The sequence below is a fragment of the Pan paniscus genome, chromosome 8 (genome assembly GCF_029289425.2).
Source record: "Pan paniscus chromosome 8, NHGRI_mPanPan1-v2.0_pri, whole genome shotgun sequence".
Lineage (NCBI taxonomy): Eukaryota > Metazoa > Chordata > Mammalia > Primates > Hominidae > Pan > Pan paniscus.
Window position 1 is genome coordinate 41932537 of NC_073257.2, and position 576716 is coordinate 42509252.

Below are 576716 nucleotides of genomic sequence, written 5' to 3' on the forward strand. Positions count from 1 at the left end.
AAAGAAGTTTGTTATAGCTTCTGGGACAGTCTTTGCTTTTGTCTCTGGGGGCACTTCTTTGTTTCTTCCCAACGTGACTGAGGAGGTAAAGCCTGGAGCAGGGGCAGCCATTTTGTGACTGTGAGGCAAAGTCAAGAATATCATAGAGACTTTAGCCCCAACACTGCAAACCTTCTTCAGTCCCCAGTTTTCTTGTTGTATATAAAAAAAATGAACCCATATTTGTTTAAGATAACATAAACCTAGCTCTCTACTACTTGGTAGCAAATAGCATTTTTAACTGACTGAGAAGTTCACAACTGTTAGAAAACATAACATAAATATACAATATATGTTAAATCCCTTAATACATAAAAATGGGGAAAGAGTATGCATTTAGAAGACATTTGGCAGAGGCACATTTTTATTTTTTTAATAAGTATACTATTTGGAATAAGATGCTTACATTCTAGCAATATCGTTAGCTCATGAACAGCCATGCCTGAACATTCTGGATGAATAATCTTTCACTAAATATCTAAAAAGCTTTTAAAATAAGTCTGGTATTAAAGTAACAAAAAATAATAGAAACAAAATATACATTCAAGAATGTTCATTTTAACAGTATATTGTTAAAATAAAAAGGGAGGAATTCAAAAACCTAGGTGTCTAACAATAGGAGATTGGTTAAATGAATAATGGTAAATCTATAAAATGAAGTCATATGTACCCATTAAAAATAATGTTGTAGAGGAATATTCATTGGTATAAGAAAATTGTCACCATATAATTAAGTGAAAAAAGAACCTACAAGATGGAATAAACAGTACATAATTATTTCTGTTGCTGAAGACTGAGACCACCTTAATCTTGCTTCTCATTGCATTCCCAGTGCCTAATACAAAGCCTGACACATACCAGCGGTGCTTTTATTTTTTTTTATTTTTTTGAAACAGAGTCTCTCTCTGTTACCCAGGCTGGAGTGCAGTGGTGTGATCTCAGCTCACTGCAACCTCCGCCTCCTCAGTTCAAGCAATTCTCCTGTCTCAGCCTCCCGAGTAGCTGGGATTACAGGCGTGTGCCACCACGCCCAGCTAATTTTTGTATTTTTAGTAGGGATTGCGTTTCACCATGTTGGCCAGGCTGGTCTCGAACTCCTGACCTCATGATCTGCCCACCTGGGCCTCCCAAAGTGCTGGGATTACAGTTGTGAGCCACCAGTCCTGGCCTTAATTTTTTTTAATGAGGCTGGGTGTGGAGGCTTATGCTTACAATAACACTTTGAGAGGCTGAAGCCAGGAGTTCGAGACCAGCCTGGGCAACATAGTGAGACCATGTCTCTACAAAAAATTTAAAAATTATCTGGGCATGGTGGTGCACACCTGTAATCCTAGTTACTCAGGAGGCTGAGGCAAGAGGATCACTTGAGCCCAGGAGTTCGAGGCTGCAGTCAGCTATAATCGCACCACTGTACTCCAGCTTGAGTGACAGAGCAAGACCCTGTCTCTAAAAATATGTATATATAAAATGTAAGTGAAAATTGCGTTAAATGAATTAAAATGTGAAATATACTACATTGTTGCTAGTGTTTTTCTTTCTTTTTGCTTTTAGCTTTGAACATATACATATATCCTTTTTCATATTTTCCACTGATTTTTGCATTCAACATCTATGACTTTTTTAATTAGGAAAAACTTAAAAGACAACTCATGAAAGGAAATTTTCTTTTCTCCGATGCCGCTTTTCACCATTGTATCCAGAAAGGGTATGCAGACTTTCCTACCTGAGGCCCCTTCCTGACACGTGTGGTCTTCGCGGGTGTGGAAGTGAGCGTGCGCCAGTTTGGAGCAGGCAGGCTGATTCCTCAGGGCCATGCTGCTGCAGGGACGGCCACAGTCCATGGCTTTCCCCATTGTCCACTCAGCCCTGGCCCTCCCAGGGATCTGCCAGCTGATCCCCGGCTGCTACTGCCTCCCCACTGAGGGGCCACCAGAATCTCAGCCTTTCTGTTCACCACCCTCCTCTCTCTACACCTCATGATCTATGTCCTCTCATAATCTATTCTCTGCTTGACAAAGTGACAACAAGCTATCATGAACAGATGTTATTGTTGTTGTTTTTGAGACAGGGTCTTACCCCGTCACCCAGGCTGGAGTGCAGCGGCATAATCATAGCTCACTGCAAGCCTCAGCTTCCTGGGCTCAAACAATCCTTCCACTTCAGCCTCCTGAGTAGCTGAGACTACACGCACATGCCATCACACCCAGCTAATTTGATGAGGTCTCACTGTGTTGCCCAGGCTGGTCTCGGACTCCTGAGCTCAATCGGTCCTCCCACCTCTGCCTCCCAAAGTGCTGGGATTATAGGTGTGAGCCACCATGCCCAGCCTGTTTATTTATTTTTGCTTTTTAAGAATTCCTTCCCAGGGTAGTATTTGCAGCAGAAAATATACCTGGTATATCTGAAATTTAGCTAAAATGGCAGAATGTGATAGTGAAGTTGCCCTGTGGAGGCTCTAGATGGATTTCAGGTTCTAAGATATTGGGTTGGTCCCAAGTGTGAAGTCCAGACCAGGTCAGTTCCTGAAGGGCAAAGGCAATTTTAATGGAATTGGAGTAGGACCATGGAAAGTCAAAACACATTCTGCCCCCTTGACCCTATTTCTACCATTGCTCCTTTGAAGGTAGCTCTTTTGAATGTGCCAGTGGAGAGAAATCTCATTTCCCTCACTGACAGAGGTCTAAGACCTAGAGGACAGTATTGGTTTTTCTTCTTCTAGAGAGCAAGTTCAGACATTGCTGGGAACACCAGCTGCTCAAGCCCATCCTTTGCCTCTTACTGACCTTTCTCCATCTGCCTTTTCACCCCAGACTCCCTGCACTCGACATTTCCCAGTTATCACTCAAGTACTAATTGTCAAGGGGGGCCGCCTCATGAAAACCCCACTCTTGCCATCAATATTACTTTTAAAAACACTCCCTACACACCTGACCCTTCTCCTCCTTCCAACTCTGTGGTTACAGGCAGTAAGAGTTTCCACCGTTGCCATGGTGCCGTTTTGGAAATCTTGCACTTTGGAGCAGAAGAAAATAAAGAAATATTTCAAAAATGAAGGAAACAATCAAGGTGGAAAGAAGAGGAGCAATACAGGCATGCTGCGGAGAGGGGATGAGTGGCATCTGGAATTCTGCCAGGTGTTGGTAAGGAGCTCTCTCAAGGGTTTCATAAAAATGGCCCCAAGTCACTGAAAGTCAGCCAAACACTTGGCCATCCCAGGGCCTCTCAGCTTCAGCAGCAGCCAACTCCACTGCAGCAGCCATCTAAGGTTGAAAAGGGACAGAGACTTGAAACTGGTAGCAACTGATTGCCCAGAGGAGAAGGAGGAAGAGAGAGAGAGAGAGAAAAGGAAAGAAAGAAAGAGAGAAAGAGGGAAAGAGAGAAAGAGAAAAAGAAAAGAAAAGAAAGAAGGAAGGAAGGAAGGAAAGGGAAGGGAAGGGGGGAGGGAGGAAGGAAGGAAGGAAAAGCAAGCAAGCAAGCAAGCTGTTTGTTTCTTCTTCCACTCTCTCAAATGCTGGCCACAGATTACATACAGCCTTATGAAAAGCCTATGGCTTCCCATCTCACAGAGAAAGAGAGAAGGGGAGGGAGGGAGGGAGGGAGGGAAGAAGGGAGGAAGGAAAGGGAAAGGAAGGGAAGGAAAGGGAAAGGATGGGAAGGAAAAGGAAGGGAAGGGAAGGAAGGGTAGGAAGGAAGGAGGGAGAGAGGGAAGGAAGGAGGGAGAGAGGGAAGGAAGAAAGGAAGGAGACAGGGAAAGAAGGAGGGAGAGAGGGAAGGAAGGAAGGAAGGAAGGAGGGAAGCAGCTATTTGTTTGTTTCCTTCTTCCACTCTCTCAAATGCTGGCCACAGACCTACAGCCTTGTGAAAACTCCATGGCTTCCCATCTCATGCAGGCAAACCTGGTGAAAATTCCCCACACTCCTGTGCTCCACCTCTGTTCCCAACCCATGGCCCAGCTGTCTGCCCATGTGACACTTGTCCAAGGTGCTCTCATGTGAACAGCGACTTCCGCCTACAGTTCCTGGTCTTCTCTCTGCACCGTGCTATCCTCAGGGAAGAGTTCCCATGAGCTGCACCCTGAAAACAGACTTGAGAAGGGTGGGGGCCTCGTCATGGAGTAGAGGCACAGACTTTTCCTCCAGCGGCCATCTAATAAGCAGCTACTATTGAGGGCGTTATGCTGTATGCCGGGGCAGAAAGATGAACAAGGCATGACTCTTGCCCTCAAGAGGCCGACAGACCAATGTGCCCAGTTGCCATGTCACAGCTGTCTGTGGACACAGGCCCTTCTCAAGGAGGAAGATGCCAAGGTATAGAGCAACCCAGCAGACTGCTCATGGGGGTGCAAGGTTAACAATTCTGGTTCATTTCTCATGCCAACGTTGAATTAGGCAACATGAATGGAGGAAGTGGGAAATGACACCAAGAAATACTAAACCTGGTTTTCATCTCCTCTTGCCTATTTTTAAAAAATATGTGTTATATGTTTATACACTGTTGGTGGGAGTATAAATTAGTTCAACCATTGTAGAAGACAGTGTGGTGAATCCTCAAAGACCTAAAGATAGAACTGCCAACCCAGCAATCCCTTTATTAGGTATATACCCAAAGGAATGTAAATCATTCCATCATAAAGACACATGCATGCATATGTTAATGGCAGCACTATTCACAATAGCAAAGAAATGGAATCAACCTAAATGTCCATAGATGATAGACTGGATAAAGAAAATATGTTACATATACACCATGGAATACTATGCAGCCATAAAAAATAACAAGATTGGGCCAGATATGGTGGCTCACGCCTGTAATCTCAGCACTTTGGGAGGCCAAGGTGGGTAGATCACCTGAGGTCAGGAGTTTGAGACAAGCCTGGCCAACGTGGTGAAACCCCATCTCTACTAAAAATAGAAAAATTAGCCAGGCATGGTGGCGGGCACCTGTAATCCCAGCTACTAGCGTGGCTGAGGCAGGAGAATCACTTGAACCTGGGAGGCAGAGGTTGCAGTGAGCCAAGATCGCGCCACAGCACTCCAGCCTGGGTGACAGTGGGAGGCTCTGTCTCAAAAAATAAAACAAAAAAACAAAAACAAAAAAAAACAAAAATTAGCCAATCATGGTGGCAGGCGCCTGTAATCCCAGCTACTCAGGAGGCTGAGGCAGGAGAATCACTTGAACCCAGGAGGCGGAGGTTGCAGTGAGCCAAGATTGTGCCACTGCACTCCAGCCTGGGCAACAGAGTGAGACCCTGTCTCAAAAACAAACGAACAAAAAACATGAGATCATGTCCTTTGCCAGAACATGGATGGAGCTGGAGGCCATCATCCTTAGCAAACTAACGCAGGAATGGAAAACCAAATACCACATGTTCTCACTTATAAGTGAGAGCTAAATGATGAGAACACATGGACCTGTAGAGGGGAACAACACACACTGGGGCCTATTGGAAGGTGGAGGGTAGAAGGAGGGAGAGGATCAGGAAAAATAACTAATGGGTACTAGGCTTAATACCTGGGTGACGAAATAATCTGTACAACAAACCCCCGTGACACAAGTTTACCTAGGTAACAAACCTGCACATGTACCCCTGAACTTAACATTTTAAACAAGCCTATTATTAACTCATATTTTTAAAAGCCACCTTTTTCCTACACCTGTACCTGCACATTTTGTTCCTGTCACATTACCCTCTTCCTTAGGCCGTTCCTTTCAGCAGCTATGAAAAACAGAGTGCTCTGAAAGTTTGCAGGGCTTTCCCAGGCCAGCTCTTGTAAGTGAAGTGCAGAGCTGTACAATCGCAGACTATTCTGAATGTGCATTTGTGTGTAAACATGAGCACCGTCATAACAACTGGTCAACGTATTTACACAGCTTGCCTGAGAGTGTGAAGAATTAAATTCATACACACATACATTTTACATTAAAATATATGCATGGAAACATAAAAGGTTTAATGTGTGTATGTTCATATCTATAACAACACAGATAAAGACAAAGAAAATTTGCACCAAGTAATTCTGGGACACCCAGGGCTGTACAGTAGGCAAAGTAAGCTAACTGTAGGGTAGGAGTCATCTTGATCATTTTGCATGGCCTCAGAGAGAAAGGAAGCTGCTAGAATTATATAAAATGCTGAAATCTCAGCCGGGCATGGTGGCTCACCCCTGTAATCCCAGCACTTCGGGAGGCCGAGGCAGGTGGATCACGAGCTCAGGAGTTCAAAATCAGCCTGGCCAATATGGTGAAACCCCGTCTCTACTAAAAATACAAAAATTAGCCAGGCATGGTGGCGCATGCCTGCAATCCCAGCTACTCGTGAGGCTCAGGTAGATAATTGCTTGAACCCGGGAGGTGGAGGTTGCAATGAGCTGAGATCGTGCCACTGCACTCCAGCCTTGGTGACAGCGCAAGATTCCATCTCAGAAAAAAAAAAAAAAAAAAAAAAAAAGGCCGGACGCGGTGGCTCACACCTATAATCCTAGCACTTTGAGAGGCTGAGGCGGGCAGATCACCTGAGGTCGGGATTTTGAGACCAGCCTGACCAACATGGAGAAACCCTGTCTCTACTAAAAATACAAAAAATTAGCCAAGTGTAGTGGCGCATGCCTGTAATCCCAGCTACTCAGGAGGCTGGGGCAGGAGAATTGCTTGAACCCAGGAGGCGGAGGTTGCGGTGAACCAAGATGGCGCCATTGCACTCCAGCCTGGGAACAAGAGCGAAACTCCATCCCCCCGCACCGCCCACATACACACACACACAAAAGATGCTGAAATCGCAGGAAATTTAATGGTATAGTTCGCACTCTGCTATAGGAAGCATTCCTAGCATTACTACCCTGAGACAGGCATGGTTATAACCTCAGAGGTAGATGCCGGATCCTCTCTGACACTATAAACATGAAATTTATATTCATTTGAAAACTATTCTGGTGGTGAATAGGAGAATACAGAGAAACACTAGAGGACAAGGGGGCAAATTTCAACAAATTAAAGAAAACAAGGGAAGTGTTTAGAGAGCACAAGTAGTCTCATTAGAAGAGACTCCTTACTTTGCTTTGCCTCTAAGGCAATCTGGAGTCTTCGCCACTGGGTTTGCCAAGTGAAATGTTTTTTTCTGCTCTACTATTGACCCAGCAAGTTGCATGGTGCCGTTTTATTGAAAAAACATGTGCAAAGTGTCTCCTAAGCAGCAATGAGGATGAGGCTGCTTGCTGCGCTCTCTTGAAAGCAGCCACCAGCAGGGAGCCCGCTCTGGTTAACTGATGAAATGGCAGGCCGCCCAGGCTCCCGAATCATCGATTTCCACAGCCGCAAACAATTGATGCAATCAGCCAAGCTCAGAATTAGCCTGACTTATCCTCATTTGTGTGTGTGTTTATGTGTGTGTGTGTGTTTGTCTTGTATTGGTTCCCTAGTCCCAGGACCCATCTTCATTTTTGTACTTGTTTTGTTTATATTTCCAAAATGCAAATTTTGACTTTCTGCCTGGGAACACTACAAAGTCCTTCCTCACAAACGTTGAGGAAACAGGAAACTCACAGATTTCTCACAAAAGGGGCTTTCAATTCCTATTAGATAAAATGATATTCATAACAGGTTCCCAGAAAACAAAATACTCTTATTTATTTATTTATTTGCAAAGTAAAGGAGACAGTAAGATTCACCTAAAAAACAGGAGAAGCAGGGATTAGGGGGTCTCTTTACTGACTTTTAAAAAAATGCCTTACCAAAAATCTCTTGAATGTTAATAGAACGTTCTAGAATTTTCTAAAACTTTCTACACAGAAAGTGTAGAAAGTTTTTCTAATGGTGTCTCTTTGATTAGATAACATGTGATGATTCCAGGGCTATGCCCCCCTTTTTCCCCCTCAAAAAAGGTTAAAGGCCATTTTTTGGCGGGCTTTCTTACACATCAGCCTTCATAGAAAGCTGATACAAAAGTTACATCAAGAGACGGTATGTATTAGGAAGAAATGAAAACTTTCCATGCTGGCCATCTTTCTTTCTTTGCAATCCTCACAAATTTCTGGCTAGCATGTTTGTCAGCTTCGACTTGGTTAGACATAAAAATTCTTTTTTTTGTGGAAACAGCAGATGTTACTCTGTGACATTGAGGATTGACACCATTCATCTATCAATCTAGAATAGGTCCTCTGTGCCTAATAGTGCCTTCATCCTGAAATGCAGGACTCACTGCATCTGCTATAATCACTGCTACCAAGTGCTATGGGTGCCCGTCTCGCTTTTCAGGTGAGCTGAAAAGAATAGCTTGGCTGACTTCCAATCACAGCTAGGAAAACTTTGATCTAGAAGGTGGGCCTCTAAGACATGTCACCAATAGCCCTACCAGTAGCATTCTTTCCTTTCTATTTGTGAAACAATTTAAGATATTTTGTAATAAAAATCTCTTCCACACTGCTCCAGCATGGGACCTGTAACTTAAAACACTAGTCTTCCCTATAAGGTTAAACCACAGAAGACTCATTTTTAAATACAGAGGGTTTACTTGACAGGGGCCGAATCCAGTGAACCATTTATTTTTTCTAGAGACGGGGTCTCTCTCTGTCGCCCAGGCTGGAGTACAGTGGCACAAGCATGACTCGCTGCCACCTCGAACTCCTGGGCTCAAGCAATCCTCCTGCCTCAGCCTCCTGAGTAGCTGGGACTTCAGGCGTAAGCCACCATTCCAGGCTAATTATTTACTTTTTGTGGAGACAGAGTCTTGGTACGTTGCCCAGGCTGGTCTCAAATTCTTGAGTCCAAGATATCCTCCCATCTTGGCCTCCCAAAGTGTTGGGATTACAGAAATGAGCCACTGTGTCTGGCTTGGTGAACCATTATTAGACTTGAACATGAATAACAGAGAACAGGCCTTAGAGGAAAGGACAGAGGGCTGTCAAAAAATAATACTGTTGGCCGGGCGTGATGGCTCACGCCTGTAATCCCAGCACTTTGGGAGGCTGAGGCGGGCAAATCACGAGGTCAGGAGTTCAAGACCAGTCTGACCAACATGGCGAAACCCCGTCTCTACTAAAAAATACAAAAATTAGCCGGGCGTGGTGGCGCGTGCCTGTAATCCCAGCTACTCAAGAGGCTGAGGCAGGAGAATCCCTTGAACCCAGGAGGCGAAGGTTGCGGTGAGCCGAGATGGTGCCACTGCACTCCAGCCTTGGCGACAGAGCGACACTCTGTCTCAAAAAAATAAAATAAAATAAACATAAATAATACATTTGAGGCAAAGGCAAAATTTCAAAAAACATGGCTTTGCTAGGGCTTATGGCAGGATAGGTGCTGTAGCAAAGGCAGCCTGGGGCCACAAGGGAATTAATTAAGATACTGGATACCTCCAGGTGGGTGGGCTGGAACAAGAATACCACTAGAGGAAGAGGTGGATGGTGAGACACCCAGAAAGCCGTCTGCTAGGTAATTCTCCCTGGTCTACATTGTCCAGATAAAGACATTGCCTTTGAGATTCTTATATGACATGATTATTTATCTCCAGACTTAGGGACACCTGGCCCAGGAGGGTGACTGCAATACCACCACCCTTTTTATTCCACAAATATGGCAATTGGTTTTCTAGGCCTCCTCTCTAGGCTTCATAAAAGAGCAATGGAAATTAAACTAACAATGCACATCCATCAATACCTTGCTCAAATTGTATTTTCAAACAGTAAGTTCCTCCAGAAATGTTTTACTACTGTAAAACATTCAGAAAAAATATATATCTCAGATGAAATGGCCTTATGCTTCTAGCAAAACAATATTCCTGGAAATATGTCAAAGTCTACCCGTTTCAAAGAAAATATTGATATGAGAACATCAAATATTAACAAAACAAATCATGCCATCTGAAGGAAAGTAAAGAAATGACACAGAACTAACCCTTTCATGTGTTTTTGATGGGGATGTAATAGGATTTGGAGGGGGCCCGAGTTTCTCTTTAAAATGATAGCATCCATGTGAACACGTGTTAAATTCAGCACATTTATCGTCCAGTTGGTGAAGTAGTTCCTTGGGAAATGAGATGACAAATGCGTTTTGGTTTCATAAAATGTACTTCTGGCTTTCTTCGGTTGGTATTTAATTGGCAATGAAAACACTTTCCACAGATTGAAACAGACACCTCAGGATCTCATTTATAGTCCATTGGGACAGGGAAGTATATGGCAGGAAAACAGTTTCAGCTTCCTTGGAAACGCAAAATGAAAGAGAGTTTGCCAAGTCAGGAGTGTTTTAACAACCAACGAGTGTGGGGATCCATAAGGCTAGTCCACATCAAATTTTAGGGTGAACTCCCCGGGTGTGTTTGCATGTTTATGTGTGAATACACATTGTTCTAGGGTTATGGTTTTCATCATATTTGGAGACAACTCCAAAAAGGTTAAGAACCGCTGATGTAAAGTAAAACAAAAATGAAATAGTCAGTAAGAAACAGAAGTGTATTTTGGAAAGAACAAATATTGTAAAACTGAATAGTTACTGTAGAAGGATTTGTTGACTCCAACATTTTCCTAAAGACTCGGCACCCAGGCCCGGGAAGGGGCAAAGGCAGAATCCCATTCCCTTGGCAGCAGAGGCCGTCCCTGAGCAGTCTTCGTGCTTTATGTCTTAATGTCCTCAAAGCCAAGATTTACTTTTAGGGTTTTACAAATATATGGCAGGATGAAAGGTCAAGACCCGTTGGGTCCAGAAACTGAGATGAGTAGGTCTAGCATGAGAACCAACAGGCTTCCCAAGGACTCAGTTTGGCACTGCCTCATTCTTCAGTTCTGAAATTAGGATGACATTAGAGAATATACTACAAGCAAAATGAACCCTTCGTAATTGTGTTGAAGTCCACACTTGTAGGAGGATTTCATCTGGCCTACAGATATTGACATTCATATCTTTTAACATTAGTGTGTGTAAAAGCCAAGACAGAAAATAATGCAGGTCATAGTCTTGCAACTGACTTGCAATACACACAAAGCCCAGCTCAAAGAGAAAGAGTGCAGCAGTCAGGTTCTCCAGAGAAGCAGAACCAATAGGATGTATATTTCTATGGAGATATGTTTAGACAGAGAGAGAGGACGGAGACAGAAGAAAGAGAGAGAGTAACATAAGGAATTGGCTCATGTGATTATGGGAACTGGCAAGTCCCAAGGTCTGCAGTTGGCAACCTGGGGACCTAGGAGAGCTGATAATATAGTTCCAGTTGGACGCTGCAGGCCTGAGAACCAGGAGTACTGATGGCACACATTCCATCAGCCCAGAAAAGCCAATGTTTCAGTTTGAGTTTAAAGGCAGGAAAAGACTGATGATCCAGATCAAGGCGGTAAGGCAGGAGGAGGAGTTTCCTCTCACAGCCTTTTTGTTCTATGTAAATCTTCAGTTGACTGGATGAGGCCCACCCAGATGAGGGAGAGCAATCCACTTCACTCAAGCCACCAATTCAAATGTTAATCTCAAAAGCATCCTTACAAACACACCCAGAAAAATGTTTGACCTATCTGGGCACCACATGGCCCAGTCAAGTTGATACAAAACTAAGCATTAAAAAGAGGCTGTTTCTTTTTAATCAATACCTCAGCTCCTACACATCAAATATCTATTGTCTTTTTCAAAGCTGCCAATTCAGTAGTCTTTGCAGATCTAATAATAATGGCTGGTCTTTGCTTAGCAATTACTGCATGCCAGAAAAAAAAATCTGAGCATGTCACACAGATTGACACACTTGACCTTCACAATAACTCTATAATAGAGGTTTTATTATTTTCCCCATATTATAGATGACAAAACTGGGATGCATGTTCTACAAGAGTCCAAGAGATTTTAAAAGAAGGGAAGGAACTGAGATTCAAATCCAGGCAAACTTGGCCCCAGAATTAGGCTTCCAGCTGTCTCTCACTCTGTCTCATGCATTTACTACTATCCTACAATGCTTCCACATCTCAAAATGCTTTTATCACTTTTTTTTCAGAAACACATTCAGTGCCAGTATGCACTATTTTGAAGTTTATTTCCTCTGAGGCTGAATTTTTTTTAAAGCCAAGTATAATTCCATGTCATATCTGCCTATTAAGATAGTTGATAAACTCAGATAATACTAACTTGGCAAGGGGTGCCTCTAACCTAACAAGGTGAATCCTCAAGTGTTCTTCATATAATACCTCTAGCAACAAAAGCAAAAGAGAATTTGGTCAGTGCTGTAGTGTAAATGTTGTGTCCTCTCCTAAATTAATATGTTAAAATCCTAATGCCTAAGGTGATGGTATTAGGAGGTGGGGCCTTTGGGAGATGATCAGGTCGTGAAAACAGAGCCTTCGTGAATGGGATTGGTGCCCTTGTAAAAGAGACCTAAGAGAGTTGCCTTGCCCCTTTCATTATGTGAGGACAGAATAAGTTGCCATCTATGAACCAGGAAGCAGGTCCTTTGCAGATACTGAATCTGCTGATGCCTTGATCTTGGACTACCCAGACTCCAGAACTATAAGAAGTAAATCTTGGTTGTTTATTTCATCATACCAGTCCAAATGGACTAAGACAGTGATTCAATGACACATATAATTGATATGGAAATATTCTATCCTAACCAAATATGATAGCAGAAAATATAACAATAGTTATTCCTGGAATCTAAAACAAAGCGAGTGCTGTGGTTTTACACACCAATCCCCTGCCTGCATTCCAAACATGTAGCATTAACAGGTTAAAGTAAATTAATTTTTAAAATCATAACCATGCAAAAAGAAAAACAACCCAAGATTAGTGACCTCATGGGTTATGAACAGAACAAAATACACAGCAGTAAGTGGGAACTGAAGCCTTTCTACTGGGCTTCAAGATTGAAACATGTGTGAAACCAGGGTCTAAGGTGGCCCGCCCCGTTCAAATGGAGCTTTCATGCTGTGTCGTTAAACTGCACAGAGCTGCTGCCCGATGTGGTGGGAGGAAGTAGAGACAGCTGTACAGTTTGGAGGTGAGCAAGCCCTTGCTGGTTTAGGAACAGGAGCTCTGACATCCCATAGGACACACTAATAGAACTTGTTCTGAACTGGGAACCCTGGTGGGATAGAGGCAACTGTAAGATATCCACATAGAGGTATTAACATGGGGAAAGGAAAAGAAAACATGCCACACACACATCAACACACACACATCCTTCTCAAGGTGAGCACACATACACACACACACGCATATCCTTCTCAAGGTGAGCACACACACACATGCTTCTCAAGGTGAGCTTGAAAACCAAAGCAAGAACAAGACACTATGAAACAAACAAACAAATACATGAATCCAGAACAGGGATGATTATAAAAGATAAGTACTACCACTCAAACAATAATATATTAACTGACATTTAAAACTAAATAGAAGTGATAATAAATACTAGACTTGTCATAGCCATGGAATTAAAGAGCTATAATATACTGATTGATGCAGAATGAAGCACAGACAGATAAAGACACCTAAAATATGGAAGAGAGGCCAGGAAACATAGAGAACAGATTGAGACCCTCTCTGATGGACCTAATTGCAGTTCCAAAAGTAGAGAATATACACAATGGTTGGTGGAGTGGCATTTTTGAGAAGGTCATGGCTTAACATTTTCTTGAATTAAAGGAGAAAAAAAGAGTGTTCATACATGTAGTGCATGCCAACTGTGGACAGGACAAAAAAGACGTAAAACAACACCTAGATATTTTGTAGTGAAATTGTAGAACACCGAGGAAAAAGAAACAACCTTTAGAAGTTATAAGGGAGAAATGAGAGATGAGCTACACACCGGTAACAGTAAGAGTACTGTCTTAGTTTTCTGTGTTATGTAAAAAATTACCACAAGCTTAGCAACTTAAAACAACACACATTTCTTATCTCATTGTTTCTGTGGGTTGGGAGATTGAACATGGTTTAGCAGCAATTGAGGTGTCAGCCTGGGCTGGGTTGTCATCTGGAGGATCAATTGGGAAAGGATCTGCTGCTTCCAAGCCCACTCAGGTTGTTGGCAGAATTCACTTCCTTGCAACTGTAGGACTCATGGCTGTTGCATCTTCAAAGCAGCAAGCAGAGCGAGACTCCAGAGCCTGTCTGCAATCAGTCAGTGTTATGTGACACAATGTGATCACAGGAATGGCATCCCATTACTTTTGCCATATTCTACTGGTTAGCAGAAAGTCACAGGTACAACCCACACTTGAAGGGAGGTGATTACATAAGAGCTTGCACACCAGGAGGTGAGATTCTGGAGGCTGTCTTGAGGTCTGTTTGCCATAGGCAGTAGACATCTCACCAGCAAGAGATACCAGAAGACAGTAGAGGAATTGCCTCAAAGTGATGGAGAAAATAATCGTCAGTCTGCACTGGGAGGAAATTTCATTTAAACTGAGAGCCAGATAAAAGTCGTTTTCAAACACATAAAAACTTAGAAAGGTGACTACTCTTTCTGACTTTTGGAACAGTATTTTAAAATTATTTTAAATAACAGTAACAAAGACATTGGTAAAATATGTTGACATGGCTAACTACTGATATTTAAATGTTAAATAATTGATTATATTTTGTCTTTATAGAGACAGACCTAAAATTCCAGCTAGAAATATCATGAAGATGGGGAGATAAGATGGAAAGGAGGAGGGAATGCATGCTAACTGACTAACAGAGCCTTTGTTGTTCAGAAGAAAGACAGAGGCACTGGATAATTTTAGATATCATTAGGAAAATGTAAAATAAAATATATATATATAAACTGAATTTCACCAAAAAGTGAAGGAATACAAGTTGTAATATTCAAACCAGCCTAAGGGAGGGAAAAAAGCAAATTCAAAACAAGAACAATTAAAAAAAAAAGTTTTGTTTTTTTTTTGAGATGGAGTCTTGCTCTGTCACCCAAGCTGGAGTGCAATGGTGTGATCTTGGCTCACCGCAACAGCTTCCTCCCAGGTTCAAGCGATTCTCCTGCCTCAGCCTCCCTGGTAGCTGGGATTACAGGTGGGTGCCACCGCACCCAGCTAATTTTTGTATTTTTAGTAGAGATGGGTTTGGCCATGTTGGGCAGGCCAGTCTTGAACTCCTGACCTTAGGTGATCCACTGGCCTCAACCTCCCAAAGTCCTGGGATTACAGGCATAAGCCACCGTGCCTGGCCAAAAACATTTTTTTAACCAGTTCAACGGATGTCAAGAAAGTAGGAAAATATATGCAAAAAAAAGCATGGTTCAAAAAAGATAGCAGGAAGAAGCCGAATGTGTCAATAAACACAACAAATAAATGTAATGTGATTATACTCAACTATTAAAATATGGTGATTGTAGGCTGGGCGAGGTGGCTCACTTCTGTAATCCCAGCACTTTGGGAGGCCGAGGCGGGTGGATCACGAGGTCAGGAGATGGAGACCGTCCTGGCTAACATGATGAAACCCTGTCTCTACTAAAAATACAAAAAAAAAAAAAACTATCCTGGCATTGTGGTGGGCGTCTGTAGTCCTAGCTACTTGGGAGGCTGAGGCAGGAGAATGGCGTGAACCCATTCTCCCTAGCTACTTGGGAGGCGGAGGTTGCAGTGAGCCGAGATCGCGCCACTGCACTCCAGCCTGGGCGACTGAGCAAGACTCCGTCTCAAAATAAATAAATAAATAAAATAAAATAAAATAAAATATGGTGATTGTAAAAAGCACAGTTAAAACATCTGGGGAAAGTTTTAAAATGGAAGAATTTTTTGAATTCATGAATTTCCAAAGCACCCTATTGCTTAGCTAGTGATTCTCTAATGTCTAGTGAAGGATTTGATGAAAATGCAGATTCCTGGGCACTGCCCCAGAAATATTGGTTCAACAGGTCTGGTTTCTAAGCCAGTCATCTGGATAATTAGCAAATTAGCCAGTTTTCTTTGATGAGGATGACCTGAATGCCAAGCTCTAGAAGGTCAGATTCTTCAGCAGCCTTCGGCCTAGCCATCTAAACCTTCCATCATCAGCTCATCCTACTTCTCCCGATTTAGCTTTCCTGATCCCCCAACAAACCATATTTTTCCTTTTACCAAGAAGAGAAGGGAGGAATGACTTTGTTACAGGAAAGGGGTCCAGATCTAGACCCCAAGAGAGGATTCTTGGATCTCACGCAAGAAAGAATTCAGGGTGAGTCCATAGAGTAAGTGAAAGCAAGTTTATTAACAAAGTAAAGGAATAAAAGAATGGCTACTCCATAGACAAAGCAGCCCCAAGGGCTATGGTTGCCCACTTTTATGGTTATTTCTTGATGATATGCTAAACAAGGGGTGGCTTATTCACGTCTCCCCTTTTTAGACCATATAGAGTAATTTCCTGATATGGCTGTGGCATCTGTAAACTGTCATGGCACTGGTGGGAGTGTAGCAGTGAGGACAACCAGAGGTCACTCTCGTCGCCATCTTGGTTTTGGTTTTGGTTGGCTTCTTTTTTTTTTTTTTTTCTTTTTTCTTTTTTTTTTTTTGAGACGGAGTCTCGTTCTGTCGCCCAGGCAGGAGTGCTGTGGTGCAATCTCTGCTCACTGCAACCTCCGCCTTCCCGGCTCAAGCGATTCTCCTGCCTCAGCCTCCTGAGTAGCTGAGATTACAGGCACCCGCCACCACACCCAGCTAATTTTTGTATTTTTAGTAGAGACAGGGTTTCACTATGTTGGCCAGGCTAGTCTCGAACTCTTGACCTCAAGCGATCCACCCGCCTTGGCCTCCCAAAGTGCTGCGATTACAGGCGTAAGCCACCACACCCTGGCTGGCTTCTTTACTGCAACCTGTTTTATCAGCAAGGTTTTTATGACCTGTATCTTGTGCTGACCTCCTGTCTCATCCTATGACTAAGAATGCCTAATGATCTGTGAATACAGTCCAGTCGGTCTCAGCCTCATTTTACCCAGCTCCTGTTCAAGATAGCATTTGCTCTGGTTCAAATGCCTCTGACAACTTGTCTAGTTTACTGCTTCCCAGGCTCAAAGCTACAAGAGTAGGTCCAGGGTGCTCTTCAGCCCTCATTTCTGCAGCAGCAAAGTTGAAAGTCAGACAAAATAAGCCAAAAAGTGCTGAACTATGACGGCTAAGTCCTTAGGGGTTTATTAGACTTTACTTCCCTCGGACATTGAGAAAAGTCTTCAGCTGAAGTCCATTAAGCAAATTGAAACGCTGGAGAAAAATAAACATAGATTGAGGTAGATAGCAGTTTTATGAGAGCAAGGAAGCAGTTAGTTCTAACAAAGCTCCCGTCTGTTACTTGGACTCTTGGATGCTCTTAAAACTCTTAAGATACTGTTCTCTCCAAGATATTTTTTTATGACTGCTGGCAGTCATAAAAGAAAGTTAATAGAATTTTTTCCCCCACAAATACAAAAGCTGGTACAACCAAAAATAAAAATATAATCACATTGTTTCTCAGCACAATTCCTGACACCAAGCCATTTGTCCTTGTGTCTCCAAACAGGGAATTAAATAATAAACCCAAGACTGTGGTATATTGGGTACATGCCACATAGCGCTTGGACTTCAGATGAAACCAAACCACACTAATATACACTTCCCCCAAAGTGGAAACCTGTATGTTAGAGAATCACTTCAAATTCATACTTTGGGGGAATTATTAGCAATATCTGAAAAACAAGACATTTTATTTCCAAATCTTTAATAATGCAAAATTTAAAAAAAAATTTTGTTGCACACCTGTGATGTGCAATGTTGGGCCTATGACACATGCGAAGAAGATGAACAAAAGAATTATATGCAAATCATCTTTCTTGCAGATGATTCCGTGCATTTATTTTAGGCATTTAAAAATAAAGTCACCACTTGGACTTTGTCTCCAAGGCAAGGAATATTCCCTCAGGGCGATGACTCTCAAAGCTCTATGCATGCATATTTTCCTAAGGGACAGGGGTGAAGCCAGCATTAGATTTTTCCATTTCACATTCTGTGGCATATTCAGAGGCCCTGCTCTCTTCCTCACCTTGCCCTGAGGTTATGGAAACAGAGCCTGGTTCCAGCCTCATTCTCCAGCAGATCCACATGCATGGCCTTGTTCCTCTCCAGGGGGCAGGGCTGCAGAAGATGAAGGAGGTGAAATACAGATTTAGTCGTTGGATTTTCTAAGCCAAGTAAATTCAATATTTCAAAACATTCTTACATTTTAAAAGGCTCGAGCTTTCTAAATACTGCAAAATTATTTACTTCCAAATATTTCCAGCCTTGCTTCATACTGAACATATACGTGCATAATTACAGACATTACATATTTCCAAAGAAATAAGGGGGGAGCAAAACCCCTGAGTCATCTAACCTCATTACAAGTGAGAACTATTGTTTTGCAGAAATGTCACAGTATTTTCTTAAAGGGAAAAAAAGCAAGTTGTACTAATTTTGTAATAGATAAAAGCAAAATTTCCTCTTTTATGTGCAATTAGTTACAAAGGAGAGTCTCTCTGAAATATAAATGGCCAAAGTCTCCCTCAGCCCAAGTAAATATCTCCCAAAAGAGCCCATAATAATCTCAGAGCTAGCTGCTGCTCTCTTGACACTGAAAATCAAATTAAATCTGATTATCCTTTCTAGCAGGGCACGGGAAAGATATAACCAGTTTAAATCCACAGAAACCCCGAACTTCATTTTTGCCAATCATTCTAACATTGTCTCCCTTGAAATCTTTCACAAGACCTGCCTTGAAAAAACAAAATGGGCTAATTTGGCTCCTCCTGTGCTGTCTTTTCTCACTGGTTAGTGAAGACGCTATGGCATGCATTGTGCAGAAACCAGAGACAAGAGGTTCAAATACTCCACAAACCAGATTACCAGCCAAAGGAAAAATCTAAAGGAGCAAGAGTTTCCCCAGACCCCCAAATGAAATTAGAAATAATAACCCCCTGGAAGTGCCCAAGGTCTTTAACATTTGTGGAATGCTTGGTTAATATCAAACATTATGACCACATGTGTGTTAGCAGGCAGAATTCCCACTCAACCCTGGAGTCTTGACTTTTCTCATGCAACCTCACTAGTGGCAGAAACTCTGCTGTGAAAACCTAGAATTGTAATTAGCATTATCTCCTGTTAAAGAGACTATGTGTACAACAAAGTGTAGAATTCTATGCTGTGTAAAATATGGAGTTTAATTAGAAAATGGGGAGCCTGAGGGGTAGGGGTGCCTTCTCAAATGGGGCTGGTGACCCACTGCCCTTGGAGTGGAAGATAAATGGGGACCAGCCTTCTGAGCACTCAGAGGTTTGGGAGGGGCAAGGGGACCTGATTAAAGTAGATGGAGAAACTTTTTTTTGCAGAGATTGTGAAAAAAATGACAACTTCTAAGGGGGACAGAATGCCTTTATTCAACATCAGCCACCATGAGCAGAAGCACACTTCTCAATTACAGCTGACCCTTGAACGCCAGGGGTTTGAACTGTGTGGGTCCACTTATCTTCAATTTTTTTTCAATACGAGTTGCACATAGTATGCCTGCCTCTTCTGCTTCCCCTTCTACCTCCTCCACCTCTGCCACCCCTGAGACAGCAAGTCCAACCCCTCCTTTTCCCCCTCCTCCTCAGCTTACTCAACATGAAGACAACGAGGATGAAGACATTTACAATGGTCCACTTCTGCTTAATGAATAGTAACTATATTACTTTTCCTTGTGATTTTCTTTTTCTTTCTTTCTTTTTTTTCCAGAGTCTCACTGCGTCACCCAAGCTGGAGTGCAGTGGCGTGATCACAGTTCACTGCAGTCTTGACCTCCTGGGCTCAAGTGATCCTCCCACCTCAAGCCTCTCAAGTAGATGGGACTTCAGGTGCAAGCCATCGTGCCTGGCTGATTTTTGTATTTTTTGTAGAGACGGGGTCTCACTTTGTTGCCCAGGCTGGTCTTGAGCTCCTGGCCTCAAGTAGTCTCCCCACCTCAGACTCCCAAAGTGCTGGGATTACAGGTGTGAGCCACCACACCCAGCTGTGATTTTCTTAATAACATTTTCTTTTCTCGAACTTCTTTTATTACAAGGATACAGAATAGAATACATATACCCTACAAAATATGTGTTAATCAACTATTTATGATGTCGGTGAGGCTTCCAGGCAACAGTAGGCTATTAGTTGTTACGTTTAGGGGGAGTCAAAAGTTATAGATGGATTTTTGGCTGTGTGAGAGTTGAGGCCCCTTTTATTCAAGGATCAACTGTAATTTGAATGATGGATATTGGGCAATGGCAATAATTTGCTCTTCTTGTTTAGAATTGTGCTATACTAACACTGCTATATTAACAAAGGAACATGATGACATGGGCTTTCATTTTACACTGATATGAGCCAGTTATGTGGACAGTTGCATCTCTGGATTAAATGATAGTTTATTATTATTCATTTGTTGACTGAGCTCCCATAGCCATGTCCTATTAACTCCATATTCATTAAGCTCTGACTGAGTGTCTGGCACTAGGACTCTCTTTCTCAGAGCAAGTCACTCGATCACAAATATTGACTCAACAAGCACTTACCAAATGCTTAACTTGGAGCCAAACTTTGTGCTACACATTAAAAAGGCAAAAAAGTAACTCCCTGGACCTCAGCTTTTTTTAATCTGTAAAGGAAGGTACTGGACCACAACAATTTTGGGGGGTTGCCTCCGGTTTTTAAAAAAAAAAGAAATCTCATTTTGGTTTTGTTTGTTTATAAATAATTACCTTTAATTTATAAACTCCAAGAATCTAGATTCATTATTGCGGCTTCTCCTGATTCTAAATTAGACATTCGAAAGGTCACCAGATGATTCCATGCTCACCGTTGGAGCCCGCCAGCACTGGGAGATCAATGTGAACTGGAATTTTCAACACATGCTTACAAATTACTGCAAACCCCAGATACAATAAACACATGACAGAGAGGGAATCGAGATCCTTAGAATCATTTCATAAAACGCCTTTCCCACTTGATAATGGCAACATAATCAGGATTCCAGCAGAGACGGGGCCCTCCTGTGTGAGGAGGAGCTCAAGGCTGGAGGTGGTGGGTTTGGTGCCTCCTGTCCCTCTTATCCGTCTCAAAGTAACAATCATTTTGCCATTGACAGGAGCCCGCAGTTGTAAGCCTGCTGGGTTTCTGATTTTTCTTATTCTGGGAGTGCACGGTTGGATTAAATGATGGAAAAAATCATGCCACACAGACATTTTCCTTTGAAGATGTTAAGGAGAGTTCAGCCACAGTGCAAGTTCTTTCTGCATTTATCTTGGACTTTAAAAAAAATTGGAAATGGCTATAACATGACATGCTGACATATGAGAATAAAAATGGGAAAGATCTGTAAAGATGTTGGCAAAGAAAAGAGGTCTACCAATGAGTGGGCATTTGTAGGAAAAAAGTAGCAAAATGCATTGGGCACAGGACTGAATGTTCACACACACACATGCACACAAATACGTACACACTCACATACAGACACACACATAGCAAGAGAGATTCTCCAAGGGTTAGAGCACCAATAACTGAAGAAATTCCTGGAGTACCACAAAGGTAGGGAATTTGCGTGTTATCCTACTGTCCTGAACTGTGTGTGCCTAAAGGATTTTGGAGTGTTTGGGATCCTGGAAAATTTTCTGCAAGCATTTGGCAAATGTTGAAAATGTCATGGAATTGAAATAATTTTTAACAGACCCAGTGCAAGATGAGTGTGGCATGGAAGACGCTGAAGGATTCATGTCATATCCATCCACCTGCCTCCAGGCTGCAGGCAGAACACAGCCTGCAGAAAAGCTATTTAACTTAGCAGGCTCAAAAGTAGCAGTTCTTAACATTGTGAAAGTCCCACGTTCCTTTGAGAATTTGGTCAAATTTAGAGTGTGTCACCAGAAAAATGAACATGAATACCCCTACTTAAATTTACAGGTTTTTTAGATCACTTGAAGCCTTGGACAAAGAACTCCTACCCTTATTAGAAAATATCCCTAGATCTTATTGATGAATGAATCTTTATGCTGAAGGACCTCACATTTCCTCACCAAAGTAACTTAAACCTACCTGATACTTTTGCCTAAGGCTTCATTTTTTTTTTCACCACGGGGGTGGGTTAATAACATTCATAGTAGTGATATCTCTACTAATGATCATAGTAACCATATATGTTAAGCTCTTGTCATGTGCCAGGAACTATTCCAACAGTTTTAATAGTAACAATTGGTCATTGGCAGGGCACAAGTTTGTATCCTGGAAATCTGATGTCAGAGCTTGCATTCTGATTCTAGATTCTTCTACCCATGAAAATGTTTCTTTTCTATGCATGACAATGGAAACTGTTGAACAACATACACAGTACAAAACTATGAACCATATTAAAAAGAAAATTTGTTTAAAAAAGTAAATCACCCACCACATCTGTCTGTCACCTAGGCTGGAGTGCAGTGGCACAATTGTAGCTCACTGTAACCTTGAAGTCCTGGGCTCAAGAGACACTCCCGCCTCGGCTTCCTGAGTAGCCGGGACTATGCTCAGCTAATTTCTCCATCTTTTTTTTTTTTTTTTTTTGTAGAGACAAGGTCTCACTACACTGCCCAGGCTAATCTTGAACTCCTGGCCTACAGTTATCTTCCTACCTTGACCTTTTAAAGTTCTGGGGCTATAGGCATGAGCCACAGTGCCCAACCTTAAAAAAAAATTATCCTTTTTCCTTATCATTTCAAAGAACTCTAGATGGTTACCTAGGGTTTTGGTCAAAGTGCACATCCTTTTGTGAGGATGGACTATTTTGCAGTTCCAGTGGCCAGCTGCTACCCACCAAATTCATAATTGGAACCCTACAAAAATCTAAGAAAGAGTGTAGTCTTGACAAAGTATGATGTCAAGATATATGGGTGGGTCTCAAATGACCACTGGAGTAATCCAACCTGTTTGATCACTTTTAGAAACATCTAGAGAGCAAAGACCAACTCTTTCCTATGATATAGTTGGTGCCTCTTTTGTGTTTGAATTTTTGAAATAAGCTTAACCAGCAATGGTAGTGTCTATCGTACAAGTCTAAAATAGTGGAGGTGGTAGCAGAATACATACAGTGGGATGGGCCAAGGCTTATGACATGGCAATGAGGTTTGATTTCCTATAAATCCATCTCTGTGTTTATAACACATTCTATTGCTGTGTTATTCCTGGTGGTACTGTCTTAGTCATACCCACGGAACTTATCCAGTGCACTTGACTTGGAGACGCATTACCTGTGGGCACCCTTGAAACTTAGAGCCATGTGCTACAGTCCCCAAAGTTCCCTAGAGTAGTCTTAGACTCAGCCCTATCTGTCACCCTAATGGCATAATGACTCCCCTACTGGTCTGTAACAGTGTCATAAATCTGACTAGTAGGAGTTCATTGATTATAGTTAAGGAGGTGTTTTTTTGTTTTTAAACAGATTTGAAACCAAGTCTTATTCAGAGGCCAAATATTCAAGCTCCTCCCACTCCCCCCACACCCACAAAAAGTAGAGCTGGAGAGCAAGTCAGATTGCCCTGGGGACAGGAGTGGGTCTGTCCATTCCCAGGGTGGCTCAGACCTCCTGGTGTGGGGCTTGGGGAACAGGGGCATCCATCCTAAGGCAACTTCATGGGGCCTTTAGTCTCTGAAGAACTGAAGTTTTCACAGTCTGAAAACAGGTTTTGGGGAAAGAAAACCACAGTATTTTGAAGATGTCTCAATTCATATTGCCATTCTCTTGGGAAAAGTTACACATTGAATCAACCTCAGTGATTAATTCCCAATCGTAAATTCATTTGTCAGGTTGGCCAGCTGAGCCCACAGGAAAGCAGCCATCCACAGTGTCAAGTTAATAGAAGATGGAGAGGACTAGCTATTTCAGATTTTCTCACACTTCAGTGGGCATTAGGATCACCTGGGGAGCATGTCAAATCTCAGATTCCCAGAGACCACCTCACCCCTAATTCTGCAGACCTCGACTAAGATCAAGAAAATTTTATTTTAACATGTTTTTCAGGTAAGGTTCCCAGGCTGGTGGTGAGAACTACACTTTGAAAAACACTGGTAAAAACATTGTAGACCCAGTTATAGGAAATATCCAGAACAGGTAAATCTGTAGAGACAGAACACAGATCAATGGGTACCAGGGCTGGGAAAAAGGGAAATGGGAAGTGAATTAATGGGAACAGTTTCCTTTTGGGGAGATGAAAAAGTTATGGAACTAGAGAGAACCGATGGATGTGTGCTGTGAATGTACTTAATGACTCTCATTGTATACTTTAAAATGGTTAAAACAGTACATTTTATGTAATGTCTATTTTACTGCAAGTTTTAAAATAAACAAATAAATAAAAACACTGCACACATTTAAAACCTCTGCTGCCATCATCACCAGTGAGCTGACCAAGTCTGTGTTTGATTTGCTTTGTGTTTCTGCGTGGTCTTAGCTTTGTGGCTGGTTACCCCTTGTGGGTAAATGTGTAAGTCAGCTTAGGAGTTTGAATCTTTACCCCTGTGTTGTTTGGCTCTTGTGTCTTCATCTTACTTTCTATGGCCCCCAGGTAAGAAGATGGAGAATAATGTATCCATTTGCTCCTTTTAGTTTACTGCAATATGTGGTCATTTAGATGGCACATAATATCACCAGTGCGGTCCCATTTTATACAAAAAATAAGTAGGATCAGACTGTATTGGTAGAGTGAAATTAATATGGTTAATTTGATTAAAATGAGACCTTTAAATAATAGAACGCTCACATAATTTATCATGAGAAGAGGAGTGAGTTTGAAAACTTTTTGTGGCACATGTGTGCTGGGTTTCTTATTGGCAATGTAGTTACAGTCATTGGCCACTGTAGAGATTAGTCACTTTTATTTTACAATAATCAAGCAGTTCAAATCTGCTCACCTTTTCTGTGATAAGTGGCTATCAACAGTATGCTAACAGATTTTTAAACTTATTTTGGAATCATTTTAGATTTATAGAAAAGTAGTGCAGAGAGTCCAGAGTCCCACATACCTTTTTCCCAGCTTCCCTAACATGAGCATCTTACACATCCACAGCATGTCTGTCAAAACCAAGAAAGTAACACTGGTGCAATATATTAACTGCAGGTTTTATTCAGCTTTCACTCGTTTTTCTAATATTGTCCTTTTTCTATCCCAGGATCCAATCCAGGACACCGCATTGCTTTTAGTTCTCACACTTCCTTAGTCTCTTCCAGTCTAGCGTTTTCTCAGCCTTGCTTTTCTTGACTTTGACATACTTGAGGAGCAGCGGTCAGGTATTTTGTGGATGTCCATCCTTTGGGGTTTTATTTATGTTTTCTCATGATTTGAGTGGGGTTATGGATTTTGGGGAAAGAAAACCACAGAGGTGAGGTGCCCTTCTTGTCATGTCCTATCAGGGGGACCTAACATGACTCATCCCTGATGAGGTTAACCTGGATCACTTGGCTAAGATAGAGTCTGCTGGGTTTTTTCACCAGAAAGTCACCATTTTCCCCTTTCTGCATTCTATCTGTGGGAAGCAAGTCAGTCGAGCCCCTACTCAAAGGGAGGAGAATTAAGCTCCATTTCCTGGAGGGGGATTATCTACATAGATTACTTAGAATTCTTCTGAGAGACAGACTTGTTTCTTGTCCTCAGATATTTATTTATTCAATCATTTATTTATATCAGTATGTCCTCATATATATTTATTTTATTCTGTGTGTTAGAATCCAGTACTATCGTTGTTTATTTTGTTGTGCGATTGTCTCAGTTTAGGCCATCGGGGGTTTTCTCAGTTTGGTTCCTGTGTCTCTTCGACATGTGCCTCCCCCACCCTCAGCATTTCCTTATTCTTTGGCACCAACAAGATACCCCAAGCTCATTTTGCATTTTCCCTGACTCAGTTCTGCAATCAGCTTATTTTCTAAGGAGTCCTGGTTTCTTTTACTGGAGAATGAAATGGTATTAGAAGCAAGTCTGTGTATTGAGAATGCCCATAGCTACTGGAGTGCCACTGTTTCTAGGTAGATGGACAGATTTATATTAATGTCTCCAACTCTAATCCAGTGTCACAGAGTTCAATTCTAGTCTTTCTCTTTTGCTTGTTTTTAACTTCTCTCTCTGACAGTGTGAAATCTGGCTCCCATTATCTGCAATTTTTTTCTTCATTTGTTTAATGCTAGTTTACATGTAGTTTCAGAATTGCTAACTCTTACCCCAGGGAGAAGGGAATTCACCAACTGAAGTACAGTTTTTATATACAGATTGTTTTGTCTTTAGACTTTAGATATTCAGTCAAAACACTGTTTTCTAAAGTTACCTGGATCCGCATCTCTTTTCCCACGCCTTCAGTGAGGTTATGTTATACGTTTGTAATACAGTTAGGTCTTTTTCTCACAGACTAAATTCTATCCTGGTATTCCCCAACATCCTGGATGATTTTTTTAAAGTTTGCATACAATGAAGTTCCCCCGTTGTGGTGTACGGGTCTACAGATTTTGACAAATTCATGAAGCCATGTTTCTACTACCCCAGTATCATAGCGAACAGTTCCAATGACCTAAAATAAAATAGAATGTATGTGGTTCCTTTGTAGTCAATTTCTCCTCTAACCCTTGACAATCACTGAACTGTTTTCCATCCCTATAAATTTTGCCTTTTCCATAATGTCGTATATATGGAATTATATATAATACGTATATATAATAGTAATCTTTTGGGTCTGCCTTCTTTTATTTAGCAAAATGCATTTAAGATTCATCCTCATTGTTGCGGGAATCAAATAGCTCATTCCTTTCATTGCTGAGTAGTATTCCATTGTATGGATAGATCATAGTTTTTTAATATATTTGCCTGCTGAAGGTCATCTTTGTTGCTTCCAGTTTTCATTGATTATGAATAAGGCTGCTATAAACATGGGTTAGCTTGTTTTTGTGTGAATGTAAGTTTTTTATTCACTTGAATAAATACATAGGAGTGTAATTGTCGGTTTATGTGATAAGTCCATGTTTAATTTTATGAGAAACTGACTAACTGTTTTCCAAAGTGACTGTACCATTTGTATTTCCACCAGTGATAAATTGGAGTTCTTACAGTTCTGTGTCTTCATCTTTTGGTTTCATCTAATTGATTTTAGCAATTCTAATTAGTGAGAAGTGATATCTAATTGTGGTTTTATTTACTCTTTCCTGGTGACAATGATATTGATCATCTTTTCATATGCTTGTCATTTGTATATCTTCTTTGAAATGTCTGCTTAAATCATTTGCCCTTTTTTTAATTGGGTTATATGCTTGCTTATAGTTGAATTCTAAGAGTCCTTTATATATTCTGAATACAAGGCTTTCATCTCATCAGACATTGATTTGTAAATATTTCTTCCAATCTGTAGCTAATCGTTTCATTCCCTTAACAGTGTCTTTCAAAGAGCAAAAGTTTTCAATTTTGATCAAATCCAACTAATCAGTTTTTTTTTCTTCCTTTCATGGATTGTGCTTTGGATGTTATATCTAAAATTTCATTGCCAAACCCAAGGTCCTGCAGATTTTTTATATTTAACTTAAAGAATTTCATCGTTTCACACTTTTTACATTTAGGCTTTTGATCCATCTTGAATTAATTTTTGTATGAGATATAAGGTATGTATTCTTCAATATGCCTTATGACTTGTTTTATTTTTGTTGTTTTCGTTGTTTTGCACATAGACAGTCTTATTTTAGTACCATTTGTTAAATGGAACATCATCTTTCCATTGAATTTAATTTGCATCTTTATAAAAAGCTACTTGACTACATATTTGTAACACTATTTCTAGGCTCTCTATTTTGTTACACTGTCCTATGTGTCTGTTTCCACCAATATCATCCTGTCTTGATTACTACAGCTTTATATTAAGTTCTAAAATCAAGCAATATGAGTCCTTCAATTTTGTTATTCTTCTGAATAGTTTTGCCTACTCTAGTCCCTTTGCCTTTTCATATAAGTTTTAGGACCCTCTTATTGATATTTTCTAAACAATTTTTCTGGGAGTTTAAATGGGATTCCACTAAATCTATGTATTAAATCTTAATAATATTGACTCTTCAAATTCATGAATATGGTGTATCTTTTTCATTTACTCAGGTCTTCTTTAATTTTCCATCTGTCTTATAGTTGTCAGTATATATATCCTGCACATATTTTGTTAGGTTTAAATTTAAGTACTTCATTTGCATTTGTGTACTACTGTAAATGGATTTTTTTTATTTCAAACTCTTATTTTCTATTCCTAGTATATAAGATTGTAAATGGCTTTTGTATATTTACGTCATATCTGAAAACTTGCTAAGCAAGCATTTTTGAAAAAGAAAAAGACAATCCGTCTCTATTTTCTCACTGGTAAGATCCCTATTTCAAAGCATTTTGAAAAAGATGTTTGAGGGAAAAACCTATACATTTTCTCATATTATAGACTGTTCACAAGAAGTCCACTAATGGCTTCTAAAGATAAAAAAGACCCTCAAGCAGCTTGAAATAACGAAAGTTGCAATTGAAACTCTGCTGAAAAATTATGTTTCATCTCTAATATTGAGAAATATTGAAACATTTGATAACACAGTGTGCTATCTTCCTGATACAAGCCCATGTGAAAGGCAATTTGGCAAATATCTAGCAAAATTACAAAATTATACCCTTTGATCCAGCAAGATATTCTTGTAAAGTTACAAATGACATATGTACAAAATTACTGGTTGTAATATGTTTACAATAGAAGAATAAAATAAGTGTGCATCAATATGAAATTGGCTAAGTATGCTATGCTGTATCTGTATAATGCAATACTATATGAACTTCAAAATAGATTTTGACAAAACCTTTGCATTATTGGCAGATGGAATTTAAGAAAATATAACGATTAGTTAGGTGCAGCCAACAATAAACTTCTACTTAGATCTACATATTCCAATGAGAATTCATTTCAAATGTGTCACTAAATCCAAACATTGAAATAAATAGACCTTGAAAACAGCTCTTTATTGATTCACAAAGTGTTAAGCCAAATTTTTCAAAAATAATAAAATCATGTTATTACAAAAATATTTTATTAATAATAATTTGACTATAGAAAAGAAATGTGCTGTTAATAAATTTTTAATGTTAATTTCACCTCTGTCATTAATTTTCAAATTTTAGTTTTATGTATGTTGATAATTTATGTAGCATATTAGTACTGAGGTACAGAAGTATGATTTATAACTTAATGTACATCTAAAGAGGATACATGCTTAACTTTCTTTATTAATGGAATTTGTGATAAAATTTGCAGACTGTTGCCTCAGAGAACAGCTCTCACTTGGACAGGAGGCCCTGGCCAAGTTGTGTAATGAGGAGGGTTGTTGAGGGGAAAAGACAAAAAACAAGAGGTATTAAGCCCCAGAAGACAGTTATCACCTGCCTCAGAACACAAGCATGCAGGATGATATAGCTTTTAGTGCCAAGAAGTAGAATTCTAGCATCTCTAGGTGGTGAGAAACAAAGGATTAAGAATTTTTCTTTCTCTAACACTCTAAAGAAAGGTTCTTGAGCTAGGAAAGGATTACTCGCGCCTTGTTAGAATCAGACATGGCTTCAGGGGATGCAGGACCCTCACCTGAGCTGCCTGTCACCCACTAAGTGGAGCAGTGTTTCTTCCACAGACTCAACTGAGAAGTCAGCCTCTGGGGCGGGCACCAGGAATCGGCCTTTTCAGTAAGACCTAAATTACTCTTATGAAGCCAACTGTCTCTGAGAACCAGCAATGGCAGCTTCTTGAAGGATGTAGAACATGATGCTTGGGGTAATCATTGCTGCGGGTTTTCTTTTGACTTGTTTGAGATCAGTAAAATTCTAAGGCAGGGGATGGAAACGAACTCTATTTGTAAGCTCTGTATCTTTTTTTCTTTTTTCTTTTCTTCGTTTTTTTTTTTAGACAGGGTCTCTCACTCTGCTGCCCAGGCTGGAGTGCAGTGTCACAATCATGGCTCACTATGGCCTCAACCTCCCAGCCTCAAGTGATCCTCCCACCTCAGCCTCCCCAGTAGCTGGGACCACAGACACACACCACTATGCCTGGCTAATTTTTGTATATTTTGTAGAGGCAGGGTCTACCTTTGCTGCCCAGGCTGGTCTCAAACTCCTGGCTTCAAGCAATCTGCTCACCTCAGCCTCCCAAAGTGCTTGGATTACAGGTATCACCCACCGTGCCTGGCCTTAGCTCTGCATCTTAAACTTTGTTTGTCTGTCCCTCACAGCTTAACACAATGCTGTACACCACGGACTGGCATGCTTTCTCTGAAAAGGGCCAGATAATAATAGGTTAGGCTTTGTGGTCTATACAGCCTCAAACACAATTACTCAACTCTGCCACTGTAGTTGGAAATCAGCCACCAAAGATATATTACCAAATGGGTGTAGCTATGTTTCAATAAAACTTTACATACAAAAGCGGGCCTGGTTTGCCCACGCTTGCTATTCACGTTTGTAATGTACATGCCCCTCATGCAATGCAGTTCCTTACTTTATTGCTTAGTCACCTTAAAGCCCTGCTTGTTACTCGGTGCGGTGGCCTTGCTGATGACTACTTATCCCTGTTTTGGGCCTAGCCTTTCAATGCAGGAATCCAGCCCCAGGGAGAGAAACTAATGACTGGAGAAGTTTCCAGGCAAGTGCAGAAAATGACACGGGATGAACATATGTAAGAACATCAAGTTCAGGATCCCGAGTAGTTGTCAGAAATTTCACTTCACCCCATCCCAGCAAGGCTGTTGTATTTGGGGAAGACATTATTTTAAGAGGGGAGGAGATTGTGGAAAATCAGTAGGCAGCAGGAGACAGCTCTCTTGATCCTACTCCCATTTCAGATGATTCCGCAGGGGTCTCTTTATTGCCCCTCTGCTCCCCCAGGTGATTTCCTCCTTTCGTGAGGCATCGTCATCTATCCCTCTTGCTCCCCAGTCAGGCGCCAGACTTTTAGGAGGCCCCCCGGAGCACTGGTGGTGAAGCTTAGCAAAGCAATGCATTTGCAATCTAAGATAAAACACTCATATTTTGGGCTGGGCATGGTGGCTCACACCTATTATCCCAGCACTTTGGAAGGCCGAGGTGGGCAGATCACAAGGTCAGGAGTTTGAAACGAGCCTGACCAACAATGTGAAACCTCATCTATACTAGAAACACAAAAATTAGCCAGGTGTGGTGGTGGGCGCCTGTAATCCCAGCTACTCAGGAGGCTGAGGCAGGAGAATCGCTTGAACCTGGGAGGCAGAGTTTGGAGTGAGCCCAGATGGCGCCACTGCACTCCAGCCTGGACAACAGAGTGAGACTCCATCTCAAAAAATAAATAAATAAATAAATAAATAAATAAATAAATAAATAAAAGCACTGATACTTTGGAAGCAAAGCTCCCACATTTGGAACTGAATCAAGAAAAGAAAATGAAAGAGTAGGTGCTTAATCTTCACTCTTTGATAAACCCCGAAACAATAACCCTTAAAGTTTTCCATACAGGCCCACGTGTCTTTCATCTGTGGCTGAAATGGGCTGTCTGTTTCTACACATCCAGCTGACCCTTGAACAAATGTAGGGGTCATGGGCACCGATGCCTGCTCAGTTGAAAATCTGCATGTAACTTTTGACTCCCCAGAAACTTAACGACTCCATAGCCTACTGCTGACTGGAAGCCTTACTGATAACATAAATAGCCAATAAACGCATATTTTTTATGTTCTATGTCTTCTGTACTGGATTCTTACAATAAAGTAAGCTAGAGAAATGAAATGTTATTCAGAAAAGAATAAGGAAGAGAAGATACATTTACTATTTGTTAAGTGGAAGTGGATCATCATAAAGGGCTTCATCCTGATTGTCTTCACACTGAGCAGGCTGAGGTGGAGGAGGAAGAGGAGGGGTTGGTCTTGCTGTCTCGGGGTGGCAGAGGCAGAAGAAAATTCACGTATAAATGGACCCACGCAGTTCAAACCCATGTTGTTCAAGGGTCAGCAGTATAGGGAATGTTTCACCCTTGTATTCTATTTTTTATTCATAGAATTAAAATAGACATCCTAAAAATGCCCCCTGTGGTTTTCACCTGGATGTGTATTAAGGAGGGTTAATTTTTTCACTTACTTAACCCTGAGAACACAGTATTGACTTGAAAGTTACTGCATGGAAAAGCATTAAGGAGACAGCCTGCAGTCGCATTCCTTCCCTGGACTGTAGAGTGGCCGATTTTCCCTGATGGTGGCACTGAATGACCAAAGTGACAGGCAGCATCTAGGCAGGGCTGTGCACAGTCACCGCTGCGGGATTTCGAAGTTCCTGAATCAAGATCATTTGACCCATTCTCCGGCTCTTTGGCAGGTTCTGTCTCCGGCAGGCTTTGAGGATGAAGGCTGCGGGCATTCTGACCCTCATTGGCTGCCTGGTCACAGGCGCCGAGTCCAAAATCTACACTCGCTGCAAACTGGCAAAAATATTCTCAAGGGCTGGCCTGGACAATTACTGGGGCTTTAGCCTTGGAAACTGTGAGACTCTTTCTTTCCTGCTCTCTTTCTGTCCTTGACCTTTCCCCTGAGATGTTGAAGGTCCTGGCCACACTCCCTGCTGTGTCTTCCCAACTACTCCTGCTCTGCCCTCACCGCACCCAGGGGTGGCTGCTAGCCTAACTGTGGCTCTCTGGGTCTCCTCTCCTTCCTCCCCTGCCCCTCATTTCCTTATTCCTGGAGTCCTGTCCTTATGACACTAACCAGGGAAGGGGAAAATAATGCCACCTCTGCTGGCATTTTGGGGAGTGGGGGGACCTGACTTTTGGTCTAGATTAGGCTCAGCCCCTGACTGGGTGTGCAGCTTCAAGGTGTGCCATCCCAGCCCCCGATGTGCCCCTCATGTGCTCCCTGGGTGCATGCCCGCCCTGCCCTGCCCAAGGTGTATTGGGAGGAAGCAGTTAGGTAACAGGGATGAGGAAACTCGCCCTCAGACCAAGCTTAGAGCAAAAGATGGCACCTCCTCTGCTGGCGTTTCTGGCTTTCCCCCCTCCAGGGATCTGCATGGCGTATTATGAGAGCGGCTACAACACCACGGCCCAGACGGTCCTGGATGACGGCAGCATCGACTACGGCATCTTCCAGATCAACAGCTTTGCTTGGTGCAGACGCGGAAAGCTGAAGGAGAACAACCACTGCCATGTCGCCTGCTCAGGTGAGGCTCTGACTTTCCAGTGATGCCATCCTCAGGACCAGGTGAGAAAGCCGACAATGGGATCACCAACCATGTCTTGCTTTAACTAAAATTTGGAGTTCAGGCTTGCAAATAGGTCTGTTCCAGATTGGTAAATTATGCAACAGTTTCCAAGGTGACACTCAGGATCCTGTGGCTGACTTGTCCAAAGATGACTTATTCCTTGTAGGACAGTTTTATGAAGCCCCCACTAAAGCCGGGGGATGGACAAACAACCCTACTGCCCTTTCATGTTAGACATATTTGATGTCTTCAGTAAGAAAAAGGAAGCTGCCTGCCAGCTGCTTTCCATAAGCAATTCGCTCAAAGGATGCAGTTTGTACTTCTTAGTGCAGAATGAGATGAATACACTTTAAGTTTCTTTCTTGTCTTTTCCCTTTTTCTTTTCTTTCTTTCTTTCTTTTTTTTTCTTTTCTTTTCTTTTTTTTTTTTTTAAGACAGGGTCTCACTCTGTTGCCTAGGTTGGAATGCAGTGATGTGATTATAGCTCATTGCAGTCTTGACCTCCAGGCCCCAAGAGATCCTCCCTCCTCTGGGTAGCTAGAACTATAGGCACACGCCCGGCTATTTTGTAATTTTTTTGTAGAGACAGAGTCTGGCTACGGAGTCCCGTTATGGGGTCCCACCTGGGCTGGTCTTGAACTCCTGGCCTAAGGAGATTCTCCTGCCTCGGCCTCTCAGAGTGCTAGAATTATTGGTGTGGGCCAGTATATTTAGCTAGCCACATGTCTTAAACATTAGAAATTAAGCTAGAATTTACTTTCACGTCTTCTACTTTAGTTATTCCAGAAATACATATGAGCACAGCATTGAGGATAACAAAATACATCAGGCATGAATTCTGCTTTACCGAACTTTCATGTGACATGACAAGAAAAGAGAATATGTGCTTACATGAAGTTAAATCATGTAAGGAGGAGTGCGCTGAGTGCCATGGGCTTCAGAGGAAAGTGACAGTATTAAGAAAACCATGGAGCCAGGCACAGTGGCTCATGCCTGTAACCCCAGCACTTTGGGAGGCCAAGGCAGGTGGATAACCTGAGGTCAGGAGTTCAAGACCAGCCTGACCAACACGGTGAAACCCCATCTCTACTAAATAATACAAAAATTAGCTGGGCATGGTGGTGGGTGCCTGTAATCCCAGCTACTCGGGAGGCTGAAGCGGGAGAATTGCTTGAACCCGGGAGGTGGAAGTTGCAGTGAGCCGAGATTGCACCATTGTACTCCAGCTCGGGTGACAGAGAAAGACTCTGTCTCAAAAAAAAAAAAAAAAAAAAAAAGAAAAGAAAAAAGAAAGAAAAAAAGAAAATCATGGAAAATTCTGTAAACACAGTGATATTTGACCCGAGACTTAGAAGATAGGGAAGATTTGGGTAGAGATAGAGAAAAGTTATCCCAGGCCAGGGGAAGAGCAAAAGCAAAGAGGTGCCTGTGGGAAGGTGTGAAGCATGAACAGAGAGTAGGGAGAGGCTTGTTTTTTCTGTAACAAAGTGACATGAAGAGAATCCCAGGAAAGGCAGGTGGAGAGGCTAACGACCATCTGAGTGTGAAAAACCCAGGCTAAGAGGCTTTCACTGATTTCTGCCTGCAAGAGGAAACCAAGAGAGGTCAGTTAATTAAGCATTGCTTCAGCAAGATCAATCTGCAAGCAGGGTGTGGGATAGATTAAAGCAGAGACCATTTAAGTGTCACCGCAGTTATTGAGCTAAGTGCCATAAAAAGACTGAATGATGGTCATGGTTGGTGACATGGAGAAGACTGATGCAAGAGATGCTGAACAGGCAGAGGGCAGAGCTCAGTCAAAGGCATCTTCTCTGTGCTCTCTCTAGAGTGTAAGTCCTTTCAGGGCAGAGAGTTCTGTTTCATTCACTGATGTATCCTCAATGTCTAGAATGGTGCCTGGCCACTGCAGGAGCTCAATAAATGTTTATTGAATAAATGGAGAGAATGAGGAACAAGAGTGAAGTCAGAGAGTCATAAAATATTCTATTGCAAATTCTTTCAGAGCAGAAAATAAACCGTTTTAACTTCTCTTTGCCACATCCAGGAGTCCTCTCCTTATTGAAGGGGGATACATCCCAAGACCCCCAGTTGATGCCTGAAACTGCAGATAATACCTAACCCTGTACATACTATGATTTTTCCTGTACATAGATACCAATGACAAAGTGTAAGTTATAAATTAGGTACAGTAAGATGTTATCAACAATCAATCAATAATGGGATAATTATAACAATATATTGTAATAAAAATATGTAAGCACCTTCTCTGACTCTCAAAATATGTTATATTGATAAAATTAACCAACCACTGCTGAGTGTAAATGAAAACTTGGAAAATGAAACTGCAGATAAGGGGGAACTATTGTACAAGATAATCAGTATATGGGTTTGAATGTTTGAATGACTGAATAATATGTTAATTCAGCCATTCAGTAATTCAGTATATTGTCCCTACCCTAACATTGATAAAGAATGATCACTACCTCCTGAGATAGATCTCCCGATTGTTGGTCAGCCCTTAATTTAGAACACTCCTTTGTTAGGCCAAAATCTGTCTTCTTCTAGCCTTCTGTATCAATCCTGGTTTTTCCTTCTGGGTTTATTCAAAACAAGTTTGCTTTATGTTACACATAAAAACTTATTAACTGTATGCAAATGATTTATAAGTACCTCTCATCTCCGGTTTCTTATCTTCTGAGCTAAAACATTCAGTATATTCACTTTCCATAGGCATGACTTTTGAACCCTTCTCTGTCCCAGTCAATCTTATTAGCATTCCCTAAGAGCTCACCAATGGAGTCTTTCAGTTAAATACGAGGATTAAATGTGTGCATTTACCTCCCATGGTGGGCTGAGTCCCCAACTTCCAAATATCCACTCTCTAATCTCTGAAATCTCTCACTCTGTTACCTTACAAGGCAAAAGGAACTTTGCAGATGTGTGGAAGGATTGAGATCAGGCAGGGGAGATTATCCGGGACAATGTGGGTGGAACCAGTCTAATCTCATGAGTCTTTAAAAGCAGAGAATCTTGCCCAGCTGTGGTCAGAGAGAGCTCCAATGATAGAAGAAGAAAGAGAGATTCAAAGTGTGAGAGGGACTTCACCCATCATTGCTGGCATGAGTCAAGGGGTGTGAGTGGTCCCTAGAAGCTGGGAATGGCCGTCAGGTGACAACCTGCAAGCAACAGGGATCTCAGTCCAACACCCACAAGGAACTGAACTCTGCCAAAACTCAAGTGAGCAAGGAAATGGATCTTCCTGCAGAGCGTCCAGAAAGGAAAACAGACCTGTCAGCACTTTGACTTCAGCCCTGTGAATCCCCTGGCACTCTTCCAGCCATCGGAACTGTAAGGAAATTTTGCAGTGTTCAAGCCACAATGTTTGTGGTAATTTGTTAGGGCAGCAATAGAAACCCAGTACCCCTCTCCTCCCTCTTGGTGTCCTACCAAATTAATACCAAAGGGATTCGAGAATCAATAAGATACAAAGATAAATCCACATATGCAAGATAAATGGAAGAGGAAACAATACCAAAACATTTAGAAGCTGGAAAGCAGGAGGCAAGTGGTGACTAACTTAGTGATTAAAGACATCTGAATCCTAAATCAGCAGAGAGAAAGCTGAGAAGCAAACATAGAACCAACAACAACAACAACAACAAAAAGCTCTGAAATCAGTAGCATTAGCTACTTCTGGAAGTTAGAATGAAGACAGATTACAAACAGGAAGACACATTTAAAGTTCACTTAAGGAGTAGTTAGAACATCCAGTCCCTTCCTGAAACATTCACCTACTGACTGCCCCTCACTCACCCTGGCAGAATACTGGGACTTTTTCCTCTAGACGAGTAAAGTAGAAAACCTCTCAACTGAGACCTCAACAATCTTTGAGGTTGAGAGCTCCAGACCACAGACATGGGAGATTAAGTTATAGTTTCTATAGTTCCAACCACCATCTCCACTCAGACCCCACAATGATGGCAGCCAGGCCAGACTCTCCAGATGAGAAGATTTTCTTCTAGGGATCTGGCCAAATTGAAAGGAAATTACTAATGACTCTGAGTGGGACTCCCCAGTGAACAAGACTGGTCAAACCTCCCTGCAGTGAGATCCACAGTTGAAAATCCCTACCTCTGAGCACAGGGCTCTGCCAGCCTTTAGTGCCCCTCTCTTAAATAGTTGCAGAGAGCCAAGGCTCACCAGACTTCAGAGGAGTAGCAGTGACATGAAAAAAAATGAAACAAAAACCAAACAGAGAAAACATTTTGAAAGCAGAGTTTATGCAAGGAAATGAAACTTCAAATTCAGAAAACTATCATTAATATCTTCAGATAGATAAGAGAGGATGCTTGGATGAAACAAAGCAAGATGCTTTTTTTGACAAAAAAAAGAGAGAAAAAGGAAACATTCAGAGAACCAAATAAAGAACCTTTGGAAATTAACAATATGATACAGAAATGGAAAACTCAGTAAAGTAGTTAGAAGATAACATTGAAGAAATCTCTCTAAAAGCAGAGTGAAAAAAAGAGATGAGTGAAAAATAGGAGAAATAAGAATGATAAAATAAATGGATATAAAAATACTTTTTAGCAGGAGAGAAGAGAAACAATAGATAGCACACAACCTTTATAAAACATTTCCAGAACTAAAGAGCATGTGATTTCAATTTGTAAGGTTCATCACATGACCAGTACAGCAGTCACTCCTTGTCTATGGTTTTGCTTTCCATAGTTTCAGTTACTCATGGTCAACTGTGACTCAAAAGTATTAAATAGAAAATTCCAGAAATAAACAATTCATAACTTTAAAATTGCATGCCATTCTGAGTAGTGTGATGAAATCTTGCACCATTCTGCTTTGTCTCATACTGGATATAAATTATTCCTTTGTCCAGCATATCCACATTGTATACACTACGGTCCCATTAGTTACTTGGTAGCTGTCTCAGTTATCTGCCTTAAAAACATAGTATATGTAGAATTTGGTACTATTCACCATTTCAGAAATCTACTGGGAGTCTTGGAATGTATCCCCCTTGGATAAAGTGATTATTGTACGCTCACACTCAGGAACATCCTCATACAATTTCGGAACACGATAGAAAAACAGAATATACAACAGGCTTCCATTTGAAAATAAAAGTTCCATACAAAAAATCAAGCATCAGAGTGACATCAGACTTCTCAACCACAACACTGGAAGCTAGAAGAAAATGGAAAAAGTCTTCAAAATTCTTAGGGAAAACCATTTCCAATATAAAATTCTGTGCTACCAAATTATCAGTACATTTTGAGCATAGAATGAGTACACTTTCTGAGAACCAAGTTGTTAAATTCTTTACCTCCTGTATCATAAAGAATCCTGGCTGGAAGACAGAACAAACACAAACTGGGTAATTGGAGGAGAATATTAATAAAGACTCTACTTACAAAAATCTGATCAAATCATAGAAAAAACAGGGCAATAGTGAAGTAAGGGATTAGGAATCACAGGCAATTACCACCCCCTTGCCCAATGAGGAATGGAAAGAGAACTATGACCAGCACCGAGGTACAAGGGGTCTGCAGGGAGAGGACAACCTTCTAGGATCTGAGACCTTCCTTCAAGGGACGTGACTTGTGCTGAGTGACCTGACAGAAAGAAAGCTGGAAGATATTATATGTATATCCCAACCTCAGTGTCCCTCCTCTGTCCCTTCCCTGCTGATGCCTACTCTTATTTAAACCCCTTCAGAAGTCAGAGGACATGGGAGACCATTGACGGCAACTGTGTGCATTGGCCTCTGAGTGCACAGAGCATGGTGGAGAAGGGTAGAGAGTGGATCCGTCAGGGCAAAGATGACATATTCAGCTCACCTCCCATGTACCCTCTCTCACAAAACCATAGGAAAACATGCTTCACAAAAAGGATAAACTAAAACAATAAAGAGGAAGACATGGTTCAGGAAACAAGGGACTCAATAAGGGAGAAAGGCAAGAGGAATGCCCAGCCTGATTGTGAAGGATGATCCCAGGATGAGCTTTTATTATAGATTTCTAGTTACACCTCATTATGGTCAGAGAATATGGTCTATATCAGCCATCCCCAACCTTTTTGGCACCAGGGACCAGTTTGCAGAAGACCAATTTTCCATGAACCAGAGGGAGGAGGATGGTTTCAGGATGATTCAAGCACATTACACTTATTGTCCACTTTATTTCTATTATCATTACATTGTAATATATAAGAAATAATTATACAACTCACCATAATGTAGAATCAGTGGGAGCCCTGAGCTGATTTTCCTGCAACTGGACAGTCCCATCTGGGGATGATGGAAGACAGTGGTAGATCATCAGGCATTAGGTTCTCATAAGGACTGTGCAACCTAGATCCCTTGCATGCTCAGTTCACAATAGGGTTCGCACTCCTATGAGAATCTAATGCTGCCACTGATCCAACAGGAGGTGAAGCTCAGGTGGTAATGCAACCAATGGCAAGTGGCTGTAAATATAGATGAAGCTTAGCTCACTTGCCTGCCGCTCACCTCCTGCTGTGTGACTTGGTTCCTAACAGACAATGGACTGGTATCCGTCTGTGGTTAGGGGATTGGGGATCCCTGGTCTATATGGTTTCAGACCTCTAATATGTCTTTAATCTTGTTTTACAGCACAGCAAATGTGTCTTATGATGAATATGCATTTGAAAAAAAATGTGTATTTTATATTTGGTGGGTAGATGTTCTATAAGTGACTGTTATTTCCTTTCTGATTTTCTTACTGAGAACTTATTAGACAGATCTTACTAGAACTATCATATAGTGAGAGATAGATATTGAAATTTGCAACTATCGTTTTAGTTTTGTCTATTTCTCCTTTCAGTCTTGTCCATTTTTGAAGCTTTGTTATTAGGCACATATTCATCGAGGACTGTTATGTCTTTGTGGTGAATTGACCCTTTTGTCACTGGAGTCCATGTTTCTCCTTAACTCTGGTACTATTTCTCATCCAGAAATCTACCTTATCTGATAGCAATACAGCCCACTCTCACTTTCTTTGGGGAAGTCTTTGCATAATATGTTTCTTTCCATCCTTTTACTTTTAACCCATCTGTGTCTTTATATTTAAAGTGAATTTCTTATAGATAGCATATAGTTATGTGTTGCTTTTATATCCATTCTGGTAATTACTGCTTTTCAGTAGGAGTGATTAAACCATAAGTCAGCAAATGTTTGCCTAAAAGGCCAAATGGTAAATATTTTAGGCTTTTCAGGTCATATGGTTTTGATTGCAACTACTCAACCATGACAGAGTGTGAATGCAGCCATAGAAAGTATGTAAATGAATGGGACTGGCTGTGTTCCAATAAGGCTTTATTTACAGAAACAGGAGGTTTTCCTGTGGGACATACATTGTGGAACCTTGATTAGATCATTTACATTTAATGTGATTATTGATATGGTTAGTTTTAAATCCCATCTTGCTATTCTGTTTTCTGTTTATGCCATCTATTCTTTGTTCCATTTCTTCTGCTTTCTTTGGAATTAAAAAAAAAAATTATTATTCTCTTTCATTTCCTCCATTGGTTTGTTAGCTATATCTCTATTTTTGTTTTTAGTAGTTACTCTAGGGTTTCCAATAGGCATCATTATCGTATTACATTCTACCCTCAAATAACACACCACTTCATATATAACATATGAGTTTCTTAACAGTATTCTTTAATTTTTCCCATTTCATCCTTTCTGCCATGTTGTCATGCATTTTTCTTTTATATTTATATACCTCACAATCCATTTTTATTATCTTTGCTTTAAACAATTGTCTTTTAAATAAATTTTTAAATGAGAAAAAAGTTCTATAATATTTATTATGTATTTACCATTTCCAATACTCTTCATTCCTTTGGTGGATTTATTTGGGGAAGTAGTCAATTGATATCACTTTCCTTCAGCTGAAAGAACTTTCTTTACCTTCTTTTTGGTTTTGGTTTTGGTTTTTTTAGACTAGAGGTCTACTAGCAAGCATTCTCTCTGCTTTTGTTTGTCTGAAAATATCTCTATTTTATTTTGATTTTGAGGAATATTTTCTTTACATATAAAATTCTGGGCTGACAGTTGTTCTCCTCTCAAGTTGTTGCTGTTTTGAGACAGGGTCTTGCTCTGTCACCCAGGCTGGAGTGCAGTGGCATGATCACAGTTCACTGCAGCCTCAACTTCCTGGGCTCATGTAATCCTCCCACCTTAGCCTCCCGAGTAGCTGGGACCACAGGCACATGCCACTATGCCTGGCTGGTTTTTATTTTATTTTTTGTAGGGATGGGTGATATGGTTTTGCTGTGTCCCCACCGAAATCTCATCTTGAATTGTAACTCCCATAATTCCCATGTGTTGTAGGAGGAACTCGGTGGGAGGTGATTGAATTATGGGGGCAGTTCTTTCCGGCACTCTTCTCTTGATAGTGAATGAGTCTCACAAGATCTGATGGTTTTAAAAACAGGTGTTTCCCTGCACAAGCTCTCTTTTTGCCTGCTGCCATCCATCTAAGACGTGACTTGCTCCTCCTTGCCTACTGCCATGATTGTGAGGCCTCCCCAGCCATGTGGAACTATAAGTCCATTAAACCTCTTTCTTTTGTAAATTGGCCAGTCTCAGGTATGTCTTTATCAGCAGAATGAAAGTGGACTAATATATGGGGTCTCGCCATGTTGCCCAGGCTGATCTCAGACTCCTGGGCTCAAGTGATCCTCAGCCTCCCAAAGTGCTGGGGTTACAGCTGTGAGTCATCATGCTCAGCTTCAAATTGTTAAAGATATTCCATTGCCTTCTGTCTTGCCTTGTGTATGATGGGAAACCAATGATTTTCTTATCTTTGTCCCCTGTATGTAATATGTCTTTTTTATCTAGTCATTTTTAAGATTTTCTCTCTATCACTCATTTTCAGCAATTTGATTATGTGTGATATTTGTGTTTATCTTACTTGGCATTCATTAACATTTTGTATCCCTGAGTTTATAATTTTCATTAAATTTGAAAACATTTCAGTCATTCTTTCTTCTAATATTCTTCTTTTCTCCTTCAAGGATTCTAATGGCACATATGTTAGATCACTGCTGCTGTCACATTTATCACCATGGCTCTTCATGTTTTTAGCCTTTTTCCCTCCCTGTGTTTTATTTTCAGTAGTTTCCATTGTTATGTCTTCAAGTCCACTGTTACTTTTTTTTTTAATGCTAATCTATTAAGCTTATTGATTGGATGTTTCTTTTCAGATACCGTATTTTTTATTTAGTGTTAGGCAAACTTTCGTATCTCTCATTTCATTTTATTCATGTTTTTCTTGAAGTCCTTGATATAAGTAAGCATGTTTATAAGAAGTGATTTAAATTTCTTATCTGCTGTAGAATCAACTGTCATTTCTGGGTCTTGCCCTTGACTGATCTTTCTCCTGGTATGTGCCACATTTCCCTGCCTCTGCACAAGGAATCATTTTTTATTGAATACATACATAGTGTGTGTGTTGATGGCTGTTGTGAGTCCTCGAGTCTTGTCTTCTTAGTTTAAAAGAATTTCAACAAGAGATACACAGCAAAGGAGATGTAGCATAGACTAATTTATTGAAAAAGAAAAAGAATATTTTGTAAGTTAGGTGCAGAATGGACAGTACACCCTGAGAGAAACTTCAGGGCAGGCTGCTCGTAAGGATGAGACATCAAAGGCCGGCACGAGGGATGCTCCCTTTAATGGAGTCTTCCATGATTATTCATAAACGGGTGGGAAGAGGTGTTGCTAGTAAGCATGTTCCGGGTGGTCCTCTTCGTGCATTTGCGCAGTAGCTGTACATGGATGTTCATATGTCGCATGTCTCATTAGCATCTTAAATCTCCACCCAGGTGTGTGTTTTTTATTATTATAATGAGCAAAGCGTGAGTTTGAGGACAGGTAAAGTCAAAATGCGCATGTTCCCTACAGGGGAAATTCCCTTCTGGAGACAGCTTTGTTTGAATGAGCTGGCCTACAGTGTGAATGCTGAGGCTCATCGTGTTGACTGGCCAGTCACCATAGTTGCCGTACCCCGCGGACACAGTTGCTTCCTTGCCTACCTATCCTGCCTCATATGCAACATTGTTGAGTGTCTAGACTATGTGTCTTCCTTTAAAGAGTGTTGAATTCCTTTTCCAACCAGCTAAGTTTATTCTGATCAGCGTAACTCTTAAACTTTGTTAGTGAAGTTCTGGAGTAGTTTTTAGGGTAGGGCTAGTTTAGTCCCACTACCAAGGCATAACTAAGCATCCAGTGTCTCTTTTGAATGTGCTGAGGATTCAGCAAGGTCTGTTCCCTTGGGCTAGTCAGAAATCAAATGTCTTCCAGCCCCGCGAGGTCTGTAATTGCCCTGCTCCCTGGGGTAGTTCTCTGCCTAGCCCTGTGGAAATTTACCTGTGCATACCCAGTTTAGCCTTCAGTCAAAGACTGGGTGGAATCCCTTTGCAGATTTCTGCTGCTCTTCTTCTGGGTAGCTCCTGCCTCCCAGGTATTCTCCACAAAATCTGAGCTGCCTTGGCGTCTGATGTCTGTCTCCTCCTCTTAGATGGCCATCCCCTGCCTGGTTCTACCTCCCTGGTCTGCAGAGCTCCTCTGGGCAGAAAGTCATGGCAGTCACAGGGTTCACTGTGTTTTTCTCTCTCTCAAAGATCATGATCCTGCATTGCCAGTTGTCCATATCCGAAAACAATTTTTCATCTATTTTGTCTAGTCTTCTGGTTGTTTATAGTGGGAAGAGAAATCTGTGACTCCATCGTGGTCATGTTGGACTTTAAATGCAGATTACTAATTTAACATTGTTCAGTTTCATTCCAATTAAGGAAGCCTGGGGCAAAGGTCTATCTGCAAGACAATCTTAGATTCTAAGAAATTAAAGTGTTGGACGGTTCATGGTCAGAGGTAAAAGGACACTCATATCTGTTTTCTTATCGTGAAGAGCATGGGATTTTGGGGGATAGCCTTAAAATAGAAAACAAGATGTTGGTTTTATAACTAACCACCCTCCATGAAAGGCCTCCCTTAGCCTCAGGCCAGAGAGTTTTTTATTAGAACAATGTCATTTTTTCCCACATATTACAGAAGTAGGGACATTTGTCATGGGAAACTGAAAAAAAGTTAGCATTAGGGTGTGTTTACAAGGTACGTGACGTTATATGCATGTACAGCATGGATACACTTCATGATCATTTTCTTCTTCTTTTTTTTTTTTGGTAGAGAAGGGGGTCTCGCCATGTTGCCCAAGCTAGTCTCAAACTCCTGGGCTCAAGCGATCCTCCCATCTTGACCTCCCAAAGTGCTGGGATTACAGGCGTGAGCCACTGCACCTAGCCTGTGACCATTTTCTGAAGCTGGACAGTCTCCTCACTCTCATTCCAAATTGTATTCCTAAAATGCCTTCCTACTTTCCCTAAACTATTTGGACAGAAAATTGATGCTATATTCATATATACAAAGCATACATAAGCACACACGTTCATATACCTACACATATACATACACACAGTGTACAAAATGCCTGATGTGATGACAGTATTTACCCCCAACAGCACAGATTTCATTAAAATAAGAGCATTTGAGGAAAAAATGATTACTAACTCTCTATCTAGTGTAGTCTAGTGCACTTATATTAATTTTATTTTTCATCACCCTGGTATCTGAATTGGCCTTTGTCATCTCACGGGGGAAAGAGATGAACATCGAGGGTGTGTGGCTGCTAGATTTCACTTGGGAGGCAGGAGGATGCCGAGGAGAGACACAGATACTTTGAAGTAGAACTAACATAACTGAAAATAGGACTGAAGCTCTTTTTGTGTAAATTGTTGCTGTTTTCTGTTGGATGTGGAAGAATAAACGATTCTTTGCTGTTCAACATAACCCTTTCTTTATTCATGTTTGACTGGACAGAACTGTCTATTTAAAGTAAATTGAGCAGAAACAATTACTGGCAAGAGTCCTCATTTAAAAAGTGCCATCTGAACTCATTTCTGCCCCTCTGCTGCCCTTCTGTGGCTATTTCTTGTAACAACACCTCAGTGCTCAGGGCTGGGAGGCAGGCGGGAGCTCTTGATTTCCCAGCCCCTACTTTCCCTAACATATTTTCCCAAGCAAATTCAGTCAAGTCCAACTTTCAAAACATCCCAACTGCACAACAAAATGCTATAACAAAGTAGGAGGAGACAAACAACTGTACTCGGTGTCCACTTCCTGGTCCAATATGGCCCCACCGTCCCAGAAATCCTTACAGGGCATCCACAATCAAACTGCCCTGCCCCTAGTACAAAATGTGCTCTTTCTGTACATGCCTGGGATGACCTCCAGTCCCAGAATAATAGAATGTGATCTGCTTCCTCCTCACTATGTATTATATAATCTGTGTCCCTCCAACCTCTAGAGACCGCCCCAAACCCACATCTCCCAGAAAATATGCTAGACCATTTCCAAACACAAACCACAGTGTCTCAGCATTTATCAAGCACCCGAAATAAAGTGTCTCTAAGTAACTTGAACATGTATCAGGTACCAAATGCTTAAATTTGGATAACCTCATAGATAATTACTTGAAAAATTAATAAAGTATATTTTAATTATTAACTTTATTAACATATAGTGTTTTATGAGCAGGAATCTTTGCTTAAGTGACTTCTGTTGGAAGAAGAGATCAGAGGAAAACAGAATTTAAGCCCTCTATCAGAATACAAGCTCATTAACTGGGTGTGTGACCTCGGTTTATGGGGATAAAATGGTACCCACAGAAATGGTTGTTCAGAGAACTGATGGAGATTTTGCGTGAAGAGATTTAACATGTGCCTGACATAGACTAAGATTTCTATAAAGCGTAAGCTAGTAGTAATAGCTATTATTATCTGAAATATTTATATGTCGAGAAGATAGGCAAGAGACTTTTATAAGCTGATATAGCTTTAGTTTTCACTGTAGAATTGTAAACCAAATGCCAGCGAATTTGCATATGTTGTTTCAATTGCTATCTCTTACTGATGATATATTTTGTTAGTTTTTCTCCTGGTTAATAGAATTTTGTTTTAAATAAAAATTAAGTCACGTTCAGAATAAATTTGCTTAAAAGAAATCTGTCACTACCTTTATCTTCTAGTGAAGCCGAACTGAGAAAGCCACAAAATTAGCAACTCAGGGAAATAGCATGCTCGAGGGAAAATTCCACTTCCAACAGAGTTAACAAAATAATCTGGTATTACAATGTTCTACTGAAATGCAACATTTTATGCTAGCATTTTTTACAATTATTTTTTTCTGGTATCAAAAATAGTGCATTTCTACTGTAAACAAATTTTAGAAAATACGCAGCAAAGACTTAAGAGCATTGGTGATCCCACAGTTAAGAGCCAATCCTTCTTAAAGTATTAGTGAATTAATGACTGTCTTTTTTTTCTAAACCAGTGCTGTCTAATAGAAGTTTCCGTGATGATGAAAATGTCTTCCATCTGTGCTGTCAAACATGAGAACCACTAGCCATGAGTGGCTATAAAGTATCTGAAATGTAGCTAGAAAAAATAAGGAACTAAAGTTTTAATTATGTTTAATGTTAATTAATTAAAATTCATAGTTTTTTGAATTTTTCCCAGCTTTAGTGAGGTATAATTGACAAATCAAAATAATATATATTTAAAGTAAATAACATGATAATTTTATTTTTGTATACATTGTGAAATGATTATTACAATCAAGTTTAACAAATCCATCACCTCACATAGTTACCGCTTATGTATGTGTGTGTGTGTGTGTGTGTGTGTGTGTGTGTGTGTGTGTGTGTGAAAGAGATTGAGAGAGAGAGAGAGAGAGAAGAACACTTAAGATTCTGGCTCTGTCACCCAGCCTGGAGTGCGGTGGTGCAATCTCAGCTTACTGCAACTTCTGCCTGCCAGATTCAAGTAATTCTCCTGCCTCTGTCTTCTGAGTAGCTGAGACTACAGGTGCATGCCACCACGCCTGGCTAATTTTTGTATTTTTAGAAGAGATGGGCTTCACCATGCTGGCCAGGTTGGTCTCAAATTCCTGACCTCAAGTGATCCACCTGCCTCGGCCTCCCAAAGTGCTGGGATTACAGACATGAGCCACCGTGCCCGGCTACTCTCAGCAAATTTCAAGTGAACAGTATGGTATAATTAACTATGGTCACCATATTGTACATTAGATCCCCAGACCTTCCTCACCTTATAACTGAAAGTTTAGACCCTTCCATCAGCATCTCCCCATTTTCCTCACCAGATACTGCTCTACTCTCTGCTTTTATGAGTTCAACTTTGATAGATTTTGCATATGAGTGAAATCATGTGGTATTTGTCTTTCTGGGTCTTCTTTCCTTCACTTAGCACAATCTCCTTCAGTTCATTCATGCTGCTGCCAATGTCAGCATTTCCTTCTTTTCCATGACTGAATAATATTCCACTCTCTATATAAACATATTTTTATCCATTCATCGGTCAACAAATATAATTTAAATGTAAATTGTCACATGTTGCTAATGCCTGCCATATTGGCATTAGCCAATACAGCTCTCAATGGATATTTTTATGATATTGGGAACTTAACATTGCATTGGGAGCATTTCCCCCATGTTATAAAACATCCTGGGAAAACATAATTTAAATGGCTCTTTATTTTATTAAATGAAGGTATTATGATTAATTTGAACATCACTGATTATGAGGCAATTGGATTTTTTTCATTTTAACTCTTGTAAATAAAGCTATAGTAAACCACTTTGTAAAGAAATATTTGTCTAGCATCATGACTGTTTCCTTAGGATAGATCTGGAGAGATAAATTATTAGGTGAAAGGATAAACACCTCTTTTAGTCTCTAAACACATGCTGCTATGTTGGTTTCCTAAGACGTTGAATCCATTATACGCCCACGAGCAAGTATCCAGAGAACCTGCCTCTCTGTGCCCTTGTCAACGTCAAGCATTACCCAATTCTCTAAAAAACAAAAACAAAAACAAAACAAAACAAAACAAAACCTTTGAGTAATTGACAAGCAGAAATGAGATCAAGTGGTTTGAGTATTTTTGTCCTTGATTGGTGGTTGTGGTGGTCATGGAGATGGGCCTCCAAGATCCCCTGCTAAGGAAAGACATGCTGCCCCTGCTGCAGTTGTGTGATGAGCAGACAGTACCTGCCACCTGCTTCAGGATTGGCTTCAGGTGCAGGTTGTTCCCTTCCGGGGTGACCCACACCCAGTGACATGTGAGGCAGAGGCATGTGGACCTGGCATGTGGGCCCGACTTGGGCCACTCTGATGGGCAGTGCTCACTCGGGAGCCCATGGCTGGGCTGCCCAAGGAACTGCTGGGTCTGCATCACAAATGGACATCTCTGTCTGCCCATCCTGCTTCCTCCACACCATTCCTTTCATAGGTGTGGATCCCTGAGGAATATCTAGCACCTCAAACCCATCACAGCGTCTGTTCCTGGAGACCCAAATTGCAACAGAAGTGATATTGGACTTTTACATTTTATTTGCCTTTTTCTGTCATGTTTGTGTTGAGAAGGATTCTGAGGCTACTTTTCAGGCAAGCAGGAAAGAATGCGGATATCAAATAATACATTTCAATCAAAAGATTTGTTATGTCTGAAGCAATAGAAAATGTAATAAATGGCCGGGCACAGTGCTGGCTGTAATATCAGCACTTTGGGAGCCAAGGCAGGAGGATCACTTGATCCCCAGAGTTCAAGACCAGCCTGGCCAACATGGTGAAACCTTCTCTCTACAAAAAATACAGATAATAAAAATGGCCGGGCATAGTGGCCCATGCCTGTAGTCCCAGCTACTTGAGAGGCTCAGGTGGGAGGATCACTTAAGCCCAGGAGGTTGAGACTGCAGTGAGCTATAATCATGCCACTGCATTCCAGCCTGGGTGACAGAGTGAGATCCTGTTTCAGAAAAAAGGAAAAGTAATAAAGATAGAGATAGACGTATTTGACTTAAAAAAACTTTTTGCATATGAAAAACACCCTAGACCGAGTGTGATGGCTCACACCTGTAATCCCAGCACTTTGGGAGGCCGAGGTGGGTGGATCACTTGATGTCAGGAGTTTGAGACCAGCCTGGCCAACATGGTGAAACCCCATCTCTAGTAAAAATACAAAAATTAGCCCAGCATGGTGGCACACACCTGTAATTCCAGCTACTGGGGAGGCTGCGGCAGGAGAATTGCTTGAAGCCAGGAGGCAGAGGCTGCAGTGAGCCGAGACTATGCCACTTCACTCCAGCCTGGGTGACAGAATGAGATTCTGTCTCAAAACAAAAACAAAAACAAAACAAAACAAAACAAAAAACCCTGGATAAAAATTTTTTAAGGCACAATATGAAATGACAATAGACAAAGGTTTAATATTTACCTCCAAAGAGATCTTATATGTCAAACTAACCCAAATAGAGAAAACATTGTGCTATCCTGTCTTATGTGCCATTTTTTTTTTCTTAAGACAGAGTCTCACTCTGTTGCCCAGGCTGGAGTGCAGTGGTGTGAACACAGCTCACTGCAGCTTCAACCTCCTGGGCTCAAGTGATCCTCGCACTTCAGGCTCCTGAGTAGTTGGGACTAGAGGTGTACACCATCCCACCTGGCTAATTTTTTACTTTTTGTAGAGATGGGATCTTGCTATGTTGCCCAGGCTGGACTCAAACTCCTGGCCTCAAGTGATCCTCCCACCTCAGCCTCCCAAACTGCTGGTATTACAGGTCTGAGCCACCATGCCTGGCCTGCGCCTATTTCTTTAAGACATAAAAAACATTCTTGCATGGCATCTTCTCTAAACACATTTCCAAAAACCCTTCAGGATTGGGCTCTTCCTCTGAAATGTCAGGTAGTGCAAGATGAAAACGGTCTTAAAACAACAACAAAAAGTTCTTTTTGAAGAAGCTTAATGAAAATGAGATTGTGGCTTTGCAGGCAAAATCATAGTTCTTCCAACCCTCTTGATCCAAAAAGACTGAGAAAAGTGAAGTAAAGTTGAGTTGAGGTCCCTCTCCAACAACAAAGTCTCGCCTAACCCTGATGTCTTCTCTCTTTTACAGCCTTGATCACTGATGACCTCACAGATGCAATTATCTGTGCCAGGAAAATTGTTAAAGAGACACAAGGAATGAACTATTGGTAAGAGTGTTTTCTTGGGAGACTTGTGCTGTCATGGGCAAAACCTAGTGTGTGTATTTATCACAGTTATGGTGGAATTGACAAACTCACCTCCGCAGAGTGGTCCAACCAATGGAAGGAGACCTTGTCTATATTCTCCTCCATCAGTGTGTGGGTGTTCAGTGAACATAGTAGTACATAGAAAGGGAGAGGAGACTTGGGATTGGGTTAAGATAATTTGCAATTGCTTTTCATATGAACGTAATCCAAACAATGGAGAAAGGTATTTTCTAAAGTGACTTGGAAAGGGTCAACTGAATCAATTCGAGAGAGGAAAAAAAAAAAAAAGCTTGAGTTTGTTCTAGATTTGGATAAGATTTTGAAGGTTACAGCAACATTTTGCAGGGAAAGAGAATGAGCAGCAGCAAGAGGAAAGTGAGCAGGTCTGTGTCATGGCGACTCAGCAGAAAGCATCCCCAGCATTGAGCCTGGGGCCTTGCATTCGCTGCTGCTGTGTTCTGGTGAACGTTGCCAGCTGGCCCCACTCAGAGAACCCGAATTTTCACAGATGTGGGTATGACATGAAATGGCCCGTCCTTACAAAAGTTGATTGCTTGTTGCTGAAGCTAACAATGGCTAGGAGAAAACCAGGAGACAAAAGTCTGAACTAGGCAAAAGGACAGCATCCTTGAAGCTCAGAAGCAAATGAAACCCAACCCAGGGTTCCGCTGGTGATTTTGGTTAATTTCTGTAGGCTTTGAAACTAAGACGGTTTGGATTGTCATGCTTCTTTCTGCTGCTCCTGCTTCCCTCTCATCCTCAGGCAAGGCTGGAAGAAACATTGTGAGGGCAGAGACCTGTCCGAGTGGAAAAAAGGCTGTGAGGTTTCCTAAACTGGAACTGGACCCAGGATGCTTTGCAGCAACGCCCTAGGATTTGCAGTGAATGTCCAAATGCCTGTGTCATCTTGTCCCGTTTCCTCCCAATATTCCTTCTCAAACTTGGAGAGGGAAAATTAAGCTATACTTTTAAGAAAATAAATATTTCCATTTAAATGTCTTCACTCCGTCTCAGTTCCAATGATGTCATAATAGCATGGTGTTAAGACTTGAAAAATCACCTCCACAATGCTCTAGCCTTGGAAGAAACAAAGCTCCCTTCTTCATTGTAGGGAGTTCTGGTTTCTGTGGCCCTGAAACTGCTGCTCATTCAAAAATAAGACTCCCTCATCTTCAGGGCCATCCTCAGAAACAGGACACATGCAGAAGGGTGAGGTTAGGAACTAGGAGCACCTGAGGGGCCGAATCCCCTTAAGAGTACCCCAGAAGGACCGTCTATGCATGCCCACCCACAAGCCTAGACACCATTTATCTATCTACACGCACGCAAGAGACGCAGAGAGATAGGGCAACTGAGATTCACTGTTTGATATTGAAATTCTCATAAAAGTTCTCAGTTGCATTTTCTGTATTTTGTATTCTGCATTTTCCAAGTTTTTCCTGACATATTTTGCTATTAAAGAAAAACATCACCAGGCACGGTGGCTCACGTGTGTAATCCCAGCACTTTGGGAGGCCAAAGTGGGTGGATCACTTGAAGTCAGAAGTTTGTGACCAGCCTGACCAACATGGAGAAACCCCGTCTCTACTAAAAATACAAAAATTAGCCAGGCGTGGTGGTGCGTGCCTGTAATGCCAGCTACTCGGGAGGCTGAGGTGGGAGGTGGAGGTTACAGTGAGCCGAGATCATGCCGCTGTACTCCAGCCTGGGTGACAGACCAAGACTCTGTCAAGAAAGGGAAGGGGAAGGGGGAGGGAACGTTTTTTTTCCGGAGTAAAAAATAAGACCCCTGGCCAGGCACAGTGGCTCACGCTTGTAATCTCAACAATCTGGGAAGCCAAGGTAGGAGGACTGTTTAAGGCCAGGAGTTCAAGGCAAGTCTGGGCAACATAGCAAGACCCTGTCTCTACAGCATTTTTTTTGTTTTGTTTTAGTTGCAGCTTTTATGCCTAAATCCTGCTGGAAATTCTAATGGGTCCAAATAGATAAAATTGTAGCTCTTACCCCTGACATCAAGAGAGTTCCCCATGTTATTCCACTTCTGCTTAAATCAAGCTTGTCAAACCCATGGCCTATGAGCTGCATGTGGCCCAGGATGGCTTTGAATGTGGCCCAACACAAATTTGTAAACTTTATTAGAGCATTATGAGATTTTTTTTTTGTGATTTCTCTTTTAAGCTCATCAGCTATGGTTAGTGTATTTTATGTGTGGCCCAAGACAATTCTTCTTCCAATGTGGCCCAGGGAAGCCAAAAGATGGGACACCCCTGATTTAAATTAAATCTATCCAATTCAAAAAGCCATGCTTACAACCCCATGACAAAGTTGTTTTCAACCTTAGACGTGCAGATTTTATTCGTATGGCTAGGAACTTGGTGACCCTCTGATGGAAGTCTGGTGACATGGCAGTGAGCTGAGCATCTCAGACCCCAAAGCGATATTCCCAGGATGCCTTCTGCTCCGCACAGGGATGGCACCCCCTCCTGGCTCCCAGGGCGGGGTGGTTCTGTGGCACCTGCTGGGTTTTCTCTTGCCCATTATCAATCCACATGCCTCTGTTCTGCGGGGGCAGAGCTGGTTGGAGCTGTCTTGTTCTAAATTTAGGTGAAGGTAGTAGGCTCATGTTGAATGCAATTTGACCTGGAAAATGCCTTCAATTGATGTTTGTTGGAGAATTGGTTATGCCAACAAGTAAGTTTCCCACTTAGAAGAAAGTCTCCACTGACGAGACTGATGGATACTGTGACAGCGCCTAAATAACCCTTCAATATGCTCTTACTGCCAACTCCCCAGGCCTCAACTGATGGCTCCTTTCCTGCCCACCGGCTTGCCTTGCATGCAGAGGCTTTAAGAACGCCTAACTGCTACTTGCCTAAATAAATAAATAAACATGTTATATATTTCTAAACATACATGTCATCCTGGGACAATTTAACAGGCATTATAAACCCTGAGGAAAAAAACCTTTTGAACCCCATCTAAGAATTGAAAAGTAATTTTATAAGATAGCTGAAGAAAATTTGAAAAATGTAGAATCCATTAAGCTGCACTAAATCAATAATCTGTGCTTACAGAAGGCCATAAATATGCATTTTTCATTATTATTGTCCTGTTAGTCATCTGCCTTGCAGCCCCATTCTTAGCCAAATTTCTGCTTCATTAAAACCAATGGCACCTATTTATGAGCTAAGTTAGCACGAACCTGGCACCAGCCATTCAAAGACTGGGGAAAATATTTTTTTTAAACCAACTCCAAAAATAAGTGTTTTAAAATTTAAGGTAAAAAGACATTGGCTGTCCTAACATTAGACTCATCTATCTTTTTGCAAAACTCACAAGATTTCTAAGCATGCAATCCTACTCTTCCCCTTCCCCCATGTTTGATTTATTTCTATAAAGAATAATTTAGGATGAAAAGAATACATTTTCCCAGATAATTTTCCATAATTAAAGCCTTCAGAAATTCAAGAGGAAATGAATACTTCTATGCCTGAGTTATCTTTATTTAACAAAAGCATATTTTAGAAAAACCCACACTCATATTCCCCTTTATAGTTTCTAAGACACTTGGAAGTAGATTTTCATTTACTCCTCATGGCCACATTATCTGCTGGTTACCAGATACACTGAGCAGACCATTGGGTATTAGGGGATAGTGACTGGCTTATGTGGGTATGTTCTTTCTGTGGGGACTCAGCTCTGCCTAATTCTTGGGACACCTCCCACTCCCCCAGCATCTGGCTCTTTGAATCCCAACTTGTTCCCTGTTGTTCCTCGATGCTTTCCGGTCTGGTCTGGTCTGTGATTTTCCCTTGATGCCTTTTATACCCAGTATATCATTTCCTCTCAGGTGTCCTTGCTCTTGGTTTTTCCCATACATGGAGGTTGTGCCACTCCCCTGCAGCCTATTCAAGCCTGGCCCAGCCAACACAAGCTCCCAGCTCCTCTAACCCCTAAAGCTCTTGCCTCTGAACACATGGCTGGTGTGTGCTGTAGGATTAGGTGACTGGGGATTAGTGTCCTCATCCAGCCTGTAAGCTCTTTGAGGCCTGGACCATGCCCTTCACTGCTATATTTCCACAATCCCTGCTGCAGTGCTAAACACATAATAGTTAACATTCAAAAATATTCGATGTTGGCCAGCACTGCAGGAGGCCAAGACGGGAGGATCACTTGAGACCAGCCTGGGCAACACAGTGAGACCCCATCTCTACAAAAAGTACAAAGATAAGCTGCGTGTGGTGGTGCACACCTGTAGTTCCAGCTACTCAGGAGGTTGAGGTGGGAGGATCGCTTGAGCCCAGGAGTTTGAGGCTTCAGTGAACTATGAACTAGCCACTGCACTCCAGCCTGGATGACCGAGTGAGGCCCTGTCTCTTAAAAAAATTAATTAAAAAATTTGATGTTGGTTTTTTGTACCACTGGACACATGTGGAATCACAGAAAGTTTACAAATAAGACCTTGCATCTAGAACATTTTTGTTTTCAAATCAAGTTCATGTTTATTATTTCATACGCTCCTCACAACAATCTTGGGATATAGGGGAATGAAACCTTCACTCCATATACACGTCCCTGAGATACGGAAGGGGTAACTATCGCCCAGGGGCCACAGCGCAACAGCAGAGAATCCAAGAGGCCCCTGCTGCCCTGCGGGGATCTTCAGAGCTCAGTGACAGAACGTGTCCTAGTTCCTTTACGAACAGGGAGTGCCTGAGCCCTTCACCTGTGTTCCACACAGCCACTTCCTTGAGTGTCTCAAATATGGCACAAACCCTAAGCCAGCCCCTGAAAGATCTGCAGGAACAATTTAGTCTCTTCAAGGTGAATTTAAAAAAAATAAAGCCTTCATCAAGAGACCCAGGAAGATTTCCTCTGTGTCTCCAAAATAGAAGGAAAATGCTCTGGATGTCTAAAACTGGAACTGTCAATAAACAGGAACTACTCTTTCCAACTAGAAATACACTATATTTTTTTGATTTAAAAAATTTAGGCCGGGCGCGGTGGCTCACGCCTGTAATCCCAGCACTTTGGTAGGCCAAGGTGGGCAGATCACCTGAAGTCAGGAGTTCGAGACCATCCTGCCCAACATGGTGAAACCCCATCTCTACTAAAAATACAAAAAAATTAGACAGGCATGGTGGTGAGTGCCTGTAATCCTAGCTACTCTGGAGGCTGAGGCATGCAAATTGCTTGAACCCTGAGGCGGAGGTTGCAGGGAGCCGAGATTGCATCACTGCACTCCAGCCTGGGCAACAGATTGAGACTCCATCTCAAAAATAAATAAAAAAATAAAAATAAATAAATAAATACCATAAAAATAAAAAGTTTAAGGGCTCGGGTGCAGTGGCTCATGCCTGTAATCCTAACACTTTGCCGAGGTGGGAGGATCCCTTGAGCCCAGGAGTTTGAGACCAGCATGGGCAACAGAGTGAGATCCCATCTCTACAAAAAATAAAACAGATTAGCCGGGTGTGGTGGCCTGTGCCTGTGGTCCCAGCTACTTGGGAGGCTGAGGTGGGAGGATCACTTGAGCCTTGAAGGTCAAGGCTGCAGTGAGCTCTGACCGTACCACTGCACTCCAGTCTGGGCAACAGAGTGAAACACTGTCTCAAAAAAAAAAAAAAAAAAGTTTAAAGCATGAAAATGTCTTCCAACATAGGCCAAATAGCCCCACTCCAGCCCTGCTCAGCCCCCTGGTGATGCTTCTCCAGGTTGCCAGGTTTCCTCTGCAGTGCTTCTGCCTTCAAGGGTCCGACTGCTTGAGGACAGACATGGCCATCCCCCAGCGCTCGGGCTGCAAGCAGTTCTTTACACACGATGTCAGGGGAAGGAAATTCACACATCCAGCTTGCAGAGGAGTCATGGCCAGGGAGAGCTTAGGATCTGGATCTGGGAGGAACTCTGGGCACAGTAGAAGCTTCTGGAACAAAATGGGGCTCCTTGAGGGCAGGCAGGCAGCTTCACAGCACTCTGCCTTGAGCAGGTAATTCTTTCCCTCATTTTTCTCCCTTCTCTCATCTGATTCCACAAGTGCAGGGAAATAGAACAGGGGACACTCAGAAACTGTTCCGATTCACAGATTCAGCAATCACGTTGGTTTAAACTGATCCTCCAGCAACAGCAGAAAGAGAAGAGGAAGCCCAAGGTCAGAAGCTAATGAACAGAGTCTTGCTGGAGAGCAGGAGAGAGAAGAGAAGCAACGAATCTTTCTTTATACCAGGCTGCAGTTTGCACAGTTTTTACCACTGGGGCCTCCTCACTGATGTAACCCAAAAGAAATGCTGTGTTTTGAATGGAGACATTGTTTTACTCACCTTATTGGTTAGGCTCTGTTCATAACAATAATCTACATTCTTTGTAGAATAGATAGAAAATAATTTCCAAAACTGAAAAAAATCCATAACTGCTATTAATATATTTTGATGTTTTTTCTTCCAGGTTTTTTTTTTCTTTTTCTTTTTCCTTTTCCTTTTTTTTTTTTCTTTTTTTTTTAGAGGCAATGTCTTACTCTGTCACCAGGCTAGGCTAGAGTGCAGTGGCACGATCTTGGTTCACTGCAGCCTCAAACTTTCAGGCTCAAGTGAGCCTCCCTCCTCAGCCTCCCACGTAGCTGGGACTACAGGCGTGAGCCACCACTCGCAGCTAATTTTTTAATTTTTTTGTAAATACAGGGTCTTGCTATGTTGCCCAGGCTGTTCTTGAAGTGCTGGCCTCAAGCGATCCTCCCACCTCAGCCTTCCAAATTGCTGGGGTTAAAGGTATGAGCCTCTTCCAGGTTTTTTACAGATTTTTAATAAAGTTGGAATTACAGGATACCTAATTTTATAGCTATTTTTAAATTAATACGACACAAGATTTTCCCCACATTAATATTTTCTAACACATGACACATAGGAACAGCATAACAGTTACTTACGCTGACCTGTGATTCACTTCCTCTCTCCCCTATGGTTGGATATTGAGGTTGTCCAGTACCATTTTCAGGCCTGGAGCTCTAGGCCAAGTTTTGCAAAGAGCCCTTCCTCTTCTCACTGTTTATTCTCCTCTGAACCTCACCAGAAGTCCTCAGCACATGTTCTTCATGGAGGTCATCTTTCCCTGGACTGCTTGGCTACTTTAGAAGTCAAATCAAGACTAGAAGTATGAAAGCCAATCACAATTTCCCAACAATTAGGATCCATCATTCACCATTTGGTTGGTACGTAGAGAAAACATTTTAAGTCAGTACTGTGCTGAAAAATCCTAAACATGCCATTACCTTAGCTCCAGGTCTTCTGTCCCTGGTGATGGAGCAAAGCCAATAGCTGTGCAAACAGAGTGGGGAGTAGACAGGGCGCCCTTGAGAGACTGCCAGAGCTAAGCCCAACTCCTCTGTGACTGGCGGTGTGAGCACAGACAAGACACTGAACCTCTCTGTTTCACTTCCTGTAAAATGGGAATAACAATATTTGCCATGCACAGCCATGGTAAGGACTAGCAACCGTATTAGAAGCATGTTAATCACCTGGCACAAACCAGGCTTGTAATAAACATTAGTGATTAATTTACCTGGGGATGGTGGCACACACCTGTAGTCCCAGCTACTTGGGAGTCTGAGGTGGGAGGAGCGATTGAGCCTGGAAGTTCAAGGTTACAGTGAGCTATAATGACACCACCGCACTCCAGACTGGGAAACAGAGTGAGACCCTGTCTCTTTAAAAAAAAAAAAAAAAAAGTGATTACTGTCCTATTTCTGCATTTTTCTTTGTCTATAATTTTGTAATAGGTGATTTCTAACAGGACCTGCAGACACTTTGACAGGATAAACTACATTTTAATGTGAAATAAAGGCATGTTCAAAAAGCAAAGGTGCAGATAGTGGCTGAATGAGACCACCTGAAACTGAGGCTGTTTATTTTCACAGGTCCCTGCTGCTAAGAATTCCAAACTACAAGGGAAAAAGTTAAACTCAGCTAGATTTCCCTGCCTGCTCAAGACCACACCCCCAGTGGCAACATAATTCTTGGTGAGGATGAAAAAACTAAATCTATACTTGCCTTGAGAAAGCATTCATGCAAAATAAAGCCCAGATTCATAAGTAATCTGACTTCAGCATCACTTTTCAAAACAGTATCCTGTTACCAGCTAAAGCAAACAGAGTGGTTTCAACCCCAGGAACTGACAGGCAGTGCAAAAGGGCAGATTGGAAGAGATTAAATATTTGTGCAAAAGCCCGTACCCCCCTTCACAAAGGGCTGCCTCTGTCTGGCATAAAAGGGAAGGGATGCGGGAACTGAGAAGAGGGCCTTATCTTTCCAGAGGAAGGACTGTTTGGGGCCGGAGGAGGTGGAGAAGGGGAGAGAAAATAGCGGAGAAGGGGAGAGATAATAGCAGAGGAGGGGAGACATCAGATGGGTGTGTGTCCCCTGGTCACTGTCGGGCCGGGCCAGGCTGCTGTCATCGGCTGAGGCTGCACTTCTGACCCCTGCGGTGAAGCCAAGCCACGCGGGCTCAGGGGCAGACGGAAACAGGATGACTCGAGCTTTGAAGCTGCCAGCCTGTGATGGCAGAGAGGCCAGAAAGAAGCCCGCTCCAGAACCCACTCTCTCAGCAGCAGCACCACATTAATTTGCAGGGGGGTGGGAAGGACCGAGGAGGGGAGGGGCGGAGAGGGGAGGGCAGGAGAGGTCGGGCTGGGACCGAGGCCAGGGAAGCGGGTCATGTGCACAAGGCAGCCCAAAGGCCTGCCAGGGGGTGCCCAAGAAGGACCTTAGAGAAGGGAGATTTTGAAAAATTATTTTTTTAAAAAATTGTAGTTTTCGACTCTGCTGACAGTCGATCAAAGCTAGTTTCTGCTTCTGAGACATTTTAGTGGCTGCCAGGAACTTAGAATTTAGAAGAGAAAAAAGAAGAGGAAAGGAAAAAAATCTACAATGGAGCAGTCTGCGCGGGCGGTGGGGAGATTGCTGGCAAGATGAGAGTCTTTGAGGAATTGGGATTTTTCTGTGGACTTTGGAGCTCCTCGGGGCCCACCGTGAAGACCAACATGGGGCCGGCAGCGCAGGGAAAAACACCCTTGGGAGGCCCTTTGAACACAGCTCACGTTACCACATTTGAGGAGAGAAAACGGGAGGGACGGTCCCTTGTGCCAGTCGAGGGACAGGGCTGGAACTGTGGTTCCAAACCCTGGCTGCACAATGCGATCATCAGGACACTTCAAAAAATGCAGATGCCAGGCCTGGCTCACTTCAGTTAAATCAGGCTCCCTGAAGGCAGGGTCCTGATGCAGATATTTTTTAACTCCCCCGTTAATTCTAATGCTCAACCAAGGTTATGAACCCTGAGTAAGAGACTTAACGGGACCCTGCTGAGCACAGGCTTCCCCTGGGCTACAGTGCCCCCTCTCCGTCACGGCACTGGGAGAAGAACATCAAGGTCACCCACCTTCTGGCTACCGTGAAGACTCAGGAAGTCGTTCCTCTCCGATAGCTGAGAGTCAATACAGGGACCTCAAGAGTGGAGCCTCATCATCAGAGTAACCTGGGGACAACAGAGGCCAGAACACACACAACACTCAGCAAGTATTCAAAGGCCAGGCACGGAGGCTCATGCTTGTAATCCTAACACTTTGGGAAGCCGAGGTGGGAGGATTTCTTGAGGACAGGAGTTTGAGACCAGCCTGGGCAACATGACGAGACCCCCCTCTCTACAAAAAGAATTAAAAGAATTAGCCAGGTATGGTGACTCACACCTGTAGTCCCAGCTATTGAGGAGGCTCAGACAAGAGGATCTTCTGAGCCCAGAGTTCAAGGCTGCAGTGAGCCATGATAGAGCAAGAACCTGTCTCAAAAAAAAAAGAAAGAAAAAAGCCCACCAAAACCAATTTTAAAAACCCCCAAATATGTGAGTAACTGTGCCAGGCACTATGCTATGCAAATGGTGAGCATAGCCAATTGGTTGATTCTGCAGCTCTGGGTTTTCTCTGTAGGCAGGGGCAGGAGAACCAGCTATACCCTGAGGTCTACAAGTCCAGAGAGGGCAAAAGCACAATTTCCAAAAAGCTAAATCCAAGACTCTTCACGCAAATATAAAATGAACACATGTCAAACACTTTATCCCACTCACTAATTAATGAGGAATCAGTAAGATCTTAATACCAGTTCAGAGAGATCTGAGGAGCTAGGCATTTATGGGCAATTAACAAAAGGAATGTTAGGGTACGATTACTGGCTAGGTAACATCTTACAGGGAAATAAACTATAAACTATGGAGTTGTTTTTGTTTTTCCTGCCAGATAGAAATTATTTTCATCTCTACCAAAGAAAAATCTAAAACTTAACACATAACTTCCCTAAGTCTAGGAATTTTAAACAATAGTTAAGAGTGTGTTGAACAAAGTGCTTTTGCCCCTGTATGACACTGTAAGGACGTGATGCCTACAGATTTGCCTTGAGGTCTCACTCTGCTGCCCAGGCTGGAGTGCAGTGGCACAATCATAGCTCACTGCACCCTCGAATTCCTGGGCTCCAACAATCTTCCCACCTCAGCCTCCTGAGTAGCTGGGACTACAGGCACAAACCACCATGGCCAGCTAATTTTTCTATTTTTTGTAGTAATAGAACCTCACTATGTTGCCCAGGCTGGTCTCGAACTCCTGGGTTCCAGAGATCCTCCCTCCTCGGCCTCCCAAAGAGCTGGGATTACAAGTGTGAGCCACTGCACCCAGCCAGTCATTTTTCTTGATAGCAAGAGACAGATGACGAGACCACAGAAATATGAAGAAATATGAAGGTGATATTGCACAAGAAAACTCAAAATCTATGCAATTACAAACCAATAAAGTATAGGTGCTGTCTGATTATACTGAGCCACGCTAAGGGGTCACCCACACATCAGCTGTGGCCCTGTCCCCTCAACATCCTGGGCAGAATGACTCAACCTTTTATAAGGGAAGCCCAAGGTCTTCTGCAAGATTCCTGAGACCTAAAAAGCTTACATTTTCATGCTTTTCTCCAGCTCTGAGCCTCTGCTTCTGCTGAATTCGTTCATTTAAAAATCCTCTCCTCTCCTTGCTATTGTGTCACTGACAGGAAAGGGGTCCCTTTTCTTCATTTGGACAATACAGAAATAAAATTAAACCTTCCACAGAAGATATTTATATGGACTTTCCTTAGAAGGTTTAGGAAGACAGAAAGATCTAGATTTCCAATGCAAAAAACTCAGACATGAGAAATTCCTGTTCCCCAAGTGTTGCTTCTCCTCCTGCTCCCCTTCCGGGGTTTTTCCTCTTCTTTTTTCTCTCTGACCAAACACCTGTTTTCTTTTATTCTGTTTTTTGTTTGTTTGTTTGTTTTTATCATCTTGGCTCCTAATTATTCAGGTGCTCAAAGTTTTATCTTCTCTTTAAGCAGTTGATGAAAAAGTGCTCTTAAAAAGAAGTTCGATCCCGCCTGTAAGAAAAATTTTGGTGCCAGCAGATAAGAAAGCAAAATTTCCCCCCACATTTATAGTAAAACATATATGTAATAGAGCCCTCCTCACACCCCCACTTCCCCCACACCCCTGCTCACTCTGTCCCAGCCCCGCACACCTGGGATCTAACCTGTTCCCCACACGCCCAGAATCTAACCTGTTTCTGGCACAGCCAGCAGCTTCTTGTTCCTCTCACAGGTCCCCGCTCAGTGGCCACAGTCTCAAGGTGAGAACCGTGGGAAACTCTCCTAGGTGTGAAATGAAAGAAGCACCAAAACACTCAATCATCAGGATCAACAAGGTTTTAATGCATGATCTATTTGCAATATGCGATGCATTAAACTAATGCAAAAACTCCATGACGAACAAAAAGTCAACATTTCAAAGACAGGACCAATATTACTGATTTTTTTTTTCTTTTTCTTTTGCCCCAGGTTTGAATGTGGCTCTTCACAGCACTATGAGTGATTTTCATTTCATTTTGAAATTTTTTTCTTTTTTTTTTTTTTGAGATGGAGTTTCACTCTTGTTGCCCAGGCTGGGGTGCAATGGCATGATCTTGGCTCATCGCAACCTCTGCCTCCTGAGTTCAAGCCATTCTCCTGCCTCAGCCTCCCCAGTAGCTAGGATTACAGATGGCTGCCACCACACTGGGCTAATTTTTGTATTTTTTTTTAATTTTTATTTTTAGTAGAGACAAGGTTTCACCATGTTGGTGGGCTGGTCTCAAACTCCTGACCTTAGACGATTCGTCAGCTTTGGCTTTCCAAAGTGCTGGGATTACAGGCATGAGCTGCCGTGCCTGGCCTATTTTGAAATTTTGATATTTTCTTCATCATGGGGTTTTTGCATTAATTTTGATTTTTAAAAAATAATGCCTTCAAATGTTATTTATCTTGACTCCTGAGTTTTTGGACACCCCCTTAAACTGTGTGCTAAGGCTTCACCCTCATCCCAGCCCTGGAAGTATTCTAATCAGGGTGGAAAATAATGCTACTTGTCCTTTCTGAGCAATAAGTAAGGGAGGGAAGGAAAGGAAGGAAGGAAGGGAGGGAGGGAGGGAGGGGAAGAGAAAGAAAGAGGAGAGGGAGGGAGGGAGGGAGGGGAAGAGAAAGAAGGAAAGAGAGGGAGGGAGGGAAAGAAAGAGAGAGAGAGAGAAAAAGGAGGGAGGGAAAAGGAAAAAAGGAAGGAAAGAGAGAAAGGAAAAGAGAAAAGAAAGATCTTTCTGAGAGATAAAAGGTAGAGAAGTGGAGTGGGGCTTGTCACACTGACTTAGCCAGAAACAGCAGACAGTAAGCAGTATTCCTAGCAGAACAAGCTGGCAGGAGACTCTGTCAGGCCCCAGTCTCATCTAAAAATAGTGAGTTGTGATGGTTCTCACCCCTGGCGGCACAGGAGAATCGTCCAGGGAAGTCTTTAAAAATACTAATGCCCCGGGCCTCCCCACAGACTAAAAAGTCAAAACCTCTGAGCATGTGGCCATCAGGCCACTGTCATTTGCCACCAAGGTCATGAACCCCAGCCTCCTTCCAGTTCCAATATTCTGCACTGTCTCTGTTTGCTCTGCGGCTGCTCTTGGAGGGATCAGTAAGGTCGCTTTTGTAAACTCCTTAAAGAAACCTTTGAGAACCTGAAAACAACAATAACAATACACTCCCCTCTTTGGCAAAATGCTCATTTGGCACACACACAATTCAGTTTCAGGAATCCCACAGCCCCCTCCTCACTCTCAGGAAGCCACCAATTGGTTCTAAATTAAAAATTCCTCATCTATTTTAAACAGCATCCAAAAAATCTTGATTCTTCATGTGTGACCCCATGCTAAGTGCTGCATGAAGGAGTTTATCTGGACCCGTTTCTCTCTCTGGAAGTTAAGACACAGCTGGCGGGGTGGACTGCGGTTCCTGCTGCCACCTCTTGAACTTCCTTCCACAGTTTTCAGAGCACACGCCTCAGTCTAAGGTTCCTGCTCCAGACTGCGGTCAGACTCACCTGAGAGCTTTAAAAAAATATTCCTGCCTGGGACCCACCTTCAGAGACCCTTATTTACTTAATCTGCAATGGAAATGGGCATTTTTTATCATTTATTTATTTATTGAGACAGGGTCTTGCTCTGTCACCCAGGCTGGAGGGCAGTGATGCGATCATAGCTCACTGCAGCCTTGAACTCCAGGACTCAAGCCATCCTCCTGAGTAGACAGGACTACAGGCATGCCACCGTATCTGGCTAATTTTTAAAAATTTTTTAAAGGTATGGGGACTCACATTGTTGCCCAGGCTGGTCTTTAACTCCTAGGCTCAATCGATCCTCCCACCTCAGCCACCCTAAGTGCTGGGATTACAGATATGAGCCACTGCACGTGGCTGACATTAGCATAATTTAAAGCCACACTGTGCCTCTCATGGGCAGGCAGGGTGAGAGCCCCTGTCAGTCATGCGGTGGGAGACACAGAGGGCTGCTCCGGGACAAGGGCCTGCTGCACAGGTAAGCTGGCTTGAGGGGGCTTGCTGATCTAATCACTCCCAGCTGTAGGCCCAGCTAAATGGGTGGTTTTATAACCTACTTAAAGTTTAATAATCCAAAATATAGAGTGCTTTTAGCACAGTGTAACAAGAAGAGAACCGGCCAGGGAATGAGAAACTGAGGGTTCAGGTCCTGGCCATGCTAACGATTTTGTGACCTTGGCCGAGACTCCCACACCCCGGAGCCTGCCTCCTGCACCAGCAGTTAAGTGCACAGCCTACTGCGCTTGGCAGACATCAGGTCAAATCCCATCTCTGCAGCACAGCGACTAACTTACCCTGACTTTGCCCTTGTTTGATCGTCAAATAGTATTACCTCATGGGGTTGTCATGAATATCTAAGTGCCTAGCATAAAATGGATAGCAAGTGCTCAATAAGTTTTTGTTATTATTATGATTCAGCTCAGCAAACTTCGAGGAGCCGTTGTTAGGATAAATGAAGTAATATATATGCAGCCCCTAGTTAACTGTGAAGTACTGTACAGTGGTGTCACTGTTGTTGACCTTGTGGCTTTCAGTAGACTGAAGCCAGGACAAGAGTTTGTGGATTCCAGACTTCCTGGAACAGAACTCATAGTATCTTACTACCCCCACCTCAATGCTTTCAGAAAGCTTGTTTGAGATCAGAATTTGAAGCTGGGCACAGTGGCTCATGCCTGTAACCCCAGAACTTTGGGAGGCTGAGGCGGACAGATTGCTTGAGCCCAGGAGTTGGAGATCAGCCTGAGCAACATACGGTCCCTATCTCTACAAAAAGATAGGGTCTACAGGTAGACCTAAAAAAAATCCAAAAAAAATTAGCTAGGCATGGTATCGTGTGCCTGCAGTCCCAGCTACTAGGGAGGCTGAGGTGGGAGGACTGCTTCAGCCTGGGAGGCAGAGGCTGCAGTGAGACGAGATCGTGTCACTGCACTCCAGCCTGGGCATCAGAGTGAGACCTTGTCTCAAAAAAAATTTTTTTGAGAGAGTTCTGGAGCAGTCGCATCCTAGTCAGATTGGGTACCACAGTCCGTTTGGCCAAGGAGTCTTGTAATGGTTGGTAGTTGCTTTCTCACATGAGGCTGAATGAAAACCCAGCTCTTAGGTTCTGCGCAAAGCACAGGGCAACAGCAGTAATTGGACTGAATTGGTTAATTAGAAAAAGAAATCAGGTGAGTGTTACCTTATTCTGGATATTTAAAATGCTCCCACAGTGAGGCCTAGCAGAGCTTGTAGGCATCTGAAATACTTAAGAGGCATAGCTCAGAAACTATAGACATCGCCATTTGCTCTTTTGTGTCTTTCCAGCGAGTGCTGACAAATGCAACCTGAAAAAACTCAGTTCCTAAGACTCCTGGCCTTCCAGTGAATACACAGTGTTGGGGCTTGTGGTTCCCTGTCCATTAAAGAAGAATCTGTCCATTTCAGAAAGCAGATTGGAAGCTGCTTTCATCCAATCAATGAAATGGTGCTGACTTTATTGGCATAGTAGTATGCATTGCACTCACAAGTTCAGACATCCAAGTCGTAGCTTGCTACCTGCTTGAATAAAGAAAAGGAAAGAGGAAGAGAGAAAAAATCCACTAAATTCTCAAAAGTACCTTGCAACACTGAACATAAAGTGTTGGGGCCATGGTATAATGGTTTGTCAGCTGAAAAATCAAAATTTTCTACACACAGCAGATTCATGGGCATTGCAGAGGGTAACAACTAATGACATAATAATAATAATACCTAATAAATGTTCTTCTATGTTGGAAACACAGCTAAGGACTTTTCATTCATTAACTGAATATTCTTAACAATCCTATGAAACTAATCTTATCCTATTTTACAAATGAGAAAACTAAAGCCCAGAGAGTTTAATAAATTTGCACAAGTTTAGTTGATTAACCTAGTTAATTAACTAATACGGTTAGTCCATTAGTTCAAGTAATTCAATTCCAGGTCTTTCAGATACTAAATCCGTCTTCTTGACCATTGTACTATGCTACCTCAATACATAGCCCAAAACAGAGTTCACCCAGAAGTTTAGCCTCCCATTCCCGAGGAAATGTGAACAGTTGGAAAACATGTTGGAAAGAATATGGAGGGGTATTTTTCTTTCTCTCTGGGACCCTTCCCTCCTTGTACCAGAGAGTAAGTAACAAATAACCAAAGGGCGAGCAACAGAAAGAAGGGACCAAGGAAGAAATCTGAATTGATCAAGAGACAATTGTGCAAAGTATCCTGAACCAAATTCGGAGATGTTCCAGAAAGTTTACACACTTAGAGTCTCTACCCAGTTACAAAACATTTGTTAGCAAATGTTCACGCTGAATGAAGGACACACATTTCTCAACTGTATTCCTGACTTTCCTACCTGCTGACTTGGTAATTTCAAAAGACCTAGTATAGCTATGGGATATATTTCTCATGACCAAGTAGGTTCCTTAATTTTATCTTAATACATCAACCATGTAATATTTTAAACTACTAGAAAAGCCTAAAATGGGAATGCGAAATGGCAAAAGAGAGGGGAGGAGAGAAGACACAGCAGTTCTAACTCAGCCTTCCAAAAAGACTTTCAAAAAAGAAATATTCTAGATGAGGCCAGGAGAAGCCATCTAAAGTGGCACTGAAGCTCCAAAGAGTTCCACAAAGAGCGAATCAATTGCATTTATGTGCTTTGGAAAAAACAAAAAGCCCAAACTTGGGATTTCCTGTTAGCCCAGAGCAGCGCGGCTCTATCCCTAGGACTCAGTGGCTCCCAGTGCAAAAGCCAGTTCCCTATGTGAGTTATGTCCTGCGTTTGACCATCCGATCCGCATTTTCCCGTGGATTAATAATTTGACCACTCTGGAAGTCTTGCTGTGTGTACTGAAACTGTCTGTTAACTCTCCTGTGGACTGCTGGGTTTGGTATTTAATCTTCAACAGGAATTTCAGAAGGTCAAAGTCCCCATCTGAGAGGAGTGCCATGCAAGTAATGAAACCAGGCAGACAAGTTCACCTTCAAGGAGATGGAAGTCTTTGAGTGTGGTTGACAAAAGACCTTTAGACCATGGGCATTTGGGGCCTGGGGTAGAGCGAACGGAGAAGAAAATTAGCTTAGGGAGAGATTCTTAAATCAGTGGGAAAAAAGCAAAACATGTGACATGTGGAGTTGCAAGCTTCTGGGACATTTGGTTTCTATTAACTGCACAAGCAATAGTTTTGGTCATTGTTGTTGATGTTGTGTGTGTATGCATTACGTTTAATGGGCACCCAGTGCAATGGCAGTAATAAAAATGGAACAGAGCAAGTATGTGAAGGAATTAAAGCTAGAACTTACCAGTGTAAGTTTATTTCTAGTTGGTTTTTGAAAAAAATAAACCCAAATATTTGCAGGTCCCAGGCGCTCTGAAGCCTGTAGTTTCCCACACTTACAGACAGCACCCCATGGTGTGTCAACTTTCTCATTTCAAAGTCCAAAGCATCCTAAAGCAAACATGAACCTCACAGTGAAATGGCCTCACTCTGATTTACACATCATTATTTCTCCAACTGTTGATTTAGTCCAGTCATCTCTGATGGCATCTTCTAAAGGAAAGCTTCTTCATATTCTTCCCCAGGAGACAGTCAAGGCTGTCCACGGACAAGCGGGTTGAGACAGCATATTCCGTGCTGAATCTGAGGGCATAAGAAATTTGCTTGTGCTTTCTCCTATTTCAGTTCTGTAACCTCCATTCCAATGCAGTCGTGTGAATCGTTTGCTTCTTTGGGTTAGTAATAGATGTTGCCGTTTATTGGCCACGTATATAATCAGCCCTCCCCTTATGGAGAGGCAACTGGAGAAACTGAGGTCTTTATCCAATGACCTGCTCCATGCCAGCATTTCTGTAATTGGGGGTTGGGACATCTGAGCTGCAGGAACTTCTGAGAGTCCTAAGGCAGTGAGATATTGCTATAGTGACCACCAACATCAATGTTTGAAACATTTATAAAATAATATTAGTAGCTTCATATAACTAAGAACTCACTATACCAGGAATCTTTCATACATTATCTTTATTTCTCAGACAACTCACCCTACATAGGAGGAGTCTAAGGCTGTAGACATTCAGGAAGCTTGGAAAGACCTTGCAGGTGGTAAAGGGCAGAACCAGAACTTGCATCCATGTATCCTTTTGACTTTGAAGCCTGTTTTTCCCTGGACCTCAGGGATGAGATAAGATGCCCAGCATCTATCCACTTCTTCACGCCTCCTCACACTCTTCCTTTTCTTATTCTTCAGCTCAAGGATCTGAGGTAGTATCAAGAGAGGACCATCCCTGGTGGGGGTCAGTGGCTCATATCTATAATCACAACACTTTGGGAGGTTGAGGCAGGAGGATTGCTTGAAGCCAAGAGTTCAAGACCAGACTGGGTAACATAGCAAGATCTCCTTCTCTATTTAAAAAAAATATATTTTAAAAAAGACAGCTGGGAACAGTGGCTCACGCCTGTGATCACAGCACTTTGGGAGGCCGAAGCAGGCAGATCACCTGAGGTCAGGAGTTCAAGACCAGCCTGATCAACATGGTGAAACCCCGTCTCTACAAAAATACAAAAAATAGCCAGACGTGATGGCAGATGCCTTTAATCCTACTTACTCAGGAACCTGAGGCAGGAGAATCACTTAAACCTAGGAGGCAGAGGTTGCAGTGAGCCAAGATCGCACCATTGTCCTCCAGTCTGGGTGACAGAGTGAGACTTCTTTTCAAAAAAAAAAAAGAGGGAACCATCCCTGAAAGTCTTCAAACAGTTGGTTAGCAGCTGTGAAACTTATGTGACTCCACCTTAAAATGAGGTGGTTTGTTTGATGTCTACCATTCGTACTGAAGGATAATTTGGAATATGGATAATCATATTTCTTATGGAAGCAGTCATGACCTAAAACTCTGGCAACTGCCATTGCCCTGGCGTGCTTTCCAAATGAGAACAGAGAAGATGCCTGGGATGACTTCCCACATTCCTGAGTGAGCTGCATACTCATGGTCTACTGCTTACCCCAGGTCATCTCTGCAGCAGCTCAGCAGCACCTTCCATCTACTGCCCCAAACATCACCCACATTTTGGTCTCCCCCACCTCCTCCCATTTTTGCAAAGCCAATTGGCTCTCATTATTCTGAACCAATCTTGCCTAGCTGTGTAACCACCACTTGAGAGAAAGTTAATTTTATACTCAGTGCACTTACTTCTATTTGAAATAGATATTAAGGGCACTCTGCTTTCTAAATTCTCCCCAAGTGAAACAGAGCTCTCTATGAGGCCCCTGAGAACAACAGAGCATTAACACAATTCCTGCCCTGAAGACGTTGTGTCTCCTCTTAGGTCAAGAGCCAATAAGCACATAATTGGCCCTTAATTGTATGAACTGTATTCCCGGTGCTTTTCACAGCACATGGCATTGCGTAAGGGTCAACATGGCTTGCTGATTTATGTGTTGATCTCTCTCTCTCTCTCTGTGTGTGTGTGTGTGCGTGTGTGTGTGTGTGTGTGTGAAGAGAGAGAAGGGGATTTGGCAGTGATGGGAGGCCACAGCAAGGGGGGCACCAAGAATTAGATAACTCCTATAATCAGTGTTGTTTACTATTCATTAGCAAGAGAAAATACAATTGCAAGAAAATCCATTTATGATTATAGAGGAGAATGGAACTATGCATTCCAGATTTTTTTCCAACAAAACATTCAGACACAACTTACATTCACACTTTTCCCCCAGAAGTAATAATTAGCAAACAGCTGTCAGAAGGTTTGTTGACAACCTTTCTAATGTCAATGTCTTTCAAAAGACCCACTTCTTTGCAATCCCTCCACCCACCGGCTGGCTGAGGTCAAAGGAACATGGAGTGCACGTGTGTATCTATGCCTCTCTGTATTTTCCACCATATTCTTCTTTCTCTTTCTCCCTCTTCCTTCCCCTCTTATTATTGTAGCATCCAGGTTTTGTCAATTATCAAACACTCAAACACTACGTACGCACATCCTTACATAAAATAATTCAATGAAGCAAAAAGAAAGTCCCATATCTTCCTCTCTGTTAGCACCATGGGTTAATGGAATGAACACTGAACTTCGGAATCAGAGACTTGGATTCAAGTTCTAGATTCATTCACTTGCTAACTGTGTGATGGAAATTAGTTTAATCTCTGCAGTTGACTCCTCTGTAAAGTAAGATACTTAACTCATGGCATTATTCTTAGGATTAAAGAAACAAATGTGAATATGAACAAATGAACATAGTTTCTGATGTTCAATAAATACTCAACATACATTTCATTCCTGTCTGGTTTTTCCAGTGGCAGAAAAGATAACACACCAAAACCTTAGCCTGTTCATCAGGAAAGCCTAGACTTCAGATAAAGAACAAATGGAAGACTTGTTTAGAACACTGGCTCCAGTTTTTTTTTTTTTTCCAGTTATAGTTCCTAGCTCTATCCTAATGGATGATACTAATTTTGGAGAGAGTGAAGATTTTTCTGAGAGAAGAAGACATTCAAAGCTGATCTCTCAACAAGGGATGGCAGTATTTCCTCCATTAACATTATTTGTGCCTATTTTTAAATGTTATTTTAAAATAGCAATGGATTTTGCTATTGATTAATGAGTGTCACGGAGAATTGGTCTGGTGTTTCTTCTCATTATCAAAGAGAATAAAAAGGAAATTTCCCCTTCCTTCTCGCATCAAGTATGGCTAAGCCTTTGGGTTTGGAGTTTTGGGCTCAGTTGCCCCCCTCCAGCCCCTTTGAGGTGGGACAAGATGGAAGGCCCCAGAGGAAGAGGGACAAGGCCTACTCTGGGGTCAGACTGAGAAAACCAAAGAAGTTGGTTTTAACACATGGCAGAGACACATTGTTACTCTGATGGGGGCAGTAGACTACAAGGAGGCCTGAAGACCAAGCAGGGGTCTGACATCACCAGCAGAGCTGCTGCCTTGGAAAAAACGTTGAGTATCCCAAGCACAACTCTACTCATAAACCACAGACTCAATTTGGGTTTCACCAGTTTTTCCACTAATCCTTTTTCTGTTCCAGGACCACACTGGATACCCCACTGGATTTAGTCATTGTGTCTCTTTAGTATCCTCTAATCTGTGACAGATTCTCTGTGTTTCCTTGTTTTTCAGGACCTTGACATTTTTGAAGAGTATTGGCCAGATATTTTGGGGACTGCCATTCCCTCTGGGTTTGCCTGGTGTGTCCTCATGATTAGGCTGTAGGAAAGGCTTTCCCCTTCTGACACACACAACGACGTGGATGAAACTTGAGGATATTATGTTAAGTGAAATAAGACAGTCACAAAATGGTAAATACTGAATGATTTCACTTGTATGAGGTACCTAGAGTATAATTTCAAGTATCTACTCATAGTGTCACAAACGGCTTTTGATTGTCGTCTATAAATGGAAATGCTACCTCCTATAACCTACATTCCCACATGATCCAAAATTTTGGTGATTGATTACAGCACACAGATCTATAGTAGATGGTCAGCTCCAAAAGGCAGGAACTGGGACTTTTCCCTCTTATATCCTTGGCCCCTACCACAGTGTTTAAAAACTAATCATTAAGTATGTAAGTGAGGCCACCATGCCTAAACCTAGCTTGCTGGGTATGTGGCAGACTGGATATGGAGGTCTTCTGTGGAAGGGCAACCAGCAGAGGCCCTGAAACCAACACAGGTCACCTGGCCCGACCTTAGTTGCCATATGCCACAAGCCAGCATTTCTCAGCCTTTATTGCACAGAGAAATGCCTGGCCAAAGAACTCATGAGTTGCCTCACTGTTGAGACCCCACACATGCCAGGGTAGAGGTGGTGTGGTATTCTCAGCCTGCTAACCTGTAAGTCTTCTCTTCTCTACCCTAGGCCTGAAATCACACTGCTGCATGGAAGGAGCATGGCATTATTTGGGGATAACATTGAATCCGTTCTGTTTCAGCTGAGTGATTTTTAAGTGTATGTGCTCTTTTGCTTGCAGTCAAAACTCACAACTGACAGGACTCGCCCAAGAATCTTGACCCTGTGTTTGTAAAGCTCTGATCTGGGCAATGGCTGCTGTGCTCTCAGCTTCTGAGATGAGGGTGCACAGTCACCTGGTCTTTGGAAGGGAAGCATGTTAGCTGCCAATTTTGCTCTATGAAGGATAAGACACTTGTATTGAGGAAACTATGGCTTAATAGTTTCATGGGACAGACTCCAGGGGAAAAGCCAGGAGAGGCAGCTACAGCAGACACAGTACATCCAGGTTAGGAAAACCAACCAGGTTGTACCATTATAGAGGGGCCAAGTAAACACTCAGCCGACTCCAGGGAAACTTGGATTAAACCCAAGTGCTCTGCAGCCATCTGCAGGAACCAGGGAATTGGGAGGCTCAGGTGGTGGAGAGGATGGCACTAAAACCTCCAGAACTTGGATTTAGATTCTGTTCATACAAATGGGACACCACCATCATTGTAAACCACAAATGGTGTGAGCCAGAAGTTAACTGTGTCCTGAAAAAGGAGAAAAGACAAATATCTCTGGATCAAACATTTTAGTACATTGTGGAGGCCAAGTGTGGCAGTGAAGGTCTTCGAGGATGTAACGTTCATAACTCATTGCCTAGTCTATAGCTTCACAGCATGGTGGGCCCTGCCTGCCCCAGGCAGAAGTGACCGACAGTGACCCCAGTACAGAGCCCCAATCAATCAACACATGTTTATTGACTGTCTACAGCATGAAAAGAGTTTGAGACAGACCTAAACTCTGGAAGTCTGTAATGACAGGCAGTATTGTCTAGGTCATGCCCTGCCCACCTAGCAAACCCCCTCCCTCATCTCCAACTACTGAAATCCGACCCATCCTTCAAGGTCATATCAAAGACAGTCTTCTTTGTAAAGCCACTTTTGATTCCATCCCCAGCCTCATCCTTATAACTGTGATCCTTCCTGTCTTTGAACTTCTCAGAGAATTTAGTTTCTACCTCTATGATTACACTTATCACAATCTGCTTTGGAGGGGCAAAGCAGATTGTGATATTAGCAGAATATTTTCTTTCTTTCTTTCTTTTTCATTCTGTTTTTTTGTTTTGTTTTTTTTTTTTGAGACAGTTTCTTGCTCTGTTTCCCAGGCTGGAGTGCAGTGATGTGATTATAGCTCACTGCAACCCCTGCCTCCTGGGCTCAAACCATCCTGCCACCTCAGCCTCCCAAGTAGCTGGGACCACAGGCACATACAACCACATCTGGCTAATTTTTGTATTTTTTTTTCGTAGAGATGGGGTTTCACCATGTTGCCCAGACTGGTCTTGAACTTCTGGGCTCAAACAATACACCTGCCTCAGCCTCCCAAAGTGCTGGGATTACAGGCATGAGTCACTGTGCACAGCTTGGAAAAGCTATTTTAAAAAGAGTCAAACTTTCAACCAGGTTATAAACTCCTTGAAAGCAAGATGATGCTTATCAGAGTTGCCCCTGCAATGCTTGGCAAAGGGGCCAGCACAGAGCAGATATTTGTTGGTAACTGGACAAGTATTAATAGGTGAAGGTTAAGTATGATGAAGAAAAACATTCAAGTATAGTTCTTACTTCCTTTCGTGTACGGACACCAGAAACACAGTAATTTAAGGGCCTCCAATGCTGAAATTAAAGTTTTACTGTTGTCAGAACATTTTCCTTATTTATATGGCAGGATAAAATTACCAGGGTATCATATTTTCCAAGAAGAATAACAAGCACTGGACTAAGAGTTGAGAGGCCCGAGACCTAATCTGGGTTTTGCCACTAACTAGTCACATGGCTCTGGACAAGGCACAATCTCAGAGGACCCAAACCTCTACAATATTAAGGACTCTGACTAACTCATCTCTATGGTTTTACAGCTTTGTAATTTTGTGAAACTATTTCATATATATCACATCCTCTAAATTAAGATGACCCTTGGGTCTTTACAGAAATACTAGAAAAGCAAAGCCAGCTCTCTGCTTAAGAAAAAAATATAGATAGATAGATAGATAGATAGATAGATAGATAGATAGATAGATTTAGCCTTCAAAACCATGGATCAAATATTATATCATCTGAGAATCATCTCTCTCCCTTAGATGTGACTGCTCTTTCTTCTGTTCTCCTGGGGCATTTATTTAGTGTTATAGCAGAAATGGAAGTTGGATGGTGTATACACACACACACACACACACACATATACATATATATATACACACACACACATATATACACACACACACACACACACATATATATATACACACATATATATATAGGCTGGGCATGGTGGCTCACACATGTAATCCCAGTACTTTGGGAGGCTGAAGTGGGTGAATCGCTTGAGGGCAGGAGTTTGACACCAACATATCAAAACCCCATCTCTATTAAAAATACAAAAATTAAGATGGCCGAATAGGAACAGCTCTGGTCTGCAGCTCCCAGTGTTATTGATGCAGAAGATGGGTGATTTCTGCATTTCCAACTGAGGTACCTGGTTCATCTCATTGGACTGGTTGGACAGTGGGTGCAGCCTACAGAGGGCGAACTGAAACAGGGCAGGGCATCACCTCACCTGGGAAGCACAAGGGGTTGGGGGATTTCCCTTTCCTAGCCAAGGGAAGCCATGACAGACTGTACCTGGAAAATCGGGACACTCATGCCCAAATACTGCGCTTTTCCAAAGGTCTTAGCAAATGGCACACTAGGAGATTATATCCCGTGTCAGGCTTGGCAGGTCCCACACCCATGGAGACTTGCTCACTGCTAGCGCAGCAGTCTGAGATCGACCTGAGAGGCAGCAGCCTGGCAGGGGGAGGGGCATCTGCCATTGCTGAGGCTTGAGCAGGTAAACAAAGTGGCTGGGGAAGCTCAAACTGGGCAGAGCCCACCACAGCTCAGCAAGGCCTGTTGCCTCTGTAGATTCTACCTCTTAGGGCAGGGCATAGCTGAATAAAAGGCAGCAGAAACTTCTGCAGACTTAAACGTCCGTGTTTGACAGCTCTGAAGAGAGCAGGGGTTCTCCCAGCATGGTGTTTGAGCTCTGAGAAAAGACAGACTGCTTCCTCAGGTGGGTCTCTGACCCCCGTGTAGCCTAAGTGGGAGACGCCTTCCAGTAGGGGCCAACTGACATCTCATACAAGCAGATGCCCCTCTGGGATGAAGCTTCCAGAGGAAGAATCAGCCAGCAATATTTGCTGTTCTGCAGCCTCCCCGCTGGTAATACCCAGGCAAACAGGGTCTGGGGTGGACCTCAGCAAACTCAAACAGACCTGCAGCTGAGGGACCTGACTGTCAGAAGGAAAACTAACAAAAAGAAAGGAATAGCATCAATATCAACAAAAAGGACATTCACACCAAAACCCCATCTGTAGGTCACAAGCATTGATGCAAAAATCCTCAATAAAATACTGGCAAACCAAATCCAGCAGCACATCAAAAAGCTTATCCACCATGATGAAGTCAGCTTCATCCCTGGGTTGCAAGGCTGGTTCAACATACACAAGTCAATAAACGTAATCCATCACATAAACAGAACCATTGACAAAAACCACATGATTATCTCAATAGATGCAGAAAAGGCTTTCAACAAAATTCAACAGCCCTTCATGCTAAAAACTCTTAATAAACTAGGTATTGATGGAACGTATCTCAAAATAATAAGAGCTATTTATGACAAACCCATAGCCAATATCATATTGAATGGGCAAAAACAGGAAGCATTCCCTTTGAAAACTGGAACAAGACAGGGATACCCTCTCTCACCACTCCTATTCAACATAGTGTTGGAAGTTCTGGCCAGGGCAATGAGGCAAGAGAAAGAAATAAAGGGTATTCAATTAGGAAAAGAGGAAGTCAAATTGTCCCTGTTTGCAGATGACATGATTGTATACTTAGAAAACCCCATTGTCTCAGCCCCAAATCTCCTTAAGCTGATAAGCAACTTCGGCAACGTCTCAGGATACAAAATCAATGTGCAAAAATCACAAGCATTCCTATACACCAATAACAGACAAACAGAGAGCCAAATCATGAGTGAACTCCCATTCACAATTGCTTCAAAGAGAATAAAATACCTAGGAATCCAACTTACAAGGGATGTGAAGGAGCTCTTCAAGGAGAACTACAAACTGTTGCTCAACGAAATAAAAGAGAACACAAACAAATGGAAGAACATTCCATGCTCATGGATAGGAAGAATCAGTATCATGAAAATGGCCATACTGGCCAAGGTAATTTATAGATGCAATGCCATCCCCATCAAGCTCCCAATGACTTTCTTCACAGAATTGGAAAAAACTACTTTAAAGTTCATATGGAACCAAAAAAGAGCCCGCATTGCCAAGGCAATCCTAAGCAAAGCTGGAGGCATCATGCTACCTGACTTCAAACTATACTACAAGGCTACAGTAACCAAAACAGCATGGTACTGGTACCAAAACAGAGATATAGATCAATGGAACAGAACAGAGACCTCAGAAATAACACCACACATCTACAACCATTTTATCTTTGACAAACCTGACAAAAACAAGAAATGGGGAAAAGATTCCCTCTTTAATAAATGGTGCTGGGAAAACTGGCTAGTCATATGTAGAAAGCTGAAATGGGATCCCTTCCTTACACCTTCTACAAAAATTAATTCAAGATGGATTAAAGACTTAAATGTCAGACCTAAACCATAAAAACCCTAGAAGAAAACCTAGGAAATTCCATTCAGGACACAGGCATGGGCAAGGACTTCATGACTAAAACACCAAAAGCAATGGCAACAAAAGCCAAAATTGACAAATGAGATCTAATTAAACTAAAGAGCTTCTGTATGGCAAAAGAAACTACCGTCAGAGTGAACAGGCAACCTACAGAATGGGAAAAAATTTTTGCAATCTACCCATCTGACAAAGGGCTAATATCCAGAATCTACAAAGAACTTAAACAAATTTACAGGAAAAAGACAAACAACCCCATCAAAAAGTGAACAAAGGATATAAACAGACATTTCTCAAAAGAAGACATTTATGCAGCCAACAGACACATGAAAAAATGCTCATCATCACTGGCCATCAGAGAAATGCAAATCAAAACCACAATGAGATACCATCTCACACCAGCTAGAATAGCGATCATTAAAAAGTCAGGAAACAACAGGTGCTGGGGAGGATGTGGAGAAATAGGAACGCTATTACACTGTTGGTGGGAGCGTCAACTAGTTCAAACATTGTGGAAGACAGTGTGGTGATTCCTCAAGGATCTAGAACTAGAAATATCATTTGAACCAGCGATCCCATTACTGGGTATATACCCAAAGGATTATAAATCATGATACTATAAAGACACACGCACACGTATGTTTATTGCGGCACTATTCACAATAGCAAAGACTTGGAACCAACCCAAATGTCCATCAATGATAGACTGGATCAAGAAAATGTGGCACATATACACCATGGAATACTATGCAGCCATAAAAAAAGGAAGAGTTCATGTCCTTTGCAGGGACATGAATGAAGCTGGAAACCATCATTCTGAGCAAACTATCACAAGGACAGAAAACCAAACACCGCATGTTCTCACTCATAGGTGGGAATTGAACAATGAAAACACTCGGACACAAGGTGGGGAACATCACACACCAAGGCCTGTCATGGGGTGAAGGGCGGAGGGAGGGATGGCACTGGGAGAAATACCTAATGTAAATGACAGGTTGATGGGTGCAGCGGGCCAGCATGGCACATGTATAACTATGTAATGAGCCTGCATGTTGTGCACAGGTACCCCAGAACTTAAAGTATAATTTTAAAAAATACAAAAATTAGCTAGGCATGGTGGTGTGTGCCTGTAGTCCCAGCTACTTGGGAGGCTGAGGCACAAGAATCACTGGAACTCAGGAGGCAGAGGTTGCAGTGAGCTGAGATCATGCCACAGCACTCCAGCCTGGGCAACAGAGCAAGACTCTGTCTCAAAAAAAAAGAAAAGAAAATTATTGTCCTCTGAGATTTTTCTTATCAATTTTTTATATTTCTAATTAGGATATCAAATCTTTACTGTGTATATCAAAAAGAAATAACTTCCCATAAGTTAAAAAAATAATAAATTTAAGATAGATTTAGGAGAATACCAGAAAAGAATTAAAATAAATTACATTTCTTTAATAGTTCAATACCTTAACCTTTAGAAGAAAATAAAAATTAATGTCTACCTACATTGGGTCAACATTTTGCCCTATTCTTACCACTGTAAGAACAAATATAATAATAACATAATAATTAAGATAAGTGGAATATATTCACTAATACAGTAGTTTTATGTTCATTGCAATTGTTCAGGCCATGAAATCATGCTTTTACTTTATCACTCATAATTTAACTTTGGTTCATGTTCACTGCTAATTAAACTTTAAGACTAATGGCATCATTTTTACTTTCAAACAAGTCTATGGAAAGTAATGACTTGAATATCACCTGAGTTTTGAAAATAAATAATTTCTGGCTTTAAAGTTAGTCATCTGTATTTGGTAGGTATTGGAGAGGAGGGAAAGAAAAAAGGCATTATTTCAATTCTAGAAAACTATTAAATATAATCCGTACAGTTTTTAAGGAACGGCATGGCCAGGGTATGATGGCTTATGCCTGTAACCCCAGAGTTTTGGGAGGCAGAGGCTGGAGGATCACTGGAGTCCAGGAGTTTGAGACCAGCCTGGGCAACATAGCGAACCCGTCTCTAAAAATAAAAAATAAACTTATTTATTTATTTATTAAAATCAAACAAACAATAAGGAAAAGCATGGTTTGAGAACATGAAATTATGTTCGAGTAGGAAAAATAAGAAAGGAAAGGTTTCATTCAAAACTAGTCTCTCTATACAGAATACTCGGAAAGATGCTTCCTGTTCTTGAAGAGGATTATTCCCTTTGGTTTGCCAGTTTTGTGTGTGTTGGTGGTTGGAAGGCAGATTACGAACACAGTACATTGCATTTAAAATATTGTTATTGAAAAACATGATTCAATATAAATACTGTCATTTAAGATTTACGCTCATGAAAATCTACTTATGACCCTGTGCATCTGTTAGCCCACCATGAAGAAAAGCCTCCTCTTGTAAAGCCCAACCTCATTCACTGAGAACTTCCATGGCGAAGGATTCAGCGCTCTTTTCTTCTTGAACAGAAACAGTCCTCTAGGTCTGGCTCTCAAAATGGAGTCCTGAGAGTCCCCCTCTTCCCTCAGAGTTCCTCATCCTATGCCCTCATCGCCCCCTGGAGTTTCCTTCAAGGGACTTACCATAGTTGGTAACTATATACTTATTTGTTTGTCAGATTATTTAGTCAGTGTGACCCAGATCCCATCTCTGGAACCTCATTAAACCGTAAGCTCCTTGAAGGTAGGACCTGTGTTTGTTTCACTCCCCAGTGCCTGGTGTAGTGCCCAGCATGTGGTAGACACACAATAAAATTTCATGAATAAGTCAAGAGCTGCATATGATGATAGCACTTTTAGCAGATGACCTTGATAGTTGGCACTCTAAGGATAAAAAATGCCACTCAGATGCTCAACAGTGTTTTTTTGCAGACAGATATCTAGGTAGCCCCGGTTTTGCATCAGTGCTTTGGGACACCAAGGTCCAGGCAGGACAACACTCATTTTGGGGATCAGGGGAGTTTATCTCATATCATCCTGTATCTTTTTATGACTAATGCCAGGCTCCCCAAGTAGCCCGTAAGCTTTGGAGTGTGAGAACTTGAGTGAAATTCAACTACTAGACTTGGTGCTAAGAGGATCTGGGCCCTTTACCCTCAAGTGCTTCCAGCCTAGGAGGAACTGATATAGATACCGTTAACTTTAATACCATCCAACTTCCAGCTCTACTATAACACTAAATAAATGTTCCAGGAGCACAGAGGAGGGAGCAATCACATCTAAGGGAGAGAGATGCTTCTCAGATGATATAATATTCAATCCATGGTTTTGAAGGCTAAATGATGATATGATAGCAGGCCCAGAAGGGAGCTGACGTACAGACTCCTAGGGAGATACAACAGCAAGAAAAATGTTCCAGGAGGCTGGAAAGAGCATCTGTTTTGGAAGGTAGTATATCACATGTTACTAGCAAAGAGGAGATGAATGAAGTTTGAGAGATGAAGAAGTCAGGTTATATTAGAATTAGAATGCGAATGACCAAAATTCAGTGAAAAGTGGTTTAAGCTTCCATTTGTCCAAAAGAGGAAGTCATCTAGGTTTTGTACAAGATCTGTTTTTTGGAAAAATTGCTTGAATCGCTTTGGAACTAATTGAATAAGATAAGTGATGGAAAGGAGTCCAATGTAACTAACTAACAGCTAATTAGTTATCAGCTAACTAATTAGCTAGCAGTTGGATGAGGATGCATTAATCAAGATTGGGAAGTGGGGGAGGTTTGAGAATGGAAGGATGGAAAGGGTAACAATGACTTGGTGTTGGTCATATTAAATCTTTTTTTCTTATATCCTAATACAGAAACCAGTGTAGTGTGCGTATTCTGGAAATGTTCTAATACTGAGACCACTGTGGTGTGCATATCCTGGAAATGTTCTAATACAGAGACCAGTAGAATGTGCTTATCCTGTAAATGTTGATGAAGATGGTGACATATACACTATTAGTTCCAGGCATTAAGGGTCTTCAATGTTGAACTTATGAGTATTGATATCAGCTTACATCTATGCAGCACTTCACAAAACATTCCATATAAGTGATCTCGTTTCAAGCTTGGTAAATTCAGTGAGGTATATATTGCCCTGTTACACATTAGAAAACTGAAACTCAGAGAGTTTATAAATGTCAAATGACTTGTTCCAAGCAGTACAGCTAGTAAGTATCAAGGCTGGGATCCAAACCTGACCTTTGTGACTCCAATGCAGTCAATTGCCAGTGTATCTTGCTGCCCACCATGGCGGAGGGTAGCTACAGAGGCAGCAGATGACCTTACAGGCTTCTCAGTGTACCAGCTTGGCTGTTTTGAGAGATGGGCTCTTTGGTCTCATGTTGCTGACAGACCTACAACAACTTTTCTTTGGGTTTACAGTGTCCCAAAGAAAAATAAGAAACAATTGGATGGCTTGCTGCTTTTCCACTCTGGGAGAGGTATATAAGACTCACTGTGATCTTGGAAGATCACTGAGACTGATGAATTACTGATGAAATATGAGTCATTATGCTTGTGAAAGTGCTAGAACTGTTGACCCCCTGGAAAGAGGGTTAATCTCTGCTATAGTTTGAATGTATTCCTGAAACTTTTTGTGTTGAAAACTTAATCCCCAATGCAATAGTGTTGAGAAGTGGGAGCTTTAAGAGGTGATTAGGTCCTGAGAGTTCTGCCCTCACCAATGGATTAATACCATTATCACAGGAATGGGTTAGTTATCTCAGAAACGGGCTCTTGATAAAAGGATGAGTTCAGCCCTCTTTCTTCCTCTCTCTCTCTGTCTCTGCCTCCTATACCTTCTTGCCTTCTGCCTTCCGATATGAGATGACACAGCAAGAAGGTCCTCACCAGATGCAGGCCCCTCATCCTTGGACTTCCCAGTCTCCAGAACTGTAGGAAATACATTTATTTTCTTTATGAATTACTCAGTCTTGTATTCTGTTACAGCAACCCAAACCAGACTAAGACAATCTCCAAGGGAGGTGAGGGAGGAAAAAAATTACAAATTTTTGTTTGATTTGGGGGAATAGGAAAGAGGAGACAGGCTGGATCTGATTTCTCTGTAATTTCAGACTCTGAATTTTTATAACCAAAACCTGGAAAAGAAAGGGAGAAGGGAGAACATAAGTTGTCCAGATAAAGGGTATTCCTCCATTAGCTCCCATTTTAGTCCACATGTGCCACAATAGCTAAGTTTTTTCCTTGCAAATCCACTGATAGTGGCAGCACATTGGTGAGACCTGGAACACCATAGCACTAGGGGCCATCTTCAGCACCCCTTGACACAGCTCCCCTATTTCCCGGAGACCACTCATTGAAAGATGAAATCACCTTTGCAAAAATGGTAACAGTGAGAAAACTATGACAATGAAAGAGATCTGACCTAACTAACTCCATCTTGCCTTTAACTTCCAAACTGCCCCCTGTCATTAGTGGGCATGAGCCAAGCTAACTTTGGGAGATATGTAGTTTATAGTTTAAATGAGAATAGCCCTTCCCACAACAAAACCACCTTTGTAAAACTTATAAAAGGCCACAAGATTGGGAGGATGAGAGGGGCCTGAATTCTGCTAAGACTGTAGGTGTAGCTAAATGGTCATCAGCCTTTATTCCAGAGGTTGCAAGATTTGGAACTTCTCCAATTACTCCTATAAATAACACCACTACTGTAGAACCTAAGATTGGCCTTTTGAGATATCTTTTCAGGCTTTTGTGTTTCTGACAACCAGATGGCTCCACCCAAAACAGTGACTCCTCTGTGGCCCCCACTCAGAGGAAGACTCAGTGCACAAAAACCGTTTTCCACACCCCTATGATTACATCCCCAACCAATCAGCAGCACCCATTCCCAAGACCCCTGCCCACCAAACTATCCTTGAAAAATCCTTGCCTCTGGATTTTCAGGGAGGCTGAACTGAGTAATAATAAAACTCTGCTCTCCCATTTAGCCAACTCTACCTGTATTAAACCCTTTCTCTATTGCAATTCCCCTGTCTTCATAAATCAACTCTATCTGAGCAGTGGGCAAGACGAACCCATTGCGTGGTTACAAAGATGCTTGGCATCTTTTATGACAACTTCCTATAAGTTCTCTTATGATAACTCGCATCTTCAGAAACATGGAGCACGTGTCTGAGAATTACAGCTTGATACAAAGTCAGGGTAGTGATCTAACTCTTCTGTGCTTATTTATGTAGCTCTGCTTCCAGCACCAACTGCAGATGTCACTGAATATTCTCTGCAGTCTCCTTTCAAACCAATTTTAATCCCACTAAGATTAAGAGCAAACATGGGAATAATTGAGATAGGATGACTTTGTGACTATCTTGATAGAGATGTTGTGACTATAAACCTGTTGATGGTCTTGGGCCACACTACCATCTTTGCATTTCCAAGGCTTTTATTTTCCCCAATTCCATTCTACTTTGTAATCTTTGACTTATTTGCCAAGACTTTTTCTACAACCTGGGTAGAAAAAGTCAAGGTATGGTGCCAAGGCTAATTTTTTTCTTTTTCCCAAATGTTCAATTTCCCACTTAGCAATAACAGACTCTGAGCTGTCTTGCAGAAGTCGACGTCTCTGAGAAATTTGTTCTTAAGCTCAAAGTTAGCTAACTAGATTTCCTGGGAAGTCCCTTTCTTACCTTACACAGCAAGGGATGTTCCCACCTTCCCTGGTCCACACTTACTCATAAAATCTTTCTGATCATTTACTTGAAATTATGCTTAAACTCGACTTGAAAGAGATGTGTGTGTGCATGTGTGTGTGTGTTTCAGTCCCACTTCCTGTGGTTTGAAAAAAACTGACAGTTCCTGACTGAATTTTATCTTTCCACTCTGGGAGCCACACAGCAGAATTATATTGCTTAGTAAAACAAATGGACTACAGAGGGTCCCTTATGTGGCCGCTTGAAAACAGGAAGCTGGAGTGTGATGGGAATGGCTGGTTTTACATAATGAGGCACGCTCGGGGCTGCAAACACCGCCCTGTGGGTTAGAGGCTAGACCTGGGGAAGTAAAGCCCATCAGGGCCTGATCCGTCCAACCCTGGAGTCTTTGTTTGGCTTGGACAGCCACACCCTGGGACCCATCGCCAGGCTCCTTTTGCAGGGTCCAGGCCCCACATCTGACACAGGTCTTAGCAGTAGAATTACTCTCTTCTTCCTGCACCCTGAGAATTGGCAGGACCATGGAGAAGGTTTCCAAACACATCCCCCACTTGTTCACTGTCCCGTGCATCTCTAGAGCAAGGTTGCCTCCGGGCCCCACGTAGGTGGGCCTGACCGCAAGGAAAGCTAGTGTCCTTTTATGAATACCACTAAAGGAAGAAGAGAGCGTGTCCAAAGGATGCAGATGTGAGTAATCAGATGACGAGAAAAAGCAGAAGGGCACTTGGCATTTCCCCTTCACCTCCACGATCCCTCCCTGTGCTGGATGCGGACACGTCTTCCCTTTGTAACTTTGGCTCCGTTAACTGGGAAGAGCCTTCCAAAAGGCCACAGGGAGGTCTACATTTGAAAAACCAATCATTTCCTCTACTGCTGAGAAGTGAGCCAGAGCGACCTAACCTCCACTTCACCCTAGGTAATGAGGACTTGGCTTGCAGTGGTCTGAAAGGGTAATCTCCTGATTGGCCTCCCGAGAGCCCTGTGCCGGCTCATTTATGAAGCTTTAAAACAATTGCAAGTCTTCGGCAAAAGGCCTTCAGGGGCCACCCACGCCGGACATGAATCATTTGCATGTGTATCATTCACTTCCCACCAACAATGCCACCCACAGGCTGCATGGAGGACCCAGGGGCTTTCAAAGAAGGGAAGAAAATTTCAGCCGTGCAAAGAAGCCCTACCGAAGTCTAAGCTCCTGCCCTCCTCGGAGGGGTGCATTCCTCAGGCCAAGAAGTCGGACTCTGACTTCCTTTGAAATCCCTCCTGGTGACCAACACGGAATTAGTTAAACTAGTAGGCACTTGGTTGCCTGATCTCCCACGCCAGATTTTCGAACCAAAAAACCAAAAACCCTGGTGAGCAACAGAATTATTACAAAAGGTCCAAGAGTCCATGTTTGTACACAATTTTCCCATCGAAAGCTATTAAGAGTCCAGCTTGATCATATGGAATGTGTGCACATTTATATTTTTACTTTTAAAAGGGGTTCCATGTGCTCAAAAATGTTGGAAACTCTGGGCAGAAGTCACCAAGAGAAATCAGAAGTTCATTCTGCCCTAAGCAACTTGGATAGCTTAGCAGTACTGGGGTGTCAACCATTCCACCAAGTCTAGGGTGCCCAAACCTGTGCCCAAGTAGAAATACATTACTTAATTTGTTCTGATTTTGTTTGTTTGTTTGTTTGTTTTAGCAGGCAGGAAGACATTTTCAAATTCCAGAAATGCTGACGGACCTCCAGCGTTTCCATGTTCCTCCCTACCTGAAGAATGTGAAGATAAGCTTAATGTGATTATAACGAGACTTATATGCCCAACAAGCATAGTTTGGGAAAGAGATTTGCTTTCAATACTGTGAAATAAGCTTTAATCTGTCAGGTTAAAAAAAAAAAAGTTCCTGTGAATTAATAATGCAAACAGCACTGTGCTTTCTGGGTGCGACTATAAAAGAATTTAATGACCTCCTATTGTGTCAAGCTGTGGATTAACTTCAATTTTCAGAAGATCCCAGGATGCAGGAGTCAGGGTTTGAACTCCTGAGAAAAGTAAAAGCTAAACCCTAAATGGCCACTGAGTAAAGAATCCTATTGTCCCCGCTGCATAGCAACCAGTCCCAGTAGGAGGATATCCTACTTTGCATAAGATGAAGTGTCCAGAAAGTGAAAACAGCCTTGACACCAGTTTGTGTTAAAACTATATGAATATTTAAAATGCTTAACATCTGATCAAATAACTGACTCCCGAAGATTAGCTCTAAACCTTAGACAAGCAGTACAGCGGTCGTTACATTTTGTAATCACTTTCAGGCCGAACTCAGTTGGGGTGGACATTTCAATTCACAGAATCAACTGCTAGGTCCCCATTTAGGAACTCCACTCCTCCTGGGTGGGCTGACTATGAAGCCCTTGTTACTCCCTGGTGTCACATAGCACCAGCTTATGTCTTAGGGGCAATGCTGGCGTGAGGACATGAGAGTAGAGCCCCACAAATCAGGAATGTGGTGACAAGAACTGCACAGTGGGGCAGGGAGCTAAGAGAAGGGTCCAGTGGGGATCCATAATGGGCAACACAGAAGGTAGCTGTGCACACAGGCACCAGAGTCTTCATCCTGGGCCACTGCAGAGAGCCCCCTAAACCCAGAAAAGAACTTGCTCCCAAACAAAATCAGATTTACAAGGAAATGAATCTTGGAGAGCATCTCCCCAGGGCCTTTGGCCTCCATCAGCTGGGACACCCACGTTCCCAGAAGGAGGATGGCCACCTCCTCGGTGGGATTTCCCAAGGGCTCCTGCTAGAATGCGATGGATTTCCCTGGATGGCGTTTCACAGCGGAAACCGTGGGATTGATTTTGAACGTAATGGGTCTGTATGTGCTTCTGAAAGCGCCCTCCTACAAATCATCTGCTCCTCAGATGGCCCCATGAGGTAGGGAAGCTCTAAAGCTTGCTTTCTCTATTACAGAAGGAAATGAGCACATCATCGCAGCCTCTTGGTAAATTGCACCCCCTCCCTTCCTATGGGTGAACTAAAACAGGAAAAAATGAAACTGGCAGATGTGAGAAAACTGGGAAAGATGCAACAAAGGAAACCAAACTTTGTTTGTAAAATATAAAGAGAGGATGAGGACCCCTCTTCCAGGATCTCTGTGTGTCTGCCTCTGTCCTAGCACTGACTGCAGTGACACTGCATGTTTACATGACCATCCCTCCACAGAGCACATTTTCCAAAGGGCAGGGCCGTGTCTTCCATAACCTGTATTCCCAGTGCCCGACTCATGCCTGAGACAAACACACAACATGGGAGGTGCTCCTGAATGTGCAGGTACTAACAGGGAGAAGATGCAGTGGATTTAACTTAGAAGATTGTTAAAGGAAGGTGCTGCATGTCTGCAGACAATGATTCAAGTTAGGATAAATGAGGAGGCAGAATTTCTGGGGAAAAGGCCTAGCAGACAAAGGAGGTAGGAGTCTAGAATGTTCCTTCAGTCTGGTCTACTCAACAATCTTTTCAAATGCAAACTACCATCTTAGCTTAGGATGGGGAAAGATCCACTTTCTTAGAGATGGGAGCTTGCAGCCACCTGTCACACACTTAAAAAGGAATTTGAGTCCTGGTGCAGTGGCTCACGCCTGTAATCCCAGCACTTTGAGAGGCCAAGGTGGGCAGATCACTTGAGGTCAGGAGTTCAAGACCAGCCCTGGCCAACATGGTGAAACCCCATGCCTACTAAAAATGCAAAACTTAGCCACATGTGGTGGCACATGCCTTTAATCCCAGCTACTCGGGAGGTTGAGGCAGGAGAATCACTTGAACCCCGGAGGTGGAGATTGCAGTGAGCCGAGATGGCACCACTGCATTCTAGCCTAGGCAACAAAGTGAGACCCTGTCTCGAAAAAAAGAGAGAAGAATTCGATAGGACAGTTGAGACTACAACAAAGCACCCTCCCTGGAATTGCTACTGTGGGCCAGGAGAATTCTCCCAAACACACACACACACACACACACACACACACACACACAAACACACACACACACACAACAATATTTGTTTATATATGTCCTTACACATATTATAAATATATAGGTTACATATTATATATGCACATATTACATATATATGTGTGTGTGGATCTATTTAACTTCAAAATTTGGCCTGAGAAAAGCCATTTTGCTTTCCTTTACAAAAAGTTTCCAAGGAAATTTAATCTCATAGATGTTTTGTTTCTAAATGGGAAGCTGGACCACAATGCAAAAGAGATTCTTTCTGATAATTAACTTTTGTTCTAGTAGCTAAAATGCTAAGGGGAATTTTTGGTGTATTTTTGTCAGAATAGCTCAAAATATGAGCCTCTCCTGAATTCCAACAATCTTATTGGTATCACGCTTGGTTCCCAATTTAACTCTCTGGTTCTTAGATTGACCAAATGAGTTCTCTGTGTTCAGTCAGAAATGCTATAAAAGAGTTTTAAGAGGTTTCTGAGACAACTGTCGGGGTAATCATCACAGACAGGCTAAAACAAAGAAAAATAAATCATATCCCACTTTTCCAATCACTCTACCCAGATTGCTATCCTGCCAACATCCCCTAAAGTATGTGATGCTATCACTGTGACAGTTTAAAGAGTAAACCATCTGGGTCCCATGTCCATACAACTTTTGCTGACATTGATCATCTTATCCTAGGCTCTTCTCAGGTGAGATGAGCTCCTAGGGGTTCTCTGGCAGAAAATTTTCCGTGAGAGCGTCAATATCATCCTTCAATTCCTTCTTTGTTCCGTGGCTCTTCCTCATAGCAATGCTTCTTTCTTATCTACTCATCAGGCTAGCCTAGTTTTCATTCATTCATTCATTCATTCTTCACTAGCTGTGATAGTTACTGAGTGACTGTGACAGACAAGGTCCCTGCTCTTATAGAATTTACATTCTAGCAGAGCAGAGCAATCTAGCAATAAAACAAAAATTAATTATCAGGAGGCTCTTTGGGGTTTACCACAGCGGGAAGAGAAAGTGATTTAATTGACCCCAGAAAAAAAATATAACCCCTTAAGCATAAATGGTATAAGATGTAGAGGAACATGCAGGGCCCTGCTCTTACTAGGAAGCCAAGTGCCGGTCGTGCGGTGCCCTGCGAGGTCATTCCTGGTCTGTAGAGTGCCCCTGTGCTGATGGGTCTACTTGTGCTCCATTCTCAGGCCCACTAAGTGACTTCTTTCCAGACAAGGACTTGTTTATATCTGAGGAATCTACTTCCATAATACGAAAGCTGGGGAGCTCACCACAGGAAGTTTCAGGATGCAAACCCAGGAAGAGAAGGGTGGACGCTCAGACCCCATCTGTTTGCACCAAGACATCCTTGCCAGCAGCCTTCACTTTCCTTGCCTTGGACCTTGGCCACATTATTGATTTCACAAGGTCTCAGGCTCCACCGACAGCCATTCGGAAGAAGGCCAGAGTGCATGTGGAATCACCACTTTGCCATATGATGATCTGCTTAAGACAAAGTCTACACGGCAGTAGAGCCAGGCGGTAGTGCCAGTAGAGCCAGGCAGGAGTTTAAGACCAGCCTGGCCAACATGGTGAAACCCCATCTCTACTAAAAGTATAAAAATTAATTGGGTGTGGTGGTGGGCGCCTGTAATCCCAGCTATTCAGGAGGCTGAGGCAGGAGAATCGCTTGAACCCAGGAGGTGGAGCTTGCAGTGAGCCAAGATCATGCCACTGCATTCCAGCCTGGGCAACAGAGTGAGACTCTGTCTCAGAAAAAAAATACACAAAATATATGAACAAGTTAATTTTTAATTGCTTTTATAAAAATGAGGTCTCACTATGTTGCCCAGGCTGTTCTCAAACTCCTGGCCTCAAGCAATCCTCCCTGCCCTGGCCTCCCAAAGTGCTGGAATAACAGGCATGAGCCACGATGCCTAGCCAAGTCAATTTACTAAAAGTCAGCTCAGTATATACCCAAAGGAATATAAATCAATCCTTCTAGTATAAAGATACATGCACACATATAGCACTATTTACAATAGCAAAGTCATGGAATCAACCTAAATGCCTATCAGTGATAGACTGGAAAAAGAAAATGTGGTACATATACATCATGGAATACTATGCAGCCAAAGAAAGGAATGAGATCATGTTGCAGGGACATGGATGGAGTCGGAAGCCATTATTCTCAGCAAACTAATGCAGGAACAGAAAACCAAACACCACATGATCTCACTTATAAGTGGGAGCTGATTGATGAGAACACATGGACCTGTGGTGGGGAAAAACACACACTGGGCATCTGTAGGGGCAGGAAGGGAGAGCATCAGGAAGAATAACCAATTGATGCAGGGCTTAATACCTGGATGATGGGATGATCTGTGTAGTAAACCACCATGGCACACATTTACCTATGTAACAAACCTGCACATCCTGCACACGTACCCCTGAATTTAAAATAAAAGTTGGAAGACAAAAAAAGGAACTGATGAATAAGATCAAATAAAATCATTGTTGATTGAAGTTAAAAAAAAAAGTCAGCCCAGTAGAAAATGGACAAAATGCTTGAAATACCACTTCATAAATGAGAGTAATATTCAAATGGCTAGTAAACATATTAAAAATGCTCAATTTTGTTTGTAATCAAGGAAATGCACATTGAAATCATAGAGATGTAATTCCACACTACCAAAATGGCTAAAATTTAAATTAAAATTGCCAAATATTGGCAAGAATATGTAACAACTTGAACACTCCCACACGATTCATTAGAGTGCTAATTGGTACAAACCCTTAGGAAAATGGTTTGGAAATTATTACTAAAGCTAACATATACATACCCTTCGACTCAGCAACTCCACTCTGGGTTTTCATGCCCAACAGAAATGTGTTCACTAATAAACACTTACCTGAATTTTTTTAGGAGTGCTGTTCATTGGAGCTAAAAACTGAAAACTACCCAGGTGCACGGCAATGGTAGCATGAATGAATACATTACGCGATATTCACACAATGGAATACAGGCTGAGTATCCCTTATCCAAGTGCTTGGGACCAGAAATGTTTCAGATTTTTAATTTTTCAGGTTTTGGAATAGTTGCATTAAACTCACTGGTGGAACATGCCAAATCCAAAAATCTGAAATCTCAATCTCAATCTAAATGCTCCAATGAGCATTTCCTTTCAGCATCACGTGGGTGCTCAACAAGTTTCAGATTTTGCAGCATTTTGGACTTCAGATTTTCAGATTTGGGATGTTCAACCTATACTGTACAACAGTGAGAAAGAACCACGTACTCACAAAAATATGGATGAATCTGACAGCCATACTATGGAGCAAAAGAAACCAGACATAAAAAGTCTGGTATACACTGCATGATTCCATTTTTATAAAGTACACAAACGGACAGGATAATGATTACCCCACTTAGGATTAGTGCCTGGGAGATAACACAAAAGAGAACTGGTAACATTATATTTCTTGCTCTGGGTTCTGGTTTTATGGATGTGTTCAGTTTGTGAAAATTCATTGAGACTACGATGTGTGCACATTTCCGTATGTATATTACATTTCAATAAAAAGTACCACAAAACCTATATACCACTGTTGCTCCTGCTTCTTTTCTTGTGGACACCACACACAGTAAAAGCACATATATCAACTTAGCCAAGTCGACATGTAATTCAAGACATACAGTGCACTTTAAGCCTGCCATGAATATATTTTGTAGAATAATGTAAGAATCGGAGAAATGGGCCACTCGGCAGTTCTACAGAGTTTGGGTGTGTGTGCACGCGTGGAAGAGTGGCATGTGGTTTTCACTACTAATGGATTAGAAAAGTATAATAGGAAAAATATGATGCCCAAAAGAAAGCCAACTGCCACTGCTGCTCTGGAACTGGCCCAGATGCTCTGGAACTGGCTCAGAACTGAGAAAAGCTAAGAAATGATACCTGGAAACAGAAAGTTCATGGAAGAGAGCACATGATAAGGTTTTATTCTTTTTTTTTTTTCTTTTCTGGGACAAGATCTCACTCTGTTGCTCAGGCTGGAGTGCAGTGGCTCAGTGGCTCCTCTCAGCTCACTGCAACCTCTGCCTCCCCAGCTCAAGCAATCCTCCAGCCGCAGCCTCCCAAGTAGCTGGGACTACAGGCACACACCACCATGCTTGGCTAATTTTTGTATTTTTTTTTTTAGAGATGGGGTTTCACCATGTGGCCCAGGCTGGTCTCCAACCCCTAGCCTCAAGCAATCTGCCTGCCTCAGCCTTCCAAAGTGCTGGGATTACAGACATGAGCCACCACACTTGACCTTCTTCTTAAATGAGAGAATCTGCTAAGGTTTTATGTTAAGGGCCTATTGGCCTGCTTTACATTGTTAAATTTTTTCTTAACAGGTGAAGCTCTAGGCTCTCCAACTAGATTATAAGCTCATTAAGAACAGGGGGTTGTTTTGTGTCCTCCTTGAGTGCTAGGCACATCAATGTCATTTTTTTTATTTCGTTATGGTTAAACGTATTTACAGAGACATCCTCAGTTTTAAAATCGGAGACGATGCATTCAAGGCTGAGGCAGAAGCTGCTGGTTGGATGGTGGTTGGATGGGGAGGGAGCTGAGAAATTGATCGCCTGAGTGTCTTTTGTCCTCTCAGGAGGAATGACTGACTGCAGAAATGGGAAAGGGAGACTTTAGCCCCTGACTCCTGTTTGCAAGTATGAATCAAGGGATGATTGAGGGTTGAACAACACATGCCTGAGCCAATCTTGGAAGCCCATTGCAAAATTGTGCACCAAATTTGGTTCAAAACCTTAAACTTTCATCCTATCTGGAACCTCAGCTTTCCAGAGTTTATTTCATTTCCTAGTGTTATGGGTTGAATTACGTTCCTCACAAATTTACATGTAAAGTCCTCACCCCTAGTATCTCAGAATGTGATGTTATTTGGAAATAGGTTTGTTGCAGATGTATTCGTTAAAATGAGGTCATACTTGTGTATGATGGGCCCCTAATCTAATATAATTAGTGTTCATATAAAAAGGGGAAATTTGAAAACACACACACACACACACAGTACCACTGGGACCATGATTCTTCAAGCAATGAGCCTTCATTCCCTGCAAAACACTAGAAGACAGTCAGGAGGCATGGAACAGATCCTCTCTCATAGCCTTCAGAGGAAAGCAGCAGTACCAACACTGTGGTCTCAGACTTCTAGCCTCCAGAACTGGGAGAAAATAATTATCTGTGGCTTGAGCCGCCTAGTTCGCAGTACTTGTTGCAGCAGTCCTAGCAAAGTAATCAATACCAAGTGTTGAAATGTCATGATCGATTACAAAGCAGATGACTCTTCTTGTTTTTGGTTTTGATTTTTTGTTTGTTTGTTTTGAGACAAAGTCTCACTCTGTCACCCAGGCTGGAGTGCAGTGGCATGATCTCGGCTCACTGCAACCTCCACCTGTGGGATCAAGCGATTCTCTTGCCCCACCACGCCTGCTAATTTTTGTATTTTTAGTAGAGACAGGGTTTCACCATGTTGGCCAGACTGCTCTTGAACTCCTGACCTCAGCCTCCCAAAGTGCTGGGATTACAGGCAGAGCCAACGCGCCTGGTCAGACGTACTCTTCTTTAGTGATGCACCCTGGCCTGCTAACAGCGTTTATAATGACATCGAGGGTCTGTGTGTCTGAATGTGGACATTTCAGAAAACATTTTTTCACCTTTGAAAATAAACAAAATATTTTGCTAGGTCTTTCACCAAAAAGTCTTCAAAGTGAATGGGACTTTAGAGATCGAAGGTTCAATCCCCTCATTTTAGAGATGAAGGCATTCAGGTTCAGAGGTGGGAAGTCACTTGTCCTAGGTCAGTAGGTTTGTTGGAGACAGAGCTAAGAGTCCCAGCTTCCAACTCTCAAGTTAGAGATTTTTCTGCTGGATTGCAGCCCATTCTGCTGAAAGTTTATGCAGACAAAGGAAATAAACACTCTTCCTTTGAGATATGGCTATACTCGAAGTGGCAGGAATCCTACCAAGGCCCTGGAGAAACTATTACATTGTAAATCTTAAAAGTAGTAAAATATTTTCATATTCCAAGTCCAATATAGTCCAAAGAAGAATCGAAGAGGCCAAAATCTAATTATGTCTCTGAATCTTTGCTTAATCCAACAGGCTATTTGGTATTCCTATTTCAACATTTTGGGGTGTTCCAATAGGAAACTAAACACATTGGGTACATTGACTTTCAGACTTGTAACAAATAAATTGTGCCAAACCACACAATTCCACCTCAAGATAATTTCCCCCAGTGGGACAAAATATAAAACAACAGCAGCCAGCCAGTGTACATTAGTTGAAAACACCCACATCACAATCCAAATTGTGTGCCACTATTGTTCCTCTCTCTGTCTCTGTCTCTCTCTCCGCTCACCCTTCCTCGCTCTCTCAACCTTCCCAGCTCTTTGATTCTGCCAGGAAAAGAAAAGAGCCTTTCACACCAAAACCTAGATGATGGATCAGTTGACCTTGAAACCAAGTTCAGCTATTTCATGACTGTGTGAGAGTGACCTTGAATAATAGAAATAGCTGCTGGAAAAAAAATGCTTTTCATACTGAAGGGTAGAAAAACAAGAATGACAGTAGACTCTCCATTTCAGTCTCTATGGTCTGAATGTGTTCCCCCAAATTCATATAATGAAACATAGTCTGCAGTGTGGTATTAAGAGATGAGGCTTCGGGGAGGTGATTAAGTCATGAGGGCAGAGACTTCATAAATGAGATTAGCACCCTTATAAAAGAAGCCTGAGGGAGCTTGTTAGCTCCTTTGCCTGTCCTTTGTGTGAGGACACATTGAAGGTGAATCTAGGAGGAATGAGGCCTCGCCAGACGCCAAATCTGCTGATGCTTTGATCTTGAAATCCCAGCCTCCAGAACTGTAAGCAATAAATTCTGTTGCTTATAAAACTCATTGTAAGGTATTTTGTTATAACCTCTCAAATGGACTAAGATGCAGTCTATAAACCTTGATGCGACTCTTAGTCTAGAAAATTGCATTTTAGATAATACATTCCACATTTTTAGCACTCTAATAGCTAATGTGCATGGCTCATTATTTGCTGATAAATAATATAAACCATTCTAGAGGTCAATGAGATGCTCAGAAAAAAAAATGCTGTCTTGATACAGAAAGAAGGAAGACTAGTTTTTTTTTTCAGGTTTTTAAGCAAAGTTTTTAACTGAAGCATAACACGCAAAATGAAAAGTACACAAATCATAAATGTATGGATTAATGAAATTTTACAAAATATGCACATTTGTGTAATCACTACCCAGACAATGAATAGAATATCACCAGTTTTCCAGAAGCTGCCTATGGGCACCCTCTCACTCCCTCCCCTGTTCCTCCTCAAAGCTAACCACTATTCTGATATCTATCACCATAGATTGTTTTTTTTCTTCTTCTGAACTTTATATATATGTATATATTATATAATCTTTTGTGTCTGGTTTCATTCAACATTATGTTGGTGAATTTAATGCACACTTGTTGCACATAAACAGTAGTCCATTTATTTCATTGCTGCATTGATTCCAATGTATACACACACCAATATTTATCCATTCTACTGTTGAGAGACTTTTGAGTTGTTTCCATTTTCTATTATGAATAGTGCTGCTATAAACATTCTCGTGCATGTTTATATTGGCTCTTTCTATTTCTCTTGGTATGCCTGGTAATTTCTTTTTAAAATTTATTTACTTTAAGTTCCGGGCAGGCTTGTTACATAGGTGTGCCATGGTGGTTTGCTGCACCTATCAACCCATCACCTAGGTATTAAACTCCGCATGCATTAGCTATTTGTCCTGATGCTCTCCCTCCCCTTGCCCCCCACCTCCCTATAGGAGCTAATGATAACATGTTAACATATGTCCCTGTGTTGTTTTTCAGAAACTCAGATCCTCCACCAAGTGGTTCTGCTGGCATGCAGACCTCAGATGTTGGGAAACTGAGAACTGAGCTCTGATTGAAGTTCTTTGCTCTAAGTTTCTTCCAGAGGGGCCGGGAGGAAGTCACAACTACGGGCCAGAGCTAACATTCCTTTCTGCTGACCCCAAGTCTTTAAACAAAGCTCCTCTTTCTAACCAATTGCAAATCAGAAAATTTTTTAGTCTACCTGTGATCTGTAAGCTGCTGCTTCAAGATATCCCGCCTTTTTAGGCCCAACCAGTGTGTAGCCTCCATGTGTTGATTTATGCTTTTGCCTATAACTTCTGCTTTCCTATTTTTTTTTTTTTTTTGAGATGGAGTTTCACTTTGTCACCCAGGCTGGAGTGCAGTGTCATGATCTCGGCTCACTGCAACCTCCACCCCCCAAGTTCAAGTGATTCTCCTGCCTCAGCCTCCAGAGTAGCTGGGATTACAGGCATGTGCCACCACACCCAGCTAATTCAGTAGAGATGGGGTTTCACCATTTTGGTCGGGTTGGTCTCAAACTCCTGACCTCAGGTGATTCCCCCCACCTCGGCTTCACAAAGTGCTAGAGTTACAGTCATGAGCCACCACACACAGCATAAAATTTATGCTGTCTTTAAAAACCCCTACCTGTAAGGCATTGGGGAGGTCGAGTCTTAAGCCTGAGCTGCCCAATTCTCCTTGATTGGCGCTCTGCACATTAATGCCCTCCTTTCTCCTGCTGCAAGCCTCAGTGTGGATGTTTGACTTTATCACTCCAGGCCAGAGGACCCCAGTTGGGTTTTGTAACATTGGGAGTGAAGGAGAAGTTACATTGGTTTTATGTGAAATCAGTGTTGCTTGTTCTTGTGGGGTTCAGTGAATTGTTCCCAGGAGCAAAGGAGCTGAATGCAGGCATGGCCTGAAGCTACAAGCATCACCCCCATCCCTTCTCTTGGAAAAATGCCTGTGAAAGTACATTGGTTTGGCTTGCTGATGTCCTCATGTCTCTGTGATTTAAGACTTAGCAACCTAGGATGGAATCAAGGTAGAATTCTATGTTCTTGAGAAATTGCCTTGTGAAGGCCTGAGAGAAGACAATCCTACCAGCGGCCACCCCACGGAGCCACCAATCCTGGCACAGGAAGTTGTGGTTTGGGAAGTGGACTTTGAACATTGTTCTTCTCCCTGGGTCTGGCTCCCAAGGGGCCGGTGGGCTGTCAGCCCCCTTCCCCACCCCCAAGTGACTCTGAAATGAAGATGTATAGACTGGCGTTTTATTGAGATGGACTCTCAGATCAACAGCCATAAGTGTGTACAGGAAGCAGGACCCAGCAGAGGGAGAAGTAGACAAACTTGCAGTCATCACAAGGTAGACTCCGCGGATCTCATGCCATGCCCTGGAGCTGGAATGCCCTTCAGTGTCGCTCCCAATTGTGGAGCAGGGACCAGGCCTTATACCCCTGCCTGAAGCAGTCTTTGGATGTGGGCTGCCCCAGGGAAGGGCAGAACCTTGGGAGAGTAGCTCTCTTGAGCTGAGGCCAGTCTGTGGTCACTGCACTGGTCTGAGTCTCTCAGGAACTTGTTAGAAATGTGCATTCTTGTGTGCCATTCCAGACCTTCTGAATCAGGAACTCTGAGGGTGGGTCAAAGAGTAACCTGTGATTTAACAAAGCCTCCAGGAAATGATACAAAATGAAGTTTGAGAGCCACTGCCCTAGGGCAAGGCCTAGAGAACTTGCAGAGAGTGTTAATAGCCACTCTCCCAGCAGGAATGGAAAAGTCCTACGAAAAGGGTTCTATAGGTCAGCGGTGGTGGCTCACACCTGTAATCCTAGCACCTTGAGAGACCGAGGTGGGTAGATCACCTGAGGTCAGCAGTTCAAGACCACCCTGGCCAACACGGTGGAATCCTGTCTCTACTAAAAATACAAAAAATTAGCTGGGTGTGGTGGCAGGTGCCTGTAATCCCAGCAACTTGGGAGGCTGAGGCAGGAGAATCGCTTGAACCTGGGAGGCGGAGGTTGCAGTGAGCCGAGGTTGCACCATTGCACTCCAGCCTGGGTGACAGAGCGAGAATCCATCAAAAGGAAAGAAAGAAAGGAGAGAAAGAGAGAAAGAAAGAGAGAGAGAGAAAGAGAAAGAGAGAGAGAGAGAGAAAGAGAGAGGGAAGGGAAGGGAAGAGAGGGAAGGGAAGGGAGAAAAAGATTCCATGAACTAAAAATAAAATCCAAAGCCCCCCAACCAATTGAATAGACTCTCTCTTGGCCAAGGGAACCCCAGAGAAACCTTAAAAACTGAGTTCCTAGCCAGGATGGGAATCAAGTCAGACACACCTGGTTATACTCCTCCCTTGCAGTTTAGACACAACTGGCCAGCATCCATGTTAAAGCAGAGATGATAAAAGACTGACGGAAGGAGCTCTTTGTGGCAATAAGATACCAAATTACAATCAGGAGCTAAGGCCAGGGCAGGCAGGGGTTAAGCTACCCCCTACTCTTAAAGAAGAAGCTCTGTTCTAACTGCCACAAGAGTTTTTCTTTTCCTCTAGCAGATAAACAAGCACTGGCCTGGACATAAGCAATATTGAAACGACTTGCAGCTCGTCCACAGCCAGCTGCTGACTAGCTGACCCCCTGTTCTACCAGCCGTTATCACAGCTTTGATTGAACAAGAGACTGATTTCAGTAACTTTCTCCTGATAAGAGCCCACAGACCATGTGCTGGTTCTGGCCAGTCTACAAAGGCTGTGCACAGAATGCCTTCACGTCCCTGCTTCCTGCTTTGACGTATAGGGCCTAATTCTAGTGCATTTAAATGTTAAGTGTCCACCCCAAAGTGAACATGGGGCATATGTGACATGCATGTTCGGTACACATGGGTCAAGACCACCTTCTTGAATATTCATAGCTCCTGGTGTAACCTGTTAAATATGTATACTTGTCCAACCTGTTCAGCTTAAATTCCTGTCTTACCAGTTCCTCCCTCAAAGCTCTCGATAACAGTCTTTGGAGGCCAGCTCCCCAACCTATCTGGAAGACCCCCTTGCAGGCTGTAACCCTTTATAAGAAACAGAGTCTCCTTTTCAAATTTATAAATGGTGTGATTTTTAAGTTAACTGTCACGGCATCAGTGACACAGGCTCAGAGCTCTCTGGGAGGTGGGCACAGGGTGGCCACTGCCTTACGGAAGAAGATTGGGAGCCAGGAAGTTTGGGGGGCAGGGGGTGAAGATGAAGACAGCCTAGATCTTGAGAGCAGAAAATGTAAAAGCAATTCTAACTTTCACTCTCCATTGTATTTCTCTTATGTCATCACCAAATTGTCAATAAAATGTCAAAAAATGCACAGTCATCTATAAGTTTTATGTGGAATTAGAAAATACCTGTCTTTTTTTATGCAAAGGAAAGATTAACCTCTCCACCACCACCAGGACCAGCATGGGTGGTGGCGGTGGACGCGAGCAGGTGTTGGCTGTGTGGGGTGGTCCTCTGATCTCCAGAGGGCCAGCGGCTTCAGGGGCAGCATAGTGCCTGCCAGCAGGAGGCCAAAGAAGGGTGATTGGCTCATTCCAGAGCACATCCCACATAGCATCCCAAGCCACCTGCAAAAACCAGCCAAGGCTATTTAAGGAAGCTGCATTCCAGGGATTCAAAGTCTATTGTGATTTGGATAGTTACAGGGTAGCTATGACATTTTTATAAATTAACAAGCTACTGTGCTATGCCCTAGGCATACCAATTACAACAGCGTCTTTGGAGCCATTAGTTCCATGGGGAAGCCTCACAAAGGCTGTTTTAATTGCACTGACAACTCTTTGGAATTACTGACATTTATTTATTTATTTATCTATTATTTTTTCAGAGACAGGGAGGGTCTCACTCTGTGGCCCATGTTAGAATTCAGTGGCACAATCATAGCTCACTGTGGCCTGCAACTCCTGGGCTTAAGCCATCCTCCTGCGTCAGCCTCCCCAGTAGCCAGGACTACAGGCCTGGGCCACCACAACTGGCCAATTTTTTTTTTTTTTTTAGACAAGGTCTCACTCTGTCACCTAGGCTGGAGTGCAGTGGCATGAAGTCAGCTCACTGCAACCTCCGCCTCCTGAGTTCAAGAGATTCTCCTGCCTCAGCCTCCCCAGTAGCTGGGATTACAGGTGCCTGCCACCATGCCTGGCTAATTTTTGTATTTTCAGTAGAGACAGGGTTTCAATACTAGGCTGGTCTTGAACTCCTGACCTCAGGTGATCTGCCAGCCTTGGCCTCCCAAAGTGCTGGTATTACAGGCATGAGCCACCGCACCTGGCCTAATTTTATTTTTATTTTTTATTTTTGTAGAGTCCGGGTCTCACTATGTTGCCTAGGCTAGTCTCAAACTTCTGGCCTCAAGCAATCCTCCTACCTCTTCTTCCCAAAGCTCTGGGATTACAAGCATGAGCCACCATGCCCAGCCATTACTGGCATTTAATTCTATGTCCCAGGTCAAGCAGACGGCAAATATGGGAGTTGGGACTTCATGGGAAAGAAATGATCAAGCGGATGTGGTCACCTTAGGATGATGAAAATTCACCATTTTTAATAAGGTAAATAAATGGTGTATAAAGACTCCACCACGAGTCTTGTCAGGTCAATTTCATGACTGTCAATCAATCATTCTATCATTTAATTTCCATTTAAAAGTTTTTAATCTTTTTTCATTGCCCTGCAAATCAACTCAAGTAAATCATTATACTTACAGTCATGTACCACATAAGGATGTTTAAGTCAATGAAGAACAATTTATGTGACCAAGTAGTCCCGTAAGATTATCATGATGCTGAAAAATCACCTAGTGATGTTGTAGCCATTATAACATCATAGCGCAATTACTTTCTTTTTTTTCTTTCTTTTTTTTTTTTTTTTTTTGAGATGGAGTCTCGCTCTGTCGCCATGCTGGAGTGCAGTGGTACTGTAGCAGGACGAGCCGCAGACAAAACCTCTCAGTCACCAAGTAGTAGAAGGAACGGCTTTATTCAGCTGGGAGCATCGGCAAGCTACTGCCTTAAAATCCGAGCTCCCCGAGTGCACAATTTCTGTCCCTTTTAAGGGCTCACAACACTAAAGATTTCACATGAAAGGGTCATGATTGATTTGAGCAAGCAGGCGGTACGTGACAGGGGCTGCATGCACCGGTGGTCAGGGAGGAACAGAACAGGGCAGGGAGTTTCACAGTGTTCTTCTATACAATGTTAGGAATCTATGAATAACATCGGCTTCTAAATCATAAGTTGATTTTTAACTACTGGGTTTAGACCAGGCGGGCCCAGGCCTGGTTTCGGGCCTGGCGCCGGGCTGCCTGTCTTTGGTTTTACTTCCTTGTTGTTTTTTCTTAAAACAGGTACTGAATATAAAATAATATGAGAGGGTCTTTCTCTTCCTTCATTCCCCCCTTTTGAGATTCTCACTTTTTATTAGTGGGAGTTCTCACTCTTATTTTTGTTACTTATGTCTTTTTGTGCAATAGATTAATAGTGATTCATATAGTACACTTGTGCTGAAGCATTTTGGTGAACTAAGGTAGCGATGAAGCTTTTTATCATTTGAAGAAGTACAGGTAGCAAACAAGGGACAAGTTAGCAAGTTTTTATTATTATAATTCCTATTATAAGAGTTTTAAATTTTTCTAGTGCTGGGAACCACCTTCTAAACATGGCTTCAGGGTTGAATCCGTGCTGCACTTGCACGGAAACATGTGCCAGTTGTGTCATATTTTTAACTATGTCTTTAACTACTTGCCTTAGATTATCTATGTGTAGACAGTAATTAGTAAGGTTAAATTTTTCGCAAACTCCTCCTTCAGCTGCTAGCAAGTAGTCAAGAGCTAGTCTATTTTGATAGATAGCATTTCTCATCTGAGTCTCTTGCCGGGTAAGAACAGTCAAGGCTTGACTGGTTTTATTAGTAATAATTTCTAAAACAGCTTGTAATCGTATGATTCAGTTGAGCATGTAGATGGGGGTCCGATATCTCCTTGAGCCATCTTGTGTCCAAGTGGCGGGTCCATAGTATTGTATGACTTTTTTCAAGGGGCCATTTATTATCTTTTTAAGTACCTATGGCTGTGCTTTGTTTTGGTTTTTTTGTTTTTTTTTTTCTGGGAAGCATAGATTGGGAAGCCCAGAAGTTCACCTGTTTTCATGGGCAGTAAGAAGAAAGATGGCTTAATGGTGCCAATTACACAGCTACCTGTCCACTGATGAGGAAGCTTAGCATAAGCTTTCTGTCCACATATCCAGTATAACCCGGTGGGGGCCATCCAGTCCCGGTGGAATTCTGGATGGGCCCAAACAGTCTGCAACTTTGAAAATTTACTGAATGGATTTATTTCTGTGTAATTGGAATTCCATCAGGTAACTGTTTTTGTGGTACCATTATACAGCTTTTGCCCAAGACAACTAAGCCACCCTACAGGATGAGTGAATATTTTTCCTTCTTTAGCTATGCAATACTGTCTAATAATTGAGACTTTTAGAACCTAGAGATGATCAGGGTGATTCTTTTGGGCTGGGAATTTATCAGGAACTGGGTCTGTAGGAACTAATTCTTGGGCTTCCCATGGCCATTGATTTCCTGTTAATGGTTTCTCCACAAACATAAAATGAGGTGACTTGCAGAGATTGGGCTACATGTTCGGCTAATTGCAAAAACAAATTTTTAGTTTTTCCTGGAATTTCAGGTACTGGCACATTTAGTTCATCATAGAAAGTCTGAAATGCTTGTTTTGGAGAACGTTTTTGAACGTCTCCTTTTATTAGGATGCTTACACTAGGATCTAGTCCCTTTCCATCAATGTCTAATGATACATATTTTTCTTTTATTTTACTTTGGGTCTGAGGGGTTTGTGATGATCAGTTCTAAAAGGTTGCAGCTCCCATTCATGCAGGAGGGGCTGACTTTTCCTTTTTGGAGTCAAACAGGATCTTTTTTATTTTCCTTTTAAGTAGTCCCAATGACAGAAGACCAGTATTGACACATCTCACATAAATATGATTTTTGACAGATATACTTATTTTTTTACGGTGTAACTTTTTGTTTTCTAATCTAGAGAACTGCATCCTCTCCCATGCTGCTTACTATCAGTAGCAGCACAAGCATCAAATTTTAAGGTTACATTTTTGGGGACCCCTCTTTTTTTATGTTCTAGCTATTACCTTACTTGTGTCACCTAGAAAAGGACCACTCCTTAATTTCATTTTAAAAACTGTGATTATGGGATGCTTAAAATGGGTCATAACATGCATCAGGTTGGTTATTTCCTGGGCTACATACCTTGGTAGGATAGCATTATACAAACAAGTTTATTTTAGAGTCCTGGTACACTTATAATAACCATAAAATAATAGGACTGTAGCAATCTTTTGTCCTACCTCAGTGACTTGATGTATATACTGGAAACAGTTCTCAGTGTGAGGAAGGTCAGTTGAAGTCCTTACTATACAAGTCCAAATTTTAAGGAAAATGAGTCCTGTGATGAGTTTCCTCATGTTTCGGCCGTGTGTGGACCAGTCAGCTTCCAGGTGTGACTGGAGCAGGGCTTGTCGTCTTCTTCAGAGTCACTTTGCAGGGGTTGGCGAAGCTGCTCCTATCCACACACAGCTCCCAGTCTACTGATGGTCTCGGTGGTTGGGCCCACTAGAATAAACTGAGTCCAATACTTTTACACAGTTATGTTTAACTGAGCTCTCTGATACCAGGAGTAAGGTGGCGGGGTTAGGGTGTTGCAAACTTTAATGGTTATGCGGGGATTTTCACAGAGCAAGCTTTGGTATCTAGTTAGTCTAGCATTTATTAGCTAATGATGTCCTTTGGTATTTATTAAAATCACCACAGCATGGGGAGACTTTATGTTTAGGTTTTGCCTAAGAGTTAGCTTATTTGCTTCTTGTGCTAACAGGGCCATTGCTGCCAGGGCCCTTGGACATGGGGGCCAGCCTTTGGAAACCCTGTCTAGTTGTTTTGAGAGATAGGCCACTGGCCTTGGCCAGGGCCCTGCAGTCTAGGTTAACTCTAACTGCCATTTGTTTTCTTTCTGACACATAGAGTGTAAAGAGTTTTGTCAGGTCAGGTAGCCTCAGGGCTGGGGCCGACATGAGTTTGTTTTTTTTTTTTAAACTCATGAAAAGCTTGTTGCTGTTGGTTGTAGTAGATGTAGTTTATCTAATCTACATTTTTATTGACTGTCATCTACCAAAATATTGACTTAAATCTTCTAACTATTTGATTTTACGCTTTAAATTGATCTGGTATTCCTTGCGGGGCTTCAATTGCATCTAAATAGATGTGAGAGTTGAAAGACCCATAAGGGGCTCCTCTCGCTTTACTATGTCTTATTATTTTTATTATTTTTTTCCTTCCTCTGATTGATGAAATGCCAGGGTGAAAGGGATAGCCAAATGGACTAAAGCACAAGTGCCACTCCAGTTATTCAGCAGAGTGCCCAGTAAAGGTCCACCACAATACCACCACACAACCACTCGGGGATGAACAAGGGCTGACTGATAAGCTCTTGAAAATTCTTAAGCTCACTGCATCCCTTCAGGTCTCCAAGGAATCTAAGTCTCCTCCCTACCGTGAGAGACACGAAGTGAACTTAGTGTTGGGAGACGGAAGCTGGACGGCCCTCGGGGACTGACCCGCAGGGTGCCAGACTTTGGGATATAGCAGAGAGAGCTTGGCATGACTTGTTACTCCAGGCTGTAGAATCCTGGAAAAGAGCTACCACGCAGCCCACGCCTGGTGGACTGGAGGACCACCTTAGTGGAAGGGGGACAATAAGGGCCTCTGGCCTGCCATGTGCACAAGCATAACAATTGCTTTTGTTTAATGTGCAGATGGAATATTTGATCCATTTCAACTAGGCATTTGCATCTTGGTATGCTGTCTTAATTGCCAAAGTTTGTTTTAAGTCTTTAACTTTTATGATCCTCTAGTAAAATGAATGTTTTCTTTTGTACCAATTTTTATTAGTTTTTAGACCAAAGAAAGCTAAACACCATTTTATATTTAATAATGTTTCTTGCATGATTTTTATACCAGATAAGCTAAATTTTACCATTATATTAGTGTGTTATTAATATTAAACTTAATTTTAATAAAACCTTGTAGACATATTTATCCAATTTTTTATATTTGACCATAAGGTAAGATTTTATAGACTCTTTTTAACCTTTTATAATTTTTGTTAAAGAGCAGGTTGACGCTTTAAGAAAAAAAACCTGTTGCATTTTTACTTTCATGTCCAGTTCACAGAGAAACTGGATGATACCTTTTTAACTTTAGCTAATATGTTTACACACAGAATTTTCTTTACAATTAACCTTTTAAAACTTGCTTAAACTTTTAAAACAATAATTTTCTTAACCTTTTAATGTAGGTAAAAATCCACATTCTTATGCCTCCTTATAATCTTTTTATTAAAGGTATATTTTACTTTTTTATACACCTTGCACATAAACTGTTTCTTCAATAGTACTCAGGAGGCCTTATTCTTTTAAATTATGCAACATTTTTTGCATAAAATTTTTTATAACTTTTTTTTTCACGAAGTGAAAAAGTGATATGGTTAGATAGACAGATACTTACCATTGTGTTCCAGTTGCCCGCAGTATTCAGTACAGTACATGCTGTGCAGGTTTATAGACTAAAAGCAATAGGCTACACCATAGAGCCTGAATGTGTAGGCGGCTGTGCCTCTAGGGTTTAGTTTAGCTTTGTTTTGTTTTGTTTTGTTTTGTGTTTTGAGACGGAGTCTCTTTCTGTCTCCCAGGCTGGAGTGCAGCGGTGCGATCCCGGCTCACTGCAAGCTCCGCCTCCCAGGTTCACACCATTCTCCTGCCTCAGCCTCCCGAGTAGCTGGGACTTCAGGCGCCCGCCACCACGCCCTGCTAATTTTTTGTATTTTTAGTAAAGACCGAGTTTCACCATGTTAGCCAGCATGGTCTAGATCTTCTGACCTTGTGATCCACCCACCTCGGCCTCCCAAAGTGCTGGGATTACAGGCATAAGCCACCGCGCCCGGCCACCTCTAGGTTTTTGTAGGTACATTGTAGGGTGTTTGCAAATGACAAAATCACCTAACAATGAATTTCCCCCTCCTTTAAGTGACACATGACCATTTCCTCGAAAAAAGGGGTCTTTCTTGGGTCTGCCCCTAGAAAGGGTTCTTGGATCTCGTGTAGGAAGGAATTCGAGGAGAGTCACAGAGAGCAGTGAAAAGAGATCGTTTATTGAAAGCTACTGTGATGCAGAGTAGGGCATCCTCAGAAGGCAAGCGGAGGTGCACCTCATCTTTTTTTTCTTATCTAGGGGTTTTGACTATGTAGAAGCTAAGCTAAGCTGTATCTATGTGTAGGTAGGTAGACAGCATGACAAAGTGTATTATTCTGTTGATTTAAAGAAAACTTTGACATTTTAGTGTGTGTGTACTCTAAAGCATCAAGTAATTAATCTTGAAAACATATTGTTATTAGTATTGGGACATCTGGACTTTCTACTGAGAGGTGACAGCGTGCTGGCAGTCCTCACAGCCCTCTCTCACTCTCGGCGCCTCCTCTGCCTGGGCTCCCACTTTGGCGGCACTTGAGGAGCCCTTCGGCCCGCTGCTGCACTGTGGGAGCCCCTTTCTGGGCTGGCCAAGGCTGGAGCCGGCTCCCTCAGCTTGCAGGGAGGTGTGGAGGGAGAGGCGCGAGCGGGAACCGGGGCTGCGTGCCGCGCTTGCAGGCCAGCTGGAGTTCCGGGTGGGCGTGCACTCGGAGCAGCCGGCCAGCCCTGCTGGCCCCGGGAAATGAGGGACTTGGCACCTGGGCCAGTGGCTGCAGAGGGTGTACTGGGTCCCCCAGCAGTGCCAGCCCACCGGTGCTGCGCTCGATTTCTCCCCGGGCCTTAGCTGCCTTCCCGCGGGGCAGGGCTGGGGACCTGCAGCCCGCCATGCCTGAGCCTCCCACCCACTCCATGGGCTCCTGTGCCGCCGGAGCCTCCCCAACAAGCACCACCCCCTGCTCCACAGCGCCCAGTCCCATCGACCACCCAAGGGCTGAGGAATGCGAGCGCACGGCGCAGGCCTGGCAGGCAGCTCCACCTGCAGCCCTGGTGCGGGATCCACTGGTGGGGACGTGGAGAGCCTTTATGTTTAGCTCAGGGATTGTAAATACACCAATCAGCACCCTGTGTTTAGCTCAAGGTTTGTGAGTGCACCAATCAACACTCTGTATCTAGCTGCTCTGGTGGGGCCTTGGGGAGCCTTTGTGTCTAGCTCAGGGATTGTAAATACACCAGTGGGCACTCTGTATCTAGCTCAAGGTTTGTAAACACAGCAATCAGCACCCTGTGTTTAGCTCAAGGTTTGTGAATGCACCAATCGACACTCTGCAGCTAGCTGCTCTAGTGGGGCCTTGGAGAACCTTTATGTCTAGCTCAGGGATTGTAAATACACCAATCAGCACTCTGTATCTAGCTCAAGGTTTGTAAACACACCAATCAGCACCCTGTGTTTAGCTCAAGGTTTGTGAATGCACCAATCGACACTCTGTATCTAGCTGCTCTGGTGGGGCCTTGGAGAACGTGTGTGTCAAAACTCCGTATCTAACTAATCTGATGGGGACGTGGAGAACATTTGTATCTAGCTCAGGGATTGTAAATGCACCAATCAGCGCCCTGTCAAAACAGACCACTGGGCTCTACCAATCAGCAGGATGTGGGTGGGGCCAGATAAGAGAATAAAAGCAGGCTGCCTGAGGCACCATTGGCAACCCGCTGGGGTCCCCTTCCACACTGTGGAAGCTTTGTTCTTTCGCTCTTTGCAATGAATCTTGCTACTGCTCACTCTTTGGCTCCACGCTGCTTTTATGAGCTGTAACACTCACCACGAAGATCTGCGACTTCACTCCTGAGCCCAGCAAGACCCCGAGCCCACCGGGAGGAACGAACAACTCCAGACGCGCTACCTTAAGAGCTGTAACACTCACCGCCAAGGTCTGCAGCTTCACTCCTGAGCCAGAGAGACCACGAACCCACCAGAAGGAAGAAACTCCCAACACATCTGAACATCAGAAGGGACAGACTCCAGACGCGCCACCTTAAGAGCTGTAACACTCACTGTGAGGGTCTGCGGCTTCATTCTTCAAGTCAGTGAGACCAAGAACCCACCAATTCCGGACACACTAGTGTTGCAGAAGTGTGTCCTTGTACGTATGTTTAAGCTGTTTCCTTTTAACCGTAAGCATCTTAAGACTATGGGTAGTGGGTAACAATGAATGTGGTTACCTGTTGGTCTCAAGACAGAGCTGAACCTAAAATGGCGTTACCGTGGCTCTCCTAGACTTCGGCTTCCCTAACATGAGTGGAATAGAAATTACGTTCCATGAATGGTTTCACTATGTTCTGCTTCTCTCCTCCAGCTCCTGTTACAATCACTTTGAAATTAGAAATTCAGTGAAATATTCCAAGGATATCATCACCGAAGGGGATTGTGAAAATCAGTGAAATAATGCATTCTTAATTTTAAAAGTTCTTGATACAGTATAACCCTGGACTTCAAAAAAGTTCACGAAGTTTTAGAGATGTACATATAAGACAAAAAGTAAAGCACAGGAACAAATTGGTGCATGTAATTGAAAATCAGCTTGATTCAGATGCTTCGTTGACTGTGGTTGAAAACTGTTTATGAGGGCAGGTTTGCATATACACAGAAAATAAAGCTTGCATCTTTTTTTTCTTCCAACAGGTCAAGCATTTACAGACAAGAGTGGAGAAAAATGGAAACTCATCAAACAAATGATATAAGTAGAGAAGTCTGGCACATTGATGTTATCACCAGATATGGCTTCATAGGAGGGAACAGTGCACATTGAAGTTGACAGCCACCGCAGCCACTGCAGGGCCCAGCCGTACCCTCAGGAAAGGTGTGAATCTCAGAACACCCCATACACGAGGATCCTGTCCCCATGATCCTCGTGGCTTAATTCTTTGTACCTTCTTGATTCAATTCGGTGCCTTTTCATTTAATATCTCTTTTAAACCTTTCTCCATACACATTTCCCTCTCCCCAAAAGAAAGAAATTTCTAAAAATATATATAACTGTAAGCAGCAGAACGTTTTCTGCAAATGTCACATCCTTGTTCTTTTTGTTTTTTGTTTTGTTTTGCTTTGCTTTTGAGACAGAGTCTTGCTCTGTTGCCCAGGCTGGAGGGCAGTGGCGCAATCTCGGCTCACTGCAACCTCCACCTCCTGGGTTCAGGCGATTCACCTGCCTCAGCCTCCCAAGTAGCTGGGATTACAGGCATGTGCCACCACGCCCAGCTAATTTTTGTATTTTTAGTGGAGATGGGATTTCACCAGGTTGGCCAGGCTGATGTCGAACTCCTGACCTCAGGTTATCCACCCGCCTCCACCTTCCAAAGTGCTAGGATTACAGGCATGAACCACTGCCCCCTGTTCCTTGTTCTTATTTCATATTCTGTTCCTCTCCTGGTCTATCTTCTTTTGCCATTTCACTTTTTATGTGTATCCTTTCCCCAGATGGCAAGCAAGGAAAAAAAAAAAAACTCAATCCTGTCAATTGAGAATATTTATTAGCAGCTTTCATTAAAAGAAAGAAATACTAGAGATAAGCTTAAAACTCTTAGCCATTTTTATTTCCCTTGATGTTCGTATCTACCTACCACTTTCCATTTCTAATTCACAGTTAATATTATCTGTATTCTGCTTCAGATAGCGTGCCAGGTTAGTGACACACCCTGGCCTCAGTGATCTCACAACATGTTTCCCTCAACACAAACAATATGAAAAGACATATGATTAATTAGAGGGAGTAAAAAAAAAAAATAACCAGATCAATATTAACAAAGCCAAGGATAACAAGTCAGAATATTCGAAAAAGTCAGAGGACATTGTAAGAAATTATCTAGCAAAACTCTTCCACCAAGAGATGAGCGAAAAGAGGGAGAAGTTATGCCTGGCTGCTGTGTGCTACCCTTGACCTTGGGAAAGTGCTTTAACAAATCTACACTTCAGTTTTGTGATCTGTAAAATGAGTCTAGTACTAATATCTACTTCATGCAGCTGCTGTGTAAATGAATATGGTAATCCCTGCAATGTACTTAATAGTGCCTGGGACGTAGTAAGCCCTCAATTACTATTAGCTATAATAAAAATATCATGATTGTTATGGAGCCCACATCACTGAGTATGTTGGTGGTTAGCAAGTACTAGACACTAAGGGTCTTCATTATTAATCATGTGTTTTAGGAATGGGATAGCTTTTCCTCTCATGAGTGGCTGGAGCAACGAGGGGTGCCCGCATCGGATCTGTAGGACATTTGAGCTCATGGCTGGAGCCAGAATGATGCAGCCTCTTTTCAGCCCTGTGGCTTTGGTATTTTGCTTCTACAAGCCTCAGTTTCCCCACCTTTGATGAAGGAAATGAGGGCATGCCTTACAGATGGTGATGAGGCTTGAGATAGTGCATGGAAGTGGGAATGATCTGGGCATTGGGGGCATGGTGAGGAGACAGAGAGTGTGGGCATCTCTCTCTTTCATAGCCTGCCAAGTCTGGACTCTCTCACTCTCCCAGGAACCCCTGACATGCATCCATTTATTTTTTGGAAATTGTTTTCGATTGCGGCAAGTAGATATGCAACTACTGTGTATGAAATGCACTGGCTCAGTTACGAAGAGGGAGCTACCAGAAAGAAAACGTATGCAAGAGAACATTTCCCAGTGAAACCAGATCAGACCAAGGATTTACACCTCTTCTGCAGAAGCAAAAACATTTGCTTTCCACGTCATCCGAACGTTTGCAGCTTTGATGCCAAACCTAACGCGTTAAGCCCGGGCAGGCATGGCAGGCTCCGGAGCGGTTCTGTGGGCTGGGCAAGCCAAGGTTTAGGAGCCCCTTTTCCACATAAGTCACAGCAGTTCCCCACTTTGTGGAGGAAATTAGCTCAGAGAAATGCCAAGTGTGATAAAAAATGAAATAGATTGACATTCCAATAAAATAAGCTCGTCTACCCTCTGTACACCCCCTGGGTCCCTGGAGATGTATATATTCCAGAAATAGCATTACATTCACATTACAGCATATTCTTGGTTCAAAACTAACACATCAGGGCTCTGCCGCTCCCAAAGCTGCCAGGAGACAGCTCTGACTGATGTCCAGCTCACTTCCACACGATGTTACAAGTTATGATTACTGATGATGACAGATCGTTACCAGGGGAGTATTTTCACGGAATAGGCAGATTGGAAACCCAAAGGAAAACCAACATATTAAAGGGACATAAAAGCCTTAGCTTCATGCAGTGGAATGTGACATCACCCCCTATTCAGCACAGGGGTGGAAGGCAGGGAGGAGGAACAGGAGAGATTTTCACCCACCATTAGGAGGTCTGGGTTCCATCCCTTTTTCATGCCAACTCACTCCCCAGCCCCGGGGGTAATTGCTATGTGGCTCTACCCAGGTCTCCTGCGAGCTTTAAGGGTGAATGAGCTAATGTTGTTGAGATTCATAGATAAAAGCTGGTAAAGTACACAGGGCACTCTCTGAGTTTCTGAAAGAAGACTTGTTAGTGTTTGGGAAATTGCAGAAAGTCTCTTGACAGGACCAAGGATGTCATGCTTTCTGTGTCCTGCCTGTGTCGCCCAGGGAAGAAGACACTGTTCCTTCCTTCCTTCCCCAGTGATTCATTGGCCAGGGTGAGGAGGTAGAAGAAGAAATACCAGGAACCACATATCCAAACAATTTTGCCCTCTTCTGTTTTGTAGATAAAGTATTTGAGGTGACGCTCACAATTCAAGGAGATATCTCAGGGTATAAGATTTATACCAATTTAAACTACAAGTCCAGAGAAAAGGAAGTTTGGGAAATTCCCTTTAACTGATTTTGGGAGAAAAAAGACAGGATTGAGAATCAGGGAAACATTTCTGATTTTATGTGTACTGGGACATTCTTGCTGATGTAAGATAACATATTTTGCAGTAGATCTTTAATTTATGCCTCTCGCTGGAGCCCCCTCTTCATTCCCATGTAGCTGAACCCCACTCCTTCCTCTTGTAAGTTGTTCTTTTGCATTATTTTACAAAAGTAAGACATGCTTATTTGAAAAGATTTATGCAATATAATATAGGAAATAAAACTGAAGATAAAACTGAAAAACCTTAATTTCTTTTCTTAACCCCTTGCCATTAGCCACAGTTAAATTACCACTGATGGTTTGCCAGTGCAATCAGAAATGTAGGTATGTTTATGTGCATGCCCATAGTGGTAGGGTTTTTAAAAAAACTATTGCTGGGATCATACTATGGACATATTATTCTGTGACTTATCTCTCTAATGGTGTATAATGGTGTATAATAGACATCTTATCATCTCGCTATTTCTCTTTATTTCTTTAAAGTCCTGCTCAAACCCTGCCCCTTCCATGAAAGTTTTTCTGCCAATTTCAGCTCTCCTTCTTTTGAAACAAGACATGTAATAGTATTGAGGGTATTACATGCATCTGGGCTCTTGCAGCACATTTTATGTCTACTGTCTTGGATCTTCCCAACAACCTTACAATGTTGGCATTATGATCTTCCTTCTGTGGAGGAAATTGAGGCTAAACAAAATTCCTTGCATTGCCCAGGGTCAGGTAACTGTAATTCCATGGAAGAGCCAGACTTTGACCCAAATGTTTCTGGTTCCCAAGCCCGTGTTCTTTCCATCATCCGCACTGGGCTTTCATTCTTTAATTATATCCACTCATTCATCAAATAGTTCCTGAGTTTCCACCGTGTTACTCTGCTTTATCTGGGTGCTAGAGATTCAGTGGGGAGCAAAGGCAGTTTTTCTCACCTTCTGTTGCTTACTTATTTCCTGTCTTATAACATGCCCTGCCTTATTGATAGACTGCAGTTTGCCATTATCACGGGTATGATGGAAGGTTTCTATCGAATCAAACTAAGACTTAGTAGAAATGCAAGACATTTTGCCTCATCATTAGAAGACAGTGGGGGAAAAAAATCTCATTATTTTTCAAAAAGCCAAAATGTTATTTTTATCTCACATGTTTAAAATCACAGAAAAAAGTAATTAATAACCCTCTTTTTAATCATATTTAATCTTAATCATATTTGTCTTCATCATTAGTCTGCTCAGGCTGCCATAACAAAACACCATAGACTGAGCGGGTTAAGCAACAGGCATTTATTTCCATAGTTCTGAAGGCTGCAAAGTCCCAGATCACAGTGGTGGCCGATTTGGTTCCTGATAAGGGCCCTCTTCCTGGCTTGTAGACAGTCGCTTTCCTGCTGTGTGCTTACATGGCGGAAAGGGACAGCGATCTCTCCCTCTTCCTCTTCTTATCAAGCCATTATCCCATCATGAGGGTTCCACCTTCATGACCTCATCCAACCCTAATTATCTCCCAAAGGCCTCATCTCCAAATAGCCACACTGGGGTGGGGCTTCAACCTATGGATTTTTGAAGGGATACAATTTAGTCCATAACAATGTTCTTCTCTTGACTAATTCTTACTGTAATGAATATTTAGGGACTGGGTGAGGTGGCTCACACCTGTAATCCCAGCACTTTGGGAGGCAAAGGTAGGAGGATCCCTTGAGCCCAGGAGTTGAAGACCAGCCTGTGCAATATAACAAGACCCCACTCTATAAAAAATCAAAAAATTAGCTGGGTGTGGTGGGGCACACCTGTAGTCCCGGGTTCTAGGGAGGCTGAGGTGGGAGGATGGCTTGAGCCCAGGAGGTCAAGACTGCAGTGAGCCGTGATTACACCACTGCACTCCAGCCTGGGTGACAGAGGAAGACCCTGTCTCTAAAATATATATATATATACATGTATGTGTGTGTGTGTATATGTATATTTACTATATATAATAAATTTTATGTATTTCATATATATGTATTTACTATATATAGTAAATATACAGCAAATATATAAAAATTTACTGTATATAATAAATGCAATAGTATATTATAGTATAGTATTATAGCACATATAACAAATATATAGTAAATATATATATATTTACTATCAAAAACCAGAACGACATTGAGCTTTAAACTCCCATCCCTCTAAGTATTTGTGTTTTTATCATTCATACTTTTTTTGTGTGTGACAAAGTCTCACTCTGTCACCCAGGCTGGAGTGCAATGGCACCATCTTGGCTCACTACAACCTCCACCTCCCGGGTTCAAGCAATTCTCCTGTCTCAGACTCCCAAGTAGCTGGGATTGCAGGTGCACCCCACCACACCAGGCTAATTTTGGTATTTTTAGTAGAGATGGGGTTTTGCCATGTTGGCCAGGCTGGTCTCAAACTCCTGACCTCAAGTGGTCTGCCCACCTTGGCCTCCCAAAGTGCTGGGGTTACAGGCATAAGCCACCGTGACCAGCCATTCATACATTTTTTAAAGATAATTACAAAAAAGAGATCTTTACCTGTCAGGGAAGTAAGAGATAAAAACATTTTTGGATCTTCTCAGGAGCTCTTTCCGACATAAACGCTATGCAAGGACACACGTTCCAGAGACACACCCCATCCATTCGGCTGCGCCGCTGCCATGGGAGGCCAAAGAAGCCTGCAGCTGTAAGCATGGGAGAGTGACAGAAGAAGGTACGTGGGCTTCATTTAGAAAATGTAAATGAATCAAATGAGACACATTCAAATTATATCTAAATATTGGCTCTGGAAATTGCATCTGTGGTGAGGGAAACTGGGGATAACTCCTAGGGAAAAAAAATACAGAATATATATATATATAAAGTATAAACCTCTTTGAGTTGCGGGTGGTAAGGTGGGAGGGAAATTCATAGGTTAGCAATGTATGAGTGAAAGCATTCAAGTATATGCTTTAAAAATAATTTTTTAGCCTAAAAATTTAAAATTTGCACCCAAAGTTTTGTTTCACAGGTTGATCAACCAATTATCGGAGTCCCCTTCATATAAGTTATTTCACAATTGACCCTGTCATAAAGGAAAACTTTCACCAAAAATACCCTTTTTTTTCTTTTTGAGGTTTTCCCTTTATATGGAGTTGTGGAAAAGTAGAGTTTCTGGCGGAAACTGTCTTGCTTTATAGCTAAATATAAGAGCAAATCCAAGTACAGCAGAAAACAATTATCCAGAAGTGGCCAGGGAAGCATTCCTAGCTTGTAGGCATGTGGTCTCAGGAGGCGGGCAAGCCCTTTGCACAAAACCCAAACCTTACAGTATGAATGGCAGGGGTGTCAAATCAGGGTTAATAATTCCACACAAGAACCAAGCCCAAAGGCCACCCAAAACTAAGTTCAGTGGCTGAAACAGAAGCCCAATAGGGGTGTGGCACTGTGCCCGTGTTCAACATAAAAATAAATAAATGGGCCACTGTGGGCAGATGTGAGGACATCCCAAGTTGTCCCCTGGGGACAGACCTCCCCACCCTCAGGTCCATCCAAGGTACAGAAGAGTGCTTTTCTCTAACACATCACCACCTTTAAATGAAGAAATTTTGTTTCCAGAAACTTCTTTTCTTTTCTTTTTCTTTTTCTTTTTTTTTTTTTTGTGTGTGTGTGTGTGACAAAGTCTCACTTTAGCCCAGGCTAAAGTGCAGTGGTGTGATCACAGTTCACTGCAGCCTCAGCCTCCATGGGCTCAGGTGATCCTCCCACCTCAGCCCTCCTAGTAGCTGGGTCTACAGGTCACACTCCCACGCCTGGCTAATTTTTTATTTTTTGTACCTGCAGGGTTTCACTAGTGTTGAACACCTGAGCCCAAGCAACCCACTTACTTTGGTCTTCCTGGGATTACAGGCGTGAGCCACAGTGCCTGGCCTCCAGTAAGTTCTTAATAAAAAGGAAATAAGCTATATGCAGTGATGGACACATTAAGCCATCATCACCCAATGTTCTCTTAATACAGATCATTCATTCAATAAGTGGCCTCTGAAATTCTGCTTTTGGAAAGCCACCATACCTGGCACTGAAAAGGGTGCATTAGATGTAGACAAAATATTTAAAGCTCTGTTATCATGGAAATCAAATGAGTGAACAAGTGTCAAGGTACGTTTGACCCTTCCAGCGTCTTCCCGATGCTGTCTGCTCTGATGGGAGTTAAGATCTTGACTCTGGAGTCAGACTGCCTGGTTGTATTTAGGATCCACTACTAGCTGGTGTCCTTGGGAAAGCAAAATAGGGATAATAAGAATATCTTATTCATGGAGTGGTCACGGGAATTAAGTGAGATGATATATAGGAAGCAAGGATTAAATGAGATGATACCTAGGAAGCTGTAACAATGCCTGGAGGCAGCGTGTGCTTTGTTTTTGTTGTTATTGTTGATATTGTTTCTATGTTTATATACATTTTTCTCTTAGAAAAAGAAAATTTTAGAATTTTCCTTTAGAAAAGAAAAATTTTTTCTAAAATATTATTAGAAAACATATTTTGTCTAAAAAATAGTTTTCATATATAGTATATATATTGTATATATACTATATATACATTGCATATATATACACTATATATACACATTGTGTATACATATATGTGTATATATATATAGTAGAGATGGGGTCTCACTATGTTGCCCAGGCTGGTCTTGAACTCCTGAGCTCAAGCAATCCTCCTTCCTCGGCCTCCCAAAGTGCTAGGATTACAGGCATGAGACACTGCGCCTGGCCTAATGCTATATCTATAATGAATTTTTGCAACTCTAATATCTCATACACAGTCTAGGAGCCCTATAAACTAACTACTCGTGTTCTTTAAAAGATAACGTAAAATAGCAACAACGAAATAAAACAGTAGAATAAAAGTGCAAAGTTCTATGGCAGAATGGCGAAGGCTTAGTGTTGGAAACAATTATGAGAAAGGCAAGTTCCTCAACCTTCTAAAGTTTTGTTTTCTAACCTGTAAAATGGGGAGAATAATGAGTGCCTTGTTTTGGAGATGAGATGAGGTAATGTATGTAAAATTAGTAGGTTTGGTAGGTGCTATTACAGTGCAAATCTTTAATTGAGATATCATTTTTAATTAAAAGATGAAGATGGCCATGCACAGTGGCTCACACCTGTAATCCCAACACTTTGGGAGACTGAGGCAGGTGGACGGCTTGAGTCCAGGAGTTTGAGACCAGCCTGGGCAACATGGCGAAACCAAGTCTCTACAAAAAATACAAAAAAAAAAAATTAGCTCGGCATGGTGGCTCGCGACTGTGGTCCCAGTTACTAGGAAGGCTGAGGTGGGAGGATCGCTTGAGCCCAGAAGGCAGAGGTTGTGTTGAGCCAAGATGGCACCACTGTACTCCAGTCTGGGCAACACAGGGAGATCCTGTCTCAAAAAAAAAAAAAAAAAAGCCGGGCTCGGTGGTTCACCCCTGTAATCCCAGCACTTTGGGAGGCTGTGGCCGGCGAATCACCTGAGGTCAGGAGTTTGAGACTAGCCTGGTTAACATGGTGAAACCCCGTCTCTACTAAAAATACAAAACTATAGCTGGGCGTGGTGGCGCGCGCCTGTAGTCTCAGCTGCTCAAGAGGCTGAGGCAGGAGAATTGCTTGAGCCTGGGAGGCAGAGTTTGCAGTGAGCCAAGATCACACAGCTGTACTCCAGCCTGGGAAACAGAGTGACAGTCTTTCTCAAAAAATAAAAAAATAATAATAAAAAAAGAAGGCACGCTGGCTGACTCAGGATATCCACTAGGTGGTGCTAGAAAACAATGGCCAATCATGAAGCGTTCATTTTCAAAGACCTGGCATTTTATTCTTTTATTTGAGTGTATCAGGAAACAGTTTCTTTCTTTAAAAATTGTTTTTTATTTCAATAGTTTTTGGGGTGCAAGTGGTGTTTTTTGTAACATGAATTATATAGTGGTGAACTCCAAGATTCTAGTGCACCCGAATAGTATACATTGTACCTGATGTGTAGTTTTTTATCCCTAGCCCCCTTCCCCCTTCTGCATCTCTAAAGTTGATGATATCACACTGTATGCCTTTGCATACTTGTAGCTTAGCTCCCACTTGTAAGTGAGAACATGTGGTTTTGGTTTTCCACTCCTGAAGAATAATGGCCTCCAGCTCCATCCAAGTTGCTGCAAAAGACATTATTTCCTCCATTTTAATGGCTGAGTAGTATTCTATGGTGTATATATACCACGTTTTCCTTACCCACTCATTGGTTGATGGGCACTTAGGTTGGTTCCACATCTCTGCAATTGTGAAGTGTGCTGCGATAAACATACGCATGTGGTGTCCTTTTCATATAATGACTTCTAGGAAACGCAGTTTCAATGAACACTCCAACCTACATTCCTTGCATCACTTTGGGACTTTTACCTACTTCTATAATTCTCAAACATTTCCGCCCCTCTGCCTTCCAAGTAAGATGCTTACTCAGCCAACAATTCCTGAGTGCCTGCTGTCTGCTAGGTGCTGGATACACAAAAATGAAGAAAATGCAGTGCCTGGGCCGGTCATGAATTCCACTGTGGATGCGTTGAGTTTGAAGTTCCTGTAGTACTTCCGGGTGGAGATGTCCAACCAGCTATTGACTATTTAGATTTGAAGCTCAGAAGTGACATTCAGAATCAGGGAGACATCACACTTCGTCTGTAGTTGATCGTGAGCTTGAAAAGCATGGCCCAGGACAGAGCATAAAGTGGGAGGGGCTATGAGCGGGTACAGAATCCTGCAGAACGTGGGCATGCCAGCGAGGAGACAGGCTCGCGGAGGACAGAAGGAGGGTTCCGAGAGCCGTAGGCAGAAGCAGGGCAGGGTGGTGTCAAAGAAACCGGGGAGTATGAAGGGACAAAGGACGAGTGTCCCCTAGAAGAGAGAAGAAAGCCCATTGGATTTGGAGCAGGAAGAGGGCCATTGAGAGTGGCCTGGGGACAGAGTGCATGTGAAGACAGCCCAATATCGGCTGCTTTTTTAAAAATGTGGATGAGAAGAGGAGAGTCAGGATAGTTACTAGAGGAGCACTGAAGGTAGGGGGGAGTCGGTTTGGGGGCTTGGTTGGTGTTTGGTTGTTTACTTATTTACTTATTTGCATTGGGAGAAAGGGATTTGATGGCATTTACAGATGGAGGGAAGGAGCCAATAGTGAAGGACAGGCTGATGATTAGAACACATGAGAAGGGCTGACACCCCATCCCACCACTTTTCTCCTTGTCCCAAACAAGCTGTGTGCCCTTGGGTGGTTTCCTGCCCCCTCTCATCCTCAGACACCTCACCTAGAAAAACATACAGAGTAAAATGGTGAATCGTGTGTAAGATCTCTCCTAGCTCTAAGAAAATTCCATTTCCAAATTTCAATCTTTCAGTTATCTAAACAGCAAAGGGAAGAATTATACAGGTTAAGTATGTTTAAATAACTGTCTTTGAAATGAAAGCCAACATTACAATAGCTCACGTCACTAAATGCATGCATGTGGTAAAATGCAAAGCAACCCACTCAAAATAGTTGGTGTGTGGTTAACTGTGTAAATGGCATGTCTCCCTCTGCATGTGAATCTAGAGGCTGGCCCTTGAGATCCACCATCCATATATGCCACAGTTGAGTCTTCAGATCCAGCCTGTCGGTATTTCCATTCTTGAGCACTGGGTAATGTGGTCCTGGCATAGCTCTGTGCCAAACACGTGGTTAACACTTGGACTTATAAATTGTTTATAATCAGCCTCCCTGGCCAATTACAATAGAGAATTTGTATGCAAGTGAAGATATTCAGGCATGCAGAAAATTAAATAAACAGTCTATACACATGTTGAAATACATCTTGCAAATTGCAGGAAACATATTCGCATTACTTTTTATGAAGGCCTCGGCTGTGTTTAAGAGGCCCTTTCTAATAAGGAATGTTTTGACTATGATCCTCCCAAGACACTATAGCACTCAACACAGAAAGACACAATTTTCTTATTCATGAATGTCATAAATGAGCTCAAGAAGGCCTTGGCATGCTTCTTCTGTGCCCTAGCAATGGAAGGTGAGTGCTAACCTCATTCATTTCCTTGATGAAAAGGTATCTTGATTGCTCTGCATCTAGAAGAATGGCTACTTTAAGTCCCAGGGGCACTTAATAAAACGTCTTCGGACTGAGTGACACTGATGAGCAGAGAGCAATTTCCATTTCCCTCCTATGATCTAACAAGTAGCCGGGGGCCGGTTCTTCCAGATGCATCCTCGGCTTGATAGCACACAGAGGTCAGTCCATTAGGGAGGCCAGACCTCCAAAAGAAGAGGCTCTCAAAAAGACAAAACTTGGTGACCACATTCCCCCAACTCAAACATCATTAACACCTTCATTCTTGGGACAATGATAAAGTTTCTTGATGAGTATTGATAATTGCCTACTTTAAAGATTATTCAGGCCCCCTGCTCTCTTTTCTGTTCCCTCTCTCTCCCTCTCTCAATCTCTGTCTACCTTTTGGTGCAGAAAGAGAACGAACAAAAATCAAACCAGTCACCTGGGCTCCACGATGAGCCTTTCAGGTTGAGAGATGAGTCGCCAGGAGAGTCAGGGAGGTTTGGCCGGAAGGAAAAGGTGGCTTGTTGCTGTGTTTCTGTCTCTTCTGTTGCGTTTGCTCTCATTACTGATGAACTGGGGGACTGGCTGAAGAGAGGGGCTTCCTGTGTCTGTGCTCTCTGGGGGCCGACTTCTGCCTGCCTTTCTGGTACCCGTGCTCTGCCAACAATGTGCGGCTTGCATTCAATTTGCTCAAACACTCACCGACTTTAATTAACTGATTTCTGTTCCAAGAACCAACATCAAATACTCTTGTGATCTTCCATGGTGAAGCAGAAACCACTGGGTGAGGGGACAGGAAATCGACCCGCCTCCAACTCCTGCTGGTTACGCTGAGCTGGGGCCAGAAACACCCCATAAACCCTCGGGCAGTCATTTATTAGAAATAATGTCATTGAAATGGAAGTTGCCATGGTACAGTGGCCTCCAGCTGAGAGCCCAGACTCCTGGGGAGGAGGGAGGGAAAAGGCGTTCCAGCTCCTGCTGCTGCACGTTACCCTCACTCCCACTGCGCAGATAAAGCACCACAAAGGGTTAGCGACTCTTTCATTTAAAAGGTGATTCAGGTGAGGTTTATTTTTCATTCCATTGAATAAACGTTGCAAAAATGTTGGAGTCAAGAGAGTAAAATCAGAAGCTGAAACAAAATGACTTAATTGCTTTGCCATATACAGGCATATTTAGAAATGAGAGGTGCAACAGGAAAGATTGCATCACTGAGATTTTAAATCCTTGGTTACTGCAAGCAAACACAGCCACAAACCTGGATCCAAACTCTGTCCAAGTTGAAATAAAAGCAAGATTGGCTTTATTACAAATGAGTAGAGGTATGGGTTTATTGGGATGGGCAGCTTTTGAATTCTTTTTGCCTGATGTCATTTTACAGAGATGGATAGCTGGGCATTCCAAGCCCAAGGATAGGGACTCAGATTAAACCAAGTGTGTGGTTTGGTTTTTAAGCTGTGCTGGAGGTCCTTTTACCTAATGACCCGGCCTCTGCTCTCTGCAAATAAGCCTCATCTTTCTGATGAAATTAACAAACATAGGCTTTTCCTCCTCTCCCATGGCCTGTCACCATGGGTATACATGGAATGTAGAACTGCTCTTCAAGTGGCTTGGGGGACCTAGCGTGCTCCGGCCCCTCTGAGGTGTCCAACCCCGCCCTGCCTCCTCTTACCTGCGTGACCTCAGGCAGGTTAGTTTCTGTGAACTTCAGATTTGTCATTTCTAAAATTAAGTGAATAGTAATAAGAATAATAGTACTAATAATAATGAATGTAATTTCTATGGCTGCCTGACAAATGACCCAAAACTTAGCAGTTTAAAACAATAAACACGTGCAGCCTCACACAGTTTTCTGCAGGGTAGGAATCTGGGAACAGCTTAGCTCCAGCCCAGGACCTCCATGAGGCAGCGGTCAAGGGGCAGGCTGAGTCCAGAGTTATTAGAAGGCATGACTGGGGCCGGAGGATCTGCTTACACGATGGTGCATTCACAGGACTGCAAACAGGGAACCCCCGATCCTCACCTCCTGGGCTTCTCCACAGCTCACTTGAACATCCTCATGGTGTGGAAACTGGCTTCCTTCCCCCAGAGTGAGTGATTCCAGAGAGAGCAAGGGATTAAGCCACAATAGCTTTTGCAGCATAACCTGGGCGGTGACAAACCTTCACTTCTGTGTTCTGACGGCCACACAGACCAATCCCAAGGACCGTGGGAGAGGCCCATGCAACGCTGCCGACCACATCTCCCTTGAGGGGTGTTAGGAAGATGAGTGTGTGTCCATGCGAAGTAAGCAAATGACACTCAGTAGAGGCTCGATAAAATAAACCAAAGTTATCACTATTTATCCCATCAGTACGAAGCATCCCAATTCAAAATGTGAGGCTGAGAAAGAACTGCTAGGTTAACATACAGAAGAGCCAAATGAGAACAGCATCCATTCATCCAACAAATATTTACTCATAGAGTGCATACTATGCTCCAGACACTGTTCTGGTTACTTGGGCTATATTAATAAACAAAATCAAGATCCTTACCTTTATGCAGCTAATGTGCCAGAGGTGAGACACAGACAATTAAAACAGACATAGTAAATGAGTAGATTCTATAGCACATTAGAAGGCAGGATGTGCTATAACAAGAAGAAGAAAGGAAGAGCCAGTCAAGGGGCATTAGGAATGCAGGGGCAGGAGGTGCAGATTGAAATATTCAGCATGGCGCTAGCACGGGTCTTATGGGAAAGGTTCGGCAGAGCGCAGAGGGGCCATGAGGCAGGCCCTTTCCTGGGAGACACAGACTGCTCTGCAGAGATTACGTCCTAAGGCTTCACTGCAGCCTGGGACCGTCCCACCTGACTCTCCCTCTCTCTCCTGCATTGGAGATCTGACCTGCATCCCAACCTGATGCCTCCCTTAGCCTCCTCCCTCCTTCCTGATATCTTCTCATGGGCAGATGCTGTCAGAAAAGCCTCGCTCACTGAATCCCCCCAGGGCATCTGTATCTCAGGGGACCGGGTTGGCACACCAGGGAAGGATGCTAGCTTCTGCACTGAAGGAAAAGGGCAGCACTGCAGGGCTCAGAGAGAGAAGGAGTGCCATGGGAGCTGCTCTGAAAGGATTGTCCTGACGCAGTTTTGAAGAGAACCCTTAGGAGAAGCAAGAGTCACAGCAGGAGACCAGGTGGAATGTTCTAGGTTCTGCCACAGCCAGGAAATGATGACGCCACTGTGACCCGGGGCAGCAGGCAGGTGGGAGAAGTGGTCTGACTCTGGGTGTATTTTAAAGATACAACCAACAGGACTTCCTGGTGGATTAAGTGTGTGGTGTGAGAGAAAGAGGAGTCACGGATGTTCAGCCTAGGAAGCTAGACCAATGGAGCCACCAACACCTGGAATGGGGGAATCTGTGGGCAGAGCAGATCTGGGAGAAATTTGGACATGTCAGTGTGACGTCTCCTAGACATTCAAGCCACCATCTCAAGGAGGGACTTGGACAAACGTGTGCAGTTTAGGAGAAAGTTCAGGGCTGGCGATGGACGTATAGGGGTTATTATGTGTAGATAAACAGATGTTTAAAGACAAGGGACAGGATGAGGCCTCCGGGGAGTGTGGGAGATAAGGAAGGGATGAGGCTAGAAACCAAAAAGTGACTGTTGCAAATCTCAATCCATTTAGAGGTTTATTTTGCACACTTGAGGATGCGCCCAGGAAAACACACACACACACACACACACACACACACACACACACACAAGTTACAGGAGGATCTGTGGCCTGCGCTTTTTCCAAAGAGGGTTTTGACAACTTCAGTGTTTAAAGGGGAAAGAGCGGGCAGGAGGGGAAGGAGGAAAGAAAAAAAAGGAGGGTAGGCAATGAGGCAAGTGGTTACATTTTTATAAGGTTTTGATTAGAACATGCTGAATCCACATTTTATATGTGAAAAGGGGAGGTCAATTATGCATTCATCTGTGCTCAGTAAATCTACATTCTACATAAGATAAAGTAAGCATGTGAAATTACAGCTATTTTATATTTGTTTGTTGTTGTTGTTAAAAGTTGATTTTTTTTTCATAACTCAGTTCCTAAGCTTCACTTTTCCCTTTGGCATAGTGAGTTTGGAGTCCCAGGATTTTATTTTCCTTTCACGAGGCTGAAGACATTTTGGCATTATGAGGTTAAGGTGCAACAGATGACCCAGCAGAGAAGGCAGGGTGATCAGAGAGCAGGAGGAAAACCAAGAGAAGGTGGCATCCAGAAGTTGAGGGGAGAAGGAGCATGAAAGAGGAGGGGCCATCAGCGTGCCTTAGCTGCCGAAGTCTGGCACGATGAGGATGGAGGAATGGCCATTGGATCTAGCAGTGCAGAGGTCATTAGTGACCATTAAGGAAAATGCTGGGCCTTGCTTTTCCTCTGGGAGGCCACCCCTTCCACGTGTGGGTGTCCTGCCCTCATCCCCAGGGATGCAGACTCCAGACCACCTCATCCCTGATGACCGAGACCCTCACCTTCTGAAGCAGCTCTGCCCACTCTACATTCCCCTTTGAGCCTGGTCTCTGCTCCTTGAGGGAGGGGACAGCCCGCCAGAGTGCTGAGCCACACTCCCTGCTGACGTGAGCGTGGGAGCAAAGTGCTGCACTTGCTCATTTTACCAGGTGGTTTCCAGAGACAGTGTTCCTCAACCAAAGGAAAGTGTCTTAGTGATTGGAACTGCACCCCAAAGAGTAGGTCTTGAGTCTCAGAAGGAGAATCACTGGGCCAAGTGTGATGGGAGTAGGAAGCTGGTCCCAGCTCTTCTAGTGACCAGTGTTGTGGGCGAGCCAGAACTATCTGGGCCGGTGGCATGGGGGTAAAAGAATTTACCAAGACAGTTGTAGATAAAGAAAGGCAGATTTATTTGTTTAAAAAAGCATGAAAATATGTCATAAGAAGGCAACGGGCAGCCAGCAGAAGAGCAGCTGATAGCCAGCAGACAGAGGCTTGCTGGGGATTTTATAGGATGGTGCTTGTGCTGTGTGCTGGAGAGGGCTGTGTGCGGTACTGACAACGCCAAGGTTGCAGTGAGCCAACTTTCAGGTGTCTGGTGATACCTGGGCACAGGAAGATTGTGAGTTATTTGCACAGGAGGGCTGTGTGTCTGGACCATGAAGAAAGGCAGACTTACAGCTTACCTGTTTCCTCTTTTTGCTTTCCCCTCCTCCCACCAGCCTGACTCCTTTTCACTAATTAGGACTCCAGACCCAGCTCTCTGCCCATATTCACCTCACCCTTCTCGGCCTTATCTGCTTCCTTTGTGGAATAAGGGGATCAGTTGCCAGATTCTCATGCTGTCTGGATGATAGAACCCCTACATCACTCTATGCATAACACTGTGGCCTATTCAGCACATTGTGGATTTCTAAATAAATATACAATAATTTCTAAATTCTAAACAAATTTAATTTTATAATAAGAAATAAAAAGAATTTTTCCAGCAAAAAAAAGGGAGAAATAGAGGCCTTATCTTTATAGTCTACTACTAAACAAGGGACCTGAGCCATGGGAAGGGAAGAGGGGCAGCTGTTGACCACAGTTCATCTGTCCCAGGGTCTCACGTAAGAGTCTTTTTGGTTAGAGAGGCATAGTAGGTACAATGATTTAAGAAAAATATATGGAAGAAAATATATGGCACAGGGGGTCACACCTGTAATCCTAGCACTTGGAGAGGCAGAGGCAGGAGGATCACTTGAGCCCAGGAGTTTGAGGTCAGCCTGGGCAACATAGTGAGACCTCCTGTCTAAAAAAAAAAAAAAAAAAAATTAGCTGGGCATGGTGGCACATGCCTGTGGCCCCACCTACTCAGGAGGCTGAAGTCGGAGGATCGCTTGAGCCCAGGAGTCCAAGACCAGCCTGGCAACATAGTGAGACCTCCTTTCTACAAAAAAAAATTAATAAAACAAAATTAGCCGGGCTTGGTGGCATGTGCCTGTGGTCCCAGCTACTCAGGAGGCTGATGTGGGAAGACTGCTTGAGCCTGGGAGGTCGAGGCTACAGTGAGCCATGACAGCACCACTGCACTCCAGCCTGGGTGACAGAGCAAGACCTTGTCTCAATAAAATAATATTAAAAGAAAAGAAAAAGAAAAAAATACATGAGAGAAAACTCAGAATTGAGAAAATCGTTCTTATTAACTTTCTTCCTGTGACTTGGGGAAGATAGGCCATTAATTGATTGCAATTCTGGAGCCAGAGAAAACCCATTTTCTAGGCTGAGGATCCCTTGCTAGACCGTCTCCAAAGCTCCTTCCACCTGTTAAGTGTCTAAGATTCCACAAAGTGACACCTACCTCCTCCAGGGGCTAAAGTCACCTGAAATACTACAGCGTGGGCTCCCAAGGTGAGGCTGCTTCCCTAGGAGCATGAAGTGAAATGAACGGATTTATTTTATTTTATGAATTAAATAAGATCTTTGGGCAGAGGCTTCAGACAGATGGGATATCTAAAGCGGCAAGCTATGCTCTTCTAAAGAAGCCAAAGGAGAGTGTAGAAGGGCCAGTTAGACTTTGCAACCTCAGAATGAAAGTATTTGTGAAGAGTCAGGCATGCAAAGCATTTCTTAGGCATCAGAGCGGGAAAGATGAATTGATGACTTGGTCTCCAACCCCCTTTCCTACCCGCCCGCCTAGGAAGCCTAGTGTCTGTAATTACTCCTGTCGGCCTCTAGATGGCAGTCAGAAAAAAACAAAGATAAAACTCAAATTGAACAGAGAAACAGAAACCAGTAAAGGTTAGAACAAAGGTACAGAAACAAATATGATTTTTAAAAAAATCATAAGGGTAAACCAAGAAAACTAACCAAGGACTTCTGCATATAATACATAACCAATGCTTTAGGAGAAATGTCATTCAAAGCTACTTAATTTAGAATTCTAAAACCAAATTTACAGCTTACTTGGGTATGTTTTTGATAGTTCAGTCACAATGTCAATATTTATGCAATAAATGTTATTGTACTAGGTAGTTTTTAAAAGTCCCTCTAAGTTCTAAGGAGTCCCTGAATAAAGTCTTTTTTTTTTTTTTGAGAGGGAGTCTCACTATGTTGCCCAGGCTGGAGTGCAATAGCGTTATTTCGGCTCACTGCAACCTCCGCTTACCAGGTTCAAGTGATTCTCCTACCTCAGCCTCCTGAGTAGCTGGAATTACAGGTGCCTGCCACCCGGCCTGGCTAATTTTTGTGTCTTAATAGAGGCGGGGTTTCGCCATGTTGGCCAGGCTGGTCTCAAACTCCTGACCTCAGGTGATCCACCCGCATCGGCCTCCCGAAGTGCTGGGATTACAGACGTGAGCCACTGTGCCCAGCCTTGAATATAGTCTTGAAAAGTGACATATGCAAATTCAGTTTTTGCATCTTGAATCATATTTTCCAGTAGATTTTAACACAATCTTTATTTTGATTGTTCTCTGCCCTGCAGTTCTAGCCCTTTGGAACTAATATTTGAAATAAAACCAGGGATATTCTCTGGATCTGTGCTTTCATAGGAGAACTTGTTGGTGGTTCCATCTTCTCCCCTGGGAGGCTCCTCTGGGCAGTGTTGGTGCTTCAGGAGTGACAGGTGTGCGGCAGGTGTGGGTGAGCTGTGCTGACTGCAGTGGAGGGACCTGTGTGTCCTGAGTCCTTAAACGAGGCAGCAGATCTGCTAGATGTGTCGTGGGATGCTAAACTGCAGAGGACTTCTTCCCAAGTGCCAGCCCGCAGCCCAGTAACACAGAGCTTGGGCCGCCTGAGGTCACTTTACCAGAGAGAGAGACCTCAAGTGCAGAACTTGGTGACAGAGCACTGAGGCCAAATGGCTCTTGGGACTGATACCCAAACAAAAAGAAGGCAGACCTCACATCTCAGTTCAGTCACCACTGATGCAACCCAGCACCCGATGGCACCGGGGGCATCTGACAAACACAGAAGCCAAAACCCAAATGACAGACATTCAGAGGGATGAATTCCTGCTGGCAACTTGTGCACCGAAAACATCAGAAATATGCAGCTCGGAAAAAAAAAAAAAAAGGTGATTGACAGTACAAAGTGTCTACATTTGCAAATTATTTTTTTAAGTTAGCATCTTTTGTAAAAACATAAACTCATCGGGTTAGAATGGACCTCAAGAAATCACCTGGTCTAATGTCTAATTCTTACCTCCAGAAGGAGCAGCTCTTAAGCCATGCCAAGCAAAATAAAACAAGACCAACAAAACCAACTGCCCCTTCCTTTTCATTGAGTTTCTAGACGAGATTTAACCAGGAACCACTGCTTTTTTCCCTTCGCCATTAGGACATTTTTGTTGATGTCTGACTGTAGATTAAAACAGTTAAAACAGACCTGGATTAGAATTCATACTTCTCCATGTACAGGCTATGCACACTTAAGCACTACCTAACTCTCAGAGCCGCACTTTCTCTATTTGTAAAATGAATATCAGAATATGCACCAATTAGAGGTGCTGCAAGGCTTGAATAAAGAATGTGTAAACAGGCTGGGCACAGTGGCTCATGCCTATAATCCCAGCACTTTGGGAGGCCAAGGTGGGCAGATCACTTGAGCTCAGGAGTTCAAGACCAGCCTGGTCAACATGACGAAACTCTGTCTCTACTAAAAATACAAAAATTAGGCAGGGCACAGTGGCTCACGCCTGTAATCCTAGCACTTTGGGAGGCTGAGGCAGGTGGATCACCTGAGGTTAGGAGTTCAAGACAAGCCTGGCCAACATGGGTGAGACCCCATCTCTACTAAAAATACCAAAATTAGCTGGGCGTGGTGGTGGGCACCTGTAATGCCAGCTACTCAGGAGGCTGAGGAAGGAGAATCGCTTGAACCCGGGAGGCGGAGGTTTCAGTGAGCTGAGATTGTGCCACTGCACTCCAGCCTGGGTGACAGAGCAAGACTCCATCGCAAAAATAAATAAATAAATGAATCAATAAAAATACAAAAATTTGCCAAGCGTGGTGGCGCATGCCTGTAATTCCAGCTTCTCGGGAGGCTGAGGCATGAGAATCACCTGAACCCAGGAAGCTGAGGTTGCAGTGAGCCGAGATCACACCACTGCACTCCAGCCTGGGTGACAGAGTGAGACTCTGTCTCAAAAAAGAAAAAAATAATGTGTGTGTGTGTGTGTCTGTGTGTGTGTGTGTTTAAACAGCTATACATGATGGTTGGCCACCAACAATAGGCATACTAATGCAGATGTTTTGAAGACATTTTTGAATGTCACTGAGTGGGGATCCTGCCAGCATCTAATGGGCAGAGGTCAGGGATGCTGCTACACATTCTACAAGACACAGACTTACCAGCACCCTGTGAGAAAGAACTATCCAGCACCAGGTTGAGACACCTGCCTAGAAATGCCATGTCATAAGTTAGCCGGCGGAAGGGTGCTAAACCCCTCTAGGGTCTAGTACAAGGTTGAAGGGACCCTAGCTGTTGAAAGCAGAGGGCATGTACTCCATGTCACACATTTTTGGCAAGTCTCACAAAGTTTTTGGCTTCAAGAAAGTCTGAAATTAAAATATTCTCATTTATTCCCACAGCCCCTGGGTTTCACCTTCAAGGCATCAAGATTTGCTGATAGCTGATTATTCCTCTACAGAGTTTCTTTGTGATGCATCTACTTATAACTTCCTTGGGAGACTTAAGAGTTGCATAGGAATTCTAGGGGCTGACTGCCTCTTCCACTGTGACTGTAAGCTAGAACCACCAGTCTGGTTTATATAACAGCCTAGAAAGAATGCTGTTCTGGGACTCAAGAGAAAGTCACTTGGTGTTTCTGGCCTTGGTTTGCTCACCTGTAAGATGGGCTGGTACAGCGGATGATCCCCAAGCTCCCGCCGTCGTGCCCTGATTCTGAGATAGCATTATCAGGGAATCTGTATGGACTCATGCAACTGTTCTCCTGGGATCACAAGGGTTGTGTGTCTCCCCTTTTCACCTTAAAATGAAATCTTGGAAATCTTCAGTATAAAATTCATATTGGTGTTTTCCTGACCATAAATATAATGCTCCTTACTCAGGAGAAGGGAGGACTGGGGAAAACTTGAGGGCACCGTTTGGTTCTGGGAATGAGGAGAGCACCCAGCCCCACAAGGCAGCTCTTGCTTCCTTTAGCTGAAGTTTGAGGCAGGTGACTTGAATGCTTGTATTGTTTTGTGTTTCACAGAGACCGGTTGGGGTGAGCAGTAACCCACACTAACAGAGCTTAGTCAAGCAACCAGTACCGGCCAACGGACAGTGAAACTGAAAGAAAACTTGCAGAGCTTTCATGGAAAGTCCATCAGTGAAAACGGCCTGGATGAATATGGTGTAAACTGTCTCCCAGGCCCTGTTTCGTTTTCCCTTAGGTGTCAGTGGGAAACCACACATTTGCCGAATCAATTTTCTCTGCTACTCAGAGAAAAGCATCCTTTGAGATTAGCAACATAAGAAGATACACATAATTAAATAAATAAATAAATAAGGAAAAACAATGCACAAGTTTCGAGGATTAGAAGGACAAAAATTAAACAAGAAAAATAAATTTAAAAAAATAAAAGAAAGAGATTAGCAGCGTGGAAGCAGATGGCACAGGGAGGAGGGGGCAGCGGCCCCCAAATGGGCTGTGGGAGCAATGTCAAGGTTGGAGGTGGTGGGAGAAAGGTGGAATCTCTGTAGCCTGATAGAGGTTGAAGATGTCTTTACAAAGCTAGTGTACTTAATTATTTGTGGGGAACAAAGGGTCTTCCTGATCCATACAAAGTATACTCTCTTTTTAACAATCAGGGTAACCTAAGACAGATGATGAGGACCTTCCAAAAGTCAGTCACTCACCAGAATTCCAAAGTGCCAGGTTGCCTGATGAGAATACACGCTGTGTTGCCCAGGTGGCATGAAATGCCATGAGGCCCTGGAACAAGGGCTACAATCATTTTCTTCTTTAAAAAAGTTTTATTTGTATAAATGTATGGGGTACGAATGTAACTTATTACAGGGATGTATTGCATAGTAGCAAAATCAGGGCTTTTAGTGTATCCATCACCCTGTACCTATTAAGTAATTTCTCATCACCCGCCCCCTCCCCTCCCTCCTGAGTCTCCAATGTCTATCATTTCACTCTCTATGTCCATGCGTATACATTTTTTTTGAGAGGGGGTCTTGCTCTGTTGTCCAGGCTGGAGCACAGTGGTGCGATCACAGTTCACTGAAACCTTGACCTTCCAGGCTCATTCAATCCTCCCACCTCAGCCTCCTAAATAACTGGGATCACAGGTGCGCACCACCATGCCTGGCTACTTTTTGTAGAGACAGGGTTTCGCCATGTTGCCCAGGCTGGTCTTGAACTCCTGGGCTCAAGTGATCCACCCGCCTTGTCTTCCCAAAATGCTAGGATTACAGGCGTGAGCCACTGCGCCCAGGCTTGTGCACATTACTTAGCTCCCACTTATAAGTGAGAACATGTGGTATTTGTTTCTCTGTTTCTGAGTTCTTTGACTTAAAATAGTGGTCTCCAGTTCCATCCACGTTGCTGCAAAAGACATGATTTCATATTCCTTTATGGCTGAGTAGTGTTCCAGGGTGTATATATACCACATTTACTTTATCCAATCATCCATTGGTGGACATTGAGGTTGGTTCTATGTCTTTGCTATTGTGGATAGTGAAAAGCCACAATTATTTGATTTCACAGATACCCTCCTTTCTTTACGTGGGTTGAGCACAGGAAGAAACTGTCTACCTCAGTTACTACCACCATTGGCCTTCCAAATGTGGCTGTGTTTTGCCTGGGGTATGCAATCCCACCTTTATGCCTGTACATGCTTTGGAGTTGGAATTGGTCCTACTTGGGTTATATCTGGATACAAAGAAAAGTCAGTTAAATGTGGTGCAGCCACTATACACATCCTGAAGGCCCAAGTGCTAATCTCACACCTTAATTGCAGTATGAATTATAAGTGGCAGGCTGCCCTTCTTTCTGACTCCATGGATCCTACCTGCTCACCCATGGCCATCCCTCTGCCTTCACCCTCTAATACTTTTGCCCTCTGCTCTGACCACATGGGATGCCCGCTCCTTGCTCCTGCTGGAACACTCATCCCCAGGCAGCTCCAGGCTCCCCCTCAACTCCTCCCGCTTCAGTGAGGACTACGCTGGACGCCCTTTCATTTGTCTCTCTTTCCTACAAGAATGCAAGTTCTATAGGGAATAGATGTTTGTCTCTTTTCTTCACTATACAGGACTTGCCTAACACATAGTAAGCGCTCAAGGAATATTTGTCAAATGAATACACATCCTGCTTGAATCTCAACCCTTGTTGCTGCAGGTTAAAGAGTTCTAATAAAATTTCTTCTGCCTACCTCCCAAGGACACTGTTGTTTCTTAAGAAGGGAAATTGAATTTCTAATGTGAAGGGGGAGCTCTTCTCTAATTTCCTGCACTGTTATGGAGTCTTTTCTGTTTTTCATATTTCTTCATCAATTCATCAGAGGTCTAGAAAGGAGATGACTTGGGCTATCATTTTACTCAGAAACTGTGTCTTTTTTTATCTTTGAGCAAAATTCCTCTCCTGTCTGTTGACTTCTATGTAGAATTCCAAGCTCATAGGACAGATGACGTGGATCATTAGATTAAGCCCAGAAGGGCAAACGACTTGTGCTGGAAAGTCAGGAAAACAGAGTGAAGGGCTATAGCAGGAGGATGTAGAAGCTAGCTGGGGCCCCCTACTGGCAAACGTGCGGATAATGTAGCAGTGAAACAGAAAGATAGTGATGGATTGTAACCCATTGAATAGAAAAAGAATCCATGAGTTCATATTGATATCAACAAACAAATGATAAATTGATTAGGGAGAGGGAAACTCTTCCTTATAGCAGAGTTCTGGCCAAGAAATATGGAAAGAATGAAGGAATTAGAAATGTATTGAGGTTAAATGCTGAACCTAGTGGGTGAAGGTTTGATAGGAACAGGATATTTACATAGTCTCAAAGTATCTCTCCAGAAGTTACTTTCTAATTTTTTTTTGAGACGGGTCTCTCTCTGTCACCCAGGCTGAAATGTAGTGGCAAACATAGCTCACTGCAGCCTTGATTTCCTGGTCTCAAGTAAATCGTCCTTCCTTGGCCTCCCAAAGTAATGAGATTACAGGCATGAGCCACCACATCCATCCTGCTTTTAATTATAAAGAAAAAATAGTAACTTTATTCATAAAAAAATAACAGACACCATCTTTACACAAAAGGAAAATTGTTCAGCATGGTACAGTGATAAGCTGAGCAAAAGGCCAGGTGGAGCTTAGAAAAATGTATAAGAAGGGTTGCATCAGTAAGGACTTTTAATTAAACCAGTGAAAACAGCAGAAAAACAAATTAAACAGAGGCCTCTTCCCCCTGGCGCTCCAGGTGATTGAATCAGCTGCCCAAGCAAGCTGAAACAGGGCAGCATGGAATAAAACCACTTGGCATGTGGGTAACTCTGTTATTTCCAAAGGACTTTCCCAAATATCATCTTGCTTTATGCTATTTCTCACAGCAATTTTGTGACGCAAAGCAGCTATCTCCTGTGTATGCCATCTCCTGATTAACATATGAGCACACTCAACCCACAGGGTACGTGACTTTTCCAAGGCCACAGAACAGAGCCAGGACGTGACCCCATGCTGCTGGCACCATGGCCAGTGTCCCACCGCACTGACCCGTCACTTGAGCTCAGTTGCACCATCCCTGTAAAATGCCAGGTAACTCCTGCATCACAAAGAAAAATATTCTCAAGGAAGTAGGAAATTTTGTTTTGTTTTGTTTTGGTTTTTTTTGAGACAAGATCTGGCCCTATCGCCCAGGCTGGGGTGCAGTGGCGTGATCTCAGCTCACTACAACCTCTGCCTCCCAGGCTCAAGCCACCCTCCCATCTCAGCCTCCTGAGTAGCTGGGACTACAGGCATGCTCCACCACACCCAGCTAATTTTTGTATTTTTTTGTAGAGGTGGGGTTTTACCATGTTGCCCAGGCTGGTCTGGAACTCATGAGCACAAATGATCTGCCCACCTCGGTCTCCCAAAGTGCTGAGATTACAGGCATGAGCCACCATACCAAGCCTGAAAAACATGTTAATATTGCTTTTTGATGCCATTTCATTGGTACACTTAATCTGCATCATTCTACTTCTTTTGATAAATTTCCTGAAAATAAAGAACGAGTATCAGAAAGGTAAAACTTGTGAGCAGAATCTTTTCTGAAATGCTAATGAAGCCAATTGCGAAGGAGTAAAAAGCTTCAGAGATGTATTTCTATCGGGAATTGCCAGGGAGACAAATACCATCTGCAGTAGAGAAACGGCCCTCCATATCTCCTCTCAGGAGCCCAGGGATGTTCCTCTCTGCTGTTTCTTTGCTTTGGGTACAATGTGCCTGAAGGAGTTGGTAGAAAAATCATCCTCATAGGGTACTGATGGCAGCGGTGGCCCATCTGGAGCAGCTGCTGCAAAGATGCCTGCTGCAGTGAGGAGGCCCGGCTGGGGCTGCAGCTCTGCGGAACCAGCAAGGGCTGGGAACAGGCAAGAGCCCCACGCGACTACCAAGTCAGTGGGGCAGGAGCCCTGCGCTCCCAGGCACAGCTGCAGCTGCCCAGCCACAGCTCCGGACAGGGCATCCCTGCGTTCTCAGGAGCCTGGGAAGTCCCTGCTCCCCCCACAGGCTCTGAAGTGCTTGCTCCTGCTCCCTGGCCTCTCCTTGCTCCCAGAGGAGCAAGTTTGTAGTGCGGAGAAAATTTGCAGCCAAGCCTGGACACTATTGCCAGGTGTGTGAGCACTCAGGGTGGTGCTGACATGCTGGTCCCCTGACGCCTTGGCCCCCTCTGGACTTTGGGCAGGGGAGGGACTGAGGGTGACTCTGCACAGGCCTGCAGATGCCTCTCTGCATGAACAGCCTGGGCACCCTAGATGGCATGTTGATGATGGCAGGAGGCAAATAGGTTCCTAAGTGGAAAGGGGCAGGTCCCTGGTGAAGCCCCTCCTTTATGTCAGGCACGGCCTGAAGCCTGGGGGCTAGGCTGCCAGTTCTAGGTGAAGTCCATGCTCCGGAGTGAGAATTTATGGTGCTTTTTCTGGGTCCACCCATAGCCGCCCATGGGCCATCCCCTTTCTCCCTTCTGAGCCCATAAAAACCCCAGACTTACACAGACATCAGGATTACCAGCTGCTGGAAGGAGCTACCTATTTTGGGTCTCCTCAACTTGCCAGGATGACCTGTCTGGGGAAAGGAACTGGACAGTCATCAGGATGACCTGCCTGAGGAAAGGAGCTACCCACTCCGGGTCTCCTCTCCACTGAGAGCTGGACACTCATCAGGATGACCTGCCTGAGGAAAGGAGCTGTCAACTTTGGGTCATTGGAGAACTGTTCCATCACTCAGTGAAGCTCCTCTCTGCCTTGCTCACCCTCCAGTTGTCCACATATCTCACTCTTTCTGGATGCAGGATAAGAAGTCAGGACCTGCTGAATAGCAAGACTGAAAGAGCTGTAACACAAACAGGGCTGAAACACATCCCCCTGCTCCCCACATTTTGGGTGACAAGAAAGAGAGAAGAACTGTGGCCCTTTAGGGAGCCCAGACCTAGGGGCTTCCTGAGCCAGGGCTGTGACACCCTCTTTGGTGCTCTGTGGTTTCTGGCATCTCCAAGCTTCCAGGTGCCACCACATTCCCCTTGTCCAGACACAGATGCCCACAGTGGAAGCTGTTTGCAGTGCGTCTGATCCAGCCGCAGGCTCTTGCATGGAGCTGGCACATGTGCTGGCACCTGGAGCTGCCCGCCCCACAGCAGCAGCTGGTGTGCCTGGATGTGTGCAGTCGCCAGACCCCATACTTGCTCACTCACACACTCCTAGCCACTCTGCACCTGGCTCAACCTTGGTAGGCATGGGATCGAGACCAATAGCATAAGCTGAGTGCAGCCTGCCAGGCCGAGTGGACAGAACAAGCCCAGTGGAGCCCAGCAAAACTGAGGAAAAAGTGCCACTACTCACAGAGGTTTCCAGCTGGAAAAGCGACACCCGAAGGACCCCATGACAGTACTTTTCCTGCTTGTCTTCATTGTTATCTTTCTCACAGATCAATCCCTTTCTTTCTGTAATTAATGTCATGGTTGATTTTGTTTCTTTTAAACACTTCATATTTGTAACTTTGAGAAATTTAGAAAACGCCAGAAAAGTTGAAAGACTCTTACAACAAACACCTCTCTGATTACTACCCATAACTGACTACTCTTGAATTACTAGGATAGTTCTTTTCAATCTTTCTTTTTCATTTAAAAACAAAGTAAAGTAAAATAACGCTGCAGTTAAACTGAAGTTCCGTTTACTTTTCTCCATCCAAGTTCATTCCCTTTCTCCTACAAAAGGCATCTCTCACATGGATTTATTTATAAAATATTGCACATAGGTATCTATGTGCTCACATAACATATATTATTGCTTATTATCCACTCTTTTCAAATTTTTCTTTGCAGGAAAATATGCCAAACAAATCCTTGCAATTCTGAAATCATTCTGGTTAGGATTTGATTATCTTATCTCTTTCCAACATAAAGTCCCATGAGGCAAGTTACGATAATAGTTAATACCATGGACAAGGCACTGTTCTAGGTGCATATACTTGTTACCTCATCTATTTTTTTCTTTTTTTCTGGAGACAAGGTCTCACTCTGTCACCCAGGCTGGAGTGCAGTGGCAGGACCATAGCTCTCTGTAACCTCAAACTCATGGGCTCATGCAATCTTATCCTCTCAGCCTCCCCAGTAGCTGGGACTACAGGTGCATGCCACCATGCCCTGCTAAGTTTCTTTTCTTTTTTTTAGATTTGGGGTCTTTCTCTGTTGCCCAGGCTGATCTCAAACTCCTGACCTCAAATGATCCTTCCATCTCAGTCTCCAAAAGAGCTGGTATTATGGGCATGAGCCACTGCACATGGCCTTGTTACCTCATCTTATCCTCACAATAACCTTTTGGACATATATTATTATGATCCTCATTTTAGAGATTGAGACTTAGGCACAGAGGCACTGGGTCACTTTCTTGAGCCTGCGGAGGTATGAGCTGCTGGGCAGGCTGGTCCTGGTGCCCAAGACCCACACTCCTGCCCTTGCTTATTGTTCCTTACAGAGGTCTTTGCTTTTCCTAATAAGACCATTGTCTACATGATCAGTTGACACCTTGAAAGCAGGCTGGTCTTGAAAGTTTCACATGTTCCCTTTCTAATTGATGGCCCTTTCCTGGGATAATGAATGAACTCAACTTCGGGTTCAAGTTGCTCCAACAACCCACTTCCAGCCACAGCACTCCCATGAGAGCCTCTGCAGCCTGGGCCCCTCCAGCTCATAGGGATGCCCACCCAGGCCAAGCGCTTCTAAACGAGCAACCTCCTCAAAAGAAAGCACAGGAGAAAGCAGGAATCAGTAAAACTTTTCTGGTTTTCTCTTCAAATATTAACAAGTTGACACTTAAGAAGATACGGCAACCTCTTAGATCCAGAGGATAAAAAAGGCTCCTTCATGCTGCTTTCAACTCATTAGAACATGTGACACTTACCATGCAGCCTTCTGCTGTCTCTCGTCAGCAGTACAAGCCTCAGCCCCTAATCCTGCCTGGCTGCTGAAGGATTAGACCCAGCACTTAGTATTTAATCTGTTCCTCCCCTGCACATCTTGTGGATTTGGTTTTTCTTTTATGGGTTGCCAAAAGCAAAATAATAATCCCAGATACCTGTCACTTCAGCCAAGGGAGATTTATTACTTTTAATCAAAGGATACTTGTTATAAAAGGAGTTATGTATATATGAATACACACACAGATACACACATATCTATGCATGTATACAGACAGACAGACATCAGCAAACGTAAATCCCCATTTGGGGACTCAGGGCACTGTCTGTTCCCCTCCTCCACTGATGGATTTTTGTTCACTGTTTGTCATCTGTGTTCTGGAGGCCACCAAAGGCTCATGTGCCCTCATAGTGTGGTGACATCTTAACCTCTAACACTTTTGCGTGATCATTTTAATAGGTGCTGAAAAATTGGGAAATGGATGTTGAAAAAAATGACAGGCCTGGCACGGTGGCTTACTTATACAATCCCAGCTACTCAGGAGGCTGAGGCAAGAGAATGCCTCGAGCCCAGGAGTTTGAAGCTTCAGTGAGCTATGATCATGTCGCTGCACTCCAGCCTGGGGGGCAGAGCGAGACCCTGTCTTTATTTAAAAAAAAAAATCATCCCTAATCACTTATTCCTGAGTCTGTCCCAGCCAACAAGGTCATCGACCCTACAATTGCAACAAGAGGGATGAGGGGAGGACAAGGGACGGACAAAGGCAGTAAAGTCAGTGATTAGGTGGACACCAGGTGGGTGTCCAAGTCAATATGGAAGGTGAAGGCATTAAGAAACAAGGAATCAAAAATCTAAAAAGAAAAAAAAATTAAAGCACAGCCTTATTCTTTTGCTAACATACTTTTTTCTCCACTGCCCAAGCCCCCCTTATTGAGAAAAGAGGCTGCATCCCAGTGCTTGGAAGCACAGACACCCGTCCTTCTGTGCTCTGAGTGTTTCAAACAGCCTTGCAGACAGCCATAGCGCCTAGCACTGGGCTCAGCAGGCAGTAGCCTCTCAGTAACTGCCTGCAGAATTGAATTCAATAGCTAAGTGCTAGAATTATGCCCAGGTTAAAAGGGGTTACCAACATAAGTCAGAACTGACGTGGTGCAGCGATGATTGCTGGTCATCTCCTGATCCCAGCTTCCCTTCTTCTTTGGGAACAGACCACCCAAGTACAGCTGGGGAATGGTGCATCAGAGTGCCTAATTCTTTTTTTGTTTGTTTGTTTGAGACAGAATCTTATTCTGTTGCCCAGGCTGGAGTGCAGTGGTGTGATCTTGGCTCACTGCAAGCTCCGCCTCCCAGGTTCAGGCCATTCTCCTGCCTCAGCCTCCCAAGTAGCTGGGACTACAGGCACCCGCCACCAGGCCCGACTAATTTTTTGTATTTTTTAGTAGAGATGGGGGTTTCACTGTGTTAGCCAGGATGGTCTCGATCTCCTGACCTCGTGATCTGCCCGCCTCAGCCTCCCAAAGTGCTGGGATTACAGGTGTGCTTTTTAAATTTTTATTTTATTTTTTAGTGACAAGGTCTTGTTCTGTCACCCAGGCTGTAGTGCAGTGGTGCAATCATAGCTTAATGCAGCCTTGAACTCCTGGGCTCAAGTGATTCTCCCGCCTCAGCCTCCCAAGTAGCTGGGACTACAGGGGTGAGCCACCTCACCTTGCCAGAATGCCTTATTCTTGCTACTTCTTTCTCATCAGTCTGATTAATGTGATGTCATCAATATAGTGTGATATTGGTTTTGATTTAATGTCTTGGCCTGGGTGAGAGGGTGGTTTCAGCGCCATCCACTGGACCATTCCTACTATAACATTATGTTCTTACTTTACCAATCAAGAGACCACATGACAGTTGCACTGAATGGTAATTATGTCCATTCCAATTATACATTCAGGAACTGGCAAAGTGACCCACAGGTAGGTCCATGGACCTGAGCCAGAACTTTATTGATCACATAGTTCCCATATATCCCTAATCGAACAGGAAGGCCTTTATCACTTTGAGTGTCAATCTTGATATTCTAATAGCATTAGAGAAATTTAGACATTCCTCTTTCCCCATTGCATGGTGATCTGAGTACATGGCTGTAGACATCTTTGGGGAAAGTCTGGGGAAATTACCTCTTTCTACATCTGCCATGGGATGGCAGGTATTTCCCCACAGGGACCCAGCCTTTCCTTCAATTGATGGGTTCTAGGTGTAAGAACTGGCTTAGGTCTGGAGAGAAAGCAAGGGATCATGACTTTCCATCTGGGGTAACTGACCTCATCCTTCTGCTCATCCATGCTTTACCTTCTTTAAGATCAATATAACACACATTATAATACATTTATTCCATACTCTCATTGGCTACCCATCTCTCTTGCTCCTATGAATATCATTTTCTTCTGCTGTCTCCATAGATCTTTGCTGTTCAAGACTCCCTGGATACCTTTTCAACCTTTCTGCCCATTAAGGTCACTTGCATCTGATGGTTCAGCACTGCAGGTGACCTCTCCTCTTCAAGGATCCTTTCACTTATCTTGCTGCTAGAGGCCCCAGTTCTATAACAGCATCTCCTCCCATCAGCTCTGGCACCCAGGGAACAGTCCCCCACTCTGAGCTTCTCAACAGTACTGGAGCTCCCAAAGACTCACTCCTCAGTATCTTGGTATACAAGTCTCCTCCAGATCCTGTCGAGAATCAGGCTGGGTAGAGCAGATCCAACTGGCAGGCTCAGTTCTCTGGGCCTTCCTCCACAGTCTGCCTGGGAACTTTTTCCAGGCTTCTAACTGTGATATTAGAACTGGCCCTCAGGAACTTAGAAAAGGTCTTTAAAAGGTTTAAAAAGTGTCAGCATCAAAGAAACACATGCCAAAAAAAAAAACAAAGAATCAGTTATTAACGTTAAGAAAAAACAAAACTCATACCAAAGGTTAGGCTGAACTATATGAAATTGTCATCTTCCTAAGTCAAAATAGATGGATACTGACCATGTCAAGTAGTTTAACCAGATATCATCAGAGGACATTACTACTTGGCTTACCAGTGAGCAGCATTTATTTATTAAGTTTTAGAAGACTTTATGAAGACATCAGTACATTAATATGAAACAAAAATTATGCTATAACAATACAGGGGGAGCTGGGCGTAGTGGTTCATGCCTGTAATCATAACACTTTGGGAGGCCGAGGTGGACAGATCACATGAGCCCAGGGGTTCAAGACCAGACTGAGCAACATGGCAAACCCTGTCTCCACAAAAAAATTTTAAAAATTAACTGGGCATAGCAGTGCATGTCTGTAGTCCCAGCTACTTGGGAAGCTGAAGTGGGATGATCACTTGAACCCAGGATGTCAAGGTTGCAGTGAGCCGAGATTGCACTACTGCACTCCAGCCTGGGTGATAGAGTGATGCTCTGTCTCACAAAAAAAAAAAAAAAAAAAAAAAAGAAGAAGAAGAAGAAGAAGAAATATGAAGACTACATGTAAAAAATGGAATGCTCAGGATATCAGATCAATATACAAAAATCAATTGTTTCCATACATTTGCAGTGAACAATTCAAAAATTAAATTTAAAAGACAACTCCATCAGGAAAAAGGCAAGGACGTCCCCCTCATCACTCCTTTTCAACATCTTATTGGAAGTCCTAGCTAATGCAATAAGACAAGAAAATGAAACAAAATGTGTACAGATTGGGCAGAAAGAAACAAGACTATCTTTATTTGCAAATAACATGATTATCTATGCAGAAAATCCAAAATAAAAATAATTTTTAAAAATCTCCTGGAACTAACAAGGAACTATAGTAAGGGTGCAGGCTACAAGGTTAATATACAAAGTCAATTGCTTTTCTGTACAATAGCAATAAACAAGTGGAATTTAAAATTAAAAACACAATACCATTTAGCATACAAAAAATGAGATACCTAGGTATAAACCTAATAAAAAATATGTATAAGACCTATAAGAGGGAAACTACAAAACTCTGATGAAAGATGTCAGAGAAGAACTAAATAAATAAAGAGATAACACATGTTCATGGATAAGAAGACTCAATATTGTCAAGATGTCATTTCTTCCCAAATTGATCTATAGACTCAATGGAATCCCAATCAGAATCTCAGCAAGTTATATTGTGATTATAGACAAACTGATTCTAAACTTTATATAGAGAGGCAAAAGACCCAGAATAGCCAACACAATATTAAAGAAAAAAACAAAGTTAGAGGACTGTCATTACCTGACTTTGAGATTTACTGTAAAGCTACAGCAATCAAAATTGCATCATATTGGTGAAAGAATGAGAAGTAGACCAATCAAAACAAAATAAAGATCCCCAAACAGACCCACATAAATATAGTCAACTCATCTTTGGCAACAGAGTAAAGGCAATATAATGAAGAAAAGATAGTATTTTCAACAAATGGTGCTGGAAGAACTGGATATCCACATGCAAAAAGACAGATCCAGACACAGATCTCATGCCCTTCATAAATATTAACTACAAATGAATCATAGACCTAAGTGTACAATGCAAAACTATAAAACTCTTAGAAATTAACATAAGAGAAAACCTAGTTGATCTTGGGTAGGTGGTGACTTTTTGGATACTACATCAAGGCATAATTCATGAAGAAAATAATTTATAAGATGGACTTCTTTAAAATTAAAAATGTCTGTTCTGTTAAAGACAATGTCAATAGAATAAAAATACAAGCCACAAACTGGGAGAATATGTTTGCAAAACACACATCTGGTAAAGAACTGTTATCCAAAGTATACATGCTGGGTGAGGTGGCTCACCTCTGTAATCCCAACACTTTGGGATGCCAAGGAGGGTGGATTGCTTGAGTTCAGAAGTTTGAAACCATCCTGTGCAATATGGTGAAACCCTGTTGCTACAAAAAATACAAAAAATTAGCCCAGCATGTCGGTGTGCACCTGTGGTCCCAGCTACTTGAGAGGCTGAGTTGGGAGGATCACTTGAGCCTGGGAGGTCGAGGCTGCATGAGCTATGTTCATGCCACCGCACCCAAGCCTTAGTGACAAAGCAAGACCTTGTCTCAAAAAAAATATATATATATATATAGTGTATATATACATATATACACATACATACACACAAAGAGTTCTTACACAAATAATTCTTGACTTGATTTTAAAGTGGGTGAAAATATCTGAACAGACACCTTACCAGAGAAGATGTACAGATGGCAAGTAAGCATATGAAAAAATGCTCAACATCATATGTCATTAGAGGATTACAAACTAAAAAGACAATGAGATACCACTACACACCTATTAGAATTATGAAAATCCAAAACACTGAGAGCATCAAATGCTGGAGAGGCTTTGGAGCAACAAGAACTCTCATTCATTGCTGGAAGGAATGCAAAACGGTACAGCCATTTCAGAAGACAGCTTGGCAGCTTCTTACAAAACTAAACACACTATTATCATATGAACCAGAATTACACTCTTGCTATTTACTTAAATATATTGAAAGCTTATGTCCACAAAAATACCTGTACACAGATGTTTGTGGCAGTTTTATTTATAATTGCCAAAACTTGGAAGAAACCAAGATGCTGTCAGTAGGTGAGCAGATAAGCTGTGGTATATCCACACACTGGAATATTATTTAGCACTAAAAATAGAGCTATGAAAAAATACAAAGGAACTTGAAATGCGTATTTGTAAGACAAAGACACCAATTATGAAAAGCCTCCATGCTGTATGATTTCAAATATATGACACTGTAGAAAAGGCAGAACTATGGAGGTAGTAAAAAAATCTGTGGTTGCCAAGGGTTGAGGGTGGGAGGAGGCAAGAATCAGTGGAGCACAGAAGATTTTTTAGGTGAATGAAAATATTCTGTGTGAAATTATAATGACAGAAACATATCATTATATATTTGTCAATAGAATATACAGCACCAACAATAAACCCTAATGTATGCTGTGGGCTTTGGGTGAAAATGCTGTGTCAACATGGACTCATTGATTGTAACAAATGTGCCACTCTGGTCCAGGATGTTGACAACAGAGGAAGCTGGGAGTGCATGGGGATAAGGGCATATGGAAAATCTATATACCTTCTGCTCAATTTTGCTGCAAATCTAACACTGTTCTAAAAACAAAAGTCTCTTAAACAGCAACTCCCATTTATAGTAGCATCACAAAGAATAAACTATTTAAGAGTATTTTATTAAATAAAATTAAATATTCTCTTTTTTTTGAGAGAGGGTCTCCTTTTTTGCCCAGGCTGGAATGTTGTGGTGCAATCATGGCTCACTGCAGCCTTGATCTCCTGGGCTCAAGCCAACATCCCACCTCAGTCTCCTGAGTAGCTTGGATGATAGGCCTGCACCACCACACCTGGCTAATTTTTGTATTTTTTTGGTAGAGACAGGGTTTTGCTATGTTGCCCAGGCTGGTCTCAAACTCCTGAGTTCAAGTGATCCTCCCACCTGGTAAAATAAAAACTTCAGCCAAATTAAATTTAAAGGAGTTTAATTGAGCAGTGGATGATTCGTGAAACGGGCAGCCCCCAGAATCACAGCAGATTCACAGAGACTCCAGCATAGCCACATGGTGGAAGAAGATTTATAGACAAAAAAAAGGGAAACAACGTACAGAAATTGGAAGTGAGGTACAGAACAGCTGGATTGGTTACGGCTTGGCATTTGCCTTATTTGAACACAGTTTGAACCTTCAGCAGTGTATGAATTGTTGAAGTATGGCCACTGGGATTGACCAAGGCTCAGCTATTATTATAGGCACATATTCCTAAGTTATGTTTTGAATCCTGTCTACCTATTAAGCTAGGTTGCAGTTCATCCACAAGGACTGAAATATAGAAGTATGGGGTCCTTCTAAGGACATATTTAATTCACTTTAACAATTCCTCCCTTTTGGTCATTTTCTCAATTTTGAGAGATTGACCAAAACTGTAGTTACTGATGTCACCATCACCTTTGTAAATGTACTTATTTGGTGTTGAAACCCACTGGGAAACAGTAGAACAGCGGGTTTTGGAAAGAGGGAATGAGGAATGAGTAGAGGGTACCTCTTTATGCTGGAACGTCCTGTTTACAGGAGAAAAACAAAACCTGGTCTGTTCTAGGATCTATGTGTTTCCTTAAAGTCTTAGTTTCATTATGTCACATTTAGCACAAGTTACTGCTTTTTAGTTTGGTTTGGCCTATTGGGGCCTAGTGCATGAGCTTAGTCCAAAACAATGGCCTCTCATAATTTTATTTTAAAAAATTCCCCCTTTTTGGTCAGGTTCTCACTTAGGTGAGAGTATGACCAAAACTTAGGGCCTCAGCACCACTCTCCCGTTACCATCATTTTGGGTTTCCGGTCTCAGCACATCATTCGTAGGTTACAATATCCTCATGGTTGCACATTTCTTTCATCTCTTGTCATTCCAGTTGAAGAGATACCATTTGACTTTCTAGAGATGGCTGCATGCAAATATTTAAAACCTTTGAGAGAACATAGCACATCAGGAAAACTATTATTATAACTACTGGGAGCGTAATACCAAGAATTTGGAGTATGCTCCTTACCCAGGGTCCCCATAAACCAAACCACATAAAATTAAATAGGTTAAAGAATAAGCTAGATGAAGAGTCTACTTGCTTAAGGGGTCTTTTTATTAATCCCCTACAACTGAATTTTTATAATCTATATTTGATGTATTTCTCCATAGGCCAAAAGTGCCAGCAGCTGCACAAGTACCTTTCTGTTTAGCCAATTCTATTATTTAGCATAACTTTCACAAGAAAATTTAAAGTCTGTTGTGTAAACATAGCCTTTACTTAGAATCTACTATACAGCCTATCATAAGGGATACATTTCTAATTATTGCCTCTTTTATTCTAAACCATGGAAAAAGAACCTAACAAATGATGTCCTTCTGTAAGAGTGAAGGTCTTCTGGCAATGTTCTCTTTAACCCATGATGAGAATTAAGAGGACTTTTGACTAATTATGAGGCAATGAATGTACCATTAAAGTTTCTCACCTACATTGGAACTTTATCTTTTATCTATCACCATATAAGGTTATTTATGTAGAAAGCTGGCTAAAAAAATCCTTCACAAATAAAAGTGCACCCTATAAGTGCACATAATAGACCCCCTTTTTATTTCTATTGTTCATAGAGGCATAAACAAGGAAAAAATATTCAAAGATATAAGAGTCTCATCATAGGCCAGGCACGGTGGCTGATGCCTGTAATCCCAGCACTTTGGGAGGCTGAGGTGGGCGGATCACCTGAGGTCGGGAGTTTGAGACCAGCCTGACCAACATGGCAAAAACCTATCTCTACTAAAAATACAAAATTAGCCAGGCGTGGTGGTACATGCCTGTAATCCCAGCTACTCGGGAGGCTGAGGCAGGAGAATTGCTTGGACCCAGGAGGTGGAGGTTGCAGTGAGCCCAGATGGCGCCATTGCACTCCAGCCTGGGCAACAAGAGTGAAACTCTGTCTCAAAACATAAAAATAAAAAAAGAATCTCATGATAGTAGAAGTCTTGATCTGTGATCTTGGGAAAACCTGTTTACATCAAGGATGTCATCTTCTTTTCTGGAGAAACTTTCCTGGTTAGTTTTACCTTGAGGGTTCCAATGGGTGTACAGTTCCAAGGGTGTGGAGGGACCTTTCTCAGTTGTGAGTTTATGAACCCAAGGTTCAAGTTTCCAAAGTTTTGTTGCAGTGTGAATGGCAAGGACAGTCTTTCTCTGATGTTCTGAGAATATCCAATCTTCAGGTTCTAGATTGTGAAGGGGTTGATTGTCCCAAGCAAACCATAAAAAGCTTTCTTTACCTGGTGAAAATATACTGTGGGATGATAATTAACTGTTATAACATAAGACATGAATTGAAACTAACAATCGAATGAAATCTCTTTATGTTTAAATGACCCATCAGGTAGCCAAATGTACGTGAAGGTTTGATTGTCTTCCCAGGAATATGGAACCAAACACTGGTTTTATACTATTTTCACAATTTATAAGTCACCACATCAATATATTCAATTTGGATTGTTTTATCTGTTCCATGATGAGTCATGGAATGCAGAACCTTTAATAACAACACATTTAAGGACTCAGGAAGGGCAAGGTGGCTGTCCTGGTTCTCCATAAGTCTATGCTTAACATGGGACTTTATGTCCTCTTGAATACCAGTTGTTTCTCCAATTTAGGTGCATAGCACCAACAACTAATGGGTTATTACAGATAATTTGACTTGGACCATGGAGTTCAAATTGTACATGTAAACAATTTCAGTATCGCCTGGTTTAACATGAAAATTTGGCAAAGTATTTTCTTAGTATTTAATTAATTTTTTTGTTCTACTTATGTTAGCACTTTTATACAAGGAAATTTGGTTATTTCTGTGGTGTACAATAACTTAACATAATAACCATAATTATGATTGACAACATATACTTAGACATATTATAATTAGTTTAAAAATAATAAGTGCTTAAATCAAATATTTTATTAGAAAGTAAAAAGTGTAATGCCTTTTAGTTCATGTGACTTAAGTAATCTCTTGGAAATAAAGACAGTTTTGAAGATTATTGGTAAAATAAAAATATCTTTAAAAATACAAACATTTGGTCTAAACTATGCAGGTCAGATATTAAGTTTGCTAAATGCTTTAAGGTCATAAACTGCTTCTTTGACTTTTAAAAATTGTTCAATTTACCCGAGAGGTGGAGCTTGCAGTGAGCCGAGATCGCGCCACTGCACTCCAGCCAGGGTGACAGAGCGAGACTCCATCTCAAAAAAAAAAAAAAATTGTTCAATTTCTTTTAGAGACATTAAATTCTAAATAAGGCCTGGGGATATATGGAATTAGCCATGTCCCCTAGCTATTCAAAGGAGGTTATAAAGAAAAGAGATTTTATATAAGAAAGGATCTTTTATGGTAAATTCTTGTCCTAAAGTAAAATAACTGGTTGTTTAAAAATAGGGATGCTTACGACAAGTCAGAAAGTCCAAACATGTTGTAGATGGTCTGTGTACGCTGTGAAAAGATTTATAAAAGAAAATTTATGCACCAAAAGTGACAGTCGCTAAGAATTAACATTATAACATGTAATTGAGACTACTTAAAAAATAGGCTTACATGCAAGGTGTGTGAGGAGAAGGAAATGTGTTTTTGGAAAGAGATTATAAGAAGGCATGGGAATGTAAATTTTTGCCTAGTTTAGAGGGTTAAAGGATTGTTTAAAATTAAATAAAATAAAGCTAAAGGTTTAAACAAGTTATGGAAGGTTTGTAAAAATTAACTTTGTGAACATAATTCTATGTGTGAAAATATTGACTAATTAAAGCTCTTTCATATGTAAACATAACACACATAATACATTTAAATACATAGACAGACAGAAGATAAAAGGACTCATTTTCCAAGCCAGGAATTGTACCCTGAACCTGGGCTGCATTGTGAAAAGAAAAAGCATGGCAGCGTGGTTGCAAGATCAAGCTCCCAAGGACATACAAGACAAGAGGGAAACCTCATCCAGTTTTTTTTTAGAGACCTGCAGCAAAGTTTGTAACTGACCAGCTTGCTGGGCCATCTTAAAAAGCAGGCTTACAGGTATCCTAAGCCTGTGTTCTATCCTAAGTTACCCCTATCCATTATAGAACACAGAAAGACACACAAAGCACACTAGATTCTCTACAGCTTAAGATTAGCCTCACGAATCCTTCATCTCATTAACTAAAACTTTAACAGAGGAGATAAACAGTGATTTTTACTATTCATTCAACTAATTTGCACAGAGAAAGAGAGAGGCCAGAAGTCTGGTAAGAAATTCTTACCTTTTGCCAGCATGCCAGGCTTTTGGATTCCTCGGAGATGCTGGAGGAATCTGCATATTTTCAGTAGGATGTGCAGGGAAGGCCTCCTTAAGAAGGCAACATTTGAGCAAAGATCTGAAGTAGGCAAAGAAGCCATTTGGATATCTGGTAAAAGAGCTTTTCCAGGTATTTAACAAATAATTTCCTAACTTATTCTACGTTTTATTTTTTGTTTTTGAGACACGGTATCTCTCACTCTGTCGCCCAGGCTGGAGTGCAGTGGCGCAATCTCTGCTCACTGCAACTTCCACCTCTTAAGATTCCAGCAATTCTCCTGCCTCCACCTCTTGAGTAGCTAGGATTACAGGTGTGTGCCACCACACCCAGCTAATTTTTGTATTTTTAATAGAGACGGGGTTTCACATGTTAGCCAGGCTGGTCTCGAACTTCTGAGCTCAAATAGTCCACCTGCTTAGGCCTCCAAAAGTGCTGGGATTACAGGCATGAGCCACAGCACCCAGCTAAGCTTTATGTGTATGTATTCTTTAATCAAATATCTATTGTATATGACATTAACTGCATGTATAAGGAGATAAGACAAGATTACGGATGTTTATTGAGTGCCTGCCATGTACCAGGCACTGTGCTAAGTTTAATGAATGAGGTTTGGTACCTTCACTAATATTTACAACTTAATGCAAGAGGCAAGGTGTAGACATACACTTCCTGCAGTTGGAGTGCAGCAGTTCTTACGAGGAGGAAGAGTTGGTTTGAGGTTGCACCACAAGAAGTTTATATGCACCTGACCTACCTGAAGTCTACACCTCCCTTTCAAGATGAATTAACGTGTAAAGGGTGCTCCCCACTCTAACAGAGGGGAAGCTAGCAAGTTAATACCTGATCACACCTTTTATAGAGCACTGTGGTTAACAATCTGCCTTCCCAAAGTAACTCATTTAACCTTCATAACAATAAGAAGCAGTTGTTCTAAGAAGCCTTCGTGTCTCTGTCTGAGATGGAGAAAGGCTCAGAAGGCTGAGCAGTTTGACAAGGTAGAGTTCGACCTAAATTTAAGGTAACAGGCTTAAAGCACAACGCTTTTCCCACAGCAATACAGCTGTTATGAGCATTTGCTGAAATAAAACAGCTTAATATTCTCCTGACTCAGTCCTCTCCCATTGACAAGACAGAAAGAGCTGGGTTGAGGTCGGGGCGGATTCAGAGCCCACGATGTCAGCAAAGACACATAAGGAACTCGCCCTCCGGAAAAACGCGGGGGAATTCTGGGAGTGCGCGGCCTTGGACCACGCACATGCGCGACAGCTCCCGCTGCTGAATAGCTCAGAGGCGCACCTGGGCGGCCAGCTGGGCTCGGAGTGCAGCGGGGTTAGGGTGGACGAGGACGTGTTGCACCCTGAAGAGCCTCATCATCGGTGAGAGTGGGGTGGGCAAGTCCAGGTGAGGCGGGCGTGCGGGCTGTGATGAGGGTGGCTGGGCTCTTTCTGCCTCCGTAGCCGCTGTCTCTTGGGCCGTGGTGGGAACTGTCAACCGCTGCAAGTGTCCACGATGGCGGCCGGGCTCGGGCCGGCTCCGCCCGCGCCCTCCTCGGCCTCTGGGCCGCGCTCTCCCGCGGCTTCTGCGCCCCTCTCCCCACCCGCGCCTGCCTGTTCCTAGCCTCTGCCACGCCCAAGTTCTCTGGGTCGCTCTCCCTCCTGTGGCGCCGAGAAAACACCATTCCGAGGGCCGCCGCTCGGCCGGCAGGTTTGCTGCGCGGAGCTCAGGGCGTGGCGGGCTGGTTTGGGCCCGAATCCGGCCGGGGGCGCCTCGCCTCGAGCCCCTCGGGGTTCAGGCTGCCTGTCACCCCGAAACCCAGAAGACGTAACTTTCCCACTTGAGGGTTTCTGTGGGGCCTTCTCTAAATACATAATGTCCTCGGGAAGTTTCGTGATGCGTTAGGACCCATTCCTGGCCTGTTTGGGCGCAGCTTAATGTCGCTTCTTTTACTTTTTTATTAGTCGTCTGTGAAAGAACAGCTGGATCTTGTGAAGTGCTGGAAATTTTCTCTTTAGTGTAAGTGGTCCACGGCTGAAGCAGTCGGACCACCTTTGAAAATAACGTGTAATTGTTATTTCTCATTTTGCCACATCCTGTGGAGACAAAAGATTAGTGTTGTGTCTTTTCATTTTTTATTTTTCTTCTTGGGGAAAATAATATTGACAATGGAGTTGAGTATAAGGTAAGACATGGATCTAGGTGGATGTTGCTAGAGGGCTGTGATTTCATCGAGGGCTTGGAACAGAGTTCAGGTGAAGTCATTCTTGCCATCTGATTATGAGTAGGTTATGTTCAAGGCCGTCCTGATCCTTAAACCACATTTACACTCCAGGGGCTGTAATCAGTTTCATATTTTAGTTATACCTTCTGACACACATATTTTTTTTTTTTTTTTGGGACGGAGTCTCGCTCTGTTGCCCAGGCTGGAGTGCAGTGGCGAGATCTCAGCTCAACGCAGTCTCCGCCTCCCGGGTTCAAGCGATTCTCCTGCCTCAGCCTCCTGAGTAGCTGGGATTACAGGTGTGAGTCACCACACCCGGCTAATTTTTGTATTTTAGTAGAGACGGGGTTTCACCATGTTGGCCAGGCTGGTCTCGAACTCCTGACCTCAAGTGATCCACCCACCTCGGCCTCCCAAAGTGCTGGGATTACAGGCGTGAGCCACCGCGCTTGGCTGATACATATCTTTCAAATAACTTGTTATTCATGTAAAATTTTATAAATTGAAGTATCCTTATACAAAGTAGAATGAAAGCGTTCCTCAGGTAACTTTTAAAATTACAAACCTGCACATTCTGCACATGTATCCCAGAACTTAAAGTTATAATAAATAAATAAATAAGATTACAGAGTCCTACTTTTTTAGCTACTTCAGGATTTTAAAGCTTACTATGTAATATATTCTGAATTTTTTTTGTATTTTTAAAGTTTGACAATACATTTTTCCAGTATTCCTCACTTAATGTACTCTATGTCTACTGTAGTCAGAGGGGTTTGCACATACCAAGGAATAGAATAATGAAACACTATGGGTAAGCAAACCAGTATAATTTGTGTGTGTGTGTAAAAGGGATGAATAAAATTATTTACCTGATCATCTGTTATTGCACGTACATATTTGAGGGTTAAAAATTTAATATAATAAAAATTGCCTTAATAGGAATTTTATAATCTTGTGATCTTTCTTTTTCATTTCTCTTTTTTTTCCTTGACATGTGGTTCTCATTTAAGTTCAGGCATATGAAATTGGCATTTTTGAAGTCACGAATGGTTGGTTGTCATTTCATGTAGTTCAACCCAATACATGAAATTGGGTTGAAATTGGTTAGCACTTTATGTAAATGTATTGCATGGGTGACAAGTTAGGGTGGTTAAAATTTTCTGGAAGGTTAACTGGAGTATATAAATGAGATTCGTTCCCCGTCCCCCGTCCCCACACCACTGCTTTTTTTTTTTTTGAGACAGGGTCTTGTTCTGTTACCTGCTGGAGTGCAGTAGTGTGATCACGGTTCACTGCAGCCTTGACTTGCCGGGCTCAATCGATCCTCCCACCTCAGCCTCCTGAGTAGCTGGGACTACAGGGACGAATCACCATGCCTGGCTAGGGTTTTTTATAGAGACAAGGTCTTGCTGTGTTGCCTAGGCTGTTCTTGAACTCTTGAGCTCAGTGGATCTTCCTGCCCTCAATGGATCTTCGCAAAATGCTGGTATCATAGGCATAAGCCACCATACCCTGCTCTACTTTTAAAATTTTTTTGTAGAAGGGATTTCCCTATGTTGCCCAAGCTAGTCTGGAACTCATGGGCTCACGCCATCCTCCAGCCTTGGCCTCTCAGGGTGCTGGGATTACAGGCATGAGCCATGGCACCCAGCTGAGAGTCCCTTTTTAGAATAAGGTCTGTTAAGTGGGATTTATCAGTCTCTCTACTTCACTCCCCAGAAACAAATGTATTTAGGCCTAATCTTTTTTAAACTTTTTCCTCAATGTGTAGTGGTGGATTATCAACTGCTCACTGCAAAATTTTGACACTGTATTACCTCTTTCGTGAAAGGACTGCATTTAGTTAGAAAGTTGTCTTATTTGTATGGCTAGATATACATTATTGGCCTATGTGATATGCTATGGAAAAGAACCTTAAACACTTATCTTTCTGGATAAGGTGAGAATAAATGACTCCACTAAAATAGAAGCCTATACTTTTTAAAGTGAGTTAGTACAGAAACATTTGTCATGGGTGTGACCTTAAAGGGTTGTTTTTACCAAGTTTGTTCTGTTTCTTTATAGAGCTGGAGCTAGTGGAAGTGAAATAGCACTCATGTTGTTGGGGAATTATTGCACAACAAAGTATATCTTTAAGCTGAATTAGTGGATTACTTTCTAGTGTATTTCATGGCGTTGGAGTCTAAAGGGTATATGATAGTAATCAGCAGATCAGGATTATGAAACTGGGGCTGCCACTTGTGTGGCCTTGTGTGTGATCCTTGAATGCTCTAGGCCTTCATTTCAAAAGTGAGGGGGTTGGAATAGAAACCTCTCAAACCCTATCTAGTGTTAAATGTATAAGACTGTGATTCTGTAGCTAGGCCCGGTGAGGTAGAGGTAGCAGAGTATATCAAGAACTGGAAGGGATTAAAGAGACCTATTTTGTAAATTGCTGTCCCTCCTAACATACCCTAGCCTTGCCATTCGTTTTGGTGAATTTCATTTGTAGATAAAGAAATGCAGATTAGTTATAATCACACTCTGTTTGTTGTAAATTTGGTCTCATCTAAGTGCCATGGTGGTAGTTACTCCTTCCATCTCTACCTCTGCATGGAAAGCATTTTGCTCCTTTAACTTTGAAATATGAAGGTGTAAATATATAATATTGTAAGAATGGTGCTTCTACCAGGTGCGGTGGCTCATCCTGTAATCCTAGCTACTCAGGAGGCTGAGGCAGGAGGATCACTTGAGGCCAGGAGATCGAGACCAGCTTGGGCAACATAGCAAGACCATGCCTCTAAAAAACTGAAAAATAAAAAAATTAGCCGGCCATGGTGATGCACACCTGTCGTGCCAGTTACTTGGGGGGCTAAGGTGGGAGGATTAGTGAGCTGTGATTGTGCCACTGCATTCCAGCCTGAGTGACAAAGTGAGACCCTGTCTCTTAAAAAAAAAAAAAAAAAAAGGGTCCTTCTTAATCATTTTGAGATTGCCCATTCCTTTCAAAATGTAATAGAGAAATGGACTCTCTGCCCCTTTCAAAGTCTAATAAATAGAGAAATGGACTCTCTGCCTAGAAAAATGCACACATGGAATTTAGAATACATTTTGGGCTACCAGGGTACCCCTGGCTAAGATCTGATGTATACCCAGAGCCTGTATTAAAATTTGTTGCTTCACACCATGCCACCAATTCCCTGCCTCTCCTGACAAAGTACCATTAATGACAATGGCTGTTGTAAGGATTAGCAATCATGAGAGAAAAACCTCTGGCTTTTTGTCTGCACATTGCCATATGTTCAATAAATAATACCCAATATCATTATTATTACTTGTATTATTATTATTATTATTACAACTACTCTACAAGGTTATATTAACTTATGTTTTTGTAATAATATTTTCTGTGGTGACCACGTGTAGATATGTATCTTTTCTATTCTTAAATTATGGGTAACTGTGTTGGGAGAGAAGAAAATTTTTATAAGTTTTATTTTAGAGTCTTATTAGTGCTGTCACCTAACTTATGTTTGAAGTAAGTAAATATAGTTAAGATGTGAAATAGAGAAATCTTGAATTTGACTCTCCTGTTTTACTTTGATTCTGTGGTGCTCGTTTTATGGTAAACACAAGAAAACAAAACCAAGTAAGGTAGAGTTAATCCTTCAAATATAATTAATGACACTGGGTTTGGAAACTACCAGGAGGTCATTATGTTTTGCAGAATACTCTGTGGACAAAACATATCTCTAGCAGCAGTAATCACAACCTTATGAATATTAGAATCTAATTAGAAATTAGAATATTAGGAATATTCATCAGATTTTTCTATAATTTAGACATCTGATGACTGTTTCTTTGATTTTATTAATACAAGCAGGTAAACAGGACAGACTTATACTTTAGAAGTTAACAAGTGAAGTTGAGTGATTTTAAAATTTAGGGCTTTAACATTAGCTTTTATTTTTGAAGAGCTTCTAATAACTGACACTTCTGCTTCATAGTTAGTAAAATAATTCTGGAAGATGGAAAATCTTAGAGTATCCTTCTAATCTGGTGTCTTTTGCTTTTATCCTTCCTTTCTAGTTTCCTACCATTTCCTAGGTTTAGTCCTTTGTTCTCTCCTGCCATAACCATGGCAGTTGTCTTCTGTTGATTTTTCTTCCATTTTTTGTTGGCATTAACTTTTCAAAACAAAGAGCAGTTCTTGTCATAACTTTGTTTAAAAGCCTTCAATAGCTTCCAGTCGCCTACTTGGTTTTGTAAACCCTACCTGGTGTTTGCCTGAGTATACCTACTCTGTCCTGTGATCTTTTTTTTTTACCTCTCTTTTTACTGTATCTTTTCTTCCCACTTAGGTGGTAGCCATACTGCCTGTTATAGAATGCTAGGCTTTGATATCTTTCTGTTTGTGCTTGAATTTAAAGTGGATTACACACCAGATTTTTTTAAGTTACTTTACTTTGTTGCATTCCAAGAAACTTTATTTTTTCTCTTTTCATCCATGTCAATTAAAGCATGACATGTTGCTAATATCAGTGTCTCAGGACATACCAGAACAGTTAACAACAAAAACCCCCACCTTTTGTACTTGGGGGATTGGGTAGGAGAGCATGGGGAATATATTTAATAGTAAACTACTTTGCTCTTGGCAGTTTTTAAATTGCCTTTCTAGTAATTTAGTTCTTCTGTGTATACCTACTCTGAGGCAGTATTTCTAGGAGCAGGCCTCCATCAGTTATTTTTATCTGCATTTAATAATTTGTGACTGCATATAATAATCATGAACACACTTATCATATGATTAGAAAGAAAAATTCTAATTCCTAACCTGTCTTTTTAATATCTCTTTCAGCCTGCTCTTGAGGTTCACAGATGATACCTTTGATCCAGAACTTGCAGCAACAATAGGTGAGCCTGTGTTTAAAAATTCAATAGAAATGTCTAATATTTTCTTGCCTTTGGGCTTTTTTATCTAAATCCTTCTACCTTCCTCTTACCACCCCACCACCTCCATGTCTGTTGACATTTTATTTGTCCTTCAAGATTTAACTTTGGTATCATTAAATCTCTGAAGCCTTTCTAGATCTTACCAAGAGAAAATAATTTCCTTATCTGTTGTATCATGGGGCTTTATTAAAACTACTGATATTATGGTTATCTATACACACATTTCTTTTCTCTATTATGGATTGTCTTTTATTTTGCAATATACAACAGTTATTTGAGTACTTACTGTATACCAGGCACTGTTACTAAGAGGTGGGGTTATAATAGTGAATAACATAAACTTGGTCTCTGTCATCATGGACCTAACAGTAAAGTACATTAATTGTGTATGTTCAGCATTTGCTACAGTGTTTGACATGTATTCTGATCTTTACATATGTATTCATATTAGTTATTAAGGACTGTTAGGAGCAATGATACTGAAATGCCTTTTAAAGATAAAATTTAGATGGCCTGAAAGTGGTTAGTCACACTAACTTATGAAAATATATGAGAAGATAGAGATAAGTATTTTGGTGTCATGTGTTTAGACCATAGACAACAACGTAAAGGAATGAAAAGACCGCTTGGAATAGTTGAAAGGTAGCTGAGCTGAGTCAGAGCTAGATAATAGTCTTGGCTTTGCCTTGAATTAGGTATAATCTTGACTTACTAACTTCATCTGTAAATTGGGAGGTTTTGGGGAGAGAGAATACTTTTTTTTCCCTGAGCTTTAAAATTTAAATCATAAAATTTTAAATTTGATGATCTGATGAGAGTATAGTAAAGATGATCCTAGCAGTATTATTAGGGAAAGCAAATAGTTTATCTTAACTGCCTTTATTTGTTTACATTTATTGTATGTCTATTTTTTCAGACTCATATATCTGTAAAAATAGCAAAAATAATTCTTGTATATCCTACTAAATTACTCCATCCAAATGTTAATATTTGTCACATTTGCTTTATCATTCTGTCTATATATACACACACAGTATTCTTTTAAAAAAATGCATTTTTTTCTGATTTTTTAAAATGAATTATTTGAGAATGGATTGCAGACATGATGTCTTTAAAATGTCTACATACTTTGTATATTTCTTAAATCAACATGGATACAACTCTATTGTCTATACACAGATTTTATCAGTTATCCTATTAATGTCCTACATAGCAAAAGACAAATAATTGTTTTGGGTTCAGGATCATACATTGAATTTAGTTATTTCTCTTCAGTCTCTCTCTTTTTTTTTTTTTTGAGATGGAGTCTCGCCCTATCGCCCAGGCTGGAGTGCAATGGTGCGATCTCAGCTCACTGTAACCTCCGCCTCCTGGGTTCAAACGATTCTCCTGCCTCAGCCTCCCAAGTAGCTGAGATTACAGGCACATGCCACTGCGCCTAGCTAATTTTTGTATTTTTTTTTTTAATTTTTGTATTTTTAGTAGAGATGGGATATCACCATGTTGGCCAGGCTGGTCTCGAACTCCTGACCGCAGATGATTCACCCACCTCGGCCTCCCAAAGTGCTGGGATTACAGGCATGAGCCACTGCGCCTGGCCACTCTTCAGTCTCTTTTAATCTGAACAGTTCTTCAGTGTTTGTGTTTCCAGGGCCTTGACATTTTTGAAGAGTAAATAATTATTTTGTAGAATGCCCCTTAATTTACATGTATTCGGTGTCCTTATATGGTTGGATTCAGGTTATGCACTTTTGGCAGGAATTCCACAGAAGTGTTTCTCAGAGCACAGTGTCAGGAGGCACATGATGTCTGTTTGTCCCATTTACTGGTGGTGGGACTTTGGTTACTATTGGGTGATACATGCCAACTTTTTCCTCTGTGAAGTTATTATTTTTCCTCTTGTAATGAATATATTTCTTTTGGAGAGATACATCGAAACTTTATTAGATATCCTCCTTTTCATCGTATTCTTTGCCCTCTTATTTTAGCATCCATTGATATTTTTTGCCTGTGACAAGTGAGAAGGACAGTATATGATCCTGCTGTTCTAACTGTGGTGGCTATCAAATGACAATTTTTTTCAAATGCCATCACTCTGTCTACATATCTTATTTGGAATTCTGTAAGGAAGGGCTCTTTGTTTTATTTTTAAATTTGAGACAGAGTCTCACCCTGTCACTCAGGTTGGAGTGCAGCGGCATCATCTAGGCTCACTGCAGCCTCCACTTCCCAGGTTCAAGCAATTCTCCCACCTCAGCCTCCAGAGCAGCTGGGACTACAAACATGTGCCACCATGCCGGGCTAATTTTTGTATTTTCAGTAGGGGGGGCGGTTTCACCATGCTGGCCAGGCTGGTCTCGAACTCCTGGCTTCAAGTGATCTGGCCACCACAACCTCCCAAAGTGCTGGGATTACAGGTGTGAGCCACTGCGCCCAACCAAGAGCTCCTTTTTGTTTTTCTTTTTTTGTGAATTCGGATTCTTTATATTCAGGAGTTTTACTTAAACTTTGAATCTGAAAGAAACTTTAGGAGGAACTCATAGATTTGTGGGAAGAAGCAAATCTACATTATTTTCTCTCTTCTAAAATCATATTCCATGTATTTTGATCTTTTACTGAATTTTAACATATTGTTTCATCACTAACATAAAGTGTTTCAATAGTTTTTGTAACTCACACACAAATACTGGATTTAAAAGTTATTTACCTGAGTATATTTTTGTGGCAGGTGGTCCACTTTACATCACTTTCCAGACAACTGGAATTTGAGACAATGTCTGTGACAGCAGTCCCTTTGTTTTCACCTGGCATATGTTCTCATCATACTGCTTGCAGTCACATCATGCTGCAGGTAAAAAGCTTTGATTAGTTTTTAAATCTCTTACTTTGTGAAAAATATTTTATTGTGGTAAAATATATATGACATAAAATATGCTATTATAACAACTCTTACATGTATAATTTGGTGGCATTAATTACATCCACACTGTCATGCAGCCATCACAACTATCTGTTCCCAAATATTTTTCATCACCCCAAACAGGAACTCTGTTATCATTCTGCAGTAACTCCCCATCACCACCAGCCCCCCATTGCCAGTTAACCTTTAATCTGCTTTGTCTCTGTGAACTTTCCTATTCTGAAGATTTCATATAAGTGGAACCGTATATTTGTCTTTTTGTGACTGGCTCATTTCACTAGGCATAATGTTTTCAAGGTTCATCCTTGTAGCATGTATCAGACTTCATTCCTTTTTATGGCTGAATAATACTGAGTCCTCCAACTCTGTTCGTCTTTTTCAAGATTATTTTGGTCATCTGAGACTCCTTGCAATTCCATTTGAATTTAAGGATTGGCTTCTCTATTTCTGGGGGGAAAAATGGTTGTCAGAATTTTGATGGAGATTGTGTTGAATCTGTAGATTGTTTTGAATAGGACTGGCATTTTAGCAATATTGAGTCTGCCGACCCAGGAACTAAGGATCTTTCCATTTACCTAGGTCTTTTTAAGTTTCTTTTACCAATGTTTGGTAGTATTCAGCATGTAGGTCTTTCACTTCCTTGGTTAAATTTATTCCTAAGCATTTTATTTGTTTAGCGCTATTTAAATGGAATAGCCTTCTTAATTTCCTTTTTAGATTGTTCATTGTACATGTACAGAAAAACAACTAATTTTTGTGTGTTGGTCTTGTATCCTGAAGCTGTGCTGAATTTATTAACTCTAGTAGTTTCCTTCTGGATTCACATGTATGTACTTCTAGCTACTCGGGAAGCTGGGGCAGAAGGATCAGTTGATCCAAGGAGTTTGAGGCCAGCCTGGAAAACACAGCAAGACACCTACAGGTGTGTGCCCCCACATCTGGCTAATTTTTGTATTTTTAGTAGAGATGGGGTTTCACCAGTTTGCCCAAGCTGGTCTCGAACTCCTAGGCTCAAGCACTCTACCCGCCTCAGCCTGCCAAAATGCTGGAATTACAGGCATGAACCACTGTGCCCAGCCTAAAACTGTGATATCTTGTACTCATTAATAGCTGTAGAAATTATAACTTTTGGCTGGGTGCAGTGGCTCACTCCTATAATCCCAGCACTTAGGGAGGTCGAGGCAGGCAGATCACCTGAGGTCAGGAGTTTGAAACCAGCCTGGCCAACATGGTGAAACCCTGTCTCTGCTAAAAATACAAAAAACCAGGTGTGGTGGTACACACCTGTAATCCCAGCTACTCAGGAGGCTGAGGTGCGAGAATCACTTGAACCTGGCAGGTGGAGGTTGCAGTGAGTTGAGATCGCACTACTGCACTCCAGCCTGAGCGACAGAGCAAGACTGTCTCAAAAAAAAAAAAAAAAAGAAAGAAAAAAGAAAAGAAAAAAAAATTATAACTTTTTGTAAATTTTTATTAGGTTGGTGTCTTCTACTATTTCAGTTGCATAAATATCATTTGAGGTGGGCTTAGTCTTTGAAGGCTCCTTCCAGCAGGTGTCTCTTTCACCAGGCTTATTTATAAGTCTTTATTTATTTTTTTTTTTACAGTAAAAGAAAGTCTATAATATATCAATTGTGCCAAGGGAAGACAACAGTAAACTTACAAGTCTCTTTCCAGCAATCTAAATTAGTAATTCAACAGGACAAAATAAAGACATTTTTAGACAAGAGCTTTATCTCTCTGTGCTGCCTCCTGGTTAATTTCCTTGGTTTTATCTTTCAGTGTATTAATTCTTTCCAGCTGTATTCAGTCTGCTGCTCAGTATGACCAACGGTCCTTAGATTCTCTGTGTGTGTAATTTTTACTTCTAGAAGTTCTATTTGGTTCTATTGCAAATCTACTTCTTGATTTCTGCTTTATACTTTTATGTCCTTAATTTGTTTAATTACACTTATTTATATTCTTGTTCAGATTGATCAAATCTGGTTGCTCACATTTTCTGTTCTCTCTCATTGATCATGTGTTTTATTATTTGGAATTATGAGCTCATCTTTAGTGAGAATCTGCAATGATTTGATTTAGGCGTTTATCTTCCAGCTCTGTTCTGTATTTGCTTCTTCCAGACAATGCAGGAATCACATGAACCTGTCCATCCACAGATAAAGTGGTAAAGAAACTGCCGTATTAGATACATGATGGTATACTCTTCAGCCATAAAGCTTCGGGAAACCCTGTCATCCGCAACCACGTGGAGAAACCTGTCCATCCGCAGATGAAGGGATCAGGAAGCTCTAGTATATATACTGAAGGGAAATGCTTTTTGGCTACCAAAATAATGAAATTATGTTGTTTGGAGCAACACAGATGAACCTGTCCATCCACAAATGAAGACATCAAGAAACTCTAGTATGTACACAAGGCAAAACACTTCAGCTATCAAAATCATGACATTATGTCACTTGGAGCAACACAGTTGACCCGCCAAGGCAGCCTCTTCCTCCATAGATGGATGAACGCTGTGGCCGCTGCTCCTGCCTGGGCCATGCCCTGACGCTGCCAACACCACTGCTCCTCTATTTATAAGTCTTAATAGAGTTGCTGACCCAGCAATAACTGAACAGCTGATATGTACCTCACACTAAGCCAGGCGCTTCATATGTATCTAACTTGAAAAATGCTGAGCTAGTTACCTTAACACCATTAACTTTTACTTAAAAGTTTGTTTTTCTTTTTTAATCCCAGTGAGCTCCAAACAAGTTTTAGGAGGCTCCCCAAAACCAGTGAAGACTTTAACTAAAAGTAGAATTTCAAAGTATTAGAAACCAAACCCCAAAATTAAATGTGAAGATCAGTGTCTGTACTGAACTGGCCCATCTGGTGGACACAGGATTTGCGTTATCGACTGGAATGTTACCCAGGATTCACGATTTCTAGCATCTGTCAGGGTTAAGAAAATTGGATTGAGTACCAAATACAGCAGAGCAAACCCGGCTTTGAGGCAAGGGCCCCATCAAGTAGTCATGCAGTACTTTTGTTAGAGTTCTGGGTGCAAATCTTCCTCGTCCCTCCCACCTTCTCCTGGCCTCCTTGTAAACCCAAACCGCCAGGTACCTCAATTTTCTTCAAGACCAGGCTGTTCTTAATGTTGGTAAATTGGTCAAGGAAATGGGTGAGCCACTTCTTGCTCTGCACATCGTCCTCAGAGTGCTCGGTCTTCAGGCAGTACAGCAGCTGCATGGCTTTGGCCCGCAGGAGTAAGTGGCCCATTCCTAGGCTGTCCCCAAAGATGTGTCCTCTGAAGAAGCTGGTCAGGTAGAGGGGGTGTCCACTATGGTTATAGATGGGGAAGGAGATGCTGCCCAGGTCGAGCGTTTTGTCCACCTGCCAGGTGTACAGGAGTGGGTTGGGGGCACCACGCAGAGCATCTTGTACCTCGCGCACACCTGCTGGTACTGGAGCTGGCTTGCGTTTCCCTGTGCCACACGCAGATCCTGCACTGTACTGTCTAGTCAACTGACTTCAGCAAAGATGTCTGGGTTCAGCAGCGAGTTGCTGTGTGAGGCCACCAGAATGGAGGTGATATCGGCCTCGGTGCTCGTCCTGGAGGTGGAGAAGTGGTCAGAGTCCTCTGTGGTGAAATGGCCCTACACCAAAGTGGGAGACATTCAGAATCGAGGTGAAATTGGCCTCAGTGCTCCTCTTGGAGGCAGAGAAGCAGTAGGAGTTGGTGGTGAAATGGCCCTGTGTGAATGTGGAAGACCAGCAGATTGGAGGTGGAATTGGCCTCAGTGCTTGTCCTGGAGGTGGAGAAGCGGTCAGAGTCCTTGGTGGTGAAGTGGCCCTGCACAAAACGTTGCTCCCCCTTGGCCGGTGAAAGAATAAAAGAAAGCTGGCCACTTGCATTTCCATTTCAGTTTATAGAATACATGTTTTGGAAATAGTATCTTCTAGATCTGTCTTTTTCTCTTCTGATTTAACTTAGTAAAGCTAAGTTTTATCTCTTCATAGTCTTGCTTTTGTTTCAAAAGCTTTTATGAGATTTGTTTACTGTCTGTGGCTATATGGCAGACAATTTGTTCAAGTGGCATGCCTCCTCTTTCTCACATTGACCTCCTCAGGAGGAGTTTTTCAAGGGCAATGAGTCTTCTCTCTGAGATAAGAATAGTAGCCAGAATTAAGAGGGTAAAGTGCATTGTGGAATTAAGTACTGATTCCAGTGGAAACTCACTTTATGGCCTTAGACAAATATTTACCCTTCTGATCCTCAGTTTTCTGTCAAAGAACTTCTGCTCATATCCAATTCCTATAAAGTGGGAGTACTCTAACCTGATATTACCAACATTAGGTTAGATTTTATCCTAATGTTAGGTATTAGAATATATCCTAACATTACTAGTTCTTCACTCTTACTAAAGTACATGTTAGATTGCTTCAATGATTTTTTTAAATTGGCATGGTTGATACAAAGCATCCTTCTATCCAAATACTGTGCTCAGTCGCTTAAGTGATAGTTTAGAACCATACTATCTCTCTGTGGAAAGAATGCTGGGGCTCCTGGCTACACACTTTGAGTAGAAGGGAAAATACCCCTCTTGTATTTATGATGGTTTTTCTTTCTACTTGATTAAGAAGAAAGTACAAAAAGGTGCTTATTGAAGCATTGTCAATTTGGGAACAAGATTCTCAGGAATGAAATATTTGTGACTGTTCTCAGCATGAAAGGTAGAGAGAAGATTACTTGATCATTATGTGCTTATTTGAAAGTCACTTTCCTCCCATGCCTCAACATCTCACTTTTTAGAATGCACACTGAATGCCTGGAATCTCTCTGTTTTAGAAAAGACAAAGTTGCATTGTTAAAAAAATAATATTTCTGGGGAAAAGGCTCAGTGCTCAACGGTTACTCTATAAAGAGATTTAAAAAGAAAGTCAAGGGAAGATAAGGAAGGTAACATGGCTAACAACCTCGTGGGTTCTACTAGCATTATTTCATGCAAAATGTCATTAACCTTTATATAGGAGAGAATAAGTCTGGGAATCAACTGGCATCTAAACTCCATTTCTTGTTTTGTCACTGCTTCCCCGGTTGACTGTGGAAAATACATTTGGTCTTTTGATACCTTGGTTTCAACAACTATAACATGACTTAAGAACTTTTATGCATGGACTTTGTAATAGTTATCTATTTCTGCATACAAATTACTTCAAAATTTAAGTCGTCGTTTGAAACAACAAACACTATCTCACAGTTTCTGTGGGTCAGGAGTCCAGACATGGCTTATTGGGTAACCGCCTCAAAGTCTTACTAGGCTGTAATACAGTTATTGGCTAGAGCTGCTGTTTCATCTGAAGGTTCAATTGAGAGAGGATCCACTTCTAAGCTCACTCACATGGTTGCTGGCACAATTCACTTCCTCTCAGGCTATTGGATTAAGGGTCTCAGTTCCCTACTGACTGTTGGTCAGTGAACTTTCCTCAGTTCTTTGCCATATGGGGATCCATAGAACAGCTCACTACATGGCAACTGGCTTCTATCAAAGTGAGCAATAAGGAAGTAAGCAAGAGAGGTTTGCAAGACAAAAGCTACTATCTCTTTATAATCTAATCTCAGAAGTAGCATCATATCCCTTCTGCCATATTCTGTTCATTAGAAGTAAATCTCTGGGTCTAGCCATACTCTATTGCAGACATCACACAAGGGTGTGAATACAGACACAGGGATTGTTGGGGCTCATCTTAGAGGTCGTCTCCCATAGAGTTAGCTGCCAATCTGAGGGGTCACAGGGAACCATGCATCTGGGCCAGAACACTGGGATTTCATCCCTTAAGCAGGACAACATTCATTCAGAAACATATATATATGTTTATATGTTTCTCTCTAATCAAAGAGAGAAGCAAGGCCTGTCCCTGACGAGCTCCCTTTCTCAGATCCACCCTGAACTGCCTAAGTTAAATCCATGTACCTTGACTAGGTGAACCATAGAGTCCAAGCCTAGAGTTGGGTCCTGGGTTTAATCCTGGTTCTGTCTTAGCCCTATGACCTTAGGCCACTTCTCTTCGGCTTGGTTTTCTTTGCATCAGGAAGTGTCGGATTAGATCCCAACAATGGTTCTCAAATTGGAGTGCCTGTGAAAATCACCTGGGGTCATTAAAAAAATTCCTGATGCCTAGCACACCCCTGACAAATTAAATCAGAAGATCTGAGGGTGAGATTCAGGCAAGAGGACTTCTTAACAGCTCCCCAAGTGATTTCATTGTTCAGCCAAGGTTGATAACTACTCATTTAGAAGATTGGTAATCCTAACTCTGGTACATGAGAACTATCTGAGGAGCTTTAAAAACAAATACAGAAGCCAGAATCTTAGGACAATTAAAATAGAAATCCCTGGGAGTTGGTCCCAGACATGGTGTCTTTCAAAGCTCCCCAGATGATTCTAATGTGTAGCCAGATTTGTGGACCCTCAGGTTTAATGATCTTCAAGAATCCTCGATATAAGGTTCTAAGCTTGTCCGAATGGACTTGTAGAGCTATAAGCACGTGTACCACCTTCTCAGGAAGGTGGCCGCTCCAATGCTGTCTGACTCTAAAGAATGAAATGATTATTCCCACCCCAACATCCATCTTCTCTGGGTTTACAGTCCCCTACTTACAGTCCGTAAAAAGGTCGCCCTAGACTTGACCTCAGTCTCAGTGTGACACACACAGCACGCCAGCGTTCTTAACCTTTTTGGTTACACAGACCCTTTTAGAAACTTCATGAAAATTGTAAGTCATCTCATAAGGAGGATCTTACATGCACATCAAATTGAGCATACAATTTTCATGGATCCCTAAACTCCTGATACAAAGTTAATTCTATCTCACTATAATATAAAAGTCAAAAACTTACATAACCCAGAAAAGCAGAATTTGCAACATAGTAGAAATAGACCAGAGTGAAAGTTCTAATCCTGGTTCCACAACTCACCAGTCAACATTTAGGAGTCACTGAATCACTTGATGCCTCAGTTTACTCATATGCCCAATTAAGAATTATAAAATCATGCACCACATAATGTCTTGGTCAAGTACAGATCACATATGATGATGGTTTCATAAGATAATACTGTGTTTTTACTGTACCTTTGTCACTGTGTTTAGATACACAAATACTTACATTATGTTACTATTGCCTATGGTATTGAGTATAGTAACCTGCTGTACAGATCTATAGCCTAGGAGCAATAGGCTATACCATACAGCATAGGTGTGTCACAGGCTCTGCCACCTTGGTTTGTGTAAGTACACTCTGTGATGTTTGCACACAACGAAATCGCCTGATGACACAATGCTCAGAATGTGTCTCCATCATTAAGAGATACACGACTACCTACCCTATCAATCTTGACTATTCCGGAAACAAAGTGAAATTAATAATATAAAATTGGTTTGATCAATTTATGAATTACATTGTCATTGAAAGTAGGAGAACTAGACCAGGAGGCACTGGTGTGACCCTGGAGTAGATGGAACTGTTTGTGCATGTGTCTTTCTTACCTTCCATTCTCATAAAGAATTAGCACATTCCCCACATACACCCTGGCCAGATTGTGTCTTTGGGACTGCAGCACTAAGGTGTGTTTTTGTTTGTTAACTTATTCCCAGTGCCTGTGTTGACCAGGAGGCTTTGGGAATAAAGGTACATAAAGGTCTTAGAGCCTGGATGAGCCTGTGGTCAAGAGATGGCAGGCAGTGTCCTTGAATTTGGAGTGTGACTCACACTCTGCCTGTAGGGGAAGAAAAGAGAGATCAGACTGTTACTGTGTCTATGTAGAAAGGGAAGACAGAAGAGACTGCATTTTGAAAAAGACCTGTACTTTAAACAATTGCTTTGCTGAGATGTTGTTAATTTGTAGCTTTGCCCCAGCCACTTTGCCCCAGCCACTTTGACCCAACCTGGAGCTCACAAAAACATGTGTTGTATGAAATCAAGGTTTAAGGAATCCAGGGCTGTGCAGGACGTGCCTTGTTAACAAAATGTTTACAAGTAGTATACTTGGTAAAAGTCATCGCCATTCTCTAGTCTCAATAAACCAGGGCAACAATGCACTGTGGAAAGCCGCAGGGACCTCTGCCCTTGAAAGCGGGATATTGTCCAAGGTTTCTCCCCATGGGATAGCCTGAAATATGGGCTCCTGGGATGAGAAAGACCTGACCGTCCCCCAGCCTGACACCCTTAAAGGGTCTGTGCTGAGGTGGATTAGTAAAAGAGGAAAGCCTCTTGCAGTTGAGATAGAGGAAGGCCACAGTCTCCTGCCTGCCCCTGGGAACTGAATGTCTCAGTATAAAACCCGATTGTACATTTGTTCAATTCTGAGATAGGAGAAAAACCGCCCTATGGTGGGAGGTGAGACATGTTTGCAGTAATGCTGCCTTGTTATTCTTTACTCCACTGAGATGTTTGGGTGGAGAGAAACATAAATCTGGCCTACGTGCACATCCAGTCATAGTACTTTCCCTTGAACTTAATTATGACATAGATTCTTTTGCTCACATGTTTTTTGCTGACCTTCTCCTTATTATCACCCTGCTCTCCTGCTACATTCCTTTTTGCTGAAATAATGAAAATAATAATCAATAAAAACTGAGGGAACTCAGAGGCCGGTGCCAGTGCAGGTCCTTGGTGTGCTGTGTGCCGGTCCCCTGGGCCCACTGTTGTTTCTCTATACTTTGTCTCTGTGTCTTATTTCTTTTCTCAGTCTCTCATCCCACCCGACTAGAAATACCCACAGGTGTGGAAGGGCAGGCCACCCCTTCACTGCCCTTGGGAGCAAGGGCAGAGCGCATGAACTCACCATGCACCAGTTCTGGTCCTTCGTGGGGAAAGGCTGAAACTGGAACCAGGTGTATGAGAAGCAATCTCCCAGACTTCATAGTAGCTGCCAGATTGTCCTCAAGGTTGGCAGAAACCATCCTGCCAGTGAGTGCCAGGTGGTTTGGAGCGAGAAGGGAGCATAGCCTGGATTGCTTGAGGCCAGGAGTTTGAGACCAGCCTGGGCAATACATGAGACCCTGTCTCTACTTTTTTAAAATAAAAAGTATTAAGAAATATGAGGAGAAAGAAATCATATTTCATAGTTAACCAACGGGTTGAAGTTGCAGTGCTTTTAGTTATCAGTGGAGATTGTACTGCATGTGCTATCTTCAGATTTGAAGGTCATCCCAGTACAAGAACTGAAGATGTTCAACTAATTTAGCTGAAGTGATAACAGCTCTGAGGCAAGAAGAGTATAAGTCTAGGTTACTGGATCAAGGGATAGGTTATTAGGGCTCTCCAGAGGGACAGAACCAACAGAATATATGTATATATAAAAGGGGCTTTATTAGGGAGAATTGGCTCACACGATTACAAGGTGAAGTCCCACGATAGGCCGTCTGCAAGCTGGGTAGAGAGAAAAGCTGGTAGTGGCTCAGTCCAAGTCTGAAAGCCTCGAAACCAGGGAAGCTGACCATGTAGCCCAAGAGTCCCCTGCAAGCCATTGGGGCAAGTCCCAGAGTCCAAAGGTCGAAGAACATGGAGTCTGATGTCCAAGGGCAGGAGGAGCAGCAGCAAGCATCCGGCCTGGGAAGAAGAAAGAGAGCCAGAAGACTCAGCAAACTGCTTATCCCACCTTCTTCCATCTGGTTTGTTCTAGCCGCGCTGGCAGCCGATTGGATGGTGCCCACGCATATTGACGGTGGGTTTTCCTTTCCCAGTCCACCCACTCAAATGTCAGTCTCCTCTGGCAACCCCCTCACAGACACACCCAGAAACAATACCAGCTATTTAGTCATCCCTCAATGTCATGAACATACAAAAAGGAAAGTTTTGTGATACTCTGGGAGACTCAGGGTAGGGAGTGGTTCAGTGATATTTTGGGATCATGAAAGGTCTGTTCAGTTTCTGTGTTCCATGGGAGTGGTTCTGAGCTGTTTGATTTAGTCAAACTATTTTAACAATCTCATACCCAAGTCATTCTCTATCCTCATCCACAACTCCCACATGCAAGCCATGCATACGTCTACAGGTGTCACATGGATATATTTTGTTATTCTCATTTCAGAAGAATATATTAACAGCATCCTTTTTCATCTTAATGTATTTTGTATTCATATATGTTAATTACCATACTCGTGTTGGTAATTTTGGCTAAGACAGCATACTTTTGAGGACTGATATATACATTATTTTAATGATATTGGGAATCTATGAATAAAACAAATGCATCTATCTAGTCATGTTTAGAGGACTTGCCTGCACCATTTATACAGCAATTAATTATGAGTAGTCCACGGGATCATTGTTAAAATCTGATTTCCTCTGAATTCTATCTGGAAGAAACTCTCCAAAATTTGTGACATATGAATGGTATTGCCTTGAGTCTCCAGAATTTTTGTAAGCTTGTCTCTTTTTTGTTCAATTTCTTTGGTCTATCCTGCAGTTCCCAGGATGGGGGAATGTCATTTGGAGTGTGACTCGCACTCTGCCCATGAACTCACCATGCACCAGTTCTGGTCCTTGGTGGTGACATTTTAATGAAAATCCTACCTTTTAACATGCACTGAACTCAGTTCTTGAAAGCCAGGTCATGCATTTTCTAGAACTGCGAAAATTGCTTGGTGCTTTTCCATGGTTAGCAATCACTTAGCATTAATACTTTAATAGTAATTGTGTTTCCATGTGGGTAGATGCAGCATTTTAATGAAATCTCCAGATTGTAAGGAAAGTGCATCTAAAGTCCAAGGAAAATATATTTAACAATATTTTAAAGGAGAAAGGAAGAAGAGATTTTGTTAGCTTTCCAAAATTTTAGTCGTTTAAGAGTGACCTTATTAAAATAACCACAAGATGGCATCAGTTTTCTATTTTTAAAGAAATATGGTAGTGGCCGGGCATGGTGGCTCACGCCTGTAATCCCAGCACTTTGGGAGGCCGAGGTGGGCGGATCACGAGGTCAGGAGATCGAGATCATCACCAACATGGTGAAACCCCGTCTCTTCTAAAAATACAAAAAATTAGCTGGGCGTGGTGGCGGGCGCCTGTGGTCCCAGCTACTCGGGAGTCTCAGGCAGGAGAATGGCGTGAACCCGAGAGGCGGAGCTTGCAGTGAGCCGAGATCGCGCCACTGCACTCCAGCCTGGGCGACAGAGCGAGACTCCATCTCAAAAAAATACATATATATATGGTACATTGGACTGAGGATTTCTTTTGTCTTTCATTTTTGCATGTTCCAAGTCCTAGTTATAGCTGCCTCTTGAGTTTATCATTCATGAGCCATAAACCTAGTAGCAGCTGGATCACATTTAAAGTCGATAGATGGAGTAACCAATTTTGGAATTCCATTCATTGGACCACATCCACATTAAGGAGAGAATAGCTCAGCTGCTCTCCTAAGCATTTTAGATGAAATGTCAGAGTTGGGGGGTTATACAACGGAGCAAGCCTAAACCCAGGCCCTCTCGCTGTCCATATCTATGATATTTCTTTCCTTCCTTCCTTCCTTCCTTCCTTCCTTCCTTCCTTCCTTCCTTCCTCTCTTTCTCTTTCCCCTGCCTCCCTCCTGTCCTTCCTTCCTTCCTTCCTTCCTTCCTTCCTTCCTTCCTTCTTTCTTTCTCTCTTTCTCTCTTTCTCTCTTTTTCTTTCTTTCCTCCCTTCCTGAAATGTCAAGAGTTGGGGGGTTATACAACAGAGCAAGTCTAAACCCAGGCCCTCTCACTGCCCGTATCTAGGATATTTCCTTCCTTCCTTCCTTCCTTCCTTCCTTCCTTCCTTTTCTTTTCTTTCTTTCTTTCTTTCTTTCTTTCTTTCTTTTCTTTCGTTTCTTTCTTTCTTCCTTTCTTCTCTCTCTCTCTTTCTTTCTCTTTCTTTATTTTTCTCTTTTTCTTTCTTTCCTCCCTTCCTGAAATGTCAAGAGTTGGGGGGTTATACAACAGAGCAAGTCTAAATCCAGGCCCTCTCGCTGCCCGTATCTATGATATGATATTTTCTTTCTTTCTTTCTTTCCTTTCTTTCTTTCTTTCTTTCTTTCTTTCTTTCTTTCTTTCTTTCTTTCTTTCTTTCTTTCCTTCCTTCCTTCCTTCCTTCCTTCCTTCTTTCCTTCCTCCCTCCCTCCCTCCTTCCCTTCCTTTTTTCCTTCTTCCTTCCTTTCTCTTTCTTATGTCTCTCTTTCTCTCTTTCCCTCTCTCTCCTTCCTTCCTTCCTTCCTTCTTTCACAGGGTTGTACTCTGTCACACAAGCTGGAGTGCAGTGGCATGATCATGTCTCATTGCAGCCTCCAACTCCTGAGCTCAAGTGATCCTCCCACCTCAGCCTTCCAAGTAGCTGGGACTAAAGGTGCATGCCACTACACCTGGCTAGCTTTAAAAAAAAAAAAAAGTGTTTTAGAGATGTGGTCATGCCATGTGGTTCAGGCAGGTCTGAAACTCCTGGACTCAAGCCATCCTGCCACCCTGACCTCCGAAAGTGCTGCTATTACAGACCCCAGTCACTGTGCCCGGCCTGAGGGTATTTCTTTATTACACATCAGCAGATATTTTTTTACCTCCTTAAAGCACAGCAATTAAATGTTTACAATTACTCAACAAATCAGTCACTACAAAGTACTAAGTTCTATAGTAAAACATGTATGTGTTTCAGGATCTGGTTTAATCTACTCTCCTGATTCTAGATGATCTATTCTGGTTATTTTATTTCAGTAATTCAGATATCCAGATGACTAATGCTTGTGTGGGTTTAGTAGGTCAATTGAAAAAGACTACCGTTCATTACTCTCCTTTTAGTTTTTCTGTATCATTCTATAAAAGGGATTCAGCTTTTAGGAAATAAAATCAGGCCAAATGTTCTATGAGCTCCTCTGCTATCTTTGAGTTACTGTGCAACCCTTTCCTGCTTGTTTCAGAGCTCTAGACTCTGCTACGGGTACAGCTGTAACATGACCTAAAAGCGACATGGCTTATTTTAAAGTAGAATGATTTCTAAAACTACTGAATTTTCTTGGTTATATTTTATTTTTATTTATGATTTTATTATATTATTATCCGAAAATGGTTTATTTAATGTCAGTTCTTTGGAATTTGTTGAGATATCTTTTCTGGTCTAATATATGTAAATCCATATGTACTTGAAAATAATATTTACTCCTTTGTGTACAAGATCCTTTCTCCATAAATGTGCTACACATTTCTATATCTTTTATCTGCTTTTCCTATCAATTTCTGAGTGAGAGAGATGTAAAATCTTTTACCACGATTGTGAATTTGTTAATTTATCTTTGTAATTCTGTTTGTTTCCATTATATTCTAGGATATTTTGCTTATGATCTTCTTGGAAATCTGTCCTTTTCTCAATATCAAATGTCTCTCTTTACCTCATTAAATATTTGGTACTGAAAAATATCACAATATCAGCACCATTTATTACTTTTGGTGTCTTTTTCTATGCCTTGATTTTTAAACATTTAGTATTGGTTTGTTTTAGGTATGTCTCTTATAGCAGGATTTAAAAAAATTTTAAAAACACCTAATTTTAAAGTTTGTCTCCTAATCGGTGTTTTATACCCATTTGAACTTTTTGAGACAGGGTTTTGCTGTTGTTCAGGCTGGAGTGCGGTGGTACTATCATAGCTTACTGCAGCCTTGACCTCTCAGGCTCAAACAATCTTCTCACCTCAGCTTCCCCTGCAGCTGGAACTACAGATGTAAAATTTATTTTTATTTATTTTTTGTTTTTGTAGAGACAGGATCTCACTATCTTGCCCAGGCTGGTCTTGAACTCGGGCTCAAGAGACCCCCCTGCCTCAGCCTCCCAAAGTGCTGGGATTACAGGCATGGGCCATTGCGCCCAGCCTATGATTTATTTTTGGATTTATTTCTATTACCCTATTTTGTGTTGTCTACCATGACTTTATCCCCACCTGCTTTTTCTGTTGTTATTCTTTGCCCCTTTTGCTGGATTAGGGTGGTTTTCTTTATTTCTGTGATTTGCTTAAAAAGTTACTCTTGAATTTTTAACATGTATGTCAGCTTCATATTTCTCTAACAAATTCTAAATCTACTTAGTAAATTCTATTCTAAAATGAACAAAAATATTTATAATATTTTTATTTTTTGCTGGAACACCCAACTTCCATGTTACTGTTATATAGAATTTTAATTCCACTTTGATTTTGAAACACTACATGAAAGTTACTGTTTATTTTTTTCAGTGTTAATACTTGATTTAGTTCAGCAATATGTTTTTGAATTGATTTGCTCACCATTGTATTTCCCTCCCTGCTTGAATCAGTTTTGTTGCTGGTGCCCATTCTTCAGTAGCTTCTTTGCAAATGTCAGTGAGGCAGAAACTCTTGTTTTTTTTAAATGTCTGGATATGTGTTTAATTATCTTTTTTCTTCAATGGTAGTTTATTATGTGTAGAAGTTTAGGTTCAGAGTTCTTTACTTTGGGTACATTGAAGATATTTCCCCATGATCCTTTAGCATTCATTTTTGCTTATTTTTATGAGTGCTCTGCTACCCACATGATAGCCATTTCTTTACAGTTAATCTGTCATTTAAATTTTGAAATTTTGAAATTTTGTGGATACATAATAGGTGTATATATTTATGGAGTACATGAGATATTTTCATAGAGGCATATAATGTATAATAATTATATGAGGGTGAATGGGTTATCCATCACCTCAAGCATTTATCCTTTCTTTGTGTTACAAACAATCCAATTATGCTCTTTTATTTTAAAATGTATAATAAATTGACTGTAGGCACCCTGTTTTGCTGTCAAATACTAGATCTTATTTATTCTACATAACTATATTTTTGTACCCATTAACCATCCCCATTCCCACCCCCTACCCCTACTACCCTTTCTAGCCTCTGGTAATCATAATTCTACCCTCTATCTCTATGAGTTCAATTGTTTTAACTTTTAGCTCTCACAAATATGTGAGAACGTGAAGTTTCTCTTTCTGTGCCTGGCTTATTTCACTTAACATAAAATGTCCTCCAGTTCCATCCATGTTGTTGCAAATGACAGGATCTCATTCTTTTTTATGACCAAATAGTACTCCATTTTGTATACGCACTGCATTTTCTTTATCCATTCATCTGTTGATGGAGACTTAGGTTAATTCCAAATCTTGGCTATTGTGAGTAGTGCTTCAATAAACATGCAAGTGCATATATCTCTTCAATATATCAATTTCTTTTCTTTTGTGTATGTACCCAGCAGTGGAATTTCTGAATCATATGGTAACTCTATTTTTAGTTTTTTGAGGAACTTCCAACTGCTCTGCATAGTACTAATTTACATTCCCACCAACAGTGTACAAGGATTCCCTTTTCTCCACAGCCTTGCCAGCATTTCTTATTGCCTGTCTTTTGGATGTATGCCATTTTAACTAAGGTGAGATGATATATCAGTGTACTTTTGATTTACATTTCTCTGATGATTGGTGATATTGAGAACCTTTTTATAAACCTGTTTGCCATTTGTATGTCTTCTTTTGAGGAATGTCTCTTGAGATCTTTTGCTGATTTTCTAATCAGATTATTAGATTTTTCTGATTAAGTTGATTGAGCTCCTCATATATATTCTTGTTATTAGTCCCTTGTAAGATGGATAGTTTGCAAATATTTGCTCCCATTTTTTGGGTTGCCTCTTCTGTTTCCATTGCCATGCAGAAGCTTTTTAACTTGATGTGATCCCATCTGTCCATTTTTGCTTTGGTTGCTTGTGATTAGGGGGTATCACTCAAGAAATCTTTGCTCAGTCCAATGCCCTGGAGAGTTTGCCCAAAGTTTTCTTTTAGTGGTTTCATAGTTTGAGGTCTTAGATTTATGTCTTTAATCCATTTTGATTTGATTTTTGAATCTGGCAAGAGATGGGGGTTTAGTTTCCTTTTTCTGCATATGGATATCCAGTTTTCCAAGCAGTGTTTATTGAAGAAACTGTCCTTTCCCCAGTGTATGTTCTTGGCACCTTTGTGAAAAATGAGTTCAATGTAGATGTATGGATTTGTTTCTGGGTTCTTTATTCTGTTCTATTCGTCTGCGACTGTTTTTATGCCAGTACTATGGTGTTTTGGCTACTATAGCTCTCTGTAATTGAATTTGAAGTCAGGTAATGTGATTCCTCCAGTTTTTGTTGTTGTTGTTGTTTATATCCCGCCCCCCCACCACACTCAGGATAGCTTTGGCTATTCTGGGTCTTCTGTGGTTCCATATAAATTTTAGGATTGTTTTCTCTATTTCTGTGAAGAATGTAATTAGTTATTTTGATATGGATTGCGTTGACTCTGTAGATTGCTTTGGGTATTATGGACAGTTTAACAATATTGTTTCTTCCAATCAATGAACATGGACTATCTTTCCATTTTTTGTGTCCCTTTCAATTTTTTTCATTAATGTTTTATAGTTTTCATTGTAGAGATCTTTCACTTTTTTGGTTAATTCTTGGCATTCTATTTTATTCATAGCTATTATAAATGGGATTACTTTTTATTTTGTTTCTTTTTCTGATTGTTTGTTGTTGGCATATAGAAATGCTACTGCTTTTGTATGTCGATGTTGTATCCTGAAACTTTACTGAATTTGTTTTTCAGTTCTGATAGTTTTTTGGTGGAGTTTTTAGGTTTTTCCAAATATAACATTATATCATCTACAAAGATAATTTGACTTCCTCCTTTCCAATTTGGATGTCCTTTATTTCTCTTGTCTGATTGCTCTACCTAGGAGTTCCAGTAATCTGTCCTTTTTTAAATGAAGGCTTTACGATTTTTCTCTGTGTTCTGGATACTCTGATGTTTCACTGTGACCTTTCCATTTTTAATTTTTAACTAATGTATTAAGTTGAGCCTACAAGTTCAAGGCTGCAGTGAGCTATGATTGCACTACTTGCATTCCAGCCTGGAAAACAGAGCAAGACCCTGTTTCTTAAAAAAAAGAAAAACGAAAAGTAGTTGTCTGTGGTTCCCTAAAAATAGCTTCAAAACGCTTGGAGTTTTCTGTGTGATGGGAATGGTTTTGTTTTACTAATTAGATGACTCACTGTGGGCCATTAGATAGCTTTAGGATGGGAACTGCCCTCCAAAAAGACCAGGAATAGGATTAGAGGGTTAGAACTTTCAGCCACTTGCCCTCTAGGGAGGGAAAGTTTGGAGATTGAGTTCAGTTATGTGACCAATGATTTAATCAATCATGCCTAAGTAATAAAACTCCAATAAAAACTCTGCTCATGGAGACTTGGGGGAGCTTCCTGGCCGGAGAATACATCAATGTGCCGAGAGCGTGTCATAGCCTGACTGTATTGGGAGAAGCTCTTGTCCTGGACTCTCCCAGACTTTGCCCTATGTGTATCCTTTAAAATAAAACTGTAATAATAAGTATAGCATTTTCTTGAGTTCTTTGAGTCATTCTAGTAAGTTATCAAACCTGAGGAGATAGTGAGAACCCTGAATTTGTAGCCAGTTTGTCAGAAATGTCAGGGGCTGGGGACCCTACTTGTAACTGAATTTTAAAACCTGTAGAGTTTGATGCTAAGTCTGGGTGGTTTGTGTCAGAATTGAATTCTAGTTCACACCTGTCTTAGTCCATTTTGTGCTATTATAACAATACCACAGACTGAGCAATTTATAGTGAGCACACATTTATTGGTTCATGGGTCTGGTGGCTGGGAAGTCCAAGATTATATACCTTGCACATAAACTGTTTTTTCAATAGTTTCACATTCAGGATGCCTAAGTACTTTTAAATTATACAACATTTCTTGCATAAATTCCCTTTTATAACTTTTTTTCACGACTTTTACAGACAATTCTTTGGCATGCCTCAGCTTTCTCACTTGTCACAAACATCCCTTTCTTTAAACAACCAGTTAATTTATTTTAGGATAAGGATTTACCATATAACATTCCTTTTTATGTAAATTCTCCCCCCCCTTTTTTTCTCAAAGATGATAACCATTCTTTTCCAAAGCAAACTTCCTTCATGTCTGTGGACTAGACTGTCTAAGGCCACAAGATTAGAAGTTAGGCTAATACATGTTACACTGTTAACTTTTAGCAAATTTACTTTTGTTGAATACCTTGTAAGTTTGGGATTTCAATTATTCTTTGCTATTAATAAGACTTTGTTCAGTCCATATTAACTTAGAATTGGTATAGATGGCTCTTCCCTGATTCTGTAAGCACTTTAAGGCTTGGCTGAGTGCAAACAGCTCATAAGTTTGAGCAGACCAATTATTAGGCAGTTTTCCTGACTCTGCTTCTACAAGAGTTTTCTTATCACTTACTGAATACCCATTGTGTCTTTTTCCCTCAGTCACCTGGGAGGAACCATCTATCGTCCTGTCCTGAAGGGAGTTCCTCCTAGGTTTGGTTGGACCTTTGTATGGTAATTAAGATTTAGATTTCCCTGTTAGGAAACCTGCTGGGTTAAGGGAATTTTCAGTGGTTAATATTACATCGTCTTTTTCTAACAGAATAGCCTTATACTTTAAGGTTCTTGAGTCTTGAGTCTTAAGCTACATTTTTGCTTTTTTTTTTTTTTTTTGACTTAGGATAGTTCTGACCTGATGAGGTGTGCTCACAATGAGGTTTCCTCTAAAAGTTATTTTTCTACTTTTTCTGTTAGCAAAGCAGTTGCCGCTACAGATTGAATGCATTTGGGCCATTCGCTGGTTACTGGGTTAAGGATTTTGATTAGGAGGGCTACCGGTTGTCAGTGGCCTCAGTGCTTTCAGGCTACGCCCTTGTTCACACTGACAACAAGGTGGCATTGGAGTGTTATAGGGTCATGGAGAAGACCTTCAATTATCAATTATAGGTTTTAAATTTACCCTGGCTTTTAAAGGAATAGGATACACTGTCTTCTCTTTACTACTTCTATCTCTCTCTTTCTCTCTTTGACTTTCTGTCTCTCTCTCTCTCTGACTCCCTCTTTGTCCCTCTGTCTCTTCCTCTCTCTGCCTCTCTGTCTCTCTCTCTCTCTTTGATTCCTCTTTGTCTTTCTGTCTCTTCCTCTCTCTGCCTCTCTGTCTCTCTCTCTCTCTTTGATTCCTCTTTGTCTTTCTGTCTCTTCCTCTCTCTCTCTCTCCCCCCCCCGTCTCTCTCTCTCTCTCACTGTCTCTTTCTCTCACTCTCTCTTTCTGTTTCCTCTCTGCTGGTCTTTCCCTGCCTCTGCCAGCCACTTATGCTGCTGTTCTCTCCTCTCCTTCCCCTTCCCCTAGGGGAGGGACCGGCGGGAGAGGAGCTACTCTTTCTTCCCTTGAGAAGAAAGGAAAGGGGGATTCTGAATATTTTTCTTGCTACCAGAGGTTTGTGTGAGGTTCAACCCCCTCCGTGGGGATTTCCCACCTCTTTTTGAGTTTCAACCCCCACCCCCCATGGGGATTTCTCACTTCTTTTTAACCTCTAAGACATCCCGACTAAGGAGTACTTCACCGCCCCCCCCACTGCTTTCTTTCCCTAGTCCAGCCTAAGGAATGCTTTACCACCTCTGTGGTTTCTCTTTCCTTGGTATGTCCTAATCAAGGAATGCTTTACCACCCCGTGGCTTTTTCCTTAGTCGCGACCACCAAGGAAATACTTTACCGGCTCCTGCAGCTTCTCCTTCCTTGGTCTGTGCACAGAGTCGTGGCTGCAGTATATGAGGATCCTTTAAGCTAGGTTGCTGGCCGGTTTCTTTCCACGTTGCTGAGAGCTCAGGTTATTCCTGGCACTGGATGGGTCATGATTTCTCACCCCTGAGGCCATCACAAGTGGGCAGGGTGCGCCTCCTCACGAGAGAGAACCAGAGACCGGCCCTGGAAGGGAACTTAATCATGGGCGAGCCCCCAAATTGTTATAAATAAAGTTTCGGTGCTGCAAAATAAATAGCTCTCAAATATAAAATTTTCTTTTTAATTATCAGCAAGGCAAGTTACTTCTATAGAAGGGTGCGCCTTTACAGATGGAGCAATGGTGAGCAGCACACTTGGACAAGGGAGGGGAAGGGGTTCTTATCCCTGACGCACGTGGCCCCTGCTGTGTCATTCCCCTGTTGGCTAGGGTTAGGCTACACAGGCTAAACTAATTTTGATTGACTAATTTAAAGAGAGTGATGGGGTGGTGAGTGGTTTGGCAGGAAAAATGGTTATGACAGAGCAGGTAATCGGAATGAGTCAGGGTGGAGCAGGTAATCGGAATGAGTCAGGGTAGAGCAGGTAATCGGAATGAGTCAGGGTGGAGCAGGTAATCCACATGAGTCAGGGTGGAGTAGGTAATCGGAATGAGTCAGGGTGGAGCAGGTAATCAAAAAAGATTGCTTTACAAGGAAGTTAAGTTTAAAAGTAGAAGGCAAAGAATTGAACATACTGACATTGATTCTTTGAAGAGAAATTTAGAACTCATATCCAACAAGTCCATTAGATTGGAGTGCTAAAAAATGGGTCCCATGTGACCTGCATGGTGGTGTGGATTTGTAGTCCTAGCAACTCAGGAGGCTGAGCCTGGGAGTTTGGGGCTGTGGTGAGCTATTATTATGCCACTGCACTCCAGCCTGGGTGAGACCCTGTCTCTGAAAAAAAAATACACACACACACAGACATGTAATTTATTATATGATCTGGTGGATAAAAGGCTTAAAAATTGGAACTATAAAGAGCAAAACATGAATTTTCTCTTTGCCCTAGACCACTCCTCCTTTCAATTTTCACTCTGTTCCTGAACTTTCCTATTTTCACACTGTTCCTCAATAGTAACCATTGTTAGCTATTTAGTGTGAATCCTTCCCAAACTGTTTGTCAGTATAGCCACACACACACACACACACACACACACACACACACACACACACACGTGCACCCACAGTGCATCTGGATCACTATATATATATATATATATATATATATATATATATATATGATTATGATTGTCAGTTTTACACATCAACTTGGCTCAATCAACACTAACCTAGGTGTGTTGCTGTAAAAGCATTTTTGTAGATGTGATTAAAATCTATATTCTGTTGACTTTGAGTAAGGGAGACGATCCTAGATAATCTGGATGAGCCTGAATCAATCATTTGAGAGTTCTTAAGAGCGGAGCTGAGTCTTCCCTGAAGAAAAAGGAATTCTGCCTGTGGATAGCAGCATCAGTTCATGCCTGATAGTTCCAGACTTCTCTCCCTGATGGCCTGCTCTGTGGTTCTCAGACTGCCTAGCCAGCCTGACAATTGCATACACATATTCCTTGCAATAAGTCTCTTAATATGTATTTCCTACTGGTTTTGTTTCTTTAGTTGAACTATATATATTTCTGTAGCTTGCTTTTTCACTAACAATGCATCTCAGAGATGGCATATTTAACTGCTGCATAATGTCACAAAATGTCACACAAATAAGGATATAGCATAGCTCATCTAATCATTCTGTTATTGGTGGATATTTGTTTTTCCCAATTTAAAAAATGGTGGTAAAATATACATAACATAAAATGTACAACCTCAACCATTTCTAAGTGTACTGTCCAGTGGCATAATGTTGTACAACCATCACCACCATCCATCTCCAGACCACTCATCTTGCACAACAGAAACCTTGTGTCTCTTAAACCACTCCCCATTCCTCCCTGCCCCCAGCCCCCATCTAACCATCATTCTCCTGTCTATCTCTGTGATTTTGACTACTCTAAATAAATATCTCAGATAAGTGGAATCATACAGTATTTGTCTTTTTGTGATTGGCTTATTTCATCTAGCATGATATCCTCAAGGTTCATCCATGTTTTAGCCTATGTCAGAATTTCCTTCCTTTATAAGGCTGAATGACATTCTATTGTACCACATTTTGCATATCCCTCAAACATTGATGGACCCTTGGGTTGCCTCCATGTTTTAGCTGTTGTGACTAATGCTGCTATAAACATGGGTGTATAAAGCTCATGGCTTTCATGAGACCCCACTGCCCATCCTTGACTTAAGGGTTTGGTCAGGGGAGAGCAGAGCAGATTCTTTGGTGCCTATTCTGCTGGTACTGTAGAAGGGAGAGCTGCATGACATAAGCCCTATTTTTTCTTAACATTTTCATTGCATGGAATTTGTATGTACAGTAAGAGTTGGCATAAGCCAGGGCTTATATGCTTTAATGAAACTGAAAGAATCTCAGTCCAGAAAGGCTGCTAGGTTACTTGCATAGGTGTTGCTTTATTCTGTGGGGCCAGTGGCTCTTTTGGTGACATACCATGTAGCAGCTGGAAAACATTAATTTCCATTTTCTGTACCTGTCAAAAATGTTTTATAATCATTACCCGAATTATATGCATGTACATATATGATTTTATATATGTATGTGTATATACACACACACACATATATGCATATTGTAGTAAATCACAGTTGTGAACCCCAAAAATCTGAGACAGGTCTCAGTTAATTTAGAAAGTATATTTTGCCAGGGTTGAGAATGCACACCTGTGACACAGTCTCACGAGGTCCTAATGACATGTGCCCGAGGTGGTCAGAGCACAGTTTGATTTTACACATTTTAGGGAGACATGAGGCCTCAGTCAACTTAGGTAAGATGAACATTGATTTGGTCTGGAAGGGCGGGACAAATCGAAGTGGGAGGGGGCTTCCAGGTCATATGTAGGTAAGAGACAAATGGTTACATTCTTTTGAGTTTCTGATGAGCCTCTCCAAGGGAGGCCATCAGATATGCATTTATGTCAGTGAGCAGAGGGGTGACTTTGAATAGAATGGCAGGCAGGTTTGCCCTAAGCAGTTCCCAGCTTGACTTTTCCCTTTAGCTTAGTGATTTGGGGGCCCAAGATATTTTCCTTTCACACAGGAAAGAAAATATTCCTAATAAAGTGAACTACTGGTGTGAAATGAAGTAGACTTTAAAACTAAAATAAATATGAGTTGGATCTTGAGCTGAGTAGCAAGTTTAAATTAAAAGCCATACAGAAATAAATAACAGCAATTTGATTTTGCTTTCTTTAATTGTCACACAACAGCTTTATATATTTTAGTATCTAAAAAGCACAGGCAATATCTTAGACTTCACAGGTCACTTCTGAGAGCTGGTGGCAATTTATCCTAAATACAAACTGATTAACCAATAAGAATATTCTGAAGTATTCAGTCTGGTTATATTGTTGCAGCTAAGCTGCAAGATCTCCATTTTTGACAGTTGTGTTTAGTATGAAAATAATCTTTGTCATATTTTCAGGACTTTAAAAAATTTGTGAATTACTGTTGACATTTTTTAACATCAGAGTGAAATAGATTTTTTTTTACCTAAAACTGAGGAGGTTACATAAAAGAGTTTAAATGGTTTATTCCTGTTGATTGGGATCTGTCATTCCTTCTTTACTTCTCTACTTTTTCCCCCTTTTTATTTTTAACAAAGAAAGTTTCACAACATTGGAGGCTTTATTTTGGTCTATTTTTATGCCATGGGTAATACAGTATGCTTCTTGGTTTGCTAAATGTACTTTCTTTTGACTATTCAGTAGAAATACCTGTCTTGAGTCTAAAACCTGTTGATGTAAAAAACAAACAAACAAACCCCAGACTGTAAAATATTTTAAAGAGATTTATTCTATACTAATATGAGTGGCCGTGGCCCAGGGAACAGTCTTGAGAGCTTCTGAGAAAGAGTGCCTAGGCAGTTGGGTTACAGTTTGGTTTTATACATTTTAGGGAGATAGGAATTGCAGGTAAAATACTAAATTAATATATGGAAAGTCTATATTCATTCAGCCTAAAAAGGTGGGATATCTTGAAGTGGGGAGTGAGGTAGGGGTGAGGTGGGGTGGCATTACAGGTCCTAGGTGGATTCAAAGATTTTCTGGTTGGCAATTGGTTGAAAAAGTTAAGCTTTGTCTAAAGATTTGAAGTCAGTAGAAAAAAATGCTTGAGTTAAGATAAGGTGACTTATGGAGACCAAAGATCTTGTTTTGAAGATGAAGTCTCATAGGTAGCAGCCTTCAGAGAGAATACATGGTAAATGTCTTTTTTTCAGATCTTAAAATATATCAGACTCTTAGTTAATCTCTCCTAGATCCAGGAAAGGCTTGGAAAGGGAAGGCCTGGCTGCATTCATAGAGATTCTCTACAGATGCAAATTTCCCCCACAAAAGACAGCTTTGTGAGCAATTTCAAAATATGTCAAATAAATATATTTTGGGGTAAAACACTTTGATTTCTCTCAGGGTCTGCCATTTATCATGCAATGCTATACCAGAGTCAGGTGGGAATTTGGTATCTTATTGCCACAAAGAGTCTGTTTTTTCAGTCTTGTGATCTCTGTTTAATGTTGATGCTGGTTGGTTCTGCCTAAACTCCAAAATGGAGGGGACATAATCAGGTATGTCCAAACTCTCTTCCTGTCATGGCAGGAATTCAATCTTTCAGATTTCTCTGGGGTCTTCTTGGCTAACAAGGGATCCATTTTGTCAGCTGGAGGGTGCTTAGGAATTTATTTTTGGTTTACAAACCTATTAAACTTTCAGTGGCCATCAGAGAAATGTCCTCATCCTCATGGCTATCTTCTTATAATGTTTACAGTACCACCAGATTATTAATTTACTTAAGGTAATTAGAACTCTATCAGATAAAAGTGAAAGGAAATCTTTTTTAAATAAAAGCACTTTCAAAAGTAATTGATTAAATATATATTGTGGAGTCTTACAAAACAACTTAGCTTCTGGAAGGTCAGGGGTATAGCTGGGCCTCGGGAACACCTGGAACCAAGCCTTGAGTTCCCTCAGGAGTCTCATGGTTTATCCATTTTTCTGCCTGCTCTGGCTTCCTTTTCTTTGAAAACAGAGGAATTTTTCTCCAAAAGTCTGCTAGTAGACTTGAGTTTGAATTATAAGAGTTTCTTGATTCCATTTCTAAAATTCTAGGAAAAGGACACTGATTGGCTTAGCATGGGCCATGTGCCTGCCTATAGACCAATTAAGTACTACAAGGAAATGAATACAACAGTAACAATATCTTGGCTCTGGTGACCACTCCTGGTGGTCAGTCAATTGTATCCTGGAAGTAGGGTCATAGTGTTGCAGAATATTGCTCCTTAGTTCAGCTAAAACTGGGTTCTTGTCACACGACCAGGAAAATTTAGGCACGCACACACACTGAAGGGTGAGTAGAACAGGATTTTATTGGGTGAAAAGAGAAAAAAAGACAAAAAAAAACTCAGCAAAGCAAAATGGAGTCCTGCTAACAGGCCTCCCACCTCACAGATTGAATCGCAGGCCACTGCACAGGAACTGAAGAGGCCAGGCTCCTCCCACTGCCTGTGGCTCCCCCCCAGCTTTTCCCAAGTGCACATGTGGGCATGCTCAGACAAGGCCCTGGGCAAGTTCCCTCATCTGCATAAAAGTATCTAATGTAAACACTTGTGGGGCAGGTCGGAGATTCTCCAGGGTCCCTGTATTAGTCAGGGTTCTCTAGAGACAGAACTAATGGAATATATATATATATAAAGGGGAGTTTAGTAAGTATTAACTCACATGATCACAAGGTCCTGCAATAGGCCATCTGCAGGCTGAAGAGCAAGGAGAGCCAGTCCAAGTTCCAAAACTGAAGAATTCAGAGTCCTGTGTTTGAAGGCAGGAAGCATCTAGCATGGGAGAAAGATGTAGGCTGAGAGGCTAGGCCCGTCTCTCTTTTCACATTTTTCTGCCTGCTTATATTCTAGCCACACTGGCAGCTGATTAGATGGTGCCCACCCAGATTAAGGGTGGGTCTGCCTTTCCCAGCCCACTCACTCAAATGTTAATCTCCTTTGGGAACACGGTCACAGACACACCCAGGATCAATACTTTGTATCCAGTCAAGTTGACACTCAGTATTAACCATCACAGACCACTTAACCATTATAACCATGTGTGAGATTAGCCAAATTACTTCATTTTTCTGTGCCTCCATTCCTTTATCCGTAAAATGGGATTAAATTGTTCCCCTTTCATAGAGTTGTTTGAGGATTTTATGAGAAAATGCAGCATTCTTTGTAATAGTGCAAACCTGGAACCTGGAAACAATATAATAGAAACACTCATTACTGTATTAGGCTGTTTATGCATTGCTATAAAGAAGTATCTGAGACTGGATAATTTATTAAGAAAAAGAGGTTTAATTGGTTTATAGTTCTGCAGGCTATACAGGAAGCATAACACAGGCATCTGCTTCCAGGGAGGCCTCAGGAGGCTTACAATTGTGGTAGAAGGTAAAGGGGGAGCAGGTATCTCGCATGGTGGGAACAGGAGGAAGAGAGAGAGAGAGAGACAGAGACAGAGAGAGAGAGAGAGAGAGAGAGAAAGAGGTGCCATGCCTTCAAATAGCCAGATCTTGCAAGAAGTCACTCATTATTGCAAGGATAGCACCAAGAGGATGATGCTAAACTACTCATGAGAAATCCACCCCCACAATCCGATCATCTCCCACCAGGACCCACCTCTGATACTGGGGATTACAATTCAACATGAGATTTGGGTGGGATCACACATCCAAACCATGTCAATTACCAAGGGACAAGTTAAAGAAGTTGGTGGACTCAAGCAGTTGACCGCTATGCAGACAAAATATATGTCCCCAGCAGAGGGCAGGCTTTTACCTACAACACATGTGATCATTTTCCCCGGTCCCTCTAGTTTGCAGAGGTTGAGGGCAGAGCTCAACCTGGAGTGTGCAGCCTGAGACAGAGGGACCATGCTCCCTGTGTCCTAATGGGAAAGGACTCTTCTTGAGTAGAAATGTGGTTACTGAGTTTTACTTTCTCCTATAGAGGAAAGATGAGCAAAAACAGGGAGATGGAGACCTGGTGAAGAGAGGGTGCAGAAGTGGCTAAGTGGGGTGATGGTGGTGAGGAGATTTGTTGGTGAACTACAGCCCGTAGGCCAAATCCAGCCCACTGCCTGATTTTGCATGGCCCAGGAGTGAAGAATGATTTTTTACATTAAAATGATTGAGAAATAAATTTTTTAAAAGAACAATATTTCATGACTTGTGACATTATATAAAATTCAAATGTCAGTATCCATAAATAAAGCTTTATTGGAAGATGCCAAACTCATGCACTTATGTATCGTCTAGGGCTGTTTTCCCCTGTGCAGAGTTGAAGAGTTTGGCAGAGACCATATGGCTCCCAAAGCCTAAAGTATTTACTGTGTGATCCTTTACCAAAAAAGCTTGCTAACCCCTTCCTTATAGTATAATGTATGATTTTTTTGAAGAGTTAAACAAATTTAACATTTGCTGTGCTCTCTTTCTTGCCCAGCATGGCTATGGGCTCTTCTCATGTATGTAATATAATTCTGTAAACAATCCTATAAGGCAGGTACCATTATTATCTTCATTTCACAAATGAGAAAATTGAGACACCTCAGTAATTTTCTCAAAGTCAGACCATTAGTGAGTAGAAAAGCTGGGATATGAATCTAGGCTGTCCAGTTCCAGAGCAATAATGTGTAATATCTAGTTTCATTTTCTGGCTTGTTATGTGATGTAATTCCTGCCAGTTATTTCTCAAAATGTCAGTATCTCTATGCAAACCATCACTTACTTGATCAGCCTTGCTGTGGAGAAAGGGATTGGGGTGTGCCTACACTTGGGGCACAATGGGAGAGGACGCAATGGGAGGGGACAGTAACCTGGAGGAATGGCACCAATTCACTCCTGGATTTTGCATCTGATGGCATCACAGAAGGGAGGAAATCATTGCACCCGCGTGTATGTGTGGTACATACATAGCAAATGTATAGAAGGTTTCACCCCAAACTGCAAATACTCTTTGCTCTTAAGGAATGAAATGGATAATGTAGAATTGAGAGATGTCTACATTTTAATCCTACGTTGTTTGAAATTTTAAATGAAGTGAAATTTTAATGCTGTTTTTAGAAACCCGCATAATATGGTGAAAAGAACTCTCTGGCCTGGTTTTCCCTTTTGGGAGGCAAATCGGCTTAACTCTCCTTTAAGTGTCTTAGATATTGAGAAGAGATAGATTATTTAATAATCCATTTCCCCAGGATGGTGCCCAGAGGGAAAGAAGATTATCCAGCCACCAAGAAATGCCCAGATCCTCTATTTCAGATGAACCTGACTTAATCAGGAGTGGAAGGCACCCTTTCGTCTTTTCAGAGTTACACAGGGGCCCTGGGTTTCCTGTTAACATGAAGATGTTCATGTGCCCCAGTCCCAGCTTGTCCCACGTGACTGTCCTGTGGCCTGTTAGGAACCGGGCCATACGGCAGGAGGTGAGCAACAGGTGAAACAGGATTACTGCCTGAGTCCCGCCTCTTGTCAGGTCAGCCGTGGCATTAGATTCTCATAGGAGCGCAAACGCTATTGTGAACTGCACGTTCCAGAGATCTAGGTTGCACACTCCTTATGATAATCTAATGCCTAATGATCTGAGATGGAACAATTTCATCCCCAAGCCATCCCCCTAACCCGCCCCTGTTCGTGGAAAAATTGTGTTCCATGAAACCGGTCCCTGGTGCCAAAAAAGATGGGGACCACTGCAGTATACCTTTCATGCCAAGGTCAGGCCCAGCCAGTGACAGAGCCCAGGAGGGAGGCCTAGGACCTGGCCATTTCTGCCTATTTCCTCTAAGGATCAAGTTCTGCCCTGGGGCTCCCTGGGGGCTGGTCAGACCTTCTCAGAGCTGCCCCTCACTCAGAGGCTCTTTCCTCCCCATTCTCCCTCCTTCCCCTCTCCTTTCCTAGGGGTCAGCCTTGCAGCACCCTCCCAAAACCCTCCCTGCCTCCTGCTGCCACTGTTCTTATCTGCAAAAAGTGTTCCTCCCAATAAATGTCTTGCACGTCTAGCTCTGTCTTGACACCTGCTTCCTGAGGACCCCAAATGACACGTGCTTCCCATCTATCTGTATGATGGTTTTGTTTTTTTCACTTTTTGAAAATTACGTTTTGCCAGAAAGTCAAAGATAATCGTCTGTACCAGTTTAGCCTGCATATCTAGCATAGCATTTACACTAATATTTGCAGAATGAATGAATAAGAAAAAGCCTATTTTGCTTTCAGAGGCCACATGCACAACCAGAACCTGCAGTCTTGGTTGGGTTGGAACCCAGGGCTGAAGACAAACCAGGCCATGTTGCTGACCGTGCTTCAAAGCAACTGGAAATGCCTGGAAATCCCCTTACACTCGAGCTGCTTGGGTGTCTTGCTTTTGAATGTGTCCGTGTCTCCTACATGACCTAGTTTCTCCTCACTGAGTCCCTACCAGGGCAGAAAAGGGGCAGGCATGTGACAGAACATGAAGGTACTGCCCTAGGCAGAAGAGGTGCTGTGGCCTGCCAGGGCTGAGAGGCAGCCCCGTGCTGGGGGCGAGGTCCTGGCACTGCGGTCCAACCCTCTGGACGCTGCCATTGAGGCCCTGCGGCTGAGTTACTCCCCAGGCCAGGTGCGGGTAGAGGAGGGCAGTCGTGGCCACAGCCACAGGCTGAGTGGGAAGGGAGCTGGTTTCTTCAGGCCCTTGGAAAATCGGGGAGGAACTGGTATGCTAATTCAGAAATTCTCTCATAGCCTTGACAGGTACAAAATCTCTGAAAACCGGTATTTAAAATTATATTTCTAATCATGCCATTTTCTCTGCTTGGCAATTCAGGAAGTTGAATAGATGATTATGAATCATCCGCAAGTGTGGCTAATTAAATATTTGATCAATAGAATTTAGTGCTTTTCATCTGCAGAGAGCTTTCCTAACATTAACTAATTGAGCCAAAGGAAGGTATCACCTTCATTCTACAGATGGCAAAACTGGCAAAGGGAAGATCTTTAAAGAAGCCACAAAATAAAACAAAAATTAAAAAGCGTGTGCATGCAGGCGGAGGGAAGCCTGGCTAAGAGGAACTGTGGTTCGCAGACTCCCCCAGCCCTTGGGCACGTTCATGTCACTGCACAATTTATCACTGCTTGCATCAGGGCAATGGGAACATTCCCAGGTCAGCCCATCGTAGAGTTCAGGTTCCTTGAACTGGAAACAAATGAGCCGGACGGAGCTGGAGTTGGCCCCTGGGGTCTTTAGGGGAAGGTCTTGGCCCAGTTCCGTGCCTAAGAGCAGAGGCTTCCTCTGCAGATCCTAGGACTGTGAAGCTGGAGGCGGCACTGGAGTTGGAGCCTTGGCTTCTGCGGTGAGCAACAGCGCCACCTGCTGGCCACAGCCTTCCCTCAGCGCGGCTGCCCCCTGCCAGATGCAAAGGTTTCTCCTTTGTCGCTTCCGTATTTCCTTCCCTGGCCAGTCCCTGCATTTCCTTTCCTGGCTTCTCCAGCTGGAGGGAGGCAGCTGACAGGTTATATCAAACCTGATAGAAATCTGTTAGAGAGACATTCGGATATTAACAGCAAACACCTCCCCCTAACCCTATCACCCCTGGATAAAATTAGTGTTCATGAGGAAAGGTCTCATTCCCAGGCAGGTCTCGTTCCTCAGCTTCCACTGGAATGGGTCTCTTACCAGCGATGGGAGGATGAGGAAGAACTGAATGTTGGAGACCCTCCTCAGTAAAGGGCACAGCAGGTGCCTCTCGGGGCTGCCTGCGAGGATGTGATGAAATCATGCAGAGAAAGCGGCCGGTTCTGGCGGGGCCTGCGATTCCTCTCCCGCCCTTACCTAAGGCCCTCCCTAAAGCAGGAGGTGACCTTGGGCCTCAGTTTACCTCCATTATTCAACAACAATCAGGTACAGGGGAATGCGGACCGCCACATCTGGGTGCCGTCCTTAAAGAGCCTTGCCCCACCCAGCTCTGTTATCTTAGCCGAGTCCCGTAACTTTCGTATGCCTTGGTCTTTTGTTTATGACATGACCAATCTATCTCCCAGGGCCATTCAAAGATTTTTTAAGAGTCAAAATCTATAAAGATTAATGCTTTAAAATAGCAAGATAAGATTCCAAAACTTTCCATATTTTCAATGCAGCAGAACAATTTCCTTTTCCTGAGCAGCTTATAAGATCAGAGCAGCATTTGGTAGAGCTGCCTCATGGTCACTGATATCTACCGAGAAACGGCATTACTGTGTGGGAAACCCAAGTCCGCCATTTTCCACGTACCATATTGCTTGCTGGAGATTTCAGAAATATCTTTACATGAGGATCAGATGAGAGGAGAATGTAACAGAGTCAGCACCTCTAATGGTTTCAACATCAAGGTCCAAGATAGAAGTGCTAGCGCAGGGCACAGGATACTATGAAACCAGCCCCAGCCCTGGAAACACCCCAGGCCCCATGAGAAAGGGACGCACTAGGCCTGGGGATCCTGCGGACCAGAGGAGTCAGTCGCAGGTGCTGTTGCCGGGTCATCCCCACATCTGAAGAGCCCCTTAGCCGGGTTCCCCTGGCCCGTCCATGTCCAAGTCCACTTTCCTTCTGTGCACCCTCACCTCAGCCTCGAGGCTCTACTTGCTATGCCCTTATCCTGCCTGTGCCACACGTAGGAGACTGGGTGTGCCTCTCCTCTCCCTCTCCTACTTCCAGATCTTCTCTTTGGAGGTGATGGCTGAAGAACTGATGTCCAGTTGCAGTGAGAAATCCTGCCAGTCCTTCGAGGCTGATTCAGAGGACACCTCCTCCCGGAAGCCACCCTGATTCCTTCCCCTCCCTCCCACCTCCAGCCAGAAGTCCCTCCTTTGGACATGATTAGTTTCCTTGGGCTGTTGTGACAAAGTACCACAAACTGGGCTGCTTAAACAACAGAACCTTTATCGTCTTGCAGCTCTGGAGGGCGGAAGTCTGAGATCAAGGTGTGGGTAGGGTTGGTTTCTTCTAAGGCCTCTCTTCTGGGCTTGCAGAGGGCCGTCTTCTCCCCGTGCATCTGCACACGGTCTTCCCTCTGTGCATGCCTGCCGCCACTTCCCAATTTCCCCTTCATATAAAGACAGTAGTCAGATTGGATTAGGCCTACCCTGAAAACCTCATTTAACTTAATTACCCAAGGATCTCCAAATAAGGTCACATTCTGAGGTACTAGGGGTTAGAACTCCAATCTTTTTGGGGGAGTGGGTGAGGAGGAAAAAGTGGGGCACAGTTTCACCCAGAACAGATTCTTGTTGCATTGCTATTATTATTATTATTTTTAGAGATAAGGTCTCACTGTGTGGTCCAGGCTTGAGTGCAGTGGTACAATCATAGCTCACTGCAGTCTTGAATTCCTGGGCTCAAGTGATCCTCCCACCTCAGTCTCCCAAGTAGCTGGGACTACAGGTGTGCCCACTATGACTGGCTAATTTTTAAATATTTTTATAGAGATGGGGTCTCACTGTGTTGCCCAGACTGGTCTCAAACTCCTGAGCTCAAGCCATCCTCTTGCGTTGGCCTCCCAAAGTGCTGGGATTACAGTGTGAGCCACCACGTCTGACCCTGCATCATTATTTGTGCTTCTTGGTGAATTATCATTATTTTCACCTCTCCTGGAATGCAGGCCCCTTGGGGCATCAGAGCCTAGATATAAGGCGTATTTGTGTTCTGTTGACCCTTCAGCTAAGCACCCACTCAATAAATATTTGAATGAACAAGTAGTAAATATAAGTATTCATGAATGAATGCGGACCACTGCAAATAATGAGGGGTCTGGAATGTGCAACATGATACTAGAAATAGACTTCAGCAGATGCTGTGGCTGTGGTGATAACTGTATGTGAATCTGTGGAAAGACCCCATCCGACCAAAAAAAAAAAAATCTTCCCCACTGGGACCTCAAGTGTCATTGGCAAACGATGCTCCCTGCTGGATCTTTGCAGTTCCTGATTTTAATAATGAATGGCCTCCTTCAGGAAGGGAAGCATGGAGGGTGAGCCTGGAGGAAGAAAGGAAGTCATAAGGACAGGTAGGGTCCTGCTGCATCGTTGTCTTTTAGGACGGGCTCTGACACTAACCAAGTATTGCAATCCCAAATGCACTCTTCCCCCGTTTGCTGTCTTCCATCTGCAGAAACCACTACTAAACATTAGGCTTGTTTTATTTTTCTTTGCTTCCATATGGGCTCTTGGTCAGTCGTTTCTCAATATTTCTTTTTTTTTTGAGACAGGGTCTCACTGTCATCCAGGCTGGAATGCAGTGGTGCAATCACAGCTCACTGCAGCCTCAACCTCCTGAGCTCCAGCAGTCCTCCCAGCTCAGCCTCCTGAGTACCTGGGACTACAGGGACATGCCACCACACCTGGCTAATGGTTTAATTTTTTGTAGAAACAGGGTCTCATCATGTTGCTCAGGCTGATCTGAAACTCCTGGGCTCAATCTGTCCTCCCACTTTGGCCTCCCAGAGTGCTGGAATTGCAGGCATGAGCCACTGCGCCCAGCTAATATTTATTTACCCTTATGGAGCTAACAACTCGTGTTCCAGCCATTTCAGGATGAATGCTAAAACGGTGTTCAGATGGTAAATTTGGGCTTAATTCAGTGAGATTTAATAATAGACAATTTATGTCAATTTCCAAATAATACAAGTCAGTTCCAATATATCCCTTAAGAGACTTCCAGAACCCCATGGCGTCAGATGTGAAGAACAATCCCCACAGCTCTGCTGAGGCTGGGAGGGCGCTGGGGCTGTGGCGTCCTCCGCGCTCCCTTTCTTTCTGTTAGCTTGCATTCGCTTCTGCTCCTGCGGCTTCCTTTCCAATCTCAGCTGCGTGACAGAAAAGCTCAGTAAAGGCCAGTTCAGTATTAGAAACAAGGGATACTGGTCTGTTAATCTTTCTTCTCTGTTAGTCCTCAAGGATCAGCTTTAGACACTGTGAAGTCAGTGGGGCATTTCCATACAGACTCCACACTCGCAGCGCATCCATGGTACTGATGGTAGGAACAGAAGCCTCTGATGCTTTCCCCTGGCAGGTCCATCTTTCTGATCTAATCCTGGGGGTGCATCCATTGTCAGAGCTCTGAAGCAGCCCAACATCCTTTCTCTGGGGAGAAGAGCAAATGCATGCAATGCAATGTATTTTCTTTTCAAAAAGAGGAAGGCTTCTTTGGGCCAAATGCCCTACCAATATAGTTAATTTTCAGTTATTTGCATTTGAATTACCTTGATATTTCTGAAAACAGAGCACTATACTTTTTTTTTTTTTTTTTTTTTTTTTTTTTTAGAGACAGGGTATTGCTCTGTTGCTGGGTGCAATGGCAGGATAATAGCTCACTGCAGCCTCTGCTTCCTGGGTCCAAGTGATCCTTCCATCTCACCTTTCAGAGTAGCTGAAACTAAAGCCATGTCCCCACCATTATCAGCTGATTTTTAAATTTTTTGTAGAGGTAGGATGTCACTATGTTGCCTAAGCTGATCTTGACCTCTTGGCCTCAAGGGATCCTCCCTCCTTGGCCTCTCAAAGCACTGGAATTAGAGGCGTGAGCCACCTCACCTGGCCTCGCACCAAACTCTTTATTGACTTCTTGGTTATTGTCGCCCGTTACTAGTCGCTACGCTAGTTCAGAAAGGCTTTGCACAGAGGTCTGTTTTGAGACTTCTGTGCCTTACCTAGATCTCAGATCAAGAAAGTCCTGTGATGGCTGAGGACGGTGGTGGGAGGTCAGTGGGATTGGGGCTCAGGACCATCGCTGATTTAGGTCTTCACACTGGGCCTTCTGTGATCTCAGAACATCACACACCCATAAATAAACCTCCAAGGACCAGTGTCTGCAACTTATTGCTAACAAAAAATTTAAGATGCAGAACAAAAACAGTTTTTGTTTATATATTTTTAATATAGGGTCTTGCTCTGTCACCCAGGCTGGAGTGTAGTGGCGCAATCATGGCTCACTGCAGCCTCTACCTCCTGGGCTCAAGTAATCCTCCTGCCTCAGCCTCCCAAGTAGCCGAAACTACAGGGATGTGCCAGTTTTTTTCCTTTTTTAATGTGAGCATACACATCTATGCTAGTAGATGTAAAGAAAAATCCAGAAGAATATAAATCAGATTATTAAAGTACTTGTATTTGGTTAGTGGTATTATTTATGATTTTTGATTCCTAGATTATATATCTTTGTAGTGATTGCATTTTTTACGTAGATCAGGTGTTACTATTTTTTAAACTGCTTTTTTGTGATATTTTACATATATATATAAAATGTGTTTGTGTATGTATGTATATAATATATATGCCATAAAATACACTCATGTAAGTGAACAATAATTTTTTTAATTATTATTTTTTTATTTTTTAGAGACAAGGTCTCACTTTGTCACCAGGTTGGAGTGCAGTAGTATGATCACAACTCACTGCAGACTCAAACTCCTGGGCTCAAGGGATCCTCCCTCCTCAGCCTCCCAAGTGGCTGGGACTACAAGCACGCACCAACACACCTGGCTAATTTAAAAATTTTTGTACAAATGGGATCTCACTATGTTGCCTATGCTGGTCTTGAACACCTAGGCCCAACGATCCTCCAGCCTCGCCTTCTAAAGTGTTGGGATTGCAAGAGTGAGCCATGGTGTCTGGCCTCAAAAATCTTTAATACCTTTATAGAGTTGTGCAATCATCACCACAATCCAGTTTTGAGACATTTCCATTACTCCACAAAGATCATTCATGCCATTTGCAGTTAACCACCACTCCCATCTCCAACCTCAGCTACTGTTGATCTTGCTGTTTGCACAGATTTGCCTTTATGGGAAGTTTCATATAAAAAGAATCAAACAATATGTGGCCTTTTGCATCTGGCTTCTTTCACTTAATGCTTTTGAGGCGTATGCATGTTGTAGTGAGTATCACGTGTACGTCATGTATACGCAGGAATATCTGTCCCTTTGCCGTCGGGGAGGACGCCATCGCATGGAGGTCCTGCATTTTGTTTTTGTTTCTCAGTTGACGGTCATGTGGGTTGTTTACAGGTCTGGGCTATTATGAATAATGCCGCTATGAACATCTGTGTCCAGGTTTCTGAGTGGACACACACGGCTAATTTTATAATAAAAAAGCAAAACCAAAGGACCAAAATGAATTCTGGAACTGTTTCTGGAATACGTTTCCTTTTACCAAAATGGGAATTCTAATAGCAGGGCAGGAAATGTAAAGTAGGAGAGAAAGAAGTGGGCTCACAGCAGCCTTTCCCCTCCTCGGATTTGGGAACAAAGAGGCAGGATTGTCCCACTCTGGAAGTGGCTCATATTCGCACAGTTCATCCAAAGCTACAGAACACGCTCAACATCCCATCTGCCCCGCGGCACCTCTGATATCGATCTCAATCCGAACACCCACCCCTCTCATGAGTCTCTTAGTTCAAGGACAGCAAATTCAGGACATCGCACTTCCCTGCCCCTGATGCATTTAGTGAGAGCGGGGGTTTGAGTTTGGACGACTGTGGAGAAAAGCCCCAAGCACCAGTGTCAATTCCTGGGCTGAGACTTTAAGGTTTAGCAATTCAAGTGTTTCAGCTAGGTCCCTTCCCAGTGTACAAAGGTCAAAGTTTGCAGTTATGGAAGGAAAAGGATCAGAAAAAAACATGGAAAATAGGATCTGGTTCTATAAGCAGGAAAGAGATGCAGGAAACAATTTAGAGGAAAAGAGGCAAAAAGTATACTGGCTCTCCAAGCTGGGGTGTCTTATTCACCAAGAAGTGGCAAGAAGCAGACAGACAGCACGTTTTGTGGGGGGACAGTGGTTTTTGTTTTTTTGTTTTTTTTTTGAGACAGAGTCTCACTGTATTGCCCAGGCTGGAGTGTAGTGGTGCAATCTCGGCTCACTGCAACATCGGCCTCCCAGGCTCAAGCGATTCTCATGCCTCAGCCTCCCAAGTAGCTGGGATTACAGGTGTGCGCCACCACACCCAGCTAATTTTTGTATTTTTAGTAGAGACAGGGTTTTGCCATGTTGGTCAGGCTGGTCTCAAACTCCTGACCTCAAGTGATCCACCTGCCTTGGCCTCCCAAAGTGCTGGGATTACAGGCATGAGCCACCGCACCCGGCTGCCAATGTTTAATACAAGTGGATAGACACAATTTTAAAGGACTTTGGGAAAATCTGGTGTTAATGAATATTAATGAGGACATCTGTCTTATTTATTCATTACAGCGGCTCTCCACTGGTAGTTCCTGTAGCAACTCAAGCTCCTTCCTGGGTATCTAAAGATTCAGGTGATATCTGGAACCTGCTGCAGAGGTTGCAATCCTGCCTCTTTCTGAGCCTCAGGTTGCCCTAGTGACTCTAGGAACCTTTCTCCATACCTCTTGCGTGTTATCTATGGAACATGGACTTTGAACCTCTCTTCTTTTTCATCTCCTTGCTTTGATTTAATCCATCATTTCTAGGTGCATGACAACACTCCCTAACTTAACCCCCCTGCTTTCCCATTTTAACTACCATCACAATAATCTTAATACTGGCAGGTATCTAGCACTTGGCGATTTTCAAAGAGCTTCCACTAGTTCCTTGCTCGGAATCTTGTGATGCAGGCAGGATAGCTAGGAGTGTCTCCTTTTAAAGGAAATCGAGGTAGAAAAGTTCAGTGATGACCCAATATCATAAAAATCATAAAATGGTGAGACCAGGAGCAGGTTATAGGTTTCTACCCTGGTGCAGTCCCAGGATGGGGCCCGTAAGTCCTGAAGTTTCAGGCAAATGTGCTGTGACTGGATGTGTTAAATTAGACTAACAGGGAGTGGGGAAGGGCTATGACAATTCAGAGTAGGTCTGTAGAATATGATGTTCACAAAACCATGGATTTAAGAACATGGGAGCTTGTGAGGAGTTTTCTAACTCATTTTTTAAGTTTTCTAGATGTCTTATCCATACAATTTTTTTTTTTTGAAATGGAGTCCCACTCTTGTCACCCAGGCTGTAGGTGCAATGGCGCGATCTTGGCTCACTGCAACCTCCGCCTCCCAGTTTCAAATGATTCTCCTTCTTCAGCCTCTTGAGTAGCTGGGATTACAGGCATGTGCCACCATGCCTAATTTTTGTATTTTTAGTAGAGACTGGGTTTCAACACGTTGGCCAGGCTGCTGTTGAACTCCTGGTCTCAGGTGATCCGCCTGCCTCAGCCTCCCAGAGTGCCGGGATTACAGGTGTGGGCCACCTCGCCTGGCCCATACAATTTTTTAAAGGGCATTGAGATCCTAAAATTGAAATTGTAGATAGATATAGCTGTGGGATAAAGAACTTCTGCTGAATGATGATTTGCAAAAGTATGTCTTCAGTATAGTACTGAGTACTAATTTTATGGGGCAAATAACTCTGTATTTAATCTTATGACCTTGTATAAAATCTTGCCCTAAACTAAATTCAAATGTATAGTCATTTATACTTAATTACAAAATTTGGTGCTATGTTAATATTTACCAAAAAAAAAAAAAAAAAATTCCAGAAAGGAACATGCTTGGAATTCAATGTGAACCAGTTAATTGTTGTGTTTATTCTGATACTTTTATTTGGGAGTCCTATATCACAAAATGACATGTGTACTGTTTACAACCGGTATTAGAAATTGAGATGTTTTTATTTTGACTATTTGAGAGTAAAATTGTAGATAATGTTCCAAACCATCATCAAAAATGCAGAGCAAACTTTTCTGTATATAAACTGTACATAAAAACAAGGCACTATACATTTTTGGGGAGATATTAAGGTAGAAAGGTTGATTCGCATAGATTCTCCAGAGTCCATGCCATTAAGTACAAATTCTTTGTTCATTTTAGCACCGGAAGCAGTACTCAGAACAAGTCATACCTAATGCTGCAGGAAACATTTCCAAACGTGTATGAAGATACATATTGGTGGCAGAGCTAATTCAACAGAAGCAACTCCATCTACCTTTTCATGTTATTTTGACACCAAAACAAATCTTGAAAGTGAATGAATACATATTGCTTTGTTAAATACATATTTGACTTATATGGTGTTTATATAAATATATATATATTTTAGAATCCACAAACTATCAAAATAACACTTTATAAAGAGAACTGCTTCAAAAAAAAAAAAAAAAAAGGCATTGCCTAGCTGGAACAAGAAGGCAGTGCTATCTATAGCAGCTGCGGCTTAAGTGCACATAACAGATACTTTTATTAATTCTGATAACCTGCTGAATGGTGGAAAGAAGTTTCCAAACAGTTCCCTTGAACATTTACAAAATACACAACTCTGGGACAAGCAGTATCTTTAACAATGTCAGGTTCTGAAAACTCTGATTGAAAAATACTTTGTGAAAAACACCAGTCCAAAAATATCCATTTCCCTGGTGCGGTGGTGGTGTTGGACGTGACCATGAGGCTCCTCTGGCGTCTCCCCACTCAGAACAGGCCTTTTGCTTTCTTCAGGTTCACCTGCTTCCAGGCGGGCAGGGCGTTGTATTCGTCCCTCGTCATGTCTAGTGCAAACTGGAAACATTGGGAGAAGCGCCCCGCGGCTCAGTGAAAGGAGCCGGGCGTGCGTGTGTTGTTTTACTCCCATCCCCACCCCACCGGAAGAACCGCTTACCTCGAAGTCTTCGTCGGTGAGATAGATCTCAAGCTTCAGAGGATCGACCCCCTCCGGGAGTGGCCTGGCCAGGAGGTCGGCCAGCGGGTAAATGGTTTTACAGAGCTTGGCTAAGACGTCTTCCACGAGGGTGATCTGATTGGAAACTTCCGTGTCCTAGAGAAGAGGAGGGGGCAGAGAGGAGAGCTCGTGTCCTACATTTGAACTTGTTTTATTAAGTGCTTACAGACACACAGCCCTGTGCCACCTGCATACAGCCTGAGGATGCATAGTTCCATATCACTGAGGAGGAAATGGCTCTGAAAGAAAAGGGATCGCCCAAAGCCCTGCAGTTGTCTGGACTTTTAATTTTTAAAATTTTTAAATTTTAAATTAAAAAATGGTATTTTTTGAGACAAGGTCTCACTCTGCTACTCAGGCTGGAGTGCAGTGGTGCAATCATAGCTCACTGCAGCCTCCAGCTCCTGGGATCAAGTGATCCTCCTGCCTCAGCCTCCTGAGTAACTGGGACTATGAGTATGCATCACCAGGCCTGGCTAATTTATTTTTCCTTTTCCATTTTTTTTTTTTTTTTTTTTTTTTGTAGAGACTGGGTCTTGCTATGCTGCTTAGGCTGGTCTCAAACTTCTGGCCTCAAGCGATCCTCCTGCTGGGATTACAGGTGTGAACCACCACACTTGACCCCAAATTTTGTTATTTTTTAGAGACAGTGTCTCACTGTAACCCAGGCTGGAGGGCAGTGGCTCAATCATAGCTCTCTGCAGCCTTAAACTCCTGGACTCAAGCAGTCCTCCCACCTCAAGCCTCCTGAGTAGCTGGCACTATTGGCATGTGCCACCACGCCCACCTAATAATTTAAAAAAATTTTTTGTAGAGATGGAGTCTCGTTTCTCTGACTTATAGATGTTTTCTCACCTTGTCACAGAGTTTTAAACAAACCCTGTCTCAGAACTGTCTCTGGAAAAATGTTTAGGGACTTTCCCATGAGTGAATTATGGACTAAGATTAGTAGATTTGAAGTCTAAACACCAGAAGCCTCCAAATAATGGAATTTGTTTAAAAATAAATATTAAAAAATAACCTGAAAAGAAATCACACCCCCCTTCCCTCCCCTGGCCCCATTTCTTAATCTGCAATAGAAAAAGAAGGTCAGAAAATGCACCTAGAATATTCTGGAGCAGAATCAATTTTTTTGTTTTTAAAACCACTGTGTGAATATGAACAAACTATTCTGGGTAAATTCTCTTCCTCCATTAAACTTGGGACCCCAGATTGGCTGCTCTCCTTTTGGGTGGGTGGATGGTGGGAATGCATGACTAAGAGCTGTTGCTCATATTAGAAATACATGGAACAGACTGGTGGTCAAGAGGCAGGTTTTGGTCAAGAGGCAGGTTTTGGGCTGGGTGCAGTGACTTGTGCCTGTAATCTCAACACTGTAGGAGGCTGAGGTGGGAAGAGTCCTTGAATCCAGGAGTTGGAGACCAGCTTGGGCAATATGATGAGACCCTGTCTCTATAAAGAATACAAAAATAGGCTAGGCATGGAAGTGTGCACCTGTAGTCCTACCTACTTGGGGGGCTGAGGTGGTAGGGTCGTTTGAGCCCAGGGGTTCAAGGTTTGTGTGAGCCATGATTGAGTCACCACACTGCAGCCTGAGTGACAAAGCAAGATCCTTTCTCTAAAAAAAGAAGAGGCGAATTTTGGATGATCTTGCCTGCGTCTGAGTACTGACTCCTCCACTCACTGAAAGTCACTTTGGCCAAGTGACTTCGTGTTTTTGTGTCTCTGCTCCCACACCAGTAAAATGGGAATAGTAATAAGATATCTTGATGGACTGTTGTGATAAATGAGAAAATCAGTGTAAAGTGCTTGGAGATGTGCCTAGTGCAGAGTGGGCACTTGCTGAATGTTAATTATTTGTATAACTTGCTGGTGTGGGAAGCCTGACTCTTCTCCGGCTGGAATCCCACAGGCCTGCACAACAGTAAATGGCCCCGCTGCTAACCCCCAAGATCTATAGTGAATACACAGGGAGGATGGTGAGTTATATCCTTCTGAAAGTGGCTCAACTGTGCCACAGAACTGATGTTTATGATTTCTTTGGAATAAACGTCGAAATTAACTCTCCTAGTCTTGAAATTCGAGAAAGTTATATTTGTCTTATCTGAGTTCCTTTCTCAGGAAACCAACCATCAGGCATCTCCAATAGTATCAAAAAGCCAGCAGTGGCTCATGCTTGTAATCCCAGCACTTTGAGAGGCTGAGGTGGGCAGATGGCTTGAGCTCAGGAGTTCAAGACCAGACTGAGAGACATGGCAAAACCTCATTGAAAATACAAAACAAATTAGCCAGGCATTATGGTGTGTGCTTGTAGTCCCAGCTACCTGGGAGGCTGATGTGGGAGGATTGTCTGAGTCTGGAGCTGGAGGCTGCAGTGAGCTGTGATTACACCACTGCACTCCAGCCTGGGCAACAGAGCAAGACCCTGTCTCAAAAAACAAAAACAAAACCTGAAGCTTACCAGACCCCTTACCCACCATGATGCCTAACCAACCCCCCGCTTCCTGTTGACCAGCTCCTCTTCCTCACCCCTCCCTAATTCCTGTTTCCCACACATGGTTACATTTCTTCCCGGCTATAAAAATCCCTAATTTTAGTAGGCCAGAGACACAGATTTGAGACTTATGTCCTGTTCCCCTTGGCTGTAGCACCCAAATAAACTTTCTTCCTTGGCTATGCTTGTCTCAGTGATTGGCTTTCTTCTGTGTAGTGAGCAATAAGCCCTGGACTGAACCCCTGGCAATTTGGTAACTCCTGAACTTAGACTGCATGCAGCAGCCATAGAGCTTGTAATCCCTAGAGCCTTCTGGTTTCACGAAACCACAGTTGCAGTGAACAGAAACATCTCGTTCCGGCTGCGGCAGACACCAAGCTGAAGTCAGCCCCTTCCCTGTGTACATCAAGTCCATTTGGCTCCAGGGAGACAGGTTAGGGTGAGCAGTGATGTCTGTACTACCCAACAGGCCCTCTCCATTGCTAAGCAGAAGTAGATTCTGTTTGTTTAAAATTACTCGAATTTCCTATAAAATACACTTGGGTCGTTTCCCCAAGCAAAGCAGCTCTCCTACATGGTAAAAAAAAATCAAAATGGTAAAAAACCTATCTCTCACCAAATCAAAACAAATCCTTGGATTTGCTATTCCTAGCAATGTTAATAGCTCATATATAAGAAATTCAACATAGCTATAATAAAATTCTTTCCTGTGTGGTTGGAAAAGAAAACATTCTAGATTATAATATATTTTGGTGGATAGAAGTTATGATAAATGTCTCATGCAGAAATACCAGGTGGTCTCATAAAAGACAATATTAATGAGATGTTGAGTGATCCCTTATCATAAGGGAGTCGCAGCACCTCCATTCATTCAGTTTTCTGAACATACTAATTCATCAGATTTCGTTTGTGTCTCCTCTACACAAGGTTAACATCTGAAACATGAGGGTTTGGTTGTGCGTCACATGGACACTGAGAGACAAGCAATGCCAAGCAACAGGTTCTTAGCAAACAGAATGAAGAGTTCGCAGCTTTTATGTACATATATAGTCCTCAGCATGATTCAACTCACCTTTGCTTTTAAGTTTTTAAAATTTGGGTATCGTGTAGAAAATTACTAAAATAGTTAATTGATTTTCCATTAGACTTCTCTTCTTCCTAAGCAAATTCTATGTAGGTTTGTTAAGATGTTGCAAAAGGAAAAATATTTTCCCACTCTGAAAGTGCAATTGGATGCTCTCCCCAAAGTAAAGTTAACCCACAATCCAAAAGGCACAGGAGCCACCTTCACAGGGCAGGAAAGCGTGCTCACCATCTCTGTGATCTCAGCGATGTCCTCTCTGTGCTCCCAGCTGGGAAACATATTGGTGAATGTCAGGGGCTCCAGACCAGCGTGGATAAGGTAAGACTTGGGGGCTGGTTTCTTGAGATTTTTTCCTGTAGTTACACAGATTGCAATGTCAGTAGACCCCAGGGAGACCCTGTCTTTCTCTGATTTCCCTTGAAATCTTTTCTTCTTTGCCAGAACTCATGACTTCATGCTTAAAATGCAAGTTACCAGTAGTTCATAACAACACATGGATAATGTTTATATAAGATGTTAGTTTCATGCCTGTGACTACCATAGTGACCTATAATCAACCTGAGTCTATACTTCTTGAACCTAACAAACCGCTCTGCATTCCTGGAAGGGAGAGAGAGGCTCTGTCTGCAGCTTCTGGGTGGAGCATTTTCTTCCTCCTGAATTCACCTGTAGAGTCATCTGTCTCATTTCCTAGCATAGGATTAACTCCCATAATGACTGACGGCGAACAACAGCATCTTATACATCCACATTCACTATAACATTGGGTGGAAGGTTTCATATGTTATTTATTGCTAAAGAGTTTTTCAGGAAGAGAATCCATTGCACATACTCAGTGACATTAAACTAGTTGTGTCAATGAAACCATAAAAATTAAATAAGATATTAATTACTGGCATTTTCATTTTATATAAAAGACTAGAAATTTCATGTGTATAGTAAAGAACCATGAACTTACTATGGGTATTTCTCTTTGGATATAATACTAAAAATAATAATGAATAATAAAAAGGTTGGCAATGGCCGTTCACTGTTTGGGGGAGACCTCCATTCTCCAACAGCGTGGTAGTGCTTCCAGATAATGTACAGGGCAGAGGCCAACTTGTCTCTCAGCATGATCAACCCCGAGTACAACAGGGTTTTAATCTGCCTGGGGCATTCCACAATACAGCCTTTATCTTTGAGGGTAACAAGTTAGATGGCCTCATAATATCAGAGAGAAAAACTAGTTCTTCTTCATGCTGGCAGCTGAGAATGCGCTAATCTAAAACTTAATACATCTCAAAAAGTTAAAGGGGAAAAAATTGGTTTCATCACCACCTGCCAGGCTTTATGGATGGATGCTGGCTGACATGCACAGAAGGGGAAGGGGGTCTCCTGGCTGCGCGTGCCTGAGGGGCTTCCCCATCTGTTCCGTGCTGCAGGCATGTTAGAGGGAGCCTCACCTTTGCAGTACTGGAGCACAGTCTCCATCGCACTCTTCCGGTCGGAGGCCCAGCGGATGCGGGCAGAACCAGTGATCTTGTTCTCGATGGGCCACCAGCCTTGCCAGAGGTACACCTCGTGGTGATTGTCAACAAGGAAAAGTGCTGTGAGGGCAGGGACAGGGCCAGACCATCAGGAGCTCCTTCACGGACACTTCTAGCTCACTCCTCCCCCAACCTAGTGGATGTTGTCCCTCTCGACTGCAGTGTCACAGGGGGAAACCCCCTTGGCCATCAAACCAGGGGCAAAGGGGCAAACAGAGAAACCCAGGATACCCCAGCCCTTTGACAGTTCAACGGGGAGAAGCCTGTAGGCAGAGAGAAGTGGTGTCAAGGAGTTGGTCTTTTTCATTCCTCGTCCTCCAGGTCTTCCTCCCTTTGCCCCACCTCAAGGCCCTGGCCCTTCTGGATACTGGCAGGGCTGTGCTAAGAGTGGAAGGGATAATGCATGTGCCACTCAAGGGGCTGTTAGCACCGCATATCTCCAAAGAGCACAATCAACACTGGAGCGCACATCTCACTGCAGACAGGTCAGTGGCGTTCCTGCCCTGCACGCGATTGCTTAGCAGTGAGGTGAGCTCATGGCTCTCTTACAGAGAAATGGGCCTTAAAAAGCAAAACTGCCACCGGGAGTGGTGGCTCATGCCTGTAATCCCAGTGCTTTGGGAGGCTGAGGAGGAAGGACTGCTTGAGCCCGGAGGTTGAAGACCAGCCTGGGCCACATGATGAGACCCTATCTCTACAAAAAGAAAAAAAAATTAGCGAGGCATGGTGCTGCATGCATGTGTAGTCTCCACTACTCAGGAAGCTAAGGAGAGAGGATCGCTTGAGCCCAGGAGTTAGAGGCTGCAGTGAGCCATGACTGCGCCACTGCACTCCAGCCTGGATGACAGAGTAAGACCCTGTCTCTAAAAAATAAAATAAAAGGAAATAAAAATCAAAACTGTTCTACTGCCTTTTCCTCCTACCTTTTTCTCCTCCTCAAATTGTCAGCCTGACTCTTACTCCAGGTGGCAAAATGCCTCTCACTCTTGCTAGTCGGCTCACTGTAAGTCCTTTCCTGACATGCATTTCAGGATTCTGTGAAAACCACACTTTAAAAGCCCAGTGGAGGTTGATAACCCGCCCTGAGCCCCAGGATGAAGGGCGTGGGCACACCCTCTCTTACTGGTGGCTGATTTTCCAAGCATGACATGTGCACTGGGCAAACTTTCAGTGCTGCCCTGAGATGCCAGTGCAAGGTGAGGTCCCTGGCTGCAGCTCCAGGCTCTTGTAATGTGAGAAGCAACAAACACAAACTGAGAGGCAGCTGACCTTGGCTTCATTGGAGGGTGGGTGGGAGGGGTTGTCAAGCCCAGTCTCTTGTTACTTTCCCAACCAGAATGAGGGCACAGAGTCCTGACCTTGGGATCAGAAGACCTGGGCTGGAGTCTTGGCTCTGCTGTGGAGACTTGGTATGGCAGACCCTGTTCCCTGGCTAACTTAGCCAATACCCCAACATCCTTCTCCTCTGCCATTTGCTTCCCCAGGCTCCCTTGCAGCTGGGGCTGGCCATGTGACAGGCTCCGGCCAATGGGATGTAAGCAGAAGTCTGCTGGGGGCTTCTGGGAAAACACGTGCTTTATCTGATTAAAGAGAGAGAGTGGCTATTAGGTGGGCTTTTTTCCTTCCCCCTTCTTTCTCTTTCTATCTTGAATGCAAACATGATGGCTGGAGCAATGGCAGTCGACGGGTGACCATGCAGCAACAAGACTGAGAGGAAGGCTGGGAGAAGAGCGGAGATGCCAGGCCTGCCGCTGTGGTGCTCAACCTGTTCTTAGCTGACGTCTTTGGGTGGGTTAAGTGACTGAGTCTTGTTCCTTATGCTATAAAGTGTGGCTGATTTCACTCTCCTTCCTTTTGGTGTAGGGGTGAGGATGAAAAGAGTGTAAGCACATGTTCTGGGTGCTCTGGGAATGTACTTGGCAAACAGAAGCTGCTTAATAAATACCAACGTAAAATCAAAAGGCTTTCTGGAAGATGTGCCTTCTACTGCTCAGCATAGCTGCCCCCTGCAGGCCTTACCTGGCTGGGGCGCGCTGTACAGATCTTCCTGCAGGAAGGGCATGGAACTGACCACAGAGGGGGCTCGGGCAGGGTACACAAACTCCGTGGCTGCAAAATCCCCAGAGGAGCTGCTGAGGATGAACAGGCGGGGTGCGAAGTTAAAACTTCCAGGATCTTTGAAAGAAAAGAGAACAAAGCTGAAGATATCATGTGCATCAAAGTAAATTCCAGATGAAGAATGAATGTAAAATATGAAATAATTCAAAGCACTGTGGAAACACAGGTAGGATTTATCTGAGCTTCAAGGTGGAGAAAGCCTTTTCAATTGCAATAGTAAAAGAACCAATCAAAAGGGAAAATAATGCATTAATTATATAAAAATGAAAAACAATGCAAAATTAAAAAGAAAAGAAAGACCAAGTAACAAATGGGAAATATTTGTAATACAGCAACTAGTTAATATCCTTAATACATGAAGGGACATACATAAGGAAAAAATAAATATCAATAAAATGTGCAAAAGACACAAATAGAACACTCACCAAAGCAGAAATTAAAATGGCTAAAAAATATATATAGATACTGTGTATATATGCATATCTATACACATATGTATGTGTATATCACATACACATATGTAACATAAATATGCATATGTTATATAACATAAATATACATATATTGTATTTTATATACATTATACATGTATATAAATATACATCTATATGTACTTCTAAGTAAAACAAAACAATGCTTAGCTATCTGTCTCCTTTCATCAATTTGGCAAAAAGGAAAAAATAATATGCTGAATTTATGATTGTGCTGAGAAATGAAGGCTTCTGTGTATTTCAAGTGAGGATGAAACTTGGCCCGAGCTGATACATGCTATCAGATTTTATGACAAGCACGGCGGTTCCACATCTAGGAATTCCTCTCAATTAGGAATGAATGTATAGGATTATTTTAAAAAGTATTCAAACTGCATTATTATATAAGGGAGAAAAATCAGAAATAAGAAACAACTCAACTCCCCAGCTGTCAGAGACTGTCAGGTAGAGAGTGGCATATATTCACAGTATAACAGAATATCTCACAGCCATTAGAAATCTAAATTTTAATAACTTGGGAAATTATTCATTATAAAGGGAAAAAGCAGGTTACAAAACAGTAGATCCACATATTATTTTTTAAAATAGATATTATATATAGCATAGAGAAATGTGAATTCTGTTCTGAGAAATGTGGTTATAAGTGACTTCATTTCTTTTTTTAACTTCTCCATAATTTCAAACGTTTTCTAGGCATTATGTTTAAAAAGCTATATAAAAGTTTATAAACATTGAGGGGCAGAGTATTATGGAGCAGTTATGAGGATACTCCATTGCTGCCCAGCCTTGGGCAAGTTGATTAACTTCTGTATGCCTCAGTTTCCTCATCTGTAAAAATGGCAGAGTGTTGGGTTGTACTAACGGAGTTACTATATGTAAGGTGCTGGCTGGTGTCTGGCTTACTGGAACTGCTTAACAAAAGTTCGCTTTCCTTCTAATGTTCATCTGTATTTTTAGAACAGCTGGGAAAGTACACATATACACACCTAACCTCACTCTGGTGAACGGGAGTGCCTGTTCTATACAGACACGACCTTTGTATTTCCAAATAGGTTAATGACTGAAGGGCTCTGGAAAGGGGATAAGAGGCCGGCTTCCTTCCCCAGATCGCACTCCAACACCCAGAGGACTGCTATTTCTCAGGTGGCAGCTATGAGGAAAGAAAGAAAATGGTGCCCTGAGTCCCTAAGACCCTGGAAGGTGGCTTGGTCCCCGGGAGGCCTTGGGAGCTGATTTGCCAGTGAGAATTTGAAGTCCTGGTGTCCAAGTTAAACTCACCCCTGGGAAGAAAAAAACTGTTCAATCAGCTGGACATAATACTCATCACACTAGATTTAAGACAGACTGAAGAATTAAGATAAAACACGAATGGGGCACAGTGGCTCAAGCCTGCACTTTGAGAGGCTGAGGCAGGCTGATCACTTGAGCCCAGGAAGTTGAGCTGTGATCATACCACTATACTCCAGCCTGGATAACAGAGCAAGACTCTTGTTTCCAAAAACAAACAAAACAGATCGCAGACTGTGGATGCCACATTACCTTGAAGCATGCAATCGTAGGCTTTCCTGTCTCTCCTTCCTAAGGCATCCCAGAATCCGAGTGGCTCGGAGCCTTCATCACACTCGTGTATTGTGACTTTGCTGCTACTATGCAGTCCTGCTTCCAGGGGACATCTGCAAGGGAGAAACTCCAAGAGTTCTTTATAAGTCTGGAGAGTGCTGGTGACCCAAAATTATTATTACTATTATGATAACAGCTTTATAATAGCTTTATTGAGATATAATTCACATGTCATAAAATTCACTCTTTTTATGTGTACAGATTTCAGTTTATTCACAGAGTTGTGCAACTGTCATCACTAATTTCAGAACATTTTCATCTCCCGGAAGAAGAAGCCCTGTAACCGTTAGCAGTCACTCCGCATTTCCCCCATCCTTAGTCCTCAGAATCCACTAATCTACTTCTGTATTTATGGACTTGCCTGTTTTGGACATTTCATACAGATGGAATTATATAATATACGTTCCTTTGTGACTGAGTTTTTAAACTTAGTGTAATGTTTTTAAGGTGCATCCATGTTGTAGCATGTATCAGTACTGAATTCTTTTTTATGGCAGAATAATATTCCACTGTGTGGCTATGCCACATTTTTTTCATCCATTAATATGTTGGTAGATATTTGGGTTATTTCTATCTTTTGGCCACTATGACTAATATGGCTATGAACCTTCATGTACAAGTGTTTTCATTTCTCTTGGGTAGATATCTAGGAGTAGAGTTGCTAGTCATATGGTAACTGTATTGTTAAATCTTTTGAGAAATTGCTAGACTGTTTTCCAAGTAATGTGTAAGGGTTCCAATTTTCACATCCTTGCCAATACTTGTTATTGTCTGCTTTTTTTAAATTTAAAATTTGTGGGTATATACTAATAGTAGGTGTATATATATATATACATATATATATATACATGTACATATATATATGGGGTACAGACATAAATTATTCAAAACTAAATCTGGAGATCAGTTCACCGTCTCTTCTACTTTCTAAGGAAAAGCAATTCTTACTCATGAATGGAAAAATGCTCTGCAGTCTCTAAGTGTGTGTGGTGGAGGAGGGGAAGTTGACTTGCTCCTAGGGAGGGATGTTTAATCACATCTAATGTGTCATGAAAATTACACACATTTTTATACAGAACAATACATATTGACTATTTCTTGTCTTTCTCTCCTGCTAGAACATGAACTTCATGAGGACAGAGACTTGGGCTTATTCACCACCAAGTCCCCAGTTCCTAACTCCAGTCCTTTGGAGTTAGAAGCAGGTTGCCCAAAGTTCATGATGCAGAAAAACCATTTTTTCCGAGATTTATAGGATAAGTCCTGTAATTCCAGATTGCTTGGCGCCAATCAGGTACTCAATAAATGTTTGTTGAGTGAATATGTGAATGAGCTCTTCATTGTTTTTCTTTTCCTCAGTGGTCCAAGTAAACCCTCCGATGGGCCTCAAATGCCTTGGGCCACCTCAGGGCATGTGATTTCTCACCCCTCCCCGTGCCCTAGCCCACAGGTGGTGTTTTGAGATGAAACATCTTGTTTCACATCTGCCTCCCTGTAGAGAGGTCACCTGCCCCGTTCTCCTCTCTGCCCTCTCTGGGTAGTGTGTTTTCAGAGTGGACACAGGGGCCCTGGCCACTGCTCTGTTCCAGAACCCAGAGAATGGGGTTCACCAAATCAAACTCTGGGGACATGTGACCCTAGGAAGCTCTTCACTTTTCCTCACTGAGGTCCTCACAGGTCTCAGTTGCCTCCTGAATGCCTGGACGACACTGGGCTTCTCTGGCAGCTTGCAATGCTTATTTTGCCTGGGCTGCTAGGAAGTGCAGAGCCACAGAGGCAGACCACCTTACTGGGGGGCCGGCCACCACAGCATCCTCCCTGGGCTGTGGCCTTTACTGCCCTTCCGGTTCCCCTCTTCCCCAAGGTCCCCACTCAGTGCTATCTCACAGTGTGCTGAGTCTTTGCAAGTGGCCAACAGCAGGTGCCTGCCTGGGAGGGGAACAAAACCCAACCCGGAAGTGCTGTACCCGGGAAGTGCCCGGAGAATCCGATCCCTCTCCATCGGGGGCTGCTCTCCAGAATGGGGGACATCTTATCGTCTGACACAGATGGCAGTTTCCCACACTCTTCTTTAGCTTTTTAACACTCTGCTGTTCTGGCAAACGAAAACTCCACAAATTTGAAATGTGCTCCCTTTAAATATCAAAGGCCCCCAGGCTTCTCATCCAAAAGCTGAACGGCAACTATGAAGAAAGAACCCAGAGTGCTTGCAAGAGTCACTCCCTGGCTCCTCACCAGCCTCTCACCCAGCCAGATAAATCCTCAGACTGCCAGAGCAGCCCCCAAGTCGGAGGTCTGGACTGAGATGTGTGTCCTCTCTGCTTGGAATGTCAGAGGCCCCTGACCACGTTCCCAGCCATCCCTTGCTGCAGTCACTTTCAGCACCCTGGGATCTGCTGGGAGTCTTGGTACCCCTGAGCCTGCCCCGTCCCTCTGGGAAGCCCGGTGTGTGGGGGACTCGCCGCAGACACAACACTCACTGTTCCTTGATCTTGTTCGCGGCGGTCCTTCCGACCTCCTTCGTGTGGGCCTGGGCTTTGCATCCGTGCCACAGGTAGATGAGGGCCTTGTTGACGTTGAGCACCACCATGGAAGTTCTGGACCTCAGGCTGCTACAGTGACAGGCCACTTCCAGCAAATTCCCTTCCACGGGCACCTCTCCACGCACGCAGTACAGCCGCCACTCACCTGCAGGGGGCACCGGCGGCGCGGAGGAGTTAGCACATGAGCGAGTGGCAGCAAACGCGGCCCTTCCTAGTGTCCGCTGTGTCGTCCAAGGCAGCCACCTCCGTCCAGGGCCAGGGACTTAGGGGACTGGAGGGGCTGAGGCACTGCACAGGGAGCCCTGTTGAGCACTGAGGCATCAGGCCTTCCTGCCAGCCTAAAAAGTGGGTTCTTACATAGTTAGAAGCAGGTGATCTGAAGTCCACAATGTAGAAAAACCATTTTCCCAAGATTTATACAAGTTCTATAACAGGCATATTTTAAAAGGCTCTAGAGCTAAGATTTTTTTGGGGGGTGGGGTGCTGGTCAACACAAAATTTCATAATTTATAATAGAAGAGCCACTGATTTTTCTTCCTAAAAACAGCAGACAGAGGAGGGGAGACCACCTTCCAGCCTCCTGCGTGCAAAGGTGAATCCCCGAGTAAATTCTCCAGGGAGAGGCGGGTCATGAGCACCCATAGAGCTGAGTTATCAGGCAAACATCAGGAGGCTTTCAGAGGTCGAGCCACAGCTAGATGAAGACAGACTCACTTTCAGCCCCCAGCTTATAAAAATTCTTTCCAAGAGAGGGAAAGGCAAAGTCGAATTCCAGCAGTAAAAGTGACTTACTTTGCACATTTTCTTCTTCCTCTTCCCGCCTCCCCGAGTGCACCACCATCCCGCCCTGGAAACACTGCAGGAAACAGGGGGGCTCCTTTCCCTGGAGAACCTGGACCTTCCGATTTAAACAGAGGTAAATAGGTAAGGGGCGTGGGGCTTTCAAAGTCCTAAAAACAATACATGCCTCTTGCAGAAAATCTGAAAAATACCAAGACGTACAAACAAAAGCCATTGCTAACACTACCACCTAAAGAGAAGCTCTGCGAACACTGCCGTGTGCAGCCACCTCTCAGGGTGTTACTCAGGGAGGGTCTTCTTTTCCTAAACAAAATAGGAGCCTTGCTTTATATTGATGTACAGCCTCATTTTCTTTACTTAATGTTGTGCTGTCAAGGAATATTCTTTTAAAACATAACTCCTGATATTTTAATGGTATTCTGTGGTTATTGATGTCACAAGACTGATATAAATACATTCTTAACAAGATAGCTCTCAGCAATGAGAATGACTCATCACTGACTTGGTAATAATTCTAGGGAAAATATATGGTTTGTGGCCACCCCAGCAGTCCACTCAGCCTCTTCCTGGCCTGTTAGAGAAGGCTCTTCCTTCAGGTGTTATCTGCACCACGAATAATGTTAGGGTTGAGTCACCTCCCTCTAGGACACCTTTCCTTAAAGAGGAAATGTTTCCTGGAGCTGGTAGTCAGGGAGCACTGAGAGAAAGCATTTCTCACTGTGAGTTATCAATCTCTGTGCCCATTTTGCATAACCAATTGCCATTTTTGTGGCAGTATTTCATATCTAAAATGATTTTCCAGAGCTGGACCATGGCTCATGCCTGTAGTGGTGCATGCCTGAAGTCCCAGCTACCCAGGAGGCTGAGGAAGGAGGACTGATTGAGCCTGGGAGGTCAGGGCTGCAGTGAGTGGTGATGGTGCCACTGCACTCCAGCCTGGGTGACAGAGTGAGACCCCTGTCTCAAAAAAATGATACAAATAAAAATAAAATGATTTTCCATCCACTGGATTGGTAACAGGTAAAATGCTCAAATGAGAGAGATTAAGACTCAAAACTCTGAGGATGATTTTGAAGGCATGATAAAAGCATATTCATTCATGGCCTTTACAAAAAAATAAAGGGGTAGTTGAAATGGCTATTAGGAATAAATTAAAATGCAACTCTTGCCAGTACCATTTCTAAAATATAGTCCATAGTAGAAAATATTGTTTTAGGAAACGTGATTGGTTCTTGGAACTGTGGAAGGCTGGGTGAGTGTGGATCTATTTCTGGCAAGAATGTCTCTGCTGTCTTCCCTCCTGCTGTCGTTAATCATTCATCCAGGAGAATAAAGAGATTTGCACATGGCATTGTCCTGTTTTCAAAGAATCCCAGAGTTAACTCTTAATTGCTGCTACTCAGCAAGTTAACTCTTAATTGCTGGTACTCTACAGAGCAGAGGAGACTCAGGCAGAGATCACCTGAATGTTAAAGAGACACGTTTGCAAGCCTTGGATCTGGGCAGCAGTCCCTGCCAAGCATGATGCAGGCCCTGGGGTTATAAGGCCATGGGGTTGTGAGGCCAGTAGCTTTAGGTGGCCTCGGATCTGGGCAGCAGTCCCTCCCAGGCACGATGCAGGCCCTGGGGTTATAAGGCCATGGGGTTGTAAGGCCAGGGTCTCAGGGTCTCTGTCATGCTCCTGGGGGATCATGTAACTTCAGGTGGTGGGAAGTGCTGTGAAAATAAAGGGATAAAGTGCAGGGACTGAGAAGGATGGGAGAATGAGAAGGCTCTGGATAGAATGGGTGCGGGGGGCGGTGGTGCGGGTAACATTTCAACAGAAACCTGCCTCATAAGAGGCTGTACACAGGGGTACATACGTAGAGGCAGTATGGAGTAGGCAGGGGAAGTTTCCAGACAGTGGAATGGGTCACAGGGCAGGAGGTGAGTGGAAGGAGGTGGCCGTGGAACAAGGAGAGGCTGGAGTGGCCTGGGTGGAGGGGAGGAGCAGGGGGAGCTTGGAGAGGTGCCCAGGGCCCATCACGAAGGTGCTGGAGCCCTGGGAAGCCGCTTAGACTGCAGTGTGTGTGGCAGACAGTAAGGGAGTGACCCAATCTGACCTGTTCCAGAAAACCACTCAGGCTGCCACGAATACAGGTGATGGGCGTTCCCAATCCTTACATTCACCTGATACTTCCTTCAGGTAGATTCGTGTGCATGGAACAAGTGATCAAAGTTTTAAGGTTCTTGTGACAAAATTTCAGGATGGCTGTTCAAGTTACACTTCTCACCCAAAACACAGCATCCTCATCCTACCGAGGCCTTGCCAGCTGGCCCTGGATCCATTCTTTAAAAAATCACTACCATTGTGAGAAGTGGATGATGGCATCTCTTTGTTTTACTTACAGTGCCTTGATTGGTTAGGTGGAAACCTTTCAAAGCCACTCATAGGCCATCTGCACTTGTCATGTGGATTTCCTATTTGCAGATACAACATTTTCTCCAGGATCATCTTACAAAAAGTGGGAGGAGGAAAGAAATGGGAGGCACAGCCTGAGACCTGCAGAAGCCAGACCAGGACTGAAGTGCTTTGGGTGACGTGGTCTTCCATTATCAGGATCATGTTGGGAGGGACCAGGCCGAGTGCCATCGGCTCCCAGGAGAGGATGCTCCTCTCAGTCCCCAGGGTGCAGAGCTCCCCAGGACTCACCTGGGCCCCCCTTTCCTCGTCCAGCTCCACCGTCATCAGCGCCGACGTGCCCTTCTCACTCACGGTGGAGTGCCGGCCTTGCCAGAAGAAGTAGACGCACTTCTCTTTGCCGGCTGCCCTCACCGAGTGCTCTCCCTTCTGGCGACTTCCCACTGCAAACACAGAATGGCAGAGGGACAGGTCAGCAGCTGAGACACCCGAGGAGAAGCAAATGTCTGGCTCACTTTCCCGGGGCCTGCAAGGACCAGTGGCAAAGAGCCTCGGACCTAGGGCAGGGGAGAAACCACTGGCACCTGGAGGGAAGGCTGGTCATGCCCAGGAGAAGAGAAAAACCACCTTCCTTCCAGCTCCTGACCCAGAACTTCCAACAGGGAGAAAAGGGATCTGAGGGGCCCTCTTGGTGCCCTGAGAAAAAGATCTGTCATCTGGAGGGGGTGGCAGATCACTCCAAGTGTGCAACAGAGTAATTTCTTCAAAATATTTGGTGAGGCCAGGTGAATGGCTCATGCCTGTAATCCCAACACTCTGGGAGGACTGTTTGAGGTCAGGATTTCAAGACCAGCCTGGGCAACATAGCAAGACCCCACCTCTAAAATAATTTAAAGAAATTAGCCTGGTGTGGTGTTGCACACCTGTAGTCCCAGCTACTTGGGAGACTGAGGCAGGAGGATCACTTGAGCCCAGGAGTTTGAGACCGCAGTTAGCCATGATTGTGTCACTGCACTCCAGCCTGGGTGACAGAGTGAGACTCTCTTATAAATAAATAAATAAATAAATAAATAAATAAATAAATAAATAAAGTATTTGGTGACCACCAGAGCAGGACTAAGGGCTCACACAGACACAAACTCATTTTCCATATTACACCACTCTTTGGCAAAAGATTAGCTGGTAGAGAAAAAATGTTAAAAACAATAGCAGGGCCAGCTTTAAGCACAAAGGAAAAAATGCAGGCTGTTAAAACTATTCTAGTAAAAAATACAACTTTGAAGTTTTCAAGTTCTGTCAGAAAGGAGGAGATAGGTTGCTGACATATCACTCGAGCATAAACTAATCTGGATTTCATGTCTGTCACCAGGGCTGCTGCCGGGATTAAGAGCTGATGGTCCCCATGGCTGGCACTGCACAGGCACTTGGTAAACATGAGCAGCACAGGAGGCAGATGAGACTGCTTGGTGTGGAGAGCAGTCACAGGGAGGTTACAGGGTCTCCCTCTGTCACCCAGGCTGGAGTGCAATGGTGCAATCATGGCTTACTGCAGCCTTAGCCTCCTGGGCTCAAATGATCCTCCTGCCTCAGCCTCCCAAATAGCTGGGACTACAGGCATGCGTCACCATGCCTGGCTAATTTTTATTTTTAAAATTTTGTAGAGATAGGGTCTCACTATGTTACCCAGGCTAGTCTCTAACTCCTGGCCTCAAGTGATCCTCCCACCTCAGCCTCCAAAAGTGCTGGAATTATAGGCCAAATGGGCATTTTAGATGTTACTACAGACATCCAAATCTCTACCTGTAAGAATATGTCTCACTCTAGATTCCCTTCATTCATTCATGCATTCAACAAATATTCAATGAGCGGGGACTTCAGGATTCTGGGCTACAATGGTGAACAAGCCAATGATGAACTCGATGCTTGGTGCTTTTGTTCTAATAAACAAAGAGACGAGCAAGACAATTTCAGATAGTGATAAGTGCTATGAGGACAAGAGACAAGAAGGTGACGCCAGGCAGGGTCAGGGCTCGTGGGACACCTGCTGAGGGAGGGCCTTTCTGAGGAGGTGGGGAGTGCAGACCTGAATGACGCTAATCTGGAAGCAGAAGCTTCTAGGCTGAGTGAGGCCAGTAGACCAAGCGCTTGACCCAAAGGCCCGGGTGTCCCAGGGAGTGAGGGTCAACACGGGAGACTGCAGCAGTTGGTGGGAACACCCACACAGGTTTAAAAGGAATGAGAATAACTGGAGTCTCTGGTTTTATATCACTGCAGTTTTCCCAGCTCCAATCCCATTTCCAACATTGCAACTGTATTGAGGTTTGAAGGGAAGAATAAAACTCATTTAAGTTCTTAAAAGGTAGGGGGTCATATTTATTTGATTTTTAGCCCTTTGGTAAAGTATCTGTAACATAGGTTTCGTAAATGATTCTAATAATTTCTTACAGTATTTTGACTAAGCACAGTCTTTTGTACCATCCACTGTGGATCTCAACTGGTTAAGTTTGGGTGTTTTTGAGAGGGCAAAATAAAATAGGAACCATCAATGACTAGATTATAAATCCCACAATTAATTTGGAAGCCACTTAATTGAAATTTCTGCTAACTTAGCAACAAAACTTTGCCTTTGAATAGCAATCCCATTCTTCAAATAGTGAACATTTGTTGCACTACATAGATTATTGAGGAAAGATATGTTTCAAATAGATCATAACAGTTTATAAAGATCTTGAAATCTGTTAGCACTCAAATACATTGTATAAATACATATTCACACTTAAATAACCAACATCACATCCTAACATTGCAAACAGACTTGAGTGTATATACACAAAATAGAATTGTGTCTCTTTTTAAAATTACTTTTATTTTAGAGACAGGGTCTTGCTCTGTTGCCCAGGTTGGAGTGCAGTGGTATGACCATAGCTCACCACACCTGGGCTCAAGTGATCCTCCTGCCTCGGCCTCCCAAAGTGCTGGGATTACAGGTGCATGCCACCATGCTGGGCTCATTTTTTATTTTTCTGTATAAACAAGGTCTCTCACTATGTTGCCCAGGTTAGTCTGAAACATGTGGCCTTAAGTGATTTTCCCACCTCAGCTTCCCAAAACTCTGGGGTTACAAGTGTGAGTCTAGAATTTTATTTCTTTAAAGATATTTTATGAAGCAAACATTTCACTAGTTTTCCTTACAGTTTTTCTGCACATACCCAAATTTAGTCCTATATGCAACTTAATTTTTCATGTGTGTATTCATTTTTTTTTTTTTTTTTTTTTTTTTTTGAGACGGAGTCTCGCTCTGTCGCCCAGCCTGGAGTGCAGTGGCGCGATCTCGGCTCACTGCAAGCTCCGCCTCCCGGGTTCACGCCATTCTCCTGCCTCAGCCTCCCGAGTAGCTGGGACTACAGGCGCCCGCTACCACGCCTGGTTAATTTTTTGTATTTTTAGTAGAGACGGGGTTTCACCGTGTTAGCCAGCATGGTCTCGATCTCCTGACCTCGTGATCCGCCCGCCTTGGCCTCCCAAAGTGCTGAGATTACAGGTGTGAGCCACCGCGCCCGGCCATGTGTATTCATTTTTAATTTTGGCAATGTAAAAATTAAATTTTTAGTAGTAAGAACTTCTGGGCTATTCTTTTTTTTGAGACAGGGTCTCACCCTGTTGCCCGGGCTGGAGTGCAGTGACATGATCTTGGCTTACTGCAGCCTCCACCTCCCAGGTTCAAGCGATTCTCCTGCCTCAGCCTCCTGAGTAGCTGGGATTATAGGTGCCCGCCACTATGCCCAGCTAACTTTTTGTATTTTTAGTAGAGACAGGGGGTTTCACCATGTTGGCCAGGATGGTCTCGAACTCCTGACCTCGTGATTTGCCTGCCTTGGCCTCCTGAAGTGCTGGGATTACAGGCATGAGCCACCGCGCCTAGTCAGCTATTCTCTTTACAACCTTGATTAGTTACCTAATTTAAGGTGTGGACATGTTACGCCACCAAGGCACTTTCAAGAATGTTTGGTACTAGTAGTTCTATTTAGGAATAACAGAAAACACAAATATAAAGACTGTTCATGGTCAAGCATTCTTGCACCAGAGCCACCTATTTATAGGAACTAGACATCTATCAGGCCCTGGAGGAGCCTGGCTCAGATCCCTGGACACCTTGAGCAGCTGTCCCAACCCTGCTGGGGAGTGAGCAACCCTACCCTGCAGGCACTGGGCCAGGACATTGACCCTAGCAGGCCGGCCAGCATCGGCCAAGCGGAGGCTGTACCACCTGTGCAGCTGGTGCTTTTGCTGACCCTCTCCCAGAAGTGCACCCTGAGCTCTGACTCAGTCCTGTTTGCAGGTGTGGCCCTTGTGCGCACAAGTGATAGGGGAGCCGGACTAGTGTCACCAAGGGGCCAGAGCTTCCGCGTTGGCTACGGAGTGACTGCAAGTGCCATCGGGCTGTGCCTCCCCCCTGCTGGAGGGATGGTCTGGAATCTGAATGCTCCCTGCTTTAACTTAATTCTCTAAAGCTGGGCTTTTTCTAAGTTGTAAGTCTGCTGGAAAAGATGTTGTTGGGGCTGGCTGTGAGATGTCCATTGTGTTTATTGGGAAGAAATATAGAAAGGAATCACCTGGGTCAAATCATATTTCCTAGGGGCCTCCAAGTCAATAGTCCATGAAAGTCTGAACTCTTCGCTTTATTTTTAATTAATTCACTTTAACAGTTTTACTCATTCATTCACTCACAATTACTTTTTTTTCTCATAACTAACAGCTAAAGTAAGAAAATGGCTAAATTAAACTATGTCTGGTTTTATAAAACACGATTTCCCTTTTTGCATTTTAGGAACGGGCACTACAAGTGCCTTTAGTTTGTTCTTTAAAGTTCCCAGTTCCATTACTCCAAAGGTTAAGAGATCTGCCTGCCCCGAAACACACTCAATTCCCTATTATTATTGTCTTTGGTAACCAGCATCAGAGATTAACACTGTACATGCCACCTCTGCACAAAAGCGAAAGCATAAGTCCACGACAGTGACTCTTTGTTATAAATTGTTATTGTTATTGTTTTGGGGAGATCCACATTATCTTATCTTCAAGTTAAAAACAGTAATTATGCTGTTCCTGCTGACAATGTCAGTGATGAGTATTTCCTGCACCTACAATGTGAACACAGGCCAGGCACCTGCTAAACGTCATATATACCTGATTATAAAGTCCTGTGAGCTGAGTACTATAATCCCTATTTTCCAGGTGAGAAAACCAAGGCTCAGACAGGGTAACTTTACCCAGCCCACACAGCTGGTAAGTGAGGGCCTGAGATTCTGAATCCCAGGCTGTAGGGTCCCAGCACCTGTGGCCTTCCCTCAAGGGGCACAGCTCCTTATGAAAAAGGAAAGGAGCAGTTCCAATTGCTTGCTCATAAGAAATTAAGTAGATGAGGAATGCTGCTCCCTTTGGGAGGCTGAAGTGGGAGGATGGTTTGAGCCCAGGAGTTTGAGACCAGCCTGGGCAACATAGTGAGACCCCATCTCTAAAAAAAAAAAAAAAATTAGCTTGATATGGTGGCATATGCCTGTAGTCCCAGCTACTTGGGAGGCTGAGGCACGAGGATGGCTTGAGCCTGGGAGGTCAAGGCTGCAGTGAGCCGAGATTCTGCCATTGCACTCCAGCTTGGAAGACAGAGTGAAACCCTGTCTCAAAAAAAAAAAAAAAAAAAAAAAAAAAAAAAAAGAACAAAAAGAGAGAAAGAAATGTCCCTCCCATTGGGGGTCCTTGTCTGACACCCCACTACTCCCTGGAAGGAGAGGCTGGAGCTGCCTGGGCCCTGGAAGATCCCCTTCCTGCTGTTTAAGAAGCCCCTGAAGTTTGGTGTGTTCAGCAGCCCAACCTCAAGTCGCCTTGCTGCTGGTTCAACGCTGACCTGCTCCATGGTCTGGTGACTGGGATCTTCGGCCCCTCCTTGTAGCCAGACTCACGGCTGCCCACATCCTGTGCTGGAGCCCCACTCTGACTCCCTGCATGCAGGGTGGGTTAGCAGCACAGTTGGGTATGAAAAGAGGCAGGCCTGGATGTGAGTGTCCAGCTCCACTCCCTGCTAGCTGTGTGGCTTCAGGCAGGTTCCTTGATCTTAAGGTCCTGTTCCTCATCTGAGAAATTAGCATCACAACAGAAATGTCTCAGGGAGCCCAGGAGGCCCTCAGCTAGAGGCAGGGTAAAGCCCCCAGCACCGTGCCCCAGGGGGCAGGGGGACCTCTGGATCACAGCCCGGCTCTGCACAGCCCCACTGGCCGTGTACTCAGTGAGGCCCGCCTGCTGGCTGTTCCTGCACCTGCTTTATGTCATTGAGACAGGGTCTGAAATCTTTACTTGGTCCCTACAAAGTGTCTCCCATAGAGTAGATGCTCAGGAAATGGTGTCAGTTGATGAACAGATGCATCTTGTATAAATCAGGAAAGAAATCCTGGTTCTGAGCCTGCAGTTTTCTGATCAGCAAACAGCTGCCTGTGCTTCCTGTGGCCCCGGGGGCAGGTGCACCTGCACAGCAAGGGGGCTGTAAAGAGGCAAAAATACTCTCTTCTGAGTTGAAATCACAAACCTGTGACCTGCATGCTCTCCTAAATGGGAAGGGGTGAGCAGCGCTGTGGGAAAGGCTCCTCCTTGGCAAGGAAAGGGATGATTTCTCCAGAGTTCACTGGACTCCCCCTTTCCCCAGCGCCAAGCATCCGGGTGAGTGTTTTGCAATGGGGTCTGTCACCATCAGGAACCAAGGAGAGTTTAGACTCTGCATTTACTACACCAGACCCACAAAGCACCACCCATGCTCTCAGTCTCAGGAGAAACAGCTTCTTTCACTTTTCAAATCAATCTTCTGTGCATGTATTTACTATGTTACAGCACCATTTGGTTCCAGCTTTAAATCACGAAGATATGCTGTACTTAACGACTTTAATTGAAGCAGCACACAGCCACATGGGAAATATCATTTAGAGGCCAATCATCTCTTTCCCAGAAAAGCTCTGGGGACAGCGGCAGGGGAGGGAGAGAGGGAGCTGAGAAGACTTGACGTGCAAGTTCAATTTCTACGGGTGAACACCTGCGGCCTCGGCAATGCTAGGTTGTTAGGAATTCGGCCTTACTTCTTTTCATCTCTGTAGTTTACTAGGTGGCTCTCAAAGGCACATGACTGCGGTGCCCCACTGCACGGACGCAGCAGAGGGCATGACAGGGTTCACTGGAGAAGCTGGCTCCCGCAGGGCTGCCGGGCCAGCCTCTTTCAGCTGGAAAAAACCATAAGCGCTCACTAACCTGCTGTGCTCACCATGAACTTCCACTTGACCACATAGGCATCCCCCTCGTGGAACTGCCCGATGCTTTGTTTGGGGAGCCTGCTATAGTCGAATTCTAGGATGTGCCAGACATCCACGGAGACGCTGGTGATCTCAAACTGCCTCCTGTCGTGTCCTTCCACCAGGCCATAGCCACGGCCGACGTTCACTCCGTCCAGGATGGTGCCTGCTGTCGTCTGGGGCATGGACACCATCTGTGTCACATCGTATGCCTTGACATCAGCCCTGGGGTCTTCCTACAGGGGAACACAAAGACATCGGTTCAGTTGCCTGTTTCTGCAGCTATTCCTTGTCATGCTCAACGCTGCTTCAGCTGTTCATGGGACAGCATAAAAATACACCTTCCACACTCTGTCTCAGGATGTTTAACTGCAGTCAGGGAAAGGCTGCATTTCCAGAAAGACTCTGGCAGGTTTGAACACCCATCGCCACAACAACGCATGGATGCCTGAGAACAGGCACAAACCAGACTCTTCACTTCCCAGAGTCAGATTAGAATTGGAGGCCTGTCTGCTGTTCTATTAGTGAATCCTGGGAAGGCTTCCTAGCTTTAAGGGTGTGTGTGTGTGTGTGTGTTTGTGTGTGTGTCTGTGTGTCCATTTTTTTAAATTAAATATTTTAGTTGACACATTATTATGGATATGATTTGATGTGTTGATACATGCATCTGTTTCATGGGGAAGGGGGTGTGGGAAGGAGACGGGACAGGGAAGATAGGGAGATGTTGGCCAACTGGTACAAAGTGACAATCAGAGAGGAGGAATGAGCTCTGGTTTTCTCCTGCACAGTGGGGTGACGTTTTCCAATACTGTATTGCATATTTCAAAATAGCTAGAAGAGAAGATTTGAATGTTCTCACCACAAAGAAATGATACATCTGGGGTGACAGCCATGCGAACTATCCTGATTTGATCATTTTACATCAAGGCCACTTTTATTGGGACCCGAACCAAGCCCCGAGGTTTGAGACCTGGTCGCCGGAATACCTTGTGCTGGGCAAGTTCCCCGGGGTTCTTCTCATTCGGTCGCTTCAGTTCCGTCCAATCCAGAAACTTCTCTTTGAACAAAATCGTCTCATTGTGTTCAGTAAGTCTCCCAAATATTGCCCAGTCGGGCCTCCCCTGTCCTTTTCTGTAGGGTGGGAGGGGGGTTGGGAGAACAGACAGGAAAAGAACCAAGATTAAGCCAAGCTTAAACAAAGGAATCTAAAACACACACGCGGCTACTGGAAAAAACCTCAAAGTACTTAAGTACATATAAAACAAATGGTTTATTTTCCTGCATTTTACCAAATAATGACATTTTGTTATTTTAGTCTGAAGTCATGCAAAGCTTTGTGTCCATAGAGTTTTTGATGTGCCTGAATGTGACATGAACCATGTCAGGACTAGACTTTTCTTACATTCTAGCAAGTTCTTTTCTTTTCTTTCTTTTTTTTTTTTTTTTAGAGATAAGGTCTTGTTCTGTTGCCTAGGCTGAAGTGCAGTTGCACAATCATAGCTCCCTGCAGCCTTGAACTCCTGGGCTGCAGTGATCCTCCTGCCTCAGCCTTACAGATAGCTGGAACTGCAGGTGTGTGCCACCATGCCTAGCTAATTTTTGTATTTTTTTAAATATGAGACAGGGGTCTCGCTATGTTGCCCAGGCTGGTCTTGAACTCCTGGCCTTAAGTGATCCTTCCTTCTCAGTCTCCCAAAGTGCTGGGACTACAGGTGTGGGCCACATTCTAGCAAATTCTTGTCTTTGGGATACCCTGGGGTGGCACGCTGGGTGGGGATTTTGGCAAAGGCAGGAGCCGCAGGAAAACCTTGTCTACTTTAGCCGCCCAGTCACCTGCAGATGCTTACCAAGTTTGCCGTCCAATTAATTAATAGACATAGGGAAGAGGTAGCTCCCTCCTCAATTCTCTACTATTTTATGTCATGTTACAACAAAGCTCTCCAGAGTATGGAGATTCTCCCGTCACTAAAATGAACACACTTTCATAGATCTTGAAGTGCCTTTTTGTGCACTTATTTCTAGGCCACTGGCCAGGGCAGCAGACAGGAGAGCACAGAGAGATAGGAAAGAAAACGGCACAGCTCCACCCGGAGGTCTTGTGTGGCCTTAGGATTTCAAAATTTACACTGTCCCCAAGAACACAGGTATTTTAGATAAAGGTAGAGCTGAGAAGATACACGTGCTGCGGAGGGAGTAGCCCTGGAATAACATGCACGATCTCTCATCCCTCCAGATCCATCTTCGGTTGTGAATCCGGCCCGGGATGCAGCCACCCCTTAGAGCAACACCCCCTGCTGCTCGTGCCCTGCTGTGCTACTGCCTCAGTCACTTCCTGCTTGGTCAAGACCACAGCTGCTGATGTCACAACTGAGGCACATCAAAAAGGCTGCCTGATTCAAAGAAAGCTGCCGGATAAATCATAGAACACAGACACTTCTACCTCATGCTCTTATGGGACTTTAGGAACCAAACATAAGCACCTATGGAAAATGCACGGCGGTCTTGAAAGGCTGTGGTCTTTATCAGAAAATATCTGAATGACTGTCTGTCAGTCCTACTCTGCAGGCTTGCTAAGATGATGATTGAAAGGGCTCTTGGTTTCTGCTTTGGAATCTGGCATTTATGTTTTGAAGCGTTGTGAGCAAGCGATGTGGCAGATTGCAGGGTGAGGGGGACAAACCTGGGCCAGGAGCCAGGGGTTTCTCTACCCCCTTCCCTGACTTACAGCTGGAACTGAGCTCAGTGGTTTCAGCCTCTTTTGCTAAGAAGGTCTGGGTATGTAATCCTGGCTGCACCTTAAAATCCCTGGGAGCTTTTAAGACATATTGACACATAAGCTCTAACTCACATGAAACGAAAACACATCTCTGGGGCAGGGCTGAGCAAATGCATTTTTTAAAAGGCCCCTCAGGTGATTCTGTCTCAGAGATGTTGAAAACCAGTGGGTTAGGAGCTCAGTCATCCACTTTCAGATCTGTGATTATGCCACTATTAAATACAGTTGGCTATCACATAGATTTTATGCTTTAGCTTGTTCTTTTTTCCTTTGCTATACCAAATAAAATCTTTTGAGCTGTAGTTCCAGTCCTTAAAATAATGGTTGTTACCATACTGAGGTTAAACATTAGTGCATTTGCTTAACAAGGACTTTAAAACTTATTACACTGCCATAATTTTTAATGGTTTCTATAATGATTAATTAATAAGAAAATCAATAATTGGATTTTAAGCAGGAAACTAGGCAGGAAAGTTGAAATTCATAGACCAATTCAATGGAAAACATTAAAATGTATTGGGAGATGCCCAATATTCTATGCTGTTTGGTGGTTCACTGGTTTCTAATCTATTATAATGGCACCCATAGTTAAAAAGCACTAGTTTTTTTTTGGTCTGATAGTTGAAAAAACAACAATCCTTTGCACGTGGGAATTCTTTTTTCCAAAATCATAATTTCTGACTTTGCACATATTCTATTGAATTGCCAAAATGACTTTAAAGAGTCTAGTACATGCAGGGAATATTACAATTGCAATCATTATTTTAACACCATCTCCTCCCCCTCTTCCCTTCCCAAAAGATATAAAGACATAAACATCATCTGCTGCCAAATAAATCCTGAAATTCGAGGGCGATGCTGGGAAGGTATGAAATTAGAGGGAGGCATGTTGCTTTTGCACTTTCAGATCAATGGCTGAATTCCAGACCCGGGGAAGCCTTTCAGATCCGCATGTAATTTGTTTAAACAATTGCTGTTCATCTGCCACAGCAGCACTTGGAATGCCGCAGGGAGGAACTTGCAGCATTTCTCGCTCACTTCAAGAAATCAACTATAACAAACCTCTTCCAGAAGACTACGACATCCATATTTCTGCAATAGTTAGATAAAAGTTAAAGAACTGTTCCTTTTGTGAATATTCACAGTCCACTGCATATAATCGTTTATGAAAACTGAACCCTATAAAGAGCGAGAGTAGAGGACTGTGGTGAGAACAGAGGGATCGAAGGGAATCAGCTCGCTTGAAGAGCTGTCCCCGGGCGGCGGCAGGAGTACCTGGGGATAAGCGGATTGCATTCTCCAGGATCCAGGGGATTGATGTCACAGTTCTCATAGTCAAAGGTTCCATTCCATAAGTGCTTTGCCAGCTGAAATGCTATTTTTCGTTGTGCTAATGTGACTTCTTTCCCATGCCATACGTAAACTTCACTACCAAAATCAAACACCAGTACCTGGGAGAAATGGCACAAAAGAATTTGTTAACTTCAAGAACATGCAACAGTTGAATCAGGTGCAACAGGGTCTCTTGTTGACAGTGAGTCAAACGGAGGAAGACAGAAATCCTAATGGGGCGACAAACACAGACACAAAAAGGCCAGGAGATCTCAGCTGGCACTGCCCCACCAAGCCAGCCTCTGCCCTGCGGGCACGATTCCTCCTCCCAGTGTCCTAAGTGGCCAGGATAATGTTCCCTCCTCTGAACTCTCAACCTGCTTACAACTTGTGATTCACAAGAGTTCTTTAGGTACATCTTCCTGTCGACTTCCTGCCTCTCTCCCCTATTCCTCCCCCTCTCATGTGCTCATTCATTCACTTAATATATACAAAGAGGCCACTTCATATACCCCAGGCACTCATGGTCCAATGGTGTCTTCTCTCCAGTACACAATTCCAAGATCCTTAAGGGCAGGGATCAGATCATAGTGATACATACAGGAGGGGTTGATTACTAAGTGTTTGCTGAATGAATACATGAATGTAATGCTATTTCTTATGTTCATAGTTTGTTTTATTCTTTCTCTTAGAATGATTTCTCCCTTCACTTCCAGCAATTCAAATTTTGCTTAACTCTAAACTAGGCTCAATTTCACTTTCTATGTAAAATTATTCCTGAAGGTTTCTTTTTCTGTGACTTTTCCCTCATGTAAATGCCCATACATGTCACACAGTCAACCTTGCTCCAGATTACATTCCTTCTAATACTCTTCCACCCAATTAAACTTAAGGGCCTGTGTGTCTTCCACTTTCTCAACACTTAGCATGCTTAATGGTACTGGAAACGTATGTAATTAATAAATATTTACTGCTGTGACAGGACAAAAACAGCACATTAATTGGGAAATCCATAAATTATATATGCATGCATCTAGTGTTCCTTAAACTTAAGGATTTAAAAATATTTTATTATAATGTTTATGCAAAATGCAAAAGATAGGGCTAAGTAATATTTGTATTTTGCCTAAGATATAAAAGCCTTCAATGATCCATGCCAACTCTAAATGATATTCTGGATTCCATATTAGCATTTAAGATACCAGTAATGGTTTGAAATCACAAATATCCTTTAAAAAGCTGTAAATGTTCTACAATGGGTACTGACACTGGCTAACCTTTATTGGGAACTTACTCTCTAATTTATTGGGCAGCCTGTGCTGAGTGCTTTCAATGTGGTTTCTCACTGAAGGGCAGAGCCCACGGACTGTACCTCTTTGGGTTGCAGAAGGGAGCACTTCGGAATTTTCCCCCAGTAGTCGTCATCAGGAACAAGTTTGTCATCCATGAGACGGTAAATGCAGTTAGTTTCTATTATGGCTGCTTCATAGAGTTCATCCTCTTTTGGGTCTCCAGCAGCTTGGGGATAAGAAGAACAGGAGAGCATCACATTTTACATTGCAAAGTAGCTGCAATGTAAAATGTGAATGAATTTCACATTGTAAAATTTTATTTACAATGTAAAATAGAAGAATGAGCTAAGGAAGAAGAAAGGAGATTCAAGTCTCGTCAATCTCTGAAGTACAATGAAGTCTTACATTGGTAACTGGTTTGGCCACCCAGAAGCTTCCAGAAGTCTTTGGCTGCATGAGTGTGTGTATTAATTCCTTCTTCAATGGTTTGGATATAAGTAGCTCTACAACCAAGTTCCCTCTTTGTCTGAATTAAAGTTGCAAGTTCTGAGGCCTAAAAAAGAGAGGAACACAATTGCCTGGGTAGAAAAGCCCTTGGCTAGACAGAGTGGCACATGTCAAAACCAGAGAGGAGAAACAGTGTGCCTGCAAGGAAAGCCTTGTGACCACGGGTGTGGGTGGATGCTGGTTACTGGGTATTTTCAATGACCTCAAGAAAATGTAACTGAAAGACCAGGGAGTATCAATTCTTTAGAGCAATAGTTCTCCATCTTCAATAGGTCACATGTGATGCTTTTAAAAAACACTATTCTTTGGGCTTTACCCCATGACAGTGTCATTCAATAGGTCTATGGCAGAACTTCAGAGCTACCTGGGATAAAGGACTTTAAAGTGGGGCCGCTTCCCTTTTTACACAGGAGTAGGAAGGAACCCAGGACCCAAACACTGGGGTGTAGGTCATAGTCCTAAAGCATCCCATTTAAACATGTAATGAAAGCTTGTTTGAGAGACATTCAGGAAAAGAAATCCTACCTATCCCTTCTCACTTGAATGCAACACCTGGCTTTTGAGAAGCTTTGTGACTGACGTCAGGAAGAACACTCCACCGGTGTGTAAAGGAGATGTTAGCTAAAGCATTTTTATTTTTCAGGTACCAACCTTCGCCTTTTCTATGACGTTTGCAAACTCTCCTACCCACAGGAAGCAGCAGTGGGGAGAGAGCAGGAGGAAGCAGTCCCCACTGTTGAGTGCCGAAGCTCGAGGTTCCACCAGCCTGGTCTGCACGTGTCTTCTTCCTGAACACGAGGCAGACAGTCACCGTCTTTCCAGACAGAACGGGGATAGGACGCACCCCACATCGGAAGCATCCCTGCTGCGGACGCTTTCACTTCTAGAGTCTTGTCTGCTAATAAGAGTGCCCATGGCCCAGGGTGGCAGCAGGGGGATTTAGAAAGGGCATGATGATGGCACTAGCAGCTGCTTTCCTGGTTTGTGCTTTCCCAAATGTCACCCACTTCTCAGGACCATTATCAGTGTCATGTGTGTGGGTTAATGAAGGCTCCCCCTTCCAGGGAGATGAGCACACAGGCTCCTTTTCCCTCCTTCACTCTTCTCCCGGGGCCTTTCTCTCCCCTGGCCACCTCCTGCACCCAATTACATCTGTGGCCCAGGCAAGGGAAGCCATGCCTTCAGGAAGGGTCCGATCTTCCCCTGGGGAGTTTCCACTATGAACCCTAGGGGCCTCTCAACAGGAAGGACGGAGCCACCACCTTCTGTGGCTTTCAACACCTTCTCCTATTTATTGATTTTGAGCTTTCCACAATTAAACAGATTGTGTAGTCTCTGGGTTAGGACTCAGGACAGAGATTGGTTATTTGAGCTTGTCACTAGTCTTTTTAAATACACACAATAGGATAGTGGTTACACAGAAACATGCGGGAAACCCTCCTGGAGGGAGAGGATATTTCCTTCATTCTCATCTCAAGGATTCATCTATACAGTGGCCACCAGGAGGCAGCCGAGTCTCCTCCTCATGGCCCAGAGATGCCCTGGTTCATCTTTGGAATCTCCCTTGCTAGGGACAGGAAGGGCACTGGAGCGGAATGCAGGTGGGCTTCATCTTCGTCGACCTTCTCTTGATTCTTTCTCCAAGCTGTGTCTTCCTCCCCAGTTCTGTACTGACTCGGGGAGAACTGGGCAGGGAGCAGAGAGCCCCTCTGATGATGTAGGGCACCTCTCATAACTGCATGGATGTGTGACCGCTTCGTGGGGCACGGGGCGCCAGGAGTAAAAGCTGGGATTCTGGAGTGGGGGGACCTGGGTTCAAATCCAGCTCTGCCACCCAGTAGCTGCTGGGACCCCAGACACATTCCTGCCTCTGGAAGCCCTGGTGGGCAGAATACTCCCTATGTCATGGGATTTGGGGAAGCTTGAGAGACAGGAGGTTGCATAGCAAGGAACACACAATAAGTTCTCAAAAAGTGTGCGTTCCTTTCCCGGCACAGGCAATGAATTACAGAGTCAGGACTCCGTATGTGACCAGACAGAAACCACGGGCCCTGAGTCACCGTGCCAGGCTGCTCTGAAATACCTTTAATCTGCAACAGCATCAGCCTCTTGTAGGGCACAGCGCTGTTGTTAGAGTTCTGTTCCGTCAGGTTGACGCTCCGCAGGCTGACGTTGCTGAAGTTTTCTTTACTGGCTAAACCCGCCAGGGTGACTTCTGAGAAGTTGGAGTTGGAAGACACTGGGCAGGTTGAATAAGGAAACACAACGCAGGAGGTTCAGTTACAGTGACAATATTTACAGTCAGAAATTATTCATAACTGACTCAACACCTTTGTCTTTTCAAGTTAATCCCGAGAGGGAAAACATACTCAAGTTTGATTAAATGTGCAATTCAATGCTTAACCACCGTGTTAAGAATTAAGTACAGCATTGAAAATATAAACTGCTTGTTGACAAGTGTCACTCCATGCTGTGCAGAGGGACAAGAACTGAGTGATGATGTGGACCAGTTACTTTAGTACAAAACCAGGAGCTGGATGCACTTGTTGCAATTCCACTGAAAGCTGTTCTAAATCCTAACAACTTTTACATGCCCAAATGTATAGATGCCAGATGACTGTTAGACAGCTTTCACCAAAAGCCTTTATACATAAAGAAAACAAAAAAGTAGACACTCTGTAAGGGATGATTAGGTTCTAATCTTTATCTGAAGGCAAAGTGATCAGCCAGATGATATCTTGAGATCTTCTGCTCTTAGAGTTAAGACTGTAGTTATAAGATGGGTTTTCACTGCAAAACAGCAAACATCTATAGACCGGTCAGTCATCACTAATCCAACCCCTGAGCCCCCAAAAGTGGAGGCAGAGGAAACATATGTAAAATCTGTGCCAACATTTATTTCTCCAACTTATTGTTTTAAAAATGTATATGCTGGAGAGAAATTCAGAAATTTATTTCACTGGGATTAGGTTTGAAGACATATAATACCACTTGTCAATTCATTATGGTGTTGTGGTTTTTAAATACACTTTTTTTGTTGTTGTTGTTGAGAAAGGGTGTGGCTCTGTCGCCCAGCCTGGAGTGCAGTGGTGCAGTCATGGCTCACTGCAGCCTTGACCTCCCGGGGTTTAGTGATCCTCCCACCTCAGCCTCCTGAGTAGCTGGGACCCCAGGTGAGTGCCACCACACCTGGCTAATTTTTTTATTTTTTGTAGAGATGAAGTCTTGCTATATTTCCCAGGCTGGTCTCAGACTCCTGGGCTCAAGTGATCCTCCTGCCTCTGCCTCCTGAAGTGCTGGGATTACAGGCATGAGCCACCATGCCCAGTCTGAAACATACTTTCTTAGTAAACCAGTTATAACGAAAAGACTCAACCACTTCATCTAAATACTATATTTCTAAGAAAAACATTAGGAAATAGGTCTATGAGTGTTACGGGAAAATGAGAATTATAGCAAGATTATTCCAAAAATCAAGATTATGCATGCTATCACCTCAAACCAAGAAAATCACTGTTTCAGAATGATGGAACCCCACATTACTGGGCAGATGAGAGCAGTGTGGCTCAGCCTACAGTGAGACTGAGAGTCTGGAGCCCATCTCCTCGCCTCCATTCATTGCCCCTGCCAGCTCCCCCTGCTCCCTCCAGCCCACATCCCAACTCCGAGAAGCTCAGGGTCCTACCAAGAACGATCTGAAAAGCACTGGCGTTTGTGTTAATTAATAATATAAAAATCTAGGATTAGATACTCCAGTGATTTGAAGTGTTTTACTATAAGAGATCAAATAACTCTTTTACTATAAGAGATCAAACGACTAATAAGATTAAATGAAGAATGATTGTGTGTTCAGGATCTACAGAGCTGCAAATGGCTGAATTACCATACTCAGAAATATCCATCTCTTCTAACTTTCAGAAAAAAACTCAACAAAACAGGGTAATTTGTAACCGGGTGCGGTGGCTTGTGCCTGTAATCCCAGCACTTTGGAAGATCAAGGTGGGAGGATTGTTTGAGGCCAGAGAGTTTGAGATGAACCTGGGCAATATGATGAGATCCCAGTCTTTAAAAAAAAAAAAAAAATAACCAAACCCCAGTATAATCTGAATTAACTAACTGAACAGGTGATACACACTGTGAGAATTTCTATGAAAAATCTTTAAAGTCTAGGTGCGTGCACATGTATGTGCAAACTTACTCCTTTTTACTTCATGAGGGTCTTCTGAGCATCATTATTGGCCTTCACAAGGCAGAAAACCAAGCAATGAGTATAGCATCGGAAGAAGCCATTCCCAAACACAGAAGCAGGGTGGGGGTTCAAATACTCACTCTTTTCTACTTTCATCCGCTTTGACTCCATGAAGGCAACGTTTAATCTCTGCTCAGTGTATTCCTGAAGGAGATCTTCTCTTGCCGCCAGCATTTTCAGGGGGTTTTTGGAGGCCTGAACCCGGCGCTTGGGCCTAACTGCCCGCTTGTGCTCGGCCACAGAAGACGTCAATCTGCAGATGGAAGCAGAGTCGCGGTCCCAGTCTGTGACACCACCACCCCTGGATGACCTGGGGGTCTTGGACTCCACAAAGTATTTCCTGATTTTGTTACAAATCTTGCAACTCTTCCTCCCACCGCCACTCCCCTGACATGGAGTCGTAGAATCTTGGAGATGGAAGAAGGATGCAAGCCCACTGAGTTCAAATCTCAGCCACACCCGGACGCCCCCACTCACTCCTGCCCCTTGGTCTCCGCCTGGGAGGGTGTGGAGTACTTCCGGGCAGCTCACGGCTCTGCTAGACAGCTCTAGGGTTTAGGGAGCTCTTCCCTCCCCCTACCACGCCCATGCACACCTCCTAATTCTCACTTTGGAATCATACACCCATGTCTACTTCTCTGTCTCCGGCAAGCCCTTCGGGAATTTGCAGACCACGGCTCCTTGAAGTAATCCTTTACGCTCAGACTAAATTTTCTCCCTATGCAATAGCTTTCGGTCCCCTTACTGACCCTCCATGACTAGCTTCCACTCAACTCACTGCCCCCTCTGAAAAATAACCACTTTTTGGAAGAATATATTGAAATAAAATAGGCCCGCAATCATCTGTGACCACCCCACATTCTCACAATTCTTTAGGGTGGAAAACCAGACTAGGGGAGGTGAGCAGACCGAGCGAAGCGATCTCCCAACAGACTCCTGCTGCCACTCTCCACCTCCAGCTACGCGGGCCTCTGTGCCCAAAAGGCGTCTTTACGTACCATGGTGTCATATGTGTCTATCAATATGTTTAAATTATGATATACAACTACTTAAACAGTGACATTGTCTGGGCGGAAGATTGAGAAATGGTTAAACCGCTATGTATGCAAATACCCAAAATACTATTTTGAAGTAGAAAATGGCAAAGGGCTCATTTTTTAAGGTAGGAAATTAAAACATGCAAACTGAAACAAATTGAGCAAACTGGAATATGCAAAGAATTTATCAGGAGCAGCTTGTAGAAAATGGTATATGTCACTGACAATTTCGCAGTTAAGAGCAGATGGATGTGGTGGATTGCCGTGGGTGGAGCCTGTCTAGCGTGTCTCCCTCTGCTTCTGGTAATAGCATCTGGATTTTCCTTTGGGGAAACCACCTCCCTGCGCCCCCACCGTGGCTCTAGAGGAGACCCAGACACCCGCCTTTACCCAGTCAGCATCTTCTATCCCATTGGCCACAGTGACTGGTTTGGGGATGGACACGGGCTCAAGTTGAAGCCAAGAAAATCAAACCTGGAACTTCTGCTGGGACTACCGGGAAGAGAAGCCGCCCGTGCTGGGCTGGCCAGGGAGGCAGCCTGGTGACTCCAGAGCTGGGGTGTCCATCTGCCGCCAGGCCGCTGCCTGACGGAGAGTGAGGCCAAGGAAAACAGCCAAGACAGACTGTGTTCTGAGGGGCGTCTAGAACCCGAGGCCACATCTGCGCTGTTCAGCGAGTGAGCCGGTAAACGCCGCTGCACTGTTGAGAGAGTGAGCCGGAAACCCCTCCGCACTGTTCAGCCAGTGAGCCAGTAAACCCCGCCGCACTTTTCAGCGAATGAGCCGGAAACCCCCCCCGCACTGTTCGGCAAGTGAGCCAGTAAATCCCTCTCATTTTTCTTTTTGGCTGAAGTCGGTTTGAACTGGGATGTTTTTCTGGCACTTGAAATTGACGGGATCCTAATACCATAATCGCTTTTCCTAGTTGGTTTAGTCATGATCCCGTGGGAAGAGAAACCCTTAGTCATCACTGAGAAAACCCGCAGATCTATTGATTTTGTAAATGATTGGAAGCTAAGTAACATGCCTTCCTGATTTTCTAGTGAGCTGTACTAATTTGAGCCCATCTCATCCAAATATTTTGCAAAGTTATGAGTAAGAAATATGTCAAATTAAAGACAGGTGTTGAACTCTCTGCTAAGTGATATAAACATAAAAACTGCAAAACGGTATTCAAATTATGTGAAAAATTCATTGACTCTTTATGGCACAGGACAAGCATCTGTGGCCCACGCGGTCTGCCTGCATGCACATCTGGTCTGCCGTCTGCATGTTTTATCTGCTGCGAGGCTCCGTGCCCCTGGCTCCTGCAACACGGTGCCCTGGCTCTAGAATACTAACGCCGCTGTGATGGAGTTAGAAAGAGAAGGAGGCCACACTGGGGGAAGAGCCTCATGGATGTGCCCTCTGCAGGCGAAGGAAGCCCTTCTCAGTGGAGGAAAGACGGAGACCCAAATAACTCACTTGGGTGCATAAGGATCGAAAATGACATCGAAGTCCTCGTCCAGCTCCACAGGACCTCTCAGCTTATTATAATCCACGCTGCGGTAAAATTTGGCAAAGGTTTCATCATCATCTGGCTTCATCACCTCCTTCACAGATTTGCCGGTGACAGTGAGCACCGTTTCGTGCATCCCGCCAACTATCAAGAAACAAGCAAAAGACATAAGAGTTTTATAAAAACAAGGACTCCAATTATGCTTCACAATAGTTTAAAAATTCTATTGCCTCCTAAGTTCCAGGAGTGGAAGAAACACGGTTGTGATATACAGGGTCCTGTGGTTGCTTCCCAGGCCCTTACTTAATCTCTGACGTAAGGACTTCCCACCTGAACAAATCTTCTGCAGTAAAATGGGAGAGAGGGAGGCTGACCATACTGCACACACGAGCACATTGAACGCTTCTGAACCTGCCCTTGCTTCTGTTGAGGGTAGGTGAACCAGCCTCAGCCTCATTCTACGTGAAGGGTTGGCAAACTTCTTCCAAAAAGGGCCAGCCAGTAAACATTTTAGGCTTTGCATGGGGAGGGGTGACATGGGGCCTGTGTTGCGACAACTCAGTTCTGCTGTCTTAATGCAAAAGCTATTGACAATAGTTCACAAATAGGCATGGATATGTTTCAATAAAACTTTATTTACAAAAACAGGGCTGGGCATGGTGGCTTACGCTTATAATCTCAGCACTTTGGGAGGCTGAGGCTGGGGGATCGCTTGAGCCCAGGACTTCAGCCTGAGCAACATAGTGGGTCCCCATCTCCACAAAAACAGAAAAAAATTAGCCAGGCTTGGTGGTGCACGCCCATAGTCCCACCTACTTGGGAGGCTGAGGTGGGAGGATTGCTTGAGTCCAGGAGTTCAAAGCTACAGTGAGCTATGATGGCACCACTGCACTTTAGCCTGGGTGACAGAGCAAGACCCTGTCTCTAAAAAACAAACAAGAAAAAAAAAAAAAAGCAGGTGGGCAGCTGGATTTGGCAATGGCCATCGTTTGCTGACCCACGGGCTAGATCACTGCTCCATGTGTGTAATAAATGCTTTGCTGATTGGCATTCCCTGCCTAGCCAGTTCAGTTATTATATTACACTTTTATATTTCTGTTCAGTGGTGGTTGTATTATTTTCAACCTTTTAGTGGTCACTGTCAATAGCAGGGACTCCCAGCGCCTAGTATTTGATAAGTTTCCAGGATTGGGCATTTTAATCAAGAGATAAAAGGCTGTTTTTGCATATTGCTCTTTTATTTGGTATACCGCATTGACTTTAATATTGAAACATTTACTTCAATATTCATTTGCCATAATTTTCTTTTAGAAATCATTTGTGATTATACGAAATAATATTAGCTTTTACCTTATTGGAAATTGATAACATACAATTTAAAGTTCACCAGGCCCAAGGTCACGTTGATTTTGCCAACATATAATAATCTGCTTTCAGAGTTATAAGCAAAATCACTCAGTTCACAATTCCAATTGGATTACATCCCAAGGGTTTAGATTCAAGAAAAAAATGTATTATTGGAAGTCCCCAATTTAGTACATTATCAAGTGAATCAGGGCTTGTTTCTCTAATCAGTCTTGACCAAAACTTCTTTTTTTTGAAGATAACAACAAAGATAATGATTACAGTATGAATTAGGAAAGCCATAATAGAAAGAAAATAATTTAGCTGAGGAAGAAAAGCAATCAGAATTAGGATTTAGAGATTCTGAAAGCAAAGCCTTCTGGCTTCCAGTAGGTACCTTTGTTATTCAGCCTTCTTAGAAAGGTTTCCAGCCTGTCCAACTTCAGGTCCGATTCTAACTGCATATCTGGTCTGGCTTCGATATCTAGGCAAGCAGAAACCATCAGTGAGACAGCATCACTAAGGCCTCTTCTGATCAGGCTTGGCGTGGCCAGGGCCTTGGTGACTTACCTTCCAGAGGTTTGGAAACGGGTGTGGTGCCTCTTGTTTTACTGCAAATGGGTGAGGCTACTGGGGTTATGGCAGTGGGTGACGCCAAACCTGTGGAACACACAGACAAGCTACTGAGCATCTCAGGGTCACTTCTGGAAATCTCCGGGACCCTGGTGGATCTCCAGAAGTCCCAGGGTAGACAGCACAACATATAAGAATTTACACACATGCAGGCACACACACACACATTTCACACGTACCACGACTGTGGGACAACCAACTGCAAACGTAGACTGGATTTTATTATTTCCAAGGACTGTAGTGGCTGATGAGCTGATATTCCAAAATGAACAGTGGAGACGTGGGAAAACATGTCCATGACACGTTAACCTGGGCAAATGCAGCTGTGAGTTCTGAGGCTCTCTGGAGATGGCAGGGGCAGCTGAGAGTGCATTGGTGCCATCTGCAGAATGAGCTGTGTCACACTTGCCAGCAACTGGCCCCCCGCACTGGAGCTCTCCTCCAGGCTGAGGGGAGGGAGGGACAGTGGCCTTGGGGACATGACATAGACAGTAACCCAAGGAGGGCCAACCTTTCAGAAGAAATCACAGACCAGGGCAGGTCTGGACCGACTACGAGTTTTGGAAGGTCCTGTCCATCTCCCGTGTGGGCAGAAACAGGAAATGCTTTTCCTAGTATATTTACTGAGAAGCAGAGTGGGGAATCTTTAAAAGGGCAAGTGGTGAGAGACATATGAAAGGGAAAGGGAGGAATTCCTGCATGGAGAAAGTATCCAGCTGGAAGAAGAAAACTTAGTAAACAGAAGGATGAGTATCGCTTCCCTAACCTAAGTGGAAGGCATTGGAAAGAAAACTAGTGCATTTACAAAAAAACAAAATGAGATGTGAATGTTCTCTGTACTCATTTGTAATAAATGTGAAATCCTTAGATGACATTGCCACTTAGATGACAACGCATCCCTGGATGAACAACATCGAGAGGATATGCAAATCACTATCACAAGGAAAACCAAATGAATGAATGATTCTGCTCCTTCCTCCTGTGAACGGGAGAAGTATTATAGCATAAAAAATTTAATTAAAAAAACCATTAAATGGTTTAAAACTCAAGTTTTAGTAATATTCTACAAGTACGTCTCATTATGTACATATATTTTATTGATGATGTCAATAAAAGTTTTAAAATTTGTTTCAATTGCCAGAACTACAAAGGGTTTCCATCCATGAGAAAGTAAACTTTCTTGAAAGATGATAAATAAAATCTGGTATCACAGGGTGGGGAGGGAAATCTTCACTCACTAGAAGGATGCTTAAGAGAAGAGACATCAGAGGAGTTCATTAGCACAGAGGCCGTTAACTCCGCAGCTAATAAACAGGACTGACTCTGAAGGCTGGTTTCCAAAGCAACCGGAGAAATCCATCCGTGTCCTGGCCGGTGCCGGGCAAACCCCGCTGCCATGGCTCCCCCTGCTGGCGGTTCAGGCAGTGGCACTATGCAAACGTGCTCCCCACCTAGCTAAGGATCCTTAGGGAATGAATGGCTCATGGCGGGGAGATGCAAATTACAAAATGTTAAAACAAAACAAAGATCTTCCCCATAGCTCTTTTCAATGAATTCTAGGTACAACAACCAGTCACCTACTCTCTTCAGGAACATTTTCACAGATGTCAATGTGGACAAGGGCAGTGGCATTTGGTAGTAAGAACCCACTTACAAATAAATTAGGGTTTTTAAGATGGAAGAAAGAAAAGAAACCAAAGCGGAAAGTCATCAAGATAAAAGCCTGGGCTAGAAGCTGGAAAACCTGAGGTCTGGTTCAAGTTCTCAGTTCCAGTTCTACTTAGTCACCCTGCACCTAACGACGTGCTTCTGTTAAAGAAGGGTTGGGGCTCACGTTAAAGGAGTTTAAACATGAGTATCCCGTTCTGTGATCTGATGCAGGAAATTGGCAAATGGTAACTCATTCCGTGAGAGTAAATTATATTTTCACCATTCCAAGATGAGGTAAGAATAGATTTGTTAGAAAGGATTCCCCACTAAGATTTGAGTTAATCACCGTTCAGGGATTTCCCATGTCTCGCTCCTTCCCTTCCTTCTACAAACATTCATTATGTACCTATAATGAGTTAGGTACTCTTCATAAAAGTGTGGATTAAAGGTTCTGAGAAAAAGAAAAGCTAAGCCTCTATATTTGATGACAAGATGTTAAGAACAAGTGAATGTGAAAACGTATACCACTATGATGGGAAATCTGCTTTTAAATAATAGCTTAGAAAGTGATGGTATGTGCATATAGGTGACAAAGGGAACCCAAATTTTAATCATTTCCTGCAGGATATGAAATAAAGCCCCAAACACTCTTATGAAGCCTCAAAGCTCTCCAGTAACTTTACTAACCAAGTGATATGTAAGTCAGTTTCATAAATTTTTGAATACAGGCATCAAATCAGTTCCAAGAGCTCAGCAGCAGAAGATTGCAGCAGGGACATCCCACTGCCTAGGAACTGAGGACATATTTTAGACATCTATTAAAGCATATCCGGATTTGGCTTTGGTCAGTCAGAGAAATCAGGTTTATGGAGAAGGACCTAGGAATTAACCTAAAAGGAAGAGGGGATAAATTTCTTTATTGTGAAAGGCTGACTTAGGGTACATGGTTGCCAGGTCAGAAGGAAATGGAAACAATTTAAAAGTAATTATGGGCTGGCGGGGTGGCTCATGCCTGTAATCCCAGCACTTTGGGAGTCCAAGGCAGGTGAATCACCTGAGGTCAGGAGTTCGAGACCAGCCTGGCAAACATGGCAAAACCCCGTCTCTACTAAAAATACAAAAATTAGCCGGGCGTGGTGGCGCGTGCCTGTGATCCCAGCTACTCGGGAGTCTGAGGCAGGAAAATTGCTTGAACCTGGGAGGCAGAGGTTGCAGTGAACTGAGATTGTGCCACTGCACTCCAGCCTGGGAGACAGAGCGAGATTCTGTCCCCTCCACCAAAAAAAAAAAAAAAAAAAGAAGTAATTATGGGGGCTGGGCACAGTGGTTCACGCCTGTAATCCCAGCACTCTGGGAGGTCGAAGCGGATGGATCACCTGAGGTCAGCAGTTTGAGACCACCTGGCCCACATGGTGAAACTCCGTCTATACTAAAAAGATGAAAAATTAGCCAGGCATGGTGGTGGCCGCCTGTAATCCCAGCTACTTGGGGGGCTGAGGCAAGAGAATTGCTTGAACCCAGGAGGTGGAGGATAGAGTGAGCTGAGATCACACCATTGCACTCCAGCCTGGGCAACAAGAGTGAAACTCCGTCTAAATAAATAAATGTAATTATGGGAAAGGACCAAAATTTGTTAGCAGATTTGAACTGCTTTTGAAACCTACACTTGCACTTAATTCCAAATGGGTAAGTTTTGAAATAGTGACAAATGGAATTATGCATCACTGTTTTATGACCTTCAAATACTTCCAAGAATCATATAAAGTTTAAAGAAGATACTATTTATGAAGAAAAGATATTCAGTAGAAGTATCTCACAGAACCTACACAAAAAACATTTATAGAATGTCAGTAAGTTTAAAAAATTTTAAAAGAAGGCTGGGCATGGTGTCTCAAGCCTGTAGTCCCAGCTACTTAGGAGGCTGAGGTGGGAGGATTACTTAAGCCCAAGAGTTCGAGACCAGCCTGGGCAACACAGCGACACCCCATTTCTACATAAAAATTTTTAAAAAGCCAGGCATGGTTTTGCACACCTATAATCCCAGCTACTAGAGAGGCTGTGGTGGGAAGATTGCTTCAGCCCATGAGTTCGAGGCTGCAGTGAGCCATGACTGAGCCACTGCACCCCAGCCCAGGCAAAAGAGCAAGTCCCTGTCTCTTAGAAAAAACTTAAAAAGACCATGGTTTCTTCTTTGAAATTGAGCTATCACGTACCACCATGCCCTCCATGGGTAAGTGTGCTCACGTGTGTGCATTGTGCACACACCACACACGGACACACACACACATGTGCACACACACACTGACCTTTCTTCACCATCCTGCCAGCCACAGTGAACTGGGTCGAGTCGTTGGCCGCTCCTCTGCCTCTCGACTTCCAGGCCTCCTCTCTCACAGTGATGAGCTGCTTCCTCTCCTCAATCGTCATTTGGCTCTCTCGACTTTCTGTGACCCGCTGTTCATAAATGTACAGAAGAGAAAACGGGAGAGAGAAATGACAGCGGTGTGGACCTCAGCCTGCAGCATTTCATGAGTGAAAAAAGCGGTAGACAAAGAGGAGTAAGTATATTGTCCAAAGATGTTCAAAAATGTTCTGTCTGAAATGGGCTCGGCTTCCTTACGTCCAGGTTGGGTGGGAGATCACCACTGGCGATGCTGTAACTTGAGATGAACACCTTTGTCCTGTGACTTACCGGTTTGGGGCACTGGAGCACCAGAACAATCCTTTGTAAACACAAACAATTAAAAATAGATTGTTTTCATGTCCTGGACTCTACAGGGTTTTAAAGTTTCTCTGTCTTAACCCATCTAGTTAAACTTGGTTAACTGGGAGATTTTTATCCCTATATACTCACAAAGAACATGATTGATCTAGAAAACTTTATCCATGTGAGCACACAAGGAACTTGCCCAGTTAGAGACAGGGAAGGCTGGTTAGGAATAAGGGGCAGGAGAAGGTTTTCTGGCACTCTGCTTGCTTTTTCCTGCAGCCACTGATGTTCTGAGGGCAGGTAGACAACCAGGAGAGCCCACAGAAGTGGCTTTAAACTGTGAGACATCTGATGTTGACAATGAACTATGCTGTAGACATAACCTAAATGCACGGTAACATTTCTACTTAAAATGCTCTCAGCAGTTTCTAATTGGAAAATTTCTGGAGAGATCTGCTTCTTCCACTTCCAAGCCATTGGTGATGCTCATTAGGCTTGCGGTTGGGGATGTGACAGGAGGGGAAGGGGAAGAAGCTACAGGGGACTCAAAGGGCATCAGGAAAGGAGGAGGGGCTCAGGACAGGCCTGGGATGGAGAGATGGGACTGAGGAGGGAGGGAGAGGAGCAGCGATGGAAGCAGAGGACAGGGCTCATGCCACTGAGTGATGTGTATTGGGGAGAAGAGTGTAGGTGGCGGTCGCGGGCGATACCATGGCAGGAGGTCCTCAAACGATGGCCGGCAGAGTTTGCTTTTCCTCTGTCTTCAAGCCATCCCTCCCTGCACCACAAGACCCCTGTTTATGGCGAGGCACAGGGCTGGGTGGTGAGTGGGGGAGAAGCACAGGAGCTGTGGAGCTAATGCCAAGGAAGGAAGAGTGCAAAGGTGCCCCCTCCAGAGCAGAAGGCACGTCCCTGGCTGTCACCTGCTGGTTTCTGGAAGGGGCTCTGGAGGCCGGCGATGGCCTCCTGGGTTTGCCCTCTCACTTTCCACTGTCTCTTGAACCCGAGGAAGGCTGTTGCTGCTGGTGCATCCGCTTTCAAACTACATCTGAGCACTCCACACCTTCTTCTAGGAGGTTCCCCAGATTGCTGCTAGCGCATCTGCTTTCAAATTACTTTTGAGCACTACTCAACTTATTCTAGCAGGTACCCCACCTTTTCTGCCTTCCTAAGGCATTTTCCTTGGCTAAGAAATCTCCGTGGATCAATGTGATCCTAAGGCCTCGCGCTGACACAGGGGAGGACTCAGAGAGCCCCGAGTCAAGTCCATCCTAGAGATTCTCTTCCCTGATGCCTTTCCTCCTCACTATGGCAAACCACTTCCCTTCACTGACCCACGAGAGAGAACTTCCTGATTCAGGAGGGACAGGAAGAGAGTGGAGATGGGGACAGTTCATTTTCTTAACCCCTGGAATGATGGAAGTTGACAGAGGAAAGGCGCCTTCCCTTCCTTTCCAGCAGCACAAAACCAGGTCTGCACTGGGAAGATTTGGTTTAAGCTATGAACGTGGACTTCTCCATCATCTAAGTGATGAATCTGTCTTTCACAGGATTCTTCTATAAAGCCCTCATAGCCAGAAGTGATTTCGAGGTCCCTGCCAACTTAAATTAGGTTAAAAACCTTTTCCTAAAGAGATATGACAACCAAACGCGATGCATGATCCTGGCTTGAATCCTAGATGGGGTGGGGGCTACAAAGGTCATTATTGGAGGAAACTGACACAATTTTAAGATGGACGTGGATCAGATAAATATTGTATCAACATTAACTTCCTCATCTTGATCACCATATTGTGGTTATGCGAGGAAATATCTTTGACTTTAGGAACTAAGTCAAATATTGAAAGGTAGAGGAGCACAATGTTTCCAAACTACTGGCACATGGTTGGGGTGGGAAAAATGAGATGGGGGAAGAGAAGGCAAGAAAGTGGGGTGAGGAGTGGAGGGAGGAAGGGAGCGAGAGTGAAGGAGGGGGGCCAATGTCAACAATGAGTGGTTCTGGTAAAGCGTATGAAAGTGCTCTGCCTATAATGGAAATTTTTCTGTAAGTTTAACATTTTATCAAAATTCAAAGTTACTAAAATTTTTTCCTAAAAACCTTAACATTTCCCCTCGTGATCGGCGAGAAGCCCCTAATTCCAAGTAACTCTCTGAATCACGTATCCTTTTTAAATAAATGATGAGGTTCACTTGCCCGAAAGACCTCATCAAAATTCAACAACGAGAATATGTTTTCTTTGAAAACGAAGTTTCATGAGTGAATTTTAATCAAACCAAGATGGCGCTTGGCTTCAAATATTTCCAAGAAACATCAAGTGCCAAGAAAGTTGGCGTCTCCAAAGGTCCAGCCATCACTGTGGTGATTCACTATTCACTTAGTCAACTCTGCGGTGAATTCTCTCAGGCATCTCAACAGTCCAGGGTGGGGTAGTGGGTGTGGATAATGACTCAGAAAAATGGTATCTTCAAATCCAAAATTTCGTTTTTCAAAGCACTGGGATTCCCTCAGAGCCCTTTACGCACACAATGGATACAAACTTTGGGATGATACAACCATTTTAGAATTTAAAGCTCCCATTCGTTTGCCAGACCTAGGGCAAGAAGAAATAATTTTTACTCCTTTCTGAATAGTAATATTAAACATAAATGTTTTTGTTTTTCTAGAAATTTTGACTTAACTTTGCTACTTAGTAGGGTTGGCTTAGGACCCCCTAATTGCTGCAATTCAACTTTACATGGCTCTAGAAGGGTGTAAAGCATATACAGTTTGTTTATTCTCTAAATAATCTAATAAATATTTATCACAATTTAGAACTCAAAATGTGAGAACAAAGATATATATTTGTTCATTTGATTTTTTTAAGCTTAAAACTTCATTATTGTCTTGTTTTTTTCCTTCTAAATTTTTCTTTCCTTGTTTAGAGAAGGATGTTATATATATAGTAATAAGTATTGTGTCATTTTTCCAGGTTTAGCTGACACATGTTTGGGATTGGCTGGAATAGTAAGAGAGTTGAGGAAGAATCTAAACAGAAACCTACCCCATCTGTCCTTCATTCTTTCAAAGATAGATCCCACGAATGTGGTGGGGAAAGGCAGAGAAAGAGGGTGGAGGAGAAATTGAGTATTTGTGTGTGTGTGTGTGTGTGGGTGTGTGTGTGTAGAAGGTAGTGAAATAGGTAGAAAGGAGGTTCTTGTCTTAGGGATGGTCAGATACTTGGTAGGTCACAGCTTGAAACTGTGCAAAGGACAAATCAACACGAATACTTTTAGGTTGCCTGATGTTGCTGATGGGTTTCTTTCTCTCTGTATACACTGACTGAAAAATCATAGCAAATCTCACTCAATGTTTCTCACGCAGGGATGTGATCCAACACAGAGCATAGAACTAAGATGTATTATAAGGATTAGGGCGGATTTAAGGGTCAAACTCTTCCACAACCAGAGAGCTTTATCGAAATAAAATATTGTGACCTGGCTTTTAAAATTTTTTTTATCTTATTCACATGTAGTTAAACTGTAAAGGAAGAAATTATAAAAGCACATATTAAGTAATAGAAATAAGGTGAAAGGAACAAAGTTGTACTTTTCAGTTTTCAAAAATGCTAAGATCATTTCAAATTCTACGCACTATGAAAGAAATTTAGCTTTGCCCCTTCCTTAAGAGAAATTTCAGTCCCTCGTCACTGCATACAGCCTCAAGTACCCTGAATAAAAGATGAAGAAAAGATCACAGGTTAAGGCTCAGACCTCGAAGTAAGTGTTTTCCAGTACTGTCACCATCTACCAGCTCCTAAGATGAAAGGAAGGGAATAAAGTAAAATCTTCTTTTGGTACAGCCCTGAGGCATGTGAGAAAGAAGAGAATTCAGGTTGAAGCCTGACACAGAGACAAACAGTCCATTTAGACAGAGCCTGTGTGCTTTTTTTCTTCTCTGAACCTTTGTATTATTAAATATTAAGACACCAGTACTGCTGGAAGAAAGAAAAGGCGTGACTTGACCTCTGAAAACACAGATGAGCTAGTGCTACATACTCAGTATATAAACTATTTATATTTAGCTGGGAAAAATTGTTCAGAGGTAAAAGTATATAATTTTTTGAAATTTTAATTTTGAAGTGATGAAACAGAAATGCCTTTGGCAAATGTTAATTTCCTTTAAACTTAACAATATATGGAGATATATTCCATGTTCATGGATAAGAAGACTCAATTTTGTTAAGATGGCAGGTTTTCCCAACTTGACCTGTACATTCGATGCAGTTCCAAAGTCCCAGCAAGAGATTTTGTAGATATTGACAAACTGATCTTAAAGTTTACATGGAGAGGCAAAAGACCCAGAATAGCCAACACAACACTGAAGGGGAAGAAAAAAGTTGGAGGACCAACACCAGTCAACTTCAAGACTTACTATAATGCCTCGGCAATCAAGATTGTGTGGTATTGATGAAAGAACAGTCAAATAGATCAATGGAATAGAGAGCTTAATAATAGATTCATATACATTTAGTCAACGGATCTTTGAGAAAGGAGCAAAAACATTAGAATGAAGAAAAGATAGTATTTTTCAACAAACGATGCTGGAATAAGTGGACACTCATATGTAAAAAAAAATCTAGATACAAAATTTTCCACCATTCCCCAAAATTAACTCAAAATGGATCACAAAGGCCTAACTGTAAAAATTAAAACTATAAAACTCCTAGAATATTACATAGAAGGAAATTTAGATTATCTTGGATTTGGTGATTAGTTTTTAGATATAACACCAAAGGCAATATCCACAGAAGAAATAACTGATAAGCTGAACTTCACTGAAATTAAAGACTTCTGTAAAAGACACTGTTAAAAGAATGAGAAGACAATCTACAGAATGGGAGAAAATATTTGCAAAAGACATATCTGATAAAGGACTACTACCCCAAATATACAAAGAACTGTTAAAACTCAACAATATGAAAATGAACAACCAGATTAACAGATGGGAAAAACATCTGAATAGATACCTCACCAAAGAAGATATAAGACAGAAAATAAGCACATGGAAATATGCTCAACATCATATCTGCAAATCTCATCATTAGAGACTTGCAAATTAAAACAAGGTGACATTATTACACATCAATTAGGATGGCAAAAATGCAAACACTGACAACACCAAATGCTGGCAAGGATATGGAGCGACAGGAACTCTCATTCAGTGCTGATGGAAATGCAAAATGGTACAGTCACTTTGGAAGACAGTTTGGAGGTTTCTCACAGAACTAAACATACTCTTACTGTATGATACAGCAATCATGCTCCTTGATACTCAAATGAGTTGAAAACTTACATCCAAATAAAAGCCTGCACACGGATGCTTCTAGCACTTTATTCATAATTGCCAAGACTTGGAAGCAACCAAGCTGTCCTCCAGTAGATTAATAGACAAATAAACTGTGGCACATTCAGATAATGAAATATTATTCGACGATACAAAGAAAAAAGCTTTCAAGCCATAAAAAGACACAGTGGAGGCTCACGCCTGTAATCCCAACACTTTGAGAGGCTGAGGTGGGCGGATCACCTGAGGTTAGGAGTTTGAGACCAGCCTGGCCAACATGGCGAAACCCCGTCTCTACTAAAAATACAAAACAATTACCTGGGGTGTGGTGGCAGGCGCCTGCAATCACAGCTACTCAGGAGGCTGAGGCAGGAGAATCGCTTGAACCCGGGAGGTGGAGGTTGCGGTGAGCTAAGATTGCACCACTGCACTCCAGCCTGGGTAACAGAGTGAAACTCCATCTCAAAAATAATAATAATAATAATAATTTAAAAATAAATAAAATTTTAAAAAGACACAGAGGAATCGTAAATGCATATTACTAAATGAAAGAAGCCAATCTGAAAAGGCTACATACTGTGTGATTCCAATTCAATGACATTCTGAAAAAGGCAAAACTATGTGACAGTAAAAAATGACCGGTTGCCAAGGACTGGGTGGTGAGAGTGATGAGCAGGCAGAGCACAGGGGATCTTCAGGGCAGGGAAACGATTCTGTATGATAGTGTAATGGTGGACATATGTCATTAAGTATTTGTCAAAACCGAAAGAATGGACCACACCAAAAGTAAATTTTAACGTAATCTATTAACTTTGGGGATAATGACGCGTCAGCGTAGGTTCATCAATGGTAGCAAATGTGCCACTCTGGAGGGGGATGTTGATAATTGGGGTGGCTGTGTGTGGGAGGGCAGGGATGATGTAGGAACCCTGTACTTTCTGCTGTGAACCTACAACTGCTCCAAAAAAATAAATTCTTCTGAAAAATATATCTAGTTGTCCCTCAGTGTCTATGGGGGACTGGTTCAAGGACCTCCTAGAGATACCAAAATCCACAGATGCTCAAGTCCCTGATGTAAAATGGGGTAGGATTTTCACACAGCCTGTGCACATCCCCGCCGTGTACTTTAAATCATTTCGTGATGACTTATAATACCTAATACAAGGTAATGTTATGTAAATAGTTGTTCTGCTGTATTGGTTTTTAATTTTTTAACTGTTGTATTGTTGTTTTTTATTGGTTTTATTCACAAGAATCCCTAGTTGGTTGAATCCTTGGATGCGGAACTGGAAGAGATGAAGGGCCGACTGTATACACTTAAAGACTTCAGTAATATATCTTTTCCTTTAAAGTTTAATATTGGCTTATTTCAAAGAAACACAAGCTCATTTCCCCATTCGTGATGGGATAGGAAGTTTGCTCCACATTTCAGCCCCTTTCTTGGGGTGGACACTGGCTGGGTACATGGGGCCTGGGCTCTTATAACCAGCATTTCCAGCTTCGGGGAAAGGAACCAGGAGAGTGCGGGAAAGGCCGCCCCAGGGAGAAGAAGTGGGGAGTTTCCATTTGTGAAGAGGCGAGATGACTACGGGAGGACCCCAGACACCTTCTCTGTCAGCTTCGCATGTGAAACCCTGAGCCACTCATTCAATAACTGCTGGTGCTGCTGGAGCAGGCCCATCGCGGCACTGTCAGCGGCCACCTGAGAGCTAAGAAAGCCCCAGTCCTGCTGGGGAGACGAGGCCCTAGAGGGAGGGGACAGAGGCCCTAGTGGGAGGGGACAGAAGCCCTAGAGGGAGGGGACAGAGGGCCTAAGAGGGAGGGGACAGAGGGCCTAAGACAGAGGGGACAGAGGCCCTATGAGGGAGGGGACAGAGGGCCTAGAGGGAGGGGACAGAGACCCTAAGAGGGAGGGGACAGAGGGCCTAAGAGGGAGGGGACAGAGACCCTAAGAGGGAGGGGACAGAGGGCCTAAGAGGGAGGGGATAGAGGCCCTATGAGGGAGGGGACAGAGGACCTATGAGGGACGGGGCAGAGACCCTATGAGGGAGGGGACAGAGGCCCTATGAGGGAGGAGACAGAGGGCCTAAGAGGGAGGGGACAGAGACCCTAAGAGGGAGGGGACAGAGGGCCTAAGAGGGAGGGGACAGAGGGCCTATGAGGGAGGAGACAGAGGGCCTAAGAGGGAGGGGACAGAGACCCTAAGAGGGAGGGGACAGAGGGCCTAAGAGGGAGGAGACAGAGGGCCTAAGAGGGAGGGGACAGAGGGCCTAAGACAGAGGGGACAGAGGGCCTAAGACAGAGGGGACAGAGGCCCTACGAGGGAGGGGACAGAGACCCTAGAGGGAGGGGACAGAGACCCTATGAGGGAGGAGACAGAGGGCCTAAGAGGGAGGGGACAGAGGGCCTAAGACAGAGGGGACAGAGGCCCTACGAGGGAGGGGACAGAGGGCCTAAGAGGGAGGGGACAGAGGGCCTAAGACAGAGGGGACAGAGGCCCTATGAGGGAGGGGACAGAGGGCCTAAGAGGGAGGGGACAGAGACTCTACGAAGGAGGGGACAGAGGCCCTAGAGGGAGGGGACAGAGGCCCTAGGAGGGAAGGGACAGAGGCCCTAGGAGGGAAGTGATGGGGCAAAGCCCGGCAGGGAGGAGATGGGAGCCTGGCATTCATGGAAAAGTGGATGGCGCCACTTTGCAGAGTTGTTTTGACACCAAGGACATTCCACGGTGAAATAAAAAAAACCAGCCATTCCTATTTTTCATGTTATTCACCCACACAGTGGCTCAGCCCAGGCTGGGGTCTGCTCTCTGGGGTGGGGTTCAGAGAGGCTACAGTGAGGATGGAGGGAAGGGGGAGGGGGCCCATGGTCTCTAGTTTTAATAGGGCCATTGGAACCAGCTCCTCCTGGTTCTTTAATAGGGTCACTGGAGGGGCCTCCCCTCGCTGAGTCTTCCTCCCTGTCCCTCCACACCCCAAACCGCCTCCACCATATCCTCCTCCTCTATGAACTGAGCAGGACAACATCCTCACTGAGCCAGAGCAAAGAACACGGACGCATCTCCTGGGCTCCTGACTCAGGATCCAAGCTTGGAGGCTGAAAGGGGACACTCCTCTTAAACCAGTTTCATGACTACAAGGTGAATTAATGCCATCAAGTCCACCTGAAAATCTGAGCCAAGGATCAGTGTGTGTGTGACTGACCCTAAATATATGAAGAACCAATTAAACACACATATGCACACACTTAAAGACACACACACACACTCTCATAGACACACACACACAGACACACTCTCATAGATACACACTCAGAAACACACTCATACACACACAGTCTCATGGACACACAAATTGTACTGCCACACACACACACACACACACACACACACACACACACACACCTCTCTTTCAAAGTGAAATGCACCAAATAAGTTATTTCCCAAAATTAAAACAGCAGTTCTTTTCCTATTGCTCAGAAATTGCAGTGAGGCTTAAGATGAGTGGCTTTTCCTCACCTGATTAATCGACACAAAAGACAGGTATTTATGGGCAGCAGGAATAGCAGGAGAATAAGTAGAAGCATATACGGGTTCCTACAGAGCAAAGCAAGAGGGTTTAAGGTGAAAAGAGAAGATTTATCAGAACGGGGCCGGGCAGGGACATGGGGGAAGGAGAGACAAAACAATGATTTTTCTAACAGAATGTTAATTTACTCATTGCAATTTCAGTTCTCTTTTCAAGAGTCCTCTCTTGAATGCTAATGCTAAAGTAAATCCACACAAGCGCGGTAAATATACCTGAGTCAGCTTTGTGCAGTAATTAAATGAGTTAATTTATAGAAGATTGTCAGCTACAGAGAGAGGAACCATGACTTTCATAGACAGTTTTAACATTAAACAGAAAATATCATCTTCTTTAAAGTATTTTCATTACATGATTAAAAAAAATAGTTTAAGGGCACGGGCTCAGCTCTCCACTCCAGACAAAGGCTGTGTCTGGTCTGGAGATAAGAAAAGTACCAGGGAGGGTGCACGAAGGAACCACCCAGGATCAGAATTACCCACGCGAAGTGTAATTCTGGCCACCATCGAGAGGACACCTGTGTTAGAGTCAGGCTTACCCAAAGCAGATTAGAAATGGCACTATCATCCGCAACTCCTCCTTCTTCCTACAGGTTAAAACAAACAGGGAACATGGCAGAGTATTGGAAGAGAAAAGCCTGGTCAGGGCATCGCAATCACCTTCAAGTATTTCGTGCCTGGGTTCAAACAGCAGCATGCAGGTGCTCACACAATAGGGTGATGTGAACCTCAGGCCACCTCATTCCCTGACCGCAGAATGATCATCTGGAGTTTAGAGAGCGCTCCCTCAGCCTTTCTCTCCCTCCCATCCTCGCACTTTAAAGTGACTTCATTCTCCTGAACTATGATCTGGAATTTCAAAGGCAGCAGACACTGAGAATATAAATGTGCCAGATTCACCTTTCTTGAAATTTCGGGCACTTGTTCTGGGGCTGTCATAGATCTGAGCTGGATACACTGACCTCACAGCTGCTGAAGCACAGTGGGATATCCAGTTCCCTCTGGAACTCAGAAACAGACACAGGGTTTTAATGGCCAAGTCTATAAAGGGTTTTCACTTCTTGGAAAATGTCTGATTCGCTGGATGACCATCTTCACAAAAGACGTGGGAGCCACCGTGTGTGCCTTAACGTCGAATAAACCGAAATAGGGATGGAATTGAAAATAACTATTTGGTGAAAATAAATACATAACTGAAAGTTAGTTGTAACAGAGACTGCTGCCAAACCACTTCTTTGAGACTTTGCTTCGTTTGATTTCTCTCTGGTGGAATGAGTTACTCTGGAGGAAAGTGTACACAAGCCATGCTCAAGTGCACATAAACCACACCGTGCAGACCAGACCAAATCCACAAAACAGACAGCTTTACCATCTTTAGACCAAGCATATATGCTACGAGACTCACACATGTTTAAGTCAGGTTAGCCTGGCCTAGACTATACCAAGAACAGGTGAAAGATAAGAAGGGCAGCAAGGAAGAGAAAGAAAGAGAAAGAGGGGGAGAGAGAAAGGGAGAAGGGGGGGGGGAGAGAGGGAGAGAGAGAGAGAGAGAGAGAGAGAGAGAGAGAGAGAATACCCAAACAGTTTTTCACAGGAAATGACAGAACTAGCTAGGTAAACAATTAGTGCTCTTAAGCTCTTGATCATCAATCCTCATTTTGGGGGGAGGGTGTGTAAAATGGGGAAAGAAGGAACTGCTGGTTTCCTATTCCCTGAGATGTGCTTGATCTTTTAGTATAGAAATGAAAACTCCAGGCTGGGCATGGTGGCTCACGCCTGTAATTCCAGCACTTTGGGAGGCCGAGGCAGGTGGATCACCTGAGGTCAGGAGTTTGAGACCAGCCTGACCTACGTGGAGAAACCCCGTCTCTACTAAAAATACAAAAAATTAGCTGGGCATGGTGGCACATGCCTGTAATCGCAGCTACTCGGGAGGCTGAGGCAGGAGAATCACTTGAACCCAGGAGGCGGAGGTTGCGGTGAGCCGAGATTGTGCCATTGCACTCCAGCCTGGGCAACGAGAATGAAACTTTGTCTCAAAAAAAAAAAAGGAATGAAAACTCCAGCTTAATATCTATTCACAGGCCCAAAATCTTTTTTGTTTTTGTTTGAGACAGGGTCTTGCTTTGTCACCCGAGCTGGAGTGCAGTGGCACAAATACTGCTCATTGCAGCCTCAACTTCCCGAGCTCAAGCGATCCTCCTGCATCAGCCTCCCAAGTAGCTGGGATCACAGTCGTGCGCTACCACACCCAGTTAATTTTTGTAAACAGGGGGTTTTATCACGTTGCCCAGGCTGGTCTAAAACTCCTGGGCTCAAGTAATCCTCTTGTCTTGGCCTCCCAGTGTTGGGACTACAGGCACGGCCATTGAGCTTGGCTCCAAAGTAAATCTTAACATAATAAAAGACCTAAAATGAGATGCTGGCTGGAGCCCCTCAAATATGTTTTCTTTTGAGACCAATCCGTTGACAGAAACAAAACAGTTACAGATTTTTCAAGACATCCTTTATCATATTTTTTTAATGTGACTCCAAGAAAATTTCAAGATGACCTGTGTGGCACACATTCTATTTTTACAGGACGGTGCTGACTTCCATGTTGCATGTGTTTTCACAGGAGCAATGGAAGGAACTTCTAGAGTCCCCTCTCTTTCCTGCCTCTTCCACATTTCCACAGACTGCACACTCACGGCAGCAGCCTCTCAGCACACAAAAGGAACGTAGGAACCGTGAAGGGCGTGATGAGCTGACCATAAGGCCGGCTCCTTTCTGCCCTTGGTGCTAAAGATGGAAGGTTCTGGCACCTGCCCCCTTGGGTACCTCTCCGTCAGCAAGGCTAGAGCTACTCCGTGCAGCAAGCGCCCCTGTTCAGGCCCCATGTGTCATGACTGTCTGTCCTTCTCCAAGGCAGCATTCAGACACCCCGCAAGCAGTGGGCATGTCAAGCCTCCTCAGCTACTGGGGGAATCCCTTAAGACAGACCAGGTTTAAGGTGCCTCACCCACCACATCTGAGCATAGCCAGCGGGTGACTGAAAACAGTGCCAGCCCTCGGGAAGGAACGAACCGAGGGGCAACCCGTCTGAGAAACACCTGACCTCAACAGAACCTGAGATTGCCCAATGTGTGCTACAAAGGCCAATAGATCCGCTTATTTTAACTTCAAAGAGCTTATTGTCTCCAGCCAAAGGGAAGCAGGCCACTGAGAAGAGTGGGAGAGTTCACTGTCTGCAGAAACAGCAGCCTCCACGCGCCCAGAGGCAGCATTTCCCATTCCAGCCCCAGCCTGCTTGGAAGCCCCGGGGCTTCAGGTCACTGGGTTTTCGACCCCAAGGGCAACTGCAGTCAACTAGCCTCTCTTGCCTTCTAAAAACCTTAGCCAGCGTTCAGGTGGTTCGGATCTCATCCTCCACTCAAAGCCTTCTGGCTTCCACACCTAAGGTGATCCTCCATTCTTCTAAGGGGGCAGTGCACCCATTTCACTATTCACCAGGAACCTCTCTTGCTTCGTGCTTTTTGGCTTCATTTAAATTTCCACCGGCTCTCTGGGACTCCCAGTTCCTGATGGGCTGGGGAGTCTCTGCACCTTCCAAAATGATGGACAAGGGGCCAGGCGCTGCTTGGTGCCAGGACATAGTAGTTGGCAGGTTTGCTAATGAGGAATGTGTTAAAGTCATTTTTGAAGCAATGATTTCAAGATTCTTTTAAATAAAGTTTGCGGGTAGCAGGGATACATTATTTGACAGATGGATTTTCACTTCAGGATCACATTTTTGAAATCTGAATTTCACACGGTGTGTGAAAAATATGCACATGCATATACTTTCTAAATATCTAGTTATATTTGCGAATTTTACAAATGGCCAAGGCTTAAATGTCTTTAGTTAAATCATCTTTAACACCATGTATGTCTCAAAGAAGAGAATTCAAATTGCCATTCCAGTGAAACCTAAGAAGACACAGAAGTATCAAGGAAATAGTGTCAGAACTCCTGACTCACACTTCTATGTGCACATCTCATTTTTATGTACGTTTCTTAATGCATGAAAGTCACGCTCATCATCTCTCCCTTCCACAGATGCTTAACTTATTTTAGAGCTAGAAGGGGCCTGGGGATCATCGGGTTGAAAGCATTCTTTTTCTTTTCTACTTGAAGACTTCTGATCCTAGAAAGTGACCAGGGAGTGTGTCACCGGTGCATCATTTTGCCTCCAGCCAGAAGGTGCATTTGCAATTGTAGGGCCAGCCAGCAAGTAAGTCACCATCAGTTTCAAAAGTGTGCACTACCTGGTCAAAAGCTGGTCATCATCACATCTGTGATTTAACAATTCATCAATACTTTCGCATATGAAATGCTTGCTAGTATTGATCACCATGCATTACCTAATTTTGTTTCAACTTATACATTACTGTACATTCTCAATAAAAGGCATAGCTACTCATGAAACACGCTTAAATGATGAACTAAATACTCATAAACCACAATTATGTCCTTATTTTTTATACTTAGGTTTAAAATCTCTGCATAGGAAACACAAGTCCGTATTTTACATGGAACTTAAAGATATTAGTGGTGAATTCAATTTTTTTCATTATAAAGGCTTTAATAACACACGAAAGCCAGACTTCATTTAAGAAGGTTTTTAAACTGAAGAAAAAGTCCACACTTTAAAATTCAGGCACTTGCTTGCTGACATAGTGTGTGTGTGTTGCTGATCCCAGTTTTAAAACATCTCCAGGCACAGCCTTCTGCCCAATTTTAGCTGCTCTGTGACAGGTTCTCAGTGTGTACCCTAAGGGCAAAAACGCACAAATGCTTCACAGAGTAGGAATTAGGTGGCACACGCTTGTCTTTTTGATGCACTTCCAAGAGTGATGTTAGTCTGAAGGCTTTTCCTAACATGGGGAATGTTACCTTCTTGATGAGGGACCGCCCTGCTTCCTGGGTGTGCAGGCTGCTGGCCGGCGCCTTGCCGCCCTCCTGCCTCCTGCTGAGTCTGTTTCTCCAATCTTCCTCCCCGCTTTTCTTCAACAGTGCCAATCTAGGAGGAAAACATGCCCGCCACAAAGAGTTCAGCACCAAACTCTTCCTTGTGATGGAACCATAATCTAGGTAAGAGAGGCGGCTTGGGCCAAGACATGACCACAGCCGCCTCGTTTTAACATTTTGAATTTCATTTATTCGGAAGACAGCATGTCTGGAAAAATAATAAAGTCCCTTTTCTAAGATGGCCCGAAGATTTTACAGTTGATTGAAACACAGAGCTGAAATCTGACTTGCTAGATAAAAGATGCACCATCATTCCAGCCAAGGATGTCTGTTCCTTGGCCTTGGGCTGAAAGCAAGAGAACCGTCCCCAGAGAAAAATGTCTTTTAGCGACGCCTTCTGGTCACTTGTGAAATAACATTAAAGGACTAAAGCTGTGTTACAGAAAATGATGCAGACATGGGCTTAAAAACATAAAGCTGGCCAGGCACGGTGGCTTCCGCCTGTAATCCTAGCACTTTGGGAGGCTGAGGCGGGTGGATCACGAGGTCAGGAGTTCGAGACCAGCCTGGCCAATACGGTGAAACCCCATCTCTACTAAAAATACAAAAATTAGCCAGCGGGAGGCTGAGGCACAAGAATCGCTTGAACCTGGGAGGCGGAGGTTGCAGTGAGCCGAGATTGTGCCACTGCACTCCAGCCTGGGTGACACAGTGAGACTCTGTCTCAAAAAACAAACAAACAAACAAAAACATAAAGCCATGAAGCACTTACAGTCTCTTAATATCATCCCTTTCAATTAGAGGTAAAATTTGATGTTTATGACTGTTTCTCCTCAGGTGTTCTAAGCCCTATTCTTTTCCTACAAATGAATTTGATCATTCTTATCCATCTTCTTTAGACAGAAACTATTTTCTATAAACCCATTTTTTAAAATTATCACTTCAACTTTCCTCAGGGGAAGGATATACACAAAAAAAGAATCTAATTAACTGATATTGTTAACTAACCTACTTTAGCTCAATGATGATGTGACTTGATAGGCAGTGCTTGAATACTGGAATCCTGAAAGGTTATTTTTCACAAACTTGAGGCTATTTCAGCTAACTGTATTGCATGAATGAAGAAATCTTAGGTATTTACGCTGGACAAACAAACATGGGAAAGACAAAAGGTAAAAAAAAAAAAAAAAAGGTGGTGATCACTAAACTCATTTGAGCCGATGCTCAAACAATTTAAAGAGTAGGGAAAAGCCAAATAATTAGATCCTTTTCCCTCTGTGCTGGACCTGATGGGCCAGGTCTTATTGATATCACTAATGCATAATCCACAAATGGTATAAATATTTTTATCCATAAATATTAAATCCATAAATATTTTTATCCATAAATATTAAATCCATAAATATTTTTTATTGTTATAAATTTGTTTTAGAGACAAGGTCTTCCTTTGTCACCAGGTCTGGAGTGCAGCGGCACAATCACGGTTCACTGCAGCCTCGAATTCCTGGGCTCAAGCGACAATCCTGCCTCGGCCTCCAGAGTAGCTAGGATGACAGGTGTGCATCACTGCGCCTGGTTAATTTTTAAAATTTTTATTTTGTAGAGACAAGGTCTTGCTATGCTGCTTAGGCTGGTTTTGAACTCCCGGGCTCAAGCAATTCTTCCATGTCAGCCTCCAGAGTAGCTAGGACTACAGTTGTGCACCACTACACTACGCTAATTTTTAAAATTTTTATTTGGTAGAGACAGGTGCTTGCTATGTTGCCCAGGCCAGTTTTGAACTCCTGGCCTCAAGCGATCCCCTGCCTCAGCCTCCCAAAGTGCTGGGATTACAGGCATGAGACACCGCACCTAGACAACAGTGTATTTTTAAGCAGAACATCAGCTTTGGTTCCAATTTGGCTACTCCCTTTGGGTATCTCGGTTCTCCCTCCTATATCTGTCACATCAGGAACTGGTCAGATGATCTCTAAGGGTCCTTCTTCCAAGCTTCCCGATTCCCATTAAATATTTGTTTTGGAGATGGGATGAGATATATTCTATGATAAAAGTTTTGTTATGCTAATAAGAAAACAAATTTTGTAGTACTTAAACAAGAATCCAGCGACATCTATGTATGTGTACATAATCACACCTTGTATTTGTCTATTCACTCAGTCAAATAATGGGAAGTAAGCCGTGAAGAAAGGAATCCCCCAAAGGAGGCAGGAGCTTCGAACTCTGGACCTGTCCCCTTCCTCAATCTCTTCCTTCTCCCCCCTTCATTTCTGTTTTCCTCTTTCTGCTAAGTGGCAGCAGATAAGATCTCAAGTGCTCAATCTCTAGAACTGGGGTAAGGCTGCCTTGTCAATCTCATGCAGATCCCTTTGGGTCAAGGTCTCATTTAGTCCTAACTCCTGTAATTCTCGAATGTTTAACAACACCCTGCATGCTACAAGAGCTAGTTCATGGGCTTGGACACGAAGTCGAAATTCCTTCAAGAGTTTTAATCCGCACCATTTCATACTATATAATGACTATGATTCATCTTTTCTCCAATTATTTTGAATGAGTCAGTTTTATCCTAATAAAATAATCTCACAAAATGAAATCATTAAAAGAAATTCATATTTGCATGCTGTATTTGAGCTTTCAAAGCATCAATAAATGAGACTTTCAAAAAGTAAGCATGCCAGCACTTTAATACCCAAATGAGAAGTCCTTCCAGTTCATGATCTTGTGGAACCAAGCACTCATCTCACGGATATTCTCCCTGTAAACTGGCCTCAGAACCAGCTTCTCTCACTTCACCTTTGACCCAGGCCAGCAGCTACTCCTCTTGACCATCCATCTTGTTAATCAGATTGGATTCAAATGATGAATTTTTAAAAGATCAAATTCATCTTCCTGAGTTGAGTTCATTAAAAGTCATGAGCTCCGGTCTTTGAAGACCTTCTCAAAAAGAAGCTCCCAAAAGTCTGGGGCAAGGACACCAGCACCTATGTCATCGGACGATTTCCCTGGTGGTTGCTTTGTGGCATCTAAAACTGACTTAGAAAAACACAAGCTGTGGCATCTGAGATCACCGCCTTGTCCATCTTATACTCTGCTGATCTGCACGGCGACCCCTAAGACACTGGGAATTGTTATTCCCATTCTGACAGACAAGGAACGTGGGTACATCCGGGTCAAGAATTCCATTGACTGAGGTCACACTGGATGTTAGTGGGCAGAGAGACGTGACTGCAGCCCTCGCCTGCCTGTGCGTAGCTTGTTTCACTGCGGTAGAACATTAGCTGACCGGACACATTTTTCCACACCGTTTTAGGAATGGCATAGGATTCTGGCTTTCTTATAAGGTTTTTCCCACCATGGGATGGCCTCCAAAGAATTCCTCCATTCCAAAACCCTGAAATTTTGCTTCTACATGTGCTGGCAGGGTTACCATTGGGGACTTCCGAAGACTACAGAGTAACCAGAATAATCTGGAAGAAACTGTGCTTCCAAGGAGCCCACCTGGCACTTGGAGCCAGCCCTCGGCTCCAGCCTACGGAGCACATGATAAATAACTCGAAAATAACACGCACTAAAACTTGAGTGTGTTCTTCCTGTCCCTTTAGATTTCCTCATTGGTGTCCACCATGCTGAGGAGGGAGGGAGATCTTCCCAAATGTGTTCCTTCCTCCTGTGAGCTCACAGCCCTCCGGCTCACCGCAGACCGCCAGGCTCTGAGAGGGTCGAGGAGCCGATGTCTGGGCCTATGCAGGACATAAATTCCTGCCGGTGCAATTCAAACAACTGTCAGCGCTTCTAACAACTGCCAAGCCGAAGTGCTGTTTGCAGGACTGTGATGCTGGGAGCCTGGGCAGTGGCTAGGCCTGGGCTGTGTGAACCCAGGGAGAGGCACGACACTGGCCCGCTCACCCAACGCCTGGCCCAGGGCCACCGTGACAGGTGCCTGCCAGGACACCCGGGGAAACGGTGCCTCCTCTTCCATAGCCCACACTGTTCCAGCAGGGAATGCTGGCCTGAGAACCCTGCTTGTTGAGAACAAGGACATCAGGCTCAGAGCAGTCAGGGCTGGGTCAAACAGGAGACACGACAACCATGTGCCCCTAATATTAAATAAGATGTGTTTTCTCTCTTTCTTTTTCAGAATTTTCCCTTCATTTTAGAGAATTACAGGCACCCCATAGATCTCAGATAGGGATGAACAGCACACTTAAGTACTTATATTAGATCTTGGTTTTGGCTGGTTCACAAGTTGGAGAAGTGAATGAACTAAAGTGTCTTTTAAATGAGAGACAAATCACACTTTGGAAAAGGAGGGCCAGGCGTGGTGGCTCACACCTGTAATCCCAGCACTTTGGAAGGCTGAGGTGGGAGGATTGCTTGAGGCCAGGAGGTGGGAGACCAGCCTGGGCCACAGAGCAAGACCCCGTCTCTACAAAAAAATAAAAATAAAAAATAAAAAGCCAGCTGAGCATGGTGGTGTGTGCCTGTAGTCCCAGCTACTTGGGAGGCTGAAGTGGGAGGATCATTTGAGTCCCAGGAGGTGGAGGCTGCAGTGAGCTATGATCGCACCACTGCACTCCAGCCTGGACAACAGTGCCAAGACCCTGTCTAGAAAAATAAAAGAAAAAAAAGAAAAAGAAAAAGAAAAGGAGGGAGTAAAGGGGAACTGCCGCTCTATTCTTATTCCTACATAAATCTGGGGCCCTCTAGTGGCTGAAATCTCCCAGCTACAGGGTAAGAACCTGGAGTTTGTGGAGACAGGGATACCGAAGGGTGGATGGTTGGGGCGGGGGCCGGCAGGCGGGAAACACAGGAGCCTCCAGCTGGCCCCTCTAGGGCAGAACACCATAGAGGCGTGAGGTGGATTCTGCAACAGTTCAGGGAGTTCCACTAAGTCCTTACACGCCACCAATTTGCCAAAGTGAAAGGATGGCTCTTTTTTTCTTTTCAATAGTCTTTTTCCCCAAATAAGAAAGCTCAGATGCCACTGTTTCTGACATTGTGGAAATAAGATTTCTAAAGGCCTAACATACTCTTTAAGCAATAGCAAAGGTTTTATCCCTAAATAACATAAGAATTATTTAATTCGCAATGTTTCTCAAAGAAGTTCCCAAACAGGGATAATTTAAACACATATCATTTGGACAGTCAGAAAATAGCAATTTTACTAATCCGGTGGGAAAAGTCGATTGCATCCTAAGTTTTTTGCTGGTTGTGGTTCAAATTTGACATTCACAATGTCAGAAAAGATGAAAAAAAAATTTTTTAAGGCTGGGTGTGGTGATCACGTCTGCAATCCCAGCACGTTGGGAGGCCTAGACGGGTGGATCACTGGAGGTCAGGAGTTTGAGACCAGCCTGGCCAATATGGTGAAACCTTGTCTCTACTAAAAATACAAAAATTAGCCAGGCATGGTAGTAAGTGCTTGTAATTCCAGCTACTTGGGAGGCTGAGGCAGGAGAATCGCTTGAACCCAGGAGGGGGAGGCTTCAGTGAGCCAAGATCGTGTCACTGCACTCCAGCCTGGGCTACAGAGTGAGACTCTTGTCTCAGAAAATAAACAAATAAATAAATAAATATAAAAATAACTTTTTAATATGTTTCCTTGAGCATCAAACATATTCTAAAAAAGGAGTGTATGGAGGTTTTCCTATAATTTCTTAGTTTCTATGCTTTTTGTCTACAAATGGGGATAATATTGCTTTCTTCTGGAGGCTGTCTTCAATATTAAATGAAAGCCGGGCGCAGTGGCTCACGCCTGTAATCCCAACACTTTGGGAGGCTGAGGCAGGCAGATCACCTGAGGTCAGGCATTCGACACCAGCGTAGCCAACATGGTGAAGCCCTGCCTCTACTAAAAATGCAAAAATTAGCTGGTTATGGTGGTGGGCTCCTGTGATCCCAGCTACTCAGGAGGGTGAGCAGGAGAATCGCTTGAACCTGAGAGGCGGAGGTTGTAGTGAGCCGCGATCGTGCCTCTGCACTCCAGCCTGGGTGACAGAGCGAGACTCCATCTCAAAAAACAAACGAACAGACAAAAATTAAATGAGAGATCATGTACAAAATGTGGAAGGCAGTCTGTGACGCTGGGTAGCACTGAGCATTGAGAACTTAATATAGTCAGGCCCTGGACAGGGGAGAGACTGATGCAACAAGGCTGAAGAAGACAGACCTGCCCTCCTTAGTGGGGACAGGCATTTATAAAAAACGATGAAGGAAATCTGCAAATTCCAGACTCTATTTCTGAGACTCTGAAATGTGAACGTGGATGTGTAATTTGAAATAAGCCCTGTTAAGAGCATGTGAACTGAGAAAATTCATGAAGAAAGAGGGTGTGTCTTTCTAACACTGCTGTCTAGCTGGAATTTCTGTCCTCTCACCGTATTCTCCTGGTTAGAGCACATGGGGTTGGCTGCTCTAACACTAATCTGAGCACACTGCGGTCTCGCCATGGACCAGGGGAGAGTTGGAGACGTGGCCCCCGGGTCAGCTCTATTCACTACGTGGCCCTGGAGGCTACCGGAGCCGAATCCCTCCTTTGGTAAAATGAGGCAGTCAGAGGTGGTTAGAATAAAGTTTGGAAGTCCTATGATTTTATATATTTCTTTCTCAAGAAGGAAAAGTAAAGCCCAAATAAATGGAGGAATAACATTCTTATTTTAAATAGCTTAAGCTTCATTATTTCATTTTCACAAAAGGGAGGGATTAAAGTCTCACGGAAAAGCTATCATGGATGAATTGTAAATATATGTAATTTAGTCACTTTCAGCAAAGTACAAATAAAAGTACTGTTAAGGTAAGGGGGAAAAGATCACTGGCAATATATTTTGCATTAGTGTAATTTATTACAAGCATAGCTGCTAAATAAAGTGTCCCTTGTCCTTTCGTAAATGTATTTTAACAAACTGAATAGCTGAATATCAATCAAGCATTCCTTTCTATCATGATTCTGAACAGACTGGGCTCAGGGATCTCTTGGAGACCATGATAAGTTATGGCTTCTGTTAGCCAGCAGGTGTGTGTGCTCACGCATTCAATTCTGAATACACTTCCGGGCTGTTCACAGAAACTTTACAGCCATCCTTGAACGCCTTACATGTCTACAAAGCCCAAGCTAAGAAGCTATGTCTTTCCAGTATCTCACTTTTAAAAATGAGAATTTTACAGTAGGATTAAAGCTTTCAGAAAAATACAGATCAACTAAAATTTACCAAAAAACAGGTAAGTAAATCAGGAATTATTGCTTAGTGGATAGACACAGGACTTCTTCATCAAAAGTCCTAAGTCCAGATGGACAGAATATTCCCAAAGATGGGAAGGCTCCTTTAAAAGCCTTTGAAAGAAGGGGGCATAATATTAGTATTTCCCACTGGGGAATACCCCAGGGATATTTTCTCATGTGTAAAACATCAGAACTTGTGTATAAGTGATATTTATTGTTAATTTCCTTAAATGATTTCTCTTCTTCCTCACCTAACCAGTTGTCAATATTTGGGTTTCTGGGATGAAACTCTCTTTGAGCCCCATTTTCGTGGAAGAGAACTTCAAGCCTCAATAGGCCCAACTGCCTCCCCGATTGAAGACATCCCTCTCCTCATTGCACTGTCCCCTCTGCCCCTTCCCTATGCCCCTCAGACTGCCAGGTCTAACTTATCATGAATTTTAAGTAAGTAAAGGAGAAAGTAAGTCAGATTTAACAATCTGATTAATTTGTCAGTTGAAAAAGATAGCATCTATTATTTTACAAATAATGTTCAAGAAGCTTGGCTTAAAACTAGAAAGAAGGGCCAGGCGTGGTGGTGCATGTCTGTAATCCCCGCACTTTGGAAGGCTGAGGTGGGAGGACTGTTTGAGGCCAGGAGTTCGAGACCAGCCTGGGCAACATGGTGAGACCTCCCAACTCTACAAAAAATCTTTTTGAAAAAATTAGCCAGGCATGGTGGTACGTGTCTGCAGTCCCAGCTACTGGGGAGGCCGAGGCAGGAGGATCACTTGTGTCCAGGAGTTCGAGGCTGCAGTGAAGCTGTGACAGCACCATTGCACTCTAGTCTGGGCAACAGAGGAAGCCCATTCCTCTAAAAAAAAAAAAGAAAGAAGGGGCCAGGCACGGTGGCTCACGCCTGTAATCCCAGCACTTTGGGAGGCCGAGGCAGGCGGATCAGGAGGTCAGGAGATCGAGATCATCCTAGCTAACACGGTGAAGCCCCAACTCTACTAAAAATACAAAAAATTAGCTGGGTGTGGTGGTGTGCGTCTGTAGTCCCAGCCACTTGGGAGGCTGAGGCAGGAGAATCGCTTGAACCCGGGAGGCAGAGGTTGCAGTAAGCCAAGATCACCCCATTGCACTCCAGCCTGGGTGACAAAGCAAGACTTAGTCTCAAAAAGAAAAAAAAAAAAAAAAAAGGAAAGAAGGAAAAGAAAGAAAGAAGACTTTTCATTGTGGTTTAGTATAGTCTTAGGCAGTTTGAAATGTATCTAGAAAAATAAGAGTGGTCAGTGCCTAACACAGCCTGCAGACTTCGTGTGGTGGGAGGTGCTGAGGAAGGGTGGAGGTTGGCAGAACTGCGGGAACAGGCGATGGAAATGGTTCTTCTAATATGGAGTTGACAAGACTTTTCTTCACCCAGTTTTCCTATCAACTATTCCATCATGTTTTTTTCCTACTGAATACTTTCTTCTTTTTTTGTACAAATTTATGTGGTGCATGAGAAATTTTGTTACACATATAAAATGCATAGTGATCAAGTCTCTATTTAGAATGTCCATCACCTCAGTACAATACGTTTTTATTTAGTCACCCTACTCTGCTATCAAACCCTGAATTTATTCCCACTATTGCATCTTTTGCTGCTTAATTCATCTGTGGTTAAGGGTTAACAAGGAAAACACATCCCCAAGGTAATTTACTTCCAGTTCTCTGTATCTGTCTCATTTAAATATATTCCTCTGCACCCTACGTCATTCTTTTGAAAGAAATTAGGCTACTGTGTTATTTGATGCTGAAATGCAATCTTTCAAGCTATTACCTGACATACAATTTCTAAATGCAGTTCAGAAAAGTCATCCATTTTACAATCTGTAAAAGAAACAAAACTTGGATTCTAAGTCCAAAGATACATGCCCTCTATGTAAATTTATCTTCACTCCCTCTACACATATTTTACACAAAGTCACAAGTGGTTTGTGCATTCAGTATGAACCCTGTGTATCTAAAAGGGGAAGAGCCAAGATCTCAGCTCCTGTCATTAGATAGTCCAATAATTTAATATTATAAAAGACACTGGGACGGTGGAAGCAAATAAATAAAACAGAAGTCTGTTTCTGTTTGTTTTCTCATCTGAGTCTGGAACCAGCCCTGTCCAAACCAGGCTCATTACCAAACCAGGCTCACGAGCAAAGGCAGTTCACTCTCAAACACCTCAGCTTCCTAGAATTACTCCAGGACAACAGCACAGTCCCGTTAGAAGCTGAATGTATGATTTCATCTCTTTGCCCATCACCGAGATTGTTTTCTAAAAGCAAGCTGTAAGCTCCTCCCCGAGAGAATTACTTTTCGCTCACCGAATCTCATTACCTTTCTTTAATAGACATGGTTTTGCTGGGTGAGTCAAGAAGGCCCTCCCCTGTCGGCGTTTTGATCTCTCCAGCAGCAAACATCGCACATGGATTCTTGCAGAGCTTCTCCTGTGGCTGTTCCGAAGAATCCTGGGGCTTCCAGGACACGGGGGCTGCGGTTTGAGCAATAGTTTTCCCAGCAGCTGTCCCCGTCTGCTCGGAAGTGGGCTCCCCGAACTCTGCCGCTGGGAAGGAAAAGAGCAACATCAGCACTGAACTCCTCAGGCAAACATTCTTCCAGCGATTCGCCCTCAACAGTGCAGCTCTCAGGGTTCAATCCGTGGGCACACGGCGGGTGACCCAATCCACTGGGATTTATGCAAATCTGCAGCACGCTACACTCTGTGAGAAAACCAAACTTCCCGGAGGGTTACCCACACAGCAAAATGCTTCGTGGCAATTGGTTTCTCTCCTGTATGCGAGACACAGGAAGTCAGCTTTAACTATTTACTCCAGAATGGTTCTATTCTCCAAAATAATACTTTAACATTCAAATGTGCTATACTCACAAACGCAAACCCCTATTATAACTTACACTGTACTGTTTCATACAAACGTAGAAAGAGGATGAAGGGCCCACGCAGTGTGGCTTGCTAGCCTGCAAAACAGGCATGCAGGAAGAAGCACTCTAGCGATTCAGAGACTGGGGTCAAGTCTTTCCTTAATTCCTTGTGCTTACCCAGCCTGGACCTTTGGGGTCATCAATTTCTAAAAGGGGCCACCAGAACTAAGCAGCTCAGAAGGCCATTGTGTGAGTGACCAAAGTCAACAGAAACTCCATGAAGATGCGTGAAAGCTCTTCCAGTAGTTTTATTGCTGAAAACTTGATGTATCCTCTAGTCAGATCCAGGGAAGAATAGGATTCCCGCTGAACTTTTAACCAATACTAGCTGTAAACTGCCTATAGAACTTTGTGAAAAGCCATCATAGACACAGGACAAATCAAGCAGAATCTAAAACCCAGTGGCTTTCTAAAGCTTTAGGGGCACTGGTCACTTACCTCTTAGTGAAAACTTCCTTTTCATAACATTCTCCAACTCCACCTTCTCTTCAAAGGGCAGCCTGTCCCTCAAGTCCAAGTTTCCTTGTGCATTCATTTTAGCCATGGAAAATTCCTTCGGTTCATCCCCGAGGTGGGCGATGGGAGGGTTCGCCCATTCCAGGCTTCCTCTTCTGGGAACAGCATATTTAGATTCCTTATGGCTGTCTCCTTCCCTGGCTCTGTTCAGGATTGGGTAGGACGCTTCTGCTTCCTCAAAGGACCCATACTTCTCCATCCCACTGTCTCGACCTGTCAAAGCTCTCTTGCTTTCTGTCTCTCCATATTCTCTCAACATTCCCTTGTTCTCGCTACCCTCTACCAAAGGCTGCCAAGCTTGCGATTTCAGAATGCTTCTAACTGGAGAGTCCGAATTTTCTATTGAAGAAGAAAACTTATAGTCAGTGGCACTTGCATTGTGGTCAAGAGGTGGCTTTGTGCGAAGATCTCCGGCATACATTGGAGCAACCGTGGATGCTACGGTAGACACTGATGTGTTCACGGCAGGTGAGAAAGGAATGAGCTTTCCACTCTGCACCTGGAAGGACACAGTTAAAAATTAAAAAGCTGCTTGAAAAATATCATCTATATAAATCCTGGTTTATGAATTGACAGAAGCTGAAATATTCGATTTGATGCAGTTTCACTCTTTCTCTTAGTGGAAAACCATTCCTGGACATAGTTATATAATACGTCTCATTAAACAAAATCCTCTGGGTGAAACACAGTTGGGCATACTATTTTTTTCTCTCCAAAATGGACTCATTCTAGATATTTCAGCAAGCAAGGTATGAAAACAAAAAAAGAGCAACATACTTGGTAGAATTCTCATTTTTAGGAAGAAAGCTATTACCAAATCACCTACAGGTAGCAGTTTCCTGGTAGAGCACCTTAATTACATCATTGACCTCAGAGGATTACTGCAGTGCGATAATTTAAGAAGACACACACACAAACTGCAATCGGACTATAGCACACCCACCTGCTCCACCTCTCCCAGCGTGACTGGCTGAGTTTGATAGCGAGCGTTCATTCTCCTCTGTCTCGTGTCTATTCTGTTCCGGGTAGAAATCGCTTTTGAGACTGGCTGGGACAATTTGTTAAACAAGGCCAACTTTTCGGCCAAGCTTAGAGTGGAGGAATCAGGTTCTCCTTGCTCAGCAAGCTCTTTGCCCTCATTTGTCTGGTCCTTGGCTAAGGCCTTTTGGTGAGCAGAGGCCTGCAATCTGAAAAAAATAAAATGTCAGCAACACATATACCAACAAACAAAAGCACACCGCTAAGTTTCTACGTTAACTTTCTGCCAAGTGTCACATCATTTTGCAAAGGGCTTCTTTTTCCCTAAGCACGTCTAGGACAGAGGCAGGCAGCTGTTCAGCTACTCAACAAGCAGAGTCGGCACAGGACACGTAGCATCATCACTTCTACAAAGAGCAGACTTTGAGCTCCGAATTATTTCTACAAAATGAATTTCCTGTTTAAGACATTGAAGTCAGCTTGGCTATACCTTATCTTAGACAGAGAGGCGGCATTGTTAGTATCGTAATAAGTAGAATGAAAGGGAGTCACAAAGTATTATCTACGGTGTATTTAGACTTCATCTAAAGATATGGTTCAGAAGGTGGTCTTTCATTTTAAATAATTAGGAAACGATATAGTCCTCTGTCAACAACATAATAACAGAAGGTCTTGATTTTCACTTGCTAAAGGCAAATGACTTAATTTTTAAAGAGTCACTGCTTCAGCTTAGCATTTACTCATAGGTTCCTACCAGTTTTCTAAAAGGTACTTAAATCTGCAATTTCCAGTAAACAGAGGAGTAAAGAAAATTTTAGGTGATTATAAATCCCTCCAACTGGCCAGGTCCGGTGGCTCATATCTATGGAAGGCCAAGGCAAGAGGATCACTTGAATTTAGGAGTTGGAGACTAGCCTGGGCAACATCGTGAAACTCCATCTCTACAAAAAATATAAAAATTAGCCAGGCTTGGTGGTGTGCACCTGTGATCCCAGCTACTCAGGAGGCTGAGGTGGGAGGATCGCTTGAGCCTATGAGGTTGAGGCTGCAGTGTGCAGTGATCAAGCCTGGGCGACAGAGCAAGACTCTGTCTCAAAAATAAATGAATGAATACATAAATCAGTAAATAAATAAATAGCTCCCTCCAACTTCCAGCTAGAAGAGAAGGAAAGCCTGAAGTCTTCACGGTCAATATGAATCTCTAGGGGTTTTTAATGCACTATATCTTCTGTCCCTGACCGATCCAATTGTCAGATCTAGTAAAGGAGATATTCTGCCTTGATCCTAGTGAATCCCCAATGCACAGGCTGTCCCAGGCCAAAGAGTAGCCAGCTTCCATATTCCAGGTGTATAATGAGGCCAGTGACAAAAAAGCCACCTGAGCCTCAGAGTCCTCCGTGGACCTCGTGCAGTAACCAGGAGGGCAGGGAAACCCACTTCTCCGGGAGGGCCCTGCTGTGGGTGTACCAGCTTTATCCCGGCACTGCCATTATTTTTAGCTTTTGCGGTTTGGCTCATATAACAGTAAAATGAAGGGATATGACCTGATGTAAGGACATAATTTTAAAGCACCACAATCTGAAACACGACAGTAAAACATCTACGTTTAGACACTACAAATTGTTATTTTCCCAGTCCCAAAATATAATGGCATTGACTCTATAAATTAGAAAGAGGGAGGATTGTTTTCAGTCTGTATTTGTGTCTACAGGTGTTTGAAAAAGACTGGGTCTTATCAGCATTTCAACATTCAGGTTAATGTCTCATTTTTCTTTTTTTTTCTTTCTTTTTTTCTCTTTTTTTTTTTTTTTTGAGACAGAGTCTTGCTCTGTCACCAGGCTGGAGTGCGGTGGCGCGATCTCGGCTCACTGCAACCTCTGCCTCCCAGGTTCAAGCGATTCTCCTGCCTCAGTCTCCCAAGTAGCTAGGATTACTGGCACATGCCACCATGCCCAGCTAATTTTTGTATTTTTAGTAGAGACAGGGTTTCACCATGTTGGCCAGGACGGTCTCAATCTCCTGACCTCGTGATCCACCTGCCTTGGCCTCTCAAAGTGCTGGGATTACAGGCATGAGCCACCGCGCCTAGCCAATGTCCCATTTTTCTATTCATCTTTATTAAGTGCTATAACAGTATTTAGATGAAGAACAAAATTTTTGAGGGATGACCACTATTATGAAAAACAAACAAAGCAACTGGATACGTGAGTTAGTGTGATCCTAGTTCTAACACATAACATATGCAGAGAGACAAAATGTTTTCCCACGCACGCCAGCATGTGGTTATCAGCACCTTGCGCTATGACAAAACAAAATGCCACGCATTCTGGAACAACTCACGGCACTGACTTGTTTGTCAAACAGACGACAGACATTCAAGACTTTAGGATGCATCTGCTGTTCGGCACCTTTGCACCGGGTGCCGCATGCATCTGTATCTGTCCAGTACCTGGCAGGCTGCACAGCGCTCCTAGCTACAGTGGGGCTAGGAAGTCTCGCCATTACAGGGTGGGTGCCCCCAGAACACGAAGCGGGGACAGGTTCACTTTAAAAGCAATTGCCAAAGAGGAAACATTCATAAGGAGAGAGAAGAAAAGAAGCATTAAGGACAGCATAGTTTTAAATTCAGAAACGTTAAATCAAAAATTTTAACAGAATATTTTGCTAATTATTTTTGGGGAGAAAAAATCACGAAAGAACTTGAAAAGCAAATACAAACTCAGGAAATAAGAGATAGTGGCTACCCAAAGCAAATGGGGTAAGAATAGGTGTTCAGAGCTGGGAGGATTTACCCTCTCTTGAGAATACATGTCTTGGTGTAAAAAAAATAATAATTCAAAAAAGCAAATATTAGCTACCAAAAAATCAGTAGATTATGTCTGTGTTTTAGAATATTGTTTTCAATCTAATTTTTTTCTTTCTTTTTCTTTTTTGGAGATGGAGTCTGGCTCTGTCACCAGGCTGGAGTGCAGTGGCATGATCTTGGCTCACTGCAACCTCTGCCTCCCGGGGTCAAGTGATTCTCCTGCCTCAGCCTCCCGAGTAGCTGGGATTACAGGCGCGCACCACCACGCCCAGTTAATTTTTGTATTTTTATTAGAGATGAGGTTTCACCATGTTGGCCAGGATGGTCTTGATCTCTTGACCTCGTGATCCACCTGCCTCAGCCTCCCAAAGTGCTGGGATTACAGGCGTAAGCCACTGGGCCCGGCCTTTTTTTTTTTTTTTTTTTTTGACAGAGTCTCACTCTGTTGCCCAGGCTGGAATGCAGTGGCACGATCTCGGCTCACTGCAGCCTCCACCTCCTGGGTTCAAGCAGTTCTCCTGCCTCAGCCTCCCGAGTAGCTGGGATTACAGGCGTGCGCCACCATGCCCGGCCAATATTTTTGTATTTTTTAGTAGGGACGGGGTTTCACCATGTTGGCCAGGCTGGTCTTGAACTCCTGACCTCAGGTGATCCACCCACCTCTGCCTCCCTAAGTGCTGGGATTACAGGTGTGAGCCACTGCGCCCAGCCTCAATCTACTTTTTAAAAGTATCAGTGTTCTTATACAATCTATAGGCACATCAAAGTAGATTTATTGAGCCTTAAAATGGGATTAATTTTTCTTATATTTACTGTTTTGCTCCCATGGGTGTCTGCCTGTTATTTTACACCAGCCAGTCAAATATTTCTTTTTTAAAAAAACAAACTGATTTGCAAAGAGTTCCTAATGAGTGCAAGGATATACTTAGCTACAAATGCACCAAGAAACTGAGGAACAACTCGGGGAGGAACTGCAGGCAGCTGATCTAACAGCAGGTCTACAGAACGGGGCACTGACATAGAGGCCTTTTGGGATGTCAATAACCTAATGGGATGAACTTTTTTTTTTTTTCCAGGAAGGGTGTCTGTGTGTCCAAGGTAAGCACAAAACCAATTAACAACATCAACAACAACAAAACTAGGCTGGGTACAGTGGCTCACGCCTGTAGCTCCAGCACTTTGGGAGGCTGAGGTGGGAGGATCGCTTGAGCCCAGGAGTTTAAGATCAGGCTGGGCAACATGGCAAAACCCCATCACCACAAAAAATACAAAAATTAGCCAGGTGTGGTGGTTGGGCCTACAGTCCCAACTACTTGGGAGGCTGAGGTTGGAGGGTCAATTGAGCCCAGGAGGTTGAGGCTGTAGTGAGCCAAGATGGCGCACTGCATTCCAGCCTGAGTAACAGAGTGAGACACTGCCTCAAAAAAACAAACAATGCCCCCGGCAAAAATAAGAAAATTTTTCACTTGATTGAAGCAATGATCTCTGAATGAACTACTCTGGGAAATTAATTCTGAATATATTGAAACATATTATTCAAAACAAACTTCCTATTGTTTGGAAAGTTATCAAACTGCAATTTAATTTTTAGAAATTTCTGGCAATTAATCCCAGCACTTTGGGAGGCTGAGGCAGGTGGATCACCTGAGGTCAGGAGTTTGAGACCAGCCTGGCCAACATGGTGAAACCCCGTCTCTACTAAAAATACAAAAATTAGCTGAGTGTGGTGGCACACGCCTGTAATCCCAAGTACTCGGGAGGTGGAGGCAGGAGAATCGCTTGAACCCAGGAGGCGGAGGTTGCAGTGAGCCGAGATCATGCCACTGCACTCCATTCTGGGTGACAGAGCAAGACTCTGTCTCAAAAAAAAAAAAAAAAAGAGAAAAGAAAAAAGAAAAAAAGAAAAGAGATTTCTGGCAATTAAGAACAAAACAAACCTTATCTTTTAGAGGGGCGTACTGGGATATTTATGGATGAAATGGTAAGACCTCTAGTGTTTGCTTGAAAATAGCACAGGAGGAAAGGGGAAATGAATGGGACACGGGCTGAGCATCACCGGCCAGGAGGGGGCCAGGAGCGGGTGACCGTGGAAGCTGGGGTTTCATCACAGCAATCCACCAAGTTTCATGTTTCTATTTTCCGTTGTCAAAGAGATTTTTAAAATATCAATATGCAGAGACAGAAACAAAATAGAACAAAAACTCCTTTCAAGTTTTTCTAGAAGATACACATCCCATTACAAAGTTTAGAGAGACCACAGTAAACAAAATCCCTTAGTACTAACTTCTCTGTGGCTTCTAGCTAAACCACCTCCCCAATGCCTCATTTTCATTGAACACTCTTTAAATGTATTTTTTTAAAAAAAGACATTATAGCCAAGGCTGAGAAGTCCTGTGGGCACTTACGTGGCTGCGATGACCACCTCTTCAGTGGTGATGGGCTGGGTGAGGGACCTGTCCTGCAGACGGCGTAGCCTCTGCTCCACAGCTGCGTTTCTTGAGCGTCGCTTTGGAACATTTTGCTCATCAAAAGATTTTTCCATCTCCTAAGATTAGAAATATTGTGGAACCCTTATAAATTCAAGGAAAGAGCTGGGCATGGTGGCTCACGCCTGTAATCCCAGCACTTTGGGAGGCTAAGGAGGGAAGATTGCTGGAGGCCAAGAGTTCAAGACCAGCCTGGGCAACAAAGTGAGACCCCCTCATCTCTACAAAAAATGCATAAATTAGCCAGGCATGCTGGCACAGGCCTGTAGTCCCAGCTACTTGGGAGGCTGAGGTGGGAACATCACTTGAGCCTGGGAGGTTGAGGCTGCAGTGAGCTATGATCGCATTGCTGCACTCAACCCTGAGTGAGAGAGTGAGACCCTATCTCTAAAAAAAAATTAAAAATAACAAAGAAATTCAAGGAAAGGAAATGGGGGTAGTAAAAATTCTTCACTTTGTTCTCCTACAGGACCTACAGGAGGGGTCACTAATGAGCACCTCGTATTGTTGTCAGAAGTGTACACTCATGCTGTGTCCATGAGGTGGCCACAACCAGCCAAAGATTAGGAAGAGAACAACAGGTGGGCCAGAGGCAGGAGGGCCTTAGCATGCCCAGAGGTGCATGAAGTAGGCTGGGTCCACAAGATTCTCTCTCCCTAAGGCTTACAATTTTTTTTTTTTTTGAGATGGGGGTCTCACTGTGTTGCCCAGGCTGGTCTCAAACTCCTGGCCTCAAGGGATCCTCCTGCCTTGGCCTCTCAAATAGCTGGGATTACTGCACCCAGTAGGGATCTCTATTCAAGCATGTTAGCACAGCTTACCCTGAAAAGCAACCTCTTGGCGGCGACACTCAGCTTGGCTCGTTCATCCACCTTTTCTTCATCTGCAAAAAGCCACAAATTAAAAACTGGACATCATTAGAGAAGGTTAAGTTCGGTCTCCAAAAAGTCTTTCAGGGCTGACCTGGAAATCTTTGAATACAACAATAGGTGCACTAAAATAATAATTGGTGGTAGTTTCCCCTTGCAGGGAGCCCATTCTTTCTGCTCAGTGAAAAGGTACTAATTTCCCTTGCAATTCAACCCAGCCAAACCAAAGCAAACTCTGTCCAGGGATTTCTACTCTAACGTTTGTCTGATCGAGATTTCATGAATATATTTTATGGGGGGAATTTCTTTTAGTTTTAAATAGTAGCAGCAGCAACAACAAGAAGAACCTGCTCCTTTGGTTTGAATTAGTTGTTTTTACATTGATCACTGTATGATTCTCTAACTGCTCTCAAAAAGAAGGGAAAGCTTGTCTGAAAATTTCAACTAGATTTTATCATATTCACAGAACGAAAACCTGCAGCAAAGGGAGACATTGTCATGCTCCATCATCTTACCCTCTCAAAAAGCCGAAAACCTTATTATTAAATCCAGTCTAGATGAGATAATAAAGAAGAAAAAAAAGGGAAACAGGTACTTGCCATCGACTGTTGGCGTTTCTGAATGTGAAGTGCACCTAGGAAAGACATTAGCAAATAACAATAATACATTAGCAGGTGGGAGCAGAAGATCGAAATAAAACATCATACTGAAAGTAAAAATAAAAATGCAATTAAATTCTTTTAAGAAATAACCTCCTGGTAGCAATTCTAGTTGTGAAAACACACATACAGTTGTGAAGCAACACTGTGGAGCGTGTGTGCACACAATCCCAGCCAAGTACACACCCCGTGGAGAGAGACCAGGCACAAGAACAACTTGTTAAACACCACTGATGACAATTTTCCAGACAAATCTTACCATTTCTATGCAATAGTATATGACACTTTAGTATAAAACTCAAATACAACAAGTAGATGGACATTTATAAAATGAATATAAAATTCCTCAGTTATTTTCACTGTAAAATCTGGTGAATATGCAATCTGGAGTCTAATTTAACAAGGGGTTAAAAACATTAAAACCATTAAATAAAGAAAAATAATGTTTCTTACTTCTTATCATCTGAATGCAATGTAAAATTGTGTATGTATCATAATACCGCTGTAAAGGCTAACATTCTTTAAAAAGACTTTTAAATAAGCCAAATAAATAATGCTTATAGGTTAGATGGAAGAACTATGGAATCGCCAACATCCTATATAAATAGCGTCAAGACCATCTGTGTGGTAAAACTCCTGTGTCATTGCCACGTTCCTGGATGAGGAAACTGCGCATATGCATGCCTACCTATCCGATTCCTTTCGTTCTGCTGAAGTTATAGGTTGGGTTCTAAATCTCTCGGAAGTTTTTCTACTTTCACCAGGAGAAAAATAGCGTCTTGGTTTCCGGGACCCTCTCTCCCGTTCCACACCGGTGGGCAAGCCAGGTCCTTCGGCCGACCTCTCCACCCGTGATTTGCTTTGAGAATCAAAGGGCAGAGAGTATAAGGAAGGCAAACGAAGACAGAGAAAGAGAAGACGGCAAAGGATTATGCATCTCCGTGAGTCAAGGGACAGACACCACCAAACCCCTCTTCATGCCTCTACCATGCACGTAAGGAAGGAGACATTCCAGACACCCAATCCACTAGTTCCCCATTAGTAGGCAGAAGCAGAGTGGTAGTTTTTGAGCCATTTTCCGCATAGTCGCCCTGCACACACTTGTGAGCTAAGCTAATATGATTCAATGCAGAACACAACACAGGTCGAGGAGTGAATTATTCTGCCAGGGACGTGCAAGTGACACAGCTGGAGGGCGTGTGAAGCATCACCTACAGTTCAGGTCTCCTGCAGGCGTTGGCAGATGCCAGGAACGCACTTCGGAGCTGGGCGACAGAGACCTTTGTGTCCAGCATGCTGATCTCCCCATAAGGCCCTTCGGTCTTGGAGCTGGGCAGCTCCAGCTCTCTCCTGGAAGCTGGGTCCTTATACTTCAAGGCCTGGAGCTGAGGGGGGCCTGTGAAATCTGACAGAGAGCGGGTGCGGACCTTGCGCTTTTTCGAGGCTTCCCTGTTGTGACCAGTTGGTTTGGCGTCTTGGGACACAGGCTCACTTTGAATGTAGAGAACCATCTCGCTCCTGCCTGTCCTCTCAGTGGGCTGGTGCGGAGCTTGAGGGGGTTGTGCCACGTTTTCCAGTTCCTTCTGATGCTCTAAGGTGACTGTGCTCACAGCAGGCTTACCAAAGTCCTCATTTCTAGAGGGATCTTCTGGGCTTCTCACTAGCCCATCACCCTCCAAAGCCAGTAGGGTTTTCTTGCTTTGCTCGAGAGCTTCAGTGAAGCGCACATCTTCTTCTTTTTCTTCTCCTTCTCCTTCCCCTTCTTCTTCTTCTGCTTTTGACTCGCAGATATGGAGAACTGGGCTATCCCTTCCGTCACCTTCTAGAACCGTCAAGCTGGGAGGTTTGGGGACATTCTGGGTGGCCGATGCTACCCAGCTACACTCAGATGCATTTTCTGGGGTTTCTGGCGTCACCAGCTTGGCGGTGTGACCGGTATCTGCGGGTTGGACATAGCCACGGATTGGCTGTCGTGTAGAGCCTGCTGCCTTGCTGGGGACCCTATCAAAGGCCGAGTGCTCAGACTGAAATGACACGTAATGGACTGGCGCTGGCTGGTGTCTCCTCTGAGTTACGGACTCTGAGGCGAGTTCAGGGCTGTTTCGAGCACTTTCCTCTTTCACCAATTTTTCTCTAACTTTAACTCTTTAAGAAAGAAAAAGGATTTAAGTTGCAAAGTGCAGTAACGGCCTCACAGGAGGAAAGCATGCGTAGATCACAGATTACCAGTGAATGGAAACCGACCTGAGAGAGAATAACTTGTGAAAAAGCATTTTGGTGTCTAATGTCAACTACTTGTCAGATGATCCTGAGTTGAGTTTCCAATTTGCATATGTATGCCCAGGAGGTGCAAAACTAACTCTACCCCTGTAAAAGCTGGCAGGGGTCAGATGCTATCCTGGGGGAGAATGGGTCCCTTCTGACTAAATAAATACCCAGAAGTCACAGAAAAATGCGTTAATATCCACCACCAGCATGCATTAGGGCATAATGAGCCTGGTCCCTTGAATCAGTAAGCTTTCCTCATGTACACGCCCAGAACACGGACTGTGGGGGAAGGTTCCTGGCATACAGACACCTATTGACCAAACGCTGTAATTTCATTGTCGTCTGAAAATGTAAGAGCACTCACGATTATTTATGCTTTTTATTTAGTTCAAGATACAACAATCGCCTCTCTTTTAAAGCACTCAACTAGACATTCACAAGCTTTTTCATGCAATGCAGAGTATATTCATTCATTCAGAAGGCATGTGGCCAGTTTGGGCATCATTATGAATAATTCTAGCACCAAAAGAATGTTAGAGAAAAGATAGTTGCTGACAGAACTAATGAAGTGAACATTTCCCACCACCATCCCCCTGTCCTGCTGTTATGCTCTTAGTTAAAAATGAATCCCAAAAGAGAGGCCGGGCCCTGGGGCTCATGCCTGTGATCACAACCTTTTGGGAGGCCTGGGCAGGAGGATCATTTGAGGCCAGGAGTTTGAGACCAGTTTGGGCAACATAGTGAGATCTTGTCTCTGCAAAAGTAAAAAACAATAGCTAGGTGCAGTGGCGTGTGCCTGTAGTCCCAGCTACTTAGGAGGCTGAGGCAGGAGGCCCACTTGAATCCAGGAGTTTGAGGCTGCAGTGAGCTATGATTGTACAGCTACACTCCAGCATAGGCAACAGAGAGAGGCTCTGTCCCTAAAAAACAAAAATAAAATAAAAATAAAGAGAGATTGCTCCAGTTGTTTCTAAACTTATTCAAATATCTGAGAGCAAAACTGACATCCTTTTCAAAAGCTACAGACCTTTTTCCATTACTGCAAAACAAAGAAACCAAGAGCTCTGGCTGTGGGGTTGGAAGAGACCTCTGCTCAGATCCTGGCTCAGTCAGGTTGAGCTGTGTAGTGTTGGGCAACTCACCTGCCCTTAGTAAGCCTCAGTTGCTTTACCTTTTAAATGGAAATAATAGTGACATAATGTAATGTGATATTTGCAAAGCACGTGGCTTAGTGCTTAGCAAAGAGTAAATGTTTAATAGTGTTATCTAGTTCTTATTTTTGGTTTTTGAAGTACCATGTAGTGGGAAAGCAGACACAATTCCAACTACTTGAGAATGGAAAACTGATTAGGGCTCAGCTTTAAAAAGCAAAGAGGGCTTTTGGAGTGGGAAAAGGGATTTCTTGCGGGGAGAGGAATTTAGACTGTTTACTTAAGCTTAATTGGCAAAAGTAATTATTTATGATGTGCACTGTATGGAAAAGAATAGTTTATTTAATGACAAGTGCACCCTGCTAAATTTGATAAAAACTCCTATATATTTTTTTTAACATACGAGGCAGGGTATCTATATATGTGTCATTAAAGGACAGTCCACACAGACGCACATAGAGGTGGTAACTATGAACAACTCAGGGAAAGAAAACATTCTGAGTTGTTATTTTTCCCAGAGATGAGCCAGTGTTGGAGGTTTTCATACTTAAAACGTTTGTTAATCAAAAGGAGACTGAAGCGCGGTTCCAGTTCTCCTGTGGAATGCGTGCTCCTGATCAGAGACAATCTGAATGTTGTCCTCAGCCAAGAACAAAGTGACTGTCAGAAACTCTGTGTGTGGAGCTTTGTCCTTCCATGACTTACTCATTCTGACTCCTTCCGCCTCTCCCTGCCCCCAGTCTTAAAAATGAAATGATAGGGGGTTTTGTTTGCTTTTAAAACCACATGCCCTAAATTTAACTGTTGAAAATTAACTACTGGTTTAGAGATGAGGAGATATGAAAGCAAGGAGGCTGGAAGGGCTGGGAGCAGTGGGGAGCTGAGCAGATGGGACGCCGGCTAGCGAGTCCAGCTCTGGAAAGGAGCCCAGGGCCTGGCTGGGTGCTCACTACTGCCCCTCACTGGCCAGTCCTATGTGAGTTGGTGAGAAGGGAAAAGCAAAAGGTCAAGTAAAAGGTTTGTCAATCAAGAAAGATTGACAAAGATTGAAAAAGAGGGGGAAGGAGAGATACTATTAGCATGGATTAGGGCATGTGGAGGAGAAAAGCAAATGATTAGAAAGTAACTTCCATGTGATTTTCAAGTGCACTGGTATTAAAGAAGGCAAGAGGAGAGTGGGTGTTAGCTGATGTGTGGTCAGGCAGGAGGAAGCAACACTCATGCACACAAGCCCCAGAGGGCCGGCGTGCGGGTACCTGGAAGGCCAGTTGATAAGTGAAGGTGTGTCCCCTTCGGAATCTTTCTGGAGAAACCACTCATGTTTGGGTTTCCCTGTACTATTGTGTACAAAAAACAAAACCAGATAATCTCTATTAAAACGTCAACATATACACAGACTTTACCATAACTTAAAACCTAAAGGCTGATTTTTATTAAGAATAATCCTCACTTATAAGTGGGAGTTAAACATGGAGTACACATGGTCACAAAGAGGGAGCAGCAGACATGAGGCCCCACTTGAGGGAGGAGAGAGGCAGGAGGGCGGGGATGGAAACACAACCTGTTGGCTGCTGTGCTTATGACCTGGGTGACAAAATATTTAATACACCAAAGCCTTGTGACAATTTACCTACATAACAAATCTGCACATGTACCCCTGAACCTAAATTAAAACTTAAAAAAATAAAAAAACAGGAATATTATAGGGAAAAAAAGAATAATTCTGGCTTTTGAAAATGTATAAGCACATTTTGCTATAGAGTTCATATTCACTTCATGGAGTTTCCAGGACATGTGGCTCACTACTAAAATCAAGAGGTAAAAATAAATGTATCTAAGGCCATCAAATCATGTGTTTTCCCAAGTAATTTTAAATTATTAGAAAGGAGTCTGTTGGCCGGGTGCAGTGGCTCACGCCTGTAATCCCAGCACTTTGGGAGGCCAGGGTGGGTGGATCACCTGAGGTTAGGAGTCCAAGACCAGCCTGGCCAACATGGTGAAACCCCGTCTCTACTAAAAATACAAAAAATTAGCCGGGTGTGGTAGTGGGCACCAGTAATTCCAGCTACTCGGGAAGCTGAGGCAGGAGAGTTGCTGGAACCTGGGAGGTGGAGGTTACAGTGAGCCGAGATCATGCCACTGCACTCCAGCCCGGGCGACAACAGCACGACTCTGTCACAAAAAAAAAAAAAAAAAAAAAAAAAAAAGAACAGAGTCTGTTATAGTCACACTCTGCCCACAAATACCAGGCAATTCTCTTGTAAGCAGCTGACTAAAAGTAAAAGGTAATTTAATTTCCATAAGTTTTGCAGTGGCACATTGGTAAATAGCCTAATATAAAAATAGCATCTATGTAAAACAACACATTTCAAATAAAGAAGATAATTAAAATAAATAAAAATAAAATAAAATAAGTCAATGGGATCACATTTTTAGTTGCTATTACACATTTTCCTTTTAAAATTATCACTGAATAATGTGACCAACACAAGAGTTACAAGAACTAATTCAGGTCGATTCTGCTGATATTTATTGAGCTCCTAGTATGCGCAAGTAATGAGCTAAGGAACGACGAAAATGAATCATAAATCAACATAGCCATTAAAAACCTTAAACCGCAGGTAGGCTAGGTAATATATAGTCCACACATTCACTCCTCAACACACGACTGAGTATGATGCCAAGCAGAATATGAATGAGTAATTACACCAGGCTGAAGGTATTTTAGAGAAACATCATGGGTAAGGACAACCTTGTTTTAACAACATAAAGCAAGTCAAAGGAGGAACACTCAGATTACTGCCCTGTCTCCTCTTACAATGTAGAAAGAAAAAAAGGAAATTCTACAGGCTAGTTACAATGTTTACCAGCTCAAAACTTTATGAGCCTATCTGCAAGAATTTTTCAACACCATGCTGGAAACATATTGCAGCTCAAACAGAAATTTCTAAAAGAAAATAAAAGTTATAATCAACTTAATTTTCTAAAATCATTTTGGTTTGAGTTTTGGTTGGAGGGGACAGGCAGGTACCTGGCACCGCTATTGTACATCTTGCTGTAACCACTGACCTCTATCTCGGTCTAGGCTTGGACTGATCTGTTTCTCCAGTAAGATCCTTCAGCCTTGCTACTCCTAAAACTGTCACCCCACCTCCCCATCCTCTGCATCACATCAATTTTGCCCACAGCAAATAAAAAGTTAAGATGTATGTAAAGTCATTTCATTTCCAAATATAAAGGGTCCAATTCATCAACTTTTATTTGATAGGAAGAGTTTGGCGCATCGCCTGCAGCCAGGAACGAAGGCAGTGCAACTCAGTCCAGTGTGCAGAGGGCAAGAGGGGCCAGTAGACGCCTGCTGTTGGAAATGACATCGAGTTCCTATAACGAATCTGCCGCCTTCACAGGGTTATGTTTAGGCTGAATGCTTTCTGTATAACAGAGGGCTTTGTAAAAGAAGTGCAATACAACTTTTCGAACATGACCTTAACTGACAAGAATAAAATTCGATCAATATCACCGTCAAACTCCATCAAGGGCTTGTGTAAGAATGTTGGGTCAGCATTTATAAAATGGAAATCCCACACAGACACAGGGGACTTACTGGGCTCCATTTGCTTATTACACCTGAAATATGAAACCAGCCAAAAACCAAAGGACTACCACCAGGGTGGTGAATACTCAAAGTCTGAGTATATAGACAGTCTCCGACTTAAAATGGTTCAATGTAAGATTTATTGACTTTAAGATGTTGTGGAAGTGATAGGCATTCAGGAGAGCCTGTGCTTGGAATTGTGAATTCTGTTCTTTTCCTGGGCTGGTGGTGTGTGGTGCGATGCTCCCCTGCGATGCTCGGCAGAGGCAGTGAGCCGCCGCTCCCAGATCGCCACCAGCCATACAACCATGAGGGGAACGACCCATCTCCATAGTGTGCTGCATGGCCAGATGGTTTTGTCCAAATCCAAGCTAATGTGAGTGTTCTGAGCATAGCTAAGGTAGGTTGGGTGTATTAAGTGCATTTTTGACTTAATGTTTCCTTTGTTTTTCTGACTTGCAATATTTTCAAGTTATAATGGATTTATTGGGATGCGACCCCATTGTAAGTTGAGGAACATCTGTAAAATAAATACAAATGTATGTAATAAGAAACAAAGAGGCCAGGTGTGGTGGCTCACGCCTCTTGTAATCCCAGCCCTTTTGGAGGCTGAGGCAGGAGGATCCCTTGAGGCCAGGAGTTCGAGCCAGCCTGAGCAACATAGCAAGACTCTGTCTGTATTTAAAAAATTAAAAAGTTAGTGAAGCATGGTGGCATGTGTCTGTAGACCTAGCTACTCAGGAGGCTGAGGCAGGAGGATCCTTTGAGCCCAGGAGTTTGAGGCTGCAGTGAGCTATGATTGCACCACTGCACTCCAGCCTGGGAGACAGAGTGAGACTCGGCCTCTAATAAACAAACAAACAAACAAACAAACAAAGCATGTGAAGGCATCATGCCTAGGACATAATAAGCCTTTTAAATGCTTTTCTTATCTTTTTCCTTCTTCATAGTCAACAGAGCAATGAAAGTTTATGAATTTCTCTTTTTATGCTTTGAAGACATAATACTTATGGAGACCCAATTCAGAAGTCATGCGATTTTCAGCAGGGTGAGTCCAGCCTCACCAGGAGGGCATGACTTTGTCTTTAGTACATTTAAAGCAGGAGTGATCTAGAAAAGCATTTCTCCAAGTAAGGGTTTCAGGATCCCTGAGGTTGGCTATGACATGTATTTGGGTGAGGTTATCTGCCATCTGAAATGAAAATGAGAGAGGGATGAGGAGACGCCTAAATCAGACACCAACTGTGAACAGGCTGTCCTGGGCACTGCGTAGCAAAGATCTCACAGAATGCAGCCACTTCTGAGTTGTCCAGCAGCATCTACACTTTCAACACTCCCCTCTTCTGTCTCCCATCTCCCCCATCAGACTTCTTAGCTGAGTTCTCCTCCTCACCCCCACGATACAGAGCCCCAGGGTGCTCTTGACATTTCAACTTGGATATTCAATAGACGTCTTAAATTTACATGCCCAGAAAATGAACTCTTAACTTCCCTCTGTCCCAACTTGTACTGGAGTCTTCCCTATGCCAAATCCCTGCTTCGAGTTGCCTTGGCCAAAAAATTGAGACTCGCTTTTTACTCCTCTGTTTCTTTCAAACCCCACCCCTACCTCATCAGCAAGTTCTCTTGGGTACCTTCAAAATATAACCTCTTTCTACCACCTGTGCTGCCATCATTCTAGTTCAAGCCACCACCACCTCTCACGTGCATTACCAAGATGACCTCCTCATTATTCTACCTGTTTTCATCCTGGCCCCACTAAAGTCTATCTTCCGCTTAGCAGCCAGCGTAATGCTTTGAAATGTAAGGCAGATGAGTCATTCCTCTTGTTCAAACCCTCCTAGGGCTCAACATACCAAGTAGTGCAAACCCCAAAGCCCTTGCGGTGGTTCTAAGGCCCTCCCCGATCTGTGGTCTCACTAACATCATCCCTACCACCTGCCCCTTCCGCTACAGCCCTCTCTCTTCGCTAGGATGTGACAGCCTCTGGAGAGAGAGACTTCGTTCACATTCATCTCCTCGGCAGTCGGAACTATGTGTGGTGAACAGTAGGTCTCAGATGCTCATGGAATGATTAACTGATGAATGATAATCTCCACAGCAACTCTATGAGGTTTTCTCATCTCCACAGCAACTCTAAGAGGTCTTCTCGTCTCCATTTTATAGATGCAGATGGTGAGGTGCAAGGGAAAAAGGACATTAACTGCTCACGATCACACGACTGGTAACAAAAGGATGGGGCTTGGACCCAGTGCAGCAGGACCCCCCAGCATGCACCTTCCTTCCAGCCTTCCAGAGTGACAAGCTTCCACACTCTAGAAAATGGCTGCTTCCTTGGCTTGAATGGGTAAGAATGAGGTTGGGATGCCAGTGTTCATGGACTCTAAGGTTAAGCAAGGAAGACACCAAGAACTTCCTGGTCACAGCCACAACCCTGACCGGATGTGGATCTCTCTCTAGTGCCGTTTCCACCGTCAGCAGAGTTACCCGATTACCTATGAATTCTGCAGAACCTAACTACCTTCTTCCTTTGTTTCTCCAATGAACAATATCAAATTAAAGGAGTCAGGCAGTGGAAGGTTGTGGACTGAGCTTTCCACCTTGGAGCAGCGCAGCCTGATCATAATACTGAGGGGTTGGCAAAGCGATGCTCAACTGAGATTTTAAAATATTTCATTCCATCACAGTACAAAATTTACTTCAGGGGCCCACAGGGCATTGTTTTGGAGAGATAGTAAAATAGCAGGTGAGATTTTTTAAAAAACATGAACAAAAAGAGAGATCACATCTGAATTATGGTGGTTATTTTTCTCTTTTATTTTCTCTTCATGTCTTTTAATCTTGTGTGACATTATTTCATGAAGTCTTCCTAAATGTTACGCTTAATTATTTTTGATAAATAAGGTTTGGTTAAGAAATTAACAGTGGGAGATTTGCTTTATACAACATAATGAGTTGAACACAGGATACTTACTGTGAGGCTATACCAGTCTTTGCACATGCAGTCAAGAATCAATTCTGGTGGACAGAGGCACAAGGGATGATGGAAATGTTTCCTATCCTGACTGGGATGATGATTATACATTTACCCAAACTCATCAAGCTGCATCCTTAAAATCTGTGTATTTGATGTAAATTATACCTCATTTAAAAAATATGTCATCGTTGGGTTACAGAGTAAGGACTTCTTGAGTACTGAAAATGTAGCATTTTCTGGGGGCAGAAGCAGGATAAACATGTGAGATAACCAATTTCTTCCAGTCTCCCTTTGAGCTAATCTCAGTGAAGGCCCGAATGCTGTAACCGCAGCCCAGAAAGGAGGGAGGGAGGAGGTATGTGCAGAAAGCACAATTGTCAGAAAATGCTGGAATCTGAGGAAGGTGCGAGGCTGGATTGGCATCCCCTCATCTCCTGATTGGAACCATCACTCCTAGAATAAGGTAATCGGGGACTTGACAGCTTTCATCATGAGACTAGACTAGAATCAGCCATTCGGGGCTGTGGACTCAGTTCACGACGCTCTACAAGTGGCCGATGATTTTCTGCTCACTTATCACGATTCCCATTTACTGTTTAATGATATTTATGAGCAGCCTGACTCAAGACCACATACAAGAACCCCAATCCCAGACAAAGCAGAAAGAGCTTTGTCGTATAAACAAGTGCTGCTCACAGTGCGTTCCACTGATTGGTGTCCCTCTGCATGATTAGACAAAAGGCTGTTACCAGAAGGGAAATTAACAACATCGCTAAGCCTGCTGTGTAGTTCAGCTGACATTTTCTTCACAGCATGATTTTCTCAATGAAGGAAACCAAACATAATTTGCATTTGGGTGCGAGTGTCTCATAGTTGTGTGCTGATAAACAGTTTGCAGATTGGCTATTTCAAACAGCACTGCTATAGTTTGGTGACACTTGAAGCAAACACAGAAAATAGCAGAACATTCATTCAAAAATGATTTTCTAGGTCACTTGAAATTGTTGGATATCCCAGTTGCAGTGAAGGAGATATGAAAATGACTAGAGCAAGGTATCTACTCATCTCTTAAAGCTTCTACTAAAGTAACGCTATCGCTGCAATCATCCTTACCAGACTTACAGAAGAGCTTAACACCAAATTCACAGTGCCGTGTCTGGAAAAAATCCTTATGAAATTGCTAAAATCCTCTTCTGGGTATGACAGCCATGATCTAGGGTGCTTGCCATTTGTTGTCTTTTTTTTTTTAATTTTTAATTTCTGTGGGTACATAGTAAGTGTATGTATTTATGGGGTATCTGAGATGTTTTGATACAGGCATGCAATGCGTAATAATCATGTCACGGAGAATGGGGTATCCATCCCCTTAAGTATTTATTCTTTGTGTCACAAACAATTGAATTATACTTTTAGTTATTTTAAAATGCACAATTATTAGACTATAGTCACCCTGTTGTGCTAACACAAAGCAGGTCTTATTCACTTTTTCTAACTACTTTTTGTACCCGTTAGGTGCTGGACATTTGAATATCCTTCCTACGACATAGGGTGCCTGTGAAGTGGCATCTGTGGGACTCCTCATTTGGCTCATGACCTGTTTCTCCTCTTTTCCCTTCCAATACAATCATCAGCAACCCAGAAGCCAAACTAATAACATCAGGGCTCCGTTTGCCAAGCTGAGCCAAGCTCCAGCTCTGTCTCTGGGAAACTCACGATACGATAATGAGAGCAGACTGGTGCGAGAGTCTAAACACCACAGAAAGTGGAAGTGCCTCCAAAAATGGTCCCAGTTTCTATTAGCCCATTTATGCCTAGTGTTCCATTATTGGAATGCTAAGCAAGTGGGAGTTATTTATATTCTACTGCTCAAGGACAGCACCAAGGGCTGATTGCAAAAATTCAAAAAATCGCAACCTCGGGCATACACGGGTTAAGAGAGAGAGAAGTTACCAAAACACAACAAAACAACCTGGAAAGGTCAAGAAAGCAGGGCAGATGGGAAGGTGGACTCTTCTCTGGACACATTTGTCAGTGGCCCTATTAGAAAGAGATATCCAGATGTAATCTGACCACTGCAGGACGCAGGGGGCCATTGCCTACCTGTGCTATTGGCAACTCACTTTCATTAATGTCCCCCAAGATTGGACTAATCACTTTGGCAGTCATATAAAGAACTTGCTGTCAACTAAAACCCTTAGGTCTGTTTCCCACGAACTGCTGTTAAATCAGGTTTCCACAATCTTGAACTTGTGCACTGATTTTTTTTCCATCTAAATTCAAGACTTTATTAAATTTCACCTTGTTAGTTTCTAACCATTGTTCCAGGTACACGTGCTCTCTTGCCTACATGATCCTGTTCTCTCGCTCTCTCTCCCCCTCCTTCTTACCTCTCTTCCTCCTCCATCTCTCCCCTCTCCCCTGTCTCCTTTAGTCATCAAACTTACAATCCCTCCTCCAGAAATCTGATCTAAATACATGCATTTATATGCATGTATTACATATGGTACTTAAAAAGCCTTGTTCTCATAAACAAACAGACAACTTATTTTGTGGAATCTTGGGGTGAGCCAACCCTTCACAGGGCAGAGGTCACCTACAAGGGGAGAGGCTTATAGGGTTACTGGGGACCAGAACGAGAAGTGGTGACTTTAGGTGTGTGTATCAGAACTGTTTTGATGCAGCAACTGGCTGGCAGAGAATTGTATTACCAGGAAATAATAACTCACTCCAGGTTTTCATAAAAGCCAGGGGTTGCCCTTGGGTTGTATCCCTAAGTATATAATAGTATATAATGATCAGCTTTAACTCCCTAAAACTCCCAAGAGTCTACAGACTAAAAAGTGCTTCCTGTTACCAAAGTGAAGTCAAATCCAGCACAGTCAAATTAGTTTCTCCATGTGGGTGTCCAGCTCTAATTATATAACAGCTTCTAATTATAAAACGTTAAGAATGGCTATTAACTTTTGAATCTCATTAAAATTAACGGTTAATTTGCTAAAAGTCGCTTGTTTGGAAAAACTGCTAATGACCGTTCTGCAGATAGGCACAGGTACAAAATCTGCAAGGACACAGGCTCAAGGAAAAATTTTGCATTTAAAATCTCACACACCTTTGAGTTTTTAGCTAGTGTACATAGTAGCTAGGGTTTGGGGAGATATATTTACATTTAGTCCAATGAATAGGAATAGTCTGCCAGGCCCGGTGGCTCACACGTGTAGTCCCAGCACTTTGGGAGGCCAAGACGGGTGGATCGCTTAACACCAGGAGTTCCAGACCAGCCTGGGCAACATTGTGAAACCCCATCTCTTCCAAAAAATTCAAAAATTAGCCAGGCATAGTGGCGTGCATCTGTTAAGTCCCAACTACTCAGAAGGCTGAGGCAGGAGGAACGCTCGAGCCCAGGAAGTCAAGGCTGCAGTGAGATTGTGCTACTGCTGCGCTCCAGCCTGGGCAACAGAGTGAGACCTTTTCTAAAAAAAAAAAAAAAAAAAAAAAGAATAAGAATTGTCACTTGACAATAAGAACAGGATGAAATGAAAAAAAAGAGGGAATGACTTACCCATCTATTTTAACAGTTGGGATTCTAGAGTATGGCAGGGAGCATAGGTGTTTGGGGGTACAGGGACTGAAAGGTGAAGCCAATTCCATTCCAGTAATAGAATCAGCTGTGAGGAGGACCCAGATGTCTGTTCTTTAGAATGGCCCCCAAGATGTATGTTTCTCCATGATGCACTGTCCTGAATCCCGCAGCCTGTGTCAGAAAACCTGCCTGCTAGTGGACACAGGAGCGTGGAAGGTCAAGCACGATGCTCTCCTGCAGACACCTCTCTCAGTGCATAGAAACAGACCACTGAGCCAAGAGGGCTTGAGGCTCTGGAGACAGTTTTTAGACTAAAATCTCTCATCAGGAGATGAGCAAATGCAATCAGAAATAAACTCCAAGTGCCCAGCACAAGCCCCTTCCTTTCTTAGTGGCTGAGGCTGCGCCGTGTCAAGTTGTTACAGAAGCTGCATTCCAGAGGGTGCCCTGGTCTATTTCCTGAGCTGATCGGCGGCTCTCTGGCGTCCATGGGGAGCCCTGCCCAAACCATCATCCACCAATGGCAACTCTCCCAGGGGTCCAATGTCAGCCTCGGCTCTGCATGAAACCTCCATATCATGTTCTCACTACTAAGGATACAATTTGCTAAAGAGAAAAGAGTGGTTAAGGGGCTGCAGTACAGTAATGACAAACAAAACTAATAAACGAGGGTTTTCTAGAGTGGATCACCACTAGAAAATGAGGTCTACCAGCCGGGCGTGGTGGCTCACGCCTGTAATCCCAGCATTTTGGGATGCCGAGGTGGGTGTATCATGAGGTCAAGGGATCAAGACCATCCTGGCCAACATGGTGAAACTCCGTCTCTACTAAAAATACAAAAATTAGTTGGGTGTGGTGGCGCATGCCCGTAGTCCCAGCTACTTGGGAGGCTGAGGCAGGAGAATCGCTTGAACCCAGGAGTTGGAGGTTGCAGTGAGCCAAGATTGCACCACTGCACTCCAGCTTGGCGTCAGAGTGAGACTCTGTCTCAAAAAAAAAAAAAAAAAAAAAAAAAAAAAAGAAAAAGAAAAAAAGACAGAAAGAAAATGAGGTCTACCTTTCATTTCATTCCCTTTGCCAGTCACATAGTTCCCTGAGAACAGAGAGTGATGGCCGGATGCTCAGCAAAGGCAACAGCAGGACTGAAGACAGTGAGTTTCTCCACTCATAAAAGTAAAAAATACAGCACATTTTCTTTATATAGATACGTGAGATGTATAAAGTAACAAATTCAACAAGAGCTTTGGATTCGGAATTTCTAGTAGTAGCAGAAGCTCAAGCTCAGATGTTTAAAAATCTGAATAATCCATAGGACCTAAATCCCTTTTAATTTTATTCTAAAACTCACAGTGGTGGAATTAATAAAGAATGGTTCATAATCAGTAACACTACCTCTCCAGCAAATAATACCATTTCTGAAATTTCAAGTTTACAGGTTTGTAACAGTTAGAGAGGTGGGGCTGGAAGTATCGTATTATTTTCTACTTCACCTATTTCGTTACTATGTGTATTCTTAGTTTTCTTCAGAGCAATGTGTCCAACTGAATTCCTGGGCATCTAACAGGATTTCTGAGTTAAAAATCCTGTAATATCAACTAATCAATTAACTATTTTTAAAAAAATCTTCTTTATCATATAAACTGAATACTAAAGAATTGTAAAATAAATGTATTATTCAGGTAAATATTGTCCTAAAGACTGTTCTGTTATTTTGCCTATAATGCTTAATGAGTATAGTATAGTGAAGTATAAGAATTAATGATTATTCTGTATATATACACAGGTGTGTACAGGTGTTAATGTACATGAGCACATTCAAAAACTGAGCATTGGAGATGGTGCTCACATTTGAATATTTAGGACACTATTGGTGGTCTTTTGATGGTACATTCATGAGTGTCATCGTATTCATATTTAAATAATAAGCCTCTTGCTAGCAAGCACAGAACAAAATGATTAAATGGGAATGAGTTGATTCAGAGATTTAATAGCCAAAAATTTGGCAGAGCTAGATGATAAGAGAGTGCAGCAGTGAGAAAAATATTCCATTTTAGTGACAGAAAAAAATCCACAAAAAACCACAGCATTAAACATTATTCACGGGTACTATTTGTCTTCACTTGTTGATTTTAAAGTTTTTGGTTACATGTTTCCATATCAGATGACATTATTATTTTCATATACAGTTATTTAGGTCACCAAGGAGGTTTCTTTTGTTACTGTTTTGGGTTACAACATATTTTTTTTGGTTCATCTTACTTCTCCCTAAATAGGAATCAGAAAATGACTTTCTGAAACTTGAATTTCCTGGTTCCAGATAAAGACTATCTAAGCAGAATTTTAATCCATGTAAATCAATTTTTACAAGCTGAATCACTGCTGTCATTACAATGTAAATCTTAATTTTTTTTAATGTCAAATTTGTCACACATTTTCCATCCCTCTTTATGTAAATATGTCCCAGGTATTTTCCTAATAAATATATAAACTACTTTGGGTTTCTTTGCCTATGAATCATAGAATTGTATACCTTTAATGGCTTAGAAAATAAGGCATGCACCTCTTCTAGAAGTCCTTACAATTTCTTAATTCTTTTATATCTTTTTCATGAAAGTAAAGGGCTGTGAAGCTAAGGCTTGGCTTATGAAAACTTCTAGGTAACATGCATCTTCAAAATAACCTACAAAGAAGTGGCTTTATTTTATTACAGGCCTAAATATGTCAACAATGCTTTTTTCTAGGTCTTAAGACAAGTTATATACTTTTTTTAATATTAAGATTTTAACTCATACGAAATATGAAGTATCCTGTCTTTACTTGGGATGCTCAACAAAGTCTTAATTACTATTATAACTGATTTAAAATCTATTTGAGAATCTATTATATGTGATCTAGGTGACTAACTCAGATACCGTGATAACGACTTCAACAGCTCTCATCATGTGGCAATCTGAAATTAGATTCCCCATTTCTTTTAAACCAGTGTAATTATATATCTCTAATATTCTTTTTAAATTGGAGTCTGTTAGGTTCTTCATCCTACTTGCAAAACACAGGAAGAACTTCCTTTGGTAGAAAGTAACTAAACCAAGAACATGGTTTCTACGATGAAATGCAAATTCCTCAAACAAAAGACCTTCATTTCAAAATATGAGACAGTAACTCACAGTCCCTACATTTCCAGTTAAAGCTAAAGGCTGAAAAAAGGTGCTCAAAATGGATCCTTGGGATCTACCTTTTAATTCTGTTGGAAGCTGATCTCTCTAAGTATTTCAGTCTGGATGCTCGAGTACGTGGTGACAGGTCTTTGGGTTAATACATTTCAGTACCACAAGGGTCTGCTTCATATGTGTTACTGCCACTTAGAGATGACCAGGTGTGCACCCCTGTGTCCCAGTGGGAAAAAAATAGGGGTGTTTCCCACATATGAATCTTTTTCTTTCAGAATGAATTTCCCTGACCTTAGGTTCTGATCCCTTCTCAATTCACCTGGGAAACTATTGCTTGTTTGAACTGAAAAATACACTTAAGATCCACCTAGACAATTACCCCAAAGCTTTAAGCAGGACAGTTAAGTAAATTGCACTTTTAATATAGCCATCACACTTTTAAAATTTAAATTTGGAAGTAAACATATATTCTCTTCTGTCATCTGACTTTCTGATTTTATACCTTTTTCAATTTCTCCAAATGGCAGCTGCTCTTATCTTGAGTGGATCCTTTTACACAGTGGTTTTCTAATGGCTGATCTTCATAATGCGGGGTTCTCACACATACCTGTGTCCTAGTGTGTGATATACTTACAGAACTAGGCATTCTAGTTCTATTTCGTGTATATTGCAGTCATACTTCTGTGCCCTGCACTGAGATGCTTCCGCTGGTTAGTGGTGCTTCTTCTGCTCTGTGATTCTTATCACAGCAACCAAAGCAGTCACCAACAATCATCAGTCTCTGATATGATTACAGAAAAGCGGCAAAAAGATAAACTATGAAAGGGGTGTGAGAAACCCAGTAAGAGGGTCCTGAAGTGAGGAGTCCATGAAAGTGTCCCCATAACACCTGTTCAGTTTGTTTTTAAAACGAACATAAGACAAAGGCATGGGCAAGGACTTCATGTCTAAAACACCAAAAGCAATGGCAACAAAAGCCAAAATTGACAAATGGGGTCTAATTAAACTGAAGAGCTTCTGCACTGCAAAAGAAACTACCATCAGAGTGAACAGGCAACCCACAAAATGGGAGAAAATTTTCACAACCTACTCATCTGACAAAGGGCTAATATCCAGAATCTACAATGAACTCAAACAAATTTACAAAAAAAAAACAAACAACCCCATCAAAAAGTGGGCGAAGGACATGAACAGACACTTCTCAAAAGAAGACATTTATGCAGCCAAAAAACACATGAAAAAATGCTCACCATCACTGGCCATCAGAGAAATGCAAATCAAAACCACAATGAGATATCATCTCACACCAGCTAGAATAGCAATCATTAAAAAGTCAGGAAACAACAGGTGCTGGAGAGGATGTGGAGAAATAGGAACACTTTTACACTGTTGGTGGGACTGTAAACTAGTTCAACCATTGTGGAAGTCAGTGTGGCGATTCCTCAGGGATTTAGAACTAGAAATACCATTTGACCCAGCCTTCCCATTACTGGGTATATACCCAAAGGACTATAAATCATTCTGCTATAAAGACACATGCACACGTATGTTTATTGCAGCACTATTCACAATAGCAAAGACTTGGAACCAACCCAAATGTCCAACAATGATAGACTGGATTAAGAAAATGTGGCACATATACACCATGGAATACTATGCAGCCATAAAAAATGATGAGTTCATGTCCTTTGTAGGGACATGGATGAAATTGGAAATCATCATTCTCAGTAAACTATCGCAAGAACAAAAAACCAAACACCGCATATTCTCACTCATAGGTGGGAATTGAACAATGAGAACACATGGACACAGGAAGGGGAACATCACACTCTGGGGACTGTTGTGGGGTGGGGGAGGAGGGAGGGATAGCAATGGGAGATATACCTAATGCTAGATGACGAGTTAGTGGGTGCAGCGCACCAGCATGGCACATGTATACATATGTAACTAACCTGCACATTGTGCACATGTACCCTAAAACTTAAAGTATAAAAAAAAAAAAATTAGGAAAAAAAGAAAAAGAAAAAAAAAAAAACATAAGAAACGCACAAAGAAAAAGAACATGAGGCTTCCTGCTTTGGTAGAACCTGTTTTGATATGGCCGAAATGTAAGAATCTTAGGCCAGGTACGGTGGCTCATGCCTGTAATCCCAGTGCACTGGGAGGTCAAACAAGAGAATCTCCTGTGGCCAGGAATTTGTGATCAGCCTGGGCAATGGAGCGAGACCCTGTCTCTACAAAAAAAAAATGTAAAAATTAGCCGGGCGTGGTGGCATGTGCCTGTGGTTCCAGCTACTTATGAGGCTGAGGCAGGAGGATTGCTTGAGCCCAGGAGTTCCAGGCTGCAGTGAGCTATGATAGTGCCACTGCCCTCCAGCCTGGGCAACAGAGTGGGACCCTGTCTTCAGAAAAAAAAAAAAAAGAATCATATACTATGATATTTCTCCAGTAAGCCTTGACTTCCACAAGATGCTTAGAATAGCCAAACCCTATCACACAGAGAGGCAAAAAGAAGGTATTCTCCTGCATTCAGGGTGCTTAGCGTGGGCTGGATGCTTACCTGGGTCGGGCCTCAGGGGGTAGCTGTGGGTCACCAAAGGAGGGGCTTCGGGAGGCTGCCTGCTGCAGGGAGGAGCTGTGGGCGTGCTTGGGGGACCGTGGCACTTCAGTGAAGGAGGAGTCTCGCCCAGAGAAAGAGAAGGTCGAGGAACTCTCGGCTGCTGGGGACAGGTCATGGGCCTGCCGGGTGGCACTCAGCTCTTGACCTCGTCTTTGGTTTTCTATGTTCAGCAGCACCTCCGGGTCGGAAGCGCCGTCACCCCCATGGAGGGCATAGTCCTTGGATTCACCGGCACAGGTCCTGAGCCCCATCGTCTCGGTCCCGGGGTACAGAGAACTCGCATCTCTGCTTGACTCTTCCTGTTTGTCACTTTTTCCTCCCCGCTTCTCGACAGCATCAGGCTCCTTCCTGGACTTGGTATAGCGGGATAAATACTCGGAGTCGGCCTCGGGATCCAGAGTCAGCCCATACTTCTCTGCCAGCTGTCGCCTTCTTTCTGCTTTGTACCTTGCGATTCTTTCGGCTTTGGACTCCAGACTGTGGGTGTCCATGGTACCCGAACCATAGGGTGAGTCACCGTGGACACCGGAGGTTTCTGTGCAGTATTTGGATCGAGTTTGCTTTTCTAGAGAAGAATCAGAAGTTTCCTCCTCTTCATTTGATCGGCCTACAAGAAGGTCACATGGATTAGAGGTGCAGATTTCAAGTAAAGACATGTATTTACACACAGAATGACACTCTGCTGCACACAGCACACACCTGGGTGCCCATGCTGTGAAGGACCAGTTTCTCACCGAGGTGTGTTTGCCTAAAGTGATTATTTACCTGGGCTGTTGAAGAAGTCTGAGATCTGCAGTGAAATCTAGAAAGGCTGTGAATGGTGCACGTTCTGCAAGCCCCGTAAGGCGTGGCTTTAACTTCAGCTCAGCCCCTTCACTCCCCAGAGCGCCTCAGTCTTTGTTCAGTGCTTATTTCCCCTTACTGATTTACCCTTTTTGTGGAGTTCAGTATTTCACGTGGGAGGCCATAGGATGAGTTGAGTCCTCTGGAAAAGACAGCAGACAAGTGAGCTGCTGTCATTGGACAAGTGATGGATGCTGGTTTCCGGGGATCTGAGAGTAACCGTAACGATATGGCCCATATCATTATTCACCAGGCTTTTCTTTTTTACAGAAGTGTTTTCTTTCCCAATTATAACACACATGCCTGATGTAGGAAATATCTAATATGAGCCTGGCATACTGGCTCACACCTGTAATCCCAGCGCTTTGGGAAACTGAGGTGGGAGGGTGGCTGGAGGCCAGGAGTTCGAGACCAGCCTGGGTAACATAGTGAGACCCTGCCTCTACAAAAATTATTTTAAAAATTAGCTGGGCATGATGGCACACATCCATGGTGCCAGCTACTCAGGAGGCTGAGGTGGGCAGATAGCTTCAGCCCAGGAGTTCAAGGCTGCAATAAGCTATGATCGATCGTGCCACTGAACTCTAACCTGAGCAAGAGAGCAAGACCTTGTCTCAAAAAAAAAAAAAAAAAACCTACCAATCATCACCCTATAAACTAATAACATTTTTATATATTCCTTCTAGTTTTTCATATAATTTTTTCTTTATAAAATATTTAATGTTATTAATGTTCTATAAAAATATTTTCCGTATTCTATAAAAATGTTTTCCCAGCTGGCTCACAACTGTAGCACTTTGGGAGGCTGAGGCAGGTGGATCACGAAGCAGGCAGATCACGAGGTCAGGAGTTCGAGACCAGCCTGACCAACATGGTGTAACCCCGTCTCTACTAAAAATGCAAAAATTAGCCGGGCATGGTGGTGCGTGCTTGTAATTCCAGCTACTCAGGAGGCTGAGGCAGGAGAATCGCTTGAACCCGGGAGGCAGAGGTTGCAGTGAGCCGAGATCATGCCACTGCCCTCCAGCCTGGGCAACAAAGTGAGACTCTGTCTCAAAAAAAAAAAAGGAAAAAATCCCCATATTTGGAAACCTATTTTGAAGACATCATTTAAGGGTCCTAACAGTCTATCTAACAGGCATTCCATTATTACCTTAATCCTTGCCATATGGCCTTTTTCATTCCACCTGAATTAAATATTCATGTATCTTTTCCATTATGTTCTTTAAATTAAACAGGTGAGTAACTGGAACTAATTTTGGAGTTTGGTATGAATTGAGAAGAGAGATATGCCTCTTCCCACCCTCTGGCAAACCCATTTTTTTCATTATGATTTTATTAAATAATTCTTCCTTTTCTCACTACTATGTGAAGCTTAAACTTCACATATACTACACAGATTACCATTTCGGGTACACTATGGTTTATTTCTGGCAATAAATTTTGGGACTCTGATCTGTGTATTGATATTTCAAGCATGTAATTACTTTTTAAGAGGTGGAGTCTGGCCGTGTTGTCCAGGCTAATCTTGCACTCCTGAGCTCCAGCTATTCTCCTACCTCAGCCTCCCAAAGTGCTGGAATTACTGGTGTTGAGCCACCAAGCCCAGCCTTTTTTTTTTTTTTTCAATAATTGCATGTGATTTTAAAATATCTTAGTTTTCTAGCTTTCTGGCCACAGGAAATTGGAAACTGTAGAGACAAGCAAACTGATAACATCATAAAATGAGATCAACAGCTGTCTCTGAGCTAGAAACTAGAAAACACTGGCTATAAAAAGCAGCAGCATGGCCGGGCACAGTGGCTCACGCCTGTAATCACAGCACTTTGGATGGCCGAGGCAGGCGGATCACCTGAGGTCAGGAGTTCGAGACCAGCCTCGCCAACATGGTGAAACCTCATCTGTACTAAAAATACAAAAAAATTAGCCCGGTATGGTGGCGGGCACCTGTAATCCCAGCTACTCCAGAGGCTGAGGTAGGAGAATCGCTTAAACCTGGGAGGTGGAGGCTGCGGTGAGCCAAGATCTTGCCATCGCACTCCAGCCTGGGCGACAAGAGCAAAACTCCATCTCCAAAAATAAAATACAATTAAATTAAAAAATAAAAAGCAGCAGCACAGCGCCTCAGAGCCAGGGACTGTGGTGGGAAGAGCAGCCCTGCGTGTATCCTCCTCTCCTAAGGTCAAGTTGAATATTTGATGACAACAATGACTGAGTGATTAGGGAAAAGCTGAGTCACGTGCACTCAACATACTGTTTAATATGAAATAAATATGCAACGTATTTAAAATTATCTACATTAAGATAACTTAGATAGAAAGTTTTCTTGCATCTCCAGAGTAAGAACCGTACTCATTCAAGGTGCAGCTTTGACTCTAGCGCTCCCTGCTGAGAGCAGCCGCTCCCTGTACTGGGGTAGAACCTTGAGAGGCCCCTATCTTAGAGCACAGATCCTGTGCTGGGCCCTGAGGGTGAAGAAAGACACAGCTTCTGCCTTTGAGGGCCCCAGTCTAGGGAGGAAAATGACTGGCCTCCGTTACCCAACAATGTGCGAGGGGAATCATTTCATACTGCTGTGACATGGAAGGCCAGATCCGTGAGGCGGGGCAGAGATGACATACATGTTGTTGCTGTTTTTAGCAAATCTATTTAATAGCCAGGCATGGTGGCATGTGCTCGTAGTCCCAGGTACTCGGGAGGCGGGAGGATCACTTGAGCCTGGGAGGTTGAGGCTTCGGTGAGCTTATCAGGCCACTGCACTCCAGCCTAGGTGACAGAGTGAGACTCTGTCTCTAAAAAAATAAAAATAAAAATAAAAAAAAACAAATACATTTAACAAAAAATTAGGCCAAGTCCACTGGCTCACGCTTGTATTTTCAGCACTTTGGAAGGCCAAGGTGGGAGGATCACTAAAAGCCAGAAGTTCGAGACCAGCCTGGGCAACAGTGAGACTCTGTCTCTACAAAAATGTTTAAAAAAAAAAATTAGCCTGGTGTGGTGGTATAAGCCTGTAGTCCCAGCAACTCAGGAGGCTGGGGCGGGAGAACCCTTGAGCTTGAGCCCAGGAGTTAAGGCTGCAGTGAGCTATGATCATACTCCTGCATTCCAGCCTGTGTGACAGAGTGAAACCTTGTGTTAAAAAAATTATATCCACACAATTCACTTCTGTGGAATATCTCATGTTCTGATACCACTGTGTGGAAAGGGCAACTCGTAACCAGCCAGGCAGCCTGCTGGAAAATGGGCCACCCAGCTCCACGCTCACCGATGTGGGGGCTGGCAGGGTCGCTGGCTCTCATGTATCGAGGGGTGTCTTCCTCCAGCAGGCGGTGAGTCACCAATCCTGTGCAGCTCTGCAAGAGGATGGGCTGAGTGTCATTTTCAATCCCTTCCAGGCGCCTGGCAATTCTTTCTTTTCTGTGAAATACACCACAAGAGGCAGAGTGAGCAACAGCGATCGAATCTAAAGGAAAATGGAATACTGCTTTGCCAAGCTCTCTTCTACTTCCTAACTCCCACTATAAAGATCTTACCTTTTCATTTCTAAGAATTCTTTCTTCTTTGGTTCAAAGATTTGTCTTAATTCTGCAACTGGAAGAAAACCAAAAAAGAACAAAATATAGTATTTAGTAGTCGTGCGCTCATTTTATTCACTCATGCAACGTGTTTATTGAACTGCAAATTTCAGTTATTGATTCCTATGTAACAGTGACATGCAAAACTGACCAAGTTCCTGCTTTCTTGGAAACTGTTTCCTAGTAGGGGAGGCAGAGGCCAAATGAATAAGAGTGTGCAGACACACACACACACACGCACACACCCTAGGATGCATCATCCTCTTCTAAGGTCAAGCTGAATATCTGATGCCCATAAAAATGACAGAGTTATCAAGGCAAAGCTAAGACATGCTCACTCAACATACTGTTTAATATGAAATATATATGTAATATATTTAAAATCACATACATTAAAATAATTTAAATAGAATGTTTTGTTGTATATATATTGTAACACCTAGCTATGTGACTCACGTATATGTCACATATATAGGTTGGCTAAGAAGTAAAATCCTACAGGGTAAGGGAGAAGGTTTTATTTCATCTAGGGGAATCAAGGGAGACCTGACGAGCAAGCTCTCTCTAGGAAAGTATTTTAGGCAGAAATCTCAGCAACTGTTTCTAACTTTTGTTTGATTTAACAAAGTATTCTAAGCTTCTATTATGGAAATCATTTACAGAAGTATAGATGAGGAATGTGAACCCGACAGGGCCATCGGCAAGCTACAAGCATGAATTCACAGCCGCCTCTCCTCCACCCTGTCACGGAATCTGTCAATGGCTGTAACTATCTGATTGTGTTTCCAGCAGTGCCTAAAGTGGCCGCTTCAATTAGCTACAGTTCAGATGAACACAGGTCCTCCGCCTCCCTGCACAGGCTTTCACTGGAAGCAAATGTTAACAATGGTTTCCTTGCTATAATTTAGGTGGATGATGGGTAAGGTAATTACCCCAATGTTTCTGGCAGCACTGGAGAAACAGAACAAATGCTGTGCTGAGGTTGGGAGGTTCTCACATGATACTGAATACAAGGATATTACTGAGATGCCAGACAACTGTTTCTTTGGAGAAATGGCCAAAGTTCATGGAGAATAAAGGTCTCTCTTTTTGCCTCCTCCTCAATAGCTTAAATTCATAAGGGCGCATCTGAGTGACTCCTGTGAAGGACTCAGAATGGGGTGGGAGAAAGAGAGAGGGGTGGCTGGACAGCCTGGGGCCAGGGCCAATGAAAAGTTTTGAAAGGCTGAGTCACAGGAGAAACTCAAAGGAATTTGATGTTTGACTGCTTCAATTTCCGTTTTCTTTTCTCTAAGTGGTAATTTTTAGTAATGAGTCAAAACTACACACACACACATGCACGCATACACACACACACAAAGTTTTATATTGCCCTTTGTGTTCAGGGATAGAAGCCTTGTTTTTCTTCATTTATTTTTAAATGATAGCCACCTTAAAACTTCAGTTGAATTGGCTTTTGTTGAGATAGCCAGCTTCAAAAAAACAAAACCTCTCTCCCTCTGACTTCAAAAAGGTCTCCCAGTTGGCCTCCCCAGGAATCAGAGTAGCTGGAGGCAGAGAAGTCCTTGTTCTAATCATGTTCCTATTTAGAAGACAGGGGTATAATGAGAATGGGGCACCCCGCCATGCGGCCTTGGGAGAGGAGGCTTGGTCAATAACAACAGCTTCCCTGTCAACAAATTAGCCCTAGTGGGATTATGGTGATACAACTTTAATGGCTGGTAGGACATATTTTGAAAATATTTTCAAGGATGACAAAAACCGAAGGGTTTTAATTATTTAAACCCCAAAGAGGAAAGTGGAGCCCTATTTTTCAAAAGACCACTCAAGAAGCTATCAAAACCAAATTCCAAGGGCGCCTAAAAGGTACGACTTGAACCCATGCCTCAAACCCTAACTGAGAAATAGAAAATATTAATAGGGTCCTGAGTAGCATAATCACACCCCCTCCCCTCCCCTGCCTTCCCCTTCCCTTTCTTTTCTTTTGTCCCCCCTCCCTTTCTTTTTGAGACAGGGTCTCATTCTGTCACCCAGGCTGGAGTGTAGAGGCACGATCTCGACTCACTGCAGCCTCAACTTCCCAGACTCAAGTGATCCTCCCAACTCAGCCTCGCGAGTAGGTGAGATTACAGGCATGTGCCACCACGCCTGGCTAGCTTTTGGTTGTCTTTTGTGGAGACGGGGTTTCGCTATGTTATCCAGGATGGTCTTGAACTCCTAGGCTCAAGGGATCTGCTTGCCTTGGCCTCCCAAAGTGCTGGGATTGCAGGTGTGAGCCACCGCGCCTGGCCTAACATGTCCCTTTTCTTGCCCCACATTATTTCAACTGGATAAGTATCAAAACCGTTAATATACAGAGTATCATGTAACTTCCACTGGAAAAAGTTAAGACAGACCTTTCTTGATTCTAATTAGAGACTGCTGAAAATCACTTTCATTTCATCCAAATTTTAATTAATTTTAAAAATTTTCTATAGGAATGCAACTAAAGGCATTTTAAAAAAAGATTACAACAGTGCACGGAAAAGCAAAGCAACATGTTGCTTCCTGCTATTTTCTATTTCCCATATTCCAGAAGGAAAGATCTAGTTGGGAGACTGTGCAAGCCTCCTGTCCACAGGAAAGGTAGACTTTCCTACTGCCCTTCCAGTGAACACTGCCCTCTGATAGCCATCCACTTCTGGGCATAAAACGAGAAATTCTCAGGATAGGATCTAGCAGACACACAGATGGACCTCATCAGGGTCATGGGCTCAGGAGGCTGGCTCTGGAGAGCTCCCAGATCACTATGGGGGCGCTAATGGCTTCTGAATGGGAAGTGGCTTTGCTGTGAGCTCTGCTGCAGAATGTTGAATGTCCCAGGTTCTTATAGTGATGCTAAATCACCCCCATTTGCTGCGACACAAAAATATCCTCATATATTTCTAAAGCCCCTTAGGGACTGCCCTAAACTGAGAACCATTGAGAATCACTGATTCCCCAGTACTAGAATTTCAAATACACAGCCTGTGCCTTAGACACCCAGGCCCTAGGTTACACAGTACAGACGCCACTAGCCCAGCACTGCACTCTTTTCAGTCAAGCCCAGATTCAACGCAAAGCTATGCCAAGCCTATTGCTCCTGGAAGCTAGAATCCATCAATATAGTGGCTACTTGAAGGGACACCTTAGGGTCCTCTCTGATCATTTCACTGAGGAATTAAATGAGCTTATAAATTAAATTGTCCTTTAAATGTATTGGTGAGCTTATTAATTCTTAGTGAAAACCTATAGTGAATTTTAAAAGGAAAATAAAAAAGTCTCTCCAGCAAACAAATGATGACCTCTCAGTCTATTCTTTCTAGCAAATATATTTTTAATTACCAAGATATGCCTCATCCTACAGAAACGGGATTATAAGAAATGATGTACAAGACAAAAAGAAGCAACAGAGAGACATTTTGAGTTTTGCCTCTTTTCCCCATGTCTGTACTAACATGTAATGCAATTAATGTGTATTATATTACATATCTGTTTTATATTATTATTAATAATAATAGCCAGGCATGGTGGCTCATGCCTGTAATCCCAGCACTTTAGGAAGCTGAGGTGTGTGGATCACTTGAGGTCAGGAGTTTGAGACTAGTGTGGCTAACATGATGAAACCCCGTTTCAACTAAAAATACAAAAAATTAGCCAGGCCTGGTAGCATGTATCTGTAATCCCAGCTACTAGGGAGGCTGAGGCAGGAGAATTGCTTGAACCCGGGAGACAGAGGTTGCAGTGAGCCAAGACTGTGCCACTGCACTCCAGCCTGAGTGACAGAGTGTGATTCTGCCTCGAAATATATATATATATATAAAATATGGTTTATATTATATATTTTATATTATTATATAAACCATGTTTTATATTATTTTATATTATTAATCATATAAAACATGTTTTTGTACTATTATTAGCATAAAGCCAATACTAAAAACATCATGCATGAAAGTCACCATTGCTGTGGAAATCTATGTTGTAACGCTGTTGTTTTATTTATAAAGCCTACCTACAGTTCTACCAAAGTTACCTTCTGGTTGAAAATCTTGAAGGTTTGTGTTCTTTTAAAACTTCAAAAAAATTTTTTGTAATATCAGACGTGCAGAAAATGTAAGAGATATCCTTCACAATATGTTAACATTTTACTATATTGGGTTTATTTTTATTCTTTTTTCTTTCTCTTAAGTATATTTACATGTGCATATGTGTCTATGTACATACATACACATACATATTTACATAGTATTTTTTCTGAACCATTTGAGTCAATTGCAGCATGAGGCCCCTTTATCTCTAAATTCTTCAGTGTGTATTTCTTAACAAAAAAGAATAAGAATGCTTTTCAAAATTAGGTTCACCAGCTACAATTCAATTGATTATATGCTGTGTCATAATTATAATTCATATATGGTTCATGTTTAGTAATAGTAGTTATTATGTAATCCAGATATAAATAAACATCGATGGTCTAATTTCCATTTTAATGAGACATTTTCTATTTTGCTTTCAAATACATTAGGACTTCCAAACATATCCACCTGTCCCTTATTTTACCTGCTGTGTTGGTCTGTTACTCTTCTTTGAGTAATTCGGAGTGGTATTACTGTGGCAATCTGGACTCTGTGAGTCTATTTCTTTAGTTATTTCTGATGGGAGCTGGAGGTTAGTTTTCAAGTAAGGCGATTTAAGGAAATTTGATAGCAGAGCTGTAATACTTCATAAAGTTATTTACAACCACCTAATAGGCTTTGCAATAAGACTACACCAATATTCTAGACAATTTGGTCTGCAGGGTGCTTTTCTTGGGAAACATAGTTTCTTCCATTAGCTCTAAGAAACAGAAGGTTTCTGGTTAAGACATTGTTGAGTTCAGTCCTCCAAACTTGAGTACAGTAGAATCTTCCAAAGAAATATAAGTGGCAGGGGTACTGCCAAGAACACTTCTCTCCTTCACACGACAGCTCAAGAGCCCAGGCCAGATTTGGAATATTCTGATCTTACTTCCCACAGGAGTAAAGCCCTTTAACTTTTACTCTTGGATGGCAGCCACTAATATAAAGACAAGCAGCTCATAAACCAAGCAATTACAAACTAGAGGAATAAGGGGGAGAGGTGACAGCTGAAGGGTGTAGGTTTCTTTTTGCAGTCATGAACATGTTCTAAAACTGGCTGTGCCGATGGAGGCAGAACTCTGAATTGCCAGAAACAACGTAATCGCCTACTTTAAATGATAGGATTGCATGGATGTGTGTTGTATCTTAATAAACCTGCTAAAGAAAGTGGAGTAATACGTTTGGTCCACTTCATAATTCCTAATATAAAAATCTTTTTTAATATTATAAACATTACATAGGTAAAGATTTTTAATCCCTTGATTACTTGTTTGTGATACACAGAGGAAGTCCCGTAGAGAAAAAGTAACAACCACTTTAATGCCCATTTTCACAGGAAATGAACAGAAAGAGACTTCCATAAACTTCTCACACATAAAACTTGATGTCATTAAAATAAAATTATAACCAAATCTTTTTTTAACATAATATTGCTAAGAGCTGACACACAAAATCATTAATACATGTGTCAAATCAGAGAAACAACGAAATTGCTGGTCTTTCCAAATCTGCCTATTTTTTTCATAAAAAGCAAAGATATGTGAAATAAGACTGTAGAGAATTTAGGTGAAATTCAGGGGACATGGGGCACTGGCACTTTTTTTTTTTTTTTAGACGGAGTCTCGCTCTGTCACCCAGGCTGGAGTGCAGTGGCGTGATCTTGGTTCACGGCAACCTCCGCCTCTCGGGTTCAAGCGATTCTCCTGCCTCAGCCTCCCGAGTAGCTGGGACTTGCCCAGCTAATTTTTTGTATTTTTAGTAGAGACGGGGTTTCACCATGTTAGCCAGGATGGTCTCGATCTCCTGACCTCGTAATCCACCTGCCTTGGCCTCCCAAAGTGCTGGGATTACAGATGTAAGCCACCATGCCCAGCCGGGGCACTGGCACTTTTAAAGCATGTTTTAAGGATTTAGGGACCATGTTAATTTAGAAACACCAATCTGGTGAACACATAAAATCGTCATCTTTGATTTGTAAAAATTATTTTTTATAATCATTTATGACAAATTTTTTAATACAACTGGCTAATAAGCTTAGGTGTTCTAAAAGTTTATTACAGATGAAGTTACCATTTGTTGAACCTTAAGGAACCCAGCAATTCATCCTGTTTTTGATTTTTCTGCTCATAATATTGTCTGTGGTATTATGCATCAAATAAAGGAACTGGGATAGAGAAAGGGAAAGAGGGACCCTTCTGACTGGTGGAAACAACCTCTGCTATGTAGAACTTTGCCTAATAAACTTTTCTCAGCTATTGCTAATATGGATTTGTTCATTCTTATACTTTGTTTTGATCATCTGCATAGGTATTAAGCACTTTAGTTTGGCTCAGAGGAAATTTTTTTTTTTTTTTTGTCTTTCACAGAGAGTCTTAAACATTGGCAGAGCCATTCCATTTGACAGCCGTTCCATGCCCCATCTGCACCCGTCCTAACTGGACACGAGGCCACTGGCTTGCCCTTGAAAACTCTGGGGGAGAGCCGATGCGAGCACAGCGTGGACCACCTCATTTCCAGGTACCGTGAACGATTAATTTTCTTTTTGATATGAAATCTCATCTGCCTCCTTGTAATTCTACACGTTATTCTTACTTTTGGCCTCTGGAGCAACATAGAATAAATAAACCTGTGTTCCGGCTGACAGCGTTGTCAGTTCTTGAAAATTGCCACATGTCTCTGTCTGGGTTTCCTTCACCAGGCCAAATCCCCTGAGTCTTTCAGACATTCACCCTCATCAGACTGTGTCTCGGCCTATCATCCGTTCAGTTCCTCAGGATATATTCCAATTCGTCAGTGGGACTTTTTTTACTGGATTTACTTTCTATTAAAAGAATACGTTTTTTGTTCTCATTTCTTTGGGGCATGATTTTTGCTTTTTCTTTCAGAGTAGAAAATATCTGCCCTTCCATCAAATCTGTTTCTTCCACTGGAAGGTTTCCACAGCTCAGACAGGATGAAGACATTTTGTGAGCTGAGACTAATGATCATTCCTTGTGCTAGTGTTACAGTTACAAAGACCAAGCAATGTTTACATCATTTCACTGGTAACACTAGGGGGAATTGGTTTATAGTTGGTGCAGACATTTTACCGCATGCGCGCCTTGACCAGTGGAAATAGTAATTCACCAAACACGTGTGAGTGCCTCCTTGGGGAAGAAGAAAGATGCTCATGATAAAGTCTGCACGGGCTGTTCTCCGCTCAGCAGGAAGCTACAAGATGTTAAATGTAAAAGCCCTGGCCGGGCGCGGTGGCTCAAGCCTGTAATCGCAGCACTTTGCAAGGCGGAGGCGGGCGGATCACCTAAGGTCGGGAGTCGAAACCAGCCTGGCCAACATAGCGAAACCCTCCCTGTCTCTACTAAAAATACAAAAAATTAGCCGGGCGTGGTGGTGGGCGCCTGTAGACCCAGCTACTCGGGAGGCTGAGGAAGGAGAATCACTTGAACCTGGGAGGCGGAGGTTGCGGTGAGCCGACATTGCGCCATTGCACTCCAGCCTGGGCGACAGAGCGAGACTCCGTCTCAAAAAAAAGAAAAAAAAAAAAAAAAAAAAAAAAAGAGCCGTAAGGCCTGGGGCAGCCTCCAGAGGCAGCAGGAGTGGGTGGACAGAGAAGAAATGGGGGTATGGTCAGAACTCACTGCCCTTGGAGAAGGTTAAACAGAGAAAGAGATGAGGGCAGGTCGATTTTATGTTCCCTATCTCACCCGCCACACCCAGCCTCTGGCGAAAACCTGAGGATGCCTAAAATTAAAGGGCAAGAAGGAGTAGAAAGGTAAGGATTAAAAATGCATGGATGCATGGAGAGAGGGGGAAGGGAACTGAAGCTAATTCTGGGAGGAGGCAGGAAGGGCCGCAAAGGAGACTGTAAGCTGGAGGTTAGGGAGAGAGTTCTGCTCAAGGAAATTCGGACAACACAATACGCATCTACCCAGACATGGTTGGTCACTTAGGAACAGCCTTACCTTTAGGAAGTGCAACTAAAAGCTGAGCATCGATTCCTCTTTTGTGGTTAGTGAGCTGTTCTTTATCTTCGAGTGAGAACTCCTTCTGAAAGCTAAAAATTACTCCATTAGTAAAGTTAAGTCCATTTAGATAAAGATATATAAGTGAAAAAATGCAGAACATAAAAATTATGATATTGTTACACATCATTCAATATGTATACATAGATCACAGTTAAAATGTTTTATATTGGGGAGTAAATTGGTAACTTTTTTCATTTATTTATATTTCTGTAAATATTGTGATTTTTTGTGCAACTAATTACAGCAGGATTGGCGGGTGGCGTGGTGTGATGTGTGAAAACATTGCTGAACTGGGAGTCGTGAGCTTTAACTCAGACTGACCACCTCTTCTTGACCTAAGAATAGCTGTGCAAGCTTGCATTAATTACTCAACCTCTCTGTGCTACAATGTCTTCTTCAGAAAATCAGTAACTTGTCTAGGTGATCTACACTCTGTCCTCCAGTGTTAAAATTATGTTAAAGTAACAGATGCCTTCAAACAACCAAGGCATCAAAGCATGGTCAAAAGTTTGGAAAGCCTTATGAAGACTCGTGTTGGAATAAAAGAGGAAATGAAAGAGGAGAATAATAAAGGAAGTGAGCCCTTACTGTGGACTTTCCCCCATGTATCTCCTTAATGCATCTTAATACATCTTAATACATCTCCCCCATGTATCTCCTTTCCCCCATGTATCTCCTTATCTCCCCATGTATCCCCCAGGTATCTCCTTAATTATCTCTCCAAGACCCTAAGAGGTACGAACTACTCAGCGAGGTGCTGATAAAGGTACGAATGGCCCTGCCCTCTTGCCCCGCCCACCCAGGCCCTCCACCTGGCCCTGCAAAAAGCACCTGCTTTGTAATATTGACAGGTGGTGTCAACACTCCCACCATGGTGGATCTCAGGCTCCCACAGGACTCACTGAACTCAAAGTCGGGAGAGAGGCACGCATGTCTGGCCGCAGCACAACACTGGAACTAGTACCATCCTCAGTTTACAGATCCGGAAATTGTTACATGATTTGCCCAAAGACTCATATTTGACAAGAAGAGGAGATGAGATTCAAATCCATCTCCTAGTTTCATACTAGCCACAGTCACCCCAAGACTGCTGTGTACCCAACTCCATGGTCTTTGATGTGGCCGGAGCGGGCAGGGCAGAGGGTGCTGCTGCCTCGAAGGAAGAAAACAAACCTGTGGAAACAGGGAACTGCGGTTCCTCAAGGTCAGTGTGACCTCCAGAGGGGGAAAAGATGGGCTTGAAAAAGACTCACTGTGAAGCTGACCTTCCCGCTGTACGGGTGCATTTCCATAGAGGCCAAGGAAGAGACCGAGGAAGCCGCTGTGCATACTGTGTAAGTGGGACAATTGAATAACCTCTACCCCCTGTAAAAACTACAGGGAAAGAACTTCCACACAGTCCAAAGCACGGCCACCATCCCGCCCTCCTAGAACCAAGCCCATCTGAAATCTTCGTCTTTCCATATACAATGTAGCAACGCTTACATTCCTTAGGTAAGTGTGTTCACATTATTTAATGAAAAGTCTTGAGAATAATTAGGCTTCATAAGCCACGCTCTAGATTGGCTGGAAGAGCCTAGGACACCTGCCTAGTCAGAAACTTAGAATTAGCACCGACTTCTAAACACTGAATTGTAAGGCAGTAACTACTCCTTTCAGTGTAGAAACCTAAAAAAATTAAATAATGGCAGAAATGTACTCGACTTAAGGAATGGCATGTTATTTTAATTGATTATTTAATTGCTAATTTAAACATCTTGACAAAGCTCTATACTTTCTTTGGGAAACTAAAATCTTTTCAGGAAAAAAAATTCTACATTGAAGTGAAATAATGCAATCCTTGAAATATTCAGCTTTTCAGGCCACTTACCTTGCGGTACAAATGCTATATCTTATTTTCAAAAATAAACATCTGTATGCCTTTATTTTCCTCTTTCTTTCTGTTTCTCAGAAAGCTCAATAGAACCACTAATAAAAAGCAAGAAAGTGTCCCTGAGTTAAATACTCCGCTGAATTTACAGAGTGAGCTTTACGAGTCGTCACCGGACACTCCCTGGCTTCACAGGCACTTATTTTCTCGAAACACATTACAAATAGTGCCAGCACCCATGTGAAGTGCAGCCTTTTGATGGCAGGTCAGAAACCAAAGAAAACCAAAGGTCTAAGAGGAAAGTCTCTGATGCTTCTTAACGTGGTTCACTCGACATGCTGTTTCCTCCCCCTGAGCTCTCTCCTCTCCAGCCTCCTGCCATCGTGTGGCTTCGTTTCACTTCTGGTCTGGGCCTCAGTTGACTGGTCATGTCCTCAGGGCAAAGCACCTAAACCCACTGCCTATCGTGACCATCACCCAAAGTACATTACACACCTCGTTAATCCCAGCACTCTGTGGGAGCTGAGGCAGGAGGATTGTTTGAACCCAGGAGTTTGAGACCAGCTTGGGCAACATAGCAAGATCCCATCTCTTAAGAAAAAAATAGGAAAATTAGCCAGGCACAGTGGCACAAGCCTGTAGTCCCAGCTACTCAGGAGGCTGAGGTGGCAGGATCCATTGAGCCTAGGAGTTTGAGGTTGCAGTGAGCTATGATCATTTCACTGTACTCCAGCCTAGGAGACAGAGTGAGACCCTGTCTGTTAAAAAAATTAAATGATTGAATTAAAAATATTTTAAAAAATTAAAATATGTCGAATGAATGAATGAATACTACAAAACACTTCAAATGAATACTACAATTCACCCTGAAGTATTTTTTGTGTACCTTTTATGCAAAGTTGATGTGATGGCCAGAGGTAAAATCATTACAAACATTGAGAATAACTATAAGAGCATACGGTCAATAACATCAGTCATAAGCCCCTCCTCCCTCCCTTCCTTATCACCCTCCCTCCTTTCCTTTCTTCCTTTCTTTCCTTCTTTCATCTTTGGACAGGGCATAATTTGGAACACATCATTCTTTAGTACCTTTGCTCACCTTGCATACATGTGTGAAAAACTGGCGTAGTTGCACGTGTTTATAAAGTATCGATTTTAGAATCTGCAGCTTCCAGGTAAACATTTATTACTGAGTCCACACGGCTGTCATCACCCTCTGGTCCTGTCTCCGCTGCCTCTCTCCCCTGCTCCCGCTAAATGACTGGGGGCTTCTGAGAAAGCAGATGAGCAGACAGGCGGAGCAGGAGCAGGCAGACTGGGCTGGAAAGTGTGGCTCTGGCTCAAGGCAGTGCCACAAGCTGTGATTAAGGCAAGACCCCTCAAATCAACATGTGAAATCGAGTTTCTTTCTTTAAAAAAAATCATGTTTCTTCCCTGAACTTTCTCTACCTGAGGGCACCAATCATCAGTGAAAACACAGGTAAGACGTGCTTATAAAATTCAGGACGGTTCATCAGTGAGCACCTTTTTTGGCTCATCTGACGCTGATGAAACACAAGCACCTGTGAGGGTCCAGACTCTCCTCTCCTCTCTGCTTCTTCTGACTCAGAGGCCCCCCAGCAGGGAGACTGGTAGGGCCCATTACTAATGCACATGACCAGTGACCCCAAAAGCAGGGAGCTCTCGGATGCTGGATCCTGCCCTTCCTCCTCAGTCACCCCCCAACCCCAACTTCCCCAGGGACAAAGGGGTGTCTGCAGGGTCAACCTCTGCAGGCCTTGATGTCTCACTAGAGCTCAACCAAAAGTAAGAGCCTGTGTTTCAGTAGGGAAGCATCTCTCCATAGATACTAAAGTTAGTGCTGTCCACTTCATTTTCTGCATTTTGATTTTAACTTTCTAACAGTGAGAAACACCTTTTGGATTTTTTTCCAACTCTCTTTGTCTCCCCTGGAACAGTGCTCGTTCTTTAGGACTGATTGTTTGTGCCGCCACCCCCCTTCCTCTGCTTCTAAGAAGAGAATGCCCCCTGCTTCTGTGACAATTTTTCTTTTAAACGTGTCCCGTTAACCTACTTAAATGCCTGCCCATAGCAGCACGGGGGAATTTTATTAAAGGGAGAGCAGGATGCTCCGCTGTTATCATCTCTGTTTTTCACAACGTGGAATATGCTACTATTACAAGGACTGTCCAGCACCCGTGCGGTGTAAGTCTCCTCCACAATCTGTTCATTCCATTACTGCAGTTTAAATTACTAGATATGGGAGACGAAGCCCCATGAGCTCATATTTTCGTCTCTTTTAGCTGGTGTCTGGTTGACCAGATTTCTTTTAAGGAAGCAGGCTCTTGTACCTCAAGCCCATTTTACACGTAGCACCATGGCACACAGGCTGTCATTTTAATAGGTATGCATGATATAATATCCATGATTTGAGAATAGCTGTGTCTCTTTGAGTCTCTGTCCACTGACGTGTGTGACTTTCATATTGCATGCTTTTCCTGTCCTTGAATAAGGAATGCCTTCCTGTCTCTTTTTTCCTTAGTCACTTATTAGCTCCATGACAGTTCAACCAACCTGCTAGGGACATATTAGAAACCAAGCCGAGGCCAGGCGCAGTGACTCATGCCTGTAATCCCAGCACTTTGGGAGGCCGAGGTGGGTGGATCACAAAGTCAGGAGATCGAGACCATCCTGGCTAACACAGTGAAACCCCATCTCTACTAAAAATACAAAAAAATTAGCTGGGCCTGGCAGCGGGTGCCTGTAGTCCCAGCCACTTGGGAGGCTGAGGCAGGAGAATGGCGTGAACCCAGGAGGCGGAGCTTGCAGTGAGCTGAGATCGTCTCACTGCACTCCAGCCTGGGTGACAGAGCGAGACTCTGTCTCAAAAAAAAAAAAAAAAAAAAAAAAAAAAGAAACCCAGCCTCAGATCCTATTAAAACATGGCCAAGATGAGAAATACAGATGCATCCCATTAAAAAAGTGACGTTTCGTGAGTCAGTTAAGACAACCTCACTGATGACCTTGGATCATCATTGCTCTAACTAACTTTATACTTAGATGTGCCCTTTGATGATATTGCGTGTAAAAATTAAATAAAGCATAAACATTTAAAAGATGTGGATGAAATACACAAAAGATTTGCCCCATCCTGTGTGTTCACAAGATCAACTGCCATGTTCAAATGCCTGAGGAGGACAGGAGTTAGACCCCTGTCTATCCTAATGTTGTTGAAATGCAAACCCTTTTCGGTCAAGGAACAATGTCATAATACCTTAGGCACAAGAGCAACTGTGTGGAAATGGGGGCTGTGTCCTTCCGCTATAATGAAGCACAGATTGAGATCTTTGCCTGACTGCGTAGGGGACAACTTTGTGCCTCCATCTGAAAATATCAAACTCTATTAATATAGAAAACAATCTACTAAAAAGCACCTGAGATACAGCTACTGTGTATGGCACAGGCATTCATTTCCACTTCTCTTACATCCATGATGATGTGTCATGGAGTTTTAGCACATTAGGTCAATCAAATTAGCACCCATAATATTCTGTGGCCAAGGGGACTGGAAGTACAGAAAGGTTAAGAGAGAGAGTTGGGAAGACCGGGGAAGAATAACTCACATGGATGGGTGGATGGGTGGATGGATGGATGGATGGATGGATGGATGGATGGATGGATGTGTGTGTGTATGTGTGTGTGTCTATGGAAAAAGGGAGGGAGGGAGGAGAGGAAGGAAGGAGGAAGGGAGAAGGAAGAGAAACAAGTTTAAACCATTTCTAAAAAGAATCTAGCTCCCTTCTTTGATGGACAGATTGCAAAAGGACAGTGCCTGCTTAGAGGCAGGTGTGAGAAAGAAAAGATAATAGTCCTTTAAAAGTTTGCAATGACAAGAGACAGCAAGATTCTGTTCTCCAAATAGTTTCCATAAGCAGAATTAAATACAAAGATTCCTCTGCTTCATACATTTTAATAAATCAAATTCTAGAGAGAAAACATATTGCCAAACATTTAAACTCATGAGTTAGACATTCAAGAGAATAATTTTAAAAGCTACAACAAATCTTCAAAATTTCACAGTTGTTGAGACAAGGCCACTTTACCTTGAAACTTTCCTTTGACGTGGGAATCCAAGGAAGCTTAAGTTTTTCTTGTTGAAATCTAAGGGAAAAGAAATAATGTAACATTGAAATAGTTATGCAAATTGTTAAAAATCCGATGAGAAAAAACTCTCCAAACTGCTTTTGAACATATAATTTAAGAAAAAGAAAACCATTAACCAGACAAAAAATAGAAATACAAAAATGACACCTTCTAAGAATCAAATTCCACATGGAAATTTACATAGGCAAGTTTTGCTTTTCTCTTCCGGAAAGTAGCCAACATACTCCATGGGTAAATGAAAATAATAATAACAATAATAACAATAATACTTCTAACACCGTTCAATGTTACCATTTAAATTTGTTATGGCAACAAGAATAACTCAAAGCAATTAAATGCTAAATAAGGCAGCTATATACTCAGGAATAGAGGAGAAAATAAGCAATTTTGGTCCAGGCAACTAGAAATGTTTGAGATGCCTTTAAAGAATGGGGGTGGGGTCTGAAGAGCAAAGGACAACTCAGCTGTGTCTTTTGCTCTCATTAAAATCTACACAATAACAACCAATAAAAATAACTATTTATTTGTATTTTGAAGACAAGATAGGTATTATGTAAAGACAGCTGGTAACAATTCTATACAGGAAAAACATCCCAAATGAACAGGTTAATCAAAACCAGGCACAGACAAAATTTATAACCAGTCTAATAGCATGTAATCTGTTTTACAGCCTTTGGCTTACAGCATTTGTCCACTAAGAAAACCACAAATAGACCATTTACAGAAACTTCTTCCCCTAAGGAAGTGCCTTTTGCTCTTTAATATTTAGGGGCAGAAGCCCAAGGAAAAATAAGTACAAAATACATCAGATGTTGACACTTCATTATCCATCAAAATACATCCTCAGTCCTGGAATTTGGAACTGTGGCCAACTAAAGAAATACAATAAAATGAAAGGTATAATGCCAGTAAAACATCTAAGCTTTTCTCTTAACTATGCAAGTATCTTGTTATGTAATTAACCAAAGAGAAATCAATTCAGAAAGCTTTCAAGTGCTGTAGGGGAAAATTCCTGAATCTGAGGTCTGAATTGTTCAAGTCACTTCCCAATAGTGCATTTGAGCTGGAAAGCAGTTCTGATGTATAATGGCTGAGTTTCAAATATGATACTCAAAATAACCTTAGCGTTTCAGTTTTGTTCAATCAGTGAACTGAACATGCCACACCACTTCAGTAGTTACATTGAAAGCATGTATTTTCCTCTGTGCTGGAAGAAAGCCACTGAAAAGACAGTATCTTGTTCCAAACTGTCTCACATGAAGAGTTAATAAAAAGACGCTACTCACCACTGCCTACTGGAAATAATTTAGTATGTATAGCATTTGATTTAGAAAAATATTTTAGCTAAAGTGCAGCACATCTAGAATTTGATCCAAAGTGTGGGCATTCCAATTACATTTGCAATTTTTCTTACATAAAGGTTTCAGTGGTTTAGTAGTAACTTTAACTTACTAAGGGAAAACAAATTCACATTATCAGCAATCAGAAGATAAGCTCATTTATAAACTCAATTAGATATTTAAAGTGTCTTTGGAGAAATGTGTATAAGTAACTGAACACAGGAGAATACATAGGGCAAAATAGAGGACCCCAGGCATTCATCATGTTATAAAATCCATACATAAGTGCATTTCATATTTATCTTGCCTTACCTTGTTTCTCAGAGAATTTGAAAGCTCCCAAATAGCTGGAAAACCCTGGGCTTCTGAACATGGCTGCACACAGACGGCTCGGTCACACAGCCTGCTCTACAGCTAATTCTCAGCCAGCAACCACCTTCGTCTGGTCTAAGCAAAACTGGGTTGAGATTTTTCACAGTGCAGGACTAGAGCGACCAGGCACTTGTGTCTTTGTGCCTATGGTACAGGAGAAGCAAGAGGCCGCTGGCTGGAATAGCTCAGACCCCACAATCAGATTATGAACAGAAATTAAGCCTGGAGGCGCTGCAACAGACTAGAGCCCAGTGATGGGACGTGGGTGATGTAGATGACCAAGGCAAAGCCATGGAGCATCCCAGCATTTGCTCTGGTTAAGGAGACAGTGCTGCAACCTAACCATCCTCGGAGGAGTCAGATACAACTTCCTCTCCCTATGGACACACATACAAAGAAAAACCTACAGAGACCCTCGTGTATTGGGAAGAAGGGAACGCTTGAGTATTTCCAGGCTGCTGCAAGTCTGGCTTTGGCTAAGTTAAGTGAAGTATTTTACCTAACAGAGAGCCAAAAACCCATACTTAAGATTTATGAACAACATATGAGTGAAACTATGGGAAAAGAAAGGGCAGATATTACTAGAGATTCAAAATTTTAATTTGAGGTAGAAGCTATTAAGTTAAGCTTTGCCTATTAGATTGCCCCCGCTTAATTTTAACCACAATATGTAGTTGGTGAGCTCAAGCAATGCTCATGCAATTCCAAGAAAAATTCGCAATAATTACAGACTGATTGTACAGAAAAACGGAACATTCAAGAGAACCAGGAGAAATGGTCTCATTTGCAAGCTAAGGAAATAGGGCTAGATGAGTAGCTTGCTCCTGGATAGACAACTGTTTGGTGATGGAGCTATGGGATCTTGGGGAGGTGGGATCAAGATTGTGATTCACCACACCCCACCTAGGAGCAGGAACTCTGAGTTAGTCTTTGTATCTTTAGTTCTGGACACTGTACCTGGTGCACAGTAGGGCTGCAGGAAATGTTTGCTGAATGACCATAGGAAATCACGAGATAATCTCTTCTAAAAGCTAGAGATCTCCTTCTAAAATGGGTGTGTGGAGTTAGTATCCTGTGTTCAAACCAGGTGGACTTAGACTAATTTGTAAAATACAAACACACTTAAGGTGAAAATGAAGAATTATATGCTGAATTAATAAAGGCACATAAACACAAGGTACATCAACCCTGGGTACTAGAGGAGTCAGTGGTGGCATTTTTGCCATTTTTCTCTAAACTCATTACATTATAGTCATAAAATCAGGAAAAACTGTGGCAAATAGGATAGTTAAAAAAAACTCAGCGAGGAACAACGTCAGTACCTTGGATAACTAAATTAGAAACTTGATGGTAAGGTCATAGATAATCAGCAACAAAAAGAAAAAAGGGAGTGTTGGGAGGAGAAGAGGAAGGAGAGGAAATAGTAAAAGCAACTGATTCTGGAAATAAAGAGATGAACCAGGCATGGTGGCTGATGCCTATAATCTCAAAACTTTGGGAGGCCAAGGCAGGAGGATCAGTTGAGGCCAGGAGTTCAAGACTGGACTGGGCAACATGGTGAGGCCCTGTCTCTACAAAAAATAAAAAATGAGCTGGATGTGGTGGTACACACCTGTAGTCCCAGCTACTTGGTAGGCTGAGGTGGGAGGATTGCTTGAGCCTGGGAGGTCGAGGCTGCAGTGAGCCATGGTTGCACCACTGCACTCCCACCTAGGCAACAGAGTGAGATCCTATCTCAAAAAAAAAAAAAAAAAAAAAAGAAAGAAAGAAAAAAAGAATAGAGAGATAGGATGAAATAATATACATGTTGACATGTTGATAAATAATCCTTTATAAAGAATGTAAGTTTATGGAACACAGTATCACTGCTCATCACCCTTTTTGTGCCTGAAAATTACTCTTCCTATAGAATACTCAATTACAGTTATCTAAAAGAATCTAAATGTTTATTTTGAATTATTATTAAGGAATAAGTCTATTCTAATTTTTTTTCAAATTTTTCTGTCGCTTGCTTTTCCTTTTCTCCTTTTTTTTCAACATTTATTTTAGATTAAGGGGTACGTGTGCAGGTTTGTTACATGGGTACATTCAGTGATGCTGAGGTTTGGGGTACATGGGTCCCATCACCCTGGTACTGAGCATAGTACCCAATCATTTGTTTTTCAGCTCTTGTCCCCTTCCCATATTCGAAATTTGAAAATAAAATTCCAGTACACAATTTTTTTAATTGTTGGGTATTATCTTTAAGTTGGTAACGGAGTCTTACCAGAATTCTTTGCCTCACCCATGGATTACAGTACAAAGCAAACTGATTTAAATATGACATAGTTGTTGAAAGGAAAAAAGCACAACATTCTTTATGAAATTATGGATATAAAATTTAATCTATTATTTAGGTATCCTATCCATAGGAAACCAAATAAGACTGTGAAGAAAAATCTCTATTTTATGTTCATAGAAAGTATCTTTGAAAAATTTTCATTTACTCTCCAATAATTATAATGAATTATTATTTTTAATTTTTCCACTTGACATTCAAGAATTATTACTACTATTATTATCATTATTGTTTTAGGCTAGCTCATTCACATAGGGGAGCTACAAAATACCCAAACATTTCCTCACGTCATTCTGTAGGTTAACATATTTATTTGCAGAGAAATTCTAAGTTGTGATTGTAACTTTTTTTTTTTCCCCGCTCTGTCACCCAGGCTGGAGTGCAATGGCATGTCTCTTGGGTCACTGCAACCTCCACCTCCCGGGTTCAAGCGATTCTCCTGCCTCAGCCTCCTGAGTAGCTGGGATTACAGGTGCGCGCCACCATGCCCAGCTTATTTTTGTATTTTTAATAGAGATGGGGTTTCGCCATGTTGGCCAGGCTGGTCTCGAACTCCAGACCTCAGGTGATCCACCCACCTTGGCCTCCCAAAGTGCTGGGATTACAGGTGTGAGCCACCACGCCCAGCCTGTGACTTTCTTAAATTTCAGGGAGAAGACGTTTTAACCGAGCGCTGATGGTGGTGTATTCCCTTTTCAATAGCATCACACAGCTACCAGCTCAGCATGAACGCACAAAGTTCCCTGCTGCTGTGTCCACGGAGAAGCACTAATCTTACTCAGGGGCAATGCTTTATGGAAGTACAATATTTTACTGGATATTTTTAAGGCTGTAATCTTTAAAGAGAAGTAAAAGCAAATATTGAAGTTGCCTTTAGATGGGCATGCGAACCTGCTTTAGGAGAAGGGGTAAAACTGTGTGCCTGGGAGAGGCTGAGGGAGGTCACTGTCATAGCATGTCATGTAACATGGTCATGTCATGGTACACATCACACCACACCATGGTACACATGACATCGGGCCATGGTACATGCCATGCCATGTCATGGTACACGGGTGGTGGCTGGAGGAGACCTGAAGGATCTATGAGTGAGCCATTGGGATGCTGACACCCCACAGTGATATCACTGGAACAAGTGAATCAGGCCCTGGTGGACCCTGGTAAGACTGGAGACGAAGGGGCCTTTCTGATCACCTGGTCTTCATGTAATGAAATGTTAGATGACTCCTGTAGAATACTCAAGGTCACAAAGCTTGTGGCGTGGAAGTGCCAGGCTGAAAATCCACATGCTCTGACTCTCCCCAGGACAACTCCCACATTCCTGATCAGCCTGAGCACAAGAGAACCGGGGCCATTGTTGTAAACTTGTCCTGGATTGAGGTCATAGAGCCTGCCAGCCCTGGCCCACATGGATGTCACTGGTAAAGGGGCCAGCCTGATCCCAGAAGGAGACATCAGGCCAGCTGCAGTTGTCTTTCATAAACCTTATGATTTCTAGGTCTAGTTTTGATCCCACAGACCTTGCTCGAAACCAGGGCTACCCCCAGATATGAGTAACTAGGGCATAGCTAAGGCCATAAGGCTCAGAGAGAAGTCAGTGTCCCTGGTGGGGTGTGGGTGTTGTGTATGAAAAGAAGCAATTGATTATTATTTTTCCTTTTCTTCCTAATTCTCCCACGTTATTGGAGAGGAATAAGATATGGATGTGGCTACTTTGAAGTGTGTAGGAAGCAATGACTCATTAATTCTATTTCTAAAAATGCACACGAGGAAATTACTATGAATGAACTCAAGGGTGTTTACCATTTGTATACTGATACCACCCAATTGTCTGGCACTGAAGATGTGGCATCCAGTCCACTTTCCCACCAGTGTTTAAGGAAACCATCTCTCTTAAGCATATTTGATCTAAGTGTGCATATGCATATGAGTGCCATGGGCTAGGCCAATGCTGAATTATTATCTTGACGAGAAATGATGACGTAAAAATTAAGCTTAGTAGGATTACACTGAGGCCCAGCCTAGGTAACAATTGTGAGACAAGAAGTTTGGATTTCTTAGTTTCCTTCTGTGGAGATTTTATTTCAGGATTCTGGCAATGAAATATTTCTGTGAAACTTGTTTTGCACACTTCTATCTGTGTGCTTCTAAGTAAACTATAAATTCTGATTCTTTAAGTGTTTAAGTTTCCTATAATTCCTAATTTTCTTGGATATTTGGCACTAAGACCCTTGCTCTCTTTCTCTCACTGGATGATTTAGTAAGCCCTACTGGTGCTATTCTATTGAGTGGAAGTGAGAGGCTACCTTTGCCAGCTGAAAAATTCCAAATAGATAATTGAACTAGTGAAGACTGAGCTCTATAATAATTACAATTATTCATTCAGACAACATGAATATCATGACACGGTTTTCTCAATAACTGACAGACACATGTGATGGAATCCTCATGAGAAAATCCTTACTTTTTACCTAGGATTGATTTTTTTAAGGGTTGAGAAATATGACACATTGGAATTTTGCTCAATGCATTATAGTCATTGAGGTCTAAATACAGACCAAATTTTCTATAATATTAGTATAGTATTCTAACAGTGCTAGGATATGTTTTGATCACTGATGAATCTTTATGACTGAAGTACCCTTGCAATTGGGGTATAAATGTGAGTTACAATAATATGTGTTTTCCCATGAAACTTGAAATTGGATAAATTGATGAGCAATCTGGTACCTGACTTTTCTCTCCCGAATACATTTGGCTTCATTTTCGTTATGATGAAAGTGTGTGCTGTGAACGATGCCAATGGTAAATAAGACCTTTATGGACGCTCATATGAATGACAATCAGGGCCATTCCTTCAGGCAACATGATTACCCTTGTGCACTCTTCTTCTCAATGAGTGACTAGCATACTTGATGGGATCTGCAAGAGGGAAAATTTACTTTTTACTAAAATTGCATTGATATAATGTTGACAAGGCTTGTGATTATTGGTATCATCTCTAAGAGGTGATATTCATTTGGTCTACATATAGAAGGTAACCTATTAACTTCTAATTTATATGTCAGGTTGCTATGTTTTTACAATGTTTGTGGTTTATTGATGATGACTCAGAACATAAAGACTATGGCATTATGGCGACATGCTCTAATTCTGATATATAAATACCCCATCATTTATTAAATTAAATAAAATTATGAGTAGTATATCTTTTTCTGTCACCCAGGCTGAAGTGCAGTGGTGTGACCATAGTTCACTGTTGCCTTGAACTCCTGGGCTCAAGAAATTCTCCCACCTCATCCTCCTGAGTCTCTGGAACTACAGGCATGTGCCAACATGCCTGGTTAATTTTTGAACTTTTTGGTAGAGATTGGGTCTCACTATGTTTCCCAGGCTGATCTCCAGCTCCTGGCCTCAAGTGATCCTCCTGCCTTGGCTTCACAAAATGCTAGGATTACAGGCATAAGCCACCGCTCCCTGCTAGTAGTATTTCTTTTATTCTTTTTAACAATGCAAATGATTTTTTTTTGTTTTTTTAGACGAAGTCTTGCTCTGTCACCAGGCTGGAATGCAGTGGTGCGAGCTAGGCTCACTGCAACCTCTGCCTCCTGGATTCAAGCGATTCTCCTGCCTCAGCCTCCCGAGTAGCTGGGATTATAGGCATGCTCCACCATGCCCAGTTAATTTTTGTATTTTTAGTAGAGACGGGTTTTCACCATGTTGACCAGGAGGGTCTCGATCTCCTGACCTCATGATCCACCTGCCTCGGTTTCCCAAAGTGCTGGGATTACAGGTGTGAGCCACCGCGCCTGACTGCAAATGATTTTTTTAATTTTAATAGTTTTTTGGGTACAGGTGGTTTTGGATTAAACAGATAAGTTCTTTAGTGGTGATTTCTGAGATTTTAGTGCACCCTTACCTGAGCAGTGTACAGTGTACCTAATATGTAGTCTTTTATCCCTCACTCCTCTCCCAACCTTCCCCTTAGAGTCCCCAAAGTCCATTATACAACTCTTATGCCTTTGAGTCCTCATAGCTTAGCTCCCACTTATAAATGAAAACATATGATATTCGGTTTTCCATTCCTGAGTTACTTCACTTAGAATAATGGTCTCCAGCTCCATCCAGGTTCTTGCAACAGACATTATTTCATTCTTTTTTTACGGCTGAGTAGTATTCCACAGTGTATATATACCACATTTTCTTTATCCACTTGTTGGTCTATGGGCACTTAGGTTGGTTCCATGTCTTTGCAATTGTGAATTGTGCTGCTATAAATATGCGGGTGCATGTGTCTTTTTTATATAATGACTTCTTTTCCTTTGGGTAGATACCCAGTAGTGGGATTGCTGGATTAAATGGTAGTTCTACTTTTGGTTCCTTAAGGAATGCCAATAACATTTCTTTACACCAACAACAAACTATATAAAAAAGAAATTAAGAAATCAATCCCATTCATAATTGTATCAAAAAATAATAGTTGTAAATTTAACCAATTAGATGAAAGATCTGTATACTGAAAACTATAAAACATCGATGAAAGAAATTATAGATGACTCAAATAAATGGGTCCGTGAATTGGAATAATTAATATTGTTAAAATTAATGGACCCATTTGTGTATACATTTATAAATGTGTATTTGTGTATACATTTATAAACGTATAAAATGGGAATTAGTCTACCTGGGGTGCATATAGAAGACTGGGTAAATAAATTACACGAGCAAACCAGGGTTGAAACTCCATTACTGATTTGAAAAATTTTAAATATTATAGATGCACACACACCTAATCAGAATGACAGGAAATAAACCAAGACATTAATTCTCTCACAACTCAGAGATAACTCTGTTCATGTGTTTTCCAAAGTAACTTCTCTGTTTTCCAAGTATCCACCATATGCACGATTTCCTTCTGTAATTGCAAAACAATTAAATACAAATGAAGATGAAGGCAATAAGACCTCTTAAATCCCCAAAGCTTAGACATAGGCTAAAAATCCAGGAGAAAATCCTGGCATGAATGAATGGCGCCTATGGCCCTGTGGCACAAAATCAGCCTGCTCACTTCTTCCAGCAGATGCATTTTCTTGGCTCTAAGTTGAGGAGTTGGCCTAGATGGTCACCAAGATCCTTGATAACAGGCACCAGTGTCGCTTAACCTTGACACCAGGTGCGCACAGAAGAACCTTGCCCTGCCTATCAACATTGAATTCACCTGTTAAATCCCCTTCCTAAATGTTCTTCTTTATTACCAATCACACCTTTCCTGCTCAAAAGCCTTTATTGTCTCCTAGCTAAAGGATTATAAAAACTGGAGAGACAGCACGTGATGCACACTTCCGGGTGCATTTCTAGCACAGAGCCCAGCTCAGAACAAGTAAACTATCAATACTGCTTGAATGGATCAATCAATCAAATGAGCAGGCAAGCACTGAAATCACTTCTATCCTTAAATTTCTCCCATTCTTAGCCAACCACATTTCTTGAATAGTTTGCAGAGAGGAAAAGTATTATGTCTCTTTCCTCAGCTTGAGACTATTACTTAAAGTCTTCTTGTCTTTCCTAAAATCTGAAGCCATGATGTGAAACAGAAATATTTGCATGTAGGGAGAATCAGGAAGAACATGCTAAAGATTCGCTGGGGAAACTGGAAGTATCTTATTATTCTCTATTTCACCTACTTCGTTACTACGTGTATTCCTAGTTTTCTTCAGAACAATGTGTTCATCTGAGTTCCTGGGCATCTAACAGGATTTCTGAGCTAGGCAAAGGTAAAAACGGGGACAATGGGCCAGGCACAGTGGCTCACGCCTGTAATCCCAGCACTTTGGGAGGCCGAGGCAGGCGGATCATGAGGTCAGGAGATCGAGACTATCCTGGCTAACATGGTGAAACCCCGTCTCTACTAAAAATACAAAAAAATTAGCTGGGTGTGGTGGCGGGCGCCTGTAGTCCCAGCTACTCGGGAGGCTGAGGCAGGAGAATGGCATGAACCCCAGAGGTGGAGGTTGCAGTGAGCAGAGATTGCGTCACTGCACTCCAGCCTGGGTGACAGAGCAAGACTCCGTCTCAAAAAAACAAAACAAACAAAACAAAACAAAAAACAAAAACGGGGACAATGATTCCTGCAGTCCAACTATTGACAATGTCTCAGTATGAGTCCAGGTGAGACATGTCACCTCCCAAATTGACAAGGTCAAAAGATAAGGCATTAGATGACAGTCACGGTATTAAACCTTCAGGGACTGTGTAGCGCAGGTCACAGCGGCAGCTCAGACTTACAGGGAGGCTATTTGGGGAGTCAGACCCTGTCACTTGTTCTGGCTGATGACACGCAAGCACCCCTGCAACGCTGTCCTTTGAGGCAACTCTCCTTTGGGGGCCATCATCCTGGGGGAGAAAATGAGGGCAAAGCCAAGGGAAAGGGAAGTAGCCAGCACCTCCACTGCAGCCAGCCATTTCCCACCAGGGCCGAACAGGATGGCGCCTGTGACCTCCCCTGGCTCATCGCCGGGGGGCAGATGCAAGGCTGAGGGTCCTGGAGTATTTAATTCCTTTAGTCTTCTCGGTGACTTATCCTCATATGCAGATGAGAAAACCAGGATAGTGCCTGACCTAGGATAGATACATCAAGCCTAGACCAACAACTTAAAATACATCTCTGAAGGCAAAACAGGGCCTGGTAGTGGCTTATGCCTGTAATCCCAGCACTTTGAGAGGCCAAGTCAGGAGGATCGCTTGAAGCCAGGAGTTCGAGAGCAGCCTGGGCAACAAAGTGAGACTCTGTCTCTACAAAAAATTAAAAAAAAAAAAAATTTAGCTGGGCATGGTGGCACATGCCTGCAATCCCTACTTGTAATCAGCTACTTGTGAGGCTGAAGTGGGAGGATCGTTTGAAACCTGGAGGCCAAGGCTGCAGTGAGCTATGATCACGCCACGGCACTCATCCAGTGTGGGCAACAGATTAAGCCCTGTCTCTAAAAAAATTGTTTTAATAAAGGCAAAACAGCCATTCCCTGGCCAGCCACAATAAAATCAAAGAGGGAAATAGGACGGTGAGGTCAGGATAAAATGAGAGAACACGTATAGAAGCACTCCAAAAATGGACTGCATTATTTAATCCACACAAGGAACTCCGTATTGAAAAGGGATTCAGGTGCACTACATGCTCCTCCAGAGGTCCGTACGATGTCACCTCATGTCACCTTGTTGTGCTCAGTGAATATCAATGAAAGCACTCCCAGTCTACAGGAAAATGAGCTGGAATGAATGAATTAACTAATTAATGTATATATGTATGTATGTATTTATTTGAGACAGGGTCTGGCTCTGTTGCCCAGGCTGGAGTGCAGTGGCACAAACACGGCTCATTGCAGCCTCAACCTCCTGGGCTCAAGCCATCCTTCTACCTCAGCCTCTCGAGTAGCTGGGACCACGCCCGGCTATTTTTTGAAATTTGTAGACATGGGATCTTGCCATGTGCCCAGGCTGGTCTCAAACTCCTGGCCTGAAGTGATTCTTCCACCTTGGCCTCCCAAAATGCTGGGATTACAGGCGTGAGCCATCAAACCAACCATGAGCTGGAATTTAAATGTACAGTATAGGGGAGTGTGATATTATGACTAGCAGTTGTCTGAATACATACTGACATGACTTGTCAATACATTTCCAAAATCAAGAAGTGCTATGGAAATGATTTTAATGAAATCTACTATAAGCTACTAATGATGATGGCTGGAGTGAAATTCCAAAGCGAAGAACATATTTTCATAGCCCAGTAAAGGAGCATTTTGTATGCTAGCAACAGCCATAAATGGTATTCTCATTTTCTTTGGTGGATTTTCTTTATGTGTGCAGATCCTTAATCTGAGGCAGAACTGCCTGACCTGAGAAAATTGCCCCTAGGGAAAGCCCACTTAGGCCCTTTCATTTCCCCTTGATCACATCTCACTGGTCAGTCAGACTTTCCGGATTCCTCATTTTAGTCTAATTCTCCTCCTGCGTGCACTGTGAGATGCTCTGTGAATTTTGGTTAGTGGTAATATTTTGGACAAGCGTGCAAATAAAATGTTGCGTTACATCACTGCATAAGGTAATTTGAAACAGACCATGTAGGTAGAGATGAAAAGGCAAAGTACATTCAATAAGAAATGTTGCAAGTCACAGCTATTTTTTCTTTATCGGATGTGTTGAAAGAAAACCATGCCAGCCTTTCTAAACTTCAGAATTCTTTTTTAAAGAAAAGGCTTATTGCAATCACCTAAAAGACTTATTAATGTCTTTAAAGTTAATGTTCAAAAGAGTAATGTTAACATTTGTAATGAAATTATCTCCAATCGTTTTAGTTTCTGGTTCATTCCAAATCTATGGCTAATGACTCTTGGAGAGAAAAATTCAGGTACCTCAGAGGAAGAGAGAATGGTCAGCTGATTGTCAGAAAAGAAAGACATAGGTCAGTTCTGTGTTTAAATTACACACTGAATATACATATGATGGAATATTATTCGGCCTTAAAAAGGAAGGAAATTCTGATGCTTGCTACAATGTAGAGGAACCTTGAAGACATTATGCTAAGTGAAATAAGCCAGTCACCAAAGGACAAATACTGTACAATCCCGCTTATATGAGGTTTCTAGAACAGTCACATTCAGAGACAGATAGTAGAAGGGAGTTTATCAGGGGCTGGGCAGAGGGAAAATTGGGGAGTTGTTGAATAGGTAGAGTTTCAGTTTGGAATGATGAAAAAGTTCTGGAGAGGGATGGTGGTGATGGCCGCACACTCTGTGAGCGAATGCACCTAAATGCCACCGAACTGTTCACTTAAACGTGGTTGAAATGGTAAATGTCATGGTGTGTATATTTCAGTGCAATCTACAATAAAATGTGCACTGAGGGCAAATCACAGCTGACATACAATGCAGGCACATGCTGAGTACCTGGAGAACAGCTCTTGTGAGGGGCACATGGCCGGCCCACCACTCGCCGGAGGCCAGGAGATGCCAAGGACGATTCTGACCTCTTCAAAGCCCCAACCCACAAAGGGCTCTTAAACAATGATGTGACGAATAAACATAAAACTAGCTGTTCCCAGGAACGATGGCTCACACCTGTAATCCCAGCACTTTGGGAGGCTGAGGCAGGAGGACTGCTTGAGACCAGGAGTTAGAGACCAGCCTGGGCAACATAGTGAGACCCCCGTCTTTACCAAAAAAATTTTAAAATTAGCCAGGCATGATGGTGTAGTTCCAGCCACTCAGAAGGCTGAGAAGGGAGGATTACTTAAGCCCAGAAATTTGAGGCTGTGGTGAGCTTTGATCATGCTACCACACTCCAGCCTGGGTGACAGAGTGAGACCCTGTCTCTAATAATAATAATAATAATAATAATAATAATAATAATAATAGTAAACCTAGGTGTTCACTGTATGAGGTCTGTGGCTGCATCCCAGGACATCATAAGGTGTAGCGTGCCACACCTTCAGAGCTGCGGGGGCCCACGCCTCTCCTCTCGTGAGAAGAAGACCTCATGCAGAGGGGAAGGGGCTGACTTGATTACAATCGTCCAGGGAGAGCGGAGAAGGCTCTGCCAAATCCAGTCATTCAATGCTCACTACTTGATGGTTTTCACATGAACAGAAAGCAGGGAAACACTGAATCGTCACAGAGGAGAATTTCTTGTGAGTCTAAAAGTCCAGATGGCAGACAAGCACGTAGATAAAATGTCTGTTGGTACCGGATAGATCATAGCTGTTCTAGAGCTACACTCCAATAATTTGAAGGAAAGTTTCAAATAAAGTACTTTCTGGCTCTCCTTATTCTCAGAAGGGCATCTTAATAAAGTAACAACAATGACAATCTCAGCAATAATAATCAGTATGAAAATGCCAGAAAAGCTCATCAACCTGTGATCTCCAGTGTCACCCTTGTTTTCCATGGGTTATTTCTTATTTTTTGAGACAGGGTCTGGCTCTGTTGCCCAAGCTGCAGTGCAGTGGCACAATCACAGCTCACTGCAGCCTCGACCTCCTGAGCTCAAGCCAATTCCTCCCACCTCTGCCTCCTGAGTAGCTGGGACTACAGGGGCCCACCACCACGCCTAGCTAACTTTTGTATTTGTTGTAGAGATGGGATCTCAACATGTTGCCCAGGCAGGTCTCAAACTCCTGGGCTCAAGCAATCCTCCCACCTCGGCCTCCTAGAGTGCTGGAATTACAGGTGTGAACCACTGCACCCGGCCTCCATGGCTTGTATTAACTGGTACCCGAGACCTACCAGGCTTTCAGAACAGGTCCCCAGCCCCTTGCTGATTGATGCGGGGTAGGGGAGGGCGTGTTCGTGATATTTCACACGTTCATGATTGACTTTCTTCATGGTCATATTATTGCACCGGGAAGCAGATCCCGTGCTCACAGTGCAGGTGCCTTGGGGAGGTCATGACACAAAATAAATCAAAGGCACATTCCACACTGTCTGCTGAAATGACTCAAGACACGTTTATGCTCATGCGTGGGTGTAACATCTGATTAAGCAAAGGATATCAAACTTGGGTGGCCCTCAGACCACTTGTGGTATTTGTTTAAAATGAAAGTCCCCCCACCACAGGTGATTAGGATACGCCCACAGAATTAGAAAACCATGAATACAAGCCACTGATGACATAAAGCCTGGGAAGAAACAGGGAAACAGCATAATCAGATGGGGTGAGTGTGACGAAGGAAGGCTTCCTGGAGGAGGAGACTGGAGAGCTTACTTGTGGAGGAGATGGTGGCAATAGGTGAACAGGGAGGCCATGGGCCCTCACCTCCGTGCCAGGAAGAAGAGTGGACAGCGTGGGAACTGGAACTGGGAAGAGGCCTAACCGGGGCGTGGGCTTAAATGGTCCCATCCCTCTGCATGGTAAATGCGCCTGACAGCAATCACTTAGGCACACCCTGAGAATGGCCCTGTATGGCAGCGGCACCTGCATGGGGTTCAGGGTTCCAAGCTAAGGAATCCAGGAGAGGCCAACTGGAGATTCGTTCCTTATCTATGAGGAACATCTGAGCAACTTCCCCGCCCTGCTGCCACCACTGCATGCACAGGGGGTCCGGACTGTTTGTTTTGGGGTATGTGAAGGCTGCCAGGTGGAGATTGTCGGGGGAGGTGCCAAGTGGACATGCTATTGCTATATAAACTGCATGCCTTTTGAAAGCGGTTGTGGTTCTCCCGCTCAGCCCACTGCCACTGGACTCTCTCCCCTGTATGCAAGCCCACAACAGAACCCCGTGCCTCGTTCACTGGCTCTGGGTCTCTTCCTCAGCCTCTTTAACCTGCTGCCTTCCCATGGAGTCGACACGGGTTCAGCAAGACAGCCATCCACATTCAGAGGGAACGTGCCATGGGACCAGCCAGGGCATTCTGAGGTGGGAAGGGAGGCCGTGGACAGCCCGTGAAGAAGCATCAGAGCCATCCCTGAAGCCCAAGTGGAAAAAGAAAATTCAGATACTTGTCACACCCAGACATCAAGCTGGGATACATCATGCTGCTTGGTCTTCAGGTGGTGAGAAAATACATTAAAGAAATAGACAGGGTCTTGCTCCATCACCCAGGCTAGAGTGCAGTGCTGCAATCACAGCTCACTGAAGCCTCGACTTCGGGTTTGAGCAGTCCTCCCACCTCAGCCTCCCAAGTAGCTGGGACTATAGGTGCACATCACCATGCTCAGCTAATATTTTTATTCTTCTTTTTTTTGAGACAGGGTCTCCCTCTGTTGGCCAGGCTGGAGTGCAATGGCATGATCATGGCACATTGCAACTTTGATCTCCCGAGCTCCAGTGACCCTCCCACCTCACCTGGGACCACAGGCGTGTGCCACCACACCTGGCTAATTTTTGTAGAGACAGAGTTTTGCCATGTTGCCCAGGCTGGTCTTGAATTCCTGGGCTCAAGTGATCTACCTGCCTTGGCCCCGCAAAGTGCAGATATTACAGGAGTGTGTCACCATGCCCAGCCTATTCCTTATAGAGACAGTGGCCTCACTATGTTGCCCAGGCTGGCCTTGAACTCCTGGCCTCAAGAATCCTTCCACCTCATTCTCCTAACATGCTGGGATTATAGGCATGAGCCACCACGCCCGCCAAACTATTTTTTTAACAAGAGGAGAAAGTGAATTTGTGCTTTCCCTGAACAGCAAGCAGCAGATATAAGCAATGAAAAGAAGACAACGAGGACACCGCTCCATGCTCAAAAGAGACACCAGCAGAGCTGAGCCAGCAGCATCTCAGAAGTCATCTCCCAACTGTGCTAAAAATACACACACACACACACACACACTCTGAATCTGACTCCAGCAGTAAGAGCGGCCCTGTTCTCATGCAGCAGCTTATGAGCCCTGGTGCCCCAAGATCTCTGGAGGGAGGGGAGAACTGAAGCCGGGGTCCGGAGCAGTCAGGAGTCAGAGTGAGCCGCGGTTCACGTCTGTCTTCCCGGCAGGCTGTCCGACGCCTCAGCTCAATGAATGAGAAGCCGCTTAGACAAGGGATGTGAGCCAGAGGGCTCTGAGCGCGGTCACTGCCGCATCCTGAACGCAGGCTCCTCCAGGTGTTCGTTTGCCTCATGTGCAGCTTTGGTCCATGAGCCGTAACCCATAGAACCTGAGGCATCTGAACGAGCATTTCAGTGCAGGAAAGTGCCGTCTTCACTAACTTTCAGCTACTGCAGCAAGTTTGGAAGAAACTCAAAAGAGAAAAGATGGATTCAGCCTTACAGGTTCCGTTGGGAAAACGGTCCCCGTGGATGCTCGGCTGTGGCTATTAACCACACACACTCATTAAACAGCTTTACTGAAGAGAACAAAAAGGAGAGGGGAGGCTGGTTAATGCAATTTGAGGAGAGAAATGTACGATGGAGAGGTTATTGAGTGCATTCAGTCTACTCTACATTTTTATTTTAGTTTTTAATTGACAAATAATAAATGTACATATTTATGGGGTACGGAGTGATGTTTGGATACGTATAATGTATAGTGATCACAGATTCACTAGTGATCACTAGTGATTGCCCACTAAGCCCTAGACACATGAGCTATACCATTCTGTCCTTGGGGAAATCACCTCCCTAATGCAAGTGACTTATTCCACTTAGCTCACTTGTGGCAGCCCTGGAACGCAGGTCCCTTGGCTCCTAAAACTCTGCCATTTCCATTGTACCACCTGACTATCTAGTTATATTTCCTCCCTACTATACACATGACCTCACCATTCAAAAAAGTTTACTATAAAACATAAACAAGATTCTGAGAGTCCACAAAACATCTTGCATTAAAAGGAAAACATTCCACATTTCCTAATATGGAATACTATGCAGCCATAAAAAAGAACGAAACTATGTCCTCTGCAGGGACATGGATGAAGCAGGAGGCTACCATCCTTGGAAAACTAACATAGGAACAGAAAAACCAAATACTACTTGTTCTCACTTATAAGTGGAAGCTAAATGATGAGAACACATGGACACATAGAGGGGAACAACACACACTGGGGCCTTTCGGAGGGTGGAGGGTGGGAGGAGGGAGAAGATTATGAAAAATAACTAATGGGTACTAAGCTTAGTACCTGGGTGATGAAATAATCTCTACAACAAACCCCCATAACACATGTTTACCTATGTAACAAATCTGCACATGTACTCTTAAACTTACAAGTTAAAAAAAAATTTTCCTGATAAAGTCCATACTCTGTAGAATAAGCCCTGATACAGGACTGAACACACAAGCTACGCAGTGAAGAAAGCCCCGTACCATTCTGTCCTTCAGGCAGTCACCTCCCCCTACAAACCTCCTGTTTTCCAACCAACCCATAAAGTATGCCTGCCAAGGAGAGTGTATATTCCTGTCATCACAGAGCACTATCATTAATAGAACAGTACTAGGCCACGTCTCCGGGGCTCGGGTTCTCCAGCTTCGTACAGGACAGAAGCTCACTGCCACTGCCTCTGCCAGCCAGTCCCCAGCCACCAGCCTCCGCAGTCTACCTAATAAGGCAATCTGCAGGTTGACCGGTGGCTTACAGGTCACCACTGCAAAATGCACACTCTGGGCTTGAAGCAAAGGGAGAGGCTACCTTTTGGCAGACAAAGGGTTACCCTGTGCCAAAAACTCTTCCAAGGCTGCACTGGGACTCCATTTACATAATAATAGAAACTTGTCCCTGCTGTTGGCCAGACTCCAGCCACAGGGTCCAGCTTACAGAGCTGAAGAAAGCTGAACTTCTGCAGTGGCCTGGAGCTTGCTCAGCCTTTACATGGAAACGTCTCCTCTTTGCCTTCTCCCAACCTCATCAGAGGACTCCCAGAAAGTCCATCTTGCAGGAACTTATGTGGCATATATTCAATCTCCGAGACTCCCTGACTTCAAAACAGCAACCTGCAAATTGACTGCATATCCCGGATGCTTAAAAAGAAGCCATAGGTCAGGGGAACAATTCTTAGCATTCCAGAAAATAATTACACACCAGCGAAAAGTGGATGTCTGTATTTCCAACTAAGGAGGCGGAGTTGTTGGTCAAGCCATGCCTGATTACAAACATTCATTATTTTTAATTCTATGAAGGTCTAGGCTCAGAGACTCTCCCCCACCCTGGCCCCTGCACTATACTACGCATATAAGGAAAAGAACAGATCTCTGGTGATTAATTGCAGCACATTCATCATTGCACAAATTTTCTTCAGCTTTTAGCCACGGGGGCCCTTTGTCATTCAGAAGGCATCCCACCCACTGGCTCACCAGAATTTAATATGTCCCAACGGAGTTTTGAAATCTACCAGCATTTCAACAGTGGACTGGAGCTGCCGAACCACAGCAAAATTAGGAAGGGGTCAAGGAGCATGAGATAGCAATACCGTGGAGGTTAATAGTCAGCAAACCACTAGTTTAGAGTCCTGTGCCTAGTCAAATCTAGCACCGCTGAAACGTGTGCCGGTGGCAAACAGAGACGCATCTGACACTTCGTTCCTTCACTCTGCCCTTTGTGCCGGTGTCCAGTGTGGACTCTCTTCACGTTAAGACACTTCCTGTGCAGCTTCTCGGACACCCAGCAGTGAACATACAGCACCCATTCATTCTCTGCTTCTCTGGGAAATGGAGTCTGGGATGTCTGAAACAAGACTTATGAAAAATGGTTGCCTATTAAGGGCTATTATGTTGGGGATGTAAATAGCAGATTGATTTTTAATTTACACGAATCCAGCATTTACCAAACCAAAATAGTCCCCAGGAAATTCTCTGATAGAGTGTGAAAGGAAAATAGAATCTTGGGAACCCCAAACTCACTATGCCAAACGGAAAGTGAAGCTTAGGAACCGAGTCACACAAAAGCTGCCTGCCTTTTGTCCCCAGAAAGATAGCTGTGACCTCACAGGCTTAGGGTACCTTATGTAAAATGTAGATTTACTGTGCAAGAGACAAATGCGTAATTGACTTCCCCCTCCTTTGTTTTCACATGTAAAATGTAGATTCACAGAATGCTCATCAGAGCCTCACAAGAATGTGACCACTTGCCTCACTTCCTACCTCCCCCACCCCCCTTTTATTCCTTGTCCTTAAAATACTGAAGTCCTCAAACCCAAACCCAGTTTGGAAAAAGCACAGGACATTCATCCCACTGGGACTTGTGTCCCTTTTTCCCCAGGAGCATCCTGAATGTTGGCAAAATAAACCTTTAAGTGGATTGAGATGCCTCGGTGACTCAAGTCGGTTCACAGGAGTTTATCAGAAATTCCTGTCTAGATATTCATGCCAAAGGGAAAAAAAAACAAGGATGTGAGACACTCGACACCAAAAGCCTGTCCTCCAGCTCTGTGGAAAGCAGCGTTGGGAAACAGAGTTTTAAGTAACACCAACCCCATGCCGCCCTATCACATCATTGCCCGCACGGCCTCGACACTGAAGCACTCAGCTCACACTCACCTTTGTCTCCTCTAACTTAGGCAAAGGAGGAGAGGATCCACAGCTGGTGGGAATGTGGAGGGGAGGAGACTGACTCTGGGCCCACTGTAACCCCCAGAAACTGTGGGGACTTCACCAGTCCCCTTGCAAGTCCCCTGCAGCATGCAGCACGGAACAGGCTGGCATTTGTTTATCTTAATGACAAGTAGCTAATTTCCTACTGTTTAAGGCCAAGTTAGATGGCACTGAAGTACCACCGTATTCCCCCTTTCCTCTTCAGCTGCCGGCTTTGGGGGCTGTTTGAGCCCTAATTGGAACTTCCACCCAGAGACCAGGCAAGAAAAGAAAAGGAGGTGAGACAATTTAGCTGCTGGCTACTGACTTGCAGCAAGCTCTGTCAATCAAGACTCCTGGAACAGGGAGTCTGGAGTTGCCGAGAGACCTCGATCTACCTGGATGTTCTTATATGGCCAAACCTCAAGACCTCAGGAACTGCAAACTGAAGATAGTAATAAAAGAATACATTAATTTCCCACATAATAGGCAATGTCTACTGAACTAAAATTAAGTTTGTTCTCACTAAAAATAATGTTGTTGGCCAGGCGTGGTGGCTCATGCCTGTAATCTCAGCACTTTGGGAGGCTGAGGTGGGTGGATCACGAGGTCAGGAGTGAAGACCAGCCTGGCCAAGATGGTGAAACCCCGTCTCTACTAAAAATACAAAAAATTAGCCGGGTGTGGTGGCATGTGCCTGTAATCCCAGCTACTCAGGAGGCTGAGGCAGAGAATTGCTTGAACCTGGGAGGCGGAGGTTGCAGTGAGCCAAGATTGCGCCACTGCTCTCCAGCCTTGGCAACAGAGCAAGACTCCGTCTCAAAAAAAAAAAAAAAAAAAAAATGTTGTAAAGGAAAATTCCTCCCTTCCAGCCCCTGGGACTCTCTCCTTAATAATAAAGATATTACCAGACCTCCTGTCCCGTGGCTCCCCCATTAAGTAAGGCTGCCCAACAGGTTCCCAGCACAAAAGAGCTATTCACATGCTTGATTGTACTGAGCCAGCCCCTGACACTCAGCCTTGACGGTATATATTTAGTCACTGTCTACGAAGCAGAACTAGAACCACTGCATTTTCCCCCTGACATTAAAACGGTGCCAACCGCATGGACAGAATGATAGATTTTTATCAGATCTTTTCCTGTTCTGAAGAAAAAAAGAGAATTTGTTCACTTTAACATGTACTTTACACCTTCTGGCTAGTAGATCACATATGCCATCTGGCTGGGTGGCAGAAAGTGATCATAAAATGATGAAAGATTCAGTCATCTTTTGCAACCTATTTATATGTTTTATATTTAAGCACATTATCAGGCTGTATTTATGGATATTATTTTTAACCCGGACACATGCTTGTGTTAAGCTTGAAATATGCTGAAATACCTTTAAACCTCATCCTGCAGTGCTGATTTAACTTAGTAACAGTTATCCACATCTAAGAGTATCAGCTGAAGTACTAACCCCTCTTTGAAAAAACTTAAAAACTTGATTCCTGAACTGCACTATACCTCCCCCTGGTGGCAGAAAAGAATCAATGCATTTCCCAAAGCCAATTTTACGAAACACTCCAAATAGAAACCCTGAAGCAAGGACATCTTTGTTTAAAGTAGTTTTTTTTTTTCTTTTATTATTATACTTTGAGTTTTAGGGTACATGTGCACATTGTGCAGGTTAGTTACATATGTATACATGTGCCACGCTGGTGCGCTGCACCCACTAACTCGTCATCTAGCATTAGGTATATCTCCCAGTGCTATCCCTCCCCCCTCCCCCCACCCCACAACAGTCCCCGGAGTTTTAATATCTCCAAGACATGCAAGAAATTAAATGTTAGCAAATTATTTCATTCATTCACTCAACAAATATTTATGGAGCACCCAAGAGGCCAAGCCCGGTTCTGGGGCTGTGGATACAGTGAGACAAACTCCCTGTCCACACAAACTTATGTTCTAGTAATAACCAAATAAAGATTAATGTTTCACACACTTATTGGCCTTCTTTTTTAATATATGTGAAGTGAAATGTGTTTACATGCATGAAATCTCAAATACTCTGGGAACACCTGTGCTTCTGCATTGCTGGTTTCTCTCTTCAGCTCCTTGGCTGTCATTCTCACCTTGACCTCCCAGGCAGGTCCAGAACTTTCTACCCCATGCCCTCAAGAAGAACCTGTTGAGTAAAATGACCGTGGACCATGGCATTGAAACCCAGGGAATCCAAACTAAGAGGCTTTATTGTCAGCTATATAAAAGTGCTTTTGCTATTTTCAATTGTCTGTATTATAAGCTAATATACTGACAGTTATAAAAGTGAGGCAGTCTTATAAAACAGTAATAGCTCTCTCTATAAAACCTGATGCAATCCTGTGCCATAGTAAAAATTTTGTACATAAGCATTGCTACTGTGCGAACGTTTTACTCAGAATCTCACCTCTGACAAAGCAATAATAACTTCCCGATTCTCCTCCCCTGCACCTTGCACCTTTTTAAAAAACTGACAGCCTAAGAACTATCATGTTCCTAAATACGTGAGTCCTTCCAGCACATTAGGTGCTATAGGATATACCAGGACAGCAGACAGAACTCATGCCAGCTTATGTCATCGGCCTTGCTGCATGAAGCTCCATGCTGCGAAGGGATCTTAGCACACGTGGGGAGATCCAAGTGCTCTGGGTGAGGGCTGATGCCTGTTCCTGGCTTAGGAGGGAGATGAGCAAAGAGCCTGCCAGGCATTTACCACTGCTAGTACCTTACATAGTTCTGGGTACTGCTCTAATGCTCATGGGACATAAAAAGGTTTCTCTGGGCTGGGTGCTGTGGCTCATGCCTATAATCCCAGCACTTTGGGAGGCTGAGGCAGACAGATCATTTGAGGTCAGGAGTTCGAGACCAGCCCGGCCAACATGGCAAAACCACATCTCTACTAAGAATACAAACAATTAGCCAGGAATGGTGGTATATGCCTATAATCCCAGCTGCTTGGGAGGCTGAGGTGGGAGAATTGCTTGAACCTGGGAGGCGGAGGTTGCAGTGAGCCAAGATGGTGCCACTGCACTCCAGCCTGGGCAACAGAGTGAGACTCTTTCTCAAAAAAAGAAAGAAAGAAAAAAGGAGATTTCTCTGAAACAATGTCACTGTTTTTAAGCATCTAAGTGTAATATTTGCATATTCTATCTTCCAACATGTTACCTATTTCCGAATAAGAAAATAAAGCCTCTTCGATATTTCACAAGACGAGGGGCAAGAAGAAGCTTCTAGAAGCACACAATTTCACAAAAGCTGAATACATGTTGGTTTCTCATTTCTGTTTTAAATTCTACCTAAGTCGCCCAGGTGCTGTTCAGTTTCTTGCAGCTGCGATTCTTCCAGTTAACAGTGAGACCTCCGTAATGGAGGTTTCAATGTCAAGGTGTCCATCGTTGCATGGACTCTGACAGTTACATAGGAAGGGGAGGAGCATTTTCCAGACCCAATATTTGATCCAAATTAACAGTAAAGTAAGCATAAAAAATCAATGTTAAAACATGCAAGGTGAACTTCGTTAGGTAAAAATCTTCTCTTGGGGTAAAAGAAGCCTAGTTGATTTTCAAGCAAAATCTGTGTGACTAAAATTACACTGAGTCTAAACAAAATTCAAATCATTCATCTAAATATTTCCTTCATGATCAAGGCCTAGATTAAAGTTCATTCTAATGACTAATGTTCTATCTCATTCTTTAGGGCTAGCAAAAGGGTGGTGGAAATAGGTTGAATTTCAACTCACTTTCTAAATTTAAAGGGAAAAAAGTCTCTAAAATTCTAATTTATTAAATTGTTGAAGGGAAGTTTTAAACAAAAGCAGGACTTTGGATATTCAAGGTCACATTGAAAGCTATCAAATATGGTGATCCAGGTTTAAATATTACCTTGAAGACTGTGACCCTAATCTGTGCTATGTTTAAAATTTTTTGATAGCAGCCACATTGATATTTGTAGAGTTAGAGAATACTTGTTGAAAAAAAAAGAGATATTCTGTCATTTTATAGTAAGATCATATTATAACGCAATACTTCATTAACATTTTACACTATTATAAAAGTACACACAAGACACAGCCTGTCCCACAGTCCTCTGCAGGCTCTGACAGTAGCGGACAGTTGGATGTTAACTGTTAAGTGCCTGAAACTCACTCCTGGACCTTCACATAAAGGATATAGGCTGGTGTCACTAAAGATCCCCAAATATTTCAACTGTGGACTCGAGAGCATTTCTCACTCCCCATCTGCCCATCAGGAAGATTCCAGACCAAGGGAAATCCACACGTGGGCCCCCCAGTTGCCTATCTGTCAGACTCAAGTCCTTAGAAGCCAAAGATGGTGTTCACTAAAACATGAACAGGGTGGTTATCAAAACCCAAATACATCAAATGCCTTCCACTCTCTGCCTCCCGGCCTCCTTCTCAAATCTCGGGCAATTCACCTCTAATTCAAACCTTCTAAGTAAAAGAACTATGGAACTTCCCAAATTTACAATGTAATATTTTGGACAATGTGCCAAAACTTATTAAGAATATTTAACACCATACACATGTTAAGAAATAGTCAATAAATCAATCCTATAATTTTTCATAAGGAAAATAATGTCATTAAACGGACTGCGCCCAAGCCCTTATCCTTAGAGACTGAGAAATGCCCTTTTACTCTTAATTTATACCCAGTTCTAAGAAACTTGGCAAAACTATGGAGACAGTAAGCAGATCAGTGGTTCTCTGGGGTTGGGAGGGGAGGGAGGAATACATAGGTGGAGCACAGTGGATTTTTCAAGGCGGTGAAAATACCCTGTAGTGTACTACAGGTTGAGCATCCCTAATCAGAAAATCCAAAATTGGTTCAGCTCCAAAATCACAAGGTTTTTGAGCCTTGACATGAGACAATGACACTTTTGATTTCTGATTGTTCAATGGACACAAACTCTGTTTCATACACAAAACTATTTAAAATGTTATGTAAAATAAACTTAAGGCCATGTATATAAGGTATACATGAAACATAAGAGAATTTGGTGTTTAGACATCAGTCCTGTCCCCAAGATATCTCATTATGTACATGCAAATATTCCAAAATAAAAAAAAATTCTAAGATCTGAAACACTCCTAGGTCCCAACCATTTCGGATGAGAGATACTCAACCTGTATAATAATACATATTATCATTATATATTTGTTCAAACCCACAGGCTATACACCAAGAGTAAACCCTAATTAAACTGTGGACTCTGGGTGATAATGATGTGTCAGTGTAGGCTCATCAATTGTAGCGTATGTACCACTCTAGTGGGGGATGTTGATAGTAGGGGAGGCTGTGCAAGTGGGAGGCGAGGAGTTTATGGGAAATCTCTGTACCTTCTTAATTTTCTTTTTTTTTTTTTTGAAACATGGTCTCACTCTGTCACCCAGGCTGAAGTCCAGTGGTGCAGTCTGGGCTCACCGCAATCTTTGCCTCCTGGGCTCAGGTGACCCTCCCACCTCAGCCTCCCGAGTAGCTGGGACTACAGGTGTGCGCCACCACACCCAGATAATTTTTGTATTTTTAGTAGAGACAGGGTTTCGCCATATTGCCTAGGCCAGTCTTGAACTCCTGGGCTCAAGCAGTCAGCCTGCCTCAGCCTTCCAAAGCATTGGGATTACAGGCGTAAGCCACTGCGCCCAGCCTCTGCTCAATTTGGAACCTGAAACTGCTCTAAAAAATACTTGAAACACACACACCTCTGGGTTGTATAGTTCCCCAGCCCCTGCTGTGTTTCATACACTGAGAAGTTCAGGAAGGTAAACCCCCTGAAAGGGAGGGAAGAGATGCTGGTCCTGGAATGGAGACTCTGTTACACTCCTGTTTCCTCTCCTCGGTTAGGCCTTCACCACTCTACATCTGCAAAACCAGGAACCCACAGTCCAAGCTAGACTGGTCTTCTCTGTGGAAACTGTGATTCTCATGAGTGGGGCTCTAGCAGTCCCGCCTCTGTTGTGCGGGCATGGAAGGAAGCCCCAGGAAGCTGGGAAATGACTGTGATTCTCATGAGTGGGGCTCTAGCAGTCCTGCCTCTGTGGGTATGGAAGGGAGCCTCGGGAAGCTGAGAAATGAGACAAGGACAGGGTTGGGCAGGTGGGCTTTGTTCTGGTGAGTTTGCTAGGGTAAGAATGGAGCCCCACCCGGCACCCTCAGAGCAGCACGGCTCTGCTAGGGTATGGATGGCAGGTGAGGACAGGCGATGGTGGGCTGGCCACAGCACAGAAAGGCACGTGCCCAGTGAGGGAGAAGTGCCCTGACAGCAACAACACTGTTATTTACAAAAGATAGTGAAATAGGAACACATAAGCAATAGCAGCAAAGAAGGCGAATTCCATTCATTTCACTAATCGTTTTCTTAATGGAGAAAGAACTAAAAATGTAAATATGAAACAAAATAGCTTTTGGGTAGGCAAACCCTTACGACTCCTCTTTCAAGACAAAAATACATATGGCCCAGGGGAAAGTCTCTAGCATCAGTGCCTCTCTTCTGCAGTGAGCCAGGCCCATATCCTCCAAGCAGGCAACGCGGTCTTCGGTACCTGGTGGTTCTGTGATGGCACTTTACCTGCCATGCCCTCTCCGTAGGACCCAGGTGCCAGGCCAGCAGTTGTGGTGAGCTGATGAAGTGACTCATTCCACACGTGGCCCTAGGGAAACAGTAGCTGCTCTGCCTGCTCTTGGCCATGTAGTCTGTGGCCCCATCATTCCCAGGACAGCTAGGACAGCTCGCTGTTTCTGCAGGACGAGCTTAGAGACCAGTCCCAACACTTTCTTTTCTGCAGTGTGACCCAAAATGTCTTTAGAGTCATGCATGATGAGGCCAGCCTGTGTGCATGTGAGCAGGTGTCACATATGAGAGCACAGAAGCACCACACACCCCTTCTCCTTCACGAGGATTCCTTCTTCAGGGAGAGCTGTGCCTAGTGGGCTCTGTAGCTATGCACCACCATAATTTGTCCTTTAAAAATTCCCTTCCTGGATGGGCGCAGTGGCTCTTGCCTGTATTCCCAGCCCTTTGGGAGGCCGAGGTGGGAGGATCGCTTGAGGCCAAGAGTTTGAGACCAGTCTAAGCAAGATAGTGAGACCCCGTCTCTATAAAGACTAAAAACAAATGAGCTGGGCATGGTGGCACGCACCTACAGTCCCAGCTACTTAGGAGGCTGTGGCAGGAAGATCACTTAAGCCCAGGAGTTCAAGGCTGCAGTGAGCTGTTATTGTGCTACTGCACTCCAGCTTGGGCGACAGAGTGAGGCCCTGTCTGTAAAAGAAAAAAAAATTATTTGCCTTTGCCCACAGAGATCATGGGAAGAGCATTTCAGTAAGCCATCCAGCAATAGAGGAATTAAGAGGTTTGGAAAATGTGGGGGTGGGGGATGATGCCACAACTCAGGGAGTTTCAGGGCCACTGGGCATTGGGCTAGAGGGAGGACCCCCATCCCCTCCTGCACCTCCCTTTTGTTACTTTCTCATGTATGGAAACCAAGTTCCCACCCAGGGCCAAGTACAGAACCCATCCCATGGTAGCATAAATGAGTCACACTATACTGTCCATTTGTACAGCATTTCACTGCATGCAGAATGCTTTCCATATCTCGTTTCATCTTCACACCGCATAAATGGACAATGGTAAAGTGTTTGAGAATTTACAAAGGGCTTTAATCAAGGCAGCTTCGTGTGATCCCGCTAGCACGAAGTTAAGTGTATGCTGTCCCCATTGCTGCGATGAGGAGACTGATCTCCAGCTGCTACAGGTAGTTAGACATGGGCAGGGCAGGAGAGGGCTCTCCCGCCCCCCTACCAGGAATGTCTGGTGATGATCCAGCAACTATCGCATTGCCTCTCTAAAAACGGTAATTCGGCAGCCAGGGAGAGACCGGCTCCTGAGGTTGCACACCTGTTAACATTAAAAGTGTTAACTGAATGCAGACCCCAGGGAGAAGCAACCTCTTGGGCATACGCGTTAAGAGACAAAATGGCGAAGTATGATGTTGTGGGCATGTGCATAACTTCTTAAACGGGCTGCACTGCTCACTTCCAAAGGGGAAAGAGGGCACTGCGCATGCGGAAAGCCCGCCCTAAGGGAAGAATCATGGGAGAGAGGGCAGCCTATAAAGTCCCAGGATCAAGGGTAAATGCCTCCTTTTTTTTCTCTTGGGCCTTCAGGCGCCCACCTGGATCTCTTCTAAGAGTTCTTTCCTGTTCTAAATCCTTTTATTTTTACTTTTGAGAGGGAGTCTTGCTCTGTTGCCCAGGCTGGAGAGCAGTGGCAATCTTGGCTCACTGCAACCTCCACCTCCTGGGTTCAGCCTCACGAGCAGCTGGGATTACAGGTGCCCACCACCACGCCCGGCTAATTTTTGTATTTTTAGTAGAGACGGGTTTTTGCCATGTTGGCCAGGCTGGTCTCGAACTCCTGACCTCAAGTGATCCACCAGCCTCGGCCTCCCAAAGTGCTGGGATTACAGGCGTGAACCACCACGCCAGGCCTAAAACCTTTTAAAATACACTTCCACTCCTGCTCTGAACCTTGCCTTAGTCTCTTTCTGCTTGATGCCCCTCAGTTGAATTATTTCTTTTTAGGAGGCAAGGACTGAAGTTGCTGTGGACCCTTACAGATTCACAGCCGGTAACTCAGGGTAACTCACATCTCTGCCACCGCTCACACAGCAAGGTTAAAACAACAGGGCTTGTGACAAAAGAATTAAAAGCAGGGTGTCACAGACCCAGCTTTGTGCCCTTATGTTTCTAGTAGCATTATTCACTGTAGCTGAAATGTGGAAGCAACTTGGGTCCCTTGATGGGTGAATGGGTCAACAAAACGTGGTGTATCTAAACCCAGTGGAATATTATTCAGCCTTTCAAAGGAAGGAAATTCTGACACCTGCTACAACATAGATCATGCTAAGTATAATAAGCCAGTCACAAAAAAATACTGTATGATCCCACATAATGATGTACTTGTGACATTCACAGAGCTGGAAGGTAGAATGGTCATTGTCAGGGGCTGGGGGAATGGGAAGTTTAATACGTATAGAGTTTCAGTTTTCCAAGATGAGAAGAATTTGGGAGATGGATGGGGATGGTTGCACGACAATGTGGATGTACTGATATTTAATACCACCAAACTGTACACTTCAAATGGTTAAGACAGTACATTTTATGGTGTGTGTATTTTACCACAATAAAAAAAATTTGAGGGAAAAAGCCCCACAGGGCTAGTGAGAGGAAAACATGAAGGGTTAACAGGTGGGTTCTGAACCTGTGGGTGTGGGACTGAGGACCAAAAGGTTGTTTGGTCCCTGAAGGTTGTACAAAATCCCTGGATTGCTGCCTGTGCCTCTGTGGACAGAAATGACCAACCTGAGCTGCAAATGCCAGCATGCAGTTACGGCTGCCCCCAGTTTTCCCTCTGCCATCTCTAGTTTCAGTGGAGATTCCTCAGAGAAAGGATAATCCATATGTTTGAAAACTCAGCAGCAACTGTCTCTGGGGTGAGTGGGGAAATAAGGCCTGGAAATGGGCATCAAAGGGCCTCCATTCCTTTTTAGAATCATGTGAAAAGCCTGTTAGGTTTTATTCAAAACTGCTGTTTTCAAACCTTGGCCGCAGCGGCTGTGTAGATGCTGGACTCTGGTTGAGGAAAGAGTGAAGCGAGAAAGAAAAGAAGATTGAAACAAGATTCTCACTACATTCTTCTGGTGACAGATTTGGAACATGAGCTAATGCACAGGCCAGCCCAGCCAACGTTTCATGAAAACAATGCTATCTACAGCTGCCTTGGGCATCTTTCAGAGCACAAAATAGCCTCTCTCCACTCCCTCCAGGCAGTTCAGTTTGTTTCTTTTTTTACTGATGCAAGGGTGTGGGTAATCCTTGCAAGCCAATATGTCATTTGGTTTAGCTTTAGAAATATTTGATCATGCTAATCTGGCAAAGAAAAAAAAATGTTTCCTATAGCAGGACTATTTCATCCCTGCAATCACGAGTCTGGGCAAGTAAGAGATGAGAGCGAGGAACCTCAGCCTGACACCCAGGACAACACTCAACTCCTAAGTCTGACCTTGACATTCAGGCAAACTCGCAGAATCACAGCTGTTCTTTTCTCTTGCCTGGAAAATTTAGAACACATTCAACATCGTGAGAATGTTGTTTTCTTTCTTTTATTTGCCCTCCATTTTTTTTTTCAGTCTTGCCTTTTTGTTTTAAAACTTTTTTTTTTGAGACAGAGTCTTGCTCTCTCGCCCAGGCTGGAGTGCAGAGGCATGATCTCAGCTCACTGCAACCTCTGCTTCCCGGGTTCAAGCGGTTCTTGTGCCTCAGCCTCCTGAGTAGCTGGGACTACAGGTATGTGCCACCACAGCCAGCTAATCTTTTGTATTTTTAGTAGAGGCGGGGTTTGGCCATGTTAGCCAGGCTGGTCTCGAACTCCTGACCTCAGGTGATCCACCCACCTTGGCCTCCCCAAGTGCTGGGATTACAGGCATGAGCCACCATGCCAAGCCTGTCTTAAAACTTTGTGCAGTCCTCCAGGGAGAAGCAAAAATAACAAAATCAATTTCCCAACGGTCAGATAGACAGGATATGGGTGGCTCGCAGGGTGAATGGAATTTACACCAAATGTGGAAGATGTTCATCAAGTGCCTATTGAGTAGGACGTTATTAATGACAGCCCTCTTCTGTTTGGTTTGCTATTCTAATGGAAGAGTTAGAGGTAGGAGGAGGGTAATCTGGTAAATGCATCCCACAAAAGAACCGATAAAATCCACTACATGTGGCAAAAGAGGTACTCTACTATTGAGTGCTTTGGGCTGGATGAGATTTTTTTGATTCTTTTTTTTTTTCTTAAGAGATAGGGTCTCACTCTGTTGCCCAGGCTGGAGTACAATGGTGCAGTCATGACTCACTGCAGCTTCAAACTCCTGGGCTCAACCAATTTCCCCACTTCAACCTCCCAATAGCTTGGGCTACAGGTCTGAGCCACCACGTCTGGCTGGATGAGATCGTTACATGAATCACTGAAAAACTTTTACTCTGAATTTTGGCCATTAGTTATGTATGACACAGACTAGAAATCACAAAGGGGCAGGTTGGAGGTGTCTTTAGAAGTCCTCTGGTTTAGTCATTGCCAACTGGAGCTGAGCATTGTTAGACCCTCCTAAGGAGTCTTAACCTTCCCATGCCCTCACCACACCCAGACATACGGCACCAGAATCTCTGGGCGGCACCCAGGCATGGGAATTTTTTTAAAGTTCCCCAGGTGATTCACCGTGCAGCCCAGGCCTGTTGCACCTCCACATCAGATGGAGAAACACACAGGTTGGCTAAGGTGCTGTTAGTGGCAAAATCAGGACTGGAAGAACTCACCATTTTCTTTTATAAACAGCAGCATCATTTACATAGTAAAGTTTGTCACTTGGGGATGCATTTTATACACATATTATTAGAGAATAGGCAATTAACATTTTCTTAGTCCCAGAACATGAAATATTGGGGCACAAAAGGACCCTATGCAAAAACGAAGGGGTAGAATTGTGATGAGAACAACATCCAAACAAATCCTGTGAACCAGGAGAAGGACCGAAAGACTGTTCTAACTAAAACCCCACAATGGCATCTCTCTTCAAGGGACCCATGCTATGGGACCACTTATCTGATCTGAAGTATAGTCAATACATATGATTATGAAGTTCCGGGTTCTTTCTCACACTCAGTGGTGAACAACTCGCTTCTAGAAGTCAGATTTAATAAAACCACATACATGGACACTCTCTGGTATCTGCGCGGTTTTAAAACCACTTTTCCTAGCTCCATTTCTCCCTGTCATTAATATACATAACTTATGTGCTGACTTGAAAGGTTTGTATTTTGTTGTGGTTTTCATCCTATCTCAGAAGTATGTCACTACAATTATACACGTTGGTCATCCAAGAAAAACAGCTAATGATATCAGCATAAATAAGTTCCTAGAGCAAAAGCATTGAAAAAAAATTTCCCCCTAGATTTTTATTTATTCACTTTGCTTTCCAAAATGCTACATGCCACGTTTTAACCTAAAACCAATGTACACATCAGTTTTACCCAATTCCAGAGCTGAAACTGAAAATTATAAAGCTTAAAATGTGCTACTCTGTATCTATCAACAAGATGCTTCTAAATCATTATTAGGGAGAATAATGCATTAATGCATTCTTTCTCTAAAAGTAGAAATGTGTTTAAACTGAACTATCCATATTCTTTCACCATAGCATCTAGCCACTTTTGTCCCCAGTTCTGGGAGAGGTTTAAGCCTGAGGCACAATTTGCAACTACTATATAGAATGAGGTTTTTGCCATAGGCGCATTTCAGGATTGAACCTGTGGCTTTCAGCTCTGATGCAGAGAGAAACAGGTGACTGATGGCCTACCATAAATGCAAAGAACAGCCTGGAGAGTAAGAGCCTGGGCTCATCAGACATGAGTTCAAAGCCCAGCTCTAGTGCTTTTTAGCCATGTGACTCAGGCTAATTATCCCCTCTTCTAAGGACAATGACTTTAAGGTTGTTCTAAGGATTGATGACATTCACGTTTGTAATAGTGCACTCTGCACCATGCAGGCTTCTGATTCTGCTACCAGGTGGCATCACCTCCTGCTCAGCACCGGTTACCTCTTTCCTCTCCCTCTTTCTTCTCTTCCTCATTATCTGTACTTTTGTCCATTTGATCATTATTCAGTTTGTTGATGGCTGAGTCCTTTATTCTCCTAATTGTTTCTCTTTGTACCAGTTCATTGCTTGTTGGGATCACCACCAGTTCGATTTAGCTAAATGTTGACACAGTATTTGGTATCTACGTGAAAGATTTGGCAGTGATCTTTCAAAACATGGGGCCCTGGATTATTAGGTTATATTTCAATATTTTGCTTTTAACAATTTATGGAGCTATTGGCAACTCTAAACGCCTACAAAAGAAATGCTGTCCACGACAAAAGAGTTCTGATCATTTTGCAATGACTTAGGAGAAACTTAATGATGTTTCATGAAGTGCCCCCTGATACTTTAAGTGTTCATAAAGGCATACCAAGTTCTTAAAGGTGTACCATGGTTCATGAAGGTGCACTGGGTTCACCTTTAAGGGCACATGGTACACCTTCCAACATGCCGTACCTGCTTAAGCTGCCTTGTCTCACCCTCCCTTCCCTGCTGTGGGACAACCTGGATCCCAGGCCCCAAAGGCTCGGAGGTATTACATACACTCTTCCATAAAAGGCCTGGGCAGGTGAAGTGTTCACTGCCAGAATGATTTGGGGGAAGAAAGAGAATGCAAATGTTTTTATTCATGAGTATAAATTCTTATGAAGTCAGGCCTTCTATGAAAATCTATAGACCTATCAATCATGTACATTTGTAAACTGCAGCTTTCAAGTGGCTTTGCAATATAATGTTTAAAGATGCAAATGGTCAAGCCTGAAAGAAGACTAAATATAATTTTTTTAAAAAAGAAAGGGAGAGGCCAGGCGCTGTGGCTCACGCCTGTAATCCCAGCACTTCGGGGGGCCGAGGCAGTTGGATCACCTGAGGTCAGGAGTTTGCGACCAGCCTGGTCAACATGGTGAAACCCTGTCTCTACTAAAAATACAAAAATCAGCCAGGCGTGGTGGCAGGCACCTGTAATTCCAGCTACTTGGGAGGCTGAGGCAGGAGAATTGCTTGAACCTGGGAGGCAGAGGTTTCAGTGAGCCATGATCGCACCATTGCATTCCAGCCTGGGCAACAAGAGAGAAACTCCATCTCAAAAAAAGAAAGGGAGAGGTATATCAGTTGTTTTAAAATCGTTTCATGCCCAGGAAAATGATAAGGAAGGACTTCTTACCATCCTGACGACTGAAACTCGAGCACTCCTTCCCCTTGCTGGATGTGTTTTGCTTTGGAGGTAAATAAATAAAAGCAAGTGCAGAACAGGACAAGGCTGTGGCCATGCATGGTATTTAGTCCCAGCTGGGAGAAACGCTGTGAAAGATCCCCACAAACCCTGCCCTCCCCCCTCATCCTCGTATCACAGAGAATGAAAATGCAAATAAGATTTCCAACCCTTTCTTCTTTATAAAGAAGAAAAAGGGAAGCAGGGGGAGAAGTTAGTAATTTTGTTTCCTGAAAGACTAAAAATAAGAATCTCTGTATTTCCAAGAAAGAGTTCTGTGGCGCATGCTGTGAAGCAAATAAAATGCTGTATGTACTCATATGAAGCTTTTAAAGCAAAAATGGAAAAGCATTCAGTGAGCAGATGCTTGAAATTTGGTCTCAACCACAGTGAAACAGCTCTGGCTCCCAAGAATTATGACATAATTTATGGCCAGACAGTTCATCTAATTTCTTCACCTGTAGGTTGAAAGCATACTTGGTTTTCATATTTAATAGAGCAGCTGGCTGGATCATGAGGAAGGTGATGAAATGATATAGGAATGAGCAAAGGGACCCTGCCCTCTCAAAGTGATCACAGTATCTTACTTCATGGAACTACTCACCCAGGGCCGGCCAGACTACATTCTGAACAAAACAGATATTGAAAAGAGCATTTAATGGGCACCTAAGGCATATGTTTTCAAATGACCTAACTGTTATTTTTGGAATTGCATTCAATTCATATAAAATTAGGCTGCTAATAGATGTCATACATAAAGTCGGGATTTGATCTGCAAAGGTGACTATGTAATAAGCCCACAGTACAGTCTTTAAAAATCCAATTTACATTTGTAATTTTTTGACTCATGTGATTGAATAAAGTTAAAAAGTGGCAGAAGGTTCACAGTGAAATATTTCCGCCCCCTTCCCCATTTCTGAGGTGCCAGTTACAGTAGTCGCCCCATGTCCATCGCTTCCTTTTTCAAGGTTGCAGTTATCCATGGTGCAGTAAAATAAGATATTTTGAGAGAGAGAGAGGCACCACATTCACATACCTTTTATTACAGTATCTTACTAGAATTGTATTTTATTATTTATTATTGTTCCTCTTTTTTTTTTTTTTTTTTTTTGAGACAGAGTTTTGCTCTGTCACCCAGGCTGGAGTGCAGTGGTGCAATCTTGGCTCACTGCAACCTCCACCTCCCGGGTTCAAGCAATTCTCATGCCTCAGACACCTAAGTAGCTGGGATTACAGGCATGTGCCACCATGTCTGGCTTTTTTTTTTTTTTTTTTTTTGGTATTTTTAGTAAGAGACAGGGTTTTGCCACATTGGCCAGGCTGGTCTCAAACTCCTGGACTCAAGTGACCTGCCCACCTCGGCCTTCCCAAAGTGTTGGGATTACAGGCGTGAGCCATTGCGCCTGGCCATATTGTTGATCTTTCATTGTGCCTTTATTTATTTATTTACTTACTTACTCATTGATGGATAGGGTCCTGCTCTGTTGTCCAGGCTGGAGTGCAGTGGCACAATCACATATCACTGCAGCCTCGATCTCCTGCTCTCAAGGGATCCTCCCGCCTTGGCATCTGAAGTAGCTAGGTCTACAGGTGCATGTCACTATGCCCAGCTAATCTTTTAAAAACATTTTTGTAAAGATAGGGTCTTGCTGTGTTGCCCAGGCTGGTCTTGAACCCCTGAGATTAAACGATCCTCCCACCTGGGCCTCCCAAAATGCTGGGGTTATAGCCCCGAGCCACTGCACCTGGCCTAATTTATAAATTAAACATTATCATAGGTTTATGTGTGTACAGTATGGGAAAAAACAGCATATACAGGATTAGGTTCTATCTGCGATTTCAGGAATCCACTGAGGGTCTTCAAATGCATCCCCCAGGATAAGGGAGGGAATACTGTTATTTGTTTCTTGTTTGTCCTTATGGAGTTTCTTTATGCAAGCAAATACAAATAGATACTTAGTTTCCCTTTCATATATAAGCAGAAGTGTGCAAAGTACTCTTAGCAATGTGCTTTGGAGATCTTCCCATATAGGCACACAGGCATTAGCCTCATTTTCTTACAGGTGCATAGTATTTTACTGTACGCAGGGTCTGTGATTTACTTAGTCCTCTACGGATGGGCCTTAAGGCTTCTATTCTTTTGCTGTTTTCAAACAAAGCTATATCACCTTGAATCTAAGTGTATCTGAAAGAACTCTGACAAAAACTGTCAAATCGCACCAGTTTACATTCCCATCAGCCATGGTTCCCGTCTCCCCCCAGCCTCAGCGGAGTGCAAGAGCAGCTCTAGAGTTTTGCTGCTCTGAGGTTTCCCAGATATGGTACATTTCTTTCCTCTTACTAAAAGTGAGGCTGAGCATCTTTCCATATGTTTTAGACTCCTTAAATTCCTTTTCCCTTTTTTGTGAGCTGTCTGTTCAGATCTTTTGTCTATTTTGATAGTTTTAACTTTTTAGAAGGATTTCCAGAAATGTCTATATTAATATATTAGCCATTTGTTTGTGATGTGAGCGGCAAATAGTTTTCCTAGTTTTTTTTTCTCTTTAGTGGGTTTTTTCCCCTTAGTGGAAAAGTGGCTTTAAAAAATATATATTCAAATATATATATATTATTTACATAATATATATTTTATATAAATAAATGTATATGTGTGTGTTTGTGTAGAGAGAGATAGTTGATTTTTATCAATCTTTTCTTTCATGGTTTCTTAATTTTAAATCAGTTGGAAAGGTTTGCCAAATCCACAGCTATGAAGAAATTCTCCTGTTTTCTTCTAGTACTTATTAGTTTTTATTTTTATTTATTTTGAGATGGAGTCTTGCTCTGTCGCCCAGGCTGGAGTGCAGTAGTGCCATCTCAGCTCACTGCAACCTCCGCCTCCTGGGTTCAAGCAGTTCTCCTGCCGCAGCCTCCCGAGTAGCTGGGATTACAGGCATCTGCCACCACGCGCAGTTAATTTTTGTATTTTTGGTAGAGATGGGCTTCTTTCATGTTGGCCAGGCTGGTCTCAAACTCCTGAACTCAAGTGATCCACCTGCCTTGGCCCCTAAGTGCTGGGATTACAGGCGTGCGCCACAGCTCCCGGCCTATTTTTAAAAATTTTTGTAGAGATGGAGTCTTGCTGTTTTGCCCAGGCTTGTCTTAAACTCCTGGTCTCAAGCAGTCCTCCCGCCTCAGCCTCCCAAAGTGCTGGGATTACAGACACTGGCCACTGCAACCAGCCAATATTTTTGCTTTTGAAAAAATGTAAGCCTGTACAAAGTAGAGACAATGCTATAATAAACTGGCATATACCCCCACCTGAATTCAACTGCTATCAAGGTTTTGTTATACTTCTTTCTTCTATCTCTTCTCTCTAACAAAATTATTTTAAAGTACACCCAAAATATCAACTCATTTTACCTCTATATACTTCAATATGCATTTTAAAATTATGAATATTTCCTTGTATAACTATAATGCTATTATATGTAACAAAATTAACAATATTATTTGGTATCATCTAATACTTGATCTATAATTGATTTTCTCCAGTTGCCTCAAAAATGTATTTTTACGGTTGGTTTTTCCAAATAATAATGCATTTGTGGTTTCATTTTTGAAAACATTTAACTATTTTTTTATTTGTTTATTTGAGTCAGAATCTTGTTCTGTCGCCCAGGCTGGAGTGCAGTGGCAGGATCTCAGCTCATGGCAACCTCTGCCTCCTGTGTTCAAGCAGTTCTCCTGCCTCAGCCTCCCGAGCAGCTGGGATTACAGCCACGTGCCACCACACCTGGCTAATTTTTGTATTTTTAGTAGAGACGAGGTTTCACCATGTTGGCCAGGCTGGCCTCAAACTCCTGACCTCAGGTGATCCATCCATTTCGACCTCCCAAAGTGCTGAAATTACAGGCATGAGCCACTGTGCCTGGCCTACACATTGAACTATTTAAATATTTGATCCATTAGAAATTTATCCTGGTGTGGGGCATGATTTATTCATTCTTCCTTATGGTTACCCAGTTGCCATTATGTTTATTGGGCAATCTAGTTTTCTTCGTTGACTTTAAATGACAGGTTTCAAAATTTATGTATTCTCATATATATCTGGGACTACTTCTGGCTTTCTAATATGTTCCGCTGTCTTGTTTATTCACTTGCCAGTACCACATTATTTTAATTACTGAGGCTGTGTAATGCATTCAATAACTGGCAGCTCTTGCTTATTTGTCCATGTGAACTTTGGAATCTCCTTGCCTAGTTTATTTTTTTTCTTAATGGTTGGTATTTTATAAATTGAGAATGTGTAAAATGTAATAAATTAACTTAGGAAGAACTGATATATTTAAAACCTCAAACTTCCCTAATTTAGAACATGATTTTTTTTTCAAATTCTTTTTTGTATTTTTTAGGAGTGTCTTCCAGTTGTTTACATAGATTTGACATGTTTCATGTTAAGTTATTCCCTGGTACTGAATTGCATTGTTACTGTAGCAAGTGTGGTCTTTTCTTCCTCTGTAGTCTGTGAATGGGCTGCTGTTTGGAGGTACAGCTTTCCACAGTGCCAATGTCTTGCTCTCTGCCTGAAAAGATGCTCCAAGGCCCCAGCACACCCATGCTGTGACAAGCAGGGCACATCCCTGAGTCAGAGCTGGAGCAGGTCAAGGCAGCTCAAGGCTTCCCATCCTGACTCCAACCCCTTCACGGGCAAGGCTCAAGGAGCTGGGAACCTGGAGTAAGAAGAAGATGTGAACTGAGCTGCGAAAATCAAACTCTAAGAGCTGGGAGGCTCTTTCCCAACAAGCTTCTAAGAAAGCTAAACTTTCTCTAATATGAGACAAATAATTTGCTATGAGATTAATGTAGATGCGCTGCAAGACAGGCATCTATCCGATCATTCTTTTGGACTCACAGCAAAGCTTATCAAAGGCTGTCAGCAGTCACTCTATGCACAGCCCTGGATTTGGCAGTCACTTTGAGTATGGGACTCTCTACTGCCCCCTCCCACCTACATAACATTACCCCCGCCTCCTCACCCCTTCAGGTGCCCTCATTCATGGCCAGGCTGGGCAGGATTAGCTTCTCTGCTGCAAGAGGGACGTCAAGGCAGTGGAAGTGGGGTTGGCAATTACCTCTGCTGCAAAGTCCTCTGGTTGAGACACCAGGCTCAGCCTGCCTTCCTGCCAACTGTTGATGGCAGCAGTGGCCCATCTGGGGTGGCTGCTGTGAGGACGCCAGCTGCAGTGGGGAAGCCATGGCTGGGATTGTGCACTCTGTGGAGCTGGCAGGGGCCAGGAACAGGTGATCCCAGCAGGAGCCCTGCGCCCTACCAAGCTGGCAGGATGGGAACCTGTTCTCCCAGGTAGTTGCAGCTGCCCAGCCATGGACCTGGGCATCCCTGCACTCTCCAGGGCCTGGGAAGCCTCCTATTCCTTCAGGCAGAGGTGCCTGTTCCCACTCTCTGGCCTCTCCTCTCTCCAAGTGCCCGCTCCAGTGCGAAGCAAAGTTGTGGCAGACCCAGCACCCTGCTGCCTCAGCCCTTTCTGGACTTTGGGCAGTGATGAGTGTGGGAGGGAGGCTGGGGGCATTGAGGGCAGCTGAGCATGGGCATGTGGGCACCCCTCAGTGCAGACAGCCTGGGTGCCATGGATGGCATGTTGATGGCAGTGGGAGGCAGACAGGTTCCTAGGCAGGAAGGGGTGGGTCTCTAGTGAAACCCTACCTTTAAGCCAGGGATGGCCTGAAGCCTGGGGGCTCAGCTGTCCGTTCCAAGTGGAGTCCGCAACCTGGAGTGAGAACTTCACTGATGCCTTTTGGCCAATCAGATGGTGCTTTTTCCAGGCCTGCCTATGACCACCTATGGACCAATCAGCATGCACTTCCTCCCTTCTGAGCCCATAAAAACCCCAGACTCAGCCAGCCTAAGACACTTGTCTGGACTACCTGTGGAAAGGAGCTACCCACTTTGGGTCTCCTGACAGCTGTTCTGTCACTCAATAAAGCTCCTGCGTGCCTTGTTCACCCAGTTGTCTGCACAACCTCATTCTTCCTAGACACGGGACAAGAACTCAGGACCTGCTGAATGGCGGAAGTGAAAGGAGCTGTAACATGTTCCTGACCAGCTCGCTGAGCTGTGGGTGGTGACATGCTCCTGGGCTATGGGAGTAAAGGATGGCAACCCTTCTGGGGGCCCAGACCTCAGAGCTGGAGCTGCTGTTAACACTATAGCCCTCCCACCCTCTGCTGGTGCTGAGTGGCCACCCCACATGATGGGAAGCAGCAGTGGGGCTGGGCCAGCCCATGAGCCACGGGCCAGAGCAAGGTGGTGGGACTGAAAGAGCTGTAACACAAATGGGCTGAAACATGTCCTCCCACTCACCACACTGTAGGTAACAAGAAGTAGAGAAGAGCTGCAGCCCTTCTGGAAGCCCAGACCTTGGTGCTCCCTGAGCCATGGCTGTGACATGCTGTAACACCTATTTGGGGACTCTGCAGTTCCTGGTGTCTCTGAGCTTTCAGGCACCACCACATTCCCCTCATCCAGACGCTGGTGCCCACAGTGGAAGCCACTTGTGGCACATGTGGTCCAGCCGCAGCCTCGAAGGGAGCTGGCATATGGAGCTTCCCACCCTGCCACAGCAGCCAGCATGCCTGGCTGTGCAGTGGCCAGACCCTGTGTTCACTCACTCACATACCCCCTTGCTGCTCCATGCCTGGCTTGCCCTTGGCAGGCATGGGATCCAGGCTGGTAGCATGAGCTAAGCACATCTTGCTGGGCTGAGTGGACGGAACAAGTCCAGCAGGCATGAGCAAGACTCAGGCAGAGGTGCCACCAGCAACAGAGGTTTCCAGCTGGTAAAGCGACACCCTAAGGATCCTGTGACACTGTGACCTCCCTCCCCCTGAGAGACTGGTAAGGACTGGACAGGCTCATCACCATGAAGTCAGAGCAACCCCTCACCCTTTTCTCATTTCCACACTGTGGCGGGCTCCCTGCCAATCTGGCTAGTTTGTCCCAATTTTATCTCTGAGTTCTTGCAGATCTCTATCTCCAATCAGTTCCTCAACCTGGGCAATTCTTCCCTCATGCCCCACCCTCGTCCCTTCCTTTCCCTCCTCGCTGCCATCATTGCAGAATCTGAGACTTGTACAATCACAACAGCCTCTGAATTACCTCTGGTGGTGTCTCCTCCTCCTCTCCATCCTCCATAGGGCCACAGCATCTGTTCCTTCCAGACTCCCAAGGTTTGCCATTGTCCATAAACACACACCACTTGTTTTGTCAATCGAGGCTCTCCCCTGCCCAAACAAGCTCCATTCACTCTGCATTTTTTTTTTTTTTTTTTTGAGACAGGGTCTCGCTCTGTCACCCAGGCTGGAGTGCAGTAGCATGGTCCTCAGCTCACTGCAACCTCCACTTCCTGGGTTTAAGCAGTTCTCCAGGCATGCTCCACTATGCCTGGCTAACTTTTGTATTTTTAGTAGAGACGAGGTTTCACCATGTTGCCCAGGCTGATCTCAAACTCTTGGCCTCAAATGATCCTCCTGCCTCAGCCTCCCAAAGTGTTGGGATTACAGGCGTGAGCAACTGCACCCTGCCCATTCTACCTTCATGTGTCCTTTCCTCCTGCCCACCAACCTACATCTTTTCATGAATAAAAAATCCCACCCACCCTTTGTGCCTATGAAACCTTCCCAGACTCCCTCAGCCCCTGGCTCCTCATTTCCTGTAACTCCTGTGCAGTGCATCACTTGTGATTCTTTAGGTGCACTCTCGCTCATGCATTTCTGAACTGCTGAAGGAGGAGGCTCTTTGCTACCCAAAGCACACTGGCCCCATAACTGTGTTCAGCTCACTTTTGTGCCCAGAGCCATCAGCTACTTCATAATTACCATGGACACTCTTCTGCTCTTTCCACATGAATCACCTTGATTTCTAGTTGCCTTTTTGGATACCAATAAGTAACACTTATACCCAACTCACTAAGTGCCTGAGAGGAATGTCGCCCCCTCCTTCCTCAGTCAAGTATCCTCACTGGAGCATGATCTACAGTCCCGCCGTCTATTCCTGCCTTGCCTATATCCCTGTGAATGCAATTCTTGGTTAACTCTTGTTTAGTGAGAAGGAAGCTTGTTCATTATCTTCAGTACGCTGCTCCTTCACACTTTCAAAAAAAGCACTTAAAAGTCCCTCATTTTAGAGGCTTGATCTGTTTTAAACATAAGGACTGGATGCTGGTATGGCCACAGCTCTAGCCTGTCTAGAATAGGGACCGAGGTGGGGGGCCTGCTGGAACGTTTCAAGTGGTTACTCATCCCCAACTACTCCCAAGCAGGACAGCATGTAATAAGTCTCATTTTAGCTCTGACAGGCGTGTCACTATGACATATGATGGTTCAAACACTGGCCCTTGTTTAAGATAAAGAGCATTTGACATTTTTTAGCATTCGAGAATATTTTGGAGAGGAATCAGGAGCAAACCAATGCCAAAGGTAAAGAAGTCTGAATTTAAGGGGTAGCAAAAGGTAAGGATAGTTATTGTCAGATGTGGTTAAAAGGTAGGCAGGACCCCAGCTCTGCAGAATCGTGCAGGTGAGGCGAAGGAGCATCTCAGAGGCGAAGCTGCTACTTACGAGAACTTCTGGTCTCAACCAGTCAGAACTCAGAGTGAATCCTTCAAGGTGACTGGAGCCAACTGGTTCCCTGAGACCCCCTACCCTTGGGACAGCTTAAAGGCTTAAGACTGCTGATGGGTATTATTAGAAAATGGGGCCACGCCAGAACTAGGGGGAGAATCTCTCATTCCAAGGACTTTACGCTCCAGGAGATACCAAATGGCCCAGTGGGAGGGTGGGGTTTGGAATGCCATGGAATCTGTTAGCAATATGCTGGCTCATTTTTCTCCAGAAATATTCTGCCTGCCCTAGGGGGTAGCTCAGATGTTGGCAGGACTCACCTCCTCAGCTATCTCAGGAAAAAAAAATCGATCCTCAGCCCTTTTTCCCATTGCAAGTCATAAGAGAATGTGCTTCCACCCCAGGGTAGCATGTGCCAGCCAGGTGATGAGGTCATTCGAGCAAGGGTCCCAGGGAATAGGAGGAGCATGGACAGTCGGTTGACTATGGATCCTCAACAGCCAACAGAGAAGTAATCAGACCCCTTGTTCCAGTGATTCTCAGGGAAAATATTTTAGAGTTCCCTGCTCTCTGTTTATCTCCTTTCTAGCTTCTTGTGTATTGGTAGTGACATCAGGCAGTGAAATGACTGACCATTCTTTACATCATCCATGGTATCAGGGAGGGAGTTGGAAGTGAGGCTTTTTGGTGGGTTGGGTGGAATTATAGGGGAATCACTTGCACGCTGATAAAGGACCTCCCTCCTTGTGAGACTCAGAGTTTGGGGGCAGTGCTGTCCTCCCAGGGTGCTCTGCCAAATATGCTTAAGTTCAACAGATAACTTGTATTTCAGAGAAACAGCTCTGGAGCTCTGCACCCAGAAAACACAAGAAGAGGACATCATGAGTTCTCTTGGATTTTAAATGTGATTTTCTAAGAGATTTATGTTATGCAGTTAAGAAAAGAAAAAACATAGCAAAGGAAAAAAGATTTCAAAAAGTTTAAAAAACGTATATCCTTAGTAAGTGTGCTTTTCCTAGTCACAAACGTCCAATCTGTACAGGACAATTAGGACAATGTTCACAAAGCCCCATGCTGGTGGGTTCACTCAAGCTGATGGCTGGATGGCACTGGGCCAAGATGCTATAGAAGGGATGAGGCTGGGCGTGGTGGTTCACGCTTGTAATCCCAGCGCTTTGGGAGGCTGAGGTGGGTGGATCACAAGGTCAAGAGATTGAGACCATCCCGGCCAACATGGTGAAACCTGGTCTCTACTAAAAATACAAAAAACTAGCTGGGTGTGGTGGCACGTGCCTGTAGTACCAGCTACTCAGGAGGCTGAGAAGGGGAATTGCTTGAACCCAGGAGGCAGAAGTTGCAGTGAGCCGAGATTGTGCCATTGCACTCCAGCCTGGTGACAGAGACAGACTCCATCTCAAAAAAAAAAAAGAAGAAGAAGAAGGAGGGATGCGGGCCGAATGAGTGATGCTCTGGTGCAGTGGAGAGGTTGATAATCCCTACCCTCTGGTTTTGAGTAAATAGATCTGGGTGGGGACCAGAAAGCCATATTTTTCAAGAGCTTTATCAAGTATTTTATTTATTTATTTATTTAGAGTGGGGTGTTGCTCTGTTGCTCAGGCCGGAGTGCAGTGGCGCAATCAAGGCTCACTGCAACCTTGAACTCCTGGGCTCAAGCAATGCTTCTGCCTCAGCCTTGCAAAGTGCTGGGATTACAAGTGCATATTACCATGCCCAGCCACTTAAAAAAAATTTTTTTTGTAAAGATGGAGGTCTCACTATGTTGCCAGGGCTTGTCTTGGACTCCTGGGCTCAAGTGATCCTCCTGCGTAGGCCTCTCAAAGTGCTGGGATTACAGGCGTGGGGCCTGGCCATTTATCAAGCAGTTCTAATGATCATCCAATTTGGAAAACAATAACCTTGATGAATGATGATCTGTTCCAAACCCATGGTGATATGGTTCTGGTTGAAATATTTTATTTCAGTGAATCCAGAATTTTCCCTGGATGAATAAATATGCAGATACTCACCTATAATTTGACACTGCAACCAGAAGAATATTCTCTTCTTTTACGTATTTTTTAAAGGATTGACCTAAGGGTACTAAAATCCAGATAATCACCTTACATATGAATTCCAAAAGCCCAACCAACTCATCAGTAGGAAAGTTTTCCTTTCCCCTTATGGAATGTATGAGACCACTGTGGTCAAGGTTTCCTCGGTGAATCAGCTGCAGAATCCTGGCTAAATCTTAGGCACTGAGCTCAGCCTCCTCAGGAAACTGGCTCTGGAATGGCCACTAAGGCACCAGGAATAGGAGCTTTCTATTATCACTAACTATACCACGACGGAACCTTTTAAAGCCATTTTTTTTTTAAATTAAAGGATATTAAATCATTTCCCTAGATTTCGTGGAAATCATAGGCTCAAATCATTTACTTTTATCACCACAGTTACAAAAAGAATTACAATAACATTTTAGTTAAAAAATATATAATTGCAGCATGATCTAGAACCAGAAATACCATTTGACCCAGCAAATCCCATTACTGGATATATACACAAAGGATTATAAATCATTCTACTATAAAGACACATGCACACATATGATTATTGCAGCACTGTTCACAATAGCAAAGACTTGGAACCAACCCAAATGCCCATCAATGATAGACTGGATAAAGAAAATATGGCACATATACACCATGGAATACTATCCAGCCCTAAAAAAGGATGAGTTCATGTCCTTTGCAGGGACATGGATGAAGCTGGAAACCATCATTCTCAGCAAACTAACACAGGAACAGAAAACCTAACACCACATGTTCTCACTCCAAAGTGGGAGCTGAACAATGAGAACACATGGACACAGGGAGGGAAACATCACACGCCGGGACCTGTCAGAGGGTGGGGGGATAGGGGAGGGACAGCATTAGGAGAAATACCTAATGTAAATGACGAGTTAATGGGTTCAGCAAACCAACATGGCACATGTATACCTATGTAACAAACCTGCATGTTCTGCACATGTATCCCAGAACTTAAAGTATAAAAAAAATTCTTGCAGTTTATGGTTAAAATGAAATCCACGAATCATTTGGGTCCTAATGAAGATTAATCATCATCATTCAATAAACATGCCCATGTTGCAAGTGGCGCTTTTGGTGTTCTACAGGCATAAACCTGTCTGATCCTCATAACAACTCTATGTGATATGTACTACTATCATTCCCATTTTACAGATGAGGAAATTGAGGCAGAAGTTAAGTTATCCCCCCATGCTAATACAAGTCATAACAAAAAGTGTTGGAATTTGAACCAACACTAGTAGCTTCAGCGGCCACAGAGAAGGCCCACAGTCAGACTTGAGGTTAGCAAAGCTTTTAAGGTAAATGACAGCATCTATTTAAGAAACAGACCAAACAATTGCTATTTTTAAAAAAACTATCATATCACAATCGAAGGATTGATCTTATCTCATTTGCTTTAGCTTTAAAGAATTTTCTAGATGTTTGCCACCTTGTTTCTTAGCCTTTTAAAATGATCCTACTTCTCCCAGCTGTTTCTTAACATACAATGGTGTATTATTATTTACCATATTTTCCCCACCAATTCACAAAGCAAATGCAACACAGCACTGGATCAAATGACAGATTTGATTTCAATTTTGTTGGCAGTAACTTCTGTGTTTAATTACTCATTGTGTTAAAAGCTAAAGCTGGTTATTCCTCGCTTGTCACCTGCAGTAGAAAAATGGAACTGTCTAAAACAAAAACACTTAATTACTTTCCTTCTGGAGAAGGTTTGAATGAATCAGAAGTGTCACAAAGCAAATTTTCACTAGGGAGCATGACAGATGAAGAAATCAAACAGGCTTTCAGCTCTGTGTACTTTCAGTCTTTCTGCTCATTCAAGTATGTGTGTTCCATTCATTAATTTCTTCATTTCACAAATATTTATTGCTATATATCAAGCATTGGGCAGTACTGGTTAGAAGTCCTAAATATCAGGCATAATATCAAATTTAAGTACAAAAATGTTTTCCAAATCCTGTTCAGATTTGTTTAGAGATATCTGCCTCTTTGAAATATACTATTTTCAGAATAATTCAGAGTTTGCCAGAAACTCCCACACTGACTTCCTCACATTCATTTCAGCCAAGCAAATTTAAACAGAAGTTGATGCTTTTCCTACACAATTTGCAATGACATGGCATGATACCCCATATCTAAATAATATGCTTCTAAAGATGACCAAATTTAGTTTTTGTTTAAATCTTTATCAATTCAAGGTTATTTCAGCACATAGGTGGGTAGCTTATTAAACCTTTACTATTTGAGAAATTGCATTTCCTTTTTATTTTCCTCCTGGGTTCAAGCGATTCTCGTGCCTCAGCATCCCAAGTAGCTGGGACTACAGGCGTGTGCCACCTTGCCCAGCTAATTTTTGTATTTTAGTAGAGGCAGGGTTTCGCCATGTTGCACGGGCTGGTCTTGAACTCCTGAACTCAGGCAATCCACCCACTTCGGCCTCCCAAAGTGTTAGGATCACAGGCATAAGCCATCGCACCCAGCATGTATTTCCATTTTTAAGACAAAAACGTGTAAACTCGTTCTGAGGTTCGGGCAATTGTGATATATATAATACATGCAAGTTAGTCCAAAATCAAATAAAATATACAATAAACTGACATACAAGACAGATTCCAATAAACAAAATGTCACACTGAAAACACAGTAATCTGATATTAGGATTTATTGTACTGCACTGATATTTTTTATGTAAAGCATGAAGCAGGGTCTGGAATACACCATTTCAAAATATGCCATTCTGGCATAAGGATTATTCTGAGTTGAAGACAACGGAGGATCTCTGCCCCCACTTTTTCTGCCTAAAAGCCAGGCATAAACTTCCCTTTGTTCAGGTGTCTCCCACTCCTGTACCAGGAAGGGGAAGTGCAACTCTTTTTTATTTTGTTTGAGATGGAGTCTGGCTCTGTCACACCCATGCTGGAGTGCAGTGGCGTGATCTCTGCTCACTGCAACCTCTGCCTCCCAGGTGCAAGTAGTTCTCCTGCCTCAGCCTCTTGGGTAGCTGGGACTATAGGCCCACGCCACGAAGCATGGCTAATTTTTATATTTTTAGTAGAGACAGGGTTTCGCCATGTTGGCCAAGCTGGTCTTGAACTCCCAACCTCAGGTGAACCACCCACCTCAGCCTCCCAAAGTGCTGGGATTACAGGCATGGGACACCGCACCTGGCTGAAGTGCAACTCTTAACACCGGAGATGGAGATGAGTCTGCACAAACAAACCTCACTAAAATAACGCTTATCTTCCCCTAGTTTCCCCCGTGTATTTCCCAGTTGCTTCCGCACAATTGATCATCCCTTGAAGCCCAAAGCTCTTTTCCTTTATGAAGAAAGGTATATAAGCTCCCAAGTCTGATCTGTTGAGTGTTACTTCTTTTCTGTGAACTCCCATGCATATAAATTATTAATAACATTTGTATTCTTTTCTGCTGTGAACCTGACTTTTGTCAGCTACATTTGCAGGCCCCTGGTCATTGCACAAGAGAGGATAAAGAAAGAGTTTTTCTTCCCTGACAAGAGCATCGTACTTGTATTTCTAATGTATTTCTCTATTTTGTATTTTGTACTAAAAATACAAAAAATTAGCCAGGCGTGGTGGTGCGCGCTTGTAGTCCCAGCTACTTGGGAGGCTGAGGCAGGAGAATCGCTTGAACCTGGAAGGCAGAGGTTGCGGTGAGCCGAGATCGTGCCACTGCACTCCAGCCTGGGCAAAAAAGGAAAACTAATCTAAAAAAGAAAGAAACAAAAAAAAGAGAAATTCTGTCTACTTAAGAAAATCTCCATCAAGGATGCAGATGTAAACTACTTTTTGGAGATTCATTGGAAGGATCCTTACGAGGTGACAGTGACTATGAGCCTTCGGTGGACCCTCCAAAATATACAGTCTACTTGCTGGTGGACTCCAAGTTTTCAATAGAGATTGCACTTTTCTCAAATTAGTTTCAGTGTGGCTCTCTATGGAACAATAGAAATAATAAAGCCGGCCAATGCAGGCCAAATTTGACAGCAAATGGAGATAACTGATTTAAAAGACAGATGCCTGAAAGAACAGTCCACAGTCTGGCCAAGACGTTAAGAGGTTTTCAAGTCCTAAAGTACCAGCCATCATTACATTATCATGGGCCATATGAAAACATCCTGCAGCCTCTAATCCATGATAAAGTGATGGGGCGTGCACAGAGACTGTTGTAAGGAGCTCGCTGACACAGGCAGGAGACCACTGTGTAAGGAGCTTGCTGACGCAGGCAGGAGAGCACTGTTCTCCTGGGGAGGTGGGCTAATCCCGTCCTCTTGAGGAGGGAGGGTGTTTAAATGCATTTGATTTTAGTGAAAGCTCTAGAAAGCGCCAAAAATCCAACAGCTGCACACAGTTCCGATTAGGAACCATGACCTCAACTCGTAATTTTTGGGAAAGGAGGATTTATTGTATTGTTTGTCAAATTCAAGTTTTATTTTATGTCCATAAAGCTGTGGAAAGGAAAACACCGTCTTTTCTGACTACAACAGGCTGTTTGCAGCTCCCTGACAATATGACACCCTGCTGAAGAAGCACAGCCTCTGGGGCTTCAGGCAGGATTTTTCTGGATTACTGGTTGCACAAAGCAAAAGTCAAAGCATGTTCAGACCCCAGCCTTCCTAAGCTCTGCTTCTCACACAGACCCACCATGCCTGGCCCAGCCTGGACGCTCTTGACCACCTTCAAAGCCCAAATGCCTTCTTTTGACTCATGTGTGATGACTATCTAGTTATAAGGATACAAGCAGTCCCCAGAGAATTTACTGGGTCTTTTCAGAGGCAATAGGCTCTGCCCCAAACCCTGGACTACTCCTTTCCTTCCAGGTTACAAATAAACTCTTGCAGCAGATTTTTTTTTTTTGAGACAGGGTGTCGCTTTGTCACCCAGGCTGGAGTGCGGTGGCGCAATCAGAGCTCACTGTAGCCTCAAACTCCTGGACTCAGGGAATTCCCGCCCCCTCAGCCTCCTGAGTAGCTGGGACTACGGGCATAGGCCACCGTAGACAGCTAATTTTCAGCAAACATCTTAACACAGAGAGCCAGTGTGGCCACCAAGTGCTCCACTGCCCCATAAACAGGTAGGAAGGGGATTTGGGGCTAAAAGTGGCAACTCAAGATCCAGGTAGCTTTGTCTAAAGTAGCCCAGTAACAATCGAACCCCTGAACGGAAAGATAATCCAACACAGAACAAACCATGGCCATGGCCAGAGGCGCTAGAATTTAAACTGGAAGCCGTGAAAATTCTTTGAATTTCTTAGAGGACTGACAGAAGTCATTATGCGCAAAAAAAATTGTATTCCCCCAGTCATCCATGTTTACATTCTATGAGATACTTTGTTTGCTGAAGAATACACGTTTTAGGAGATTTTCAGGCCCAGAGAAGAAATGTTTTCAAATGGATTGTGACTCACTGTGGATGCCTATGTGAGGAAAACCAGGGATGTGAAGGTCAGGATTTTGTGCAAACTTTAATGACTCTTCTGCCAAAATGATTTTGTTCAGTTAAAACTAAAACTAACCAGACGTATGACAAATATTTACGGTCGGGGTCAAGAGTGTTTACTCTTCGGCAGTTAGCTTTGAAAACAAAAGAGCTTTGACCACAGATGGACTGAAGGGAACCAAAGCTGGATTGGAGAGCTCCCTGGAAGTGTAAGAGCCAAACTCACAGCCCTGCTTTCCAAAGCCCACCACTTCCAGGAGTCGGCCATGAATTCAGATGATGAGCTTCGTGGCAATATCTATTTTTAAAGGCCAGCACACACACATACAATATGATATGGTTTCCCTGAGAAAGCCAGAACTGCCAAATAATTACCACATTTCTAATTTTAAATTTGAGTTAACAAACACCAAAGCATAAGTTGAGGGTTGATTTTAATTTTTGCTCTACTAAAATCAAACTCGATTGTCATGTACTCATTTTCTCCTCATTACAAACTACATTTTAAAAAATATTATGACAAACTACATTTTTAAAAAGATTATTGCAAACTACATTTTTTTAAATGTGGATTTTTTTGGATGTTACTCATATATAGGTACACATACATGTATAATACATATATACACAAAGATAACAGAGAAGAAAAAATGACCAATCCTAAGAAGAAATAACAGCTTCTTTCCACAAGGTATCATGAAGCCTAGAAATCAGAATTCATGTTTCAAATTATAATAATTTTTAAAAATTTTTTTAGTATTAGCAATATTAAGAAAGCCATCAGAACCGTGTAGAGACATATTATGTATATACTATGCATGTTTTAAAAATTATCATTGCACACATTAAAATCAGTCAAACTTACAGATATCCATAGCCATGTTGTTATGTCTTGAAGATGAAAGGGGAGAAACAGAAAGAGAATAAGAGAAAAGAGAATATAGGAAGAGATGAAGAGGAAAGAGGAGAGGAAAAGAGAAGGAAAAGGAAGGAAAAGAAAAGAAAGAAAAGAAAGGAAAAGAGAGGAAGGGAAAGGGGGAGAGAGAGTAAAAGAGGTGGGAGAGAAAGGAGAGGACTCCCCTTATAGTGTCCCTAAATATTCACCCACCCTCTGACAAACCAAATAAGGGCAGGTGGCAACTCGGATAGTCAACTGTGTGGTTATTTTAAAAACGTTCATTCAGTGCAACAGCTGAGCTGAATTGTTTTTGATATATAGTCACCTAATCCAATTCAACTTGTGTATTCATCTACTCTTGATGCTAGGGTTAAGCAGGGGAAGTGAGGTATTATCCCTGCCTTTTATTTTTATTTTTTTGAGACGGAGTCTCACCCAGGCTGGAGTACAATGGCACGATCTCAGCTCACTGCAAACTCCACCTCCCGGGTTCAAATGATTCTCCTGCCTCAGCCTCCTGAGTAGCTGGGACTACAGGCGCCCACCACCACGCCCAGCTATTTTTTGTATTTTTAGCAGAGATGGGGTTTCACCATGTTGGCCAGGCCGGTCTCAAACTCCTGACCTCGTGATCCGCCCACCTCAGCCTCCCAAAGTGCTGGGATTACAGGTGTGAGCCGCTGCACCCGGGCTATCCCTGACTTTTTAAATAAACTTTTTAAATTTGATTTTTTATTCTTAAAAAAATTTTTTTTTTGTAGATATGGGGTCTCACTATATTTCCCAGGCTGGTCTCGAACTCTTGGCCTCAAGCAATTCGCCCACCTCGGCCTCCCAAAGTGCTGGGATTACAGGTGCACGCCCCACCCATCCCTGCCTTTGTATTCTGTGTATTTAATAATACATCACTACCTCCATATAAGAATCAGGTAAATCTTGTACTTCTGAAAAATCACTCAAATTGTAGTTGAAAAGAAATGCAATGGAGAATGATCTCACTTGCCTGTGGTATTCTGTACCCAAGGACACTCACACGTTCTGTGAGCCTGCTCTGAGCTAGGAAAGTGCTGCGGGAAGGCAGGAACGCTTAATCCCAAGGGGAATTTCCCAACCAAAGCAGCAAGTTCCCCGAGGCTGGAGAGCTGTGTGCGTTGGCAGGGAGGGCATTCCAGAGCAGATGGAGAACACAGATGTGGAGGCACAGCAGGGGTCCCACCATGCTTGGGAAACAGGGGCTACCCCGCAGCGGGCCGAGCCCAAGGTGCAGAGGGAACCATGACTCTCAAGAGAGCATAAACAAAGACAACAGAGCAGAAAAGATGACCAGATCCCTCTAACAAGAAATAACAGCCTCTTTCCTCAAAGTACAATCATGTTTAAAAATTACATTCCAGGTTAACCAGGTTTTCAAGCGACCTCACAAAACCACATGGGCTGTGGGCCCATGGCAGGAGGAGGTCCACGACCTGGGGGTCTGGCCTCTTCTTGATCCTAATACACCCTCCGGCCCTGCATTTCCTACATAGCCCAAGAGTTCTCATCCTCTTCTGTTGTGGGCTCATTTTAATAATAAAGATTTATGAGGAAAAGCTAAATACATGCACACGCACACACACATACACACACACACAAACACACACACACAATCACAGACACAAATATGCATACATACAGAAACACACAAGCACACATACACGTAGACATACACAAACATCAGAGACTTGGGAGCAGCAAAGAACCTTGGAAACACTGAAGGTCAATCTCTCATTTTTCAGGTGAGAAAACTGCCTGGGAATCTAAGAGGCTTGTACAGGTGACAAGCGCACCATCTCTTCTTATGATCATCCTGCCCGGCTCCACACACATTCTAAACTGTCAGAGGTTTATGAGTTGCAGACATTTGGGAGGAAAATACATGATATCCTTAGTAGCCACAGCAGGTACTCCAAAATCATTGGAAGGAATGAATAAATAATGAAACTTTGGCACAGTTCGCTGGGTAATCACAAGATCTCACACAAGCCATCAACACAGAAAGGTCTAATCATGCACATCACAGCCCTGGTTCCCAGAGGACAACTTTAGTTTCCATCCATAGGTTTAAACACGTCAAAAGCAAAAACAAACAAAACGCTATTTAAGCTAATGTCTCCCAGAACAACACCACGACCTTAAACCAAAACACAAACTTAGGAAAGAACAACCAAGCAGCCAGGGGACACGTTGTCAACAGAGACTGCAATCCCCCTAGTTCCCCCAAACTACTCTGTCCCGGAATTCAAAGCACCTCCATGCAAACCGCTCCCTAAGCGAGAGCTGCCTTGTGAAGTGAGCTTGGAGCATTCAACTCAAGCATTATTAGTGATGCTGAGACTGCACAGCATGGATCTTCAAATCCATAATTCAAAATGCAGAAATGAACATTTTATGTTTTCAGGACACAAAGAACCTACAAAACTGTATCCAGTGTGTGTGCGAGTGTGTGTGTGTGCATGCTTGCACTGGGTGTGTGTATATGTGAAAGAAATAAGGAATCCCCAGGAAATTTTCCCCTAATACAATAAGCTTCCATTTCTTTTGAAAAACACAGTATTTTAGATTTTTCCTCTGCTATCCAAGTATGACAAATTACATGGATAGGTCAATAGGCAATGCATGGCAGTTTTTCAGTTCCTATCAGCAGATGCAAAGTGCAAATCCACTTCCTCTGGTCCTGTGCTGTCCAACAAAAGGGGCCACTGCAATTCTGACTAATTAACATGAAGTCAAGGTTAAGGTCTAATTCCTCAGTGGCACTTGCTACCAGTGGCTAGGGGCTACCCAACAGAACAGTACCAGTTTGAGAATACACCCATCAACAGATTGTCCAGTTCTACTGGCCAGTACTAAGTCAGGCCCCATGGGTTGTTCTGATCTCATTTCAGTGGAGGATGGGACCCATTAGGAGCCGTAAGGCTCAGCTGGGTGTTATCTGGAGCCATCCAGGCACGTCTAAGCTCTTCATTTCTATAGAAACACAGTCATTTGCCAGGCAGGCGCGGAGGCTCACGCCTGTAATCCCAGCACTTTAGGAGGCCAAGGCGGGTGGATCATGAGGTCAGGAGATTGAGACCATCCTGGCTAACACGGGGAAACCCCATCTCTACTAAAAATACGAAAAAAATTAGCCAGGCATGGTGGCATGCGCCTGTAGTCCAGCTACTCAGGAGGCTGAGGCAGGAGAATGGCTTGAACCCAGGAGGGGGAGGTTGCAGTGAGCCGAGATCACGCCACTGCACTCCAGCCCGGGCCACAGAGCAAGACTCCGTCTCAAAAACAACAACAACAAAAGAAACACAGTCATTTGCCATGGTGGTCCCTTAAGATTCCAATGGCTACACCATCGACCGTAGTATGTAGTGGGCTGTACCATCTAGGTTTGTGGAAATGCACTCCATGATGGTTGCAGAATGACGAAATCGCCCAAGGACATATTTCTCAGCAGGTACTCCTGTTGTTAAGCAACATATGACGAATCAGAATGTGACTTTTCCTCACATGCATTTGTTCTTCACTTTTTGGGAGTCACAGCCCCTTTAAGAAGAGTAATGAAAACAATGGATGCTCTCCTTTATTAAATGAGCTTTCAAAAAAAAAACCCTAGCATTTTCCATATGGTTTTGGGGAGATAGTCTAACATTCTAAAGCTTGTTCTTGGACCCCAGTTTAAAAACCATCTGCTTGGCTCACACATGTAATCCCAACCCTCTGGGAGGCCGAGGTGGGTGGATCACCTGAGGTCAGGAGTTCAAGACCAGCCTGGCCAACATGGCGAAACCCCATCTCTACTAAAAATACAAAAATTAGCCGGGTGTGGTGGCACACACCTGTAATCCCAGCTACTCAGGAGGCTGAGGCAGAAGAATCACCTGAATGTGGGAGGCAGAGGTTGCAGTGAGCTGAGATCGATCATGTCAGCCTGGGCGACAGAGTGAGACTTCGTCTCAAAAACAAAACAAAACAAAACAAAAAACGCCTGCTCAACAAAATCATTTACAGTGCTCATTTGAAACACAACTTCCCAGCAATAACAATTTGACTTCACCTGCCTTAGGTTACTGTTTTTTAAAAGTAAAAACAAAGTCTCATTTAAAAAAAAAATGAGCTCATTAATGGTAGAAATTATCATCAATGCTCATGTTAGCCAGGGAGATGCTGCATGCATAAAAGTTAGCTTAGAAAACTCTCTCCTTTAAAATACCACGGTAATTTGTTCTCCACGTATCTTAGGGCATCCATTTACCATCTGATTATTATTTTCATGTGGAGAGCTACTGAATAAATTGTAATTTACTTTTAATGAAATAATTATCTTGTGAAGGACAAATGTTGAAATGTTTAAGGCCCCATGAACCAAGCAATCTCTTTCAACTTGTGCAAAATTAAACGTAAAAATAGTACTAACATAAAGGTAGGCAGAAGGCAGTTCTAGCTTATATACAATCAGCTTCACCCAGTGATAGAAGTGACCAGGTGAATCGTCTTAAAAAGAAAAAAAAAAACACACACAGAAAGATTACAGACTCCAAAGTTTCAGTTGTAAGTTACATTCTCTGACATGATTAGTGACACACAATAGTTCATCCAATGTTACTAAACTCTTTCTAAAATCATCTCAAAGTCTTCAGTTAAGACTACCTTTCTTTTTAACTTTTGCTAAGTTTAATAAAGTTCTGAGACAAAGTCTGAAAGTAAGAAAGAAGTAAAGTGGATCCAATGATTTATTTCTGTAACATCCTGCTTGATATCAACATCAACCTTTGCCTTGGTAATGAAATCAACATTTTATAGACCGAATTTTATGATAGCAGAGAAAGCATGAATTTTAAAAATAGAGAGATGGGTATTTGACTTGTACTTGCCTCAAGTGTATATATATATATATTTTTTTTTCTTCTTTTTGAGACAGAGTCTCACTCTGTTGCCCAGGCTGGAGTGCAGTGGCGCGATCTCTGCTCACTGCAAGCTCTGCCTCCCGGGTTCACGCCATTCTCCTGCCTCAGCCTCCCGAGTAGCTGGGACTACAGGTGCCCACCACCATGCCCGATAATTTTTTGTATTTTTAGTAGAGATGAGGTTTCACCATGTTATCCAGGATGGTCTCGATCTCCTGATCTCGTGATCCACCCACCTCGGCCTCCCAAAGTGCTGGGACTACAGGCATGAGCCACCACGCCCGGCCTCAAACATATATTTTTAAATGCATATAAGCTTTATCAGTATGAATTCTAGGGGAAGAGAGAATTTCAGAAGATACAAAATGCAAACTGTAGGAGGATACAAAGCCTTACAAGTGTCTCCTTTGGTTAGGAACCATGCTGGGTTTTTTGGGGTCTTTTTTCAGCTTTGAGGTATAATTCACAAGTGAAAATTGTATATACTCAAGGTGTGCAGCATGATGTTTTGATATAAAAGCTGAACTCACAGAAACAAAATGGAAAGGTGGTAACCAGGGGCTGGAGGTAAGAGAATTGGAAAGACATTGGTCAAAGGATGCAAACTTGTAGTTACGAGTAAGTTCTGGAAACCTAAGGTATAGCATGGTGACTATAGTTGCTAACAATGTATTATATATTTAAAATTTGCCAAGAAGTAGATCTTAAGTTTTCTCAAGGCACACACACACGGTTATGGCCCCTACATCAGACACACATAACTATGTGAAACCATGGTAGGTATTTTACATTTTGTTATTAACCTAAGCACTTGAACAACAGATGTAGGGCTGAAGATCAAGAGAATCACTCAGGGTACTTTAGTACCATTCCATTGGAACTTAAACGCTACGAGGGCAGGAATTTTGTTTCCCACCGCTCTTTCCCCAACACCTATACCAGTCCCTGACACACAGTAAGTGCTCAGAAAACAACTGTTGAGAATAAATGAATACCTGGCAGTGAACTAATAAACTTAAAGGGAAACGAAAGCCAAGCACATCCCTTCTTGTTGTGAACACGAAGATTCTGACGGTCTCAGGCATCCCTGAGCGAGTCTGCTGTGACCACTTTGGGGTTTCACATCAGGAGAAAAAACAAATGTCCAAAAGAAGATAAAAATAAATTAGGTTAGAGAAAAGAAAATAGACATACTTAAATGAACACAAAAGAAACTATGAGAGCTTAATTTAAAGAGGTGTCAGAAACTTTCCAAAATAAAGAATCAGGCTGGGCGCGGTGGCTCAGGCCTGTAATCCCAGCACGTTGGGAGGCCGAGGCGGGTGGATCACGAGGTCAGGAGATCAAGACCATCCTGGCTAATACGGTGAAACCCTGTCTCTACTAAAAATACAAAAAGTTAGCTGGGCGTGGTGGCGGGCGCCTGTAGTTCCAGCTAGTCAGGAGGCTGAGGCAGGAGAATGGTGTGAACCCGGGAGGCGGAGCTTGCAGTGAGCCGAGATTGCGCCACTGCGCTCCAGCCTGGGAGACCGAGCGAGACTCCATCTCAAAAAAATAAAATAAAATAAAAATAAAATAAAATAAATAATAAGAATCAAAGACAAAGAATGATTATGAAGCCATCAGAGAAGGGAGAAACAGTCTGTGTATTTCAACAGAAACAAGCAAGGACAGTGAGAGGACTTTTAAAAAAAGATCTTCTTTCTCAACACATTTCTAATTTGTTCCTGCTCTCCCACCGTGAACTACTACCTTCCAGATACAAGGTGTCGCCTTTCCAAGGAAGACAGATTATTCTCGATCTCTGAAACCTTTGGATTACAGAATCCCAATACGTAAAAGAGGTCTTAAAAATCCTCTAGTCCAACCCTTGTTTGAATGAATGAGGCCACTGAGGCTCAGAGAGGTTAAGAATTTACCCAAGGTCACACAGCTGGTTATTCATGAAAATCAATGTTCCTCCTTCTTTCTCTGGCCATTGACACCTTCAATTTCCAGATAAAATCTTCCTCCTGCACCGAGAACAGGGAAAACACTTCTTTGGACTTTTGGGGAGGTAGGTGAATGAATGAAGGAAACAAAGCATGTTGGCTGTTACGGCCCCTACATCACTTTGCTCTGCTGTGTTCTCCACGCCACGTGCCCACTGCAACTTCCTTTTGAAATATTTAAGAATAGTTGGCTGCCTGAAAGCTCTCTGATGCCTCTGGAGTGAAGACCTGATACAAATCCAAATTAATAAATTCCATCTCAAATGAGAGAATCCTGTGTTGGGTAAAGTACATCCCATGAAGCTGAGTCACCCTATTCTGAAGCACAATGACCAATTTTATCTAATCACAGAATTTTAAAATATTCAGCACTTCCAATAAAAAATGTATGAAATCATAAATCCAAATGGTTATGTGTGTGTGGTTAAAGTGAACATCTGGGGGAAATTAAGACTATCAGCACAATTTAGAGAGCTAGCTGCTTCTTAACGGTACAGCCAAGCCTTTTCTTCTAACCTGGCTCAAACCTATAGAGTTATTAACTGGTTTAGATGTCTGATGCAATATTTGCAAACAAATTGAATTAATTGCAAAATAAACAAATGTAGCTGAATTTTGCAACCAACGTAGCACACAGTAAACTAAACTATCAGCTTAACTCAAACAAAAAATTCCTAAGAAAATTTATATCCAAAACCACTAAAACATTCAGATGTCATTTTCACTTTCATAACCTACCTCTTAATTCAACGTATTTTAAGCTACTGAAAATCAAGTGCTTTCCCATTTGGGTTTTGGCTGGAGCGGTTTGTTTGTTTTGGAGTAACAGGTGTGCAACTGCAACATGTATATGTCTTAAATTTTTGGCTAAATGAGATAAATTAGATATAATGTTTCAGAATATATGAAAGAGTATTTACTTAAAATTTTGAAATATTTAAAGTATGTGAGATCTTAAAAACCTAAAAATATCAATATGGTTTTTCTATTCAATGACTGTATCTATCCATCCAAGCCTAAGTTATTTGCCAACTTTCCATGCTCAGAACGTAATTGAAAGTCCAGAAAGAAACAAGAGGCCTCTGATGAACCTAAACACAGTTCACGAATCATAGGTGCATTATTAATAAAAAGCCCTTTGGGTCTTCGCCCAGAACCGAATTGTTCTTTTCTACTGATAGCAGATACAGAGGATACAAATTCTCACACAGCTAATTGGGAGTTAATTTCTACTTACAAACAGAAAATCAGTTCTAAAAGCCAAATGAATGCATTCCACCTGAAATGGACATGTTGAACAATTCACCTTATAAAGAGGAACACCAGGATTTTTAAAAAAATCTTAAATGGACCTTAAGAAGGAAAGCTGAGCAAGCAAAGAGACAGAAAATGATTTTAAAAATAAGGCCGCCAGGAGACCTCAAGATCACAGCAGGGAGTGGACGCTTAGTATGGAGGTCAGAGCCCCATCACCCTCACTAGACCTGAGATGGGATTCTCACGGAGAGGGGCTCCATCCCAGGGAGGCTGCGGGGACATCAAAGTAACCAGGAGGTCTTGAAAGGTGTCCAAGAGGAGAAGACAGAAGAGCTCCTGATCAGTGCTGAGGAGTGAGTGGGCAGGAAAGAAAGAAGTGATCGCTTGAGGTCAAGGGGAGCTTTATTTAGAATGGATGAAACCTGAGGATGTTTTCAACACAAGGAGAAGCCAGGAGAAGAGCAGAGTGGAAAATAAGACAAACGGGAGAGAACGGTGTAGGTAGAGAGCGGGAAGGGGTGGCATGAAAAGCCTAGAGGAACAGAGGAGCCTTGAAATACTCCTTCTCCTCCTCGGAAGCCCCCTTCGACTCCCCCACCCCAGCTGGTTGCTTCCATCTCAGGCACGTGGCAAAGAATTAACCTAAGGAGGCTCAAAGCAGGTCCTCAAGCAGAGGAATTAGCATCACCTGGATCCTGTTTGTTGACTCTCTAAGTCCAGTGCAGACCTACTGAATCAGATGCTGCAGTAACAAGACTGCAGGTGATTCCTATTAAAGTTTGGGCTGCACTGGCTAAAGCTGTGGTTATGAATACAGGCACTGAAGTCAACTAGATCTGGGTTCAAATCCAGCTGGATTTGGGCACATGGTATGTGCCCAAGCTTGGCAAGCATTTCTAACCCTCAGTTTTTTCCTCAGTAGAATGAAGACAATTGCACTAATATTTCTTGGGGGCTACTGTAAAAATTAGAGTCCGGGCGTGGTGGCTCACACCTGTAATCCCAGTGCCTTGAGAGGCCTTAATGGGAGGATAGCTTGAGGCCAGGAGCTCAAGACCAGCCTGAGCAACATAGTGAGACCCCTGCCTCTAGAATTTTTTTTTTTTTTAATTAGCTGGGTATAGTAGTGATTGCCTATAGTCCCAGCTACTCGGGAGGCTGAGGAAGGAGGAATGCTTGAGCCCAGGAGTTCGAGGCTGCAGTGAACCATGGTCATTCCATTGCACTCCAACCTGGGTGACAAGGCAAGACTGTCTCAAAAAATAAAAATAATTAAGTGATATATTGTAGAGGTAAATAGTGTGGCATTAAGTCTGGCACACAGTAATAATGGATGGCATGTTAGTATTGTTCATCCCTTCTACTCTGACTGGTAAAATAGCTCCATTATGTCCCTGTCCGAGACACTCTGGGAAAGAGGCTGCCAATGAGAGGGAATACGCTATAGGCTTCTGCATCCCACAGGACCTACCCGGAGCTCTGCACAGGGAAAGTGCCCCAAAAATATGGACTGAAATGAATGTACCCAGGGCTGTGACATGGGCAGACCAATGATCCCAAAGCAAACATGAAAACTATTTCTTTTACTATATTTACACAAAAACCAGTTAGACATAGGTTATAAACTTGTTTGGGATTAAAGGATCAACTTTCAGAAGGGGACAAGCACATTAGGAGGAAAAAGAATGCCTCTTTCAAAACCTCCTACAATAGGGAGTGTCTCTAAGAGGGACAGAGGTCTCTCTGAACCAATACTAAAGAGCCCCTGAGATCAACAGTGCAAACTGCTCCTGAGATGTGTGACCCAAGTTGAAGTTGACTGTATGGGTAAAACACTTAGGTCAAATTGCACCACTAGATGAGTTTCTTCATTTTAGGCAAAGTTCCAATAACGAAGTGACTGACTTCATGCGGCACACCTTAATTTCCCGGGTTGGCAAAAGCACGTGTACAGAAACCCCATATACAGAAACCCCATATACAGAAACCCCGTCGGACTTGTTACCGCAACACGAACCTTTCTGCTTGCATTGTTATAGATGAAGGAAAAAAAAAGGAGAACTTATAACACAGAACACCAGCTCCTACTGTGAGTAATATAGGACGAGGGCAAAAGTACTGGATGGATCACAGCCAAATTTCGATATGAAGAACCCACAAGTCGTTACAATTCAATCCGTTCAAACAACTCACATTTCTGGAGTGCCCACTGGGCTAGACCCTGGGGGTGGTAAGAGAAGTGAGACCCAAGCACCTCACTGGGTACCCTGCTGCCAAGGAAAGGGCCACCAGGACCTAGTGACTGCAGCCCTAGAGTACAGGCTGGAGTCGAGGCCCAGGAGGCCAGAGGCATGTCAGAGGAAGCTTCTGGCACATCTCCTTTGATATTGCTTCCCTGGCAGGCAAGAGAAGACAACATTTTGGGGAGACTTGCCAACAGAACTCCAGGGGCATGAAAGACCCTGAAGGGGAGGCTACGGAGCCCAGGCTTTTGCATGTAAGCAGTGAGGAACAATGAGGGTTTGGCCCTGGCCGAGTGCAAGATGAGATCTTTGTTTAGGAAGGTCATTCTGTGGCTGGACCAGACGGAGGAGAAACCGAGGGCCAAGGGATCCATTAAGGGCAAAGCAGTAGCCCAGGTAAGAGATGGCGAGGTGAGGCCGGGCGCGGTGGCTCATGCCTGTAATCCCAGCACTTTGGGAGGCCGAGGTGGGCAGATCATGAGGTCAGGATTTCGAGACCAGCCTGACCAACATGGTGAAACCCCATCTTTACTAAATATACAAGAATTAGCCAGGCGTGGTGGCGGACACCTGTAATCCCAGCACTTTGGGAGGCCGAGGTGGGCAGATCATGAGGTCAGGATTTCGAGACCAGCCTGACCAACATGGTGAAACCCCATCTTTACTAAATATACAAGAATTAGCCGGGCGTGGTGGCGGACACCTGTAATCCCAGCTACTCAGGAGGCTGTGGCAGGAGAATCCCTGGAACCTGGGAGGCAGGGGTTGCAGTGAGCCGAGATCGTGCCATTGCACTCCAGCTTGGCTGACAGAGTGAGACTCCATCTCAAAAAAATAAAAAATAAAAAAGATGGCGAGGCTTAAGAGGAGGTGGTGGGGCAGAGGCCTCGGGGACCTAAAGGGAGAGGAGTCAAGGGTGACCAGAAGATTCCTAGTTGAGTCACAAATCAATGAAGCCCAGAACTGCTGGAAAGTTCTAGACCTACGGATACTCCCAGTCACAGCGAGGCACCCTGAGATCAGCGCTTTAACATAAAATTGCAATGAGTGTCCTAAAATCCCAGGCAGCTGCAGATTCAGGAGATGATTCCAAGGCTGCCTTTGTACCCTAACAATCACAAGGCTCCTAGCAGCTTACTCTCCATAACGCTCCATGTAGCCCGAGAGCCCTGCATGCTGGAGCTCACCAGACATCCTTATAAAAATCCCAAGGGCCCTTTCCTTTGGATGCAATTCCTCAACTGTAGAATATTAAATAACTCGCCGGGTGTGGTGGCTCATGCCTGTAATCCCAGAACTTTGGGAGGCTGAGCACGGGTAGATCACCTGAGGTCAGGAGTTCAAGACCAGCCTGGGCAACATGATGAAACCCTGTCTCTACTAAAAATACAAAAATTAGCTGGGCGCAGTGGCATATGCCTGTAATCCCAGGCATAGTAGGGAGGCTGAGGCAGGAGAATCACTTCAGCCCAAGAGGTGGAGGTTGCAGTGAGCTGAGATTGTGTCATTGCACTCCAGCCTGGTCAACAAGCAAGACTCCATCTCAAAAAAAAGAATACTATATAACCCCAGGTGTTGCCAAAGATGTTCACTCTGAATTGAACTCCAAAGTCTTCCAGAAGTCTGTTTATCACAAAACAGTCTGTCTCCAAAGTAGAAGCAAAGATAAAGAAATGTTTGTTGAATGGCTGACTGATGTCCACTGCAAGCTGAGCGCATTAATCAAATTTCACTTTGAAGACTATGCATGTGGCAAAATTAAATGCACCAATAGTACTAACATAAAGGTAGGCAGGAAGGCACCTAATGTACTACAATAGCTTGTATAACATCAGCCTCATCCAGTGATCAAGGTGACCAAATAAATTATCTTTAACACACACACACACACACACACACACACACACACACACACACACACAGAGTATAGACTCCAAAGTTTCCATTGTAAGACAAATTCTCTGACACTAGTGCACACTTGATGCCCTGGATCCTCAAGACATCACCGGGTGCCGGGTGCAGGGGCTCACGCCTATAATCCCAGCACTTTGGGAGCCCAAGGCGGGTGGATCACGAGGTCAGGAGTTCAAGATCAGCCTGGCCAACATAGTGAAACCCCGTCTCTACTAAAAATACAAAAAAAATTAGCTGGGTGTGGTGCCAGGTGCCTGTAATCCCAGTTACTTGGGAGGTTGAGGCAAGGAGAGTCACTTGAACCTGGGAGGTGGAGGTTGCAGTGAGCCGAGATCGTGCCACTGCACTCCAGCCTGGGTGACAGCACGAGATTCCATCTCAAAAAAAAAAAAAGACATCACTGGGTTTGGTGAGAAGAGACAGCACACATCTGCCTGGCACTGGGCTGCTCTTCTTTGGAGACAGAGGGTACAATTTATATCCTGCAGTTTTACTCAACAGGGGATACCACCAGCAGTTTGGCCAGGGTAATGCTGTATGGGACTGTCCCCTACACCATGTAAATTGGGCATTTACAATTCTTAACCACATCCTCCCAAATGCCAGTGAGTCATTGAGAAAACCTGAAACACCCCCATGCATTTTCAAACGCCCCCTAGGGTTGCCACACTATCTCCGGTGAAGAACCCTCGCAGTATTCACCGATGAAGTTCTTCTCTATAAATACTCTGTTTTCCTACCTGGTAAAAATAATGACTGCCCGTACTTGTCCATCTGATGTGGTATAAAGAAATAATCTTTTTTTTTTTTTCAAAGAAGCAACACGTCAAATAAGCCTTCAGTGTTCTAGAGTTCACTGCTGTTTTTCAGCAGAAGCAAATCACTGAGCTAAATTACAAAGAGACCATAGCAATCTCCAGGGCTTTAAAAGGCTGATGCAGTATTTTTTCTTGGAGAATTTAAAAATAAAATGCAGTTCAAACTCTAGAACCTACAGTGAGGTTTTTCTCATAAATTCTGGAACATCACAAGTTCTAGAAATCAAGCCCTGAAGAATGAGAGTACTAAGGCAAAGAACCCTCAGAACAAAGATTATGCAAAAGGATCACTGGTGATTTTCTATTTTTACATGAATTATAATGGCAGTGAAATAAAACTTGCCCTTCTGAACTCCACCCCCATACTTGTGCTATGATTATTAAAGTACGTTGCATTGTGAATATACTTTAATTCCAAGACTTTAAGTGCTAACATTTAGACAGAATGTACTGTTATATTAATCAAATTGTTAGTATTAAACCTTTCTCTACCATAAAGTAAATCCTTTAAAAAAAAAAAAAAGTCCAATCCTTCTCAACCCAAGAAATATGCCCAAGGGTATCTACAGGAATGGCTGCAGTAACTGGCAAACGCTGGCAGGAATTTTCCAATGACTGAAGTCAACAAATCCTCAGGAAACATGCTCAGACAGATGGCACTTAAAAAAAAAGCAAAAACAAAAACAACAAAAAAAAACCTACTGCATTTAGATTTATAGGAAGATTTTTCACTTACTTCAAATTTCTGTATAATCTTCGTTCCTCTAAGTTAAAGGGGGAAAGAAAATCACACTGCAATTCCTTATTTTTCTAATTTAAAAAACAAAACAAAACACGTTATACCCTCGAATCCAGCTTTTGATGTCTTCGAGTATTTTCTTGGAGTCTCTTTCCAATGAATACTACTTTCAAATTCTAAGCACAAAGTAAAATCCCAAAAGTTAGCCCAAATAGCGTTGTACAAAATCAAAGATCACGATGTCAGCAAGCAACTGCATCTATCAGAAGCGATGATGATTCAGAACAGGATAAATTTAGAATGGTGTTTTCCAAAAGGCTTTTTGGATGTCAAATTCAGGAAACAGGTAAAGGCTACATCCCAAAAGTTCCTCTCCAAAAAGAACGCCAAAATATTAATAAAAAGAGTCTTCTTTTTGAAGTTTTTCGTCCCCTAGTGTCCTCGAGGCTGAACTTCCCCAACCTGGCCTCGGTGGAGCCATCCATTACTGGGCAAATCCACATGAAACCTGAGGACACTTCAGCCTGGGGAGGACGCAGTCAGAGCAGTGAAGCAACTTCACATGGGACGGGCCTTTTATGGCCTGAACTCGAGAGCCTTGATACCAGCTCATCTACCAGAAATAGCCCTGGAAATTCAGAGGAGCCCATCAGCTGTTGCAGCAGGCCTGGCCAGCAGCTACTTCAAATGCAATTAGGTTGTCCACACTGTCTTTCAGCTTGTTGTATAGAGAAATTAAAAATACAACAGCAGTCTACTGAATAAGCTACAACAATACAGACTTGGATGAGCAAACATTTCTCTAACTTAGTTTTTTTAGGCTAAAAAAAGAGCACACAATCGTTGATAAAGCTCAGACACTGAACACCCCAAAAGTAAGTAACAGACATATATACAATGAATACCCGAAAAGTAACTAACAGACGTACACATCTATGAAACAGCATGAAATAATGGCACATGTCTCTACAAGTTTACAAATTCTGTAACCTCTGTGGATTTCTTCCCACTCCCAATAACTGCAGAAAATGAATCATCAGAAGAAAGCATTGTGCTGGAAGTACTTTCTCGAAAATGACACAAATATTTTCTCTTAAAGCCAAAGTCAGTCCTCTGAACTGGCAAGATCTATCTTCCTATGGCTCTCAGGTAGCTCACCTCACTGAAAAACCAGATGAACCTAACCTAATGAAAAAAATATTAACTATGAAGCACAGCCACTTCTTAAATGGCCATATGCATTTTTTTAAACATTAAAAGGCCACTGACATGTTGAATACACTCAAACAAATATCACAACCCTGTTTACAAAATACTTACAATTGTAGGTCTCTGTCCCTGTCGGTACCAAGAACAGAGTCTTAATTGTCTGCACCAACTTCAGTATAAACCACAAACCCCATAAGACTTGGGCTGGAGTACAGCAAAAGCTGTGTGCTGCACGGGGCCTCCCAGTGGTATGCCTCTGGGTGTCAGGGTTCTCAGACCACCAGCTGCTTCAGCCAGCACAGGAGGCCTCTCAAAGCAGGATCTAAATTCCTGTTACTAATTAACCCTACAGAACAATGCCTCTCCCTAAGAGGACAGTCCTGAGGCCAGGTGAAAAGATGACAGGTATAATAATTAAACATTGGCTTCATGACTGTTTTGTGCTAGGGGTATTTGTCCCAGTCAACTGTTTTTTTTTTTTTTTACCCATCTCAAGATAACAAACAAACAAAATTTCATAGCATGGCTTTTGCATCCTAATCTCAGTCCTGACCCTGATCTTCTTTTCCCTTGGACCATACTGGCTTTTTCCTCATTTTAAAGTTTATTTGATCTTGTTTTACGTATTTTTATAAGCTGTGGTAAGCCCCTCCCTAGAGAAAAGTAGGGCAAAAATAAATAAAAACTTACATAAAACAGTTCACTATTTGGGTCTTCTCTGTAAAGAGAAGATAGGAGGAGAGAATGAATCACTGTTACCACAATAGTGCTATTTCCTTCCTAAAAAAAGATTCACTCCCACAAAATAAACATCAGTCTTTTGTGTGCCTCTTAAGTTTTTGCACACTGCTTCCCCATAGCAACCAAACTGTCCTAGATTAATACATTGGAGTCTAATAGGGTAAATCTCCTTCGTCACTTCTTTTATATATCCTTTTTGTCTTTGATTATTTAAATCCCAGTTAATTCTTCCTGTGCAATCCATTTACTTTCCTAATTTTTTTGCTATCTGCCTGGCTTAGAAGACTCATCATACTCACTTCTTTCCAATGATGATAATCATGAATTGGAAGAAAAATCAACACACAAAAGATGTCAGTTGTCCCCAAACTGATCTACAGATTAACAAAATTCCTATCAAAATCTTGCAAGGTTTTTTTGTTTTGTTTTGTTTTGTTTTGTTTTTTTGAGACATGGTCTTGCTCTGTTGTCCAGGCTGGAGTAGAGGTGTGCAATCATGGCTCACTGCAGCCTCAACCTCCCCAGCTCAAGCAGTCCTCCTGCCTCAGCCTCCTGAATATCTGGGGCTACAGATGTGCACCACCACACTGGGCTAATTTTTTAATTTCTTAGTTTTTGTAGAGATGGAGTCTCATTAGGTTGGCCAGGCTTGTCTTGAACTCCTGGGCTCCAGCTGTCCTCCCACTTCGGCCTTCTTAAGTGCTAGGATTACAGGTGTGAGCCACCCTGCCTGGCCTCACAGTGATTTTTGGCAGATATTCTAAAATTTATAGTAAAGGTACAGGCCCTAGAATAGCTAAAAACCATCTTGAAAAAGAAGAAAAAAGTTAGTCCGGGCGTGGTGGCTCATGCCTGTAATCCCAGCACTTTGGTAGGCCGAGGCGGGTGGATCACCTGAGGTCAGGAGTTCGAGACCAGCCTAATGAACATGGTGAAACACTGTCTCTATCAAAAATACAGAAAAATTAGCCAGGCGTGGTGGTGCACACCTGTAATCCCAGTTACTAGGGAGGCTAAGGCAGGAGCATCGCTTGAACCCAATCCTGGGAGGCAGAGGTTGCAGTGAGCCAAGATCACGCCACTGCACTCCAGCCTGGGCCACAGAGTGAGACTCCGTCTCAAAAGAAGAAAAAAGTTAGAGCAATGAATCTATCCCATATTAAGGCCTACTGGATAACTACAGTAATCAAGACAACACAGCATTGGCAAAAAGAGAGACACATAACATAGATCAGTGGAACAGACTGGAGAACCCAGAGACAGGCCCACATGAATATGCCAAACTGACTTCTGTGCCATTCAACAAACAGTGCTAGAGCAATTAGACACCCCTAGGCAAAAGCAATGAGCTTCTACCCAATCCTCATTGTGGTACATCCATACCATGGAATACTACTCAACAATAAAAAGGAACAAATTATTAGTACGTTCCACGACCTGGATAAGAATCCAGGGAATTAAATTATGCTGAGTGACAGAAAGCCAATCCCAAAATGTTAGATACTATACGAGTACATTTACATAGCATTTCCCAGATGACAACATTATAGAAATGGAGAAGAGATGGGAGTTGTTAGAGGTTAGGGATGGGGATGAGGTGGTTTAACAGGGCCACATGAGAGACCCCTGTTCTGGAACTCTTCTATTGGATTGACCACATCAGTGTCAATATCCTGGTTGTGATACTATTGTATAGCTTTGCAAGATGTTATCACTGGAGAAACTGGGTAAAAAGCCCTCATGATCACTTTGTACTATTTCTTACAACTACATCTGAATCTATAATTATCTCAAAATTAAAAGTTTAAGCAGGGCGGGGTGGCTCACGCCTGTAATCCCAGAACTTTGGGAGGCTGTGGCGGATGGATTACCTGAGGTCAGGAGATTGAGAACATCCTAGCCAACGTGGTGAAACCCTGTCTCTACTAAAAATACAAAAATTAGCCAGGCATGGTGGCTGGCATGTGCCTGTAATCCCAGCTTCTCAGGAGGCTGAGGCAGGAGAATTGCTTGAACCCGGGAGGCGGAGGTTGCAGTGAGCTGAGATCATGCCATTGCACTCCAGCCTGGGTGACAAGGGTGAAACTCTGTCTCAAAAAAAAAAAAGTTTAATTAAGTATTTTTTCCAAGGAAAAAGCATCCCAACCCCAAAAAACAAACCTACTTCAAATGAAACTTTCAAATATAATCCATTTGTAAATGGGTGACTTACTGTAACTGTACTTCACATAAATCTATAGAGATTTACTTATTACCAATGCCATCTTAAGAATTTCAAACTGGAAATATTTATTTTTCCCTATAAGAATGAAAGTTAATCCGAAAGTAAAATATTTGATACAGAATAAGAAATGGAAAGCATTGCTTTCCAATTGAATGTGTTTATTTAGCAGGCTGTGTAGATACTTAAAAAGAGCACCTCTAATATCTAGGGCCAATCCAAAAATAAAAAAGGAAACCTGCACATAATTTTCAGAAATTTCATCTACTGCCCCAGATTATTAATTTTTAAAACCTGACCAACTCTGGAGAAATAGCAAGAAAACAACTTTTTGGAAAGGGAGGAGATCGGGTCATCTCAATTTTTGATTATATTTCATTTTTAGAGACAGGGTCTCACTATTTGGCTCAGGCTGGTCTTGAACTGTTGGGCTTATGTGATCCTCCTGCCTCAGCCACCTGAGTAGCTGGGATAACGAAAGTGTGTCACTGCACTGGTCTTCCAATGTGAATACTGCTATAAATATAATAGAAAACAAGTTTTTGAAATCTGTTCTCTAGAACTCTTCCCCTTTCTTTTTTGTTTTTCTTTTTCTTGAGACAGAATCTCACTCTGTCACCAGGCTGGAGTGCAGTGGCGCGATCTCGGCTCACTGCAATTTCCTCCTCCTGAGTTCAAGTGATTCTCCTGCCTCAGCCTCCGGAGTAGCTGGGACTACAGGTGCACGCTAGCACACTCAGCTAAGTTTTGTATTTTTAGTACGACGGGGTTTCACCATGTTGGCCAGGATGGTCTCGATCTCTCGATTTCGTGATCTGCTCACCTCAGCCTCCCAAAGTGATGAGATTACAGGCATGAGCCACTGCGCCTGGCCCTTTTTTTTTTTTTTTTGAGATGGAGTTTCACTCTTGCTGCCTAGGCTGGAGTGTAATGCATGATCTCGGCTCACTGCAACCTTCACCTCCCAAGTTCAAGCGATTCTCCTACCTCAGCCTCCCAAGTAGCTGGGATCACAGGCACGTGCCACCACATCTGGCTCATTTTTGTATTTTTAGTAGACAGGGTTTCACCATGTTGGCCAAGCTGGTCTCGAACTTCTAACCTCGTGTGATCTGCCCGCCTCGGCCTCCCAAAGTGCTGAGATTACAGGCGTGAGCCACCACACCCGGCTGAACTCTTTATTCTTGAAAATAAATAGATGATATAACAGTTCAGCCTTCCCAGAAGTGGAATGGGCAGATGGAGGTTTCAGGGCCCTTTATCTTCTCAGTTTCCATAACATAAAACCTAGATCCAAACTCCCTGAATTGCCACTTTGGAGGCCAGTCTAACTTATGCTGGACTTTTCTGGCGCTTTGGGGAATGCCAGGTCATGCACAGAAGAGATGAGGCTTCTTTTCAGTTCGTTGACGAGGCAGCACAAGCCCAGAATATGCTCCAGCGACTCATCTTCTGCCCCCAAAGTCCCTTGGGCCCCACCTCTGTCTTCAAGCTCTTGCCTACCTTCTCTTCTTTTTATCACCCTGAATGTTCCAGAACCACTGTCTCCTCTCCCCCAGCCCCATGTGCTTCCCAGCAAGTTTTGTCATTGGATTCTGGCTCCCCTACAACCCAGAAACTGCTCTCCCAACAACACACTCTCCTGAGGCTTCATCTAAATGTGGCCTGTATGGTGTCTGGCACTTTCTGACCACTTCCGCCTCCATGGAATGTCCTCTTCGTAAAATGTCTCCAACACTCCTTTCCTCAGCTCTCCCATGCCTTTCTGATCACTCCTCAGTTGTTTCACTGAGTGTCCACCTCTGCCTCCCTCAAATGTCCATATGTTTCCCAGGACTCCGAGCCTGCTGGTATCATCCTACCTTCTCCCAGAGTGAGCTCCGTCTGCCACACCTAAAGCAGAAGTCAGAAGACTGGTGATTGATTCCCTGAAGTTCAGCAAACCAGGAGCATCTCACGGGAACATGGAACTCAAGAGAAATCAAGCTACACCCGTCATCTCCCATCTCCCATCAGGAAACTTGTACCTGGTTTCCTACCTGACGGCAACCTCCCCATCGGCAACTTGGCCACCCAAACCAGAAATCAGGGCCCTGCCTCACTTGAGTGATCATTCAGATCTCAGCAGTCACTAAGCCTCAGTTCCTGCCTTTAACCTTCCTCTCTCCTTCCACCCCATTGATGTTCTCATGGGCCTGAGTCAGGTTTATGCCTGGAGCCTCCAAACTTCACTTCCACCTCTCTAAACCCATCCTCTCCGCCACTTCCAGAATGGCCTTTAAACGGCCCCACCCTGCCTGCTCACTCCCAATAAAAACCCTCCTGGAGAGTCCCCCAGCAGTTCTCAAGCATAGGCCTGGCAGGTGCTGCCTCCAACAGACAGGTGGATAGCGCTTGCTTCTTACCCATGGAAGCCCACATGGCAAACTTTTTGTCTTTTTTATATTTTATGTTTTTATTTTTTAATCTAGCAAATCCTCCCAGATCCTGGCCCATATGGCAAACTTATAAAATTAAATTTGTTAAAGGGGGCTGGGTGCAGTGGCTCATGCCTGTAATCCTAGCACTTTGGGAGGTCGAGGTGGAAGGACTGAAGCAAGGAGTTTGAGACCAGCCTGGGCAACATAGTGAGACCCCATCTCTTTAAAAAAATAGTAAAATGAATATAATAAAAAATAAAGTTTAAAACAATAGGCTGGGCGTGGTAGGTCTCGCCTGTAATCCCAGCACTTTGGAAGGCGGAGGTGGGAGGATCACCTGAGGTCAGGAGTTTGTGACCAGCCTGGCCAACATGGTGAAACCCATCTCTACTGAAAATACAAAAATTAGCGGCATGGTGGTGCGAGCCTGTAATCCCAGCTACTGCAGAGGCCGAGGCAAGAGCATTGCTTGAACCCAGGAAGCAGAGGTTTCAATGAGCCGAGATCGCGCCACTGCACTCCTGCCTGGGTGACAAGAACGAAACTCCATCTCAAAATAAATAAATAAAAAATAAAAAATAAAAATAAATTTGTTAAAGGACAAATGTAAGACTATACTTAGAATCATTGTCACTCTCTTGCATTTAGATACTCATCAGTAGGAGAAAAAAGGTATCCAGTTACAAATAAATAGTTTGGAAATGACACTTAACCCTTAGGTTATCTCATACAGACTAAGACCTGCAGTGACTTACTTGTGCAGGTGTATTCCCACAAGCTGTGAGGCTTACAAGGACTGTGATGCCTTAGCTTCATTACCAACACCACATTTAGATAAACCCAGGAGGGATGCGATTACTTGTGTTGGTGGAAAACAGAAAACAAAAGAAAACAAAAAACTCAAGGATGTCCAGCCTGTTGGGTACATTCCAAAGTCCCACTTCTCTGAGCTGGAACCTCCTATCCTCCCTCCCACCAGCAGGTGACCTGTGCCCAACCATGAGACGCCAGCCACCCTGGCCATCCTTGCTATTCCTGTCTAGTTTGTTCTCTCTGCTCAGAATGCCTTTCCACCCTTCTCACTTAGAAAACCCTAATCTGGCCAGGTGCGGTGGCTCATGCCTATAATCCCAGGACTTTGGGAGGCTGAGGCAGATGGCTCACCTGAGGTCAGGAGTTCAAGACCAGCCTGGCCAACACAGTGAAACTCTGTCTCTACTAAAAATACAAAAATTAGTCAGGTATGGTGGCTCGAGCCTGTAATCCCAGCTACTCCCGAGGCTGAGAAGCGCTTGAACCTGGGAGGCAGAGGTTGCAGTGAGCTGAGATTGTGCCACTTCACTCCAGCCTAGACAACAGAGTGAGACTCTGCCTCAAAAAAAGAAAGAAAGAAAGAGAGAGAGACAGTGAGAAAGAAAGAAAGAAAGAAAGAAAGAAAGAAAGAAAGAAAGAAAGAAAGACCCCTAATCATACTTCAAGCCTTAGTTGAGAATATTTCCCCTACAAACCTCTCCTAGACATGGTCTCTGATTCCCAATCTCTAGGCTGTTAGCAGAGACTCCATGACATTTTCATATTACCAGGACCTAGCAACATGTGCCACTCAGTAAATTTAATAAATGTTTGTGATGTGGACTGAAAATATCAAAATAGTCTGCAGTTAGATCTCTTCTCTCTCTCTTTTTTTTGGAGACAGAGTCTCACTCTGTCGCCCAGGCTGGAGTGCAATGGCATGATCTCAGCTCACTGCAGCCTCCACCTGCTGGGTTCAAGCCATTCTCCTGCCTCAGCCTCCCAAGTAGCTGGGACCTCAGGCACATACCACCATGCCTGAATAATGTTTTTGTATTTTTAGTAGAGACTGGGTTTCACCATGTTGGCCAGGCTGGTCTTGAACTCCTGACCTCAAATGATCCGCCCACCTCAGCCTCTCAAAGTGCTGGGATTACAGGCGTGAGCCACTGCACCCGGCCGCTCTCTTCTCATTTTAATGCAGCTACAACATTCTCCCTTTTGTCAGGGTGGATTAATCAATATGTAACATCCCTCCAGAGCTGGAGAAACAGTCACAAGTTGGATCCTTAGCTCACAGGCGAAAAGAAAACATGCAACACCAGCTCAAATGTTTCTGTGTAGTGGCCTCACTGTCCATTTCTCACTCCTATTTCTGGACTCAAGATGATGTCAGAGCATTGGCCAGGACTGTCAGTGCAGGAAAGTAAGACAACAACACTCTCTGTCTCCTTGCTTCTGCCTTCTGAAAAGTTCTGCTTTCCACAGGGCAATGAACTTGATCAATCACTGGAGGTATTTTTTAAGCAGCTCATTTCCAGGAAATGAAAAGGCTAGGCAACCAGGACCTGTATTTTGTCCTATTTTCTGCCACGATGGAACCAGACTTGGAATCATTTCCTTTTCCCAAAAAGCTTAGGATTTTGACCTCTATGGGAGAAGACAGAGACATGCTGTAGTCTACTGATATGTACACCGATACACCTGTATGAATCGAGCTTGTGGCCTTCTGTACCGTGGGCAAGTCATTTTGTTTGTGCATAAATTTCTTTTTAAAGACAAAAAAGGGGATATTATTTTCAGTTAATATTTTTCAACCAACAACGCCCCACCCCTGCCGGAAATCTGAATCAATCAATAATTCAATCAATTGAGTCTGTCTTTCTGTCTGTCTGGTCTCGCTTTTTCTCAAAGCTTTTGGAGAACTTTACTGGCTTTAGCTGAAAATCTTTGAGCTCCAAGGTCATCTGTAAGTCACTGGCTTGAACCACTGATGAGCCAGCCAACTTTTCTCTCCCGGGCTGTGGCTTCAGAGCAATGGGTGTGTAGCAGAGCTCAACACAAAGAGAACTGCTGGCCTCGTGGTCAAAATGAGATGTGAACTTGCCAGGGGTGAGCCTGGACCGTGGTTTATGAGTCCTGGCTCCAGAGACCCAGCCTCTCACATGGCTGGAGCAACATCGCATTCCTGGACACCAGGCTCAGAGTCTTGAGAGTAATCAGAGATGTACAAGGTGTGACATGCTCCATTTGGGCCACTGGATATCTAAAAATATGGGATTTCTGTCTGCTGTCAAGCAGCAGCTCACTGCATGAACAGAACCACGGAGGCTGCTGCTCAAATGGGGACATGAGCTAACGGTGATGTGGCCAGTGGAGTGAGGACCTGGGAGGCTCTTCCCTTCCCTGCTGTTGTTGACATCACAAAGCTCAGCACCACATGTGGTTTGTTTGGCTGATTCCAAATACCAAGAGGGAATGGATCATTCTTATTCCTGAAAGAAAAACTCCAGGAGACTGTGCTCCTCAGGGAGCATCATCTATACCTTAGAGACACACAGGAGCGAGGAGCCTTCTCTGAGCATGTTCTCCCAGCCGCAAGGACCGAGAAACCCCACATCCCCTGGGCCAAGCACTCTGTAGCCCAGTGAAGGTTCCATTCTCATCTTCCTCCAGAAACAGAGCTCTACGTAATGGCTATGCACTTGGCCAACCCACAGAAGCCCGATAAGCTTGTAATAGAGTGGAACCACAGTCCCAATAATTCTATAAAACGGAACCACTTGAACCCAGGAGGCGGAGCTTGCAGTGAGCCGAGATCATGCCACTGCACTCCAGCCTGGGCGGCAGAGTGAGATTCCACCTGAAAGAAAGAAAGAAAGAAAGAAAGAAAGAAAGAAAGAAAGAAAGAGGGAAAGAAAGAAACCAGAAACACTATGTGTTGTATCTTACAATGTATCTTTGGCTCCAACTGTGGATCCTGGGTCATGTCTCCTTGACAGCATGAGTGGGAACTTCCTACCTTAAGGTTTAGCCAGTGACTTCTGTATTGAGGGCAGGGGCTACAAGACTGAGGAGGAGGGTCCCATCTGAAAACTGGGGCGTGGGAGGATGGGGTCTGACAGGAGTCAGCCTGTGGGGACAGAATGGTGGGAGGTGGAAGGCTGAGATCAGGAAGACTGATTTCTGGGGTAGGTGGAGGACACTAAAAAAAAAAACCTGAAAAATTCAAGAAAAGAAAATAACAGAATGATGCAGAAATCAACTGAATAAATTTAGCTTTATATTTAATACAACATTCACTTCATTTTCTTAGGTTTCTCCTCACACTGCCCTCAGGTAAGGGCTTGGTTTTAGTCTGGGGACTGAAAATCGCTGGTCTGGATTAAGATTCCTACAGTGCCATCAAATTCTAAAAACTTGAAATTCTACAGTTCTGAGGCATAGCACCATCTCACCTTCTCCAAAGAAAAGCCTCAACAATGAGGGGGAAAAAAAGAAGGAAGGGGCCAGGTGTGGTGGGTCATGCCTGTAAGTCCAGCATTTTGGGAGGCCGAGGTGAGAGGATCACTTGAGGTCAGGAGTTCAAGACCAGCCTGGCCAACATGGTGAAACCGTGTCTCTACTAAAAATACAAAAATTAGTCAGGTGTGGTGGCAGGCTCTTGTAGTCCAAACTACTCGGGAGGCTGAGGCAGGAGGGTTGCTTGAACCTGGGAGGTGGAGTTTGCAGTGAGCCGGGATTGTGCCACTGAACTCCAGCCTGGGCGATAGAGTGAAACTCCGTCTCAAAAAATAAATAAATAAGGAAGGAATAAAGCGCTCCAAGCGAGATAAAATATGTTAAAGCAAAGCATTCTGAAATAAAAATTATTAGACAGTAGGAGAGCAAGCAAAGATAAAATCCTTTGATCATGCCTCAACTTCCCTCCCATAGAGACTCAGGCCAAAGCAGATCAGATAACCCTTTGAAGACCCTGAAGTTATTATCTGTTGGACTACTAAAGTGGATTATTCATTAGCAAGTACAAGTAATTCCCTCCCAAGGATTTATCAAAAGATGGCTGGTAATCTCGTTAGTGGGATAGTGGGTGCAAGTTGCATCAAAGGGAAGAGAGAAAATAAATAAGCAAATACGTTTTCAAACAACTATAGTTATTCAGGAGTTCTTCCAGGTACTCCTAACTCCTTGCTACGGCTCCCTTCAGCTTACGCTTGTACCCCTAGTGACATGGGCCCCCTAAAATGTGACTTGTGTGAGGACAGAGACTTTTGTCTGGTTTGTGAACTGCTGTTCATCTTCAGTGCCTAGGATATATTAAGTGCTCAATAAATATTTGTTGAACGAATAAGGCAAATAATGCGTATGCTACAGGGAAAATGACAAGGCAATGAGTTCTTTTCCAAAGGCAACTTTATCCCTCATAGACTCCCCCTGCCCTGCAATCTGTGATCGTAATTCCTGCTGGCTTTGTGCAGGCTGTTCCACATGCCTGAATTGGTTTACCTCCTTCTCAAATACCTCTTTGGGAAAGATTTTCCTCATTAAGCAGTGTCTGATTTCAATATAGGACTCCCTTGCAAAATCTTCCGTGCATTCTGATCTCCTGGGCTTGGCATCACTTTCACAAATCCGCTGCCCAGGGACCATGTGTTCACAAAGACACGGCTTGCTGGCCCGTATGGTAAGCTAATTGATGTGGTAAGCCCTGAAGGCAGGATTATTTTTCAGCCAGGCCCTGCCTAATGTTTTCTGATGATGGCCAAGTGGGCAAGTTCAGTCCTTTCTCCCCAGAAACATGATCCTGCTTTCTATACCAACAAGTATTAATTCAAATCCCTCGTGGGCAGTCCAGGATATGAAAATTACAGTAATCTAATCTTGTAGAGGAAGAAGTATGAATCATCATGACACGGCCTGACAAAGAGCAAATGATTAATGCCAGGCTGCAGTAGGGTCCCCAGTGACAGCTCCCCGTGGGTCACAAACCTAACATGGGAACCCACGAGGCAAACATCAGAGAAGCAACATCCTGGTCTCCATCCAGGGAGAGGAGAAGCAGGGAGTAGCAATGCCGTATTCTCAGGACCATGTCTGAAAACTGGCCATACTGAGGCAAATTCAGTGACTGAGGGAGAAGAGCAAGATTGCGTCTTAAAAACTCATCCGTTCCACCTTCTGACTGGTGGAAACTGCTTAAACTCTGAAGCTTACTTTTAGGTAGGAACTATAAGGTTTGCAGAATCACGGCATCACAGAGAATGACCTAGAAACCCCAATCCTCTGCAGGGGAAAACAAGAGGACATGCTTAGGACAAGCAAGATGATAGATAACCATGCCAAAAAGAATGCGCTCTTAACCATATCCCAGAAACATACAGTTCTGAAGAAGTCTTGGCCTTTTTCTGAAACCTTCAAGAAGTACACCAAAGCTCCCCATCTCCCATCTCCAGGAAACCACAGCCCAAGTGCACTGGGAAAGTTGGTCAGGGTGCCTGCAAGCCTAAACCATCACTTGGCTTTTTTTTCTTTTCTTGCTTTCTTTTTCTTTTTTTTTCTTTTTTGCACAGCTGTATTCAATCTTCTGTCCTTGGGGTTTTAAAAGGAACATTTATTCTAGGGCCAGGATTCTCAAGTTTTATGGTTATACAACTCCCTCCCAGGGCCAAAGAATGTTTTAAAAGTCTTAAAGCTAGCAAAGAAAATTAGTAAACGTATCCGAATGAAAGTGAAATAAAAAATTAAGACTTGTTCCAGTTTATATTCAACCTCTTACTTGATTGTATTGTACCTTCTGTTTGCCCTTCACTACTTTTACTACCCATTTTTAATGCAAATATAGGTAGGTGTGTGTGTGTGTGTGTGTGTAGAGACAGTGAGAGAGCAGGTGAAGAACAGAGAAGTACAAAGGTGTATTTCGAGTCTTCCACAGCTTCTATTTCCTGTTCTGTGGTAAATTTTATTTTAAATAAGGTCTACAGCTTAAACCGAGTTTAACAAAAGGTCACGAAGAAAGAGATTCCTTCAGTGTTTTTATAACATTGCTTGCTTTCCCAATTTAGAAAGCTAGATACTTTCTGATTTTTTGGTAGTAGGAAAGTAGTTTTAAAAACCCATACATTTTTTACTTAAAAAGTCAAATTAGTGGCATTTTTAATTGAAATGATTAAGCTTTTGTCAATATCAAAAAAAAAAAAAAAAAATCATTACCAGAAAAAAAAAAAAAAAGAGAGAGAACGATAAGATGATGCTCCCACCAGCCCATGAAATGTTAACTAGTTTTCTCAATGCAGCCACGTGGAGCTAAGAAAATCCACAAGTCCCTTACCTGTCTTCTTCTGTTCTTCTCCCTTCATGTCACCTGGATCCCCACATCTCACGGGCATCTACCCAAAGCCTTTGTCTGCACAGGTTCACAAACGTTACTTGTACGTTTGCCCCTGAATTCTCCCGAAGGGTGGCTTCCTGCTCATGCACACTCATCGGATCTGACAAAGCCAAGCTCAGGCTTTCGGGGCCGAGGTTTGTGACACAGCACACACCACCACATTAGAGGCCTGGCTGCATCCCAAGACAAACCAGAAATTTTTGAGAAACAAAAGTTATTTGCACAGATCCACTCTGAGCAGAAAAGACGGGATCAGTACTCTTCCATAAAATGATGGGAAATGTTGTCAGTGGCACCTGCTTTGTACCGTCCAATTCTCTGAAAACAATTAGAAGACAGTGGAAACTGACCTTGCCCGACCCTCATCATGATGAGCAGCCAATGCAGGCTTCTCTGGAGAGGCAGTTAGTTCTGAGAAAAGCCAACCAAACCTCTCCTCCTGGCAATCACTTTCTCTTGCTCTTTTAAAATCATGAAATCAAAGTGCCCTTTAGCACAGCCCTGTGGCCAAGAAAGCCCTGCAGCCAAGATAACAGGTTGAAGTTCAAACAATTCATCCCAGATAACCACTCTAATTCTCCCATGATTGGAAGTTGCTAGAAGTTAGTCAAAGTTATAAACCTAGGACACAGGACAGCTGGAAAAAAAAAAAAAGATTCTAAAAGCAGGGTTTGTTTCTTGGGCTGGGCATAGAGGCTCATGCCTGTATTCCAAGCACTTTAGGAGGCCAAGTGGGGAGGATTGCTTCAGCCCAGGAGTTTGAGACCAGCCTGGACAACACACTAAGGCACCCGTCTATACAAAAAAAAAAAAAAAAAAAAAAACAAAAACCATTAAAAATTAGCCAGGCATTGTGGCTCACACCCATAGTCCCAGCTACTTGGGTGGCTGAGGTAGGAGGATCCTTTAAGCCCAAGAGGTCAAGGCTGCAGTGAGCTGTGATTGCACCACTGCACTCCAGGCTGGGTGACAGAGCGAGGCCCTGTCTAAATAAATAAATAAAAGCAGGGTTTCTTTTAAGCCAGAAATTTTTTCATGGGTGATATTCTACCTTCTAATCACATAGGACACACTACTAATATCATCTTCTCAGAATAATAAATTTAAAAATCCTGTGAATCTGCACTCTAGAACAAATGAAGATGCTTCTTTCAATGTTTTATGAAAGTAATACTGAACAATTCTTTCTTCTGAACCCCCACGGCATGCCTCTTACATATACAATAAAACACAACCAAACAATTACAACCACAAAGTTTTGTTTTTTAAACCACACACATAAGAAAATTGCTACAAGAAGACTTTACCTAAGGTTAGAGAAATAAGGGCATTCTCTAATTTCATGCCAAGCCAGCTAGAAAACACTAAATTTTAAAAATATTGTGTTATGGTAGGCCATCTGTATTCCATATAAGAAAAAAATTTTAGCTAGGAACACTCAAATATAACTTCAAACAATTGACTTACCAAAATATGCAAGTGCATGGGCGTACACACACACACACACATCTGGTAAAAGAAAAACAAACACAGCTTGGATTCATCCAAGATGAGCAGTCCCTAGTCATGTGCTCAAAATATGATTGCTACGGTTTGAATGCGTCCCCCAGAGTTCATGTGCTGGGAACTTAATCCCAAATGCTACACTGTTGAGAGGTAGGACCCTTGAGAGGTGATTAAGTCATGAGTGCTCTGTCCTTGTGAATGGATTAATATCATTATCACAGAAGTGGGTTCTTTATCACGAGAGTGGATTTGCTATAAAAGTGAGTACATCTCTCTGTTGCTTGCTCTCACCATGTGATGCCTTCTGCCAGGGGATGACACAGCATGAAGGCCCTCACCAGATACAGCCCCTGGATCATGGACTTCTCAGCCATCAGAACCATGAGCCAAATAAACTTTTATTGTTTCTAAACTACCCAGTCTGTGGTATTCTGTTATGGCAGCACGAAGTGGACTTAGACAATGATGTTTGCTCAAAACATTTCAAATGGACTTTCTAGCCTAAGTAACAGTCCATTTCCAACTAATATTTTCTCAAGAGAAGAGAAAGAGTGGGTTGTTACTTGAAGGAACATCTGTCTTAAAAAGTTGTTTTCACATAATCTAAATTAGTAAAGAAGCGTGGGGAAAGAATGTACTGATGCAAATGGTAAGAGTCGTGGGCAATGCACTTTTGAGGTTTCTGAAAAGCATCTGTGTGTGTGCATTTTGAGAAAGTTACCACTTTGCCTTTCAGTTCACTCCAGGAACTGCTACAGTCTCAGGGTCCAAACCCCAACCAACTGATGTATTAATAAATGCAAGGCTGATGTATTAATAAATGCATATATAATATGTATTTATTACCATATTTATTACCATAAATATGGTTGTATTTAATACAACCAAGTGATGTATTAATAAATGCATATATAATAAATTATATATGTACAGTTAGGACTGTGTTTCACGAAGACTTTCACTACAAAAAAAAGCCTGGAATGAAGTTTGTGCACAGGCTCATACCAGTAATGTCAACACATTGGGAGGCCCAAGCTGGGAGGATCATTGAGGTCAGGAGTTGGAGAACAACTGGGCAACATAGCAAGACTTTGTCTCTACAAAAATAAAAATCATAAGTTGGCCATGGTGGCACACACCTGTAATCCCAGCCACATGGGAGGCTGAGGCATGATGATCACTTGAGGCCAGTAGTTTGTGCTACTTCACTCTAGTCTGGGCAGCAACAGGAGACCCTGTCTCCAAAACAAGAGCATGGAATGTCTTTTCTCTTTATTCTGATTTCAAACAGAGATTTCTTTTTATCAATTTGACCTAGACTTTGAAAAAGCACATTAGTAAACCCCTTCTTTACATTTTCTCCCAATCAAAATAACTAAACAAAATCAAAACCATCAGAGAACAAGGCAAAGAATGGCACTCTTCTCCGAACCCCAGCCTCACACCACCCTCACGCCCCAACCCTGCCTACAAGTTAGCAACTCCCTACATAGATGCATCATTCATACCCAGAAGAGCTGGCTCCCAGGAAGACACGACCTCCAAACCCAACCAGCACCTTGTTGGGCATTTCAGCAGAGCAGGTAAAGATCCAAGAGCAATTTTTCACCAGAATCTGGTGACAGCAACACTTCTGAAAACAGGTGCCAAATTGTCTCCACTGTAGCACTTCACATTCCCTCTCCAACCCATTCGGATCTGGAGTTTCCAATCTGAATTTCTCTTATCATGGTCATGGGCAACATCCATCTTGGCAATTCCAATAGGTCCTTCTGTCCTCCTATGACTACCTCTCGGTAGGACTTACTGTATGCCTGAGTTCAGTGACCTTGCGCTCACTCTCTTACTTCTCCTTCCTCCCTGGCTGGCCATTCCTTCTCAGTTTGCTTTGTAGCTCCCCTCTCCTATTCTACCTCATCCTGTGCCACATGCGTTCTCTCTCTCTCTCTCTGTTTTCATCCTTTCCTACAGATTCACCTATCATCTAAATGTTATCTCCAGTCTAGATTACTCCTCGGAGTTCTAGACACTCGTTCAACTGTCTGCCTAAGATTTGTTTGGATATTTAATAGACACCTCAAACTTAATATGTCCACAATAGAACTCTTGATTCTCAAAGCTGGCCCTCTCCATAAAACAAAAACAAAACAAAGCAAAAAGAAACCTTCCTAATCTCAGTCTTTCATCTCCTTCTGAGAAATTGCTCAAGACCAAAATTTAGAGGTCATTCTTAATTCCTCACTTGTCCTCACTCCCTAAGTCTCATCTATCATGAAGTGCTGACAGTTAACCCTCCAACATATGTAAGACACACACACACACACACACACACACACACACCAGACTTACTGATATAAAATTCACATACCATACAATTCACTAATGTAAAATGTATCATTCAATGGTTTTTAATATATTCACGGAATTGTACGACCATTAGAAACTCAATTCTAGTCACTTTCATCATTCCCGGAAGAAACCACAGATCCATAGCAGTCACTCGTAATTTGCCACCATACACCCCCTGTCGTAGGCAACCATTAATCTACTTTGTGTCTATGGATTTGCCTGTTCTAGAAATTTCACATAAAAGGAATTATACAGTTTGTGTTCTTTGGTGTCTGGCTTCTTTCACTTAGCATGTTTTCAGGGTTCATCCATGTTTTAGCATATGTCAGCACTACAATCCTTTTTAAAGCTGAATAGTGTTTTACTATATGGATATACCACATTTTATTTGTCTCTTCTTCAGTTGACAAACATTTGGGTTGTTTCCATTCTTTAGGTATTATGAATAATGCTGCTAGAACTATTATTATTTTTGTATAGCTGGGACTACAGGTATAGGTATATATATAGGTATGTATCCTATTTCTCTTGGGGATATGCCTAGGAGTGGATATATTGGGTTATAAAAGGTAAATCTGTGTTTAATTGTTTGAAGAACTGCTGGACTCTTTTCCAAAACAGTTGCTTTGGAAACACGGGCATTCCAATTTCTTCACATCCTCACAAATAACTGTCATTATCTGTCTTTGTGGGTATGAAGTGTTTTTTATTGTGGTTATAATTTGTATTTCCCTAACGGCTAATGATAGTAAAAACCTTCTCATGTGCTTAATAGTTATTAGCATATCTTCTTTGGAGGACTATCCATTCCAATCCTTTGCCCTTTTTAAATCAAATTATCTTTTTATTATTGAGTCTTAACAGTTCTTTATGTATTCTAGATACAGTCCTTTATGACATATATAATTTGCAACTATTTTCTCCCATTCTGTGAATCGCCTTTTTCCTTTTCCTTTTTTTTTTTTTTTTCTGAGTCGTTCTCGCTATGTTGACCAAGCTGGTCTCAAACTCCTGGACTCAAACAATCCTCTGCTTTGGCCTCCCAAAGTGCCAGGATTACAGGCATGAGTCCCTGTGCCCAGCCTGATATGGTTTGGATTTGTGTTCTTGCCCCAATCTCATGTTGAATTATAACCCCCAATGTTGGAGGACAGGCCTGGTGGGAAGTGATTGGATCGTGGGGGCAAACTTCCCCCTTGCTGTTCTTGTGATGGTGAGTTCTCATGAGATCTGGTTGTTTAAAAGTGTGTAGCACCTCCCCCTTCTCTCTCTTCCTCCTGCTTCAGCCATGCAGGCTGTGTCTGCTTCCCATTCACCTTTTGCCATGATTGTAAGTTTCCTGAGGCCTCTGCAACCCTGCTTCCTATATGACCTGAAGATCCATCAGCCAATTAAGCCTATTTTCTTTATGAATTACCCAGTCTCAGGTAGTTCTTTATAGCAATGCGAGAATGGACTAATGCATAGCCCTTTTCACTTTCTCGATATTGTCCTTTGCTGCACAAAGTTTTCTAATTTTGATACATTTATCTATTTTTATTTTGTCACTTGTCCTTTTGGTATCATATCTTAAAAAAATCCAATCCAAGGCCATTAAATTTGTATCTATGCTTTTTCTGAGAGTTTTAAGGCTTACATTGAAGCCTCTTATTAATTTTGAGTTAATTTTTGTTTATGATATGAGGTAGGAGTCCAACTTTTCTTTGGCAGATGGATATACAGTTTCCCCAGTACAATTTGTTGAAGAGATTATTTTTCCCCATTGAATTGTTTTGGCATTGTTTTGTATTGTTTCCACTGATTTATTGAAAATTAATTGACCATAAATAATGTATGAGTTTATTTCTAGACTCAATTCTATTCTATAGAATAGAATAGAATACCAGTACCACACTATCTTAATTACTGTAGTTTTGTAATACGTTTTGAAGCTGAGTCTCCTATTTTGTGCTTCTGTTTCAGGATTGTCATGGCTATTCTGGGTCCCTTGAATTTCCATATTAGTTTTAGTATCTACTTGTCAATTAAAAAAATTCATTTGAGATTTTTGACAGAGATTGCATTAAATCTGTAGATCAATTTGAAGAGTATTGTCATTTTAAAAATATTGTTTTCTGATCCATGCACATGGAAAGTTTTTCCAGTTATTTAGGTCTTCTTTAGTTTCTTTCAATGATGTTTTATAGTTTTAAGGTATATGTTTTACACTTCTTTTGTTAAACTTATTCCTAAGTTTTTTTTATCTTTTTCATGCTATTATAAAATGAATTATTGTTTCTATTTTATTTCATATTATTCATTACAAGTATATATAACAAAATTGATTTTGTATATTAATCTTATGTCCTGCAATCTTGCTGAACTTATTAGTTTCAACAGTATGGTGAATTCCTAAAAATTTTCTATAAACAAGATCATGCCATCTGCAAGTAAAGATAGTTTTACCTTTTCTTTTCCAATCTGGAAGCCTCTTATTTCATTTTCTTGTATAACTGCTCTGGCTAGAACCTCCAGCACAATACTGTATTAGTCAGGGTTCTCCAGAGAGACAGAATGAATAGGATAGATATATAGAAGTAGGCAGGAAATGTATTAGAGGAATTGGCTCACAGGATAATGGGGGCTGAGAAGTCCCACAACCGGGTGTCCTCAAGTTGGACAACCAGGAAGACTGGCAGCCTGTCTCCATCTAAGTCCAAAGGCCTCAGAATCAGGGTAGCCAATGGCATCACTCTATCAATCTAAGGCCCAAGATCTGAGAATCCTGGGGCCACTGGTGCACATGCCAGAGTCCAAAGGACAGAGGACCTGGAGCTCTGATGTCCAAGGGCAGTAGAAGAAGTGTTCCAGCTCCAGCAAAGACCTTTCCCCTGTCTTTTTTTCTATCCGGGCCCCCAGTCAATTGGACAGTGATCACCCACATGGAGGGTGGATCTTCCTCACTTAGTCTACCACTCATACACCAATCTCGTCCAGAAACACCCTCACAGACACACGCAGAAATAATGTGTCATTAGCTATCTAGGTGTTTTTTAATCCAGCCAGGTTGACAAATGTATTAGGGTTCTCCAGAGGGGCAGAACCAACAGGATACATATACATGTGAAAGGGAATTTATTTAGGGAGAACTGCCTCACACAATTACAAGGTAAGTCCCATGATAGGCTGTCTGCAAGCTGGGGAAGAGAGAAGCTGGTAGTGGTCAGTCCAAGTCCTAAAGCCTCAAAACTGGGGAAGCCAACAGTGCAGCCTTCAGTCTGTGGCCAAAGGCCCTAGACCCCCCGGCAAGCCACTGGTGCAAGTCCCAGAGTCTAAAGGCCGAAGAACCTGGAATCTGATGTCCAAGGGCAGGAGGAGTAGAAGGAAGCATCCAGCACAGGAAGAAGAAAGAGAGCCAGAAGACCCAGCAAGCTGCTTATCCCACCTTCTTCTACTGCTTCGCTCTTGCCATGCTGGGCAGCTGACTGGATGGTGCCCACCCACAGCAAGGGTGGGTCTTCCTCTCCCACTCCACCAACTCAAATGTCAATCTCCTCTGGCAATCCCCTCAGAGACACACCCAGAAACAATACTTTACCAGGCATCTAAGCCTCCCTTAGTCCAATCAAGTTGACACCTAATATTAACCATCACAACACCTAAAATTTACTGTTCACAAATGCTGAACAGAAGTGGCGAGAATGGATATCCTTGTCTTGTCTCTGAGCTTAGGAGAAAAGCTTTCAGCCCTTCACCATTCAGTGTCATGTTAGCTGTGGGTTCTTCATAGATGTCTTTTTCAGGTTGAAGAAGTTCCCTTCTATTCCTAGTCTGTTAAGTGTGTATGTGTGGGTTTTTTTTTTTTCTGTTTCTTTTGGAGTTTTGCTCTGTCACTGGAGTGCAGTGGCATGATCTTGGCTCACTGCAACCTTAGACTTCTGTTCAGGTGCTTCTCCTGCCTCAGCCTCCCGAGTAGCTGGGACTACAGGCATGTGGCACCACGCCCAGCTAATTTTTGTATTTTTAGTAGAGATGGGGTTTCACCATGTTGGCCAGGATGATCTCGATCTCCTGACCTCATGATCTGCCTGCCTCGGCCTCCCAAAGTGTTGGTATTACAGGTGTGAACCACCGTGCCTGGCCGAGAGTGAGTGTTTTTTTTTTTTTTAAACATGAAGAGGTATTCGATTTTGTCAAATGCTTTCTCTGCACAAGACATCCTCTTTGCCTTTGCTTTTCAATCTGGAAGCTTTTTCTATGCCACCCGCATAACTTGCTATTTCTCATTCTTACAAGTCTCTACTTCAGGGCATTCCTGGATCATCCTATTTTAAAGTCCCCACCCATCACTCTATCTTCTCCATTCATGCAACCACAGAACCTTCAAAGTACTCAGCCATTATGAAACCAACCCAACAGTCCCATATAGCTTTTTTTTTTAAAAAAAAAAAAGAATAAATAAACATAGAAATTGAACTTTCTGGTCTTAACATTTGAAACTTATATTTGTTTCATCTGAGATCCTTCCTCAGGAAATGACCTTCAGGCCTCTCAAAAAAAGTATCAAAGAAATGAAACTCACCAGATCACATCCAGACAATAAAATGCGGACCCTGATTCAACATGATTGCTTCCAAGCCCCTTCTGAGTTCCTGTTTTCCCACACATGATTACATTTCTTCCCTGCTATATAGCCAGTTTTGGTCAGTCAGAGAGATGGATTTGAGACTGAGCTCCCATCTCCTCGGCTGCAGCACCCAATTAAAGCCTTCTTCCTTGGCAACACTTGTTGTCTCAGGCATTGGCTTTCTGTGCAGTGAGCAGCAGGACCCAGATTGAACCCCTGGTGTTTTGGTAACAATTACTATTAATATATGTACATATTCTGATGACACTTGTATTAATATAAAGTTTGGTATTTGCCAGCACATATTCATAATTTTAGTCCTTGCAATAATAGTATCTACAAAGTGAATACTATTATAAGCATCTTACACATAAGGAAATTGAAAGAGAGGTTACATGTCTTTTCCAAGATCATGCAGTTTATAAGTGTCAAACCCAGGATTAAAACCCAAGCCACTGAGCTGCAGATACCAGGCTCTTAAACATTTGCTATTGTGTCTCTCAATGATTACCTTTCCTTACTTGTTAATGTATTTATTATCTATACACGAGCACTGTCAACCTCAGTTTTTGCTGCATCCCTAGCATCTAACACCATCCACGGCTGGTGCGCAATCAATATTTAATGAACAAATGGAACACTGGTCTTAAGATGCCTCACAAGAAAATAGTTCCATGGAACTCTGGTGAGCACTGCCCACTACTCACACCCATCAAGATTCACAAAGCTCATTAGTTTTGAAGAAGGTCATTTAACTTTAATCCAATGCTTTCCAAATGCACTTAGGCATAGACCCATCCTCTGACCCAGGTCCCCACTCTATTAGTGGCGTAGGGAGCTGTGTTCCAGGCAACACACTTTGAGAACTCCTGCTCCAGAGAGGCAGGTCAAATAGCACAGTTTCCAGAAGGGTGCTCCTGTTCCCACTCCTTTGGCTGGCTCTGCTCCTATGTAAAGATCCTATCTAATTCACACTCCCCGAAAGCTCCCTAATAGCCACAGCTCAGCTCAGACAGAAAACCACAGCTTTAAGTTTTCCTGTTCTTTCCTGAAGTTCATAAAGGGCACACTGGGACACATGACCATCGAGGAAAAATGAAGACATTTCCAACCATCACAGTGGCTCAGCTCTCCTGTATGTCTATGGTTCCACACCGCATCACAGAGGCCGCTTTAATCTTCTTCGAGCTCTGGTTTGTTGAACATGATTCAAACAAAATCACCCTTCACAATGTGCTTTAATCTCTTCTAACAGTGCAAGCAAAGCCAATAATGCGTTAACCACAAAAGTGTCATATTTCTTTCCTCAATACTTACCTTAACGCTGATATTTAAATCATGGCTTCAGATGTGAAATGACTTCAAAATCATCATATCTCAGCTTTTCAAGTCCTCAAGGCCATCCACTTGAACTCTCTCTGAAAAAGGACAAAGTCTCTACTGAAAAATCTGAGAAAGAAAATAGCAAACAATACAAGACAACCACACGTACGAATGAAACTGGATACTCTGCTGTGATTAATCTGCTGCCTCCAAAGACCTTTTTCCCTTTCAAATACTCATCAACATCAGCAACTACAAATTACAGGCAGTGGTTAAAGTATCTTTTTAAACCTCTTATAAAAAGTGCTCAATAAAAGAATGCATTGTTCCCATTCATCGTAAACTCAGTGAATAAAGTCATTTCTATGCAATGGTTCTCCAAAGCTCTTATTTTTCTGGGAGGACTAAAATTTTATTATTTGGTCTATAAGCAAGAATCATTTTTGGTAAATATGAGTACTTTCTAAATTCAAATTTAAAATCAGATCCAAATATAGGGATGGCCAGGCATGGTGGCTCCCACCTGTAATCCTGGCACTTTGGAAGGTTGAAGTGGGAGGACTGCTTGAGGCCAGGAGTTCAAGACCAGCCTGGGCAACAAAGTGAAACCCTGTCTATACAAAAAATTGAACAAATTAGCTGAGCGTGGAGGTGTGCTCCTGTGCTCCCAGCTACATGGGAGGCCAAAGCAGGAGGATCACTTGAGCCCAGGAGGTTAAGGCTGCAGTGAGCCACGTTTGGATCACTGTACTTCAGCCTGGGCAACAAGGAAGACCCTGTCTTTAAAAAAATTAAAAACAAAAGAACAAATATGGAGGCTTGGGAACAGTAGCCTTGTCACAAAGGGACATCTGAGAAAATAAGAAATGGGTTGAAATTCATCACGAAGTTGGATGGAACTAACAAAGACCCAATTCCACAGAAAAAGACATGCCGGGTGGAGAGTTAGGAGACTGGAATAACTCACCGAAGGCATCAGGGTGAGTGATTTGGCTATGACTTGGTCTATGTCAAGCATTCCAGGCAGAGACAATCTCTGCATTTATTTTCCTCAAAGAGTGAGGGGAAACCCCATCTATGCTAGAATGTACCAGAGTAGAATTAAGGCAAACATGCATTTCCCCTTGTGGTTTGCCTGACGAGGTGCAATTTGTATGAAAGATGACTCACAAGGTTACAGAGTCATTCTTTAGACTCGAGGGCTGACACTCTGTGTGGTTCTTAATGACTCAGCCTGGGAGAGGTCCCCAACACAGAAGGCTCCAGCCCTGCAATCCCAGACTACAGAGGAAAGCCCCTCGTTTATCAGCTGGTTAGTGGTTAACAAGCGTGGCTTTGGGAAGTCTTTTGTCTTAGGCTATTGAGTTCCATCTTCTCATCTCCTCTCTGTTGTCTATTCAGCACTTCCTTGTATTCTTACCGCCGGAAAAAGTCAGAAAAGAATTCACTCAAGCACAGAGGGCTCTGAACTGGGCAACAGCTGGCACCACACCAGGCACTGCAAGAAACCACAGCTGAGTCCCTTGGCGCTCATTTTTATAAACATTCTGCAGGCAGGATGTCAGAAGCCTGGTTTATCCGGCATAGAGAGAATGGGGTTCATCTCCAGAAGCCCAGCCCCAGAGGCAACTTCTAGGAAAAAATCATCTTGTGATGGGTGCGGGGTCAAAGGGGAGTCAGCCCATGTGAAGTTCCCACAAGGTTAAAAAATAAATTATTGTCACCACTGCCTGGTGGAATTCAGACAGTCATGAACTCATTCCTGTAAGCCACAGAGATGGTTGCGGTAAACACAGACAAATTATTGGGTTTAAGCAGACCGTTTTTTGTTCCAACAATAAAAAAAATCATTTTCCCTTTCGTCCACAAATCTCTTTATTACTAAAAAGCTTTGGTGCCTTGAGAACTGGGCTAGATCAATGTAAGCCTCTCTTTTTCCCCTGGGACTCCTCCTTAGGGCTCCAAACTGGTTTAAAAAATCCTTTGCCTGCTTAGGAAAAGGAGACCCTCTTATTGAACCAGCCACAAAAGAAAGAAAAAGAAAACTACTCAAAAAGAAAACAGGGGCTGGGAGCAGTGGCTCATGCCTGTAATCCCAGCACTTTGGGAGGCTGAGGCAGGAGGATGGCTTGAGGCCAGGAGTTCAAGACTAAGCTGGGCAATACAGTGAGACCTTGTCTCTACGAAAAAATAAAAAATTAGCTGGGCCTGCCTATGGTCCCAGCTACCCAACAGGCTGAGGGAGAAAGATTGTTTGGGCCCAGGAGTTGCAGGTTACACTGAGCTACGATTGTACCACTGCGCTCCAGTTCGGGCAACAAAGCAACACCTTGCTTGACTCAAAAAAAAAAAATTAAAAAGGCAGGGTGGGGTGGCTCATACCTATTGTTCCAGCACTTTAGGAGGCCAAAGTGAGAGGATCAATTGAGCCCAGGAGTTTGAGACCAGCCTGGGCAACATAGCAAGACCCTGTGTTTACAAAAAATATAAAAAATTAGCCAGGCATGGTGTTGCACACCTCCCAGCTACTAGGGAGGCTGAGGTGGGAGGATTGCTTGAGCCTGGGAGGTGGAGGCTGCAGTGAGCCATGGTCTCACCACTGCACTCCAGCCTAGGCCACAGAGCAAAATTCTGGTGGGGGGAACGGGCCAACAGAATCACAAGAAGCCAAGAAGAAAGGGCAGAATAGAAACATTCTCATCCCTCCCTCTTCTTAAAGAGAGTGCCAATCTCTGCCCAGACGCTCACGTCTTCCCCTGGCTCATTCCCCTCCTGACCTCTGGAGCATGGGTTCTCAAACTCATAGTGTGCACAGCAATCGCCTTGGGGCTCTACAACTGTGAGTCCAGATAGAAGAAAATCTGCAGTGAAATCATGAGCTCAGGGACAAAGAAGGAGTTTAAAAAGCCTGTGCCTGGGCCGGGTGTGGTGCCTCACGCCTATAATCCCAGCACTCTGCGAGGCTGAGATGGGTGGATCACGAGGTCAAGAGATCAAGACCATCCTGGCCAACATGGTGAAACCCCGTCTCTACTAAAAATACAAAAATTAGCCAGGTGTGGTGGCACATACCTGTAGTCCCAGCTATTCGGGAGGCTGAGGCAGGAGAATCGCTTGAACTAGGGAGTCGGAGGTTGCAGTGAGCCGAGATTGCGCCACTGCACTCTAGCTTGGCGACAGAGCAAGACACCGTCTCACAAGAAAAAAAAAAAAAAGCCTGTGCCTGAAACACTTGAGTCCTAGAAATCTGGTTTGCTTAAAGACAAAGGGAAAACCTCAGTCACTAGAGAGTAAAACTTCAGAATATATTGACAGGAAAACCCCACCATCAACCAGCTTTCATGCAGTCAGGATCATTTAGGAAAAATAAAAAAGCAAGAATACAAACAGGAAAAGGTCCAAATTTAGGAACAGGTTGAAGTTCGAGAAACGAGTCAAACCGGAATAAAAGCAGAAAAGAATTCCAGAGGAAAACAGGGCACCGGAGAAAGGAGAATGGGCATGATTAATGCAGCAGGAGGAGATGCTAGCTAAGCTGGAGCCAGACCAGGACGGCTTGTCTCTTCTCTCCGGGGCTCTCTTGACCTTTCCAAGGCATTTCTTTCTGGACAAAACAAACTGTTACTGACTTTCACCAGGTTACCAACCCCCTGTGCAAAAACTCTGACTGGACTCTGGGACTAAATCTAGACCAATTGCATCTGGAAGAGAGATATGCCGGACAAAGGCATCCTTTTAGGTTAATGTTTCAAGCCTGTGGTTTGACAGATGGTGCCCATGGAGGTGCTCACAGTGAATGGATGTTTCTGGTGAGTTTTTATTTTCATTTTCCAAATTCTAGAACTGAAAATCAAATAAACTTTCTTTCTTTTTTTTTGAGATGAAGTCTCATTATGTTGCTCAGGCTGGTCTTAAACTCCTGGCTTAAAGTGATCCTTCCGTCTTTGGCCTCCCAAAGGGCTGAGGTTACAGGAGTGAGCCACCATGCCCGGCCCCAGTGAGTTTTATTCACATACTACCAAACTACTAGAGTAGCAAGTGCCTCTAGTTCTGGGGCATTGAGCAGCAACTTATCCCTCTTCACCAAGCAGCCAACAACCCCCACTGCAGACCTCAGGGATGAGGCTGCTATGAGACCCAACTTTTATTCTGGCTTCTTTCTCCAACCTTTTTCCCTAGATGCCTTTAGCAAGGAAACCTGGTTCTTCCAGACATTTTCACAGAGCCTTAGGCACTTCCTCCCCGGTCTCATACAAATCTTTCAGGATTCAGCCTGGATGCCCCCAGTTTCCAGGAGAGCTTCTCTGACTGCCTTCATCCATCCTCAGAGACCTCCCTGTCTCCTGAATTCATGCCAAACACCTGATGCTGATTATAAATAACAATATGGCTAATTCTCAACCATCAAGGGTTGGATTAGCCACAGGAATAATAATACCAATAAGCATAATAATCATTATTGTTATTTGAACATTTGTAAAAAGTAAATAAATAAAATGCCAAATCAACAAGACCATCTCCCCATTAGAGAAGGTCCCCGTTGATGGGAACTGCACAGTGACCTGCAGACATCACTGTGTCTGGAGTAGTTCCAGGCATCCATCACCCCTCAGACAGCTGCCTACCACATTAGTGCCCAAGGCTTGCCATTCTGACAGCAATAATTCCAGAAGTAAACACATGGATGGGAAAGCCACTAGTAAGTGACTGGACTGTCACATGTGTGAGCCAAGTTAGAGGCAATGAGCAACAATTAAAGTGGGAAGCTGGCATTAGGAGACAGGGCAGCAGGGATGTATGTGCGCGTGTGCGTGCGCGCACACACACACACACACACACAGGGAACACTTGGACGAAGGACAAATAATAGGCCAGGTGCAGTGGCTCATGCCTGTAATCTCAGCACTCTGGGAGCCCAAGGCGGGAGGATCACTTGAGGCCAGAAGTTTGAGACCTGCCTGGGCAGCAAAGCAAGACCCCATCTCTACAAAAAAATAAAGAAAATTAACTGGGTGTGGTGGCGTGCACCTGTAGCCCTAGCTACTTGGAAGGCTGAGGCTGGAGGATTGCTTGAGGCCAGGGATTTGAGGCTGCAGTGAGCTATGATCACACCACTGCACTCCAGCCTGGGCAACAGAATAAGACTCTGTCTCTTAAATAATAATAATAATAATAAAATAATAGACCATTTTAAGAGCACTAACCAATGGCCCATTTCATTTGTCAAGAAAACTATAGAAGACTTTGTGATCCTAGACTTGTAATATTTTTACACAGTAAGACAGTATCTATAGAATGGTGAATATTGTTCCAAATACTGGATTTTTCAGTAAGTAAACATCGGTAGTTTCCACTATGAAGAACATATTAGATTTGATGGTGACAACTTTTCTGTACTTTACCTCTCAATCAACAGATACTTATATTTCTTTTGTTTGTTTGTTTTTTTCTTTTGAGACACAGTCTCCCTCTGTTGCCCAGGCTGGAGTGCAGTGGCACAATCTCAGCTCACTGCAACCTCCGCCTCCCAGGTCCATGGAATTACAGGTGTGCACCACAATGCCCAGCTAATTTTTGTATTTTAGTAGAGACGGGGTTTCACCATGTTGGCCAGGCTGGTCTTGAACTCCTGACCTCAAGTGATCTGCCCTGCTTGGCCTCCCAAAGTGCTGGGATTACAGGCGTGAGCCACCGTGCCCTGGTTGAGAGACGCCTATATTCCATATGGACTTTTCCCTCTAAACTCAGACTCAGTTTTTATCAGCGGGACTCTTCTCCTGCACTGTATGTTTTCAGTGTTTCATGGGCATGAGCCCCATGCTCAACAAAGAGATGCGGAAAGACTGACAGGGAGGCAGTGGGCAGAGCAGCCGCTGGTTCTCCCGGTGAGTGCTGCTGGCAATCAGCACATCGGCAACTGCAAGAAGATGCTCACAGTCAAAATAGCAACTGACGCCAAGGGCACATCAAGGAGAGGGAGCTAAAATAAGCACCACAATCCTCCCTGGTGAGATCCAGAAACTCCACCACCCCTCTGTCCCTGGGGATATCTTCCTACGGGACACGTTCCCTATTTGATGGTCTTTATGCTGCCATTGGATGACCTTCCCGTGTATCCCATGACAGCACAGGTTCTTAAAAGGAAACATCAGGTCCTCATACATTTTTTAGTACACTCCTGCAAAACCCTGGGAGATGTTCTGATTCAAGGACATGGTATTAACCAAAATCACAAGTGGAAAAATTGAGTTAATGGGCAGAATTCTCAACTTTAATAATCTCTCATACACTTTTTCAAAATGTATATTCATAATTTTTTTTCAAATGTATGTTTTTTTGATGGTTCCTACCACTTGCTTAATAGCAAACACAAAATGAATAAATAAGTAGCAAACATTGAAGAAAAACTCAGGTTGGTGTGTGACAGATACATGCATGTGTGAATATGATGTAATAGTGTCTATAGCAGGAGACCTCTGGCTGCCTGGATTCAAGCTCAGCGACCTCTCCCTGTCTCCTTAATTCATGCCAAATGCCTGATCTTGATTATAAATAACAATTACAGCTAATTCTCAGCCATCCAGGGTTGGTTTAGCCACAGGAATAACAATAATAATAACTGTTGCTATTTGAACATTTTTAAAAAGTAAATAAATAAAATGCCAAATCAACAAAACCATCTACCCATTAGAGAAGAGTCAATTTTATATTTGGTAATTATATGTACACACACACACACACACACACACACACACATGCACGCATACATATATGGATGCATACATTTGTATATATGATGATAAAGCATATAATGAGCTAAGTCGTAAAACAGAAAAACAGAATGCAACATTTCAACATTTCAGTGTGCTCAAAGAACACCATGATTTCCTCCAACTGTCCTCAAACCTGAAGAAGTTTGCAAATCATACAATCATATAAGTGTATTTTTGCAGAAAGGTCCAGGAGACACTATTCATGTAGGCACCTCAGTAAAAAGAGAACTAAGAAAGAGGCAAGGGCTTATGCCTGTAATCCCAGCACTTTAGAAGGCTGAGGTGGGAGAATTGCTTGAGGCCAGGAGTTCAAGACCAGCTGGAGCAACATAGTGAGACCCTATGTATATCTCTACAAAATTTTTTTAAGTAAGCCTGTAGTGCCAGCTACTCAGGAGGCTGAGATGGGAGGATCACTTGAGCTCAGGAGTTCGAGGCTGCAGTGAGCTGTGATTGCCACCACTGCACTCCAGCCTGGGTGACAGAGCAAGATCTTGTCTCAAAAAAAAAAAAAAAAAAAAGAGGAGGCAAACGATGGTCTTCCCAGGAGCTTGCAGTAGAGTCAAAGCAATCGTGGTGTCTCAAGATATGTTGATCCCTCTCTGGACTCCTGAATCCCATACAGTTGCAATCCATGCAATTCAGCACCTGGCGAAGGCAAATATTTTCTGTTGCTCTCTACTGACTTCATAGGTGCACATTTTCATGAAAATAAATTATTATGCTAGGCCTTGCTCTTTTTTGTCTAGGTGGACAACTAATACCAGACTTAAAAACCTACTGCTGGCCAGGCACAGTGCTCACATCTGTAATCCCAGCACTTTGGGAGGCCAAGGCTGGCGGATCACGAGATCAGGAGATCGAGACCATCCTGGCTAACAAAATGAAACCCCATCTCTACTAAAAATACAAAAATTAGCCAGGCATGGTGGCAGACGCCTGTAGTCCCAGCTACTCGGGAGGCTGAGGCAGGACAATGGTGTGAACCCGGGGGGCGGAGCTTGCAGTGAGCCAAGATTGCGCCACTGCACTCCAGCCTGGACAACAGAGTGAGACTCCATCTCAAAAACAAACAAACAAACAAACAAACAAACAAAAAACCCTACTGCTATGCAAACTATGTTTGGTAAGACAAACATACACTAAGGGCTTCAGTTCACTCTTCATACTCTCTGCCTATCAACCCCCATAACGGGGGAAAAAAGGGGATGGGTCCTGATTGATCCTGGATGACTTTCACCTCCTTTCTCAAGGTTTAAGTGATGCCTTCTGGATGCATGTTACCAAGGGATCCTCCCTCCTTAGCGTCTCAACAGTAGCTAGCCCTGTAGGCGCATGCCATCATGCCTGGCTAATTTTTAAATTTTTTATAAAGACAGGGTTTCACTATGTGGCCCAGGCGGGTCTCAAACTCCTGGCCTCAAGTGATCCTCCTGCCTCAGCCTTTCAAAGTGCTAGGATTACAAGCGTGAGCCACCGTGTACCTGGCCTACTCCTAACCATTATGCTCTGATGTTCCACTCTTTAAAAAAATAATACAAAAGCTTTGAGAGAGGTAAAAAGGTTTTCACAAGATTTCATGACATCCTAAGTAGTATCTCCAAGATAAATCTATATGCCTTTTAATAACCATAGAGATTTGCATCTGACTTCTCTGCCTGGGGCAAAAAGGATCTTTGTCACTGCAAAAGTCCCAACATAGTTTTATATCCCACACCTAAGGATACCTTTTTGCCTGGAAAGACGTGATAGGGATCTCTCCCTAGATCTTGGGATAGGAGTCCACCGCCTCGTACAGAAGACCCGTGAGCCTGGTACACTTATGCCAAGGTCTCACTAAGGGTGGGTATTACCCTTGAGCTCAGTTTTACTTAGTTTACTACACCCAAGAGAAACAGATGTGCACTTAGCATCTCCTGAGTACAACACGCTGTGTTATGTGCAGAAAAGGAAAAAAGAAACTCCGGCAATAGTGAAGCTAGAAGGACTTTTAAATAAAAGTAATTTAAAGTTCTAAGTAGAAGGGATTGGAACACAAAATTGAGGGGAAGAAAAGGGAAAGTCATATTCCGAGGTTTCTCTTCAAGGAGGAAAATCACACTGGGCATAATATGGTTTGGCTTTGTCTCCACCCAAACCTCATCTTGAATTGTAGCTCCCATAGAGTTCATTAAACTTCTTTCCTTTATAAATTGCCCAGTTTTGGGTATGTCTTTATTCGCAGCATGAGAAAAGACTAATACAGGGTGTTAGTGCTTGAAGGCTCTGAAGGAGCTAGGAGTGCTCACATTTTGCTGGTTGGAATGCAAAAAAGTGGCACAGGTACTTTGGGAAACAGCCTAGCAGGTGTTTCTTCTTTTTTTCCTCAAGTTAAACTTACCTTATGAACCAGCAACTCCACACCCTATGTATTTACTCAAGAAAAAGTGAAAACTTATGTTTCCATAAAAATCTGCTCATAAATGGAACTGGAGTTTTATTCATAATCACTAAAATATGGAAACAATCTCAAAGTCCTTTGGTGAGTGAATAAGCAAACTCTACAACAATACAATAGAACACGACTCAGCAACAAAAAAGAACTGCTGTTGACACACAACAATGTGGATCAGCTTAAGAGAAGCCAGACTCAAAAGACATCCTGTGTGACTCCATTTGCATAACATTCTGGAAAAGGCAAAACTGTAGGGATAGAAAACAGCAGTCATTGCCAGAATTTGGGGGCTGAGTGTGGGAACTGATGACACGGGGCAACAAGGAACTTTTTCAGGATGATGGATATTTACATCTTGATTATGGCGGTGGTTACACAATGGTATGGTCTTCTCAAAACACACCTGGGCCAGGTGTAGTGGCTCATACCTGTAATCTCAACACTTTGGGAGGTTGAGAGGGAAGGATCATTTGAGATCAGGAGTTCAAGACAAGCCTGGGAAATATAGCAAGACCGTGTCTCTACAAAGAATAAAAATAAGCCAGGTGTGGTGGTGCAGTGTGCGCCTACTGTCCTAGCTACTCAGCAGGCTGAGGCAGGAGGATTGCTTGAGCCCAGGACTTTAAAGATGCAGGGAACCATGCCTGTGCCGCTGTACTGTAGCTTGGGTGACACAGCAAGACCCTGTCTCTCAAAAAAAAAAAAAAATGCGGTACACTAAAAAGAGGCAATATTATTATATATGAGTTATATACCAATAAATCTGACTTTCTAAAAGCAGCTCAGAGAAATGATGCCAATAAAATTATCTCATGGAATAGGGCTATTGTCATCTTCTACAAGGTTCTACAAACCATGTGTCTAACTTCCTTTACTAACTCCCAGCTCCAATTTATTCTCACCCTATATTTACAGGAAGACTATTAATTGCTTATTTTTAGAGAATAAAGCTCCCTTAGCCATATAAAATTTCTTAAAGCTACCTCTGAGTGTTTAGATAATAATGGGAACTCTCTTGTATTAAAAATAGAGGAGTACTGTACTATAGCCTGGGCACCAGAGTGAGACCCTGTCTCAAAAAAAGAAAAAACAGAGGAATATGGGGCTTTTTCTCCTCATGCTAAGTATGCACCTGCTCATCACCAAGGAAAGAAGGCAGAAAGGATCCAGTAGCTGTCTGTCTACACAGATGAGGCCTACAAAACCACTAACTCACTGAAATACTCAGCTACTGCAATCCAAATGTTTAATTATGTTGAAAGTAAGCCAAGGTTACTGCTAAAATCTTTAGGCAAGAAGTAAAATCTAAGATAATTTTTTTTTCTTTGAGATGAAGTCTCACTCTGTTGCCCAGGCTGGAGTGCAATGGCGCCATCTCAGCTCACTGCAACCACTGTCTTCTGGGTTCAAGCAATTCTCCTGTCTCAGCCTCCCAAGTAGCTGGGACTACAGGCACGTGCTACCACACCCGGCTAATTTTTGTATTTTTAGTAGAGACGGAGTTTCACCATGTTGGCCAGGCTGGTCTTGAACTCCTGACCTCAGGTGATCCACCCACCTTGGCCTCCCTGAGTGCTGGGATTACAGGTGTGAGTCACTGCGCCCGGCCAAATCTAAGATAAATCTTGACCGTCAAATGACAAACCTTTAGTGGAGCAGAAAGATTTTTTCAAATCACTGTACTATTGAAAAAACATAACTGCACTATGATTCAGCCTACACACCCAGACCAAAAACAATGTGAAGGATTCCAGTTTTTTTCTAGAGTCAATACTCCTGGTTGCCCATGTGTGCTGAGTACTGTTCTAGGCACTATAGGTACAATGATAAACCAATGTCCCTGTCTCTATGGAGCTCACATTCTTTTGGGAGTAACTGACAAATAAATAAATGAATGGACAAATACATGTATTGATCCCTAAGAGACTGAATGTCAGCTGATAAGAGCAGGGAAGGGGAAGTAGATTAAGAGGATGGGGGATTCTGTTTTAGATAAAGTGGTCTGTGTCTCTGAGGAGCTACCATTTGAGCAGAGCCCCAGAAGAATTGGGGAAGAAGGCTGGGGCACATCTGCAGGGAGAGTTTTGCTGGAGGAAAGAACAAGCATCAACTCCCATCTCTTGAGATGGGAGTATGACTGGTCTGTGCAAGAAACTTGCAAAGTGGCCAGTTTGGCTGGCGTGCAGTGAGTGAAAGGAAGAGAGCCCAGATAACCAGCAGGAAGTGCTGTTCAGTGATGGCTGAGTGCTGGCCACACAGGCTCTGGGTCAGGACTTTGGAGTTTATTCTGAGAGTTTCTAGAAGCCCCAGTTGGATAAAAACAAGAGAGTGACATGATCTCAATTTAGTTTTAAAGACTCACTGTAGTTGCTCTGAGGAAAACAGACTTTGGGGAATGGGTAGACAGGGAAGTGGATGAGAAGAAGCATGGAGCTCTATAGGAGGCCCCCACAGCCATCCTGACAGAGATGATGGCCCTGGGCTGGGAGGTGACAGTGGAGGCAATGAGAAGTGGCCAGACTGGGCCACTGAGTGAACGAAGGTGCCGTTGATGGAGATGGAGATTGAGACGTTGGGACGAAGCAGGTTAGCACCCACCTGAATTGCTGGAAAATGTATTGATATTGCTGTCTGGGAGTTAGTGACATGATTTAAGATAAAGGAAAGTTGCCGGCTGTGGTGACAACGCCTATAATCTCAGCAGTTTGGGAGGCTGAGATGAGAGGATCACTTTAGTCCAAGAGTTCAAGACCAGCCTAGGCAACTCAGGGAGACCTTGTCTCTACAAAAAAATTTAAAAATTAGCTGGGCATGGTGGTGTGCACCTGTAGTCCCAGCCACCTGGGAGGCTGAGCAGGGAGGATCACTTGAGCCCAAAAGGTCAAGGTTGCAGTGAGCCATGATTGCACCACTGCACTCCAGCCTGGGAGACAGGGTGAGACTCCATCTCAAAAAAAAAAAAGATAAAGAAAAGGTTAATTTGACCCCAATAGTTTTAAACCTTAAGACTTTAAACATTTTAGAATGGAAATAGTTGACTCAGGACCAGTTTAGATATTAATTTAATCTTGTAATAGCATCTCCACCAACTAGGCCACTGACTATATACACCTAAGAAATGGATTTCTGTGAGAAGCGATATATTCCATTAGAGAACTTTCCAGGAAACAAAGATTTCCAGCAAAGCTAATAAAAGCTTCAAAGCTTTATAAAATAGATCAACAATGCTTTGAAGAGCCCCTTTATTTAACCCTTGCTAAAACAAAAGTATGTCAGCCAGGTTGCAGAGTGTGGGTATTTTCTGTCACATTTCTGTGATACAAAGGCTTAGTCTGATGGGAAAGAGAAGTCAAATTACAAGAATCTTTAATTGGTTTACATGTTAAAGTCTTTTGTGTAAACATCGTTTGTTTGACATCATCCATATCAAAGCATTTATCGGCTTTATAGATTATTTTCTTCAGCTGCTCTAAGATTTATAGGTTCAGGAAACTCTCTCTGAGTTTTTATGAAGCTGCATTTCATCTAGAAAGAGGCCAGAAACAACAAGAGAATGTAAAACGTATGAAATTGATCCCTGCAAGTTAGAGTGAAGTGCAGTGGCAGGAAAGCCAGCAAGGCTCAGCCTCCATATTATAAGATTTTGTACATGTCCCAAAATCACATCTGTTTCATCCAAGACAGGAATCGTGCCCAGGATTCAAAAGGGAAAGTTTAAATTGTTTTGATTGGAGTAACTGTGGCTGGCTAACATGTGCTTCTTCCAGGGGTCCAACAACTCCTCTATTTTCCATCTTTTCCTCCCTCTTTCCTCCCATCCAACCCTAAGAGCAACAACAGAGTCTGATGAGGGACCAGATCAAAATCCTCCTTGGAACACCAGGCGCAGAGACCCCAGAGACTGCAGGCACCGACTTCACTTTTCATCTATTTCCTCTGTTGGAGAGAAAATGTTTCAATCCAGCTGGAACCGTCCAAACCTTGAACCCACCTTAAAAACTTCATCTGCTTTTCATTTTTGAGAAGTTTTACTCAAAAGAAATTAGCTCCCCAAAGTAACCTTACTTATCCACCCTTCCATTATCAGCCAAGAGAAAAATCTCCTCTTAGTCACGTAGCCCCGGGATAGATGCCTTCAACAGCTTCCCAATGTTTCCTTTCAATAACATTTGGAAGTCCTTTATTGGTTTTCCCAGGTGTTTTCCCACCACACTACATCTCTTAGGATATGCTTTGGAAAGATCCGTTCTTAAAAGAAAATTCGCTGTGTTGCTCTAAAGTATTCCTTACTCGAATCTCTGAACTTAGTGACTTTTCCCACAGTATCAACTATTCAAGACAGATTTTTCTGGCTTATTGTTTTAAGATGTCAAGGATGCATTCTGCTTTTCCAAACTGAAGCTGGGACTTCCGATCACATATCCCCTTCCTTGCTACACTAACCAGCTGTTTCTGCGTGTTTCCAGAAGACAGCAGGATTGAGGCTGTATACTCTAGGTTTCTCCTAGGTCATCCATTCAGATATTTACCTTATTTCTTTCCAATGGCTCCAGACATATCATCTCTATTCCTATTTTTTTAAATCTCCAAGTTAAAATATACACATGGCCACACAATGTCAAATCCTCTGCCAAGACTGAACTAGTGTGGTTTTCTCTTTGGACTCCTCTCTAATGACCTAAAGATGTATTATATCTGGATTCTCAGAGGTCTGTAAAATATTAATCCTTATGATGTAAAATGCTAGAAAATTGGGTCAGTCTGAATCTCTATTATTAATCCAGCCTGCTATCATTTCTCTGTGAGGTTCTATAATACATTCTGAAACTGTCACTGACCAGAAATCCCAGTAGTCGCTGACCCACTTAAGAAGCTAATGAAACCTATAGGCTCCCTCTCCAGAAATATCTCCAAACAAAATGGTACCTGTAATTGCTCTTCTAGACCAGGGGTCAGCAAACTGTAATCTGTGGGCCACATCACTGCCAATTTTTGCCAATAAAGTTTTATTCGAACACAGCCATGCTCATTCATTTCTGTATTATCTATGGCTGTTTTCATGTTCCAGTGGCAATGTTGAATAATTAGAGCAAAGACTGTATGGTCCACAAAACCTGAAACATTTATAATATGGCCCTTTACAGAAAAGTCTGCCAGTCTCTCCTCTAGAGTGTTAAAACCAATGACTTCTAAGACAATAACCAGAAATGCCATCCTGGATCACCTAAGCATAGGAGGTTGAGGCTGCAGTGAGCCGTGATCACACCGCTGTGCTCCAGCCTGGGCGACAGAGCAAGATCCTGTCTCTAAAAAAAGAAAAAAGAAAAAAATAGAAATGCCACTCTGGGTGGCTTTGCAAAGTTACTTAACTAAATCCAATTTTCCTTAGGGTAAAAATTAAATAATAAAATTACGCACATAAGTGCCCAGCATGGTGCCTGGTATTCAGTAGGCAATTAATAATGTTTATTGCTTTCATTTGCTATGCTCCTCCTTGTGCTTCAGTACTAGGTTCAAATATCTCCTCCTCTCTGCTGCACTTTTCCTGCAGAGTGGGAAGTTCCTTCCTCTTGGCACCCTAAATTATTTTAGCACTGCTATTCCATGCTCTCTTGAGCTACTCACTTATCTTTCTTTGCATCTAGAATGTGGTTTCCTCTGGAAAAAATTCCATATCTTATTTATTTATCTTTGTTTCTCCAGTGCCTGGCACACAGCAGGATCTTAGCAAAGTTTTTGTTTTGTTTTGTTGTTGTTGTTGTTTTGAGACAGAGTCTCACTCTGTTGCCCAGGCCGGAGTGCAGTGGTGTGATATTGGCTCATTGCAACTGCAGCCTCCCAGGTTAAAGCAATTCTCCTGCCTCAGCCTCCCGAGTAGCTGAGATTACAGGCACCCACCGCCACACCCAGCTAATTTTTGTATTTTCAGTAGAGATGGGGTTTCACCATGTTGGCCAGGCTTGTCTTGAATTCCTGACCTCAGGTGATTCACCCATCTTGGCCTCTCAAAGTGCGGGGATTACAGGCGTGAGCTACTGTGACCTGCCTTAGCAAAGATTTCTTTAGAGAATGAGTAAAGAAATAAATCTACACTAGAAATATTCTTATTCTAAAAGATGCCATGCAATGATTATTAATTATATGTTAGTAAATAATATCAGATATTCCAAGCTGAGTTTCACAAATAATGAATACTTTTTTTTTTTAATCACTGACTTAAGGTCCTAACTTGCTATGTATTTGTATTAGTCCATTTTTACATTGCTATAAAGAACTACCTGAGACTGAGTAATTTATACAGAAAAGAGGGTTAATTGACTCACAGTTCTGCATAGTGTGGGAGGCCCCAGGAAACTTAAAATCATGGCAGAAGGCAAAGGGGAAGCAAGGCACGTCTTACATGGCATTAGGGGAGAGAGAGAGAGAGAGAGAGAGAGAGCTAGGGGGGAACTGCCAAACACTTTTAAACCATCAGATCTTGCGAGAACTCACTATCACGAAAACAGCATGGGGGAAACCGCCTCCATGATCCAATCATCTCCCATCAGGTCCCTCCCTCGATGTGTGGGGATTACAATTTCGAGATGAGATTTGGGTGAGGGCACAGAGCCAAACCATATCAGCATTACAGCAGTCTTGCTAAGCAGCAAAGTACAGGGTTAACATTTCAACCATGTGTAGGTACCAAGAAGTTCTTAGACCCCAAGGAAGTTAAGAATGGCTCTTGTTAAAACCCAACTGTAGAAAATTCTCTAATTAAGCCTCTCATCTTTGAATGATAATGCGAAGTATGATATGCCTTGTCTATAACAAGAGCCTCAATTTAACATTTACAATTTAGCATAAATTTTTTTTTGAAAAGGTGGGGCCAAGCACAGTGGATCACACCTGTAATGAGGGCATTTTGGAAGGCCAAGGCAGGAGGTTCACTTGAGCCCAGGAGTTTGAGACCAGTCTAGGCAACATAGCAAGACCTGATTTCTACAAAAAAAAAACTTAAAAATTAGCCAGACGTGGTGGTGTGCACCTGTGGTCCCAGCTACTTGGGAAGCCAAGTGGGGAGGATCACTTGAACTTGGGAGGTTGAGCCTGCAGTGAGCTGTGATCCACTGCACTCCAGCCTGGGTGACAAAATGAGATTCTGTCTCAAAAAAAGTGGGGGGTGTTTCTTAGGGTTTTTCATGAGTTTGGTTAGAAAAGATTCATTCATTCAAAAAGGAATGAATTAGGCACTGATCGAGGCAGTGAGGAGACAACAGCAAAGCAATAAAGTTCCTGGCCTTACTGTAGTAAAATAAATTAGCTTAGAAAAATCTCAGAATTAATGTTGACAAGAATCTTCTTGGAGTTACTTATATTGCATAAATTTTCCATTATATTATATTCCACAAATAAATAAGAATGTCTCGCATTTCCAAACTAGAGACAGGTCTCCATTTGGATTGTTTGCTATAGCTTGCTGTAACAAATGACTATGTAAGTGGTGACTTAAAACAACACAAATTCTTATTTATAGTTTTAGATGTTAGATGTTTGGGTCTCACTGGGCTACAAGTCAAGGTGTTGGCAGGGCCTCATTTCTGCTGGAGGCTCTCAGGGAGAATCCATTTTCTTGCCTTTTCCAGCTTCTAGAGGCCACCTGCATTCCTTGGCTCACGGCCCCTTCCTGCATCTTCAAGGCAGCAACAGCCCTGAAGACTGTGTCCCACAGCATCACTCTGACACTGACTCTCCTGACTTCCTTCTTCACTTCCGAGGACCTTTGCGATTACAAAGGTCCCACCTGGATAGTCCAGGATAATCTCCCCATCTCAAGGACAGCTGACTCGCAACCTTAATTCCCAACTGCCATATAACTGAACATATTCACAGCTTCCAGGGATTGGGATGTGGACATTTTTCGAAGAGGAGGAGAGAGGGGGCATGATGCTTCCTACCCCACATATTGCTAGAGCAATCAGGCCAATGAGCCCAGTCCACATGCATGACCCCAGTATGAAGCCTGGCATACCACCATTTCTAGAAACCAGCCCTCAGCTGGGCACAATGGCTCATGTTTGTAATCCCAGAATTTTGCAGGGCCAAGGTGGGAGGATCACTTGAGGTTAGGAGTTTGAGATCAGCTTAGGCAACACAGTAAGACCCCATTTCTGCAAAGAAAAAGTTAACCAATTAGCTGGACATGGTGGTGCATGCCTGTGGTCCTAGCTACTCAGGAGACTGAGGCTGGAGGATCATTTGAGCCCAGGAATTAAAGGTTACAGTGAGCTACAATTGTGCCACTGCACTGCAATTGTCTCTAAAACAAAACAAAACAAAAAGAACAAGAAGAAACCAGCCCTCTCCAGGCTAGGATGTTACTCCCACCCACACAGACCCCCAGAACCTCACAAAGCACACCTCTGCTCTTCCACCAGTCCCACTGTAGCAAGTTTCCATTTCCTGTCCATCAAACCGTGTTACATCTTCACCCTCATCTGTTCTAAGAATAAAACTAATGATTTTTTCCCCTTATCCACCCTCCCAATAGAAAAACCATACCGTTTCCTCCAGTCTTCGCCCAAGTGTTACACAAAGACTTGTTCATGATAGTAAAGATGTATTCATGGGTATCTTATTGCTACATGACTGATCAGTCCAATTGCCCATAGAACTGATGTTTATGGTTTCTTTTGAATAAACATAGAAATTGACCCTTCCCAGTCTTGAAACATAAGAAAGTTACATTTGTCTTATCTGAGCTCCTTTCTCAGGAAACCAACCATCAGTCCTCTGAGATAGTATCACAGAGCTGAAACTTACCAGATTACTGCATCTGGGCAATAAAACACCAGACCCCTCACCCATCATGATGCCTACTGACCCCCTGCTTCCTGTTGACCAATTCCTCATCCTTACCTCTCTCTAATTCCTGTTTCCCATGCATGGTTACATTTCTTCCCTGCTATATAAACCCCTAATTTTAGTCAGTCAGAGAGATGGATTTGAGACTGATCTCCCATCTCCTCACCTGCAGCACCTGAATAAAGCCTTCTTCCCTGGCAGTACTGATTATCTCAGTGATTGGCTTTCTGTGTGGTGAACAGCAGCAGGATTAAGACCAAACCACTGGTGTTTTGGTAACATTACCTCTCAGTGTCACCTAAACATATACACACTCATTCATTCTTCTGTTTTTAAGTGGAAAAAAAAGGGTGTGTGTGTGTGTGCGCACGCACAATATAAACTCTTTGAGAGCAAAGACTAACTTAATAAACACAAATACTTGGTAAATGCTAACCAGCTTACCCCCAATGCAGAGAGCTTACAAAGCAGTCTTTGAGCATGATGATAAAGTAAAACATGTTTCTGGAACTGCACACAGAGGTTTGCAGAGATTTCCTCTTGTCAAAGGTAAGTACAAAAAAATCCACAAGGGTTTGGCTGGCTCCAATGGAGCAAGAGAGGTCACTCTGGGCCCTGAGTTATCACCTTAAGGGGCCGGAGCAGCTGGCAGTTGGAACACTGAGCTGGACATTGGTTTGGAGAAATTAGAGCTAGCTTTTTCTGCTTTTGACTACAGCCTTGACCACACAAAGGGCTACATTTAGGTTGGCATTTGCCTAGGATGTAACGCCCATTTGGCCGTTTGGAGTAGATTTTCCACCTCTCTTTTCCTACTGGCACACAGCTGTGACCCTTGGGTCTTGGAAACATCTGTGGAGATTTAGCCTTGGTAACAACAGAGCTCTTCCCAGGTCATCAGAACCCATCTGCCTCCTAGACTAGAGATCACTTACTTACGGACATTTCTAAATAAAGGATGACAAAGTAACTGGATCAACTACATGTTTAATCATTGCTATTTAAATGTGATCATTTCTCAATTTCAAATGTAAAAAGTGTAAACTTAAGGAAAGAAAAATAATGCCAGGGACTAAATAGTATTAAATCTCCCTCCATGTGAGTGCCCCAGATGTCCTATTCTATAAAATTCTCCCCCTTCCCTTTTTGCCTTCAGCTCAGCAGACACCCTTTGCTGGGAACTCAGATGCCACAAAGATGCATTCACTTTCCACCCCCAAGTAGTGTTTCCAAGCATGCAATGTGAACGATGCTGGAAGGCTTCCATTCCTCCTGCCCCTTTGTCTTGTCATGTACAGGCGATATCCCCAAACCAAAGAAAAAATTCTGCCAAGAGAACCAAGCATGACCTAGCCCTGAATGCTATCAGTGCTGCTCGGAGTAACACCTGGGTCAGAATGACAGGGTCTCACTCTTGCCCAGGCTGGAGTGCAGTGGCACAATCATAGCTCACTGCAGCTTCAAACTCCTGGACTCCATGCAATGGAGCCCACGTAATCCTCCTGCCTCAGCCTCCTAAGTAGCTGGGACTATAGCTGTGCAGCACTATGCTCAGCTAATTTTTATTTTTTTATAGAAACGGGTCTCACTATATTGCCTAGTCTTCTCTCAACCCCTGGGTTCAAGCGATCCTCCATCCTCAGCCTCCCAAAGTGCTAGGATTACAGGCACGAGCCACTGTGACCAGCGAGGATACATTTTCATTGGCCACTTACTGTCGGATTCCCAATTCCATAAGGAAAGAGGGAAGGGGATGGCCCTTTCCACCCAAGTGCTGTGTAAACTACATCAGGAGCTCATTTGTGCTTGATGCTCCTCCTTCAGTGATCACATCTTAATGTTCTACCTTCAACTCAAAGAAACTACAATGTTCAAGCAGGAAGCCACCCCAGCAATGATCCTGCCTACCTGCCCTCAGTCTAAGGTGCAGAAACATTTGTCTAAAATGGGCAAATATCACTAGAAAGTCATTTATCTTCCTTTTAGAAGTGAAGCCAGGGTCTACCTTATCTGAAAGACAAAGGCTCTAGAACAGCAATCCCCAGCCTTTTTGGCACTGGGGACCGGTTTTGTGGAAGACAATTTTTCCATGAACCAGGGGTTGAGGGGGATGGTTTCAGGATGATTCAAGTGCATTACATTTATTGTGCAATTTATTATTATTACATTGTAATATATAAGAAATAATTATACAACTCACCATAATGTAGAATCAGTGGAAGCCCTGAGCTTGTTTTCCTGCAACTAGATAGTCCCATCTAAGGGTGATGAGAGATAGTGACAGATCATCAGGCATTAGATTCTCATAAGGAGCATGCAACCTAGCTCCCTCAAATGCGCAGTTCACAATAGGGTTCATGCTCCTATGGAATCTAATGCTACTGCTGATCCGACAGGAGGCGGAACTCAGGGGGAAATGCAAGCAATGGGGAGCAACTGCAAATACAGATGAAGTTTCACTCGTTCACCTGCCGCTCACCTCCTGCTGTGCAGGTTCCAAACAGGCCACAAACCAGTACTGATCCATGGCCCAGGGGTTGGGGACCCTGCTCTAGAATCTTGCTAGAACTCTGCATCTGTGAATGGCAGGTGTATGTTGATTTAGCCAAGAGGCTGTTCCCTGGAGGAATTCTGTTCAGTATAATGCAGGAAACTAGCCTGAGTAAGAAGAATCAACAAGCTTTTGTCCAAAATGAAATTAGTGAGCAGAGTAGAAGCTGGAAGATGTGTGGGGGATATTAAAACCCCTGCCCCCTTCTCGTCCATTGCTTCTGCAGCTCTCCTCTCACATTTTAGGTTGAGGGTACCCTGAGTTGACCTGAGCTGAATGCATGACCATCTCCCAGCATTGGTTTTCTTGTAGCAGCCTGTGTATAAAATTAAAAACACCTGGGTGGCCAGGCACAGTGGCTCATGCCTGTAATCCCAGTACTTTGGGAAGCTGAGGTAGGTGGATCAACAGAGGTCAAGAGTTCGAGACCAGCCTGGCCAATATGGTGAAACCCCATCTCTACTAAAAATGCAAAAATTAGCCTGGCGTGGTGGCGCACGCCTGTAATCCCAGCTACTTGGGTGGCTGAGGCAGGAGAATCACTTGAACCTGAAAGGCAGAGGCTGCAGTGAGCAGAGATTGTGCCACTGCAATCCAGCCTGGGCAACAGAGAGAGACTCCGTCACAAACAAACAAACAAGCAAACAAAACAAAAAAACACCTGGGTTTAGAGCTGCTTGTAGGCAACTAAGGGGACTAACTTGCTCCACTAACTTTTACTAAATTCTCAAATGTCATGGTAAATAAAAATGACATATATTTGTGAGAAGAGAAGGTGCAGGTAATGAAGCCAGTGAAGCCACAATTTAAGAAATAGTGACAACTCCTTTCCACATGCAAGTCTCCTCTGCATCAGATGGGACTTCTTCATCAAATATGTTATTAGAAAAACAAAAACCTAAAACCAAAAGCATTGAGTACAGATTGGAAAGTCTGAAGATGAATGATTAGAAAGCCAGCCACTCTTTTTTCTTTTTTCTTTTCCTTTTTTTTTTTTTTTGAGATGGGGGTCCCACTCTGTTGCCCTGGCTGGAGTGCAGTGGCGCTGATCACGGCTCACTGCAGCCTCGTCTGCCCAAGCTCTAGAGATTCTCCTACCTCAGCCTCCTGAGCAGCTGGGACCATAGGCACACACCACCATGCCCCGCCAAGCCAGCCACTTTCTAAATACCTTTCTGTTGGGTGGCACTGCTAGAGGTCAGGGATCCAGTTCCACCTTTACAGAAGTTCATTTACAGGAGCCCAAGCTACACCATTACACAGAATATCCATGTCACAAACCTGTACATGTACCCCCTGAATCTAAAATTAAAAAAAAAAAGAAGTCCAGGTCAGGCTCAGTGGCTCACACCTGTAATCCCAGCACTTTGGGAGGCTGAGGCAGGAGGATTGCTTGAGCCCAGGAGTTCGAGACCCTCAGCAATACAGCGAGATCCTATCTCTCCTAAAAATAAAAAATTAAAAATTACCCAGGCATAGTTGCATGTGCCTGTCATCCCAGCCACTTGGGGGGCTTAGGTGGGAGGATCTCTTAAGTCCAAGGGGTTGAGGCTGCAGTGAGCCGTGACTGTGCTACTGCATTCCAGCCTGGGTGACAGAATAAGATCCTATCTCAGTAATAATAAAAGTCTGTTTAGTCAAGGAGATCAGCACCGGAAACATACAGTCTGGCACATGTTCTCATAGGCGTTCTGTCCACTCTCCCCATCCCACCAGTGGAGGTGCATATGACCCAGCTGGCTTCTTGGAGGAGGCACCTGAATGGCATCTTTAGTGATCAGTCAGATGCAGCCAGTTGAGAAGGAAGAGGGAAGGTGTTCCAGGTAGTATGCAACACGAGGCCTGGAGCCTGCTATTTTCAGAAAGTTGATAGGAATTACACATGCTACAGCATGGCGCATGGGCAGGGGGCCGTGGGATGGGAGCCTGCACCAAATGGGCCCCGATGCGTGCTGTGATGTTGCACTTTAGCCTCAGGGCTATCACCAAATATTTATGCTGTAAAAAGTGTACCATGCATTTAAGAAGGGTGATGGAGTTTAGGGCAAATCAAAAATAGCAAGAGAGGCTGGGCACAGTGGCTCACGCCTGTAATCCCAGCACTTTGGGAGGCTGAGGCGGGTGGATCACTTGAGGTCAGGAATTCAAGATCAGCCTGGCCAACATAGTAAAACCCTGTCTCTACTAAAAATACAAAAATTAGCTGGGCGTAGTGGCGTGTGCCTATAATCCCAGCTACTCAGGAGGCTGAGGCAGGAGAATATCTTGAACCCAGGAAGCAGAGACTGCAGTGAGCTGAGATCATACCACTGCACTCCAGCCTGGGTGACAGAGTGAGACTCCATCTCAAAAAAAAAAAATAGCAAGGAAAGTGGGAGAGAAGGAGAAGGCAACCGGCAGGCATGGACACTACCTGCTGGGCTTGCCTCACAAACAACTGGCTCAGGGGCAGGAGACGGAAAGTCCATGGGAGAAGCTCAGAGCACTGCAGGGCGGAAGAGAGGTGAGTTCCCTGTGGAGGTGGGGCAGGAAGCTGTCATAAAGGGGTTGCATTTGTAATTGGCATGGTAGGGAATGGGGCTGTGACTGGTACAACTGGGAAGGAGGATGGCACTGGGAGAAGGGAATTGTGTGGGAAGAGAAAAGGATGAGCCAAAGAGGATGGGCAGAAAAGTGAGATTTAGGGCACGTGCAGGCAAGGAAGGATGAGAAGTCAGCAGCAAGGATTTTACACAGAATGACAGCCCAGGCAACAGCTGGTGATGGAGAGAGAGTCTCCAGCCACCACAGCACAAAACATGACATGCAAAGGCATGATGACTTCTAAAGATGGAATGGTGTGTGTGTGTGTGTGTGTGTGTGTGTGTGTGTATGTGTGTTGAGAGAGAAGAATGAGGAGGAGGAGGAGGAGATAAGAAGCATAAGTTCATGATTTCATTAAATTAACATCCTCTTGACTGTCTCAAAAGTATCAGCTCACAAGAAGGCAATTTTAAGTCCTTGCAACTAAAATTTCCTTTCCAGACAAAGAAGCTTAGCATAGAAGTTGTGGAAAAGTGTGCCTATCTCTTTCCTAATGATCACGTCGGAAAAGCAGCCAAAAAGTAAAACATTCCCTCCGGGCACCAGTTACTCAAAGATGGTTTCAGATCATCAGAGCTGGGCTGGATGCTCCCACCAGCAGGACTTCCTCCTTGCTACAAACCACACTAGGCACATTGCAATAAGGCTCGCTGCTTCTGCGCTTCCTTGTCGCATTTGTTTATTTCAACAGATGCAGGGCTTCTTACACAGGCTAGGAAGGGAGACCAAAGGGGCACCTTAACCCTGATCAGGAACAGACCTTCTGCCTCCATGTGACTTACCACACACTTCCGCTCAGACCTGTCTTGAAGGGAAGGCTCTGTTGTGACACCCAGCACACGCCCTTCCTGTCCCCACTCCCTCAGCCCATCAGAGAGTTTCCTGGGAGGGGCTGGTGATCCTAGCTAGTAAAAGGTCCTAGCATGGACACCCATGCTGGCTCTGGGCTTTGCATCTCTTCCAAATCTCATTTGTATGCATCTTGGAAAGAATCTTCTACGCCTTAAGCGGCAGGTTGGCAGCTCTTAACCTCTAGTCACCAACACAGCTCCAATACCACACCCCCTCCTCAGCCCTTTTGAGAGAGTAGCCCACGTGTAGGTACTCAGCCCACAGTCCCATAGCCAGAGGAGAGGGCAGCTGCTGCGTCAGCCCAATGATGAAGTCACAGATGAAGAGACTCGTCTTGTCCCCAAGAAGCTTTCAGTTTAGCCAGAGAGACACATTTGTTATCTCATTAAGTAAATGTTTATGAAGCACCTACTAAGTTCCAGACACTGCTCTAGGTTCCTGGCATAAAGTAGCAACCAAAACAGAAAGAAATCCTTTTCCTCCTGGAGCTTATCGTCTAGTGATCAGTGAGGAGATACCCTTTACACACAATTAATAAAAGGAACCAAACCACAATTATTACATAATTAATAAAAGGAACCAAACCAATGAAACATGCAAAGGACAAAATGATGTTGCATTTAGAAGGAAGAAGGAGAAACATTTCTGCCTGGAATTAGACAGGCTTGGTGAAGAAAGAGGAGTATACAAATTCTGTTACAATTCAGATACGCTTTTCTAGGCTCAAGTGTATGTTAGCTACAGGAATGGTCATAGGACATTCAGATGTTCTCAAAAAACACTGTGCTTCACCTCATGTTTAATGACTATTCACTTGTCCTCATAGAATGGTTAATGGGGAGAGTTGGCCAAGGGAGGCAGAAACTAAGTGCTCAAAGGTAGCAGAGCAGGTGGGTCCAAAGGTGGTGCTGAGATTCTAAGTCAGGTGTTGATAAAAAGAGTCAGACTCTGTAACATTTGAAGAGATTTATTCTGAGCCAAATATGAGTGGCCAAGGGCCCATGACAAAGGCTCAGGGGATCCTGAGAACATGTGCTTAAGGTGACTGGGCTACAAATTGGCTTTATAGATTTGAGAAAGACATAAGACTTCAATCAGTACTTGTAAGATGTACAATGGTTTGGTCCAGAAAAGTGGGACAACTGGAAGCTGGGAGTGGGGGTGAGGGCTTCCAGGTCATAGATGGAGTCAAAGATTTTCTTATTGGAAATTGGCTGAAAGAGTTAAATTACTGTCTGAAGACTTAGAATCAATAAGAAGGGATGTCTGGTTAAGATAAGGGGTTGTGGAGACCAGGGTGTTAGTATGCAAATGAAGCCTCCAGGTAGCAGGCTTCAGGCTTCAGAAAACTGATTGTAAAAGTTTCTTATTAGACTTAAAGAGTCTGTTCTATCAGTCTTAAGGTCTGTGTTCATCTTAATGCTGGTCAGCTGGGTCTGAATTCCAAAAGGGAGGAGGGTATCATGAGGCATGTCTGATTCGCCCTTCCCATCAGGGCCTGAACTAGTTATTCAGGTTAATTTTGGAATGGCCTTGGCCAAGAGGAGGGGTTCATTCAGATGGCTGAGGGGCTTAGAATTTTATTTTTGGTTTACACAGGCTTATTATAATCAACTTGCAGCAATCTTCTCCCTCTCAACCTAGCAAAACACACACACTTGCTTTGCACATACTTTGATCACATCTTCTCCCTCGGGCAGATTTTCATTGTCATTTACCCTGATTCACCTGCACTAAGAGGTTCCTTAGGATCCAAACACAGCCTGTGCCAGGCCCTCACTCTCCATGCACTCTGGGCTCCCCCAACTTGCCCCAGAGAACCCCTCTGTGCTGCACTTCACCATGGAAGCACAAAATCATCCTCACTCTGAATAGCCTCTCTAACCTCATGGCACACTGGTCAGGAAATATGCTTGAGAATAAGCATTTCATGAAAGTCACCCCAAATCATGACAGAAGCACCAGAAATTACAAGTGCAGTAATTGAGTTGAACATCTTTGCGTAATATTTTTAATGTGTGAAAACAAAAAGCCAACCCCCCCCCCCCGAAAAAAAAACCTATGCTTCCTTTGGGCCATCAATAAAGAAACTGTAGAATTCCTTTTGGTTAAAATAGACCTAGGAAGATTCAGTTTGACCAACCCCAGTTCAGGGAGGCTCTTCTGCAGCAACATCCTTGTCAGACAAACACAGAGTTTCTATAGTGTGAACCAAAAAGTATCTGAGACAGGTCTCAGTCAATTTAGAAGTTTATTTTGCCAAGGTTATGGATCATGACCTGTGGCACAGACTCAAGAGCTCCTGAGAACATGTATCCAAGGTGGTTGGGTTACAGCTTGGTTTTATGTGCTTTACAGAGACAGAAGACATTAATCAATACATGGCAGGTATACACTGGTTAGATCCAGAAAGGCAGAACAACTTGGGGGGTAGGGGCTTACAGGTCATAGGTGGAGTCAAAGATTTTCTGTCTGGAAATTGGTTGAAAGAGTTAAGTTATTGTCTAAAGACCTGGAATAAATAGAAAGGAGTGTTTGGGTTAATATGGGGGTTGCGGAGACAAAAGTTCTTATGTAGATGAAGTCTCGTAGTCTCATAGGTGGCTGCCCCCAAAGGCAATAGATGGTGAATGCTTCCTATTCAGACCCTTAAAAGGTGCTAGACTCTCAGCCAATCTCTTCAGTATTAGGAAAAGACCTGGAAAGGGAAAGGATTCTCTATGGAATGTAAATTTCTCCCAAAAGAAACAGCTTTACAAAGCTATTTCAAAATATGTCAAAGGGATAAAATACTGTGATTTGTTTTCAGTGCCTGCTATCGGCCATATGATGCTACAGTAGAGTCAGGTTGGAATTTGGTATCTTACTGTTCTGTCAGTCTTAGGATCTTTTTTTTTTTTTTAACTTTTATTTTAGGTTCAGGGGTATTACACGTGCAGGTTTATTATGTAGGTAAAACTGTGTGTCACAGGGGTTTGGTGTACAGATCATCACCCAGGTAGTAAGCATAGTACCCAATGAGTATTTTTTCTGATCTTTTCTCTCCCCCAAGCCTCCACTCTCAAGTAGGCCCCAGTGTCTGTTGTTCCCCTCCTAGTATCCAGGTGTTCCCATTGTTTAGCTTCCACTTATGCATGAGAACATACAGTATTTGGTTTTCTGTTCCTGCGTTAGTTTGCTAAGGATAATGGCCTCCAGCTCTATCCATGTTGCTGCAAAGGACATGATCTCGTTCTTTCTCATGTCTGTGTAGTATTCCATAGTGTATATGCACCACATGTTCTTTATCTAGTCTACTACCATTGATGGGCATTTAGGTTGATTCCACGTCTTGCTATTGAGAATGGTGTTGTGATGAACATATGTGTACATGTGCCCTTATGGCAGAACAATGTATACACGTTTGGGTCTATAGCCAGTAATGGGATTGCTGGGTCAAATGTTAATTCTGCTTTAAGTTCTTCAAGGAATTGTCACACTGCTTTCCACCATGAACTAATTTACACTCCCACCAACAATGTATAAGCATTTCCTTTTCTCCACAACCTCGCCAGCATCTGTTACTTTCTGACTTTTTAACAGTAGTCATTCTGACTGGTGTGAAATGGTATCTCACTGTGGTTTTGAATTGCATTTCTCTAATGATTAGTGATGCTGAGCATTTTTTTACATGCTTGTTGGCCACGTGTATGTCTTCTTTTGAAAAGTTAATGCTGGTCAGTTGTTTGCCTGAACTCCAAAGGGAGGAGAGTATAATGAGGCATGCCTGACCCTCCCTTCCCATCATGATCTGAACTAATTTTTCAGGTTTTGTTGGGTCCCTTGGCGGAGAGGATGTTCCATTCAGTCACCTGGCTTAGAATTTAATCTTTGGTTTACAATAGAAATATCTCCATCAATGGAGAGCTTCGTCCAGGCCAGGCAACCCATTCATTAGTCAGTCAGATGTTCAAAAAATCCTCCTTATACTGAATTCAAATCTGTTTCTTTACATCTTCCACCCATTGGCCCGAGGACCAATTTGCCTAACAAAGTAGATCAATATGAATTTAAATATGGTTTATTTTTAACTATAAATCCAATCATTAGGCAGAGCAACTTGAAGTAGAGAGAAAAAACAAACTGATACTTTCAGAATGGACAAAAGCAAGGAACCTGTGATTAAAATGAGTTCCTACACTTTAGTGGTCTTCCTGTAACCTCTATCTTGGAAATTCTTTCATAATCCCTATAAATGTGAGGCTGTCACACAGAACAAGCTGGGAATCAGGCCCAGGAACATGGTCTAAGGAAAGGAGTCAACTGCTTTGATGGTAACACCTTAATCCTCAGGTGGACCTACCTGGAAAAGCTTATTTAAGAAGAACATTTTAAGTTTTGTTTTTAAAAAGTCCATCTCACACAATGAAATTAGAGTGGTACCAGTTGTTATTATAACAGAAAATGTCTAAAACTCTCAGTTTTGTCTTTGCTGCTACTGCAGCTGAACTCCACATGATACTGCAAACATATTCCGAAATCATCAATAATTACCTTTTCTTCCTCTAGTCAAAACTCAGTGAGAATCCACCATCTCTTCTTGGGCTTCTCCTTCAGTTTTAGAAAGCAACCAATCTCCAATGTAGCCAGAATCTGGGGGAGAAAAGTTTTTAAAAAATCATAGGATGTAATTTCCAAAGCCTAGAAATATATACTTAAATGAAATGGAATGAATCGGTTTGCATTTAACCTCTGGAAATACCGCACTGCCTCTTACTTTATCAATATTCCTCACTTCCATATGACCTAGCACAGTAGGATTTGAAACCGACACACAATTTCTAGAATACTCTAGATTTTTCCTACTTGGTAATTTAAATCATGACTAAAATTGTTTTGATTGAATCCACTTTAACCAGGCTTTGCCATTACTTATTGCAAACAACCACGTGCAAGGGAATATTTAAAAAAATCTCAAGACCCCCAAACTCCTTACGCAAAATAAAAGATTATGCCTGGAGGCTGAGTCATGCAACACCCTCTTTCAAATGAAGAGCTGTTACTAGCATTATCCAGAGAAGAAGGCCTCAGGACTGCCTCCATAGGTAAGTAAACTTTTTGCTGCCCTCCCATAAACAAGGACATGCCAATTGTAACTTTATGCTTACAATCTAAGTCTAGCTCTTAAAACTAAAGTCTATTCGATTCCGCACTGATAATGTCAATTACCAGCTTATCTTCCCTGGTATAGAACAAAGACAAGACCAGATCAATCGTTCCTCCACCTACGCAGAAACTCTGCATAATTGATTCTTCCTTTATTCCCTTTTTTCTCTTCAAACATTCACCTTACCTTATGCAAAATGTAGATTTACTGGGCACTAAATAAAATCTCCCAAAAATGTCAAGTTTGGCCAGGTGAGGTGGTTCATGCCTGTAATCCCAACACTTTGGGAGGCTGAGGCAGGTGAATCTCCTGAGGTCAGCAGTTTCAGACCAGCCTTGCCAACATGGCAAAACCCCCGTCTCTACCAAAAATACAAAAATTAGGCAGCCGTGGTAGTGCACACTTGTGCTGAGGCAGGAGGACTGCTTCAATCTGGGAAGGGAGGTTGCAGTTAGCCAAGATCGCGCCACCACACTCCAGCCTGGGTGACAGAGTTGAGACTCTTTCTCAATAAACAAACAAACAAAAACCCCGTAAATTTGCTTTACCACCTACCTGCCCCTTTTTCTACAATGCCTTCCCCCTTTAAGAAAAGGTATAAATACTAAACCTCCTGAAAACTTCTTTGGAATTACAGCCACAGATCTGTCTATGGCATTTGTTTTTCCCCTGGATTATGCCCTTAAAATGGCTTAATAAACTCATCGACTGAGACTTTTGCCTCAGTCACTAATTTTGGTTATCACAAGTTACTCCCAGTTTCAGCAATGGATAGTTCCCTTTCCTGCCCAATAACCGCCTTAGTTCTGGGGTAAGCCATGAGAAACAAGCATTGCAAATAGTTCACGCACATATGCAGAAGCAGCAATGACACTTTCCCTGGTAGAAGGGGAAAGTGTCAATTACGCTTCATTTATCTAGATAAGGGGTAGAAAATCTAATTATAATGGTTGAACAAACTATTTTCCCCCAAAGACACATTGAAAATTTCCAAGCTTCTGAATATAAATGAAAAGTGCAGAAATGTCTAATAATGTAGCATTAGCTAATTCAGTTTGTGGATGCTTCGAGGCGATGAGGCAGTGAGCCTGACTGTCTCCCCTGAGGGGATGATTGATGGCTTAGCTCTCTGGAGACGGTTGGTCTGACCAGTGCAACGTCAGAAGCCAAAGGTCACCATGCCTCCCAGGTGATCAGATGCTCCCTAGAGTGTGGCAGGGGCAGCCAAGCATCTGAAGATGCCGTTCAGATCCCACTGGGATTTCTGCCTCGTTCCCTGCTTTCTTTGTTATTTAACACCAGGCTCCCTGGGATCGCTATTTGCCCAGCTTGGCAGCAGCAAAAGCCAAGTTCTAATTTTCTTTTGTTCCTCTCTGTTTCACTTAGCTGGGCTCTTTGCCTTAGTTTGTTTCTTCCTGTTTACAGCAGTGGCAAAAGTCATTTGTGCACTGAAATGCACATAGAACTGAGCTACAAGTGTGAGGAGCTGTTTTTAAAAAATTGTCTATCTACAAAAATGTCTAGGGTAACACGGCCCAAAAAAACATAAAAAAACTCTTAAGTATGGAGATGCTCAGTTGCCCAGTGATCAGGATGTGTATGAGTATGTTTTAATATATTTAAATATGTTTTAAGTATATGTTTTAATACACTTATTATGTGCTATCAGCTATTAGGAAAGGTAAATGTGAAAACAGAGAAAAATGTTAAGTTTACAATATATATGCAAACATTTATGAGATAAGACTAGTGAAAAGAGCAGAATTTAAAATTTTACCAAAGTGCTGATTACAACTTTACCAAGAGCATAATTACATATGGATGAAGATACTGAAATCATAAAATGCACATATATATACAGTGCAAATAAACTAAAAGAAGGAGTTGTTGATATTTGCTAAGCTCTAGGAATTATGCAAACAGTGATATAGCTCTTCCCCAACTCAAAATATCCAATTTAGAATCACAGAATGAGTAGAAGGGACCTTAGCTCAACCTTTTCTTTTCACAGATAAGTAAATTTATGCCAAAAGGAAGTGATTCATCCATAAGTATACAGCTACCCACTGGCAGAACTGAGGCTAGAACTGGTATCTCCCCGACTCATGAGTCTCTTTTTCTTTGTTTTCTTTTTTTTTTTGAGACAGAGTCTCACACTATCACCCAGGCTGGAGTGCCATGGTGCGATCTCAGCTCTCTGCAACCTCTGCCTCCCGGGTTCACGTGATTCTCCTGCCTCAGCTTCCCGAGTAGTGGGGATTACAGGCACACACCAACACGTCCGGCTAATTTTTTGTATTTTTAGTAGAGATGGGGTTTCACTATATTGGCCAGGCTGGTCTCGAACTCCTGACCTCGTGATCTGCCCATCTCGGCCTCCCAAAGTGCTGGGATTACAGGCGCGAGCCACTGCGCCCGGCCGAGTCTCTTTTTCATACTGCATACTGCAATGCATTCATACACACAGGTCAGGGAGCCCTTGTTATCAGAGTATTCATGACCCAAATCCCTACAAATGATGGGCTTGTTCAGGGAAGCACACCTTCAAAATACTAAAATATTTCCAAATAGCCATTTTTTGACTTGAGTCCCTTTCAAAAATCCATCCTTGTTCAAAGTCAGCCTCTATCCCTAATTCTGTTAGTGACTGTCTTGTACCTCCCACAGATGTATGTCCACTGCAGAGCAACACTGCAAAACTTTCCCCCAAATACAGAATTTCATGAGGCTAATCAAAATGGCATTAGAGAATTTCCCCAATAACAGGTAAAACAATGGCAATTGGGGGCTGAGCAGTTTGATTAGGAAACAATCACTTCAGAGAAAAATCTAACGTTGGTGACAAGAGAGAACTTTCTACAGTGATTTTAGTATTTAAGAATCTAAACGGCTCCAAAGGAAAATGACCAAGACCTTGAATATCTTTGTAACACTGGTCATCTTTATGCTGTGATGTAAATGTCAATTGTGATATAAAAAGTACCGAAATGTAGAATCGCCTCATTTTATACAAAAAATTTACTCCTTTCAAAATAATCAACACTTGACTTTCACACTGCTCATTCTAAGAGCTAGCCATAGTCACAATGATCACCTAAATTTTGATAAATGTATGCTAAAATAACTTATTTTCATAGTTTTCAGTTAATTTTTTTCATGATCAAGTCCCAAAGCTTTTTTTCATTATATGAAATGTTGGTCCCCATTTAAGTGGATTGACCTTAAATGGCCTTTTTTCTGGTTCTCATTATCCTTGGATAACAAGGACTTGCTGTTGAATCTTCAGAAAGAAGTTTTAGAAGTATAAGTCAGTAATATGGAGGGTATTTATATCATTTAGAACCAAGCATACATTTCAGAAGCAGAACTTCAGATCCAGAATATGCAATACTAGAAGGCACTATGTTTTTATTTCACCTGTCTGTCATAAAAAATAATGCATTTTATATTTTAATTTATATAAAATAAAAACAAAGATTACAAAATCACAAATGACTACATTTGTCTCAATTCTTTTAAAAAAGGTGAAAGCATAATAATGTATTTATCATCCTGAATTACATAATTAAGTTTCCAGTTTTAATATCCTATTTCATTCGAACACAACCCATGAGAAAACCTGCATATGGTTGTTAATCACTGCTGATTTGCATATTGTGATTAGTTCCATCATCTGCAATTATCTGGGGTTCTGTATAATTCATGGTCTGAACTTTACCTGAGAACAATCAAGTTGGCTGATTTTTCTTACGTTCAAATGTTTTTTATATGAAGATAGTTAATATTCAGGGCTAACATTCATTCGTTCAGATAATGAAAGCTATTCTAGTATCATAAAACGCAGAGCTTCATTTTAGAAGCATCAATTATTCAGTGGAACATTTTCTTCTAGAAGAGTAAAAAGGCTAAAAGAATATTTTTCCCATTAAATAAAACTGCAATGTTCTATAGAAAGATTTTTTTTCTCTTACTTTTCAATCTGTAACAGTATTTGGAGCCTAAATGACCAATAATGAACAATGTAAAGTATGTTGGATAATGAATAATTTTTTTTTTTTTTTTTTTTTGAGACGGAGTCTCACTCTGTCGCCCAGGCTGGAGTGCAGTGGTGCGATCTCGGCTCACTGCAAACTCCACCTCCCAGGTTCACGCCATTCTCCCCCCTCAGCCTCCCGAGTAGCTGGGACTACAGGCGCCCGCCACCACGCCCGGCTAATTTTTTGTATTTTTAGTAGAGACAGTGTTTCACCGTGTTAGGCAGGATGGTCTCGATCTCCTGACCTCGTGATCCACCCGCCTGGGCCTCCCAAAGTGCTGGGATTACAGGCGTGAGCCACCGCGCCCAGCCCCAATAATGAATAATTTTTAAAGATTCCTTTCTTGGCGACGCTCCAGCTTCTGTGACCAAAATAATAAATAATTTATGATTTAGTTTGTCCACTAATCCTGTCTCAGAGATCAAGACAAAGATTTTTGACTCAGTCTTTCTGCCAAATTTGCTTATCTCTCAAATGAGTGTAAATTTATGGCTCAGGATTAAGACATGACTAATAGTTCCTTCCAGGTTTCCAAGGACAACAAACCCCCCATCTACCCCTGGCCAACAGATGCTGGAGAGCAAAGATTACGGAATCCCTGTCACACTCTGTTATAGGTAGACACTCGAATCATCTCACCACTGTTGTCTACAAACAAGAAGAAAAATAAGCTCAAATCACCCTTTCAAATAACTGAGGAGCACGCTAAGGAAAACAGATGAGCTGCTCAGCTCTGGTCCCCTTCCTGGAATGAAATTAGCACCCATCTGGAAGTTGGATCAGCCAATAAGCAACTGGAAACACAGGAAACGGGAATCCCTGCCGCAGCTCAGTCAGCTAAGACACTGTCAACCTCAGTGAAGAACCTCAGTTGCTTTACAGCTACAAAAAGAAGGCTCTCATGCCAGAAACCTTCGTCAAATCATAGAAAACAAAGAATCGTGAACTTGGTTTCTTGTTTTTGGCATTCTGGCTTACAAGTAGAGGCAAGTAGAGGTTCGTCAACATGAAAACTGCCTTTTAAAGGAAATGCATTACTAGACTCACTAACAACCATAAGAGACGATATGATTATCATGACAAAGCCGATGAACTCTCCCTGGTTCTGCTCAGCAGAAGGACGGAGGCAGACCATTCCACCCCGTATGAGCAGGTGAGCTCAGGAATCCCATTGCATTCAGCCACTTCCTAACTTGGGCAAGTTTAATCTCTCCAAACCTCTTTCCTCTTCTGGAAAATAAGCACAGGAACAAACTCAAAAGAGCCTGCAATGAGATCATCAGTGCCAAGCATTCATTATAGTGCTTGGCATACACCAAATGTTCAGGAGAGATCTGTGATGATTATTTTTCCTGCTACACACGGAATACAATAACATTCTACTTTCTCTGAACCTTATATATATATAACAATACATATAAATGCTTATTTATATTTATATATGATATATATATATATAAATATATATTTTTAATATGAGGGCAACGTCTCCCTATGTTGCCCAGATTGGTTTCAAACTCCTGGGCTCAAGGAATCCTCCTGCCTCAGCCTCCCAAGGTGTTGGAATTACAGGCGTGAGCTCCTGTGCCCAGCCGGGACTTTTTTCCTATTACTGTAAAAATATAGAAACACTAGTATTTCAGAATGCTCCATTCTAAAATTCTTTTTCCTAACAATTACTCCCAAATAGCTATGACCCATATGGTTTTTGTCTCATGGTCACTGACGCTGAGATAGTCCTTAACCATATACGCCTAGTGTTCCATTATTGGAACGCTAAGCTTGTGGGAGTTATTTATATACCACCCCTCAAGGTCATCACCAAGGTCCGATTTTTCACACAAAAAGACTGCAACCTCAGGCATAAATGGGTTAATGGCAGGCACTCCGAGTGTTTTCCATATGTTAACTCACCTAACCCTCATCATAATCCTGTGAGGTAAGAACTGTCTTCATCCCCATTTTACAGATCAGGAAACTGAGAGTCAGAACAGCTAACCAACTTGCCCAGGTGTTAGAGACAAGTCAGGATTCAAACCAGGCAGGGTGGCCCGAATCCATATTCTCAAGCATGACACTATAGGATCTCTGTTTTGTGTATTTATTTGGGGATGGGGGGTGGGGGAGAGGAGCAAAGGCAAGGAGAGAAGAGGAAGGAAAAAAGAAAACAATCTGGAAGATTTCTCCCTCCTACCCCTTAACAGGCACGCATACATAGAAAAGGTTGCAGCTATGAAGACATCACCAAATACATTCTCATTGGCTGGTTCTTCAAATGAAAAATTTAAACTTCGCGTTGAAAGGGCAGTAAGTTCCTAGAGATGCCTGGAAAAATGGGAGAGAATAGATGCCTGAGCACCCAGCAGGGCTAAGCTGCCCCTGGAGAGCCAGGTGGGCGCCAGACCTCACTGCACTCCAGAGCCAAGCTGCTGTGTGCATCACAACTGCACACACACAAGACACCTGCAAGTGCCAGCCCTTTCCTTCTCCCGAAAAAACGTCTTTCAAAGCACCTTCTTAAATAGGAATGCCTTACTCAAATGTGAGAAAAGCCAGGATACTAATACCTACTACCAAAACAGTGGAAAAATAATACGTGCTTGGCCTATAAAAGTTCCTTACCCACATTAATCAAATCTTCTTTCTTCATTAGATCATTATCCTCATTTTAGAGGCAAGCCTAAAAGATGGAGTGTTTTGGCCTAAGACATAGTTATTGAGATAGATAGATAGATACATATATACATACATACATACATAGATACATAGATACATAGATAGATACATAGATAAAATTGCAATTCCATCTTCTAGATCCTATGATGGGCTAAGGAGCCCAGTGTCCTCTCCCATCCCATAGACAGCCCCCCCCCACCCAGAATTGTGATGAACGAACAAAGTCAGAAGATGTAAACAAAGAAAGGAATAACAAAAATTGATATTGGCAGGGTAGTGCTTTGGGAAGCCGAGGCTGGAGGATTGCTTGAGGTTAGGAGTTTGAAGCAGCCTGGGCAACAGAGCAAGACACTGTCTCTACCAAAAAAAAAAAAAAAAAAATCTTTTCTCAAATTAGCCAGGCATGGTAGCACATGCCTATAGTCCAAGCTGAAGCAGGAGGATCACTTGAGCCCAGGAGTTGGAGGCTGCAGTGAGCTATGATCACACCACTGCACTCCAACCTGGATGACAGAGTACAACCTGTCTCTTAAAAAAATAAATTGATACAGTTATTGTGAGCATGGTTACATTACAAGCATTTCCCAAAATACAATTTTTTTTTCCTGAGATCGAGTTTTACTCTGTCACCCGGGCTGGAGTTCAGTGGCATGATCTCGGCTCACTGCAACCTCCACCTCCCGGGTTCAAGTGATTCTCCTGCCTCAGCCTCCCCAGTAGCTGGGATTACAGGTGTGTGCCATCATATCCAGCTAATTTTTGTATTTTCAGTAGAGAAAGGGTTTTGCTATGTTGGCCGGGTTGGTCCCAAACTCCTAACCTCAAGTAATCCTTCCACCTCGGCCTCCCAAAGTGCGTGAGCCACTGGGCCTGGCCCCAAAATACAATTTAACGTTCTCTTAATATAACCAAAGGGGAAAAGGAAAACTAAGGAAGAACTTGGAATTTATAGGAAAGCTCAAGGTGAGAGATTCATACGCTATAAGCCGTTGGACCTAAACAGCCCGAGGGACAGAATTATAAGGAAACTGTGAATTCCTAAGGAAAGGCAGCTAGAGGAAGGGAGGGGCCTGCGTTCTCTCTCTCTGCAGGGTTGAGCGCTCCTCCATTCTGCATGCCTCGCACAATGCACGGTACTTCTGAGGGCAGAAATTCGGCAATTCTAGTGAACTGGGGTTCCAGAGCCTTGGAGAACAATTTCTGCTTGAGGTCAAGAGAGACCTCCGGGTCCCAAAGCAATGAAGACAAACTAGGAACGAAGATATGGCACCACCAACACTAGGGCTTCAGCAGCCAGAAGCAGCAGCCACTCCAGAAAGTATGGAATGTACTAGCTGCTTATTTAAAACACTAATTGATTACCAATTAGTAATTTTGAAGGTTGACTCACCTTGATGTCTCCTATGAGAAGGGGTAGTGGGAGTGAGGGATGAAAAAGTACTTATTGGGTACAATGTACACTACTCAGGGGGCAGGTACACTAAATGAGGGGTACACTAAGTGCCCTGACTTCACCACTACACAATTCATCCATGTAACCAAAAACCATTTGTTCCCCTAAAGCTGTTGAAATTTTGAAAAATTTTAAAAATAGGCCAGGCGTGGTGGCTCACGCCTGTAATCCCAGCACTTTGGGAGGTCAAGGTGGGTGGATCACCTGAGGTCAGGAGTTTCAGACCAGTCTGACCAACATGGTGAAACCCATCTCTACTAAAATACAAAAATTAGCCAGGTGTGGTGGCATGAGCCTGCAATCCCAGCTACTCAGGATGCTGAGGTGGGAGAATTGCTTGAACCCAGAAGGCAGAGGTTGCAATGAACCGAGATTGCACCACTGCACTCCAGCCTGGGCGACAGAGCAAGACTCCCTCTCAAAAAAATAAATAAAATAAAAAATAAAACCCTGCTGCATGAGCCATATCACTCCAGGAAAAAAAAAAAAAAAAGAAGCAAATTTTGAAGGAAAATAAATCACACATTTTCTATCTAAAAAGAAGTCTAGGCGCTAGGTATAGACCTTGGGAAGCAGATGCATACAAAGTAACAATTGCTTAAAGTTGTCTTTAAGCTCTTTTCAGAATCAAGATGAATGGAAAAACTCTACACAACTGGTGACTCTGCAGTGAATCTCCCTCCGGCTGTGACTACACCTGCTTCTAGCACAAAGGAGCCGGCGGGCTGCATAAAGCACCCTCATCGAATGACACTATAAAACTGTATTTCAGTGTGCTCAGGGACAAATTGGAACAACTGGTCCACAGGCTGGATCTAACTCGGTCCTTGTCTTTGTCTAATAGCTGAATACATGAACAGATTTTAATAACTGAACTGCTGTTTGGTTGCTCTATGTTATTTTTTATTTTTTTAGAGACAGGGTCTTGCTCTGTTGCCCAGGCTAGAGTGCAGTGTGTGATCATAGCTCACTGAAGCCTCCAACTCCTGGGTTCAAGCAATCCTCTTGCCTCAGCCTCTCAAGTAGCTGGAACTACTGGCATGCATCACCATGACCACCTCTTTTTGTTTGCTTGTGTTTTGTTTTTTTGAGATGGAGTCTCGCTCTGTCACCCAGGCTGAAATGCAGTGGTGCGATCTTGGCTCACTGCAACCTCTGCCTCCCTGGGTTCAAGCAATTCTCTCACCTCAGCCTCCTGAGTAGCTGGGATTACAGGCGTGCACCACCACACCGGGCTAATTTTTGTATTTTTTAGTAGAGATGGGGTTTCGCCATGTTGGCCAGGCTGGTCTTCAACTCCTGACCTCAGATGATCCACCCTCCTCGGCCTCCAAAAGTGCTGGGATTACAGGTGTGAGCCACCATGCCCAGCCCAAGTTGCTCTATTTTTAAAGATAGCTCAGGACACGCTGAAGCCATAAAAACTCACAAAGAGGTTTTGCTTTTTCAGTAAGTTCTGCTCAATTCTTTACTGAGTGTTACTGACGAGTTAGGAGGCACTGAAGGTGAAGCCAGATGAAGCCACATCTCCAGCCAAGAGTGTGGAAGGCCAGTTCAGGCCCAGGCCTCGGGGCACCTGAAGGCACCAGCAGGAGAATGTCTGCCATGCAGTGTCCTCAGGGCGTTGATGGGCTGGTAACACAGTTGGCTACTGAACAGTGATTCTAAACTCTCCTTTTCAACAAATGTGGAAGGAACTGTAAAGTGATTTGAAAAGCTTACTCTACACAAATGGGCCCTGGCTTACCAAGGAAAGGTTTCCAAACTCAGGACAGAATTGGTTTTTTTCTTCAAGAAGTGAAAAAGTAAGAGATGACACACTAGAGAGTAAAAACATAGACGAAATAAATGATTTCACCTAAAATAAGGATGGGTTCAAAGTGTAGGCTTCTACAGCAAACGCTTTGCCAAGACAGAAGCTTGGGAGTTGGCTGAAGGTGCTAGTGGGAATGTTGAGACCCTAACTTTGTTTACATATGATGGAATGCACGTAAAATAAAGATCATCCTAAGTCACGTTCTTCACAGAGCAAGCCCTTCGATGAATATTTCCCTGCAAACACTCCAACCTACCAGCAGATTCAGAGGACACCCTCTCACCAAGAAGATACATTTACAAAATCTTTCCACCCACTACAGCCTGAAAATGTCACACAGGAAAAATTCTGGGCACACTGCTCAGTGACTCCCCTCCCATAGCTTATAACACAGAGAAGAAATTCTTACTATTTCCTTTTTTTTTTTTGAGATGGAGACGTGCTCTGTCGCCCAGCCTGGAGTGCAGTAGTGCGATCTCAGCTCACTGCAAGCTCCGCCTCCCGGGTTCACACCATTCTCCTGCCTCAGCCTCCTGAGTAGCTGGGACTACAGGCGCCCACCACCACACCCGACTAGATTTTTGTATTTTTAGTGGAGACGGGGTTTCACCACCGTGTTAGCCAGGATGGTCTCAATCTCCTGACCTCATGATCCGCCTGCCTCGGCCTCCCAAAGTGCTGGGATTACAGGCGTGAGTCACTGCGCCTGGCCACTATTTCCATTCTTTATGTGAGCCAGGAGTTACCTGTGGCACCCCTACCCCCACCTGCAATCACGATTTCAGTCCTCTTGGTTATTTGAGTATTAACAAAAACAAGCTTGAGAAGCACTGCACCTTAGCCCATCACTTCAAGGCTCACCTGACTGTTCTCAGAAGGAAGGAGACAAGCTGTAGACCCAGCTGGTAGGGCCACCTTCCTCTCCACGCTCCAGCCCTGCCGCCTGTGTTTAAGCTGATGCAGGGCTGAAGTGTGCGCACAGGTATGGATCATATTTGCGTGTTACAGTGGACATGTATGGCTTTTGCCTGCATTATACCCCTCTGTTCATCTGGAAATTCTTCCTCTCCCCTTATAACCATACCCCACCCACCCCTCACTGCAAAAATAGACCATACACAGACCCACTCCTCTGTCCACAGCCAAAGAGATTCCTTCCACAAGACTTGATTTAGTAGCACTAGAAGAAAGATGGTCTCTCTTTTTTCTTTTTGGGTTGAAGCTGGAAAAGCTTCCAGGGGCCACCTCTCAGGCCCCTGTACTCCAAGAGAGAATAAGGCCAATACCCAAAAAACTCTTGAGTTCCATCTGCAGCCAGCTTCATCATTGGATTTTCCTATTATTCATGTCAACAAATTCCATGTTTTGCTTAAGCTAGTTTGAGTTTGAGAGAAGAGAGAGATGTATAACGCCCAAGTTTCCTCAAGAGACTTAGAGTTGCCTATGATTTCATTCATTGAAATAGGGAAATAAAATAAGGAAATAACAGGGAAAATTTTAATTTTCCCTATTGAAACTGAAAATAGGGAAATAAAAAAAATTGTATCTAGTAATGTATCCAGTTACCATTTTCTATTAAAATAGATTCTTCATTTGTGTAGGAAATCATTCACCACAAATACATATTCATAAAATAGTTACTTATGTTTTGCAGAAAAATTATTGCAACTTGACACTTGAAATCTTATAAGTAAATGGTTCAATTATAAGGCCCCAAGCTATCTTTTGTGGCTGACATTCTAATGTATTTGGAAGACCAAATAAAATGTTTCTAAATGAATAATCTCACGTCAGACAAGATATGGTGGCATGTTAAAAAGTAAAGAGCTATAGGCTGGGCGCGGTGGCTCACGCCTGTAATCCCAGCACTTTGGGAGGCCGAGGCAGATGGATCACCTGAGGTCAGGAGTTCGAGACCAGCCTGGCCAACAGGGTGAAACCCCATTTCTACTAAAATAAACAAAAATTAGCCGGGCGTGGTGGCGGGTGCCTGTAATCCCAGGTACTCGGGAGGCTGAGGCAGGAGAATCACTTGAACCCGGGAGGTGGAGATTGCAGTGAGCTGAGGTCACACCACTGCACTCCAGCCTGGGTAATAGAGCGAGACTCCATCTCCAAAAAAAAAAAAAAAAAGTAAAGAGCTTTAAAAGTGTGTCACAATGAACCATCCCATACTATAACTTCATAAAGGACAGAGGAGGTGCTACATTTTGAATAAATGTTCCATCAAAATAAGAAAAAATTATTCAAAGAAAAAAAAATCCACATTCAACAGTGCAACCAGAGTCTTCTTACAGCATTTATATGTCTCACTGGATCTAAGACAAAAACCATCCACACTGACCTCCCTGCTGGGTTCTGCGTGAGATTAACAACTGCATGGACCCACAGAGCAGCCACGGGCTCTGTGTTTCTGAGCTCACTCAGATACTCCCTGGATACTGAGCAAAGCTGCAGCCAATATCAGGAAGTTAGCTCAGATCACATGTTCACGAGGTTTATCAGCTGTAGAAATTGTCAATAAAATTATTCCATTTCATAAAGAAGGCAAGGTTCTGTCCTTTGGAAACCCGAACAGCCATCAGTTCAAAACTTATTACAGAGACACTGAAAATGAATCCCTAAACAAGCACAGCTCACAGACCTTTGACCTTTGATGACTTTGAATTATCTGTGGACAATCTGCTCACCCAGATAGTTCCTGTCCCCACGCAGCTGTTCTCTGAGCTGTCCCTGGTGCAAACTCTCAACACTCAGCCCATCATAGATACCTTCATTTATTTTGAAGTTGCCTCCTTTGACTTCAGACTTTAGGAGAAAAAGGGTAGAATCTTACTGATCTCACTACCTGGCCCAGATTCTAAGGCAACTTGACAGGCTGCCTCACAAATATTCGTTCAATGAATGAGTCTTATTTCCTTTCACTTTGCTGTAAAAAGAGAACGCATCTTGGATCTTAGGCTCTCGTCCAAGACAGTTCAAAAATGTGAAGGGGCCCCATGTAAGCGACGGTGCAATGTGAAAGGATCTAGGCATTTATTTTTAATAGAGAAAAAAGAGAGAGCTTAGTTTCTGTAAAAGCAGAAACAAACTTCTAACCTTGAAACAGATTCGGGATTATTCCTCCATTTTCATAATTTTTCTCTGCTATTTTTAAAGTTTCTCTGGGTTCATTATTTAACGTTCCCTCTTAACACTGGATTTGAGGGTAACCTGGATCACCGTGAGGGTGAAACGCCAGATGCTGAGCATTTCTGTGCTTCCCCTTCCCCAGACCAGCCCCCCACTGCTCCAGAGATGTCAGGCCTTTCTCCTTCTCCACCACCTGGTGCCAGAAACCCTGCACCTGACAATCGCATCTTCCACCCCAAATGCATCACTCTTTTCCACTCATGTTCTGCTCATTCATGGCAAGTGAAGCAGAGAAGGGGAGGGGAATAGAACACAGGGCTTCTGTCAGCTGGTTCTCCAAATGCACGCCAGCAGCCCCTGTGGCTGGGGCTCCGACAAAGGGCCTGGCCTGGGGCCAGCAGACTCGTGGAACCAGCAGGCAGGCATCAGAAGGATCCAGACACCAGCGTCCAGGGGGATTCTCAGGATTGCCTGCAGGTAGCCGTGCCCTGCAATGTGGGGTGTTTCTCATCCCAAATGGGATTCCTCAGTGGCCCTGACAAACAGTTGGGGAAAGTTAATAGTAAAGGCCAAGTCTCTCCTCCAAAGTCCCTGTCAGGTGGGCTTTTGTTTTTTTGGGGGAAGGAGCCCAGGGTCTAGATCAGTCGCCCAGGCTGGGGTGCACTGGTGTGATCACAGCCCACTTCAGCCTCAAACTCCTGGGCTCAAGCGATCCTCTGACCCCAGCCTCCTGAGTAGCTAGGACCACAGCCACATGACACCACCCCAGCTAATTTTTTTATTTTTTGTAGAGATGGGGTCTCTCCCTATGTTGGCCAGGCTGATCTCGAATTCCGGGCATCAAATAATTCTCCCGCCTCGGCCTCTCAAAGTGCTAGGATTACAGGCATGAGCCACTGTGCCTAGCCTCAGGTGGGTTCTTGAACTGTTCATTAATATCCTAGTTCACTGGTACTTCCTGCTCCAGTGGGCTGGGCGCCTCAGCCTACCATGCTCAAAATCGCAACCACTCCTCCCTCAGCCACGTCTGTGCTTTCTCATAAGTTTTCCAAGTTTTTAGAGCTCACGCCACTCCCTAAACTTGCAGTGTCGTGTGTGTGTGTATGTGTGTTCACCGAGGAACTGAGCATGCACCAAACTGTGCCACAAAATATGTTGTCTTACAAATAATTTTGAAATGTTTATACCATGTCTCTCTCACTAGCAGAAATGACTTTCTCATGCTTTCTCTCTCTTTTTTTCTGTAGAGATAGGCTCTCACTACATTGCCCAGGCTGGTCTGGAACTCCTGGCCTCAAGTGATTCTCCCACTTCAGCCTCCCAAAGTGCTGGCCTCTTCTTTTTTAATCCTCCAAAGCATCTAACATGGGTTCTCATGTAGAGCAGGTCTCAATAATTTCTTCACCAAATTCTGCTTAAAATTTAATTTCTCAGTTTATTGATCATTTGACCATTTCCCCCCGCAAATTGTTCCCTTCATTCACAACCACGATCATCATTTATTGGTGAAACTGAATTCTACACTTGACCCCTCCTTGGCCATTCAGGTACCTGTTCAACGTCACTGCCCCCTCCATCCTAGAGGACAACTCAGAGTGACTCAAGCCCTACCTAATCTCCCAAACCAAAAGACATGCAGACACCTCTCAGGAGTCCTGGGGATTTTCAGGGGGTTGGGGAAGGGAACAGGGAACTCCTTTAACTCCTACTACATTTAAAGAAGCAATTTAAAAAATTGCTTCTCGCTTATGTGACAGATTGAGATGTATGCAATCGATCTGTCTAAGCCATGTATATTTGGTGCTGATTTTTAAAGCAGGGTATTAATGCCTTTGAAATGTAATGAGACTAGGAATGAGAGCCTCCCAATTTTTTAAAATATAGTAATATAAACCTTGAAGTAGCATTGGAAGTTCTTTATCCCTGGATATTGGAAATTAAAGGAAAAATGCAAGGGGTCATTTTCTCCTCCAATTTGCAACTTTCCCAAAGAGATTTTGGGTATGGCCAAAGTTAATGTAAATATTAACTTTATTCACGGACAAAAGGATAAAGGTGTGTGTGGCTGGCTGAATAATGGACCCCCAAAAGATATCCACATTCTAATTCCTGGAAACTGTGAATATTACCTGACACGGCAAAGATTCTGTAGATGTGATAAATTGAAGGATCTTGAGATGAGGAAATGATCCTAGATATTCTGGAGGGCCCCATGTAACCATCAGGGTCCATACAGAAAGGAGGCAAAGGGAGAATATAGACTGTTCTTCCCACTTTTCTGTAGGTATCGTGTTTTCAAAATTTAAAAAGTTGCAAGAAAAAATTCAAAGGAAAGAAAATTTAAATGTCTCCAAATCTTTTTTTTTTTTTTTAAGTTCGGGATACAAGTGCAGAATGTGCAGGTTTATTAGATAGGTAAACGTGTGCCATGGTGGTTTGCTGTGCCTATCAACCCATCATCTAGGTTTTAAGCCCCGTATGCATTAGCTATTTGTCCTAATGCTTTCCCTCCCCTTGACCCACAACCCCCGAAAGGCCCCAGTGTGTCATGTTCCCCTCCCTATGTCCATGTGTTCTCCTTGTTCAACTCCTACTTATGAGTGAGAACATGTGGTGTTTGGTTTTCTGTTCCTGCATAAGTTTGCTGAGGACGATGGCTTCTGGCTTCATCCATGTCCCTGCAAAGGACATGATCTCATTCCTTTTTATGCCTGCATGGTATTCCATGGTGTATATGTGCCACATTTTCTTTGTCCAGTCTATCACTGATGGGCATTTAGGCTGATTCCATGACTTTGCTATTGTAAATAGTGCTGCAATGAACATATGTGTGCATGTTTCTTTATAATAGAATAATTGATTTATATTCCTTTGGGTATATACTGAGCTACTTTTAATAAATCGACTTGGCTGGGCATAGCAGCTCATACCTGTAGATTGACGGGCATTTGGATTGGTTCCATGTCTTTGCTATTGTAAATAGTGCTGCAATAAACATGTGTGTGCATGTGTCTTTATAGTAGAATGATTTATATTCCTTGGGGTATATACTCAGTAATGGGATTGCTGGGTCAAATGGTATTTCTGGTTCTAGATCCTTGAGGAATCACCATACTGTCTTCCACAATGGTTGAAGTAATTTACATTCCCACCAACAGTGTAAAAGCATTCCTATTTCTCCACATCCTCTCCAGCATCTGTTGTTTCTTGACTTTTTAATAATCACCATTCTGACTGGTGTGAGATGGTATCTCATTGTGGTTTTAATTTGCATGTCAGATCAGTAATGTCGAGCTTTTTTTCATATGTTTGTTGGCTGCATACATGTCTTCTTTTGAGAAGTGTCTGTTCATATCCTTTGCCCACATTTTGATGGGGTTTTTTTTTTCCTTGTAAATTTGTTTAAGTTCCTTGCAGATTTTGGATATTAGACCTCTGTCAGATGGGTAGATTGCAAAAAGTTTCTCCCATTCTGTGGGTTGCCTGTTCACTCTGATGATAGTTTCTTTTGCTGTGCAGAAGCTCTTTAGTTTAATTAGATTGGTTTCTGTTGCAATTGCTTTTGGTATTTTTGTCATGAAGTTCTTTGCCCATGTCTATGTCCTGAATGGTATTTCCCAGGTTTTCTTCTGGGGTTTTTATAGTTTTGGGTTTTATATTTAAGTCTTCAATCCATCATGAATTAATTTTTGTATAAGGTGTAAGGAAGGGGTCCAGCTTCTGTTTTCTGCATATGGCTAGCCAGTTTTCCCAGCACTATTTAACAAATAGGGAATCCTTCCCCACTGCTTTTTTGTTGTTTGGTTTGTCGAAGATCAGATGGTTGTAGATGTGAGGTATTATTTCTGAGGTCTCTGTTCTGTTCCATTGGTTTATATGTCTGCTTTGGTACCAGTACCATGCTGTTTTGGTTACTGTTGCATTGTAATATAGCTTGAAGTCAGGTAGGTGATGACTCCAGCTTTGTTCTTTTTGCTTAGGATTATCTTGCCTATACGGGCTCTTTTTTGGTTCCATGTAAAAATTAAAGTAGTTTCTATCTAATTCTGTGAAGAATGTCAGTGGTAGTTTGATGGGAATAGCATTGAATCTATAAATTACTTTGGGCCGTATGGCCATTTTCACAGTATTGATTCTTCTTATCCATGAGGATGGAATGTTTTTCCATTTGTTTGTGTACTCTCTTATTTCCTTGAGCAGTGGTTTGTAGTTCTCCTTGAAGAGGTCCTTCACATTCCTTGTTAGCTGTATTCCTAGGTATTTTATTGTCTTTGTAGCAATTGTGATTGGGAGTTCATTCATGATTTGGCTCTCTGCTTGTCTGTTGTTGGTTTATTCGAATGCTTGTGATTTTTGCATATTGATTTTGTATCCTAAGTAAATGTCTCCAAATTGTATGCCATTAATTTGCCCTTAAACCAAATTTCTATTAATTCCTACATCTGCTTGCTTGAAGATATCTGTGGTAGCAGTGGTAATAGTGACAGCAGTAGCAGTGGTAATTAATAAGACCAAAGAAATTATATTTTACAGACTAGAAGTGCTTTTAAAATAATGATTAAATGGATTATAGTCAGTTTAAAATAATGTGGTATGTTTACAAATAATAATAGCTGAAGCTATCTTTAAAACAGTGAGTATATGCCAGGCACTGTGCTAAGGACTTTTCGTGTATTATTTCATTTATACTCTTATGATTTATAACCTAGGTCACTATTATCATCCCCATTTCATAAATGAGAAAATGAAGGCTTAGAACAGTCACATGGCTAGTAAATATCAGGGCTGTGATTTAAACTCATGTAGTCTGGCCCGCTAAAATGATGGTAAAAATAACTTTTAAAAAAATGTACAGGCCATGTGCGGTGGCTCACGCCTGTAATCCCAGCACTTTGGGAGGCCGAGGCAGGTGGATCACGAGGTCAGGAGATGGAGACCATCCTGGCTAACATGGTGAAACCCCGTCTCTACTTAAAAATAGAAAAAATTAGCCAGGCATGGTGGCGAGCGCCTGTAGTCCCAGCTACTCGGGAGGCTGAGGCAGGAGAATGGCGTGAACCTGGGAGGCGGAGCTTGCAGTGAGCCGAGATCGTGCCACTGCACTCCAGCCTGGGAGACAGAAGTGAGACTCCATCTCAAAAAAAAAAAAAAAAAAAAAGTACAAATTTACATCAGCGAAGAGAAAATAATCAGTCATCAGAAAACAAAAGATTTTGGCCACGTGCGTTAGCTCACGCCTGTAATCCCAGCACTTTGGGAGGCCGAGGTGGGTGGATCACCTGAGGTCAGGAGTTCAAGACCAGCCTGGCCAACATGGTGAAACCCTGTCTTTACTAAAAATACAAAAATTAGCCAGGCGTGGTGGCGGGCGCCTGTAATCCCAGCTACTTGGGTGGCTAAGGCAGGAAAATTGTTTGAACCTGGGAGGCAGAGGTTGCAGTGAGCCGAGATTGCGCCACTACACTCCAGCCTGGGCAACTCCGTCTCAAAAAATTTAAGAAAAGAAAAAGAAAACGAAAGATTTTGACATTTCTGGAAGATGAATATAACCATAAAACACGCAAATATAAAAGAAAAACAATGCAGAATGCTATAAAAAGTATACAGTGTGCACGCCTTGCTGGGAAGCCTGCTGGGTGTGGGTGGAGCTCACTGGAGCTCACTGGAGATCTGTTCACAGGTTTGCTCTACTGAGAAAAACACAAGAAAAAGCAAAAAAAACAAAACAGCCAATAGAACAAAAACAAATTCAACAACAAAAAAATCAAACAAAAAACCTGCCGAACGAATTTTAAAAGATGATTACACAATAAAAAGTTCAATAGAAGAGTACAAAGATAATGTTAGGGAAGTCTCCCAGAACACAAAGCAAAAGAACAAAAACACAAAAAATTGAAGAAAAGATTAAAAAGCCAGAGAAGGAACCGAAGAAGCCTAACATTTGACCAATCAGAGTTCTAAAAACCACAGAAAAACATGGGGCAGGGGGAAGAGGAAGAAATTATCAAAGAAATAATACAGTTTGAGTACCCCTTATCCAAAATGCTTGAGACCAGAAGTGTTTCAGATTTCAGACGCTTTTGGATTCTGGAATACTTACATTGTACTTACCAGCTGAGCATCTCTAATCCAAAACTCTGACACCCTAAGTGCTCCAATGAGCATAACCTTTGAGTGTCGTGTCATGTTGGCACGCAAAAAGTTTCGGATTTCAGAGCATTTCAAATGTTTGAATTAGGGATGCTTAACCTGTACAAGAAAACTCCCCAGAGCTAAGGTGACAAGTAAGTTTTTAGACTTCAAGATGTTTGCTGTTTATCCATGTGTTACCTCTCAGCTGCAGATACCCTTCTTTGCCTTCCTTTGAATTACGGGAGCTGGACGTGGTCAATGTCTCTCCTTTGCCAGCTGACATCAGGTTAAGCTTTGCTGGTTGAGGGTGCTGGAGAAGTCGTGCAGGAGGAAGCGACTTTTCTCCTATGGGGTATGCTCTCACCAGCTTGTGCCTGCAGCAGCTAGCAGCCTGTGGAATACCCAGGGGCGTCACCCCAGTGAGTTTCAGCAGCACCCTGCAGGTGGTTCCCGGTAAGTCTGGCAGACACCCCAGCAGGCAGCATCCTCACAAGGTTCAGTAGAGCAAACCTGTGAGCAGGTCTCCAGTGAGTACCCCCAGCACCCAGCCGGCTCCCAGCAAGGCTTGCAGGCACCCAGTGGGTGGGTGGTTTCTAGCAGTTTTTTAAACACCAGAGCAGGAGGTATCCCACATGGGATAGCATGCAACTCCTCCCCAAACTGTGCTGCCTCAATGGGCCACGGAGCCATGCCCTGAGATCTGAATTTCAGATTTGGGGGTGCGCGAGAGGCAGCCGCTTCTGAACTCGATCTTGCCTCAGCCCTAGAGGGAGGGGCTGCTCAATGTATGTGTCACTCACATTCTTTCTTAATTTTTTTTTTTTTTTTTTTGGAGGCAGGGTCTCACTCTGTTGCCTAGGCTGGAGTGTGATCATGGCACACTGCAGCCTCAAACTCCTGAGCTCAAGCAATCCTCCCACCTCAGCTTCCTGAGTACGTGGGACTACAGGTGCGTGCCACCATGCCCGGCTAACTTTTTAATTTTTTGTAGAGACAGGGTTTCACTATATTGCCCAGGCTGGTCTCAAACACCTGGGCTCAAGCGATCTGCCCACCTTGGCCTCCTCCCAAAGTGTCGGGATTATAGGCGTGAGCCACCACGCCCAGCCAACCATTCCTGTATTCTTTACAGCTCTCTTTTCCTTTTAGTAGTTAATCCCCTGCTACAAATCAATGATTGTTTAAAGTTTCCCTGTTCAAATCTGTGTGATTTTTGTGTGAAGAGAACCTGACTGATACACCCACTGACTACCAAACTCAATAAATGAGCAAAGACTCACATTTAGACATCTCACTGTCAAATTACTATATAATTGTATTAATAATTATTGCAGAATATTGAGGAATAAAGAGAAAGAAACTCTAGTAGCTTTCAAAAAGGAAAAAAGAGTCAGTTAATAACAAACACAGACCAGCATGTGCCTTTTCAAATCTGCAACAACATGGCAAGATTTTTGAAGGTTAAAGAAAAATTTATTTCAAGCCTAGAAACCCATACCAATCATAGTAAAGACATTTTCAAACGCGTAAGACTCAGAAAGTGAGCCTCAATCAGAATAAGTCACTTAAGACTATTAAATATATTTCAAAAAAAATCAATGTAAAACACAGGCAAAGAGATGTGGCATCCAACACATGGTAGAACAAAGCCTTGAATTTAAGGAAAATTAACAACTGCAAGTCTAGGAAGCCATGAGGACATCAGTGAGTGGAATCCGTAAAGAATGTCTTCAAAAAGAATGCATTTATTTCAGGCAATAGACAAATGGGTTAAAAACTAGAGGATTTGAGGGAAATAGTCAAGGAGGCACAATTCTTCCCTCAACAAGGCACACACACCAAAAAAACAAACCAATAAAAAAACTCAAGGGGGCCAGAATGGCGGCTCATGCCTGTAATCCCAGCACTTTTGGAGGCTGATGGGGGCGGATCACCTGAAGTCAGGAGTTCGAGACCAGCCTGGCCAACATGGTGAAACCCTGTCTCTACTAAAAATACAAAAATTAGCTGGGCATGGTGACGCACGCCTGTGGTCCCAGCTACTGTGGAGACTGAGGCAGGAGAACCACTTGAACCTGGGAGGTGGAAATTGTTCTGTGGTGAGATCGTGCCACTGCACTCCAGCCTGGGTGACAGAGCAAGACTATGTCTCAATAAATAAATAAACCTCAAGGGAAAACAAATGCCACCAACAAAAAGCAGGAGAGACATGGTTCAAATGCGCCATGACTGGACAGGTGACACTACTCACGCCTGTAATCCCAGCACTTTGGGAGGCCAAGGCGGGCGGATCACCTGAGGTCAGGGGTTCCAGCCCAGCCTGGCCAACATGGTGAAACTCCGTTTCTACTAAAAATGCAAAAATTAGCCAAGTGTGGTGGTGCACCCTGTAATCCCAACTACTCAGGAGGCTGAGGCACAAAAATCACTTGAACTCGGGAGGTGGAGGTTGCAGTGAGCCGAGATCACGCCATTACACTCCAGCCTGGGTGACACAAAGTGAGACTCTGTCTGAAGAAAAAAAAAAAAAAAGTGCCATGATTTAGAGCAACTGGTAAAAATTAGCAGAATGAACTCAATTGGAAAAGATATTAGAGCAGCTGGGCACGGTGGCACATGCCTGTAATTCCAGCACTTTGGGAGGTCAAGGCGGGTGGATTACAGTACATGTACTAAAATTGGAATGATATACTAAAATTGGAAGATCAGCATGACCCCTGCGCAAGGATGACATGCAAATTCATGACGTGTTCCATATTTTTTATATATTTTAATAAAAATATAAAAATTTAAAAAATTTTAAAGAAAAAGATATTAAGAACTATCTATTTTGAGTGATGCCACAGTTGTGATATTAGAATTATAGAGAGGGAAGTATAATCACAGCAAGAACTGCTTGGCTCTTCTACAGACAGTATTTACATTAACACTGCTCATTGGCTTGTGCTGCGGTTTGGATATTCGACCCTTTGGAACATTGTTGAAATCTGATCCTCTATGTTGGAGGCGGTGCCTAATGGCAGGTGTTTAGGTCATGGGCGTGGATTCCTCATGAATAGATTAATGCTCTTTCTGGGGGGCGGGGAGGCAGTGAGTGAATTTTTGCTCTATTAGTTCCCAGGAGAGCTGGTTGTTAGAAAGAGCCTGCGACCTTAGCTGGTTGTTAGAAAGAGCCTGGGACCTTCTTCCTCTCTCTCGCCTTCTCTCTCGCTATCTGATCTCTGCACATGCCAGCTCCTCTCTGCCTTTCAGTATGTGTGGAAGCAGCCTGAGGCTTTCCCCAGATGCCCAATCTTCCAGCAGCAGAATCGTGAGCCAAATAAAACTCTTCTTTATAAATTACCCAACCTCAGGTATTCCTTTATAACAACACTAAAGGGACTAAGACAGCTTGCAACCTTTAGACTCAATCAATGGGCAATGCAAGGAAAATATTTCCAGATAGAGAAGGCAAATGTTATCAGACTCAACACTAAAAATAAAGACATAGCTGAGAAAAGCTGAAAGATGGACAACAGGAAAAGAGAGGAATGCGGAAGGCTAGTGGTACTAGTCCCCTCATCTTATAAAATTTGGCACCTAATAGGTAGGAAATAAATGCAACAAGATATAGAGGTTTATGAACATTAAAACTGCAATGGTAGGGCTGGGCACGGTGGCTCAAGCCTGTAATCCCAGCACTTTGGGAGGCTGAGGCGGGTGGATCATTTGAGATCAGGAGTTCGAGACCAGCCTGGCCAACATGGTGAAACCCCGTCTCTACTAAAAATACAAAAAAATTAGCTGGGTGTGGTGGCGGGCACCTGTAATCCCAGCTACTCAGGAAGCTGAGGTAGGAGAATTGCTTGAACCTGGGAGGCAGTTGCAGTGAGCCAAGGTGGCACCACTGCACTCCAGCCTAAGCGACAGAGTGACGGTCCATCTCAAAAAAGAAAAAAAGAAAACAAACTGCAGTGGTAATCAAGAGAGGAATTCATGTACTGATAAAACTAAGAAGTTGTACATGCCTCTGTGTGTGTGTGTGTATGTGTGTGTGTGTGTGTGTGTGCATGTGAACGTGGTCTGTCAAACAGACAGAGGCAACCCAAAGCACATACATCAGAAGTGGCTGAGTGAGGAGTTATACAACTATTAGTAATAACCACTAAAATAATTTTAACAGGAACCATTAAAAATGTGTTGCTTCTGGAACAAAGCTATTGCTTTTCATTTACAACATTCCTCCACGATCTGATTTTTTCAGCCATGTTCATGAATCACTTTGAAAATAATCCTGTGTGTAGGAGTCAGCAAATTTTTTTTTCTGTAAATAACCAGATGGTAAATATATTTTAGGCAGTATGGGCCATACAGGTCTCTGTCACAACTCTGCAACTTGGCTATTCTGGGGCAAATAGACAATTCATAAATGAATGAGTGTAGCTGTGTTCCAATAAAACTTTATTTACACAACAGGTGGCAAGAGGGATTTGGCCTGCAGGCTGCTATTTGCCGACCACTGATCTACTCCAGCATTTCCCAAACTATGTACTACAGGATACTCCAATACACTTGAAGCTTTTCCTCCAAAAGAGGGAGAGTTTCCAGTTCAAAGAGTTTAGAAAATGCTAGGTTTAAAAATGTTAAGCAGATTTCTTTACTTCAAGGCTTCTTGCAGTCTCTAATGTGCTTATGAGCTTTTGGAAGCCGAATATGGAATAGAATTCAGCACACAGCATTTCTCCAATTTCCATGGATATAGTGGAGAAGCACCCAATCAATGATATCTCAAGGGCCACTAGTGTTGGGTGGGAAGGCTTGGGAAGCAATGTCATCATCTAATTCCTACCTTGTATAGACAGAAAAATGAGGTTTAGAGAGTGGGAAGTTACTTGGCTGAGGCTACTCAGCTAGACGGTGTCAGAACTGGGACTGGAACCCAGGCAGCTTAGGGTTGTTGCTGCCATTTCAGAGGGCCATTCATTCATTTAGATGGCCCCATAACAAACCAGTGCAAAGCTATCCTGAGTCATCTCCATCCCGAGGGATTTTCCGGAAGGCACTTTGAAATTACATAACGACATAGATGAACCAATACTTAAACCTCAAAAAAGGCGAAGACTATGGGTTCAGATTTTATTATTTTATTTAGAAACATCATGAGGTGAGGTGAACTGATTGGACACATTCACCATGAGTCTTTCCTAATTTCTAATACAAGGTGGAGCAATAGAAAAAAACAGAAAATAAGGAGAACAAAGTCTTTTTCTCAACTTTTTTAGGATTCTAGACTATACTATTCAGTGTTACTAAAGCACACTTTGTATTTTATGAATCATCAGTGATGAGTAAGTACAGATTAAGCTCTATCTGAACATGCAGCAATGTACAAAGCACAGAGCAAGAGTTTTGGAGATAAAAGAAAGTTTAGGAGGATCAGAGACAAAAGAAAAAGGCTTGGCCGGGCGTGGTGACTCATGCCTGTAATCCCAGCTCTTTGGGATGCTGAGGTGGGAGGATTGCTTGAGCTCAGGAGTTCAAGACCAGCCTTGGGAACATGGTGAGAGCCCATCTCTACAAAACAATTAAAAATTAGCTGGGCATGGTGGCACACAGCTGTGGTCCCAGCTACTCAGGAGGCTGAGGTGGGAGGGTCACTTGAGCCTAGGAGGTTGAGACTGCACCACTGCACTCCTGCCTGGGTGACAAAGAAAGACCTTGTCTGAAATTAAAAAAAAAAAAAAAAAAAAAAAAAAAAGAAGAAGAAGAAAAAGAAAAGAAAAAAGAGAAGGAAGGAAGAAAAAGACTTGAGAAACCTAAGATCTAAGTAAACACCCCTAATATTTTGTGAAGGCAGTACAAAAATATGAACTAAAGCAATATAACTCTAAACAAAGAAACGGTCAGAATATAAATTGAACTTTAAACAAAAAAAGAGGAGGAGTTTAATCAGGGTCCAGGCAAGGTAAGTATATCCACTCTGAAAATAACATCTTGGTTCATAAGTTGGTTTCTGAATTCTAGAATGCTTTATATCATTATTTTGTATTCAACACACAAACCACCCATTCCATTTTCTTCATATTTTTCAGGTGTCATTTCATAGCCTATGATGATTAATTGAGATGGATTTTTGAAAACCTTCCTAGCCAACTTAGCTAAGGGACAGCTTTCCCCTAACACTCTCGTGATTGGTGTGAAAATGAAACCTGCTCCTTCCAGAACAATGAGAATGCTGCCTCTGCCGACAACATTCCCATCCAACTAAGATCAAGCCAGATTGCTCTTGAGTCATTGGTTAGTAACCCATGGGAAGAGGAAGAGTAGCTGCAGTTGACCTATAAACTCTGCCTTGGCCTTGTCCCAAGCTAACCCCTATTACAACCCACAGACTGTCCCTGGAGTCAGAAGTTGTCCCCAGACTTGTCCTAATGGCCTAGCACAGTGGGAAGTTGTCCAAGAGTCATGGTCATCAAGAGACCTTCAGAGACCACTTAATTGTACAAGACTTTATTTGCCAAACTCCTACAATTCCTGAGTGCCGTGGGACAAGGCAAGGAAGATGTAGTTGCTGGGCAAGAAAAGTGAGCAACCATCTAGTTATTGATACAAGGTTCCCAGGTTCAAATGCAAGTAGCCCCTGGCCTGTGCTGTCCAATACAAGAACCAATGGGCACACATGGCTACTTAAGTTGGCGAATGCAACTGAGGAACTGAATGTCAACTTTTAATTAATTTCATGTGATTTTATTTAAATGTAAAAACTGAAGCAATGTAAAATATGTTCCATTAAACATTAATGCATTGCTTTGGTAGAACTACATTTCACTTTAAATACTATATTGCTTAAAATATTATTTGGTGCATTGTAGCAGATGAGTCTACAAAGGAAAGCATCACTGATCTACTTGGTGTCAATGAAGTGTTTCCATTTAAATGTTTTTTTCTAAACACTGATGTAACACTGTAATGTGTTCATATGAATATTTTGCACGGACAGCACAAGTTATGGTGATAACTATGTAAATCATAATTGGTAATTATATCAAAATACTTGTTTTAATTAAGATATAATTACATTGTTTCTCTAGTTTATAAAATAAATATGGCCAATTTTTCTAATTTATCACTTTGAAAATTTTGTAGCAGTCCTAACACAGAGACACTTTCCAAAGCCTTAGGACTGATACAAAATCCAGTGGAGACACAGAAATTAATAATACAATCAGAACAGTCAAGAAAAAAAGAGACAGGAGAGGAAGGTAAGCAAAAAGCGACATAATCAATGGCAATCATAATTTGCTGTGGCAGAGCAAAAGGAGAAAGCTGTGTGTTACATAAAAAGTCAAAGATAATAAAGCAGAAAATATTAACAGACAATTTCAGCAAAAACATAGTGAATTTGATGCCATCTCCCCTCGACAGTCAAAAACAGATCAATGAAATTAGTCACTCAAAATCAGAATGGCCAAAAAAATTGTTTTAATGATTTTTTTACATCTCAGCTCATAACTCTGGCCAGTTATAAAACATCTTGGATTCTTGAACCAGTTTATGGAACTGCTGAAAGAAATAGAAAACCAGAAATGATTGATCATGTGTTCTTTGCCAATGATCTCTGGTTGAATCATAGAAGAATTTTTACAAACATTCACTGTACAGTTAGCTACAATGCAGGATTTTCTTTACAAAAAAAGAATGCTTGCCGAAGCAAGCAATGAAGACAAAAATAGGCACTGTGGACCGGGCGCGGTGGCTCACGCCTGTAATCCCAGCACTTTGGGAGGCCAAGGCGGGCAGATCACAAGGTCAGAGATCGAGACCATCCTGGCTAACATGGTGAAACTCCGTCTACTAAAAATGCAAAAAACAAAAATTAGCCGGGCGTGGTGGGGGGCCCCTGCAGTCCCAGCTACTCGGGAGGCTGAGGCAGGAGAATGGCATGAACCCGGGAGGCGGAGCTTGCAGTGAGCCGAGATCACACCTCTGCACTCAAGCCTGGGCGACAGAGCGAGACTCTCTCTCAAAAAAAAAAAAAAAAAAAAAAAATAGGCAATGTGATTTATGTTTTTTTTCACAGATATCACACTATATATGAAAGAGCTAAATTTAAAGTTTCAAGGAAAGGAAAAACTTACTTATGACCTAGCTAGAGAGGCAGGAGAATTTATGTCAAAATTGACATTTTTCATAAGAGAAGTAAAAAATAATGGTTTCACACATTTTTGTAACTTGAATCAATATGTGGATGACTTCACTGAAATCAAAAGCATTATATAAATTGCCTTCAAAATCCATAAGAAAATGTTGGGGAATACTTTGTTGATATTGATAAATTTAGAGTTAGTTTTTCCATTTTTGCAATATTCCTTTGAATTTAATGTCAACAATTCTGAGCTGGCATAAGAGTTAGTGAATTTGCCTAAGTTGAACAGATGTAGCTTTGAAACTGATATTTTTTGTTTCAAAAAGTCAAATTAATTATTCTAAAAAAGATGAACCAGTTTTGTCAAGTTGAATGCAAATATTGTGGAGAATGATTTTTTGATGCTGAGTTCAGTTGCTGGAGAACTTGTATATTTGGGGTTTGGTTAACAAATATACTTTTTCAACTACAAATTTTATAAAAGCTAAATATAGACCAAGTATTTCAGATAAAAATGTAGTATCTGATAGCTATAACATACATATCAAATTTCAAGACTTACTATAAAATTTAAGAAAAAATGTCTCATTAATATTTTTACATTGATTACATGTTGAAATAACATTTTGGGTAGACTGAGTTAAAGAAAATATATAATTAAATTAATTTCACCTGTTTCTTGGCCAGGCGCGGTGGCTCACACCTGTAATCCCAGCACTTTGGGAGGCTGAGGCGGGTGGATCACGAGGTCAGGAGATGGAGACCATCCTGGCTAACATGGTGAAATCCCGTTTCTACTAAAAATACAAAAATTAGCCAGGCGTGGTGGCACATCACTGTAGATCCAGCTGCACAGGAGGCTGAGGCAGGAGAATCGCTTGAACCCAGGAGGTGGAGGTTGCAGTGAGCCGAGATCGCGCCACTGCACTCCAGCCTGGGCAGCAGAGCAAGACTCCGTCTCAAAAAAAAAAAAAAAATTCGCCTGTTTCTTTTTAATTTTCTTAATGCGATTACTAGGAAATGTAAAATTACATATGTGGTTTACATTACATATCTGTTGAATATCTAGGGACCCTGGCTACTCGAAGTAGTCTTTCCAGAGCATTGACAGCATCTAAAAGTTTCTTAGAAATGTAGAGTCTCAGACCCTAGCAAAAACCTACTGAACAGAATCTGAATTTTCAGATTCTAGGCAATATGGCCACCCTAGGTTATCACCCAGCAGACTCCCAGAGCTGAGAATCTGGGGTAGACCCAGGCCATTAGAATTTGCAGGACCAAGTACCAAATAGGAGAGAACTACACAGAAAAGTCCAGAGATTTATCTTTGAGTAGTCAGTGCATGTTTTTGAGCAAACTACATGTGCCTGAGGGGGTGGGGGAACACTAGAAAAGATTGGAGATAACAGTGTCTGGTACTGATGCAAAACAGTGTCTGTTTCCACCTGATAGAATGGAAAAACTCAGCCAGCCATGGTGGCTCATGCTTGTAATCCCAGCACTTTGGGAGGCCGAGGCGGGCAGTTTACCTGAGGTCGAGAGTTTAAGACCAGCCTGGCCAACATGGTGAAACCCTGTCTCTACAAAAATACAAAAATTAGCCAGGCATGGTAGAAGGTGGTGCCTGTCATCCCAGCTACTTGGGAGGCTGGCAGGAGAACTGCTTAAACCCAGGAGGTGGAGGTTGCGGTGAGCTGAGATTGTGCCACTGCACTCCAGCCTGGATGACAGAGTGTGACTCTGTCTCAAAACAAACAAACAAAAAGAATGGAAAAACTCATAATTCACAAGCACTGGGTACTCAGAAAGATGTTGCTTAACCCATTTATGCTGGAGGTTGCAAATTTTTTGTGTGTGAGAAATCAGACCTTGGTGATGACCTTAAGCAATAGGATATAAATAACTCCCACAAGCTTAGTGTTCCAATTATGGAACACTCGGCATAAACGGGTTAAGGAATAATTATCCCTGTCTAATTAGCACTGCTCCTACCTAATAAATCTTGAAAGTAAGACAAAAGAATCAACTGTCTCCAAGTAATTTATCTACATCCCAAAACAAAGCTCAACAATATTTCCATCCCCCCAAAAGATAACATTGCAATGTCTGGCATCCTGTCAAAAATTACCAGGCAGGCAAAAAGGCAGGAAAATACAACCCACAACGAGGAACAATGTCAATCAACTGAAACTGACCAAGAGTTAAGAAAGGTATTAGAATTAGCAGACAAGGACAAATATTCAAGATTTTAGGCAGAGATATGAATATATAAAAACACAAATCAAATTTCTAGAAATAATATCTACAATGTGCAAGATGAACAGTACACTGGATAGGATTAATAGCAGGTAGACATTTCAGAAGAAAAGACTATTGAACTTGAAGACATAGCAATAGAAATATCCAAAATGAAAAACAGAAAAGAAAGTTTTAAAAAAATGAACAAAGCATGAGTGAGCTGTGGAGACAACTTTAAGCAGCCTAAACACATGTAATTGGGTTCCACATGGGGGGCACAGAGGGATAGAAAATGATATTTAAAGAAATAATGGCTGAAAAAATATGCCAAACCTAATAAAAATATAAACCCAAAGATCCAAGGAGCTCATTTAATTCCAAGCACAAGAAATATAAACTAACGTATATCAAAGCACATTGCAAATTGCTTAAAACCAGGAACAAACAAAACATCTTAAAAGCAGCTGGGCGTGGTGGCATGTGCCTGTAGTCCCAGTTGCTCGGGAGGCTGAGGCAGGAAGACTGAGCCCAAGAGTTTGAGGCTACGGTGGGCTATGACTGCACCACTGCACTCTGCCCTGGATGACACAGTGAGACTTCACTTTTTAAAAAATAAAAATACTAAATGCAATTAGAAAAAAGGACATATCACATAAACAAAAGAAGGTAAGAATGATAGCAGATTTTATGTCAAAAGCTAGGCAAGTGTAAAATAGTGAAGCAAAATCTTTCATAAACTAAAAAGAAAAAATTGTCAATCTGTAATTCTATACCCAGCAAAAATAGCTTCCAAAAATAAAGCTGTAGCTCCAATTATACAACTAGTTAGCACATGGTACTTATAAAAATAAAGGCAAAATAAGGATTTATCAGACATATAAAAATGGAATGAATTCATCACCAGAAGTCCTACATAACAAAAAATGCTAAAGTAAATTATTTTAAGTAGAAAAAATAATCAGGTAGAAATATGGATATACACAAAGGAATAAAGAACAGTGGAAATAGTTACTACCTGGGTAAATACATAAGAGCTTTCTCCTTATTATTTAAGCTTTTAAAAGAGGAGTGACTTCTCAAACAATAATAACTTATATGGAGTTAATCACATATGTAAAAGTAAACTGTACAACAATACAAAGGCCAAGATGGAAGTATCCTATTGTAATGTTCTTATATGATATGTGAAGTGATATAATATCACTTAAAGGTAGACTATGATAACTTAAAGATGTATACTGTGAATAGTTTGTTGGTTTGTTTTTTGAGACACAGTCTTGCTCTGTGCCCAGGCTGGAGTGCAGTGGTATGATCTCGTCTCACTGCAACCTCTGCCTCCTGGATTCAGGCGATTCTCATGCCTCGGCCTCCTGAGTAGCTGGGACTACAGGCATGTGCCACCACAACCCACTAATTTTTGTATTTTTAGAAGAGATGGGGTTTTTGCCATGTTGGCCAGGTTGGTCTCAAACTCCTGGCCTCAAGCAATCCACCCGCCTCAGCCTCCCAAAGTGCTAAGATTACAAGTGTGAGCCCCTATGCCCAGATTATACTGTAAATCTTAAAGCAACCACAAAATAACAAAACAAAGACATATAGCTAATTAGCCAACAAAGGAGACAAATGGAATCATTACAAAAACAAACAAACAAACAAACAAAAAACACCTCAATCCAAAAGAAGGCAGAGAAACCAGGGAAAAGGGAATAAAGAATAGACAAGATACATAGAACACATACAGTAAGATGACAGATTTAAAATTACTATATTGATAGTTACATTAAATGTAAGTAATCTAAATATACCAATTAAAAGACTAATTTTCATATTGGGGAAAAAAGATACAACTGTATACTGCCTACAAAAAAAAAAGCACTTTAAATAAAGCCAAAAAAGGGTTAAAAGGATGGAAAAAGTTATACTATGCTAACACCAATCCAAAAAAAAAAAAGCTGAAGTGGCTTTATAAATAACAAGTAGAATTTACAGCAAAGAATATCAGCTGGTCTAAAGAAGGTCATTTCATAATGATAAAGTCACCAGTTCCTCAAGGAGACATAAGGATCCTAAGGATTTATTCACCTTAATAATAGCTATGCATCCAAATACATGAAGCAAAAACTGCCAGAACTGCACAAGGAAACAGACAAATTTACAAAGCCACATATTTCAATACTGCTGGGGATCCCTGCTCTATACTAATAAGCAGTCCATATCCATGTTGACTTGTGGCAAAGTTTTATTTTGACATCTTACTGGTATCATCGTAACTAGCGCTATTTTGTCTGGCTTGCAGGCTAACCAGGAGTTAGAGAAGAAGGCATTTTCAGGAAAGCTAACCTTAAAAATAAATCAGGCCGGGTGCTGGTGGCTCACGCTTATAATCTCAGCACTTTGGGAGGCCGAGGCAGGCGAATGACCTTTGCTCAGGAGTTCGAGACCAGCTTGGCCAACATAGCAGAACCCTGTCTCTACTAAAAATACAAAAAATAGCCGGACGTGGTGGTGCGCATCTGTAATTCCAGCTACTGGGGAGGCTGAGGCCAGAGAATCGCTTGAACCCAGGAGGTGGAGGTTGCAGTGACTGCACTCCAGCCTGGGTGACAGAGTGAGACTCTGTCTTAAAAAAAAAAAAAAGAGAAAGAAAGAAAAGAAAGAAAAAAAAACTGCATCAGCAAGTACGAGTTTTTAAAATGCAAAAATTTCCCAAATTTCTACTGAAAAGATTTATCTGGGAGTAATAAAAAAGTGAGAGTTTGAGAAACTTATGCAAGACCATATCAAAAAGCTCTAGAAGTTAAGAAATTTTGGCTTAACATTGACCCAAACTTTCTTCCAAAAAGCTAGGTTAAGAAAAACATGGCAATATTATACCTCAATACAACTGTTTAAAGAAAAAGAACGAACGAAAGAAAACAAGAGTAATGGTCATTTTCCAGGTTTTGTGAACTAGAATTCTTTCCAATTCAGCACCAAACCGGCCTTTGGAAGTTGTGCACATTTAAAAATAAAAACCTGGTGTTTTCAGGAGTTGGGTACAGATTTATTTGTACAATAAATGTTTTTAGCAAAAAGCAGGCAGATGCTTGAATTCTAGCCTCTAAATCCAATGTAGGGGCACTAAAAACTCCAACCCTAATTGGACAGTTTTGTTCTTAAAATTCTACTGCATGAGCTTTCAAGCTGAGTTCCAGAATCCACTGTTACACACACATAGGACCTCCATGGTGACATCACTGCCGTTTACTTATTGGCTGGGAAGTGAATGTGACCCTGGAATCAGAAGATCTTGATTTAAATCTCAATCCTGTCACTCCTAGATACGTGACTCTGGCCAATCATTTTTCCTCTCAAGCCTTGATGTTGCTCATCTGTGAAATGGGAGTAATACTACCTACTTCACGTGGTACTTGTGATTAAATGACATTAGATAAGTGAAAATCCCGGCAGACTGCCCTGTACATAAAAGTCCTCCATAAATATTTATAAATGTAGGCGTGGTGGCTCATGCCTGTAATCTCAACACTTTGAAAGGCTGAGGCAGAAGGATTGGCTGAGCCCAGGAATTTGAGACCAGCCTGAGCAATATAGTGAGACCTTGTCTCTTCAAAAAATTAGCCAGCCACTGGCCAAAAAGTTAAAAAACAAAAAATTAAAAACGTATCTCAGTTACTGGGAGGCTAAGATGAAAGGATTACTTGAGCCCGGGAGGCAGAGGTTGCAGTGAGCTGGGATCGTGCTATTGCACTCTAGCCTGGGTTACGGAGTGAGATCCTGTCTCAAAAACATAAAAAATAAATGTATAATTAAGCATCACTTAAATTTAAACTGTGATTATTCATGACAAGTCACTTTCTAGTACTTGAACTGAAACTTTCGGTATTCACTGTTAAGAAGGCATTACTCTTAGCAACAACTGTTTGTCCCACCAGACTATGAACAATGCTTCAGGGAATAATAATTATTATTATTATATAATAGGGGGAGGAAAATGAGGAAGAAGAAAAGAAGGAATATCTTGAGAGAGGAAACTTCTCTCTTACTATGAAATCTATTCTTTTCATCTTTTAAATAGTCATTCTCCTATTTACCTATACTTGGTGATGGTAACTAATTCAGTAAGCCTACAATTAATGGAGGCAACTTTCCCTGTTTCTGCAACTCATGAACTCTCCCTAGTTGTCCCTAGAATCAAAAATTGTGGGAAAACCATTGAGAACATATGAAAAAATGAAACAAAAGCCATTGTTGGGTAACTACAAGCAATGCGTGTGAATTTGGCAACCAAACAAGATAAAAAGTTTGGAGGAGAAAAAGGGTTGGGTGAAGATTATGCAAACACAGCACTTAACTTTTCAAAACCAACTTCTAGCTGAAATGGAAAATAATGGAGAAGACATTGTGTTTAGAGAGACTTGGGTATGGGGCAAGGGAAGTATGAACGGGTTTATAAATTGTAGAACTACCAAGTTCTGCAAACAGATAAAGGATGCTATTATTTGAACCTAGAACCAGTATCTGTGCTCAAAATGAAAGTGAGTTTTCCACAATAAGCTTGCAGTTTCTTCTGAGTTTTTTGTTTTCTCTCTTTCTTTTTTTTCAAGAAGCCTAAATACAAGACATGGAACCAATTTGTTCATGGAAAAACATAAACTGCTTTCACTGCCTGCTATAACTAACTTGTGACTTCTTCCAACACTGTGAGAAGCAAGTGTATAGAAAAAAAAAAAAGCCATGCAATGAAAGCTTTTCATTCTTTTTTTATGAGGATTTAAAACACACACACACACACATACACACAGATGTTGGGTTTATACAAATAATCAACCAAAACATCTTCCAACCATGTAATTTTCTTCTCAAGCATATAATATGATTTTTCTTTTTCCTGGAAACTCAGTGTCAGGATATATGATGGTGACTATTTTTTTAAAAATAATTGGATAATTCTGGGGTCAGAATGAAAAAAAATATATAAATCCTATTTCAAAGTCTAATATTGAATTCATTTTTAGGAAGTGTATGGACATCATCTAACACTGGTTGAAGTAAGCTGTCTCTTCATTTGAGTTCATGTTCTATCAATTTTTCCAGGAAGTTCTTAGCCTTATTTTTGGACTTAAAAACTGATGAGCAGCTGGGCAAGGTGGCTCATGCCTGTAATCCCAGCACTTTGGGAGGCTGAGGTGGGTGGATCGCTTCAAGTCAGGAGTTCGAGACCAGCCTGGTCAACATGGTGAAACCCTGTCTCTACCAAAAATACAAAAATTAGCTGGGTGTGGTGGCACATGCCTGTAATCCCAGCTACTCAGGAGACTGAGGCATGAGAATCACTTGAAGGTTCTCTGCAGGAGGCAGAGGTTGCGGTGAGCCAAGATCATGTCACTGCACTCCAGCCTGGGCTACAGAGTGAGACCCGGTCTCAAAAAAAAAAAAAAAAAAAAAAAAAAAGCATGCATGCTCACCTCTAAATTTCTAAATTTTCAGGGTGGAATTTCCTCATTATGGCACACAATTCAGGGTCAGAGGTCCATCTTTCTACTTGCCTGCTATCAAGAGCAGGAAACAGGACAGGCACAGCCCTAAGGCAGAGCATGCTTATCAAAGTTTCTCCTAGAGCCTCAGGGCGATTCATCCTGCAGAGGACCGCTCTTGTGTCCTCAAGGGTTCCTTTTGGAAAAGGGCAGGATCTCGTGTCCCCTTTGAGCCTCTCCTTCCCTTCAAGAGTGATAGGTTTCCTCCAATCTGTCCAGCCAGTATTCTTCAGGATCATAACTGGGTCTTATCAGAACCACAGAGCCTTGCAATCCTTAAAAGGCAGGAAAGAGGAGATAAGAGCAGTGTAACCAGCAGGCTGCTGAAGTGAGGATGAGATTTCCGAGAGCCTGTATTCATGCACACAGATGTATCCTAGCAGGCAGGCTTCCCCTCCACGAGGGGTTCATTTAAAGAACAGATCCTAAAGAGGAAGTGACTCTCCCCTTCTGCAGGCCTGAAATAGAGCTGCTTGCCTCACCAAGCACCATTGAGGGGATCAAGGCAGAAACCAGAGGCTGCTGGTTGCGACGCACAGCACTGAGAAAGGAGGCAGAGGGCTCTGGGGCTCAGTCAGGCTGATGGTCAGTTTCCGCAACGCTCAGCAGAGGGAAAAGAAAGCCTCTTTAGAAACAGAGTTGGCAAAACATTGAATATAAAGAATACTCAGAGAAAATGCATAATTACAGACACTGAGGAACCGTCTAGACTAGATCCCCATGGTACATCCTTTATAGGAGAGAGTGGGGCTAGGGCTAACTCCTCACCTACATCCTTTTTTAAAAAATAAAAAAATTATTTTAGAAACAAGGTCTTGCTCTGTGGCCCAGGCTGGAGTGCAGTGGTGCAATCATAGCTCACTACAGCCTCGACATCATGGGCTTATGTGATCCTCCCACTTCAGCCACCAAAGTATCTAGGACTACACGTGTGTGCCACCATGCATGGCTAATTTTTAAATTTTTTGTAGAGATGGGGTCTTACTAAGTTGCCCAGGCTGGTCTCAAACTCCTGAGCTCAAGTGATCCTCCTGCCTCAGCCTCCCAACGTGCTGGGATTACAGGCATGCACCACTGCACCTGGCCCCCACATATATCTTTTATATCAAATGGCTCTCCAGGCTTCCTTATTCCTTCTTTATGTGCAGAGATAGGGATGGTCAGAGGAGGAAAAGTAAACCTAGGAAGCTACTGATACATCCTGTCATTTATGGCAAAAGGTTTATGACCTTGGATCTGAATCCAAACCCAGACTCTACTACTTATTGTCATACCTCATTTGAGGTACTTAACCTATCAAGGCTTCCACTTAAAAAGCTGTGCTAACTGTGGCCGGGCACGGTGGCTCATGCCTGCAATCCCAGCACTTTGGGAGGCCGAGGCGGGCGGATCACTTGAGGTCAGGAGTTCGAGACCAGACTGGCCAACATGATGAAACCCCGTCTCTACTAAAAATACAAAAATTAGCCAGCTGTGGTGGCAGGTGCCTGTAATCCCAGCTACTCAGGAGGCTGAGGCAGGAGAATGGCTTGAACTCGGGAGGTGGAGGTTGCAGTGAGCCAAGATCACGCTGCTGCACTCCGGCCTGGGAGATAAAGAAAGACTCTAACTCAAAAAAAAAAGTGCTAATTAAAATAAGAACAGCATGTCAAGCCCTCAAAGCCCTCAGCACAGGGCCTGGCAAACAGTGGACAGTCAACACATGATGCTACCAGTGGCAGCACCGCCATCATGGCATCCCTTCATGTCTCCATGACATCTAGAATGTGCTTCCATCACAACACCTGTGCTTGTTTATTTACAAATGTATCCCCCACTGTAAGCTCTGTGAAGGCAGGATTCACTCTATATTCTCAATAACAAGCATTAAATGGGTACACACATCCACGTGCACAAGCATACACACACACACCACGTGGTTATCAAATGTTTGCTGAACAAAGGAAAGACAAAATCAGCAGTTTGATTACTTTTACTTGTTGTTTCTATACAATTCTAATTTCAAGGACCTTTCTTCAGATGCTAATAATAACATAATAATATAGGTGGATAACTTGACTAGGTTAACTGAAGTTGATGGTTACATCAAGATTCTATGTCCAGTAACACCAATTAAAGAAGACTGCTGAAACAAAGATTCCTTGGTCTGTGTGCTCCAGTCTGTACTAACATTAGCTGGAGTATAGTGGTGTGATCATAGCTCACTGTGGCCTCGAACTCCTGGGCTCAAGGAATTCTGCCTCCTCAGCCTCCCAAGTAGCTGGGACTATAAGTGGGGACCTCCACACCAGCTAATTTAAAAAAAAAAAAATTATAGAGAAACGTTGTCCTGGCTGGACTCAAACTCTCTGGGTGCCATGGGTCCAACCATTATTCATCTTTACAGATTCCTCAGGCCGGTCAAACTGTAAACACGCAACAGAAGCTTTGCAGAATTACATGCAATAGCCAAACCACCTGGGATAAGTAACACTGCTACTGGGGCAAGAAAATTGTGCTCCCTTTTAATGGGGAAATTAAAGTACCAGACTATTTCGGCATGGGTAAACATCTTTTCACTTATTGCAGAACTTAGAGAAAGGAGAAATGTGAATTAAGTCGTGAATACAAAAAAAAAAAAAGAAAAAGTCACAAAAAGAGCAATATTTTTATATTTTTGCAGGGAACAAGTGCCAGGTGGGAGGGCTCTGGGTGCACTGCAAACAGTGCTAGACCCCCTGGCTGCTCAGGACCAACAGTAGCCTGCAGCTCTACCTCAAGGCAGGGCGAGAACCTCCAACTACCATCCTACTCTATTACCGACCCTGAGTAAACCCTTATGTTCACAGCTTTGGGGGAAAAGTAAAGATTCCTTAATCAAGTCAATCTGTCAAGGATTTCCTAATACCTACTCTCTGGTATATTCTCATGGACAGAGGATCATAAGTAGAAAGCATCCCTAGCGAGGCTTTTGATCAAAAGGGTCTAGCACAGTCTTAATATGACCAATCATTCATGACTTACACCCACCCTGGACTGGCCACAAAGCACAAACTCCCTTCCAAGATTTTCCAGAAATATGATTTGAAAAAAAAAAAAAAGCCAACGTGAATTCTGCTGTGTGTATGTACAATTTCCATTTGCAAGGGAAAGGTTATCCAAAACAAGCTTATGTTTCAGTTACTTTCAAGGTACTGCCACGGGCAAGGAAAGCCAAAATAAATTTCAAACAATTTTCCCCAAAGTTCAGACCTTTTCAAAACCAGTTTCAAAACTGGTATTTCCAAGTTGCAGTTCCAAAGAACCCTTTTTAAAAGCAAAAATTTCCTGTACATAAAAACTTTGATAGGGTATTCAATATCATTATTATACTAAACAAAGGTGACAGCCAAATGAGATTGACTCAGAACAAAGGCAGAAGGGTTTGCAAATTGTTAAGAAGAAAAAAATGAAAGGGAAAAGAATACAAGCATCAAGAAGCACTGTCAAAAAGCGGGAGGAAGGAAAGGAAGGAAGGGAGAAAGAGTAGAGCAGCCTTGGATAGAAACAAAGCCATGTATTGGAAACCCTGGGAAACTGCAGACACAAAGGGTGAGCTAGCAGCATGGAGGAGCTGAACGGGCAGCTGAATTGGCCAGAGGAAAGCTGAAAGAAGTAATCAGAAAGGATTGCAAGGGGGAAACTTACCCCAAGTCAAAGAGCAGGCTGGGGAGTGGAGGGAAAGCAATTAAACACCAATGACAGATGGAGATAAGGGCATCCAAGGCAAATGTGTCCCTAAGACACTTGAAACCCAGGCCTGCCGGGAGGTGGCTGGGCGACAGCAACAGACCAGGAGCAGGAGGGGCAGAATGTCAAAGAGGGAAACAAACAAAGGGTCCTAGAAGGAGGAGAAAGCTGCCAAGGTCTGGGGGTGAGGGGCGGTGTTAGGATGTTTGTGGGGAGTGGTACTATGGCTGCATAAGGAATACTAGAGAAGTCCTGAGCAAAGGAGGTCCCCCTCCCCAACTAAGCTCATCACCTTCTTCCTCCTAAGGGAAATGGCTCTTATTTCTAACCCCAAGGACCATGATGTTGGGGGGACAACATAGTCACCACTATCAAGGGGAACTGGATCATTTTCCAACAGTACCCCTGTGGAAAAAGAGGAAACAGGCTAACTTTGACCGTCCACCTATATCCGACATCCATCAAGAATTTTGTAGCATCCCAAGGCATTAAGCAGGAGGAAAAAGTTTGATGGTATAAAGGTGAAGTCATCTTCTGAAAGGAGCTGGGCTGGGTGAAAAAGGATAGTGGGTGCAGTAGCCATGCTGGGCCTCTGTGTATATGGAGGGGTGTGTGTGTGTGTGTATGTATGTGGTGTGTGTAGCAAGACAGAGGGATGTATGTGTTTAAAAGTTGGCAATTGGCCGGGTGCGGTGGCTCACACCTGTAATCCCAGCACTTTGGGAGGCTGAGGTGGGCAGATCATGAGGTCAGGAGTTCAAGACCAGCCTGGCCAACACAGTGAAACCCCATCTCTACTAAAAACACAAAAAGTAGCTGGGTGTGGTGGCACGCACCTGTAGTTCCAGCTACTTGGGAGGCTGAGGCGGGAGAACCGCTTGAACCCAGGAGGCAGAGGTTGCAGTGAGCCGAGATTGCACTGTTGCACTCCAGCCTGGGTGGCAGAGTGAGACTCCATCTCAAAAAAAAAAAAAAAAAAAAAGTTGGCAATTGCTCTTGAGAGACAAGACTTAGAAACGTAACATGATGGCTGGGCACTGTTTCTCTCACCTATAATCCCAGCATTTTGAGAGGCTGAGGCAGAAGGATCACTTGAGCCCAGGGAGCTCGAGACCAGCCTGGGCAACATTTCTCTATAATTTTTTTTTAAATTAGCTGGGCGTGGTGGTGCACACCTGTAGTCCCAGCTACTTGGGAGGCTGAGGAGGGAGGATTCCTTGAGCCCAGGAGTTCAAGGCTGTAGTAAGCTATGATCACACCACTGTACTCCAGCCTGGGCAACAGAGCAAGATCCTGTCTCTAAAAAAGAAAAAAGTAAAAGAAGAATAAGATGCTAAGAGAACGGTAATGTGCAAAGAAATGTACTAAGGAAGGGAGATTTATCCCAGTGAAAGTCCTGGGTGAAAAACCCAGTGAGGATCACTGAAGTCAGGGCATGTACAATGAAGCTGTAGAAGAAGATGAGACTCAACCTCCAGCTTCGTATAAGTTGACCCTTCCAGTCAGAGGGGAGTGTTGAATTTTCAATCAGGAGTTCTTAGTTCTAATCCTAGCGCAGGCAAGGTTCTCAACCGTGGAGCCTCAGTTTCCTCATCTACAAGATGGAAACCCTGGGTCATCAACCCTAAGAACCCAACGGAGTTCTTGAGCATCTCAAGTGAAAACGTCAGTAAACCAAGTGAAAACTGAAAGACTGTAAAAATCTGTTATTACTGCACAAAAGGGATGAAGTAAGAGATACATGAATGTATAAATGGAGCCCAGAAGTGGATTAAGGGCTTAGAATTGTGGGTCCAACTCAGCAACCGTGAATCATCAGGGGATCTGAAGCAACAGCAGTTTCCAGTACAAGGAACCCCTAAGATTTAGAGGAGATTTGGAGTCAGAGGGTTTTATACATGCCCAAGCAATTATGGCTTATTTTACAACCTTTTATAGAACAAAGGGGATTGAAACTCACTGAATATCCCAAAAAGGATTGTGATTGATGCTGGAGCTACTAGAGGGCCATTTATTCACAATTCACAATAATTAGGAAGGCAAGATGTTTTGGGGTGCTGGCCAGGAACTGGGAGACAAGCAGGCCTAGGTAGAGACACAATACGAAATCTTTTTTAAGGACATGTACGTAAAATTTGATAAACCATATAACGCCTCTTCTATCTTCCTGTACCCAAGATTCTGCTCCTCGATTCTTACTGGCACATCAACTTGCTACTCTGGCTTTATTTGAGCTGACATGATTACAACACTGTTCTGAAAACAAAAAGGTGCTGCCTCTGCTCTAGCCCTCATACTTGAAGTATTTGTTTACGTCTGTTGTTTCTGAACTGCGAGTCCATCCAGGGCTGGGCCCAACCCTTATTCATCTTTATAGGTTTCCCAGGCCTGTCACACTATAAACACTCAACAGAAGATTTGCTGAATTAAATCCACTAGCCAAACCACCTTGGATAAGCAACAACTTCTTATAAACTGAAGTTTTCTCATTGATTAAACAAAGGATGTGGGCAAGGTACCCTCCAGCTCCAACAAATGCAAAAACAACAGAATGTTCTGAAAACACAAAAGCACTGTCTGGAGACACATTGTAACTTTTATGCATTTCATGCAATAGAAAAATGTATAGAATTAAATCTGATTCATATGTCAATTTTTAAATAAACACTTATTTTTAGGTATTAGATCCATTCCTTTGTTAGGCAATGAAATATAAAAGCAGCCTAAGGTTTTACATATGGAAAAACTATACATGCCGGTTACCCTAAAATAACATTTATTTGGATAAAAAAAAATGTTAATTCTGACATTTCCTTTTAAACCGCCTCCCCTGACAGACTATATCTGGAATAACATTGACATAACAGAAACAAGTAAGTCTCTTCACAATGACTACAGTTTAACAAAGGCGCCTGTCTTTTTACCTTCCTTGTTTACTGAACAAAGGCAGCAAATGTAAGTACAGTTGCCCCAGCAGCTGGCAAGTTCTCTCCCATATGCGAAGAAGTTGTGGAACAGCTGGGGAATGCAAGATGCTTTTGAACAAGCTGCTATGTGATCCAAAATAACGCCGCCTGTTCATCTTCCGTACAATGGAAGCGACGGCCCAGCGCAGGTCTGGCGCATGCCCTGCAGCGGCTTCTTTCTTTCCAGATGGAGTGCAACAAGTGGCTACAAATGGAGTGAAATGCACAAAAGCAGGGATCTTGCTCCTAACTCTTTACACGCCTCCAATTGGTTATGCACGCAGCTCATTTTCCAGTGTGGGAGAAGCTGCATATCATATCCAGATGTAGAACCTACATAATGACAATCCCTCCCTGTCCTCCTGTCCATGCACTTTCTTGAAGATAATGTTCATGGTAACTACACATCGGGTGGTGTATAATGACATTATAACGTTTTTTTATGTTGCTTTAGTCCATATCAGTTGTTTAAAAGAGCAAAACCCAAATCAAGAGGTATAAAATAGCAAAAAAATGATCAGATGTATTATAAGAAATTATATCCATTATATATACTATATACATATAGATACAATATACGATTTTATATTTCTTGCATGTATATACAATATAGAGTATATTTGCTCATTTGAAAAACTTTCAAGTTTTTAACATATGAAATAGCTATACTGGTTGCTCATTAATTGTTCAGTTTAACTGACCTATGCTTCATGCTGTCATCTAAAAGTTAGTTCAGCAATTTTCAGATCATACATAGTTGACCATGTTTAAGGAAATATTTTTGAAATGTTATGTCTCAAACTCTCCTTCCTCTTCTATCAACTTGGTGGTTCACCTTTAAACAGACTATCAGAAAATACTACATTTTCCAAGGAAATGGTCCCTCTTCCCAGGATTAGGCCAGCACCATTTTCACAGAAGCAGATACATTTCTTTAGTGCCATTGATGGCTAGTGAATGAGAAAAGAGAATACATATTTCCTTTTCACCAGTTCATTTGGTTTGGGTTTTTTTGTTTTTTTTTGTTTTTTTTAATTCCTACCATCTTGGCCATTAGAATACTGGGCTTTAAATTTAAAAGAAAGGGAAATGGCTGAAAGGCCCACCACAAAATTACACAGTGGCAAAACCAGGAGAAAAGCTCTACAGTTCTGGAGCTCCTTGTAAACTCCTTGGGCGACTGGACCAAGTTTTCCATCACTACCAACCTTTCCCTAGCCCCAACTTGCTGAGAGAAGGAGGAATCACTAACTGTACTATATTGCCATATTTACTAAGAACAGTCAGTTCAGGGCAACTATGAACTACTTTACCTCTCTGGATGAGGGGAGGAAGGGAAGGATTCTGTTCTTAAACATCATCATTATTAGTTAACATTTGTTGAATAGCAACTATGTGCTAGGCACTGTGCCAAGTATCTCATGAATTATCTAATTTAGTCCTCATGGTTTGAAACCAGGAGGCACTATTATTATTCCTAGCTTGTTTTGTTTAGTTTTTTTACAGACAGCTGTCTAGCTCTGTTGCCCAGGCTGGAGTGCAGTAACGCAATCATAGCTCACTGCAGGCTCGAACTCTTGGGCTCAAGCGATCCTCCCACCTCAGCATCCCAAGTAGCTAAGACTACAGGTAATTTTTAAATATTTTGTAGAAACAGGGTCTCACTATGTGGCCCAGGCTGGTCTCAAACTCCTGGCCCCAAGCCATCCTCCCACCTCGGCCTCCCAAAGCCTTGGTACTACATGTGTGAGGCACGGCACCTGGCCTTTGATTTATGTTTTAAAAGAAGAAAGTGAAGCTCAGAGGCTAGGCAAATTGTCCAAGGCTGCAGACCTCTAAATGGTGAAGGCAGCAACCGAACCCAGCCATTCTTCCCAGACTTCCCAGGCTTGCCCTCATCAGCGTGCCTGGCTGCCTCTACCTAGGACGTTCCAAGTCCCTGACTGTCACGCCAGAGTTGCAAACATCTTTCTTGAAGGCAATACATTTTAAGTACATTCAGGACAATGCCAAAGTCCTATTTTGTAAACTTGAGCTCAAATGTTGTATAAAAGTTGTGGATACAACCATATCCTTGGATCCCTCAAAGAAATTCTGAGGTTTTAACTTATCAGTCAGTAAGGTGGGCCATTATTTCCAAAGCATACTTCACTTAATTTTAAACGCACATTCAGCACAGTGGCAAAGTCACACACAGCTTAAACAAGGTGGGAACTGCAGCTCCTTGCAAAAGAAAAGGCAAACAGAGCTCCGTGCTGTGTAGAATTCCTGACTCCAGGCCCACCTGCCTGATGAAACACTGCAAAAAGCAAAGGACAGCCATTTCCACCTCTCTTTGGAACTGTCATAATTCTAAAGGTTTGGGGAGGAAACCTTAGTTCTCTTCATATACATTAAGTTTTAAATATGAGTTGGTTTAGCTATGGCACTGGCATTAACACAAGCCAGAGATAGGTGGAAAGTCCATCAAGCCCTAAAGCCTAGCATAATCAAACCTGAACCCCGGGGTACAGCACACACCCAGCAGTCCATAAAGCGCTCTTCAGTAACTGACTTTGCCAAAAATAAAAAAATAACCTGGAAGAATAAACAGTCCTCTTTGGAACAGGGCGGACTCTTGGATCTGTTAACCTCTTTAAGCCTCAGTTTCCTCATCTGTGAAACAGAAATAACCTCCTGGGAAGAGGTTGTAAGGTTTAAAGAGAAAATGAAGAGCCTTCCACATTGTGTAGGGGAGAGTCCCTCGTCCATTAGCCCTTCCTAAAAACCAGTGCCTGCCCTTTCCTTCCAACAGAAGAAGGGGGTGGAGGCAGATAAGACAAGACACGAAAACGTGAATTCCATCGATTGACTGCGAGGGGCTAGGGTTCACAGCAAGCAGAACGTCCTGGGTTTCTCTTCAATACCACCTCCTCCTCTCCTGTTCAGATGCTGAGAAACATCTGGCGCAGTAGAGATGCTGCCTCTGACATTTCTATGACAAAACGCGTGCCTGTGCTAGGGTTTGCACAGGCACAAGTTATCACAACCTCGGGATGGGGCTGGGGATGGCGGACAGGAGCTCCTTTAATTTCCCCAGCTGGCCTCTCCCCTTGTGAGGAACTTCTCATTGCAATAAACTGTCAGACTTCACAAGATCTCTCATGCCAACGCCTGAAGCTCTTAATCCCGCACCTGACCCAGATTGCGGCCTGGACTGGAGCCTCCCCGCCGCTCACTCACTGTAATGCAATTACCGCCTTCTGGAGCTCCACTCGGGGTGCCAGGGACTGCTGGCTGTCACCCGGGGACTAAACCACTCCCTTCGGGGAGCCCGCACGCGCGCAGAAACGTGGGCAGCTGGGGTGGCCCGGCGCACCACGCGTCGGGTTCAAACCCGCGCGGGCCCTGCGGAGGCGCCGGTCTGGGACCCCGGGCTGGGGCGCGGGAGCCACCGCAGCTCCGGCCACTTGCGGCTGGTGTCGGGAAAGGAACCGGGCGATGTCGTAGTTCTGATCACTGGCGCGCCACTCCCCGGGCCACCCGCCTCCCCGCCTTGCTCTCAGCGTAACGGGCAGCCGCGCTAACTTCCCGAAACTCCGCGGAGAGAAACCCTGCCCCGGCCCGCTCCTCCCCGAGGCGCGCTCCGGGGACGGAAGTGGGTGGGAGCCGCGGCCGCGCCGCGCCTTTGTTACGGCTCGGGGACCCCGCGGGCCGAGCGCAGCGCCCCGTCGCAGCGGCCCGGGCACCCGCCGGCCTCCACCCCCGGAAGGCCCCCCTGTTCCCGCTTCGGTCCCCGGCAGGGCCGCCCGCAGCCAGAGCGAGACTGACCCGCGCCTCCCGCCCCGGAGCAGAGCGCAGCGGCGCGTCCTGGCGTCTGCCGGCCCCGGCTCCGCGCGCCCCTCGGCCACCGCGCGGAGGGACTTTGCTCACCTACCCGGCTCTTCCACACCTCCCGGTGGCAGGATCGCCGCTTCCCGCCGACAGCGGCTCGGCGGCCCCGACTTCTCAGCAGCGCCGCGGCCACGCCCCGCCTCGTTCCCACCGCGCGGGGAGCGGGTCCCCGCTCGGGATGATTCACTGCGCTCCTTACCTGGAGGCTCGCGCGTCCCCACCCCTTGCGACCCGCGCGGCGGCCGGGAGCTGGCGCCCTCTGCTGGGCCACCAGGCGGGAGCACCCTCGGACTGGGCAAGGATCGGGCGGAGAGGGTGGGGACACAGAGGGGGGCCAAGCACAAGCACCCCTGCCTCTCTCAACGCGGGCACCCCTTCCCAAAACAGGGGCCAGTGCGCGGGGACCACGCTGGGACGACTCTCGGGGGAAGCACCAGAGCTGTCCCCACGCCCCAGAACACGAACTCGCGCCCGGAGCCGACCCCCTCCACGGCTAGCGGGTCCAGCCGCGTCCTCGGAGGTGGCCCAAGGAAACCGCGATGAATCGGCATAAGCACGTCCTGTCTTAAAACACCGGAAAGGCAGATTTTACTTTGTTTGGAAACTAAGTTTGTGTCCTGTGTCTCAGTAGCTCTCAGGGTGGTGGCAGTCACGCCCCCCGGGTCCCAGGGCTGGGAAGATGCTTGGGCTAGCCCCCGCTGCAGCCCCGGAGATGCGGGGCTTTAGGATCCCAGTGGGGCTGGAGGCCAGGGCCGCCCTATCGCTCTCCCGGCCGGGGGTGTGGCTGTCCAACTCGCTCTGTCGTCCGAGTGAACTCTTTCCAGCAGGTTGGCCTCTCAGGCTGTCCCCTGAGGACCTGAGCGAAACTCTGGAGGGGACCAGGAAGAAGGGAGAGAGGACATTTCCGAGACCTTCCCGGGGGTGCGCCCACACTCACGCGCCCACACTCGCGTCCCCACCTTCCCCCCCGACTCACCTCCGCGCGCTCCTGCAGAGCCCGACTGCGCCCGCCCTCCTCGCCCACCTGCCGGGCCCGGGCCGGGGGTGCACACTAGCGCGGGGCCTTGGTGGTGCGGCACCGTCCCCTGCCCAAGCTGGCTCTCGAGGAGGTGTGGGCCCCGGGAAAGTCGGCCAGGGCCACTGTCGCCGTCGCCGCCGGAGCAGAGCCAGTGGCGAGCTCGTCAGGGCGGACCGGGCGCCTCCGTCCCCGAGAGCCGGCGCGCGAGTCCCGGCCAGCGGGCAGGCGCCCGGTATTAATTGTAGGGCCCCCGGGTGTCGGCCGCCAGGCGCTCTGAGTGGCTCGGACCGCGCGCCAGGCCGGCGGGGCCGGCGCCACCCACCCCCTCGGCGCGCGCCCGGCCCAGGGACGCGCCCACGCGCACGCGCCCAGCGGCTCAGGGCTCCCTGGCTCTCACCGGCTCTGCTGCCCGGAGGCAGCCGCTTACCCTGGAGCCCTGAGAGGCCCCTTTGAGTCTCCAGACCTTCCAGGGATAAATAAAATCTGGCGACCTGTGCCAACGCTGTGGGCCAGTTGCAAAGGAGACCGTCCTTGCTGGCCACGCGCACCTGTGAAAAAGTCGCGCCACCCCCCAATCCCCTCCACCTGGACCGAACCCTGCCTCGGTGGTTCTCGCACTTTAGCTACACCAGAGTCCTCCAACGTTTGTGAAAACACCATGACTGCCCCTCTTCGTGCCCCCTCCAGTGTCTGATTCTGTAAGACTTCTGTGGGGCCCGAGAATTTGCACTTCGAACAGATTCCCAGGTGATGCTGAGGCAGCCGCGAAGAGAGTTAGGGCTTGTAAAAGTGCTTGGTAAACGGCAGAACAGTAGATAAGTAGATAAATTTCAACCTGTTAAGTATGTTACTTGTCTGTTTCAGTAGGTAGAGGTAGTTGTGCTCCTCTGAGTGTTAGACTACTTTATGTTTCCTCCTGAATATGCACCATCAGACAAAAAAGAAAAGCGAGTGTTTTTGTTTGCTCTAAAAGACCACAGATTGGGTGGCCTAAGCAACAGAAATTGATTTTCTCACAGTCCTGGAGTCTGGAAGACTGTTCTGGAGATCAAGATGTGGTCAGGGTTGGTTTCTTCTGAGGCCAGTCTCCTAGGCTTGTAAATGGCTTTTTGTGGCGTCTTCACAAGGCCTTCCCTCTGTGTCTGTGTCTTAATCTTTTCTCCTAAAGACACTATATGACTTCATTTTAACTTAATCACCCCGTTAAAGACCCTGTCTCCAATTACATGCCTTTTTTTTTCTGAGACAGAGTCTTGCTCTGTCACCAAGATGTGTGTCACCTACATCACATTTTTAAGTACTGAGGGTTAGGACTTCAACATATGAATTGGGATTGGGGGGGCGGGGAGGGTGCACAATTCAGTCCATAACTGTGAGCGCCATTGCTCCTAAGATGCTAGAATAAAAATTGGACTTCAGGGCCGGGCGCGGTGGCTCACGTCTGTAATCCCAGCACTTTGGGAGGCCAAGGCGGGTGGATCACGAGGTCAGGAGATCGAGACCATCCTGGCTAACATGGTGAAACCCTGTCTCTACTAAAAATACAAGAAATTAGCCGGGCGTGGTGGCGGGCGCCTGTAGTCCCAGCTACTCGGGAGGCGGAGGCAAGAGAATGGCGTGAATCCGGGAGGCGGAGCTTGCAGTGAGCCGAGATCGCGCCACTGCACTCGAGCCTGGGCGACAGAGTGAGACTCCGTCTCAAAAAAAAAAAAAAAAAAGAGAAGAAAAAAAAAGTTGGACTTCAGCCTCCCCTATCCCCTACTCCATCTCATCCCCTCCACGACAAGCTGATCTGTGGACTCACACATTGTCAAGTGCTGTGAAGGGAAGCTGGAAGGATTGAAAATGCAGTAAGGAAACAGCCCTCTCAACTCGATTTGTGGTCACAGCAGTAGCAGCGACACTCCAGTGTGGAAAAGAATATAGGGGATCTATCAGGAATTTGAGACCCTTTACCAGCAAACATTTCAGAACCGGCCTCTTAGCCTTTGTTAGCGATTCAATCCAGAGTCACCCTTGCCCAGTCTGCCCTCTGCCTACTCCCCATGTCATTGTCATCCCCCATGGGCTCCATAATTAGAGACTGTGGTGAATAAATATGCCTAAGACGCCTCATTCTGCCTGCCGTCTATGGGAGCTCTGACACATTTACAGCTGGGGTAGACAGGAAGGATGTGAGGATGAGGACTTCGGTGCTGACCCCACACTACCTAGAGACATCTGAAAAAAGTCATCTTCCACAAATTGGTCATTGCCCCAAATTAAGTGCACTTACTGATCCTACTTTGTAACTTTTCTTTGTGGCTTCATCCAACCCTTGATTTATTCTTTTTTTTTTTTGAGACAGGAGTTCACCATGTTAGCCAGGCTGGTCTCGAACTCCTGGCCTCAAGTAATCCGCCCGCCTTCGCCTCCCAAAGTGCTGGGATTATAGGCATGAGCCACTGTGCCCAGCTGAACCCTTGACTTCTTAACACCAAGCCAGGCCCCTCCCCAAGCTCCAGATCCAGTGGCTGCTGGATCACCATAGACACTCCAAGCACAGTAATGTGTGGCCATAATTGAACTCTTCCCCAAACTTTGTTTTCCCTGTATTACCCATCTGAGTGGATGGCACCAGCTCCACCATAGTCGTGCCTGCTAGAAACCCGGGCATCATCTGAGACAAGACCCTCTGCCACACCCTTTACACCTCACCAGCTTCAATCCGTTTGCTACAGCATCCCTGATGCCTCCCAGAGGCCTCCTTCTTCCCCACTCCCACCACTATTGCCTCAGTCCAGGCCCTTCTACTATTTCCCCTCCGGCTTTTGACGCCAGCCTCCTGACCCCTGCTCCAGCCTGGCTTCTGAGCCAGCATCCCCCACACCATATCTTCAGTGATCTTTCAAAAACAGAAACCTGATGACCCTGCAGGCCTTCTTAAACTCTCTCAATGGATTCCCTGGATGTTCCAGGAGAAATACGCAAGCTCCTTGGCCCATCTCTGGCTATGGCCTCATCTGCACCCTTCATTCCAACCATAGGGACCACTTGTGCCCAATGCCCTGCATATTCAAGAGGTTCCATGCTCTCTGAACACACTTGCTTGGTCTAGAGAGAAGGTGTCACCTCCTTTCCCGCCTCCTCCAGGAGTCACCAACTTCAGGAAGCCTGCCTGCTTCTTTCTGAACTAAGGACCCCCTTCTGCTCCCACAGCACCCAATTAAGTTGCAGTCATAGCCATCAAATGTTGGACTGTAATCACCAGGTCACTTCTCTGTGTCCTTCATTAACCTGTGAGCTGCTGGAGGGCAAAGGTCTTATCCATTTTTGCAAGTTTGAAGTCTAGATTAAACTTGATGCTCCAAAAAAATTATGTGTGTGTGTGTGTGTGTTTGCTTTAATGAATGAATGAATGAATTCTTAGAAAGTCAGAGGATTTGTTCAAACATAGCTTTTGTTGCAAATACCTTATTTGGGGCAATCTTCACTTCCTTGATAATACTTGTGAACATTCTCCCTTAAGTCACCTCCTAGTGAAAATATAGTTTCATCTTTTAGAATCCCTAATTAGCTTCTATGCCTTCTAAATATTCTGGGTTCCTTACACAGAGCTTTTCAAACTGTGGGTCCTGGAATCAATTTTGTGGATAAAGACCAGCTTTATTATTATTACTATTTGATAAAACAGAAGTAGAAGTAAAAACACGAAAGTACATCCTACATAGTAAGAAAAAGCATTGAACCCAGGTATGGTGGCTTACGCCTGTAGCCTTAGCTACTGAGGCCAAGGCGAGAGACCAGGAGTTAGAGACCAGCCTGGGCAACATAGCGAGACCCTGTCTCCAAAAAAAAGGAAGTATTGTTTTCATGAAATCTTTTGTTTCAGTTCACTGTATTTATGAGTTGTATGTATTTATTGTATTTATGTGTGTGCAGGGTTGTTGTGTTGTCAAATGTATTCCTCCCTGTGGGTCACAGTTAAAAAGCTGAAGTGACAACTGCCTGAGGCAGTGCTGGAGCTGTGCTCACCAGAGAGCCCAGATTTATGGAGCTCTTGGAGAGGGGTACAGTTAAGCAAAGCGTGGAGAGTGAAACACAGTGCTCCCTCTGCAAACAGTAGGTGCTCTGTAAAGGCTTGTATGGCCTGGAGGTGGGTAAAAATGTACAAGTTGGGTGTGGGAAGTCCCCTTGGCTGGAGTCTACTGGGGAGTAGGCAGAAATGATGCCAGTGACACAGAGAAGGGAAGAGAGACTGGTTTGCGGCTAGATGCAGCCGTTGTTCTCCAAGGTTCCCAAACAAAGGCAAGAGGTACAGGGACATGGGATTTCCTAATCCAGTTTTCAGCACGAATCTTCCAAGATTAAAAGTCTGTTATGAAGCTAACCTTCACTGAAATAAAAGTACTGCTTTCTCTGTGTTAAGAGTCAGAGATCTAAGAAGCCCAGAGCGGCCTGCAGCACTCAAAACAATGTGTTCTGTAACCGGCAGAGCTTTCTAATCTCTGATAGTCCGCTAGTCTGGAAGGCCTATTGAGAGGGGCAGAGATGAGATAGGGTTATATAACAAAGAAAAATAACAAGCAGTCCTTAGAAAACTATAACCTTGATAGTTATGCCAAGTATTTCCATCCATATTAAAAGCCTTTAACCAAGGAACCTAGATCCAGCCCACAAATATTTAGAAGGGAAGGTTCTCACTCCCTAGTCTAAAGTTTAGAATCTGTAAAAGAAGGTTGCCATGTAAATAAAGAGTACATATTATTGCTCCTCATTTGTTGTTGTTGCTTTAGTTATTCTGGTCTGGGCAGATTAGAAAAATTGAAACTTGGGCCAGGGGAATGTGGATTTAAAAAAAAATTTTTTTTTTAAAGGGAGACAAATAGCGTGGGCCAGAGACAGCCAAAATTATAATTAAAAAAAATTCTGGAAGACAGCTTCTCTATTCTCCTACTTCTAAAAAGAAATACACTTAGCCATGAATATTATTATGGAATTATATTTTGAATTTGGAAGATGGACAAAATCTGAAAGAAATCAGACTGTGACAAGCATGAATTTTAACAAAACTTTAAAATGGGTTCCAGATTATTCAACTTCTTTAGTTTTCGGGGCGGGAAATAAACAGGATGCTTTGGCAAAAAAAAAGTGGTTTTGAAAAATTTCTGGAGGCTGAAATATTCTTATTCTTTGATATTATTTCTAATATCAGCCATGTTTCAGCCATTGAAACTAAACTAGATGGGTGTCAGTTGAATTTCTTTTTCTAAATACAGAGAAGACTTTTTAACTATTACTATACTTTAAATATAGTTTGACCACACCAAAACTCCTGCTGAAATTTCATCTCCAATGTGGTAGTGTGGAGAGGGAGATCCTAGTGGGAGATGTCTGGATGATGGGGGCAGATCCCTCATGAATAATAGACTCCCATAAGTTTGAGTTCTCACTCTCACTGGAATGCATTCATTCCCAAGAGAGCTGGTTGTTAAAAAAGAGTCCAGTTTCCTTGGTTTGTCTCTGTTGCTTCTTCTCTCACCATGTCATCTTTTTGCACACATCCACTCCTCTTCTACTTTCTGCCAGGTGTGGAAGCAGCCCAAAACCCTCACCAGATGCAGCTGCATAATCTTGGACTTGACAGCCATCAAAATCATGGGCCAAGTAAACCTCTTTTCTTTATAAATTAGCCAGTCTAAGGTATTCTGTTAAACTAACACAAAATGGACTAAAACAGCTATATTTCTTTTTTTGTTCTTTTTTTTTTCTTTTCTTTTTTTTTTTTTGAGACAGAGTTTTGCTCTTGCTGCCCAGGCTGGAGTGCAATGGCGTGATCTTGGCTCGCCGCAACCTCTGCCTCCCAGGTTCAAGTGATTCTCCTGCCTCAGCCTCCCAAGTAGCTGGAAGTACAGGTTCCTGCCACCATGCTCAGCTAATTTTTGTATTTTTAGTAGAGATGGGATATCACCATGTTGGCCAGGCTGGTCTTCAACTCCTGACCTCAGGTGATCCACCCACTTTGGCTTCCTAAAGTGCTGGGATTACAGGCATGAGTCACTGCACCCAGCCTGATTTCTAATTGTATAATTAATAAATGCTTCTTTAATGTCTTAAAAATTCACAAGAGTTTGGGTAGTAAGAGGAATACATAAACAAAGGTTTTAATTAAAATTAACAGTATAGGTGGGGCAGAACTAATTTAGCAGGAGTTGCTCCTCCTTTTCAAAGCAGCTGTCATAGCTAGAGGTCATGTAGTTATTTCTTTATGCTGCTGCCTCTTCGGGCACTATCAACTATCTTTTGGCTATTAAAATTAATGGCAAACCTTTGTCCACTGAGGGAAATGACTGAATGTGGATCAGAGTCAGCTACATTGGGGAACAATGCCATCTTTGGCCAAAGGGGTTGTAAAAAGCATACCACAAGTCACAGAAGGCTCTTTTAGGCCCTCATGGTAAGAGATGCCCAAAAATCCATGAAAAGAGATTTATCAGCTTAACCCAACAATATGTAGCATTCATTAGGATGCGACATCTCCCTGCACCAATACATTGCTTTTCTTTCAGAGTTAGAGTCTTGCTCTGTCACCCAGGCTGGAGTGCAGTGATGCAATCATAGCTCACTGCAGCCTCGAACTCCTGGGCTTAAGCAACCCTCCCACCTCAGCCTCCCAAGTAGCTGGGACTGCAGGCGTACACCACCATGCTCAGCTAATTTTTGTAGCGACAGAGTCTCACTATATTTCCCAAGCTGGTCTTGAATTCCTGGCCTCAAGCAATTCTTCCACCTTGGCCTCCCAAAGTGCTGGGATTACAGGCTTGAGCCATCATGCCCAGCCCAGTTGGCTTTTGCCTGCTCTCTACCTCACCTGCCACTCCCTCCTTCCAGCCTCCTGTTGGCTGTCATTTCTTTTCTAGTTGAGCACCGTAGTTTATCTGCTTCTCCGTCCTCCAAGGGTTACAGAGCCAGCCAGCTTGGGTTCAAAGCTGTGTCACTTTGGGCCAGTTATTTAATCTATAATATCTATTGATCAGTTACAAACTGGGGATTATAATAGTACCCCGTTCTAAGGACAGCTGTGAAGAACTTCCGATAATATCTTAAACATAGCAAGTGGTTAATAAATACTGACTTTTCTTAGTTATTGTAAATTAAAATTCCAGCCACTGTTCCTTCATGGAGTCACCTATTTGAATGAAAGTCACCTGAGGCTTTTTCAGTGTTGTCAGCAGTGTGCGGATGCTGGGACAAGACTTTCATGCATTGTCACATGCATTTCACTTGTTTGTTGCAGAAAATTCTTACTGAGAACTTTAGGCCTATACAAGATGCTAAATAGAAAGTTATAGACCAGCATCTTTGGATTTGAGATAAGAAAGGAAATAGACATCATTTGTAGTCACCACCAGATGAAGTCTGAGGACGTCCACACTATATTTATACATTGCCTTTCCCAATAGACTGTCAGTTCCTCAACAGCCAACCACCAGTGCTTTGACTGAGAAGAAATTATTCACCCTTTGCCCTTGGTTTCCTTTCTCTTTTTCTTTCTTTCTTTTTTTTTTTTTTTTTTTTGAGATGGAGTCTTGCTTTGTCACCCAGGCTGGATTGCAATGGTGCAATCTCAGCTCACTGCAAACTCCACCTCCCGGGTTCAAGCAATTCTCCTGCCTCAGCCTCCCAAGTAGCTGGGATTACAGGTGCCCGTCACCATGCCCAGCTAATATTTGTATTTTCAGTAGAGATGGGGTTTCACCATGTTGGTCAGGCTGCTCTAGAACTCCTGACCTCAGGTGAACCGCCTGCCTCAGCCTCCCAAAGTGCTGAGATTATAGGCATGACCCACTGTGCCTGGCCCCTGGATTTCCTTTCTAAGCAGTGTCCAAAATCCCCAGAGTTTCTTAGCTAATATTCTGCCACACACCATCAGCAGAATGCCTCAGGAGTGCTCCTCAAAGGTGACCTTCAGGATCTTGTGCCAAGAGTTCAAACAGAGACATGTCTGGGGACCCCTGCAAAGAGCTCAGTTGTGACAGCTGAGTAGAAGTGAGCTGGTGAAGAAGGGTGGAAAGGTAGAAAGAAAACTCCTGGCCGGGTGCAGTGGCTCACACCTGTAATCCTAGCACTTTGGGAGGCCCAGGCAGGCGGGTCACCTGAGGACAGGAGCTCAAGCCCAGCCTGGCCAATAAGGCAAAACCCTATCTCTACTAAAAATACAAAAATTAGCCAGGCGTGGTGGCGTGCACCTGTAGTCCAAGCTACTTGGGAGGCTGAGGCAGGAGAATCGCTTGAACCCGCAAGGAGCTTGCAGTGAGCCGAGATTGCGCCACTGCATTCCAGCCTGGGTCACAGAGTGAGACTCTGTCTCAAAAAAAAAAAAAAAAAAAAAAAGAAAGGAAAGAAAAATAAAAAACTCCGGGACGAGGTTCTCCCAGCATGTCAAGGGTCTTGTTCTATTCATTACTTGCTTCACATAGCAGACACTCATTTTTATGCCAGCACTCAGCCACCTGAGTGACCTTGAAAGTACCACCCCTACCTGCTGCAGCATTGGTCCAGTAAGTTTATCCCTGTTTTCATAGGACAGAGGAGAGCCAGCTTTATCCCCTTCTAGTGACCCCTCGAACAGTATACTCCCCTTCCTTGGCGCTCATTACAAACAGTGGTGAACATATTACTACCAGACAACAATCCATGCTGTTTTGAAAGTTTCCTGACATTCTTTAAAGACTCATGTAAGTTAAAGCCATATGCAACAATTGAAGCCCGTTTCCTCCTCTGTTCCTGGGTGAGACAGCAAACCGCTGCTTGTTGATCACACCAAGGCTAATAATCCTTCATGGAGCTGAGGATGCTCCTGCTTTTCTTGTGTCCCTCAGCTACTGCAGAGAGAAGACTTTTCTTATCAGTTCACCCCTGTTTATTAAAAACAGCCCTTTTATCTTCCTTACAAAAACTTACCTAACTATAAACCAGGATTTTATTTAATGTGGCAGGATAAAAAATAAGTCATTCTCCCTTTCAGTAGAAACTAGAATAACACAGGAAATAAAAGGCCAGCAAAGAGTCAGAGGCTGGCTGAGTTTTTTCCTGCTGCGGATACTGATCCAAGACGTGCCTTCTGACTCTAACCTGATATGCTTTGGAGCGGATGACATAAGAAAAGGCTTAAAGAAAACTAACTCCAGAAAATTAAAGCCAAAGGACTTGCTTAGCCATGACATAAAGCTCATCAGAATCCATCCAAGGGAATCCTATAAAAATCAACAGGGCTGACACGTCATGCTTGGAGGAAGTCTATCTGCAATAGCTCAGTTGATACAACCAGGAGATTTGCAGACAAGTTATAGGAATAGCTCATGACCTTGACCTAAAAGTTGCACTTAAACCCTACAGGCACATCCTTCAAGAGGGCTCAAAGAGAATCAGCAGGAAATCTGTGCCGAAGATCAAAATCTGGGGGTAATCATAGGGCTTAAGAATAGTGCTTTCCTCCAGACAGTGTAATAGATCTTTCCTAAGAGATTAAGACTAAAGCTGCTGAGCTGGCCAGCAAAATGCCCCTGTTGCCAGGGCTGCAGGCTCAGTTTTCCAGGGTGGTGGGCAGGTTTGGCAGTGAATCTTAGACATCATGTGCACTTTCTGATCATTGCTGCTGCTGTGTTCTTGCCACTCCCTTGTCGTCCCCAACTCAGCCCCTCCTCCACTCCAGTCTGCTCTTCTTCCCAAAGTTAATAGCAAGACAGTAGGATTAGTTAGGTTCCTTTCAGCTAATGGGAAGTCCAGGGCCTTTTAGGATAGTCTTAGTCCGGTGATACTTGGTCTGTTTCCCTGTAGGTTGTTTTTGTGAGCTTCACCCCCAGGCTGGTGGCTGCTGGTCCTAGGCCTCCTGTCTGTGCTTGAGAATGTCCATAAGAAGAAAGAAAAAGTCACTTCTGGAAGTCTTTTTTTTTTTTTTTTTTTTTTTGAGACAGAGTCTTACTCTGTTGCCCAGCCTGGAGTGCAGTGGTGCAATCTCAGCTCACTGCAACCTCCGCCTCCCAGGTTCAAGCAATTCTCCTACCTTGACCTCCCAAGTAGCTAGGATTACAGGCTCCTGCCACCACACCCAGCTAAATTTTTTTTTTTGTATTTTTAGTAGAGATGGGGGTTTCACCATGTTGGCCAGGCTGGTCTTGAACTCCTGACTTCAGGTGATCCGCCTGCCTCTGCCTCCCAAAGTGCTGGGATTACAGGTGTGAGCCACCATGCCCAGCCTGGAAGTTTTGTTTAAAGGAGACAGAAAAATAACTTTCTCCGAAGCCCTCAGAAATTTAGAGCTTTTGTGTGTGTGTGTGTGTGTGTGTGTGTGTGTGTGCCATTAGCTTTAGTTACATGTGTTGCTCCCTAAATGAATCACTAGAAAGGGAGGGGGCAGTACCTCTTGACCAGTCAGCCCCACCCTGGAGTTGAGGACTTTGATTGTGTTCTATTGAGGCCCATGAGGGTGGTGGTGGTGGGGAGTTGGGAGGAGGGGGCGAGGCGGGGGAGTGGGGAAAGGGAAGACATGAGCAAAATTGGGGTTCTGTTACCAAAGAAAAAAGAAAGAAAAGAAGATAGAAAGTCGACGAAGGAGGCAGTTGTGATGTCCTCTTGATATGTCCACAGGACATATCACTATTTTATATATATATATATGTATATATGTTTTTTTTTTTTGAGAGAGAGAGAGAGTCTTACTCCATCACCGAGGCTGGAGTGCAATGACATGATCACGACTCACTGCAGGCTCGACCTGTGGGGCTCAAGCCAGCCTCCCACCTTAGCCTCCCGAGTATCTGGAACTAAAGACACATGCAAGCATGCCCAGCAAATGTTTGTGTTTTTTGTAGAGATGGAGTTTCACCATTTTGCCCTGGCTGGTCTTAAACTCCTGAACTCAAGCAATCCTCTTGCCTCAGCCTCCCAAAATGCTGGGATTACAGGTGCAAGCCTCTATGATAATTCTTAATGATAATCACAAGAGCTATGGCTGTCTTTATGCTGTTCCCCACATTTTCTGTCTCTCTGGGCACGTGGTGGCATTGTACTTCTTGGCTCCCTTGTGGAGCCCTATCATTGGATTTGGCCAATGGGCTGTGAACAGAAGCGATGTATGTGACTTCTGAGCCAGAGCATTTGATAACCTGTGCTGGCTTCTTCAGAGAGAGTTTCTTTCCCCTATCACAGGGGCCAGCAATTCTCCCTGTCACCCTGGGCCCTGGAGGGGAGACAATGAAGAGTAATGAGCAAGTAGCATGGTAAAGAAACAATACACTTTGATGTTTTGATAATTTGTTACTGTAGTGAAAGTCTAGTATCTTTTGACTGATACAATAGCTAACATCTGTTGAGTGTTTGCTGTGCTCCAGGCATGTGGTCACACATTATCACCATTCCCTATAGATATGAGAAACCAAAAGCTGTAGAGGCTCCTCTCATCTACCCACAGCCACAAAATGACTTTATCCCTGGTAATTTGTACAAATTAGTTTGCCTAAGTATGTATCTAAGTGCAGATTGCCCAATGACACAACAGATAAATGTCCTAAGGATTTTGGAGCAGCAACCAAGTGAGTTTTGGGGTGTGCATCTGTGTGGGTGTGTATGTAGGGGGTATCAGAAATAATACAGGAACATTCAAGTGTACACATGCAGTGTGACTTCAGTAAGAGGAGAAAGGGAAAAGCATGCTTTGGGAATGAAATTCCCTGTGGTTCTCCTATGTTTCTGAACATCTTGTGATCACCACACCAACTGTCTTTTGTGCCAAACTATCTTTTCCAAGATGTTTATATAGCAGGTAGCCTTAGAGGATAGAGATAGTTTGTCTTCCAGAGCAAACAGCAGGTATGCCCACCACTTTAGAAGGTGTACATAGTACCTGTCTCTGAAGCAAAGGCAGGCATACTAACTGCCCAGTGTAATAAAGACAGCATCTCTCTCCAGAGCAAAGCAGACGTGCTCAGTGCCCATTATAAAATATTTGGGTCCCTTATTAAACCAGGGTAGCTCTCCTGTAATGCAATCCACTGTGTGTGTGGCTGTCATTGCCCCGTAGGAATTGATGCTTGTAGTGCAAAAGTTCTGATATTCTCACTACTGCCATTGCTGTGAGTAATAAATTGTTCTTTGACTCTGACCCAGGAGTTTTGTGTCTCCTGCCAGCTACATGAAACTGTGGCAGGCTACCTTGTTAGCTTGCAAGAAGGGTAAAATCTCAGACCCTTCATAATTTGTAACACATGTGGTTGTTTATGGAGCGGTCACGTTCCAAATACAGTTGAGAGAGAGGAGGTTGAGAAATTGTGCTTATGTCAGGACTTTTCCCAGAGAAAACTATCTTTTTCCAAGTCATCTATTTCTTATAGTTCTTTCTTAACTCTGGCACACTCAGATGATTGAAAACCTGAAGATCAGGCATGGCCTTTGTCCTGGGTTGCAGACAGGCTGGGCCGCTCTCACCCAGAAGGAGAAGTTTTCTTTGGAATCTTCACATCCACCTGAGAATCCTAGTGACCAGTTTGAGAGCATAAATCAGAATGCTACCCAGGGGGCATGATTTTCAAACTGCCTCAGTGAAGGTCTGCTGTCCTTGTGGTCCCTCCTTCCTGTCTTCAAATATCAGAAAATCTTGGCACTCAAAGTTTCCAAATTGAAAATGAAATCTGCTCAGTGAGAATCCTATTCTAACAGAGCGTGGAATTGATCCTAGGAGTTTAGGATAAGCTTTAACTTCTAACTTCTAAATATTTCACCTGCCAGGTTCTGAATGAAGAAAACACTGCAGACAATCAGCGATTGGAGAACAAGGGTGTTTGCAGAGCTCTTTGCGAGGAGTTACACATTTTCCCACATAGTTCAGTATCAGATGTTTAAATCATTTTGTATAAAACACTGTGGAGTTATAAGAAGTCATTCATGAGATATGGGTGCAATTTTTTTTCCCCTTGCAAGAAACAAAGGCAGATTAAAACAACCTGCATGGAATTGAGACCATCCAGGAAATAATCATTAGACCAGTCCAGGTCACTGAATGAGACATCAGTGAATTTTTAAAAATGAGTCTTCACCATATTCAATTGCCTGTCAACCATATATTATCTGAATTTAGGAGATGCGTGGGGGAAAACCTTCTCTTGGAGAAAAAATGAATTGTCAGTATGACATGATTCTGGAAAGATCTCAGCCCATCCACTTTTAAGTGTTGTTTATCTATTCATTAATTCAATTTGAAAAATTTATTGGATTCTTATTAATGTGCTAATCTAAAACAGATGTAATCCCTACCCTTCAAAGTGAAGTGTTTAATTTCAAAATATCTTAAGTGGTATGAAGAAAAAGTAAATAATGCTGTGAAAGCTCATAATAGAGTCCCTAACCACTTCTAGGAGGCTCAGGGAAGGATTCCCTGAAAATTCGGCACTGGAGCTGAAATCTCAAAACTGTGAAGGGATTCACTGCACAAAGAAGTTGGGGGTAGAATGAGCGTGATGGGGGAAGTTAGTTACTTCAGGCTACAAGAACAGCATGTTCAAAGGCCATGTGGCAAATTGCTTTTAGGATAATAAAAAGGGACAAGTCCAAAATTTGGGAAGGATTGAGGAACAAAATATGTAATGATAGGAGTAGATTGTAAATCATAGACTAAAATAAATATCCATGAGTCCACAGTGATATTAGACACTTGAATAAATCAATTAATGGAGAAGGAAGGCTATTCATTACAGTAGAATTCTAGTGAATAAATGTAGAAGAAATGATAAAAATAGAAAATCACCATTTGGCAAGCACCAGTAATATTTATTTCATGAGAAAATCATCAGTTGATGCTAAAATTAGTAGGCAAAAGTATAATGAGAAACAGAATAATTACATAGACTCAAAATATCTGTCTCACCCTCCAACCCCAACACACACACAAGAGTAACTGTTACAGTGGAGAAATTTGCAGACACCATCCTAACCAAGAGCTCAAAGTTAATTTAACATCACCAGTAATGAGACACATTAATATCCTACGCTTCCTGATATGATGCATGAGAAGAACACAACGTTTCTTTGGTGATATTCTTGCCCTAGATTGTGTAGCCTGAACTTAAATGTGAAAAAACATCAGACCAACCCAAATCAGACCAACTAGATAAACAGCGATGGTCAAGGAGACAGGAACTGCTTCAGGTTGGAGAAGATTTTAAGGAGACATGACACCCACATGCAATGAGAAGTCATAGACTGGATCCTGAGCCAACTGGAGCAATTCAAATAAGTCTGTAGATTAGTTAACAGTATTGCATATTACTACTAATTTCCTGGTTTTGGTCATAGTACTATGGTTATGTAAGATGTTCACATTTAGCGAAGCTGGACAAAGGGTATATGAGAAATCTTTGTGCTATTTTTGCAACTGTTTTGTATGTCTAAAGCTATTTCAAAATAAGTTAAAGAAAGAAGGAAGAAAAAGAAAAGGGACAATTACAGAGTACAGAGAGGAAAAGAGGCAGGTCAGGTGGGCAGCTGGTGACCATGCGGGGATTTGTAAGGGATGTTGGAGCCTTGGGTCCTTATCCCAAGAGTAAAGGAAGACATTGAAAGGTTATAGATGGGGCAGCAACAGATCAGATTTGCATTTTCCAGAGATAATGCTGGCTGCAGTGGGGGAATGCATTGGAGGTAGGCTGGAATACATGTGGGGAGATCAGTGAGAGGATATTGCAAGAGTACAGGAGAGAGGAAGTTGCAAGCGTGGTGTAGGGTGATGAAAGGGAGAATGGATGGGCATGGAGAGATTCTAGACATTCTGTATTTAGGAAGTACAGTTATTAAGTGACGTGGGCATGGAGAATAGTGGGGCATGGGTGCCGAGGATGACTATACATTTCTGGCTTACCCAACTAGAGAAACAGAAGCTATTCACCAAGAGAGAACCAACACTGGAAAAGGGAGAGATGTTTCAAGTTCACCCTTGGATACTTTGAGTTTGAAGTCCCTTTGATGGATTCAAATAGCAGTGGCAGAAAAGGCAGGTGGATTTTAGGAGAACGAAGCTCAGAGGCAAAGCTCAAAGCAGAAATGAAAATCGATTATTGTAGCAAATTGCCTCCAGAGCGAGGGGGAAAGAAAGACACGTAAACTAAATAGTTATGATTTATCCTGGAAAATACAAAACTTGAGTTACAAATAAAGTTCTGTGTAGGCAGACAGGAGGAGTAGCTATGAATGTAGGTAGCTGAGATTGGATTTCACAGAGGAAGTGCTGTTTGAGATGAGCTTAGAAGGACGGGTAGAAGTTTGTTAGTGTCCATCTGAAGAAGGAAACTAAAGCAAAATTAATACAGAGAGTTTATTGGGGCCAAGATTGAGGACTGCAGCCCTGAAAATACTGGGAAGTGCTCCAGAAAACAAAAAAGAGGCTTAATTTTTTAAAATCTTGCAAATGCAAATGTCTTTTAACAATCAAAAATCAATCAATGTAATACATATTAATAGAATAAGGACAAAAGGATTATTATTTCAATTGACATGCAAAAGCATTTGACGAAATTGAACATTCATTCATGATAAATCTTCCAGAAATCTAGAAATAGAAACAACTTCCTCAATGTCCTAAAGGGCATCTATGAAAATTTCAAACATCTGCTGAGGTATAATAATAGAGAACATATTGATATTTTCAACTTTATGGTATTAAAAATTAGCAATAACAGGACAATTGATAAGGATAATATATTCACCTAGAAAACATTAAACACTTTTCTAAAAATGAAGAGGCTTAATTTTTTTTTAAAAAGGACAAATCAGGGGACAAGGTGATTACAAAAGTTGTGAAGAATTCTCATTGGTTTAAGAAATAATATTGAATAAGTGATAAGCTATACATTGTTTAACTATAAGGTAAGAGCTATGGTGTCCAGCATGTGGCGTTGTTAGGGTAATTTATGGCTACTTGGTGGCAAAACTTAGTCTAGAGTCCATACAGCAGGTGGTTTTGAACTTAGCTCAAGGTGGGGAGTAAGATGTTACTGCTATCTCAAACAAAACAAAACAAAACAAAACAAAACAAAACAAAAAACAAAGAAACAAAAAAAACTTTTAGTAGAGACAGGATCTTGCTATGTTGCTCATGTTGGTTTCAAACTCCTTGCCTCAAGCAGTCTTTCCACCTGGGCCTTCCAAGTGCCGGGATTACAGGCATGAGCCACCATGCTGTAGCCAGCTATCTTGTTTTAACGCCTCTCAGGTCCTGATTATTAAAGGGGGCTCTCGTTCCTCAAATAAAAAAGTTTCTTTTCTTTCTCGTTAGGCTAACGTGGAGGAATCTTCAGAGAGTCTGCATGAATATTCCTTTATCTCATTAGTTGGTAGGCAGGTCCAGCCAACAGGTGGGAGCTCTTAGCCAACTATGTAAGCTCTGGGTCATACAAGGTTGGCGTCAATGCCACCATGCGTGGGAAGGAGGCAGTGTGTTTTCAATTTTCCAACTGGTCTTTCTGTGCTTTGTTCCCTATTGGGAATATTCTTAGCCATATCAGGGTTGCATGAATACTCTAGAGTTTACCTTCATCTCCCTCTTCTTTACTTCCCCTCCTGTCGAAAGTCCCCAAACCATATTCACAAGGGCACTGTAAGCTGTGTCTAAGGTGATGGCTCTTTCAAAAATTACTTGTTGTTTCATGAGTTAACTATTTCATAATGACTTACTTAGAGCACCACCTCTGGGAGCATTTCCATTTAAATGAGGAAATGAAGTATTCCCACCAGAACCAGTTGCAAATTGTAGAATGATGGCTTTGGGGCAGGAATTACAGGTTCAGACTGACTTTTCTTCAGGGCTCCATACTAAGTACTCATCTTCCAAATGAGCTCGCGTCATTCAGAACTGTTTTCCACCCTCACACGCTGAGAAATACACTGTTCTGCCATCAATAAGTTGGCTCTAGATCACAGTGGTCATCAGAGCAGAATAAGGAGGGAGGATAAATGCCTGAGGATTGAGTATCAGAATCTCTGGAGAGTCAAGAAATCACACAGTGGGTTCTGAGAAGCTTAGGGATCAGGGTCAGACTTCTTTCTTTTTTTCTTTCTTTTTTTTTTTTTTCTTTCTTCTTTCTTTCTTTCCTCACTTCCCAGCTTTGGGAACCACTATTCCAAGACTCTTAATACCTCTTCCAAAGAGGTAGACTAACTGACTTTGGGGTCTCTTAACTCAACTAAATTACCAGGTAGGGTCTTCTCTGATTTTAGCCAAGATCTCTTTGAGGGCTCCCTCTTAGAGGAAGCCATTTCTTAGGTAGAATTTCCATTGGCGCCTACTTTTCTTGAATTTTTCCACGTAGTTTCAAGAGAACTTCTGGATAGCATATGCCCTTTGCCCAGCACTTTTGCTAATGACTAAAAAATGAGACAGTCATATTAAAACATTTAATGAATTCCCAAGAAGCAGTTGTCATTGAAATTACAATAAACAGCACCATTTACAGTAGCATTAAAATCCATGAAGTACTCTGGGCCAAATTAAACAAGATAAAAATTTATGCAACACTCAAACAGTGAAAACTACAAGATGTTGCTGAGAGAAACAATTTTGAAATGAAAGAGCAAAGTTGGAGGATTTATACTACCTAATTATAAGACTTACTATAAAGCTATAGGGATTAAGATATCTGGTACTGATGTATAACTAGATATGCAGATTAAAGAAACAGATTAGAGAGCCCAGAAATAGACCCACACATATGAAGATAATTGAGTTTTTACAAAGATGCCAAGGTAATTGGGGAAATTATAGTCTTTTCATGGTGCTGGTCATGTGGATGTATTTGTAATAGGTATGACAAAAGTATTTGTATCTAGAATATTTAAGAACTTGTGGAATTTAATAATAGCAAACAATCCAATAAAAATGAGCAAAAGAGGCCTGGTGCAGTGGCTCACGCCTGTAATCCCAGCACTTTGGGAGGCCGAGGCGGGTGGATCACGAGGTCAGGAGTTCAAGACCAGCCTGGCCTAGATGGTGAAACCCCATTTCTACTAAAAATACAAAAAATTAGCTGGGCGTGGTGGCGGGTGCCTGTAATCCCAGCTACTCAGGAGGCTGAGGCAGGTGAATCGCTTGAACCTGGGAGGCAGAGATTGCAGTGAGCCGAGATTGCACCACTGCACTCTAGCCTGGGTGACAGCAAGACGTCTCAAAAAAAAAAAAAAAAAAAGCAAAAGATTTGAGCAGATACTCCATACAAGATGCTATGTGAATGACGAATTAGCACATGAGAAGACGCTCAATATTATCTTCAGGAAAATGCAAATTAAAAGTACAAGAGAAACTGGTACACATTACATCTGACAACTAAGCTCTGATGTTTTTATCTTGCCCAAATTCCTATCTAACGGGTCTGGAGAGTCATCCCCCACAAGCCATAATTCTCATCAGATGGGTTTTATTTGACCCTATACATAGTGACTTACTTTCCAATCTGACTCTGGCATAACGTTATAAGACAAGGAAAAAAATCAAAATATTTAATCCCAAACCATGTTTTTCTGCCATGTCTTGAAATGGCCCTGCAAAGCCGTCCTTTGTAGGGGAAAATCTGCATCTGTAAAGAATCTCTATTAACATAGCTAGATCTTTTTCTTCCAGGCCCTCCCAATCCTGAAGATGTTAACTAAATGTCTAGCACCTTTTAAAGATCTGAATAGGAAACATTTGTTATCTATTGTCTTTAAGGGCAGCCACTATGAGACTTTGAAGGAATCTCAGGTCTCCACAATCTTTTTTCTTAATCTGAACATTTCCTTTCTATTGATCCCAGGTCTTTAGACAAACTCAACCAATTGTCAATCAGAAAATGTTTAAATTTACCTATAGCCTGGAAGCCACCCCCTGCTTTGAGTTGTCCCACCTTTCTGAACCAAACCAACATTATTTCTGAGTTATTTGATTGATGTCTCATGCCTCCCCAAAATGTATAAAACCAAGCCGTACCCTGGCCACCTTGAGCAAATGTTCTCAGGACCTCCTGAGGGCTATGTCAGGGGCCATGGTCACTCATATTTGGCTCAGAATAAATCTCTTTGAATATTTTACAGAGTTTGACTCTTTTCATCGATACATCCCATTAAAATGTTTAAAATTAAAAGGACATATCAAGTTCAAAGCCAGTGTTGGCAAGAATGCAGAGTAATGGACCTCGTGGACATTGGTGGTGGGAAACTCACATTGTGAAATACTGTGGAAAAGTTAATGATGCACTTTAAGAAATACATCCAGCAATTCTACTCCTGATATTCACCGAAGAGAAATGAAAACATGTCCACAGAGAGACGTGTAGACAAATGTTCGTAGAAGCTTAATTCATAATAGCCAAAAAGTGGAAACAACCCTAATTTCATCAGCAGGTGAATAAGCAGACTGAGCTATATTCATACAATGAAATGTTAGCCTTCAAAAACAGAACAAACTACTGATGTACACAGTGACATGGGTGGATCTCGAAAACATTATGCTGAGTGAAAGAAGCCAAGCTGACAAAAGACTATGTAATGTATGATTTCATTTACATGAAATTCTCTAAAAGACAAATCTAATCTACATGGACAGAAAGCAGATCAGGGGTTGCCTGGAGCTGAGAGTGGGAGGGGAATTGGCTGGGAAGCAACACAAGGGAATTTTCTGGGGTGAAGGAACTGTTCTGCATCTTGACTGTAGCGGTGGCTTACTTGAGTGTATACACTTGTCAGAACTCATCAGATGTACATTTATTTTTTGAGACAGAGTCTTACTTTGTCACGCGTGGCTTACTGCAACCTTGAACTTTTTGGCTCAAGGGAGCCTCCTGTCTCAGCCTCCTGAGTAGCTAAGACTACAGGGGTGCACAACCATGCAGGGATAATTAAAACAATTTTTTTTTTTTTTTTTGGAGAGACGGTGTCTCGCTATGTTGCCCAAGTTGGTCTTGAACTCCTGGCTGCAAGCAATCCTCCTACCTCAGTCTCCCAAAGTGCCGGGATTACAAGCATACATTTTAAATGGTGGTATTTTATTGCATTAAAATTTTACTTTGATAAAGTTGATGAGACAAATTGTGAGTAAAATACATATAAAGAGTAACAATTTATGGGAAATCTCAATCTGCAAAACAGGCTTTCCTCTGCCGATGCCCTGCGGACTTGGTGGGAGACCTGGCCGGCGTCCACTCTCTCACCCATCTTGAGACCTCATTGTTAGTTCTAAGTCATGAGACAAGCTAGGAATTCTGTTTCAGCTCTTAGTTGAGAGACTTTCCCTCCTCTTCTCAGCCCTGGTATGATTTCTCAGGCTGTCGTCTCTTTTTCCCCCACCTTTCCAGAACTCCTAGGGATTTGAGCAGCTCATTCTTGCCCAGCCCACTTCTCACTGGAGGGCCAGGTCTTTTCCAAGTTCACGGAGAGAGAAGTGAACTTTTACCTTCATTTGCCCTCTTTTTCTCTTCTGCTCACTACTTTTTCTGTCTAGGCCCCCTAGTCATGTCCTATTTCTGCTGGGCTCTTCCAGACCTTCCTGCCCACTCAGTTCTTCACTTCCACCCCCAATTCCTGTCCTAATGTCACCGTGGCACAGCTCATGAGAAGTTTCAGGAGCTACCCTTTGATTTCAGAGTGACTCAAGGACTCAGGAAAGAGGGGATGACCCCAAACGAACCAGCAGCCAACCAGACAATGCCTGGTGTGTTAAGGCTTTTCAGTAAGCGCTTCCTTCAAGGAATGACAGTTGGCCTTGCCCCAAAAGAATCTATTTAAATGTGATTACACTTGTGGTTTCTTCTTATTTCTGCAGGACAGAGTTGAAACTCCTCAGTGGTGCCCACTGGGCCATCACACTCTGGTCTTTGCACATGCCTGGAACCCCGGCGATCTCTTGTTTCTCCACCAAGGGAACTCTGCTTGTAACACTTTAAGCCTCAGCTGAAAAGTGGTCTCCTGGGTGAAGTCTCACCTGTGCACCCACCTGAGGGTGAGTCAGCTCTGCTCCCCTGGCTCTCACCGTGGCTATTATAGCATTTACCGGAGTCCCACAGTGACTCATTTGTCCATCACCCTCCCCACAAACCTTCCAGCTTCTGAAGGGCAGAGACAGCATCATAATCATCTTTTATAACTCCTGTGCCTAGTGCTACTCTCAATCCCTAGTAAGCATTCAAATATTTCTTACTGCAGTGCTTGGGACTGTCATAAACACAGAAACTGAATAAGGCTTCGTGTTTCCATCGCCTGGAACTTGCAGGCCAGAAGGAGAGCTAAAACACTCATATAAGTGTAATGCAAGGTAAAATGGGATGTAGGAGGCACTAGTTTGAATATTGGGTAGAACTAGAACTGCAAGGGAGAAAGATTCAAGTTAGAATAACTGGCGCAGAAGTTTGCATTTACCTAACAAAATTGCTAATTATTAGTGAGTGTCTTCTCTGTGCCAAGGACCAGGTTAAATATTTTTTTTTTTCTTTTAGGACCAGGTTAAATATTTACCTCCTGTACTAGTTCCCTGTGACTGCTGTAAGAAAGTGTCACAAATTAGGTGGCTTTAAACAGAGAAATTTGTTCTCTTATAGTTCTGGAGGCTAGAATATAAAGTCAAGATGTCAGGCCGGGCACAGTGGCTCACACCTGTAATCCCAGCACTTTGGGAGGCCAATGTGGGACGATTGCTTGAGGCTGGGAGTTCAAGACCAGCCTGGTCAACAGAGAGAGAACCTGTCTCACGCCTGTAATCCCAGCACTTTGGGAGGCTGAGGCAGGCAGATCACGAGATCAAGAGATCGAGATCATCCTGGCTAACATGGTGAAAACCCATCTCTACTAAAAATACAAAAATTAGCTGGACGTGGTGGCACATGCCTGTAATCCCAGCTACTGGGGAGGCTGAGGCAGGAGAATCGCTTGAACCCGGGAGGCGGAGGTTGCAGTGAGCCGAGATCGTGCCACTGCACTCCAGCCTGGCAACAGAGCAAGACTCCATCACAAAATAAATAAATAAATAAATAAAAATAAAAAATAAAAAATGAGCCAGGCATGATGGTATGCACCTGTAGTCCCAGCTACTCAGGAGGCTGAGATGGGAGGATTACCTGAGCCCCAGTTAAAAGCTACTGTGAGCTGTGATCATGTCACTGCACTCCAGCCTGGGTGACAGAGCAAGACCCTGTATCAATCAATTAATCAATAAATAAAAATGAGTGAAAACCAAATTAAATCCAGGTGTCAGCAGGGCCATGGCCCTTCTGAGGGCTCTAGAGAAGAATCCTTCTTCATCTCTTCCGGCTTCTGGTGGTGGCCACCCTGCTTGGTATTCTTTAGCTTGTTGCTGGTTCACTCCAGTCTGCTGCCTCCTTCATCACATGACCTTCTTCTTTGTGTATGTGGACATCTGTGTGTGTCCTCCCCTCTTCTTATGAGGACACCAGTCATTACGTTTAGGGCCAACCCTAATCTGATAGGATCACATCTTAAGGAAGTAAGTCTATCAAGACCTTATTTCCACATAAGGTAATAGTTCGAGTTTCTGGAAGGACATGAATTTGGGTTGAACACTAACCCACTCCGCATGCATAATCTGATTTAATATACATCACAACTAGATGCAATAATCATCCCCATTTTATACATAAATAAATGGAAATGCAGAGAGCTTAATGTTTGCTCAGGGTGACATGCCAGGAAGTGCCAGAAATTCTGATGTTAGATGGTTTTATAAGGTTATCCACTGTGATCTACCACTCTTAAGAACTTTTACAAATGGCCGGGCGCGGTGGCTCACACCTGTAATCCTAGCACTTTGGAGGCAAAGGCAGGCGGATTGCCTGAGCTCAGGAGTTTGAGACCACCCTGGGCAACATGGTGAAACCCTGTCTCTACTAAAATACAAAAAAAAAAAAAAAATTAGCCAGGTGTGGTGGTAGGTGCCTGTAGTCCCAGCTACTGGGGAGCTGAGGCACGAGAATTGCTTAAACCTGGAGGCAGAGGTTGCCGTGAGCTGAGATCAGGCCACTGCACTCCAGACTGGTGACAGAGCATAACTTTGAGTCAAAAAAAAAAAAAAAAAACTTTTACAAAGCTTTTACAAATTGTGAACTATATCATTTATTTAAAATAGTATGTGTAAAATAAGTGTACAAATTAAAGAATATTAGCAACATAAGCATCCATGTTAGTTTATCAGTTCATTCATGAATTTGTTGTCGTTTAAGCAACTCCTTTGTGCTGAGGTCAGCGTTTTCCTGAGTGTGCTGCTGAATACCCTGACCTGCTTATTTTAAATGTGGACTTCTGAACCCTTCACAATGTCAATGGAGTCAGCATCTCTGAGAAAAATGCTCAGGGATTTACATTTTTCATAGTAATACCTGGGGGGTTTCATGCAAAGTAAAATTGGAATATCATAAGTGCATATACAGCTTTGCAAAAGGAAGGGGAAAGGGTCACCTGGTTTCTCTTCCAGCTCTATGAATTTAGAGACATTGTCTGGTCTGTCTGTGTCCGGGGAAAGGAATAGTCTTTGAGATATTTATGAGGAAGAAAAGGAAGCAGAGTGCCAAGCCCCACAGGGAGTGGTTTTGTCAGTTGCTTTCACCGCAGGCTCTGAGGAGGGGAAGGAATACCAGGATGAGGCCCTCAGGGGCTTTTATTTATTTATTTATTTATTGAGATGGAGTTTCCCTCTTGTGGCCCAGGCTGGAATGCAGTGGTGGGATCTCAGCTCACTGCAGCCTCCGCCTCCCAGGTTCAAGTGATTCTTCTGCCTCAGCCTCTCAAGTGGCCAGGATTACAGGTGCCCACCACCACGCCGGGCTAATATTTTTTGAGACCTAGTCTTGCTCTGTCACCCAGCCTGGAGTACAGTGGCACGATCTCAGCTCACTGCAACCTCTGCCTCCCGGGTTCAGCGATTCTCCTGCCTCAGCCTCCTGAATAGCTGGGATCACAGGTGCCTGCCACAATGCCAGGCTAATTTTTGTATTTTTGGTAGAGATAGGGTTTCACCATGTTGGCCAGGCTGGTCTCGAACTCCTGACCTCAAGTGATCCACCTGCCTCGGCCTCCCAAAGTGCTGGGATTATAGGCCTGAGCTGCCACACCTGGCCTAGAGCTTTTAAAACTCACCTCCCCAACCTCACCTCAATTCTGATTCTCCCACATCTACCGACCATGGGTGGATGGGTGAGGACTGGACAGGAGGAAGTAGGCAGGAAGGGTGTTGGACCTGGTTAAGGAGCTTTTCCCAGTGACAGAGGGTCCCCCTTCCCTGTCCGAAGATCTCTGGTCTCATTACCTTGTTTTCTCCAACTGGTCCTTTTCCTGAGTTGGAAAGTCACCTAGGTGACTTATCACTTATATAAATACTATTATTGGCCAGGCATAGTGCCTCATACCTGTAATCGCAGCACTTTGAGAGGCCGAGGTGGGTGGATCATTTGAATTCATGAGTTCGAGACCAGCCGGGACAACATGGTGAAACCCCATCTCAAATAAAAATACAAAAAATCAGCAGTGCATGGTGGCGTGCACCTGTAATCCTCGTTACTCGGGAGGCTGAGGCATGAGAATCACTTGAACCTGGGAGGCAGAGGTGGCAGTGAACCAAGATCCTGCCACTGCACTCTTGCCTGGGTTACAGGGCAAGACTCTGTCTCAAAAACAATAAATACATATATATATATACATACATACATAAATGCTATTATTGCTGGGCAATCAATAGGTTCTCTGCCCAATGTGCATAGAGACCAATACCAGGGCACTGGCTTTTGAGAAAAGAAAGTTGACTGGCAAGGAGACAGGAGGAAACTCCCAAATCTGTCTCTCCAGCTGGTGGCTGGGTCAGGTTTTATAAACATAGGGTGGGGAGGTGCAATCTGATTGGACCTTTCAATGTGTTGATGCCAGGAGGCACAATCTGACTGGATCTGGCAGGCGGTGACACTAGAGCTCTATCTGATTGGACTGTGGATCCTGCCATGTGGTGTGCGCTTCTTAATTCAGTCTCCGCTCCTCTGTCTGAGCACTTATGTTCCTCCTGTGGTTGCACAGTTGGTTCATCTGGGCATGCTCAGGTTATGTGACCTTCGACCTGGGGGCCATGGCAACTGAAAAACAACTTTGTTACATAAAAATTGAACCAGATTGGTCTGATGTGATTACACTGTCTAGTACTTATAACTATTATGTTAAATCCTATGAAAAGGCAAACATTAAACCCTCTCTTAGAAATGTAATAGTTTCAGGCCTGGTGCGGTGGCTCATGCCTGTAATCCCAGCACTTTGGGAGGCTGAGGCAGGTGGATCATGAGGTCAGGCGTTCGAGACCAGCCTGGCCAATATGGTGAAACCCCATCTCTACTAATAATACAAAAATTAGCTGGGCATGGTGGCAAGCACCTGTAATCTCAGCTACTTGGGAAACTGAAGCAGGCAGAAGAATTGCTTGAACCCAAGAGGTGGATGTTACAGTAAGCCGAGATCGTGCCCAGCCTGGGCAATAGAGCAAGATGCCGTCTCAAAAAAAAAAAAAAAAAAAAAGATATGTAATTGTTTCAGTGGTCACTAGAGAATATATTTGAAATGCAAAATTTAATGCAAAAGTGATTTCTCCTGCTAGAGGTTTTTTTTTTTTTTTTTTTTCAAGACATAGTTTGGCTCTTGTTGCCCAGGCTGGAGTGCAGTGGTGTGATCTTGGCTCACTGCAGCCTCCTGGGTTCAAGCGATTCTCCTGCCTAAGCCTCCCAAGTAGCTGGGATTACAGGCGCCCGCCACCATGCCCAGCTAATTTTTGTATTTTTAGTAGAGATGGGGTTTCCCCACGTTGGCCAGGCTGGTCTTGAACTCCTGACCTCAGGTGATCCTCCTGCCTCGGCCTCCCCAAGTGCTGGGATTACAGGTGTGAGCCACCGTGCCTGGCCTAGAGTTTTTTTGAAGAGAGGTTGAGAACGCATCATTCGCACCCCATGGTACGTTCTGCTCTGAGCCATGCACTGAGCCGTGCGCATCCAGGCTACATAATCAGGCAATTACCCGCTCACAGAGAGGAAACCAGGAGATGTTTCGGGCCACTGCACCACACTCTGCTGTCTCTCAGACACATTCAGGTGTAAGCTTGCTTTTCCTTTGAACCAATATGAACAGGCCTCCAGGAAGCACAATTTGGGGACTAGTGGGGCTTCTTTTCTGAGTGTCAGAGTTCTTCAACCCTTCGAAAGGGGAGGTCCAGGGAGGCCCAGCAGCCCCAACCTCCACTACCCATTATTGATGGTGCTTGGAGCTGAGCCAGGGCCACGGCGGAATGGAACTCCCAATTAGATTCACTTGACACGTGAGAAATTCCGTGGAAACCGGCAATTATAAATGCGTGATAAAACTTTCTGCAACAAATGAAAAAGACTAGAAGGACTTTTGAGGACAGTAGGAAAACAAGCCCTAGTGGATAACATGGCTTAAGTTCCTTCCTCTTCTGTGCAACTATTTGTCTTCAGCCTTGGGAACCATTTGTGGTTTGTTCTCCAGAAAAGAGATGCGTGGAAATTCTGAGTATGACCCAGGAATTGTCACTGTTCCTCTTTCTAAAAAATTGAGGTGAGCTTTAAAAAATTATAAATGAAGTACATGCCCATGTAAACACTTCAAATAGAAGGATGCAAAAGATAAAAAATAAAAGTTTTTTCTCTTATACCTCCCGTGACCTAAATAACCACTGTTAATAGTTTCTTGCATGTCCTTCCAGAGTTTTCCACGTACACAAATGTTGAAAATACATATTTCAACATAGCCTTATATATGTATTCACTATTATATGTTCCTTTAAATAATCATTTAGTATTTAGTAACATATCTTGGCATATTTTATTTCAACACATATAGATTAGCTTTATTCTTTTTTTTATTATTATTTTTTGAGATGGAGTCTCGCTCTGTCATCCAGGCTGTAGTGCAGTGGCATGATCTTGGCTCACTGCAACCTCTGTCTTCCTGAGTTCAAGTGATTTCCTGCCTTAGCCTCCTGAGTAGCTTGGAATACAGGCACCCACCACCACCCCCCTCTAATTTTTGTATTTTTAGTAGAGATGGGGTTTCACCATGTTGGCCGTGCTGATCTCAAACTCCTGACCTAAGTGATCCACCCTCCTCCAGGCCTCCCAAAGTGCTGGGATTACAGCCGTGAGCCATGGCACCCAGCCAGCTTGATTCTTTTTAATAGCTGCATAGTATTGTCTTTATAGATGTACTTTATATATAAGTTTCTGTTGATAGATATTTAAGTTATATCCAGATTTTTAAAAATTGCCAGTGTTGCAGTAAAAATTCTTGATGCACATATTTTTGCACACTTATGCAAATAATAGATATTTCCTAATGCTTTTCATAGAGGTTTTCTGAGGCAGGGTCTCACTCTGTCCCCAGGCTGGAGTGCAGTGGCATGATCATGGCTCACTGCAGCCTTGACCTCCCCAGGATCAAGTGATCCTCTCAAGTCAGCCTCCCAAGTAGTTGGGACTACAGGCACATGCCACCACACCTGGCTAATTTTTGTGTTGTTTGTACAGGTGGGGTTTCACCGTGTTGCCCAGGTTGATCTTGAACTCCTGGATTCAAGCAATCCACCCACCTTTGCCTCCCAAAGAGCTGGGATTACAGGTGCCAGTCACCAGGCTCAGCCTCACAGAGGTTTTTATATTTTATCAGCAATCTGTGCAAAAGGACTATTTCTCTACATCCTCATGTACCCGAGGTTTTATTAAATTTTTAAGTCTTTGACAATTGTTGTGTTTAGAAAAGTCTTTTTTGTTTCTTTTCTTTTCTTTTTTTGAGACAGAATTTTGCTTTTTTTGCCCAGGCTGGAGTGTAGTGGCACAATCTTGGCTCACTGCAACCTCTGCCTCCCAGATTCAAGCAACTGTCGTGCCTCAGCCTCCCAGGTAGCTGGGATTACAGGCACGCGCCACCATGCCCAGCTAATTTTTGTATTTTTAGTAGAGACGAGGTTTCACCATGTTGGTCGGGATGCTCTCAAACTCCTGACCTCAAGTGATCTGCTCCCCTTGGCTTCCCAAAGTGCTGGGATTACAGGCGTGAGCCACCGCGCCCGGCCCTTTTTTGTTTCAATTTGCATTTCTTTCATAAGCGTTCCCATCTCAGTCTTTTTGCAAAAATAATGCAAATCACATTGTGTAAAGATACCTGCAACTACAAAAAGAGGACTGGAATTCAGCAACATTTTGTGGATTGAAGTGTCCCTCGATCTCACCATTTCCACCATCCAGGTAGTTTCACGAACCAAGTGGCTTTGGAGAAAAATCCAACAGGGTAGACCAGAAGATGGCTTATTTATAAACGAGTGTGCTCATGAAAAAGCATTGATGTTGACATCCAGACACAGCTCAGACTCTCACTGCTCTTGCTGGCTCTGTCCACAGGACACTGATTACATAGACGTGGTGACAGCAGGGACATTCTGCCATCCCTATGCTAACCTGGCATTGCAACCTGAGCAAAGCCAGGCTCATGTGAGGAGCAACCTCCTAAAGCAATCTTTTGTTTTTACTTTTTTGGGGTTGGCAGGGCTAACAGCTGTTTAGAGGTTTATAGTTAAGGCACGGATTAAGAGTCAGCTCATTCTCTTTATCTCAGCTCATCTGCCCCTTAAATGATCCTATTGGGTATCACAGCAGGTATAGACTTAGCAGCAGATCTAGGGCATGGGACGAAGAGGGAAGAGCAGTGGATCTTTCAATCCGTGCACAGATTTCCAGCTGCTCACCATATGCCTTAGTCATCTTTAGAGGCCTCATTTGCTTCCTTTCACATGGCGGAAATTCCCAGGCAAATGACTTCTCAACCCCATGCCTCCAGCTCTACCTGGAGTTTAAAGGTGGCCATCGGGGATCTCAGAGAGCATCAGATAAGGCCACTAGAAAACAGGCAGGTTGGGAGTCTTGCACCTGCACGGGGCTGGACCCAGAGCAGCTCAGTGGCAGCCTCTTCCTTCCCAGATATTTTTCCTTGGGCCACACGGAAAAGGCACCATGTAACATATTGGTTAATCCTCAGGCTTATAACCTGATATGCTGGGGTTCAAATCTCAGCTGATCCCATTAATTGCTGTGTGGCCTAGAGAAAGCTACATAACCTCTCAGCTCCTCAGTTTTAGGGATGATCATCATACCTAACTCACAGGCTATGAGGGTTCATGTGGGACCATAATGTACCAGACCACTGCTTGGCCTATAGCATGTGTTCAATCAATATTGGGCTGGTGTTATCGCAACTGGCCTGTGACACACCAGCTACACTAGTGTGAAAAATCTATATTTCACTTCCACATCTGAGTGACAGTGAATTACTAACTGCAGGATTCATCTGAAATCAGCTCTTTTTGTCACCAGCTTGACCTACTTAATCTGATTTACTACCTTACTTGTTTTTCATGGGAAGACTCACTCTTTCAGCATCAGGACTTGAAGCAAGGTGCCCAGGCTTGGTTTAGCAGTGTTGTAGAGCTATACACAGTATGTGCAGCTGCAGTTCCTTCTACATTGCCCACCAAAAGTGGCTGTGGACTCAGGACAACCACGCCCATGAAGGAGCTTGGACTTGATGGTGTCAGATGTGGGACCTAAGTGTGGGGAAAGTTCTCTACTCACTGGGCAGGATCAGATCAAAAGACAAAGGACCAGAGAAGCATCTCTAGGATCTCATCTTCCCCTTTGCTTCCAAGTCCCACATGTTAATTTGTGTTAGTGGAATGTGTGAGAGGAGGCAAAGATCGATGATGTTTCCCAGTGATTCCTAAATTGTTCCTGACTTGCAGCACAGTGTATGCAGTTAATCCACTCACAGAGACAGGGAATGACAAAGAGAGAGCTAAAATGTGTGCTGTTTAGATAACAAATCATAAATTCAAAAGAGTTGTGTAATTTGGGAATGCAACGGTGGGAGACTGTTCTACAGAGAGAGCAGATTCAATGCCATTGAAGGGTAAGCAGAGTCTATGCCTGAGACCTCATTTACAGTTTACAGGAAACATAGGGAACAGAGAAGTTAAATTACACCAAGTTATATCACTAGATACTTCCTGGAGACGAAGCGTTCTGCAGGAAAACTGGCCTGGATTCTTCAAAAAGTCAACATTTATAGGAAAAAATGGGAGGCTGTCTTAAATAAAAAGAGACCAAGAAGACACAAAACCCAGAAGCAAGGTGCTAACTTCCATCAGATCCTTGTTCAAAAATGGAAAAGAGACACAGCCATAAAAGACATTTGGGGATTATTGGAATATTGAAGTATGGAGTGATTCTTAGGTAGCATAATATAATTAGTGTTAATTCTTCTGGGCATGATAATGCCATTGTAGTTATCAAGAGAATGTTCTTTTTCTTAGGGGACGTTTGCTGAAGTAACTAGAAGTCCAATATTATGATGCATGCAGCTAATTTTCCAATAATGTGTGAGAGAGACGGAGAGAGGGATAACAAGCCTGAGAGAGAAAGTAAATGTGGCGAACCTGTTAGCAATCGTTGAATCTAGGTGGAGATTTATTATAGGTGCGGGTGATGGCTGTAAGTTGAATCTAGGTAGAGGGTTTATGAGTATTAATTGTAGTACGTTTTTCAACTTTTAAGTTTGAAAATTTGCAAAGTAAGAAGTAGGGAGAAAGGAGAGTTGATGAACCTGGGAACTCGTGTGAGTCTTTGGTGCCTTTTGGAAGTCTCTTGATATCCTGTCCCTCCTTGATTTGAGGACTGTCCTGCTGTGGGTGACCTATCGCCTGAGGCTGGACCAAGAGGACACCTTCCTGAGTCCCCAGCATCTCCAGGCCCAGGTGGTCTGAAGTCCACCATGCTGCAGAAGTCTAAGAGTCTGTCCAGGATTGCTTCCCTTGATAGCACTCTTTCTTCCTTCCAGCCTCGCCGGCTGCTGTGAAAGTTGTCAGAATCAAAATGGAGTGATGTGTGCTAAAAACCCTGACAGATAGAGCCTGGGAAGGCCATAAAGGGAGGGTACTCACGCATGAATGCCTGATAACAAGAACTCTCAGAAAAGATAGCAAAAACCACAACTTTGCACAAAGGCCAACCTCACACAAAAAAATACTTCTGCAAGGACATCTGCCCAGCAACTGCCTGTCCGACCTCAGACTGGCGCCACCCTTGCTATAAACCCTGGTGACCAAGGAAAATTATCTCAAAACAATTATGTAATCATTCTTATTTTTTCTTTAAAAAACTTTGTCTTCTCCTGTAATCCCAGCACTTTGGGAGGCTGAGGCAGGCGGATCATGAGGTCAGGAGTTTGAGACCAGCCTGGCCAGCATGGTGAAACCCCATCTTTACTAAATATGCAAAAAATTAGCCGGGCATGGTGGTGCCCACCTGTAATCCCAGCTACTCAGGAGGCTGAGTCAGGAGAATCACTTGAAACCAGGAGGCAGACGTTGCAGTGAGCCGAGATCGTGCCACTGCACTCCAGCCTGGACGATAGAGTGAGACTCTGTCTCAAACAAAACAAAAAAACAAAACAAAAAATAAAAAAAAAAACCAGAAAACAACTTTGTCTTCTTTCACTTCCCTGAATACACACAAAATTTACTGTGGCACATATATCCCTGTTGCAATGCCCATTCCCAAATAAATGTAATTTTCTTTTAGAGAGCCTCTCTCTGTCTGTTATTTAGGTTGACAGTACAAAATAAAAGACTAGTGTCTATTCTTCTTTCTCCACTGCCATGTGGAAAATATGATTGTGCAAGAATTAAATGTCAAATTTTGTTTACTTACAATGTAAAACCTTTTTGTAATTGCTCAGTTGTCATATGTTTTGCTCATGTTATGGCCATCATTCAAAGTTCAAGTTCATCTCAAATTTTTAAGAGGTAGATTGAATACTGTATTGCTGTTGTATCTAATAGTTGGACTCCATAAACCAGTATAATTTAATTGTAAGGGAGAATTCTCTAATCGCATGTCTTTTAGGCACAGCAGTAATATTTAAAAAACTTTTTTTTATTATACTTTAAGTTCTGGGGTACATGTGCACAATGTGCAGGTTCGTTACATATGTATACATGTGCCATGTTGGTGTGCTGCACCCAGTACTCGTCATTTACATTAGGTATATCTCCTAATGCTATCCCTCCACCCTCCCCCCACCCCGCAACAGGCCCCGGTGTGTGATGTTCCCCTTCCTCTGTCCAAGTGTTCTCATTGTTCAATTCCCACCTGTGAGTGAGAACATGCAGTGTTTGGTTTTTTGTCCTTGCGATAGTTTGCTGAGAATGATGGTTTCCAGCTTCATCCATGTCCCTACAAAGGACATGAACTCATCTTTTTTTATGGCTGCATAGTATTCCATGGTGTATATGTGCCACATTTTCTTAATCCAGTCTATCATTGGTGGACATTTGGGTTGGTTCCAAGTCTTGCTATTGTGAATAGTGCTGCAATAAACTTACGTGTGCATGTGTCTTTATAGCAGCACAATGTATATTCCTTTGGGTATATAGCCAGTAATGGGATGGCTGGGTCAAATGGTATTTCTAGTTCTAGATCCTTGAGCAATCACCGCACTGTCTTCCACAATGGTTGAACTAGTTTACAGTCCCACCAACAGCGTAAAAGTGTTCCTATTTCTCCACATCCTCTCCAGCACCTGTTGTTTCCTGACTTTTTAATGATCGCCATTCTAACTGGTGTGAGATGGTATCTCATTGTGGTTTTGATTTGCATTTCTCTGATGGCCAGTGATGATGAGCATTTGTTCATGTGTCTGTTGGCTGCACAAATGTCTTCTTTTGAGAAGTGTCTGTTCATATCCTTTGCCCACTTTTTGATGGGGTTGTTTGTTTTTTTCTTGTAAATTTGTTTGAGTTCATTGTAGATTCTGGATATTAGCCCTTTGTCAGATGAGTAGATTCACAGCAGCAATACTTCTGCAACATTTTTGGTGAGAAGATCTTTTAGCGGAATAATTCAGTTTTCAAACTCACGTACACCTTCCTTGATGAGAGACAGAAAACCATTCTGAGCGACAGGGATTCACACTGTGCCTCTCACCAAAAGATAAATTTTGAACCAGCTGTAGGAAGCCTGCATGTCACAAAGTTAACAACCTTCAGTGGGTACAAGCAGCCCAGCATGTTCATAGCAGTGGAAACCTATGCCTGAGACATCGTTTGAAGAAGAAAGCGGGAAGTGCAATTGTCAGACTTTAATGTCTCATAAAATGTTCATTTAAAAAAGGAAGACAAGCTGGGCACAGTGGCTCACGCCTGTAACCCCAGCACTTTGGGAGGCTGAGGCGGGCAGATCACTTGAGATCAGGAGTTCGAGACCAGCCTGGACAACATGGCAAAACCCCACCTCTACTAAAAATACAAAAAAATTAGCTGGGCATGGTGGCATGTGCCTGTAATCCCAGCTACTCAGGAAGCTGAGGCAGGAGAATCGCTTGAACTCAGGAGGTAGAGGTTGCAGTGAGCCAAGATCATGCCCTACACTCCATCCTGCACGACAAAGTGAGGCTCCATCTCAAAAGAAGAAGAAGAAGAAGAAGAAGAAGACAGAGTGGGGTTGGTAACTTTTATTTTTTTTTTTCTTTTGAGACACAGTCTTGCTCTCTCACCCAGGCTGCAGTGCAGTGGCACAATCATAGCTCACCGCAGCCTCAAACTCCTGGGCTGAAGTGATCCTTCAGCCTCAGCCTCCCAAGTAGCTAGGGCTACAAACACATGCCACCATGCCTGGCTAATTTTTTAAGAAACATTTTTATAGACATGGGGTCTCAATGTGGTTGCCCAGGCTGGTTTTAAACTCCTGGCTTCAAGCAATCCTCCCACTTCATCCTCCCGAAGTGTTGGGGTTATAGGTCTGAGGCACCTTGCCTGGACTAACTTAATTTTTATGAAAGAAAGAAAGGAACAAAACCTATTATCTGCTATTCTTATCATTTTATGAAATAAGGTACACTTTAATTCCAAGCAAGTAGTAAGGGCATGATTGGAAGGTAAAAATTGCTGGGCCATGGGACAGAGAGGGCTTGGGGCTGCAGAATGATCACAAAGGGCAGGGAGGTGCAAGTGTTAGCCTCCCAGTGAGAACTGGATCAGCAGGGCAGAGCAGAGGAAAACAGCATCTAAAGGATGCAGGAGGAGATGATTAGCTATTATCAAGGTAATGATACCAACGTTTCTGAATCTTAGGTTGCTGAGATTTAATAATAAAGTGTAAAGATTTACTCTGCGTTAGAAAAAAATTATGCCGTCCATTTCATGATGCCAATAACACCCCAGGTGTGGAGGGAGGCGTGAGTCATTTTATGTTTTTGAAATTGCTGTTTGGTAACTCACTTTATTTAAACTTCACCACATGAGGTTGCCGCAATACATTTGATCATCCCCTTTCTCACTTTACATCTGAAACTGAAGCTGCTACTGGATTCCTGCTGACTCAGCAAAAATCCAAACCATTGTCAATAGAGTCCATTAGGAAATCAGTCCCAATCCGAACCTCCTAGGCAACACTTGAGCAAGGGAAGTCAGATTTAAAAATCAGAATCATGGCCAGGTGCAGTGGCTCATGCTTGTAATCCCAGCACTTTGGGAGGCTAAGGCAGGAGGATCTCAAGGTCAAGAGATCGAGACCATCCTGGCCAACATGATGAAACCCCATCTCTTCTAAAAATACAAAAATTAGCTGGATGTAGTGGCACATGCCTGTAGTCCCAGCTACTTGGGAGGCTGAGGCAGGAGAGTCACTTTAACCTGGGACGTGGAGGTTGCAGGGAGCCGAGATGGTGCCACTGCACTCCAGACTGGTTGACAGAGTGAGGCTCCGTCTCAAAAAAAAAAAAAAAAAAAATCGGAATTACTACTAACCTTCTTAAAGTGTCTAAAGGACCTTCCAACCATACATCAAACCAAGTAAACATGTGTTCCCAAGGAAATATTCCAGAAGAAAAAGTGGGCCTGCTGCAAGTTAATTCTGGAGACAATACATGCCTAAAACAGACATGAAACAGCCATGCAAAAGGATTGGACCATCCTCAGAGCCTGTCTGAAACCTCTAGAATGGCAGTTCCCAACCTTTTGGGCATCATGGACTGGGGTGGGGGGCCAGTTTTGGGATGCAACTGTTCCACCTCAGATCTTCAGGCATTAGATTCTCATAAGGAACACTCAACCTAGATCCCTCACATGTGCAGTTCACAGTAGGGTCCGTGCTCCTGTGAGAATCTAACTAATGCTGCCACTGATATGACAGGAGGCAGAGCTCAGGAGGCAATGCTCATTTGCCTCCTGCTGTGCAGTCTGGTTCCTAACAGGCCGTGGAGCGCTAGTGGTACTGGGAGGTTGGAGACCTTGCTGTAGAAAGCAGAGCCTGAGGGTTAATAAAGTGTTGACACTTTTTTAGAGGTGCAAATGGAAATGTTTCAAGGGGGGATGAAAGGGAAATGAGACAGGAAACGTACATTACAAAGAGATGTGATGCATGGTGGAGCTGGCTTCACAACACCTCCAGGACACAGAGGTGGCTCAGGAGCCATTTCGTGGGGCACAGGGGACTCCTGGGGAAGTGTTCTGCAGAGAAGCCATATCTCCAAGGGGTCTGTGGAAGAGAGGCAGAGGAGGGCTGGCTTGCTTCTATCCCCTCCCTCCTATTGGACGATTTCACCCTACAGGGAGATTACTTCCCCACTTTTCCCATGTGTTGGTGGCTACTCAAGAAGTCAGATTCCAGGCCCTGTGTTGTGGTATTTTGTCTAAGTCTAAAAGTAAGTAGAGGTGCTTGGGAGAAAGAGAGAGAGAGAGAGAGAGAGTGAGACAGAGAGAGAGAGAGAGAGAGAGAGAAGTGAGCAAATCTCAAGAAGTTTGTGTCCCAAACAATCATTAACTCTCATTTCCTGGTTATTGCTAAACCACTTTCTGAACTGCAAGATTTTGTCCTATTGGTTTGTGCAGTACCAGTTAAAACATCAGGTAGCATGATGATAATTTCCAGCACCCAGAGATACTTAGTGAAGGAATCGGTCAGCAAGACAACATGGAAATGTTTATACTTCCATCACAGATACAGTTAAATTTTAGTAAGAGCCACAAGTGACTGTTTTAAGTCAAGAATTTTGCCAAAGATTGAGGATACTGAAAATTACTTAGGTTTACAGATCTACAGGAATTAAGCTTTTTTGGATTCAAGCTTAAATATGAATCATCGGTGACATTTACATTGTCTTAGTTTTTGGATCTCTCCAGAAGCTGACCGTAATACAAGGATTTGAGCGCAAGTAGTTTATTTACAAGGTGAATAAGAGACCAGTGGAGAATAAGGAATGAGAGAAGGCAGGAAAGGGTATGTTACTGGGCAAATTATCACTGTGGATACCTGGACATAACACTGCTGGGGCTCTGGGAGCAACGTAAGACACAATCCTCAGATTAATTGCACCCAAGGGGCAAGGGAGCTGGGGTATTTATACCCCCATTCCTAACAGTGGTTGGGTGAGAGCTGGTACCAGGGAGTGTTAAGTCTCCAGAACTTCTAGCTGCTTTGTAGATTGATAGCAAGGGCTCCAGCTGTCAGAGAAGCCCTCAGGCAAAGTGATGCAGATGCTTCCAACTGGAAGTCAAGCATGTGCACTAGAAGGGAGGTATGGGCTGAACAGAGAAAGCGGACTACATGTATGTCTTTTGCTACCCTGTCTCCTCTTAGAATGAGGTGACTCAGCAGAATCCTTCAAATATTATGATATTATGATAGTGTGAAATTAAAAAAAAATGTTTGATATTGCTAACTCAGTATTCCTTTCCTCTTGTAGTAAGTGGGTGCTTTATTTTATATGGCTTTGGATGCATTCTAATACAACCTATCATGTAGAATGCTTTCTTCTTTGCAAAATGAAACTTAAAAAATAGATTACTGGCCAGGCATGGTGGCTCACCCTTGTAATCCCAGCACTTTGGAAACCCAAGGCAGCTGGATCACTTGAGGTCAGGAGTTCAAGACCAGTCTAGCCAACACAGTGAAACCCCATCTCTACTAAAAATATAAAAATTAACCGAGCATGGTGGCGGGCACCTATAATCCCAGCTACTCAGGAGGCTGAGGCAGGAGAATCGCTTGAACCAGGGGGGCAGAGGTTGCAGTGAGCCGAGATGGTGTCACTGCACTCCAGCCTGGGTAACAGACAGAGTGAGATTTTGTCTCAAAAAAAAAAAAAAAAAAAAAAAGAAAAGAAAAAGTAGATTAGCATAGGTAGCTAAAATCAGGAAGCTTCGCTCTGGGGAAATTTGTGCATTTTCTTTTTCTTTCTTTTCTTTTCTTTTTTTTATTCTGCCACAGAAACACTCCTACAAAAAAACTTAAATACTTTCAGGAGTTAAGAGAAGCTTGCCAGGTATCTGAATTGTGGAGGTTGGAGATTATTTAATCAAGCTGACTGCATTTAACTAGGAAGGGAAACAGACTTAACAGAACATCAAAAATAGACACAGCAACAGAGGATTCCCAGCTTCAGTGTCAGCAGACGTCACCCCAAATGTTCAAGCCATCCCGGTCAGAGGCAAATGGAAACTCTTAGCCACTCTACATTAGCATAGGATGGTGGAGCAGGTATTAATAAAGCATTAATGCCATCTGGGCACCATGGCTTATGCCTGTAATCCCAGAGCTTTGGGAGGCTGAAGTGGGAGGATTGCTTGAGGTTAGGAGTTTCAGACCAGCCCCTGGGCAACATAGTGAGACCCCATCTCTATAAAAAAAATTTTTTTAATGGCTGGGTGTGATGGTGCATGTCTGTAGTTCCAGCTACTTAGGAGGCTAAGGTGGGAGGATCCCTTGAGCCCAGGAGTTAGAGGCTGCAGTGGGCCATGATTGCACTACTGCGCTCCAGCCTGGGCAAGAGAGCAAGACCCTGTCTCAAAAAAAAGGTATTAGTGCTCCTTATTTATGTTCATGTTTTAATTGCAAGCACAGTAAGCAGTTATGTTTTTCTCAAATAAAACACTGAAATACTACAGGGACCAAAAGTGGTGTCTTTGGTGCAGAAGCCAGTGCTCAGTGGACTCTCCCACAGAATGCTGCAGTTTTGTTGCTTACACAGCTCTCGTGGGAGTTGTCACACTGGGATTGGGCTCAACCTTTCCATCATGACACTCTAATGAGTGTCTGAAACAGAGTTGACTCCTGTTCTTTTTTAAAACGTGTATTTATTTATTTACTTACTTATGTATTTATTCAGAGGTAGGCTCTTGCTCTGTAGCCCAGGCTGGAGTGCAGTAGCGCAATCACGGCTAACTGCAGCCTCAAAGTCCTGGGTGCAAGCAATCCTCCCAGGTGGCTCTCAGGTGGCTAGGACTACAGGTGCACACCACCATGCCCACCTAATTTTCTAATTTTTTTGTAGATATGGGATCTCACTGTGTTGCCCAGGCTGGTCTAGAACTCCTAGCCTCAAGAAATACTCCTGCCCCATTCTCCTAAAGTGCTGGGATCATAGGCAGGAGTCACTCCACCTGGCCAGATTTGACTTCTGTTTTTTTTTTTTTTTTTTTTTTTGAGACAGTCTCGCTCTGTCACCCAGGCTGGAGTGCAGTGGCGCGATCTCAGCTCACTTCAAGCTTTGCCTCCCGGGTTCACGCCATTCTCCTGCCTCAGCCTCCCGAGTAACTGGGACTACAGGCGCCCGCCACCATGCCCGGCTAATTTTTTGTATTTTTAGTAGAGATGGGGTTTCACCATGTTAGCCAGGATGGTCTTGATCTCCTGACCTTAATGTATCACGCTGCGGTCTCACATGTAGATTCCATATTCCCTGAGTATGAGCTTTTCCTGCCTGCTTCTTCCTTACTGGCTGGAACTTGTCTGTGACAAGTGTCACCTCGTTCTGTTCTTCTTCCTTCATTTCTGGTTTTTCTTTTCATTCTTCAGTGTCCTCTGTTGGTTTGGGTCTCTATTTATTGCTTCGCTATTATTTCATAAGCATTTCCTCTACGGTTCTTCAAAGTCTTACACTTCATTTAGTCATGTTAATGTTTTTTAAAAACTTTTAAACGTTTAAGCCAACAACTACTGGAAAAATGTGTAAAAGTCATCAATGAAGTAATATAGTGCTCAGAAACAAGTAAAGTCTTATAAACACTTTCATGAGCCTCATTATGTTGAAAATAGGTGTTGTAGAAATTTTAAACTTAATTTTAAGAAGATGAAATAAACAAATGCCTTGCGATATATGCAATTCCTCTAAAGAATTATTACCCACGTGTCAGCAGTTTGTAAATTAGCAACCATGGTGGTCCCTGGATACTTGCATATTCATTGGTAAGGGTGATCACATGACCTCTTGTCTGAGCCTCAGTATATTTTTACATCTATAAAATAGAAATATTAATAGTACCTCCCTCAGAAGTGTGTTGTGGGGATTAAATAAGATAATGTGTATAAAAACTCTTAGCACTGTGATCAGTCAGTGTGCTCAATCAGCTAACTATTATTGTGTACGATATTTTACTCTTGTTGGGAATAAAATTTTTCTTCCTTTCTTCCTTTCTTTTCTTTCTCTCTTTCTCTCTCTCTCTCTCTTTCTTTCTTTCTTTCTTTCTCTTTCTTTCTTTCTTTCTTTCTTTCTTTCTTTCTTTCTTTCTTTCTTTCTTTCTTTCTTTCTTTCTTTCTTTCTTTCTTTCTCTCTTCCTTTCTTTCTCACTCTTGCTCTGTTACCAGGCTGGAGTGCAGTGGCACAATCATGGCTCACTGTAGCTTTGAACTCCTGGACTCAAGTGATCCTCCTCCCTTGGCCTCCTGAGTAGCTGGAACTTCAGGCATGCACCACCATATTTGGCTAAGTTTTAAAAAAATTTATGTAGAGACGAGGTCTCAGCATGTTTCCCAGGCTGGTCTCAAACTCCTGGGCTCAAGTGATCCTCTTACCTCACCTCCCAAAGTGTTGGGGTTACAGGTGTGAGCCAAGAAAAATTGAAGAGATGTTTTAAAAAATGAGCTTCAAGTCACCATAAACCCTCTGCTCCAACTGCTCTGGAAAGTGCTGATGTCGTGACAGATGTGCTCCTTCTGGTGATACTGAAGGAAGCCGGAGAACTCAGGGCCTTTCTGGGGCCGTGTAATGATGATGTCCCGCCAGCCACTCTTGCTGTTGAGCTGATTCTCTCTTCTCCCTTTGACCTCTAGAAATAAGAAGAAAAGATCAAACATAGAGGCAGGAATGAGTTTCACTTCACAATCTCTATGCTTTATTTAGTTTTAAAGTTAAGATTTGCTTTATAGGCCAGGTGCGGTGGCTCATGCCTATAATCTCAGCACTTTGGGCTGCCGAGGTAGGCACATCCCCTGAGGTCAGGAGTTCGAGATCACCCTGGCCAACATGGCAAAACCCCATCTCTAGTAAAAATACAAAAATTAGCCGGGTGTGGTGGCGGGCACCTATAATCCCAGCTACTCCGGAGGCTGAGGTGGGAGAATCGCTTGAACCCAGGAGGCGGAGGTTGCAATGAGCCAAGGTCACGCCACGCACTCCAGCTTGGACAACAGAGCCAGACTCTGTCTCAAAAAAAAAAAAAAAAAAAAAAAAGGATTTGCTTTACATAGGTAAGAGCAAGCCACTTTCCATTTGCTGCTTAGTCTTGGGGATTGGATAGTGTTCTCCCAAATTCACATTCACCTGGAACCTCAGGATGTGATCTTAGTAGGACATAAGGTGATTGCAGATGTACTTAGTTAAGGATTCTGAGATGCAATCATCCTGTATTTTAGAGTCATCCCTAAATCCAATGACTGGGATCCTTATAAGACAAGGAGAAAACACAGAGGGACACAGAGAGAAGGAGCTGTGAAGATGGAAGCAGAGATTGGAGTTACACTGACACACATCAAGGGGCACCCAAGGCCATCAGAAGCTGGAAGCGGCAAGAAAATAACCTACTCTAGAGCCTTCAGAGGGAGCAGGGTCCACTGACACTTTGATTTTGTACTCTGGCCTCTAGAACCGTGAGAGAAGAAATCTCTTTTGTTATAAGCCACCCAGTTTGTAGTACTCTGTGATGGCAGCCCTGGGAAACTGATAGAGACAGGAAAATACAACCTGTCTGCCCTTTATGGAAAGGGGAGAAGTAAGGAACACTCCTGCCCTCCTTCACTCTGTGTAGGTCTCCTCTGCTTTAACTTCCTGCATAGAACTCATCACAATCATAATCAAACACTAATTATTTTTCCTTTTGCTTGTTTTCTGTTTCTCCTCCTGCTAGAGTGTAAGCTCTTTGAGGGCAGGGACTTTCTGTCCTGCTCACTGCTGCATTCTGCTGCCTAGAATGATGCCTGGCATACATACAGTAGATGCTCCGTAAATATTTTTTGAATTTATGAATAAATGAAAGAATGAAATAGGCAGGAGTTCTGGGGATTGTCTCATATAACTTTTCTTAGAAGGGACAAAACTGAGAGGAAAGATGAGGGCGTTCCAAGGCGAGGAACCAATAAAGGTGTGCAAAGGCTGAGAGTCACAAAGAGGAAAGCTCTTGGGACAATGGCAGATGGTGGCATTTGCTGCCTGGGGTGGGAAGGAAGAATGTGAATCTGGAATGATGCATTCGGGCCTGAGTGTGAGAGGCCTTGTGTATTGGTAAAGAAGTCGGTTGCGGCTGGGCGCGGTGGCTCACGCCTGCAATCCCAGCACTTTAGGAGGCGGAGGCGGCGGATGACAAGGTCAAGAGATTGAGACCATCCAGGCCAACATGGTGAAACCCCGCCTCTACAAAAAGTACAAAAATTAGCTGGGGGTGGTGGCGTGTGCCTGTAGTCCTAGCTACTCCTACTCGGGAGGCTGAGGCAGGAGAATTGCTTGAACCTGGGAGGCAGAGGTTGCAGTGAGCCGAGATGGCGCCACTGCACTCCAGCCTGGTGGCAGAGAAAGACTCCGTCTAAAAAGAAAAAAGAATTTGGTTGGATTCTGAGGCAGTGGAAAGCCAATGGGTTTATTTAAAGCAAAAGAATTTTACAAAATGTTAAAGGAATTGCTTTGGAAACAGTGGCAGTGCTTGACTCAAGAAGTGAGAGGTGCGTCTGAAGCAAGTGAGAGAAGGGCCTGAGGGAAAGCTGCTTCCCTCTGAAACACTGGACAACATTGGTGAAGAACTGGGTAGGGGTAGAGAGATTAGAAAGCCACAGGCACAGCTCAGCGTGGCTGTCTGGTCTCTTACATGGGGCTGAGCCCCTGGTGCTGGAAAATATAAGAAACGGAGCAAGTTGGAGGTGGAAAACCTTAAGTTTGGGGATCCCACAGAACATTCCAATGGAGATGCCCAGTATTGGTTAGACAGAAAGGTCTGCTGCTCAGGAGAGGGGTAAAAGCCAAGGACACATCACTGGGGACATCAATGAACATGAAGGCAGGAGGGTGGATGAGGCCACCCCCGTTGAACATAGAAAGAAAGAGGTCCACGGACAGACCTCTTGGGAAGAGGAGTGAAAGTGAAGCCATTACCTGTGAGCACGTTGCATTCTGCTGCATGATAAAAAGCACGTTTAAAATGCTTACGATTCTTTAGAGAAGTGCCGTCTTTTGGTATTAAGTGTTAATATTTGTAATGACACTGTTCTATTTGTCTCTTAAAAAGCTTATGCAGGCCGGGTGCAGTGGCTCACGCCTGTCATCCCAACCCTTTGGGAGGCCGAGGCAGGTGGATCACCTGAGGTCAGGAGTTCGAGACCAGCATGGCCAACATGGCGAAACCTCATCTGTACTAAAAATACAAAAAAAGTAGCCAGATGTGGTGGCGGTCACCTGTAATCCCAGCTGTTTGTGAGGCTGAGGGAGGAGAATCACTTGAACCTGGGAGACGGAGGTTGCACTAAGCCAAGATTGCGCCACTGCACTCCAGCCTAGGAGACAAGAGCAAAACTCGTCTCAAAAAAAAAAAAAAAAGCTTATGCAAAATGCAAAATAAACTAATATGACTAATTGTGGACAATATAGACTCCACAATGAAAAATAGATCATTAGAATGAGGAGAAACATTAGCCTTAATCATCCAAACTCAACACAGGAATCATGAGGAGCAGGCACTAAATTTGACCTAGAAAACAAACAGGGTTTCCTGTTAATGGAAGACAGTAACAAAAATATTTGAAAAATATCCTTTCTCCTGGATGACAGCCAGGGTATGGTCCCAGGGCTGTTTGGTTCTTTCCTGATCAGCATAGGAAAAAAAGTATTCTTTCCTCTTTCTGCAAATCTACCCGGGTCCCTTTGTGGTTCCACAATCATTTGTCACTTGTTAATAAGCTCTTATTAAGTGTTTCATCTGGAGGAAGCAAGTGAGTTAGTCCTCTTGCTCTCTGATGTAGGGATTCACGATTCTATCATAGAATTCTTCCAAGAGAAGGATTTCACAAACAGAGGAGAAAGAAGGGCGTGTGTCTTTCCATCCACTCCCTCACCTCTCTGTGCTGTGGCACAGACTTGCAATTCCTTTTTCATGCCACCTACTCATCTTTTAATGCTAAGTTCAGGAGTTCAGGTCCCTCTGTGACTGTGACACAGCCTTCACTCCATCCACCATTTAAATACCCAGAGGCAGGGTGGGGCATCTCCTCTGAGGTCCTAATTTCTTTCCTCCTTTCCTTTTTCCTTTTTCTTTTCCTTTCCTTTCTTTCCTTTCCTTCCTTTCCCTCTTTCCTTCTCTCTCTCTTTCTTTTCTCTCTTTCTCTTTTCTTTCTCCCTTCCCTTCGCTTCCATTACCTTCCCTTCCCCCCCCTTCCTCCCTCCCTCTCTCTCTCTTTCTCAATTTCTCTCTTTCTCTCTTTCTTTCTTACAGGGTCTCACTCTGTCACCCAGGCTGGAGTGCAGTGGAGCGATCTCTGCCTGCAACCTCCACTGAGTTCAAGCGATTCTCCTGCCTCAGCCTCCTGAGTAGCTGGAATTACAGCTACAAACCACCACATCTGGCTAATTTTTGTACTTGTAGTGGAGATGGAGTTTCACCATGTTGACCTCAAGCGATATGCCTGCCTCAGTTTCCCAAATTGCTGGGATTACAGGGGTGGGCCACTGCACTGGCTGAGATTCTATTCATTTTCTCTACATGTGTCTATCCCCGGAACTTAATTCATTTCACAACTCTTTGTTTATCTGCATTTCTCTACTATCAGACACAAGTTAGTTCCTTGGGACAGCAATCAGTGTTTGTCATATTTGCAGAACCAGTACCTAACATCCACTTCTCCCAGAGCTCAAAAACAGTAATGCTGGGCTAGCCAGGCACAGTGGCTCACATCAGTCATCCCAGCACTTTAGGAGGCCTAGGAAGGAGGATGGCTTAAGCCCAGGAGTTTGAAACCAGCCGGGCAACATGGCTAGACTCCGTACAAAGACTAAAAAATGAGCTGGGCATGGCGGCAGGCGCTTGTAGTACCAGCTACTTGGGAGGCTGAGGCAGGAGCGTCACTTGAGCCCAGGAGTTTGAGGCTGCAGTGAACTATTATTAACAGTGGAGGGTGTCCAGGTTCTTGGCGTCTTAAACAAAGAATTGGACAAAATACACAAACAAAGCAAGGAAGGAATGAAGAGTTTTATTGAAAATGAAAGCATATTCCAGTGTGGGAGCAGGCTTGAGCATAGGGGCTCAGAGGCCCCTTTACAGAATTTTTGGGAGTTTAAATATCCCCTAGAGGACTCCATTGCTTACTTCAGGTATGTCCTATGTAAAACGGAGATGACGAAGTAAAATTACAAAGTCATTCACCTCGTACGCCCTATGGAGAGGTTATTTCCTGTTATAGCTGAAGTGTGAATCGGCCTTATGTTCCCTGCCTTCAGACCCTATTTTCCTGTGTCACTGTGATCGCAGCACTATGCTCCAGCCTGGGTGACAGAGTGAGACACTGTCTTTAAAAACAAAAATTAAGGCCGGGTGAGGTGGCTCACATCTGTAATCCCAGCACTTTGGGAGGCCGAGGCGGGCGGATCATGAGGTCAGGAGATTGAGACTATCCTGGCTAACGCGGTGAAACCCCATCTCTACTAAAAATACAAAAAATTAGCTGGGCGTAGTGGCGGGCGCCTGTAGTCCCAGCTACTCGGGAGGCTGAGGCAGGAGAATGGCATCAACCCGGGAGGCGGAGCTTGCAGTGAGCAGAGATCGTGCCACTGCACTCCAGCCTGGGCGACAGAGCGAGACTCCGTCTCAAAAAAAAAAAAAAAAGAAAAAGAAAAAGAAAACAGTAATGATGACCAACTGCAGCCCCAGGGACTCTGCCCTGCGCATGGTTAGCCCTGGCCCGGGGCCTGACTCAGCTCTTTGTATCCGGGTCCCTTTGCCATCCACCTGCACTGCCTCTCTTGAATCTGATGGTCTGAGGACAAAAGCAAGGAGAATCCAGGAGTGGAGGAAACTGGACATGTCCTCCAGACAGAGGAGGCAAGAGAACAGAGAGGAAGTGGCAGGCAGTCATGAACCTGTGGCAAAGAAGCATCGCCCTGAAAAAGAGGGAGAGGCAATTCAAACCTGTTTGGGGCGGTCAAGCAACTCCGCCTTCTGCCCCACAAGCGGCTCTGGATCTTCCCTGTATTTGGAGAGCTGGGGATGAGGGCAGAGAGAATGGGATTCTCCATGTATTTGCCAGTCAGATGCATTACAGCGATTACAGACAAATTCAGTCAATGAGAGAGGCGCATCCTTGCAGTTATTTAGTTAGAGAACCAGTGTGTGATAATCTTTTCTACAGCAAGACACTGTTTTTCTGTAGGGTATTCATATTTATAAAGGGTATTTCTATCCATTATTTTATTGATCCTATTGGGATATAAAATGGTTAATTAAAAAAAAATTTTATTGTGGAAAATTTCAAACAGACACAAAGATAGACAGCATACTAGACTAGACCCCCCAAACCTAGCATCCTCCTTCAATAGTTATCAATATTTTGCCAAGCCTGTTTCATTTATCCTGTCTCTTCCTCCTTTTTATTTTTTGCTAGGAAATTCTAAAGCAAGCCCTAGATAACATATGGTTTCCACAATGCTATTATCATCTCCAGCAATGTCATAATTCATTTCATCATATCATTTAATAAATAGTCGATTGTAGAAAAGGTATCCTTACCCTATTTTCATTAACCCAGAAGAAAACAGAGGGTCAAAGACAAAAGCGATTTGCTCAAGGTCACATGGCTTCAGGAAACACACTGCCCTGGAGCTGGGCTCTTCTGACCACAAAGCCCAAGGTACTTTCCACTGTCACTCTGATGCTGGAGAAGCAGAAGAAATGGAGAGTAAAGTCAATGAGCGTTAGAGGCAAGATCCAGCTGGGGTGCTTCTCAGCAGGTAACTGAGCTGCAATCCTTTGTTCTTTGTGAGACTTGCTTAGCTCTTTTCCCAGAACCAACCCAAACAGCATATTATAGACAGAACATACAAACCGTGCTGCCCATCCTCTCTGAAGCCATCTCATCCTGCATGCTAGGGCAACTTGAAACCTGTGGAGAGAAACAACAAGGGTGACAAGGCTAGTCAGGAAGGAAATGAATCCATGACTTCAGGGACTCTCATCTGTTCAGTAATAGTGTGAAGTCCATTTCCTATGTCCCCTCACTTCCCAGAAGCCTGGCGAGGGCTGCCAGGGGGAAGGGAAACTGTCTAGAAGAGGTGAAGTAAGATCCATGTGCTAGCAAACATCCCCTGGAGAGAAAGGAGATGAGGCAGCCAATCTGAAGACCTCCCAGGTAACATTTCAGTTGATGATCAGATCCCATCTCCTGGCCAGCATTCCCAGCCCTGCCTGGTGTGGTCCATCCCTGTCTACATGCTGGCTCTTTTTTGAACAAGACAGATGTTGGGGGCCGGGCATGGAGGCTCATGGCTGCAATCCCAGCACTTTGGGAGACCGAGGTGGGTGGATCACTCGAGGTCAGGAGTTCAAAACCAGCCTGGTCAACATGGTGAAACCCCATCTCTATTAAAAATACAAAAATTAGCTGGGTGTGGTGGTGGGTGCCTGTAATCCCAGCTACTCAGGAGGCTGAAGCAGGAGAATCACTTGAACCCAGGAGGCAGAGGTTGCAGGGCGCAGCACTGCACTCCAGCCTGGACCCAGTCTCAAAAAAAAAAAAAAAAAAGACAGATGTTGGGAGTCTTCTCCCAGACAGCTGATGTTCATTAAAATCGCAGAGAATGGGGATGGCCACCACATCCTGCAGCAAAAGAGATGCAGAAAGCATCCAGGAGAAGGACAAAAGGAAAGAAGGCACAGGATGAGGCAGAAAATAGGGCAGAGTAGCCAGAGACTGTGGGACTCCTCAGGAATGAGAGTGTTTATTTTCGTTATCCTGAGTCACTGGCTTCACAGTCTTGCCAGCTGCAAGGCTGTGTCATTCCTGATGTTGACATGTAGCCCGGAGGCAGGAAACTTCAGAATAGAGGAAAGGTGGCTTTTAAATAACAACCACCACCAACAGTGGTATGCTAACCCAGTCATGGGATCAAGACTCATTCATTGGCAGGTTCTCGAGGCAAAGGATGTTTATTTCAGAGTCCTAGAAGGCCAAACTTAGATTGATAGCTCAAGTGGTTTAGTGTGGGATTGAGTAGTGTAGTTTTCATTTTTCATTAGGAAAAAGCCTATTATATATTTGCCATTTTAAAAGGTTTAGTGTTAGTGCTATTACTTTATAATACACATATATACTTACATACATTCTTTGGTATGTATCAAATATATCAAAAAATTATGTGCTGCTGGGAAGTTAAAGTAGCCATACTTTTCCCTATTCTTCCAAGTCCAGTTAAAAATCCTGGATACTACATATAAAACAAACGTAAGGAAAACCTAAAAGGTGGTAGAAAGTAGACAGGTTAGGGATTTCAGGACCCAAGGAATAACACAGTGATGAGCTCTCTGGGTTTTCTGTCAATCTCATATGTCCCAGACTTGGAGCTAAAGAACCTGGCAACCTGAAAATGCCAAAGGGCACAGATAAAAATAAGAAAATTAAAACAAATAGGTGGGTGCAATGGCTTATGCCTGTAATCCCAGCACTTTAGGAGGCTGAGGTGGGAGGATCGCTTGAGGCCAGGAGTTCAAGACTAGCCTGGGTAACATAGCAAGACTCCTGTCTCTATTTAAAAGAATAAAAATAAATAAATATTAATAAATAAACCAACAAAAGTTTACTCTCACTAGCCAAAGGACCAAGAAAGAGGCAGAAGCCCTTTAGACAATAACTACTTTTTGCTCCAGTCAAACACTTCAGGAAAGACTATGTTCCTACTGCCACCCATGCCCATGCTAGCAAAGATCAAATGGGAGGCCTGAATTTCCACCCCAACCCCCACCTGGCAGCAATGAGGTGCCCCTTCCACACCCCACTGAGGAGACATCAAAGGAGGCCTAACGGAAAATCAGGACTGTCGCTTCAGCCCAGAGGTCACAAAGCTACCACCCTGTGGTATCAGTGGAGGTCACATGGAAAGGAGTAATGAGGGGCTCTTACACCCTCCAGCCAGGGAGGAATCAGTGGAGGGCCAGTGAGGATCCCGGACTCTCCCACCCACCAGGTAATAATGAGGACTTCCCCCACCTTGGGTGTCAATGGGAGCTGAATGGGAAGTGTGGACTTCTTCTACCTGTCAATAATGAGGTGGCACCCTCCCCTTTCTCTGCCACAAGATGTCAGAGGAAGTCGTCTAACACAGAGGGTTAAGTAAGATTCAGAGACTCATCACATGGTACTCCTGAAAATCCAAGTTTCAACAGAAAGTCACTTGTCATATCAAGAACCAAGAAGATAGCAAGCTGAATGAAAAAAAAATGACAATCAACAATCTATAGATGAAACACCAAGAAGAGAGAAATGTTAGGATGATCCAACAAAGACTGTAAAGCAGCCGTCATAAAAGTGCTTCAATGGGCAGTTACAAACACACTCAAAGCAAGTGAACAAATAGAAAGTCTAGCAAAGAAATACAAAATCTCAGCAAAGAAATAGAAGATATAAAGAAAAACCAAATGAAAAATGTTGCATGAAAAAATACAATAACCAAAATTAAAAAAAAATTCAATGGATGAGTTCAATGGCAGAATGGAGGAGAAAAAGAATTGGTGAATTTGTAGACAGAGCAATAGAAACTATACAAGCTGAGCAAAAGAGAAAAAATTCACTGAAAAATATGAACAGAGTCATAGAGACCTGTGGGACTACAGCAAAAGATCTAGCATCTGTATCATATCATGAGGGAAGGGCTGAAAATATACTTGAAGAAATAATGACTGAAAATGTCCTGAATTTGGCAAGAGACATAAAGCGACAGATATAAGATGCTGAATGACTCCAAACAGGAAACATTCAAAGAAACGAACAAGTCACATCATAATTAAACTTCTGAAAATTGAAGACAATGGAAAACTCTTGAAAGCAATGAGAAAGAAATAACAGCTTACCTATAGGGGAAGACAACTGAATGATAGATTTCTCATAAGAAACCATCAAAGCCAGAAGAAAATGGCACATTTTTCAAATGTCGAAAGAAAATACTGGTCAACACAGGATCCTACATCCAGCAAAAATATTCGGGAATAAAAGGGAAATCAAGACAAATCAGATGAAGGAAAGTCAAGAGAATTTGTTACAAGCAGAGGTACTTGAAAAGAATGGCTGAAGGAAATGCTCTAAACAGAAAGGCAATAATACAAGAAAGAATTTTAGAGCGGGGGAAGGAACAAAGAACACGGTAGCAAAAATATGAGTTATTATATAGGTTTTCCTTCTCCTCTTGAGTTTTCTAAATTATTTTTGATGGTTGAAGCAAAAATTATAGTTGGCTGATTTGTTAGGTAGAGGAAATATTTAAGACAATTATACTTGCCAGGTGCAGTGGCTCATGCCTATAATCCCATTGCTTTGGGAAGCCAAGGCAGGAAAATCGCTTGAGGCCAAGAGTTAAAGACCAGCCTGGGCAACATAGGAAGGCACCTGTCTCTAGAAAAAAAAAGAAAGAAAAAAAAAAAAGCTAGGGGTGGTGATGCACACACTTATAGTCCTAGCTCCTTAGGAGGCTGAGGTGAGAGATTACTCGAGCCCAGGAGTTCGAGGCTACAGTGAGTTATGATTGTGCCACTGCATTCCAGCCTGAGTGACAGAGCAAAACTCTGTCTCTAGAGAAAAACAAAACAAAATAAAACTAGACAACTGCAAAAAGAGAAGGTAAAAGGGGCGTCAAGGGAAGTTAGGATTCTACATTTCATTCAAACAGGTAAAATGATGACACTAGTAGACTGGCAATTTATTTTATATAGATATAAATATATATAGAACATAATACCTAGAGCAACCACTTAAAACTATCAAAAGAGATATACCCAAAACACCATACATAAATCAAAATCAAAATGGAATTCTAAAAAGTGTTGAAGGAACCCATAAGAAGAAAGAAAAAAGAAAATAGATAAAGGAAAAACAGAGAACAAACAAAAACCAAAAAATAAACTGGTAGACTTAATTTTAATATGCCAATAATTATATTAAATACAGCAATTAAAATACAGAAATTGGCAGAGTGAATCAAAAAGCATGAACTAACTATATGTTGTTGATAAGAAACTTACTTCAATCACAAATATATAGGCAGGTTTTAAAAGATATAAAAAGATATATCATGGAAATATTATTCAAGAGAAAGCAGGAGTGACTATATTAACTTCAGATAAAAAAGACTTCACAGCGAAGAAAATTATAATAAAAGGGTCAATCCACAAAGAAGACAGAGCAATCCTTCATGTATACACACAAAACAACAGTGCTGCAAAACATGTGATATAATGGATAGAAGTGAAATGAAGGTAGATAAATCCATAAGTATAGTTGGAGTCTTCAATACTCCTTCCTCAACAAGAAGCTCTTAACATAAGAGCTTAGATTAGTGACTTGAGACATTTCCTCTTTTAAAGGTAAAATTTAGATCTAAACATTTTCCTCTCAGGAGTGCTTTAATTGTGTCCCACAAATTTTGAAACGTTATACTCACTTTGGATATTGCTCTGTTTTTCCACAGGCAAATGGTGAAAGAAACTGTGGTACATCCATACTATGGAATATTATTCAGCAACAAAAAGTACTGAACTCTTGACACTTGCAAAAACCTGGATAAATTTCCAGGGAATTATGTTGAGTGAAAAAGCCAATCTTGAAAGGTTTCATGCTTTATGATTCCATTTATATAATGTTCCTGAAAAGGACAAAATTATAGAGATGAGGAACAAATTAGTTGTTACCAGAGGCTAATGAGGGGGTGGCAGTGGAAGAGAAGTGGGCATGGCTATCAAAGTACAACATGAAATTTTCATGTGGTGGTAAAAATGCTCTGTATCTCGATGGTATCAATGTCAATATGCCAGCTATGACATTGTACTGTATCATATGATATTCTACTATAGTTTTGCAAGATGTTTTTATCAGGGGAATCTGGCTAGAGAGTATAGGGAATCTCTCTATCATTTTTTACAATCACATGTGAATCTAAAATTATCTCAAAATAACAAGTTTAATTTTTAAAAATATGCCATGCTCCTATAGTCCCAGGTACTGGGAGGCTAAGGCAGGAGGATCACTGGAGCCCAGGAGTTCGAAACTATAGTGTGATATGATCATGCCTGTGAATATCCACTGCACTCCAGCCTGGGCAACAAAGCAAGATCCTGTCTCTAAACATATATATATATTATATATTAATATATAAACATATATATATATGTTTATGTTACATTTTCCAAAACAGATATATGTATCCATCTAATATACCCTATCTATTTACATTTATATTGGATGGCTATATATGTATCCATATATGTTACATTTTCCAAAACAGATATATTTATCCATCCAGTATAAACATATGTATATATATATATTTATATTTATGTTGGGTGGATATATATATCCATATATGTTATATTTTCCAAACATATATATATATATCCATCATATATATATTTATATTGGATGGATATAAGCATATTGGAAGATGTATCTGTTTTGGAAAATATAATATATATGAACATATATCCAGCTAATATAAATGTAAACAGATAGATTTACACAGATAGATAGATAGATAGACAGATAGATAGATAGATACATAGTTAGATAGATAGATAGATAGATAGATAGATAGATAGATAGATAGATAGATAGATAGATAGATCAAGGGGAAAATAAACCTCATGGGGTGCTGATTTCTGAGATCCAGAGATCCGTCCCTTTCTTCAGGGAGTCTTTTTAAGTGCCCAAGATAAACTATATGGATGCCAGCTTTATCACTGATGAATTATTCTGGTAGAATCAAAGGTATCCTGTAATAATCTAGTTGTTCTCAATCCTAGCTGCAATATTAGAATCACCAGAAGTGGGGGAAAGGTTAAAGAATACTGACACCAAGGGCTTTATTCTCTCTTCCTCAATCAGAATATTAATTTATTTAGTCTGCTGTAAAGCCAAGTGTCAGTATCTTTAAAGTAACTTTAAAAATCAAATTTCAAAAATACACAGAGGTAAAGAGAAACATGTGATGAGCCCCCACGTAGCCACCCATCATTCAGCCTCAATCACTGTCAACATTTCTCCAATCCATTATGTTGCTTACTGCCCCCAGCTTTTTTGGTGGTGGTTGTTAGAGTTTTAGGATTTTAAAGCAAGTCTCAAACATGATTATAATTTTGACTCTAATACTTCAGTATGCGTCTCTAACAGATAAGGACTGCGCCTGTGTGTGCATGCGTGTATATGCACGCATATAATGCTGTTATCACACCTAAAGAAATGAACAATAATTTCCTTTTTTTTTTTTTGAGACAGAGTCTCGCTCTGTTGCCCAGGCTGGAGAATAATTTCTTAATAATATCTGATAACCCAACTGCGTGTTCAGATGTCCCTGACTGGCTCAAAAATGCCTTTTTACAATTGGATTGTTTGACTGATTGAGTTAGAACCATGATTCAAACAAGATCCACACATTTTATTTGGATGAGAGCCCTCTAAAGCTCTTTTAATCTGTGCCAGTCCCTCCTTGTATTTTTCCCATTCATTTGTGGAAGAAATCAGGTCATTTGTTTATAGAATATTCCATCTTCTAAATTTGCCTTACTGCTTCCACGAGGCTGTTTAACTTGTTCTTCAGCAGTGACATTTTAAAAGCTCCTCAAGTGACTCTAATATACACTCGTGGTTGAAATCTATTATCCTAATCCTAATCCAAGCCCACAGGTTAAAGCTCAGGAAGCAGAGATTTGGAGAGACAGAGAGACTTCCTCTCCATCACATAGCTAGTTATTGATTGGATCCAGGTCTCCTAATTTACAATCCAGTGGTTTCTCCCACTGTGCTTTGCCTTTGAAAGATGACTGCAGCCCATTCATTCATTCATTCATTCATTGGTTCACTCACTCATTCATTCATTTGACACATATTTATTATGTGCCAGACCTTGGGATGAACACTTGGGAAACAGTAGGGAGGAAGATAGATGTATCTCTGCTTGTTTAAATCATAATTTTCCAAAACAGATTTCTAGTCTCTTTCTCTACAAAAGTACCCTAGACATTTAGGCATGTTGAACCAAGTTATTGCTCAGAACTTAATGTTCTGGTTTCAAAATGTATTTTGCTAAATAAGATGGATTATTATTTAATACATTTTCTGTAAAAATCATTCTTAGTCATAGTGATGATAAGCTCCATGATGATTAAAGATGCTTCCATTCTATATGACATACTAAGTAACAGGGTGACGAATTATGCTCCCAGGGAATCCAGCAATTGTGGATATGGGAGCAATTTCAGAGAGCCAAGGGAATCTTCCCTCAATAGGAGGTGAGTGAGGGTCTCCTGGGACTCTCACAGGCATGGCCTTCCTTTAGGGCCGAGAGTCGGGAAACCTGTTTAGATATTTCAAACCAGGGCCAGGCTCAGAAACCACCAAATAAGTGATACCTGCACAACTAGTAAAACTTCGCAGTGACTTTCTAGAGCCCACAGGACAGAGTCTAACCCCTTGGTATGACAGGCCTTCCATGACCTGGTCTCTACCCTCCTTCCCTGGTCAATCTCCCAGGTACATTTCTCACTCCAGCTGTACTGAACTGAACTCTTCTGAGGTTCCAAGCCCATCCATTTCACTCATCCTCCAGGCTCTTCTCAGAATGGCTGGCAAACTCTTACTTCTTCAATAGTCAGCTCAATCATGTTCTTCTTTATAAAACTATCCTTGATTTACTCAAGCAAAGTTGAGTCCTCTTCCTCTTGCCACGATAGTGCCAGAATTTCACCTTGCTTGCTGTGCGTGTTACACTGCAGTGCAGTGACTGCTTAAAGGTCTCTTCCTTTAAGACCACGCAGCAGCTACCATGTTTCTAGCTGTGGTTGTCAAAGTGTGTTCCCCAGACCACAGCTTTAGTATCATGTGGGAACTTACTAAAAGTTCTTTATCCATACCTTCTAAACTAGGGATTCTCGAGGTAGGGTCTAGCCTTCCAGGTGATTCTAATGTGCATTCAGGTTTAAGAACCACTGGCTTAGTACAATGCCTGGACTGAACAGGCGCTCCACCTACAATGTGTCTATTGACCTGAACTAAACAAACTCTTACTTCCTCCAGAGGAGTTAGGCAAGTCTGATGATATTATCTTGAGCTACCAATAGAGTCCAAGCCAAGGTACTTCAGGGTTCTTCTCAAAATCCTATAAAGAGGTGCTTATCTGTACCAGCAGGCACTTCCCATGTTGTCTCTCCCCTAATATCTGACTTTGATCTCCTTTAATAATAACTGCACTCAAGGTTACAAAACTTCAGATTCCCCCTTTGGCTGTAAGAAGCTAGACAGACCGTCCCTTCCATGTGAGATAATCATCCACAGCGCTTCAATGGCCGTGTGATTTGTGTTTCCCTGGACTCTAGTTTGGTTGGCCTCACTGCTTAGTCAACAAGAAATAAAAGACCGGGCATGGTGGCTCACGCCTGTAATCCCAGCATTTTGCGAGGCCAAGGCAGGCAGATCACCTGAGGTCAGGAGTTTGAGGCCAACATGGTGAAACCTTGTCTCTACTAAAAATACAAAAAATTATCTGCGCATGGTGGTGGATGCCTGTAATCCCAGCTACTCAGGAGGCTGAGGCAGGAGAATCACTTGAACTCGAGAGGCAGAGGTTGCAGTGAGCCGAGATGGTGCCATTGCACTCCAGCCTGGGCAACAGAACAAGATCCTGAATAAAAAACAAAAACAAAAACAAAAAAAAAAGAAGAAAAGCAATAAAAAATAACATTTTCTGGCAGGGTGAAATGGTTCACGCCTGTAATCTCAGCATTTTGGGAGGCCAAGGCAGGTGGCTCACTTGAGCTCAGGAGTTCCAGACCAGCCTGGGCAACATGGTGAGACCTTGTCTCTATAAAAAATACAAAAATTTAACCAGATGTGATGGTGTGTGCCTGTAGTCCCAGCTACTCAGGAGGCTGAGGTAGGAAGATCCATTGAGCCAGGGAGGTTGAGGCAGCAGTGAGCCATGATTGCACCACTGCACTCCAGCCTGGGCCACAGAGCAAGACCCTGTCTCAGTGAATAAATAAATAAATAAATAAATAAATAAATAAATTTTCTCTTCTTCCCCTAAGTCCAGGATATTTTATTTTGAAGATATACCTTTAACATGAGTATGTGTGTTTGGGGACAAAAAATCAGAGAAAAAAAAACAAAAGTCAGCAGAAGCCTCAGCCAGAAATCTAGCTGAGTTCCACCTGGACCCAGAGGATGCCCGTGGCTACTCTCTTTGCAATTTCACCTTGACCAGCTCTGATTTTGTGGTGTCTCCTTCTGGGTTGGGCTCTGTTTCTATGAACTCTTCTGCCCCGCAGCCCGCACTGTTCCTAGTCTGATCAGGTTTCACTGGTCGGTTCATACTCCTTTTCTTCATGACTGCTTGTCCCACATTGGTCCCTACTTTTTCAGTTTTCTGTTTAACTACCTCTATAGCTCCCTAATAAAGGAGAATCTCACATGTCCTTCACCCTTCTTCCATGTTTAAAATTACATTTTTGGAGGGGAAAAGCTGGCACATGATTCAAAAAGAAAGCATGATATTTGAAATTGTGGTTGAAATTTTGTCTGTATGGCCGTTATACCTTGTAGCAGGTGTTGGTGTCTTTCTAGGTCCTCTGGGATATTTTATACATACACATGTTGACTTACAGATAAAGATATATTGTATACATTGGTTACATTATGGAGTAGAATACTGAAAGTGGGCTGGGGATAGGAGAAACATGTAAGTAAAAAAATATGCAAATTTCTTCCTTTTTTTTTGAGACAGGGTCTCACTCTGTTGCCCAGGCTGGAGTGCAGTGGTGCAATCACAGCTGACTGCAGCTTCAACTTACTGAGCTCAAGTGATCCTCCTGCCTCAGCCTCGTGAGTAGCTGGGACTACAGATGCACACCACTGTGCCAGGCTATTTATTTTTTATTTTTATAGAGACAAAGTCTTGCTATGTTGTCCAGGCTGATGTCAAACCCCTGGCCTCAAGTGGTCCTCCACCTCAGCCTCCCAAAATGTTGGGATTACAAGCATGAGCCACTGTGCTCACCCAGTTCTTCCAGTTTATTTAAGACTTTTTGGAAATGATCAAACCCAGTGTTAGAACCTCTAAAAGCAGACATTGAGTCTTCCTAGAAACTAATGATATTGGTAAAACAAGAAAACTATCAATGTTGTACCTTCTATTGTAAGATAGCAGGTAAAGAAGCCCCTAGGAATTTTAGAAATGCTAGGCATCAAAATATCTTCATATGGAAAAATACCTAACCAAATAATCAAAGTAAATTCTAGGGAATAAGGTTCTGGTTACAAAATGCATTTTCTTAAATAAGATGCATTATTATTTAGTACATTTTCTGTAAAGATCATTCTTAGTCATAGTGATGATAAGCTCCGTGATGGTTAATGATGATCCCACTGTGCATTACACAGTAAGTAAGAGGGTAAGATATTATGCTCCCAGGGAATTCCAGCAATTGTGGATATGAGAGCAATTTCAAAGAGCACCTATGAGAGCCAAGGGAATCTTCCCTGAAGAGGAGGTGAGTGAGGGTCTCCTGGGTCTCTGCCTATGACTCTCACAGTCACGGTCTTCCTTTAGAGCTTCGAGTCGGGAAACTTAGCTAGTTATTTCAAACCAGGGCCTGGTTTAGAAACCATAAAATAGGCCAGGCGTGGTGGCTCACGTCTGTAATCCCAGCACTTTGGGAGGCTGAGGCGGGTGGATCATGAGCTCAGGAGTTCGAGAACAGCCTGGCCAATATGGTGAAACCCCATCTCTACTAAAAATACAAAAACTAGCCAGGCGTGGTGGCGCAGGCCTGTAGTCCCAGCTACTCGGGAGGCTTAGGCAAAAGAATCTCTTGGACCTGGGAGGCAGAGGTTGCAGTGGGCCAAGATTGTGCCACTGCACGCCAGCCTGGGCGACAGAGTGAGACTCCGTCTCAAAAAAAAAAAAAGAAACCATAAAATAGGTGATAGCCTACTCCCACACTGGATTGTTAGAAACGTTTCATTGAACAATATCCTTTTAACTTACTGCAGTTCTTCTGGCAGAGAGAGGGGAGAGAGAGAGAGAGAGGGAGACAGAGAGAGAGAGAGAGAGAGGCCTGCACTTCTCTGAAATTATCCTTCCACAACAATGCACTATCTTTTCCTAATAAGGCCGTCCACACTCTCAGACAGAATTAGCCACATAATGCTGTGCAGCCATTCAAGTTCTCTATGCCATGGAATGCCCGACACCAAAATGACAAACATCTATTTATATGTTTAGTGATAACAGTGTTTATCTACTATTCAATCACTTCTCTTACATCTTACAAAAAAAGGCTCTGCTCTTGGTAATGATCCTGGCCTGAATTTCTCCCAACCAAACATGGGAACTCAAAAGTTACCACCAATGCTGTCTAAAGTTATAGCACGCTTTCCAAATGTGCCTATTTTTGCCATTTTAAAGCTGAAGATAACAAATAGTTAATGAGCGAGGCATTCATCTGGAGGTGGTGGTAGCAGAAGAATGAGTTTATTCTGGCCAGGGGCCTGGAAAGAAATCTCTTTTCTCCTTCGAGTGGCATTTTATTATGTTCGAGGTGCATTCTCTTTCTGGTTTGTCCCAAACTAAATTGAGTATGGAATGCACTCCAGTACAAACAGAACCCAGCTTGCTTGATAATAAAACTGGGGCTGGGCCTGCTGGTAATATATTGCAGTGTTATAGTCGAAAGTCTTTCTGGAGGAGAAAGAAAAAGCCAGAGTCATTGTTGATATGTATGAAAACCAGGAGTTGTTCAAGGATGCAGATCCATCCCTGTCCTTCCCTGCATTCTCCGAGTGGAGAGGGGTGATTTGGTGATGCAGTTTGATGAATTCTCAAGAGACAACTGTCTCGGAGAACTCAGGGAGCAAGACAGGGGAAAAGTAGTTGGGGATAGGAAGAGAGAAGAAAAGGCAAGACATTAATGCTGGAGAAGGCAGCAGGCAGGGAATGTCTTTCCGTAGGAGTTACTGGAAAGATTTGAGAGAGATTTTTCTGATCCAAAGACTCTGGGCAAAGAATACATCTGTCTTTCTTTTCCTTAAAAGAGATAGGTGTCTTAGGAAGACTTTGGTCTGGGAATAAAGTCTTTTGCTAATTCTCAATCACACAAAGAATATTCATTTGTTAGGCCAGGTGGAAGATCGCCCAGAAGGAAGTAATGAACTTGCTAACGGAGACTAAGAAATCTCTGTGATCTGATCAGCGTGGAATGTCACGAAGGAAACTGACTTGGGCATGGGGATGACTGAGAGTTGAGTTTTGAGATAAACTGGCGGTGTGGCCACAGAAAAATCATTTGAGGACTCTGTGACTCAGTTTCTCCACCTGTAAAATGAGGGAGTTGTACCCAACGATCTAGGATTCTTCTTGAATCCACATTCCATGACTCTGGTCATGGTGAAGACCCAGCCCAGCAAAAGGAAGGTGCTGTTCCTCCCAGAATCCTGCTCAAGGACCACGTCCCACTGCTGTGAAATGGGAGACATTGAGGTTCTTCCAAACATCATGAAACCCAACTGAAGCTGCAGGAGGTCAAGGCTCAATAGCAGCCTTGGCTTTGACTTTTGCATTGAAAGCCCAGATGGAAGAGACAGGCTCTTCTTCTGTGGTGTGAAATCCAACCCCTATCCCACTTGCTTAGCAGCGCCATGCTGAAGTGATGTAACTATTAAAATGATGGTGATAATAATGATGGTGATGATGATGGTATTACTACTGATAACCAGAGATAACACTTGATGAACACTTACTATGTGATGAGCCCCTTTCTAAGCACTTTACAGGTATTAAGTCATTTATCCTCTCTACAACTTTTGTCTTCAGTTTTACAGATGAAGACATCAAGACATAAAAAGCTTGGGTAACTTGAGTTAGGTCAGGCAGCTATTCAGCTGTGGGGCTGTAATTTGCTCTCCATCAAGCAATTGCAGTCAACACCATTCCTGTTTATATACTACTTTGTGACATTTCTTTTCGTCGTCTTGCATTGCATCTCTGCTTCAACTCTTCAGTGGCTCCATGTCACCTCGATTAAAAGATAAAAGCCAACCCCTTGGTAAGGAGCATCCTCTGACTGGATCATGCTCCCTCCCTGCCCTGTTTTTCTTGCCTAGTAACCTACCTCCATGTCCATCTGGCAAATCCCTGCTCAGTCTTTGGGTCCTGCACAGGTCTTTGCTATGGTTTGAATACATGTGTCCCTCCAAATTTGCATGTTGGAAATTAACTCCCAAGGTCATGGTATTAGCGGTGGGGCCCTTGGAGGTGATTAAACTACGAGAGCTCTGCCCTCATGGGAAGGATTAGTGCCCTTATGCTGGGGCTTGAGGAAGAGCGTTTACCCCTTTCTTTGCCATTTTACCTTCTGTCCATTTCGGTGTGTGAAGACATAGCATTTGTCCCCTCTGGGGGACACGGCAACAAAGCACCATCTTGGAAACACAGAATGAGCCCTTACCAGACACAAAATCTGTCAGTGCCTTCATCTTGGACTTCTCAGCTTTCAGAACTGTGAGAAATAAATTTCCATTATTTATAAATTATCCAGTTGGTGGTATTTTGCTATAGCAGCAGGAATGAAGCCAGACACCCTTCCAGGTAGACTTTTCGGATTCCTCCAGGCAGAAGGAAGCGCTTCTTCCCATGTTTCCCCACATTCTCTCCATTCAACCACCTCTCTGTTACAGGTCTGACCTCATAGTACTAGAACTGCCTGCTTGTGTCCTATCTGTTTCCCCACTGGACTGGGAGCTGCACTGGATCTTACATATTTTTGTCTTCCCAGTGTCTTGAGCATAGTGAGCTTTCAATAAATATTTGCCGAATTGAATTATATTACTATGTAGTCTTGGATTTACATGCCTTCCCAAGGCAAATTTTAGATCATAAATCCTTGGAAGGCAAACATAAATCCTCTACAGTACATGTCCTAGAGCTGGGAGCATTGCTGATGCTAAGTAAATATTTATTAGGTGGTTGAGTAAATAAACAAGTACTTTCTGGAAAGGCTTTGACATAAAATAAGTAAAACGGAAACTTTGATCCAGTTATCAGGAGAAACACCCGATTTGTGGGATAATATCCACAGAGGTAACCAATGAGCTTGAAATGGTGGATAGTGAAAAATGAGGACATTGTTTCAGGAACAAAGAGCAACTAAAATGTTGCACAAGGAATATTGTGTTTTTTTTTTTCAAGACAGAGTCTCGCTTTTTCACCCAGGCTGGAGTGCAGTGGCACGATCTCGGCTCACTGCAACCTCCGCCTCTTGGGTTCAAGCAATTCTCTGCCTCAGCCTCCTAAGTAGCTGGGATTACAGGCGCCTGCCACCACGCCCGGCTAATTCTTGTATTTTTAGTAGAGACAGGGTTTCACCATCTTGGCCAGGCTGGTCTTGAACGCCTGACCTCGTGATCCACCCGCCTCAGCCTCCCAAAGTGCTGGGATTACTGGTGTGAGCCACCGTGCCAGGGTGGAATACGGTCCTTTAGATTAGGAGAAGAGACTTAATGAGTGTAGCATTAATCGATGTTTCATGCAATGAGAAATCTGTCTCCAAATTTTATTTTCCTCTTGAGGTTGTACTGTTTACATTAAGCCAAAACCACTTTGATGCATTCATGCCATTGACTATATTTTCTGCTAAATTTGAAGAAAGTTAGCCGGGTGTGGTAGTTCGAGACCAGGTTGGGCAACATAGCAAGATCTCATCTCCAAAAAGAAAAAAAAATCAAGAAAGAAAATGCTTCCAACAGTCTACAAAGATAAACATACTTTCTTTATTGTCTCTTTGTCCAGTTACTTTCAAATAGTTCTACAGAATGCAATGTGTTGAGATTTCTGGCCATGGAAAAAAACTTCTCACAATCTACAGATAAAAACCTTGAAAAGTTAGGCAAAACCACAGAGGAAATGTTTAAACAATAATAGATTCCTTATTTTCTTTTTTTAAAGGCTTAAAAATTTATTTAAAGTAATTCTTATTTTCCACTTAATGTCATTTAAAAGGAGACTTCGGAGTAAGATTTTCTTATAGGGCCCCAACTTAATCTATTACCCCTTAGAAACCCCTCACTCCCCAGAGATGGTCTCAAAATTTGGGTGGGAGTTTGTTGTTGCTGTTGCTTTTAGGTGGAAATGACTCTGTGGCCCATTTATTTATTTCTCATTTACTTCAAAAGATACAGTCCTGGAGGAGAAGAGATGAGAAAATCCGATGTGTGCTTTAAATATTTTCGTAATTGTTTCTGTATGTGTTTCTGGAAAGGGACTTTTTTTTTTTTTTTTTTTTTTGCTAAAGAATAGTCAAGAATATTATTGGCAGATAGAGTCCATCTGGAAAAGTGTTTAAGAATCATGGACTTTTTGTCTTGACAGGGGTTGATGGTCTGGTCCGACCTTTTCAGATGAAGAAACTGAGACCTCTCAGGGGTCTTGCAGAGGAGATGTCAGATGCAGGCAGAGTGGGGGATCCCATCCAGGTTTCCCAGTGCCCAGTCCAGTGGGCCTGCTCACAGTGCCGTGGCCTCGCAGAGTAGCTCTGCTTGTTTATCATGACTTTGAAGGAGATCATTGGTTTAGGAAAACTCCTACACTATGGAGATTCTTTGTCAAAAAATATCCTAGGTAATAAATCTACTTTATAAGCATGTGCGTTGTTGAATGGCAGTAAATGGAGAGGAAGAGGCACAGAAGTGAAGCCAGGAATGGGAGAGCACATGAGCTAAAAATAAATAAATAAGTAACTCTTGGCTGGATATGGTGGCTCACACCTGTAATCCCAGCACTTTAGGAGGCTGAGGCAGGTGGATCACCTGAGGTTGGGAGCTCAAGACCAGCCTGGCCAACACAGTGAAGCTCCGTTTCTACTGAAAAAAAAAAGAAAAGAAAAGAAAAGAAAAACATTAGCTGGGCATGGTGGCACGCGTCTGTAATCCCAGCTACTCGGGAGGCTGAGGCAGGAGAGAAGCGCTTGAACCCGGGAGGTGGAGGTTGCAGTGAGTGGAGATCATGCTACTGCAGTCCAGCCTGGGTGATAGAGCAAGACTTTTTTTCAAAAAACAAAAAAACTCTTATAGGGACTTTTTGGAACACTAATTTAAATATGGTTTTGTTTGTTTGTTTTTTAAGTCATCCATTGATGAAAAAAGATGACAGGCTCTCTAAGCCTTATAAATCATAGAAAACTGGCCAAATAAATACAGCATAAAGTTGGTTAGGAAGGATGAAATTTGAAAATAGATGCAAGGTAGGTAAAGAATGTTCGTGCTAGACCCGAATAGCATACGTTTAAGTCTCTCGTTACAATGGAAGTGTTGAAAAGAATTAGAAATGAATTATATACAAATGGGCAGAAAAGACAAGAAGATACCTGCTCCAGGTAAGATAGGGCAGAAATTAGAAGCCTCGCTTACCAGGAGTGTAAAGTGTGATTTTAAGGACTCTCTGGAAGGCCCTGGCCTGATAGGAGATGAACAGCTCCCTGCGTGGGAAGTCTTTGCTTGTGTCACTAGATGATCCATCTCAACTATCCTAAGGGGTGACCCCATGGAAAATGGACCAAAGGGTAATTCCATCATATCTATCAAAATGTAAAATGCATACAGCCTTGGTGCAGCAATTCAACTCCAAGGAATTTGTCCAACTGATATGCTTCCAAGTATGTACCAAATACATGTAAAAGGATGCATTGTAGTATTTTTTTTATAATTACAAAATAATAGAAATAACCTAAATGTCCATATGTGGGGGACCTTTATTCCAGTTTCCCATAAGTTTCTCATTTCCATTTGTCAGCCTGGCCTTTGCTGGCCATATTTCTATCAGTATTTTGGTCACAACCATTTTAACTAGTCTCTAAGAAGTTCCAAACTTTCCCTCATCTTCCTGTCTTTTCCTGAGCCCTCCAAACTCTTCTAGCCTCTGATCATTATCCAGTTCCAAAGTTGCTTCGACATTTCCAGGTATCTTTCTAGCAACACCCCACTTCTTGGTACCAATTTTCTTTGTTAGGTCATTTTGCATTGCTAAAAAGAAATAACTGAAGCTGGGTAATTTGTGGAGAAAGGAGGTTTCACTGGCTCATGGTTTTGCAGGCTGTGCTAGCATGGCACCAGCATTTGCTTAGCTTCTGGGGAGGCCCTCAGGAAGCTTACAATCATGGCAGAAGGTGAAACTGGAGCAGGAACATCACATGGTAAGAGCAGGAGCAAGAGGGAGGCAGAAGGTGCCACAGCATTTTAGATAACCAGATCTCATGAGAACTCACTCACTATCATGAGGACAGCACCAACACCAAGACATTCATGAGGCATCTTCCCCTAAAACCTCCCACTAGGCCCCACCTCCAAGCTGGGGATTACATTCTCTTTTTTTCTTTTTTTGAGATAGGTCTCACTCTGTCATCCATGCTGGAGTGCAATGGTGCGATCAAAGCTCACTGTAGCCTGGAAATTCTAGGCTCAAGCAATCCTCCCACCTTAGCCTCTTGAGTTACTGGGACCATAGGCATGCATCGCCACACCTGCATAATTTTTTTTTTTTTTGTAGATATGGGGTTTTGCCATGTTGTCCAGGCTGGTCTCAAACTCCTGGGCTCAAGGGATCCTTCCACTCCTGCCTCCCAAACTGCTAGGATTACAGGCATGAGCCACCACATGTGGCCAGGGATTACATTTCAACATGAGATTTGGAGGCAACAAACATCCAAACTATATCAAGTAAGAAAGGCAAGAAGGGCTAGGAGTCTAGCTCATGAAAAAGTAGGGTAATGGGTAGTAGGGACTGGCTCACTTGGAGTTTTGTGAGCCATAGTAGTTTGGATTTTATCCTCACTTCAGTGGGAGGCATTGGAGGATTTAAGCAGACGAGTGATATGATCTGATTTACATTTTCTAGAAGATCACTCTGGCCACTGTGGGGGGAGGATTTCAGTGAGATGAGTGTAATCAGAGCAGCTGGAAGGCTGCTGAGATACCCCAGGTGAAAGATGACAGCGGCTACAATGGTGAGATCCTGGGAAATGGTGAGAGGTGATGGGTGTGGGGTGTATTTTGGAGGTGGAGCCCATAGGACTTGCTGATGTGTGGGAATGAAGTAAAACAGAATCAAGAATGACTCCTTGGTGTTTGTCCTGAGCAACTGGGCATATGGGGGTACCATTTAGTTCAGAGGGGGAAGATTCTGGAAGGACCAAGTTTGGGGAAGAAAGGGGAGAAAAAGATCAAGTGTTCTGTCTGGATCCTGTTCAGTTTAAGACTCCAATTCAACACTCAAGTAGAAACTTCAAATATGTAGCTGAAAAGGTTATTGTTACAGATGAAAATTTGAGAAAGAATGATTTAGAATTAGATGGTGACATGGTTTGGCTGTGTCCCTACCCAAATCTCAACTTGAATTGTAGTGTATCTCTAAATTCTCACGTGTTTTAGTAGGGACCCAGGAGGAGCAAATTAAATTGTGGGGGCTGGTCTTTCCCATGCTATTCTCACGATAGTGAGTAAGTCTCATGAGATCTGAAGGGTTTATCAGGGCTTTCTGCTTTTGCTTCCTCATTTTCTCTTGCCACTGCCATGCAAGAAGTGCCTTTTGCCTCCCACCATGATGCTGAGGCCTCACCAGCCAAGTGGAACTGTAAGTCCAATTAAACCTCTTTTTCTTCCCAGTCTCAGGTATGTCTTTATCAGCAGGGTGAAAACAGGTTAATACAGATGGCTACACATAACAAACAATCCTAAATATCAGTGATTTACATAAGCCCAGATTTTTCTTCTTTTCCACTTAATAAAAATCTGGAGCTAGGCAAGTAGGGGCTGATATGGGGGGTGTCCAGTATTGGCAAGGAAGCAGGCACTTGTCTTTTAGCTTTATCATCCTCAGCATGTGTCTGCCACCCTTAAGGCCACCCATGGCCCAGTAGGGACTATGGAGCTTTTACCATTAATTCCACATCCCAGGTAGTAGGAAGACTGTGGCAAGGATCAAAGCTACAGCTGCAGGTCCCTTTGAGGAGCCTTCTTTTTTTTTCTTTTCTTTTTTTGAAGACAGGGTCTTGCTCTGTTGCCCAGGCTGGAGTGCAGTGTTGTGAACACAGCTCACTGCAGCCTTGACCTCATGGGCTCAAGTGATCCTGCTGCCTCAGCCCCCTAAGTAGCCAAGACTACAGGTGCACACCACCACACCTGGCTAATTCTTGTATTTTTTGTAGAGATGAGGTTTTGCTGTGTTGCCCAGGCTGGTCTCGAACTCCTGAGCTCAAGAGATTTGCCTGCCTTGGCCTCCCAAAGTGCAGGGCTTACAGGTGTGAGTGAGGAGCCTTCTTTACATCCTGTCTGACATGTCATTGTTCAGAACTTAATTACACGGTTGCAAGGGAATGTGGTAAGTGTAGCCTTTTCATAGGGTGCCTTGCAGCCCTTAATAACATCTGTCACTAGATTTCTAGATAATGGGTACAGTCTTGGCTATAAGAGTCATCAGTGCAAACAGTATTTACAGCCATGGCATTGGACGATGACGTGATCGGCAGAGGAAGGGAAACCAATCACAGAGGTACGCATCCACAGCTGTAACGTGCCTCTGGCTCACAGAAACATGGAGCACCAGAGCTTGGCTTGGCTTGTATTGGTCATTCTTTGTCTTATTCCTGGGCCATGCATTTTTATAGCCCATGTTTGTCCTTTTCCTTTTGACCCACTTTACCCTTATACAACCTAGTTGAGTTTTATGCACTCTTTCAAGAAGCCCTTCTAGAACACGACTGTGTATAAATAAATAACAAACAAAGCTTTGATCAGTCTTCCTCTGTCAGAATGGGGAAAGAAGACGAAAGAAGTAGAAAAAGAGGAAGTAGAGGAAGGGAAGGGGCAGGAAATGAGTGGAAAGCAAACTGAGTGATTGAGGAGATTTTTGTTGGGGGTCGGGGAGATGCCTCAGAGCTTGTGTATTTACATGAGTCATCTGGACATGCTGAAACCCAGGTTCAACTTGAAGGGTTCCTCTCCAACCAACTGCTTCCTGGGGTCTGTCTGGAGAGTTACCAGAAGGTAATCTTCAACTAGAAGTGATTATTAGGTGGGCATAGGCAGCTGTTGTTGGCAAAGGAATGCATTTCTTTTTGCTTACCTGTGACCAGTGGTTTGTGTCTCATGGAAGAAGCTCTCAATGATAGAAACTGAAGTCAGTGCCACATATGTAATTATATAAAGAACTTTGTGATTGCAGCTCAGGAAATGGTCTGGGTTTCAGACCTCCTCTGTCCTAACTGATGATGGCTGAAACTGAGGGTTTCAAAGTCTCTGGTTGGTGCCAGAGGGTACAGTTGGGTACAGAAAAGTGAGGAAATACTCTGGAGTCAAATAAAAATGCAAGAAGCAGAGAGATTTTGAGGATATACAATCTGACGCTTAATGTTTGTCTTCCTTAAACGTCCTCAGTGCCACCATGACTAAGTTCTGGAAACAGAGAATCCTGTTTTGATTCTGTGACTCAGAGGGCATAATATGTTGGCTCTTTGCCCTGGGGCCCAGGGTATCCAGTGAAGCAAAAACAACTAGGCTACAGCTGCACTTCCCTGTGCTGCATGCTGCAGGGGCTGGAACCAGAAAGGCCACAGGGAATCTGAGAAAATTCACTTCTCTTAAGCTTCTCACTATTTCTCCAAAGCAAAGACAGGAGGGCTGCTGCCAGGACTGTGAGAGTTTGTACAGTATTGTGGTGCAATTGCAAAAGGCGTGCTTTCTCCTGGCGGGTGCAGCCCCCACACAGGGCTCAGCATGTGGTTAGTGGAGAACAGGCTGGATTTAGGTCCCCATCCTCCCTCTCAGCAGAGCATCCCTGCAGAGAGAATAACCCACACACCCACCCACCTGTGGTAGCGCTGGCTGCTACCTACTTCACACATCCTGCCTGATAAGGTTTGGCTGCGTCCTCACCCAAATCTCACCTTGAATTGTAACTCCCATAATTCCCAAGTGTTGTGGGAGGGACCCAGTGGGAGATAATTGAATATGGGGGCGGTTCCCCCATACTGTTCTTGTGGTAGTGAGTAAGTCTCTTGAGATCTGATTTTTATAAGAGGTTTCCCCTTTTGCTTGGGTCTCATTTTCTCCCTTGTCTGCCACCATGTAAGATGTGCCTTTCACCTTCTGCCATGATTGTGAGGCCTCCCCAGCCATGTGGGACTGTGAGTCCATTAAACCTCTTTTTCTTTATAAATTACCCACTCTCAGGTATGTCTTTATCAACAGCGTGAAAACGGACTAACATACTGCCTGTCACCACTGGGGCTGTCCCAATGCTTCATGCCCTTGGAGTGGTGGCCTCTGAAGCAGAGTTCAGTGTGTAGCATGTGTCTGAGGCGTGTGCTTGAGATCAACTCCCGTGGCAGGGAGACAGAAGGCAGGAGAGTGCGAGGGAGAAGTCAAACTGTGATGAAATCCGATGATGGCCTTGGGCAGCCCTGTGGGGAGCCCTGGAGCTAGAATGTTCTCCAGAGCTGGACCAAGCTGGTCAGGCCTGTATCCCCCTGTGGTTTAGGGTAAAGCTGCTCTTCAGCTAAGATGAGTCCTGAGTTGGGGCAGCTGACAGCTGACACCCAGCCACCAGCATGCCCAGTGGTGGGGGCAACAAGTCTGTTCATGAAGGGAGATATAGAAGGCATGTCACAGTGTCTGCCACACCACCCCAAAGCTGCCCTTTAATAACCTAGTTTTCTGCTTCAAGGCTTCCCTTGATATTAAATTTCATCAGAGTTCTACAGCATGCCAAGATTTGAGGGGCAGGATAAAAAATCACCCTACTGTCAATGCCATAGGCATTGCCTAACCATGATAATCAGAGAAAGCCGCTTTTACCCCAGTGTCTCTCAATTTTGACCCCAAATTAAGCATAATGCCAAAAGAAACATTTTGGGACTCTCTGAAAGGTCCAGGAAGGGAAGAAGCTTGCTGGGTGCATTCTGCAGGGACATCAGTTTACTGTCCACAGTTTTCGTGGTCCATATCTTCTCCGAGGCCCTCATGCTGAGGAAATCTCACAGGAATCCCATATTCAGCCTCAGGGAAGGAAGGTCCGTGCGAAACACAAGAAGGAAGACGATTGGCGGCCGTGGAAGAGAGAGGCGATGTCACCTTATCCCAGGAGACCTCCAGCAGGTCCCTGGAAACAGGGGCAGGGGACAGGGGTGAGGCAGGGTGGGGAGCCCTGGATCCCAGGCCAGACCACTCAGTCAACCCCTGGCCTTGCTGCCCATGAGGTCTGCAGCTGTGGGAAAGTTCCTTAATTGTTCCATGCCTCAGTTTCCCCATCTGAGAAATTAGGATTGATAGTACCAACCTCAGAGGGCTCCTGCCAGGATGAACTCACACGAATCCCTTGAAGAGGGCCTGACCCGCACTGCACTCAGGAGCTGTGGCTGCAAGGATGGGAGCAAGAAGGAAGGATCCCCTGAGTCTGGGGGTTGAGACAAGGCCAGTTCCTTCCCCACGGAGCCAACTTCATTGGAAGAGAGCTGCTCATGGGTTCAGCCTCAAACAGAAACATTCTGGGAAGCTCTCAGATGGTTCTATGTAATTGTTTAGCCAATTAGAAGTGATTCAGAAGGCAAATTTTGCTCTAATAAACAGAGCAATTTGTGAAGGGTTTTTGGTTCTGGAGAAAAAACTCTAAAACATCAATATTGTTATTAATGCTACAGAGAAACAATGACCCATACTCTGAATCAACACACTAATTTGTAAACCTCACAGACTCAGCCTTGAAATTCCTGTTTTATTGAATTGCCCTCTGAAACAAAGGTTATTTTTAAGCAACATTTAGTAAACCAATTTAAGTGGGAATAGAACTCCTGAAATGTCAGAGGTGGGTCACTCCTGCAGTACAAAGATAGCCTAGCTTAATAGTTAATGCTGTTCACCAGAATCCAACTACCTGGGTTCTGGTCCTAGCTCTGCCTCACACCAGCTGTGTGATCTTGGGCAAGTTACTTAACCTCTCCGAGCCTCTGTTTGTCTCAAATATGAAATGGAGATGATAATACTAGAACTTTACACATGACTTATGGTGAGACTGGAAGCAGATAATGTAGGTAAAGTCACAGCAAACCCTCATTAATTAGTACTTACAGTAATACACAGAATGCAGAGTAAAATATAAGGTATGATAAAGAAAGCATGTGCACACACACACACACACACACACACAGTGCTCACTGCATTTGCACCCTATAATAGAAACTATTAGGTAGGCTATGCTTCACTTACAAAACCCTCCAAATCTCAGTGGCTTATGTGAGACAGAGACAGAGAGAGAGAGAGAGAGAAAGGAGAAGAGTTATAGAGAGAGAGAAAGAGAAAGAAAGAGAGAGAGAGGAAGAAAGAGAGAGAGAGGAGGAGAGAGAAAAGAGAAGAGGTAGAAGGGAGGAGAGATAAAGAGACAGAGATAGAGAGAAGAGAGAGAGAGAAAGGAGAAGAGAGAAAAGAGATGGAGAGAGAGAGAGAAAGGAGAAGAGATAGAGACAGATAGAGAGAGAATGAGAGAGAGAGAGAGAGAGATTTCTCCTTCATAACCCATGTTGAGCACACATTGCTGGGTGGACACGGGTTACCTTCTCCAGCCACAGTTGCAGAGAGGAAAAAGGAGGTGGAAAAACACATGGCTTCTGTTCATAGTGCACCAGCCAGAACAAGTCATATGGTTATGTCAAACTTCAGGGAAGTGGGGATATGAAATTCACCCTCTGCCTAGAAGTATGGGAATCAGACATTGGACAGTAACAATGAGAAGCACACACCCAGAAACACAGATCAACCTCTCTGGAATTTCCTCAGGCAATTTTTGCGTCTCAACACATAAGTGAGAAGTGAGCCTCCCTCTCAGACAAAGGACACACCCTCTACTAATGACCTCTCAGGGCCATCCCTATTTTCTGTCCTGCCTGTAATCTGGGTGGTTTTGGAAGATTTTTTTTTTAAGTTACTGATGACTATACAGTAATACTGTTCAATAAGCAGTATGCTTAGTGATATTCTTGAATTCTAATTTTTTGCTGTAATTTTGACCGCAATGAGGTCCTCACCATTGGAATTCATAGAAGAAATGCTGAGGAGCTGATCAACAATTTCTAATGTAACATTTAAAGCAAATGAAAAGCTAGGCACTCTAGTAACCAGGGCTCGCTAATTTTTACCTTTTAAGATTCATCTTAAATCCCCTCAATTTTTATTTTTATTTTATTTTTTTTTAGACAGGGTCTTGCTCTGTCACCGAAACTGAAATGCAGTGAAGTGATCATAGCTCACTGCAGCCTCAACTTCCTGAGCTCAAGCAATCCTCCTGTCTGACCCTCCCAAGTAGCTAGAACTACAGGTGGCCACCACCAAGCCTGGTTAATTTTAAAATTATTTTTAGTAGGGATAAGGTCTTCCATGTTGCCAAGGCTGTTCTTGAATTTCTGTGCTCAAGCAATCCTCCCGCCTCAGCCTCCCAAAGTGCTGGGTTACAGTTGTGAGCCAACATGAGCAGCTTTAAATTTTTTAATAGAATGAATATGTCAAACATACTGAAAAGCAGAGATGATAGTGCAGTGAAATCCCTTTTCATGAAGACTTGATATTTCACTGCTGCATTCTTCTTTATCCATCTCAAAAAAGCATGGATATTTTCTTACATAGCCACAATGCTGTTATCACACATAATAATTTCTGTTGTCATCTTTTTTGTGTGAGTGAGTAGAACGTTTATTTGGGCAGCATTGATTCCCATAAAACAAGATGGCTGGAACTTACTGCAGCTCTTCTGATAGCTCCATGCTCCTGGCATTGTGTAGGAGAACATTGCTTATTGCAGTGAATTGGTTCCCCTAGATTTCTTCTCTCCCACATGGAGCCTACTGAGTTGAGATGGAACATGGTAGACCAACACACCTTAGAGAACAATCAGCCAGCAAAGCTGTGTTGGCTAATACTGACACCACTAAAGAAGGGTGAAGGGCACTTGGAACAAGGTATGCACACATTCGAGTGCATAACCTATTCCAAATGCTATTAGGTGAATCTGTAAGCTTTGCTGAGAGCCTATACGTCCCATTTCGGAGTCAGCTATGGAAATGAGGTCAGAGTGACCCTTGTTGTGTTTCATTAAATGTAACCACGTTAAGAGAGCTTCTTTCCACTGAAATGCATTATTAGGGCACTCTGTGTATGTAGATCTTCACTTTGAATGTATTAAAATAAATGGAAATGCTTGTTTCAGCTTGAGGATCATGTCTGGAACTTACTTTGCAAAATGCACTCTCCACACAGCTCACTGGTCGGAAAATGATTACCCTACTCCGGAGGACTAATAATAATAATTTAATTCTCACAGCAGCCCTCTCCGGTACTATTATTCTTTCCATTTTTCAGCCAGGAGGAGAGACGATGTAGTGGAGGTCAGAGCTCAGGCTCTGAAGCCAGACCGCCTGAGTATGAATCCCAGCTGTGCCACTTACTAGCTGTGTGATGCTCTAAAAACTATACATGTGGGGCTTGTTGTCCTTTGATAGCCAGTCTGTTATAAAATTTGCTCAATTGTGTTAAAAAATTTTTTTGAAGTTGGTTTGTTCTAAGTAGAATCCAAATAAGGTCTACAAATTGCTTTTGGTTGTTGTGTCTCTTAATTCTCATTCAAACTAGAGAAGCCCCATATCTCCCCTACGCCTTTGATTGATAGCAGAAACTAGGTCATTTGCTCTAGAGAATGTCCCACATTCTTAACTGGTCTATTTCCTTCTTTGCTGTGGCATTTACGTTCTCCTTTCCCTCTGTCTTTCCTGTCCACAGAAGTTAGCTCTAGATGCTTGATTTAGTTTAGATTCAACTGTTTAAGCAAAGAGATTTCACGGGTGGTGCAGAATCCTTCCTATCCCATTCCATGAACACGTGCACGATGTCCTCTCGCCCACAACGCTCGAAGCTCAATCAAGCTTCGGGGACAGGTAGTGACAGCCTGAGTCTTCTGTTGTAAAATTCCTCACCTGTCTATCATTGATGATGTGGCTCGAACGAATTATTTTCTTAGAGGTTGTAAAAGGTTGCTTTTAGAAATTCATTACCCTTTCACATTTATTAGGTTAGATGCCTCCCACACAGTGAATGTGTCCGCATCAGTGAGGGCTATTTGGATACTCTCAAATACAGTTCATCCAGGAAGGGCCAGGGAGGTGCTTAATTCTTTCCTCTTAACTGCTCATTTTCAGAGTAGGGATTCGGGCCTTAGTTAATTGCAGTAGTGTCCAGAGAGGTTTCTTGTTTATTTGCTTTTTTTTTTTGCTCTTTTTTGGTGGGGGATAAAGACTATCTCTCAAATGATAACGATGATGATGATTGATATGGTTAGGCTTTGTGTCTCCACCCAAATCTCATCTTGAGTTATAATCCTTGAATTATAATTGTAATCCCCAAGTGTCAAGGGAGACACCAGGTGAAGGTAATTGGATCGCAGGGGTGGTTTCTCCCATGCTCTTCTTGTGATAGTGAGTTCGTTCTCGGGAGATCTGATGGTTTTATAAGGGACTTTCCCCCACTTTTCTCAGCACTTCTTCTTCCTGCCACCTTGTGAAGAAGGCGCCTTGCTTCCCCTTCACCTTCTGCCATGATTGTAAGTTTCCTGAGTCCTCCCCAGCCATGCTAAACTGTGAGTCAATTAAACCTCTTTCCTTTATGAATTACCCAGTCTCAGGTATTTCCTGATAGCAATGTGAGAAGAGACTAATACGATGATGAACTCATGGTTTTTATGTCCTCAGTGTGTTTCAGTCAATTGCATTCGAATCCTTTTCAAGTTTACAGTGTTCCTCCTTTGACCCATGGGGGTCCTTTCATGTTGGTGTCTGTGTCGGTTTCACACGACCCATCAGTCTCCAATGGCTTCCTTGCTTCACGGCCCAACAAGATGTCTCAGCTCCTCTTGTATTTTTTTTCCTAGACTTGAAAGCAGTCATTCCTTCCAAGAGCCCTGATTCCTTCTACTAGGCCTGTTGATTATATTTTAAAATATGAAGTACGTGTCTCTTTATGTGCATCAGCATGGACCTGAAAGGTGACACCTATGTCTACAACTCCACTCCAAAGCCTCCTACATGGTGGCTGTCTCCACTTCATCCTGAAGGTCTGGAATGAATGAGGTTCTGTGGTCCCCTTATAAAGCCTCTTGCATTCCAAATGTGTAAATTATTTTATTCTTAGTATTTCCCTAACACAGCTGTGAGTCTGAGAACTGACAGATGCAGTGAGATGTAAACCAAGGCACGAGCTAGTCAAAGAGAGATGTGGGAGTGCAAGCTCACAGGGCACAGAGGCCAAGGAGCAGTGAGACCCATGGGCAAGGATCAAAATGTGGGTGTCAGCCCTGAAAGACTGTCCCCCTTTCTCTGGGAATGTCACCCTCTTAGAGGAGAACACAGCTTCTAGAAGGATTCTCAGCAGAGAGAGAGGAGGGGAACCCCTGGCTAAGATCAGCTGAGAACACCCATACCATCAATGTGGGGACAGACACCACAGACAGGTCCCCTGATGTCTGTAACTTCAATCTCCTGCCCTTTGGAAAGACAGATGAACTGGTTCAATGAATGAACCAGGAAATGTTCACTCCAAGTTCCCCTGAATGTGAGCAAGAAGAAATCCGTACAAACTATAAATGTCAATAAACCAATTGCCAATGGAGTTTTTGAATCAATGAATACTAGGAATCCAGGGAAGCAGAGCTCTTCTGAGATGCGACACGGACTTTCTAGATGGGTAAGGGAAGATGAAGGTTTGATTTCCCCGTTCAGACCCTCACTCAGCACAGCGGATTACCTTTCACGCAACTTTCATCTCTTCTCCTCATCTTCCCATTGGGATGGAAAGAATCCTCCACTATGCAGCTGGGTACTAGTGTAGACTGAGGATTGAGCATCTAGCTAAATTTAAGCTCTGGGCTGTCGTCCATGTGCTGAGCAATGCTGTTCAATTAGCAGATCTTTCCTTTGTAAACCATGTGGTTGACTGCACAGTTTGTTTGAGTCTCTGCCAACAAAATAATTTTTATACGGGCTGTCACTGCTCAGTGTTCTGCAAGTCATTCCTCTTGCTTAAGACCATACAAGGTTAGAGTTTTGTCTACTTCTTTTCAAGGTTCAGCTAACTTACTGCTGCAGGATTTCACAGACAATTCAAAGGAACCCAGAGTTCTGATGTTCCCAGGAGAAGAAACGTGGGGAAATAAAACCCCTGGTTGACGTGCAGAAGAGACAAACAGTGAGAATCTCTGTGAGTTTACTCAGGTGGGCTTTACAACATACTTTGCTCCAAAATCCTGTGTTCAGGCCAAGCCCTGATATTTTAAACAGACAGAAAGTTGGCTGGGAGCCTCCCTGAATGACTGTGCTGCTGATGTCATTTTACACCTGCCACAACCATCTATCTTCTGAGGGTGCAAAAACAAGTCTGAGATGGCTTTGAAGATAAGCACATTCAGGGCGTGCTGACTTGCAAGCAGTGTGTGTGTGTGTGTGATCATAATGCCACAGAGGTGGGGAGGGATGTGTGGAAACCCAGGGAGAAAACAGCACCTAGAAAAGTTCCCTGGGTGGGGGTAGGATGAATTTCGAGCATCACTTGAGCAGTTTTGTTTCTGCGACCTGTATCTGTCTCTTTTCTCCTTCCCTTCTGGGTCCCCCTTCATCAAAATAAATGCCCAAATGTGAGCACTGGCAGGGTGGAATAGGTTATAACTGGTCAAATGTCAGAGCTGAAGTCACTGCAGAGATAGCAATGATAGCCAGGGTGGCACAGACCTTACCTCGGGGGTATCTTTTTTTGTTTTGTTTGTTTTTTGAGACGGAGTTTTTTTCTCTTGCTGCCCAGGCTGGAGTGCAATGGTGCGATCTCAGCTGACTGCAACCTCTGCCTCCTGGGTTCAAGCAGTACTCCTGTCTCAGCCTCCTGAGTAGCTGGAATTATAGGCACATGACACCACACCCAGCTAATTTTTATATTTTTATATTTTTAAAATTTTTTTAGTAGAGACGGAGTTTCATCATATTGGTCAGGCTGGTCTCAAACTCTTGACCTCAGGTGATCTACCCGCCTTGGCTTCCCAAAGCGCTGGGATTACAGGCATGAGCCACCACGCCAGGCCTTGGGGGTCTCTTTAGGGAGAGGCCCCATCCCCTCCTTTGTCCAGTCGGGAATATAATACTTTTGAAGATTACTGGGAAAGGGTTTTTGTTTTGAAAGCAGAAGACGCACATTCAGCCGGCAAAAAGCCTCCACTCCTGAACTGATAAGAAGAAGGTATGAAAATCTTGAGAAAAACAGTTGTCAGGAGACTTCACAGTTAGACTTTTTGCCCTACCTTTGTCCTCCTGCAAGAGGCAAGTTCTAGCTGTGGCAGCCTTCACAATCGTCTTGCATCGCAAATGCTCAAATTGCCATTGACATCTATTATCCAAGCTCTTGGTAGGTCTCAGGGGCCCAGGGAAACATGAAAGGAAGGAAAGACTGAGGCTTGCTTCCAACACCCCTAGAGCATCAGGTGGGGGTGAGATCATGAGGCCCAGCAGCAACTCAGCCCTTCATAGCTTGCTTTCTGCTGACTTCATTGAGCTTGTTAGCAGCCCCTCACCTGGACTGGAGGCAGCATTAAGAATTAGTGGTCATAGGGCTGGGCGCAGTGACTCACGCCTGTAATCCCAGCACTTTGGGAGCCAAGGTGGGCGGATCACCTGAGGTCAGGAATTCGAGACCAGCCTGGCCAATATGGTGAAACCCCGTCTCTACTAAAAATACAAAAATTAGCTGAGTGTGGTGGCATTCGCATGTAATCTCAGCTACTTGGGAGGCTGAGGCACAAGAATTGCTTGAACCCAGGAGGTAGAAGTTGCAGTGAGCCAAGATTGTGCCACTGCACTCCAGCCTAGGTGACAGAGTGAGGCTCCATCTCAAAAATAAATAAATAAATAAATAAATAAATAAATAAAAGAATTAGTGATCACAGGTGCATCCAACCACGTGCCTTCCAGAGCTTAAAGACTGTACCCCATAGTGGTAGAGCCGAGAGCCCCTAGCTCTGTAAACATGGGTGGCAGGGCCTTGGCAGAAGGGCATCAGATGTAGGCTCAGTGGATCTCACTGTCTGGTGCCAAGGTGCAAGCTCATTTCCTCTGCTTGCGTTTTCTGTCTTCTGGTCCTGCCCCACCACAGGCTCCTTGCAACCTGCTCCATGTCTTCATTTTCCTGTCTCCTTCCCTTCCCCTTCTCTTTCCTCCTTCCCTCTGTGTACTTGGGATCATTCTAGCCGGCACCATCTCTGCCTCCCAGGCCACTGACTCAATCAACTCACCTAGCTCCAGACCCTGTTCCCAACATTGGAGGACGGAATGGGAACAGGGCAAAGAGATCGTGGACTTCCACTGATGTGGTGAGATGTTGGGACAGACTGCTCATAAGGAGGCAAAGAGGTAGATACAGTAATTTCAGAGCTGGGTAGTGCAGTAGGGAAGATAAAACGGAGAAATGGGGCAGAAAGTGATAGTGGAGAGGGAATCACTGTTTTAGCCAGTTTGGTCAATAAGGCTTTTTTTTTTCTTTTTTTTGACAGAGTCTTGCTCTGTCGCCCAGGCTGGAGTGCAGTGGCGCGATCTCGGCTCACTGCAACCTCCACCTCCCTAGTTCAAGCAATTCCTCTGCCTCAGCCTACCGAGCAGCTGGGATTATAGGCACATGCCACCACACCCAGCTAATTTGTCTGTACTTTTAGTAGATACAGGGTTTCACCATGTTGGCCAGACTGGTCTCGAACTCCTGACCTCGGACAATCCACCCGCCTCGGCCTCCCAAAGTGCTGGGATTACAGGCGTGAGCCATCATGCCTGGCCAAAGCATTTATTTTTAACTTCAGACTTGAATATTGAAAAGAAGGTGGCTGTGAAGATGTGGGAGAAGGTGTGGCAAGTGCAAAGGTCCTGAGACAGTGACGGCTTGTCACATTTGAGACAGGAAGGAGGCTGGTGTGGCTGGAGCTCAGTTGGCCTAGGGTATAGTGGTAGAAGATTCAGTTGGATAAGTTATAATCTGTCGGAAAGGGCTTGGGTTTGGTTTGGTTTAAATGGAAGACGTTGAGGGTTTTCAAGCAGATGAATGGTAAGCTATTATTTGCATCTGAGAAAGCATGTGAGACAGACATGGTGGTTCATGCCTGTCATCCCAGCACTTTGGGAGGCCAAGGTGAGAGGACTGCTTGAGGCCAGCAGTTCGAGACCCGACCAGCCTGTGCAACCAAGAGACCCTGTCTCTACAAAAAATATTTAAAAATTAGCAGGGCATGGTGGCAAGCACCTATAGTTCCAGCTGTTAAAGAGGCTGAGATTGGAAGATTGCTTGAGCCCAGAAGGTTGAGGCTGCAGTGAGCTATGATTACATCACTGCACTCCAGCCTGGGTGACACAGCAGACCCCTGTTTCAAAAAGAAAGAAAAAAAAAGGCCAGGTGCCATGGCTCACACTTGTAATCTTAGCACTTTGGGAGGCCGAGGCGGGTGGATCACCTGAGGTCAGGAGTTTGAGTCCAGCCCGGCCAACATTGTGAAAAATTAGCTGGGTGTGGTGGCACATGCCTGTAAACCCAGCTACTTGGGAGACTGAGGAAGGAGAATCACTTGAACTCAAGAAGTGGAGGTTGCAGTGAGCCAAGATCATGCCACTGCATTCCTGCCTGGGCAACAGAGCAAGACTCCATCTCAGAAAAAAAAAAAAAAAATGGCAAGCATCTGTCTGTGTAGTGGAAGAAGAATTGCGGAGAGGGAGACTTTGCAGGGGAGAGGTGAGGGTGGCTTAAACCATTAGTGTAGCAGAAGATGGGGGAAGAATCAGACCCAGTCTACCTTTGAGAATCACATTGGATGTAATGAAAATAAAGAAGCTAAATTTCCTTCCTGTCCCCTCTTCCACACTTCCCTCCCCTTCCCTTCCCTTCTCCCTTCTCCCTTCTCTTCTTCCCCCATGTCCCCCTTCCCCTCCGCTTTCTCTCCTCTTTCTTCTTCTCCTTTTCTGTCTCTTTTCCTCCTCACAATGGAATGGTGCCATATTCTGACCGTAGCAGATACAGGGTAGGGAAAAAAGAAAATCAAAAGATGTATTTTGGCCAGGACTACAGCAAGCCTTTATGGCACCTTCCTGAAAATTAGAGAAGGCACTCCCTATATCAAAAGGTACCTTTTCCACAGTGTGGATAAAGCCCCACACCAGAGCTCATGGCTTTGCAAACCTAATATTGGCTGGATCTCAGCCCCTCTTCCTTCCATGGATGGCTGCCTTTAGGCAGTGCACAGGTTGGACAACAAGACATGGTGCCCCTGGTCTGGGCTATATTAAGTCTGAGATGCCTACTTGGCATCCACATGAGGATGTTAATTAGATAGCTGAGTATATGGGTCTGGATGTCAGGGAGAAATGGGGCTAGAGATATAAATTTAGGAATCCTAACAGCATGTGGAGCTTAACAGGTGACCGGATGAGGTACCCTTTGTTTTTTGTGTTTCTTTTTTTGTTTTTTTTTTGAGACAGAGTCTTGCTCTGTCACCCAGGCTGGAGTGCAGTGGTATAATCTTGGCTCACTGCAGCTGCTGCCTCCTGGGTTCACGCGATTCTCCTGCCTCAGCCTCCCAAGTAGCTGGGACTACAGGCCCACACCACCATGCCAGGCTAATTTTTGTATTTTTAGTAGAGACAGGATTTCACCATGTTGGCCAGGATGGTCTTGATCTCCTGACCTCATGATCCACCAGCCTCGGCCTCCCAAAGTGCTGGAATTACAGGCACGAGCCACCGCGCCCGGCGGAGGTGCTCTTTTTGTGAGTGTGGATGAGGACGCATGTGGGGCTGACAATGAAGCTTGAGACACTTCGCTATTTAGTAAGTAGGAGGAGGCAGAAAATGCTACAGAGACCCAGAAAGAGCTGTTGGTGAAATAGGAGGATAACCTGGAAAGTAACAACCTAGAAATCAGCGGAGAAAATGTGTTAAGCAATAGAGATGGGCTCCGTGGGATGTTGGTGAGAGTTGGAGTAAGATGAGGATGCGCAGAGCTTTTGGCAAGACGGAGATGCTGGGGCGCAGGTTGCTGGAAAGGGAGTGGGTGGCTGAGCAGAGAGGGCTGGGGAGAGAGAAGAAAACAGAAGCAGCCGTTTTCAGATGTTGGGATCAAAAGGGTAAGAGAGAAAAGGAGGAGGTGGATTTGGGTTAGCTGTCCCTGGTTGGGACAGGCAATCTTGAAAAAGATACAGCTTCTTATATGCGGAAATGATCCAGTAGTGAGGGAGAAATCGATGGCTCAGGAGGGAGGGCAGATCCCAGGTGCCGAGTTGCCAGGAAGGAGAGGAGAGAGAGTCACCGGCCAGGAGGCTGGTGAATGGTGGGAAGGGCGTGGCTCTCCACCGCTTGCTTCTTGTAGAGCCAGGTTATTAGTTGAGAGTGGGAAGCGTGAGGTGGGAAAGAAGAGAAAGGATGACGTAGCGATCTATAGAGTGGGAAGTGAAATGTGGGATTGTGTGGGCTGGTGCGGGCTCCCTGCAGATCTGCAGCCACTGCAGGGTGGCGTGTGTCCCCAGCCACCTGCAGCTGCAGACACAGCTGACCCAACTAGAAAGGAGGCCGAGAAGGCAAGGGACTGCATGGAATATGTAGCGAAATAATTAGAGCAAAGGGCACAGGCTCTTAAAAACAAAAACAAACAAAACAAAACAAAAAAGAGAAAAGTCTGATGTAAACATACCAGAGTATATTTATAATTTTGGGGCAAACAAAACCTTTCTTAACTAAGTCACAGTGGGAAGGAGTATTAAGAGAGCTATTCAGCTAAACTAAATACATATGTGTATATGCACACACACGCCAAAGATACTGTAAGGAAATTGCAAGCAAACACTTATTTTATAAATGACTTTTCAAAGCACTTACTAAGTTCAAGCCCTGCAGTAAGAAATTTATAAGCATTATTTTGATTTAATCCTCTGTATAGTACTTTACTATAGGTACAAGATTTGAACTTAAAAGTTCATGTTTTTAACTAAGTTATAATGCTTCTTCCAACTTGGAAAGAATATTTACAACATATGTGGCAATTTTAAAAGACTGAATATGCACGGATTATTAAAAGCTCCTATAAATCAATAAGGAAAGGAAGAACCTAACAGAATAATAAGCAAGAAGCTACAAACAGGGAAGGCGCTAAAGAAGGAAATACAAATGGCTAAAACTATGATTCTCAGCATCACTAGGATGTAAGAAATGCAAATTACAAAAATAATAAAATCCTATTTGATTCATGAAGATTAAAAATGTACTGAGAGTTGCTGCTGTCATACACTTTGTCAGAGTTAAAATTGGTACACCTTTTTTTTTTTTTTTTTTCTGACTGAGTCTTGCTCTGTTGCCCAGGCTGGAGTGCAGTGGCATGATCTGATCTTTGCTCACTGAAACCTCTGCCTCCCGGGTTCAAGCGATTCTCCAGCCTCAGCCTCCTGAGTAGCTGGGACTACAGGTGCCCACCACCATGCCTGGCTAAAACTGCTATAGCTTTTGTAATGAGCAATTTGGCCATATTTGAGGTCATCTCCTTTTACCCAATAATTCCTCTTTAAAATGTATTTAATGGAAATGAAACATGCAAAGATATACATTCAAAGGTTTTGTCATCACATTCCTTATTATAGAAAAAAGGAAACTGTCCAAATGTCCACCAATAAGGCACTGGTGACAAATTATATAAACTACAAAATGAAACTCAATGCAAAATGTTAAACATATAGAGACTGCTGTGTGTCTGAATGTGTGCCCAAAATTCATATATTGAAACGTAATGGCCAGTGTGATAGTATTAAGAGGTAGAGCCTTTAGGAGGTGGTTAGACCATGAGGACTCTGTCCTCAGGATGGGATTGGTCACTTAAAAATGGCTGGAGAGAACCAGATAGGCCTCTTTGTCTTTCTGTCCCTTCCGCCAGGTGAGAACACACAGCATTCAAGGTGCCATCTTGGAAGTGGAGAGCAGCCCTCACCAGACACCAAACCTATTGGCCGTTGACCTTGGACTTCCCAGCCTCCAGAACTGTGATAAATACATTTTTATTATTTACAAATTACCTAGTTCAGGCATTTTGTTAAAGAAGCACAAATGGACTAAAATATAAGGAGCAAAAAATTGACTTTGAAAAAGTCTACTGTATCTTGTTTAGAGAATAAAGTAAGTTCACTCGGTATGTAGAGTATTTAGCATCTATAATATACACATATGTATATAAAAATTATAGAATAATATACACAAAACTTACTGTTCTTTGGTATATGGGATTTTGGGGGGCTTTTACTTTTATTTTCCATGTGCCATTATTTAAGTTATTTTGCACTGAATATACTTTATTTTTATAGTCATAAAATAAATAAAAATGTAAAATAAAATTTCATATAATTAAAATTAAGAGACCTCCTGCCTCAGCCTCCCAAGTAGCTGGGACTACACGCATATACCACCATGCTTAGCTAATTTTTTATTTTTTATAGAGATGGAGTCTTGCTCCATTGCCCAGGCTGGTCTCAAACTCCTGGCCTCAAATGATCCTCCCACCTTGGCCTCCCAAAGTGCTGGGATTACAGATGTGAGCCATTGTGCCTGCCCCATAGGTATTCTTTATCCTGCAGAGTTCCCAGCGTAACATCAAGAATGGAGTATCAAATAGCAGTTAACTGACTGAGAAGTTGCTTCAACGATGCTTGCTAACACACCTGCTTTGGACTGCTCCATTTGTTTGATTAACAACACTTGTTCTGTGCCCGCTTTACCTATTAATTAGGAGAGCTTAAGACACCTGAGTGCTCAAGGTAAGTTAGTGGAAGGGTTCACAGCAGAACTCTGGGCATCTTGAGGTCTATATTTGGGTCATCTATTTCCTTGGTGCTTAGCGCAGAAGTCATGTTGCACATAGTCAGTAAATATTGGATGAATGGATGAATGAACTAATGAGTAAATATCCATATATCTTTCAAAACATTTGTGTTTGCTAAAATGTTCTACATTCAAAACCATCATATGTTAGACCCTTCTATCCGAGTGTGGTCTGAGGACCAGCGGCAATGGTCTCATGCAAGAGCTCCTTAGAAAGGCAGGATCTTGTTATGACTGTACCCATGTCACCCTCAGCCTCAGCTGCTGAATCAGATCAGTACTCATCTCTGACCCCTAGGAATTCTTATGCATGGGAAAGTGTGAGAAGGCACTGCTTCAGAGGGAAGTACTTGGCTGCCTTTTTTTTTTTTTTAATGGAGTCTCACTTTATTGCCCAGGCTAGAGTGCAGTTGCATGATCTCGGCTTGCTGCAACCCCCACTTCCTGGATTCAAGCGATTCTCCTGCCTCAGTCTCCTAAGTAGCTGGGATTACAAGCACACGCCACCACACCTGGCTAATTTTTGTATTTTTAGTAGAGATGGGGTTTCACCATGTTGGCCAGGCTGGTCTCGAACTCCTGACCTCAAGCGATCTGCCCACCTTGGCCTCCCAAAGTGCTGGGATTACAGGAGTGAGCCACCGCGTCCAGGCTTGCTATTTTTTTTTTTGTAACTTCTGGGTTTAATGCTTTTTTCTACCTCTTTGGTACCTAATTACAGGATTTCGAGGTTTTGCTTGAGAATGGACCAGACGAGGACATTCTGAGCAACAGCAAAATTTTGCCAGCAAGGAGAGATTTTTTGGACGGTTTTTGCTGTCTTTTTTTTTTTTTTTTTAATCAAGGATAAAATATCTGAGTTTTCATGTTGTGACTGATCCTCCGTTTTCTCCTTTTGCTTTGCCTGGTTTCAGCCTCTACTGGGATGGTCAGGATTAATGCAAGAAGGCCCCCTCTTTAGGCCGTTAACCCTTCATACCCTGCACCTGAGCAAGGCTGGGTGGCCCTGAGAAGCCACATGGTTGGGGGTGTTTTCCATTTGGGAAGTAGCTTAGAGCACAGTTCGGCTTCCAGGGACAAAGAAGGCTGCCATCTCTCCCTCCTCTCTGCTGGCCACACTCCTAGAGCCCCATGAAATCGGCCACTGCCTGCCAGCTCTTCACAGACGGGCTGGGACGGGCTGTGCAGGGGTGTCCAGGATCATGATTGAGGGGCCCTGGCAGGGAGGAGTGGAAAACAAGGCCTTGATTCCAAGCCCGAGTCATGCTTGAAAGCTCCTTGCCGCTTTCCAATGGAGCACGAATGCACACTGTCCTCGGCCAGGGTTCTGAGCTGGGCCAACCTTCCCGGGCAGGGCCCAGGGCAGTGTCTCCTTGGGGTGGTGCCCCCAATGCCCACAGGGAGGCAGGGCCACAGTGAGTCATAGGGGCGCGACGGCTCTGTCACTTGAAGGGCTCAGGGAGTAGCTCTGCTCTCCTTGTCTCTCCACCCCCTACTTCTGCAGTCCTCATCCCATCTAGTCTGAAGCAGGGCCGAGCTGGGCTACAGTGCGTCTGTCTTGAGCTGCAGAAACTTGACTCTTTAACTGGGACAGACAGTGCTGTCAAGATAAAGCTTCCAAGGATACAGCCTCTCCAGCACCTTAAATTTATCCAACAGACTTCTGCCAGTCTGTCTGAAATAACAGAGGTAAGTATTGTAGAACAGCAGAAAATGCCTTTCTCTACCCTTCTAGGTTCCCTGGCTGGGCTATGAGTTCAATTGACGTAAGCCAGATGAACAGGGAAAAACCATAGTTAATTATGCATGGGAGTCCCCAAAATTAGGAGCTTCCAAAAAGGGTCAGATGATTGAAGCTTTTATTTAGCATCCTGAGTGACTGAAAGGAATAGGGGCTTGGGGCTTCTTAAGGGTGGTGGTAACACAACCTTCATTCTCCTTTCTCATGATCTGAGTTTTTCTTCTCTGGTTGGTAAGATTCCCAGAGGGGATTCATGACCTTCGAGTTCCTTTGGGAGGATCTGTCTCTTGGCAGATAAGGGGAGCTCAGGGAAACGTCTGCCGGCTTCTGCTGTTCCCCAAGAGCCCTCAATTCAAAGTACTCAGCATACCAAAGCATCATGTTTTGGTGTGGCATTTCCTGAACTCCTTTGTTGTCATCCAATTTTAATTGTATCCAAGGTTGTTGAGTAAAGTTGGATTTGATGAAGAGGTAAAATACTATTGCAACGAGGGAAACATTTCTGGAGGTTCAGAGGTGTATTCTAAATGAATCATAGGCAAGTTCTAGCTCTCTCTCTCTCACTCTCTCTCTCCTCCCTCTCCCTCTTTCTTTCTTTTTCTCTTTCTCTTTTCTTTTGCTCTGTAGCCAGGCTGGAGTGCAGTGGCATGATCTCAACTCACTGCAACCTCCGCCTCCCTGATTCTAGCAATTCTTATGCCTCAGCCTCCCAAGTACCTGGGACTACAGGCATGCGCCACCATGTCTGGGTGATTTTTGTATTTTTAGTAGAGACAGGGTTTCACCATGTTAGCCAGGCTGGTCTCGAACTCCTCACCTCAAGTGATCCACCCACCTCAGCCTCCCAAAGTGCTGGGATTACAGGTGTGAACCACCGTGCCCGGCCTCTAGCTGCTTTCTTGAAGAAAGGGTCCTACAAAGTGTGGACACATCATTCCAGGTCCAGACCAAGATAGATTAATGGTCCCAGAAGCTACTGGCTTGAGCCGCTAAGTATTTCAACTTGCTACCTGTCATTCACTCACCTGCTGGCAGAACCTTGATAACTGGCAAAAACTGAACTCAATGGTTCTCTGAAAGGCAAAGCAAAGATTACTCCGCCCCTCACTGTTAAGAAGGCTATTCTGGCCAGAAGCAATAAGCATCTCTCTCTTTATTTTGGAAGCAGAGCAAGGTGTTTTTCACGCAACCTCTGGACAAAGGAAATGCAGTATATCCCAGCATACTGCCAGGGACGTGGGTTTGGGAGACAGGGACAGCTAAGTGGGCATTTTAATGCTGCCACCTGCAAGCTGTGAGATTGGGTAAGGAAGTTATCCTTTCTGAGTCCCAGCCTCTGTAGTTGTTAAACAGAAATAGCAAAGTCCACTGCAAAAGTTTGTTGATTTCATATGGGAACATCCGAAAAGCTCCTAATTCTGTGCCTGCCATGGTGTTGGGTGCTGGGAAGTATTCTCTCTTTATTGGCATCAAAGATTCTCCATGGAGATGTGCAAGAGAAAGGAGGGCTTCACCATTTTTTTTGAGACAAGGTCTCACTCTGTCACCCAGGCTGGAGTGCAATGGCCCAATTTCGGCTCACTGCAACCTCCACCTCCAGGGTTCAAGTGATTCCCGTGCCTCAGCCTCCCGAGTAGCTGGGATTACAGGTGCATGCCACCACTCCCAGCTAACTTTTTTTTTGTATTTTTTGGTAGAGACAGAGTTTCACCATGTTGGGCAGGCTGGTCTCGAACTCCTGACCTCAAGTGATCCGCCCACCTCGGCCTCCCACAGTGCTAGGATTGCAGGTGTGAGCTACTGCGCCCGGCCCTTCGCAATGACTTTTTTTTAAACCTACCTAACTGTCCGCCCAACTTCCCAAGTGCCTCAAGCCGGGTAATGAGACATGCTTTCCCAAGTCCTTATCCAGCTTTGTGAAAATCATGGCTATGAGCACTAACCTCCCTAATGGAATTAGGTCTTCTTTCAGAAGTGCAAATTCTCCTAGGAGAAAAAGAATGCTGAGTTCCCGGCGCCACATAGGGATGCATGTCTGGGATGTGCTTTTCTAATCCCTGGAAGCGCCTGACTTCCTGAGAAGACTGAGCGGGGCTAGGGATAAAATGCTGATGGGTGAGAGAGGAGATGGGGAAAGACAAGAAGTCAGAAAAGCGAGGCACAGGCCTCGGAAAATTGGCGTGGCTTTGTTCTCTGATGTCACACCATTTATTTGGTGGATGATAAACCTGATACATTTATAGTGGAATCTCTTCCCACACTGGCCGTTATACTTTATAAAGGCTTTCTAAATGATCTCAGTGGAAATCCCAGTTTTACAAGGAGCCAAATTTTCACCATGTGATGCTATCTTGAAAAACATATGTCCACAGGTATTCCTGGACATCAACTTTCAAAACCGCTGTTTCTCTTTCTTAAACCATAGAAATATTTAGAAGAATTTTTAGAAACCTTTTTTTTAGAAATATGCAAATGGTAAAAATGTATCAAATATTTAAGATACTCAAAAGGAGCCAAAATAATATAATGAATACACCCATGTAGCTGTTAACCAGTTTAATTTTATAGGGTTAAAAACAATAAATAAAAAAATATTTTTCAGGCTGGGCGAGGTGGTTTATGCCTGTAATCACAACACTTTGGGAGGCCAAGGCAGGCAGATCACTTGAGTCCAGGAGTTCAAGACCAGCGGGTGACATAGGGAGACCCCATCTCTACAAAAAATTTAGAAGTTGCCAGGTGTGGTGGCACACACCTGCAGCCCCAGCTAGTCGGGAGGCTGAGGTGGGAAGATGGCTTGCACTCAGGAGGTGGAGGCTGCAGTGAGCCATGATCGATCGCTCCACTGCACTCCAGCCTGGGCAGCAGAGTGTGACCCTGTCTCAAAAAAAAAAAAAAAAAATTCCTGGAAGGCATTTTGATGAAATAACAATACATAAAAAGGAAAGTAAGAGAATCCTGAACAGAGACTTCAGGATGGTGGTTATGTTGAGTGGAAAAGCAAGGAAACAAAAAAGGATCACAGAGCTAGAGGGAATGTCCAGGATTTAGCCTTCTTAGAGGGTGTCATGAATCAAAATCTGTTAGAAATTCTGCCTTCAAAATTCTATGAAGGCTTCCTCTAAAAGACTTAAAGCCCAGGTGAGGGAAAATTCTTGAGCTCTTCAAAAATCACAGGTCTAAGAAAAGACAATGAGGCCGGGCGCAGTGGCTCATGCCTGTTAATCCCAGCACTTTGGGAGGCCAAGGCGGGCAGATCACCTGAGGTCAGGAGTTCGAGACCAGCCTGTGCAACATGGTGAAACCCTGTCTCTACTAAAAATACAAAAATTAGCTGGGGGCTGTGGTGCACACCTGTAATCACAGCTACTTGGGAGGCTGAGGCAGGAGAATCGTTTGAACCCGGGAGGTGGAAGTTGCAGTGAGCCGAGATGGCACCACTGCTCTCCAGCCAGGGTGATAAGGCAAGACTCTGTCTCAAACAAAACAAAACAAAACAAAACAAAACAATGAACTTTTTGGACAATATGCTTCGTATACTTCATTCACTGAGTATGCAATCTAGATTCACAAAGCTAGTTTTTAGGGTGACACTTTATTCAGTGGATATGCAACTTAGATTCCCAAAGCAATAGGCCAGCATTGGGACTGACTAGATGTAGCAAAATGACCCCAATTTTCTATACCATGGTTTAGGGACACAAAACCAGGGAACACTTAACCAGGCCTATTCTACTGGGGTGATCAAAGAAGAGTTAAACAAATCCAACTACAAGCACAAAATAAAGCCCATGTGAGCGGCACATGGCACACATGTAACTTTATATTATAAATCATTTCCTCATCTTTTCAAAGGAAAGGAAGTTCTATAAAGTGATTGTATTTACTACACATCTGGTATCAGAGATATTCAAGATTGCTATAAAATGATTATTTATAACTCAATAGCTACTCTTGTTTACTACATAGATTACATCACCATCCCATATTGTTACATTAAATCAGCATTTTCCCCACTTTTACTGCATTTGTTATCAAGCCTGTGGCTCAGGCAAAAATGCCTTATAGAGAGCAGCCTAGAAGGTAATAAATAAGATGCACTTCTAATCTGCCCGGGGTTCGAAAGTTTATTCCAGCTGAGTCCACATGTAACCCAGAGAAGAAGCCCCTCTGTTTGTTCCCTTAGGCATTCTTCCTTCTTGGAATACATTTCATGGAGGGGCAGGGTAATATCATCTTAGGTACAGAGCTCTGTAGGAGTACAAAGTCCCCTATTGAGCTAAGGCAGTGAGAAGACTCTGGACTGGGCATTGGATAGTGCTGATGGAGTGGGCAGCTTTTGTTCTTGTGGTCATTCAGCATCCACTCCTCCTTCTTTGGTAGTTGCATTCCAATTTGGGGGACGGAGGATAGAATTACTCCTCCCTTATGAGATGAGTTTGGGGGAGATTTTTACTCAAGGCTCCATGCCTTTCTCTGGTTAAGGGATATTCACTTGACACAAGCAAGACCAAGTGAGCTCTTCCTAACCCAGGAGCCTCTCTGGGATTTGAATCACAATCCCTCCTTGTGTGGAGGAAGACAAGAAACAGAGTGATGAAAAGACAGAAAGCCATCAGAGTTCATTCATTCGAGTGGTGGTTCTTGGATAAGACTGCCCCCATATCCTAAAACCCCGAGAAAGCCCCCGGTCCCTGTCCTCTGTAAGCCTGGTTCTAAAATCCTAGGAGCCCCTTCAAACTCTTCCAATAAATTTCCCTGTGACTTTGTGGTTAACTTAGCTAGACTCTCTGTCTATTACTTGCCATCAAAGAACTTGAAGCCTAAACCCTGGGGCTGCCACGCCTTAGCTGAGTGGTCTTGAAAACTCACTTCACTCAACCCTAAAACAAACAGGACACAACCTGTCCTATGGAGTTGATCACACAAATTGGCAAATAGGAAATTCCCAATCTGGCGAGCGATATGGATTGAGTTTACGCTGCTTCACACACTCTCTGGAGACTCCTTAAAGATGTATGTTGTATAAAGAATCAATTCCAACTGCAGAATGAATGCTGACGGGCACCATCAGCTCCTGCCCGTGTGTCTTCAACTCTCTCCCATTTGAAAAATCAATGAATCAGTAATAATATTGTCCCCTCCTTCCTGTAAAGGAAATCTGAGCTGAATCCCAAGGCTGCCATGTAAATTTCCTCATATTGTTGCTTTCCTTCCCCATCTCCCGCCCCAAGCCTTTGAAAAAAATGATGGGCTGTGATCTGTGTCCTAGTAGCAGGAAGCCTGTCGGACCTGACTCTTGCTGACTCTTTCATCTCCCGGCAGCTCCAGGAAGCAAAAAAAAAAAAAAAAAAAAGGTGGAGGAATCTGCTGCCATCACCCCCATCCAAACCAGGCTCAGGAAATTTTCCAGGGCCAGGCTGCCTTTGTGGAAGCTATGTAAGGACTGGAGAAACACATGTTCTCATGCAAACAAACCCCAAAACAAAACAAGGGATCCTGCCTTTGTACCTGGCCTGTCTCCAAAGGTGGTACATTATCTCCAAAGGTGGCACATTATCTCCAAATGTGGCCACCATCATTTCCTTCTCTCCCTATATGTGATTTCCTTCTCTATTGGCTCCATTCATCAAGAAGTAGAGGCGATTCCTGCTCTTCCTCTTTGAACTTGGGCCAGCCCTGTGATTTGCCTTGACCAACTGGACATGGAGGAAGTGATACTGTGCCGGTGCTTAGCCCGGCCTTTTAGAGGCCTGGCATCTTCAGCTCTCTCTCAGGAGAATACTTGTACCTGGATCTTCACTAGGGGTAAGTCCTTGTTCTCGATTTTAAACATTTATTTAGCCAACTAAGTGCTCTATTAATTCTAGTTGAAGGGGAGATGCAGAGACAGTGTTCTAGTTGCTAATGCTGTGTGAGAAAGCATCCCAGAAGGTCGTAGGTGAAACAACTATCTTAAGATGCTGGCTGATCGGGGCTGGGGCATTCAGAAGGGCCAAAGCAAGGGTGGCTTGTCCCTGCTCTATGGTTCTTGGATAACTCAAAGGGCTGGGGGCTGAGAGGGTGGAGGAAGGAGGACACACTTCCAGATGGCTTGCTTGTTCATGCACGTGGTTATGCACCGGGCAGGAACAGGGACAGCCAGAGGGCCAAGCTCAAACTGACAGCTAAAGAGCCCAGAGGGGCAGTCCTTGGGGGAGGCAGTGCCCACTGCCTGCCTTATAGACCCTATCCCTACCATCACCTTGACTTACTTTCCACTATATGTTATTGGAGGGAGCAGTCCCTAGCCGTCCCAGATTCAAGGGAGAGGTATAGACCTCACCTCCCAAGGTGGAGTCAGTAACAAGGAACTGTGGGCCACATTTAAAACCATGACAGGCTAGTGAATGGCTTTCTGGGAGAATGGGTGAAGGGAGGAGGAGAGTCTTGAAGAAGCCCAGATTCAGTCATTCTAAGCGTTTGTCACAAATGGATCTATCATCTGGGTTTCAAATACAGCTCTCAGATGACTGCTCTTCAAGAGGCTGGGCACAGTGGCTCATACCTATAATCCTAGCACTTCGAGAGGCTAAGGCGGATGGATCAGCTGAGGTCAGGAGTTCGAGACCAGCCTGGCAAAAATAGTGAAACCCCATCTCTACTACAAATACAAAAATTAGCTGGGTGTGGTGGTGCACACCTGTAATCCCAGCTATTTGGGAGGCTGAGGCAGGAGAATTGCTTGAACCCAGGAGACAGAGGTTGCAGTCAGCAGAGATTACCACCACTGCATTCCAGCCTGGGTGACAGAGTGAGACTCCATCTCAAAAAAATGAAACAAAAAACAAAACAAACAAACAAACAAAAAAACAAAGACTGCCTTGTGTTTCCTTGCAGGCAGCCAGGGCAGAATGCGGTGTTCTCAAGACTGCCATGCTGGGTCATCCATACGTTGTTGGACTTGATAAGTATCGTAACCTAATGAAGGATGCCATTCTGTGCTCTGCAAGGCCTGGGGGAGCCCCAGTGGGAAGGGATCCAGATGGTGCTGGGCCTGGGCCAAAAGTGAAATGGGGGAGGACGGGTCCTTTCTCTCCTTTGTCCCTAACCTCCCCACTTCCTACTGCTGTCTGACTCAGAACCCTCATGAAAAACCCAACTTTTTACACTGATATTTCCCAGAGGCCTAATTGTGCAACAAGAAATAAAAACACAATTAGGGAACTGAGGTCCAGCAGGAAATTCATGTTACATAAATAAGACCTGGAGTGCATAGGGGAGTGCCCCAGCTCTCAGCCTTGTTAGTATTGAAGGCTCCGAGCACACAGATCTGGGATCCTCTGATTTGGTGGATAACCCTTGTGAAAAATAGTTCTCTGAAAAGGTATTTGGAGGAAAGAGACTTTATTCCTGTAAACAGTTTTCAAACTAGGGGAATGCAGCTTTCAGTGTAAAATGAAGGTGCTTTCCAGACAACAAAGGAGGGGCTGGGCTTTTATAGAGAAAGTTCCTGCCCTGTTCCCACTCAGGTCCACTTATGCAAATAAAGGATTCAAACTTGCTTAATCTGATTGGTTGATGCTTGCTGAGTTCTGATTTGTTGACACAGGTCATAGTCTATTGGTTGGTTCCGGCAACATAAACAAGAACAGGAAGCTATGAAAGTCCCAAAATTAAGCAGATGTGGGTTTTCTGGGAACTCAAAAACATGTGTGACTTCTAGTCAGCAAGTTGCCGCTTGGCTCTAAATTGAATTTAGGCCCTGTTAGCCAGAGTGTGAACCTTGAGAGAGCCAGCCTTTCAAGGTTCACACTCTTCACATGGGCTGGAGAGATTCCTATCATAACTGATTTATCCATTCACCCATTGACAGGCACTTGGATTGCTTCCACCTTTAGGGTGTTGTGGACAACATCAACACTGCTACAAACATGGGTGGACAAAAGGCTAGTTCTCCTCAACCATGGTGTATGTAGCTGGAGGGAAAATGCCAAAAGCTGCATTATGAGAAACAGTAAAGTCAAAACTGGAAAGATGGATCAAAGACCTGAAGCCCCTCCTACTAGGCTTGAGGTGAAGGAGAAGCACAGGAAGAAAAGTGCCTCAGTGCTCCAACAACTTTTTCCAAAGAAGCCCTCTTTCTCATTTCCAACTTTAAACCTTTTAAAACTTTGATTGGCATAGAGCTAAGGGTTGGAGAACATTGTCACTTCCCTCCTTTGCAAGTCTGTGTGGATGGTTGTATGTTATCTCCAAAGGTGGCCACCATCATTTCCTTCTCTCCCTATATGTGATTTCCATCTCTATTGGCTCCATTCATCAAGAAGTAGAGGCGATTCCTGCTCTTCCTCTTTGAACTTGGGCCAGTCCTGTGATTTGCCTTGACCAATTGGACATGGAAGAAGTGATACTATGCCAGTGCTTAGCCTGGCCTTTGAGAGGCCTGGCATCTTCAGCTCTCTCTCAGGAGAGAATGAAGCAGGCATGTAAGAAGGCTGATGAATCAGACCACCATACTATGAGGAAGCCCAAGCTAGCCACATGGAAATGGCACACAAAGGAAAGCTGAGGAACGAAACCAACAGAAGCATCAGGTCCCCAGCCATATGACCCAGTTAAGCCACCTTAGCTATGTGGTATTCCAGGTAAGGTTCCCTGCTATGTGGTATTCCAGGTAAGGTCCCAGAATTTAGTCATGGAGGTGAGCCATTCCCTCTGTGCCTTGTACAAATTTCTGAGCCAAACAATTTTGAGAAAATAAAAGACCTATTTTATACTGTGAAGTTTTGGTGCATCCTGTTATGCAGCAATAGATAACCTAGAGCAGTGGTCTAGCACTTCATTTTGGAATGTGGGAGTACTTAGTTTACTGCTTTATTCTTAGCCTTTTGAAACCTCAGCAGAAAATGAGACAAGTAAAATCCCATTTTAACATCCTGTTACATATATTTGAAGATCATCTGTGAAAATGTACATGTGATGCTTTGTTAACCTTTAACAGCCTGTCTTAAAAGACACTATCGTCAAGCAGAAGCCTCTAAAAACAGAATCTTTACAATCAGCAACAGGCTGGCTCCTGACACTTCGGGGGATGAGGCAAGAGTACGAATAGAGACCTACATACCACATGTTTAGATACGTAAAAGCTGTAAATCAAGCTAACAACCTATTAAACAAAATATGCTGTAGCTTGCTGCTTTGAAAAAAATACTGTCATGATGACCTTGAAGTCCAAGTTCAAATTTAGAATTCTCAACTGTCTGGAATTCCGCAGTGGAATATGGTGGTGTGGGGAGAGCTAACCCTGGCTCCAGGCCTTTGTTCCACAGCTCACCCTCTCTTCTCTCATTCCTTCTGTGCTGTGGGAGGACTCATTCTCACCCACGTGGACACCCCAGCACAAACAACCAAACTCCAGTCACCAGCACACTCAGGGGTATGATCCAGAAAGAGGAAAGCTATGTCCCTTTAGCTCTGGGGATGCCTTGTCCTGGAGGGAGGCACAAAACTGGATAAGAGTCAGCATTTATTTCCCTAGAGTTAGGGGCTGTAGTACAGTTTAGCAAACTGCAAAGTCTGATGGAATAGTCCCTTACTTCAGACAATAGTTGCAAGTTTAGGGGTCCCCAGGACCACCCTCAAGCTCAATAATTCTCTAGAATGGTTCAGAGAACCCAAGAAAGCACTATACATAGCATGAGAATGTGTGTGTGTGTTTGTTTTAACAGTTGAAAGTTACACAAGAAAATCAATCGAAGGAAGAGACACACAGGACAAAGTCCAGTTGGGATCCAAAGGAAGAAGATCCTTTGGTTCTCTTCCCATGCATTTATGATCAGTGTATTGGTCCATTCTCACATTGCTATAAAGAAATACCTGAGACTGGGTAATTTATAAGGGCAAGAGGTTTAATTAGCTCACAGTTCTGTAGGCTGTACAGGAAGCATGATGCTGGCTTCTGCTTAGCTTCTGAGAAGGCCTCAGGAAACTTACAGTCATGGCGGAAGGCAAAGAAGGAGCCAGCACTTCACATGGCCAGAGCAGGAGGAAGAGAGAGAGGGGAGGTGCAACACACTTTTAAACAAGCAGATCTCACAGGAACTCACTCATTATTGCCACAATAACACCAAGGAGTATGGCGTTAAACTATGAGAAACCACCCCTATGATCCAATCACCTCCCACCAGGCCTCACCTCCAACACTGGGAATTACAATTTGACATGAATTGTAATTGGGCAGCTCCACACCATATCAGATGGCATTGCCTCCTCCTGGCCAGGACAATGTACACAGGGTACAGCCAACCGGGGATGCTCACCTGAGCCTTGGCTGTCCACAGTTTTTGCTTGGGGTCTATCGCATACTGCTCATGTGGGTGACCTTCAGTCTGCAGCCCCTTTTAAGAGGCTCAGGCTAATAATTCTGGAAGTTGGAACTGATATGATGTGTCTCCAAAACCCCATCATAAATCATATCATTAGACTATCCAGTGGCTAAAGTCCCCAGGCAAACAAAGTCCCTCTTATTGGGCAGGACATTCCAGGGGCTTGGAGATCACTACTCAGTAGCCGAGAGCAAAGGCCAAACTTCTCTTTCAGGAAGGCTAATCCTTCACTTCCCCAGGGCCCAGGGTTGCGCCCCTCCTGCCTAGCTCTAGAATGATATTGATCAGAAATACTCTCAATGATTGACATAAACCCAAAGTGAGCAAGACAACAGAAGAAATGATGTGGCTGCATATTGAACTCTCCAAGGAGTCTACATTTAAATAGATGGAAGAAATGGAAGGAGAACCCCAGTCCAAGAAGAGATGCAAAAAATGGCAGTGCTTAGCAAGAAGAATATTGGGAAAGCCAGAATGAGCTAAGGCTTGTGAAAATCACCAGCCCAAATGGGCTTTTTTTAGGGGGGAGGGGGAAAGACAGTGTCTGGCTCTGTCACCCAGGCTAGAGTGCAGCCGCATGATCATGGCTCACTGCAGCCTCAACTTCCCAGGCTCAAGTGATCCTCCCTACCTCAGCCTCCTGAGTAACTGGGACTACAAGCTGGGATTACAAGTGCATGCCACCATGCCCGGCTATTTTTTTTAATTTTAATTTTTGTACAGATGGAGTCTTGCTATGTTGTCTAGGTTGGTCTCGAACTCCTGGACTCAAGTGATCCTCTTGCCTTGGCCTCCCAAAGTGCTGGGATTACAGGTGTGAGCCACCAGGCCTGGCCCAAAATGGGCTTTTTAGCAACATTCCAAGAAGAAACACCAAGAAAGCTCTTCTCTGGGTGATGGTGTGATGCAGCAGTGTGGGAAATTGGCTCTCTTGCCCCAGAAAGCTCCATGAAGTAGAGGTATCTGGTCACTTACCCAGTTAGAAAAGCAACAAAGCTATGAGAAAATCAGAGCCAAAGAGAGCAAGAGGCTAAGGAGGGAAGGTCAAATGTTTGCAGCCCATCTGAATTTGGCTGGGAATCTGCAAAGCTCCCTTATTGCATCTTTTCAGAGTAAGACGGGGAAACGTAAAGTAGGAGAGAGAATTGGCAGGAGAGTCACATCTGGTTGTAGAGCACCATGCTCAAAGGTGTCCACCTGGAGGGCTCCTCTGTTGGTTGTTTAAATTCCTTATTTTATTGTCAACTTGGATCAAGAAATTGAAACTATCCTTATCACTGCACAGATGACATGAAGCTGGGAAGGATCACTGATACCCGGGTAGAAGAATCAAGATTCAAGAAGATCATAGGCTGAGTTCAGTGGCTCACACCTGGAACGCCAGCACTTTGGGAGGCCGAGGTGGGAGGATCACTTGAGCCCAAGAGTTTGAGACTAACCTGGGCAACATAGCAAGACCCCATTTCTACAAAAAATTTTAAAAATTTAGCCGGATGTGTTGGCATGCAATTTTAGTCCCAGCTACTTGGGAGGCTGAGGCGAGAGAATCTCTTGAGCCCAGGAATGGGAGGCTGCAGTGAGCCGTGATGGCATGTGCCACTGCACTCCAGCCTGGGTGACAGAGTGAGATCCCCATCTCAAAAAAGGAAAAAAAAAATGGATCTTGGCAGAATGTAATACAACAACAAAGGGAATTTAATTGTCATTAGTGTATGTGTGTGTGTATATATATATGTGTATATATATGTGTATATATATGTATATATGTATATATACATACATAAAATTCTAAATTCAAATGGCTAATTTAAAATGGATTTTAAAGTAAGATGCTAATTATTGTGAAATGGACACTTTCAGAGGCAACATGAGAATATATAAATTTGTATAAACATATATATATGTTATGTACATACAAGTTTAGGTTATTCATGCAAGCAGGGAGACCTGGCTTAATAGGAATTTGTGTGAAGAATCTTGAGGGGTTTTTAGTTCACATTAAGCTCTGTGTGAACCCACAATATAGTTACTCCAAAGTATAAACAGGACCTTAGAATGCATTGAGAGAAATAAAGCCAATAAATCAATGAAAGTACTAGCAGTCCTACTATAGTCAGACACCTTCTGGAAGACTAGCATTTTGGCTTTGTATTTTAACCATCAGGTCCAGAGAGAGGTGGTTCAAATGATAATGACTTTGGAAATGGCATCATTTAGGACTGAAAAAGCTCAAGGTTTTGAGTCTGGAAAGAGAAGGCTTAGAGGAGACTTGCAGGCTGCCCTGTAATATTTGAAGGGCTGTCACAGGGAGAGGGTAGTAGATTTATTCTATGGAACTCTGGAGTGGCAAGATTAGGATGTATGAATGAAGACTACAGGGAGAGTTCAACTCAATACAGGGAAGAAGTCTCCAAAATTCATGCCTTATATAGCAGTTAGCTTCCCATCCCTGGAAGTGTCCACCAGGGATATTGCAGAGAAGGTTTTTGGAATCCAGGGAGATACAATATCTGAATACGATGGAGGATTCCTAATGGTGGAAGCTTCAAGCATGGTGGCAGGCTGCAGTGCTCATCAAACTAGACCACGAAGGCAGCTGTCGACTGCCCCTGCAGTAACGAAGGGATGGCTCTGGTCCCAGAACTAGATTACTTTTCCCCTTTAGTCTTAAAGGTTTGTAATAAATCAATAGCTTTGTTGCACCCGGACTGAGATTCTGGCTTTTCACATTGGCAAAAACACACTCTCATTTGACTGTAATGCAATTGGAATAAAATTAACTCACTTTCCATATGGTCAGGTGTGCAGAAAGCCCACGTCCTTCTTCCTTTTTCCTGGATTGGAATTTTTTTGTATGTTTCAAACATCTGCACTGCTCATGGTCTCCTATTTGTGGCTGATGAGATGTTGAGATGGCCCAGGGGCTGCCTTCTTTTACTCATTCCTCTATAAAACTCATAGCAGCTATAAAAACCAGCTATTTTCTAGAAATTGTGCCTCTATTATTTTCCATATACAAGATGTGGCACCTGCAAAGATATATCTGTGCTGACCTTGTAAAAGTTCAACTTGGCTTTTCTTTTCACTGCAAAGGGTACATTTGATGAGAATCAGATGGAGTTTGAGGTCATAAGTGGTAGTTTGCCAATAGAGTTTTACTTAAGAGATGGGAAAATAACAACAATAGATGCCTGTGCCTTCAGGCTAAGATGCTAATTATTGTGAAATGGACACTTTCAGAGGCAACATGAGAATATATAAATTTGCATAAACTTAAGAAAGCTCTTGGGTGTTTTAGGGCCTGCAGGGATGGATAAAGTATTTCCCAAATACTTACAAGGCTGACTTCTCTGAGAATGTGACTCATTTTTCCCTAACTGTATAAATGCATGTGCTCTGTTAGGGTTCTGGTAGACATATGCACAGAAAATCCTCAGAGGTCAACAGAAAAATCAGTAGATTATGCTCGTGCTGATAATGCTGTTTCCAAACTCAGATGAAGACAGAGCCTGCTCTCTTCATTAGCTGACATTACTGCATCAAAATGAGGTTTATGGTGTTTGGCAATATGATAAATTATGATTGCATTTACTGTTATCACCCCCTCCAACTCTTTTTTGTTTTGTTTTTTACATTTAAAAATGTCCTTTCAATGTTTTACAAATTTCTAGTCATCTGAGAAAGAGACAACCTCATAGATGACACATAGAGTGTTTTACTAAATCAATGAACTCTTGCTGGGTACTAGTAGGGAAATGTACTCTATCTTCTCAAAAGGTCAATCAGGAGTTTACCCATGAGGGACTCCCTTGTCTCCACTTTGTTTGTTCAACCCTTAGATGAAGAGAGAATAAGGATAGCATGCAGGTATTGCCATTGGAAGTTGTCTTGTAATGTGGCATCACAAACTTCCAGCTCTCTATGAGCACAGCCCCACTGTGTGCAGATACATGTGTGTGCACATGTGTGCATCTGTGAAGGCTAGAGATATGCGTAGGTGGACTGGGTGGCCCCCCTGGCAGTGAAAATTAACCAAACACAAGGCTTTTTGGTTCTCAAATTCTATGTCATCTGAATTTAGAGTTAAAAAGCAACTTCAGAAATGACCTTCTTGCATGTCAGAATCTGCTGGGGAGCATTACAAAAGACAAACAAAAAACAATACCTGAGCTGTAAACCAGACCATTTGAATATGAATTTCTGGGAGTAGGGTCCATGCATCTGTATTTTCTAAGCTACCCAGGTAATGCTGTTGTACATTAAGATAAAAGAATCACTGCTCTGGTCCAATCCCTTTATCTTACGTATTGAGGTTGACTAGTTAACTAGGGCCAGATTGGAGGTAGAATCTTCAGGTGTGTCCTTTTTAAATACAACTAACCCAGAAGGGAAGAGGATAAAGTTAGTTGTTGGTGTCACCTGCCTTTCCAGTCATCCACATTTACTTCTTTGGTTGAATTCCCACTCCCACCCTAATCTTCCAGTGCTGAGCCCTCCAGGTTCCTCCTCTTCCCATTGCCCTTTAGAGTTTAAGAAAGACCCATTCACCATCATTTGTGACTACTGTGTTGACTAATGAATGACAGCTTCAAGTACTTCCCTTCCCTGGATATTTAAACATATGTCAAAGCTTATCAAGTCACTTCACCTTTCTGGGATTTCAGTCTTATCACTTGTAAATAGAGTTGGCCTTTCCAAAATACGGTTCTCACAGTGGAATCGTAGGTATTAGCAAATGGGTAGAGGAGGAATTCTAACCCAAGGAAGATAACTTTCATATCCCTTGAAATCATACACAGTGACCCATGCTGCTGCACTTTGCTGTGGACTTGTCCAAAGATGTGTTTAGTCCACAGCATTGATTTAGGGCCTGTTCTGTGTCATTAAGGAAACCCCATCAAGGCCCTGTCCTCAGGGGTTCATGCTAGCCTTCAGGCTATTCCACCATTATAAGCTCTTCCACACTTCCTAGGAATCAGAGTTAGCTGTGAGCCACCACCATTAAAAAAGATAGGCTAAAAAATTTCTTTTTCCCTGAAGGAGAAAACAAGAAAAATGGTAATGATTGTGCAACAGGGAGAAAAAAAAATTATAAAATGTTACAGGGTGATATGGCTTGGCTGTGTCCCCATCCAAATCTCATTTTGAATTGTAGCTCCCATAATTCCCACATGTCGTGGGAGGGACCCAGTGGGAGATAATTGAATCATGGGGGCGGGTCTTTCTCATGCTATTCTCATGATAGTGAATAAGTCTCATGAGATCTGATCGTTTTATAATGGGGAGTTTCCCCATACAAGTTCTCTTCTCTTGTCTGCTACCATGTGAGATGTGCCTTTCCTTTCACCTTCTGCCATGATTGTGAGGCCTCCCAAGCCACGTGGAACTGTGAGTCATTAAGCCTCTTTCTTTTATAAATTGCCCATTCTCAAGTATGTCTTTATCAGCAGCATGAAAACGAACTAATACACAGGGTTATTGATGAATAGTTACTGGCAGAGACTCTAAATTAAAAAAAAATTGTAACAACACTTTCAATAAGGATATATTATTTTCATAATAAGAAATCACAAATTAATATTTTGAAAGAGTAGGTTCAATCCCTGGAGGTTTGTGGACTCAAGGACCAAAAATTTAAGCTGTCTGATCAGCCAGATCCAGCCCACCAATAGATGTTCACATTTTACTGGCAGGGGTCCATTCTTGACCTTGAGCTTGACAGTTGAAAGTACAACTGCTCTCACAGAGGGAGCATGCCAAGTCTAACTGAGTGTTCATGCATGAGTGTGGCAGAGGTTGGAAGATTCTTCCTTGAGAGCAATTACAGTAGATGGGAGGTGATGGGTCAAGGAAGCTGGGTGAAGAGGTCAAGGCAAGGCCAGGGTCAAGTGGCACTGTGGGCTGTCAGAGTTGCTGGGCTGTATTGTTCATTGCTGGCTTGCTGATGCTTTCTTAGCCCCTTGAGTTCTGACAGTTGTTAGTAGCCTTTGGAAATTCACCTGCTCATGGCATGGGGAAATTGAGTGCAGGGTTTGCTCAGATCAGTTCACCTGCTCCAAGAAGATGAAGGGAGCTGTTGCCCTCCAGATAGAATGAGTTAGGAAATGACAAGGATACCGTCCTTCCACACGGCATGTGATATAAATGGCTCTATGTGCAGGAAGAGCTGAGAAGCAGCAGCACAGGGTAGAGGGTGAGAGAATATGCATTGAAGGTTATCTTAGTGCCTAAGAAGTTCATTCAATAAATATTTATGGAAACTGCACTTAAGATACACGCCTGACCCAAATGGACACAATGCCTTCCTCAAGGAGTTTACTTTTTAGCATAGGAGGCAGGGGATAAACCACAAACCTAACAAATAAAGTAGCCACATGGAAGGTAAAAGGTGCTAAGTGCTGGAGATAACGCAAGGGAGGTCAGGAGGATGGGAACAAAGAGGATTCAGGCTCTGGGGCAGAAGTCATTCCCTGGGTTTCCTTTCCAGGTCTGGAGAAGGACAAGATGCAGCCAGAGAAGGACTGTGGGTCACTGGGAGGAGGGCACATTCCCGAAGGGGAGTTAGTAGCAAATAGAGGGACAGAGATGGCCAGATCAGGCGTTTCTTGTGGGCTGGGGAGCAGAAGAAAGAGGCTCATCCCTTGCTCTAGCTGGATGACCTAATAAGGCTTCTTCCATCTTGCTTGCTTTGAGTCTGGCCTCCGAGAGGACTCCCTGTTCTCTCTGGCAGGCGCTGCAGAGCCCACAGTGTTTAGGATTTCTGAGCACCACTGAGTGTTCCAGCCAAAGACCCCATGTGACTTTCCTCCAAGCATGGGTGAGGGGTGCAGGAAGGAAGGGAGGGAGAGGGGTGAAGGGGGAAGGGGGGAGGGAGGGGGGAGATTCAGAGATGGGGAGGAGTGCAGGAGGGAGGAGGGGAGGGGTGCTGGAGGGAGAAGAAGGGTGCAAGGAGGAAGGGGGAGAGGTAATGGTGCTGGAGGAATGGGGAGGGGATGGGGTGAGGGAGGGAGGGAGAGGCATGCAGGAGGGAGGAGAAGATTGCAAAAGGGAAGAGAAGGGGTGCAGGGAGAGAAGGGGAAGGGTGTGGGAGGGAGGGAGAAGGAGGGTGTAGGGAGGGAGAAGGAGCTTCCCATTTCAGGCCTTGGCACCAGGCTATCAGCTGAGACAAGGTGGACAGGAGAGGGGGATCAGAATAAATGCTAGGGCCCAGCTGTATCTGGCCAGCTTTCCTAAAGTAGTTAAAGCTAATGAGAAAGGTAACTGAGAAGGTGAAGAAAATAAAAGACTACTGAAATAGGTGTGCTCTGTGGGACACAATGCCTTCCTCAAAGAGTTGACATTTTAGTGTAGGAGGCAGAGGATAAACCACAAACTCTGTGGGGATTGGAGGCATTTCTGTTGTGTTTTTGTATCAGTCACAGCACTCATTCTTCCAAGAGCTCATTTGCCCCTGCAGCAGGGCTGGGGGCTCATGGGTGGCACCTGTTTCCTGGCCAGAGAGAGACTCCTCCACCTGGACAGAGGGCAACTGGTTTGTTTCCAATTTCTTTTAGGCTCTTAGCATGCTGAAGCTGGGAGGGAGCTTCGAGATGATGAGGACGCCAGGGCCTCCATGAGGGGCTGCCCTGGTGAACACAGGCCCTGGTACTGAATAAGCTTTTCCCGGTTCTAACTCGACTTTCATGGCGTCATTTTTGTGAGGTGCATCTCTGATCTGCCTCCAGTAAATAAACGGCTGAAACAGAAGGTTTTGAGTTTGTTTTTTGTGGAGGAAAGGAAGGAGAGCATTAAAGAACACATTTGGAAGAAAAAATGTTCACTGAGAGGTGGGAAGTCAGGCCAGCCACAGGGAGAGCTTTGTTGCCTGTGAGAGGTTCTTACATCTAAACCAGGGTGGGTTTGGGGGTGGGGCAGTCAACCCTGGAATTCAGATTTTACATGCAAGCTGTCTTTCTGACAATCTACACATTTCACAGGTAAGCCAGGTGCGATCATTTGCATGTACCCACTTGCACAAGACCTGCCGGGAGCCTTCTGGCCAGGGCAAGCTGCATTCTTTCCAGGCACTTGTCCCAGGCAGGTGTGTTTCCCACCTCCACAGGTTAGAAACAAAGCAGGTTTGGACTGGTGATGGACTACACAGAGAGCACTGTCTCCTG

General features: G+C 43.2%; 2 protein-coding genes, 2 long non-coding RNA genes, 1 other non-coding gene and 1 pseudogene across 5 annotated transcripts; 4 read left to right on the top strand and 2 right to left on the bottom strand.

Moving 5' to 3' along the window:
* The first annotated feature begins 29375 nt into the window (after positions 1-29375).
* On the top strand, positions 29376-51481 carry LOC100976701 (lysozyme-like protein 1). The gene is made up of 5 exons (XM_003821441.5): positions 29376-29686; positions 32336-32499; positions 33014-33172; positions 50290-50368; positions 51171-51481. The coding sequence occupies exons 1-5, from the start codon at positions 29574-29576 to the stop codon at positions 51238-51240; spliced, it is 585 nt and encodes a 194-aa protein (XP_003821489.1). The 5' UTR covers positions 29376-29573; the 3' UTR covers positions 51241-51481.
* A 61367-nt stretch (positions 51482-112848) lies between these two features.
* On the bottom strand, positions 112849-120278 carry LOC117974538 (uncharacterized). The gene is made up of 3 exons (XR_004664576.3): positions 120090-120278; positions 114091-114236; positions 112849-113103 (listed from the first exon to the last, which is right to left on the bottom strand). It is a non-coding gene; the product is annotated as an uncharacterized LOC117974538 (long non-coding RNA).
* Positions 120279-196552: 76274 nt separating this feature from the next.
* LOC100977039 (supervillin) lies at positions 196553-474154 on the bottom strand. Its single transcript, XM_063607305.1, has 40 exons — positions 473820-474154; positions 426541-426639; positions 388127-398065; positions 309430-309487; positions 303394-303485; positions 295254-295311; positions 294986-295137; positions 290818-291484; positions 276192-276272; positions 272732-273661; positions 272205-272375; positions 271457-271491; positions 270810-270871; positions 269908-270047; positions 267146-267241; positions 264662-264905; positions 263641-264217; positions 262600-262825; positions 252957-253083; positions 238733-238880; positions 234714-234803; positions 234541-234627; positions 232766-232943; positions 230345-230517; positions 228099-228254; positions 226667-226803; positions 225914-226061; positions 225589-225734; positions 224160-224335; positions 221095-221239; positions 220068-220344; positions 213069-213220; positions 210368-210473; positions 209513-209720; positions 206952-207085; positions 204823-204978; positions 202720-202863; positions 201503-201627; positions 197637-197792; positions 196553-197536 (listed from the first exon to the last, which is right to left on the bottom strand). The coding sequence occupies exons 3-40, from the start codon at positions 388182-388184 to the stop codon at positions 197450-197452; spliced, it is 6903 nt and encodes a 2300-aa protein (XP_063463375.1). The 5' UTR covers positions 388185-398065; positions 426541-426639; positions 473820-474154; the 3' UTR covers positions 196553-197449.
* Positions 203210-208353, top strand: LOC134731094 (uncharacterized). The gene is made up of 2 exons (XR_010113168.1): positions 203210-203288; positions 204475-208353. It is a non-coding gene; the product is annotated as an uncharacterized LOC134731094 (long non-coding RNA).
* On the top strand, positions 315483-315558 carry LOC112441072 (small nucleolar RNA SNORD115; annotated as a pseudogene).
* LOC112441049 (U6 spliceosomal RNA) lies at positions 449053-449161 on the top strand. Its single transcript, XR_003029031.1, has one exon. It is a non-coding gene; the product is annotated as a U6 spliceosomal RNA (small nuclear RNA).
* Positions 474155-576716: the final 102562 nt, after the last annotated feature.

Bases quoted from the DNA above. Each gene is read 5' to 3' on its own strand.
- LOC100977039 (XM_063607305.1), bottom strand. From the start codon at position 388,184: ATGCCCGTGAGATGTGGGGATCCAGGTGACATGAAGGGAGAAGAACAG. The intron at 225,735-225,913 runs GTAAGACTTCAT...CTTATCCCCAAG, and splicing joins TGGCCAAACCAGTTACCAAT to CTGCTGGAGACCCAAAAGAG. The intron at 207,086-209,512 runs GTGAGTGTTGTG...TCTCCCTTGCAG, and splicing joins GCGAACAAGATCAAGGAACA to ATGTCCCCTGGAAGCAGGAC.
- LOC100976701 (XM_003821441.5), top strand. From the start codon at position 29,574: ATGCAGGACCCTCACCTGAGCTGCCTGTCACCCACTAAGTGGAGCAGT. The intron at 29,687-32,335 runs GTAAGACCTAAA...GCTCTTTGGCAG, and splicing joins ACCAGGAATCGGCCTTTTCA to GTTCTGTCTCCGGCAGGCTT. The intron at 33,173-50,289 runs GTGAGGCTCTGA...TCTCTTTTACAG, and splicing joins CTGCCATGTCGCCTGCTCAG to CCTTGATCACTGATGACCTC.